Source organism: Dama dama, chromosome 16 (assembly GCF_033118175.1).
Source record: "Dama dama isolate Ldn47 chromosome 16, ASM3311817v1, whole genome shotgun sequence".
Taxonomy (NCBI): domain Eukaryota; kingdom Metazoa; phylum Chordata; class Mammalia; order Artiodactyla; family Cervidae; genus Dama; species Dama dama.
Genome location: NC_083696.1, coordinates 18,762,477 through 19,339,192, shown reverse-complemented (window position 1 = coordinate 19,339,192; position 576,716 = coordinate 18,762,477). Strand labels below are relative to the sequence as shown.

The window sequence follows — 576,716 nt, the reverse complement described above, 5'->3', positions numbered from 1 at the left end:
AAGAAATAAAAAAGAGTCAATTACAAATGAATAATGCAATGAATGAGATCAAAAACACTTTGGAGGGAACCAAGAGTAGAATAACGGAGGCAGAAGATAGGATAAGTGAGGTAGAAGATAAAATGGTGGAAATAAATGAAGCAGAGAGGAAAAAAGGATCAAAAGAAATGAGGACAACCTCAGGGACCTCTGGGACACTGTGAAACGCCCCAACATTCGAATCATAGGAGTTCCAGAAGAAGAAGACAAAAAGAAAGGCCATGAGAAAATACTCGAGGAGATAATAGCTGAAAACTTCCCTAAAATGGGGAAGGAAATAGCCACCCAAATCCAAGAAACCCAGAGAGTCCCAAACAGGATAAACCCAAGGCGAAACACCCCAAGACACATATTAATCAAATTAACAAAGATCAAACACAAAGAACAAATATTAAAAGCAGCAAGGGAAAAACAACAAATAACACACAAAGGGATTCCCATAAGGATAACAGCTGATCTATCAATAGAAACCCTCCAGGCCAGAAGGGAATGGCAGGACGTACTGAAAGTAATGAAAGAGAATAACCTACAACCTAGATTACTGTATCCAGCAAGGATCTCATTCAGATATGAAGGAGAATTCAAAAGCTTTACAGATAAGCAAAAGGTGAGAGAATTCAGCACCACCAAACCAGCTCTTCAACAAATGCTAAAGGATCTTCTCTAGACAGGAAATGCAGAAAGGTTGTATAAACGTGAACCCAAAACAACAAAGTAAATGGCAATGGGACCACACCTATCAATAATTACCCTAAATGTAAATGGGTTGAATGCCCCAACCAAAAGACAAAGATTGGCTGAATGGATACAAAAACAAGACCCCTATATATGCTGTCTACAAGAGACCCACCTCAAAACAAGAGACACATACAGACTAAAAGTGAAGGGCTGGAAAAAAATATTTCATGCAAACGGAGACCAAAAGAAAGCAGGAGTCGCAATACTCATATCAGATAAAATAGACTTTCAAATAAAGGAAGTGAAAAGAGACAAAGAAGGACACTACATAATGATCAAAGGATCAATCCAAGAAGAAGATATAACAATTATAAATATATATGCACCCAACATAGGAGCACCGCAATATGTACGGCAAACGCTAACAAGTATGAAAGAGGAAATTAATAGTAACACAATAATAGTGGGAGACTTTAATACCCCACTCACAACTATGGATAGATCAACTAAACAGAAAATTAACAAGGAAACACAAACCTTAAATGACACAATGGACCAGCTAGACCTAATTGATATCTATAGGACATTTCACCCCAAAACAATCAACTTCACCTTTTTCTCAAGTGCACACGGAACATTCTCCAGAATAGATCACATCCTGGGCCATAAATCTGGTCTTGGAAAATTCAAAAAAATTGAAATCATTCCAGTCATCTTTTCTGACCACAGTGCAGTAAGATTAGATCTCAATTACAGGGAAAAAATTGTTAAAACTTCAAACATATGGAGGCTAAATAACACGCTTCTGAATAACCAACAAATCATAGAAGAAATCAAAAAAGAAATCAAAATATGTATAGAAATGAATGAAAATGAAAACACAACAACCCAAAACCTATGGAACACTGTAAAAGCAGTGCTAAGGGGAAGGTTCATAGCATTACAGGCTTACATCAAGAAACAGGAAAAAAACCAATTAAATAACCGAACTCTACACCTAAAGCAATTAGAGAAGGAAGAAATGAAGAACCCCAGAGTTAGCAGAAGGAAAGAAATCTTAAAAATCAGGGCAGAAATAAATGCAAAAGAAACTAAAGAGACCATAGCAAAAATCAACAAAGCTAAAAGCTGGTTTTTTGAAAAAATAAACAAAATTGACAAACCATTAGCAAGACTCATTAAGAAACAAAGAGAGAAAAACCAAATTAACAAAATTAGAAATGAAAATGGAGAGATCACAACAGACAACACTGAAATACAAAGGATCATAAGAGACTACTACCAGCAGCTCTATGCCAATAAAATGGACAACTTGGATGAAATGGACAAATTCTTAGAAAAGTATAACTTTCCAAAACTGAACCAGGAAGAAATAGAAGATCTTAACAGACCCATCACAAGCAAGGAAATCGAAACTGTCATCAAAAATCTTCCAGCAAACAAAAGCCCAGGACCAGATGGCTTCACAGCTGAATTCTACCAAAAATTTAGAGAAGAGCTAACACCTATCTTACTCAAACTCTTCCAGAAAATTGCAGAAGAAGGTAAACTTCCAAACTCATTCTATGAGGCCACCATCACCCTAATTCCAAAACCAGACAAAGATGCCACAAAAAAAGAAAACTACAGGCCAATATCACTGATGAACATAGATGCAAAAATCCTTAACAAAATTCTAGCAAACAGAATCCAACAACATATTAAAAAAATCATACACCATGACCAAGTGGGCTTTATCCCAGGAATGCAAGGATTCTTTAATATCCGCAAATCAATCAATGTAATACACCACATTAACAAATTGAAAGATAAAAACCATATGATTATCTCAATAGATGCAGAGAAAGCCTTTGACAAAATTCAACACTCATTTATGATTAAAACTCTCCAAAAAGCAGGAATAGAAGGAACATTCCTCAACATAATAAAAGCTATATATGACAAACCCACAGCAAGCATCACCCTCAATGGTGAAAAATTGAAGGCATTTCCCCTGAAATCAGGAACAAGACAAGGGTGCCCACTCTCACCACTACTATTCAACATAGTGTTGGAAGTTCTGGCCACAGCAATCAGAGCAGAAAAAGAAGTAAAAGGAATCCAGATAGGAAAAGAAGAAGTAAAACTCTCACTGTTTGCAGATGACATGATCCTCTACATAGAAAACCCTAAAGACTCTACCAGAAAATTACTAGAGCTAATCAATGAATATAGTAAAGTTGCAGGATATAAAATTAACACACAGAAATCCCTTGCATTCCTATATACTAACAATGAAAAAACAGACAGAGAAATTAAGGAAACAATACCATTCACCATTGCAACAAAAAGAATAAAATACTTAGGAGTATATCTACCTAAAGAAACAAAGGACCTATACATAGAAAACTATAAAACACTGATGAAAGAAATCAAAGAGGACACAAACAGATGGAGAAACATACCGTGTTCATGGATTGGAAGAATTAATATTGTCAAAATGGCTATTCTACCTAAAGCAGTCTATAGATTCAATGCAATCCCTATCAAGCTACCAACGGTATTTTTCACAGAACTAGACCAAAGAATTTCACAATTTGTATGGAAATACAAAAAACCTCGAATAGCCAAAGTAATCTTGAGAAAGAAGAATGGAGCTGGAGGAATCAACCTGCCTGACTTCAGACTCTACTACAAAGCCACAGTCATCAAGACAGTATGGTACTGGCACAAAGACAGAAATATAGATCAATGGAACAGAATAGAAAGCCCAGAGATAAATCCACGAACCTATGGACACCTTATCTTTGACAAAGGAGGCAAGGATATACAATGGAAAAAAGACAACCTCTTTAACAAGTGGTGCTGGGAAAACTGGTCAACCACTTGTAAAAGAATGAAACTAGAACACTTTCTAACACCATACACAAAAATAAACTCAAAATGGATTAAAGATCTAAATGTAAGACCAGAAACTATAAAACTCCTAGAGGAGAACATAGGCAAAACACTCTCCGACATAAATCAAAGCAAGATCCTCTATGACCCACCTCCCAGAATATTGGAAATAAAAGCAAAACTAAACAAATGGGACCTAATGAAACTTAAAAGCTTTTGCACTACAAAGGAAACTATAAGCAAGGTCAAAAGACAGCCCTCAGATTGGGAGAAAATAATAGCAAATGAAGAAACAGACAAAGGATTAATCTCAAAAATATACAAGCAACTCCTGCAGCTCAATTCCAGAAAAATAAATGACCCAATCAAAAAATGGGCCAAAGAACTCAACAGACATTTCTCCAAAGAAGACATACAGATGGCTAACAAACACATGAAAAGATGCTCAACATCACTCATTATTAGAGAAATGCAAATCAAAACCACAATGAGGTACCATTACACACCAGTCAGGATGGCTGCTATCCAAAAGTCTACAAGCAATAAATGCTGGAGAGGCTGTGGAGAAAAGGGAACCCTCTTACACTGTTGGTGGGAATGCAAACTAGTACAGCCGCTATGGAAAACAGTGTGGAGATTTCTTAAAAAACTGGAAATAGAACTGCCATATGACCCAGCAATCCCACTTCTGGGCATACACACTGAGGAAACCAGATCTGAAAGAGACACGTGCACCCCAATGTTCATCGCAGCACTGTTTATAATAGCCAGGACATGGAAGCAACCTAGATGCCCATCAGCAGATGAATGGATAAGGAAGCTGTGGTACATATACACCATGGAATATTACTCAGCCATTAAAAAGAATTCATTTGAACCAGTCCTAATGAGATGGATGAAGCTGGAGCCCCTTATACAGAGTGAAGTAAGCCAGAAAGATAAAGAACATTACAGCATACTGACACATGTATATGGAATTTAGAAAGGTGATAACGATAACCCTATATGCAGAACAGAAAAAGAGACACAGAAATACAGAACAGACTTTTGAACTTTGTGGGAGAATGTGAGGGTGGGATATTTCAAAAGAACAGCATGTATACTATCTATGGTGAAATAGATCACCAGCCCAGGTGGGATGCATAAGACAAGTGCTCCGGCCTGGTGCAATGGGAAGACCCAGAGGAATCGGGTGGAGAGGGAGGTGGGAGGGGGGATCGGGATTGGGAATACATGTAAATCCATGGCTGATTCATATCAATGTATGACAAAACCCACTGGAAAAAAAAAAAAAAAAAAGAAAAAAGACTTAATGTGTAGTATTTTATTCCTATTAACCAAATATTATGCAACAGAACATATATTGAATCACTTCATAATGTGCTAAAGTTAGAAATAAGTTAAATGTTCATGAACTGCATAAAGTTTATATAATTTATGCTTCCAATTGAATACTGTAAAGTGAAAGTGAAAGTCACTCAATCATGTCCCATTCTTTGCGAACCCATAAACTATACAGTCCATGGAATTTCTCAGGCCAGAAGCCTTTCCCTTCTCGAGGAGATTTTCCCAACCCAGGGATCGAACCCAAGCCACTCACACTGGAGGCAGATTCTTTACCAGCTGAGACACCAGGGAAGCCACAATTGTCAAGAATATTTTTGGACATGAAATTGTGATGCATGCAAAAAACAAGATTAAAAACAACTAGGCTTGATATTATTTATGTTTAAATAAGTATATATGTATTGCAAGAACTCTGGAAAACATATTTACCAGAAATAAAACAGCAATGTCTGTTGGTGGTGTTGGCATTCTCATACAATTCCACATTTTTACACTTTTGTATCTAACTTTTAAACAAGAGAATAAAATGTTAAAAAATAGAGGAAGACATTTAATTTTGTAAAACATGTCATTTCTACTTCCCCAAATTTTATATTCAATGATTTCTTTTAGTGTTCCTGCATTTTAAATGTAATAAATATATTGTAAATGATTTGGAAATTTGATTTGGAGGTTTGGTATATTTAAGTTTATAGAAATAAATAGCTTTAAATTCATTTAAATTTATTCTTTAAAAATAGATAAACAGTTTATCTGAGTACTTCCAGATATTTTTTCCATCATAATTGAATGATGCCTCTTTGATCATATATTACATATTTCATGTTCTCCTTCTGGGGAGTTTTCTGTATTCCACTGAATTGCCTATTACACTGCCTCAGCTTTACACTGCTTTCATTAATTCCTTGAATGACACTTTCAAGAGGTTTCTAGCTGGTAAAATGTCATGTTCCCATATTCATTAAATTTTTATTTCTAATTCTGATAATCTTATCTTATGCTTTAATTACAGGAAATAATTCATTACACCCACCCAGTAACTTGACATTTACAATGCATATTCCTGTACATCATTCCACAAACTCTTACAAGAATACTGTCAATGAAATGCTATTTTTTTCTTTTTTAGCAGATGAAAAACTGAAGGTCAGAGAGGTTATAAGCCCAAGAGGAAATTATTATACTCTACACATAAATTTATATCTAATTTTCTATCCTATTGAATTTAATATGTCATAAATTATAATATTTACCTATACTTTATATGTCAAAAGTAAAAGCATTGTTAATTAACCTGTGAAAGAAAGTACCCATATTACTTCAACTTTCTATTTTATTTCTATTGTAAAAACACTCTGTGTATTATTTTACATAATGATTTTTATCATATACTGTGCTGTTCTAGCTTTATGCTTTATACATGCAAATTACTTTGTTTAAATGCTGAATGCTTATAATGTTTTTGAAGATGTTTTAAGCAATAAGTCTCTCTCTTCCTCTCCTGTATGTATCACACACACACACACACACACACACACACACATATATAAACACACATATAAAAAGATGGAGAAAAAAGATATGACATATGTTAGACATATACAGCTCAACATATTCATGGTTTAAATAATAACAACTCTTGACCACATGCACAGAAAATGAAAAGTACATCATTTTGCTGATGGAAAAACTACAAGTTTAAGTTGGTATTGATTATAGGGCAAATTTCCAGTTGGGATAATAAAATGTTAGAATAAATGTTCACCTTTGAATAAATGAGATAAAAGTATTTCATTTCCAGGTCAAAGATATTTACTATCTATCGAGTATCATCAAAATCCTCATAAAATAATTTGAAAAAAGGATAAAAGGCATAGCAACATAAGATAACCTTAGCATCTCTGGCTTTCATTCTCCTATAGCATTAAAAAATATTTAAGTATCTAACATACAATGAAGACTCTACAATGAATTCCTAGTTCCCAAAAATATGTACTTTTTTCTGAAAAGGCACGTCATATTCTTCTTCAAAAACAGTAGGTGGATTCTGAAACTTACATTAAAAAGTCATTTTTAAATCTGTTACTTATTTCCATAATATTATGTAACTTAATGTTTTGGTTTAATCTCAAGCTATTTTTCTGTCCAATTTCTATACTGTGGCTAATTCAACTCAGTTCTCCTGAGCATGTTTTCTTGTTATAATAATGGGTATGATTACTTCCAAATTCTTTACATGTGAAAGCTGAAACCACTAATCTCAGTTTTGAATGGTAAAGTAGAATATCGCTGATAAAAAATTCAATGAATATAAGGCAAGATATCGAAGTGTCCATTAAAGATGGCTTTACTTGTGTTCACAGAAAAACCACACAAATAAGAAAAACAACCTGAAACTAAAGCAAAGTACTAACAGTAGTGATATACTGGCTTCATTTTCCTTTCATATGCATTTCTTATTTTTTACTATAAACTTGTATCACATAAAATCAGAAAAATGCACATTAAAATGTTTCTGTATGGTTTTGAGCAAAACTAGGGAAAAAATAAAAGTGGAATAAAACTTTCATTATACCACATATTGAAAAGTATAGTCTCACTTTCACAAACTCTTGAAGGTGAGAACATAGGTAGTAACAAGGTTTCCTAGTGTACCATCAAAAATCATTTTTAGTTGACACCAATTTGTCATGTGCTTCTAGAACTTCTTAATGTTTTTACTGTCTGTTTACTCCACTCAATTTTTTTGATTTCCTGCTTGTCAGAGGACTTCACTGTCAGAGGACCTCAGATGACAGTGTTAATAAAGGTGCAATAAAAGTATTATAAATCTAATTATGCCTTATCATCTTGTAAACTTTGTGTCTTTCTACAGAATAATACTGAATTTTAGAAAGGTGACTTCCATTACTTCAGTCTCATCATCTTCTTCGTTTACATGTTATGCCTTCATCCACCTCTCCCAAATGAAAATAAATGCAGTGCCAAATATATAGCAGAATTTTCATATTTGTGTTCTCATGAATGTTGAAATGAATCCCTTCATTTTCTTTTACATTTTTAGTGAAGTTAATTTACAATGTTGTGTTAGTTTTAAGTGTAGCAAAGTTACTCAATACACATATATATGTATACATATATATACTCTTTTAAAAATTATTTTCCACTATAAGTTATGATAAGATGTTGAGAATAATTCCCTGAGCTATGCAGTAGGTCTATGTATATCATAGAAACCCCTCTTATTAACATGGGAACTATTTTATATATAATTATAATGTTTCTTAAAGAGAATTAATAATGTCTATATGCTTCAATACTCAAGTCAGAGACACAGTGACCTGCTCAGTGCTACCAGAAAACATTGAATATTATCCTAGATTGACCCTTTGTATGTGGCGTTGTTATTTTTTGATGATTTACTTGTAACTTGTCCCTTGTCCTCTCACCTGCTACAGTTCTTTACTCAAAGCAACATTTTAGTGAAACCCTAATGCATTTTAAAATTCAATGCATTAGCAATTGCTATAGCTATCATCCAAAGTTCCTTTTCCTTATTCTTTGCTTTTTTAAAACCTTCCTATCATTTATTCTCTATTTTTGCCAAGTATACATTAGTTTTTTTACCACCTTTCTCTCACAGAAATTGTGAATCGTATAGCTCTTTGAGTCTGACTTCTTTAACTTAGCACACTCCATTTAAAATTCATTTGTGTTGTGAAGAAAGAAAAAAAATTCATCTGTGTCATGTGAATCATTAGTGTTTTTTTTTTATTTTGCTTTATGTTTTATTAATTAATAGTATTCTGTTATATGAATATGTTCTATAATTTATCCACTTACTAGTTGAAGCATTTTATGGTTATTTGCAGATTTGGACATTCACATAAAAAGCCATCATAAATATTTGTAAATAGCTATTTGCATTAAGATACATTTTCATTTTGAGGGCAAAGCTTAGGCTTTGTGTTGCTGGGACATATGAAGAATATATGTTAAATTCAAAAACTGATGCTTGGTTGGCCAAATTGCCTGTGTCATTATGCATTCTCTACTAATTTATGAGCTTTCTAGCTGCTCTGCTTTCTAGAATTTTGAATTGTTAGTTTTATAATGATAAGATGGTAATATCTTTGTTCAGCAACTCTAATTTATGTGTAGTACTATTTCACTGTGGTCTTAGATTGCAGTTCCCTACTGACTAATAATGTTGAACAACTTTACCAGAACTCATTTTCTGTATCTATCTATCTGTCTGTTGTTACTGAGGATATTGGCAGATTCTATGTCTGATGGCTAAGAAATAGTCATTCTTGTAGTATTTGACTTGGTGATCATTCTTTGGCTACAAACCTGCAAGTCACCCTCCTACTAAGTTCCAGGGGGAATGGGATACTTGGGTTGAGCAATTAGAGTTTGGCCAACATTCACATAAGCAGAAGATATTAAGAAGAGGTGGCAAGAATACACAGAAGAACTGTACAAAAAAAAATATTCACGACCCAGATAATCATGATGGTGTGATCACTCACCTAGAGGCAGACATCCTGGAATGTGAAGTCAAATGGGCCTTAGGAAGCATCACTACGAACAAAGCCAGTGGAGGTGATGGAATTCCAGTTGAGCTATTTCAAAACCTGAAAGAAGATGCTGTGAAAGTGCTGCACTCAATATGCCAGCAAATTTGGAAAACTCAGCAGTGGCCACAGGACTGGAAAAGGTCAGTTTTCATTCCAGTACCAAAATAAGAAAGGCCAAAGAATGCTCAGACTACCACACAATTGCACTCATCTCACGCAATAGTAAAGTGATACTTAAAATTCTCCAAGCCAGGCTTCAGTAATACGTGAACCGTGAAATTCCAGATGCTCAAGCTGGTTTTAGAAAAGGTAGAGGAACCAGAAATCAAATGGACAACATCCGCTGGATCATCGAAAAAGCAAGAAAGTTCCAGAAATATATCTATTTCAACTTTATTGACTATGCCAAAGCCTTTGTGTGGCTCACAATAAACTGTGGAAAATTCTGAAGGAGATGGGAATACCAGACCACCTGACCTGCCTCTTGAGAATCCTATATGTAGGTCAGAAAGCAACAGTTGGAATGGGACATGGAACAACAGACTGGTTCCAAATAGGAAAAGGAGTACGTCAAGGCTATATATTGTCACCCTGTTTATTTAACTTATATGCAGAGTACACCATGAGAAATGCTGATCTGGAAGGAGCACAAGCTGGAATCAAGATTGCCGGGAGAAATATCAATAGCCTCAAATATGCAGATGACACCACCCTTATGGCAGAAAGTGAAGAGGAACTAAAAAGCCTCTTGATGAAAGTGAAAGAGGAGAGTGAAAAAGTTGGTTTAAAGTTCAACATTCAAAAAACTAAGATCATGGCATCTGGTCCCATCACTTCATGTAAATAGATGGGGAAACTGTGGAAACAGTGGCTGACTTTATTTTTCTGGGCTCCAAAATCATTGCAGATGGTGATTGCAGTCATGAAATTAAAAGAAGCTTGTTCCTTAGAAGGAAAGCTATGGCCAACCTAGACAGCATATTGAAAAGCAGAGACATTACTTTGCCAACAAAGGTCCATCTAGTCAAGGCTCTGCTTTTTCCAGTGGCCATGTATGGATGTGAGAGTCAGACTATTAAGAAAGCTGAGCACTGAAGAATTGATGCTTTTGAACTGTGGTATTGGAGAAGACTGTTGAGAGTCCCTTGGGCCACAAGGAGATCCAACCAGTCCATCCTAAAGGAGATCAGTCCAGGGTGTTCATTGGAAGGACTGATGCTGAAGCTGAAACCCCAATACTTTGGCCACCTGATGCAAAGAGTTGACTCATTGGAAAAGACCCTGATGCTGGAAAGATTGAGGGAAGGAGGAGAAGGGGATGACAGAGGATGAGATGGTTGGATGGCATCACCGACTCAATGGACATGGATTTGTATGGAGTCTGGGAGCTGGTGATGAACAGGGAGGCCTGGCATGCTGCGGTTCATAGTGTTGCAAAGAGTTGGACATGACTTAGTGACTGAACTGAATTGAACATTCACAGAAGTTGAAATAATCTTATGGAGGTGCCCTTTCAGTTAATTCAATGTACTGTTGTCATTTTCACATCCGTATAGGTGGTAGGGATTGACATGTTTTATACTTATGCCTCCTTGTCCCATAAATTCCAGAATTTGACTAATTGGAAAGAGTACATAAAGGCAAGTGGTAGTGGGATACGAGTAACTAAACTCCATGTGATTTGCCATCAGAGAGTCTGCCAATATTTAGCATAAGAATATATTTTACTCTCTGACATGCAAATTGTTCACTGTGTGAATTCAATCCTTTTTTCTTTCTTGGCAAGTCAGAAACCTCAGTCTCATTGGAGATAGCTATAATATTATCATTCCTGTACCAACAAGGATGGTTGATACACCCTAGTAAAATTGAGAAGACTGTCAGGTAAGTAAAATATCTTGGGATTATGTGTACTTTTACTTAATGTTCAATCTCTTCAGTAGTCAAAGAAAAAAATGTCATGTGTTTTTTTCCCACCACTAAAAAGAACATCCAGCTCATACTAGTCTCTGTCTTTAAAGATAGTATGTAACTTACATGAAATTTCTACTTGTTCATTTGTATTGGATAACCCAGTAATCAGAGTTTTTGAGTGGGATTCAAACCAACTGGCAATGATGGAAGCTGACAGACAAGCTGTGGCATACTTTCTATGTTTTAAGCCTACAATTCTAATAACTCTTCTAAGTTACAATCCCTGTAACTGAAGATTTTATGGATTGGATCCTCTGGCAAAGGAAGACAAGCTTCAACCAAAGATGCTCTTTACTCAAGGAGATTTTAAGTACTCATTCTTAGTAGGTCAATGCCAGTAGTTCAGTTCAGTTCAGTCACTCAGTCGTGTCTGACTCTTTGCGACCTCATGAACCACAGCACACCAGGCCTCCCTATCCATCACCAACACCCAGAGTCCACCCAAATCCATGTTCATTGAGTCGATGATGCAATCCAACCATCTCATCCTCTGTAGTCCCCTTCTCCTCCTTCCCTCAATCTTTCCAGCATCAGGGTCTTTTCCAATGAGTCAACTCTTTGCATCAGGTGGCCAAAGTATTGGGGTTTCAGCTTCAACATCAGTCCTTCCAATGAACACCCTGGACTGATCTCCTTTAGGATGGACTGGTTGGATCTCCTTGTGGCCCAAGGGACTCTCAACAGTCTTCTCCAACACCACAGTTCAAAAGCATCAATTCTTCAGTGCTCAGCTTTCTTAATAGTCTGACTCTCACATCCATACGTGACCACTGGACAAACCATAGCCTTGACTAGACTGACCTTTGTTGGCAAAGTAATGTCTATGCTTTTCAATATGCTGTCTAGGTTGGTCATAACTTCCCTTCCAAGGAGTATGCGTCTTTTAATTTCATGACTGCAATCACCATCTGCAATGATTTTGGAGCCCAGAAAAATAAAATCAGCCACTGTTTCCACCGTTTCCCCATCTATCTTCCATGAAGTGATGAGTAAGAGTGAAAAGCACAGATGACAGAATATAACCAAATTGGTTATTGCTTCAGCACAGACATAACCATTCACTTATCCATGTGAGATACCACTTTGCCTTATACACACCAATAGAAAAAGGGGTAGAAGTGATTTACCTGGACCACCCTCCCATTTTCTCTCCTTAACTGGTTAAACTTCACCCCTCTCAAATTCTAGGTTATATCACCTTGTTACTTATGTTCTTCCTGGGGAAGTCATATCCCATGACCTGTGACCAGATGCTTCACACATCTCTGAAAGAGAGGAGAAGCCAGCCACCCCCACCTCGATGCTGATAAACTACAAACGTTAACAACTCTCAGTTTCTACAGAGGTGACTAAGAACAGGAAAGAAACCAAGTGAGGCTGAGAGATCTGAGGCAGCACATTAGGGGCATCTGATGCATATTCCATTACTATTCTTGTCTTATTTCCTTTATGAGCTATAAACATAAATTAAAGATAATAAACACTATAAAGGGCTATATAAAAGTCAACATTCATTTGAAGTTCCTTTTATCACTTAAATTACAGGTCTAAATGAATCATTACTTTTTCCATCTACTGAAGTCACTTAATAGTCTCCTGAAGTAATATTTCTCAATACATCAGGGAAATAGAATAAGGAAATATATTTCTTAGGAAAGGAAATTATATATGAAATAATTTATTTCCTTTTTCTCAGTTCAGTTCAGTTCAGTCTTTCAGTCATGTCCGACTCTTTGTGATCCCATGAATTGCAGCATGTCAGGCCTCCCTGTTCATCACCAGCTCCCAGGGTTTACTCGAATTCATGTCCATTGAGTCGGTGATGCCATCCAACCATCTCATCCTCTGTTGTCCCCTTCTCCTCCTGCCTTCAGTCTCTCCCAGCATCAGGGTCTTTTCCAATGAGTCAACTCTTTGCATCAGGTGGACAAAGTATTGGGGTTTCAGCTTCAGCATCAGTCCTTCCAATGAACACCCAGGACTGATCTCCTTTAAGATTGACTGGTTGGATCTCCTTGCAGTCCAGGGACACTCAAGAGTCTTCTCCAATACCACAGTTCAAAAGCATCAATTCTTTGGCGCTCAGTTTTCTTCACAGTCCAACTCTCACATCCATACATGACCACTGGAAAAACCATAGCCTTGACTAGATGGACCTTTGTTGGCAAAGTAATGTCTCTGCTTTTTAATATGCTGTCTAGGTTGGCCATAAGCTTCCTTCCAAGGAACAAGCTTCTTTTAATTTCATGGCTGCAATCACCATCTGCAGTGATTTGGAGCCCAGAAAAATAAAGTCTGACACTGTTTCCACTATTTCCCCATCTATTGCCCTTGAAGTGATGGGACCAGATGCCATGATCTTAGTTTTTTGAATGTTGAGCTTTAAGCCAACTTTTTCACTCTCCTCTTTCACTTTCATCAAGAGGCTTTTTAGTTCCTCTTCACTTTCTGCCATAAGGGTGGTGTCATCTGCATGTTTGAGGTTATTGATATTTCTCCCGGCAATCTTGATTCCAGCTTGTGCTTCTTCCACCCAGCGTTTCTCATGATGTACTCTGCATATAAGTTAAATAAGCAGGGTGACGATGTATAGCCTTGACGAACTCCTTTTCCTATTTGGAACCAGTCTGTTGTTCCACGTCCCGTTCAAACTGTTGCTTCCTGACCTACATATAGGATTCTCAAGAGGCAGGTCAGGTGGTCTGGTATTCCCATCTCCTTCAGAATTTTCCACAGTTTATTGTGAGCCACACAGTCAAAGGCTTTGGCATAGTCAATAAAGTTGAAATAGATATTTTTCTGGACCTTTTTTGCTTTTTCGATGATCCAGCGGATGTTGTCAGTTTGATCTCTGGTTCCTCTGCCTTTTCTAACATCTGGGAGTTCACGGTTCACATGTTGCTGAAGCCTGGCTTGGAGAACTTTGGGCATTACTTTACTAGCGTGTGAGATGAGTGCAATTATGCTGTAGTTTGAGCATTCTTTGGCATTGCCTTTCTTTGGGACTAGAATGAAAACTGACCTTTTCCAGTCCTGTGGCCATTGCTGAATTTTCCAAATTTGCTGGCATATTGATTTTAGCACTTTCAGAGCATCATTTTAGGGGACATCTATTGCCTACTATTATTTTTATCCTGGTGAGTGAGGGGGGTATTAGGCCAGTATTAAATAGTGGAAGGAAATTTCTGTAGTTCATTTTTTTCTTTCCTCGAGATATGACAAACATGATTTGATAAACTTGTCAGAATTATATCTGCATGAACTGGTAATATTTTACATACTCTTAACATCTTTAGGACTTCCTTGGTGGCTCAGATGGTAAACAGTCTGCCTGCAACGTGGAAGACCTGGGTTCAGTCCCTGTGTCAGAAGACCCCTTGGAGAAGCAAATGGCAACCCACTCCAGTATTCTTGCCTGGAAAATCCCATGGATGGAGGAGCCTGACAGGCTACAGTCCATGGGGTCGCAAAGAGTCAGACACAACTGAGTGACTTTACTTTCTTTCCTTTAACATCTATACTTACAGGCTGTTGCTATGACACCTTTTTCCCAAGAACTGTTACAACATCGAAATGAACTGATGATCCATGTCATTTGATGTGACATTTTTTTAACCAAGTTTTATCAGTGTGGTGTATGTATTTATAGGGCTTCTCATCACAGCTGGGACTATATGTGGCCCAGAACACAGTAAATATACTTCTGCTTCTAATGCAAGAATTTGCACTTAGAATATATAAGGAATGAAATTTATGAATATATGTGTTTATCTGTGTGAGGAAGAGAAAGAAGTCAGGTATTTTACATGTCAAACTGTTTCCTCCTGCAGTAAAAATTTAACATTCAAGTAATTACCAATATCTTCAGTAGAAATGGCCATCTACTTTAAAAAAATTCAAAATTAACTTTTAAATACCATCACTTTGTTAATAACTTTAAGTTGAGTATTGCATCCTGAGTATCAAGCCATGATCACCAAGTCAAATATTATAGAAGGTCTGCTTCTTGGTTATCAGACAGAGTCAGTAGATTTTCTCAGTAACAAGATAGTCAAAATAGCAGTCAAACTCACAGAAGCAGAGAACAGAATGGTCATTTCTAAGGGCCAGGGAGAGAGAAATGGGGAGATGTTGGTCAAAAGGAATAAAGTTTCTTTTATGCAAGATGAATAAGTTCTGGAGGTCTAATAAACAGCACATATGACTATAGTTGACAATACTGCATTAGATATCTAAAATTTGCTAAAAAGGTAAATCATAAGCATTGTTATCATGAAAATAAAGTAATAAAACAAAAGAAGAAAAATACAAAGATCATTTTGTTCAGTGATGGATGGATTAATTCACTTGATTGTGGTGATTATTTCACAATGTATACATATATCAAAACATCAAGTTGTACATCTTTATATCCAATTCTTATTTGTCTATTATCCCTCAGTAAAGATAAGGAGAAAAGGAGACTAACAGAGGAAAAAAAAAACAAATTAAAAAAATAAAAGGAAACTTGAATTTTTATTCCTATTTGAGGACAACTGCCTTTTGAGAGCAAGGTCATTCAATACTTCAGTGATACAACTGATGCACTGTAAAGCAACTATTCCCTCCTTCTTTCTATATTCGCCTCTTTTCCACCAAAGCCTCTCAAATACTTTTTTAGTCTGCATATCAGCCAGGACCAGTTACCAGCGCCTCATTATATTCTGACACTCCATTACATTCAGTAGAGCATCCATAGGTTCATTTGTAAGACAGATAGGAGAACCTGCACAACCTGCCATCTGTGGCTTTGACAACACTTTCTGAGTCAGACAAGCCACCCTCTTAAGCCTCTTTACAGTAACCCTCATACTTATCACCAGTTTCCTATACTTACTATTTATAAAGTGAGAGATCTTTTTTCAGTATAACAGAAATTTGTATCCACACTCTATAGACAGCTATAAATTTAATACAGATGAGAGAACATTTATAGTTTTCAACAGTTCAACATTTATGGTTAACTGAACCCTTTCTAGCTTCAGTCATCCTACTTACGTTGTCCTCAGTTTCCTAATATTGCTAGGAACAAATTTGTATGATTTCCTTTTTACCACATGACAGTGATTTCCTTCTGTATTGCTAACACGCAGATAATCATCCATATATACAGCTCAAGCTTAACACTAGAATCTCACTTTTTAGAACAGTGCCAGCAATAGAACTTTCTGCAATGACAGAATTGTCCAGCGGTGACTATTAACCACATGCGGCTATTAAAGACAGGAAATGTGACTGGTGTGAGCCAGTTTTAAAATCTATAGTTTAACTGTAAATAGTTAAAGGTTCTATAATATGGGCAGTATAGTTTGAGAGAGTAAACTTGATTTTCAAAACCATAACCTAAAAATTATACCCAATACATCAGGACACATTGGTGTCTACAATTTTGACCAATTATTTGCAATATACAAATTCTATTCCTTGTAATGTAAGAATTTTGGATGAGTTATTGCTTTCAAAGTATCAGTAAATTAGGATATTTTACCATAAAAGGGGTGAACATTTTTTATCTCCTTACTCTCTAAAATGAGAGTTCCTATGAACAAAACCTTTCACATATTAAGAGAAAATAAAAGAACAAGGAAACATTTGAAAACAACTATTCTCATTTTGTATAGCTCAACATTCCCCCACTCTTTTCAAATAAGCAAAGTAAGGATTGGACCACGTCACATGACTACTGAGTAATGGTCTGAGTTATAGACTCAGGCATACTGGCTTCTACTTAGTACTCTTTAGGCTAAACATATCTAATGGGAAATAGTCAGCATAAGCAGCTGCTTTTGGCTTTTTTTTTTTTTTAAGAGAAAAAAACCCACAAAATTTAAAAGACTTGATATTTTAGAAGTGAGTTAAAATTAAACATTTCCAAAAGCACTATCTTGAATAGCAGAGACAGGTTTTCATGAGTGTTTTCAACTAAGAGCTTAATATATGATACGTAAATGGTCTTTTTAGCACTGAGCTTTGAGTCTTACTTGCAAACCTTATTCCATGTCAGAGTAATCTAAGAGTCATCACAAACTCAAAGTGGATTTATGGACTCAGTTTGTGTACAACTTCACAGTGAAGCATTTTTCTTCATACAAACATTTATACTGTAGTACATAGATCATTTTTATGGCTTAACATGGTTTAAAATGAAAAAAAAAAAGAAGACAATAATAGAAAACACCTGTGTTCCCACAACCAATAATTAACAAGTATAAGATTTGGCATTTTGTTTTAGAAATTTTAGTTACAAAACATACTGCAGAAAAAGTTGAAGTTCCTCTTGTTTCCTACATCGTATTTTCAATATTTTTCAGTTTCACTATTTAAAAGGATATACTGTCCTCATATCCTAGACACAGTTGGCAGAAATAATTCTGTTGATTAATCAGGATACAATTACAAAAAAAACTGAATCTGCTCTTGCTTGGATAAGTCAAAGATGTCTATCACAAAGTCTAAAACTACTTAAAGATCCATTGGATAGAATGAAGAAATAAATGCTTGGCTAAAAGGCTACATAACACTTTCTAGCTACTCCATTCATTCTCCACTGCAATCATTCCAGAGATTGCCCTAGCTATCCTTTCAAGGTTTACTTTACACAAGAAAACAGACTAACGTTGAGAATATTTTGAGTTCTGCCTGTTTCTTGTTCTCAATTCTTAGAATTTTCATTTGATTTGACTTTCTGCAGAATTTAGGCTAGTCCCTTAATTGATTTTGGCATATGGATATGATAACAAACTAGCTGAAGTTTCGGTGAATCAAAGCAAATGGTATTTCTATTCCTATAAACTGCTTTACTATTAATAATTAACTGGTGGTGAACAAATTGTCTTTAGAGTTGTCATTACTGGAGAAAAGAAATCTGGTCTTGGTATCAGAATCATGGAAATTTTATTTTAACCCCAAATTTTATTTCTGGCTTATCTAGTTGTGATCTTATGTGAGATGTACAAGTTTCCTCTGAGGTAACTTTCTTTCTCTCCAATAGATTGGCCAAATTAAATGAGACTACAAAGGTGAAAGAGCAAAAGAGAATATTAGTAATATAGGAAGCTATCAATAATTATTAAATACCCAATAAATGATTTTTGGTGACTCCAAACTCTTAATGCTTGCACAATACTTAGATATTTGAAATGAATACTCTTATGACAGTAATTGTATAGAAGAACTACAAAGAAAAACAGATTTCTTACATGGAATCATATTTTAAAAATATATTGATTATTTTTAGGTCAAGAAGAGTAACCCTTAAAATATACTGGAGAATGTTATACTCAAAGACCTTTAGCAAATACACTTTGGGGCTACAAAAGTTAAACAATGCTTTGTTGTCGTTGCTCTGTGTGCAACAGAAAAAGAAAACTAATCAGTATTTTTCTATTTTCAGTTTACCATTTCCTAGATTGGAAAACATTATACCTATTAACTAACGTCCATAAAATGCTTTAAGTTCCAACTGGCTCCTCAATTAGAATTTTACAAAAGGACACGAAACTCACTCACTGTTTTTGGATTCAGTAACTTAATTAATAAAATCATTTATTATCACTAATTTACATGCCAGAAAGTCAGCCCAAAATAGCTAAATTTCATTATGTTTATTAAACAAGATTTGTTTAGTATGTATACCATGCCTTATGTTATTTAAATATTCATTACTAACTTTAAGAGCAAGCTGCTTTGTATATAAAATTCTTTAATTCTCACAAACAATAAAAATGATTAATTCTTTTTAATGGTAACTAATTGTTAAGTTACTACTTTCTCTAAATACATCAGGAAGTAGGTATGGTCATTATCAATTTAATAGGTAAAGACCTTGAAGTTTAGAGAGGTTAAATAAGTTTTAAATGTCAAAGAGCCAGTAAATGATGTCTGGCAGTGTCTAATTCTGCAACTTCTTCCCTAATATACTATACTATATTAACATTTTTATGATGCATATTTAATCTACTTTATATAATTGTTTTAAAGTTAAATACCTGCACATCATTCTACATTACTATTAATTATATATTTTAGGTTGTGTGCATGATACATTGCTTCAGTCCAACTCTTTGAGATCCTACGGGACATTGCACATCAAGTCATCTCTATGCAGATTCTCCAGGCGAGAATACTGGAGTGGGTTGCCATGGTCTCCTCCAGGGGATCTTCCCAATCAAGGGGTCAAACACACATCTCTTATGTCTCCTGCATTGGCAGGCAGGTTCTTAACCTCTAGCGCTACCTGGGAAGCCCATATTTTAGGTTATGGCTAGTATAATAAGAAAAGAACACATAATCAGGAAAATTTTAAATCTGACTTGCAAAGTAAACAGCTGCTTACATAGAAAAAAGATTTATATGATATGAATTATACATTAAAATAGAAAATAGTTTGTTAAACTAGTAAAAAAGTATATATGGTGCATAAAAATATTTCATAGGAAAGGATAGTACTTACATAGTTCAAACTAGGAGGTGTTATTGAAAGACATCAAATGATATATCAAGAGTAAATGTTTTTAGAATATCAGATCTACTATTGTAAAAGTCTATTAATGTAATGTAATTAATGGAACTCTAATCAGGGTCCAGAGTTTAAGAAAAAAAAAAAAAAACTTGAAAGAATGATTTTAAATCCCAAAATAAGAAAAACAGTTAAATAAAGGCCAAATCCATTTTGAAAAAGCGAAATTTTAGGAAGGGCTATGACATCATAAATCATCTGCCTGCAATGTAGAAGACCTGAGCTCGATTCCTGGGTCGGGAAGATACCTTGGAGAAGGAAGTGGCAACCCACTCTAGTATTCTTGCCTGGAGAATCCCATGGACAGAGGAGCTTGAGGGGCTACAGTCCATGGGGTCACAATAGTCAGACACGATTGGGCGACTAAACCACCAACCATAAGATCATAAAATTTACCAAAAGTCCACTTCATTCAAACTAGTATAATACTGGAACAGGATAAATTAACTATTACAATATAAAATATAGGAATTGTGCTAAAAATGTGTAGGAAATTATTCTATTACAAAGGTCATTTTATCTCAAAAGAGAATTGATTTATTGTTAATTATATTTTACCTATATTAATTTGTAAGAAAATAAATATAATTTATTGTTTTATATTTATGTAAATATATAATGACACTTGGATGTATAGAATATGACTAAAAAAAACAGTAAGGATAAAAATAATCCAGGAGCCAATAAAGGAAATATAGCTCAACTGACTAGAAAAAATATTAACAGTTTTGTTAGATTATAACAAAACTGATATGCATAAACTACAAATATTTAAAGTCTAAAATTTGCTCAGTTTTGGCTTACGTATGAAATCCTCACCACAGTCATGATAATGAAGATATCCACTAGCTGAAAAAGCTTCCTTATACTCCCTTATAATTCATCCTTTCTCTCCTTTTTAAAATTGCTTTCTGTCACTGATTATTTTCTAGACTTTTATATAAATGGAATTATACAGAATCCATTTGGATTCTTTCACTCAGCATAGTTATTTCGAGATTCCTCCATGTTGCTGTACCAATCATTTCTTTCTTTTTACTGCTAAATTTTATTGTATGAATACATCACACTTTGTTTAATAATTCACTTGTTGATGCATATTTGGGCTGTTTTCAATTTTATTCATTTTGAATGATCTTTTTCATGCAAAACCATGGCAAGTAAGGTAACTGAACTACAAGTGTATCTTTAGCTCAAAGTTTTGAGTCTCACTTGCCAACTGCATAGCTGAAATAGTCTATAGAATTAGCAGGAACTCAAAATGGATTTACAGACTATTTTTATACCTTTAATGACTCATTTGCTCCCCCATATAAGTTCATTCTCTAGTATAATTTAAATGTTTTACAGAGCACAAAAAAGAAAAAAAGGTAATAAAAAGCACCTATGTTTCTATAATCAATAATTAACAAGCCTAATATTTTTTCTTTTTTGTTGTTTTAGATATTTTAGTAATAAAATATAGGTTTAGTGAAAAGTGAAAGTCACTCAGTCGTGTCCGACTCTTGTGACCTCACAGACTACACAGTCCATGGAATTCTCCAGGCCAGAATGCTGGAGTGGGTGTCCTTACCCTTCTCCAGGGGATCTTCCTGACCCAGGAATTGAACTAGGGAATCCTGCATTGCAGGTGGATTCTTTACCAACTGAGCTATCAGGGAATCCCAAATCATAGATTTAAATTATTTCAAATATAACATGTTAATAAATAGCAAAGTCAAATAAAAGAGCAAAACACAGAATAGAAGATGCCATTTGTAGGAAATGCGACAGAAAATGGTTGTTACTTATAATAGATATATTCAAAATAGAGAAGTCAATTTTTCAAGTTTTTTAGTTTTTCAAATGTGCCACACTGTTTTACTTTTTATATGAAACATCTAAAATGTTCCTTTTCCTATTTTACATCCTCTACCTTTTTTCATCTTTCCCTTTTCTTCACCTTGAAATCTCTAAATAATTCAAGTCTAAAGCTAGTAACAGAAGCTGAACAAAGTAGTACAAAGTTGTCCCTCAATCCTGACTTCTACAACAGGAACTGAGTGGTTTAGGATTCCAAGTAGGGTGAGAAGGATATTCACATGGAAATGCTGGCATCCTTCCTTGTTTAGTGGATGAGAGCCAAGTAGGGCAAAGAGGAAATCTACACTTGGGTTATTGTGGATGGAGATTGAGAGTCTGAGTGTGGGGACAGGTCATCCTAACTAAGGAGCTGCTGGAATGTGGTGATAGAGCCCAAGTGGGACAAGGATAGCATTCACACAGAGGAGGGAGTGGAAGCTGAGATGGGAAACTGCTATTAAATTGGACAAATGTAAGTAATTTTATTAAATACAGAGAAACACGGTTTTCTCAATGTTAAGCAATGGAATTACAATACAAAACTATCATATTAAATAGGAATTTTGAGTATTGGTTTGCGTTCACAGTTTTCAGTTTAAATAGATATAATAAGATGATTGGTAAACTGAAAGTAAAAATGTACAGAGTTGTGTGTGTGTGTGTGTGTGTGTGTGTCTATGTAGCCAGGGAATAGAAAGAATTTGATATCAGTAAGTGGACCTCTAACAATCATATTTTAGTTTCTAAATTTTCTACTAAAATAAATTACAACTGCTTGGGCAAAAAGTTAATTTTAGAATTGAGTAGGAAAAGTACAAGAAAGCCTGGCATTTCTTATTGTACAAAAAAATGCCAAAGGAATAATAGAAACATGAGGAAGAACACAAAACCAGATTGAATGGCCAAACTGGGGTTATTTTGAGTATTCAAAAAATTATTATAATCCAATGAATACAAAGAAAACAAAATTTCATGAGCATGTGCATGTGTGTAATTTTATGAAGAGTGGGATTTTTACAGAGCTTCAAATTCTTCAAATTACATCTTTCCCCAAATCTTATAAAAGAAAGGAAAGAAAATCTTTATAATAGAGAAACTTGAAACATTCCAACTATCAAGTGATCAACATAAAAACCAGTAAAGGGATATACTAGAACTGTATACCACCTGAAAAGATATAGTGAAAGAATACATCACTTCAGTGATATTCTTGCTGAAAATACATGCCATGAGTATAATCATGAGAAGGCACTAGAAAAACATAAATGAAGGGACAACCCTAAACAACTGACCTTCAATCTTCAAAGCCAAAGAAAAATAACTCTAGAATAAGAATAAGAATAACTCTAGAGAGGAGACTAAAAAGGCACGGCATCTAAATGTATTGACTGATTATTAACAATAGCTATTTAATAGAAAGATTTCCCTGGTGGTTCAGTGATAAAGAACCCATTGCCAATACAGGAGAGGCTGGTTCAGTCCTTGGGCTGAGAAGATCCCCTGGAGGAGGAAATGGTAATCCCCTCCAGTATTCTTGCCTGGGAAATCCCATGGACAGAGGAGCCTGGCAGGCTATAGTCCCTGGGGTTGCAAAAGATTCAGACATGACTTAGTGACTAAATAACAACAACAGTGTGTATATATACATATATAATACAAACATATGTATGTATATATATGAATATTATTCAGTCATGAGAACAGGAAATCCTTCCACTTGCAACATCATGGATAGATCTTGAAGGCATTATGCTAAGTATAATAAATAAGAGAAAAAAAACAAATACTGCATTTAATTAACATGCGGGATCTAAAAAGAAGTTAAACTCTTAGTAACAGAGTAGAGAAGTGGTTGCAGTGGCTCAGAGATGAGGTAAGAAAAAATGAGGTTGGTAACAGAGTACAAATTTTCAGCTGTAAGCTAATGTCTGAGGTTATAATGTAAAGCATGGTGACTACAGTTTATAACACCATAGTATATAATTGAAATTTGTGAGAGGAGTAAGATAAATATGTGAGATGTGAGGTGATGGATTTGTTAATTAACTAGATTGTGGAATTCCTTTCACAGTATATTGCAAAATTATATCAAATCACCACTGTGTGTACTTTCAATGTCTTTGTTGTTGTTGCGTCCCTAGGTCATATCTGACTCTTTGTAGACCCATAGACTGTAGCCTGGCAGACTCCTCTGTCCATGGGATTTCCCAGGCAAGAATACTGGAGTGGGTTGCCATCCCTCCTCCAGGGAATTTTCCAGACCCAGGGATTGAACCACATCTCCTGCATTGGCAGGCAAGGTCTTCACCACTGAGCCACCAGGGAAGCCCTTGGAGTTTAATTGACAAATACAAATCATATTTGTCAAACTCTAGTAAAGCAGAAACAAATAAATGCAATAAAAGGTTCTGAAATGGATCATCTTGCTTTATAGGATATTATTGGGAGATTGTAAAATTTGATTGGATATAAGAAATTACATATTAGTAATTATCAGTACTAATTTTTAATTGTTGAATTATCTAGTCTTCCTGTTTCTCTCTTTTTCTGTGCTGGAGAATGTACATGTTTATAAGAAAAATACACTATAGTATGTAGGGATGATGAGGCATCAGATAAATAATTTACTCCTAAATAGTTGAAGAAAAATTATTCTTTATAATGTAATTCTAACTTTTCTACAGGTTTGTGACTACTTTACATTTTTAAATAAAAAGGCAATATTCAAATGAAGACAAATGGGAATACTATTGCTATGATGTAATATGAAAACAAAGAGATTAGTTAAAATTAACATTTTGAATAAATTTTTAAACAAATGTAAACATTAGAAAACATCATTACCATTTATAGTTACCTAAATTGATTCATGTGCAATCCAATGACTTATAATTGTCTGCCTAAATAGCTCACATAACAATGTTTATATGTGTTTAAATTAATTACATAGTCAATGAGTTCCTCTCATATATCCTGGATAATCCTTATTAATTTCTCCTCAATGAATCCATGATGATTAATTTGGTTAAGCAAATACCTTTACTATCATAAATTAATGCATGTAATATACTTAATATTCACAGTGAATTCTATATCATAGAAAACAATACTGATGGATTAAAGGTGGTCCAGGCAAGAAAAATAATTTCAAAATCTATTATTATGTTGAATATAATTATTTTCTTCAGTCTATAGCAGTGTGTCTGCTCATTAGGGAACTTCTAAAAAATCAATTATAATGAACCGATATGTCAGGAAAATGTTAAGGATTAGTATTTTTCAATGATTTGTGCACTAATTTAGAGGGAGAATAGATTTAGATTAAAACTTGTGAGTACCTGGACAACCAGTCTCTCCGTTTTGTCTTAACCTCTTTTCAAGAATGTAAGTGAATTTCATGTGTGTGCTTTCTGCTCACAGCACAGTCTGCTGATGTCCTTTCTTATGGAGATAGAGAAAGGGTCCCTTTGAAAATGTGGGCCACAAATAGCATCAGTTATCTCAATGGGAGTTCAATATTTGGACAGGAAAATGAGGACTAAGGAGAAAGGTGTCTGATTCAAAGTTGAGGGAAAACATTTGTTGTCTGTGGGCCTTATGCAGTGAAGACTGAATCTATTGACAGGAATAGGCTTACTGGTACCACATGTTTTGGGAGACCGGCTTGGCTCCATGGAGCCTCTCTGATTAGGCAGTACCACACCTAGCAGGGTTCTGCAATGATGGGTCAGGGCTACCTAGCTGCAGGACTGGCCACAGGTAGACATTGTACTTCCCTTATATTATCTCAGAAGCTTTTAATAACATCCTATTTCAAGTGATAATCTAATCTCAACAATTAGCTCCTATAATAAAGGTAAGACTGTAGTTGAAATGAAACTGCTATGTGAAAAGTAGTAGCAAGCCTAGGAAAGGCATTACTCCAGGACGTTACTCTTATGGAGATGTGATGATACATAAAGCTAATAAGAGGAATCTGGCAATAGACATGTAGCCACTATAATACGTAACAGCTAGCATGGATATGTAAAGAAAATTATTCTCCAGAGATTCTCGAAAATGATTACCTATGAGATCCTGATGAAATGTTAGACTTTTTATTAAAAGTAGATTGGTCCCTAGCTAAATATGTTTATAGTATTCATGAAAATGGGATTTAATAGGCTGGTAAAGACTGGGAAACACCAGGAATAATTTTAAAAGAAGAAAACAATTCTAACCTTATGATGAACTCACTGTATTCAAATATTGCAGGTGAAGTTTTGAAAGTAAATTTTGTCTCCCTACCAAAATATGCCAGAAGTTTTCATACTATAGATAGAACCTTTTCTCCTTTGCCATTAGTCCAGTTTCACTTGTTCATAGGGTACTGCAACCACGAACCTCTCACCCAGGACCTCAGACCACAGTTCACAGAGTGAAACAGTGGCCTTCACCTCAGCTCTGGAGCGGCACGCAGAAGCTGCCCACGGCACTCAATCCAAAATGGCTGCCGGAGGGTGTGCCCTGAGATGATGCGCCTGCGCTGTTATCCGGAGCGTGAGTGCGTGAGCATCACAGTTGTACCCTATCTAGGAGAACTCTGCCCCTTTCCCAGTTATGAGATCCCTGTAAATTTGCCTGGCAGCTGGGGAAAGCTCATACTCTAGATGGTAGACTTATCTTCCCATTTATTCTGTGATAACCTATATGAGAGAATCTTAGAAATAATGAATATTTGTATATGCATAACTGAATCACTTTGCTGTACACTTGAAACTAACACAATATTTTAAGTCACATATAGTTCAATAAAATTAAAATATTAAAAGAATAAAACTTTCCTTTTCTTCTGAACTGAGCTCGGTCTCCTAAAGTTCTGAACAACTCAGGGCAGGAGGACCCTTGTAGGGGCCCTAATGGAAAGGATCAGTAATAGAAACATTGGATAAAATTAAACTATCTTCATGAGAAATGGCAAATATTCACTTTAAATTATGAAACAAAAATATACATATTTAGTGCCATACTGATGACATTCCATAAAAATTAACTGAGTTATATCTCTTTAAGACCATTCTTTTTTAAAGCAACAATTTTTATTTGTCATCATAAGCATGTATAACTCTATATTAGAAAGACAGTATAGAATTCTAATATTTAAATATAAATTATAATTAGATACCATACAGGAAATTGCTGGAGTTTTTGTGCTTGAATATAAATAAATTCCATATAAGTTAATTTATGTCATGTAAATAGGCCATTCTTTCATAAATAATGCTTTTGATAAAGTTAGCTTTATTGAATGAGCAGCTCTACTTAAATGAAGTGTTGTGGTCACTTTCATATAAATATTATACTCTTGGAAAACTTAGGACATCTGGTTAGATAGAAAATAGTTTATACATGTTGTAAGACACCTAGTTGGGTAAAAATAAGGGAGGAAATAAGGATCTTTGAAATTTCTGCTAAAACATAGATTTTTTTAAACCATTTTATTGATTATGATTGACTTGTGAAAAGTGGTATGTGTTTAGTATACACAACTCAAAGACTTTGGGGATAAGGATACATTCATGAAGTCATTGCCAACAAGACAATAAATACATTTTTTCTCCCAAAGATTCCATTTACCCATTATTATTGTTTTTGAAGAGCTTTTTTTTTTTAGTTTTAAAGAACTATAATATAAATTTTTAGTTTATATTGGAGTATAGTTGATTAACAATATTGTGATAGATTCAGCATACAGCAGAGTGACTCAGCCAACATATACGTGTAGCCACTCCCTTTCAAACTCCCCTTCCATTTAGGCTGTCATACAACTGAGCAAAGTTACCTGTGCTATACAGTAGTAAAGACCATTATTTTTGAATATAATTGTTTTTAACCTAAAATAACATGCTGTATGATTAAAACAACAACTTATTTGTTGTGAACATTCAGGCTCTTTGCTATGGATCATGGCAAGATATTTTTCTAGAATTTTTTCCTTACATTTTCTAGTTGCTCTGGCATAGTGCAGATTCAATTCCAAATTTTCTAATCTGTCAGTGACTATAATAAAGCAGATCCAACTCACAGTGCAGATTAGCTGTAAGTGAGTCAAAATTATTAGTAGTTATATTGATCCTCAGATTTATTTTTTAGGAAATGACAGTGCTGCTACAATTGACTGAAGAGAGCAGTGAGAAATCAGCAAAGTGCTGGCTCACTGATTATATCCTATTCTGACCAGATCAATATATATAGAAGTAGCATTGATTTTGTTCCCTAATTTTCTCTTGTCCTTTCCAATGAGGGACACCATACCCAATGGGCCGGGATATGACTCACATGTAGCACTGTAGCATCCATGAGTCCAGAGTTGAAGAGCTATAGACAGCTAATCCAATGGGACTCTGATCAGGGGCCTATTATATTCACAGTTTATACAGTAATATGAACACTATCATCATCAATCTTTTAAGCTCTGTAATTGAAACTGATAAAATATATATATATATATATATATATATATATATACCTTTCTATCATGTTCACACTTACCAAAGGTACAAAAGCCTATGGATATTTGGGATGACAAACAACACAGGATCACATAGTTGCAAAAATGTTGAGTGTATATTATCTGCTGCTTTGGAGTAACAGTTAAAATTCCTATCAGTTTTGTCAAGATTGGCTCGACAAGCGGGTTTGTGAAAGCACGATACAATAAGAGAATGAGAACAAGACACAAGAATTCAGTGAAAAGTGAGGATCAGGGGACCAACACCGCTCCAAGGTGAAGGTGTTGAAACTGAATCCAAGTCAGCTTTACTATACTTTCAGCCATGAAGGAAAGAATGTGTGGGGAGTTAAGCTATAACTCATGTAGGCTTCAGTACCAAAGTGATCATTAACCACTGAGTAACTAAGAAACAATAATCAAAAACAAATCAATAACTCAGACAAATATTCTTATATATAGATTTTCCACCAGATACGTAAAACATGTGACTTTAAGACGCCAGTTGAGAAACAGTCTGGGGTCGGTTTTCTGACCCCAGGATCATATCTTGTTTTTAAGGCTATGAACTGTTCCCTCTGGACTTGTTCCAAGAATCTCATGCCTTATAGCAGCCAGTTTATCAATAATTATAAATTTCTTCTGTGGCCCTTGCCAGGGCCTGCTTTTCTTTTATTCTTCTTGTCTTCTATGCAGTTTCAACGATTTCCATGTTTAAATAGAAATGGGGTATTCGCTCTATCAAATTACAAATATTCCACACATTTATTCAACATTCTCTTTATCTAATATGTTGAAAACTATCACTAGGATTTGTTCTAGAATTAAAAATAGTGCAAGTGTTACTGAGAATACTTTTCACTGTAGACTTTTAGAAGGGATTTTAAGCCATATGTAAAATTTTTATCTGCTATCTTTGAGGCATTCAGAATACAAAACAATCACAAATGCTGAAAATTCTTTGTGCTACTAGAGGTAAAACTCTGACATTAACTTTGGAACTTAGGGCTACATGACTGTGCAGGGGCTCACGTGTATGTGTGTGTGTGTGTGTGTGTGAGAAAGGGGAAGTGGGACTGTGACACTGCCTGCTTTTTTAATATACAAAACAAAGCAAAATTCTATTCTGGAGTGGTGGGTTTGTAGACATTGGGCAGCAAACCTGCATGCAGTGGTATAAAAGTTCCATTTCGGGGTGCAAAAGTTATTATAAGGGCAGTGGATTTTGGCTTCCATTGAGAAATTCTTAGGAACCAGACATCAAATTGCCGACATCTGCTGGATCATCGAAAAAGCAAGAGAGTTTCAGAAAAACATCTACTTCTACTTTATTGACTATGCCAAAGCCTTTGACTGTGTAGATTACAATAAATTGTGGAAAATTCTGAAAGAGATGGGAATACCAGACCACCTGACCTGCCTCTTGAAAAGCCTGTATAAAGGTCAGGAAGCAACAATTGGAACTGGACATGGAACAACAGACTGGTTCCAAATAGGAAAAGGAGTACGTCAAGGCTATATATTGTCACCCTGCTTATTTAACTTATATGCAGAGTACATCATGAGAAACGCTGGGCAGGATGAAGCCCAAGCTGGAATCAAGATTGCTGGGAGAAATATAAATAAACTCAGAAATATCAATAACCTGCAGATGACACCAGCCTATGGCAGAAAGTGCAGAAGGACTAAAGAGCCTCTTCATGAAAGCGAAAGAGGAGAGTGAAAAAGTTGGCTTAAAGCTTATGGCATCTGGTCCCATCACTTCATGGCAAATAGATGGAAAAACATTGGAAACAGTGGCAAGCTTTATTTTTTTTTGGCTCCAAAATCACTGCAGATGGTGACTGCCTTCATGAAATTAAAAGACGCTTATTCCTTGGAAGAAAAGTTATGACCAACACAGGCAGCATATTAAAAAGCAAAGACATTACTTTGCCAACATAGGTCCATCTAGTCAAGGCTATGGTTTTTCCAGTAGTCATGTATGGATGTGAGAGTCGGACTATAAAGAAAACTGAGCACCGAAGAATTGATGCTTTTGAACTGTGGTGCAGGAGAAGACTCTTGAGAGTCCCTTGGAATGCAAGGAGATCCAACCAGTCCATCCTAAAGGAGATCAGTCCTGGGTGTTCATTGTAAGGACTGATGTTGAAGCCTAGACTCCAATACTTTGGCCACCTGATGTGAAGAGCTGACTCATTGGAAAAGACCCTGATGCTGGGAAAGATTGAGGGCAGGAGGAGAAGAGACAACAGAGGATGAGATGGTTGGATGGCATCACTGACTCAATGGACTTGGGTTTGGGTGAACCCCGGGAGTTGGTGATGGACAGGAAGGCCTGCCGTGCTGTGGTTCATGGAGTCACAAAGTTGGACACAACTGAGCTGCTGAACTGCACTGAGAGGTTCTTGGCATTTGTGTGAGATTACAGACAGTATATGCCCTAGACCTTAGAAGCAACTAGAAGTCTAATCAGTAAGTCGTGCTGTTCAGTTGTGTCTGACTCTTTGCAACCCTATGGATTGTAGCCTGTCAGGCTCCTCTCTGTCCATGGGATTTTCCAGGCAAGAATACTGGAGTGGGTTGCCATTTTCTCCTCCAGGGGATCTTCCAGACCCAGGGATTAAACCCAAGGCTCTTCACTGGCAGGTGGATGCTTTACCACTGAGCCACATGGGAAGCCAGTTAATGAGTCAACCATAGGCAATTCCTTTAGAATTAATTAGCATGTCAAATAAAATTTTAATACAGTAATATCCATTTCATAGTTTTCATATATAGATATCTCCAAATCTTAATATTTTTAATAAACTTATATTATTGACACTTTGGATACATGAGTTAGGTGGTATGTTTCATTTTTTGTGAATGACGTATGCTGGAGAGAAATACAGCAAGAGGGAGAAATTAGATGACCAATGATGAATGAATGAAAACTGTGCATGCGTGCTTAGTCACTTCAGTAGTGTCCGATTCTCTGCGACCCATGGACCATGGCCCTCCAGGCTCCTCTGTCCAAGGAATTCTCCAGGCAAGAATACTAGAGTGGGTTGCCATTTCTTTTCTCCAGTGCTAAAGTATGAAGTGAGTGAAGTGAGTGAAGTGAAGTTGCTCAATCGTGTCTGACTCTTTGTGACCCCATGGACTGTAGCCCACCAGGCTCCTCTGTCCATGGGATTTTCCAGGCAAGAGTACTGGATTGGGTTGTCATTTCCTTCTCCAGAATGAAAAGCACTGCATGGCAATTTTAAATGACATGCAAAAAGCAGCAACTAGTTAAAAAATAGACTTTTTTTCATAATTCTTCAGTAGTACTGAGGAGGTGCTGGACTGTTGTAGTCTTAAGAGAAAAATGTGGTCTAAGAATGCAATTTAGATATTAATGGAAAAGACGCCCACATAAGGCTCACTCAGATTATTGGGATTCAGTGCAGGTGCTGACTCTTAATGGCATTCCATTCCCAATGCACTCATTCATACATCATGCAAACATGGAAAATGCCTATACATTGCCCTTTAAAGCATATGCCATTTTTGACTGTTTATCATCACCTCCACCACAACCATTCCAGGCCACATCATCTACACCTGAGTCATTGTAGTGTTTTCTATGAATTCTCCTTACTTCCTACTTTACCTCCCTTACAGCCTTCCCTATACACAGATTATATTTTTAAATGTAAATCAGATCATATCACTCACTTGTCTCAAACAGTTTTATTCCATTTTAATCTTACAAAGTAGTTCAATTATCTTAACATTATTTGTAAGACCCTGACTCCTGCCTAATGTGTTACTCCCTGATACTCTCTCTGCTTTAGTAGTAAAAGTTTTTTTGCAATTTCTCAAAGGCATTACTTAGTACCTTTATGCTGCTGTTTCTCACTGCACATCTTCCCATGACTTGTTCCTTCACATACCTTCACATAGCTCTATTCTTCCTGAAACAGATTTCCCAACATTCTCTTTACTTTTTTTTTTCACAGTACATATTGATTTTTAAAAAATTTTTGTGGTACTTTTTTCTTTTTATTATAATTTTAAATAAACCAACGAGAAGTTGAAGGGATTCAAGAATTCCTATATATCCTTTATTATGACCCAACAGTTGTTTACATTTTGTCTGTTTGCTTTTTCTTGATTATTCTCTCCATATACCTATATCTATTTCCAGAAATCAGTATAGTTGTTATACTTCCCACCAAAATTATTAAAAATACAAAATAAGGAAATTGAGCATTGATTTTTATTTAATCAATCATCCATATTTAAATTTTTGAAATTGTCATAGTATTGTCCATTATATTTTTCTTTGTCTAATTTTGGATCATCCATTTAATTTTTATGTCTCAAGTGTTTGAGAGTTTATGGACAGGCCGTTTTGTGTTGTTGTTTACTGCTAATCCCAGTAATTGGGGATTAGCATAGGGGCATATGGGGAAACAGAGCACTAAGATTATAAGCATGGGCTCTAGAGGACTGGCTTGGTCTTGCCATTTATCAGCTGTGTAAACTATGGCAGGTGATATAAATTCTCTGTGATCCTAGACTCTCCTTTTGTAAAATAAGGATGATGGCAGTCGTTTTCCAGGGCTGAAGTATGACTAAAAGAATTTATGCATAAGTACTATATTAACCTCTGCTATATAGTAAGCATTATATGTCACTGCAAAATACAATATCTGGCAGATACCTGGCAATCAATAAACAGCTGCCGAATGAATAAATAGGTTTGGCGATACATGATATAGTATAGATTTCACACATATCCCAGATCCTTACAATTAACGTTTCAGAAGGATGATACTGATCATTTATGTGGAGGGAGAGGAATTCTGTGGTCATTCAGTGATGCAGGCTGACTGAAACCCTGCTATTGTCTATATGTGGTTTCCAAGGTCACTCGGGATATCATATGTCACCAGTACAAGGGGGAAAATGGAATACAAATGGTGAAAAAGCCCATGAAGGTTATTTATAGACCAGGTCTATAACATGAATAAACATATTTTGTTTGCTAGAATTCAGCCACATGCCATACCTAACAATAAAAGAGAATGGCAGATGTGGTTTAGCTATGAGCACAGAAATATTAATAACAGAAAGTTATTCTTCTGTGAACAGTTATTCTCCTGTTATTCTTCTGTGAACAGCTCTTACAGACTGAAAACCATAAAAATTATTTAAAAATAAGTAAATAAAGATGAAAAATAGCATTTATTAATCATATTCAAGGTGGTAGAAAATCTGCACCTATTACGTAGGATTTCAAAATCACAGCTATGTAAGTAGCAGATTCCTATAAATGACAATAAATTGTTTTCCCATAATGATAAATAAAATGACTCAGGGCTGAGTAATCAGGAGGAACGCAAATGCTGAAGCAGTAATAAGTGAATGGTAATACCTTGGGAAATGGTGGCTGATCCAATGTGACTTGAGTCATAGAAAGAATGGAGAAATGGATTTAGAAAGTCAAATATGGCTTCCCTGATAGCTCAGGTGGTAGAGAATCTGCCTACAATGCAGGAGACCCTAGTTCGATTTCTGGGTCAGGAAGTTCCCCTGGAGAAGGGATAAGCTACCCTCTCCAGTATTCTTGGGCTTCCTTGGTGCTCAGATGGTAAAGAATCTGCCTGTAATGTGGGGACCTGAGTTTGAGCCCTGGGTTGGGAAGATCCCCTGGAGGAGAGCATGGCAACCCAATCCAGTATTCTTGCCTGGAGAATCCCCATAGACAGAGGAGCCTGGAGAGATACAGCCCACAGAGTTACAAAGAGTCAGATACAACTGAATGATGAAGCATGGCATATATACATATATATACATATATGTATATAGATACATCGATACGCATATACATACACATGTCCACTATGTCCATAAATTGCTTACAATCTTAAAATATACAGCAGCTTATATGGAGTCTCCCTTTCACTCCAGTTAGGATTTTAGTCCCTTTTCTATCTATACACCAAAAATGTTTCTTTTGCCAGGACTTCCCTGGTGGTTCAGTGGCTGAGACTCTGTGTGCCCAATGCAGGGGACCTGAGTTCAATTCCTAGCTTGGGAACTAGATTCCACACGGTGCAACTACAGATCCCACATGCCACAACCATGATTGAAGATCCTACGTGCTATAACTAACACCCAGTGCAGCCAAATAAATAAATTAATAAACACATGGGATAACAGACTGGTTCCAAATCATGAAAGGGTACATCAAGGCTGTATATTGTCACCATGCTTATTTAACTTATATGCAGAGTACATCATGAGAAATGCTGGATTGGATGAAACACAAGCTGAAAAAAAGATTGCCAGGAGAAATATCAAAAACCTCAAATATGCAGATGACACCAACCTTATAGCAGAAAGTGAAGAAGAACTAAAAAGCCTCTTGATGAAAGTGAAAGAGGAGAGTGAAGAAGTTGGCATAAAACTCACCATTCAGAAAACTAAGATCACGGCATCTAGTTCCATCATTTCATGGCAAATAGATTGGGAAACAATGGAAACAGTGACAGACTTTATTTTGGGGGGCTCCAAAATCACTGCAGATGGTGGTGACTTCCTTCATGAAATTAAAAGGTGCTTACTCCTTGGAAGAAAAGTTATGACCAACCTAGACAGCATATTAAAAATCAGAGGCATTACTTTGCCAACAAAGGTCTGTCTAGTCAAAGCTATTGTTTTTTCCAGTAGTAATGTATGGGAGAGTTAGACTATAAAGAAAGCTGAGCACTGAGGAAATGATGCTTTTGAACTACGATGTTGGAGAAGACTCTTGAGAGTCCCTCGGACTGCAAGAAGATTCAACCAGTCCATCCTAAAGGAGATCAGTCCTGGGTGTTCATTGGAAAGACTGATGCTGAAGCTGAAACTCCAATACTTTGGCCACATTATGGGAAGAGCTGACTCATTGGAAAAGACCCTGATGCTGGGAAAGATTGAGGGCAGGAGGAGAAGGGGACAACCGAGGATGAGATGGTTGGATGGCATCACCAACTCAATAGATATGAGTTTGGGTAAACTCCGGGAGCTGATGATGGACAGGGAGGCCTGACGTGCTGCGGTCATGGGGTTGCAAAGAGTCGGACACGATTGAGTGACTGAACTGACTGACTGACTGACTGAGGCAATGGACATGAGTTTGAGTAGGCTCCAGGAGTTGGTGATGGATAGGGAAGCCTGGCGTTCTGCAGTCCATGGAGTCACAAAGAGTCAGATATGACTGGGTGACTGAACTTAACTGAACTGAATAAATACAAACATACAAATAAAAAGTTCTATCAAGGTTACTGTGAACTTCATATTGCTAAATTAAGTTACAAGTTATTTACTTACTTATATAAAATATATTTAAATAATTATTACAGTAGTCACAATAACAAATGATAATGAAGTCATTCTATTGCATCTACTGTGATCATCATCAACTCTAAATTTGCATGCCATTCAATATCAGGAAAAAAAAGAAACCTTCATTCTTCCTAGGTTAGTAACTCACAAAACAGAATAACTGCCCTGGTGTGTAAATAATATCTTTGGTTTTCCAATTATGTATAGGGCTTCTCAGGTGGTACATTGGTAAAGAATATTCCTGTCAATGTAGGAGATGTAAGAGACATAGGCTCATTCCCTGGGTTGGGAAGAACCCCTGGAGTAGGAAATGGCAACCCACTTCAGTATTCTTGCCTGGAAAATCTCATGGATGGAGGAGACCGGAGGGCTACAGTCCATGGGGGCACAAAGAGTTGGACACGACTATGCACACAGGCAGCCATAGGGCACATTTCCTTTAATGTGTAAACAGATGCAAAGGTAAAATTGGAAAACAAAGAAGAAGAAGAAGAAATGCCCAATAATTTACTACCTTTGCCTTTTTAAAAAAATTTCAATAATTTTGAAAGGTTTCAAAATATGAAATCAAGATTGACCCACAACATTGACATAGTTTCATCATATTCTATTAAAAAGCTATGGATGGCTATGCAGTTAATATATGGGATCATTAAAAATTAGAATGACAACCATAACTATATCAATCTGTGGTGTAGATCATAGGAAATAAATAGGCAACATAATAGTTCACACTTCAAAATCTCTAACATGCCTATAGTAGCCATAAAACTAGAAACAATCAAAACATGCACCAACAGGTGGAATAATAAACAAACAAAGGTATATCTATAGAGTGGGGTACAAGTCAACAATAGACGGGAACAAACTGCTGATACATGCTATGATGAGTCTAAAAATAATCATGCTAAGTTAAAAAAGAGTAAACACTAAATGATACTATTAATGTAAGATTTCAGACAAATACAAACTGATCTCTAGTAAGAGAAACTTGACCAGAAGTTCCTGAGGACATGAGGGATGAGAAAAAAGAACTGCAGTTTCACAAGAAGACTTCTGAGCATGTGGGTATGTTTATTATCTTGATTGTGGTGATGGTTTTATAGGTACATACATATGTCAAAACTAACTGGAGTGTATATTACATGCAGTTTATTGTACACCAACTGAAATTCTGTAAAACTTTAAAAAGATAAACAAAAGAAACATTGAAAAAAATCCTAACAATTTTCTAGTAAAGATAGACCTTTCCATTTTATAGATTACAGTGAAAGTGAAGTCACTCAGGCGTGTCGAACTCTTTGCAACCCCATGGACTGTAGCCCACCAGGCGCCTCTGTCCATGGGATTTTCCAGGCAAGAGTACTGGAGTGGGTTTCCACTTCCTTCTCCAAGGGATGTTCCCAACCCAGGATCGATCCCAGGTCTCTGCAGGCAGATGATTTGCCATCTGAGCCACCAGGGAAGCTCTAGATTACTGTACTGAGGGGTTATTGAAGATGCTGCTTGACAATGCTTTTTAAACAGTAGTCCATATTTTTAAAATTTAAAACGATCCATCAGCATCTATTTTCTCCAACTAAAACTTGACTCTCTTGCCACATTGGCAAGCCACAAGTCTATTCTATTAACTGATTGAGTTCAGAGTTATGCTCTGAATGGCCCCATTGGCCAGTTTGAATTATTCACCCCAGGAGGATAATGTCATCTGTGCTATCACAGATAGAGAACTTCCTAGAAGGAAGTGCCAGAGCAGAGAAACTGTTCGCAAAAAGACAATGCTTGAAAAATGGTAAGAAAATTTCTTCACCTGTTAGATGCTCCCTACAGCTTAATTAATGGGGTCATGCACTTGGAATTATCAACGCCAATTATGTTTTTCTTTTCACTTTCTGCTCTCCTTTACATTGTGATTGGTAAAAATGAGTCTCAGTTTCTGTCCTTTATTTACCATGTTTAAAAAGAAATGGATTTTTCACATCTTAGCTATTGTAAACAGTGCTGCAATGAACTCTGGGGTGCATACATCTTTTCAGAAAATGTTTTTCTCCAGATATATGCCCAGGAGTGGGATTGCAGGATGATGCTGTGAAAGTGCTGTAGTCAATATGCCAGCATATTTGGAAAACTCAGCAGTGGCCATGGGACTGGAAAAGGTCGTTTTTCATTCTACTCCCAACGAAAGGCAATGCCAGAGAATGCTCAAACTACCATACAATTGCACTCATCTCACATGCTAGCAAAGTAATGCTCAACATTCTCCAAGCCAGGCTTCAGCAATACATGAACCATGAACTTCCAGATGTTCAAGCTGGTTTTAGAAAAGACAGAGGAACCAGAGATCAAATTGCCAACATCCCCAGGATCATCAAAAGAGCAAGAGAGTTCCAGAAAAAGCATCTATTTTTGCTTTATAGACTATGCCAAAGCCTTTGACTTTGTAGCTCACAATAAACTGTGAAAAATTCTGAAAGAGATGGGAATATCAGACCACCTGACCTGTCTCTTGAGAAATCTGTATGCAAAGTCAGGAAGCAACAGTTAGAACTGGACATGGAACAACAGACCGGTTCCAAATAGGAAAAGGAGTATGTCATGTCTGTATATTGTCACCCTGCTTATTTAACTTATATGCAGAGTACATCATGAGAAATGCTGGGCTGGATAAAGCCCAAGCTGGAATCAAGATTTCTGGGAGAAATATCAATAATCTCAGATATGCAAATGACTCCACACTTATGGCAGAAAGTGAGAAGAACTAAAGAGCCTCTTGATGAAAGTGAAAGAGGAGAGTGAAGAAGTTGTCTTAAAACTCACCATTCAGAAAACTAAGATCATGGCATCCAGTCCCATCACTTCAAGGCAAATAGATGGGGAAACAGTTAAGACAGTGGCTGACTTTATTTTTGGGGCTCCATATTCACTGCAGATGGTGATTGCAGCCATGAAATTAAAAGATGCTTACTCCTTGGAAGGAAAGTTTTGACCAACCTAGACAGCATATTAAAAAGCAGAGACATTACTTTGCCAACAAAGGTCTGCCTAGTCAAGGCTATTGTTTTTCCAGTAGTTATGGGTGTGAGAGTTGCACTGTAAAGAAACCTGAGTGCCGAAGAATTGATGCTTTTGAGCTGTGGTGTTGGAGAAGACTCTTGAGAGTCCCTTGGACTGCAAGGAGATCCAACCAGCCCATCCTAAAGGAGATCTGTCCTGAGTGTTCACTGGAAGGACTGATGTTGAAGCTGAGACTCCAATACTTTGGCCACCTAATGCGAAGAGCTGACTCATTTGAAAAGACCCTGATGCTGGGAAAGATTGAGTGCAGGAGGAGAAGGGGACGACAGAGGATGAGATGGTTGGATGCCATTACTGACTCAATGAACATGAGTTTGAGTAGACTCCTGAAGTTGGTGATGGACAGGGAGGCCTGGTGTGCTGCAGTCCATGGGGTTACAAAGAGTCAGACACGGCTGAATGATTGAAGTGAACTGAGATGCTATTTCATTGTAGCTTTAATTTGCATTTCTCTAACAATTAACAACATTGCGCATGTTTTCACAGGCCTCTTGGCCATCTGTATGTATACTTTGAATAAGTTATTATTTATATTTTCTGCCCATTTTTTGACTGTTTTGTTTGTTTTTGTGATAGTAAGCATATCCATCAACAGAGCAATGGTTAAAGAAAATGTGGTACATATATACAATGGAATATTGCTTAGCCATTAAAAACAATAAAAAATGCCTTGGCAATGACATAGATGGACCTACAGATGGTCTTACAGAGTGAAGTAAGTCATAAAAAATACACTATATAATATATATATATAATATTATATAAACATGACTTGTGTAGCATATAAATATATATTTATATATATATAGTATAAATTAAATATCCTCATTAATATCATATGATGTCACTTATATATGGAACCTAAAAAGAAATGATACAAATGAACTTGTTTACAAAATATAAACAGACTTAGTGAACAAACTTGTGGTTAACAGCAGGAAAGGTAGAAGGAAAGGGATAGTTAGGAAATTCAGGAATTGCAGGTATGCACTGCCATATTTAAAATGGATAATCAACAAAGACCTACAGTATAGTGGTATAGCACAGGGAAATCTGCTTAATATTATGTAAAAACCTAAATGGAAAAATAATTTGGAAAAGAATAGATATGAGTGTGTGTGTGTTAGTCACTGAGTCATGTCCAATTCTTTGTGACCCCGTGGACTGTAGCCTTCCAGGCTCTTTCATTCATGGGATTTTCCAGGCAAGAAAACTGGAGTGGGTTACCATTTCCTTCTCCAGTACATCTTCCCAACCCAGGGATCGAACCTGAGTCCCCTAAGGCAGACTCTTTACCATCTAAGCTACCAGGCATATATGTATGTGTATAACTGAATCACTTTGTACAGTGGGTAATAAAAAGTTATAAACAACTTTTACTTCCACAAGTTTAGCCTTGTCTCCATAGGATGGATGAATGTGAGGTGGGCTGGGAGTTTAGGGTAAATAAATGGAAGTTTAGTGGGTATTATTTTATGAATCATACTTAAATTGTATTCTTACATGTTGGAGCTTATAAATAAAAATTATTATTTTTTCAATTCTAGGACTTAAAGTAATTTCACTTTAAATTAAAGAAAACAAAATTAACATTTATGGGCCCATAATAGTCTCATATATTGAATAGAACCTTTGCACATAACTATGTTTCCATACTTAAATCCTCTTCAGAATCCATCTAAGTGGTATAGGCAACAGCTGGCAAATGTCAGAGCTGAAACTACAACCTGGATATGCCTGAATTAAAAAACCCTATTATTCTTCTACTATGTTTAACATTCCTGATATTTATTTACTATTGAGTGTTAAGGACATCAAATATTTCTGCCAAAAATATTTGGATTTTAACAGGATTCATACTCTGTTTAGCCTATTTCCTTTAGAAATTTCAACTTATACACTGTATCTGTTAAGACTGAATCTTCCACTGCCATTGTAACTCATTGATCTGATCAATACAGTCAATGCAGTGGCTGGATTATAAATATACACACAACCAAGATATGACAATGTTATATGTTTGTGCCATCAAGTTGGTCAAATTGAGTAGAAAACTCAAATTAATCCTAAGCACTGAATAGATATTCCCTACATGACTCTTAAATTTCTTCCAAGCCATTCATCTTTAATGTATGTCGAATCAATGCTTTTACACCTATAGGAACTGGGTACTCATTATCTTAGGTAACATAGTTGAATCCCTCTGGCACAAAACTCTGCCTTCACTTAAACACAAATCTATTTTTGAAATACTTATCTAAAACAGACATTAATCCCCTTGCTCATGACAGGCTTTCAAATACTGAAGAGATATACCTAATTCCCTTGTGAGCTCACTCTTTGCTATTTTAAAATGCCATGCTGCCTTCCATCACATGTCAGTTTAGACTCCCTTAGATTCTTCTTTACTTCTTCATTTTTATCTGAATTAATTCCATTTTTATATACCTGACATTGAACAACACATTTGAAGAAATGTCATACCCTTAGTTCCCTTGACTGGCAAATCACGCCACTTGTCATACACAGTTATACATCCTTTGAGGATCTTGTCACTTTGTAGTATCTACAGAAATCTCCCAGGTGGCGCTAGTGGTACAGGACCTGATTGCCAATGCAGGAGACAAAAGAGACGCAGGTTTGATCCCTGGGTCAGGAAGATACCCTGGAAGAGGACATGGCAACCCACTCCAGTATTCTTGCCTGGAGAATTTCATGGACAAAGTAGCCATAGCATTGCACAGAGCCAGACATGATTAAAGTGATTTATAATGCACAGAATCTAGCAAAGTGCATAGTGTCTTTTTAAAAAAGTTAATTGTCAGATTGTACATCTATAAATATTACTGTGTTTAATTTACAGTTTAATATCAGAAAGTGAAAATTTAGAAGACATAGATGAATGGTTAAGTTTTTGCTCTCTGACAGTTACTATCAGCCATAATAACTGTCAGTTTATATAGATATTATTTTGAAGTTGACTTAGGTGAGCAAGTAATTTATATGATTTTCCTACAATATGCTCATTTCAAAGATTCAGTATTATATTCTCTAACAATGATAAAATGTTTAAATAGTTCAAAAGACAACTGCTAAGGTCAAACTTTATTAAAAAAAAAGATACTCAAATTTTCTTTTAAGCTTCCTTTTAAGATTTTTATTTGAGTCCAGGGGCAAATAAAAAGCACCAGCAAGGTGGTATGAGGGACAAAATCATGTTTAGAATCAAACCCCATATCTGCCAGAGATGCTCAGAGGACTCAAACAAACCTTGTGTGCACCAGGACCCAAAGACCTACAGAGACTCAGACAGAACTGTGTTGGAGTGTCTACTGTGGAGGTATGGGTCAGCAGTGGACCACTCCAGGGACAGGGGCTCTGGGTGCAGTAGACCTGGGTATGGAATAAGCCCTCTTGGAGGAGGTCGCCATTAACTCCACCATAGAGCTGCCAGAATTTACACAGGACAGGGGAAACAGACTCTTGGAGAGCACAAGCAAAACTTTGTGTTTTCACTGGGACCCAGGAGAAAGGAGCAGTGGCCCCACAAGAGACTGACTCAGACTTGCCCATGAGTGTCCAGGAGTCTCCAGTGCAGGCGTGGGTCGGTGGTGGCCTGATGCAGGGTTGGGGGTAGTGAGTGCAGCAGTGCGTGCAAGGGGTCCTTTGGAAGGAGGTCACCATTATCTTCACTACCTCCACTATCGTTTGGTCTCAGGTCAAATAACAGGGAAGGAACACAGCCCCACCCATTAACAGAATATTAGATTAAAGATTTACTAAGCATGGCCCCACAATTCAGAACAAGACCCAATTTCCCCCTCAGTTAGTCTCTCTCATCAGGAAACTTCCATATGCCTCTTATGCTTCTCCATCAGAAGGTAGGCAGAATGAAAACCATAACAACAGAAAACTAACCAACCTGATCACATGGACTGCAGCATTGTTTAACTGAATGAAACTATGAGCCATGCTGTGTAGGGCCACCCAAGACAGATGGGTCATGGTGGAGAGTTCTGACAAAACGTGGTCCACTGGAGAAAAGAGAGGCAAACCACTTCACTATTCTTGCCTTGAGAGCCCCATGAACAATATGAAAAGGCAAAAAGATAAGACACTGAAATATGAACTGTCCAGGTCGGTAGGTGCCCAATATTCTACTGGAGAGGAGTGTAGAAATAATTCCAGAAAGAATGAACAGACGGAGTCAAAGCAAAAACAACACCTAGTTGTGGATGTGACTGGTGATGGAAGTGAAGTTTGACGCTGTAAAAAGCAATATTGCGTAGGAACCTGAAATGTTAGATTCATGAATCAAGGCAAAATGGAATGGTCAAACAGGTGATAGCAAGAGTGAACATTGACATTTTAGTAATCAGTGAACGAAAATGAACTGGAACGGGTAAATTTAACTCAAATGACCTCTCTATATATACTAATGTGGGCAAGAATCCCTTAGAAGAAAAGGAGTAGCCATCATGGTCAACAGGAGTCTAAAATGCAGTACTTGGATGCAATCTCAAAAACGACAGAATGATCTCTTTTCATTTCTAAGGCAAACCATTCAATATCACGGTAATCCAAGCCTATGCCCCAACCAGTAATGCTGAAGAAGCTGAAGTTGAAAGGTTCTATGAAGACCTACAATAACTTTTAGAACTAACACCCAAAAAGGATGTCCTTTTCATCATAGGGGACTGGAATGCAAAAGTAGGAAGTCAAGAAACACCTGGAGTAACAGGCAAATTTGGCCTTGGAGTATGGAAAGAAGCAGGGCAAAGGCTAATAGAGTTTTGCCAGGAAAACGCACTGGTCATAGAAAACACCCTCTTCCAACAACACAAGAGAAGACCCTACACATGGACATCACCAGATGGTCAACACTGAAATCAAATTGATTATATTCTTTGCAGCCAAAGATGGAGAAGCTCTATACAGTCAGCAAAAACAAGACGGGGAGCTGACTGTGGCTCAGATCATGAACTCCTTATTGCCAAATTCAGACTTAAATTGAAGAAAGTAGGGAAAACCACTAGACCATTCAGGTATGACCTAAATCAAATCCCTTATGATTATACAGTAGAAGTGAGAAATAGATTTAAGGGACTAGATCTGATAGACAGAGTGCCTGATGAACTGTGAACAGGAGTTCATGACATTGCACAGGAGGCAGTGATCAAGACTATCCCCCCAAAAAAACGGAAATGTAAAAGGCAAAAGTGGTTCTCTGAGGCAGCCTTACAAATAGCTGTGAAAAGAAGAGAAGTGAAAGGCAAAGAAGAAAAGGAAAGATATATCCATTTTAATACAGAGTTCCAAGGAAGAGCAGGGAGAGATAAAGAACCCTTCCACAGTGATCAATGCAAAGAAACAGAGGAAATCAATAGACTGGGAAATAATAGAGATCTCTTCAAGAAAAGGGAACATTCTATGCAAGGATGGGCATAATAAAGGACAGAAATGGTGTGGACCTAACAGAAGTAGAAGATATTAAGAAGAGGAGGCAAGAATATACAGAAGAACTATACAAAAAATCTTCATGACACAGATAATCACGATGGTGTGACCCCTCACCTAGAGCCAGACATCCTGGAATGTGAAGTCAAGTGGGCCTTAGGAATCATCACTATGAGCAAGGCTAGTGGAGGTGATGGAATTCCAGTTAAGCTATTTCAAATCCTAAAAGATGACGCTGTGAAAGTGCTGCACTCAATATGCCAGAAAAGTTGGAAACCTCAGCAGTGGCCATAGGACTGGAAAAGGTCAGTTTTCATTCCAATTTCAAAGAAAGACAATGATAAAGAATGCTCAAACTACCATACAATTGCACTCATCTCACAAGCTAGTATAGTAATGTTCAAAATTCTCCAAGCCAGGCTTCAACAATACATGATCCATGAACTTCCAGATGTTCAAGCTTGATTTAGAAAAGGCAGAGATCAAACTGAAAAAGTAAGAGAGTTCCAGAAAAACATCTACTTCTGCTTTATTGACTATGCCAAAGCCTTTGACTGTGTGGATAACAAAAGCTGTGGAAAATCCTTCAAGAGATGTGAATACCAAACCACCTGACCTGCCTCCTGAGAAATCTGTCCCACAGGTGTAGAAGCAACATTTAGAACTGAACATGGGACAAAAGACTGGTTCCAAATCAGAAAGGAGTATGTCAAGGCTGTATATTGTCACCTTGCTTATTTAACTTTTATGTCGAGTACATACTGGGAAATGTTGGACTGGATGACACACAAGCTGGAATCAAGTTTGCTGGGAGAAATATCAATAACCTCAGATATGCAGATGACACCATCCTTATGGCAGAAAGTGAAGAAGAATGAGCCTCTTGATGAAAGTGAAAGAAGAGAGTGAAAAAGTTTGCTTAAAGCTCAACATTCAGAAAACTAAGATCATGGCATCTGGTCCCATTGCTCATGGCAAATACATGGGGAAACACTAGAAACAGTGACAGACTTTAATTTTTTAGGCTCCAAGATCAGTGCAGATGGTGACTGCAGCCATGCAATTAAAAGACATTTGCTCCTTGGAGAAAGGGTATGATCAACAAAGATAACATATTAAAAATCAGAGACATTACTTTGTCAACAAAGGTCCATATAGTCAAAACTTTGGTTTTTCCGGTGTCACGTATAGATGTGAGATTTGGACTATAAAAAAGCTGAGCGCCGAGGAATGATTGAAGGCCAGAGGAGAGAATGGGATGACAGAGGATGAGATGGTTGGATGGCATCTCCAACTGAATGGACATGAGTTTGAGTAGGCTCCGAGATTTGGTGATGGACAGCGAAGCCTGGTGTGCTGCAGTCCATGGGGTTGCAAAGAGTCGGACATGACTGAACGACTGAACTGAACTGAGGAGTTTTAAATAAAAAACCAATTAGAATAAAATAAAATCCAATTTTATGAGCCATGGAGAGACCATGCAATTTCATTTATCATTAGATAGTCACTTCCACTAAGATTTCTTTTGAACAGTTTATTCCTAGGGATTGTATTTTTTTCAGCTGATCAGTAAACAGAAGGTGTAATAGTGTTCAATTTTTCTTGTATGTACTTTGTTTTCATCTGCCATCAGCTGAAGTCAGTTGTCAGTCTCAAAGATGTAATGAGAACTACTTTTGCCATACAGAATGTCTTGACACAGTTATTAAAGTAACAATGAAAGTTTTCTCTAGAGGACACATTTTCTGAACAACATGCCAATGTAATCCTTTTAAAATGCTTTTTTTTCCCAACATGAATTCCCATATAAAGCGTTCCTAAGACTATACTTATTTCAAAGTTAAAAGGTACACTTTTAAATTTGTTACTTAAGATTCATATGGGTATGTAGTCTTGCTGATATGTAACAAAACTAATAAGTACCACATTAAAATCAAGTTAGTTTTTCTTTTGTGGCAAAATAAATAAAACATAAATTAGTATATTAGTCCTTTTACACTTGATAATAAATATGGTCTTAGAACCAAACAAAAAATAAGAAATATACTAAATTATATTACAAAATCATGTGAACATTTTTGCTTTGGAATCTAAAGTAATATAATTTCTATGAGATACTGTATATGTTCCAATAAACAGGAAAATAAAAGCATAAACTTAGAAAATGTAATTTTAGTTCCTTTAAGTATAACCTTATTTGACTATGCTCTCTCAAGAAAAGCATTATCTTTAAATCTTATTTTATTTTCAGAAAGCTCTAAATTATAATGTGAATAAAAACTTAAAATGAGAGAATTACAGAATGTGATTATATGCTTAGTGATTACGTCTGTTACTGAATACTCAGGAACAAAAATTAGCAGTTTAGAGGATAAGGGAAATGGAGTATGTGACAACCAATCTGATGCAATAAATTAAATCTTTGGAAAGTGACATGCAGTATAAGGGAAAAGGGGTCCAGACAGATAAATTAAATATTATGATCCCATCTTACTCTGCCACATCTTACTATAGTTGAGTATTGAGTAGTTTATAGATAAATATCATTCTTATGTTTTAGCTCATTTTTATCTTTCTAAAAATAATTTCTCCCTGTTCCCCCATCTCAGAGAGTACAATTCATTATCTTCTATCCTGCCGTCTCTATTCTCATAGTTCTGTTTCTCTCCTCATCCTTTCCACATCTTCTCTCTTCAATTCTCCTTTTCACTTTTTGACTTTTCTCCTTTGAAATAACCAAAAGTGGTGATTTGATATAGGAAAACCCACTTTATCCTGTCAAATTGAGGCAAAAGTCTCAAGGGATATTTTCTTTCTTACTTTTGGGAGTGTATTATGTAAACTTTAAATATGCAGATAAGCAATAGTAAATTGAGCTCTATATTTTTATACAATAAATTTTATGTTACAATGTATTTTCATATTTTGTATCAAATTAGTTTTTAGGTACTTGGTTTCATAGCTTGCCAAGTGACAATCATAAACCACCAATTAAAAAAAGATTACCACATGCTCTCAAAAGTCCTGTAATGAATAAAGGCTAAGGTTTAAAACAAAGCTGGGATTTGACCTTAACAAACCAGTTAAACATTCTGTGCCTCATTTATCTTTAGTATTAAATGAGGATATTCTTATCCATGTTGTCTATATAACTATCATATTATGGTACTGAGTAGACAGTGCCTTTAGAACAAAAGGAGAAATAGAGCCAGCCATAGAGTATTCTGGTAATGAAATTAAACTAATTCTGCCTTTTTTCTTTCAAGAAATGTCTCCTCTTTTGTGTTGTTTAGTCACCAGGTCGTGTTCAACTCTTTGCAACCCCATAAACTGTAGCCCACCAGGCTCCTCTGTCCATCGGATTTCCCAGGCAAGAATACAGGCGTGACTTGCCATTTCCTTTACCAGGGGATCTTCCCTGGCCCAGGGATCAAACTTACGTCTCCCTTCTGGTCAAAGGATTGAACCCACTCTCCTGCTTTGCAGGCAGATTTTTACGGCTGAGCCACCAGGGAACATATATATCCAGGGGTCATATTGCAGCTTCAAATATGTGAAGGGCATTTTAAAGCCTGACCTTGCAACCTTTCTTAAGTTTCTTAGGTAATTCTTCTACTAATCTTTCCTCACATCCCTTTGTCAAATTACACTCAGTTATCCTTTATAGACATGCCATGGGTTTTTTTCTTGATTATTTTGTGTCTTGCTAATTAGACTATAAGCTCTGTGACACTGGTGAACATACCTTTTTAGTTCATCATTATATACCCAGAACAAAACAGAATAAAAAAAGGTGGATGAGTGAAAGGAAAATTATATACATAACCTGATTAAGAGTATCAAATTCCATACATTGTAAAATTACTCACAATAAAAATGAAATACAAATTAGATATTCACAAGATATCATTCATCATCATATAGATTGCCAGCGCATACAAACACTGGTAAAGCACTGAACTGGCAAGGTTTTGATAAATTTACACTTATTTGAAATTATAATAAATTATCACATTGTTTTTAAGGTAAATTTTAAATTTGAGAGGAGTAATTCTTTAGGTGGATGTTATTAGGTTGATGAGAAGTATATTTTCTTTCCTATATCAACTAAGATTTTTGAATGTAAATTTAGTATTAGCAAAAAAGTGTAAAAGGGACAAATTTTGTAACTCAGCTTATCAGCTAGAATCACCCTTTCCCTTAACATCCAGACAAAAGCAACTTGACGACTTCCCTTGTGACTTAAATGGTAATGAACCTGCCTGCAATGCTAAAAGACCCTGGTTCAATCCTTGGGTCTGGTAGATCCCCCAGAGATGGAAATGGCAACCCACTCTCCTTATGTATTTTTGCCTGGATAATCCCATGGACCAAGGAGCCTGGCAGGCTACAGTCCATCGGGGTGCAAAGAGTCAAACACAACTGAGTGACTAACACGTACACACACACACATACACACACACACAATTAGCTTGAATATTCATTTTATGTCTTGTGTAAGGAATAGTGTCTTCTTATACAAATAATCAGGCAGCCACCTGTGGCTCTATTAGTTTCCTTTATTTAATTATCTTTCTCTGTTTATGCTCTTTCACTTTGGTAACAGTTTCAAGCATGCCCTTTATCTTGAAATTTCCCCATCCTTCAGCTAGATTAAGCAAATAATAATTTTTAAAAATGTGTTTATTCACAATATTAATGAATTCCTATCAGTGATGAAAGAGTAATTAGGTTGCTGAACTTTTGAATATTGTTTATCAGGTATCATATTTCTTAAAAGTCTGAGAGTCCTGTTGACAACTGTCCATATGATGCATCCTTATGTTTATGGTTCCTGTTTCCTGAACTCCACTCTTATTGAACATTTCCTGTATGGATCTTCCAAACGTGTTCTTATTTTTCAATCCTTCCCTAGCAATCTTAGCTGCAGACCTATAATGTTAATTTTTTTTTTAACTAAAATAAATTTTTTTTTTAACTAAAATAAATACTGTGACCATTTGCGAGTAAGGAGGGCAATACTTTTTCTCCTTTAAAATAATCTGTCTAGTTTTAAAATGTAGTAATATTTTAAAAAGTGATTTCTTCTTTAGATGATTCAAATAATGTGTAATGTGATAGGACCAACATGTGACTGAGAATTGTGAAGCTTCTAGTCTAGTCTCTGTTCTGACCAGTGATTTACGAAAGTTGTGGTAAGCAGAATAATCACTGTCTAAAAATTTCTGTATCTTGGGACTTCCTCTGGCAGTCCAGTGATTAATACTCCACACTTCTATTCCAGGGAGCATGAATTCAATCTCTGATTGGGGACAAAGATCCCACATGCTGCATCCTGCTGCCAAAATAAATAAATAAACAAAGTCTATTATCTTAATCCTGCAACCTGTGAATATCTTGCTTTATATGAAAAAAACTTTGGAAGTATGATTAAGATGAAGGATCTTGAGATGGACAGAACTATAGCATGATAAACTTGAGCTGTTTTTACCTACTAAGCTTGTGATAATGTGTTACAGGAGCAAGAAGACACTGACATAGGTTCATCGCATTTCCACACTTGCCAGTATGTGGAAACCAGGATGTATGGGTTTTAGAATAGTTTTAATGCACCGAGGGATATAAGTCTCAAAACCTTTTCTAATAAAAACTTGTTAAAGAAAATATATGGTCTTTGGAGAAGAGACTATTCTATGAATATACACAATAAAGTAAGTAATCTTGTAGTGAGCAAGTATAATACTGAAGTATAATTCAGAAGTAGTTAATAGAGAAGTTATATGGCATGTGAGAAGTTAAATATAATTTCCTCTCCATGCCATACATTTGTAATTGATTCTAGCACTGAATCAGAGCCACAGTGTAAGCTTAAGATACACTTCAATGTAACACTCAAGGGTGCTACTACTAATTTTTCAGTTGAAGTGTATGTCATTCAAAATCCGTTCTGAGTGGAGTAAGGGTCATAAGTACTCAAAGTAGTTAAAATATGGGCAATTTAATAGAGAGCTAATTACAAAGGTGATTGAAATATAAGAAGACAAAAGGGAAAACTGAAGATACTTAGAGGTTAACAATGGCAGAAAAACACTACAACCCTCTGCAGGAGCTCTATGTCCTGTTACTTAGAAGTTATAGCCAGTGCTGGAAAATTTTATGAGGGAAATGAAGGTTGAAATATATATCCTTTGTGTATGTGGATATATATACATATCTCACTTTTTCTTTATCCATTCAACCATCAAGAGACTCAGTTCGTTTCCCTATCTTGGCTATTATAGATAATACTACAAGAAACATGGGGCTGAGGACATTTTTCCAGGTTAGTGTTTTGTTTCCTCTGGATAAATACTCAGAGTGAAACTGAGTGGATCCGATGGGAGTTCTATTTCTTAATTTTGGAAGAACCACCACTCTCCTATCTCCCACTAGTATCTCTCATTAACTCCAAACAAGTTGGAAGCCAAGTGAAACTGAGCCAAGGAAACATCAGAGGCAAATATCAGGTCCTCTCCTGTACCAAAAAGAGCAAGAGGGATGAGGGAGGGATCTGAGAGCATTTGGCTCTGGATCATCATAGCATGTAAATTTAAGACAAATAATTTTAAAAGGGCATTCCCTATTAAAACAACAAACAAACAAACTCTTGATGTATCCAGAAACCTAAAGAAATCATATTTTGAAAAATAGGGATTCTGTAAAAAGGAATGAATTTTCTAGGATGTAATGATGACAAAAACTGAAGTATATAAGACGGAATTGCTCCCACATAAAACTCCTTCCTATTTCACTTATCTGAAGAAAGCCAGTCTGGTATGCTGCATGCATTGGAAAAGATATAAAATAAAAATTACATGCCATCTTATTTGACTTGTCCATGTATAATCTAACCATTCTAGCTCAAAAAGTCAATTTATTAATTACATAAGATTAAATAGGTGCAGAAAACTAAGATCATGGCATCTGGTCCCATCACTTCATGGCACATAGATGGGGAAACAGGGGAAACAGTGTCAGACTTTATTTTTGGGGGCTCCAAAATCACTGCAGATGGTGATTGCAGACATGAAATTAAAAGACACTTACTCCTTGGAAGGAAAGTTAAGACCAACCTAGATAGCATATTAAAAAGCAGAGACATTACTTTGCCAACAAAGGTTCATCTAGTCAAGGCTATGGTTTTTCCAGTGGTCATGTATGGATGTGAGAGTTGGACTGTGAAGAAAGCTGAGCTCCAAAGAATTGATGCTTTTGACCTGTGGTGTTGGAGAAGACTCTTGAGAGTCCCTTGGACTGCAAGGAGATCCAACCAGTCCATCCTAAAACAGATCAGTCCTGGGTGTTCACTGGAAGGACTGATGCTGAAGCTGAAACTCCATTAGTTTGGCCACCTCATGTGAAGAGTTGACTCATTGGAAAAGACCCTGAGCTGGGAGGAATTGGGGGTAGGAGGAGAAGGGGACAGAGAGTATGAGATGGCTGGATGGCATCACCGACTTGATGGACATGAGTTTGAGTAAACTCCGGGAGTTGGTGATGGACAGGGAGGCCTGGCATGCTCTGATTCATGGGGTTGCAAAGAGTCACAATTTCCAAGTTTTTCAAATGGGTGCTTTGTGGAAATAATTGTTAGGTATGATATTAGATTAACATAAAATATTAAAAGAATGTTGACTGGATATAGTCATAATGTGGTCATATAGTTTTCCTATTTCCACATTTAAATACATCTAATAATAATTTCATAAAATATAGAGAATATTTGGAATATGAATCATTTTTTTAAATGAAGACTATAAAGTTGCTGATTTTGTTAGGTGTGTTTTTCTATTGTTATATATAATCATTTCCAGCAGAAAATTATCCTTGGCATTTTAAATTAAAAAAATGAAGTAAAATGTATGCCAATTAGTAGGCAATAATAATTTTGCTAGGATAGATTATAATAAGCACCCAGTACACAGATGATTGATTTTGAAAAACAATCATCAAGATATAATCTGTCTCTCAGCATTTATCAATCTTTTCCCTCCTCAGTGCATCAGAACAGACTTCATGCCCATCTGCCATAATCGATTGAATATTTTTCAGCTGATAGACTAAAGTACATGGGGAAATTCCTAGATGACATGATGGCCAGCACTCTTTCTGTCAGAAAACTGAAAGGAAGATTAAGGATTCATTTTATCTATGACAAGTGTTTAAGCATTTCCTAAAAGTTACAGAGTGAAAATTCCTGCCCTTATCCATTGTTCTGCTATGTTAGGGAATTTTCACATTTTATTTAAAAATCTTATGGTATATTTTGCTTTATTTCTTATAAAGAAACCCATCCATCATTTGAAATGTCTCTGTATAACACAGGTTAATGCCTGTTTGATTCAGTGTTAGGAAGGTGAATTCCTCAATTTAATTTCCTCAGTTAATAGTTTCATCGATAATAAGGTATTGAGCTTCCACAATGCATTAATTTTATCTTAATGAGCTCTCTGTCTGATAAGAAAGATAAATGTACAAACAAAGTATTACCATTTAGAGTATCACATTTAAAAGTGAACTTATGGATACAACATTAAATAGTTGTTGTGGTTCAGCCGCCAATCATGTCCGACTCTTTGCAACCCCAGGGACTGCAGCACGCCAGGCCTCCCTGTCCCTCACCAACTCCCAAAGTTTGCCCAAATTCATGTCCATTGTATTGGTGATGCCATTCAGTCATTTCATCCTCTGGCACACGCATCTACTTTTTCCCTCAATTTTTCCCAGCATCAGGGACTTTTCCAATAAGAGCCATTTGCATCAGATGGCCAAAATACTGGAGTTCCAGCTTTAGTATCAGTCCTTCCAATGAGTGTTCAGAGTTGATTTCCCTTATGATTGACTGGGTGGATCTCCTTGCAGGCCAAGGGACTCTCAGGAGTCTTCTCCAGCACCACAGTTCAAAGCCATCAATTCTGCTGCACTCTGCTTTTTCACAGTCCAGCTATCATAACCATACGTGACCACTGGGAAGACCATAATCTTGACTACATGGACCTTTGTTGGCAGAGTAATGTTTCTGCTTTTCCACACACTGTCTAGTTTTGTCATAGTTTTTCTACCAGGAAGCAAATGTCTTCTGATTTCATGGCTGTAGTCACCATCTGCAGTGATTTTAGAGTCCAAGAAGGGGAAATCTGTCACTACTTCCACCTTTTCCCCCTCTATTTGCCATGAAGTAATGTGAAGAAAGTTGAGCGCTGAAAAATTGATGCTTTTGAACTGTGGTGTTGGAGAAGACTCTTGAGAGTCCCTTAGACTGCAAGGAGATCCAACCAGTCCATCCTGAAGGAGATCAGTCCTGGGTGTTCATTGGAAGGACTGATGCTGAAGCTGAAACGCCAATACTCTGGACACCTCACATAAAGAGTTGACTCATTGGAAAAGACCCTGATGCTGGGAGGGATTGGGGGCAGGAGGAGAAGGGGACAACAGAGGATGAGATGGCTGGATGGCATCACCGACTCAATGGACATGAGTTTGAGTAAACTCCAGGAGTTAGTGATGGACAGGGAGGCCTGGCATGCTGCAATTCATGGGGTCACAAAGAGTCAGACACAACTGAGTGACTGAACTGAACTGTACTGAACTGAATGGGACCAGATGCTATGATCTTAGTTTTTTTTTAATATTTAGTTTTAAGTTGACTCTCACTTTTTCCTTCACCGTCATCAAGAGTCTCTTTAGTTCCTCTTGGCTTTCTGCCATTAGAGTTGTATCATCTGCATATCTGAGGTTGCTGACATTTCTCCTGCCTATGTTGATTTCAGTCTGTAACTCATCCAGCCCAGTATTTCTCATGATGTGCTCAGCATATAGATTAAACAAACTGGGTGATAGCAGACAGCCCTGTCATACTCCTTTCTCAATCTTGAAACAATTAGTTGCTCCATATAGGGTTCTAATTGCTACTTCTTGACCTGCAGGAGACAGGTAAGATTGTCTGGTATTCCCATCTCTTTAAGAGCTTTCTACAGTTTATTATGATCCACACAAAGGCTTTGGCATAGTCGATGAATCAGAAGTAGATGTTTTTCTGGAATTCCCTAGCTTTCACTATGATCCAGCGAATGTTGGTAATTTGATCTCAGGCTCCTCTTCTTTTTCTAAACCCAGTTTGGACATCTGGAAGTTTTTGGTTTGCATAATGCTGAAGCTTAGTGTGCAAGATTTTAAGCAAGATTTTAAGCATGACTTTACTAGTATGAGATATGAGTGCAATTGTTCAATGGTTAGCCCATTCTTTGGTACTACCCTTCTTGAGAATTGGGATGAGGATTGACCTTTTCCAGTCCTGTGGCCACTGCTGGATCTTCCAGATTTGCTGACATATTTAATGCAACACGTTCATGGCATCATCTTTTAGTGTTTTGAATAGTTCTACTGGAATACTAAATAATTAGTTCTACTAAATGACTATTACTTCTACTAAATAATATTAATAAAAATAATTTTAAAATATAAATATAATAAAATATTTCTACTAAGTAATTAGTTAGGTAGATTAATTGCCTAAAGAATGAGAGGAGTCTTCATGGGAGGTAAAGCTTATCTTTTGATGGAAATGAGCTTTTATTTGAAAATCAGGTATGAGTGTTTATCCCAGGAGCAAATGTGTGTTTTCCACGTCATTTATAAATGCCCTGCCATGATAAGTCACTTTGATCATGTCCAACTCTGCGATTGCATGGACTGCAGCCTGCCATCCTCCTCTGTCCATGGGATTCTCCAGGCAAGAATACTGCAGTGGGTTGACATGCCCTCCTCCAGGGTATCCTCCTGACCCAGGGATTGAATGTTCATCTCATGTCTCTTACATTGGTAGGTGAGGTCTTCATCACTAGTTCTTCATCTACATCAGATAGCATTGTAAAGACACAGGTTACACACACACACACACACACACACACACACATACATCTATGAAAATTCCATTATCACTACTGACCAAATCTCATATTAAATTCTTGAAGTTAACTAGAGGATGTTTTTTATAGTAGTTGATTTATACCAGGCATTAAGGAAATTTTACTAATCCATAATGCTCCTATCAATCTAACTCTATACTAGCCATGATAGTGAAAAATATATCTTGATTCTAACCATGCCTCGGTGGGAAGTGAACATCTACTTAGTGTGGCAAAATGCAGTCTAGTGCCTGCAGTAGACTTTTAGCAGCTGTCGGTGTGGGGAAGTTATTGTGAGGCAGTCAACCATGAAACTTAGTTTGGATTTTTAATGAGTGACCTTGGTTGAATGTTATCAACTTTTTTATTTAGTATCTTTAGTAAGACCACCACATGGTGTCTTCTATAATATATTGATTGAATATAGGGTTAAATTTCCTAATGTTGATTCACCCTTCAAGACTTAGAAGAAATTCTGTTTCTATTATTATTTTATTGAAATAATCTATTGATAAGTTAATTCCATTTGCTTTTCCTTTTTATTTTCATTCATAATCATACTAGTTAGTAGTTTTACTGATTAAAATTTGTTACTTTGTTATCAAACATATTCTGGTTAAGGAAGCCAGTTAGTGAGATTTCATGTTTTTTATAGTTGAATTTTTTCAATTATATTGGATTTAATTACTATTTTAAAATTATATGTAGAACCCATCTGTAAATTATCTAGTCATGGTGACTTTGAAGAGTATATTTTCAATTTGCTATATGACTCAGGGAACTTAAACTGGGGCTCTGTAACAACCTAAAGGGGTGGGAAGGACTGGGAGGGGGGAGGGGGATTTAAGAGGGAGAGGACATATGTATTTCTATGGCTGATTCATGTTTATGCATGGCAGAAATCAACAGAATATTGTAAAGTAATTATCCTTCAACTAAAAATATTTAAAAAAAATAGATTTTCAACTATCTTCATAATGTATTCTATGATAAATGGTTTATCAAATCTTTGTCCTTATTTTATAAATAGTGGAAGTTTATCACTAAGAAATTGTCTATTTCTTTCAGACTTTGAAATTTCTTGCCCTAGAGTTTACAGGTAATACTCTCTTTAAAATATATTAACTCTGCTGCATTTGTGGAGCAAATCTGTTTTCATTTCTAATCCTTGGTGCTTTACTGTCTCTCTATTTTTTCATCAGGCATATGACTTTATCCTTTTCAGTGTTTTCTTGATTTTCTATTTCATTATATTTCTATGTCTGCTTTTGCCATTATTAATTTCAATTTTTTTAATTTAAAAAATGCTTCATGCTATCTTAAAGTAAGCATTAAAATTCTTATTGATAAGTCAGTTCAGTTCAATTGCTCAGTTGTGTCTGATTCTTTGAGACCACCATGGGGACTGCAGCACACCAGGCTTCCCTGTCCATGTAATATTATACACACTAATGTCAACTTCATGTGACAGATTCACTCTTATCTATTATTAGGTTGAGATTACTTTTTAATAAAATATATTTTCATATAGCAGAACAGATCTACAATAAAGATGGAAACTCTCTATTTATAGTTAAATGTGTCCCCCAGAAAGATATTTTGTTGTCTTAATATCTGTAGTTATGAATGAGACCTTATTTGGAAAAACATTTGCAAATGTAATCAAATTAAGATGAAGTCATTAGGATGAGTCTTAATTCAATATGACTGGATTCTTATAAGAAAATGAAAATACTATTTGAATACAGACACACAGGGAAAATCACATGTGACAGTGGAGACAGGGATTCATATGCTACAGCTGAAAGCTAAAAAATGTCAAAGATCCCCTGGCAAGTCACTAGAAACTATAAAGAAGCAAGGAAGTAGATACCTCTTCTTGTGAATCATCCCTCCATGATTTATTTCAAGCTTTTATTTAATCATCTGGTTTATCTACCAAAGTTACCTTAGTATGCTTGTTTGAGGCCACTCTCCACTTTGAGTAAGGATGAAGTTTCACACCATTTTTGTTTGATTTGGTCATATCTTTAGAATTTTATGTAGAAACTTCATGTTTCCATAATCTTATTTCCTCTCTTTTCCAAAATTAGGCTTTTTGATAGATGGAACTATGTTTATTTTTATAACTTTCACACCTAAAATAGTACTAGGTGCACTGTAAGCATAAAATAAAAAGGTATTAAAGGAATGAATGTTACCAATTTGTTCATTATCAAATGACTAGTGTGAAAAAAATTCCCAAAGACATATAATATTTGACAACGGAATATAGTATTTCATATGACCTTTCACTTACAAAAAGATAAAGTATATACAGTAATTGAGATATAACATCCAGTGTTAAAATGAATTTTTTATTATAGATTGGCTATTTTTAAGGGATGATCTATATTTTTTCTAAGGTTAGTAAATATTTTTCATTGATATTTTCATGGTTTCTGAATTTTTACCTAGCAATTTTACCAGAACAGTAGAAACTGTATTATTATTGAGAAATAGGATTTAGAATACAAGTTCTGTTTCTATTCATCTTGGTGCATTAGTGTTTTCCAGTCAATTAAACAGGCTGGTGTCATATTCACCCATGATTGAGATGAAGACAGTATTTAGCTTTAGAATTCTCAATGGATAAAAGATAGTAATCCATGAACCCCATTGAGTATAAATACAAAATCAAATCGATGAATCAAACTCCCTTTTATCAATTACCTACCTAATAACTAGAAAGTCCATTTTTAATAGCTAGTCATTAGAGACTTGCCTTGAAGTAGAATAAAAAACACTAGACAAATGGCATCCACCTTTAATATTTTCTTTGCCTGTTCTTATTTATCCTAAGAATTAAAAAATCTAAATGTAATAGCACTTCTTAAAGAGTCCTTGACTGTATTTTATAAAAATCACTGACCATAAATTTTAGAAATGCTTGTCCAATTTTTCCAAATGGGTTATGTAAAGAAAAAATAGAGTGTATGTTTTAGATCATCCAAGGGAGTGAATGAGAATCTAGAACAAAAAAATATATCTGAAGAATTCTCAGTTATGTTATTTAAGCTAAAATATTACTATTTTTACGAGGTTTGATCTTTTTTGTGTATTGAACACTCTCCAGTTTTCCATACTTTTTCTGACTAGTTGTTAGGAAATTGATTCTTCCTCATTTTTCACAGTCATTCTGAAATTATCTATCCAGATATAATCTTCTTTACTAGTGGAGAGAGAGAACTATAATCTAAGCTTGACCAGACAGATGCTTTCACTCTAAGAATTTTGAAACTTGAGGTTAATAATGCAAGTATAGAGAGGCTTCATCTTGTCAAAATGCAATTTTGAGACTAATCTGGATCTTGGAATTTGCCAGGCATTTTTTTTTCTCTTTCCACATCTTGATTTTCCTGATTTTCTAAAAACAGAGATATATGCCTATTTTTTTTTTAACTAAAATATGTCTTTCTTACTAAGGAAATATGAACACAATAACTGAGGACAAAAAGCTAATAAGAGATAATCTTGACTGTTAAAGTACCAAAAGTAAGTCACGAAGGAAAAACAGTGATAAGTTGGACTTCATTAAAATTTAAAAATCTATCCTGATGAAACTACTTTAAAGGGAATGAAAATACAATTCACATACTGAGGAAATTTACAAAACCTGTGTGATAAAGAACTGTTATCCAAAATCCACACAGAGTTTTAAAGTTCATCAACAAAATTAAACAATACAATTAACAAATGGGAAAAAGATCTTAAAAAGATACTTCAGCAAAGAAGATGTACAGATTTCAAACAGTTATGAAAGAATACTCAATACCATACATCATTAGGAGATCTAAATTTAAAAAATGAGATATCAATGACACCAATTAGAAAGGCTTAAATCCAAAATATAATGCTGTGGAGAATGTAGAGCAACAAAAACTCTTATTTATTTTTCTCAGAAAGGAGATTGGTATAGCCATTCTGGGAGGAAGTTTGACACTTTCTTATAAAACTAAGCATTCTGTTACCATATACCCCTATACACCAGGAGTCATGTTCTTGGTGTTTACCCAAATGAGTGCTTATTTTCACACAAAAATCCTGAAAACAAATGTTTAAAGCAGCCTTACATATAACTGCCAAAAATTGAAAGCAATAAAGATGTGAATGATCGAGTGAATGAATTAGCAAACTATGGTACATCCATACAATGGAATATCATTCAGTCATACAAGGAAATGAGCTATCAAATCCACAAAAGACATACGGGAACCTTAGACACAGAGTAGAGAGAGGCTCATTTCAAATGGTTACATAATATATGAGTGCAACTGTATGACATTCAGGAAAAGACAAAATGATGGAGACAGTAAAGAGATCATTGATCATTAGGTGTTTGTGGGAGAAAAGGAGAAATGAATAGGTGAAACAGGCATTCTCAGAGCAGTGAAAATCTTCTATGTAATATGATAAAATTGGATGCATGTCATTATGTATTTGTAAAACTCCATAGAGTGTACAACACAAAAGTTAAATCCTAGTGTAAGCTATAGATTTTAGTTAGTAATAGTGCATAGATATTATCTCACAAACTGTAATAAATGTACCACATTAATAAAAGATGCTAAAATAATGGAATCTAGGTGAGGACATAAGGACATTTATGGAAATTCTCTGTACTTACTGATCCATTATTCTATAAACTTAAAATTGTTCCAAATAATAAAGCTTATTCATTTTAATTATTATTCAGAATTAAAAATTAAATAAGTCTAAAATAAATTTAATATTTTTAAAATGCTACCTTTGTACATTCTTAATGTTTATATTTCTGAAATTATTAAAGCAAAGAAATAGTGACAATTTTGGAATACCCTGCATATAGTCTAATCAGACATTGCTATAAAAGTTTTTGAGAACTGCAACCAGTCTATATTGAGAAACAATTATAATGAAGTAATAGAAAATAACAAACCACTCAAGTATTCTTGCATGGAGAATCCCATGGACAGAGGAGCCCTGTGGACTAAAGTTCATGGGATTACAAAGAGTTAGACATGACTGAGGGACTTCCACTTTCACTTTCACAATCTTCTATTATTTTAAGAAATGACTGCATGCATGCATGTTCAGTTGCTTAGTCATGTTGGACTCTTTGCAACTGTTTAGACTGTAACCTGTAGATTGAGCAATCCGGAGCTTAAAGTCCTAAATCTGCCCAACACTGTTATTAACCTGTCATGTAACTACGAGAGAAACATTGAAGTTCTCAGGGTTGCTGGTCCCTTTTCTGTCGACAGAGAGGAGTTGCTAAAATGTAGGAGCTCACTAGAGCTAAATTCTTTGGATAGGCCCCTTCTGTGTCAACACGCACAAATTCATGGGCAGTCACTGATTCTCAAGAAAACAAGATCACCTTAATAGTAGAGTCTGATCTTAGCTGCATAAATAAGGAACCCCTTGACAAAGCTTCCTTAAATTTCAGATAAGTCATCTATGCCATACCTATTAGAAATCTTATACATCAGTAACACATCTGTTCAACAGGTTTTCAAGCCAAGTTATAAAGTGGTATCAAAAAGTCTACAAACAATAAATGCTGGAGAGGGTGTGGAGAAAAAGGAACCCTCTTACACTGTTCGTGGGAATGCAAACTAGTACAGCCACTATGGAGAACAGTGTGGAGTTTTCTTAAAAAACTGGAAATAGAACTGCCATATGACCCAGCAATCCCACTCCTGGGCATACACACCGAGGAAACCAGATCTGAAAGAGACACGTGTACCCCAATGTTCATCGCAGCACTGTTTATAATAGCCAGGACATGGAAGCAACCTAGATGTCCATCAGAAGATGAATGGATAAGGAAGCTGTGGTACATATGCACCATGGAATATTACTCAGCCATTAAAAAGAATTCATTTGAATCAGTTCTAATGAGATGGATGAAACTGGAGCCCATTATACAGAGTGAAGTAAGCCAGAAAGATAAAGACCAATTCAGTCTACTAACACGTATATATGGAATTTAGAAAGATGGTAACGATAACCCTATATGCAGAACAGAAAAAGAGACACAGATGTATAGAACAGACTTTTGAACTCTGTGGGAGAAGGCGAGGGTGGGATGTTTCGAGAGAACAGCATCAAAACATGTATATTATCTAGGGTGAAACAGATCACCAGCCCAGGTTGGATGCATGAGACAAGTGCTCGGGGCTGGTGCACTGGGACGACCCAGAGGGATCGGGTGGAGAGGGAGGTGGGAGGGGGGGATAGGGATGGGGAATACATGTAAATCCATGGCTGATTCATGTCAATGTATGGCAAAACCACTATAATATTGTAAAGTAATTAGCCTCCAACTAATAAAAATAAATGGAAAAAAAAAAGTATACCTTTTGAGAACCATACCTCCCGATACTTCAAGATAACTCCATTGTCTTTGTTTAAAATTAATTTATTTTAATTTACAATATTGCAGTGGTTTTTGCCATACATTCACATGAATCAGCCATGGGTGTACACGTTTCCCACTATCCCGAATCCCCCACCTACTTCCCTCCCCATCCCATCCCTCTGGGTTATCTCAGTACCCCAGCTTTGAGTGCCCTGTTTCATGCATTGAACTTGGACTGGTCATCTATTTCACATATAATAATATTCATGTTTCAGTGCTATTCTGTCAAATCACCCCACCCTCACCTTCTCCCACAAAATCCAAAAGTCTGTTTTTACATCTGTGTCTCTTTTTCTGTCTTGCATATAGGGTCATTGTTACCATCTTTCTAAATTCCATATATATGCTTTAATACACTGTATTGATGTTTTTCTTTCTGACTTACTTCACTCTGTATAATAGGCTCCAGTTTCATCCACCTCATTAGAACTGACTCAAATGTGTTCTTTTTTTATAGCTGAGTAACATTACATTGTGTATATGTAACACGACTTTCTTATCCATTCTTCTGCCGATAGACATCTTGGTTGCTTCCATGTTTTACCTATTGTAAACAGTGTTGCAATGAACATTGGGGCACTGGTTTTCAGGTTTTCATATTAGAACTCCTCTGTTATTGTCATTTTTCCTATATTTGCTGATTCTTGATATATGGCTGACCTCAAGATCTTCCTTTCATCTGACTTTCAGCTTTCTCAGTATTATTTGTCTTGGCATGTTTGTGTTTATTGGTGAGTGCATATGTGTATATGTGTATGAGTGTGTCTGTCTTAGACATTTATTTTTATTTTACTTTCCTTCACTTTTTGGATTCATTGCCTGATTTGTTTCATCATATTTTAATTTTCTTGCCAATTATCAATTCAAACATTTTTTCTTCTCTCCTTCTGCTTCTGAAATTTCAAACTGATGTATTTTGCACTATTTGACCAATTTGTCTGTTCTCTTTCACCTCTGTTTTGTTTTTTCTTTATGTTTCAGGTTAGTGATTGAACTATATTCAATTTATTTAATTTTTGCTTCAGCACTGTAAAGTCCACTGAACAAACCTTTCAAAGGAGATAACCACCATCACTGCTTTTAGTGGCAGCATTTCATTTTAATACTTCCTTCTATTTTCCATCTCTTTTCTGAAATTCCCTTTATGTTCATACATGTTGTTAGCTGTTCCCCTCAAATGCTTTAACATCTTAATTACAGTGTTTTTTTTTTAAAGACTGTGTATCCAATACCCATCATCTCTCAAACTGATTCTCTAGATTGCTAGTTATAGATCTTTTATAATGCCCTCAAAAATTTAACTAAATGCCAAACATCAAACCAGTCAGTCCTGAAGGAAATCAATCCAGAATATTCATTTGGAAGGACTGATGTTGAAACTGAAATTCCAATACTTTGGCCACCAATGAGAAGAGCTGACTCATTAGAAAAGATCCTGATGCTGGGAAAGAATGAAAGCAGGAGGAGAAGGGGACGACAGAGAATGAGATTGTTTGATGGCATCACCCACTCAATGGACATGAGTTTGAAAAGGCTTTGGGAGATGGTGAAGAACAGGGAGGCCTGGCATGCTATAGTCCATGGGGTCACAAAGAGTCAGACATGACTGAGCAACAATGGACCAGAGGTGGATATTCCTTGAAAGTAGAGCTTACGTTTCAGCTGATTCTTTAAGCTTGCAGCTCATGAGGGATGTCTTTCTCCATGCTCTTCTCCCTCCCCTCATGGTAGACTATTCCTGCTTGTTATTTGGTGCTTGCTAGGCACAGTTGTGGTGTGTGTGTCTTATTTTAGCATGTTCTCTGCTGTCCCTGTAGTTAAGGAGCTCTGGGTAATTGCCTCTTAGGTCTGTAGCTTTCTCAGAATTCTTGTCCCTCTGTTCCAAGTCAGTGAGGCTCTGCCTTATATCTCTAGTGAGTCTTCTGATGGAGAAAGTCCCACCACCACCTTCCAATGGAAAGAGACCTCTAATAATAGCTGCCTTAAGTCAAGTCTGTTTCCTATCCTTTCCTTAGATGTAATACAGCTCTTTTTAAAAATCTTCCTCTAGCAGTCACATGTCTTTGTTTCCAGGAAAAACTCATCTTTCTATCCCTCCCCAAGAGGCTTCAGGCTTTGAGAAAGATTTGGGAAGGGTTGCAAAGTTTTTGCCTTTTTTTTTTTTCCAGGATGCATCTTACCTTCTGCAATACCTGCACCAGGAAGAGGGGCTCTCTCTAGTCTCTTGCACCTCCCACATGCCTTTTTTTATTAAATAAAATAAATTAATTTATTTTAATTGGAGGCTAATTACTTTACCATCTTGTAGTGGTTTTTGCCATACATTCACATGAATCAGCCATGGGTATGCATGTGTCCCCCATCCTGAACCCCCCTCCCACCTCCCTCCCCATCCCATCCTTCAGGGTTGTCCCAGTGCACCAGCCCTGAGTTCCCTGTCTTATGCATTGAACCTGGACTGGCAATCTATTTCACATATAGTAATATGCATGTTTCAATGCTATTCTCTTAAATTATCCCACCCTTGCCTTCTCCCACAGAGTCCGAAAGTCTGTTCTTTATACCTGTGTCTCTTTTGCTGTCTTGCATATAGGGTCATCGTTACCATCTAGGAAACTATAAGCAGGGTATAAAAGACAACCATCAGAATGGGAGAAAATAATAGCAAATGAAGCAACTGACAAATAATTAATCTAAAAGATATACAAGCAGCTCATGCAGCTCAATACCAGAAAAATAAACGACCCAATCAAAAAAATGGACCAAAGAACTAAACAGACATTTCTCCAAAGAAGACATATGGATGGCTAACAAACACATGAAAAGATGCTCAACATCACTCATTATCAGAGAAATACAAATCAAAACCACAATGAGCTACCATCTCACGCCGGTCAGAATGGCTACTATCAAAAAGTCTACAAGCAATAAATGCTGGAAAGGGTGCGAAGAAAAGGGAGCCCTCTTACACTGTTGGTGGGAATGCAAACTAATGCAGCCACTATGGAGAACAGTGTGGAGATTCCTTAAAAAACTGGCAGTGGAACTGTCGTACGATCCAGCAATCCCACTGCTGGGCATGTACACTGAGGAAACAAGAATTGAAAGAGACACATGTAACCCACATGCTTCTTAAAAAGCACCTGATTAGAAATTCATGGTATTCCATATAAGTAGCTGAGCCGTGTTACATCATTGCCTCTCAGGGGTTGTATATACTACTACTATAGCCCCAAATCTGTCTTTAGCTGTTGTCTGAACTTTAAGCTGATGTCTTCCAACCTGTTTGTATTGCAGTTTCAATTCCTTCCCATGTTTTGTGACAAGCAAGCCAGTCTGAGTAACTTAGCTCTTTATGGTGGGGGAGGGATGCTGTCCTTTCTTGGACTTTATGCTACTCTTACCTTGCAACCTCAGTTTTCTGAAGGGATTAAGAAAAAAAAAATATTCCTTTCGTTAATTATCTGTCCTATCTCCCCCTTATTTCTAGAGTTATTGAAATGTTATTTTCATCTTTCTACATTCTAGGAGGAAATGGAATTGTATACATTTAAAATTAATTATATACATGTATTACATATATATGTACAAACATGTGTATATACAAACACAACATGCATTAAAATACTTTAAGAAAGTTTGCATTTCTCATTACTTAAAGTAAAAGTAAGCATTTCACAAAAATTATTTCAATCTTTATTACCTAGGCTCACTAGAATCCAACTTTATATGTTGCATCTTTATTTAATTCACTCTACATTTCCAAACTTGTCCCTACTCTTTGTATATGTATGACCTGGTAAATGGTGCTGCTTCTACAGCTTTTTTCTTTTTTTTTGAGGGACTTCTGTCTAATTTTAGAATCTTTTCATATTGATCCTTCAATATTTTATTTTTTAAAAAATGAATGATGTTTGTGTAGCTTATATTTTGTAGTATTTGCTTGATCACAGAAAAATTTGTCATAACAAATTTCATTCACTACAAATTATGAAAAAATGACATCAAACATTCTCAAATATACAAAATTAAGTTAAATATCTAGTAGAAAAAATTATTAAATGAAGCCCACTATTCACAATATTCTCTTTTTTAAGTTGGCTGCTAATTTTTTTTTTTAGAAGAAAATCCCAGTTCAGTTATTAATGGTAAGCGAAACACAGACCCAGATCCTTACTTCTTGTCAGAAACTTTTTCTGTCAACTCAGAAGATTTGATGGGATCCAGGGGTCAGTAATTCCTCAATATCATTTTTACAACCTACATTTCTATCTCCTGGCCTGAAGTAGTCTTTTCAATTCCGACCAACCTCCAATTTGAGTTGCCATAATTCGTTCTGATATAGTGAATCACATGTTCCTCACTGTACCTCTGTCAACAGCTGAGCTGAGCCCTCTTTGAATTCATATTGATCAACTGTGTTCTAAAATTTCAGTTTCCTAAGAGTCTGCATCTCTACATTCTACAGATTGCATATGTAAATTATTACATCTTAATACCAAATAAACTTGCATCTATTTCTATATTATTATGACAAAATTTATTTTTATCCCAGTGAAATATTGGCAAAAAAATAATTGCTTAATAAAAGGAGAAAATTTCCACAGTACTTTCAATACCTGCTTGATGCAGGGTGAAGGAAAAGCTAAAAGGCATGGGCAGGTGAGGTGAGTACATTCATGACAAACAGATTTAGCCTTTATACCCTGGGGCTTTGGTTTAGATAACCTAAAAATTCTCTACCACCATCTTCCTTTATGCTCCTTCTTGTTTGGAAATTCATTGTCTCTAAATGGCAAATTATTGATAAACTCCCTAAATTTCTTGATCTTTAAGATAATGTCTTAACATTATACACCACCACTCAGAGGAAAAAAATCCACATAACAGTTCAATTAAATTATGGTGCACATATATATGTATTCTATCTATTTTTAAAATACCTTTTCCCAAATATATCGTTGAAGAACTAAGTTCATGAGGTGTATCAGTGGAAGACTGACTACTTTAGAAAAATCATGTGCAGTCTTTCACTGCATAACTTCTTTTATTCATCATTGTACAGTGTTTGATATATTTAGTGATTGTGTATTAGTTTCTTAAAAATAATTTTTTAAAAAGGCAAGTGGTTAAGTTTCACAAAAAGTCATTATTCAGTAGTTAGATTTCTATTACTTATTCTTACATTCTTAAGTATTAATGCATAAATGTATGCACCCAAATAGATAAATAGTCACAATTTCTTTGGAGAGCTATGAATACTTTCAAAATGAAAACAATTGTATTTTACACTTAGGCTTTATTCTGTACAACTGTTACTAATAAATAACATTGACTTTCCTCCTTCCTTGTCTCCACCTTCCTCTTTCCCAGCCTCCCTTCCTTCCTTTCTTCTTTTCTGCCCTCCTTTCTCTCTTTCCTCCCTTCCTTCTATTCTTCCATTTTTAGTCTTCCCTTAATCTTAGACATAAAGTGAAAATCAAGTGTATGTTAGGTTATTGTTGTTATGTTGCAATTACTAATTTAAAAAATAAAACTCTGTCTCTGTCATCCAGGATTTAACAAGTCAGATATGAATTACCCAACATTAACTCCTAGTTGATTAGTGATCTAGGTATTCATATTCCCCAATTAAATGTATGATGATGGCCTAGAGACAAAGGCAAATGCTGAAAAGATCAATCTATTGAAAGAGAACCACTCTAAGAAGAATGTTGGTGATTGTATGTATTGAAGAAATATTAGTCAATCCCCTGGATTCAAAACCTTGCTCTAATTTGACTATGTGACCTTGAAGAACTCATTCGATAGTTCAGTTTTTCATTTGTAAAACAGATATAATTCCTAATCCATAGAGTTATCTTGCCATATAAATGTGTTGCTAAATGGAATACACTTACAGAGAATAATAAGCATTAAAAAGCATAAACTGTTATCATAATAATCATCATACACTGAAAAAGACATATCAAAATGGGAAATTTATAACAAATGGCACTTATAAGTGTAGTTAGTAAACCTCAAGTCTGAATTTCCATCTGTCTGGTCATATACACAAAATAAAGTCAAATGATCTATCAAGAATTCTGAAGAGTTTTGGATTTTACTTTACTTGCAAGCTAAGTCTTGGACCACAGTTTCTTTGATAACGGTCTAAATCAAGAGACTCTTGCAAAAGAGATATGATTACTTAGGGCATAGTAACTAGTTCTTGGGCTTCCCTGGTAGCTCAGCTGGTTAAGAATCTGCCTGCAATGCAGACCCTTAAATATGTATGAATACTTATAATTTAATATTTACACTTATTTTCAATTGTTCACAAGGTGCATTTATATGTGCATGCTCAGTCGCTCAATCATGCCCAACACTGTTACTCTGTGAGCAGCAGCCTACCAGGCTCTTCTGCCCATGGAGTTTTCCAGGCAAGAATACTAGAGCAGGTGGCTATTTTCTTCTCCAGGGGCTTTTAACCAACCCAGGGATTGAATCTTTGTCTCTTGAGTCTCCTGCATCAGCTGGCAGATTCTTTACCACTGTGCAATGTGCGAAATCCTTTTTGCATTTGTGTACTAATTCTATATATTCTAACTATGTTTTATGAATCCCATTATTTAGTACAAAATTTACCTCCAAACCACCAATGTTCTTACACAAAGGTAAAGGCATTTGAAAAATTTTACCTGTATATTGCAATTAGTTGTATACTTTTTCATTCCATTTGGCATGTGTTAGTAAATATTAGGTAAAAATACTAACTTTCTCCGTAATATATATGTGAAAATTTTGTGCACACAGTTTACACTTGATATGTGTTTATTAAAAGTATTGCTGAATGTCTAAATGGATGTCATAGATAGACAAAAAATGAAGTACAACATTACTTTCTGACAAAAGACTATTATAAAGAGAAATCTGACTTCAAGGGACATATATGTTATTCAATGGATGCATAAAGAGAGGAAATAACAAGCATATCATAACTGGTTTCAGTATCTGTGAGAAATGTAGAGGATCCTATGTAAAGAACTTATTTTTTCAGTATCGGAAATTTCCAAAATAACTATTTCTGTGGCATATATGGGCAAATTGTGGTTCTAACTAACATCCAAGCTAGTTATGGTAGATACCTAGGAAATATATTACAATTACATTTATTTAGAATATAGTATGGATTTCACTATCTATTTTACCATATCCACTATCTCAGACTACTGACCTGAAGATCAGAAATATTTAAGTGAGAAGGTGTAGAAATTAGTTCAAATATGGAAAATAATATAAAATCTATAACATATATTAAGGAATACTATTTTTACAGAATAGGATTGAGAATTGAAAATATCATCTTAACTTCCCACAATCCATCCCCTCTCACATATTATAGAATACACAGCCAAAGCATAATGAAATGAGGCCTTTGCTAAAAATCTATGAAATGTTGATCAAGTGGTAAATTAACTGAAGTAAGTTTGGGGATGTAACTTTAACATTAAGTTAAAGTTGTGAATTATTTAAGTTGTGAAACTTTAAGTTGTGAATTATTTGACAGTGAGTCAGTCAGTCTTAAGATGATATATGAGTGAGGAAGAAGGCCATGTGTATATCTGAGGAACATAATATATGCATACATATTTTGAGAAACATCTACATGGAAAACTTGCTTCTAGTTTTCACATGTGGATCCAAGGATTCAATTAGCACATGGTGTTCTGATTCACATGCAAAATTTTTAGTCACCTCTGGGAGATGAAACATATCTATTTAAAGTAGCATGTGCATTTCAACAAATTATGACTGATGAGTGTAAAAATAAACATGTACATAATCTGATCTTTGTGGAAGTCAAACTTATGGTTATCAAAGGGGAAACATGGGGGGGGGGTTAGAAATTAGGAAATTGAGAGTAACATATATACATTACTATATACAGCTTCCCAGGTGGTGCTAGTGGTAAAGAAACCACCTGCCAATGCAGGAGACATAAGAGATGTGGGTTCAATGCCTGGGTCAGGAAGATCCCCTGGAGGGAGGCATGGCAATCCATTCCAGGATTCTTGCCTGGAGAATCCCATGGACAGAGGAGCTCAGTGGGCTACAGTCCATAGGGTCACAAAGAGTCAGACACATCTGAAGCGACTTACACACATACACACACACTACTGTATATGAAATAGATAATAATAAGGATCAATTCTCCAGGCAAGAATACTGGAGTGGGTTGCAATTTCCTTCTCCAGGGGATCTTCCCAACCCAGGAATTGAACCCGCGTCTCCTGCATTGCAGGCAGACTGTTTACTGACTAAGCCACCAGGGAAGACACTGTAAAGTACAGAGAACTCTACTCAATATTCTACAATAACTTATATGGGAAAAGAATCTGGAAAAGAATGGATCTGTAAATATGTATAACCAATTCAATTTGCTATACACATGAGACTAACACAAAATTACAAATCAATTCCACTTGAATAAAAATTAAAAAATAAAGTAACATGTGCACTCCAACAATTATGACTGATAAGTATAAAAATAAACATGGATATACTCTAGCTTTTGTTGAAATAAGTCACAATTGTAATAGTGCAAGCAATACTGGGAATGAAAAATATAGATTCAATAAATCTTTTTATGATACATGTGATACTGATTCCTCTAGAAATATAAAATAATTTCATGTTTTTAAAGTAAAACAAATGGAAATTTTTCAGAAAAATTTTACATATAAAAATACACACAAAAACTAACAACCTTACTAAATCATAGGCATAAATGCCAATAAAAGAAATTTTGTTCAAGGATGAATTTATTACCATTCAAGCTCAATGGGGAGGTGTTAGAATTCCTATAAGAAAAGTCATTATAAAGATAAGTAGCTTTAAATCCAATGTCATTATTTTCATCATTCATTAGTGCTGTTTGCACTTGCTTTAGTACACATTCGCTTTGTTGATTTATTTTGCTATTTCCTCCCATATGAGCGAATTAAACTGCTAAAAATGATTCCCTTCAGCCATTTCAACATTATTATATAACAAAATTTCAGACATAAAACAACAGTATTGCCATACTAGAGTTCAAGGTACCATGGAAAATTAATAGCTGTCTGTTAATGGGTAGCTTAACTGGCAAAATCATGTTTCCTGGTTGTTAGAAGCATCTAGGCTTCTGAAATTATTATTATTAATAATAATAAGCAATAATTCTCTAGAAATGCAGAGTAGAGGGGAAATAATTCAAGAACATTTTTAATACACTGCAAAACTGCTAATGATGCATGGTATGTGTGGGGTGGTCAGGAAAAGGATGGGAATAATTGTTCTTGCCTGTACTGTCAGTATTATCAAAGTTGTTTAAACTGGTATTACTATACAAACATCAGACAATATAGATTTAAAAAAAAAAGACACAACAGTTTAGTGTTAAATGTAGAGTTGAAGAAGGTCATACATAAAGGTAAAATGTTTAACTTATGAAGAAGATAAAATTACTTAAATTTCCTATTAATCACATGGCTGCATATTATATACAAGAAAAAATGTACATCACAAGGGAAAAAAAATGAAAAATTCAAATTGTTGACTATTTTTCCTGAATCTGTCTCCCACAGCCATGCTGCCTTTTTGAGCAAGACTTTGCATATTTGTTGATTTAACCTTTAAATCTCTGTGTCAGTTTTCAGCTAATGGTGTTTCTCTTTACTTTTTCCAAGCTCTTTTAGTTCATTACTAATCATTTTAACTCTTTCGGCATATTAGAGTTATCTGAGAAGCATGAGAAAATAGTTCTGAATCTAAATCACTAAGTACAGAGGTTTGCCCCTTTTTGTGTATTTTAAGTTTTGGGAGTTCCCTTGCAAATTATTATCTACAAATCTCAATATCTATATAAAAGAGAAGGAAATAAGAAGAGTCAAACCATGAGTACTAAGACTAATGGGTTAAGAGGAAACATCACACTGAAGAGCTAGTGAAGTAGACACTAAATTAGGTTTTTCTATTAATATATATTCACTTTAATTGCTTTTAAAATATAATATAAATACACTACTACCTTCACCATTTAACAGATAATGAATGTTCCAAAGATCATATGAAACATTCCTTTTATAGAGCCACAATTCCAAGTTTGGTATCACCTACCTCTAATGTAGGTATTTTACCTCAACATAGACAAGGATGCTAATGAAACATTGAAGAAGATTCAGAAAGAAACCCATATATGTATGAGGGATTAATTTATGACAAGCTATAAACCAGTGAGGAAATACTAGTCCGTAAGAATAAAGGTATGCAAACAATGGTCTATATTCATTAAAAGAGGGATTGATTACTAATCATACCAGCCAAAATCCTAGGTAGATTGAATTCTTCAAACTTAATGATATTATTCTAAGGAAATTTTTCTTACCAACCCAAAAGTAACACAGAAACAGTGTAAATAATATGAAAATAAAATCAACAGATATATTCACAGCATATGTAACTGATGAATATTAGAATTCCAGAATACATAAATGTTAAATATACAAATATGACAAACATACAGCATATATGAATAAGCAATCCATCTCACTAATAAGAAAGTGACATACTATGTTACGTGCATTAAAATGACAATATTTTTAAAAATCTGACAATTTTAACTTCAGCTTATTTTAATTCTAACTATTCTTATTTTAAGAAATAAAGCAGTCATATACTTCTAGTGAATGCATACACTGAAGTGCAATTTAGTAATATCTAGTTAGGGATATTCTCTATTACACAATAATATCATGTGTAGCTATGCATGTTAGAAATAATCTTTCTCCTGTCAAAAAGGAGGTATACCTAACTGTTCATAGCTTCCCCATTAGGCATAGCAAAAATTTAAAAGTAATATTAAACGCTCAGTCACTCAGTTGTGTCTGACTCTGCAACTCCACTGACTGTAGCCTGCCAGGCTCCTCTGCCCATAGAATTTTCCAGGCAAGAATACCGGAGTGGGGTGCCATTTTGGAAAAATAAATTGATGGGTTAAGAATAAATTATAATTACATTCATTTAAAATGAATGAAATAGAGGCACACATGTCCATGTGGAGTTAAACAATTCTTTTTTGCCAAAATTTTCAAAAGTTAAGAATCAGAATATGTGCTAAATAATGTCTTTATTCAATATTCAATATTTGAGAGTCTCAGATTATGATGGTTCAACTTATGTGATATTTCCAACTTTATGATGGTGTGATATTCATTCAGAAGAAGCTGTGCTTCACATTTTGAATTTCAGTCTTTTCCAAGGCTAATGATAAGCAGCGGGCTTCCTTGATAGCTGATATGGTAAAAATTCCGCCTGCAATGCAGGAGACCCCGGTTCAATTCCTGGGTCAGGAAGATCCCCTGGAGAAGGGCTAGGCTACTCCAGTATTCTTGGACTTCCCTTGTGACTCATCTGGTAAAGAATCCACGCACAATGTGGGAAACCTGTGTTCAATCCCTGGGTTGGGAAGATTCCCTGGAGAAGGGAAAGGCTACCCACTCCAGTATTCTGGCCTAGAGAATTCCATGGGCTGTATAGTCCATGGGGTCGGAAAGAGTTGGACATGACTGAACAAATTTCGATGATAAGCTGCAGTTTGCCACAGCTCCCAGTCAGCCACAGGATCATGAGTGTAAACAACTGGCACACAACCATTCTGTACCCAAACAAGAAACCATTCTGGTCTTCACATTCAATGCAGTATTCAATAAATTACATAAAGATGTCTGAGACTATTAAAAAGTTGACTTTGTGTTACAGGACTTTGCCCAACTGTAGGCCAATGTAAGTGTTATGAGCACAGTTCAGGTAGGCTAGGCTAAGCTAGGATGTTTGGCAGGTTAGGTATATTAAAGGCACTTTTGGCTTACAATATTTTCAACTTGAGATGGGTTTATCAGGATATAACACTGTTGGAAGTCAAAGAATATATGAAACATAGAATGTAAGTGCCACAACAGACAGAGGTGTGTGTGTTGTTTGTGTCAAACCTTAAAACATGACTCTTAAGTTTAGAGCATGCTTCATCCTTCACAGAAAAGGCGTTTCACAATGTGTCACCACTGTGAACATACGAAAAACGCAGAGTTCAAAAGTACAAATGCTACAGCCAGAAACCTGGGTTGCTTAGATATGGTTTTGGGAAATCTTTCAAGATTATAGCTGTCTAGACATGATATTTTAAACTTATGATAGGTTTAGGGGATGTAACTTCATCATCAGTTAAGGAAGATCTATATTCAAATCCATATTCTATACTGGTTCCAAATGTGTGTGTGTGTACTACTCACATATAGATGCTTTTAAATAAATGGCCTATTTTAGGAAACTTTTAGCTTTACATACAAATTGTGAAGGTAGCACAGAGTTTACAGATATCCCACACTTTGTTGCATTTACTATTTAAATCTTACATTAGTATTGCATTTTCTTCACAAATAATGAGACAATATGATACATAATTATGAACTAAATATATGCCTTATTCAGATTGCCTTCACTTTAATCTAATGTCCTCTTTTCAAGTATATAGAACTTCATTATATGTACTGATTGCACCAGCTTTGTCTTACTTTTCCACAATAAATTTATTTTATCTCAACTTTTCATACAAAATGTTGTGTCTTGGATATGTTTGAACATAAAATAATTCCACTTTAACCATTGGGAGCTTTTTCAGTTGGTTCCTGTGTCTCTTTGATAGATTCCATCATTTATTCCTTTTTTTTTGATCATTTTCTTAATTTCTGATATTATAACATGCTCCAGGCTTGTTTTGTTATTTATGCTCTTGTCCTAGAAATAATCATTACTACAAACACCATGGTTCCTTTAATTGGAGATAATATTAAAACTCTGGAAGCTAGGCATGATTTTACTACTAAGATCTTCTTGCTTCTGATCCATTTCAGGTGACAGCACAGGGTAATATATGTGTATATACTAACCTGTGTTTGTACTCATATTTCTATATTTGACTACCTATCTTTATATGTTGTCATGTATACATGCTCAGTCGTGTCTGACTCTTCATGACCTTATGGACTGTAGCCTGCCAACCTCCTCTGTCCATGGGATTACATTGACAAGAATACCAGAATGGGTTGCCATTTCCTCCAGAAGAATTTCCCCACCCAGGGATTGAACCTGCATCTCCATTAGCTCCTGAATTGGCAAGTGTATTCTTTACCACTGAAGCACCTGCTTTTATATTTAGGTGTTCATGAGTTTATACTGATGTCTCCAGCTCTAATCTGTTAATACATGGATACTTCCAGCCCTCCCTTCTTATTTCTATCTACTGTATCACTTCAACAGTGAGAAGGATGGATCCCATCATCTGCTGCTCTTTCACATAACTGTTCATCATACTATATACATGAAGTGAGTGGTTTCAGAGTGGTTAGTCAGTTCTCCATGAGAAACACTCTACCCAAAAGAGGACTGTGATATGCATGGTTCCTTTACCTTTATGTGTCCACTCATTTCCAAAATCACCTACCACTACACCTTCATTGAGTTATTTGATATGACTGAGGTGGCAGATTGGTCCCAGGGCAGCCAGCAGCAGCAGGGAGGTGGGGGAGTCTTTTGCTTCAGAGTGTCCTCTAACCTCAGCTTGAGCCTTCCCCAGAACGCCTTTCTGGGATTTCAGCAGGGTCTTTGCCCCTGTCCCCAGGCAGCACATTGACCAAAACCCAGCAGCTGGTGAAGGTTTGCACTCTCAATGAGGATATGCTGGGACAGCCAGTGTGCTGCACATGTTGTGCAGCTAGGTGGAGAGGCTGAAAGGCATGTCTTTGTTAGTCAGGGCCTGACAAAATTTGGTCTGCTAGAGAAGAGAATGGCAAACCTCATCAGTATTCTTGCCTTGAGAACCCCTGAGCAAAATGAGAAGGCAAAAAGATATGACACCAGAAGATGAGACCCCCCAGGACAGTAGGAATACAATATGCTGGTAGGGAAGAGCAGAGGGACAACTTTGTAAATAATGAGGAAGCTGAGCTAAAGTGGAAACATTGCTCCGTTGCTCAGTTGTGGATGTGTCTGGTGCTGAAAGTAAAGTCCAGTGCTGTAAAGAACAATATTGCATAGGAACCTGGAATGTTAGGTCTATGAATCAAGGTAAATTGAAGTGGTCAAGCAGGAGATGGCAAGAGGGAACATCAATGTCTTAGGAATCAGTAAACTAAAATGGATAGGAACAGGCAAATTTAATTCACATGATCATTTTATCTACTACAGTGGGCAAGAATCAATTGGAAGAAAAGGAGTAGCCCTCATAATCGATAAGAGTCGAAAATGCAGTCCTTGGGTACAGTCTCAAAAAAGATAGAATGATTTCAGTTCATTTCCAAGGCAAACCATTCAACATTAGAGTAATCCAAATCTATGCCCCAACTGCTAATGTTGAAGAAGCTGAACAGTTCCATGAAGATCTGCAAGACCTTCTAGCACTAACAGCAAAAAAAGAGATGGCCTTTTCATCACAGGGGACTGGAATGCAAAAGTAGGAAGTCAAGAAATACCTGGAGTTAACAGGCACTGGCCACAGGACTGGAAAAGGTCAGTTTTCCTTCCAATCCAAAAGAAGGGCAATGTCAAAGAATGTTCAAACTACCTCATAGTTGCACTTATTTCACATGCTTACAAGGTAATACTCAAAATCCTTCAATTTAGGCTCAACAGCCTTCAATTTAGGCTTAACTGAGAACTTCCATGTGGACAAGAAGCAACAGTTAGAACTGGACATGGAACAATGGACTGGTTCCAAATTGGGAAAGGAGTATGTCAAAGCTGTATTGCCACCCTGATCATTTAACTTATATGCAGAGTACATCATGAGAAATGCTGGGCTCTGTGAATCACAAGCTGGAAATAAGACTGTTGGGTGAAATATCAACAACTTCAGATAAGCAGATCATACCACTTTAATGGCAAAAAAGCAAAGAGGAACCAAAGACCCTCTTGATGAAGGTGATAGAGGAGAGTGGAAAAGCTGGTATAAAACTCCACGTTAAAACAACTAATATCATGGCTGCTGGCTCCATTCTTTCATGACAAATAGATGGGGGAAAAGTTAAAACAGTGACATATTATTTTCTTGGTTTCCAAAATCACTGTGGGCAGTGACTGCAACCACGAAATTAAAACACACTTGCTCCTTGGAAGAAAAGCTGTGGAAAACCTAGACAGTGCTAGAAAACAGAGACATCACCTTGCAAACAAAGGTCTATATAGTCAAAGCTGTGATTTATCCAGTAGTCATAAAGGGACATGAGAGTTGGATCATAAAGAAGGTTGAACACTAAAGAACTGATGCTTTCAAACTGTGGTGCTGGAGAAGACTCTTGAGAGTCCCTTGGACAGTAAGGAGATCAAACAAATCAATCCTAAAGGAAATCGACCCTGAATATTCATTGGAAGGATTGATGCTGAAGCTGAGGCTACAATATTTTTGCCACCTGAGGTGAAGAACTAACTCATTGGTAAAGACCTTGATACTGGGAAAAATTAAGGACAAGAGAAGAAGGGGTTGACAGAGAATGTGATGCTTGGATGGCCTCACTGACTCAATGGACGTGAATTTGAACAACAGGGATATAGTGAAGGACAGGGAAGCCTGGTATGGTGCAGTTCATGGTGTCACAAAGAGCCAGACACAACTTAGCAACTGAACAACAACTAATTTCCAAAGCACTTACATAAATATACTGTCCCACTACCACCTTCATTGAGGTTATTTTTTACATTTTTAATGAAGTCAGTTTCTTTTGTCACAGTCATCATTCCAATTTGGGATCCAACAGCTTCTTAATGGTTTTCTTTATTTGAATATAGACAGGTATTCTTTGTGTCATTAAGTTTCACTGGTTTTGACCAATGCATAGTGTTATATATCCACCATTACAGTATTTTATTGAATACTTTCAATGATCTAAGAAAATCCCTATTCTTCACCTATTTAACTACCCCTCCAGCACATGACAACTACTGTGCTTTTAACTATCTTCATAGTTTTGCTTTTTTGGAATGTCATATTAATGGAATTATACAGTATGTAACCCTTCCAGATTAGCTTCTTTGGTTTATCAATTTGCATTTATGATTCATTTACATCTTTTCATGTTTCTTTTATATTTACAGATGAAGAATATTCTATTTTACGGATGTACCACAATTTGTTTTTTCTATTTACAAACTGAAGAACACATTGATACTTTTCAGTTTTCATAAATTTTGAAGGATATTGCTATAAACAATCATATACAGATTCTTTGAGTGGAGGTAAGTTTTCAAATCAGTTCAATATATATCTAGGAACTTAATTTCTGGATCATAGTATAAACATAATATACTTCTGAGGTAAACCAAGGAATTAAAAGCTCACAGTAAAGTATAGACATCAGAAAATGACTATGTATTGCTGTAGGAAGGACTTAAGTTCAAACTAAAATTCATTTAAAAAATATCTACCTGCTTTCTGATTCAAAAATTATAAAAGCTATTACCTTTCATTTAGTGATACAGCCTAGCAGTTGCAATCCATTTCAGGCTCTATACATGGCAATGGTATGCATAAATCAAGGGGTTACTTTATCCAGTAGTGATGGAAAAAATCAATAGTTTAAGGAAACTGGCTTCACCTCCATGACTTATGTCAAAGAGATGCTTGGCACTGCTTGATTCCCAACCTCTATCTACATTCTTCTCCCTCATATTGGTTCTAAAGTTATCCTCTCTTGCAGGTTCATTGTGGCTTGGTACACAAGCCTAGTTTTATACATGCAGTTGTGATCAAATTAGGATTATTACATTTTGGGAAAAAAGTATAGCTAAATTTGAGTCAGATAAACAATAAATTTTAAAGTATACATATGTCTCAGTGTTACAACTATTAATTATCACAAAATCATATTTAATTGCCATTAAATGTTGGACACAACTTAGCAACTGAAAAGCAACATGTTTAAATGAATGTCTTGTGTTTTCTTTTTGATTTCTACTTAATAGCTTTTATTTTACACTTTAAAGATCAGCACTAAAAAGCTCTTACTGCTGACTCAAACTGACTCCTTATCCCTGAAGCTGGTTTTTAAATTTTTTAATCACAATGAACTATGGAAAATTCTGAAAGAGATGGGAATGCCAGACCACCTGGCCTGCCTCTTGAGAAACCTGTATGCACGTCAGGAAACAACAGTTAGAACTGTACATGGAACAACAGACTGGTTCCAAATAGAAAAAGGAGTACATCAAGGCTGTATATTGTCACCCTGCTTATTTAACTTATATGAAAAGTACATCATGAGAAATGCTGGGCTGGAGGAAGCACAAACTGGAATCAAGATTAACAGGAGAAATATCAATAAACTCAGATAAGCAGATGACACCACCCTTAATGGCAGAAAGTGAAGAAGAACTAAAGAGCCTCTTGATGAAAGTGAAAGAGGAGAATAAAAAAGTTGGCTTAAAGCTCAACATTCAGAAAACTAAGATCATGGCATCTGGTCCCATCACTTCATGGCAAATAGATGGAGAAACAGTAGAAACAGTGGCTGACTGTTTTTCTGGGCTCCAAAATCACTGCAGATGGTGATTGCAGCCATGAAATTAAAAGATGCTTACTCCTTGGAAGGAAGTTATGACCAACCTAGATAGCATGTTAAAAAGCAGAGACATTACTTTGCCAACAAAGGTCCATCTAGTCAAGGCTACGGTTTTTCCAGTAGTCACGTATGGATGTGAGAGTTGGACTATAAAGAAAGCTGAGAGCCAAAGAATTGATGTTTTTAAACTATGGTGTTGGAGAAGACTCTTGAGAATCCCATGGACTGCAAGGAGATCCAAGCAGTCCATCCTAAAGGAGATCAGTCCCAGGTGTTCATTGGAGGGAGTGATGCTGAAGCTGAAACTCTAATGCTTTGGCCACCTGATGCGATGAGCTGACTCATTTGAAAAGACCCTGATGCTGGGAAAGATTGAAGGCAGGAGGAGATGGGATGAGGAGAGGATGAGATGGTTGGATGGCATCACTGACACAATGGACATGGGTTTGGGTGGACTCTGGGAGTTGGTGGTGGACAGGGAGGCCTGGCCTGCTGTGGTTCATGGGATTTTGAAGTGTGGGACATGACTTAGTGACTGAACTGAACTGAATGAATTAACTCATCGCCTAATTAGTTAGTGGATCTCATCATATCTAGAGAAACTCTCAGGCATTCTGGTGACTTTGGAACAACAGCCTTGCCAATTATCTGACTGTTCTTGTAAGTAATCAAAGTTCTTTCTTTGAACTCACTGAGTTGGCTGAGATCTGATATATACTGATGGAATTCCTTAGAGCCACTGACTTTCTGTTAACTTGCATTGCACAGTACCACCTGTTCCTGGGTTCAGTGTTCCCATATTCTAATACTATACAATTGTTTGATGTTGAGTACACTGAGGTCCACTTCCGAGCTCTGATACTGTATTCTGGTTAATGGTTTGCAGTAGGTGCATAGAGTTTTTGGTATGCACTCAACAGCCCACAAAATGAGTATTCTCTCTTCCTTCCCTCTTACCCAGGTTTACAGCATTCTTTCAATAAATTTCTAAATGAACTGAGATTTTCTTTCACTAAAATTCTTCCTATGTATTATCTTCTTTAATTGGACACAGTGCATAGAAATATCTCTAGGTTCAGTGCTCTTTCAGCCATGTTCAGACCCCTCAACAGTCAATAATGAAACTAGGAAAAGTGATCCAACTAAAGAACAGAATGCTCAGGCAATATTTCAGTGGTGTAGGAGAGGAAGAAAAAGTTAAATTATGTGGGAAGAAGAGAGTCAGAGAAGCATGAAGAAATAAAGGTAGATGCCTGAAGATAAAAATTGGTGACAGTATTTCATCCTGCTTTGTGGAGTCAATTCTGTCTCGACCTCACGTATTTCTCCAAATCCTTCTACATTTTATTAATCGGTACAAAATATTTGCAAGGTAGCTTTAACATTCTTTGGCATTGCCCTTGTTTAGGATAGGAATGAAAACTGATCTTTGCCATTCCTGGACCACTACTGAGTTTTCCAAATTTGCTGACATATTGAGAGCAGCGCTTTAACACATTATCTTTTAGGATTTTAAAGGGCTCAGTTGGAATTTCATCACTTCCACTAGGTTTGTGCATAGTAATGCTTCCTAAGGCCCACTTGACTTCATACTCTAGGATGTCCAGCTCTAGGTGAGTGACCATACCATGACCACATCATGGTTATCCAGGTTATTAAGATTTTTTTTTTTTTTTTTTACAGTTCTGTATATTCTTGCCACCTCTTCTTAATCTCTTCTGCTTCTGTTAGGTCCTTACTGTTTTTGTCCTTTAGATGCCCATTCTTTCATGAAATATTCCCTTAATATCTCCAATTTTCTTGAAGCGATCTCTAGTCTTTCCCATTCTATTGTTTTACTCTATTTTTGTGAATTGTTCATTTAAGAAGGCCTTCGTATCTCCCCTTGCTATACTCTGAAACTGCATTCAGTCCTTTCTTTCCCCTCCTCCTTTGCCTTTTACTTCTTTTCTTTCCTCAGCTATTTGTAAAGCTTCCTCAGGAGACTAATTTGCCCTCGTGGATTTCTTTTTCTTTGAGATGGCTTTGGTCCCAGCCTCCTCTACAATGTTATGAATCTCTGTCCATAGTTTTTCAGGAACTCTGTCTATCAGATCTAATCCCTTGAGTCTATTTTTCACCTCCACTATATAATCATAAGGGATTTGACCTAGCTTATACCTGAAAAACCTAGTGATTTTCCCTATTTTCTCTATTTAAGCCTTAATTTTAAATAAGGAGCTCATGATCTAAGCCACATACAGCTCCAGGTTTTGTTTTCACTGACTATATAGAGCTCCATCTTCTACTGCAAAAAACTGATTTTGGTATTGACCTTCTCGTAATGTCCATGTGTAGTGTTGTCTCTTGGGTTGATGGAAGGGGTGTTTGCTCTGACCAGCATGTTCTCTTGACAAAACTCTTTTAGCTTTTGTCATGCTTCACTTTGTAATACAAGGCCAAACTTGTCTGCTATTCCAAATATCTCTTGACTTCTTATTTTTTCATTCCAAACTTCTATGATGAAAAGACATATTTTTTTGATGTTAGTTCTAGAAGGTGTTATAGGTCTTCATAGAACTGGTCAACTTCATCTTCTTTGCCATTAATAGTTGGGACCTAGTCTTGGATTACTGTGATATGGAATTTTTGCCTTGGAAGAGAACCAAGACCATTCTGTCAATTTTGAGGCTACATCCAAATACATTTCAGACTCTTCTGTTGACTATGAGGGCTTCTCCATCTTTTCTAAGGGATTCTTGCCCACAGTATTAGGTATAATGGTCATCTGGATTAAATTTGCAAACTTCTGTCCATTTCAGTTCACTAATTCCTAAAGGTGTCAGTGTTCAATCTCACCATTTCCTGCTTGACCATATCCTATTTACTTGTATTGATCGACCTAACATTCCAGGTTCCTGTGCAATATTGTTCTTTATAGCACTGAACTTTACTTTCAAAACCAGACACATCCACAGCTGAGTATTGTTTCTGCTTTGGCCCAGCCATTCATACATTCTGGAGCTATTAATTGTACCTAGTAATTGTCCTCCCCTCTCCCCCAGTATTACATTGGACACCTTATAATCTAAGGGACTCATCTTCTGGTGTCATATTGTTTGGCCTTTTCATAGTGCTCATGAAGTTCTCAAGGTAGGAATACTGGAGTACATTGTCATTTCCTTTTCTGGTGAACCACATTTTGTCAGAATTTTTTACTATGATCCATCCATCTTGGGTGGCCCTTCATGGCATGGTTCATAGCTTCACTGATTTGGCAAATCCCTTCACCATGACAAGGCTGTGATCCATGAAGTGGCTTTGCCAAATAATGTCCAAACCACCATACTATTGTGCTCATTTCATGTGCTAGCAAGGTTATGCTCAAAATCCTTCAAATGAGGATTCAGCAGTACATGAACTGAGAACTTCCAGATGTGCAAACTGGGTTTCCAAGAGGCAGAGGAACCAGAGATCAAATAGCCAACATTCATTGGATCATAGAAACAGCAAGATAATTCCCCCCCAAAACATCTACTTCTACTTCATTGACTATGTTAAAGACGTTGACTCTGTAGATCACAACAAAGTGTGGAAAATTCCTAATGAGATGGGAGTACCGAACCCCCTTGCCTGTCTCCTGAGAAACCTGTATGTGGACAAGAACCAACAATTAGACCCAGACATAGAATAACTGACTGGTTCAAAACTGGGAAAGGAGTACAACAAGGCTGTATATAGTCACCCTGCTTATATGCAGACTACATCTTGCAAAATGCCAGGCTAGAAGAATCACAAGTTGGAATCAAGAATGTTGGGAGAAATAACAACCTGAGATATGCAGATGATATCACTCTAATGGCAGGAAGTGAAGAGGATCTGAAGAGCTTCTTGATGAGGGTGAAAGAGGAGAGTGAAAATGGCTTGAACTCAACATCAAAAGCATCTAAGATCAAGGCTTCTGGTCCCATATCTCATGGTAAATAGATAGGGAAAAAGTGACAGATTTTGTGGATACTGATATGGGAATAAATAAACACAGATATAAACATCTGCATTGGAGTAGGAAATGGCAACCCACTTCAGTATTCTTGCCTGGGAAATTCCATGGACAGAGGAGCCTGTAAGGCTACAGTCTATGGGGTCATAAAGAGTATCCAACTTTGGATACTCTTTATGATTGAGTGCAGTACAGCATACATCTGTATATATAGCTATACAGATACTAATATAGAATTTGTATAAGTGTATATTAAGTATATATTACAAACAGACTTAATATACACTAGGAATATCTGTCGGAGAAGGCAATGGCACCCCACTCCAGTACTCTTGCCTGGAAAATCCCATGGACGGAGGAGCCTGGTAGGCTGCAGTCCATGGGGTCGCTGGGAGTCGGACATAACTGAGCGACTTCACTTTCACTTTTCACTTTGATGCATTAAAGAAGGAAATGGCAACCCACTCCAGTGTTCTTGCCTGGAGAATCCCAGGGACGGGGGAGCCTGGTGGGCTGCCGTCTATGGGGTAGCACAGAGTGACGACTGAAGTGACTTAGCAGCAGCAGCAGCAGGAATATCTGTAAACATTGACACTAAAAAAAAAACCGCAATAAAAGAGTACCTATTCAGATTATTTAGATAGATTGATGTAAAGTTGAGAAAGAAAAAATTAAACTGCAAAATAGTTCATTTAGGTACAATAGAGACTCCTTCAAGGAGACTGGCAAGCATTGAGTTTTACTAACCAAAACATAAAGTGATTATATTGGAGGAAGCATTAGATTAGAATGAGTTATTTACTTAATTGATCAATTTTGAAATCTATAATTGTAATTAGGTAGCATAATTTTGAAACCACAGTATTTTGCTTGACTTATTGAGCATTTATTTAACTTTTATTATTTGCAATTTTTGGTGTGCCTTCCAAAGATTACTGAGATGTAAGTAGTGATGCAGTGGAGCCAGCTCATACTAGCTCACTGGAGCCAATTATGCACAACTCTTTCCAACTCAGTTTTTAAGGATGTCAAGTTAGCAGCATCAAATCTGCCATGGTAAAAATATTTATGGAAATTAGTTTAAACTCAGGGCATCTTTTTCTATACATATTTTAAAAAGTTTGAGAGCCAGTAAGACATTTGTTATGTCACTGAGTCATTATTAATTAATGTCTAGACTACTGAAAAATTATATACTCTAGTTTTTTTCACTTAAATAGTGCTTTTATTTATTTCATATAAAATAATTTTTCTTTACAATTTAGGTATTGGTAATGTCATAACAATAAACATTTCATATGTTTCCATGATAATTATATATTTTTCAAAATCTGTATTAGTATCAAAGGAGAAAATATATTCTTTTTAAAGCAAATTAAAAAAAAATTGATGATGATCATTAAAGACAAAGCTGACCTGGACAACTTGAAAGTAAAAGTATATTTTCACTTTTCTGGGCTACAGTCCATAGGGTTAGAAAGAGTTGGACATGACTGAAACAACCTAGGCTAGCAGATTATCACAGATAAATCAGGTACAGTGATGCTGGTACATGATTAATTGGTGTGTTGGGGAACTTTAAATCAGTGAGTCTACTTCAAATTTAAGCTGTCCATGTTTATAAAACATTGCAGTAAATTATCATGAACGACCAACCAAAAAGTATGTCACCCTCCTGTCAGTTCATCTGCTTCATAAAAACATGGAAACTTTTAAAAAACAAACCTGTGCTTTCCATAATTATTGTTGATCAATATAATATGATCCAAATATCTGGATGTTGAATTCTCTGACCATGGAATAGCCAAAATGCTCTTCTTCCTTCTCTCTGACACTTGGTATCATCTAATTCTTTTGTTTGATTGCAAAGCATATTTTTTAGTTTTGTTTTTATTTAATCTTAAATTTTTCTTGTTCTATGACAGTAACATTGAAAAGTATTATTCATGTTGAGACAAGTTTTGGTTTTCACATGGGTTGTCTAGGTTCATCCTGAAGAAATATCTTACTAGAGGACCATTAGATCATTTTAGAAGTAGTTATCAAGAAGAAGACAATCAGCAGTCAGTAAGAAGAACAAATAAAACTTAATACATTCTTCTCCATTTTGCTCTCAGAGTTCAAAATTATGGGAATCATAGATGCTTTCCACAATTGAAAAATTTGTATTTCTTATTTACCAACAACATAAAGCATATATATTTTTTTCTTTTGTCTGTCTCTTAGGAAGTTTTCAAAGACTGCAAATTCTCTAATGTTCATTAACAGTTCCTTATATCAAAGGATCTCCATAATTTTCATATACTAATTTTTAAAAAGACATTGCTTTTTTTGTTCAGCTTAAATTATTCTTATTTCTATTGAAAAAAACCTATTGATCCCTTAGCAGAATTTTAATAGTATGTTTTTAATTTCTCCTTTAGCACTTATTAGAGTTTTTAGAAAATAGGAATTATTTGTTACAAGCTTGTACTCAGAACAAGTTATGCAGAAGTTATTTTCAGTATTGAGATTTTGGTATACCAAAAGCAAAACAAAACTGCCAGGACTGTGTTTCAATATATCTGAATAGTGGCTATGCCACATACTAATATCTTTCTTAACTTCTTAATTTCATCACAATAGTAAGATTAAAGAATCTTATTTTAGCTGTTTTGTATGGGTTCATTTAAACTACAGACATATTTTGAACGCCGACTAAAAATAAGAAATAACTCATAAATTATCATCACTGCTTTACAACTTTTTTACACTTTTGTTTCTGCTTCCTTTTCATAATTTTTTCCTCTTTATTTCTTCTGTTTGTCCTTTTTCTACTATTTTCTTTCTTTTCACCTCTTTTCATTCTTTATTTATCTTCCTATCATACTTATTCTTTCCATTAAAATATTTATCTTCTTTTTATTGTCAACTTTCTCCCTTTTTCTTTCTTCCTTCTTTTTTTTTTTTCACTTTATATCATCTCTTCTGCTATGAAGCCACCATATATTTCTTCCTCCTTGGTCTCTCCTTTTTTCCTCCTCTCTACTCCCTTCCTTTCCCATTTCTGTTTCACACACCCTGCTCCTTCACTTTTCATTTTTAATCTTCCCCTTCTTTGGAATAGTCATGGAAGAGAAAACATAAAGACATCTTGACCTACCTCATTCCAGTTTCTGTTGTCCATAATTCTATTGGGGGCTTTTTGTATTATGCACAGATTCATACTAAACTACATATATTTTTTTCCTACATTTCTCTTGCATTATGATTCCAACACTCACTTGGAGCCACAAAGTAAAATTTTTATAACTTTGAATACAAAATTTCCACATCTGTTTGCTATTAGCTTGCCTCTGTTCTTGTTTTTGCTACATAATTTTCACTTCTATACACTTATGATATTTGGACAATGAAAATATTGAAAGATAATAACAGTTAGTTAGAAAAGTCCAATAATAAATATTATAGATATGTTTACATAAAATTATATGCCTATTAGTGTCACCTAAGAGTATCATAAAGGAGAATAAATAGATTTTCTCATATATGAAGTAAAGGAAGAGGTTGGCAAACTTCAGTTCAGAAGTGGGAAGATGATCAGAGAATAGGTTATATTGAGTTTGAGTTCCTCAGGAAAGGCTTACTTTATTAATAAACCACTTATTTTCATTTTAAATTCATGAAGGCATACAGTGTCTCTCAACATATGTCTGTTGGCAAGTTCAACGTATTTGTCTAAATTCAATTTCTATTCTTCCAGCTTTCAGATAATGAAGACAAATAGGCTTCATATGTCAAACTTGTCACTACTTGGAGAGGACTGTTAAAAATCCATCACCCATTGCCTAGAATCTTTATTTTAAAAGTACACAAACTTCTTTAGTCCATTAATTTGTGTAAATAAGAGAAAAATATGAGATCTTTGCATTTTTTATATAAGTGAATTTGTCACACTTTCACATTTACACATGCTTTTGGAATTAAAGTTGGAAACATTTTCCCCAAGATTACAGCTTAGATTGTTTTCTAAGAATTAGTCTTGGAAAAAAAAAATAACTTTATGGCTTATTTTATTGCATTGCTTTTGTGGAGATACTGAGTTTACATAGTCAATTTACTTTCCTTATTAACTTGTTCCATAGTGTGGATACTTATTTTTAATTTAACATTTATAAGGCTGTATATATACATTTCCAAAAGTCTTACTTAATTTAGTTTTAGGCTTTATGTAACTTATTAACTTCTCTCTTTATAACTCATAAATATTCAGAGGAATCCAAGGAGAGTTTTGTCTACCATCAAGTTGAAGTAAGTAACTCTTTTCAACAAGCCTGCCTCATCTCATTTTCCTTGTCTCTGTCATTTGCCACCTTTCTAACAAGTATCCTAGACCCAAGTTAACAACTTCAACTATAAACTAGTTCCCTGGCTCTTAAGGGCTGAATTGTGCCCTGCTTTATAATTTGTATGTTCAAGCTCTAACTCGAGGCATCTCAAAATGTGGCTATAAGGGGGGACTGTCTTTAAAGAGATAATTAAGTTGAAATGAGGTAGTATGTGTGGGGTCCTAATCCAACAGGACTAGTGTTCTTACAAAAAAAAGTATGGGAAATGAGAAGTATCAGTTCATAGAGAAAAAGCAGTATAAGGACAGAGAGAGAAGCAAGCCACCTGTTAGTCAAGGAGAGAAGGCTCACCAGAAACCAACTCTGTCTGCAATTTGACCTTAGACTTCAAGCCTCCAGAACTGTGAGAAAATAAAATTTTACTATCTAGAATGAGTGATAGCTATTAAGTTGCCTTAAATTGTCAATACTAATAATGAACAGATAGGAGATTTTTATTGACTCCAAGTCATGTTCACCTGTACATTTCCTTTGTAATTCATGCTAGTTCAGTTCCACAAAAGTGCATATGTCAATATTCATGCTAGATATCAGGCTAATTACAAGAACATTTGAGAGAGACAATGATATAAATAGCAATCTTTTGTATGATACGGTGGCTCAGATGTTAAAGAATCTGTCTGCAATGCGGGAGACAGGGTTCAATCCCTGGGTCAGAAAGATCCCCTGGAGGAAGTATGACAACCCATGGACAGAGGAGCCTGGTGGACTACAGTCCACAGAGTCACAAAGAATCAGACAAACTGAGTGACTAACATTTTCATTACATTTTCACTTTAATTTTCAAATGATCAGTACAAAAAATGAAGAGGGAGAGTTCTTCACTGATTCTAACTTATGTTCACATGTTCATTTCCTTTGTAATTCATGCTATTTCAGTTTCATAAAAAGGTGCTTGGCAACATTCATACTAGCTATCAGGCTTGTTATAAGGACATTTAAGGGAGATAATGATATAAATAGCAATCTTTTATATGATTTAGAAACTGTGACTAGGAATATAATCACATATTATTAGGGACTACAGAGAAGGAGAATCTATATCAAAGTAGGGAGATATCTAAACTGAGTGTAGAGGAATGGTAACTAGAAGTTTGACAAGTGGGAAAAAAATATGAGGAAATGACATATTAGAAAACAGAATAATAGGGGTTTCCTTCGTGGTCCAGTGGCTAAAGACTCCAGGATCCCAACGCAGTGGCTCCAGGTTAAATTCCCAGTCTACAATTACTGTGTATAACACAAAATTCTTTAGGAAATTTGGCATTTTCTGTCAAAATTTAAATGTACAGACTCTTTCAGTTAACAATTCTTTGTCTAGAACTACATTCTGCAGGAATCCCCCAAATGGAAACAGAATATATTTTATAGCAATCCTTCAAATGGAAGCAGATGTAGATTTTCAATAATATTCTTAGCATCATTCATTCATTCATTGAATATTAGTCTTACCTACAATATGTCAGTAACTATACTATGCACTTGGAATGAAGCAATGAGCAAAATATATCTAACACATGCCTTCCTGAAGATTAGAGATTAGTGAGCAAGAGAAAAATAATTAACATTTACACAGATGGTTAGATATAAGCTGTGAAAGTAGAATGAAAATAAGTACAGGATGCTATGAGAGTTTGATAGTAGAATTTTTATACTAAGGTATACTATGGTGACTACTACTGAATTAGTTACATTTAAGCTAACATTTCAAGGATAGCTAGCAGTATGAAGGGGTTAGGACTGAGGGTGGAAATAAAAAGCCTGAATCCTAGTCTGTGAGGTCATAGAAATACCCCCTAAGGAAGTGACATTTCATCTGAGATGTGAAAAGAGAGAGTGGGGTATGTAGGGAAGAGAAGAAATTTCTAGACAAAGGAAACCCCATGTGAGAATATATGAGAGAAAAATAAACGTTGGAGCTAAAACAAGGTCATTTTGTTGCTTAAACATAATGTTTGAAGCTCTGACAGAAACTCTTAAATATGATTAATAAAGAGCTAAATTATGCTACACTCATAATATGAAATCCTATGAAAAAATATAGACACACAAACAGATCAGACAGAAGATAGATGTCTTGTTAAAAAAAAATGTGTCTCAAAACTATGTTTCAATTTAGAAAAAAACAGAAATTATACCATATGCATATTGTGTATGCATAGTTATTTATTGGTTGAATGATTTTATAATCCTTCATATATGAAAACTGTATTTTGTTTTCATCATTACTGTTTTTTAAGGCATTCCATGTCTTATACTTTTACCTGCTTGTATGGTCAGGCCACTGAAGATAGGCTGCTGTCTTGTTCTCAGTACAGTCTCTGCCTTACCAGTCTCAATTTACAACCTACTCAATGATTGGTCTGCCTTCTTAATCTTAAATGATGTCCCTGGTAGCTCAGCTGGTAAAGAATCTGCCTGCAATGCAGGAGAACCCTGGTTCGATTCCTGGGTCAGGAAGATCCACTGGAGAAGGAGTAGGCTACCCACTTCAATACTCTTGAGCTTCCCTGGCGGCTCAGATGGTAAAGAATCTGCCTGCATTGTGGGAAACCTGGGTTCGATCCCTGCACTGGGGAGATCCCCCGGAGGAGGGCATGGCAACCCATTCCAGTATTATTGCCTGAAGAATCCCCAAGGACAGAGGAGCCTGGCGGGCTATAGTCTATGGGTTTGCAAAGAGTCAGACATGACTGTGTGATTAAGCACACCACTTAATCTTAAAGCCTAATCCATAGCTGCCTAGGGGCTTGCTCCCCAGCCCCAGCTAGAATCCACTGTGTTGGGGTTGCAAAGAGTCAAACAAACTGAGCAACTAACATTAACCAAGACTTAGGTACTTTGTGATAGTTTCCCTGGTAACCAATGAGTCAAAAAAGGAGTCAATTCCCCCTGGAACTGGCAACACCCCTGACCCCATTCTGCCACCTTAGTGAAGACTGTAGCAAGCCCTGTCCTGCCTGCTGTGTGCCATCCACATTTGGGTGTCTCTCCAGAACCCACTTGGCTCAGACATTTAAGATCAACTATCAAGATACATCACTGATGTCTCTGTCACTATCTTCAGGTCCTTCAGTGTTGAGTTGGGCAGTTATAAGATTTGCAGGTCTACAGGGTGCAGCTCAAGACATCCCCCGGAAAAAAATTAATTTATCTGTAGCAGATCTTATTTTTCCTTCAATCTGCTTTTTCTGTCATCCACTTAATTAAATGTTTCACCTGTAATGGTGCAGAATTGTACAATGCACAATCAGATTTCATGACAGTATCTTTGTTTAGTAGCTAAGTTGTGTCCAACTCTTGCAACCCCACAGACTGTAGACCGCCAAGCTCCTCTGCTCATGGGATAATTCAGGCAAGAATACTAGAGTGGGCTGCCATTTCCTTCTCCAGGGGATCTTTCAGACCCAGGGATCGAACCCGTGTCTCCTGCATTGGTAGGCAGATTCTTTACCACTGAGTCACCAGGGAAGCCCTAAGCCTCTTTTACATATCAGTAAAGAGAGATACTTTAACTGAAAAAAATAAATTGAACAGTTTTTTGTTTTATTTTAATTTTTATTTTAAGTCTTGGGGTGGATGAGTCTTTGCAGCAAGGAAAATGAGCAGCTGGTTTGTTAATAGTTAGATAATGTTCCATAAGATCTAATTTGAGATTCTAATCCAAGTCAATATAATATTGAACCCAAGGGGTAAGTAAAGACAAATTCAGTAAGAGATGCCTAGGACCTCAGAGTTTAAAGTTGAGTCTGAACTTTTGCTAGAAAAAAAAAAAAAAAAAAAAGAGGGAGGGGGGAATAGTTCACAGCAAACTTTTTTGAGGTGCATGACATGAAATCTTTATCACAAAAGGTTAGGGGCAAACGATTTTGGAATATACTGGCTATGTTAAAGATATCCATGGTTCAAAGTTTAGATTACATTTTAGTGTTTGTAAGATATATTGCAACACCTAAGATGTGTAAGAAGATAAAGGCCCAAAGTGTTTGTAAGATACATTGCAACACCTAAGATGTGTAAGAAGATAAAGGCCCAAAGTGGAAAAAACAATCACTTGCCTATAGATGGTATCTCAGGTCACTAAATATGATAGGCAGAGAGGAGTGCTCCACGGATGAAAAAGCCTAGGATCCACCTTGGACATTAATTCATTTATTATTCATAATCATTTATGCAACACCTATTGCTACATAGGATTCCCTGCTGGTTCAGTCAGTAAAGAATTCACCTGCCATGCAGGAGACACAGGTTTGATCCCTGGGTTGGGAAGAGCCCCTGGAAAAGGAATCGGAAGTCCACTAAAGTATTCTTACCCTGGAAATCCCATGGACAGAGGAGTCAGGCAGGCTTCATTGAAGTCCATGGGGTCACAAAGAGTCGAACATGCCAGTGACTAAAGCACCACCACGACCAGCATTGCTACATGGAAGTATTTCTTTACTTATCAGTGATAAAGCAGTGAAAAATACTGTCAAACTATTCACTTTTATGGAATTCATGTTCTAGTGGACTGTAGAATATTATAATAAGGGCAAGTGTGAAAAAAGCACCAGCTGAACAGTGTGAGAAGAGGCTGTTAACAAGGAGTGAGAAAAACAGAAATAATATGGTATCACTTGGAGAGAGAGAAAGATTGAGAGATAAACAAAACATATTGAGAAGATAAGAATGAAAGGATGCAGTCACCAGGGTCAAATACTAGATAAACCAAATGGAAAAATGTCTCCTCGATTGCCCCCCCTGGGCCTGTGGGGGCATGTGTCCTACTGACAATTATACTTTCATATATACACAGCCATTGTGCAATTCAGAGAGTGGTATGTGCCATAAAAATAAATAAATAACAACTGACTAGATTCAGAGTGAGGATAAGCAGAAGTATGAAAAGATGCCACATTCCAACAGCAGAAGTAAGACATATGGTCTATAAATGCTACAAGTCTGAAAGAGCCAGGTTCCTTCCTAAATAGTCTCTGTAATTTCTCACTCTCAAACATGCAGAGTTTTCCATAAAAAGAATATACAAAAATAGTGCTATGAATTGGCATTATCTTGACAGCAAGAGTTTCAAAAAAACATGTGAAAAGGTGTATTGAATATTTTATTGTGTGTCTACTCATCCTTCAAAAGAATAGTGTTTCTATTCTAAGTTGGTTACTGATAAGCAAAGACAGAAAATCAAAAATATAAATATTTATCAAGACTCTTAAATTCCTATATGACAAAGAATGCATAAAATTCAAGTTACATAGACTATGTGAGATAGACTGTTGTTGTTGAACTGGCAATCTCAATGCATTTGCCCTTGCAGAACAAGAAGCATCTATGAAACAATGTAAGAATATTATACCAGAGTAAGTCTGGAAACCTTTCTGATTAGTTTGTTCTTCATTTTGAAAAAAAAAAATCAGCTTGTATGGAAAGATATTAGCATTACTCCATAGCTAGTTTGGCCCTGTAAGCGAAAATGATAGAGAGGTTCTTTTCTTAGCGCACATGTACCCCAATGAGCCATAGCTTTAGCAGTGATATCGTCTTTCATGTATTTATATCTGTTTCGGCATAGGGCAGTTTGAATATGCATTGCTAAGATTATTTGAGAGGGTATTGTCCCATTTTCTTTGCACCATGTAGTTTTTTTTTTTCCTTTTTCTTTCCCACAGATAATATAAACCTAATTGGACATCTTGCAATTCTGCATCATTATAAAAGAATGCTACACATGAACAATGCTTTATTTGAGTGGTTTATTTCCCTCTTCTGTAAGATAATACAAATGACAATCAGCTTGGGAATCTACACATGGCAGATTTTCATGGTACTATTATATCAGTTTAGGTGCTATCTATGAAATCCTATGTGCCTAGTAATAACTTTAGAAAGCAGGGTTATCAAAGGAGTGCCTATTTCAGCAAGAAAGAGAATCATCCACAACTGGCAATCTCTATAGACTGCCAAATTACCCAAAATTGTATTCTGTAAAGCAGTAATCTTTAATGTTTCAATAAAAAGGAACTCTCTCAGGGATAGCTATCGTGCTTATAACTGCACACTCAGGAGCTAATTTACATAATATTGCAAGAGACCACAGAAAACACACTGATAAAAAAAGATAATTTTACATGAATGGAAGCCTGTTTGTGCCTATGATACTCTGTTTTCATTCAATTATCAAGCACCTACTCTGTGCCTGGCATATATGAGTCACTGAGCATAAAGATTTGAAAAGAAAAATCCCATCCCCCAAAGGAATCTATGTTTTAGTGCTATAAAATAGTAAACAGACCGTAAGAGCAATGCTTCAGTCTTGTCACCATAAAAGTATGTATCATGGATATTTGGAGATGGGAATTTGAGGCTTTAAGAGTGTTGAGTTAAGGAAGCTTTTTACACGAGAAGGCATTTGATGAGTTAGGAACAAAGATGAGGAACCAGAGAGAGAGGATATTCTATATAGAGGGAGTATCATGAGAATGCAATAAAAATAAAAAAAAAAAAAGCTGGGTACATTTTGTGCATAGAATATAATTTAGGTTGACCATGTATGTGGAAGAAAGAGAAAAAATAAGAGAGTGCAAGCCTTTGCCCCCCAGAGGAGACGCAAAGGACACAATCTCTGAAGCATCCAGTTTGGGGTTATTGATTTTATTTTTACATAAGCGTATATTCCTGTTGCTTATCTCTTCTTAGCCAGAACCAAGCATTTACGTGAGTGAATAGGCTGAAGTGAATAAGCAAATTACTGATTTTCAGAGTCATAAAAAATAGAAAGTTACATCTGAAAAGGTATGCATCTTCTAATCCAAAGTTCTTTTTTTATAGATAGACGAATTGAGTCTGGTTGGGAAAAGGAACTTTCCTATGGTCAAACACATTGCATAATTGAATTAGATACAGTATTTTAAATGTTGTAACCTTATAGATTTTGTTATATCACAGCAAAAAGTGCCTGTCGGAACTATTATGTAGACTTGATTCCCCTATGCAAGTATGGGACAGACTATATCCAAAACTCAAATTCCAAAAATCATTCTGTTATTGGATGTTTAATGAGCCCTTAACAAACTTATTGTCTGAAGTTTCTTTATGTTTGTATCTGCTGGATACTGCCCACAGTGTGTCTCTTCTTACTTCACTGTGGAGTATATACTCATCTTCTTTGTGTTTCTTCTAATATTTTTGTGCTCATTTACTTCTGCTTTTTGGCACATCAAGCACAAAAAGCACATTAAATTCAATTTTGAGTTCTTTTTTTTTTTAGAATATGCATATAGTTAGAATTTTGGTGAAAGATTGAAAATCTACACAAGATTTGATGCGTGGTTATCAAATATTATTTGTGACTTTATTTCCAATGAAGAGACAATAAAAATTCATGAGAGAATGCTTTCCTATACCTGTGAGACTACTGAGTTTATTTTTGCATTCACTCTTAAAATCAGAGTCAAGAATTTAAGGGTTTATGCAGAGGTACTCTGTTAAATTATCACTTTTGGTGAATTTGAATTTCTATATCCTGTCTTGCATATTTCTCAAAAGTGTAAAAACAGAAATTCAAGGTCTCCAGAATTTGTTAGGAAGACTAAAACTATAATTAAGATTTAGATTTAATTTCTTAAAGATTATATTTCACTATATTTGGGGGGTTTGTGGATTCTTTAGCTTTCTGCCAGATATTTAAAAATATCTATTCAGAAAATTATTTGTTTACAGTTCTATTTGTCTTTGGGTCTAAGCATTTAGCTCACCTTCTAGTAAAAGTAGGAGTATCACTGTAATTTCCACTGGAGATAATATAAACAACTGCCAAATGAAGCAAATTAAAATAGAAATAAAATAAGCAATCTATAACAAGGTTGAACACTACAGAAAAGTTCAATAAGCTGTGGGTGTAAAATATGTATTTGATTCAAGACATATATATATATCTGCGATAGTCATTTTATCAGACAGTGGGAAAGGAAGGCAAATTATAGCACTCCTTGAACTCAATGGTGATTTAGCATATAGCACTTTTAATAAATATGGTCATATTTGCTGTTGTTTAGTCATTAAGTTGTGTCTGACTCATTTGCAACCCCATGGACTGTAGCCCACCAGGCTTCTCTGTCCATGTGATTTCCCAGGCAAGAATACTGGAGTGGGTTGACATTTCCTTCTCCAAGGGATCTTCCCAAAACAGGGATTGAACCCATGTCTCCTGCATTGGCAGGCAGATTCTTTACCAGTGAGCTACCAGGGAAGCCTCCACTGCAGTAAGCACTCAGTCCTTTCAGCTCTATCCAACTCTTTGCAACCTCATGAAGTGTAGCCCTCCAGGCTCCTCTGTCATGGGGATTCTCTAGGCAAGAATACTGGAGTGGGTTGCCCTGCCCTCCTCCAGGGGATCTTCCCAACCTAGGGATCAAACCCATGTCTTTTATGTCTTTTGCATTGGCAAGTGGGCTTTTTTTTTTTTTTTTTTTTTTTTTTATACCACTAGCACCACCTGGGAAGCCCATCTATGGAAATATAGAGGAGAATGAAATAAAGCCATTTACTTGAGGACCTTAAAGTTTCATGAAAAATTAGCACATTAAGGATATGATCTGGGTATGTCTATAGGCCCTTGGATGCTGGGAGGGATTGGAGGCAGGAGGAGAAGGGGACGACAGAGGATGAGATTGCTGGATGGCATCACCAACTCGATGGGCATGAGTTTGAGTGAACTCCGGGAGTTGGTGATGGACAGGGAGGCCTGGCGTGCTGCGATTCATGGGGTCACAATGAGTCAGACACGACTGAGCGACTAAACTGAACTGAACTGACTGATAGGCCCTTGAAAAGTTACCAAAGAACTGGGAGACATAGAATACACATAATGTAAGAAGAAGTTAATTGGAGGAAATAGCCAGGACATGGAAGCAACCTAGAGGCCGATCAGCAGACGAATGGGTACGAAAGCTGTGGTACATATACACTATGGAATTTTACTCAGCCATTAAAAAGAATTCATTTGAATCAGTTCTAATGAGATGGATGAAACTGGAGCCCATTATACAGAGTGAAGTAGGCCAGAAAGATAAAGACCAATACAGTATACTAACACATATATATGGAATTTAAAAAGATGGTAACGATAACCCTATATGCAAATCAGAAAAAGAGACACAGATGTAAAGAACAGACTTTTAGACTCTGTGGGAGAAGGCGAGGGTGGGATGTTCAGAGAGAACAGCATTGAAACAACTATACTATCAAGGGTGAAACAGATCACCAGCCCAGGTTGGATGCATGGGACAGGAGCTCAGGGCTGGTGCACTGGGAAGACCCAGAGGGATGGGATGGAGAGGGAGGTGGGAGGGGGGATAGGGATGGGGAATACATGTAAATCCATGGCTGATTCATGTTAATGTATGGCAAAAACCATGTCAATGTATGGCAAAAACCACCATAATATTGTAAAGTAATGAGCCTCCAACAAATAAAAATAAATGGAAAAAATAAAAAAAAATAAAAATAAAGGGACATGAAGGAATAGCACCAGGAAATCTATCATTCTTGTATACTTTTTTGTTTGTTTGCTTGTTTGCACAGCAATGCAAGCTAGATTTCTGTCTATAGCTGACTGCCCATGATTTTGTTTTTAACTATCCAGGTGTTACAGTCCTCTACAATTTACAGAGACTCAATACAGGTGTGTGTAAAATGGTTATAGTTACAAGTTGGAATCAAGATAGGCAGGAAATGCAGATGATACCACTTTAATGGCAGAAAGACAAAGGAACTAAAGAGACTCTTGATGAGGGTGAAGAAGGAGAGTGAAAGAGTCAGCTTAAAACTAAATATATAAAAAAAGAAAAAACTAACACTATAGCATCTGGCCCCTTACTTCATGGCAAATAGAAGGGAAAAATGTGGAAATAGGAACAGATTTCCTTTTCTTGGGCTCTAAAATCACTGTGGATGGTACTGCAACTATGAAATAAGAAGGTGATTGCTTCTTGACAGGAAAGGTAAGAAAATCCTTGACAGAAGGTTGAAAAACAGACATTACTCTGCCGACAAAGGTCCAAATATTCAAGGCTACAGTCTTTCTATAACCTTAATTCTCAAAATTCTCCAAGCCAGGCTTCAACAGTATGTGAACCGTGAACTTCCAGATGTTCAAGCTGGATTTAGAAGAGACAGAAGAACCATAGATCAAATTACCAACATCTGTTGGATCATTGAAAAAGCAGGAGAGTTCCAGAAAAACATCTACTTCTGCTTTATCGTCTATGCCAAAGACTTTGACTGTGTGGATTGCCACAAACTGTGGAAAACTCTTAAAAAATGGGAATATCAGAATATCTGAACTTCCCCCTGAGAAATCTGCATGCAGGTCAAGAAGCAACAGTTAGAACTGGACACAGAACAACAGACTGGCTCCAAATCAGGAAAGGAGTACAGCAAGGCTATATATTGTCACCCTACTTATTTAACTTATACTCAGAGTACATCATGAGAAACGCTGGGCTGGAGGAAGCACAAGTTGGAATCAGGATTGCCGGGAGAAATATCAATAACCTCAGATATGCAGATGACACCACCCTTATAGCAGGAAGTGAAGAACTAAAGAGCCTCTTGATGAAAGTGAAAGAGGAGACTGAAAAAGTTGGCGTAAAACTCAACATATAGCAAACTAAGATGGCATCTGGTCCCATCACTTCATGGCAAATAGACGGGAAATAATGGAAACAGTGAGAGACTTTATTTTTGGGGCTCCAAAATCACTGCAGATGTTGACTGCAGCCATGAAATTAAAGGATGGTTGCTCCTTGGAAGAAAAGCTATGACCAACTTAGACAACATATTAAAATGCAGAGACATTACTTTGCCAACAAAAGTCCATCTAGTCGAAGCTATGGTTTTTCCAGTGGTCATGTATGGATGTGAAAGCTGGACTATAAAGAAAACTGAGTACTGAAAAACTGATGCTTTTGAACTGTGGTGTTGAAGAAGACTCTTCAGAGTCCCTTGAACTGTAAGGAGATCCAGCGAGTCCATCCTAAGCGAAATCAATCCTGAATATTCATTGGAAGGACTGATGTTGAAGCTGAAACTCCAATACTTTGGCCACCTGATGGGAAGAACTGACTCAATTGAAAAGACCCTGATTCTGGGAAAGATTGAAGGCAGGAGGAGAAGGGGATGACAGAGGATGAGATGATTGGATGGCATCACTGACTCAATGGACATGAGTTTGAGTAAGTTCTAGGAGTTGGTCATCTACAGGGAAGGCAGGCATGCTGCAGTCCATGGGGTAACAAAGAGTCGGACACGGCTGAGCAACTGAATTGAACTGAACTGATGGTCTTTCCAGTGGTCATGTATGGTTGTGAAAACTGAACTGTAAAGAAGGCAGAATGTTGAAAAATTCGTACCTTTGAACTGTGGGGCTGGAGAAGACTCTTAGAGTCCCTTGGACAGCAAGGAGATCAAAACAGTCAATCTTAAGGGAAATCAACCCTGGATACTCCTTGGAAGGACTGATGCTGAAGCTGAGATTCCAGTATTTTGGCCATCTGATGTGAACAGCCAATTCATTGGAAAAGTCCCTGATGCTGGGAAAGATTGAGGGCAGCAGGAGAAGAGGGTGTCAGAGGATGAGATGGCTGGATGGCATCACTGATGCAATGGACATCAACTTGGGCAAACTTGGGAGATAGTGAGGGACAGGGAGGCCTGGCATGCTGCAGTCCATGGGATCACAAAAAGCTGGACATAACTTAGTGACTGAACAACAACATGGATAGAAATATACTCTACAGAGAGATAATTTCCAAATCTAAGAGGATGTTTTTAGCAGAACAAGCAACATGTTTTGAGTGCTAGAGTGGGAAAAAACATGGCATGTCCAGGTGGAGAATATTAAGTTTAGTAGATTTTACTAAAATCTGTCTGTCACAAACAGATTAAACATGTCAGACAGATAAAACTAGAGATAAAAATACACTTTCTTATATTACTTGTGCTGTGGATAATATAAGCAGTGAGTGATCCTAACCTTGCTCATAGCTTATGTGTTTTACATGGGAATAATTATAGAATTCTTAAATTTGTTTATCATTTCTGTTCATTTGAGAAAGCTGATCAAAGGAAAAAGAATGATTTTCTATGATTTCTACCTAAAACATGAGCTTAGAAAAAAATCTTTTCATAGCAAATGTACCATATATGTAAAAAAAAATCAGGATACACTGAAATCACTCAGGATGTCCTTCCTTTTATGTCATGGTAGCTCAGTTAATTATATACATCTTAAACACATAAAAAGAGGTAAAGGCTTAGTTGAAAAGAGATGAGTCCATGACAATAACCTTAGTCATCATAACTTGAATTTCTTTGTTCAAACTATCTTGTTCTGTGGATCAGAAGATGATTATTGAAGAAAAAAGAAATTGCAAGAGCGTAATTCTAATATCAAAGTCATTGATATATCCCAACAATTGTCACATTACTCCTATTCCTATTGAAGAACACACATAAAGCAATATTTCCTAGATGGCTACATTGAACAAAATTTTGCTTGAAAGAAGTTAATAAACTTCTGGGTTGAGAAGACAACTATTTGGAACTTTAGACGCCTTTGTAATTCATATATTATGGAAGTGAAATTATAAACACAGTGAACCCTCGTTAATCCCTTAATCATATGAATAGAAGAGGAAATCCACTCCTCCCTAAAAGTAAATATATATATATATTCCACACACAAACAACATGTGCTTTTTTTTGCCATGCTTTTATAATTCATTAAAGCTTGCTAATATCTATCCATTTGCTCATTCAGATATCTGGTATCATTTTATTGCATCTCTCTTACTACCAGGCCCATGAATTCAATTTTCAGATTACATTGACTTTTTCAAAAGATAAGTTCCCTAACCTGTGTTCTTGAATCCTTCTTACCAATTTAGAATCCATTCTCCTGTAAGTTTCCAGGGGATCCTTTCAAAATGTCATTTGGATTTTGAAAGTTCTGTGGTTAGAACTTTTTAATAGCTTACTGTTTCCTTTAGGAAAAACACAAATCTCACTAATTCCTACATTTCCCAGATACTGCCTTTCTCTATTGCTACTTCTGAGATTTTAGGCTCAGCTCATTAATGGTAGAGAATAACAATTAGTGCAAGGGTTTTTAGAATCAAAGTTCAGTTACTTCAAATATCAAATGGAATTGTTAATAACTCGGTAGTTGTAAGCATTCAGTAAAATGTATCATTTTCTGATACAACATTCTTTTTTTAAACTTCAGCTTCATTAAAGTATCAATGACACATTGCAAGATATTTAAAGTGCACATAATGACATTATATTCATATATTTTGAAAGGATTCCCCCAACTAGTTAACACATCTGATAGAACATTTTTTTGTATGCAGTCTATATATTTATTTTCTTTAATAATAATAAGTGATTTGCTCTTTGGTAAATAGAAGTTATCCTAATTTTTTTATTCCTTTATTTTAAATCCATGATGGAAAATGATTCTCTTTCACTTACAATTATTCAGATGCCTTACCTTCTGCCTGGTCCAAACCAGCTAGTCAGAATACTTGGTTGAATAACTTTTGGGGATAGAGAGATCATATATGTAAATATAGAATGTGACCTAAGTCAGTTCTTTTATAATGTTTTCTTTTAAGATATAATTATTCATATAATCTAATGATTATTTAAGGGAAACACTGGTTACATTTCTCAGACCCATCCCTGGCTAGATTTCCTAGAAGACTTATTTTCCTCTACTCCAGGGACTTAAACCTTTCACATTACCATCTTTTAGTAGTAGTTTACTAGTCCTTGCCTTATGACACGATATGGTTGCCTGGTTTGTGCTGAGGAGAACAATGGCAGATAGTATTCCTTAAGTAGGCTCATACATCCTAGTAGTCCCCAGCTGTCCTCTTTCACATTTACAAGAGGTCTTAGCCCTGCTATAGAATCTGATATGAAGGCAGGCCATTCTTTCCCCCTTGTTTAATGTCGATTCTAGCATGAAACAAAAACAGAATATTAAAAGAAGGAACAGACTATTCATGGAATCAATTATCCTGATACTGTCTGTATCAAATCCTATAGATGGACTTCAAATTGTCACATTGGTTTACAGCACTATTTCATCTTTGATATGTTTCTATTAACCTGTGTATCTCTGTGGAGAGGAGCCCCAGTAGCTTCTCTACCTGCTCCCTGACTGTACACAGCAGAGCTGGACATATTTTATTTCCTACTGCACTAAAACATATGATAACAGAGGAAGGGGAACCTACAGGACTCTGATAGAATTTTATTAAGGCTATACTGAGAGGTGAGAAACAGTTGAGGAGTCTGAAGCCTCCAGCAGGATAAGAAAGAAATCTTGGGGGCCAGGGGCAATGAATTTTTTAAACATGGAATTGGTTTTCTCCCTTTCTATGAATGCAAAATCTAATCACTCCCAAAATTCACTTTCAAATTTTATAAAATATGAAGGTCCTGAACTTCATCCATCCTTAAAATTGAAGAAGTATTTCTAGAATCAGGCCCCAAAGTTGCATGAGCCCTTGAGCTTCCAGAACTCATTCTGCCAGTTCCACTTTCATCTGGGATTGGGATTAAGACAGGATCTGTTACTAACAAAGGCTATTCTTGCTCCTTTCTTTTATTGCTGGGGCTGAAGTCATCAAAAACAGCTCAATGCTCTTCCCCACCTCATTTTCCTTTTAGAAGGAACCTTCATGTCCCACAGCAGAGTCCTTTCTGGTGGGCCTTAGATACTGGTTTCAGCAGGGTGGCTTTTCCTCTGATTTGATTATACCACCATTTTTTTTTTTTTCCTACCAACTGACCCACTCTCTCAATTTGGGGTACATAGTATCCTGTCTCAACTTCCCAAGTGGTTCAGTGGGTAAAGAGTCTGCCTGCAATGCGGGAGACACAAGAGATGCAGGTTCAATCTCTCAATCAGGAAGGTCCCCTGGAGGAGGGTATGGCAACCCACTCGGGTATTCTTTCTTGGAGAACCCCATGGACAGAGGAGCTTGGTGGGCTACAGGCCATGGGGTCACAAAAAGTTGGACTTAACTGCTGAAATGGAGCACAGCTCAGCATAGTAAACTCTTCCAGCCATGGGGACTGCTGACTTCGGGCTCTTCCTTGCAGCCTGAATCTTGGGCCGTTCTCGCTATCACAAACTCTTCCCTCTGGTCTCTCTATTGGCATCTGACAGCTGGGAAATTTTCAGAGCCCACCGTACCGACTCAGGGTATGCTTTGCTTCTAATACATAAATGTCACTTTTTAAAATGCACCTAAATTGCATGATTACATAATTTCTGCACTAAAATGAAGTATCTTTACTTCCTGCTAAATAGGCATCACCATATCATTTACTATTCCTGATAACAATATATTTTTTACAAAGTGGAGAAATGTTATTTATTATTCGGAAATGGTATGAATTGCACAATCATTTCAACAGAGTATGAGAAGCAGTCAGGAGTCGGACATTTGTCAATCCTGCCTTATTTTCCTTGGTTTTTCTTTAACACAAAACCCAAACCTTGGCTTAAGATCCTCTTTCACTAGTTCTGCAATTTTTATAATTCAAGCGAAGTAGGAAATGCGTCATACCTAAACAGACCCAGCAATCTCAATTACCTTCCAAAAATGGATAGTTGTGCTTTAACTTCATGATTAAATTGCTTAAAGTTAAATACCCTGGTATTGTGTTCTCTTGATATAATCTGATTTGAAGCATTTCTCTCTTCCACCTCCCAAAATTATTATGTAATTTGTTGTTACTGTTCTCTAAATGAGGCTTCTTACTTCACTCTTTTGTTTAGGTCCTCATTTTAAGTTTTTTTTGTAATAGCAACTTATGAAGCAAATACCTTACCTAGACTTAATTCAATATTAGTTTTCAATTTTCCCTGAAAATAAAGGGAATTTTACCCTTGAACTCAAATCCATTCCTTGCTCCATCAGAATAAGTCTCCAGGTATCAAATGGAATTCCTTGACATGGTAAATGGAACTTCTGATGGGAGGCATAGCTAAAGTAAAAGTTTGATACCAGAATATTAGTGTAATTAAATCTCGCTAATTCCCATACCTACAACTGCTTTAGATGTTTTGGAGAAGATCTGAAAATCAAATTTCAGGCACTTTTAAAAGAAGTTTTCAGTTCTTACACCACCTCTGTTGTTTTGTTACATTTTTTATATTTTGAACTGTGAAGGAGGTATTCACTTTAAAATACTTTAAAACATGCAATGGTCCCTACACTCACCAGTCCATTAAGGGGGCCCAACTCATATATAAATAGCTACCATACATAACGACAGGTTTTATACTAGCTATTTCAACCATGTAGAGTAACAGAAAAAACTATGAATTCTATCCTAGAGATGATAAGAACTGTCCAAAAATTCTTCAAGGTGAATGTGACCTATACTTCTTTTAAGATGTGCAGCTATACTCTAGGCAGGAAGCAGCTATGTGAGGACAGGGAGTCAGAGCACAACTCGAACTTCTCCCTCCCTTGCCTTCTCCACCAGGATTTTAACAGATATATTTTCAACACCTTCCAAATACATTTATTTGTCTTTCAGATAGCCCATGACCATAGACATGATATTTCTTTAGTTATTACAAGATTTAATTTCCTAAAAGAAAGGAAAAGCTGCTCATATATGATGTATCAGGAACAAAGAGCCTGTTTATTCTTTTTTGGCCTCCATTTTTTAAGTGTTCTGGTTTTCCACTTCTTTCTACTATTGCCACCACTACTTCAAAAATAAATAAATCATGAATAAATGTCACTGAGAAGCCAACATATTTAAAACACATATCTACTTTGAGATTTTCAAAATCATTTCTTCATACTCAGGTGGCAGCTGCATTCCAAGAAGTTTTGTCTTCCTCTTTTTAGCATTGTCTATATTTCTGGAGCAATATTTCCCTGTTTGAAAGGCAAAAGGAATGCTGCAGTCTTGTCTTGGCCATGACAATTTAAAGTCTTCTCTGGTAAGTTTCTTCAATATTTATGATACAGAGGACATATCCTAAAACCTTAACTATTTTTTTCTGAAATAACAATAATCATATGTAAATCTATAATTGAATATCCAATTCATGCTTCAGGAGAATGGTTAAACTGGGTAGTCTTCAAGACTCCTTGAAATTCCAATATTGTATAATTCTACTGTAACTTTTTCTGAAAAGAAGGAACTCTGGTGTTCAGGAGGAGCTTTCACCTTTAAAGCTCCATAATTTTCTCTATCCAGTGTCAAAAAATAATGACTTAACTAATCTGTATCTTAGAAGAAGGAAAAGGAAGTGGTCTAGTGTTTTCATGTCTCAATGAAAAACTGTGACCCAGTTCTAAAGTGGATACAGTAGAATGTTACCAATATAATTACACTCAGATTTTCTAGCTAAATAAACTTATTAACATGTATATTTTTTAAAGATAGACTAATATTAATTATGTACACATTTCTCTGAATGCCATTTAAATAACTTGTTACTTAGGGAAAGTGTAACAATTTAGGATTTAACCTGCTTTTCATTCCAGGAAATTACTGAGAAAAAACGGAGTTTGAATTGATTCAGAAGCTTCTGAAATTTGAGGGAAGCTGTTTCTTCCCACCCATTCCATCCTCAATTGCCTAAATATTTTTAAAGAATAATAATTTAAAATGTGATATTCCTCAGAAAGATATGACGTGTAGAGAGAAAGGTACTCTCTCCACTTCAAATAGCCACACACACACAGATACACATACACCTCTAAAATGTAATTTTTGGACAATTTTAGAAGTTGCTTAAAAACAACAAGTGAATAAGATGTAATAAAATCTGAAGTAATATTCTTAAATTATGTACATTTGTGAGAACTCATGGGAGCACAGTTCAGTTCAGGAGATCAGTAGGCCATCCATATATCCCCAAGGCCTTGCCACTATAGATCAGAGGTCTCAGTTCAGTTGCTCAGTCATGTCTGACTCTTTGCGACCCCATGAACCGCAGCATGCCAGGCCTCCCTGTCCATCACCAGCTCCCAGAGTCCACCCAAACCCATGTCAATTGAGTCGGTGATGCCATCCAACCATCTCATCCTCTGTCGTCCCCTTCTTCTCCTGCCCTCAATCTTTCCCAGCATCAGAGTCTTTTCCAATGAGTCAGCTGTTCGCATCAGGTGGCCAAAGTAGTAGAGTTTCAGCTTCATCAGTCCTTCCAATGAACACCCAGGACTGATCTCCTTTAGGATGGACTGGTTGGATCTCCTTGCAGTCCAAGGGACTCTCAAGAGTCTTCTCCAACATCACAGTTCAAAAGCATCAATTCTCCAGTGCTCAGCTTTCTTTATAGTCCAACTCCTACATCCATACATGACCACTGGAAAAACCATAGTCATGACTAGACGGACCTTTGTTGGCAACGTACTGTCTCTGCTTTTTAATATTCTGTCTAGGTTGGTCATAACTTTCCTTCTAAGGAGCAAGCGTCTTTAAATTTCATGGCTGCAGTCACCATCTGCAGTGATTTTGGAGCCCAGAAAAATAAAGTCAGCCACTGTTTCCACTGTTTCTCCATCTATTTGCCATGAAGTGATGGGACCAGATGCCATGATCTTAGTTTTCTGAATGTTGAGCTTTAAGCAAACTATTTCACTCTCCTCTTTCACTTTCATCAAGAGGCTCTTTAGTTCTTTACTTTCTGCCATAAGGGTGGTGTCATCTGCATATCTGAGATTATTGATATTTCTCCCGGCAATCTTGATTTCAGCTTGTGCTTCCTCCAGCCCAGCATTTATCATGATGTACTCTGCATATAAGTTAAATAAGCAGGGTGACAATATACAGCCTTGACATACTCCTTTTTCTATTTGGAACCAGTCTGTTGTTCCATGTCCAGTTCTAACTGTTCCTTCCTGACCTATATACAGTTTTCACAGGAGGCAGGTCAGGTGGTCTGGTATTCCCATCTCTTTCAGAATTTTCCACAGTTTACTGTGAGCCACACAGTCAAATGCTTTGGCATAGTCAATAAAGCAGAAATAGATGTTTTTCTGGAACTCTCTTGCTTTTTTGATGATCCAGCAGTTGTTGGCAATTTGATCTCTGGTTCCTCTGCCTTTTCTAAAACCAGCTTGAACATCTGGAAGTTCACAGGTCACGTATTGCTGAAGCCTTGCTTGGAGAGTTTTGAGCATTACTTTACTAGTGTGTGAGATGAGTGCAATTGTGCGGTAGTTTGAACATTCTTTGGGATTGCCTTTCTTAGGGATTGGAATGAAAACTGATCTTTTCCAGTCCTGTGGCCACTGCTGAGTTCTCCAAATTTGCTGGCATATTGAGTGTAGCACTTTCAAAGTATAATCTTTCAGGATTTGAAATAGGTCAACTGGATTTCCATCACCTCCATTAGCTTTGTTCATAGTGATGCTTCCTAAGTCCCACCTGACTTCACCTAGTACAACCATCACCACTGTCTAATTCCAGAACTGCTTTCATTTTGTAAAACTGAAACTATGTATCCATTAAGCCATAACTCCTCATTCTCCCCTCTCCTATTCTCTGACAGCCACCACTCCTTTCCTCTCTTGATGAATTTCAGTACTAAGTGAAATCACAGTATTTGCCTTTTTGTGACAGGCTTATTTCACAAAGCATTATGTCCTGAAAGTTCATCAACATTGCACATATGTCTTTCACTTTTAAGGCTGAATAATACTCCATTATACAAGTATATCTCATTTTATAGCACTTTGCTTTATTGCACTTCCTTGAAGCTGATTTTTATTTTTTTTTTTAAAAACTCAAAAGTTTGTGGCAACCCTGCATGGAGTAAGACTACTGGCACCATTTTTCAAACAGGATTTGCTTATTTTATGTATTTGTGCCACAGTTTGGTATTTCTCTCAATATTTCAAATGTTTTCATTATTATCAAATTTGTTATGGTGATCTGTGATCTTTGAGGTTACTATCACAAAGAGATTGCAACTCACTGAAGACTCAGGTGATGGTTAGCAATTTTTAGCAATGAAGTGTTTTTTATAATTAAGGTATGAGCATTGCTTTTTAGACAGTATTATTGCACAGATAATAGACTATACTTTATAGTGTAAAAGTAACTTTTATAGGCACTGGGAAACCAAAATATTTGTTTGACTCACTTCATTGCAACATATTCTTCATTACTGTGGCCTAGAACTGAACTTGAAGTATCTCTGAGGCATATCTGTATATATTATATGTGATAAATAAATATCAAATACAGTATAACTAAAGTAATTATATGCATGCACACACACACATTTAGAGTTGATGGAGAAATCAAAAGCTTTACAGGCAAGCAACAGCTAAGATAATTCAATACAACCAAACCAGCTTTACAATAAATGCATGTGGATATTCAGTTTTCTATTCTACTCCACTGGTTTGTATATCTGTCTTTAAGCTGCTATCACATAGAATTTTGATTACTATAACTTTGTACTATGTTTTGAAGTCAGGATGTGTAATACCTCCAATTTGTTCTTCATTTTCAAGGATATTTTGGCTTTTCTCAGGGCTGCTGTGAACTGAGATTTGCATACTCTCAAATTCATATGTTGAAACTTAATGCTCAATGTGATGGTATTAACAGGTGAGGCCTTTGGGAGGTATTTAAGTCATAAGTTAAGTCATTTAACTCAAATTCAATATGAATTTAAGTAATATTTAAGTCATAACCTTCTTGGGTAGGATTGATATCTTATGAAAGAGACCACACAAGAGGTCCTGAGTTCCTTTCCATCACATGAAAGCATAGGAAAAATGGAAATCTAGAGTAACAGGTTCCATTCCAGGCCTACTGAGTCAGAGTGGGCCTTCATTAAAAGGTACACTTTCATGAAGATTCCGAAGGTGATTTTTCTATGCACTGTTCTGGGACAATTTTTCTCACCTTTATTTTTTTGGGGTTTTTAACAATCATATCTATCTCTAATAAAAATATGTATTAAAAAATTCTCTCTCTCTCATCTAAACTCAAATACCATCAAGTGACCCTTTGTTCCATACCTTCATTGAGAATCATTGCTGTCAATGATTTATTGTCTATTTTTAGTTTCACCAGCTCTTTGGGTTTAGAAGATTTAAGAGATATTTTAGTAGTACAAGTATTTTTTTCTATTGACTTTCAGTCAGTTCAGTTCAGTCACTCAGTCGTATCCGACTCTTTGTGACCCCATGAATCGCAGTACGCCAGGCCTCCCTGTCCATCACCAACTCCCAGAGTTTACTCAAACTCATGTCCATCGAGTCGGTGATGCCATCCAGCCATCTCATTCTCTGTCGTCCCCTTCTCTTCCTGCCCCCAATCCCTCCCAGCATCAGGGTCTTTTCCAATGTGTCAACTCTTCACATGAGTTGGCTTGAAATTCCCTAAAGTCTTCAAAAACTATTTTATTGAAAAGGTATGGCCTTGGAGATTATACTTAGTTGAATTTGCTTATTGAACCTGCTAGTCACTATCTCTGAGGATCTGGGAGAGTTGTTTAATGCCAAGAACTCGTCATTGGACTATAATTAAGACTAGGTGGTAGAGACTACTTAAATCTTACATGCTGTGTTTTCCTTATATTAACCTGGTAAATTTCAGCTGACACCCCATGTTTCTACCTGCTTTCCATTAAGCAGAAAAAAGTTTAACTCTTATAGGAGCCTGTCAATTGCCCTATTCCAATTCTTCCTTCTTCCAGAATAGTAGAATCTGTGATTCTATGTGAGTATGTAATTGCCTAGACTAAAGACTGTTTCCAAGCTTTCTTGAATGTGGTCATGTGGAAAAAGTAGAAGTACTATATATATATAAGGACAACAGTTTCCTTAAGACAAATGACATTGCTCATCATTTTTTTCCCCTTACTTGTTATTTGGAGTGTGGATATGTTAAGTGAGCCTACAGCAGGCATCTTCAATCATAAGTTGTAAAGTTCATAATGAAAATAACAGAAAAACAAGATGAAAATAACTGGATTTCTAGACATAAGTGGCTTTCATATCAACCCTGGGCCAGTCATCTGATTTTAAATTACAAATCAACTTTTTTCTTGATAAAGCTGTTAATGCATTCCCTGGTGGCTCAGATGGCAGAGTGTCTGCCTACAAATGTGGGAAACCCAGGTTCAACCCCTGAGTCAGGAAGATCTCCTGGAAAAGGAAATGGCAACCCACTCCAGTACTCTTGCCTGGAAAATCTCATGGATGGACGAACCTGGTAGGCTACAGTCCATAGGGTCACAAAGAGTTGGACACAACTGAGTGACTTCACCCCACTAAGTTATTAATATTTTACATTTTTGATTATTCAGAGCTGACATTAGTCTTAACTATTACAAGTACTTAAATAATAACACATAAAAGAACAAGTAAGCTAGTAAATGAGTCAAGAAAATATAGTTTCAAATCATAGCTCAACTTTTATGTTGAATGACAATATATTTAAGCATATGTGCCTCAACTTACACTGTTTAAAGCAAAAATAATAAAAATGATAATAGTAATAAGAATAATAAGGTATACCCTGTATAAATGTAGGAATTAAATGAGATAAATCACATGCAGAGTCTAGAACAGGAGTTGGTAAATTAAGGCCCAAAGTCCATATTTGGCCTGTAGGTCATGCCCTGCCCTCTGTTTGTTTCTGTGAGTAAATTTTTGTTCAAACACAACCACTTCATTTGTTTATGTATTGGTTTCATTACTTTCATGCTAGAATGGCAGAGTTACATAGTTGCAGCAAATACTTTATGGCTCACAGAACCTAAAGTATTTATTATTTGGTCCTTTGCAGAAAAAGCTTATATACCCCTGATTGAGGACACAGAAACTGATCATTTGATTATACATTTTTCTCTATGAAATCTTTATAGTAAGCTATCATCTTGCCTGGAAAATGAATATATCACTAATCAACACTCAATTATGCATATGCTTAGCTGTGCCTTTTGAGTGATAGATATAAGATTTTATTAATCCAACAGGATTTATTGACCTTTGAGGCCTATGGCATCTATCTACTGAAGGCTACTTTTAGTCTATAGCATCAGAGTGGAGAATGACAGATTGGTCAATACCATATGAAACCCTTGATTCATCAATTACAATTATGGGTTAGAAGTCAGCCTGAATATAAGTCCTTTCACAACCAATGCAAGATTCTTCTCCTTATGGCATGCAATACACTAACACTTACATATTGGAAGGCTGCCAGGAGTAATCAATTGCTTTAAACTCAATTGAACTGATATACCTCAGGCACTAAAAATCAATGATTCAAATGAAAGAAGTATCCTACAAAAATAACTTGTGGAAATGTTAAAAAAATCCAGCTCCTTCTTAAACAGCTAATGCATCAATGGATTTGAAGGAATCCTATTTGCCTTTATGAGAAACCACTATAGTGTTTCCCATGTATCATGCTCTGATTTTTTTTAATTAATTAATTTTTTATTGAAGGATAATTGCTTTACAGAATTTTGCTGTTTTCTGTCAAACCTCAACATGAATCACCCATACGTGTACATATATCCCCTCCCTTTTGAAACTGCCTCCCATCTCCCTCCCATCCCACCCCTCTAGGTTGATACAGAGCCCCTGTTTGAGTTTCCTGAGCCATACAGCAAATTCACATTGGCTATCGATTTTACGTATGGTAATGTAAGTTTCCATGTTATGCTTTCCATACATCTCACCCTCTCTTCCCTTCTCCCCAGGTCCACAAGTATATCCTCTATGTCTGTTTCTCCATTTTTGCCCTGTAAATAAATTATTCAGTACCATTTTTATAGATTCTGTATATATGTTCTAGAATACGGTATTTATCTTTCTCTTTCTGACTCACTTCACTCTGTATAATAGGTTTTAGGTTCATCCACCTCTTTAGAACTGACTCAAATGTGTTCCTCTTATGGCTGGGTAATATTCCGTTGTGTATATATGACACCACTTCTTTATCCATTTATCTGTCAATGGACATCTAGGATGCTTCCGTGTTCTAGCTATTGTAAATAGTGTTACAATGAACAATGGGATACTTGTGTCTTTTTCAATTTTGGTTTCTTCAGAGTATATGCCTAGGGGTGAGATTACTGGGTCATATGGTGGTTTTATTCCTAGTGTTTTAAGGAATCTCCATACCATTTTCCATAGTGGCTGTATCAATTTACATTCCCACCAACAGTGCAAGAGTGTTCCCTTTTCTCCACACTCTCTCCAGCATTTATTGTTTGTAGATTTTTTGATGATGGCCATTCTGACCAGTGTGAGGTGGTATCTCATTGTAGTTTTGATTTGCATTTCTCTAATAATGAGCAATGTTGAGCGCCTTTTCTGTTACTTATCTGTATGTCTTCTTTAGAGAAATGTCTGTTTAGGTATTTTTCCCACTTTTTGATTGGATTGTTTGTTTTTCTGGTATTGAGTTGTATGAGCTGCTTGTATATTTGGAAATTAATCCTTTGTCAGTTGTTTCATTTGCTATTATTTTCTCCCATGCTGAGGGTTGTCTTTTCACCTTGCTTATAGTTTCCTTTGCTGTGCAAAAGCTTATAAGTTTAATCAGGTCCCACTTATTTACATTTGTTTTTATTTGCATTACTCTAGGAGGTGGGCCATAAGGGATTTTGGTTTGCTTTATGTCATCAAATGTTCTGCCTATGCTTTTTCTAAGAGTTTTATAGTTTCTGGTCTTACATTTAGGTCTTTAATCCATTTTGAGTTTATCTTTCTGTATGGTGTCAGGAAATGTTCTGATTTCATTCTTTTATATGTGGCTGTCCAGTTTTCTCAGCACCATTTATTGAAGAGGTTGTCTTTGCCCCATTATATATTCTTGCCTCCTTTGTCAAAAATAAGGTACCCATAGGTGCATGGGTTTATTTCTGGGTTTTCTGTCTTGTTCCATTGGTCTATATTTCTGTTTTTTTTGTGTGCCAGTACCTTACTGTCTTGATAACTGTAGCTTTGTAGTATAACCTGAAGTCAGGAGGCTTGATTCCTGCATCTCCATTCTTCTTTCTCAAGACTGCTTTGGCTATTCGGGATCTTTTGCATTTCCATACGAATTGTGAAAATTTTTGTTCTAGTTCTGTGAAAAATGCCATTGGTAATTTGATAAATATTGCATTAAATCTGTAGATTGCATTTGATAGTATAGTCATTTTCACAATATTGATTCTTCCTACCCAGGAACATGGAATGTCTCTCCATCTGTTTATGTCATCTTTGATTTCTTTCATTAGTATCTTACACTTTTCTGTGTACAGTGCTTTCATCTCCTTAGGTAAGTTTATTCCTAGATATTTAATTCTTTTTGTTGCATTGGTGAATGGGATTGATTCCTTAATTGTTCTTTCTGATTTTTCATTGTTAATATATAGAAATGCAAGTGATTTCTGCATATTGATTTTGTATCCTGCAACTTTGCTAAATTCACTGATTAGCTCTACTAATTTTCTGATACTATTCTTAGGGTTTTCTATGTACAGTATCATGTCATCTACAGTGAGAGATTTACTTCTTCTTTTCGAAACTGGATCCCCTTATTTTTTCTTCTCTGATGGCTGTAGCTAGGACTTCCAGAACTATGTTGAATAACAGTGGTGAAAGTGGATACCCTTGTCTTTTTCCTGATCTTAGGGGGAATGTTTTCAGTTTTTCACCATTGAGAATAAAGTTTGCTAAAGGCCTTTAGTATGTTGAGGTAGGTTCCTTCTATGCCCATTTTTTTTGAAGAGTTTTAATCATAAATAGATGATGAATTTGGTCAAAGGCTTTTTCTGCATCTATTAAGATGACCATTCGGTTTCATCTTTCAACTTTGTTAATTTGGTGTATCACATAGATTGATTTGTGTATATTGAAGAATCCTTGCATCCCTGGAATAAACTCAACTTGACCATGGTGTATGAGATTTTTGATGTGTTGCTGAATTCTGTTTGCTAAAACTTTGTTGAGGATTTTTGCATCTATGTTCCACAATGATATTGGCCTGTAGGTTTCCTTTGTTGTGTTGTCTCTGTCTGGTTTTGGTATCATGGTGATGGTGGCCTCATAGAATGAGTTTGGAAATGTTCTTTCCTCTGCAATTTTTTGAAAGAGTTTTAGAAGTATAGGCATTAGCTCTCTTCTAAATGTTTGATAGAATTCTCCTGTGAAGCCATCTGGTCCTGGGCTTTTGCTTTTGGGGAAATTTTTGATCACAGCTTCAATTTCAATGCTTGTAATTGGGTTGTTCATAATTTCTATTTCTTCCTGGTTCAGTCTTGGAAGATTGAACTTGTCTAAGAATCTATCCATTTCTTCCAGGTTATCCATTTTATTGCTATTAAAGTTGTTCATAATAGTCTTTTATAATCCTTTGTATTTCTGCATTGTCCATTGTAACTTCTCCTTTTTCATTTCTAACTTTGTTGATTTGATTCTTCTCTGTTTTTTTTTTTTTTTTTTTTTTCCCACTGATGAGTCTGACTAAGGGTTTGTCAATTTTGTTTATCTTCTCAAAGAAACAGCTTTTAGTTTTATTAATCTTTACTATTGTTTCTTTCCTTCCTTTTTCAATTATTTCGGCTTGGATCTTTATGATTTCTTTCCCTCTATAATTTTTTTTTCTTCTTTCTTTCCAGTTGCTTTAGATGTAAAGTTAGGCTGTCAATTCGATGTTTTTCTTGTTTCTTGAGGTAGGATTGTATTGCTATAAACTTCCCTCTTACAACTGCTTTCACTGCATCCCATAAGTTTTGAGTTGTTGTGCTTTCATCATCATTTGTTTCCAGAATATTTTTTTTTATTTCCTCTTTGATTTCTTCAGTAACCTATTGGTCATTTGGAACCGTGTTGTTTAATCTCCATGTGTTTGTGTTTCTTACAGTTTTTTGTTTTTGTTTTTTCCTCCTTGTAATTGATATCTAATCTCAGCATTGTGGTCAGAGAAGATGCTTGATACAATTTCAATTTTCTTAAATTTACTGAGGTTTGATTTGTGACCAAAGTTGTGGTCTATCCTGGAGAATGTCCCATGATCACTTGAGAAGAAAGTATATTCTTCTGCATTTGGATGGAATGTCCTGAAGATATCAATGAAATCCAGCTCATCTAATGTATCATTTAAGAGTTGTGTTTCCTTATTAATTTTCTGTTTTGATGATCTGTCCATTGGTGTGAATGTGGTGTTAAAGTCTCCTTCTATTATTGTGTTACTGTCAATTTCTCCTTTTGTGTCTGTTAGTGTTTGTCTTATGTATTGAGGTGCACCTATGTTGGATGCATTGATATTCAAAATTGTTATGTCTTCCTCTTGGATTGATCCCTTGATCATTATGTAGTGTTCTTCCTTATCTCTTGTAATCTTTATTTTAAGGTATTTTTTTCTGATATGAAGATTGCTACTTCAGCTTTCTTTTGCTTCACATTTGCATGGAATATATTTTTTCATTCTCTCACTTTCAGTCTATATGTGTCCTGAGGTCTGAAGTGGGTTTCTTGTAGACAGCATATATATGGGTCTTGCTTTTGTATCCATTCAGCCAGTCTTTGTCTTTTGTTTGGAGCATTTAATCCTTTGACATTTAAATTAATTATTGCTATATTATGTTCCCATTGTCATGCTCTGATTTTGATTGCAAAACTTTCCAGGTTGATTCAAGTGAGTCTATCAGTCATTGCAATAGTACTTTTAAACTAGAATCAGACTTTGTTCCCCAAGAAATATTTCCAGACAATGCGGCATTTCTCATTAAACTATGTAAGCACTTAAGTTGAGGCTTAGCTCTTTAATGAACTTCTGCTCCCTCCTAAATTCAAGGTATTTATTAGATGTCTAAATTAATCATATTTTCCTCCCTTAAGGATTTAGAATTGTTGATGCATTATCGTAATAGGCTTTTCAGCATGCCTTTCTGTATAATTCAAAGTTTGTTTTTGCAAGACTGAGTGTTAGTTCCTCAGTCGTGTCCAACTCTTTGCAACCCCCTGGACTGTAGCCTTCCAGGTTCCTCTGTCTATGAAATTCTCCAGGCAAGAATATTGGAGTGGGTTGCCCTTCCCTTCTCAGGGGATCTGCCTGACTTAAGGATCAAACACAAGTTCAATTTAACTTGATTCAATAAGCATTTATTTTGTTCAACATATGGCAAAATATTTTGCCACTTTCAGATATAGGTTTAAATTACTCATGGTTTCTCCTCTCATATAGATAAAAATGCAATGTTGTTGAGATTATATGTAGTTAAAGGAGGGAAGGGCAACCCATTTCAGTATTCCAGCCTGGAGAATCCTCATGGACAGAGGAGCCTGGCAGGATACAGTCCATGGGATGGCAAAGAGTTAGACATGACTGAGCAACTAATCAGAGCACACAGAAAATTTGAAGAACGAACATAGGTAAACAGTAAAATAACTGAAATGAAAATACATTCAGTTCAGTTGCTCAGTGGTGTCCAATTCTTTTTGACCCCTTGGACTACAGCATGGCAGGCCTCCCTGTCCATAACCAACACCAAGAGCTTGCTCAAAGTTATATCCATTGAGTTGGTGATACCATCTAACAATCCCATTCTCTGTCATCCCCTTCTTCTCCTGCCTTCAATCTTTCCTAACAGCCGGGTCTTTTCTAATAAATCACTTCTTTGCATCAGGTGGCCAAAGTATCGGAGCATCACCTTCATCTTCAGTCCTTCTAATGAATATTCAAGACTGATTTCCTTTAGGATTGACTGGTTTGATCTCCTTGAAGTCCAAGGGACTCTCAAGAGTGTTCAGCACCACAGTTCAAAGCATCAATTCTTCAGCGTTCAGCTTTCTTTATGGTCCGACTCACACACATACATGACTACTTGAAAAGCCATAGCCTGGACAAGATGGGCGTGTGTTAGCAAAGTAGTGTGGCTGCTTTTTAATATATGCTGTCTAGGTTGGAAATAGCTTTTCTTCCAAGGAGCAAGTGTCTTTTAATTTCATGGCTGTAGTCACCATCTGCAGTGATTTTGGGGACCAAAGAAAGAAAGTCTGTCACTGTTTCCATGGTTTCCTAATTGATTTGCCTTGAAGTGATGGGATCAGATGCCATGATCTTAGTTTTTGACTGTTGCGATGTAAGCCAACTTTTTCCCTCTCCTCTTTCAGTTTCATCAAGAGGCTCTTTAGTTTCTCTTTACTTTCTGCCATAAGGGAGGTGCCATCTACTAAGCTGAGGTTATTATTGATATTTCTCCCACCAATCTTAATTCAAGCTTGTGCTTCTTCCAGCCCAGCATTTTGCATGATGTACACTGCATATGAGTTAAATAGGCAGGGTGACAATATGCAGCCTTGAAATACTACTTTCCCAATTTGGAACCATTCCATTGTTCCATGTCCAGTTCAAACTGTTGCTTCTTGACCTGCATGCAGATTTCTCAGGAGGCAGGCAAGGTGTTCTGGTATTCCCATCTCTTTATTTTCCAGAGTTTGTTGTGATTCACACAGTCAAAGTCTTTGGTGTAGTCAATAAAGCAGAAGTACATGTTTTTCTGGAACTCACTTGCTTTTTCAATGATCCAACAGATGTTGACAATGTGCTCTCTGGTTCCTCTGCTTTTTCTAAATCCAGCTTGAAGATATGGGATTTCTCAGTTCATGAACTGTTGAAGCCAGTCTTGGAGAATTTTGAGCATTACTTTGCTAGCGTGTGAGATGAATTCAATTGTATGGTAGAGCATTCTTTGGAATTTCCTTTCTTTGGGATTGGAATGAAAACTGGCCTTTCCAGCCCTGTGCCCTCTGTTGAGTTTTCCAAATTTACTGTTATATTGAGTGCAGCACTTTCACAGCATCATCTTTTAGGATTTGAAATAGCTCAACTGGAATTTCATCACATCCACTAGCTTTGTTTCTTAGTGATGCTTCCTAAGACCCACTTTACTTCACATTTCAGGATATCTGGCTTTAGTCCAATGGTCACACCATCGTGATTATCTGGGTCATGAAGATCTTTTTTGTATAGTTCTGTGTATTCTTGCCACCTTTTCTTAATATATTCTGCCTCTGTTAGGTCCATAACATTTCTGTCCTTTATGTACCCATCTTTGCCTGAAATATTCCCTTGGTATCTCTAATTTTCCTGAAGAGATCTTTAGTCTTTCCCATTCTACTGTTTTCCTCTATTTCTTTTTGTTGATCACTGAGGAAGGCTTTCTTATCTCTCCTGCTATTCTTTGGAACTCTACATTTATATGGGTATATCATTCCTTTTTTTCTTTTCCTTTCATTTGTCTTATTTTTTCAGCTATTTGTAAGGTGTCCTCAAACAACCATTTTGCCTTTTTCCATTTCTTTTTCTTGGGAATGGTCTTAATCACTGTCTCCTGTATGATGTCACAAGCCTCCATCCATAGTTCTTCAGGCTCTTAGTCTATCAGGTCTAGTCCTTTAAATCTATTTGTCACTTCCGCTGTATAATCGTAGTTCAGTTTAGTTCAGTCGCTCAGTCATGTCCAACTCTTTGTGACCTCGTGGACTGCAGCACACCAGGCTTACCTCTCCATCACCAACTCCCAATGTTTACTCAAACTCATGTCCATTGAGTCGGTGATGCCACCCAGCAATCTCATCCTCTGTCATCCCCTTTGATTTGATTTAGGTCATATCTTAATAATCTAGTTGTTTCCCCTACATTCTTCAATTCAAGTCTGAGCCACAGGCAGCTCCTGGTTTTGTTTTTGCTGACTGTATAGAGCTTCTCCATCTTTGGATGCAACAATATAATCAATCTCATGTTGATATTGACCATCTGGTGAGAGAAGGCTCTACACATGTGTTGTTGGAAGAGGGTGTTTGCTATGACCAGTGCATTCTCTTGGCAAAAATGTTAGCCTTTGCCTTGCTTCATTTTGAATTCTGAGCCCAAATTTCCTGTTATTCCAGGTATCTTTTGATTTCCTACTTTTCATACATTAGAAGGAATCAATAGTAGAGTAAATGAGGCAGAAGAATGAGTAAATGGTCTGTAAGACAGAGTGGTGGAAACCACTACCACTGAACTGAGTTAAAAAAAAAAAAAAAAGAGGGAAAGAGAGAAGAATGTAAATAAATGAATATTGTCTCTGAGACCACTGGGTCAACATTAGGTGCACCAACATTCACATTATAGGCATCTCACAAATACAAAAAAAAAAAAAAGAGAGAGAGAGAGAGAGAAAGGAACTGAGAAAATATTTGAAGATATTACAGTTGAAAACTTCCATAACATAAAGAACACTAACTCGAGTCCCAAATGTAGAGAATCCCATACAGGATGTACCCAAGGAGGAACATGCCAAGACACATGTTAATCAAACTGATAAAAATTAAAGAGAAAGGAAAAAAAATATTTAAAGCAACAAGGGAAGAGCAACAAATAACATATAAAGGAATCCCCATACAGTTATCAGCTGATTTCTTAATGTGCCTGAAGGGAATAGCACCATATATTTTAAGTAATGAAAGGGAAAAACCTACAACCAAGGATACTCTACCTAGCAAGGCTCTCATTCAAATTTGACAGAAAAATCAAAAGCTTTATAGACAAGCAATAGCTAAAAGAATTCAGCACCACCAAATCAGCTTTATAATAAATGCTAAAGGAACCTCCCGAGGGGGAAAGAGACAAGCAACTTAAAACACCCTTGTACATATGTTGTTGTTGTTCAGTCACTATGTTATGTCCAGCTCTTTGCAACTCCATGAACTTCAGCACACCAAGCTTCCCTGCCCTTCACTATCATTTGGATTTTGCTCAAATTCATGTCCATTGAGTTGGTGATGCTATCTAACCATCATATCCTCTGCTTCCCTCTTCTCCTTTTGCCTTCAATCTTTCCCAGCAACAGGGTCTTTATAGTGAGTTAGCTCTTCAGATCAGCTGGCAAAAATACTGAACCTTCAGCTTCAGCAACATTCCTTCCAATGAATATTTAGGGTCGATTCCCTATAGGATTGACTGGTTTGATCTCCTTGTAGTCCAAGGGACTCTCAAGCGTCTTCTCCAGCATGACAATTTGAAAATATCAATTCTTTGGTGTTCAACCTTTTTAATTGTCCAGCTCTCACATCTGTATATAAATACTGCAAAAATCATAGCTTTGACTAGATGGACCTTTGTTGGCAAAGTGATGTCTCTGCTCTCTAGGTTTTTCTTAGCTTTCCTTCCAAGAAGCAAACATCTGTTAATATCACAGCTGCAGTCACTGTCTGCAGTGATTTTGGAGCCCAAGGAAATAAAATTTGTCACTGCTTCCACTTTTTCCCCATCTATTTGCCATGAAGTGATAGGACCTCTTGTTGAGAGTGAAAGAAGAGAATGGAAAAACTAGCTTAAAATTTAACATTAAAACAAGCAAATAAATAACTTAGATCGTGGCATCTGGTACCATTACTTCAATAAGTGGTGCTGAAAAAGTATGACAGCTACCTGTAAAAGAATGAAACTAGAACATTCTCTAAGACTATAAACAAAAATAAACTAGCTGAAGGGCTCAATTTTGGTAGATAAGTCACTCCAGTGTGCACACGGGGAACATTTTTTCCTCTCAATCTGGGCTTTTCCTTTATGGGACAAGGTAATTTGCTTGGGTACCCATTTGTAAAGGGGAGGTATTGTTGGACTCTACCCTGAGCCAATTCATTGGGAACTAGTCTTTGTGGGGCAAGCCCACCCTAGTTGGAATGAGCTCATTTGTAGGGTAAGTGTATTTACCTGATTTAGCCACTGGTCCAACTGGAACCAGTTCATTTGGGAGCTAGTTCTTGTGGGGGTGGTTAACGTAGTTGGAACTAGTTCATTTGTTTTATAGGGTAAATTTATTTATCCTATCAGGGAATCAGTTCATCTGTATGCATCAGTGTTGGAATCTGTGCTGTTCTTGTTGGAATTTGTCTGTATTTCTTTTGTTTTGGTGTTATATAGCTTATAAAAATGGGAAATATTTCATCTCCCATTCATTCCTGAGAAGGAAATGGCAACCCACTCTAGTGTTCTTGCCTAAAGAATTTCATGACAGAGGAGCCTGGTGGGCTATAGTCTATGAGATCACAAAGAGTCAGACATGACTGAGTGACTAACACTTACACTTACTTACTTAAATCCAAAAGGGATTAAAGACCTAAGCATAAGATTGGATACTGTAAAATGCTCAGAGAAATATATAGGCAGAACACTATCTGACATAAATCACAGGAAGCCCTTTTTTGAAATAACTCTGAAAGTAGTGAAAATAAAAACAAAAATAAACAAATGAGACTTAATTAAACTTAAAAGATACTGCACAGCAAGGAAAGGAAAGTGAAGTGGCTCAGTCATTTCCGACTCTTTGCGAACACATGGACTGTAGCCTACCAGTCTCCTCCACCCATGGGATTTTCCAGGCAAGTGTACTGGAATGGGTTGCCATTTCCTTCTCCAGGGGATCTTCCCAACCCAGGGAGCAAACCCAGGCCTCCCACATTGCAGGCAGACACTTTACCATTTGAGCCACCAGGGAAAGGAAACCATAAACAAAATATAAAGAAAACTCACAGAATGGGACAGCATATTTGCAAATGAAGAGATCCACAAGGGATTCATCTCCAAAATATACAAACAGCTCATGCAACTCAATATCGAATAAATGAACAAGTCAATTGAAAAAAAAAATGGTGAAGGATCCAAACAGACATTTCTCCAAAGAAGACTATAGATGGCCAAAAAACACATAAAAAGATGCTCAGCATCACTAAATATTAGAAGAATGCAAATCAGAACTATAAGAGGTATCACATCACACCACTTAGGCTAGTCATCATAAAAAAAAATCTACAAACAATAAACTCTGGAGATGGTGTGGAGAAAAGGGAACCCTCCTACACTGGTGGGAATGTAAAATAATATAGTCACTATGGAAAACAATATGGAGAGTCCTAAAAAAAAACTAATAGGAAAATGAGTATGTCAAGGCTGTATATTGTCACCCTGCTTATTTAACTTATATGCAGAGTACATCATGAGAAACGCTGGGCTGGAGGAAGCACAAGCTGGAATCAAGATTGCCAGGAGAAATATCCATAACCTCAGATAAGCAGATGACACCACCCTTAATGGCAGAAAGTGAAGAAGAACGAAAGAGGCTCTTGATGAAGATGAAAGAGGAGAGTGAAAAAGTTTGCTTAAAGCTCAACATTCAGAAAACTAAGATCATGGCATCCGGTCCCATCACTTCATGGCAGATAGATGGGGAAACAATGGAAACAGTGGCTGACTTTATTTTTCTGGGCTCCAAAATCACTGCAGATGGTGATTGCAGCCATGAAATTAAAAGACGCTTACTCCTTGGAAGGAAAGTTATCACCAACCTAGAAAGCATATTAAAAAGCAGAGACATTACTTTGCCAACAAAGGTCCATCTAGTCAAGGCTATGGTTTTTCCAGTGGTCATGTAGGAGTTGGACTATAAAGAAAGCTGAGCGCTGAAGAATTGATGCTTTTGAACTGTGGTGTTGGAGAAGACTCTTGAGAGTCCCTTGGACTGCAAGGAGATCCAACCAGTCCATCCTAAAGGAGACCAGTCCTGGGTGTTCATTGGAAGCACTGATGTTGAAGCTGAAACCCCAATACTTTGGCCACCTGATGCAAAGAGCTGACTCATTGGAAAAGACCCTGATGCTGGGAAAGATTGAGGGCAGGAGAAGAATGGGACGACAGAGGATGAGATGGTTGGATAGCATCATCAACTTGATGGACATGGGTTTGGGTGGACTCTGGGAGCTGGTGATGGAAAGGGAGGCCTGGCGTGCTGCAGTTCATGGGGTAGCAAAGAGTCGGACACGACTGAGCAACTGAACTGAACTGAACTGAAAAAAACTAAAAATACAGCTATCATATAATCAACCAATCCCATTACTGGCCATATATCTGCGGGGTGGGGGGCGGGCAACATTATTTGAAAGGATACAGACACTCCAGTGTTCATTGCAGCACTATTTACAATAGCCAGGACATGCTGTTGCTGCTAAGTTGCTTCAGTCGTGTCCAACTCTGTGTGACCCCATAATGGCAGCCCACCAGGCTCCCCTGTCCCTGGGATTCTCCAGGCAAGAACACTGGAGTGGGTTGCCATTTCCTTCTCCAATGCATGAAAGTGAAAAGTGAAAGTGAAGTCACTCAGTCCTGTCTGACTCTTAGCGACCCCATGAACTGAAGCCTACCAGGCTCCTCCATCCATGGGATGTTCCAGGCAAGAGTACTGGAGTGGGATGCCATTGCCTTCTCCAAGCCAGGACATGGATGCAACCTAAATGTCCATTGATGGAGGAGTGGATAAAGAGGATGTGGTGCGTATATGCAATGGAATATTAGCCCTAAAAAGAATAAAATAATGCCATTTGCAGTGACATGAGTGCCTAGAGTTTGTTATACTGACTGAAGTTAAGTCAGACAAAGACAAATAACATATGGTATTTCTTATATGCCAAATCTAAAAATAATTGTCTAAATTAACCTATTTACAAAAGATAAATTGAGTCACAGATTTAGAGCACAAACTTACAGTTATCAAGGAGGAAGGGGGAAGGACAAATTAGGAGATTGGGATTGACAATGTGCACACTACTATATAAAAAATGGATGACTGATGGGAACTTACTGTATAGCATGGGAACTCTATTCTGTCATAATCTGTAATGATCAATATAGGAATAGAATCTAAAAAAAGAGTGTGATGTGTATGTATATGTATGACTGACTCACTTTGCTATACAGCAGAGACTAACACAGTTTTGTAAATGAAACAAGCTCCAATAAAAATGGCTTGAAAAAAAAGAGTATGGGAAAAATTCATTGTGCTTAAGGAAGAAAATTTAAGGTATTATACTCACCCATTCCAGCTAAGATTAATAATGATGGCACATGTTAGAAGTTTGGCATTTGGTTGGCCTTTGATTAATATGGGTTCACTTTTCTACTTTGAATGTATCTAGGGGCATGGAAGAAAGAATGATTCCAAGGAAGAGAATGTTAATAAAAATCAAATTTTAAAATAGATGCAGCTTTTACAGGCAGAAACAGTTCACTCCTGGAAGCCAAAAAGTGTGAAGGTAAGGCTTTTGAGGATACAGTTCAGGCTTTTCGATCTGGACATATTTGTGAAATAGTGAAGTAAAATATAAGAATGGCTAGTTTTGTGAAGGACTTCCCTTGTGGCTCAGCTGGTAAAGAATCCACCTGCAATGTGGGAGGCCTGGGTTTGATCTCTGGGTTTGGAAGATCACCTGGAGAAGGGAAAGGCTAACCACTCCAGTACTCTACCCTAGAGAATTCCATGGACTGTACAGTCCACAGGGTTGCAAACTGTCAGACATGACTGAGTGGCTTAAAAAAAAGGAAAAAAAAAGTTTTGTGAAAAGGTATGGGTTAATTGAAAGGAAAATGTAATGAAATACCATATTATTGTGATTAGAAAAATTAATGGAATATAGTTATACTTCAATAAATGTTTGATGAATGAATTTTGATATATATATTTCTACCCTAGTTCATTGTGTCAATTATTACTAGTGAGATGGCAACAGGTTCTATTCTTTGCAAAATATTTATGTTAGTGCGATGAGGTAGGCAAATTACTGAATGTCAGTCTAGTAAAATGCTATATAGGTGACTCTACTTCCCTGGCATGACTAATTTAATTTCAATTGAAAAATAGAAACTGGGTTATAAACACACAGACTCACAACCACAGACATACACACACCATGCAGCGATGTCCTTCAAAGAAAAAATAATACTTATGACAGTGCTACTGTTATCTTCTTGCTCTTTTCTGCCACTTTATAAAATTTAAGTCTTTACTTTTCCAAATAAGTATATGCCTCCCAATGTGACAGTTGTGCTAGAGGCAAAGGACACCTGTCATTCTTCCCAAGTGAATCCTGGAGTAATGAAAATGGTGTGGTTAGAAAAAGGGGAACCAATGAGAGTCTCAAGTGTAGAACTAAATGGAGAGCATAAAATTTCAGTGAAACCTCCAGTTTCAAAACCTCCAGCCACCATCGCAAGCAGGATCTTACCTCTAAATACATAATTTTCCCTAATTTCTTATTTTCCTGTAGTGATGATTCATAAACAATTAAAAAATAATCTTCAAAGTAAATAACTTGTATGTTTATTTTGATGGAACTAAAGAAGAGAAAGAAATGTGAAAATTTACTTGGAAATCCAAAGCCAGGCTTAAAAGGTACATAAAATCTGGTAGGAGACAGCCAAAGCCAGCGTTATAACCTAAAGATATGTGAAGCAGCTTTTGTGAGAGAGTTACATTGATCTAAGCAGTAAATATCCGTAGATAAATCTACAGAATTCCTAATGCCCCTATTTTTTAAAGCTAATTTTCAATATTATCATAATGTAGCAAAGGCAGATAGTGACCTCAGTGGGAGGAATAGGGTTTGACCCATTTCTTTATTTCTCTTCTAGCTATGTGACTTAGGACAACTCATGCAACATCTCTGGTAGTATTGGAATAAATTATTTTCAAGAGCTATTCTTGCTCTAAAATGCTCCTTGATGCTAGGAAATGGATTACTGGAATCAGAGACACAAAAGCAAAGACAATCTTAATCATGATGCAAACAAGATGCAGCAGTGAGAGACATTGGAATTTCACAATAAGTCCCTTTCCTCTGATAAGGAGACTAATGAGCAGTGAAATGACCAATTGTAAGCAACAGATGGAAAACAGGGGAAAAAATTCTGAAAAAGTCCATTACTTAGATAATCATCTCCTGAATAATTCAGTGATGACTGAATTGCTTTTCTCATTGCCCAAATATTTAGCAAACCTCATTGATGTTACTCCTATGACTCTCCTGAGGTCACTTTCATCAAAACAAATGCTCTTCCCTAACAATTCAATGGTAAGAAAAGAACAAATGAGGCTTTCTCCATTTGCCATTCATTGGTGACTTTGAGTCCAGCTAGGTTTTTCTTGTCTGTTTTTCAAAGGATTATATCCAGTCTGAGACTTCCCTGGTGGCTCAGACGGTAAAGCATCTATATCCAGTCCATCCTCACTATCAATCCGTTTGTCCATGCCACAGTACCCTTCTCCTAGATTTTTGTCCTAATTGTGAATATTCAAATTATTCATTGAAAAATGACCAGTATCTCTCTTTAGAGAAGGCTGTGCTGTGCTATTCTAAGTCGCTTCAGTTCTGTTCCACTCTTTGTGACCCTGTGGATTTTAACCAGCCAGGCTCCTCTGTCCATGGGATTTTCCAGGCAAGAATAATAGAGTGGATTGTCGTGCCCTTCTCCAGGGTATCTACAATCCAAAAATGCATGTTATTGCAAGACCTCCCTTTAGCACATTTCTTTTCAATCCCACCTTTTATATTCCAATAATAAGGAACATTTTTATTCTTCTTACATCCAGATTAGAGTAGTTGCAAAGTTTATGTTCTGTTTTTCTTTTAATAGAAATTTATAGATACTAAAAAAAAAATAGTAAGAGGACACTATGGGGGCAATATATTGACTTACTTGATTTCATGTTTAGAGCACAAGGGATTAACAGAAAACTAAACTTGAATTCCAAACTGGAAAATCCAAATAGAACTGTGTTAAAAAAATTTGCATTTTTGCTGAAAGTAGAAACACAAAGAAATCATATGCTACTGATGCTTAATACAATTTTCAAAAATGTTATCTTCTTTAAAAAGTTGAGATATGTACATATATCTCAACATATGTGTGTGTGTGTGTGTGTATGTATATATATGTAGATATAGATATATATGAAATGTGAGATGATCAATTTTTCTGATATTCCCAGAAATTAAAAAAAACTTGTTTGATGTTTCATATGTTACTTGAACTTACAAAGCTGTGAAACACTGTTAAATCTTTGAGGTCCAGCAACTTATTTGTATTTTTTTACATGTATTTTTTTCTACTTGGCTGACACTGAATTAACAGGGAAAAACACAAACTTCCCTTCACAACCAGATTACATTATTCTATTCTATTCATAACTGCTCACATACCGTTATATTCTCTAATGAAAGAGAGAATATACTTTTGTTTTATTTAAAGCTACAGATCTATTCTCACAAGGTATTACATTCGCCCTTCAATAGAGAGAACAGTGGGGTTTCAGTGATTTGTAGAAGAAGCTGACACTATTTTAATGGTCTGAAGTGTCACTGAAATGCAAAAATATGTAAATTTAACAAAGCAATTAGTAGTAAAATGTAAAGAGAAAAAAATATGCAACTTGTTTACTACTCAACTTCTTCAACTCTGTCACTTAGCAATTTGTATCTATTTATATTACTGTTATTCCTCAAATTTATTGTAACTAAACTTAACAAATTGATGTCTAGGCCTGGGTCTTATTGAATATAACATGCTCAGATAACACATCAGTGCTTGGAAGGTAACAATTCTGTAAATGTTTATGGAATGGATTCTATGTTAGTTTCCAATGGTTGCCATTAAAAAAAAAAAAAAAAGCACAGATTTGGTGGTTCATAACAACAGAACTGCATTCTATCTTAGTTTGACAGTAAGATGCTTGAAATCACGGTGTCAAAAGAGTGTGTTCCTCCTGGAGGCTCAGAGAGGTAGTTTTATACCTTTCTTCTAGCTCTCCTGGCTTCCCAGCATGCCTTTTCTTGGCTTGCAGATACACCACTCCAGTCTCTGGCACCATTTTCACATCACCTTCTCCCTTGTGTTTCTGTACGTTCTATTTTGTCTCTTATAAGGGCACTCTATCATTCGATTTAGGACTCGCTGTAGTCCAGTATGATCTCATGTTAAGCTTTACTTTAATTACATCTACAAAGACCCTATTTTCAGATAAGGCTATCCTCAGAGTTTCAAATTTTCATTAAAACATCCCTATGAAATCTAATCTGTAACCAGGAGATAATAATAGCTAATAACTACTGAGAGCTTTTAGTTGGTTTAACACTACTTTAAGTGTTCTATATGAATTAAATAATTTGTCTCATATCAACCCTGTGATACAGGTACTAATATCACATTATTCCTATTTTACAGATGAAAAAACTAAAGCAGAGTGGTTTCATAACTTACCCAAGGTTTTATGATTAGTTATTAGTAGAGCCAGGCTATGAACCCAGACATTCTGGCGCCAAACCTCACATCCTTAATCACAGCTCAACTACCTCTCAGTTGAAGGGTTAAGCTCAACTAGGAGGACGTGGGGCTAGCTAGAGTCTTCTACTTCTGGCTTATCTAGCTACTGCTTTGTTTAATAGGCTGTAGGTTTATTAGTTGAGGGGGGCACAGGCAACCGACTCCAGTATTCTTGCCTGGAGAATCCATGGACAGAGGAACCTGGCAAGCTACAGTCCATGGGGTCACAAAGAGCCAGACACGACTGAGCAATGAACAGCACAGCACAGGCGTATTAGGGTTCATCAGAGAAACAGAACCAATAGAATATCCAGCTGACCCTTGAACAACAAGAGCTTGAGATGCACAGGTCGACTTATACATGGATATTTTTCCCCAATAAATACTGCAGTGCTACATGATCTGTTATTGACTGAATCTGTGAATGCCGGAAGTGCAGCTATGGAAGGCTGACAGTAAAGTTGTCTGCATTTTTCAACTGTGTGTGGGACAAAGACAAGTGCTGTGTGTAAGTCCTTCAGAAAACTTCCATACAAGTTAAAACATAATTTCGCCAATAGGTATGCTCTATTCCTTCCTATTAAAGCAGGTTTCTTCCCTTCACCCACAAAATTCTTACACTTATGATTCATCCATTTGAGTTTGCTGTCTTCATGCAGATATTTATTTTCTGTCACTTAGTATGGCCTACCTCCTAACCTCCTTGTAGCTTTTAAAACCTAATTCTCAAAGGCAGTCACAAGATGGCAGAGAAATAGGAAGAAGAGACCAGTTTCTCCCGGACAGTTCATCAAAAGATCATTTGAATCCTGAGCAACTCCCACAAAACAACTTCTGAATGCTGGCAGAGGACACCAGGCACCCAGAAAGGCAGCCCATTCCTTTGGAAGGGAGGTAGGACAAAAAGAGAGACAAAAGTGTTAGGGGTGGAGACCCATCCTGGGGAGGGAGTTGTGAAAGAGAAGCTTCCAAACAGTAGGAAACCCTCTCACAGGCGGGTCTGTGGGGAGTTTTGGAATCTCAGAGGACAACATAATGGGGAGGAAAGAAAAAAAAACAAAAACACAGAATAAGCGCGCCTAACTGCAACTGCCAGCAGAGAAGTAGCCCAGATGCTCGTGTCTGCCACTGGTGAGAAGGGGCTGGACAGGGAGGCACAGTCTGCATAATCGTTGCTTAAGGAAAGGACTGGGCCTGAGTGCCATGAGGACAATCTGAGGGAGCTAACATGAGGCAGCAACCTGTGGGATCACCACAGAGGGAAAAAAAGAGAGAGAGAGAGAGAGAAAACGCTCCCATGAAAGGCTCTAACCCTCAGCCTGGCCCATGCACAGAACAAAGGATTGAGCAAATACCAAAGGAGAGCCAGCCGGCTGCGTACAGGCCCCTCCCCGCCCCTGGAGGTAGAGAGGTAGGCTTGCAACAGCCAGAGCTGGAAGACAAGAGGCAGCTGCAATCTCGGCCCCAGAGATTGCATCTTCCATAAACTGTTAGCAGGCTCCCAATTGCTAACCACGTCTTCCTGTGATCCTGGACGGTTGACATCTGCCAGGAGGGTCACAGCTTGAGGGCAGCTCCCCAGAGGAGACACAGGCGCAGCTGAGACAGTGCACTTCGGGTGCACTTGGGAAACCCAGCAGCTGGGACCTCAGAGGTGATTAACACGCACAGCCCGCCTGGGAAGGTGCCCTCGCCAAACCCCTGGTTGTCTGAGCTGCTCAGACCTGGGAAGGGCACAAAAGGCATCTCCAACCGAGTCTGTGCCCTTGTGGAGTACCCAAGAACCTGAACCTGAGAAGCCTAGAGCCGGGAAGAGCACGAAAGGCAGGGCCTGCTTTGGACAGCACACCTGCAGGGCAACCTGGAGGTTGAGAACTGTAGACCCAGGAAACACACGCCACGGCGAAGTAGGCAAACCCAGTGTGGTCCATACACCGCGGCCGCTCCCTGCACACGCCAGTGATATTTGCTTGCACTGTCGCTCCCTCCCCACAACACAGCTGAACAAGTGAGCCTAAATAAGTGGCCACCTTCGCCCCCTTGTGTCAGGGCAGACATTAGACAATGAAGAGACTAGCAAACAGAGGAAGCCAAAATAAACAGAGGGGACTGCTCTGGAAGTGACAAGTGAAACAGATTAAAACCTGGCGTTAACATTGACTAAGTGTTGGAAAAGGCCTATAGACCTTGAGAACAAATACAAGCTGGAAAAAGGAACTATCTGAAACTGAACTGACCCACACTGCCCACAACAGTTTCAGAGAAATTCCTAGATATATTTTTACTATTCTCGCTTTTTAATTTTTATTTATTTATTTTAATTGAAGGCTAATTACTTTACAATACTGTGGTGGTTTTTGCTATATATTCACATGAATCAGCCATGGGTGTACATGTTTTTCCCATCCTGAATCCCCCTCCCATCTCCTTCCCCATGCCATTCCCCCAGGGTCATCCTATTGCAGCAACCCTGAGAATGCCATCTCATGCATTGAACCTGCACTGGCGATCTATTTCATATATGATAATATACATGTTTCAATGCTATTTTCTCAAATCATCCCACCTTCACCTTCTCCCACAGAGTCCAAATGTCTGTTCTTTATGTCTGTGTCTCTTTTGCTATCTCTCATACAGGGTCATCGTTACCATATTTCTGAATTCCATATATATGCTTTAATATACTGTATTGGTGTTTTTCTTTCTGACTCACTCTGCATAATAGGCTCCAGTTTCATACACCTCATTAGAACTGATTCAAATGCATTTTTTTAGTAGCTGAGTAATATTCCATTGTGAATATACACCACAGCTTTTTTATCCATTCATCTGCTGGAGAAAGTGTGGAGAAAAGGGCACCCTCTCACACTGTTGGTGGGAATGCAAACTAGTACAGCCACTATGGAGAACAGTGTGGAGATTGCTTAAAATACTGGAAATAGAACTGCCATATGACCCAGCAATCCCACTGCAGGGCACCCACACTGAGGAAACCAGAATTGAAAGAGACACGTGTACCCCAATGTTCATCGCAGCACTGTTTACAATAGCTAGGACCTTGAAGCAACCTAGATGTCCATTGGCAGACGAATGGATAAGAAAGCTGTGGTACATATACATAATGGAATATTACTCAGATATTAAAAAGAATGCATTTGAATCAGTTCTAATGAGGTGGATAGAACTGGAAGCTATCATACAGAGTGAAGTAAGTCAGAAAGAAAAACACCAATACAGTATATTAACACATATATATGAAATTTAGAAAGAATGTAATGATGGCCCTACATGTGAGATAGCAAAAAAGACACAGATATAGAAAACAGACTTTTGGACTCTGTGGGAGATGGCTAGAGTGGGATGATTTGAGAGAGTAGCATTGAAACATGAATATCGTCATATGTGAAATAGATGACCAATCCAAGTTCAATTCAATGGCGATACACTGGGACAGCCTGGAGGGCTGGGATGGGGAGGGAGGTGGGGCACAGGGTTTGGGATGGGGGACACATTTGCATCCGTGGCTGATTCATATCAATGTAAGGTGAAAACCACCACAATATTGTAAATTAATAGTGTGTGTGTGTGTTAGTCTCAGTCGTGCTTGACTTTTTGCAACCCCATGATCTGCAGCCCACCAGGCTTCTCTGTGCATGGAATTCTCCAGGCAAGAATACTGGAGCCAGTCTTCTCTGTAAATTAATTAGCCTCTAATTAAGATAAATTAGCTAATTAAAATAAAACATAATCCTCTGCTGCTGCTAAGTCACATCAGTCATGTCCAACTCTGTGTGACCCCATAGATGGCAGCCCCCATCCCTGGGATTCTCCAGGCAAGAACACTGGAGTGGGTTGCCATTTCCTTCTCCAATGCACGAAAGTGGAAAGTGAAAGTGAAGTCGCTCAGTCGTGTCCGACTCTTAGAGACCCCATGGACTGCAGCCTACTAGCCTCCTCCATCCATGGGATGTTCCAGGCAAGAGTACTGGAGTGGGGTGCCATTGCCTTATAATCCCTTAGATCAGGGTAAAACATACGCAAATTGTAATATCAGATCCAGTGTAGCACTGCGAAAAATTTTTTATTTTACTTTTTTGTCCTTAGGATAATCCTTAGTGTTTTACAAGTCTGTTTTACAGTTAAGCTGACTGCATTCTTACATTTTCCCCCAGTATTACTAAGTAGGTTTTACTAGAAAGATTTTCAGGATAAGTCATTCTGTTACTGAAAATTAAAATCTAAGTTTATGTCATGAATTGAAAAATCATTTCTCTGGGAAATTACGTGGGATATTATTGTCTCTGGTTCTATGCCATTAGCCCTGGGAAAAATTACAGTCTAAATATTTAAAGCCCTGAAATAAAAATTAGTAAACTTTAATGATAATCATTTGTTTACCATGGAATTTTGACAGGTCTCTTTGCAAATATTAATCATAGTTATATGAAACTTTAAATTATATCTGGTAAATGTCCAATTCAATATAACATCCATCTCTATACTATCTGAAAGGCATGTTCATCCTACTTCTTCCAGAAGAATATTTGTAATCAAGAGTTCACATATGCATAAGATAATAAAACTTTTGAGTGGAGTATTGTCAATCTTTAAAAATCTTTCTTATATGAAGCCATAATATGTCTTCCTGTTAATTGTTTTAAGATAGGTTCTATGAAATGCCAAATATTAAATAAAATTATATTTCTGCATGCCCTGCTTTATTTTTATTGATATAATTGATATATAACATTGTATACTTTTAAGATGTGCAACATATTAATTTGATACAATTTTATATGGCAATATGATTCCTGCCTTGGCTTTTGTCTTCCTCTGTTTGCCTTATATCACTATAGCTTTTAGCTGCAAAATACACTAATTTTAACTCTCATAAGCTTTACCCCTTTGTTTTAATTTTCTCATATTTCACATTCTTAGTACCTTCTGGAAGCTCTTCAGATTGCCCAAGCTTCTTCTGAAAATAAACTATTCAGAAATGAACCAATAATTTCAAAACTGCATAATCACTATGGATAACAATGGGAACTTCATGACTCCTGTTATTGGTTCTATCAAGTGCCATGCTGATATTCTATCTTCCAATAAGATTTGAATACTAACGTTTTTTGTCTCCAATGTTTAGGTAAGTTTTTTTAAGTTAAATCCTTTGAAGTTAATTTCCAAAATAGTACCAGTTTTCAGTTACTTCACAGAAATCTCCCCAAATTTATTAGCTTATTAAATCACAGGTTATATTGGTTAGGGATGCAGGCAGGGACTGCTACGTCTTTTGCCACGTCATGGCATGTCACTGCCATTCATTCTGGCTCTGAATATTTCACAAGGCTGCAATCAAGGTGGCTCAGCCAGGACTGCAGTCATCTTAAGAATCTGTCACACGATTGTTTGGTGGGGTTCAATTTCTCATAGGCTTCTGGGCTGAGGACCTCAGAAGGTTGGTGACTGATGACGTGAGGCCTCTCTTCATTTCTTGCCAGGTGAGCTTATACACAGAGTACATCATGAGAAATGCTGGGCTGGAAGAAGCACAAGCTGGAATCAAGATTGTTGAGAGAAACATCAGTAACCTTAGATACGCAGATGACACCACCCTGATGGCAGAAAGTGAAGAAGAACTAAAGAGCCTCTTGACGAAAGTGAAAGAGGAGAGTAAAAATGTTGGCTTAAAGCTCAACATTCAGAAAACTAAGATCATGGCATCTGGCCCCATCACTTCATGACAAATAGATGGGGAAACAGTGGAAACAGTGGCTGACTTTATTTTTCTGGGCTCCAAAATCACTGCAGATGGTGACTGCAGCCATGAAATTAAAAGACACTTACACCTTGGAAGGAAAGTTATGACCAACCTAGAAAGCATATTAAAAAGCAGAGACATTACTTTGCCAGCAAAGGTCTGTCTAGTCAAGGCTATGGTTTTTCCAGTGGTCATGTATTGATGTGAGAGTTGGAGTATAGACAAAGCTGAGCGCCAAAGAATTGATGCTTTTGAACTGTGATGCTGGAGAGAAGACTCTTGAGAGTCCCTTGGACTGCAAGGAGATCCAACCAGTCCATCCTAAAGGAGATCAGTCCTGGGTGTTCATTGGAAGGACTGATGTTGAAGCTGAAACTCCAATACTTTGGCCACCTGATTCAAAGAGCTGACTCATTTGAAAAGACCCTGATGCTGGGAAAGATTGAGGGAAGGAGGAGAAGGGGATGACAGAGGATGAGATGGTTGGATGGCATCACCAACACATGGACATGGGTTTGGGTGGACTCCGGGAGATGGTGATGGACAGGGAGGCCTGGCATGCTGCGGTTCATGGGGTCACAAAGAGTCAGACACGACTGAGTGACTGAACTGAACTGAACTGAACTGAGCATCTCCATAGGACAAATGGTTTAAGAAAAGTGAAGCAAAGTCAAAGATGAAGGACAGTTTTCCATAGCTTAATCTTGGAAGTAACCTCCCCTCACCTTTGCCATATTTTATTTGTGAGAAATATGTCTCTTGGTGAGCCCCATTATAGGGGAGGTGATCATGCAAGGATGTGGATACTAAAAGATGGGATTAATTGGGAACCTTTTCATATGCTGCCAAACAGTATATTGTATTTTCAAAGTACAGTGTTGGCCATAATCACAAACCTTCTCCATGCTACTGAGTTTACACATTTAATGAAATGGCATTGAGACTTCCATGAGAAGGTGCCAACTATTTCTAAGATTTACTATTTGTGTCATGTAAAATATGATAAGATGAATATTTTTCCAAGGGGTTCAAAAAGATAGTGCCTTACCACTCAGCCATAAAAAATGAAATAAGTAATGCCATTTGCAGCAACATGGATGAACCTAGAGGTTATCATACTAAGTGAGGTAAGTCAGAAAGAGAAAGACAAGTATCATATGATATCACTTATATGTGGAATCTAAACTATGGCACAGATGAACTTATTTATGAAACAGAAACAGGCTTACAGACATAGACAACAGGCTTGTAGTTGCCAAAGTTGGGGAGAGGTAGATTGAAAGCTTGGGAATAGCAGTTGCGAACACTTATATATAGAATGGATAAACAACAAGGTCCTACTGTATAGCACAGGAAACTGTATTCAATACCCTGTGATAAACCATAGTGGAAAAGAATATGAAAAAGGATGTGTATATATATATATATTGTGTGTGTGTGTGTGTGTGTGTGTATATATATACATGTATATGTATATATATAACTAAATCACTTTGTTATACAGCAGAAATTAACACAACATTGTAAATCATTCAATAAAATAAAAATTTTAAAAAAGATGGTTCCTTTGGTGGTGTTACCAGATCAAACTATATTATTATAAAATTTGAACAATTAATATATTCAAAAGGAATTACACAACATCCCTCAGTAATAGCTGTTCTCCTATCAACTTAAGCTGTATAGATTGCGTGTTCTCACTATACAGATGGCTGAGCATAGCTCAAACTACTAAGAATGTACAATTTCCCAGTCTAGATAGTATAAAATTTTTTCATTGTCCTCTAGCTTTCAGTAATTCAACTTATCTTGCAGAACATATGGGTAGCATGTGTGTACACTACTAAGGACTTTTGAAAAGACCAGAATTCTATTTAATGAATATCAAATGATTTGTCTCAAAACATATGAAAAGTCTACCAAGCAAAATGAATGTCTTTGAAAGCAAGTATTCCTTTGGGAGAATGTAAAACAATTACCTACATTAATGAGTCTTGTTGGAAACATTCTTAATTTTTTAAAACTAGAATTTAATTAATAAATTATATATGGGATTTAATTTTTTTAATTAGAATTCAGAAAGCTAAAAGTTAAATTCTCCCTCTTTCTCAACACTATGTCCTAGTCTCCATGATGTCTTGAATACATAACTTGGAAAGATACACACATATAAACACATACAATCTTCAGTGTATACACATACAATGTATACACATACAGAATAGTTAAAATGTTCTGTAATTTTATTTTTGTGTATGGTGTTAGAAAGTGTTCTAGTTTCATTCTTTTACAAGTGGTTGACCAGTTTTCCCAGCACCACTTGTTAAACAGATTGTCTTTTTTCCATTGTATATCCTTGCCTCCTTTGTCAGATGGATAAGGAAGCTGTGGTACATATACACCATGGAATATTACTCAGCCGTTAAAAAGAATTCATTTGAATCAGTTCTAATGAAATGGATGAAACTGGAGCCCATTATACAGAGTGAAGTAAAACAGAAAGATAAAGAACATTACAGCATACTAACACATATATATGGAATTTAGAAAGATGGTAATGATAACCCTATATGCAAAACAGAAAAAGAGACACAGATGTAAAGAACAGACTTTTGGACTCTGTGGGAGAAGGCGAGGGTAGGATGTTTTGAGAGAACAGCATGTATATTATCTATAGTGAAACAGATCACCAGCCCAGGTGGGATGCATGAGACAAGTGCTCGGGCCTGGTGCACTGGGAAGACCCAGAGGGATCGGGTGGAGAGGGAGGTGGGAGGGGGGATCGGGATGGGGAACACATGTAACTCCATGGCTGATTCATGTCAATGTATGACAAAACCCACTGCAACGTTGTGAAGTAATTAGCCTCCAACTAATAAAAATAAATGAAAAAAGAAAATGTTCTGTACCTCATATTCTACTGTTTGAATATACCATTATGTATTCAAATGGTTCCATAAGCATTAGTAATGATTTTTCTTTAATATATAAATGTTGTGGTGATAATACATGAACACTGATCTATTCACTCTTTTGTGAATATCTCTATCCATCCATTATCCATAAACATATATCTAGTTGGCTTAGCACCATTTGTTGATGAGACTAATATTCCTCCCACTGAATGAGTACTCTTACTGAGATATTATCTTGAGGTCAATCTTGTCATAATATAAATATTTTAATTTTAACTTTTAAAATATTTTGTCCATAAAAATCACCTGTCTCTACATTCCTTTTTCTGAAGTAGTTTGAAATGTCTAGCAAACAAGTTTCATACACAATTTTGTCTTCAATTTATATCCAAGTATTTCCTTGAAAAGTGAAAATGAAAGTGTTAGTCGCTCAGTCGTGTCCGGCTTTCTGCGACCACATGGACTGTACCCACCAGGTTCTCCCATCCACGGAATTCTCCAGGCAAGAATACTGGAGTGGGTTGCCATTTCCTTCTCAGAGGGTATCTTTCCCACCCAGGGATTAAACCCGGGTCTCCTGGGTTGCAGGCAGATTCTTTAATGCTGAGCCAGGTAATTGTAAATAGTATTATACTTTTAACATGTGTATTCACTATGCCAACTTCTAGTATTATAAATAAATTGATTTTTGTATGTGTGTGTGTGTGCGCTCTAAGTCAACTCAATCATGTCCAACTCTGCGACCCGAGGGACTGTAGCCTGCAAGGCTCCTCTTTCCATGGGATCCCCCAGAATCTGGAGTGGATTGCCAGGCTCTCCTCCAGAGGATCTTCCCAACCCAGGGTTCAAACGCACACTTCTTATGTTTCCTGCATCAGGAGGCATGTTCTTTATCATTCGTGCCACCTGGGAAACCCTTTTGTATGTGTGAAAGTACAAGTCAGTCTCCCACATTGCAGGCGGATTCTTTACCTAGCTGAGCCCTTTGTATGCATATCTTGTGATGGATATATGTGTTTATGCTTATCAAATGAACTTACCAAAATCAATTATAAATTCCAGGAGTATTGTAGACCTGTGTCATTTTCTACATGGAAAATGCCATCTGCAAATAGAAACTATTTTATTTCATCTTTTCTCTTCTGCTTATCTTTTATTTCCTTTTTATTGTTGTTGTTTTGCCTAACTGCATTGGCTAGAACTTCCAGCACTGTGGTGAAAAGAAGGGTGAAAGTGAACAAATGTCCTTGTTACTGTTATTGAGAGGAGAATATTCAGTCTTTAATATGATGTTAGCAGAAGGCTTTTTGAAGATGTTCTTCATTGAATTGAGGATGCCTACCTGTATATCTATTTTTCTGAGAGTTTTTACATGAATGGGCATTGGATTTGATTGGTAGCTTTTCTGTATCATTTGAAATAATCACGTTTTTTTTCTTTAGTCTTTTTATGTGGTGGAATTTAATTAATATTTGGATAACAAACCATCCTTTCATCCCTAGAATCAAATCCCCAGTTTGACATGACATATAATTACTTTACATATCATGGAACGTACTTTGCTAATATTGTGTTGAGGATTTTTCTTTTTACACTCAAGAAAGATATTGTTCTTTAGATTTATTTTTGTTATGTACTGGTCAGGTTTTTGTAATATAGTGATATTAGTTGCATAAAATGAATTGAGGACTGTTCACACCTCAGCTAGTTTTTGGAACAAACTGTATAGAATATTTGTTAATTCTTTAATCATTTAAGAAATTTCTCAGTAAAATCATCTGGCTCTAGAAACTATTTTGTTTGAAAAAAATTTCAATTGTGAATTCAGTTTCCTTAATAGTCATATATTAATAAGAAAAAAAGAGGAAGGCTTCTCAGATAGCCAATTTCTGTTACGTTTAAAAATGGGGTAGTGGTGATTAATTTTATATGTCAATTTGATTGGCCGTGGGGTACCAGGTTGAACATTATTTCTGGCTGTGTCTATGAGGATGTTTCCAGATGAGACTAGCATTTGACTTAGTGGACTCAGTAAAGAAAATTGTTCTTGCCATTATCCCATCCATTGAGGGAATGATTAGAACAAAGTTGGAGGAAGGAGGGAAATCAATCCATTTTCCTTCCTTTCTGCATGCTTGAGGTGGGGCATTCCATCTTCTTTGATTCTGGGAGTTGGGTTTTAACCATCAGCATCCCTGGTTCTTGCGACTTTGAACTCAGAAAGAAGTATACCACTATTTTTCAGGCCTACAGCTTGCAAACAGGTCACCACAAGATTTCTATTGTTTGCAGTTTACACTTTTAAAACTGCTATAACTTTTGGTGGATTGACTCTTTATTCATTTTATAATGTCTATCTGTCCTTAACAAGTTTTTGTGTTTACTTTTCCTGATATTAATATAGCCACTCCACTTTTCTTTTTATTACTGTCTGCATGATAAATATCTTTCTACCATGTTAAATTGCAGTTGTCTATAGTATTATATTTGAAATGAGTTTCTAGTAGATAGTATATCATCAGGTAATACTTAATCCACAATTCTAATCTCTGTCTTTTATTTGACATATTTTTGAGCATTACACTTAATACAATTATTAATATATTAGGCCTGAAGTCTGTCTTTCCAATTTTTGTTTCAATTTGTTCTATTTTCCTGTTTCTCTCTCTTTTTCTTTTTTACTTTACAGCCTGCTTCTAGATTACATTTTTTTAGAATTTTATTTGTCTTGATTCCAATTTTTACTGTATCTATATATCATTTTAAGTCTTTGAGCTAAGTATTATAGACACATATAATTATAAATGTAATATATAATTATTATAAATTATATAATTATAAAGATTATCTTTTATACACAAATATATATGTATATATAATATAATGTAAACATGAGTAACTATGTATAATATTATATACATGCTTATATGTAAAGCTTATCAGAGTCTCCTAGTGTTTTTTTCAACAGTTTCAGTGAACTGTAGAAAATTTACCTCTCTATACATCCTTTTATACTCCCCATTTATCAAATAATTTTCTTATATTTATTCAACGTACATTTATAATCATATCAGGTGGCATTAAAATTATTGCTTCAACTGTCAAACATAATTAAGAAACCTATTGAAGGGAAGAAATAGCCTGAACACCTAAGACATGAAAATACCCAAGACATGGTGCATTTCTGGTGAATGAAGACCACAGTGTTCCGAGTTGGCCCATATGAATATGCATTATTTGCCAATAATTTTAAACAAATAGCACCTATTGCTCTGTCATGATTTGATTAATAGTCTCACTAAACAGATAAAAAGTCATAGAAAAAGGCAACTGTTTGCAGAAAAGAGGGTTGATTGACTGTGGAAAATTCTTAAAAAGAGGGTTGGATAGCATCACTGACTCAATGCACATGAATTTGAGCAAAGTCTGGAGATGGTAAGGATAGGGAAGCATGGTGTGCTACAGTCCATGGGGTGGCAAAGAGTCAGACACCATTGAGCGATTTACCAGACCACCTTACCTGCCTCCTGAGAAATCTATATCCAGTTCAAGAAGCAACAATTAGAACCAGATATGAAACAGTGGACTGGTTCCAAACTGGGAAAGGAGTATGTCAAGGCTGTATATTGTCACCCTGCTTATTTAACATATATGCAGACTATATCATGCTAAATGCTGGCAGGATGTATCACAAGCTGGCATCAAGATTGCTTAGAGAAATATCAACAACCTCAGATATGCAGATGACACCACCTTTTTAGCAGAAAGTGAAGAAGAACTAAAGAGCATCTTGATGAAGGTGAAAGAGGAGAGTGAAAAAGCTGGCTTAAAATTCAGCCTTCAATAAACTAAGATCATGATGTGTTTCATCACATCATGGCAAATAGATGGAGAAATGATGGAAACAGTGACAGACTTTCTTTTCTTGGGCTCCAAAATCACTGCTGATGTTGACTGCAGCAATGAAATTAAAAGAAATTTGTTCCTTGGAAGAAAAGTTATGAGAAACCTAGAAATCATATTAAAAAGCAGAGACATTACTTTGCCTACAAAAGTCCATCTAGTCAAAGCTATGGTTTTTCCAGTAGTCATGTATGGATGTGAGAGTTGAACAAGAAAGAAAGCTGAGTGCCAAAGAATTGTTGCTTTTGAACTGTGGTGTTGGAAAACACTTTTGAGAGTCCCTTGGACAGCAAGGAAATCAAACCAGTGAATCCTAAAGAAAATCAGTCCTGAATTTTCATTGGAAAGACTGATGCTGAAGCTGAAGCTCCAGTATTTTGGCCACCTGATGAGAAGAGCTGACTCATTTGAAATAACCCTGATGCTGGGAAGGACTGAAGCCAGGAAGAGAAGGGGATGACAGAGGATGAGACAGTTGGATGGTATCACCAACTCAAATGACATGATTTTGAGCAAACTCTGGGAAACGGTGAAGGACAGGACTCCTACAGTCCATGAGGTTGCAAAGAATCAGACACCACTGAGCAAATGAACAACAACCAGTAGTTTGCATCTAGGAAATTTATTGACATGAAACATTATTCTCATTCCCCATAATGTCAACCATGGCACAAATTAGACAATGCTGTGACACTTACAAAACACCTTAATAAACAGAGTCACCTCAAAGAAAAATAATCACCTCAAAGAAAAGTCATAATATTGAGCAGCAATGAAAATATTTTCTTATGAATATAATTATTGCTTTACATGGACAATTTTCTGTTTAAAATTTCTTCCCATCAAATATCCCCAAAGATAATTTGAACCATTCAGCTTCAATTAAGAAGACAGACTTTTAAGAATATATTGTTGATTGGAGTAATCACTGTTTAAATTCTTTAGAGAAATATTACTTGTAAGAAAGATGCAGAGAATTGGGAAATTGTGTACCATTAAATCAAGATATTTATTTAATAGTTGATGAAGAAAGAACTGTCAAAACTAAAGAAAAGTAGAGCTAACTGTGCCTCAATCATTATTTTTAGGCATAATAGTTGGGTGATAAAAAGCTCTCAAATGTATCAAATACAAATATAATAATGATGTGAAGACAATGCAAGAAAACATAATAAAATAAATCTACATTATATACATGGATATACTAATTAAAGTTTGCCAGTTCCATATAAGTATGTGGTTTATTAGGCTTTTTAAGATCTATTGGGATTTTATCAATTATGAGTTATACTCCTGATCTAGCGCTATAGTGGAAGTTCACGTGAAGCATGGTAGCATAACTTGTGATGCTTAGGGTTTTGACTAAACATGTGAGGCTGAGCTAGAGTCTTGGACTTCTTTATTTCAACATTACCATTGCTTTTGATCATGGGAAATTTTTAGTTGAGATCTCTTTTGACTGAACTCTGTTTCTTTGGGATTTAGAGTACTTTCTTTGTAGAGACTTTGTTTGGATTATTTTCCTTTGTGGATAGCTTTTTTAGGATTTTCTCTTTGTTGCTATTATTTTGATGCCTCCCTTCCCCACTAGAAATTCTCACTCCTCTTATTTTCCTCCTCTGAAGACTCCTGTTGACCTCTTGCCCTGTCACTATGGTGATAACTCCCTCTGCTTCACTCCTGGTTGGCATCATCTGACTATGAATAATTTGGACTTTCACTGTTCTTCGGGAGTGGGGACTTAAGTTTTCGCCTAAATGGCTCATCTAAGACCTCTCCCTTCCCATTACTCCTGATCCTTTTACCATCTTTGATCTTCCTTTCAGTTCCCTTGAATAATGCCCTCCTTCAAAATCTCTACCTACTCCTTTTCTCTGTTCACTTCTGCCAGGCCTTTTCCTTCTCACTCCAACTCTCAGCTTTCCATAGTATTTTGAGCTTTTGGGACTTTACTCCTCTCAGGGGGGCTCTCCAAGGACTCAGGAATCCCTGGTACAACCACTGAGGCTAAAATGAAACAGCCATATATTTTATCTACTTCAAGAGTTTTAGAGACAACCATATACCCATTTAATTTCCCAGCATCTCACTCCAAAATTAGTCCACACTACCTGCTTAATAGGAGTACTAAAGCTTCCAACTCATATTTATGAAGGAGTTTTCTATAACATTTTTCTTTTGTCTGACCTTTGAATATTCGGAAGGTTAGGATTTTACCATATGAAATGAGGATCTGGGAACACAAATATTTAGTAAGCAACTGTTCTCAAGACTATATGCAGTATCAGGGATTGCATTATCTCACTAATTCTGCACTTGACATTTTGTTTAAAAGCAATTGTGACCAGATACCACCTTGAAAATTCAGTGACAGGATGGCATGAACATAAGCATACATTGCTTTGTGTTGTGCAGAGGTGGACTGTAGAATATTCTAGTGCTTCTTAACCAATGCTGGGTGATGGACAGGGAGGCCTGTCCAATGTTCCCTCAAATTATCCCATTGTGAGGGCACATTGGTTCAATTTCTAACTACTGGCATATGCATCTGTTTTCCTAAAAGATTCCTGTGCCACCTGAGCCTGTTATACCTATATCTTCAGAAACCAGGAACACTGAAAATGTAACACCCTCTGGGGACAATATACGTTGATGTCTAATGAGAATTCAGATTTACCTATCCCAGTTCCTTGTCCCACAGGTGAAATAAATCTGAGAAACTTGTCCTCCAGGAGAATTCCAACTGTTATTTGCAGTGGAAATATACCTGGTGGCAGGGCTTGTCTTTGTTTTGTTCAGAGGTAGACTGAGTATTCAAAAGGTGCTTAGTATCTAACAATCACTCAGTCATTATCAAACTTGGTATAGTGACTATTCCATTAAATGAATTGATGAATGAATTTTCTACAAATGACATATAAGTCACAACACAATGCAAATATTTGATAATATATGCATGAATTCTATTAAAATTACTGAGCTTTTTATTGTTGTTGCTGGTGGGGGAGTGTTGATAATACTTGTATCACTATAAATTAATTACAGTGAGTTGGTCAGCCAAACTTATGGTGAAGAAAATATGCATGGAGTCAGCAGTCTCTAGAGATTACACAATCAAACTTACAAATAGTTAATAACAGTAATTAAGTGAGCCTGCCTATTGTTCTTTGTTTATCTTAGTTTTGAGTAGTTAGAGGACAAGACTGAATATTATTCCATTCATTTCAGGCACTCAATTGTCTGAAGGCAAAGGGACAGAACTAAATGATTTATGAAGGTCTCAAAGCTCTTCAAATATAGGCTTAACCCAATCCCAATTAAATTGATTGCTAGGAGAAGTTCTAACTTAAAGTAAAATTGGTTTTATCAGCAGCCTATATTTTCTCTTCCAACTTCTTTATATAATATCTGTGAGGACAAAAGTGACACTAAAATCAAGTAAACACAAATATAAATATCTACAAAGCCTTGTTAAAAGTAAAATTACATAAAAATTACTGTGAGAATTTTGAAGAGCTCTGAAAAAATAGATAAAACTAAATTAAGACAATGATAACCTAAGCTTTCTTTCATGACATCCACAGGTTTACCTCATTAAACAGAATATTTTACAAAATATAGAAAGATATTTCATACCTTAGTCATCTCTACCCCTGAGTCTAAGTCCCATCATTTGGAACAAATGAATAAATAGACATAAATAAAAAGCTAGGCAATCCTAACTCTGTTGTGCAGCTATTCCTGTAGGAGAAGTCTGAATCCTGTGTCTTTCTGTTCTTCTTACAGTTTTTTTTATCTTCACTAAAAGAGGCATTTGTTCAAAGAAAAGAAAACAAGTGTAAGATACCTTTGCCAACAAAGGTCCATCTAGTCAAAGCTATGGTTTTTCCAGTAGTCATGTATGGATGTGAGAGTTGGACTATAAAGAAAGCTGAGCGCTGAATTGATGTTTTTGAAAGCTCTTCAACATGATGTTGGAGAAGACTCTTGAGAGTCTTTTGAACTGGAAGGAGATCCAACCAGTCCATCCTAAATGGAAATCAGTCCTGAATATTCCCTGGAAAGACTGATGCTGAAGCTGAGACTCCAATACTCTGGCCACCTGATTCGAAGAACTGACTCATTGGAAAAGACCCTGATGCTGGAAAAGATTAAAGGTGGGAGAAGAAGGGGATGATAGAGGATGAGATGGTTGGATGGCATCACTGACTTGATGGACATGAGTTTGAGTAAACTCCAGGAGTTGGTGATGGACAGGGAGGCCTGTCCATTGGCATGCTGCAATCCATGGGGTTACAAAGAGTCAGACATGACTGAGTGACTAACTGACTGGCTGATGAGATACCTGACTACAGGTGTATAAAGAGACAGAGAGGAAACTAGTAGCACTTCCCAATGGAGTGAGATTAATTCATGCATCTGAAGTCACATTATCAGTGATGTGAAATTCGACTACTAAATATTTCATAATATTTTCTATTCTACTGTTTTTCTCCAAACACTTGACCACTGCAGAAGCTTCATAATATCTTCAACTCCTTTTCTATTTTAACCTTCTTTTCTTCAAATGTCTTTTGAAATGCATGTGTTAATAGGTCAATCCTTATTTAAGACAGCTTCTCAATGGTCTTAGAAATAAAAGCACAAAAACTTAGTCTGTGATGACCTTAATGTCATGGCCACATCAATGTACTGAAATCCCTCTCATGCCCCTTTCCACTCCTTTGTGCCTCAAACACATTCTTTAAGTTCTCTAAACAGGACATCCTCTCTTCCACCTAATATCACTGGATATGAATTAACTCTGCAGGAAATTTTTCCTCCCACATTTTCTTGAGTTTAGATCATAAGCAGTCAGTTCCTTGTGGAAGACTTCCTTGATCACCTGAACTAGAACAGTGTTTTCTATCCTTTTACATTTACATTTCTTACACTATTTTCAACTGTATATTTATATGACTATCTAACTATTGCATTTTTTTTTGCACTTCTCTGAACACATACACCCTGAGATCAGAGGCTGTGTATTTTATTCACCATTTTATGTTTAGCAGTTAATACAGTAATTGATGCTGACAAATGTTCAATACAAACACACACACACACACACACACACACACACACACACACACACACACACACACACACACACACGTGGGGCTTCCCCAGTGGCTCAGCAGTAGAGAATCCACCTGCAATGCAGGATTCACTGGAGACACGGGTTCGATTCTTGGGTCTGGGAAGATCATCTGGAGGAGGGCATGGCAACCCACTCCAGTATTCTTGCCTGGAGAATCCCATGGACAGAGGAGTCTGGAGGGATACAGTTTATAGGTCTGACACAACTAAAGCAACAGTACATACGACACTCACTGGTACATGTATGTATGAAAGAGAAAGTTAGTCACTCAGTCATGTCCAACCCTTTGTGACCCCTTGGATTGTAGCCCACCAGGACCCTCTATCCAGTGAATTCTCCAGACAAGAATACTGGAGTGAATAGCCATTCTGTTTGTCAGGGAATCTTCCCAACCCAGGTACTGAACTCAAGTCTCCAGTATTGCAGGTGGAGTCTTTCTGTCTGAGCCACCAGGGAAACCACATATATATGTGTGTATATACATACACATATACATATAATGAATGAATGAATGAATCAAAGTAATGGGAAAAGCTAAAGTTCTGTAAAGAAAATTCACATTAGATGAAGCCCTAAATATTATATGTTATGCACTTCAAGCTTCAGGTACGTTGCAAAAAAGAAAAAGAAAATTGTTGTTTCAGAAATGCAAATAAAGCAGGGACAAGGGAAGTTAGTATGTCCTATCAAAGTGCTCTGATTATATATAACTTACTGAAAGGCAATTTAATATTCAACATAAGTATCCTAAGAATGCTACTACATAATACAGCACTGAAGGAACAAAATTAGAGAACACCAATAAAAAGCATATATTAAAAGATCAAGCATAAAATTAAGATACTAGTGAATATATTTAGTAAGTTTTAATAGAATACAATGAAAAATGGCTGCATTAAAAACAATTATAACAAACCTTATGGATAGGGCCAACTCTCAATTATAAAAGTGAAGGTGTGAGGTGAAAAGACAAAGATGATGATCTTGATGAATAAGTAAGGAAGATTACAAGGAAAATAAACATGTAAGAGCACCCAGTCGTGTCCGACTCTTTGTGACCCCATGGACTGTAGCCCGCAAGGCTCCTCTGTCCATGGGATTCTCCAGGCAAGAATACTGGAGTGGATTGCCATTTCCTTCTCCAGGGGATAATCCTGACCCAGGGATTGAATCCAGGTCTCCCTCATTGCAGGCAGACTCTTTACCATCTGAACCACCAGGGAAACTTCACACTAGAAGAGTACTCACATTAGAAATACATTAAGTGATAGTTGCTCAGTCATGCCTGACTCTTTGAAACCCCATGGACTGTAGCCTGCCAGGCTCCTCTGTCCATGGAATTCTCCAGGCAAGATTACTGGAGTGGGTTGCCATTTCCTTCTCCAGGGGTTCTTCCCGACCCAGGAATCCTGCATTGCAGGAGAGTCTTTACCATCTGAGCCACCAAGGAAACCTACTATTAAGAGACATTTCCAAGTATAAAGACAGGTCAACTTAAAAAGTATCAGCAGATACCTGCTTGACTTTATCTTGTAATCTACAGACAACACAGTAGACTATGTAATGAATTCATATACCTTTTCCAAAGGAATACCCAAGACAGAAGTAGCAATAAAGTTATAAGTGACAGTCATCAATCAGATAAAATAATACAGATGAAGATTTTCTCTCTCAAAGAGATGGGGAATGGGCAAGTGGTCAGGAAAACACACTTCAAAGTTAAGAAAATAAGATGTGAGTATGATGGTCAACATGGACAATCAACATTAAGTACATAAATGAAGCAAATCATGAAAAAAAAGAAAAAACATTGCCGGGACTTTGGTACAAAATAACCATTTTATGAAAATGAAATCATTATTCTAGAGATCCATGTTAAGAACTGTGCGGGTTCTGAGATTTTAACAAGCTTGCAACAGTTCCATGGATTCTGGTAGAAGACAGGATACTCCTGGTCAGAGACACACAACCTATTATGGAATAGCATGTGGCAAGAGTTCCATGTTTGCATCAATTCATCTTGCCTCTCAAACCCCATCAGTATGTTGGAGAGTGTCCCAGATACTTGCTGCACTCAAACTATGTTTGAGTCTTACAGCTGAGGAAGCCAAAGTGAGGAAAACTCATTTCATTTTTTTGTTCATTTGTTGTGTATTTTTTTTTAATTTGTGTGTGAGAGTGTTTTAAGTAATCAGTAAAAGTTTATTATGCACACAACAACAACAACAACAAAAAGTTCATGAAGCAGGAACACTCCAACCAAATTATGGGGGAAAGCTCAGGGGTATAGAGTTGTCCCTCCCTATCTATGGGGGACTGGTTCCATGACCCCTACTCAGACAACAAAATCCTTGAATGCTCAGTTCAGTTCAGTTCAGCCACTCAGTCATGTCCAACTCTTTGTGACCCTGTGGACTGCAGCACACCAGGCTTCCCTGTCCATCACCAACTCCCAGAGTTTACTCAAACTCATATCCATCGAGTATATGATGCCATCCAACCATCTCATCCTCTGTTGTCCACTTTTCCTGCTGCTTTCAATCTTTCCCAGCACCAGGGTCTTTTCCAACGAGTCACACCTTCGCATCAGGTGACCAAAGTATTGGAGCTTCAGCTTCAGCATCAGTCCTTCCAATGAATATTCAGGACTGATTTCCTTTAGGATGAACTGGTCGGATCTCCTTGCAGTCCCAGGGACTCTCTAAAGTCCTCGCCAACACCAAAGTTCAAGAGCATCAGTTCTTCGGCGCTCAGCTTTCTTTATGGTCCAACTCTCACATCCATACATGACTACTGGAAAAACCATAGCTTTGACTAGATGGACCTTTGTTGGCAGAAAAAAAGTCTCTGCTTTTTAATATGCTGTCTAGGTTGGAAATAGCTTTTCTTCCATGTCTTTTAATTTCATGGCTGCAGTCACCATCTGCACTGATTCTAGAGCCCAAGGAAATAAAGTCAGCCACTGTTTCCACTATTTCCCCATCTATTTGCCATGAAGTGATGGGACTGGATGTCATTATCTTAGTTTTCTGAATGTTGAGTTTTGAGCCAATTTTTTCACTCTCCTCTTTCAGTTTCTTCAAGAGGCTCTTTAGTTCTTCTTCACTTTCTGCCATAAAGGTGGCATCATCTGTATATCTGAGGTATTGATATTTCTCTCAGCAATCCTGATTCCAGATTGTTCTTCATCCAGCCTGGCATTTCATATGATGTACTCTGCATATAAGTTAAATAAGCAGGGTGACAATATACAGGCTTGACATACTCCTTTCCCGATTTGGATCCAGTCTGTTGTTCCAAGCCCAGTTCTAACTGTTGCTTCTTGACCTGCATGCAGATTTCTCAGGAGGCAAGTCATGTGGTCTGGTATTCCCATCACTTTAAGAATTTTCCACAGTTATTTTGTGATCCACACAATCAAAAGCTTTGGAATAGTCAATAAAGCAGAAGTAGATGTTTTTCTGGAACTCTCTCACTGTTTCAATGATCCAACAGATGTTGGCAATTTGATCTCAGTTTCCTCTGCCTTTTTAAACCCAGCTTGAACATCTGGAAGTTCATGGTTCACATACTGTTGAAGCCTGTCTTGGAGAATTTTGAGTATTACTTTGCTAGCATATGGGATGAGTGCAATTGTGCAGTGACTTGTACATTCTTTGGCAACGTTCTTCTTAGGATGGGAATGAAAATTGCCTTTTTCCAGTCCTATGGCCACTGCTGAGTCTCCCAAATTTGCTGGCATACTGAGTGTGGTGCTTTCACAGCACCATCTTCTAGGATTTGAAATAGCTCAACTGGAATTCCATCACCTCCACTAGCCTTGCTCATAGTGATGCTTCCTAAGGCCCACTTGACTTCACATTCCAGGATGTCTGGCTCTAGGTGAGTGATCACACCATCGTGGTTATCTGGGTCATGAAGATCTTTTTTATATAGTTCTGTGTACTCTTGCCACCTATTCTTTATATCTTCTGCTTCTGTTAGGTCCATACCACTTCTGTCCTTTATTGAGCTGATCTTTGCATGAAATGTTCCCTTTGTATCTCTAATTTTCTTGAAAAGATCTCTAGTCTTTCCCTTTCTATTGTTTGGCATATATTGCAAATAGATATCTCTATATAAATGCAAAAATCTATTTGAAAGAAGACACATGTAAAAAATAGATTGCATGATACAATTCATGTAAATTTCAAAGCTTCACAAAATTAATACTGTTATAAGACAGAAGAGTGGTCACCTTCAGGGAAGGTATAAATAAGAACAAACTGAATAGATAATAGGCTACTAGTAATGATTCATTTGTAATAAAAATAGTTGTTTAAAAGTGTGCTCATTTTGATACTTTATCATGCTGATCACTTATGATTTTTCTTATATTTAAAAGTATAATGAAAATTTCAGATACTTGTACAATTACAGGGTCACTTTTTATAACAAAGATACATGCTATTATACAAAATTGCTTCGTATTCACTTAATAATTTTATTTTTACATTTGTGTGCCATTGTTTAGTGTCTGAAATCTTTTATGCAACACAGAGGGAAATGACTAAATTGATAATCCATCGATGGATAGATAGATTGATATACAAATCATATATATATATATACATCTTTACAGACATATACACATAAATATGTGAATCACTGAAACCATCACAAGCTTGAAGAACCTATTTTATCTAAGAACCTCTTTAATGTGTTAATATCTATATATACATATTTTGTGGGGAAAACTATGTGCCATATTTTCAAATTAGCAACATTTTGCAAAATCGTAGGAAATAACTGTTAATATCAAGGACCCAATATCCTTACCTTTTTACTGTGTTATTATAAGAAATAAATAATTAAAATAAAAAATTATTTTACAGCCTACAAAACACTTACTGGGGACTTAGAAATTCTTACTTTTCTTACTAAATAAGCACTTTGTAGGAAAACATCACCATTAACGGTGTTGAATTAGTGGATAGTAAAGCAATATATTAGAATCAGACATGACTTAGTGACTCAACAACAACATTCCAGCTGGTGTGTGGTGGCACCTCACTGTAGTTTTGATTTGCATTTCTGTAATTATTAGCAATTATGAATATTTTTTTTCATGTGGCTATTAGCTAGCTGCATGTTTTCTTTGGATAAATGTCTATTTAGGTCTTCGTTCCATTTTTCAACAGAGCTGTTTATTTTTGTTGTTGTTGTCATTGAATTGTATGAGCTGTTTGTATATTTTGAAAATTAAGCACGTAGCAGTCACACTTTTTGCAAATATACTCTCCCAGTTCATAGGCTGTCATTTTGTTTTGTTTATGGTTTGCTTTACTATGAAAAATCTTCTAAATTTAATTAGGTTTCATTTGTTTATTTTTGCTTTTATTTCTATTACCTTGGAAGACTGATCTAAGAAAACATTGGTACAATTTACGTCAGAGAACGTTTTGCCTATGTTCTCTTATAGGAGTTTTCATGTCTTATGTTTAAGTCTTTAAGACATTTGAGTTTATTTTTGTGTATGGCGTGAGGATCTGATGCTGAAGGTAATGAGGAGTTAAGGGGGACCCTCCTGTACTGGTGAGGGTATCTAAATTGGTACAGTCACTATGGAAAACAATATGGAGGTTCTTCAAAAGATTAAAAATGTAGTTGCCATATGATCTAGCAATTCCATTCTTGAGCTTATATCCAGAAAAAACTGTAATTCAAAAACATACACACACCTTTATATTCATAGCAACACTATTTACCATAGCCAGGGCATAGAAGCAACCTAAATGTCCATCAACAGATAATGGATAGAGAAGTCACACACACACACACTGGAATACAACTCAGCCATAAAAAATAAAATAGTGCCTTTTGCAGTAACATGGATGAATCTAGAGTTTATCATACTTAGCAAAGTGAGTCAGAAAGAGAAAGACAAACATTATATGATATCACTTATATATGGAATCTAAAATATACCAGAAATGAACATATCTATGAAACAGAAACAGAGTCACAGGCATAGAGAACAGATTTGTCATCACCAAGGGAGTGTGGAGTTGGGTAGGGAAGGACTGGGAGTTTGGGATTAGTAGATGCAAATTATTATGTATATGGAGGATAAAACAATAAGGTCTTAACTGTAAAGCACCAGGAAGCTGTATCCAATATCCTGTGATAATCCATAATGCAAAAGAATGTGAATTACTTTCTTATAGAGCAGAAATCAAAACTACAATTTCATTGTTGATTCAAAAAAATTAAATATAGATATAAATATATATATATTTATGTAAATATATATGTGTGTAAATATATTTATATATTTATTAAATATATTTATATTATTAATATTAAATGTTATTAAATATAATATAAATATATTATTTATATTAATAATATTAAATACTATTAAATATATTTATGTAAATATATATATGTGGGTGTGTGTGGGTGTGTGTGTATAATTTATGGGGGAAAAGCTGAAATTCCCTGAGGAGCCAAATAATGGCAATATATGCAAATACTATTCTATATAGTATTTTTATTCATATATATTAGTTGGATGGACTGGTAGGTAGAGTTAAAATTTTTTAGCTCAGTTCTATCAATGAGCTGATAATGTTAATAAGCACCTAGACTTCTTTAAGGCTTCCCTGGTGGCTCAGATAGTGAAGAAGCTGCCTGCAATGTGGGAGACCTGGGTTCGATCCCTGGTTGGGAAGATCACTTGGAGAAGGGCACAGCAATCCACTCTAGCATTCTTGCCTGGAAAATCCGCATGGACATAAGAGCCTCATGGACTGTAATTTACGGGGTTGCAAAGAGTCAGGCATGACTGAGTGACTAAACATGAGTGCAAGTGTTCTTTAAAAATCAGTTCTAATAAGATGGATGAAACTGGAGCCCATTATACAGAGTGAAGTAAACCAGAAAGAAAAACACCAATGCAGTATACTAACACATAGATACGGAATTTAAAAAGATGGTAACAATAACCCTATATGCAGGACAGAGAAAGAGACAGATGTATAGGACAGACGTTTGGACTCTGTGGAAGAAGGCGAGGGTAGGATGATCTGAGACAATAGCATTGAAACAAGTATACTATCAAGGGTGAAACAGATCACCAGCCCAGGTTGGATGCATGAGACAAGTGTTCAGGGCTGGTGCACTGGGAAGACCCAGAGGGATGAGATGGGGAGGGAGGCGGGAGGGGGGATCGGGATGGGGAACAAATATAAATCCATGGCTGATTCATGTCAATGTATGGCAAAAACCACTACAATATTGTAAAGTAATTAGCCTCCAACTAATAAAAATAAATGAAAAAAAAAAAAACACTTGAATCCATGAGCAACCAAACAGGTTACAATAGTAAAAGGCAATGTAAGGTTATACAGAGGATCTAACAAAAGACACGTGAATGTCAGGGAAGTTAGGATTACAAGCAAGCTTAACAGATAAATGTTTAGAGTCATACTTCTGTCATATCATCCAATAAATTAAGCCTATATGAAAAACTGCAATAATTTTTATTATGATGCAAATCAATTGGTTATTTTAAAACCACCATTTAGTCAGTAAATGTTTATGAAAGTAAATACCAATATTAGGCTGAGTAGTAGAAAACATAAAACACAAGGAAAAGTGGCTCCTCTTGTTTTTTTCCTTTAACTCTCAGGGTTCTTGGCTGTTTATGATGTCACCACTGAACATCACTAATTTGAACTCACAATGCTTAAGTCCTGGGAAATCATAGGTGGGGGAAATGTCTGTACCAAGATTGTAAGTCCTCTTATCAAATTTTATCTTTTAAAATAACTGAAACTCTCTAGTTAACTTTACATTTTTTCTCTTCAGTGTAAAGAGATGTTTGTTATATTATTTTATTCCACTGACAAACAGAGAACATATGTTTAGTAGACACTTATGTTCTCCAGCAGCATCATGAGTTGTTTTGATACAAGACTTAACTAGTTCACTCACTTAAGTAAAATATATATATGACGATGGATAATTCTTTTTCAATGTGATTCTTCATTTTTTATTATATTGTATTTTGGATCATATAAAATGAAAGAATACATGATTGATATTCAGAGAACTATCATCTCCTTAGAGGACATTTGGAAATTTATGGGAACATATTCTTTGTCACCTTGACTAAGGAATGTTACTGAAATTTAGGGGACATAGGTCGGGGTGGGGGGAAACTTTGGTAGTAAGTGGCGCAGCCTAACATAAAGAACAACTAAACACGAGATGTATTTCCTTGAGAAATATTGTGTATGCAAAAGTACTTTGCAATTAGAAGCAGATTATCCAGACCTAGGATGATAATAGTATACTTATTCTTAAATTATCTTGTGTTAAAATGAGGTAGAAAAATAAAACTTTTCAATTATTTAAAGTTTTTTTTTTTTTTTTTTAACTGTGAAGACATGGGACAAAGGCGAAGGCATGTAACTCTGAAATAGAAAGGAAAGAGTAACTGGATTTTCTTTGAACACTACTGTTAAAGGAAAGATATAACACAAATCTTGAAAATAAAACAGGCTTCCCTGTGCCTACCTCTTTATAATGCAATCACTACTTTAAAGGACAATCTTTAGCAAAATGTTAATAATTGTCATGATTGCTTTTTAAATGTTGGGTGACTTGCTGACTATTTCACAGTAATCTCTGCTTAGGCATACACCATGGCAGAATAACATTATATTGTAATTTCTTAAAAATGTTTCAGTGCAATAAAATACTGATGTTATTATTATCATGAGCATTGTGTAGCTTTCAAAGAATTTCACCATAATGGTTAAAAACTTTATTTTTGGTTTTAGGATTATTTTTATAATGTTGGTTTCTACTGTAATCCCCAAACACTTGTGCTATTATAGAATAAAAGTGTGGTTGAATTCATAATCAAATAGCTTCATTTTTGGCCAATGACGTACAAAAATCCTTAATAAAATTATCATATACCTTCTATCTCAAGTGGCAAATTCTCATTCTCATTTTGAAATGCAGAAAATAAATTTCTACTTTGTCTTTCCTCTGAATTTGTCTGGCAATGATAGGAACTTAATATTAGGCTTACGCTTCTGTTCCATGACTACCATGAAGGAAATGGTGACCAACTCCAGAGTTCTTGCCTGGAGAATCCCACAGGCGGGAGCCTGGTGGACTACAGTCCATGGGCTGCAAAGAGCCAGACACAACTGAGCACATGTCTGACTTGCGCTCATTTATATATTTATGTATACACACACATATATGTATTATATATATATATATGAAATAGAATATGGCTCAGCCATAAAAAATGAATGAAATTGTGCTACTCTAACAAAATAGATGGACTTGAAGAATGTTAAGTAAAATAAGTTAGAGAAAAAAATACTGCATGATATCACATATAGAACCTAAAAAAATAAAACAAACTAGTGAATATAACAAACAAGAAACAGACTCAGAGATACAGAAGACAAACTTGTGGCTACCAGTGGGGAGAGGGAAGTGAGGAGGGGCAATAAAGAGGGAGGCAATAAGAGTTGCACAAACTAGTATAAATAAATTAAGCTACAATGATATATTGTACAACATAGTGAATATAGCCAATATTTTATAATAAGTGTAAATGGAAATGGAACATAACTTTTAAAATTGTACATCTACTATAACATAAAAAGACTTCAACAAAATGAAATTTGAGGCAATATCACATTATTGAGAGTCCTTACCCTATGAATTTATTATTCATTTTTATAATTATTTCCAAACAAATATCCTATTAAAGGAAAAAGGAAAAGCAGGTGTGTTTTGTTCTTATATTAAGTTTCCAGACCAAAACTAAATCCTACAAATTTGTTTAAATGTGTAACCCTTTAATAAAGTACAATTTCCAGTGGTAATATAGAAACAGATTTTTCTCTTAAAATATCTCATCATGTCTCCTAGTTTGAGATCTCAACCTTTTATTCAGGAAAATCTAAAGACAGCTTCCCTTTGTTAAGTCATGACCATATTATATTTCATAAAGCTGACAATGTATATCTTCTTTACATAAAAATACACAGATACTGAAACTTTTTTCTAACAATTAGATGTGTGGATCCGAAGTAAAGGTAGATTTGTGGCTTCTGTATTCCATTTAATCTCAGTTAAGATGAAGTATTAGTTATTCTGTATGTATGTATAATACAAGGTGTGTGTGTATGCGCGCGCGCGTGCGTGTGCTTCAGTTGTATCCAACTCTTTGTGACCCTATGGAGGACTCTTCCAGGCTTCTCTGTCCATGGGGATTCTCCCAGCAAGAATACTGGAGTGGGTGGCCATACTCTCCTCCAGGGGGATCTTCCCTACCCTGAGATCGAACTCACATCTCCCGCTTTGTAGGCGGATTGTTTAGCGTCCGAGCCACCAGGGAAGCCCAAAGACCTTAATATATGTATTCAAAGACCTTAATTCAAACACTAATCGTATCACAAAATAACAGCCTTTCGACTTAAATGTGTTTCTTCTTTTTAAAGTAATTAAATTAGACCATTTCCAAACTTTTGAGGGACTTCTTTAATGAAAGATAGAAATAAATTTATATTCACATAAAAATAGTTTTAAAATAAAACCTATTAAACCATATACTGGCAGTTTGTTTTTTTTTTTAATAAGAAACTTCAGAAATTAAATCTGAATACATCCTTGTCTAAAATAAATTTCTTGACTGTTACAGAGAGGCAAGGAGAGAAATTCGGTTACTAGCAGAGCCAGACTTGAGGGAACTATTGAGTCCTAAAATAGTAAATTGATTTAACTGCTTATGATGTGTGTAAATTTACATAGTGAGTGAGAACTCTGATATCCAGATCATTGCTATTTTGGGGTCCTATAAATTTTCTTCAGTAAAAATAAAATTAAGTGCATTGAATTGTTGTTAACCTTAGCCTAGCCAACCTTAAGAAACAGGAATTTCAACCATTTCATTAAGTTACATTTTGCAGTTTATACTCAGTCCATTCCTCCCCTCTTCATAAATGGCTGCTAAGTTACCATTTAAAATCTTTCCTATTCCTGAAAATCATACAAATTAAATCATAACATACATATGCTTTAATTTTTGGTTTCTGGAATATTTTTTTTTCTTTCAGTACAGCATTTTTTTCAATCATCCGTGTTGCCATGTTGCATACACTAGTAATTCATTCCTCTACATTGCTGAGTAGTATTCCATTACATGGATATACTGTACTTAGTTTACACATTCCCAATTGATTGCTTTAGTTTTTGATTACTATGGGGTACTTCAGTTTGGGGTTCTTAAGAATAAAGCTGCTATAAATATTTTCCCCAAGTTTTTGGTAGAGTTCTCTTAGGTAAGCTACTAGTGAAAATGCTGAACCATAAAATATGTGTATGCTTAACTTTATTTTGAAAATATCAAATTACAATCAAAATTGATAGTACTATTTGTATATCCATCATTGATGATGAACATGTCAGATGCTCTATATTGTAGCTGATGACTGGTGTCATTAATCCTCAAAAATTTAGGTATTCTAGTGGGTTTAAAGGGTTCTTTTATTTCTAATCAGAGAAATATATATTTTTACAGTATATTTTTTTTCCTTTTCATCTTTCATTTCCCAGAGGTTTTTTTTTTACTTTTAGTTTCTTACATAGGTCTCATATATTTCAAAAAAATTGTTTTAAAATAATTTCTATTATTACAAGTTATATTCTATTGTTTCCTTAAATGTATATTCTTTTTTATAATTATAAAAATATAATTATTTCATATAATTAGAGTTATATCATATGATCTTATTACATTCACTAAATATTTCTAAGTAATTATTTTTTAGCTGTTGTTCAATATAGTATTTACTCAATCATGCACTCTGTGAATAAAGACCATTTTGCTTCCTGTGTATTCTTAATGCTTTTATTGCCTTATAGAACAAAACAGGGTCTAGGTTACAATGCAGGAATGAAGTGACTATCCATAATTTGTTTACTGATTTTAGAGGAAAGACAGTCAATATTCCACCATCAATTTAATTTTGATAGTAAGTATTGTCTAGACTCATTTTATCTATTTGAGGAAGATGTGTTCTATTTTTTGTTTTCTCAGACTCTTTAATTATGAATGAATATTGCTTTTTTTTCAAAACTTCTAAATATTTTGAGATGATCAAGAGGATTTTCTTATATTTTTTGAAGTAATTACACTCAAGGTCCATCCATGTTGTTAACAAATGGCATTATTTCATTCTTGTTAATGACTAACATTCCATTGTATATGTGTACCATATCTTTTTTATCCATTCCTTCATCATTTGACATTTAGGCTGCTTCCATGTCTTGCTTATTGTAAATAATGCTGCAATAAACAATGGGGTGTATGTACACTTCCAAACCATGTTTTCCTTCAGATACAAGCTCAGGAGTGGGACTGTTGAATCATATGATAGTTTTATTTTTAGTTTTTCTTCAGGAACCCTCATAGTGTTCTCCACACTGGCTATACCAATTTACATTCCCACCAACAGTATAGGTGGGTTCCCTTTTCGCCACATTCTCTCCAACATTTACTGTTTGTAGACTTTTTGATGATGGCCATTCTAACTGCTATGAGGTGATCTCATTGTAGTTATGACTTGCATTTCTCTAATAATTAGTGAAGGTGAGCATCTTTTCACGTGTCTTTTGGACATCTCTATGTCTTTTTCAGAGAAATGTTTATTTAGGTCTTCTGCTCACTTTTTTATTGGGTTGTTTATTCTTTCGGCATTGAGCTGAGTGTGCTGTTTGTAAATTTTGGGGATTAATCCCTTCTTGAATGCATTGTTTGCAAATATTTTCTCCCATTCTGTGGATTTCTCTTCTTTTTGTTTATGGTTTCTTTTGCTGTGAAAAATCTTTTGAGTGTAATTAGGTGACATTTGTTTATTTTTATTTCCATTATTCTAGGAGATGGACCAAAAATACATTGCTGCAATTTATGTCAAAAAGCATTGTAATATATTGCGCACTTATGTTTTCTTCTAAGAGTTTATTGCTTCCGGTCTCAGATTTAGGTCTTTAATCCACTCTGAGTTTGTTCCTGTGTATGATGTGATCAGATGTTTTAATTTCATTCTTTTACATGTAGCAGTCCAGTTCTTCCAGAATCATTTATTGAAAAGACTGTGTCTTCCTCATTGTATATTCTTGATTGTTCAAGGATCAACTATAATTTTGTTATTGATTTTTAATTCAGCTGCTTTTTGATCAATGAATACTCCTCAGATATTACATTCAATTTCATGGACCATGCTTATGTACCACTTTAAAATCTCATATATAATAACGTGTTTCCTGTTCCAGAGCAATTTGGGAAAAAAAAAAGTTTATAACCACGGTTGGAAATAAAAAAATTTTCAGCAGTATATAAATGTACATTGGCTAGATCTAAGCCTAGAGATTTAGATATAGAAGGACAAGTAATTTTAATACACGTCCCCAGTCAAAAAATTCTAGGTCAGATAACTTAATAGTCAATACATCTTAAATTTTATTCAATTAATTCATTCAAATTTTTGTAGAGTGGCAAGCGTGTGCCAAGTTTTGTGCTGGGAACTAAAATTGTAATGAAGCTACCAATATACTTTTATTTTCTTACTATATTTTATTAGTATTATTTATGTAATGTCAAAAAAGTAAAATGCTTTGTGGGCATATGTGTTTTTAGGTGTATGCATGTGTGAGTTTGTGTGTGTGTAAAATTGAAACTCATGATGATCAGTGACTTTATTTTTGTAATATAATGGGAGAATGTATAAATATATTTCTTTAACAGATCTTATTATGTGCCTTAGTTAAAATAAGTAAGAATTAGATGTAAAATGTTTGCTTGTGAGCATAAACATGTGCTTACAGTATTAAGACAAATAGAAACTGCTTTACAACACCAGTTTTATTTATCTTGAAAACATCAAAATCCATATCAATAATTGTGGTACCCACTGACCAACACACACATACACACACACGCATCTCATGGAAAAACATGTTTGCCATTTATTAATTTGGATTTGGTTAAATTCTCAGATTATTTTGAGGATCTGGTTTTACCTAGGCATAGTCTTTTTAAGACTATGTCTTATAATTCTTACAATGTCTTACAGTTCAATTTTAAGTCTTTGGAACACAAAGTGGGGAAGATTTCATTCATGGTTTCACATTAAAAATAAACCATAAATGTCAATATTTAAGATATGTCAATTGATGAGTTTTGTTTCAAAAAATCTTTACCCACCTTATTTTAGTTATGTTGAAGTTTGTGCTAAAAACACATATTTACTGCTCTCCATTTTTCTGTGTTGACATAATCTTACATAATAAACAGATCTAAGAATGCAAAATATTTATCTAGCTTGTAGTGGCAAGTGTATGTATAATGACCATTAAATAGAGTGATTTTATATAAATTAATTAAAACTTTTCCCTCTTATTTTAATAGCCAAAAAATAAACTTTGGAGCATATGATAATTACGTTCCAGGTAAGAAAGAGTTCATTTAAAAAAATGTATAAGTAATTTTATGGATAAGTGATAAAACAACAGCTGTTATGGAGCACTATTAAAAACCAACTTTTAATTTTTCAAGCACTTTTCTGATGGGTTCAGTAAATACCTTCTAAAGATATTTTGTCTTTAATTCAAAGAAAATTAAGTAAATATGTTTAGCAACATAAAGACGGACATATTTACATGTTAGAACTCAAAACAATCAGAAAATCTTACATGTGAAAGGCAGTGTAAAAAATGGGTAAACAACTTATCTGTGTCAGAAATGTCTTCTGCTACATTCCTGATACTCTGTACCAGACTTAAAACTGACAAAATTTCATTACTTGACAAGGCCAGTCAATCTGATGTTGAAGGGCAAGTAAGTGTAAGTCGCTTAGTTGTGCCCGACTCTTTCCGACCCCATGGACCACAGCCCACTGGGCTCCTCTGTCCATGAGATTTTCCAGGCAAGGATACTGGAGTGGGTTGCCATTTCCTTCTCCTTCTCTTATATCAAGTAATCAATTTTAACTCGTATACTGAACTTAAACACATCTTTCATTTTGCATATTTTCTCATTGATCCTGATTCTGTCTTTAGGTGACTCACTGGACAAGTCTCATATATAGCATGTTTTGTACATATTTAAATTGAGCGAACATATCTCTTTCACTGGTCTCATTGGTAGCCTCAATGTTTTTAACTGTTTATATTACAGTTTCTATGTAACTCAACGGTCATAATCATAATTCTGTAGGTACTGCTTATCAATTTTCTTCATTAGTATGTCATTTATAATAGTGCAGTTCTTGGGCATATAACATTTACTCTTGTAGCTTATAAAATGATTAATAATTAAGAGAATCTTAGACTCAATCATATATTTACTGATTAATTTAAACAAGAAATGTGCTAAGTACTTTGGAAGCTGCAGGAGTAGTTACCACATCTTCTGCTCTCAGTAGAATTGTATTCCAACCAAAAGAGTATTAAAAAAAAAAATCTAGAATGGAAGAGATAGAAGGATTAAGAGGAAACAGTAAAACTCCTTCTTTCTATTTACATTACAGACTGTATTAGTTTCACAATGACTATATAGCTAACCATAAAGCTGATTAAAATTTAAAAACAATCAAATTTAATTTCCTCATATTAATAATACAAGATTTCAAATATTACCAAATGTATGAAACCATAATTTGAATCATTTATTTATTCATTTACATATAATCACCATACTGCCATTTTAGACCTGATAAAATTCTATTTACTCTGAGATGTAGGCTTATTTTTGGTTTTTTATTTCAGTCAGTGAATTAAGCAAAAAATCATGGAATCAGCAACACTTTGCCCTGGTATTTCCCAAACCACCAAGGCCAGGAAAAAGAAGGAGATCAAAACCTTCCCAACTACGAGAAGATATAGGTCCTGTGAGTATTGAAAAGATTATATAATTTTACTCATAATAATCTTAAAATCATGAATATTTTATATATGTTACAGATCAGTGCTGACCAATGGGATTTCTGTGATGATGGAAGTATTTTATATCTTTACATTCTAATTCCAATATTGCTACTGAACACTTGAAATGAGACTAGTGCAACTGAGCAATTGGATTTTACAATTCAACTGGATTCAGTTCACATGTGGCTTTTAAATAGCATACTGGACCATACGTGTGTGTTAAGTTGCTTCAGTCATGTCCAACTCTTTGCAACCTATGGACTGTAGCCCACTGGGCTCCTCTGTCCATGAGATTCTCCAGGCAAGAATACTGGAGTGGACTGCCATGCCCTTCTCCAGGGGATCTTCCCAACTCAGGGATCTAACCCCCATCTCTTATGGCTCCTAAATTAGGAGGCAGCTTATTTACCACTAGTGCCACCTGGGAAGTCCATGAAGTACAGTTAAAGGTAACTCAATTTTACTACTTGGAGAAAGTAGATATATTTTATTTGCATTTCACTGTATAAAAATTATTCCTGTATTTTCTATCAAATATTTGTTCAGCAATACCACATTACAGAAAATATGTATCCAAGAAACATAAAAATCTGGATATACTAATGTTACAGTTAATATAAACATTTAGAAAATATTTCTCGGCTGGAGATATCCCCTCATTAGAATCATGGGGTTACATCATACACTGAGAAAGTTTCAATGCTTTCTTATTTCCAGAAATACATAATTCAGAATTCTGAGCATTAGAAGATTAATATTTCCCAATGTTTCTGGGATCATCATGGAATAGGAAAAATTTCAAGAAAAGTTTTCACAAAATGATGTATCTTCAACTCTTGTTGATATAACCCAGTTTCTTCTGTTTTTTCATGTTCTTTTTTTTTCTTTATTATTTGTTTTACCATTCATGAACATTCTTTCCAAAATTTGTTATTTTTACAATTAAGTTTTTAAAAATATTTGATTAGGAGTTGAAAACAGAATGCACCATTCTGCAGAAACTAGTTGTCAACCAAAGGTTATTACTTTCATTAATGCAGGTTCCGAGCTGATGTTCAAATTATATCTTGTCAAGGAGAGGAGTATCAGGCTTTTAATTTTAGCCACAGGTAGCATTCAAAATTCCAGAGACCTTGAACATGACAATAGAGACCAGGATATGCTTGAACATGAAACTCTTAGATATTAGAGAATAATTAGTTCCTGAGTTAGCATAGAAATGGAAAGTGGATAAGATATTCCAACAAGCTTCAAGAACACAGAGTTAAAAAAAAAAGTCTCTCATGATTGTGAAGCGAGCTTCTGGTATGTCATTAGAAAGTGGAGGTCTCTGAGAATTTTAACATATATCTTGAGGGAATTATGAAGGTCCTCTAAGTTAATAGGCCTAAAATGAGGTATGGCTGTCCTTTAGTACAACAAGGAACAAAATTTTTTAAAAAGCACAATAAGCTATACAAACTACCACTTACCCTCTATTTATCAAAATCTAAAATGTTTTCATGGTCAAAGTTGAATGCATTTAATATCTGGTAAAAAGGGCTGTGTAACTCACACACAAGTTGTTCATCATTATTCTAACCAATATTTCAGAACTATGATGCAGAGAAGTTAAGGGGAGATCGTAAACCACCTTTATGGATGCACCGTTCTTTAATGAGAATTTCTGAGAGACCATCTGTTTATTTAGCTGCCAGGAGTCAGCCTCCCCAGAAAGCAACTCGTTCCTCCAAGGAAGATTCTAAAAAGGCAGCAAAACCTTCATCTCCAATGCTTAAGAAAAGTAAAGAAGACAAGGACAAATCAGATTCAGAAGCAGAGGCCACAGTTTCAAAGGAAAAATCCAGGAAACTTTCAAAGAAAGAACCAGAAGCTAAAGAAGAGAAACCAGATGAAAAGAAAGATTTAAAAAAAGAGAGAAAATATTCAAAGAAGGGTAAGGAATCAGCGACAGAATCTGAAGATGAAAAAGCGGGTGCAGAGAAAGATTCTAAAAAAGATAAGAAGGGGTCAAAGAAGGGCAAGGAGTCTCCTTCAGATTCAGGAGGTGAAAAAGGAGATGCAAAGAAAGATTCTAAAAAAGATAAGAAGGGGTCAAAGAAGGGCAAGGAATCTCCTTCAGAATCAGAAGGTGAAAAGGGAGATGCAAAGAAAGATGACAAAAAAGATAAGAAAGGTTCAAAGAAGGGCAAGGAATCTGCTACAGAATCAGAAGGTGAAAAAGGAGATGCAAAGAAAGATTCCAAAAAAGATAAAGATAAGAAAGGTTCAAAGAAGGGCAAGGAGCCTGATTCAAAGGAAGAAGGTGAAAAAGGAGATGCAAAGAAAGATGACAAAAAAGATAAGAAAGGTTCAAAGAAGGGCAAGGAGTCTGCTACAGAATCGGAAGGTGAAAAGAAAGATTCAAAGAAGGATAAGGAAGGGAAAAAAGATGCAAAGAAAGCAGGTGAGAAAGGTGATGAATCAAAGGAAAAGAAAGATCCAAAGAAGAAGGATAGTAAAAAAGAAAAGAAAGATGAGAAGAAGCCTGGTGAGGCAGAAAGTGAACCAAAGGATGCAGCCAAGAAGGATGCCAAGAAGGATGCCAAGAAGGATGCCAAGAAGGATGCCAAGAAAGATGCCAAGAAAGATGCCAAAAAGGGAAAGTAGGCCTTGGATGATAATTCAAAAGCATATTTGAAGAAACAATTTTAGTAGTCTGAAACTGCATCTATGAGTGGAAGGGGTATTCAAAGAATTAATGAAATAATTTGTAAATGGGGGAAAGAAGAATTCAAAGATGGACTCAGAAAAGCTTCATTTAAAAAAAAAAATAAGGCAAAACATTAAAAGGTTTTGAAGGTTAATTACATGAAATTTGGGGAGATAAGGATTCAACAAAAGACCCCCAGAAAGATTCAAAAAGAATATTCAAATAAGAATGTAGAAGTTAATGATGTTGAATCTATGGATACAAAGAAGAAACAAAATCAACAAAGGAGTAAAAAAATTCATGGATGCAGATGTTGAATCCATAGATTTAAACAACTTGAAGTTAATACCCACAGATTTAAAAAAAGAATCATAGAAGTCATGAGGGGAAGTCAAACAAATTTCATAAAATCTACTTTCAAATAAGCACAAATACAAATTAAAAGTAGAATTCCTCAAAAAAAAAAAAAAAAAAAGAACAAAAAAAAAATACTGCTTTTTTGTGAGCCTATACCATTTCTGAAGAATAATCAGCCACAAACAAGTTGATGGATATTGAATACTCTGCTTCCAAGACAAGATAAACATACTTGGTGAGTTAGTTTTTCTTTCTTTTAAATAAAATAAGATTAAAAATCAACTGAACTAGCTTAAAGGTTTGAACTGAAATTTATCATTCTTATAAAATCTCTGTGATCTGATTAGATTTTTACTAGATTTTCATCAGGTTTGAACATTTTCATAAGAAATATTTAAGAATCTGGTGGGAACACCACATGAATGAAGGTTTTTAAAGCACCAGTGGAAAGGTTAAGGGAAGCAGAATTATTTAAGGTGAGGGAGAAGAGACTGGTTTATGATATATAACATAAATGCTTACCAAAAATTTTATGTATTTGATTGTTTTAACAGAAAATGGTGGCCAACTTCTCTCCATTTAAGGAATGATGCAAATCAAAATTGTCCAAATTACAAATGTGAGTAAATTTAAATGAGACATATTGATTCTTGATAATTTGATAAATATATATATATATATATATAAAAGCAAATGAACCAAAATTAAACAGAGTTTAGCAGGGGCTTCCCTGATAGCTCAGTTGGTAAAGAATCTGCCTGTAATGCGGGAGACCCTGGTTCGATTCTTGGGTTGGGAAGATTTGCGGACAAAGTGATAGGCTACCCACTCCAGTATTCTTGGGCTTCCAATATGGCTCAGCTAGTAAAGAATCCTCCTGCAATGTGGGAGACCTGGGTTCGATCCCTGGGTCAGGAAGATCCCCTGGAGAAGGGAAAGTCTACCCATTCCAGTATTCTGGCCTGGAGAATTCCATGGACTGTATAGTCCATGGGGTTGCAAAGAGTCAGACATGACTGAGTGACCTTCACTCACTCATTCACTCACTAGCAGAGTGAAAATACTTCCATGATACTATTTTCATGTGAAAATAGTTAACTTTATAACTATATTAAGCTCTCTTTTATCCCATGAATCTTATTAATGTGAAAAAAATAAAAAGCAAAATAAAACAAAAGTCAAAACCTTGGACTTCCCAATTAGTGTCAATTAAATCTTTTTTGATTTAAAACATACTCTTTCAGGTGAACTCAACAATGTTGCAGAACTTGCTAAGTGATTTTCTCTCCCCTTTCTTATTCCCAATATAAACTCTAGATCTAAAATAAAGCTTCCCCTTTAATATTAAAGGAAGGGTCTCCTATTCCATATGCACTCAAAAACTAACTTTCTATTAAGAGTGAAGTGTAGTTTCTTTGCCTGTTTAAATATTGGCCCCTGTCACCATATATCAACTACTCAGGGGTTAATGGCTATTGTAGCTCATGGCCTTCCAGGTGGTCTTACCTTGCTGATCTGAATCAGTTGTGATGACAAACAGTTGAATCCTGCCCTATTGGTCTCCTCTCCCCCTTCCAGGAAACTCCTCATTCTCCCTCTGCTTATAGTAAAATTCTTGTTCAGATATTCAACGTTTTCTGAAACAATTAGCATCAGTCTGAAAATTTAGGAAAACATTTTAAAAACAAAATTTATTGACATATAGTTAATTTACAATGTTGTGTTAATTTAGGAAATCATTTAAAATCCCCCATTTACCTCTGAAACTACCCTTAAAATTTTCTAACATAATATTCAAAAGTCAAATTTTAGATTCAAATTTAATGTCTAGTGAAAGAACAACTGAACATTTGCCTTTACCATTCTACTGAACTGCACCAAGGTCATCAGGAAACCTCCGTATAGCACAATCAAACAACAGTATCTGACAGCTCGTCTCTTTTCTATCTGTATATTTCCCTGAGTTATCCCATCCATTCAAAGGGATTTATACATCATTCTTACTCTGTTGAATCCTGCATTTTAAACATAATATCGATTTCTCCACTCAACTCCAAATTCATATATCCAAATATTAAATTAAATCATCTACATCACTGTCATCCGGGCAAATCAAAATTGTTGTTTTGTTTAGTTTCTCAGTCATGTCTGACTATTTTGCAACTGATTGATTGTATCCCACCAGGCTCCTCTGTCCATGGGATTTCCCAGGCAAGAATACTAGAGTGGGTTGCCATTTCCTTCTCCAAGGGATCTTTCCCGACCCAGGGACTGAATCTGCACGTTCTCCACTGACAGGCAGGTTCTCTACCGCTGAATGGTAAAGGAAGCCCATCTCAATTTTTTGTTGTTGTTGTTCAGTCGCTAAGTTGTGTCTGACTCTGTGACACCGTGAACTGCAGCATGCCAGATTTCTCTGTCCTTCATTATCTCCCTGAGTTTGCTCAAACTCATGTCCATTGAGTCAGTGATGCCACCCATCCTCAGTGGTTGAGATGAAATCCTCGTACCCTTCTCCTCTTGCCCTCAATCTTCCCCAGCATCAGGTCTTTTCTAATGCGACTCCTTTTTACATCAGGTGGTCAAAGTATTGGAGTTTCAGCTTCAGTATCAGTCCTCCCAATGAATATTCAGGGTTGATTTCCTTTTGGATTGACTGGTTTGATCTCCTTGCTGTCCAAGGAACTCTCAAGAGTCTTGTCCAGCACCACATTTGAAAATGTCGTTCCTCAGTGTTCAGCCTTCGTTATGGTCCAACTTTCACATTCATACACGACTACTGGAAAAACTGCAGCTTTGACTATACGGACCTTTGTTGGCAAATTAATGTTTCTGCTTTTCAATACACTATCAGGTGGTTGGTCATAACTATTCTTCCAAGGAGCTCTTCACTTTCTCAAATTAACATTTCCCAAGTAGAATTCGTGATACCCTTCCTGTGGTTCTCCAAAATGTCACCAAATCAGTAAATGACAGTGATATCTAACCTGCTGACGCAATCCGAAGTTGATGGGCCATTCATAATTAATTTTTCCTCTTATCCCACTTATTAATTAACAAATTCTTCCTGATTACCTCCAAGATAATTGAATTGGTCTTTTTCACTGCATTTCTATCACTTTCACACTAGAAGTCCAATTAGCTATTATATCTCAGTTGGATACCTCCCAAATTCCACCTAAATGTAGGGGAAGCCCCCCTCTATCATTTCTCACCTCTACGCTGTAAATCATTCTTAACAAAAAGTCATGATGTTTCTCCATTACTCAAACTTCTCCATGTATTACAGTCACGTTAAGCATAAACTTTCCTTCTGCTCTAGCTTATAAAGTCTTTAATAATCTGACTGCTCACTACTTCTCTGCCCTCTTGTATTAAAATTGCCTACAATGGTCTTGTTACATTGGCTTTCTTTCTATATTTAACTATACAGACCGGCAAGGTTTTTAGGCTTCACACTTGTTCCCTCTGCTTATAACACAATTCTCCACACATTTCACACTGTTGACATCTTCAAATTAATCGTCTTTCAGCTTAAATTTTACCTGAGTATTTTAAAATAGATTTTATTTTTAGAACAGTTTTAGGTTTAAAAGAAAAATTAATCTGTGAGTACAGAGATTTCCCATACATGCCCTGTACCCACACATGCATAGCTTTCCCCATTGTCAACACCTCTCACCAGAATAATACATGATACTACTGATGAACCTACATTTACATATCATTATTACATAAAACCAATAGTTTACTGTTGGTGGTATATAATTTATGGGTTTTAAAAAATGCATGATGACACATAATAGTTTCACTGTCTTAAAACTCTTCTGTGCTCTGTTGATTCATCTCACTGTTGCCCCCTACCCCTAGCAACCAATGATCTTTTTAATGTATTCCGAGTTTTTCCTTTTCAAGAATATCATACTGTTGGAATATTAATAGCCTTTATTAGACTGGCTTCTTTCATCTAGCAATATGTATTTAAGATTCCTCCATGTCTTTGAATGGCTTAATAGCTCATTTCTTTGTAGTGCTAAATAATATTCTATTACCTAGATATACCACAATTTATCTATATACCTACTGAAATGGAGAAAGAAATGGCAACCCACTACAGCATTCTTGCCTGGAGGATCCCATGTACAGAGGAGTCTGGCAGGCTACAGTCCATGGGGTCGCAAGAGTCGGACACAGCTTAGCGAATAAACCACCACCACCACCTACTGAAAAACATATTAGTTGATTCTAAATGTTAGCAATTATAAATAAAGCTACTATAAACATGCATATGTAGATATTTTCATAGGCATAAATTTTCAACCCCTTTGGGTAAAAACCATGGAGCACAATTAATGGATTGTATGGTAAGAATGCTTAGTTTTGTAACAATACTATATTATATACTTAGAAATTTGCTAAAAGGTTAGGTCTGTTTTTATCAAATTAAAAAAGATAACAATATGTAAAGAAGGTGGAAGGAAACTTTTGGAGGTTATGAATATGTTTATAATGAAGACTGGGGTGATGGTTTCTAAGATATATATTTATCTCCAAACTCATGAAGTCATCAAGGTGTCTACATTAAATATCTATAGCTCTTTGTAAGTCAAAAAAGTATGTGTGTATGTATATGTATATATACATACAGATATATACATGTACAGGTTGAATCCCTGGATTGGGAAGCTCTCCCAAAGAAGGAAATGACAACCCACTCCAGTATTCTTGCTTGTAAAATCCCACAGACAGAGGGGCCTGGCCAGCTACAGTCCATAATGTTGCAAAGAGTTGGACACAACTGAGTGACTAAGTCAGACACACACGCATGTATGTGTACTTTACTTATTACACATGCTCATATAGACACACACACAAAAGAAATTTGAAAACTACTTTTTATACTGAACTTTATAGTTCTGCATTCCCACCAGCAATGAATGAGAGTTACTCTCGCTCTATACACTTCTTAGCATTTGGCAGTAGCAGTGTTTTGGATTTTGGCCATTCTAATTGGTGTGGTATCTCATTGTTTTGATTTGCATGTCTTCCAAGACACACAGGTGAGAACCCTTTCATATGTTACTTGCAATCTATCTTCTTTGATGAGGTCAAGGTTTTGACTCATTTTTTAACCAGACTGTCTGTTTACTTATTGTTGATTTTCAAGAATTCTGTGAATATTTTGGATAAACATTATTTATCAGATATATCTTTTTCAAATATTTTCTCCCATTCTGTGGCTTATCTTTCTATTCTCTAGTCAATGTTTACATAAAGCACAGGTTTTATTTTTGTTTTAATGAAGTCTAGCTTATCAATTCTTTCTTTCACGAATTTATTTGGTTTTGTATTTAAAAAGTTATTACCAAACCCAAGATTATTTAGCTTTTCTCTTATATTCTAAGACTTTTAGAGTTTTACATTTTCTGTTTAGGTCTGTGATCCATTTGATCCAGACATGTTTCTCTGTACATCTTTTTGTCCTTCACTTCCCTGTCACCCAGCTACTTCTCTCCTCTAACATGCTATATTCTTCTGTGTAACATCTATAACCACCTGTTGTCTGTCTATATCTATCAATCTATTTTATTCATTTTCCAATCTAATTTATCTTTAATCTATCTACTTCTCTCTCTTGTCAAAATCATTTATTGCATTCTGCTTGTTTTCTTGAATAAAAACTTCAGTGTGGAAGGAAAATTATGGGACTTATTTACTGCTGTCCCTAGTATGCAGTGTACTACACTGTACATGCAGTGTACACTCACACCATCTGTCTGGTAAATGAATGTGTCAGTTGGAGTATCTACTTGAAATTACTTACTTGGGGCAGGCATCTCCAAGATCCTAAACTGAAACATATGACAGAAAAATCAAACTAATTCTCCAATTGCTATTTAGCTCACAAGGATATGGCCTAATCTCATTTGATAAGATTCCTCTCAATGTGACTATATTCACTCTCAAATGGTTAGCTCAACTTAGAAGCTATGTTACCTAGTTTCGTACCCTTCCTATATATGGTCTGGTATGATAGATTAGAATTAAAAAAAAAAAAAAAAGGTTTCCACTACATAGAAACAATTAAGGATCATATCCCCTCCAAATCTAGTATGAAGAAAAAGTTCTGAGTAATTACTTGTAGCTCTGATTTCCAACCTACATACTTAATTCTTCCATAAGGGCTACTAGTACCACCTAAAAACAACTTTACTTATCAGTTTAGACTCTGACCTATAGAAAAGGCTCTTGGTTTTTTCCTAATGCTATATTTTATGAGCCAAATGTGGACTATGAGTTCTGTTAGAAATATATGGAAATGATAAAAAAATAAACCTGTAATTCATATGCAAAAAAGACTTTTGGTCATTAACATAATAAATATATATTAAGAAAACTCTCCAATCAGGATTATATCTGTCTGTAAGATATATCCAGCTTTCTAACTTTTAGTCATTTGCTTTTTCTTTATTTCTAACAATAAGCAGCAGAGATGATAGGTTGTTTCTCTAACCCTTATTGGCCTTGTCTCCTACTAAGGCCAAACAGGAAGTGAAACAGGATGGGATATCAATTCAAAGGGAGAACTCCATGTGTAGGACAACATTCATCTCAATAATCTTGACATGTGATTCAATCCTCAATTTTGACTTTTCATCACACAGTTTGCATGTGGAAGATAGTCTTCTTCTCTTATTGGTTAATTTTTTTGTGAGTAAAGTTTAGAGCTGTAAAATTGAAATCCAGATATGAAAGAATTGCTACTTTTGTAAGCTTGTTGATACATTATTAAACATTGTGATGACTTGCAGTGATGGCTAAAGATTTTCAGTATGACTAAAATCACATTAGCAGTTACTGTTTAAAGAAAAGGGGAATCTTGTCTTTAGCAATGTATATGTATGAAAAAAAGTACATAATTTCTCTGGCCTCCTTGTGTGGAAAATTAAGGTAGTTCAATAAGTCATTCTTTAGTCATGTTTGATATTATAGAATTCTATAGATACTCCACAATATGCTTCATTACCTGCAATGGTATGAATAGTTGCAAGGTGTTCCTGGTTTGAAGATATTTTTCTTATCTGCATGTGTGTATATGTGTGTCTGTGTTTATGTAATTTTGTCAATGTTACAGAGCAAGTAAAAAAATGTTAAAAGTGAGTATCATTAAAGATGAAATAACGATTGACTTTAATTGTTTGTTTTATGTAAGAGAAAACAAACATCACATTATACCCAATATAAAATACCCACTTTTTTCTGAAATAATAGGTTTTCTGAAATAATAGATTTTAGATAATACCAGTTTCCTCCAATTTCACTAAAATCACTATTATCAATAATTCTGAAATAATAGATTTCTGAAATAATAGATTTTAGATAATACCAGTTTCCTCCAATTTCACTAAAATCACTATTATCAATAATTCTAATACGGGAATAAAAATCAATAGTAAAAAGGAGGGGGATTAAGATGGCAGGCTAGGAAGATATAGAGCTCACCTCCCCATAACATGCAACATCAAAAATACATCTGTAGAGATAGAGATGGCAAGTTGTGCACAGTTTAACAAACTAGAAAAGGCAAGGAAACAGAGTATCCTCTAGAGGCTCCAAAAAAGAAAGCTACTGTGCTGACATGTTGATTTTTCCCAGTGAGAACCCTGTTGGATTTCTGACCTATAGTGCTATAAGATAATTCTCCTGTGGGACTTTCCATAGAGGAAAGAAAGATGTTTTTGTTTTTACTGGATCTTCTATGGAGTGCTGAGTCAGAGCTTGCATCTCAGTCTATGGATCATCAGGAGGAACTTCACTGACTGAAATTTGTGAATAAATGTTCTACATAACTTGAAGACAAAAGACACCATTTTAGCTTTAGTTCTAAGAGCAGATCCTGACATAAGGACTTGGGTGATCCTAGGAAACACAAATGAAGAATGAAGAAAGAAAATCAGGGAAACAAAATGCTAATGAGCATATAATCACTCAGTCTCCCTCTGAAACTTCTGATAAGCCATGGAGAACACATACTGCGACCTTACTACTGTGGAATGGCAAGTGAAAATGAAAGTGAAAGACAGTCGGTGTCAGACTCTTTGCGACCCCATGGACTATGCAGTCCATGGAATTCTCCAGGCCAGAATACTGGAATGGGTAGCTGTTTTCTTCACTAGGGGATCTTCCCAACCCCAGGGGTCACACTCAGGCCTCCTGCATTGCAGTTGGATTCTTTACCAGCTGAGCCATGAGGGAATGACCAGGCCAGGACATTTATCCTCTGATTCTTTTCTTCCACTTGGGGAAGTAGATTGATCCTCACTGAATATTGGTCTCCCAGACTGCACTTTCCCACAATTCTGGGTTGTCCCTAATCAAGAGAAACCTGTAGTGCCAGAGAAAGTTGTGAAGCAGAGACTAAGAGATTCTGGTGTTTAAGGTAGGACTGTCAATTTGCTAGAAACATCCACCACTGTCTGAGCTCAGATGAAGTGAGAAGATAAGGGTCAGCAGATCTTGTTGACAAAAACCAGAAAACTATACTTGTGGTGGGAGAAAAACCTAGATGATACACACTTAAAGTGATTATCTGGGGGGAACAAAGGATTTACTTACTGTTAAGATGGGAATGGGCTTCCCTGGTGGCTCAGTGGTAAAGAATCTGTCTGCAGTGCTGGAACCACAGGAGACTGTGGGTTCAGTTCCTGGGTTGGGAAGATTCCCCTGGAGGAGGAAATGGCAAGTTACTCATCAGGACAATCCCATGGACAGAGGAGCCTGGTGGGTTACTGTCCATGGGATAGCAAAGAGTCAGACCCAACTGAAGCAACTGAACAAGTATGCACAAAACGGTGATGACAAATGAATTCCAACTCTCACATCATCTCTGATTAACTGGTTGCACAGTGCTGTTTTGAGGATTCTCAAAAGGCTCAGTAGGAAATTATATCTTTATCAATTAACAATCAAGACATAGAAATGGAAGAACAGAGGGACAGCATGTGGGCCATGTATGTGCCATCCTCTTTAAAGTAGAGACTATTTTTATTAATAGCATCACTGAATGTGATTTCTTTAATAAATTCTTCCACAGATTTGATCTTTCAAAATGCGCAGCATGTGAGGTATCTTCGGTTAACAAGCAAATTCTCTAATTAATGTTATGAATAAAACTGGGATAACTTCAAAGGCACAGTCATTACAGGCAGTAGCTTTGTTATTCTGCTACATGTTTCAAGTAAACATGATATTTTTTTCTCAGTTATACACAAAAATCAGTCATGATATTAATCAGAAGATACAAAATGTATTAAAGTTAGTGTTAAATAGTGTCAGTGCTTGGTCACAGTCGTCAGTGTTGGAACAAGGAGGGGTGTTAATATATCAGTTCTCTTAGTAGTTTTCATTAAACAATTCAGTGTTAACAAATATGGATATGTTAATTAGTTAGATGGGCAGAATCCTTTCACAATATATATGTATATCAAATAACCATGATGTGTACTTTTGTCAATTATACCTCAATAAAACTGGGAAAAAATCCTTAGGGGAAAATGAATCATTAAATCAAGTGGGCAAAAAAGGTATTATTCATCTGTCATAGTATCTTAATGAGGGAAAATATCACCATTTACTCTAAGACATTATTTGAACTTCAGACTCCAACAATAAGTACAATATTAAATATTTCAACTCCTACTTTTGCAACACAACTCAATTTCAATTTCTATGGTTATTCCTAAGTAGCCCTCAATTCTCATCTCCAATAATGCATATGAATAAAAACTACCATCAGGTCCTGCCCAAACCACTACTGCTAATATACATGTATTTAGCTTCATCACAATGTAGTAATAGTAATATATGTATATATATATACACACACACATATATGATGCACACACATGTGGAATAATTCTCATGGAAAACTAACTGAAAACTGGCAGAAGAGCTCCAACACAGTCAAAACTGGCCTTTGTCAGTGTGTGCAGAGGGAGTTGGTAACACAACGGTATGCAAAGGCTAACCACTGAATCTAGGGCAGAGAGTCCCTGGCTTAAGACTCATTTAGCTACACAGAGACAGCCTGGAGGATCTGGGGTGTGGTTACAGTGGGTGGGTGACGGTCATTGTCAGCACACTCAGAAGTACTTAGTGGTTTGTCTCCCAGTGAGAGTACTCAAGTTCTACTCACTCCACACTGAAGCTTGCTAAATCTGGGACAGACAGGTCTTGGGAGAAGACTGCCACAGGGGCAGCCGAGATCTCAGGCAGCGGTGCAGTCACCTCAATTCTTGCATAGCCACAACTCCAAACTATCAGCTCTAGGCCCAGACTACTAAACACAACAGCTTTGCGCTAACTAGATCTGTGATGAACATAAGAGAGAAAGCTTTGTGATGGGGACTGCTTCTGAGCAGAACCCTGGACACCTACAGAGACGATTTATAGGTCCTGGGTGACCACACAGGCTTACCTGCATTATCACTCCTTCTTTTGGGGCAAGGTGCACACTCATGGGCAACAAAACTTGGTCGCACTTGACCCTCAGAGCTTCTTCTCCAACAACTGGGGGGCAGACTTCACACCCAACAGGACATTGGCAGATATAACAGAGAGGAAGCCCTGACTCACATCCTGCACAGGCTTCAGATAAATCAACACAAACTACACCCTCTATCAAAGAGATAATGGCCAGCACACCCTGAGTAAAGGCAAACATCCAGAAGAACAAAACAATAAAGTCTCTAATTTTTCTTCATGAAGAATGCATATAAAGTTTACCTCCAAGGAAGGAGGTATTAATACAAAGCCTGCTGCTGCTGCTACTAAGTCACTTCACTGTGTCCGACTCTGCGACCGCATAGATGGCAGCCCACCAGGGTCCCCAGTCCCTGTGATTCTCCAGGCAAGAACACTGGAGTGGGTTGCCATTTCCTTCTCCAATGCATGAAAGTGATGAGTGAAAGTGAAGTCTCTGAGTCATGTCCGACTCTTAGCGACCCCATGGACTGTAGCCCACCAGGCTCCTCCGTCCATGGGATTTTCCAGGCAAGAGTACTGGAGTGGGGTGCCATTGTCTTCTCCAATATAAAGCCTATAAGTATCCAAAACTTACATGAAAATTTTGTGGGCATGCATTATTTTTTTTTTAGACAAAATTTGGCCTCATCAAGAAAGTGATAGTTTAGGGAAAATATGAAAGCAATTCTGAATAAGGTGTTATTCAAATTCCCTTTTCAATGTATACCTTTCTCAGGTAGTAAAGGAATAACTTGCTAAAATCTGGATCAATCTCTGTAAAAATGAGAGAGAAGTAATCATTGTTATAACAAATTTCTCAAAAGGTCACTAGTGAGGAATATCCTTCCACCTATATATTTATCTATCTACCCATCCAACCATCCACTGACATACCTATCCACCTATACACCTACCTGTCTACCTACCTGCCATCTATCTCTAATGGTCTTCTTTCAGTTATTTTAGTATTTTTACATCATGCTTTATCACATCAATTTTATTTATTCATTGGACAATAATTCGCTAGTAAGTACACCAGATGGGCTTCCCTTATAGCTCACTTGGTAAAGAATCTGCCTGCAATGCAGGAGACCTGGGTTCGATCCCTGGGTTGGGAAGACCCCCTAGAGAAGGGAAAGGTTACCCACTCCAGTATTCTAGCATGGAGAATTCCATGGACTGTATAGTCCATGGGGTCACAAAGAGTCGGACACAACTGAGTGACTTTCACTTTCACTTTCAAGTACACCAGATGGAAGAATTCTGGGTTTTGGTCATCATTGAACATGGTATCTGGAGAAATAATCTAATAATTTCTAAGAAAACATAGCTCTGATTTCAAGACTCTCCTTGTTAAATGATTCAAACAGAACTGGAATCAGCCTAATCTTGAGCTTAGTGTATTATAAAAATGAAATTGCCTATTTTAAAAAAAGTGCTTCCATAGGCAATTATGGAACAAGTATAGCTTGTTATGAATGAAAAATATTACTATGAGTAAATGTTAAGAGGAGGGTATCTGGATAGTGACTTCTAGTTTTCTCACCAGATTGAGGTAGTAGGAGACAAACAGGAAATCTATTTGGAGTGCTGAATCTGTTCAAGAATTAATTTATTGAGTACTGCCCTGCTAGAGTTAATTGTATACAGGTTCTAGGTAAAATAAAAGATGCTGGAGGCTAAAAAAAAAAAAATTAATTTTATGGTTCTCAGAAAGCTATAATACATGCTATAATTTTTACATTTCCTAAGTTCTTGAATGCAAAAGCAAATAGCATCCATGGTAATTACACTTGCAGTTCTTACAGTTAGAAATGATAAAATAAGTTTCAGAGTGTGCTGAGTGGGTAATAGTGACAGAACACTGAATTGTGCAACGCAGTCTTGGGATAAAGAATGTTAAATTGAAAACATACATAAACACTGGAAATACATTTTTTAGAGAAAGAAGTAAAGATGTGATTTTATTGGTACCAAGATTAAGTACCATGTAATATGTTTGGAAATCTAAGGATAAATCTAGAATAATAATCCTTGAGACATTTTCAACATGAATCATCTCTAAAATTTATCTCTTAAGTATTCCTTGGATCACCTATGTGAGCATGTCAAGTGATATGGATTACTAGACTTCAGGATTGGGTGATTCTGTCTCTGACTGCCTATGGCTTTTAGAAGACGTTCTCCCTACATCTAGCTATACACTGTCCCTATGCAGATTCTAACCTTCTAGTTTCACTTCTTGCTTTGCCCCAAATGACTATTCATTCAAATTTAAGTATGCGTTAAACCAGACAAAATGAAAAGATAGAAACAAATCTCAATTGCTGAGGCCCAGTCCAAGCTCAGATTTGGAGATAGAAGTGAATGACTGAGTGAATGGAAATCAAATGAAAATTGACAAAGAACTCAAAACTGGGCAAAGGGAGTGGCCTAACATTGAGGGAAAGGAGCAATCTCTGGAGCAGAAATTCACCATCATGGGTACAGAATAGGTCAGACAATGGGACAGCTTTTCTCTTGAGCACATTGCCATAGGAAGATCATTGCATGCTGCTGCTCCCTCTGGGCAGAAATATAGTGCAAAGCAATGTTATAATTACAGTGAGGTGTTGGTAGCATCAGTGTAGGATGATTCTTTGTCTCCTGTCCTTTAATCCCTTGAGTATTATAAAGCCAACTAAGGAGAACAGCTCTTAATGAGTGTGATTCCCTGAACCACATAATGGGAGTGAAGCAAAAGAGGGTAATCAATACTATGACTCTGTGAAAAGTCTCCACCCATCGGGGGCCCTATCATGAACTGTAAGAACTGGGTGAAGTGTATTAAATCTTAAATCAGTGCATTCTTACTTATCAATTATATTACTCTTATTCATGTTATTTATTTATTCTTCCCTTCAACATTGTAATAGAATTTGTATGTGCTAGCCAGTCACATTATTGTTATACTTTCTGCTTTTACTACTAAATCAAATCCCTTATGACTATACAGTGGAAATGAGAAATAGATTTAAGGGACTAGATCTGATAGACAGAGTGCCTGATGAACTATGGATGGAGGTTCGTGACATTGTACAGGAGACAGGGATCAAGACCATCCCTATGGAAAAGAAGTGCAAAAAGGCAAAATGGTTGTGTGAGGAGGCCTTACAAATAGCTGTGAAAAGAAGAGAAGTGAAAAGCAAAGGAGAAAAAGAAAGATGTTCCCAATTGAATGCAGAGTTCCAAAAAATAGCAAGGAGAGATAAGAAAGCCTTCCTCAGCGATCAATGAAAAGAAATAGAGGAAAGCAACAGAATGGGAAAGACTAGAGATCTCTTCAAGAAAATTAGAGATACCAAGGGAACATTTCATGCAAAGATGGGTTCGATAAAGAACAGAAATGGTATGGACCTAACAGAAGCAGAAGATATTAAGAAGAGGTGGCAAAAATACACAGAAGGACTGTATAAAAAAGATCTTCATAAACCAGATAATCATGATGGTGTAACCACTCACCTAGAGCCAGACATCCTGGAATGTGAAGTCAAGGGGCCTTAGAAACCATCACTATGAACAAAGCTAGTTGAGGTGATGGAAATCCAGTTGAGCTATTTCAAATCCTGAAACATGATGCTGTGAAAATGCTGCACTCAATATGTGAGCAAATTTGGAAAACTCAGCAGTGGCCACAGGACTGGAAAAGGTCAGTTTTCATCCAATCCCAAAGAAAGGCAATCCCAAAGAATGCTCAAACTACCGCACAATTGCACTCATCTCACATGCTAGTAAAGTAATGCTCAACATTCTCCAAGCAAGGCTTCAGCAATACATGAACCATGAACTTCCAGATGTTCAAGCTGGTTTTAGAAAAGGCAGAGGAACCAGAGATGAAATTGCCAACATCTGCTAGATCATCGAAAAAGCAAGAGAGTTCCAGAAAAACATCTGTTTCTGCTTTATTGACTATGCCAAAGTCTTTGACTGTGTGGATCACAATAAACTGTGGAAAATCCTGAAAGAGATGGGAATACCAGACCACCTGACCTGCCTCTTGAGAAACCTGTATGCAGGTCAGGAAGCAACAGTTAGAACTGGACATGGAACAACAGACTGGTTCCAAATAGGAAAAGGAGCACGTCAAGGCTGTATATTGTCATGCTGCTTATTTAACTTATATGCAGAGTACATCATGAGGAACTCTGGGCTGGAAGAAGCACAAGCTGGAATCAAGATTGCTGGGAGAAATATCAATAATCTCAGATATGCAGATGACACCACCCTTATTGCAGAGAGTGAAGAGGAACTAAAAAGCCTCTTGATGATAGTGAAAGAGGAGAGTGAAAAAGTTGGCTTAAAGCTTAACATTCAGAAACTAAGATCATGGCATCTGGTCCTATCACTTCAAGGGAAATAGATGGGGAGACAGTGGAAACAGTGTCAGACTTTATTTTTTTTGGGCTCCAAAATCACTGCAGATGATGATTGTAACCATGAAATTAAAAGACACTTACTCCTTGGAAGGAAAGCTATGACCAACTTTGACAGCATATTAAAAAGCAGAGACATTACGTTGCCAACAATGGTTCATCTAGTCAAGGCTATGGTTTTTCCAGTGGTCATGTATGGATGTGAGAGTCAGACTATTAAGAAAGCTGAGCACTGAAGAATTGATGCTTTTGAACTGTGGTGTTGGAGAAGACTCTTGAGAGTCCCTTGGACTGCAAGCAGATCCAACCAGTCCATCCTAAAGGAGATCAGTCCTGGGTGTTCATTGGAAGGACTGATGCTGAAGCTGAAACTCCAATACTTTGACCACTTCATGCCAAGAGTTGACTCATTGGAAAAGACCCTGGTGCTAGGAGGGATTGGGGACAGGAGAAGGGGACAACAGAGGATGAGATGGCTGGATGGCATCACTGACTTGATAGACGTGAATTTGAGTAAACTCTGGGAGTTGGTGATGGACAGGGAGGGCTGGCGTGCTGTGATTCACGGGGTCGCAATGAGTCAGATATGACTGAGCGACTGAACTGAACTGAACTGATATGAACTGAAGGACATTGCATTGTAGTTTAAGACTTTCTTTTCTTTTTGGTTTAAATTCTTCTGTTATATTTTCAGTCTCCTGTTAAAGACTCAACTGAAGCAACTTGGCATGCACCCAGCTTCTCATTAATTATTGATTGTAAATAATTTTCTTGTGATCAAGGGAAAAAAGCTGCATGCTGATTGATTTAGTTGATTTAGTTGAATTAACAGGAAAAGTTTTCTTTATCTTAAATAAAATACCTTGAAATGGAATAATAAGATAATTAAGCATAAGAGATGAGGTCTTCTAAGCATAGCCCAGATAAAAGGTATTTATTTTAGAAAAGTCAATTCCTCTACATAAGAAATACAAAGGAAATTATTGTCCTGTTGTTGTTGTGTTTGAGATGGAGGGAGGGAAGCTGGCAGCTGGTGCTAAAGAAAGTTATCATAAGTGGCAAGGATAAAGTAGAAAAATTGGACATAAGAAAGCCAGGGAAAAAAATTAAATTACACTTTATGCATACTGAAGATCTAATTTTAAGACAATCATGTTTAGTATTTAAGTTTTTTTTTCTTGTCACATCTATTGTCATCATCTGCTGTCCCATATCTGCAATAAAAATCATTTCTACCATTATATTTGTTTTAATGATATTTATGGAGAATAAATAAAATGTTAGGAAATAGTAAGGAAAACAGAGAAAGAAATTTTAAAATGAAATGTAAAGTGGGCAGCAACTGTGAAACAAGTTTAAAAATGAACTAACCATTAAAATACATCTTATTAATACTGAAAAACTCCTAAAATTCAAACTAATATTAAAGAGCTAGAAAATCTCAAGATTCATGTGATTATAGTTATAGGTTTCTTATTTAAACATAAAGGATATAGACAGATTGTTTAAGGTTTGGTGTTGTCTGAAATATACTTATTTCATAAAGAGCTGTTTAATTTACAATGAAAGCATTCTTTAGTTGTTGCTTGCCTCTAATTTAACTTATGAATTGATCTGAAAAAAGTATAGTCATCAATTATATATTCTGCTTAAATCTTCCAGAAACTTCTCTTTCATGGCATTTTCCTCTATTTATACATATCTGAATGTAAGTAAGTATATTCAAAACATGTATTTTTCTAAACTGGCATAACCAAATATTAATTGGACCCCCCCTTTAACTTTTCTAGATATAACTGATAAATCTTCCTTAGAATTTATATAGGAAGGATATATGTGTCTTCTAGGTCTTCCATAATAAAGTACCACAGACTGGTAGCCTAGTCAACATCAATTTATGTTCCTACAGTTCCGGAAGCTAGAAGTCTGAGAGCAAGGTGTCTGCATAGTTGATTTCTTCTGAGTCATCTCTCTTTGGCTTGTAGATATTCTTTTTTGGTTTTATTTATTTATTTATTTATTTTTCATTTATTTTTATTAGTTGGAGGCTAATTACTTTACAATATTGTAGTGGTTTTTGCCATACATTGACATGAATCAGCCATGGATTTACATGTGTTCTCCCTCTTTCTTCACATGGTCTTCCCTCTGTGTGTGTGTGTGTGTGTGTGTGTGTACTAACCTCCTCTTATAAGAACATCATTCATATTGGATTGGGGCCACCTTAATGACCTCATATAACCATAATCACTTATTTGATGTCCTCTATCTCCAAACCACATTCTGAAGTACTGGAGACAGGCTTTCAACACATGAGTTTTGGAAGACACAGTTTGGCTCATGAAAGTGGATATATAAGACTAGCTCATTTTATAGTTTTAATCACTCAAATCCATAAGGTAGTAGGTTTGGAACTTACAACTCCAGTAGAGGAATTTGTACTTATTCTTTTGGTATAAATTGCTGTCCCTGGAGAGAAACTTTAATATCTTACTAGATTCTGGTCTGATTATATTTCAGGACTACAATGAAGATGCATTGAAAGTTCTACCACACTGGAAGAGTCTAATACCCCACTCATTTGGTGATTTGCCAGCTCTAATTTTGAAAGAACACACTGACCACGATGGTGAAAATATCAATTTAAAAGAAATCTACTCTCTGTACTGTGTGTGTCTGTTTCCCTATTTCCCTGTGTGTTCTGACCAAACATACAATTACTTGCACACAGCTGCATGTGGCTTCTGTTTTGCCAAACAATTAAACCAGTCTTACTTAAAATTCTCTCTCTCTCTCTCTCTCTCTCTCTCTTTTTTTCCTTACTGGTCTACCTTGACTTTGCCTTCAGCATGTGCTCATCAAGACTGAGATATGAAAGGATCCTGATCTCCATCACCATATGATTCCTGTGTCAGAAATTTCAAAATGTCCTTCAAAATTTGCAGTTATGTGTTTGACTTTATTCTTAACACATTCTCTAATTTCAACACTGAATTTTTCATTTTTTTCTCTTGTAATTTGTGTTAGTTCCCATAAATTTGAAAATTTATACTTTTATTCTTCCACAAAATTCCCATCCACGAGGCTTATTTCTAGCTGGGAGTTTAGGGATTCCCACCTTCTCAAAATGCTAGTACTCAGGTTCCTAATTTCTAGTTTACCCAGCTCTAACACATAACTTACAGTCTCACATTTAGCTAATGAGTTTTATGACATGTAACCCTTCAGAGTTAACTCGAAACTATCATTTGTTGTTGTTGTGTTAGTTGCTAGTCATGTCTGATCCTTTGTGATCACATGGACTGTAGTCTACCAGGCTCTATATCCATATGATTTTCCAGACAAGAATACTGAGTGGGTTGCCATTCCCTTCTCCAGGGGATCTTTCCAACCCAAGGATTAAACCCACGTCTCCTGCAGTGCAGGCAGATTCTTTATCTGATTCACCAGGGAAGTCTCAAACCATCATCGTGTGTATGTGTGTGTGTGTGTGTGTGTGTGTGTGTTAGTCGCTCAATCGTGTCCGACTCTTTGTGACCCCATGAATCACAGCATGCCAGGCCTCCTTGTCCATCACCAACTCTCAGAGTTTACTCAAACTCATGTCCATCGGGTCGGTGACGCGATCCAGCCATCTCGTCTTCTGTCGTCCCCTTCTCCTCCTGCCCCCAATTCCTCCTAGCATCAGGGTCTTTTCCAATGAGTCAACTCTTTGCATGAGGTGGCCAAAGTACTGGAGTTTCAGCTTCAGCATCAGTCCTTCCAATGAACACCCAGGACTGATCTCCTTTAGGATGAACTGGTTGGGTCTCCTCGCAGTCCAAGAGACTCTCAACATTCTTCTCCAACACCACAGTTCAAAAGCATCAATTCTTCTGCTCTCAGCTTTCTTCACAGTCCAACTCTCACATCCATACATGACCACTGGAAAAACCATAGCCTTGATTAGACTCAGCCATAAAAAGGAGCACATTGGAGTCAGTTCTGATGAGGTGGATAAACCTAGAACCTATTATACAGAGTAAAGTGAGTCAAAAAGAAAAAGATAAATATTGTATTCTAACACACATATATGGAATCTAGAAAGATGGTACTGAAGAATTTATTTACAGGGCAGCTATGGAGAAACAGATATAGAGAATAGACTAATGGACATGGGGAGAGGGAAGGAGAAGGTGAGATGTATGGAAAGAGTAACATGGAAACTTACATTACCATATGCAAAACAGATAGCCAGTGGGAATTTGCTATATAGCTCAGGAAACTCAAACAGGGGCTCTGTACCAACCTAGAGAGGTAGGATGGGGATGGGGAGATGGGAGGACGTTCAGGAGGAAGGGTGTATATGTGTACATATGGCTGATTCATGTTGAGGTTTGACAGAAAACAACAAAAGAAAAAAATGAAAAAAAGAAAGTTAAACTCAATTTACAGTTATTATAGAATATTGGCTATATTGCTTGTACTGTATAATATATCCTTTTGGTTTATTTATTGTAGTGTGTTCCTCTTAATCCCCTACCCCTGTCTTATCTCTTTCACCTTACCTCTCCCCATCTGTCTCTTAAAATAGGTGAATGATTTCAACTTCCTCCTCAGATAACATCTGACTTATACTAATTTGGACCATTTTCTCTTTTTCTCAGTCATCATGGGTAAATAAGGAGGCAGAAGTGCAAAATTGTTGTAATGAGTTTTTCCTCCCAAGATAGTTTAAGAGTCACACCTTTTCTTCTCTCTCAATTGCTTGAGATAATGTAGTACATTCCTGATGGGATGGCCCAAAAGCAATAAGACTGTAGATTTATGAAGCAGTTTACTCTGTACCTATTTGATATTTATTTTAGCCCTGAAATTTTGTATATTTTTAAGTGATATTTAAACAAGAGTATTTGTTCAGGATTGGTCAGTATTCCAATTAGATAAGTATTTTAGCTTCTACACCATTTTCACAGTATGCTATCTTAAAAAAAGGGGGGTGAAAATGTCTAGATTAAGCTGCAACTACTATTGCATTGCTGGAACTGTTACCAAGGACTCCTCAACATACCACTTGATGCATGGTGTTCATTTGATAGATGATGTTAAACAAGGCAGGGAAAATAGAGGCCAAGGAAGATATGACAAATATATGTGAATTTAAATTCGTGTTCAGTGGTTTTGGCTGTTAACCAAGGTTTTTGTTACTGCTGAAATTCTTTTGTTTGTTTGTTTGTTTGGAAATTCATTTTATTTACTGTGGATCTAATGAGTCAGTGTTTCTAGCCAAGATAGGCAACAATAGGGTCACACAAGATGTAGGAAACTTCACAGAACATACATAACTTGATTTTGTATCTTGACTAAAAATAAAAACATAGATTTTAATATTGGTGTCTAATTTTTAAAAACCTAAAATTTGTTTAACACCTATTATATGTCAAGAAATAGGAGCCTTATCATGGAACTCTCTTTCTCTGTTTAAATTGTCTTACTATATCTTCCTGAATTACTCTAAAAATACACATCATCATTCTGTTCTTTATTATCCCTGCTCTGACTTTATTAATATTGTCATATTCTTTCATTTGATTTAATGTTTTCATCAAAAAATTGCTAATAATTAATCACCCTTCACTTGCTACTTCTTAGGAGTCAGTCTGCCTTGGACAATACTGAATCTACTTCTTTCTCTAGATTATAAATCCCATAATGGTGTAGGTTCTTTCTCTCTTGGGAGAGGGGTATGTGATACCTAAAGCCTCAACTGAAGTATGCACTGCTAGACCTTATTCAGATAGCCTGGTGACTGCATTGGTGAATTCAGACAAATAGTAGCGGCCTTTGCAATAGAATTATCCAGGCAAAAATACTGGAGTGTGTAGCCATTCTTTTCTCCAGGGGATTTTCCTGACCCAGAGATCAAACCCAGTTCTGTCATATTGCCAACAGATTCTTTACTGTCTCAGCCACCAGAGAAGCCCCATATGTTTGTATCTTTACCTTTCTTGCAGGAGATGCTAATACTGACTGCAATCTCCCTTGTGCATTGTTGGACAAAACAAATCCTACTTTTTTCCAGGCTGTTGCTTTGAATGGATTGCCATAGAGCAATTATGTGTGAGCTTCTAGCTTTAACTTTTTCATGCTTCTAGGTAGGCAGTGTTATTTGGGATTAAAAATCAGGAAAGGGAAGAGGAAGCATACACCTTAGATTCATGAAGTTGTCCTCAGATATGAGAACCAGGGTCATATGTCGTGTCAAGTTAATTCCAGATTTATAAATTATGTCTGAGACCTAAATGTGAGTTTTCCCATGAAAAGATGTTAAATTTTTACTAAAACATAAATTAAAAGAAATGGTAGCTCTTATTATTGTGAAAACATGTCAAATTTCTTAAGGTGTGTTAGTGAAAATGTTAGTTAGGAATACTGCAAATCCAAAGGATAAGAAAGGAATTTAAAAGGCCTGAGATCGGAGCACTGTCTCTCGAGATAAATCTGCAAGTAAATCAACAAAGGACGAGGATGAATTCTGTCTTACTGTCAGAATGAAGACAAAATAAAGGAAGAGAGAACAAAAGCTACAATAGAGGTTCCCTTAAGAGAAATCAGGAGTCATTAAGGCATAAATCGGATACACATGAAATTAAAAATGAAGTAACAGTGTCCAGAATAGTCCAATATAAAAGGAAAACGCAGGCCTACTAATGTTTAGGAAGACAATAGACAATGTGTCTTAATTAGTAATTTGGTCCGGGATTAAAACTGTAACATATTCTCGGAGAAACTCTCACTTGGCACAAACATGTGATTCAATAGAAAAATGGAAATTAATTTTTTGATTATACCAGAATTCTTTTTTCCATTTTTGAGGAGATGATTTGCATATATGGATTTTTCCCTGCAGATATTTTAAAGTGCCATAGTAAGCATCAAATATTTAAGTCAACTTAGTTAAAATCCAAAGGGCCTGTATTTTGAAATCGATTATTGTTTTGATAAGGACAAATATTAGATATTTTTTTTCCTGTTCACAATCCTTGACTCAGATATCACTGATCTGATATGATTCTCGATGCCACTGCATTTATGTTCTGGAAAATAAATTTTCCTGGAAAAAACTGTTTTGGGCTAGTATGTAGCTTGTTTCTTTAATATTTTAAAATTTTAAAAAAACATTTAATACTTTTAAATACTTGGTGCTGTAATAAGTTTATTTCATATTAGTTGAATCTTTTTAAAAGTAATATTTATGAAAGACTTGACGTGGGATTTAAACAATTTCTGATGTCCTAAACAACTCAATACACCTTCACAGAGAAATATGTTATATTGAAACAACCATGTAAATCCCAGTATTAGCCAGTCTCTTCCTCAAATTAATCCATATTAGGAAATAAAAGCTAGCACTTTGCCTACTAGGCAGCTAAAACCATCACTTCATTTCACTAACCTCTGACTGAGGCTCAATAAATGTGAAACTTTTAGGCTTTCAGCATTTGAGGCCAATGTCAAATCTGATCAGTTAGGTTGGCATCAAATTCTTGCACAGAAATCGTGAAAAGATAAATATTCACTGTGGACTGAACCTGTTAAGATTTGTTGTAATTTGTTACTCAGCAATAGGTAAGTGATGTACAGAGCAAAGGGTTTACATAAAAAGCTTTGGCTTGAAATCCCAATGTTCTGCTTTGGTAAGCTGTGCTGATCGATGCTCAGAATTCTTCTCCCTGTTCTTAAGGCCCTCAATTCTAAAACAATGCAGTCAAAAGACCTGCTGCGATTCTAACCCCTTGTGAAAGTACTGGATCTTAAATTTTCATACATTTAAACAAGGAGAAACAACACACTGGAACAAACCATTCCACTCAGACCCTATCCTTGGAAAACTCACAGTGCTTCAATCTGCATCCTACAAATAGAAAGCCTCCTTTTCCTTGGTGACTGTGTTTTCTAATAAATGCCAGTCTCTAATTTCTTTTCTGGGAAGTCAGAGAGATAAGTGAAGCATAATAAAAAGGGAACCTAAACTTTATCTGGAAATAAAGATAGGTTATATTATTATTATTTAATAAAGAGGTAACATTAGAGGCATAAAAAAATAGATCATCTGTGGTTACCAGAGTATACTGAATGGCGGAGAACTAGGGAAGGAAGATACATGACCAGGCATTTGTCAAAACCCACAGAACTGCTTATTACCAAGAGTGATCTTTCATGTATGCAAAAACACACACACACAAAAGTAAATAATGATGAAGAATACTAGGATGGAATGCAAATATTATAAATAAATCTAAGTGTATTACAGATATATCACTTTACTCTATTAAAAGGGTGGGGGGGGGATACAGAATCTTACAGAATTTGGGGAAATGATGTTTTGACTGGAGACTCTAAGTTTAAAAACAAAAGGAATTCCTCAACATAAGCAATGCACTCTGGCTGGTACGTTCATATTTCACAATGGCATGGATTAACAAGAATACTGGGAGCTAAGTGTTTCACTGTCAGAGAGGGAAGTTATAAATGGACAAGAAGGAAAGCTAGTCTACAGCCTGTGTTAGAGGCATCCATATAAACTCATTTTTTGATGTGTGTGTGTGTATGTGTGCATACATACAGATAAATATATGATAATTATAGATATGTCTGTATATGCATGAATCATTAATCATACATATATTACCCAGCTCTAGCCTCTAAGAGAACTGAGATGCATTTCATAGTACTGAAAAGAAAGTACTCCAAACCAAAAAGGATGCGATTGTCAGTGTGGCACAAGAACCAACCTGTATGATTCTCCAACGGAAGCAATGTTCCATTGAAATAATCTGAGCAAAATATTCAATAATAAATGGCATACTATTATATTAGCAAGGGTAAAAATTAAATAAATATCAAGGAGATCATATTATTATAAATTATAAAATAAATAAGTAAATAAGAGAGAAGAGACAAATCATCCACCAGAAAAAAATTCAAATACTATACGTAAATATTCTCTTCTCAAGGTTATAGAGTTTAAACACTTGCCCCTTAACTATGGGCAGAACATAGTGACTTACTTCCAAATAAAGTATACTGAAAAGGGGAAACAATCATTTTATAGTGGAGAAACCTGGCAGATACTACCTTTATCAAATGATCAAGCCTAAAACTACCAATGATGTCATGTGGATATCAAACAACCCTAGAAATGATATAAATAATAACTCTAAGGGGTAAAAAAAGGACTTTATGATATTCTCTCTAAAACTAATCAACCAAGTCTAATCATTAGAAAAACATCAGACAAACCCAGATTGAGAAACCTACAAAATATTGACTGCTGCTGCTGCTAAGTCACTTCAGTAGTGTCCGACTCTGTGCGACCCCATAGACGGCAGCCCACCAGGCTCCCCGGTCCCTGCGATTCTCCAGACAAGAACACTGGAGTGGGTTGCCATTTCCTTCTCCAATGCATGAAAGTGAAAAGTGAAGGTGAAGTCGCTCAGTCGTCTCCGACTCGTTGCGACCCCATGGACTGCAGCCTACCAGGCTCCTCCGTCCATGGGATTTTCCAGGGAAGAATTCTGGAGTGGGGTGCCATTGCCTTCTCCGAAAATATTGACTAATAGTCCTTAAAGCATTCAAGGACATGAAAAACAAGGAATGACTGGGAAACTGTCATAGACCAGGGGAGATCCCAGGTGGTGCTAGTGGTAAAGAACCCACCTGCCAATACAGGAGATATAAGAGACAGGAGTTCGATCCCTGGCTTGGGAAGATCCCCTGGAGGAGGGGATGGCCCACTCTAGTATTCATGCATGGAGAATCCCACTGACGGAGGAGCCCGGCGGGCCATGGTCCATAGGGTCACATACAGTCAGACACCACTGAAGCACAGTAGCACAGTACAGGGGAGTTTAACCCAGAGACTTGACAAATAAGTGCAATGTGGTATTCTGGAATATTAAAGGGACATCAATAGAAAAATTAGTGAAAGTGAATATGAATATGAATACAGACTGGAATTGCGTTAATAGCAATATACCAAAGTTGATTTCTTAGTGTTGAAGTGTCAAGATAAACTATTAAAATGTCAAACAAACTGAATAAGGGGTACATCAGAATACTTGGTATTTTCTTTGCATTTATCCTATATACCTATTGTTATTCCAGAATTAAACATTTATTAAGATTCTATAAAATAAATTTTATTTTTATAAGTTAATAAAGTTGCTAAATATTAAAAATTCAGATTATTTTAATCTTAATCAGATTATATTAATTTCCCTTTAGCATACATTGTGCAGTAAGATATAATGGCAGATTTAATCAGCTAATAGAAAAACAAAGAAAAATCACTTTCATATATTAATTCAATGTAAATAAATGAATACTTAACCAGTCTATAAATACATGCCTCTGTTGTATTTCACCGTACAACTTTTTCAAAAATTCCCACTGCATTTTAAGTCAATATTTAAAAGAATCTCACGTAAAAATATTTTAGAAGTAAAACAATCACAGAAAGAAATTATCCTTTTCACATGTTGTTTATAACCTACTTTAATTTTATGTTGTATAATCTGAACCCTGTGGTTTTAAAATACATTTGACATCTAAAGGATAAATTCCTTCATTACTCTTCCATTTGAAATCTTCCAGAGTATTTGCAAGTATAATCTTTCAGAAGTACTACAGAATCATTTTGTTAAATTTTATGTAAATTAGGTTCTATAATGGAAAGTCATATATTTAGTGAATTTTATTTAGAGAGATTTAGTAGGTCTAAGGGCTTTCCAGGTGGCACTAGTGGTAAATAATCTTCATGTCTGTAGGAGAGGCAAGAAATGTGGGTTCAATTCCTTGGTTGGGAAGATCTCTGGAGTGGCAGCAGCAACAGTAGGTCTAAAATCTATAATCTCCTGAGCCCAAGTTCATGGCAAATCTCTTCTATAGAGTTTAGAGTCTTAAAAAGCATAGCTACTGCATAGTTCAAATTTTTCCTTTTTTTTTTTTTTTTTTACATTTTCCTCATTTATCTGAATGAGATATATTATTCCATGTTATTCTCCTTACTATCACTTTAGTAAAAAATAATTCTCTGGTATTTGTATATTTATTTTATAACAAAACAAATACTTATTATTTTTGATATTTGCTCATTAGATTATCATATGATTGTTTATAAAGCTAGCCCTATCACCCGAAGAGTGAAAAAAAAAAAAGTTGTTCTAATCCTTACACTTTATATAATTTTCTTGTAACTACAGTGACTAAAACTCAAATAACACAAATAAATAAGAATAACAAGGGTTGCTCTAGTTGTGTGCTGCGTTGTGCTGAATCACTCAGTCGTGTCCGAATCATTGAGACTTCATGGACTGTCGTACTCCAGGCTCCTCTGTCCATGGGGATTCTCCAGACAAGAATACTGGAGTAACTTGTCATCCCCTCCTCAGGGGGATCTTTCAGACCCGGGAATCGAACTGGGGTATCCTGCATTAGAGGAGGACTCTTTACCAGGGAGCCCTTCCATAGAGGCCCTGCTCTGGAGACTCAGTGGTAAAGAATCCGCCTGCCAACTCAGGACACAAGGGTTTAATCCCTGATCTGGGAAGACCCACATGCCAGGGAGCAGCTAAGCCTGTGCACCACAGCTAATGAGTCTGTGCTCTAGAGCCCAGAGCTCCAACTACTGAGCCCACGGGATGCAACCACTGAAGCTCCTGCACCGAGAGCCAGTCCTCTGCAGCAGAAGAAGCCCCCACAAAGAGAAGCCTCCGTGCTCCACGCATGGCAACTGGAGAGTAGCCGCCACTCTCCGCAGAGTGGAGCCCACATAACAGTGAAGACCCAGCACAGTCAAATATAAAAAATCAATAAGTAAATAAAAAAGAATACCGATGCAGATGACATCCGGGAATAGCCTTGCTATAAACTTTAATACGGACCACTTTATGGTCCATAATTTCAAGCCAATTCATGCTTACATGATTAGTTTTGTTTTGCTTATGTCATCCGTGGTTCAATTTTGTGAACTTTAAAAATCTTGTTGGACTTTCTCAAGACTGAGTGTAAAATGAGTTTTGCATTTCATCATTGCCTTCTTCCTTCCTTTGTTCAAAATAAACATCTGCAGTCTCAGTTTAAAAATTCCAAAAAAAAAAAAAAAAAAATAGTTTGAATTTCTGCTTTGCCTACTTATCCCTTTTCCTATTATGATAGTAGGACTGGAAAAATGTGATATCATACAGTATCATACAGAATCTCAATTATGAAAGAAATCCAACTCTGTGTCTGACTCTTCCTTCTTTTCTACTCTGTTTTGGCCTAATATTAATTTCACCACATCAAAGCAAAGTCAACAACTGTGACTTGATATGATGCTTTGTTTGGTTTTGACTTTTTTTTTTTTTAGATTCTGTGTTGCTTATTACTATCCAAATACATGAAGTTCTAATGAAATAAAATCATGCAGTACAGATAAAACTTGGCTATGAAAGGCCAGAGCTGTTTTAGGGCCAAATGGTAGACTACCCAATAGTTCACACTTTAGGAATTTGAAATGCCTAAAAATAGGTTTAGAAAGAGAAAAAGAAAAGGAAAGATAAAAGAAAGAAAGGAGGAAAAGAGGAAGGAGGGGAAGAGGGAGGACACAAGAAACCATTCAGGAAATGTTAGCTCACAAGAACACCTGACTTGAAGCAAAAAATGCAGAAAAAATTACATAAACTTTGTGCAAGTTAATGCAATAGTAAACAATAGAATATATAGGCTTCCTAATACTTTTGCAATGGAATATATATAATGTCTCCAGCACTTTTGGAAAATATGCAGACCTTAATTAAAGATCATCCTTTGCTTAGTCGCTCAGTCATGTCCAACTCTTTGTGACCCCATGGAGTGTAGCCTGCCAGGCTTCCCTGTCTATGGGATTCTCTACGTAAGAATACTGGAGTGGGTTGCCATTTCCTACTCCATAAGATCATTCTAGATAAAGCAGAGACACTACTTTACCGACAAAAGTCCGTATAGTCAAAGCTATGGTTTTTCCAGTAGTCATGTATGGATGTGAGAGTTGAATCATAAAGAAAGCTGAGCACCAAAGAATTGATGCTTTTGAACTGTGGTGTTGGAGAAGAGTCTTGAGAGTCCCTTGGACTGCAAGGAGATCAAACCAGTTTAAAGGAAATCAGTCCTGAATATTCATTGGAAGGACTGATGCTGAAACTGAAGCTCCAATACTTTGGCCACCTCATGTGAAGAACTGACTCATTGGGAAAGACCCTGATGCTGGGAAAGATTGAAGGCAGGAGGATAAAGGGACAACAGAGGATGAGATAGTTGGATGGCATCACCGACTCAATGGACTTGAGTTTGAGCAAGCTCTGGGAGTTGGTAAGGACAGGGAAGCCTGGCGTGCTGCAGTCCATGGGGTCACAATGAGTCAGACATGACTGAGCAATTGAACTGACTAACTGACTGAACTAAACATGTGAAAAGATGCTCAACATCATTAGCCACCAGATAAATACATTTCAATGTCACAGTGAGATGCTATTTCATGGCCAATATAATGGCTAAAACAAAATATAGTTAACAAATGCTGACAAGGATTGGAGAAAATCATGCATTGCTGGGTTGGTATATAAAACAGTGTGGCAACTTAATAAACAACTGCTTGGAAATTCTGTACAACATAGACCTATTGTATGAACCAACAATTCTAATGCAAGAGATGAAAATATGCAGTCATACCAAAAAAAAATATGTGTATGTTCATGGTAATATCATTCATAACAGTCAAAAAGAGAAAACAACTCTAATGACCATCAACTGATGAATGGATAAACAAAATATAGTATATCCTCACAATGGATTATTCTTTGAGAATAAAAAGGAATGGAATGCTGATACATGCTACAACTTGGATAAGCCTTGAAAACATTATGTAAAGTATAACATCAAATCACAATGAGCAATACATTTTATGATATCAATTATAAGTAAATCTATAGAGACAAGAAGGGCTTCCCATGTGGTACTGTGGAAAAGAACCTGCCTGTCAATGCAGGAGACATGAGAGACATGGGTTCAATCCCTGGGTCTGGAAGATCCCCTGGAGGAGGGCATGGCAACCCACTCCAGTATTCTTGCCTGGAGAATCCCATGGACAGAGAAGCCTGGTGGTCCATAGTCCATGGGGTTGCAAATAGTTGAACATGGCTGAAGCAACATAGCATGCGTGCAAAGAGACAGAAAGTAGTTGTTGTCTAGGATGGGGGTGGAAGTAGAGGTTTGTGAAAATTAGAATTGACTGCTAACATGTACAGGGTTTTTAAGGGATATGAAAAAATACAACTTACTGTGATGATGGCTACAAAATTTATGAATATACAAATATTTCATGAGCTATTCATTTGAATAGATTAATTCCATGATATGTTAATTATATCTCAATAAAACTTAAAATAGACATATCATTATGTTTTTTACATTATGACATAACTTTGCTTGAATTTCCCACATTTAAGATACATTTCAGAATTTTTAGTACCAATTTATGTTATAATCACTACATATTCAAATTTAATATTATACTGCTTGAATAGTAATTCCTTATTATTATTTTCTTTCTCAAAGTTTACTTTATTCTCTAGATTTTAATTAAGATTGATACATGAGCCATGAAGTACTTTTGCTTGAACTTAGCTTATTTTTGTAGAACTCATCATTGTATAGTCAGTGCTAAATTGCCAATGTTCACTGGATCATCGAAAAAGCAAGAGAGTTCCAGAAAAACATCTGTTTCTGCTTTATTGACTATGCCAAAGTCTTTGACTGTGTGGATCACAATAAACTGTGGAAAATCCTGAAAGAGATGGGAATACCAGACCACCTGACTTGCCTCTTGAGAAACCTGTATGCAGGTCAGGAAGCAACAGTTAGAACTGGACATGGAACAACAGACTGGTTCCAAATAAGAAAAGGAGCACGTCAAGGCTGTATATTGTCACCCTGCTTATTTAACTTATATGCAGAGTACATCATGAGAAATGCTGGGCTGGAAGAAGCACAAACTGGAATCAAGATTGCTGGGAGAAATATCAATAACTTCAGATATGCAGATGACACCATCCTTATGGCAGACAGTGAAGAAGAACTAAAGAGCCTCTTGATGAAAGTGAAGGAGGAGAGTGAAAAAGTTGGCTTAAAGTTCAACATTCAGAAAACTAAGATCATGACAATCGGTCCCATCACTTCATGGCAAATAGATGGGGAAACAATGGAAACAGTGGCTGACTTTGTTTTCCTGGCCTCCAAAATCACTGCAGATGGTGATTGCAGCCATGAAATTAAAAGATGCTTACTCCTTGGAAGGAAAGTTATAACCAACCTAGACAGCATATTAAAAAGCAGAGACATTACTCTGTCAACAAAGGTCCGTCTAGTCAAAGCTATGGTTTTTCCACTGGTTGTGTATGGATATGAGAGTTGGACTATAAAGAAAGCTGAGTGCCGAAGAATTGATGCTTTTGAACTGTGGTGTTGGAGAAGACTCTTGAGGGTCCCTTGGACTGCAAGAAGACCCAACAAGTCCATCCAAAAGGAGATCAGTCCTGGGTGTTCATTGGCAGGACTGATGTTGAAGCTGAAACTCCAATACTTTGGCCACCTGATGCGAAGAGCTGACGCATTGGAAAAGACCCTGATGCTGGGAAAGATTGAGGGCAGGAGGAGAAGGGGATGACAGAGGATTAGATGGTTGGATGGCCTCACTAACTCGATGGACATGGGTTTGGGTGGACTCCGGGAGTTGGTGATGGACAGGGAGGCCTGGGGTTCTGCGGTTCAGGGGTTGCAAAGAGTCAGACACGACTGAGTGACTGAACTGAACTGAATATTCAAAGGTTCCCAGGGTTATAGATTCCCAGGGAATAGATTCCCAGGGATCTATCCATGGATGGCTGAGTTTTGGGATGAGAAATGAGGATATAGAAGGCCAATATTTTATGTAAGAGACTTGAGCATTCACTGAATTTGGTATCCAGGAATGACGATATATCCAGTATTGCTAAGTAGCTGTCTATTTTTTAATTTCCAATAGTAGAAAACATATAACTGAGTATATTTGGTAATTTTAATTTCTAAAATAAGTATGAATTTCAAAGGAATAGTTGAACTGCTATATACTTGTCCTAACACATTTTTTCTTGTTATATTTTTATATTTCTCCTCCACGTTCCCTCTCTTCCTCCACCACATTCTTCTCTTTTTATTGCTTCTTCTATCTCCTTCTTCTCTCTTGTCTTTGTCTTCCTCCTTTTTCTTCTCTAATTCCTAGTTACCTTTTACATTAAAAAAATAAGATATTTGCCAACAAGAATCATTATTTTTGTTTATTTGCTATTCATTTATTCCATTACTTTTGTTCATTACATGTAAATAAAGCTATATGTTCACACTTGAATCTCTCTTTTTCTAACTATTCATATTTAGTATTTTTTTTCTATTGCCTCTTTCTTGGAAAAATTAAGAAATTGTCACAATAGCACACTCTTATTCTATGCTTCTCCATGCATTAAGTTGCTGTTTGGTTAAATTTGGGATGGCTAAATTTTGACTCAATTTTTTCTATTTATTCTCTTTTTATTTTCAGTATGACATTTATGATTATATTAGTTTACATAGATTACCTACCACAGACAATTTTTTGAATCTTTTTAGGATTCTTATTTGCATTTGTTTCTGATATTCAATAATTTGTTTCTTAGTATCTGCTATTTTACCTAATTAAATTTTGATTCTTTGTTTTTACTCATTTCCTTATGGCAAAATGTTCATCTTCATATAAGTTTTCAGAAAAGTCATTTGATGTTATTTTTCCCTTTACATGTAAAGAAAATTTAGCACTTTAGTCCTCTGTCTCTCCACCCCTGCCTCCAAATCTCCTGTCACTTGATAGATCACATTCTATTAAAAGGTGGAAATGATATTATTATGTTTACTGGAGATTACTACAGAATATTCCACCAGAAGATAGTGTTCAGAGCAGACCGATAAATGTATAATAAGATTAAAAACAAAAACCTTAAAACCACTAATACAAAGTCTATTTTATAATAAACTGACTATGTCATGTAATTTATTGAATGCTGTACTAACAGTGAAAAAATACTATGGTTGTAGAGGTATAGAATGCTTGTGGTGCTTTAGTTTCTAAGTCATGCCTGATTTGCAAATTCATGGACTGTAACCTGCTAGGCTCTTTTGTCCATGGGATTCTCCAGGCAAGAATACTGGAGTGGGTTGCCATTTCCTTCTTCAGGGGATCTTCCTGACCCAGGAAACAAACCCAGGTCTCCTGCATTGCAGGCAGATTCTTTAACGACTGAGCTATTAGGGAAGCATGCTTAAAAGTGTATCTATTTTTCACCCTGGGATCAAGTGTCTGACTGGAAGCAGCAACTCACTGCCGCTGCCCTGCACCAAGAGAGAGTATAAGAAGTACCATGTATCACTAGCCTGGGAAAAGATAAATGCCAAAAAAGTTCTAGTATGGGTTCTCTGGGATTCATATTGTTTCACACTATCTTAAAGCTGAAAAATAAGTTGAATCATTGTAAATTGAGGACAATCTATACAGTGTTCTGTCTACAAAATACCTGACTAAATTAAAAAAAAAAAAAAAACCATCAAGGTTATCAAAAACAAGAGAAGTCTAAGAAACTGTCATAGCCATGAGGATTCTAAGGAGACGTGACTACTAAACATAAATATGATAAATTTTGGGTGCACACTCAAATAAAAAAAGAACATTAAGGACACATTTAAAAACTCTGAGAAAGTATGAATTTTAGTTAATTATAATGTATCAATATCAGTTTATAACTGTGATCATTTCTAAGGTAAGGTGCTAATGATAGGGGAAATAAGGTGTGGGTTATAAGGGAATTCTGTGCTATATTTAAACTAATCCTGTAAACCTAAAATTGTTACAAAAGAAAACATGAACAAACTACATATAAACATACAACAAAGATAAGGCAAAAGAAAATATTCTGTTTATGGTTATTTATTAAATGAATAAATTCAATGTCATTGGAAGGCTATATTCAGACCTAATGTTAGAAGATAAATCATAATCGAGGTAGGTATGATTTTAGATCTTTCTCTCATTTGTCCCGCAAGCAAGAAGCCATTCACAGGCCTCTGAATTCTGAGTTAGCATTCCTTTTTAGAAACCTCTCATCATTCTAAGATTTTGAGCTGCAGGATAAATGTAGAGCACAGTTGGATTGAACCTTAATCCAGAAGACATTTTGCCCAGGAAAGCCTCTGGTTTCATGAAGAGTAAGCTTCATGAAGAAACAGAGAGAGAACAAACACTCTAATCCTACTTCTTTGAGGGCTACATTTTCCTTTTAGTTCACCTCTAATGCAGATTTGAACTCTTAATGACATTCATTAGATAAAATGTTTGCTCAGCTGTGCAGGCTGATCCAAAGTTACAAATGTGCCTCAGAGCACAGGTTTTGATTTATGGAGGGGCGGGGGGGAGTGATGAAAGTATTTTTTTGGATGGAATCAAGTTGTAAGCTTTGGCATTTTAACAATGCCCTATGAATTTGAATTTGCAGTTTAAGCTCAGTGAAGCCTATCATACTATTTGGGGGGGGGGGGGGGGGGAGGGGAAATGATGTTATTTTATTGCTGGATACTATGAAATAAGATGTTTTTAAATTTTAACTAAAACCAGAGTATTATGATGTGGTAACATCATTTGTGTATTATTTTCATCCAAAGTGTGTCATGTGAATTGTAAAATAATCTAAGGCATCAAGAAAAACAAACAAACAAAACTGGAGTTATTCAATGAGGGGTATTTGATCAGTTTTAAATTTAAATTATAAACCACACTGATAGAGTACGTTTTAACATGATACGTGAGTCTCTTTCAATTTTGGTTTCCTCCGGGTATATGCTGTGTCTTTCCTGGTGTCTCAAACAGTAAAGCATCTGCCTGCAATGTGGGAGACCCAGGTTCGATCCCTGGGTTGGGAAGATCCTCTGGAGAAGGAAATGGCAACCCACTCCAGTACTCTTTCCTGGTAAATCCCATGGGCTTTCCATGGGAGGAGGCTGGTAGTCTACAGTCCATGGGGTCGCAAAGAGTTGGACACGACTAATGACTTTACTGGGCTCCCCTTGTGGCTCAGAGGTTAAAGCGTCTGCCTGCAGTGCAGGAGACCTGGGTTCGATCCCAGGGTCGGGAAGATCCCCTGGAGAAGGAAATGGCAACCCACTCCAGTATTCTTGCCTGGAGAATCTCATGGACAGAGGAGCCTGGTAGGTCCATGGGGTCGCAAAGAGTGGGACATGACTGAGCGACTTCACTCACTCACTCAGTGACTTTACTTTCTTTCACGGTATATGCTCAGGAGTTGGATTGCTGGGTCATATGGTGGTTTTATTTCTAGGTATTTATGAAATCTCCATACCATTTTCTATGGTGGCCACATTAATTTACATTCCCACCAACAGTGCAAGAGTGTTCCCTTTTCTCCATACCCTCTCCAGCATTTATTGTTTGTAGACTTTTTGATAATGGCCATTCTGACTGGTGTAAGGTGATATCTCATTGTAGTTTTGATTTGCATTTCTCTAATAATGAGTGATATTGAGAATCTTTTGATGTGTTTGTTAGCCAACTGTATGTCTTCTTTGGAGAAATATCTGTTTAGGTCTTTTTTCCCACTTTTTGATTTAGTATTTATTTAGTATTTATTGAATGACTAAGTAAGTAAGTATTAGTGGCTCAGTCGTGCCTGACTCTGCAAACCCGTGGATTGCAGCCCACCAGACTCCCCTGTCCATGAGATTTTCCAGGCAAGGATCCTGGAGTGGGTTGCCATTTCCTTCTCCAGGGGATCTTCCCAACCCAGGGATCGAACCCAGGTCTCCTGCACTGCAGGCTGATTCTTTACTGACTGAGCTACAAGGGAAGCCCATTTTTTGATTGGGTTGTTTGTTTTTCTGGTATTGAGTTGTATGAGCTGCTTGTATATTTTGGAAATTAATCCTTTGTCAGTTGTTCCATTTGCTATTATTTTTTCCCATTCTGAGGATAATCTTTTCCCTTGCTTATAGTTTCCTTTGCTGTGCAAAAGCCTTTATGTTTAATCTAATCCCACTTGCTTACTTTCATTTTTATTTCCATTACTCTAAGTGGTGGGTCATAGAGGATCTTGCTGTGATTTATGTTATCGAGTGTTCTGCCTATGTTTTCCTCTAAGAGCTTTATAGTTTTTGATCTCTCATGTAGGTCTTTAATCCATTTTGAGTTTATCTTTGTATATGGTGTTAGGAAGTGTTCTAATTTCATTCTTTTACATGTAGCTGTCCAGTTTTCCCAGCACCATTTATTGAAGAGGCTGTTTTTGCCCCATTGTATATTCTTGCCTCCTTTGTCAAAGATAAGGTACCCATAGGTGCATAGGTTTATTTATGGGCTTTCTATCTTGTTCCATTCATCTATATTTCTGGTTTTGTGCCAGTACAATACTGTCTGGATGACTATAGCTTTGTAGTATAATCTCATGTCAGGAAGTTTGATTCCTGCATCTCCATTCTTCTTTCTCAAGACTGCTTTGGCTATTCGGGGTCTTTTGTGTTTCCATATGAATTGTAAAATTTTTTGTTCTAGTTCTGTGAAAAAATGCCTTTGGTAATCTGATAGTGATGGCACTGAATCTGTAAATTGCATTTTGTAGTATAGTCATTTCCACACTATTGATTCTTCCTACCCAGGAACATAGAATATCTCTCCATCTGTTTATGTCCTCTTTGGTTTCTTTTATCAATGTCATAATTTTCTGGATACAGTTCTTTCATCTCCTTAGGTAAGTTTATTCCTAGATATTTTATTCTTTTTGTTGCATTGGTGAATGAGATTGATTCCTTAATTTCCCTTTCTGATTTTTCATTGTCAGTATATAGAAATGCAAATGATTTCTGTGTATTGATTTTGTATCCTTCAACTTTGTTAAATTTACTAATTAGCTGTAGTAATTTTCTGATATTATTTTTAGGGTTTTCTATGTACAGTATCATGTCATCTGCAAATAGTGACAGCTTTACTTCTTCTTTTCCAATCTGATTCCTTTTATTTCTTTTTCTTCTCCAATTGCTGTAGCTAGGACTCCCAAAATTATGTTGAATAATAGTGGGGAAAGTGTGTCTTGTTCCTGATCTTAGGGGGAATGCTTTCAGTTTTTTGCTACTGAAAATAATGTTTGTTGTAGTTGTAGGCCTTTACTATGTTGAGATAGGTTCCTTCTATGCCCATTTTTGAAAGAGTTTTAATCATAAATGGGTGCTGAATTTTGCAAAGGCTTTTTATGAATCTATTGACATTATCATTGTTTTAATCTTTCAATTTATTAATATGGTGTATCATATTGATTGATTTGTGTATAGTGAAGACACCTTGCACTCCTGGAATAAACCCAACTTGATCATGGTGTATGAGCTTTTTGATGTGTTCCTGAATTCTGTTTGCTAAAATTTTGTTAGGGATTTTTGCATCTATTTTCATTAGTGATATTGACCTGTAATTTTCTTTTAGTGTGTTGTCCTTGTCTGGTTTTGGTATCAGGTGATGGTGGCCTCATAGAATGAGTTTGAAAGTGTTTCTTCCTCCACAATTTTTTGAAAGAATTTTAGAAGGATAGGCATTGTTCTATTCTAAATGTTTGATAGAATTGTCTTGTGCAACCATCTGGTCCTGGGCTTTTGTTTTTTGGGGGTATTTTTGATCACTGCTTCAATTTCAGTGCTTATAGTTGGGGTGTTCATAATTTCTATTTCTTCCTGGTTCAGTCTTGGAAGATTGAACTTTTCTAAGAATCTGTCCATTTCTTCCAGGTTATCAATTTATTGCCATACAGTTGTTCATAATAGTCTCTTATAATCCTTTGCATTTCTGCATTGATTATTGTAACCTCTTTTTTTTTTTCATTTCTAATTTTGTTGATTTGATTCTTCTCTTTTTTCCTTGATGAGTCTGACTAAAGGTTTGTTAATTTTGTTTATCTTCTCAAAGAACCAGTTTTTAGTTTTATTAATCTTTACTATTGTTTCTTTCATTTCTTTTTCATTTATTACTGTTTTTCTGAAAAGTTTTTCATTTCTCCATCAGTTTTGAATGGGATCCTTACCATACTGTAAACTTGGTTGTAGATTTTTCCCTTTCAGTACTTTAAATATACCCTGCCATTCCCTTCTGGCTTGCAGAGTTTCTGCTTAAAGATCAGTTGTTAAACATATGATGTTTCCCTTGTATGTTACTTGTTGCTTTTCCCATGCTGCTTTTAATATTCTTTCTTTGTGTTTAGTCTTTGTTAGTTTGATTAATATGTATCTTGGTGTGTTTCTCCTTGGGTTTATCCTGTATGGGACTCTTTGCACCTCTTGGACTTGATTGCCTATTTCCTGTTCCATGTTGGGGAAATTTTCAACTATAATCTTTTCAAAAGTTTTCTCATACACTTTTCTTTTCTCTTCTTCTTCTATGACCTCTATAATTTGAGTGTTGATGTGTTTGATATTGTCCCAGAGGTCTCTGAGACTCTCCTCAGTTCTTTTCATTCTTTTTACTTTATTCTGCTCTTCAGAAGTTATTTGCACCATTTTATCTTCAAGCTCACTGATTTGTTCTTCTCCTTCAGATATTCTGCTATTGATTCCTTCTATAGTATTTTTAATTTCAGTAGATATGTCACTTTCTCTGTATGTTTATTCTTCAATTCTTCTAGGTCTTTGTTAATTGATTCTTGCATTTTCTCCATTCTACTTTCAAGGTTTTTGATCATATTTACTATCATTATTCTGAATTCATTTTCAGGTAGTTTGCTTATTCCCTCTTCATTCATTTGGACTTCCATGTTTCTAGCTTGTTCTTTCATTTGTGTAGAATCTCTCTGCCTTTTCATTATTTATTTATCTACTTTTTAACTTATTGTGTTTGAGGTCACCTTTTCCCAGCCTTCAAAGTTTAATTTTTTCTTCCTTTTGGTTTCTGCTCTCCTAAGGTTGGTCCTCCTAAGGTTTGTGTATGCTTTGTATAGTGTGAGATATATGCTGAGCTTTTGTTTATTGTTTGTTTGTTTTTCCACTTATGAGTAAAGCTTAGTGAGGTGTTAATCCTGTCTGCTGATGATTGTGTTTGTATTTTTGCTTTGTTTGTTGTTTAGATGAGGCATCCTGCACAGGGTGCTACTGGTGGTTAGATGATGCTGGGTCTTGTATTGTGAGGCTGTCACGGCTAACGCCATGGCAGGCAGCCTAGATTAGGAGTAGGCCTGGTTTCCCAGGGTAACATAATAATCAGGCCTCCTAGAACCAGCCAATCAACATATGCCTAGCCAGAGAAAAGGGAACCTATCAGGGGAAAGCTGAAAGCCCCACGTTGGGCCAACAAAAATTACCTTGCAACTGTCAAACCTATCAGCTTGTGCCAACTACCCACTGTGTAACCAATCCGATTACGCCAACTACCTGCTGCTTATTTTGACCTAATAAATACCCAAGAGAACTGGGGCTCAGGGCCTTTCGTCCTCACACACCTGGTGAGGGCGGGAGGCCCTGGCTCGAGTCAGTAATAAATTCCCCTATTGCTAGTTGCATTGTTTCGAGGAGTCTTCTTTCCCGACTGGGGACTCGGACTACGGGCAGAACATTTGGGGGCTCGTCCGGGATCCCTTGACCGGAGAAGAACGCTGTTTGGGACAAAGGGGAAAAAAAGATAGGGAATAGCACCGGTGCTCAGGTAGGTTTAGAAAAAGACCAGAGTAAAGCTGAGGCCCTGCTGTGAAGCGGGAAGGTGTCTGGCGTTAGGGAAAGCTTTCCATGAGGGAACAGACTGGCCGTTCCGGCTGGCGTGAGGCTGAGGCCAGCGAGCACGCTGGGAGGCAGCCAGCTCTGCGGGAAGGAGACCACCTCTCCTAAACCCGAATCTGGGGAACAGTGGACACCATATGGTAAGGTGACCCTTGTTCCAGAGGATCTGTGTCGTCGGCCGATGTATGTCTGTCTGTGTGTTTTTCTGTATAACTGCCGGCATTGTCTCCTGTCTCGTTGTTCTCTGGTGTGTCGTTGTCTACTTCTTCCTATAAAGCCTTGGAGGCTCATTTCTGTTTCTGGGAGTTTCAGTGAACAGGCAGACAGTTGTTGGGGCAACTGACGAGTCCCGGCCAGGGCTACTCCCTGGCGGATTCTGAAGGCCTCCCAACAAGTCAGCCCCAGTAACGGGAGCCCGAGAGGGTGAAACTCCTTTCTTTTTTCTCGTATTCTAAACCCAGAATCTGGCCAAATAAAAACCCGTCTGTGTGGGCACGGGACAGGCACTTAAGAGCCAATAGGGCGCCTGCCACTGGAAGACTCCCGTGAAAGGATAAGGGGGTCACGGAACGGGCTAGAAACCCTTAGGGTGCCCGCCCCCAGCAAGAAAACTTCCGTGCAATGACTAAGGCACTCAAATAGCTCCACAAAGCATACCACAAGCTCAACCTCCTGGCCGCCACCACTCCCGATAGGATTTATTGGTGGTAATTCTCGGTGACTTTCTTCTGACTCTCGCTATGGGGCAAGAAAATCTACCTCACTCTCTCTCATGACTGATCATTTCTCGGATGTCAGGGCTAGAGAGTATGATCTGTCGCTACTGGTTACAAAGAGTAAATTAATAACCTTTTGCTCTGCAGAGTGGCCCACCTTCCAGGTTGGATGGCCTTCAGAAGAAACTTTTCAACCTTCTATTATTCGGGCAGTGAAAAAGAAAAAGTTATGGCTCCTGATCCCTGGGGCCACCCGAGCCAAGTCCCATATGTTATGGTCTGGCAAGATCTAGTAAAAGATCCACCCGAATGGTTAAAACCTTTTGTTCACAAACTCCCTGATTCTCCTAATGTACAGGCCCTGGTTATGAAAACTCCCACTGCCCCAGAGGAAGCCAAGAAGAATAAGGGCCCGAAACCAGTCTTGCAGGAATCCTCGGACCGGAACCTGATTGACTTGGAGACAGAAATTAGGCCCCCGCCATATGCCCCTCCTCCGTTGCAGGTTCCCCCGGGGGGAAGAGCCCCCCCCCAATGAATCAGAAGGGACAAGGGAATCCCGACCCCGGAGAAAGAATAGAGGAAATAGGGGTGAGCAGGATCATGGGGAACCTTCATCTACTGTACAGGCACTCCCCGTCCAGGTGGGACCAGCTAACCTGGACGGAGAGCGAACCTATCAATACTGGCCCTTTTCCCATTTTGTTCACTCATAACCCCACCTGGGATGATTGCCAGCAGCTGTTGCAGGTGCTCTTCAACACGGAAGAACGGGAGCGAATCCTGGCAGAGGCGCGGAAACGGGTCCCAGGGGTCGACGGGAGACCAACCGCCCAGCCTCATCTCGTGGATGAGGGGTTTCCTCTGTTGCAGCCTAACTGGGATTTTGAGCAAGTGGAAGGTAGGGAGCGTCTCCGAGTGTACCGCCAGACTCTAATGGCTGGCCTGCGGGCCGCAGCTAGGAAGCCAACAAATTTGGCAAAGGTAAATTTAGTAAGGCAAGAGCCCACTGAGAGCCTGTCAAGCCTTCCTAGAGAGGCTAATGGAAGCCTTCAGGCAATATACACCCATGGACCCCCAGGCTGAGGAATCACGCGCTGCAATTCTACTAGCGTTTGTGAATCAGGCAGTCCCAGATATTAGGAGGAAATTATAAAAGATAGAGGGGTTAGGAGAACAGACAATACAAGACTTACTGAAAGCAGCTGAAAAGGTATTTAATAATAGGGAGACCCCAGAAGAAAGGGAGGAACGACTTCGTCGGTAGGAAAGGGAACTAGCTGAGAAGATCAGGAAAGAAGATAGGGAACATAGGGCAAAAGAAAACCGAAAGAACCAGAGAGAGCTAACCAAGATTCTTTTTGCGGGGATGAAGGCCGGAACAGAATTGAGGGAGCCTCGAGACCTCCAGACGGGAGAAACAGAGAGACCAAAAAGGCAGGCCCTAAAGAAAGATCAGTGTGCTTACTGCAAAGAACGGGGGCACTGGAAAAATGAGTGCCCTAACAGGGACCCGGAGAAAAGAACAACCCAGAGAGAGAATTTCCCCTGGAACTCGAGTTCTGTATGCGGGGGAAGACAGTGACTAGGGGAGTCAAGACTCAACACCCCTCCCCGAATCCTGGGTAACCATACATGTAGAGGGGAAACCCGTTGGCTTCATGGTGGACACTGGCGCCCAACACTCTGTTTTAAATAAAAAACTGGGACCAATGTCTAAGAAAACCAGCTTGGTGCAGGGAGCCATGGGGACAAAAAAAATACTGTTGGACCACAGAACGGAAAGTAAATTTGGGGACCCATCAGGTGTCCCATTCGTTTTTGGTGATACCAGAATGCCCAGCCCCTCTACTTGGATGGGACTTGTTGACTAAAGTTAATGCTCAGATCCATTTTGACCCTGGGGGAATGTCAGTCACGGATGGACTTGGACAGCCGATACATGTCTTGTCTCTAGCTTTAAGAGATGAATACAGACTTTTTGTGCCTAAGCCCTCAGAGGTTATAGCACCAGATATACAACCGTGGGTCCACAAATACCTGTTGGCATGGGCAGAAACAGCAGGAATGGGACTAGCTAAACAGAGACATCCAGTCGTCATCGAACTAAAAGCCGAGGCGACTCCTGTGAGGGTGAAGCAATATCCTATGAGCCAGGAGGCTCGGTGGGGGATCACTCCCCACATTCGATGGCTCATGGATGCTGGAATCCTCAAGCAGTGCCAATCCCCTTGGAACACCCCCTTACTACCGGTGAAGAAGCCGGGGAATACGGATTACAGACCTGTCCAGGACCTACGAGAAGTCAACAAGCGGGTGAGTGACATACACCCTACTGTCCCCAACCCGTATACCCTCCAGAGCAGTCTGCTGCCTGAGTACACTTGGTACACTGTGTTGGACTTGAAAGATGCTTTTTTTCAGCCTACCCCTTGTGGCCCAGAGCCAGGAAATATTTGCCTTTGAGTGGACTGAAGGGGAAGGCCAACCGGTAGTACAACTAACTTGGACCCGCCTCCCACAAGGGTTCAAAAACTCCCCTACCTTGTTTAATGAGGCTTTGAGTGAGGACCTCTACGAATATCGGACTCGCCACCCAGAGGTCATCTTGCTGCAATATGTGGATGACCTTATGTTGGCTGGAACCACAGAGGAGGCATGCAGCCGTGCCACCGGTGACCTCTTACAGACTCTAGGCACCTTGGGATATCATGCTAGCACAAAGAAGGTGCAAATATCCCGGCAAGAGGTCACCTATTTGGGGTATAAGATCAGGCAGGGGCAAAGGTGGCTAACTCAGGCCATGAAGGAAACAATATTGCAGGTACCAGAGCCCAAGACCCCCCGCCAGGTGAGAGAGTTTTTAGAGACTGTTGGATATTGTAGACTATGGATCATGGGGTTTGCTGAGAAGGCCTGGCCCTTATATGAGGGAAGTAAAGAGACCCCAAACTGGACTTGGACTGAGCCAATGAAACAGGCTTTCCAGACACTCAGACGGGCCCTACTAAAAGCGGCCAGCCGGGACTACGCCGCCCCCATATTAGCCATGGGACTTCCACCTCCTGGTATGGGGACTCTGCCTCCAGTCCCCGACTATTCCCTCCCTGACCTCATTTGGATCAACGAGGATACCACCCTCCAGAAGGATAACAAAGATGGATGGTACTGAGATCAAAACAACAACCTGATATTGCCTGCCATCCTGGGTCGTCACCTATGTGAACACCTGCACACAACTACACACTTGGGAGAGAAAAAGACCTTGACTCTTCTCCAGACAGCCTGCCTGAGGTTCCCTCGACAAAATGCAACTGTACGAGAAATAATCCAGGCTTGCAAAGCGTGCCAGCTGATGAGGACAGGGAAAAGGCAGCACACTGGAATGAGGTACCGAGGGGAAGAGCCAGGGCAACACTGGGAGATAGATTTCACTGAGGTAAGACCAGGCAAGTACGGGTATCGCTATCTGTTTGTTCTGGTAGATACCTTCTCGGGGTGGGTAAAAGCCTTCCCCACTAAGGGAGAGACAGCAACAGTGGTTGCTAAAAAGATCTTAGAAGAGATAGTGCCTAGGCACAGGCTGCCAGTGACTATGGGCTCTGATAACGGACCTGCCTTTGTGAGCCAGATTGTACAAGGGCTGGCCCAAGCTCTGGGGACAAAATGGAAGTTCATTGTGAATATAATCCCCAGAGCTCAGGACAGGTTGAGAGAATGGATCGGACCCTAAAAGAAACTCTGACAAAGTTGGCAATAGAGACTGGCGGGGACTGGGTGACCCTCCTTCCCTTCGCGCTCTTTTGAGCACGTAACACCCCTTATAAGCTGAATCTTACCCCTTTTGAGATTCTGTATAGAAGACCCCCTCCTGTGTGTCCTATATTCGAGGGAAAATGCCTACCACCCCCTACCTTGGGACAATTTCAGCAAACACTGATACACGAGGGTCCAAGCAAGGGGACCATCTCCTCACATAATATTGGCCCGAGTGATTGGGTTTGGGTAAAACGACACTAATCTAAAGCATTAGAACCTAGATGAAAAGGCCCTTATGTTCTCCTTACCACTCCTACTGCTGTTAAGGTCGACGGGATCGGGCCCTGGGTTCACTGCAATCACGTGCGGCAAGCCACCCCAGAAGAACAGGAGAAGATGCAAGCAGAATGGGAGGCAAGACCTCACCCGTCAAATCTTTTGAAACTGAAACTCGTACGACGGGAGCCCTCTTAACTCTCCTGCTGATAACAGTTTTCATTGGCCCAGGAGGAACCAGCCACAACCCCCATCAGCCAGCTAACCTGACTTGGGTAATCTACAATCCTGAGACTGGAGAAGTGCTTAATTTGAGCTCCAACGTGGCCCCAAAGGGACATGGTGGCCAGTACTGACCTTTGATTTGTGCGTGCTGGCGGCTGACGGTAATGGGTTTGGTCCCCACCAACTGACCAACTTCTTTGCCCACGGCTCTTTCGGTCTGTTCACCCGTAACTGTGAGCGAAAAGGCCCACAGTACTACGAACAGGTGCCTGTCTATGTCTGCCCGGGGGGGGGAAGAAGGGATCAGAACCAAAATGAAAAATGTGGGGAAATTGACTCTTTTTATTGCGCCACTTGGGGTTGCGAAATCAAGGGAACAGTCCATTTCGCACCTCTAAGAATCCTTGAGCTCCTTGGCTGAAGTTACAGAATAAGAGAGGTTTAGATTTGCTGTTTCTGCAACAAGGAAGATTATGTGCAGCACTAAGAAAAGAATGCTGTTTCTGTATCGACCATTCAGGGGTGGTACAAAAATCTCTCTTAAAAGTAAGAGAGGGACTAGCCCAGTGGAAGAGAGAACAAGAAGCCCAACAAGGCTGGTTTAAATCTTGGTTTCAGCACTCCCCCTGGTTGACCACTTTGATTTCCACCCTCCTGGGTCCACTCATAGTATTAATATTGTTACTGACCTGTGAGGCTGTCACGGCTAACGCCATGGCAGGCAGCCTAGATTAGGAGTAGGCCTGGTTTCCCAGGGTAACATAATAATCAGGCCTCCTGGAGCCAGCCAATCAACATATGCCTAGCCAGAGAAAAGGGAACCTATCAGGGGAAAGCTGAAAGCCCCACGTTGGGCCAACAAAAATTACCTTGCAACTGTCAAACCTATCAGCTTGTGCCAACTACCCACTGTGTAACCAATCCGATTGTGCCAACTACCTGCTGCTTATTTTGACCTAATAAATACCCGAGAGAACTGGGGCTCGGGGCCTTTCGTCCTCACACACCTGGTGAGGGCGGGAGGCCCTGGCTCGAGTCAGTAATAAATTCCCCTATTGCGAGTTGCATTGTTTCGAGGAGTCTTCTTTCCCGACCGGGGACTCGGACTATGGGCAGAACAGTATTCAAGTGGTTTCCTTTGTGTGAGTCCTCACTATTTGATACTCTCTAGGGTTAGTTCTTGAGTCAGTGCTCCCACACCAAAAGCTCATGTCTTGATCTCTGGTCAGGAACGAAGATTCCACAAGTGGTTGGCATTAAGTGATATTAAGACAAATACCCCAAAATGAGAAACCAAAGATGAACCTCAGACAAGTGGCAGTTACAAAATCAGGCAAATAATTAAAATAATGGAATATACATATATACATATGTGCCCATAAGCAAAATCAAAACAGTTCAACAAAAATAAAGTACAGCAGACTGACCTGGGGAACAAAGGAAATAAAAAATTATATCTGCCAGTTAAGTGCAAAACTAACTAAAGCACAAACTGGAAAACGAAAGTAAAGCAAGGTGCCAAGTGGGGAAAAAAGCAATGAAAATAGAGCTAACAAATGTCTTGAAAGGAACGGAAAAAAAGAAAAGAAACAATGACTAGATATGCAAAGTTAAACAGAGGTAGATAAAGAAGATTTAAATTTAAAGATTAACTGCAAGGGGGAAAGAACAGTAGGAAAGCAAACAAAGAATAAATATATTAACAATAATAAATTCAAAACATTAAAAATTAACATAAAAAAGAGAAAAGAAAAGGAAAAAAGGAAGAAGAAAAGAAACAAGCAAAAAAATAAATAAATAAAATAAAAAGGAAAACTCCACACAACTGCAAAAGCCCAACGTAGAGGCAGAGGTTTATAACAACAATAAAAAATATGAGTGTGAAAAAAAATAATCTGAGAAGCTTAATTAGATTTCATAGTGTCAATAAAATCGACAACTACAAGATGAGGAGGGGAAAGTAAAAATAAATAAATAAATAAAAAGTAAAAAAAAAAAAAAAATTCAAAAGAATCTATAGAACAAGTCAAAACATAAGAACAATAAATGTTTTTCTTGAGGCACTGCTGTCAGAGTCCGTTCCCTTACTAGGAGTCATAGCCCACCTCACCTCCCTAGGATGCCCTCCAACATTGTCCTGATCCCTGGACCTGCTGTGGGGGCAGCTCAGATTCCAATCTGGTCCTACTCCTCTGTGTTCCTGCCTCCAACGTCCACAGCTACCAGAACTAGTGCGTTTTCTTTTGTGGGAGCTCTCAGTGTCCTTTTATATATTCCACAGACACAGAGTCTGCCTAGTTGATCTTGTGGATTTAATCTGCAATTTGTACAGCTAGTGGAAAGGTTTTGAATCTTCTTCCTTAGCCACACTGCCCTTGGGTTTCAATAGTGGTTTTATTTCCACCTTTGCATGTGGGTCATCCACTGGGGTTTGCTCCTGAGGCTGCCCTGGAGGACTTGGGTTTGCCCCTGTGAGGGCCAGGTCTGGAGGTGGTGCAGCTGCTTGGGTCGCAGGGGTTCTGGCAGCACCAGGTACTCAGGAGAGTTGTTGGCTAGGGAAACAGGAAACATGGTCCTTTAGAGGGGTATGCCAACCAGTATTGGCCAATACCGCCAGTATCCTTGCCTGGAGAACCCCCCTAACAGAGAAGTCTGGCAGGCCACAGGCCACAGGGTCGCAAAAGTTGGACACGACCAAAGCAACCCTGCATGCATAGACACAAGACTTTTTTTTTTAACCTGGGGCAGAGTTGCCCCAGTAATGGTTTAGCATGAAGGTGGTGCAAAAGCTTGGCTTTCAAAGACCTTGGTGGCACCAACTGTTCAGGGACACAGACTGCCTCTGCCCAGGAGTTGTGGCCCTTTCAGAATCTTTTTTCAAGCCTCTTGTAGTTGGCGATCATAAGGCCTCTTTGACGAGTCTTTCTCCATACCTCTGCCCTTTCAGGCACTTAGAGTGCTCCCTTGCCTGGGGCCCTTCTCTGTTGTTTGGCGTGTCAGGACCATAAAAGGTCCCCCTGGCTGGGGTCCTACTCAGTAGATCAGCACATCAGGCACTTAGTGGGGGCACCCTGAGCGGGGTCCTAGTCTGTAGTTCAGCGCATCAGTCATTCAAAGGATCACCCTGGATGGAGTCCTACCTGTAGTTGGGTGTGTCAGGTGTTTGATGGGCCAGCCTCTCTATCGTTCAGCTGCTGACGCTGGTTTGTGGGGACAGAGAGGCTATGGTGATCGTTACAACCCCTACACAAGACTCAGCAGTATTGCCTTGCTTCCATGGCTACCTGGCTTTCCACCACAGGCATTTGCCACCACAATCTCCTCTGTCACATCCCCTCGATTCATCCCTCCAGAGTCAAGAGCAGCCCTCACCCTGGGATTGCTCCACAATGCCCAAACTCCAGCTCCCACCCACTGCACCTTCTAGGTGACCTGTGTCCCTGTCTGGGGTATGTATGGCTGTGGCAAGAACTGTCTGATTTCATTTCATTTAAGCTGCTGAGCTATTTCACTCTCAGCCTTAAATGTTTGTCCTCTGACTCAGACAATTGCCCCGATGTGGGGATCGGACCCCTGCTTCTGTTCCCCCTCCCACCAAGGGCAGGTCCAGTCCTACGAACACTCCTGTTTCTCCCCCTTGTTCCTTCATCCTAGCGAATTTTACGTGGTTCTATATAATCTTTTCTGCTGGTCAGGTCCTCCTGTCTGCTGTCAGCTGCATGCACTTCTGTGTTCAAAGATGTATTCCTATTGTGTCCAAGGAGAGAGATGTAGTCCATGTCCACCTACTCCTCTGACATCTTGTGTTCTTGCTTGCTTGCTTTTTTGACTGCAGGTCTTGCAAGATATTAGCTGCTAGGACTTGGGTCTCTAGCAGTAAGAGAGCTGAGTACAAACCTCCGGGGTGAGTGCTCGGTCGCTCTGTCTTGTCTGACTCTTTGCAACTCCATGGACTGTAGCCTGCCAGGGTCCTCTGTTCATGAGATTATTCTGGCAAGAATATTGGAGTGGGTTTCCATTTCTTCCTCCGGGGGATCTTCCTGATCCAGGGTATGGACCCACATCGCCTATGGCTCTTGCATTTTCAAGCAGATTCTTTACCACTGAACCACCTGGGAAGCCCATCCAAACTACTGGTCGGCCAGGGAATTCCCACAACTGTCTTTTAAAGAGTTTTGAATAAATAGGAAAAAAAAAATCTTAAGCATGTATTGTTATAATTTATGGTACTATTTGTTTATCTGTATTATAATCAATTATTTTTTCTCCTTCTGCCAGAAAAACTGCCTTTATCATTTCTCATAGTGTTTTCCTGCTGGTTATGACACATTTCAGTTTTTCAATGCTTCAAAAAACTTTATTCATTGTCATTTTAAAATATTTTATAGATATATAATTCAAAGTTTTTTTTACTTTTTCTTTTTGGTACTTCATTGATGTTTTCCCATTGTCTTCACAGCTGCTTTGCACTGACTACCTTTTAGAATTTCTCTTAATTATGGAATTCAAGAAATTTGATTATGATGGGCATTTTTGTAGTCCGTGTATGTGTGTGTGTGTCTTGTACATGGGATTTGTTGTGCTTCTTGGACATAAGAGTGTAATGGTTATATCAAATTTGGAAATAAATCAGCCATGTTTTCCTGTGCCCCAGGTTTACCTAGGGATTCCAAATACACATATTTTGAGCTATGTTTTCTTAATGCTGAGCTTATCTCCACACTTAGTAAAGTCTTTTTACACTCTGTCTCATTTTGAATAGCATATATCACTATATCTTTAAATTCATCCTTTATTTTCTACCACAGAATTCTCTGCCACTAATCACATCCAGTATATTTTTTGTCTCAGAAACTATAACTTTTATCTCTCCAAGATGGAATTTAGATCCTATCATATTTCCATGTGTTCATTTTAACAGTTTTTTTTGAAGGTATAATTAATATATGAACAATCCACCCATGTAAACTGAATAAATGCTGGGGTTTTTTGTTTGTTTGTTTGTTTTGTTTTTTTAGTTTGCTTTCAGGTATGTGAAATACTGACCACAGTATAATTTTAGAACATTTTAATCTACTCAAAAATAAACCTCTAGCTATCAACTTAGCTAAAGGGATTTGCCTTTAGCTATCAAATCCTGCCTCTCTATTTTCAACTCTAGTCCTATGCAACTACAAATATAATTCTAACTACAGATTTGTCTATCCTCAATATCAACAAATGAAATTATAACATGCTCTTTTACAAATGACTTATTTCACTTAGTATAATGTTTAAAGTGTTTATTTCTGTTATAGAATATACCAGTACTTCATTCTTTTAATGGAAGGATAATATTCCATTTTATGGAAATGTTGTAGAATGTTTACCCATTCATCAGATGATGGACAATAAGCTGATTCCATCTTATGGATATTATATATACCTATAGAATATACTTAATGCTATAGGTATTCATGCATAAATTTATATGTGGATATATATTTTAATTTTTTTTGGATATAGATTTAGGAAAATAGTAACACTTGCAGAGTCATGAAGCAACTGAATGTTTATCCAATTGAAGAACTTCTAAATTATTTTCTGAAGTCACTTCACTATTTTAAATTCTCACCAGAATTATGAGCATTTACATTTCTTGACACGCTCACCAGTAATTATTATCAGAATCAGCACTTAAATGGGTATGAACTGGCTTCTTATTCAGTGAGAAACAGTGAGAATCAACCAATGAAGCTGAGCATCTATTCCTTATGCTTATTGTTGTTCAGTCTCCAAGTTGTGTCTGAATCTTTGTGACCACATGTTCTGCAACATGCAAGTCTTCACTGTTCTTCACTGTTCCCCAGAATTTGCTCAAACTCATTTCCATTGAGTTGGTGATGCCACCCAACCATCTCATCCTCTGTCATCCCCTTTCTCCTTTTTCCTTCAATCTTTCCCAGCATCAGGGTCTTTTCCAATTAGTCAACTCTTCACATCAGGTGGTCAAAGCATTGGAGTTTCTGCTTCAGCATCAGTCCTTCCAATGAATATTCAGGGCTGTTTTTTTTTTTTGTTTGTTTGTTTTTGTTTTTAGGATTGACTGGTTTGATCTCCTTGTTGTCCAAGAGACTCTCAAGAGTCTTCTTCAGCACCACAGTTCAAAACCATCAATTCTTTGGCTTTCAGCCTTCTTTATGGCAACTCTCACATCCATACATGACTACTGGAAAAAACAAACAAACAGAAAAAAAAAAAAAAAAAAAAAAACCACATAGATTTGACTATACAGATCTTTGTCAGCAAAATGATGTTTCTACTTTTTATTATGCCATCTAGATTTGTCATAACTTTTCCCCGAAGGATCAAGTGTCTTTTAATTTTGTGGATGCAGTCAGTGTCCATAGTGATTTTGGAGCCCAAGAAAGTAAAATCTGTCACTGCTTCTAGCTTTTCCCCTTCTATTTGACATGAAATGATGGGATTAGATGCCATAATTTTGGTTTTCTGAATGTTCGCTTTAAACCAGTTTTTTCACTGTGCTTACTGCCATTCATATCTCTTCTTCAAAGAGATATCTTTTCAAATCTATCACTTATTTTTAATTGGATGTCTTTTTCTTGTTGGATTGCAAGTATTCTTTTTATATTCATGATATTAGTTCTTTACAGATATAAGTTACAAATATTTTTGCCCATTCTGTGGATTATATTTATCTTTTTTGATAGTATCCTTTCAAGCAGAAAAGTTCTAAATTTTGATATGCATACATATTCCAAGTTTGTTTTCTTTTGTTGCTCATACTTTTGGTGGCATATCTAAAATTTCAGTACAAAATCTGAGGCCATGACAATCTAACCTTATGTTTTACATTTAATTATTTTATTTTATTATCATTTTTTAAATTTTTGCCAAGAGGCTGATTTCATTTGCCATCCAAGCCTCCTGGGCCCCATCCTCACCTGGCCTTCTGAGAAGATTCAGATCTTCAGCAGCTCTAGTTGCATGTTCCCACATACTTCCCTTAAATTTTTTTATAGTTTTAGTTCTTGTATTTTGACCTTTGATTCACCTTAATTTTGTATCTGGTATGAGGTAAGGGTCAAATTTCATTCTTTTGTATCTGGCTCTCCAGTTTAACCAGTATGTTTTTTTTGAAAACACTACAGCTTAAGATTGATCTTGTCTAATGTTAGTGACCACAAACACAGGGTTTATTTTGGACTCCTAATTCTATTTCATTATGTCCAGTCACATGCCAGTCTTGTTACTGTTGCTTTGTAGTGTGTTTTGAAATTAAGTGTGTGTCTTCCTACTTTGTTCTTCTTCTTCAAGATTGTTTTCATTATTTTGGATTCCTTGCAAATCTATTTGGATTAAAGAATCAATTACAGAGATGTCAGCCGACCTTCTGCTAATAAGGGCTGCTCTGAATCTGTAGATCATTTTGAAGAAGTACTGTCATCATAAATATATTCAGTCTTCCAATTCATGAATATGGGGTATTTTTCTAGTTATTCCTTATTTTCTTAAAATTACCTCAACAATGTCTTGTAGTTTTCAGAGTACTAGTTGTGTACTTCATAGATTTATCCAGATATATTTTATTTATGTTGATGCTATTGTAAATGGAGTTTTCTTAATTTCACTTTCAGATTATTCATTGCAAGTTTATAGAAATACAATTGATTTTTGTATATTGATTTTACAGCCTACAGCTTTCTTTAACTTGATTATTTGGCCTAATAAATTGCTGTCAATCTCATCTGTTTAGTGCTGGTTGTCATGTGTCCTGTCATCTCCACAGCTAGGGTAGGAATATTTCTCACAGCAATGGAAATAATAGGATGTCTAATAAATCAATATTTGAATACAGTGATTAATTTTCCACAGTAATTTATACAAAATAAATTGTACAAACAATAGGTGTCCAATATACCCATTGATAAATTCTGTCTGGTTCAAAGAAATTCTCTAATATAGAACTCAAATATTTCTCATAATGCTATCATTTTTCCCTGTTTTACCTCTTTAACTAAATCCATTTAAAATATACTAAATTTACTGTATGTAATAAACATTATATACATTTAAAATGCACCTGTTACTTTGATACATTTATATTTGGAATGTGATTGCCATTGTAGCAATATTTATCATGTTACATAATTATAGCAAAATATTGCTGACTATGTTCATTATACTATGCATCAGATCACTGTGGTTTAGTTACTGCTCATGGAATTATAATGTCAATATGGTAAAAACTATGGGTTCATTGGAAGGACTGATGTTGAAGCTGAAACTCCAATACTTTGGCCACCTGATGTGAAGAACTGACTCATTGGAAAAGACCCTGATGCTGGGAAAGATTGAGGGCATGAGGAGAAGGGGACGACAGAAGATAAGATGGTTGAATGGCATCACCGACTCAATGGACGTGGGTTTGGGTGGACTTTGGGTGTTGGTGATGGACAGGGAGGCCTGGCGTGCTTCGGTTCATGGGGTCACAAAGAGTCGGACACGACTGAGTGACTGAACTGAACTGAACTGAATCTTACCCTTTTGAAGATGGAATTAAATAATTACCAACAGATGGTTCTTTAAATTTCATGGCACCTGATAGAGTGAAAGTGAGAGTGACATGTTTGCTAGTTTATATTTGCCTAATTCACTTATTCCAAAAAGAAATTTCTTAAAGCTAATTGTAATTTTTACACTCTATGCATTAGATTCTCCCTTTTAGCCATACTACTCACTTAACATGCAGTATATTAAAAACTATTCTCTTCAGATATAGAAGACTACAACTTTGCTTCATCTGTTCCAAATTTAGAATATTGAGTACACCAATAGAGTCCTTAAAGGGAATACATTTATAATTACCTTAATTACTAGGTCACATATATTTTAGATACTTGATACAGAACATAATTAAAAAGTAATACCAAAAGTACTGCTTATCAATTGCTATGTTCTATTTTAAGGAATTCCAAGAATTCAAGAAATATTCAATGAACTACATTTGCAAAGAGGAACTAAAGAACCTCTTGATGAAGGTGAGAGGGGAGAGTGAAAAAGTCATCTTAAAAGTCAACATTCAGAAAACAAAGATCATGGCATCCAGTCCCATCACTTCATGGCAAATAGATAGGGAAAAAACAGAAATAGTGATAGATTTTATTTACTTGGGTTCCAAAATCACTGCAGATGCTGACTGCAGCCGTGAAAGTAAAAGGCACCTGTCCCTTGGAAGAAAAGCTATGATGGACCTAGACAGCATATTAAAAACCACATGCATCACTTTGCTGACAAAGGTCTGTATAGCCAAAATATGCATTTTTTCCAGTAGTAATGTATGCATGTGACAGTTGGACCATAAAGAAGGTTGAGTGCATAATAATTGATACTTTCAAACTGTGGTGCTGAAGAAGACTCTTGAGAGTCACTCAGGCAGCAAAGAGATCAAACCAGACAATCCTAAAAAAATCAGTGCTGAATAGTCACTGGAAGGACTGATGCTGAAGCTGCAATACTTCGGCCACCTAATGCAAAGAGACAGCTTGTTGGAAAAGACCTTGATGCTGGAAAAGATAGAGGGGAGGAGGAGAAAGGGGCAGAAGAGGATGAGATGGTTGGACAACATCACTGATTCAATGGACATGAGTTTGAGCAAACACCAGGAGATAGCAAAGGACAGGGAAGCCTGGTGTGCTGCAGTCCATGGGATTGCAAAGAGTGGGACATGATTGAGTGACTGAAAACAACAAAGATTTTACTAACCAGGTTCATTTAAGAGATGATGTGATTCAGACACAGAACATTTCAGTAAATTTTCCAAGAAACAATTCTGGCATGTAATAGAATTGGGATTCATACACGGCCAGTTGATTCTAGAATCTGTGCTGCTCAAATAATACAATAGAAGATAAATGTACTCAGAAAAACAACTATTTTTCTAACAATCCTGTAATATATAAATGCATGAGTTCACTGATGCATTCTGACAATATTTCAATTATATAAACTCAAAGTAAATTACGTGTTTGAACATTTCACGTTGCTTTTATCCCTCCCTAGTAAACGTCTCTCTGAAAATTAAAGTTTCCTTACAGGTCTTTATTGTGATTGTCAATTTATTTTATTTTCATAATGGCTCTAGCCTCAAAAACGTAATTTAACGTAAATCAAAATGTCGGTGGCCTGTTTAAAAAACATATCAGTCTTTTGGTTTGTGAAGTTTTTACTTCGTGTATTCTTGCATATACATGAACACACACACAGGCTGTTAAAGACACAAACTGTCATAGAAACACACAATTTTAAGTATAATAGCAAAACGTAGCTTAACATAATACCATCCACAGAGTGTCCAAAATATTTACTGCAAAAGAGAAATGCAAAATGTTTTTATTTCACCAATTTGAGAAAGACCTTTTGTTAAAATGACAAAAAGAGCAAAAAACTATAATGATGTTTTTAAATTTTAGCATACTTTATTTTATATTGAAATATAGTTATTTACAGTGTTTTGCTTGTTTCTGAACCACTCAGTTTTGCTCAGATCTGAACCACTTTGCTTTGTAACAAAAACTAATACAACATTGTAAATCACTATAATTTAATAAAAAAATAAGTATTTTTAAATTTAATTCTTCCAATCAAAGAGCATGGGATACCTTTCCATTTCTTTAAATCATCTTCAATTTCCTTTGTCAATATTTACTAGTTTTGGTAGGTGTATATATTTTTTACCTTTTTGACCAGGTTTATTTTAAATTATTTAGGGTTATTTGGATGTGCTTTTAAAAGAGGTTGTTTTGTTTTGTTTTGTTTTGTTTTTGTTTACTTTCCCTTTCTGGTATTTCATGGTTAGTGTAAAGAAATGCAAGAGAAGAAATACAGATGTATGTGAATCTTAAATCCTGCTACCTTACTGAATTCATTTATCAGTTCTGGTAGTTTTGGTTGGTTTTGTTTTTCTGGAGTCCTTAGGGCTTTCTTTATATAGTGCCATGTCATTTGTGTATAATGACAATTTTACCTCTTCGCTTCTGATCTGGATACCTTTTATTTATTTTTTCTTTGATTGCTGTGGCTAGGACTTCCAGTACTATACTGAATAGAAGTGGTAAGTGTGAGCATCCTTATCTTTTCCAGGCTATAGTGGAAGTCTTTCCACTTTTTACCATTGAGTATGAGAGTTCCTTGAACTGCAAGAAGATCCAAACAGTTCATCCTAAAGGAGATCAGTCCTGGGTGTTCATTGGAAGGACTGATGTTGAAACTGAAACTCCAATACTTTGGCTACCTCATGCGAAGAGCTGACCCATTGGAAAAGACCCTGATGCTGGCAAGGATTGGGGGCAGGAGGAGAAGCGGATGACAGAGGATGAGATGGCTGGATGGCATCACCCACTCCATGGACATTGGTTTGGGTAGACTCCAGAAGTTGGTGATGGACAGGGAGGCCTGGCGTGCTGCGATTCATGGGGTCGCAAAGAGTCGGACACGACTGAGTGACTGAACTGAACTGAACTGAATCATGTTCACTGTGGGTTTGACATAAATAGCTTTTATTATGCTTAGATATGTTCCTTCTACACTCACTTTGATGGAAACTTTATCAGGAATACTTTTTCTGCATCTACTGAGAGCATTATGTGGCTTTTGTTTTTCTTTTGTTGATGTCATTTATCCCACTAATTGTTTGTTGATTCATCCTTGTGACCATGTGATGAATCTAATTTGTTCACTGCATATGATGCTTTTTATGTGTTGTTGGGTTTGGTTTGTTAATATTTTGCTGAAGAATTTGTGTGTATTATTCATTAAAGATATTTGAATGTAATTTTTATTTTTTATAGTGTCTTTGTGTAATTTTGGTGTAAGGGGAATTGTGGCTTCATAGAATAATTTTGGGAGTGTTCCCTTCTCTTCAAGCTTTTGGAAGAATTTGGAGAGGATTGGCATAGTTTCTTTTTGTTTTGCAAAACTCCCCAGTGAAGCCATCTCGTCCGTGATTTTAGTTTCCAGGGAATTTCTGTTGTTTTTTAATTACACATTATATTTTACTTCTAGTGATTGCCTTGTTCTAAGTATTATTATTATTATTGTTTTTTGGATTCAGTTTTGGTGGGCTGTATGTTTCTAGAAACTTATCCATTTCTTATAGGTTGATCAATTTGTTGACAATATTCTCTTATAGATTTTTGTATTTCTATTTTATTAGTTATTATTTCTGGGGTATTATTTCTCCTCTTTCATTCCTTATTTTGTTTATGTGGGTTGTCTCTCTGTTCTTATTGGTTAGTCTGGCCAGAGGTCTGTCAATTCAGTTTATCCTTTCAAAAAAACAGCTCTTGGTTTTTGTTGATTTGTTCTATTTTTTTTAATCTCTAGTTTTATTTATTTCATCTCAGATCTTTATTTTTTCTTCTGACTTTGTGTGTGTGTGTGTGTGTGTGTGTGTGTGTGTGTATGTGTGTGTGTATGTGTATATGTGCGAACTCAGGCCTGTTCGATTCTTTGCGACCTCATAGACTGCAGCCCAACCAGGCTTCTCTGTCCATGGAATTTTCTGGGCTAGAATGTTGGAGTGGGTTGCCATTTCCTACTCTAGGAGTCTTCCTGACCCAGAGATCAAAGCTGAGTCTCTTGCATCTCCTACCATTGGCAATCGATTCTTTACCACTACACCATCTGGGAAGCCCTTTACTGACTTTACACTTTGTTTTCATTTTTATTTTTTTCCTCATTGTTTAAATGGTAGGTAAAATTGTTTATCTGAGATTTCTCTCTTGCTTTTTGAAAAAGACCTGTCTGACTATGAACTTCCCTCTTAGGACTGCTTTTGTAGTCCTAAGGATGCATCCCGTAGATTTTGTATAGTTAACATTTTCATTGTCATTTGCCTAAAAGTATTGTTTTAATTTCTTCTGTGATTTCATTCTTTCCCTATTGTTTTTTTTTTTTTTTTTAGTAGTATATTGTTTAGTTTCCATGCAACTGTTTTTATTTTTATTGTTTCTATTTCTGTGGTTGATTTCTACTTTAATGCTGTTGTGGTCAGAAAAGATACTTGAGAGAATTTCTATCCTCTTAAATTTGTTGTTTCATGTTTTGTGTCCTAAAATGTGGTCTGTTCTAGAGAATGTTCCACGTGTACTTGAAAACAGTGTGTGTTTTCCTGGGTGTGCTGGCCTTTATATTCTTGACAGGGAGTGGGTCTGATCAGCGTTCTGGTGATCAGAACTTGCACTGCACAGTGAGTGTTGAGCGAAGCCTCTTTGTTACTCTGTGTTTATTACAGTCCGGTTTGGGGCACGGTCTGCTCCTTATTTGTTGGAGTAGCAGTCTCGGCTTTAGTTCTAAGCTGCAGTGTGAGGCAGGTAGGATTGACTTGCTCCCAGTGGAAGAGGACCCTCTGAGTGTTCCTTTGCAGAAGTTGTCCACATGGAAAGTGTGCTCTGTATCACTGCTAACTATCTGTCACCTGTTGTGTTGTATATACAGTATACCATTGTTGGCACTGTTCTTGACCTCACCTAAGCTGAGGGAATGCTAGCAATAGGCCTGGATGTACTTCAGGCACTTGCTCACAAAGCCAACAGAAGAGATCTGCTGAATTCCAACATCCAGACCCACTGCAGACATGGACCAGGACCCGCTGTGGGAGTTACAGGAATCAGTCCAGACTCCAGCCCCGCCTCCATGTATTTGTGCACAGAAAGCCCACTGCTGCTAAAACTGGACCCACTCCCAGGCACTGAAGCACCAGTAATCCACTCAGATATCCCACAGGCACTGTGCTCACAAAATGCAAATGGTGTAAATCTGCTGAACTTGCATACCCTTTGGGAATTGGCTCAGATTCCAACCTTGCCTCTATGATAGCAACCTACTAGTACCTGAATACTTCCAGAATTTGTAGGGGTGAAGACTCACCTGCTGTGAGGTTGCTATAATGAGATCCACCCATCCCTTCACATTCTTTAACAATGAGGCTTCTATGGAGGATGCAGGCTCTTTCCTGTGCACACCCTTGAATGCATCCCAGACTACAATCTAGTCCCTTTGGGCTGTCTCTATGCAGCCAATCCCATTCCTCTCCCCATATCTGTCTGTTGAAACCTGAGTTCGGCACCCAACCCCTTCACACACCAGCAAAGACCATCTTAGGTTGGGGAGTACAGAAAGGGGAACAGCATTATTTGTGGTAGTCTCTATATTCTTCCTGCTGAAAGCTGGCTTCTGTACTCTCCTCTGAGCCTCTGAAGCTCCTTATCTGTCTGAGCAGATTTCCCAGCTGGTGAACAGAGTTCCCACGGTGGGGGGACCTTTCATCTGTCACAACTCCCACCCAGGTGCACAAGTCCAATCCTGATTCATTTATTTTCTTTCATCCTACCCAGTTTGTGGTGATCTTTCTTGCATCTTTTGTTGTATGAGATCTACCAGCATTCAGTCTGCATTCTGTGAGAACTGTTCCACAGGTAGCTGAACTTTTGAGGTATTTGTGAGAGGAAGTAAGCTCCATGTCCTTCTTTCTGTCAGCTTCATCCCATCTCTAAAAATATTTTATTATCCATGTACTTAAAATCTTTCCACTTCAGATTCTTAGATCTGTAACAATCTCATCCCTTTAACTTTCTTTTTTAAATAAATAATTTTTTCATTAATCATGGATTCAATGCCTTTCTAAATTCTAGCTCATTTAGAGACTAGCATATGGGTAAGTATACAAATGGCCCATGTTCTTGAGAAAGTATTCCTAGTATAGTAGACACAGTGTAGACAGAGTTGGTTTAGAAATTAACTTTTGATATGGTGATTAAAAACATTCTCATTACAATTTGATAGTACTTTATAAATGCAAGTGAGTTAGCATTTAAGCATCAAGTTAATAATTCAATTTATTTTCTTTCTGATTAAGAGAAATTGAGAATATTCAGTCATAGTGTATTTAACAAAAGCATGGCACCCAATTGAAAAATATGTGTCCAAACAAACAGTTGATTCCAGAAAGGGAGAGTGCAAAGCTGATAGCATTGTTCTCTCCTCCTATCAGCAACTTGTGGGATCAAAAGCTTTCTTATTCTTACATCATTTCTCAAGTATACATGTATTCCAATCAAATGACATTTTTTGACTAACTGAGGAAATGTTTATTCACTATAGGAGCCATCTAGGTACTAGACTTTTTCCTCATCTCCATCATTTTATGGAAATTTTAACTGTTCACAGATATATATTCTTTGGATTCATAAGGGGGAAATGTAGAGTGTTAAAAGTGATACTGACTACCTCAGGAACTTAAAAGAGAAAGATAAAACTTCATATAGAGGCAGAAATCTAAACAAATATTTAAAAGCTACATATGCAACTAACCTCTGTGATGGGTGCATATTTTCAATATGAATGCCACCCTTTATCCTTCAAATTCAAATAGGGGTGACATTCAGAACATTTATTGCATTATTAAGGCAGTAACTGGAAGTTGTAATTCTGTATCCTACTCTAAAATTTTACCTCATCTCCATAGCACGTCTCTGATTATCTATAAGAATGCCCTTTTCATCATTATCTTCTTCACAGCTTTATTGTGTCACTTTACATAGATTACAACAAATTGAGGGGTTTTTTAACCACTTGTTTCTAAGTTTTAAATGAATCACTGCTTCAGATGTACTGTCACTATTTTTTTATTATTGTCTTTGGATCCACTGACCATAATTTAGATCATGAATACCAAATCTCTGTATGTTAATTACTATTTAACATTCTTTTTGACAATGAGCAGTATAATGTATCTTTAAGAGAACTTCCCTTACTTAATGCACTCTCTTATTAAAGATGTGCATTTATGATGATTTCATTTTGAGAATTAAAACTAATTAATTTTGAATAAAAGATAATTTTAATAGCCCTTCAAAAATGAATTCCTTCAAATCTAAGAAATAATTTTAAATTTCAATCTTTTTCATTAGTGGTTTTCTCTGCCTCAGACCATGTTATCCCAGAGCTTAGAAATGGTTGGTTGGCTTTTTCTCATTATCTAGAACTCATTTCTAATGTCATCTCAGAGAATTTTTCCTTAACCTATTTACAGGAGACATATATACTGTTTTATTTTCTTTTTACATGATTTGAAAATACCTTTAATCCTAATGTATTTCTGTGTTGTTGTGTTTAGTAATTTCCTCCCACTGGAAGAAAGCAAAGCTCTTTGAAAGCAATGCCTGTGTGGCTTACTATACTCCTAGAATAATACCTGGAACTCTAGGTGCTTAAGATGTTTACTGATATTAGTAGTGAAGCATTATACTTGTATATAATTTTTTAGCATTTTCACTGGGTTTCATGTCTATATGCAAAAATAAGCAGGATAGTTCTTGCCCTAAGAAATCACCAATACAAAGGAGAGACATATATAAACTAATATTAGTGGCATGATACAGGACAATCAGAGATGATATTTAAGTTGTTACATTACAGAGCAGTGAATTGTTTTGGTTTCGGGGCAAAGAGGCTACACAAGTCAACTTGAACTGAGGCTTACAGGAGAAAAGCAAGTGAAGATTGTTCAGGGGGCACTAAAAGAATTATGACAAGGAGAGGTGACGGCAAGACTGGAATGAAAACATCATCATGTTAATATTATGCATGGATATTGGCAAATGTTTTAACTTTTGGCTATATGGGTGGCTTCAGCATTAAAAGGCATTTCAGTGACAGTGCCAGTCATATAATGATTTAGTGATTATTTGAAATTCCTTCCATATGTCACCTCATTCAACACAACCTAGAATTACTGATTTTATATATATTATAGAGATGAGTAAAAGGACTGAGATCTAATTTTATATCCAAAACTTCATTATGACACAAAACTTTGGCCTTAAACCCACCTCTGCACTTGTTCTTAAGTTGACAAATTCAAAGAAAGAGGTGTCTCTACAGGGCTTCAGTGGTGTATTGCTTCTTGGGACTAATTAAATTTTAGAAATTTTATGTAATGCATTGTCAAGAGAGAGTTGAGCTTACTTCTGACTAAATAAAAAAAAATGTGATATTGCCATTTAAAATCATATTCTATTTTGCATACTAGAACTTATAATAACTCTTATCAAATAAGCTACAAAGCCATATTCTAAGTTAAATATTTCCATAATTTTTGAAGTTTAACATCTCTGGTCTTAGAATTTTACACATTTTACCCAGGTTTTTTAGATATAATTGACAAACACCATTGGGTAAGTTTAAGGTCTCAAATGTATAGATTTGATACATTTATATTTTGAAAAATGATCGTCATCATAGCATTGACTAACACCTCCACCCTGTCATGTAATTGTTGTTTCTTGTTCACTCAGTCGTGTCCAACTCTTTGTGACCCTATGAACTACAGCATGCCAGGCTTCCCTGTCTTTCATCATCTCCTGGAGCCTACTCAAACTCATGTCCATTGAGTTGGTGATGCCATCCAACCATCCCATCCTCTGTTGTCCCCTTCCCCTCCTGCCTTCAATCTTTCCCACCATCAGGGTCTTTTCTAATGAGTTGGCTCTTCACATCAGATGGCCAAAATATTGGAGCTTCAGTTTCAGCATCAGTCCTTCAATTAATATTCATGGTTGATTTCCTTTAGGATTGACTGGATTGATCTCCTTGCAATCTAAAGAACTTTCAAGAGTCTTCTTTAATACCACAGTTTAAAAGCATCAATTCTTGAGCACTCAGTCTTCTTTATGGTCCAACTTTCACATCCATACATGACTACTGGGAAAAAAAACAGATAGCTTTGACTATACAGACCTCTTTTGTCATGTAATTAAAACTTTAATTTTATAGTGTGAATATTTAAGGTTTACTCCCTTAATAACTTTCAAATACACAATACAGTATTATTGTCTATAGTTATCATGCTGTAGATTAATGCTTATTCATCTTATAATTGGAAGTTTTTACTCTTTGACCAACATCTCCTTCATTTCTCCCATTCCCCAGCCATTGGTAACCATCCCTCTACTCCTTACTTCTATGAATTTTTTTTTTTAGATTTCATATATAATATACTATAAATATTAGACTTTTTCTGTCTGACCTTTTTCATTCAGTATGATGCCTTTAAGGTCCACCAATGTTGTTGCAAATGGCATGATTTCTTTCTTTCTCATGGTTGAATAATATTCCATTGTATATGTATTTCATACTTTCATTATCCATTTATCCATCAATAGACACTTCAGTTGTTTCCTTATTTTGACTATTATGAATAATGCTGCTATGAACATGAGGTGTAGATATTTGAGATCCTGCTTTCACTTCCTTTGGCTATATACCCAGAAGAGAGATTGTTGGATCATATAATAGTTTTATTTTTAAGTTTTTTTAGTATTTTCCATACTGTCTTCCATAGTGGTATTCCAATTTACATTCCCACCAATTGTACACAAGCATTCCCTTTTCTCCACATCCTTGTTCTCTTTTGTCATTTTGCTAACAGTCATTCTATTAACCAAAGGGGTAAGGTGACATCTCATCATGTTTTTTTTTTTTTTAATTTCTGTGATTAGTGTTGGTGTACGTCTTTTCATATATTGTTGGCCACTTGTATATATTCTTTGAAGAAATGTGTATTCAAATTATATGCTCACTTTTAATCAGGCTATTTGTTTGTTTGCTATTAAGCTACCATATGACCTGCAATCCCACTTATTTATCCAAAAGAATTGAAATCAGGATCTCAAAAAAATGAGTGCACTCCTGTGTTCACTGTAGCACCACTTGCAATAATCAAGATGTAGAATTAACCTAAATGTCCACTGATAGTTGAGTGGATAAAGAAAATATTGTAGATATTTACAATGTATTATCATCTAGCTTTATAAGGAAATTATGCCATATGTGACAATATGGATGAACATTGAGGACATTATGGCAAATAAATTAAGCCAGTCATAGAAGGGTGAATACTGCATAATTCTACCAGTATGAAATATCTAAAATAGTCAAGCTCATAGAAGCAGAAAATAGAAGTCTAGAAGTTGCTTGAGGCTGGGGGAAGGAACATATGGGAAGTTGTTATACAACAGGTATAAATGTTCAGTTATACAAGATGAATAACTTCTAGAGGTCTTGGGTGCAACACTACACCTATTATTAAAAAAAACTGTATTATATACTTAAAAATGTGTGAAGAGTGCAGATATCATATTAGCATTATTACCACAATTTTAAAAAATCATAGTAAAACAGGAATGCAATTTCAGAAGTCTTTATCAAATAATCATCTCACTGACCTTATTAGGGTCAGTCAATACTATAATGTCAGATGTAAGACTGGGACCCAGAGAAGACATGGTAAGTGTAAAGGGCTAGATCCAGAATCACAGAATAATTAGTCATAGAAATTACACATCTCAGTTACTAACATACGGCCAAATAAATTAAACATTAGAAGTACTATCAACAATACAAGAATGGCTTGGGAGAATGATGCAAACCAGTCTGAGAACATTTTTCTTCCACTTGTCTAAGTTAGGAATGGGAGGAAAACTATACACTGACTTATATTTGCCTGATTTGTTGAATATAGGGAACTGCAAGTACACAAATAAAAAACATATCTATGAATGAGATAAGCACAGTACTGCTTACCTCTAAAGCAGGTGAGAGAAGCTCACTCTATTGTTGGATCTCAGCAAATTCATTTTGATATGTAAACATATTGGTTAGTTTTCTCATTTTAACAGAATCTCAATCTTCCCTAATAATGTATATTCAAATTTTGGAAAATGATTATATTTTTTATTAGCAAACAGACACAATACACTGTAGTCACTATTGTAATAAGAGTTTTGTACATTATATTCTAAGCATTATTTAAAGTTTATTTACAAATTTTCTTAGCAGATGATTAGAGAAGTCACTAATGTTCTAGAATTTGTAAAAGCAATAAACGACTGATACAATTTTAGTGTGATCAACTTCTTAAGTCTGTCTTCATTGGAAAAATAATAGCTTTGTATTTTCAGACCTAACTGATTTAGTTTCCTTTATTAGAAGATATAATAGTGTGCTTTAGTTTTGCCTTTTTCTGTACAATTTCATTTCTATATCAAGGTTTATTTTTACTTAGTACAGCTAATCCTTGAACATTATAGGGGTTAGGATAAAAATTATTACACTGTAGTAAAAAAAATTCCACCTATAACTTACAATCTTTCTATCCTTGGTTCCCCATTCACAGATTCAACCAATCTCGTATTGATTAGTACTATAGTAAGTATTAGGTCTTTCCTGTGGCTGAGAAGGTTAAAAATCTGCCTGCAATGCAGGAGACCAGGTTTGATCCCTGGGTTGGGAAGATCCCCTGGAGAAGGGGATCTTCTAGTCTACCCAGTCTAGTGTTCTTGCCTGGAGGAGACTGAGGAGCCTGGCAGGATACAGTCCATGGGGTCACAAAGAGTCAGATATGACTGAGTGACTAACACTACAGCAATAGTAAGTATTTATTGGAAAAAAAAAAAAAAAATCTGCATTTAAGTGGACCTGTACAACTTCAACACATGTTGTTCAATGATCAACTGTAATTAGGAAAAAAAAAAAAAAATGAAGAAAGTTCTACTGGGTGTTGTTTTCTAATGGTTGGAGAAGGAATAAACAGTTAAATACTTTGCTCATTTAGATCTATACATGATACTAAGACTCGTATTTAGCCTACCAACATTTTTATTTATTTATAGAAATCTATGCTATTCTGAAAATGAACAGAATCTAGCTCATTATAAAACATACAAATAAAACATTAAAGGGAATTTGAAGGTAAAATGTCCTTATACTCCATTCTCTGTCACAAGCCAATGTATATACTCTTAAATTTTTTTCTGCCATTTTGATTTTGGTTTTTCTATATATCTTACATTATTTTTGTTACTCACTTCTATTGTTTTCTTCTTTGTCTAATTTTTAGTGCATATTTTTTATTCTCTGTCATTTCCTTTGTAGTCTATATTTTTAGCTATTTCCTTGGGGGTTACTATGGGGTTACAAATAATATCTTAAACTAGTAACAAAACTTGTATTTTATGTCTTTATCTCATAAAACCCTTTTCAGAGCCCAGATACTTTTGAAAGCCAATTTTATCTCCCTCATAATGCTTCCTCAAATTATCTACATCTCTTTACCAGAGAAGACAGAGGATGAATGGATGAAGGAAGGGATGAGCATCAGAAGGAAGTAGAAAAGGAAAACTGATCAGATAAGAAGAAGTAAATAAACCTATCTTTATCTTCTGTTGTGGTAAAATCTTCCCCATACTCTTGTTATGTTCAGCAATTATTAAGTAGATCATAGGAATATGGACTTAAATGACATCTGGATCTATGCACCTATCATCAATGTTGAGAAAAGTGCTGACATTATAAAGGTACTAAAGCAGAAATTGGAAATGGGAAATGAAATCTCTAAAAATTGTATAAAGGCCATGATCTGATGAAAGCTCAAAGGTAGAAAAACACAAACCGGATAGTTATAGTATGAATCAGTCCAATGAAATAAAGAAATGCAAATCCATCCAAGACATTAGGATGTCTACATATCTTTTCGGTTCTTCTGTCTTAAGATATCCTAATGCATGGTTAAACAGAATGGGAAGGGAGACAAAAATAAAGAACAAACAAACAAAAAAAAGTTATGATTTCTGCAGTAAGAATTTTCTTCTGGCCTTGAAATATTAAATTGTTTTGCTAAATAATGTTTATTTTAGTCTTTATGTGTTTAGGTTTAACATCTTTGACTACATTTTCTGCCTCCTAACCTCATGTCCAGGGGCAAAGAAGAAGCTCCAATAAGACAGTAGAAGGGGTGAAGTAGCATTTAGAATCAAACCACATACCCACCAGAGATTCTTGGAGGGCTCAAACAAAATCTTGTGTGCACCAGGACCCAGAGACCAAAAATGACTTAGCCAGACCTACCTTTGAGTGTTTGAGTGTCTCCTGCAGAAGTGCAGGTCAGCAGTGGCCTGCCTGCAACAGACCTGGGACACACAGTGTGTGGCATAAGCCCTCTTGGAGGAGGTCACCATTAGCCCCACCGTAGAGCCACCAAGCAGACAACCCACAGATTGCAAAACAATTATATCAAAGAAGTTCTTGCATTGTTAAGAAAGTTCTAAGACCCACAACAGATTTTCCAACCTGGGGATCTGGCAAAGGGACTGGGAATGCCCAGGGAATTTGACTTTGGAGGCTAGTGGGATTTAATTACAGAACTTCCACCAGACTGGGGAAAAAGAAACTTGGAAGGCACAAACAAAACCTTGTGCAAACTAGCAGCCAGGAGAAAGGGGCAGTGTCACACAAGAGACTGAGCCAGACTTGCCTGTGAGTGTCCGGGAGTCTCTGGTGGAGGTGTGGCTCGACAGTGGCCTGCTGCGGGGTAAGGGGCACCAAATACAGCAGTGAGTGCATTAGTTCCACATCACCTCTACCACAGTTTGTCCTCAGGCCAAACAATGGGGAGGGAACAGCAGGTTGTTGTAAAGGGAACAGAGGCACCCATCAACAGAAAATTGGATTAAAGATTTACTGAGCATGGTTCCACCCATTAGAACAAGACCCAGATTCCCCCGGAGTCAGTCTCTCCCATAAGGAAGTTTCCACAAGCCTCTTATCCTTATCCATCAGAGGGCAGACATAATGAAAACCACAATCACAGAAAACTAACCAAACTGATCACATGGATCACAGCCTTGTCTAACTCAGTGAAACTATAAGCCATGCTGTGTAGGATCTCTCAAGACTGATGGGACATGTTGGAGAGTTCTGGCAAAACATGGTCCACTGGAGAAGGGACCACTTCAGTATTCTTGCTTTGAGAACCCCATGAACAGTGTGAAAAGAAAAAAAGATATAACACTGAAACATGAATTCCCCAGGCTGGTAGGTAACCAATATACTGCTAGAGAAGAGTGGAAAATAACTCCAGAAAGAGTGAAGAGATGGAGCCAAAAGAAAAACAACACCCAGGTGTGGCTGTTACTGGTGATGGAAGAAAAGTCCGATGTTGTAAGAACAACACAGCATAGGAACCTGGAATGTTAGGTCCATGCAAGGTAAATTGGAAGTGGTCAAACAGAGGTGGAAAGAGGGAACATTGACATTGTATGAATCAGTGAACTAAAATGGACTGGAATGGGTGAATTTAATTCAGATGACCATTATATCTACTACTGAGGGCAAGAATCCCTTAGAAGAAATGGAGTAGCCCTCATAGTCAACAAAAGAGTCTGAAATGAAGTACTTGAGTACACTCTCAAAAATGACAGAATGATCTCTGTTCATTTCCAAGGGAAAACATTAAATATCACAGTAATCTAAGTCTATTCCCCAAACACTAATGCTGAAGAAGCTATAGTTGAACTGTTCTATGATGACCTATAAGACTTCTAGAAGTACACTAGAAAAGGATGTCAGTTTCATCATAGAGGACTGAAATGCAAAAGTAAGTCAGGAGATACCTGGAGTAACAGGCAAGTTTGGTCTTGGAGTACAAAATGAAGCAAGGAAAAGGTTAAGAGGGTTTGCCAAGAGAATACACTGGTCATAGCAACCCTGTTCTAACAACATAAAAGACACCTCTACACACGGACATCTCCAGATGGTCAAGGCTGAAATCAGATTTATTATATTATTTGCAGCCAAAGATGGAGAAGCTCTACACAGTCAGCAAAAACAAGACTGGGAGCTGACTGTGGCTCAGATCATGAACTCCTTATTGCCAAATTCAGATTAAATTGAAGAAAGTGGGGGAAATCACTAGACCATTACCTAAATCAAATCTCTTATGATTATATAGTGGAAGTGACAGAGTCAAGAGATTAGATCTGATAGACAGAGTGCCTGAAGGACTATGGGTAGTGGGTAGGAGATTGTGATCAAGACCATATCCAAGAAAAAGAAATTTAAAAAGAAAACTGGTTGTATGAGGAGGCCTTACAAATAGCTGAGAAAGAAGAGAAGCTAAAGGCAAAGGAGAAAAGGAAAGATGTGTCCATCTGAATGCAGAGTTCCAAAGAATATCAAAGAAAGAGAAGAAAGTCTTCCTAAGTGATCAATCCAAATAAATATAAGAAAATAATAGCATGATTTGTGGATTTATCTCTGGGCTTTCTATTCTGTTCCATTGATCTATATTTCTGTCTTTGTGCCAGTACCATACTGTCTTGATGACTGTGGCTTTGTAGTATAGTCTGAAGTCAGGCAGGTTGATTCCTCCAGTTCCATTCTTCTTTCTCAAGATTACTTTGGCTATTCGAGGTTTTTTGTATTTCCATACAAGTTGTGAAATTATTTGTTCTAGTTCTGTGAAAAATACCATTGGTAGCTTGATAGGGATTGCATTGAATCTATAGATTGCTTTGGGTAGTATAGCCATTTTGACAATATTGATTCTTGCAATCAATGAACACGGTATATTTCTCCATCTGTTTGTGTCCTCTTTGATTTCTTTCATCAGTGGACACCTTATCTTCAACAACAGAGGCAAGGATATAAAATGGAAAAAAAAACCAACCTCTTTAACAAGTGGTGCTGGGAAAACTGGTCAACCACCTGTAAAAGAATGAAACTAGAACACTTTCTAACACCATACACAAAAATAAACCCAAAATGGATTAAAGATCTAAATGTAAGACCAGAAACTATAAAACTCCTATAGGAGAACATAGGCAAAACACTCTCTGACATAAATCACAGCAGGATCCTCTATGACACACATCCCAGAATATTAGAAGCAAAAGCAAAAATAAACAAATGGGACCTAATGAAACTTAAAAGCTTTTGCACAACAAAGGAAACTATAAGCAAGGTCAAAAGACAGCCCTCAGATTGGGAGAAAATAATAGCAAATGAAGCAACAGACAAAAGATTAATCTCAAAAATATATAAGCAACTCCTACAGCTCAACTCCAGAAAAATAAATGACCCAATCAAAAAATGGGCCAAAGAACTAAACAGACATTTCTCCAAAGAAGACATACAGATGGCTAACAAACACATGAAAAGATGCTCAACATCACTCATTATCAGAGAAATGCAAATCAAAACCACAATGAGGTACCATTACACGCCAGTCAGAATGGCTGCTATCCAAAAGTCTACAAGCAATAAATGCTGGAGAGGGCCTGGAGAAAAGGGAACCCTCTTACACTGCTGGTGGGAATGCAAACTAGTACAGCCGCTATGGAAAACAGTGTGGAGATTTCTTAAAAAACTGGCAATAGAACTGCCATATGACCCAGCAATCCCACTCCTGGGCACACACACCGAGGAAACCAGATCTGAAAGAGACACGTGCACTCCAATGTTCATCGCAGCACTGTTTATAATAGCCAGGACATGGAAGCAACCTAGATGCCCATCAGCAGACAAATGGATAAAGAAGCTGTGGTACATATACACCATGGAATATTACTCAGCCATTAAAAAGAATTCATTTGAATCAGTTCTAATGAGATGGATGAAACTGGAGCCCATTATACAGAGTGAAGTAAGCCAGAAAGATAAAGACCATTACAGTATACTAACACATATGTATGGAATTTAGAAAGATGGTAATGATAACCCTATATGCAAAACAGAAAAAGAGACACAGATGTACAGAACAGACTTTTGGACTCTGTGGGAGAAGGGGAGGGTGGGATGTTTCAAGAGAACAGCATCGAAACATGTATATTATCTAGTGTGAAACAGATCACCAGCCCAGGTGGGATGCATGAGACAAGTGCTCGGGCCTGGTGCACTGGGAAGACCCAGAGGAATTGGGTAGAGAGGGAGGTGGGAGGGGGGAGCAGGATGGGAATACACGTAAATCCATCGCTGATTCATGTCAATGTATGACAAAAACCACTACAATATTGTAAAGTAATTAGCTTCCAACTAATAAAAATAAATGAAAAAAAAAATAATAGCATGAGAAAGATTAGAGACCTTCTCAAGAAAATTAGAGATACATACATACTGTGACCATACAAAATGGTCACAATAAAGCACAGAAACGGTATGGACCTAATAGAAGCAGAAGATATTAAGAAGAGGTGGCAAGAATACACAGAAGAACTACACAAAAAAGGTCTTAATGACCCAGATACAATGACGGTATGATCACTCACCTAGAGCCAGACATCTTGGATGCAAAGTCAAGTGGGCTTTAGGAAGTATCACTATGAGCAAGGCTAGAGGAGGTGATGGAATTCCAGTTGAGGTATTTCAAATCCTAAAAGTTGATGCTGAGAGAGTAGTGTACTCAATATTCTGGCAAATATGGAAAACTCAACAGTGGCCACAGGACTGGAAAATGGCAGTTTTCATTCCAATCCCAAAGAAAGGCGATGCCAAAGAATGTTCAAACTACTGCACAATTGCACTCATCTCACACGCTAGTAAAGTAACGCTCAAAATTCTCCAAGCCAGGTTTCAACAATATGTGAACTGAGAATTTTCAGATGTTCAAGCTGGTTTTAGAAAAGGCAGAGGAACCAGAAATCAAATGTCCAACATCTGCTGGATCATCAAAAAAGCAAGAGAGTTCCAGAAAAATATCTACTTCTGCTTTATTTCCTTTGCCAAAGCCTTTGATTGTGTGGATAATAAAAAAACTGTGAAAAATTCTTCAAGAGATTGTAACACCAGATCATCTTACCTGCTCCCAGTGAAATCGGTATGCAAATCAAGAAGCAACAGTTGAACCAGACATGGCACAGTGGGACTGGTTCCAAATTGGGAAAGGACTACGTCAGGCTGTGTATTGTCACCCTGCTTATTTAACTTTGATGCAGAGTACATCATGTGAAAAGCCGTGCTGGATGAAGCACAAGTTGAAATCAAGATTGCCAGGAGAAGTATCTATAACCTCTGATATGCATATGACACCACCCTTATGACAGAAATTGAAGAGGAATTTAAGAGTCTCTTGAAGAAAGTAACAGATGAGTGAAAAAGCTGGCTTAAAGCTCAACATTCAAAAACTAAGATCATGGCACCCAGTTCCATCACTTCATGGCAAAAGGATGGGCAAAATGTAGAAAGTGGCAGACTTTCTTCTCTTGGGCTCCAAAGTCACTGCAGATGGTGACTGCAACCATGAAATTAAAAGACACTTGCTCCTTGGAAGAAAAGTTATGACAAATCTAGACAGCATATGAACAAGGAATGACATTACTTTGCCAACAAATGTCCATCTAGTCAAACCTCTGGTTTTTCAGTAGTCATGTAAAGATATAAGAGTTGAACCATAAAGAAGGCTGAGCACTGAAAAATTGATGCTTATATTGTGGTGCTGGAGAAGACTCTTGAGAGTCCCTTGGACTGCAAGGAGATTCAGCCAGTCAGTACTAAAGAAAATCAGTCCTGAATAGTCAGCAGAAGGAATGATGCTGAAGTTGAAGTTCCAAAACTTTGGCCACCTGATGTAAAAAGCCGATTCATTAAAAAAGACACTGATGCAGGGAAAGATCTGAAGGCAGGAGGAAAAGGGGATGACAGAAGATGACATGGTTGGATGGCATCACTGACTCGATAGAGAGGAGTTTGGGCAAGCTCGTGGAGTTGGTGATGGACAGGGAAGCCTGGTGTGTTTCAGGCCCTGGGGCCCAAAGAGTCAGACAAGACTGAGCAACTGCATTGACTGCATTGAAGAAGAAAGACTGTTTCTTTGGTATCATATCCTATGTATAGTTTAGTTGTTGTAGTTCCTTTTCACTCACTAAGCTATGGCTGACTCTTTGCAACCCCATGGACTACAGTATGCCAGGCTTCCCTGTTCTTTACTATCTCCCTGAATTTGTTCAATTTGCTTAAATTCGTGTTTTGTGAGACACTGATACTATGTAACCATCTCATCCTCTGCCACTCCCTTCTCTTTGGCCTTCAGTCTTTCCCAGCAACAAGAGAAGACTCTACACATGGACATCACCAGATGTTCAATACCGAAATCAGATTGATTATATTCTTCGCAGCCATAGAAGGAGAAGCTCTTTAAAGTCAGCAAAAACAAGACCGGGAGTTGACTGTATTTCAGATCATGAACTTCTTATGGCCAAGTTCAGACTTAAATTGAAAAAGTAGGGAAAACCACTAGACCATTCAGGTATGACCTAAATCAAATCCCTTATGTGTATACAGTGGAAGTAAGAAATAGATTCAAGGTATTAGATCTGATAGACAGAGGGCCTGAAAAATTATGGACAGAGATCACGGATCAAGGGCATGCCCAAGAAAGAGAAATGCAAAAAACAAAATGGTTGTCTGAGGAGGCCTTATAAATAGCTGAGAAAAGAAGAGAAATGAAAAGCAAAGGAGGAAAGGAAAGATGTATCCATCTGAATGCAGAGTTCTAAAGAATAGTAAGGAGAGATAAGAAAGCCTTACTCAGTGATCAGTGCAAGGAAATAGAAGAAAACAATAGAATGGGAAAGACTAGAGATCCAAGGTCCATCTAGTCAAAGCTATGTTTTTTCCAGTAGTCATGTATGGATGTGAGAGTTGGACTATAAAGAAAGCTGAGCACGGAAGAATTGATGCTTTTAAACTTTGGTGTTGGAGAAGACTCTTGAGAGTCCCTTGGACTGCAAGCAGATCCATCCAGCCCATCTCAAAGCAAACCAGTCCTGACTTTTCATTGGAAGGACTGATGCTGAAGCTAAACTCCAATACTTTGGCCACAAGAAGAGTAGAACTGACTCATTTGAAGAGACCCTGACACTGGGAAAGATTGAAGACAGGAGAAGTGTATAACAGAGGATTAGATGGTTGGATGGCATCACCAACTCAATGGACACGAGTTTGAACAAACTCTGGGAGTTGGTGATGGACAGGGAGTCCTGGCGTGCTGCAGTCCATGTAGTCGCAAGAGTCAGACACGACTGAGCAACTTATTTGTACTTTCCCCAGCATCGAGATCTTTTCCACTGAGTCAGCTTTTCCTGTCAGTTGGCCAAAGTATTAGAACTTCAGCTTCAGCATCCATCCTTTCAAGGAATATTAAGATTGATTTTCTTTAGGCTTGACTGATTTTGTCTCCTGGAGTTCAATGGACTCTCAAGAGTCTTCTCCAGCATCATAGTTCAAAAGCATGAATTCTTTGACTCTCAGTCTTCTTTATGGTCCAACTCTCACATCCGTATATGACTACTGGAAAAATCATAGCTTTGACTATATGGACCTTTGTCAGCAAAGTGATGTCTCTGCTTTTTAGTACTTGTTTTAATGCTGTCTATGTTTGTCATAATTTACATTCCAAGGAACAAGTGTCTTTTAATTTCGTGACTGCAGTCCTAAGCCCAAGAAAATATAACCTGTCACTGCTTCCACTTTTCCCCCATCTATTTGCTATGAAGCGATTTGACGAGATACTATGATCTTAGATTTTTAAATGTTGAGTTTTAAGGCAGCTTTTTCACTCTCCTGTTTCATCTTTGTCAAGAGGTTCTTTAGTTACTCTTTGCTTTCTGCTTTTAGGGTAATATCATCTGCTTCTCTGAGGCTGTTGGTATTTCTCCTGGCAATCTTGATTCCAGTTTGTGATTCATCCAACTTTGCGTTTTGCATGATGTATTCTGCATATTAGTTAAATAAGCCTGGTGACAATATACAGCCTTTACAAACTCCTTTGCCAATTTTGAATCAGTCCACTTCTCCATTTCCAGTTCTGTTTCTTTTTGATCAACACATAGGTTCCTCAGGAGACAGATGAGGTGGTCTGGTACTCCCATCTCTTTAAGAATTTTCCAGTTTGCTGTGATCCACATAGTTAAAGGCTTTAGTATAGTTAATGAAGCAAAAGTAGATGTCTTTTCTGGAATTCCTTTGCTTTCTCTATCATCCAGCAATGCTGGCAATTTAATCTCTGGTCCTCTGACTTTTCTAAACCCAGATTGAACATATGAAATTTCTTGTTTCAGATACTGCTGAAACCTAACTTAAAGGACTTTCAGCATAATCAGCTGGCAAGTGAAATGCACAGAATTGTACCACAGTTTGAATATTCTTTGGCATTGCCCTTCTTTGGAATTGGAATGAAAACTGGCCTTTTCTAGTCCTGTGGCCACTGTTCAGTTTTCCAAATTTGCTGACATATTGAGTGTAGCATTTTAACAGCATCATCTTTCAGGATTTTAAATAGCTCAGCTTGAATTCCATTTGTATAGTTTAGACAATAAATTATTAATTTTTCAAATGTAGTTTCAAAATATTAATATATAATTATTAAATTGTAGTTTTAAGTGCCATTACTTTTCAAAAATGATTTAATTATATTTTGATTGACATATAAACTTATTTGAATAGTGCCATATTTCATATTTCCACAAGATGTGTATCTATTGTTGCCAGGCAAGTGAACAGGAACAACTAACATATGATTTATTATGTGAAGCTCACACACAGACATTCATAAAAGGAGATGGAATTTGGAGTCAGAAGAGTTGATTTTGAATCATATATTTCAGACTGATATATCTGTGTTCTGGTAAGTAAATTGACCTTTGTAATACTCATTTTTTTTCATTTATTTATTTGCACAAAGCAATGACACATCTTACAAGGTTATAGTGAGGATAAAATACAATGTATAAAATAGTACATTGTAAATTATATATTTACATTGTTATTACTTAAGCAATTGCACATATTAAATTTTTAGCTGAAGTTTAGTTTCTTGCATCCAACAACCAACCCAGCCAATGACAAATCTTAAAATATAGCCCTTTAAAATCAGCTCTTCTTTAAGAAATATACATCTCCCCTGGTACCCACAAATAGGTCAGATGTTGGACAATTCATTAATTTCAAGCTGCATCTATGCCTTCAGAGAAATAAATAATCCAGAATTGTTTCTGAAACAATAAGATAAACTCCATTATATTAAATATTGATAGTTTCTCATGTTAAGTCATCATCACTTATTCCTGTTAAAATTGAACCTTACAATTCAAAGGTAAATTAATCAGGTGTCAAATCATGGCCACACTGGTATTTTTAAACAAGACTTTTTAGTGCCAGAAAGATTTAAAATTACCATAAAATGACATATGTCCTGTCAATGTTCTTCTTACTTTGTAAGTCTCTACTAATTCAAGGTCATTTTAGGAAAGTTTTTAATTTATGGAATATTTGAAGAAGCTAACTTTATTTTTTTTTCAGTATTAGTTGTTATTATTATAGGCCAAACAAGGAGGAGGTAGAGATCAGCGAACACAAGGAGGTATACAGTGACTTTAAATACAATTTCTGTTACTATATTACCTTTATATAAATATAAGAAAATTCTACCATCCCTTCCTCTCTGAGTCTGTCTCCTCATTTTCTGAGTGCAGATAATACTAGATGACATATAAAATTTGAAAACAGTTGAGGGGAAGATCATAAAGCAGAATGGCAGAGTTAAGTTACCAGAGGGGCCTTTAGTGGACTTCCACTAACCTTCAGAATAAATCCCAGGTACTAAGGTCCAGGAAACTACATGACTCAAATTTCCTCCTCAGCTAATCCCTCCTGACTCACGTACTCACATAGGTTTTCACAGCTGCTGCTCAAGAGGCACTTAATAGTGCACCTCATGTATGGCAAAAACCACCACAATATTGTAAAGTAATTAGCCTCCAATTAAAACTAAAGAAAAAAAAAAAAAAATAGTGCCCCTAAGCACTGGTCTTCAAATGAACTTCATTAGAAGGGTGCAAACTTCCAATTACAGATGAGCAAGTGCTAGGGATGTGAGGTACAGAATAGTGAGTATAACTTAATAGTGTGTACTATACACTTGAAAGTTGCTTAGAAATCTTAAACATTCTACACACACACACACACATCTGTAGATAGTAACTGTGCAAGGCAAAGAATTTGTTAATTGGCCTTATTGTGGTTAACAGTTTGCAATATATGTGTATCAAATTATCGCATTGTACACCAACCGTGTACAATATTACATGTCAAATATATCTCAATAAAGCTGGCAAAAAAAAAAAAAAAAAAAAAGAGTTATCTTGGGGGAGGAGGCAGTTACCAAGGTGATAAAATCAAACTCATCAGGGCTGGAGCTTGGATATTTGCATTTGAAAACTGTTCACGTGATTCTTATGTTCTTAATATTCAATAATTTTTTTTTTTCTTTTCTTTTTCTTCAGTAGAGGAAGGTAACTAATGTGAGCTAACTCTCCACATTAATCTCAGCCTGGTTTACCTCTGTGCTTCAGAGTCCCTTTTCTTGCCACTAATTGGCATTTGTTTTGAAACAGGTAAACTAATTCTAAAATCAGCTTCAGCTCATTTATCAGTATAATTTGTTTTCTAATTTTTAAAAAAAATTTTTAAATTGATGTATAGATGATAACATTACATTATTATTTTCAACTGCACAACATAGTGCAATTGAAAATTTTATATTAAAAAGTTTAATTTTAATTAAAATTTAATTTTAATTCAAAATTTTACAGGTTCAAAATTTTATAAATTATAGTCCATTTAAAGTTATTATAAAAGATTGGCTATATTCCTTATGCTGTTCAATGTACATTTTTTTCCTTAGGAAACTTGTTATTTTGAACTAACTTTAGATTTAAAAGAAAGTTGCAAAAATAGTTTTAAAAAGTTTCCTTATATCCCTCAACTGGCTTCCCCTAATTTTTCTTTGTAACATTCTTTTGTTGCTGTTGTTGTTGTTGTTTTCCAATTTTTACAATGTTGTGTTGGCTCCTGCCACAGACCAACATGAATCAGTCATAATTATACATAGACCCACTCCCTCTAGAGCTTCCCTCCGCTCCCCCACCCCCATCTCACCCCTCTGGGTCATCACAGAGCGCCTGCCTGGGCTCCCTGAGTTATATAGCAACATCTCACCAGCTATTCATTCCACACATGGTAGTGTATGTATATTGATGCTACTTTTTCCATCATCCTACTCTCTCCCTCCCAGACTGTGTTCATTCTCTGCATCTGTGTCTCCATTCTTTCCCTGCAAATGAGTTTATCAATACCATTTTTTCTAGATTCTACATATATGCCTTGATATACGATATTTATTTTTCTCTTTCTGACTTACTTCACTGTGTATAACAGGTTCTAGGTTTGTCCACCTCATTAGAATTGACTAAAACTTATTATTATTATTATTATTTTTGTATGGTGGAGTAGAATCCCATCTTATATATGTACCACATTTTCTTTATCCATTTATCTGTTGATGGGCATCTAGGTTGCTTCCATGTCCTGGCTATTGTAAACAGTGCTGCAATGAAACTTGGAGTACATGTGTCTTTTAGAATTGTGGTTTTCTTAGGATATATGCTAAGTTGTGGGGTTGCTGGGTCATATGGTGGATTTATTCCTATTCCTGATTAAGCAGTCTCCATACTGTTCTCCATAATGGCTATATCAGTTTACATTCCCACCAACAGTGTAGGAGGGTTCCCTTTTCTCTACATGTTCTCTGACATTTATTGCTTATAGATTTTTTTTTTTTTCTTTTTTTGATGATGGCCATTCTGACAGGTGTGAGGTGATATCTCATTGTAGTTTTGATTTGCATTTCTCTAACAATTAGTGATGTTGAGCATCTTTTCATGTGTTTATTGGCCATCTGTTTGTCTTCTTTAGGGAAATGTCTGTTTAGGTCTTCTGCCCATTATGTTTTGGGCTTTTTGTTTTCCTGATATTAAGCTGCATGAGTTACTTATATATTCTGGATATTAAACCTCTATCAGCGGTTTCATTTGCTATTATTTTCTACCATTCTAGGGGTTGTCTTTTAATCTTGTTTATTATTTCTTTTGCTGTACAAAACATTTTAAGTTTAATTAAATCCCATTTGTTTATTTTTGTTTTTATTTCCATTGCTCTAGGAGGTGGATCAAAGAGGATCTTACTGTGATTTCTGTCAAGGAGTATACTGTTTATGTTTTCCTCTAAGAGATTTATTGTTTCTGGCCTTCTATTTAAGTATTTAATCCATTTTTAGTTTATTTTTTGTATGGTGTTTGGAAGTGTTTCAGTTTTATTCTTTTACACATGGCTGTAAAGTTTTCCCAGCACCATTTATTGAAGACGCTATCTTTTCTCCGTTGTATACTGTCACCTCCTTTGTCAAAGATAAGTCGTCCCTTTATGCATGGGCTTTTCTTTGGGCTTTCAATCTTATTCCATTGGTGCATATTTCTGCTTTTGTGCCAGTACCATACTAGCTTGATGACTGTAGCTTTATAGTATTGTCTGAAGTCAGCTTTGTAGTATTGTCTGAAGTCAGGAAGGTTGATACTTTCAGCTCTATTTTTCTTTCTCAAGATAGCTTTGGCTATTCGGGGTCTTTTGTGTTTCCATGAAAATTGTGAAATTTTTGTTCTAATTCTGTGAAAAACACCACTGGTGGTTTGACAGGAATTTCATTGAATTGGTAGCTTCCTTTGGGTAACAGAGTTGAATCTTCCAGTCCAGAACGTGGTATATCTCTCCATCTGTTTGTGTCGTCTTTGACTTCTTTCATCAATATCTTATAGCTTTCTGCATAAAGGTCTTTAGTCTCATTAGGTAGGGTAATTCCTAGGTACTTTATTATTTATGCTGAAATGGTGAATGAAATTGTTTCCTTAATTTCCCTTTCTGATTTTTCATTGTTAGTGTATAGGAATGCAAGGGATTTCTGTGTATTAATTTTATATCCTGAAACTTTACTACATTCATTGATGAGCTCTAGTAATTTTCTGTTGGAATATTTAGCATTTTCTATATGTAGGACAAAGAAGGATTATTTTAATGGGCTTTTAAATCTCCAGAAATATAAAAATCTAATACCAAGTTTTTTCTTTCACATCTAGAAATAATAGTCTTAAAATGTTTCCCCACAGAAACCAAGTTATAAAAGAACACAAACATCACAATTCCTTATAATTTAAGAGTTACCTGCCACACAATTAGGTGGAAAGTAAAATCATGTATCCAAGCAAATCAATGGAAAAACAACCAAGAAATGTTATTATCATGACTTGTTCTTGGAAATGAACTTATTTGTGAACAGAGGTTCAACTCCTCTCTCTTCCCCATCATCCAAAGTAATGTTTGGCTCATTGTTTTGGTCCTTATTGAATATTAACTTAATAAAGAAAAAGGACTTTCCAGGTGTTGCTGTGGCAAAGAATTCACCTGCCAACCCAGGAAATGCAGGGGATGCATGTTCAATCCCTGGGTTGGGAAGAACCCCTGGAGAAGGAAATGGCAACCCACTTGAGTATTCTTGCCTGGAAAATTCCATGGACAGAGGAGCCTGGGAGTTTACAGTCCATGGGCTCACAAGGAGTCAGATATGACAGAGTACACATACATATAAAGAAAAAAATAAATAACTTTGGACTTGTACTTTCAAAGAAGATTAAAGCTGTGCTGGCTTTATAACTAAGAGATATTAATCAGGATACATTTTGAGAGGATAAAGCAGAATGGAAGAATGTCATAAAAAGTACTAAAATTAATTTCACTTCTTTCCAATAACTTAGTAAAGGTAAACAGGACAGAGCTAAGAAGGCCAATCCATTTCTCTCTATCTGGCTCTCTTCTATCTCTTTCCTCCTTTCAGTAGCTCTTTCTTACTTAAGAAGTGTCCTCATTTCTGCAGACCCTTAGAAAGCCCATCTGAACTAGAGAGAAAGAAGTCACTTAGAACAACAATGCATATAACTGCATCTGCAAGTCCAGTTGCTATCAGTGGGATTGATAACAAGTTCTAAGGACCACAGAAGGCTTGTCAGGCTACTAGAACAGCTAAATTGATATTTTAAAAGTCTTAAGCAAGAGCAAGGGTACTATAACATGGTCAATGATCTGTAGGCAAAACTGATAATTCTGGTTACAGGAGTTCTCAGTATAGGCTACTTAGAAAAATCTCAGACTGCAGAGTCAGCTACATTTTTGATAGCAAAAACACATGTTTAGAAGGAAAAACTCTTGGATCTTCTTCACTTCTTTTTCTGGTAGACAGATTTCAGTGCCTTTTATCTTCTTTTAATTTTAAAGGGAACTGAGATAGGAGTTGCTCCAGCTCCAAACAGGTAAAGCTTTGACTTACAGACTCCCATAATGATGTCATTTATGGTAGGTGAGAGAAAATATTTCCTTCCCAGATTCTTTTTTCCACTCTAATCTGCTTTTTTACTATATTTGATAGATATTTCTCAGTGAATTTCAAGTGCAACAGGAGAATAGTTAAACAAAGGCATTTTATTCTTCAATTATGAAGGTCAATTAAATGCCTGAAGATGTAAAAACCTAAGAAAAAGCGAGGTATGAATAGAAACATGTACCAACTCTTTGTAAGTTTGTTTTTCTTTGAGGGCAAAATGCTGAGAAAGGCTAATGAAAGCATAATTTCTTTCATGATAAAGTTCTTAGGAGAGAAGAACAATAAAGATAATATAAATTTCATCCTTCTGAACCTTTAAATATATATCATTTTACCATATGTTTCATTTATATAATCTTACATTTTAAATCATGTATTTTATTAAAATATGTGCACAGCACCCAAATTTTTAAAGAAAAACACAGTCCTTTTCATTTCTCACTGTCTAATCTCACTCCTAAGTGGTAACTAGTGTTAATAATTTGAAGCATTCTCTTTTTGATATTTAAAGTATATGCAGTAAGTTAATTCATTTTGATAACTACATTGATATGAGTTATTGAATCAATTCATATTTGAAAATGTTTGAGCTACACTATTTTTCCTAGAATAAACAATGCTGAAATTAAAACTTTACAGTTTGAAGTGCCATAAGAGAATATCTTGCCTGATGCCCTATCTTTACACTAGTAAGATACTATCACAAGGAATGAAAAGCCCAAAAGTGCTAAGGAATTCTCTTAACAGATAGTGTTGTAGTTAGTATCAGTCTGGTTAAGACACAGTGACACAGTCCAAATCCTACTAATCCAAATCTTTCTGAAAGCTAGAATACTTTTAAATGAAAATAATGCATGTGTAATTTTTAAACTTTTAAATAGTACAGCTCCCCAACTCCCAAACTCAATTTACTTTCAATTTCACAGGTTATAAACTCCAGACAACTAGCAGCAATTGGCAGGCATTCTGTTGAAATTAGAAAGTAAGAAAATCTTCTGTTTTAGATTCCAGTTTCTCTATATTTCCTCCAAATTTCACAAGGCACTTATTATCAATCCTGATTGTTAAAAGAAATGTGAACCTAAATTATAATTCATATTGTTTTTCCTAGGGTAACACTTTTGCTTAAGAAATAGTATTTTAGCAGAAACTTGGTCCTTATGTATAGCTAACTACAGTGGACATTTTAATTCTGGTTATATGCTGTATTTCCAAAATTTTATGTATAGCTTGTGCTTTGATAATATTATGTGTCTCGTTATTTTTCTAGAATATTCCAACACTAAAATCACTGAAAGAACTAACAGTTTCTACTGGAGGACAACCACAACTGGATAAAGAAAACTTAAACTCCCAATGGGTTTCCCTGGTGGCTCAGACATTAAAGAATCTGCCTGCAAGGTGGTAGACCCAGGTTCAATCCTGGATCAGGAAGATCTCCTGGAGAAGGGAATGGATATCTACTCTAGTATTCTTTCCTGGAGAATTCCATGGACAAAGAAGCCTGGTGGGCTATAGTCCATGGGGTCTGTGGTGTCCGTGGGGTTGCAAGGAGCCAGATACGACTGAGAAATTAGTACTCTAACTTTCACTTCAAACTCCAATAAAAACCTGAAATTTCTCTGGTATAATTAAATATAATAACATAAAGTATAGAGATGTCAAGTATGTTTTAGGGCTATGGTATTTCACTTATGAAGTGGACGGGAATTATTTTGAGGTTTTTTTTTTTTTTTTTCCTGTATGTTGTAGTTGCTGTTTTGAGTTTCTAATGCACATTACATAAGCTTACTTGAATTTGTTCATACAGCAAATTTGTGCTCACTAAAATGTAGTACAACATGATTAAAGGCTAGAATAATGGTGTGAAAACATGTAGGCTGAGATCCTATAATTCTTTGGATACCCTTCATTTGATACACAAAGAAGGATCCGTGATTGACTGAATAGGCTGTTAAGTTCTTTGGATAGAGAAGAGAACCGACTACTTCTAGAAAAGCACTAACAACAAAACACAGAAAAAATGTCACAGCTAACTTCTCCTTCACAGTGAGAGGGTAACAAGCAGGAAGGCCAGGGGGTCTCCAAATGGAGGAAAAAGGCTGCAAGTGCCAGATATTTTTATCTCACTTAAGCGGCAGGAAGAAACAAACCAGCGATATGTCTTTCCTTCTCTATACAAATTTAAAAGGAGGTTTCTCTTAAAACGCTGTGTTGCCATGACACCTGGTCTCACCTAAAGCTAACTGCTCTCAAACCTTGAGTTAACCAATACATTTCTTTTTCTTATGGAAATATTGTCTTAAGCTATGTTAATGAACCCCAGACTCCATCTTCAAGTTGGTTCCGCCAAACGGCCTCACTTACTTACTCAGGTATTGTTCCCCTAATCTATGTAAACGAAACTATTTGTTGGTATTCTGCCCTTCTACAAGATTCAAGTCAATCATTTTATGGCCTGAGATAAATTATCTGGTGCCATTCTGAATTTTAAGACATTCCTTTCTTTTCATTAACAGACTGTGAGTGACTATATAACATACAGCTAAAGACTAGGAGGGGGGTACTCTTTTGCCCCCTTCTAATGCTTATGTCAGAAGCTTTCCCCATCTCCTTTATACTTTAATAAAACTTTATTACACAAAAGCTCTGAGTGATCCAGCCTCGTCTCTGGCCCCGGATTGAATTCGTCTCCTCCGGAGGCCAAGAATCCTGGCATTTTATTGTTCAGCAACAACCTTTCAGCAGCATACCATCAAAAGAGCCCAGCAATATACAGCTTTGAAGATACTAAAATGTATATTCATCAAGAGTATAAAAATAATTGATTTTGGATCAAATGACCATCTGATTCCTTTCTCCATGAATTTTAATGAAATAAGTAGAAATGTGCAAACTCTTAGATGACCAGGGCATTCTTCTTTACCCATTTCTCTTTTTCTTTGATTCTGCTCTTTGTATTTTCTGGAAAATTATTATTATTATTATTATTGTTAGGTCCATGATTCCAGAAAGATAAGATGGTCTTACAAGCTTATACTTTGCCTGGGAAAGCCTAGGTTCCAGGTTCTGAAATTGTCACTAGTGCGAACACTAGTAATTCATCACAGTCCAAGAATTCAGGAAGGACAGGTAGAGTTTGAATTCAAATTACTTAAGATTTCAAAGTAGTCCCTTTTCTAAACATTATTTATATGAATATGCTTCCCTGTGGAAAATCAAGGAATAGTAGGTAACTAGCTGAGAACCAGAATCAAGGAATCAAGGTCCTGTACTCTAAAATAAAACTGAATTTAAATAAAAATGTATAAGCAGAATTTAAATAAAAATTATTTCCACCCAGTAAATAAAAAAATCTTTAAAATATTAAGATAGGTTTACATAAAAATCTGAAACACGGCATTAAAAATAAAATATCCAAAAATATAACAGAAGGTCTGTGGAGAAATTCAAGTCAAAGATTTGAGATATTTATTATTTAAGTTTTAATATATATATTTTAGATTAAAAGAGAACTATAACAAAAAGAATGCCATAAACAATACCACTTTATAATTATCTTATAAAAAAGAGATCATTTTAGTATGGTATACAGCATTTTTTAATGTTTCAACTTCCAAGTGTATTGTTTGTTTTCCCAGATACTGAAAAATATAAGTGAATATTATTGCAGGTCCTTTTATTGCTTTTCCTGGATGCTGGGCCAAAAATTATTTTTTAATTTCAAATTTTGAAAAAGAAAACAAATAAATAAACTCCCCAATAGAAAATTTAAAAAGCGATTTCATAATGATTTTGATACAACATTTTAGGGAAATATGTGGATGTACATAAATTAAAATATTAAGTTATGCTTTTCATTCAGAATTTTGGTCCTGTCATGTAACTGGACCTTTTCTTACACTAAAACTCCCATTTCAATGCAAAATTCCCAGCTGTCAGTCAATTGTTATTTTACAGCTTAAAAAAGAAAAGAAGAAAAAAAAGGTGGAATCTATTAAGTTAGTACCCAAACTTTATGATTCTGTGCCTTTGATTTTTACCCAATTTTGCAGGCACTGATTATTTCTTTAGTGATTATAAATAACCAAATTTAGAGTGAATTAGTAATAGTGATAAAAACATGATGACAAGGTTTCTTAGGGATTCTTACAAGCTTCTAACAATTTTGAGAAATACATTTTTAAAGAATATAGGCTATATTTTTTTAAAGTACACATTTTATCATTATAGAATTGGACAAGAGAATGCAAATATATCAGTGAAAAATATACCATCTCTTCTAGTTCATAATTCTAAATCTGTCTGTCTCTAAGTGCCAGAAAGTGCTAGCACTGGATTTTATAAACATCAGAGAATAACTTATGACACTTATAGTAAAAATTAAATGAATTTATCTGGTCATAAATACACTAAATTACAAAATAAAATAAGATCATAAACGTAGGGAAAAGACAAGATTATCAATATTTTCAGAAAATAGCCTCATACACTTCAAAAAGACAAGAGAATAAAGAGAAACAGAATAGAACTACAAAAACAACTCAAGAAATTGGAGTGTGATAAAATAAAGTTAGAAAATCAATAGTATACACCAGGAAAAAAATTTTTTTTTTTTAAATAGAGGGAAAACACAATATGAAGTGAAAGTTATGTAAATACATAGGAATAATCTTAATAAGAAGGTGCTAAATCTAGATTAACTTCTAAGACACTTCAGTGAGAGATAGGAAAGACTAGAATATATTGAGTTGCACACTATAATTCAATATAAGATGACTAAAAGCTGTTATTTTTTTCTAAGATAAAATTATGTTTTATGCATATCTAAGTAATCCTTAAAAGGACATATATTATAGCTCACAAATTTACTCTAAAGTCCATTTAAAAAATATTATATTGATTTTAAGATGCACAAATTTTCATATGTTAAAAACTCTAAGATTGGAATGTGTTTTATAATTGATGGGGCTTTCCTGATGGCTCAGTCGGTAAAGAATTTGCCTGCAATGCAGGAGACCCTGGTTTGATTGCTGGGTTTGGAAGATCCCCTGGAGAAGGGAGAGGCTGCCACTCCAGTAAACTTGGGCTTCCTTTGTGGCTCAGCTGGTAGAGAATCCCCTGCAATTTGAGGAACTTGGGTTTGATCCTTGGGTTAGGAAGATCCCCTGGGAAAGGGAAAGGCTACCCACTCCAGTATTCTGTCCTGGAAAATTCCATGGACTGTATAGTCCATAGGGTCACAAAGAGTCGGACATGACTGTGTGATTTTCACTTCACTTTACAACTGATGGACTGTTATAATTTAGATGATAGATTTTCTCTTATTTTTACATAATATAAAATCTTGTATTGTAAATTATAGTATCTCATATGATGGGTATCATCATCAAGAACTATGGTATCCTCAAGAATTATGGATGGAGGTTCCTGACATTGTACAGGAGGCAGTGATCAAGATATCCCCAAGAAAAAGATATGCAAAAAGCAAAATGGTTGTCTGAGGAGGCCTTATGAGTAGGTGAGAAAAGAAAAGAAGTTAAAGGCAAAGGAGAAAAGAAAAGATATACCCATTTGAATCCAGACTTCCAAAAAATAGCAAGGGGAGATAAGAAAGCCTTCCTCAGTCATCACTGAAAAGAAATAGAGGAAAACAATAGAATGAGAAAGATTAAGGATCCCTTCCAGAAAATTAGAGATACCAAAGGAGGGAACGTTTCATGCAAACATGGGCACAATAAAGGATAAAAATGATATGATCACCTAAGAGAAGCAGAAGATATTAAGAAGAGGTGGCAAGAAAACACAGAAGAGTTATACAAAAAAGATCACGACCCAGATAATCAAGATGGTGTGATCACTCACCTAAAGCCAGACAACCTGGAATGTGAAGTCAAGTGGGCCTTAGGAAGCATCACTATGAACAAAGCTAGTGGAAGTGATGGAATTGCAATGGAGCTACTTCAAATCCTAAAGGATAATGCTGTGAAAGTGCTGCATTCAATATGCCAGCACATTTGGAAGACTCAGAAGTGGACACAGGATTGGAAAAGATCTGTTTTCATTACAATCCCAAAAAAGGCCATGCCAAAGAATGCTCAAACTACTGCACAATTGCACTCATCTCACATGCTAGTAAAGTAATGCTCAAAATTCTTCAAGTCAGGAGTCAACAGTATGTGAACTGTGAACTGCCAGATGTTCAAGCTGGATTTAGAAAAGGCAGAGGAACCAGAGATCACACTGCCAACATCTGTTGGATCATCGAAAAAGCAAGAGAGTTCCAGAAAAATATCTACTTCTGCTTTATTGACTATACCAAAGCCTTTGACTCTGCAGCTCACAGCAAACTATGGAAAACTCTTAAAGAGATGGGAATACCAGGCCACCTGACCTGCCTCCTGAGAAATCTGTCTGTAGGTCAAGATGCAACAGTTAGAACTGGACATGGAACAACAAACTGGTTCCAAATCGAGAAAGGAGTATGCCAAGGCTGCATATTGTCATAGTGCTTATTTAACTTATATGCAGAGTACAACATGAGAAATGCCAGGCTGGAAGAAGCACAAGCTGGTATCAATATTGCTAGAGGAAATATCCATAACTTCAAATAGGCCGATGGCACCAACCTTATGGCAGAAAGCAAAGAAGTGCTTCATCTTCTTGATGACGAAGAGCCTCTTTATGAAGGTGAAATAGGAGAGTGAAAAGGTTGGCTTAACACTCAACATTCAGAAAGCTCAGATCATGGCACCTGGTCCCATCACCTCATGGCTCATAGTTGGGGAAACAATGGAAATTGTGAAAGACTTCATGTTTCTGGGCTCCAAAATCACTGCAGATGGTGACTGCAGCCATGAAATTAAAAAAAACAAAAAACAAAAAACACTTGATCCTTGGAAGAAAAGCTATTACCAATCTAGACAGCATATTAAAAAGTAGAGACATTACTTTGCCAACAAAAGTTCGTCTAGTCAAAGCTATGGTTTTTCCAGTAGTCATGTATGGATGTGAGAGTTGGACTATAAAGAAAGCTGAACACCAAAGAATTGATGCTTTTGAATTGTGGTGTTGGAGAAGACTCTTGAGAGTCCCTTGAACTGCAAGGAGATCCAACCAGTCCATCCTAAAAGAAATCAGTCCTGAATATTCATTAGAACGACTGATGTTGAAGCTGAAACTCCAATACTTTGGCCACCTGATTTGAAGAGCTGACTCATTGTAAAAGACCCTGATGCTGGGAAAGACTGAGGGCAGGAGGAGAAGGGGACAACAAAGGATGAGATGGTTGGATGGTATCACCAAACCAATGGACTAGGAGTTTGAGTAAGCTTTAGGAGTTGATGTAGGACAGGGAAGCTGGGCATGCTTCAGTCCATGGGGTCACAAAGAGTCGGACACAACTGAGCGACTGAATTGAACTAAGGACGGGGTATACAAATATACTAAAAAGTTAATTTAAAAAATAAAAATAAAAAGTTAATTTGAAAATGCTTCTTAAGAAGCAAACTATTGGATAAGAATAGTGAGAGTAAGATCACTATTAAAAATTATGAAACAAATATTAAAACAAGTGGCTACAGTGTTCTAGACAGAATAAAAAAACAGTACTAAGATATATGTAAGGATTTTAAGCCTAATAAAAAAACAGCATTATAAACTAACTGGAGAAGGAAGGATTATTCTATAAAATGTGGTCACTCACTGAGAGTCAGACATCCTGGAGTGTTGAGGTAAGTGGCCTTAAAGAAGCATTTCTACAAACAAAGCTAGTGGAGGTGATAGAATAGTCAAGCTATTTCAAATCCTAAAAGATAATGTTATAGTGCTGTACTCAACATGGCAGCAAATTTTGAAAACTCAGCAATAGAAAAAGGACTGACAAAGGTCAGTTTTCATTCCAATCCCAAAAAGTGCAATGCCAAAGAATGTCCAAGATACTTTACAATTGCACTCATTTCACAAACTGGCAAAGTAATGCTCAAAATCCTTTAAACTAGGCTTCAACAGTAACTGAACTGAGAACTTCCAGATGTACAAGCTGGATTAAAAAAGACAGAAGAATCAGAAGTCCAGTTGCCAACATTTGTTGGATCATAGAAAAAGAAAGAATTCCAGAAAAACATCTACTACTGCTTCATTGACTATGGGAAAGGCTTTGACTGTGTGGATAATAATATGTGAAAAATCCTTAAAGAGATGGGAAAACCAGACCACATTATCTGTATCCTGCAAAATCAGTATGCAGGTCAAGAAGCAACAGCTAGAACCAGACATGGAGCAACAGATTGGTTCAAAATTTGGAAAGGAGTACATCAAAATTGTATATTGTCACCCTGCTTATTTAACTTGTATGCAGGGTACATCACGCAAAATGCCAAACTGGATGAAGCACAAGCTGGAATCAAGATGGCCAGGAGAAATATCAACAACCTCAGATATGCGGATGATACCTAATGGCAGAAACTGAAAAGAAACTAAAGAACCTCTTGACAATAAAATTAGTTATAATTGTTTTTTTTTTTTTTTTTTTTTTTTTTAGTTTTTAAAACAATTTTTTTATTATAAAAGTTTCCTCCAGTCCACAGAAGGTGTCTATCGTCATCTTTTTCCACATAAAGAGTGCCTATTTGGTTTTTGTTTGTTTGTTTTTTTCCATTTATTTTTATTAGTTGGAGGCTAATTACTTTACAATATTGTAGTGGTTTTTGTCATACATTGACATGAATCAGCCATGGATTTACCTGTATTCCCCATCCTGATCCCCCCTCCCACCTCCCTCTCCACCCGATTCCTCTGGGTCTTCCCAGTGCACCAAAGCAACAGACAAAGGATTAATCTCAAAAATATACAAGCAACTCCTGCAGCTCAATTCCAGAAAAATAAATGACCCAACCAAAAAATGGGCCAAAGAACTAAACAGACATTTCTCCAAAGAAGACATCCAGATGGCTAACAAACACATGAAAAGATGCTCAACATCATTCATTATCAGAGAAATGCAAATCAAAACCACAATGAGGTACCATTACACACCAGTCAGGATGGCTATCCAAAGTCTATAATTGTTTTTATAGAAAAACTGGTTACAGTTATGATTGTTAAGCAGGCATTATTTCAGAAGGACTCAGTGCAAATAAGTCTTATGATAAAAGCTTGGCTATGGTCAGGTGTTTTAGAACAGAGTTTCAATATACTTCAGGAGTAATTGTAGAATATTCAAATATTTCACAAACATGCTTGGACCCAGGTTCCACACCTTTATGCTTCTTCTCAGTCTGGTGGTAGCTTTGAGTAAAATATTTTAATACATTTATTTCAAGTGACAGCTTTTATGTGCTGTCTTTAATGTTGTTTCCAATAGTCATTCCAATTAGATTTCTTGTAATGTTAATGGCTTCACTCTTGAAACCTAGTGTTTTATTTCAGAGGGTGAAAGGACTGGAAAAAGAATGGATAAAGATTGTCTTTGAATCATCTACTGACTATCTTCATTGTACCACTATTAGAAGCTGCTGGTTTCTGTTAGTCTTTTCCAATGGTGAACACATTAATAACATGCCTGTAATATTGGTATTCCATTTTAATAAGGGGTATAAGAAGTAATCTCTAACACTTTTCTATTGTAAACATATACACAATTAGTTGAAATTATCAAGTGGATCTATGGTTAACTTACTTGTCCGACCAGCATGGTACGTAAGGCAAGCATTACAGTGAAAGCAATACTGATGGTCTCTAGATGGGGTTTTATAATTATGACATAACTTTGTATACTTGCAAAGAAACTATTACTTTAGAAATTTAAAAGTTACATTTATGAAAATATATCTAGCTATGCATAACCAATCAAAGGAAAGTCATCTGCTTAGACCCTGCTCCAGGAAAATGTTTCTCAGTGTATGGCTCTCTAACATCTGCATAAGAACCAGCTGTTATAGTTACACTTGTTAAAAATTCTCATTTTTGGGTGTTACCCCAAGCTTTCTGAAACTAAAATTTCCAAAGTATGTGCTGGAAATTTGCATGTACAATAATTTCCAAATGTCCGTGAATATGATGGTTTCTGAGCAAGACAATTTGGAAATTTTGTCAGTATGCTCAGATAACTTATGGTAATTCATATTGGTTCCGCTGTTATTTCAATGATTATATGGGAAATGTTATTAACTGCATTAATTAAATTAGGATTCAAAGTATAGGCAGCAGTTTTTCTGTGTTGTAATTAATGCTGTTTTCAATAGTCATTTCAATTAGACTTCTTGTAATGTTAATGGTTTTATTCTTGAAGCCTAGTGTTTTATTTCAGAGGGTGAAAGGACTGGAAAAAGAATGGATAATGAATGTCTTGGAATTGTCTACTGACTGTCTTCATTGTGAGACCACCACCAGAAGCCCCTGATTTCTGTTAGTCTTTTCCAATGTATAGAAGTTTAGGTGGCTTTCTAAAGTCTCAGAAATATAGAAAACGCATTCTATTTTCAGCAGCTCTAACCTCTTAATTCTAGTGGCTGCTGGCTGGCTAGAAAAAGTGACATGTATATGAGGACATACGAGTGAATTTTCCTATCCCTATTTTGTCCTTCAACAGCCTCCAGAGGCAAAAGTTGTTTGTCTGTAATATCTGATTTTAAAGGTCACTTTTTATTTTATAGCTCTAGGTTGGTTTTTATTTCTAGGTATTTTACATGACCCATGGTAAATTAGACTCTAACCTGTGCTGAAGGACAAATTGTAACTATGTCTAGTACCCCAGAACTTCATTTTCCCACTTTAAAGTGAATACCTTAAAATGCCTTAACAAAGTCCTATAGTAATTCTTTTGGATTGGTACTTAGGCAGTGTATTATGGATTTTAAAAATTTAAACTCCAGGACAATATAAACATGTGTTGGGGTTTTTAAATACTAGCAGTTTAATATTGGGCAAATTACTTAATTTATAGAAATCTGATTATTTTCTGTAAAACTGAGATAATCAAGTTCTTATATTATGGAATTATTGTAAAAATTAACTGATCTAATGTATTTTATGGAAATGACTGATATATAAAAACAATCAAGAAATGTGTATTATTAAATTAGACTATATTTTATCAAATCATACAATCATTAAGCACATTTAATAATTATTTAAATCATCTTCCTACAAAGTCAACAAGAGTACTTTAAATTTCTTTACGAAATCATGCAAAATGAAGTTCAAAGTACAACAGTTTTATTAAATAAGAAAGACAGAAGTTAGAAAAGAAAACACTCATTTCATTTTCAGAATGTAATTGAAATTAAATTCACAGGAACAAGCATTTACTTGAGATTTTTGTACATCTTTAGGATAGGGATATCAAGCCTACTACCAGCGGTTAGATGGATGCTGTTCTCTATTTTGTTTAAGATTCCATGATTCCCTTTGCTTATTTGAATAGTGATAAGATCACCTTGTAATTTCCAACAGTTTATCCATGTTTACCTTAAGAGTGGGTGTATTCCTTGTGATCAATAAATGCCTTTTTGTATAAACTAGTGATTGAATGAGAAAACTTTTGGTCTCTGCAAAGGCATGTCACTTGTGTAGAATTAGTTTTATTCAAAGAATGTTCATATATTTATTTATTTTTTACCCAAGTAACTTTTAAAATAATCCAGAAAACATTTATTTATTTGAGTTATAGCTCAAAGACATAACCAATGAAATATTCTGATATAAAAATATTGAAAATACTATAACCTTATAATAATATAAAATCTCATTCAGTGTATTTGCTCTCTATTAAAAGCACCATAAACCAAATATTGATTCTTAAAAAAGAAAATGAAAATGACCTTGTACCAGCCAAGGCTTCTATTTAGCTAACAAATAAAACAAGTCCCTATCATGAAGTTTCTACACTGCAACTGGTAGTTACCTGTACCAGTAAAAGCCAACCAGGGAGTCTGGACTTCCATGTTTGCCTGGCTATAATGAGCCACCTACTTTCCCATTGAAATAGTATCAGAGAATGCCCAGTAAGAAGCTGAAATTTTTATTGTCACTGGGCAATAATAACCTCTTCCTACTCCTGTATCAGTTGATAGCATGAAGATAACTTGGATTTCTACTGTCACCCAGCAGTAAGGAGATGCTCCTCCACTTTCATGCTGACTTGGCTTCAGAGGAGGCCTACTGGAATGTAAGGATTTTCATCCTTGCCAAGCAACGAAAAAGTCCCTATGTCAGAAGAGGCCATAAGGGGAGCAGTAACAAGACATTCCTAACCTTCCCAGTCAGGATAGTATCTGCAAAAGCCTAGGAATGTGCCAGAACTTCTACCCTTACCCAGCACAGCAGTAATGAGGATTCCCTCACTCTCAACAAGTATCAATCAGCAGAGGCAGAGTGAGAAACCTGGGCTTCTATCTTTATTCCCTTTCCCTGCCAAAACTGTCAGAGAAAGACAGATTAAATGCAATACCTGATAAATGCCAGTCTTACAATAACCAGAGTGAGAAAAAAAATCACCCATATTACTGAAATTAAGGAAAATTAAAACTTGAATGAAAAAATCCCAAGGCCTAGACAATATAAATTTTGAATTATCTAACACTGTTTTTAAAAACCCATCACAAAAGTGTTCAACAAGCAATTGTGAACATACATGAAAAAAATGATTTAAGGTTTCAGAAAAAAAAAAAAACAGTGTCAGCAGAGAAATATAGTATATAATAAAGAACCAGTTTAAAACCAGAAAATTTAAAAATACAATACCTCTCCACACAAGCTCATACAAATTAAATGCTAGCTTTAACAGCAGAATGGTGCACAAAGAAGAACAAATTAGAGACCTATTGAAAGAAAACAATGAATTACCCAATCCAAACCAGAGTCAGAAAATCATTTGAAAAAAAAAAAAAAAAGAGTAAACAGAGCTTTATGGAACCTGTGGGAAGTATAACAAAAGACCTAACACTTACTTTATTGGATTCCAGCAACCATAAGAGAAAGAAGGTGAAATTGAAAAGGTACTTGAAGAAATAAAGGGGTTAAACTTCCCAAATTTGGCAAAAGACATAAATCTACAGATTCAAGAAGCTAAACTTTTCATAAACACAGTAAGATTCTCTGCAAGGCACATCAGAGTTGTAGTTTGAAAAATGAAAGGCAAAAGAAATACTTTGAAAGCAGGCAGAGAATTGATATCTAACCTGAAACCAATTTAAAAAACAGAGAATTTCTCATGGAGGCCAGAAGAGGCACAGTAAGTTTTAAATACTTCAAGAAAAGAACCACCAAACTGGAATTCTATTATCTAGTGAAAATAATCTACATAATGAAATAAAACTAAGTGAATTTATTTGCAACAGGCAGAATTAAGTCTCTTACTCTTAATTTATATTTGTTCCTACCAAAATTCAAGTGTATATCTACATATATGTATTTTAGATGCACTTTCATGTATATGTATATATAAGCATATATACATATATGTGAGTGTGTGTGTGTGTTTGTGTGTGTGTGTGTGTACTCTTCAACTTGGTTAACTATTCCTGTATATAACACTTCATCTTTTATTATCAGCATGCATGTAGATTTTTTCTTCTTTTTCTTCAAATGAAATATGCTGCTGTACATAATTCAGCTTAATTACATAACAAGTTGCTAAACATATCTGGCACATATTATAAACAAATATTTATAAATTTAAGAAAATCTTAGTTCCATTAAAAAAAAAAGAACTCTTTTGCTACTGTTATTTGAAATTTACACACAAACTTACTACTCTCTGAGACCCCTGTCTATCTTAAAAACCTCATTGGGAATATATCCATAATCAACAGGAACTGTGTCCAAGAATGTCATCTGTTGTCAATGAATGAGATGCAGATCACTTCCTACAAACCAATTGCTTAGGTTTTTCAAAACACAATTTTCTATTCCAGAATAAGAGCAGAAAATTAAAGCAGAAAAAAAAAAAAGAAACTAAAATCAATTATCCAATTATGTTTACTTTTAGGAATCATACATTTCTTTTGCTAGAGGTTTTAATCCTTACTAGTTCCATCAATTTTTGTGGAACTCGTGATTAGAAACTATATTTTCCTATATCAAATATAACATTGGTTTAAAATACAATAAGACATAATAACACATCTCAAATGTTAACACCAAATCCAATTTAACGTCATTTTGTGTTTCAGGTCTGATTTGTGATTAAAATTCTGAAACTGAACACACAAATCAAATGACAGTTGAAACAAAAACTTAGTACTTTAAATTTATTTCTCCATTATTACCCTAGTCCTGGAGCAGAATAGAAATTCTATAAATATATTGACTAAAACATAAATGAGGATATTGCCTCAAACCTAAAATGTCATGAGAGAATTTTTTAAGCTCTATAATAAAAAATTCTGAATGTTTCTAGCCTGGCAACTAAAGCATTTATATTCACAGGTAGAGGACCAAAAATGATTGGTTCTGGTGTAAACTTTACAGATTTGATATAACAGTTATGCTTTCAAATGTTTAAAAATTCTATAGTTTAAAGAAAATGTATATTTTTTTAAAAGGCTAAGCATGAAACAGCCTGAATGTCTAAATTAAGATCGTGGTCTAGGATGTTTTATATATTTAGTTCCTAATTTCTTTGGTACCCACCCTGGTAAATAATCAGGTTCTCTGATGTCTCCCATTCAGCTGTTTACCAAAATGCTTAAGGTAAGCTTTATTCTTCTAAGTTAATTACTTCTTCTGACTACCAACTCCCTTATACCATCAACTCTACCTAATTCTTTCTGGAAGGAGACTAGTGAGCTAATTGAACCATATTTCTAATGTTGCTAATGATTTAATGCACTCATCCTTGCAGATAATATACTTGCATTTAAAAAGGAAAATAAAATGTCTTAGTAGAAGCAATGACTACTGTTGTGATTTGAAATAGATTATGAATATTAATGTACTTTAAGTGAAGTTCTCTGGAAAGATATGATTGTGCTTGTTGAATGAGAAATGTTACTGACAATTATTTCAAAACTATGTTTAGAGAAATAAATTCCTGTTTGTAGTCATTTTAATAAAAATGTTCCAAAAATCTAGGCAAAAATTCTCCATTTAATCTAGGTAAAATAACATACAGTAAGCAAAAATTTGGGAGAATAAAGCTTTAAGCAATTTGCATTTGAGATGAAATGATCAGTTATTTGTACAATTATATTTTTAGCCCAGATTTTGAGTTCTATCAGCTACTTAGTTTCATTTTTATAGACTTACTGGGGGCTATAGTTCACATACAATAAATATTATGTATTTAAATTATATAGGTTGATAAGTTTAATATGTTTATAAAAATGTTAAACCATTACTAAAAACATCATATTTGCTACCTCCCAAAACTTCCATTTATACTTTTGCAATTTGTTCCTCTTACTTCCTATCCCTATGTACAGTCCTTTGGTATTTACTAATCTGCTTTGTCTCTAGACAAAGTGTGCATTTTACAGAATTCCCCCAAACAGAAACATACAGTATATAATATATTTTATTGGCATAATTACTGTCATTAATATTGCTGTATGTATTAACAGCTCATTCCTTTGAGTGGCTGAGTTGTATAACTAGACCATACTCTATTTATTCACTTGTTAATGGGTATTTTTATAGTTTTCCCTTTTTGCCTATTTCAAATAAAGTTGCTAAAATATGTATACAGTTTTTGGTATATGCTTCAATTTATATTGAATGATTTAGTAGTAGTAGTGTTATTCACTCAGTCATGCCCGACTCTTTGCGACCTCATGGATTGCAGCCAACCAGGCTTCTCTGTCCATGAGATTTTCTAGGCAAGGATACTGGAGGGGGGTTGCCATTTCCTTCTTATCTAGGAGTAAAATGGTTGGATCATATGTAAGTTATATAAAGACCATTTAAAAATAAACAGTTTTAGAAAAACAAACAAAAAAATTACAAAGATGATTTGGGAAGTTCTCATAAACCTCACACCTGGAATCCCTTCCCTATTTTCCCATGCATGTAAAGATTATGTTTACACCACTCTATAATCTAAGTATATAAAAGAATTATGCCTAATAATATGTACATAGCTTCATTAAAACAGTTTATTGCTAAAACAGATTTAGCATCATCTGAAACTTCAGAGAGTCATAATATTTTTGCTGGTAGAGAGTCTTGTCTTGATATTGATTGTTGCTGACTGATCAGAATGGTGGTTGCTGAAGGCTGGGGTGGCTTTAGAACTCTCATAACATTAGACAGCAATGAAGTTTGCCCCAGAAAAGACTCTTCATTTCATGAACAGTTGTTTTATAGTATGCAAAGCTATTTGATAGTATGTTAGTCACAGTAGTACTTCTTTCAAAATTGGAGTCAGTCCTCTCAAAACCTAAAGGTGATTTATCAACTAAGTTTATGTAATATTCTAAATCTTTTGCTATGATTTCGGCAATATTCACAGCATCTCCACTGTGAACAGAGTCCATCTCAAGTAACCACCTTCTTTGCTCATGATTAAGAAGCAACTCCTCATTCATTTTTCTCATGAGATTGTAGCAATTCAGTCACTTATTTAGGCTTCTTTTGAGTTCTCTTGCTATTTCCACCACAACTGCATTTACTTGAATTCCTCAAAGTCCTCCATGAGGCAAGGAGTTAACTTCTTCCAAATTCCTGTTTATATTGACATTTTGACCTTTTCCTATTAATCGTGATGGTACTTATGGGCATCTAGAATGGTGAATCCTTTCAATATCATCTTCAGTTGACTTTCCCCAGAGCCATCAGAGGAATGGCAATCTATGGCAGCTATAGCTTTATGAAATATATTTATTAATTAATAAGGCTGAAAGCCAAAATTGCTCCTTGAACAATGAACTGCAGAATGGATGTTGTGTCATCAGGCATGAAGACAACACAGATCTTACTGTATGTCTCCATCGCAGTTCTTAAGTGACCAGGTTTGCTGTCAATGAACAGTAATATTTTGATTTTTTTTTCTGAGCAGTTATTCTCAACTGCAGGCTTCAAATATTTGACAAACCATGTTGTCAAGAGATGTGCTATCATCCAGGGTTTGTTGTTCTTTATGTAGATCATAGGGAGAACAGATTTAGCATAGTTTTTCTTTATTTTAATTAAGGCAATTTATCCCATTTTGTTAGAAGTGAACATAACTTTTACTTCTATTTTCTTTTATATTTTTATTTTTAATGGAATATAGTTGCTTTGCAAGGTTGTGCTAGTTTCTACTGTATAGTAAAGTGAATCAGCTATACATATACATATATGTTCTCCTTTTTGGATTTCCTTTCCATTTAGGTCACATAGAGTATTGAGTAGAGTTTCCTGTGTTATATAGTAGATTCTCATTAGTTATCTATTTTATACATAGCTTCAATAGTGTTCTTAATGGCTGGGATTTTCATAACGGTACATGAGCACTGGCCTCAACTAAAACTCATGGGCTGAATTAGACCCTAAAAGAATCAACCTGTCTTTTGATGCTTTAAAGCCAGGCATTAACTTCTCCTCCCTTGCTATCAAAGTCCTAAGCGGCATCTTCCAATACAAGGTTGCTTGATCTACATTAAAAATCTGTTTACTGCAGTCACTCCCATTTGATTGTCTTGGCTAGATATTCTGGATAACTTGCTGAACTTCTCCGTCAGCACCTGCTGCTTCTCTTTGCACTTTTACATTATGGAGACAGCCTCTTTCCTTAAACCTCATGAGCCAGCCTCTGCTAGCTACAAACTTTTCTTCTGCAGCTTCCTCACCTCGCTCAGCCTTCACAGAATTAAAGAAAGTTAGGGAATTGCTCTGGACTAGGCACTGGCTTAAGGGAATGTTGCGCTTGGTTTGATCTTCTATTCAGACCATTATTTTCTCCATATCAGCACACATGCTGCTTCACTTTTAATTTACTTCAGTAACTTTTCCTTTGCATTCAAAACTTGGCTAACTGTTTGGTACCAGAGGCCCAGCTTTTAGGCTATTTCATCTTTCAAAATACTTCCAGCGCTAAGCTTATCACTTCTGGATTTTGACTTAAAGTGAGATTCTTAAAATAAGTGATTTAAGCAACAGTCCTTTCACTTAAACACTGAAGCCGCAGTGGGGTTATTAATTCACCTAATTTCAGCATAAGCATGCCTTGGAGATATTGTGGTTTTTGTTCTAGACCACCAAAATAAAACAAATATCACAATAAAGAAAGTCAGAAATGTTTTGATTCCCAATGCATATAAAATTTATTTTCACACTATACTGTAGCATATTAAGTACGCAATAGTATTATGTCTAAAAAGCACTGTTTTGCTGTTGTTTGTTAGTCACCAAGTCATGTTCAATTCTTTTGTGACCCCGTGGACTATAGCCCACCAGGCTCCTCTGTCCATAGGATTGCCAGGCAGAATACTAGAGTGTGTTACCATTCCCTTCTCTAGGGGATCTTCCCGACCAGGGATCAAACCTGCATCTCCTGCATTGCAGGTGGATTCTTTACCACTGAGTCACCTTGGAAGCCCAAAAGCACTGTACATACCTCAATTTAAAATAGTTTATTACTAAAAATGAGGCTTCCCAGGTGGTGGAAGTGGTAAAGAATCTGCCTACCAATGCAGGAGACGCAAGAGACACAGGGTACGATCCTTGGGCCAGGAGTGAGAAGATCCCCTGGAGTAGGAAATGGCAACCCATTCCAGTATTCTTGCCTGGAATAGTCCATGGACAGGCTACACTCCATGGAGTTGCAAAGAGTTGGGCACAACTGAGCATGCATTTATGCCACATACTAAATGCATGCATGCCACATTACTAAAAATGCTAAATAACATCTAGGCTTTGGAAAGCTACAAATTTTCTTTGGTAGTAACATCAAAAATTACTGATCACAGACCACAATAACAATTATAACAGTAATGAAAATGTTTGATATAGCATAAGCATTAACAACTGTGACACAGAGACACAGATAAGGAAATACTGTTGGAAAAAATGGTGTAGGTAGAGTTGCTGGATGCACACTTGCCAGAAACCTTTAGTGTGTTAAAAAAACAAAAAAGAAAGAAAGAAAGAAGTATCTAAGAAACTCAATAAAGCAAAGCACCATAAGAAGAAGATACCTATATGATTTCTAAATATCTTCTGCTGGTCTATTGTCTGTCTTTCATTTTCTAATGGTGATTTTTCAAAGACCAGAAAATGCTAACTTTGATGATTTTCTATTTATCATAACTTTTCCTCTTTTATGGGGTCATGTATTTGGTGTTGTACTGACTAAATCTTTGTCTATCCAATTATATGTATATAATTGAGAGTCGCTTGGACTGCAAGGAGATCTAACCAGTCCATCTTAAAGAGATCAGTCCTAGGTGTTCACTGGAAGGACTGATGTTGAAGCTGAAACTCCAATACTTTGGCCACCTGATTCGAAGAGCTGACTCATTTGAAAAGACCCTGATGATGGGAAAGATTGAGGGCAGGAGGAGAAGGGGAAGACAGAGGATGAGATGGTTGGATGGCATCACCGACTCAATTGACATGAGTTTGGGTAAACTTCGGGAGCTGGTGATGGACAGGGAAGTCTGGCGTGCTACAGTCCATGGGGTCGCAAAGAGTCGGACACGACTGAGCGACTGAACTGAACTGATCCAATTATATGTATGGTGATGGTGGTTTAGTCCTAAGTTGTGTCCGACTCTTGCGATCCCATGGACTGTAGCCTGTCAGGCTCCTCTGTCCATGGGATTCTCCAGGCAAGAATACTGGAGTGGGTTGCCATTTCCTTCTCCCAATCCAGGAATCGAACCCAGGTCTCCTACATTGCAGGCAGAGGATTTACCAACTGAGCTATGAGGGAAGCCCCAATTATATATATGTATGTATATATATATATATATATATATATATATATCTACACACACACACACACACATAAATATGCATATTGTTTTACAGATTCTTTCCCATTATAGGTTATGACAATATAATGAATATATTTTCTGTGCCATATAGTACATCTTTGTAGTTTATCTACTTTATACATAGTTGTGTGAATCTGTTAATCCAGTACTCCTAATTAATCCCTCCCACCAGTTTTATTTTTGAGTTAGCATTAAATTAGAATGTGATATAGAACACAGACAATCTGCTAAGAAATTGCCGACAGACATAAATCTCATCCTTTTTTTATACTCACTCAGATACAACCCATTTCACAAATGTTCTCAAAATATATAATAACTAGTCCTCAGGCAAGACGACTTGACAGCACCGTGTGTCACATGTGGTTCATCCCCATTTCACCAGACAGTTAAAGTGGTCACTTGTGTATGCTAATTGGCTTTATTTAAAGTAAAAATAAATTTCTCATGCCATTATGACAGTAGGCACTTTTGCCACTTTGGCTGAGGTGCATGCTTAAGTTAGGTTCCTACCTTCCCTCAGAAACTGAAAATATAGGTGCACTCTCTTCCTTGATGACCACATTTCAAAAAGATGTTTCTCAGGTCCTGGAGAAAGACAACTGTGGCTGTGAGGATGTTATCTCTAGGCAACAAGAAATCAAGATAAGGATATTGACCCATGGTAGGAGCTCAGTACATTTTAGCAGTGAAATCCGGAGTCTCTGGAAAAAGGCTTATTCAGCTTCTGAAAAGATTTACATATTTTTTGTAGTTTTATTTGTACAGATTTTTCCTTAGCTTGGTTAAATTTATTCTGAAGTATTTTATTGTTTTTGGTGCTTTATGAATGTGGGGGATTTCTTTATTTTATTTTTTTCAGATGCTTTACCATTAGTGGTATGAAATACAGTTGATTTATGTTTGTTGACTTTGTATCTCGCTGCTTTACTAAAATTAATTCCAACAGTTTTTTTGACTGATTCTTTTTAATTTTCTATACATAGGATAATATGATTAGCAAATAATGACAAAAATATACAAAACTTCACTGAAACAAATTGAAGACATAAGCAAATGTAAGGATACCCCATGTTTATGGATCATAAGCATTAATATTTTTACAAAGGCCACCTTACCCAAAGCCATCGACAGATTAAATGCAATCCCTATCAAAATACTAAAGGCATTATTCATAGAAATAGAAGAAACAATCCTAAAATTTGTATCAAACCACAAAAGATCCTGAAGAGACAAAGCAATTCTGAGGAAAAAGAACAAAGCTGGAGGCATCACATTTCTAGATAGCAAACTACATTGCAAAGCCATAATAATAAAAATAGTATGTTACTGGCACAAAAATAGATGCATCGACCACCGAAGCAGAATAGATAGCAGACAATTAAATCATTGCATACACAGTCACTTTGATGAAGGAAACAAGAACAACCAATGGGGAAAAGATAGTCTCTTCAAGGAATGGTGTTCAGAAAACTGGAGAAACATCTGCAAGCAATGAAATGGGACCCCTATCTCACACTACTAACAAAAATTAACTGGAAATAAATCAAAGGCTTAAGCATAAAAGACATGATACCACAAAGTTCTTAAAAGAAAACATAGGGGAAAAGTTAACCACTATTGGTCTTGGCAATAAATTTTTGGGGCACTATGTAAAAAACACAAATAGTGAAAGAAAAAAATTAAAAAGAGGATTACATCAAACTCAGAACTGTACAGCAAATGGGACAATTAACAAAATGAAATGACAATCTAGAGATTGGAAGACATTTTTGCAAATTATATACTGGATAAGACATTTATTATAATCTGGTCCCATTATATCTGGTCCCATCACTCCATGGCAAATAGATGGGGAAACAGTGGCTGACTTTATTTTTCTGGGTTCCAAAATCACTGCAGATGGTGATTGCAGCCATGAAATTAAAAGATGCTTGCTCCTTGGAAGGAAAGTTATGACCAACCTAGACAACATATTAAAAAGCAGAGACATTACTTTGCCAACAAAGGTCCATCTAGTCAAGGCTATGGTTTTTCCAGTAGTCATGTATGGATGTGAGAGTTGGACTATAAAGAAAGCTGAGCACCGAAGAATTGATGCTTTTGAACTGTAGTGTTGGAGAAGACTCTTCAGAGTCCCTTGAACTGCAAGGAGATACAGCCAGTCCATCCTAAAGAAGATTAGTCCTGGGTGTTCATTGGAGGGACTGATGCTGAAGCTGAAACTCCAATACTTTGGCCACCTGATGCGGAGAGCTGATTCATTTGAAAAGACCCTGATGCTGGGAAAGATTGAGGGCAGGAGGAGAAGGGGATGACAGAGGATGAGATGGTTGGATGGCATCACCGACACAATGGACGTAGGTTTGGGTGGATTCTGGGAGTTGGTGATGGACAGGGAGGCCTGCGTGCTGTGGTTCATGGGGTCGCAAAGAGTTGGACATGACTGAGCGACTGAACTGAACTGTTATACAGAACTCAGTCAACTCAATAACACCACCAAAAAGCAACTGAATTAAAAAACATACATAAGAATTAAACTAAAGAAGAAGGAAATTACAACACACTCCAGCATTCTTGGAAATGCCATGGACAAAGGATCCATGGACTATGGACTATGGTCCATGAGGTTGCAAAAAGTTGGACACAGCTTAGCAACTAAACAACAACAAGAATTAAATAAACATTTCTTCATAAAGGACATTGAAATGGCCAAGAGATATGAAAAGATGCTCAACATCACTAAACATCAAGAAAATGGAAATCAAGACTACAATGAGACATCCAACCTCACATGTGATGAATGCCTACCATCAGGAAGACAAGAGATAACAGGTGCTATCAAGGATGTGGTGAAAAGGGAAGCTTTTATACATTATTGGTAGAAATGCAAATTGGTGTGATCAATATGGAAGGCAATATGGCAATTTCTCAAAATATTAAAAATAGACTCACCATACCATCCAGATTTCTACTTCTGGGGAAATACCAAGGGAAATGAAAATGGGATTTCAACTAGTTATATGTGCCTCCACGTTTATCACAGCATTATTCACAGTAGCCAAAACACAGAGAAAAAAAAAAAGTCCATAATGAGTTGTTGATAATGAGTTCTTAAGACTTTTTATGCTTGAAATAGTATTCTCATTAACATTAAAACAATTTTTTACAGTACAAATTTAAATAATCCTTTCGCTTCTTGAGGTTGGAGTATTTTGACCTTTGTGTAGATGTATTTTCATGGTTTTACTCAAAACTGGGTAAAGTTTTTCATCACTTATTCAAATTATTTTGTCTTCTTTCTTCCTTTTAGAAACTTCAGGAACACTTATACCAATCTGAAATTGTCCAACAACTTACTGATCTGTTTAGTTCAGTTTCTCTGTTGTGTCCCACTCTTTGCAACCCCATGGACTGCAGCACACCAGGCTTGAATGTCCATCACCAACTCCTGGAGCTTGCTTAAACTCATGACCATCCAACTGGCAATGCCGTCTAACCATCTCATCTTCTGTAGTCCCCTTCTCCTCCTGTCTTCAATCTTTTTCAGCATCAGGGTCTTTTCCAATGAATCAGGTAGCCAAAGTATTGGAGCTTCAGCTTTAGCAGCAGTCTTTCCAACGAATACTTAGGACTGATACTGATACTCAGTTCAACAAAAGACTCACTGATACTCTGTTCATTTTTGTTGCTGTTGGAGCTTTTTTCCCTCTGAATTTTAATTGGGATAGTTTCTATTGCTACACTTTCAAAGTAACTTACTTTTCCTTTTACAATGTTTAATTTGCTGTTAAAAACAGTCATTTTATTCTTATATCAAATATTGCAGTTTTCATTTTAAGCAGCTTGTTTTTATTTCTGTCATGTCTATAGTTTATATACCTAAGACATTTATGCCCATGCCAGTGCCTGTTCCTTGAGTTCTTCTTTGAATCACTTTTTAATAACTTACTGTTTCCCTTGTTAATTAATATATAAAACAAAATAATTGGCATTAGTTCATCTTATATTTGGATAGTAGGGATTTTTACCTATTTAAAAATTATCACTTAAAAAAGTATAAGTGTAAAAAAAAAAAGTGTAAGTGTAATATTCCATTGAGTGGGCTTTTCTTAACTACTGCCCTATCGATGAATATTTGGATTTTTTCTTTTTGCAATTACAGATTGATCATGTATTCTTCATGTACATGGCTTATTTATTCTACTTTAAAACTTGTATTTAAGGAAAGGTCCAAAATACATGTCAATCAGTTCAGTTCAGTTGCTCAGTCATGTCCGACTCTGTGACCCCATGGACTGCAGCATGCCAGCCTCCCTGTCCATCACCAACTCCTAGAATTTACTCAAACTCATGCCATTGAGTCGATGAACTAGTCTGAAACTAGGCTCTTGTTGTAGGCACTTTCTATCTTTATAAAGGTCTCTTTTAAGATGATTTAAAGTTATCAGGGGCATGTAGGTCATGAAAACTCATTTCTGAGATTAAAATAATTAGTTAAGTAATGCCAAGTGAGTTCCTGTGAATATATGTTTGAATGTATGTGTATTTTTCATTTGGTAAAATTTCTTTAAATAATAATTCTTTACCTTTTATGTCTAATAGTAGTCAGAGAAGTTGCATGAGAAAAAAATGATCTTCAGTATCAGTCAACTGCCTTCCATTTCATAGTCCTCACCTACTGATTTGTCATCACCTATATAGTTGAGAAGCTACTTGCTTCCCTGGTGGCTCAGAGGTTAAAGTGTCTGCCTGCAATGCGGGAGAACTGGGTTCGATCCCTAGGTCGGGAAGATCCCCTGGAGAAGGAACTGGCACCCCACTCCAGTATTCTTGCCTGGAGAATCCCATGGATGGAGAAGCCTGGTGGGCTACAGTCCACGGGGTTGAAAACAGTCAGACACAACTGAACGACTTCACTTTCACTTTTTTTACCCCTCACAATATTTTAAATGTAACTTTGTTGATATTTCTACTACTGCTTTTGATCTAACTGAAACTTAATAATTGTAGTATTGTTATTTTATAATTAGATTGAAATCCAAATCAAATTAAGTAGAAATGACAATCAGTGCTCTTAAAGTAAACTGAAAATTGGGACTAGGGGAGGAGTCAAGATGGCGGAGGAGTAGGACGGGGAGACCACTTTCTCCCCTACAAATTTATTGAAAGAACAATTCAAAGCAGAGCAAACTTCACAAAACACCGTCTGATGGCTAGCTGAGGACATCAGGTGCCCAGAAAACCAGCCCACTGTCTTCGAAAGGAGGTAGGACAAAATATAAAAGATAAAAAGAGAGACAAAAGAGCTAGGGATGGAGACCCGTCCCAGGAAGGGAGTCTTAATAGAGGAAGTTTCCAAACACCAGGAAACCCTCACACTGGCGGGTCTGGGGGAAGTTTTCGAATCTCAGAGGGCAACTTAACTGGGAGGAAAATAAATAAAACCCACAGATTATGTGCCTAAAAGCAACTCCCAGCAGAAAAGTACCCCAGACGCCCGCATCCGCCAAGTGGGGGCGGAACGGAGAGGAGCGGGCGGCATTGCTTAGGGTCAGGACCAGGCCTGAGTGCCCTGAGGGCAATCGGAGGGAGCTTTTGTGAGAAACCAACTTAAACTGTGGGAGAGCAAAAGAGAGAGAGAAAATTAACTGGCCCGAACACACTTCTGGCCATTCGCAGAACAAAGGGTCTGAGCAAGTCCAGAGGAGCTAGCCGGCTGCCGACCGGCCTGGCCCTGCCGGAGGCAAGAGGCAGCGGGGAGGGGAAAGGGGCAAACTTGGCCCCAAAGACAGCATCCCCTACCACACTGCAAACAGGCCTCCAGTTTCTAACCAAAGACTTCCTGAGATTCTGGATGGTCGACATCAGCCAGGAGGGTCGCGGCTAGACACAGGGCACACGCACCGACCAGCGTGGGCGGAAACTGAGGCTGGGGCTGTGGAGGGGGAAAGGCGCACCGCACCCAGGGAGAGTGTGCCCGTCAAGCTCCTGGCTGCCTGAGCTGCTCGGGCGGGGAAGGCACAAAACGCAGGCACAGCCGAGTCCGCGCTTTTGTGGAGTACCTGAAAACTGGAACCGCACGCAATGCAGGGCACGCTCCATATAGAGCAGCCGGGAGCCTGAGCAGTGTAGACGCGGAAAACAGCGCCCCCCCCTCCCCCACAGCGCGACGGAACTAACAACCTGAACAAGAGACTACCTCCGCCCACCTGTGTCAGGGCGGAAATGAGGCTCTGAAGAGACCAGCAAACAGAAGCCAAATAAACAAAGGGAACCGCTTCAGAAGGGACCGGTGCAACAGATTAAAATCCCTGTAGGTAACACCGACTACACCGGAAGGGGCCTATTGATATTGAGAAGTGTAAGCTGGAAGGAGGAGCAATCTGAAACTGAACCAAACTCACACTGACCGCAACAGCTCCAGAGAAATTCCTAGATATATTTTTACCTTTAAAAAAAAAAAAAAAGAAAATTGGGACTGGAACTTAATCAAAATTTTCAATTGAAAATCATTACATTGGATTGTACTCAAGTTCAAAAATAGATCTATTTATAAATTTGTGGACAGACAGTTACATCACCTGGCTGTTTATTTATTATGTTTACATACTTTTACTAAAAATGTTTATTGAGTATCTGTTGTGTGTCAGACTAAATATTGGTAAGTGATATTGGTAAATAAAAATATAAGTATCATGCTGTTTTTGCTTGAAGGCAGTTTAGATATGCTGGTAAAATAGTTTCACAGAATTAGAAAATGGGAAGGACCAACTCTTTCTGGCTGAAGAGAGCTTCATAAATAAGTGCATGTTTTATTTGATCTGAAAAATGGTTATATTAACATTTCTGAGGTGAGGGGAAAAGTGCCAGGCAGAAAAGCAAAAAAGCAAAAGAGAAAAATTTTACCCTGTGGTTATGGAAGAAGGCACAGTCTACATAAATTTTGTAAAGAAATAAATACAATGAGAGATTTGATGGAGAGAAATTAGATTTGGATCAAATAATGCAAAATCAGTGTGGATATTATAGTATTTTGACCTTTTCCTACAGGGAATTTTAGGACCTTGAAGGAAATAATTTTATCTGCAAAACTGATAGCACAGTAGAAACTATGGCACATAAGTTAATTAGGAAGCTCTTACAATAATCTTAATAAAAACTCTAGTAGTTAGAATTAAGATAATGAAATGGATCAAAGAACTGTGATAGGTAGAATTTTAGAATGAAATAGAAAGAAGAATTTTCCAAACTGTTGGTAGTTAATATCAGGTCCTGGCTTTCATATCATTTTATCAGCATAACTTTATAAAAATGTCAATTTCAACTACAATTACTATTATTACTATTATTAGTATCAATATTTGGTATTGTGATAGGGTAGACGGCCATGGGATGAGGCCAAAAATTTAAAAATAATAATAATAATAAAGCAAGTAAGTAAATAAATATACAAATGACTATGTACCTTCACTTTATTGAAATCATTACAAAATAAATAATTTTGAATTATTTTTCTCTCTGAGTATTTTCTAAAGGAAGTATTCATTAAAGGTCTATTTTTTCTTGAAGTATATTGGTTACAGTCAAGTTTCTTCATTTACATTACCAAATTTACCACATACTTCTCAAATAAACCTTTTATAGTGCATTAATAGACTTTGAATGTAGAACAGCTTTAAATTTACAGAAAAATTGAGCACAGTACAGAGATTGTCTCTCCCATATTTAGGGAGATTGTCTCTCCCTATTTGCCCTACTAATAGCATCATGCATTGGTATGATATATTTGATACAATTAATTATTGTCATATCATATTTAAAGTTCACTTTATCACTGGTTTTATCATTAGAGTTTTTGAAAATAAGCAAATAAAATTTACAAAATATATCTACCTATATGAGATGTATTCAGTCTCACTCTGATATAGAACTATGACACCATTCTTAGGTATTTCTATAAGTAAATCAGCAGGTAATTCTCATTTCATACATTTAAGTGTTATTACTCAATTGGGTTACTTTGGTGGCTCAGTGGTAAAAATCCACCTGCTAATGCAGGAGACATAGTTTCGATCTCTGGTCCAGGAAGGAAGGGGCAACCCACTCCAGTATTCTTGCCTGGGAAATCCCATGGACAGAGCAACCTGGCAGGCTATAGTCCATGGGATCACAATGAGTCGGACATGACTTAGCAACCGAGCAACAGCAACAACATTCAATTACTGAATATAATTTCTGTAAGCTGCTGTATTTAGAATATTAAATTAGCCAAAACAAAATATAATCAGTAACCATTAATTAAAGGATAACTACAAATTGTAACATTTATAATAACTGCAATAAAAATAACAGTAGTGCTAATAACAACTATATGCCTAATTTTTTTGAGAACTTACTTGTTACAAGACATTTGTACTTTATATGCATTCCTTCATTTGAGTCTCTTAATATCATAGATCTAGTTTTGGTATCTCTATTTTATAGATAACAGAAGTAATACAAAGATTTAAAAAATTGAGTATTATATAGCTAGTACACTACAGAAGGGGGATCGGATACAAAACTATCTGATTCCAAAAAAATAAAAAATTACTCTCTAACCACAATTTATGCTTGCTTTTTCCCTTGTGCCAACCCTCAAAACTTCCTAAATTACTCTTCTGCAAACAAGAAGAAAGTGAATGAAATTTTATTTTTTATAACTTGTGAAGGTAATATCATAATATTGAATAGTAAAGATTTTAAGTGAGCAAAATTAATGCTAAATGTGATCCAAAGTATACTAAATATTGCCTAATTTCTATATAAAGACTTTAAAATAAAAAAAGTGGTTCAAACAGGTTATCCTTGATAATAACTTACTTGAAACTTACAGTTTTTCTTTTTTAAATATACTTAAAATTCTTTATAAAATATTTCAGTGTATGTGCTCCTGTGCTGGAAAGAACCAAGTCTTCCACAACTGAAAACAACATTTATTTATATATGGATCATTTATTCCATTTGTCCAGACATGACTGTTGGCATTGTTTCTCTGTAAACAACCAGAAATAATTTGCCAATCTCAAAAAAAGTGGTTAATTTTTACTAATTGTTGATGAATTTCTGCAAAATGATAAATCCTCTTTCTACCATGTTTCTGTAAGTAATATAAACATCTTTTAATGATACCCAGAGCAAAATAACCATCACAAAAATTTTTGGAAGGTTAGTGTCAGGAAGCATTTAACAGGAGGCTTCCTGTGTGCTGTTTTGGATCTGTCAGGAAACCTTTGGCCCTTATTAATTTCTGAATATTCAGGAATTAGGAGGAGAGGCACGCCTTTCCCAGGGCTGAGGAATTCAGGCATTTTCTTTGTTAGTTTCTCATTATAGTGATAAGTACCCTCTTCTCTCTTTAATAGGGATCGCCTTGTGTTTTGTAAGTCTGGAATTTTAATCTTTATCTTTGCTGAGAATAACTACCTTGTAAGACAGTATATATGCCCACACCATGTTGATTAAAACACCTTTGCTCCATCAGAGCTTTGGTTCCCATTTCTTTCTTTCTTTCTCTTCCTCTCTTTCTCTTTATCTCTCTATTTCTGGCTGATTCCCTGAAACGTGAAAGCCAGCTGCGTAACCCGGGGAATATTAGCCTCTTTCCTTCTTTCACTTTCTCATCGTCGACTCCGGACCACCAAGTTCCGGTCCATTAAAGGACCAACAGGTTAGCAAGCTAGAGTCTGAGAGCATTTAAAAAATATTTGGGAAAATAAAATTAAAATAAGCTTGTGTAAGTGTTTCAAGGCCTCAAACATCCGATAATAAGTCAATAATTAATTCCTGTGATTAGTAAAATAAGAAACAGCTACATAAGCATGTGAGTGTGATTGTAAAAGGAAACATCTCAGAAATATAACTGTTCTTAAATTTTCAATGAGGTAGAGGGAGATATATGAAACATACACTAGGAGACAATTAGGTTTATTAAAAGCATTTCAGGTCTATCAGGTTTTGTACTTAAGTGCAGTCTTTAATAAATTGTTAAATATACTTAACAAATATATCTTAAAAGACACATTAAATAGTGTGTAAATTGTACCCATCTATGTCCTAAAGTTTCTGAGAGATAATTGTAGCTATGATTTATTAAGAAAGAAGTTCAGTGATTATGTTAAGGACTGTGGTTTGTAAGGGTGAATATCTACGTGTGTGCTAAGTTGCTTCAGTCGTGTCCAACTCTTTGTGACCCCATGGACTGCAGCCCACCAGGCTCCTCTGTCCATGGGATTCTCCAGGCAAGAATACTGGAGTGGGTTGTCATACCCTCCTCCAGGGGATCTTCCCAACCCAGGGATCGAACCTGGGTCTCTTGTGCCTCCCGCATTTAGGTGGGTTCTTTTACCACTGAGCCACTGGGGAAGCCCTCAGGGTGAATGTAAGACTTCACTATTTAGAAAAAGAACCAGAGGAAATAAAAATAAGACTTAACAACATGTTTCCACCTGCATAAACAACGGAGAGCTACAAAAGGGTTCATAGCAGAGTTCGCATCTGAGAGAAGTCTTAAAGGATAAGATTTCAAGAGCTGGACAAGGTATGGAAAGACTATTTTATGGAAGGTAAAAGAGAAAGCCTTGTAGGAGCACAGACTGATTTAAATACTATTGAAGAAATGGTTAGAAAGAAAGGTTAAGTCAATTAGGAAGGTATTTTGAAAATTTGAGAGGGTAATATCACTTGCGAGAAAAACAAAATTGCTATCATTCACTCATTGAAAGCCAACGTATTTCAGTAAGTGTCAGCCACTGCGGTTATCAAATCACAGTGTATTGTGGGAATAGAGATTTATAAACAGACCATTAAGTTGTCCTTTAGTAAATCCTATGCCGGGGTCCAGCCCCAGCAGGATCCAGGGGAACCCTCAGGATGAACAGCGTTGGCGAATGAGAGAGAGAGACAGTGAGACAAAGCTCAGGGCTGAGTCTGAAGTTTATTTTTGCACGGCCCCTTTATACCCTTAACAACATCTTTGGGGGAAGTGCATGTTGCTTACACACAGGGCATCTCAAAACATTACAGCAACTTTACCTTCAACAGAAACAGGATGTCACCCACATACTTTTTCATTCACAAGAGTCTTTCTTATCATTTGGCCTTCAGGCTTGCTAACATTTTATGGCTTGCACCTGTTGTGACTTAAGCAACTTCAGTAGCCGACCCTGTTTTTCTTATAATTAATCTATTTTCTTTCTAATAAGCGTCATCTCTATGGGAACTAGATAGGATTACATTTTTATAGAACAGAAATGCGAAGGACTGCAGAAACAGTAGCTATGGCACAAAACAGGCTCTTAGTCTAAAAGTTAACTACCTGCAAGAAGTCACCAGCTAACCTCTATCTAAAGTATTTTCTATTAGGCACATTTGTGGCTATCATATTTGTGGAGCTTTTCTCACCCCATGAAGGGGCCTATGCTTAATAGTTTCTTTTGTTAGCGTACTGTGCTTAGGATGTTTAGAACAATCAAGAGCATTTTTTGTAATGAGAGCACATATTTACCACACAAGCCAGAATGTCAGCAAAAGGGTTTGAATTGAAGCATTTCCTTCATCCCTGGCTCCTTCATAGGGTACCAGCGTCCAGGAGATTTATTAATTAGGGTTTTAAGTTGGTCCTCATTCAGTGAAAGAGGAGCAGGAGAGCTCTCGGCAGGCAACACAAGAATCCGCAGCAGGGTAAACAAGAACAGCAGAAAAGGGGGAAGAATACAGGGTGGGGTAGAGGCCGAGGCCAACCTGGAGGGTCCCTTATCCTAGACGGCCTTGCCTGTCAGGTATTTTCCTCGTGACCTCGTCACGGATGGGGTCCCGGATGGCCTTGCCTGCCCGGTATTTTCTTCATGACCTCGTCATGGGCGGGACCTCCCATAACGGCTCCCGGCAATCCTACAGTAAGTGCAAGTTCTTTTAAAGGACATAGGAACATATGGGAGAGTCACCACTGTAAAATATTCAGAAGAAGATATAAAGGAAGTTACAACTAAGCTCATATAAATAGCTGGAAAAACATTATTCAAAATAGCAGAAACAGCATATGCAAAGTATAGAAGCTAACAGTGATCATGCTACAGGCAAATCTTTTATATATGCCAGAAAACTGAGAATAAAAAATAGAGAGTGCTTTGGCAAAAAGAAAATTAAATTCATGGACTTTAGTATTAAATAGATCATGATCCAGATCCTATGACTTAATAATTAGTTGTTAAACCTTGGCCAAGTTAATTAACTTCTCTTAACTTAAATTGTTCTTCTGTAGAATGGTGATAATAATTAAATATGGAGATAATAATTAAAGATTTACTGAGCATGGCTCCACAAATCAGAACAAGACCCTGTATCCCCCTCAATCTCTCCCAACAGGAGGCTTCCATAAGCCCCTTATCCTTCTCCATCAGAGGGCAGAAAGAATGAAAACCACAATCACAGAAAACTAACCAATCTCATCACAAGGACCACAGCCTTGTCTAACTCAATGAAACTATGAGCCAAGCCATGTAGGGTCACCAAGACAGAAAAGTCACGGTGGAGAGTTCTGACAAAACTTCGTCCACTGTAGAAGGGAATGCAAACCACGTTAGTATTCTTGCCATGAGAACCCCATGAATAGTATGAAAAGGTAAAAAGTTAAGACACTAAAAGATGAACTCCCAAGGTCAGTAGGTGCCCAATGTGCTATCAGAGATCAGTGGGGAAATAACTGCAGAAGTAATGAAGAGACAGAACCAAAGCAAACACAAAACCCAGTTGTGGATGTGACTGGTGATGGAAGGAAAGTCTGAGGCTATAAAGAGCAATATTGCATTGGAACCTGGAATGTTACATCCATGAATCAAGGCAAATTGGAACTGGTCAAACAGGAGATGGCAAGAGTGAACATCAACATTTTAGGAATCAGCAAACTAAAATGAACTGGAATGGGTGAATTTAACTCAGATGACCATTATATCCACTACTGTGGGCAAGAATCTCTTAGAAGAAATGGAATAGCCCTCATAGTCAACAAAAGTGTCCAAAATGCAGTACTTGGATGCAATCTCAAAAACAACAGAATGATCTCTGTTCATTTCCAAAGCAAACCATTCAATATCACAGTAATCCAAGTATATGCCCTGACCAGGAATGCTGAAGAAGCTGAAGCTGAATGGTTCTATGAAGACCTACAATACCTTCTAGAACTAACCCCCCAAAAGATGTCCTTTTCATTATAGGAGACTGGAATGAAAACATAGGAAATCAAGAGATACCTGGAGTAACAGGCAAATTTGGCCTTGAAGTACACCAAGTAGGTGAAAGGCTAACAGAGTTTAGCCAAGAGAATGCACTTGTTGTAGCAAAGACCCTCTTCCAACAACACAAGATAAGACTGTACACATGGACATCACCAGATGGTCAATACCGAAATCAGATTGATTATATTCTTTGCAGCCAAGGATGGAGAAGTCTATCCAGTCAGCAAACACTAGACAGGAAGCTGACTGTGGCTCAGATCATGAATTCCTGATTGCCAAATTCAGACTTAAACTGAAGAAAGTAGGGCAAACCACTAGACCATTCAGGTATGGCCTAAATCAAATCCCTAATGATTATACAGTGGAAGTGACAAATAGATTCAAGGGATTAGATCTGGTAAACAGAGCACCTGAAGAACTATGGATGCAGGCCTGTGGCATTGTACAGGAGGCAGTGATCAAGACCATCCCCAAGAAAAAGAAATGCAAATAGGCAAAATGGTTATCTGAGGATGTCTTACTAATAGCTGAGAAAAGAAGAGAAGTGAAAGGCAAAGGAGAAAAGGAAATATAAACCCATTTGAAAGCAGAGTTCTATAGAATAGCAAAGAGAGATAAAAAAAGAAAAGCCATCCTCAGTGATCAATGCAAAGAAATAGAGGAAAACAACAGAATGGGAAAGACTAGAGACCTCTTCAAGAAAATTAGAGATACCAAGGGAACATTTGATGCAAAGATGGGCACCATAAAGGACAGAAATGGTATAGATGTAACAGAAGCAGAAGATAAAAAGAGGTGGCAAGAATACACAGAAGAACTATACAAATAAGATCTTCATGACCCAGATAACCACGATGGTATGATCACTCACCTAGAGCCAGACACCCTGGAATGTGAAATCAAGTGGGCCTTAGGAAGCATCACTATGAACAAAGCTAGTGGAGATGATGGAATTTCAGTTGAGATATCTCAAATCTTAAAAGATGATTCTCTGAAAGCGTTACACTCAGTATACCAGCAAAGTTAGAAAAGTCAGCACTGATCACAGGAATGGAAAAGGTCAGTTTTCATTCCAATCCCAAAGAAAGGCAATGCTAAAGAATGCTCAACCTACTGTACAATTGCACTCATCTCACACACTAGTAAAGTAATGCTCAAAATTCCTCAAACCATGCTTCAAAGGTACATGAACTGTGAAATTCCAGATGTTCAAGCTGGATTTAGAAAAGGCAGAGGAACCAGATATCAAATTGCCAACATGTGTTGGATCCTCAAAAAAGCAAAAGAGTTCCAGAAAAACATCTATTTCTGCTTTATTGATTATGCCAAAGCCTTTGACTGTGTGGATCACAACAAACTATGGAAAATGCTTAAAGAGATGGGAATACCAGACCACCTGAGCTGCCTCTTGAGAAATCTGTATACAGGTCAGGAAGCAACAGTTAGAACTGGACATGGAACAACAGACTGGTTCCAAATTGGGAAAGGAGTAAGTTAAATGTGTATTTTGTCACCCTGCTTATTTAACTTATATGCAGAGTACATCATAAGAAATGCCAGGCTAGATGAAGCACAAGCTGGAATCAAGATTGCTGGGAGAAATATCAATAACCTCAGATATGCAGATGACACCACACTTATGGCAGAAAGCAAAGAAGAACTAGAGACTCTTGATGAAAGCGAAAGAAGAGAGTGAAAAAATTGGCTTAAAAGTCAACATTCAGAAAGCTAAGATCATGGCACCTGGTCCCAATACTTCAATGCAAATAGATGGGGAAACAATGGGAACAGTGACAGACTATTTTTGGGGGGCTCCAAAAAATCACTGCAGATGTTGACTGCAGCCATGAAATTAAAAGACCCTTGCTCCTCAGAAGAAAAGCTATGACCAACCTAGACAGCTTATTAAAAAGCAGAGCCATTTACTTAGCTAATAAACACCCATCTAGTAAAAGCTATGGTTTTCCAATTGTCTTGAATGGGTGTGAGAGTTGGACTATAGAAAAAGCTGAGCGCCAAAGAATTGATGCTTTTGAACTCTGGTGTTGGGGAAAACTGAGTGTCCCTTGGACAACAAGGAGATCCAACTAGTCCATTCTAAAGGAATTCAGTCCTGAATATTTATTAGAAGGACTGATGTTGAAGCTGAAACTCCAATACTTTGACTCATTTAAAAAGACCCTGATGCTGGGGAAGACTGAAGGCAGGAGGAGAAGGGGAAGATAGAGGATGAGATGGTTGGATAGCATCACTGACTCTACGGACCTGAGTTTGAGTAAGCTCCGGGAGTTGGTAATGGACAGGGAAGCCTGGCATGCTGCAGTCCATATCATCGCATGAGCAACTGAACTGAACTGAACTGAAGTGCTAAAGGAATAAAAGTGGTAGTAGTGGCTGTTATGAACTGTCTACACATGGGGACCTTGTCTATCGGTCATTGCATTAGTAATATTTTGAATAGTACCTGACACATAGTAAGTTATTGATTAGTGTTTTGGAATAATTTAATGTTGTTCTAAGTTATTTTCACAGAATCCAAGGAAATAGACTTCTGATACAGAGGATGGCTAAGTCTTTTAAATGCACCCATATGAGAACAATCCTTAAATATCATTTTCTTAGATTATCAAACAAGTAAGTGGGACTTCCCTGGTGGTTTAGAGGCTAAGACTTAGCTTTCCCAATGCAGGGAATTTGAGGGCTTGAGACACACTATATTTATTTAACCAAATAAATTAATTTTGTTAATGTTACATGATAAAAAGGGTTACTTTGCTGGAGTTGTGAATGTCAGTAGAGAGGGGATATGACTGGCATTTGAATGGCTGAGATCAGTCCCATGGGCTCCAAGTACCAGCAGCAATATATGAAACATGTTTTTTCATGCTGTACTGACCGATCTGTTATTCTCTTCTCTAAGATTGAAGACTAAGGATGTAGTCCATATCTTTCCCTTAGAGGAAGATGTGTGTCATATGACACAAAAAGACTAGATAACTGCTAACTTGCTGAAATCCCATACGCCTAAGTGTATTCATAATTGAAGCTTATTCAGTGAAGAAATTGTTCTACAAGCAAAACAATATGACAGTAGTTTCACAGAGAAGTAGAAGATAATTATGGCATTAGTTCCTATATTCCTAATCAGGAGTCAGCAAACTTTTTTTTTTTTTCTGTGAAGTTCAGTTCAGTTTAGTTGCTCAATCATGTCTGACTCCTTGCGACCTCGTGAATCGCAGCACGCCAGGCCTCCTTGTCCATCACCAACTCCCGGAGTCTACCCAAACTCATGTCCATCGAGTCAGTGATGGCATCCAGCCATCTCATTCTCTGGCGTCCCCTTCTCCTCCTGCCCCCAATTCTTCCCAGCATCAGGGACTTTTCCAATGAGTCAACTCTTCACATGAGGTGGCCAAAGTATTGGAGTTTCAGCTTCAGCATCAGTCCTTCCAATAAACACCCAGGACTGATCTCCTTTAGGATGGACTGGTTGGATCTTCATGCAGTCCAAGGGACTCTCAAGAGTCTTCTCCAACACCATAGTTCAAAAGCATCAATTCTTCAGCTCTCAGGTTTCTTCACAGTCCAACTCTCACATCTATACACGACTACTGGAAAAACCATAGCCTTGACTAAATGGACATTTGTTGGCAAAGTAATATCTCTGCTTTTTAATATGCTATCTAGGTTGGTCATAACTTTTCTTCCAAGGAGCAAGCGTCCCCTAATTTCATGGCTGCAGTCACCATCTGCAGTGATTTTGGAGTCCCCTAATATAAAGTCTGACACTGTTTCCACTGTTTCCCCATCTATTGCCCATGAAGTGATGGGACCAGATGCCATGATCTTAGTTTTCTGAATGTTGAACTTTAAGCTAACTTTTTCACTCTCCTCTTTTACTTTCATCAAGAGGCTCTTTAATTCCTCTTCACTTTCTGCCATAAAGGTGGTATCATCTGCATATCTGAGGTTATTGATATTTCTCCTGGAAATCTTGATTCCAGCTTGTGCTTCTTCCAGCCCAGCATTTCTCATTATGTATTCTGCATAGAAATTAAATAAGCAGGGTGACAATATACAGCCTCCACATACTCCTTTTCCTATTTGGAACCAGTCTGTTATTCCATGTCTAGTTCTAACTGTTGCTTCCTGACCTGCATACAGGTTTCTCAAGAGATAGGTGAGATGGTCTGGTACTCCCATCTCTTTAAGAATTTTCCACAGTTTATTGTGAGCCACACAGTCAAAGGCTTTGGCATAGTCAGTAAAGCAGAAATAGATGTTTTTCTGGAGCTCTCTTGTTTTTTCTATGATCCAGGAGGTGTTGGCAATTTGATATCTGGTTCCTTTGCCTTTTCTAAATCCAGCTTGAACATCTGGAAGTTCATGGTTAACATATTGCTGAAGCCTGTCTTGCGGATTTTTGAGCATTACTTTACTAGTGTGTGAGATGAGTACAATTGTGTAGTAGTTCGAGCATTCTTTGGCATTGCTTTCTTTGAAGAGCCACATAATAGTTTAGGCTCCATGAGTCAAAAGGAATCTGTTCTGACTATTTAATTCTAATATTTTAGACCAGGGATTCTCAGTCCTGGGGTCATGAACTGGTACTGGTCCATGGACTTTTAGGAAACAAGCCTCACAGAAGGAGGTAAGCAGCAGGCAATCAAGCAAAGCTTCATCTCTTGGACACTCACCATTGCTCACATTGCTGCCTGATTCCACTTCCTGTCAGGTTAGTTGGGGCGTTAGATTCTCAGAGGAGCAGGAATTTTATTGCACTTGGATCATCCTGAAACCATCAGCCCCACTCTACCCTGGGTCCATGGTAAAACTGTCTTACATGAAACCAGTCCCTGGTGCCGAAAAGGTTGGGGATTGCTACTCTAGACAGAAAATTGCCAAGGCAATGCACATGCAAGTAAATACGAATGTGTTTCAATAAAAATGTATTTACATAAAAATTTAAGTAGAGAGAGGACTATAACTCTTGCACTGGATACAGTCCATGTAACTTGGTCTCCTTGCCCAGACACTAGATACTATTTGTGCACTATCTCATTTAATGTTCATATCTATAGGAAGTAGATATTTGTATTCCTCATTTAAAATAAGGAAACTGAGGAATAGATTGGTTGAACAAAATGCTATTCAGGTAATAATAGTAGATCTAGAATTTGTAACCATATTTTCTTGACATTCTAATCATATTAATTAGTCTCCTGGTCAAGTGCTTATATTAGTCAAGATTAATTTCATCTCCAAATAACCAAGATCACAGAATAATAGCAGTTTTAAAGAATCACACATTAAGTCAGAAATTTGCCCCAAGACTGAAGTGGAAGCTCACGATGACAATAATTATACATTTCTTTCATCTTGTCACTCTGTGGTCCTCATCAATAACCTTCCAACTTGCAATTTAGGATTCCTACTCAAGTTTCAGGTATAATATCCATACCACAATCAAAAGGTAAGAAAAAGGGGAAAAAAGAGAGGGGGGCAATGCTCTTTGTGCTAATGAATTTTTTTCCATGGTATATAGAATATTTCCATTTTCCTATGATCATAACCAACAAGCCTGGGAAATAGTCTTTATTCCACACAAATGTATGTTCAGATTAAAAACACACATTATGTAGCTATAGAAGACGGGAAGACTTGAAATGGGAGAACTGGCAGATGATGACGGTGCTGTTTGTGGGTTTTACACAGGCTCTGCTATCTACTCTACACCTTAGTCTGATGAAAAAGACTCATAGGTGTGTTAAATAATTTTCCTAAACTTTCATAAGTAGTAAATAGCAGGCCCTGGAACCAAATCCAGCTAAGTACAATCTTCATTCCATATAATTTTCACTAGAGGAGTAATTTTTAAATATTTAGGAATTTTGAAAGTGACCTGAGGATCTGACAAAAGCTATATTTCACAGGAAAACACTTATACTAGTAAGACTTCTCTCAAAACTCTTGAGGGCACAATCTTTGAAACCAAAACATAGGATATTACAGCAGTGACTCTTACAACAGTGTTAAAAAAAAAAAAAAAAAGAGTAACTTGTTTCCTAGAGCTTAATCAGAAATTGTGTTGAGACACTGGAGATGGATATACCCACATCTATTTATTCCTAGGCTGCAGGTCTATAGTAGCAAGTCTCCAGGTGATACAGAGATTATTAAAGAACTATCAAGAAACCTGAACTCTATCTTGCTCCTAAAATTCTCTCAAATGCAAATGATTTTAAAACATGACCTCATATTTTAGTGCACCTTATTTCTTTAATGCTTTTGTACAATTTTTAAAAAGTGTCCCTAATATACACCATTTTAGGTGTGTGGTGTGTATGTGTATCTGTGTATGGAATGTGAAAGAACAACTAGCCCTCTAACTTTCAAACATTTCTGAGAAATAAAAACATCCTAATTATTATCTATGTGTTTAAAATTAGGAAATTGAAGAAGGTGTAGATAGAAAGAAATAGCTTACCTTTGATCTCACAAGTAAGTGAATCAATACAAAATCTTTAGCTCAGTCAATGGTTTGCTTCTACATTAAAAGCAGATCATATACTAAATTGTTGTACTTTCCCTTATAAATTATAAGATAAATTATTTAGAGGTATTCAAGAAAGCATGTAAGCAGTTAACATTAGTCTATGTTGGGGGAAAAAAACTATATGCAAATAAGAAATTTTCAGAGAAGTTTTATTGTAAACACTGTAATTATCTTGGTAACATTCTACTATATCCGTTTTAAAACTGGGTCATAATTTTTCACTGAAGCAGGAAAGCATTACTTCCTTTTCCTTCCTCTAGGATACAGATTAGTTCAGTCATCATTTTCTGACATTGCACTTACCCAGAAAAAATTAATGGGAATTAAGTGTAAAAGCTTTCCCACCCACCCACCCCTCCACCCAACCTCCTGGAGTTCTTCCTTTTCAGAGAAAATCATATGGAATTAAATAATGTTGGGGTTGGAAAGAGCCTTAAAGTTTGCCTACTTAAACCACCTTTCTGAAGCATGTACTGAATAGTTGATTATAAGGAATGACAGTTGTAGAAAATATAATTTTAAGGAAAAATTAGTTAAGATTCTAGGATAGTTCCCATGTATAACAATGAAAGTAGAGGAAATATCATTAAAAAAAATTAATTTGTTAAGGCCAGAGAGTACCACAGCTTTCCTCTCCCATTTAAAACTATAGAGAGATTTTAGCAAACAACTAAGGATGATGATGAAAAGAAAAAGCCAAAAAGCCTTGGGAGGCATCTGCTGCCCACGTAAGACAGAATGATTTGAAATCCTCACAAGGAATACATATGTTACATAACTTGTCCTATTCGTGACTTCTATATGTTGTTTATTTATTTATTTTTAAAATGATGCTGGTGGTAGTAAGGGAGAAAGTACAAGGGAAGGTAAATCAAGACACTGACAAAATAATAGCCAGAAAGGTAGATCGGGCCTTTTATGCTGATAAATCTTATGAGGGCAGTTTTCTCTTTCTTGTAGAAGGCTTCCCTTATTAGTTCAGTTGGTAAAGAATCCGCCTGCAATGCAGGAGACCCCGTTTCAGTTCCGTGGTTGGGAAGATCCCCTGGAGAAGGGATAGGCTACCAACTCCAGTGTTCTTGGGCTTCCCTTGTGGCTCAGTTGGTAAAGAATCTGCCTGCAAAGTGGGAGACTTGGGTTCGACCCCTGGGTCGGGAAGATCCCCTGAAAAAGGGAAAGGCTACCCACTCCAGTATTCTGGCCTTGAGAATTCCATGGACTACAGTCCATGGGGTTGCAAAGAATTGGACACGACTGAGCGACTTTCACAGATCTTATAATTTATCAATAAGTATCATAGCCTCACATCTATATCATAAAGATATTTGAATGAGAAATAAGTATACTTGGAATTGAAAATATATTTATTAAAAGTAATAGGAATGCAAGTTTGTTATTGCCCTCTTATACCTGCCTTCTTCAAAGAGTACAAATGTACAATTTAGACAGGGTAAATGTCATATTCAGGCTTCCCTGGTGGCTCAGGAGAAAAGGACCTGCCTGCCAATGCAGAAAACACACGTTTGATCCCTGGGTTGGGAAGACTCCCTGTAGCAGGAAACAGCAACCCACTCCAATATTCTTGCCTAGAAACCCCACAGATAAAGGAGTCTGATGGGCTACAGTCCATGGGAGTCTCAAATGTGTTGGACATGACTTAGTGATTAAACAACAACAACAAACTATCATATTCAGATGGTAGAATCTTCAGGCAATACTTTTACGCCCTAAGATAGAATTCATACATTCTTCACTCTTATGTTACAGTACTCAAATGTGCAATTTCTAAGTTTCTGTGTGGTGCTGTGCTGTGCTTACTCACTAGTCATGTCTGACTCTTTGTGACCCCATGGACTGTAGCCCACCAGGCTCCTCTGTCCATTGGATTCTTCAGGCAAGAATATTGGAGTGGGTTGACATGTCCTTCTCCAGGGGATCTTCCTGACCCAGGGATCGAACCCACACCTTTTAAGTCTCCTGCATTGGCAGACAGGTTCTTTACCACTAGCACCAACTGCGAAGTCTGCTTCTGTATGATAGTTATCTGTATTTGAGCATGGCTCTTTCAACAGATCAGTGGGTGTTGGCACCTCATTTTATTCAATAATTCACCACCCTCACAGGTATCAAGAACACAGCAGAGAATGTATCAGCACTGAAAACCTTCCAAAGGAACTCTTGAATTTGATTGTAAGATGCTTTGACAGATTAAGGAAGAGTAATAGAACATGAGAATTAGAGAAGATTTCACTGTACTAATTTTCTGGTTCCAAACTTTTGCCTGAACCATATTTATTAAACAGAAATCTTAATGTGTCAAGGAATTCCAAAGTTTCAGACATAAATTTGTTATTACCTACTCTATTTTATATCAGTTCCAAAAATATCTGAATAATATAGTTAAATAGTTAAACCTAAAACATACAAAAAGGGTTGGGGAATTATATTTTTATATCTTTTCTTCTCTCTAATTATCTACCAAACTTTGACTCATGCAGGTGCCTGAACCTGATCTTATACCCATTCTCAGTTAATTCTGTCTGGAATTTCTGTTAGATTCTTTCTTCTACTCGGGAAAATTTTTAAAGTTCTTTTAATATCTGTTACCTCCAATAAGTCTGTTGTAAGAATTAAATTATATCATCTTTATAAATACTTAGCCAAGTATCTGGAACATTTAAAAAAAATAAATAAATAAAGCTTGTTGTGCTGTGTGCTCAGTCACTCAGTCTTGTCTGACTCTTTGCCATCCTGTGGACTGTAGCCTGCCAGACTCCTCTGTCCATGGGGATTCTCCAGGCATGAATACTGGAGTGGGTTGCCATGCCCTCCTCCAGGGGATCTTCCCAACCCAGGGATCAAACCCAGATCTCCCCCATTGCAGGCAGACTCTTTACCACCTGAGCCACCAGGGAAGCCCAAGAATACTGATGTGGGTAGCCTATCCCTTTTCCAGAAGATCTTCCTGACCTAAGAATTGAACCAGAGTCTCCTTCATTGGATTCCTTACCAGCTGAGCTACCAGGGAAGTTTCCACTGAAGTTTATTTCTATTCTTACTAAGGCATCAATACAGCTGTTGCTGTTGCTGCTGCTACTACGATTAGTGATTTTTAAGCCAGAAAATAGCACAGTTTTTGTCTCGAGGTAGAGTGCTACAATATTTATTTTCACTTATTTATTCTCTAAACTCTCCTCTTTGTATCTCTGTTAGCTTTTCTCCAGGTTGAACCATAAAGATCTATGAAATAAACCTTGGCTTCAAGAGACTTCAGAGCAGAAGTACCTTTTCACTGGGTCTTTTATGGTCCTGAGTTCACATATTTAGCCCAGGCTGTCTAACTGGCTATGTTACATGAAAGTCAGCAGTAACCAAAGCAGTCGAGAGTGTGCCACTTTTAGAATTGTTTAAAGATACAATTCACATTATTTTTGTGTAAATAAAGCATTTGGGAGAATTGCAGAGAGGGTATATGTCTGTATCTAAGTCAGAGGTTCTGAAACATCATGATTTTGCTATCCAGGGGATATTTGACAATATTTTTATATTCTTGGTTGTCAAAAGATAAAAGAGAGGTATGACTGTCATTTAGTGAATAGAAGCCAAAGATGATGCAAAACATACTACATTCACAAAACAGTCCCGCACCTAAAGAAATATATGGCCCACAATGTCAGTTGTGAAAACGTTGAGAGATTGGTTTAAGTTGAGGCATATCAAAAGAAAATATTATATAGGGAAGCTGAGTGAGAACAGCTTCAAGTGGAAATCAACAGCTTCAGCTAAAATTTCTGGGGATAAATATATGTTTTCAAAACCTATAAAACTGTTGGGTCATTAGAGTAGCTACCAGATACTTCTGCACTGGAGTGAAATAAACAGAAAACTACAATGAAATTATATCTGTGACATAATGAAAGGACAGATTTGGGAAAAAAATAAAGGCATAGGAAAAGGAGGAGAGAATTAGAGGATGGAGAGAAAAGGTGGATAAAAATTATTGCCAAGATGGTGGAGGGAAAGATTCACCTTTCTCTTTGTCCCATATCTCACCTTCAAGAATGCTTTATGATTGTTTCAAAGTCCTGGAATGAGGGACCAGAACTCTGGGCTGGAATGTGCTTTCTCAATGACTAGTTGTCTGAGGCAGCCCTTGACTTCAGACAATGGAAAACCATCTCTTTATTCTGGAGAATGAATAACACCAATATTTGAATTCAAGCTCATCCACATGGAGTCTTGATTCTTTCTACTTCCTCTTGTGTACAGTGGGTCTCCTCCTTGTTTTTATCTACTACCAACAGAAGAATCAAAATTTATTGATATTTATAAAATATCTGTTCAGCAATGAGGACCCCTAGGACCTTTTCCACTTCCAATTCTTCTAAAATCCATTTTCTTGGCCAAGACAACTCATATTCTATTGGATGATATCCAATAATATAGTCCCTCTTAAATGTGAGAAAGGAAGATAAATGTTGAGTAGCTATAATCCCACAAGGAAAATGAATGATAACTAGTGATCATCTAGTAAACTAATTGGTAACATATTCACTGAGAATGGAATCTATTGGGGATTAAATGTATATGTCAGGGAGCCGTGGTGCCCATCAAAAGAATAGTCTCCTACTTACAGTTTCTGCCCAAACCCCAAAATTTTGATTCTGATATTACACCTCAATTATTTCTCTCTCTCTCTCTTTTTTTCTCTTGTATGGTGGTGGTTGTGGTGGGTTTAGTTGCTAAGTCATATCTGACTCTTGCAACCCCACGGACTGTAACCCACCAGGCTCCTCTGTCCATGGAATTTCCCAGGCAGGAATATGGGATTGGGTTGCCATTTCCTTCTCCAGGGGAATCCTTCCCATGGATCCTTTCATCTAGGGATTGAACCCCATCTCCTGCATTGCAGGTGTTCTCCTGCATTGCATGTGGATTCTTTACTGACTGAGCCACCAATATATGAATATATGTAAGTTCAATTTTACTCTTTATTGACTCGTTGGAAGGAAGAGAAACTATCATTACAAAAATCAGAGATCTTTTTGCTCTTAACCACAGTGATAAAATGCTCCAAAAAACACACAAAAAGATTGCCAGACACCACTCAGCACACAATAAATCCCCTTTGAGAAATTTCTCTTTTGCTGCTGCACAGATATTATGGGTCTGGGGTCCCACCTTCAAGTGAAATCAAGAAAGGTGAGATGATATATGACTTTATTGATCGTCACACAAAAATTTTTATTGTATTACGTTTCACAAAACTCTCCTGCAGTTTCTAATCTCTGCAAATATCAAAGTGATTTCAAAATCACTAATTCAAGAGATAAACTCTAAACTAAAGATTAGCATGTGTAGAACCAAAAGCAGAAGCAAATACCCCTATGGTTATCTCCAGTTGTTTGATATGATTAATGCTGTATTCAAATAGCCACATAATATTTGGGAAGTACATGATAATTCTAACCATTTATAAATTAGAGAGTACACTTTTAAGTATGTTCCTTATTCATGAAGTTATTGCTCCAAAAGTCTTACTTTGATATTTTTCCTAAATGCTTACTGGCACTTTTTAGAATTCAGACATTCTTGAGAATTTTAATGGCAGTTTTGAAATGAAATTCATGACTTTATTCATGTGTGCAAAGTTTCCCATACTGGATATGAGCAGATACCTTGTGGGAAAAAATGCCAGTGTCTGAAGATCTTGTGAATTAAATGGAAGAACAATCCTAATGGTAATTATCAATCTTAAGGAACACAGAAAAATATCTTTGAATATACAATGTCAACTGTAAGTTACAGTTGAAGGGCATGAATCTTATACGGTTGAGCCTTGCTTTAAATCACAACTTTGATTCATAAATATTTGTTCATTTATTCAGCAAATATGCCCTGCATACAAGCACTGTGCTGCAAAACTACAGGCAGACTGTTTTAATTACTCTAAGTTTTATTTCATTACTTTAAAAAGTGGCTAATATTGTTTAGCCACTAGTCACTAAAAAGTGACTATGACATCTATATTTGTACTCATCATACAAGGACAAATAAAAGGAATATAAGAGTCCCATTTTGCAATGAATTTGTGATCAAATTCCCAAACCTTAGATTAAGAAACATCATCTATGTTTTTAAAATGAGTTGATCATGATGGTGAAGAATTTATAATAGTTTTGCATTAGTAGATTTCTTCTATAAATCAAAGAGCAGTGTAACTATAACAGAATGAATATCATTATTTTGGTGTAAGAATGTGGTTAAACCAACTCCAATCTCTCCATACTGGTTGTAGAAGTACCTCATGCTTATGCTTCTTCTTAGTTTTAGAGTTTTGCTCTTTTTTTTTTTTTTTTTTAAGCTCTGTAATATTTACCCTCATGAACCATCTAGTTTTCCAAATGTATACAATGTATGAAGATGCTTCTATTGTGGAACAACTTTGAGTCTCATCCACAGGTTGGGTCAGAAGCAGCTGGAAGTTTTTCTTACTATGAAACAACAACAAAAAAAAATCCTGCAGTGTACTAGATGCCTGAATAAAGAATATACTGGACCATCCTGTTCCTGGGTTAGAAATAAGTACATGGCATTCTATCTTAAGAATGCGCAATATAGGGCATCAGCATACTACCTCTTTATGCATGTAACTCAACTCTTCTCCTTCCCACTGTTGAGTCAAATTGCATTTATTTACCGAGTTCAAGTATAAGAAAGGGGAAAATATGTTATTTGCTGAAACTGTGGCCAGTGGTTTGAGACATACATTTAGGGTCCAACTGAGAACCAAGATAAGATTGCAGGTGTTTCTTCCATCTTTGAGGCATATGTGTCAAATGCTTATTGAATACAATTTCTATTACTATGATATTAAAGGGTAGAACAGATTTTAGGGGATATGTACATAGATCTTGGCACCAGTGGAAGTCCATGTTTATTAAATGAATGATTTTCATGTAAGGTAAAGGATAGCTCACTCAACTAAACATAAGTCATTTTTTACTATATGATTTCCTCCTGTAAATTGCTTTACCTTCTGAAGAAATCAGTGTATGGAAGGGGACACTGACATTGGATTATATCATCAGAGTAGACCAAGGCTGACTGAGGTATAGGATGATCAATGATCTAAGATGTGTCCTGGAGTAAAAGTCATTGCCAAGCTAGCTGAGCAAATAAAATATGTTCCCCAGGACTTGACCTGGGAGTCAGGACATGCTTGTTGGCAGCACGCCACAAAGAAATAAACGAAGTGAAGCTGAATCATGTCAATGGCAGAACACAAGGAGGAAGATCTTCAAACTGCTGTAGGTGAAGTCCCAGAGCCACCTTGGCTTTAGCAATACTAAGAGCACTGAATAAAATACTAGAACACTTTCTCAGTGGTGCCAAATAAATAAGGTGGATTCTTTACTGCTGAGCCACAGGGGAAGCCCAACATTGGTCATACAAAGGATATATAATGAACTTTAATGTATCATTTGTGATGTGTTTCTATCCATGGTGCTGTGTGCTTAGTCACTCAGTCCTGTCTGACTCTTTGTGATAACATGGACTGTAGTCCACCAGGCTCCTCTGTCCATGTGGATCCTCCAGGCAAGAATATTGGAGTGGATTGCCTGTAATAGTCTCCTGAGAAGAGAATATTCTCTTTTGAGTCTCTGAGAAGATCCTCCAGAGGATCTTCCCAACTCAGGGCTTGAACCCAGGTCTCCAACATTGCAGGTGGATTCATTATCATCTGAGCCACTGGGGAAGCCCAAGAGTACTGGAGTGGGCTGACTATCCCTCCTGCAGGGGACCTTCCCAACCCAGGGATCAAACTGGGGTCTCCTGAATTGCAGGCAGATTCTTTAGCAGCTGAGATACCAGGGAAGCAATCCATGGTGGGCTGAATGTAAACCAGAATTATCAGAGATAAACAAAACACATGCTAAGGCAGGCTCTCCAAATTATGCAGATTGTTCTTTCCAAAGGAAGGGCGAGATTTATTCTTATCAAAAGGGCTAAAGCAAACTTGCCTTTCTGAATCATGAAAGATCTTATAAACCACAGAACTCTGGTATAGAAACAATTGTTTCCTCAAGATAACCGATGATATGATTTTTATCATAACATAAGGCAACCTAGAAACTTTTCCAGATTACTAGGACCAGACATATTTCACTGTCAGAGAATTATTCCTTATTTCAACCTGAAATCCGTCTGCCTGTTACCATTTATCCATCTTTTCCTCTTAGGACGTTTGTGGACTTCTGATTAAGTCTTGGAGCTTCCCTGGTGGCTCAACAGTTAAGAATCTCCCTGTAATGCAGGAGACACAGCAGAAGAGACATGGATTTAATTTCTGGGTCAGGAAGATCCCCTGGAGGAGGAAATCCAACCCACTCCAGTATTCTTGCCTGGAAAATGTTATGGACAGAGGAGTATGGTGAGCTGCAGTCCATAAGGGTCACAAAGAGTTGAACATGACTGAACACACAGCACAATTAAGTTTTACCACATGGACCTTAAGATCAGATCTATACATTCCTGAAGTATTTTCCTGGGGTTATATATTTATGTCTCTTTTGCTCAAAGAACTAAGGCCAAATAAAATTATTCTCTGCTTTAAAGAAAAAAAGTGTAACTACTTGTCACAAATAAGGTCAATGATGAAGAGAGGAGGATTGTTCCCAAAATAATTTGGTTTCCTCAGAGTTCACTGAAATTGTCTATTTAATTTACACAGAAAGAAATATAAAAACCTGATAAAGTTGTCCCCATCAGAAGATGATACCTCTTTCCTATGTTATTCTTACACAAATATGGATAAAATAATTACTTTTAGGAACTACTGCAATAAATATAAGGCTTAAAGGGACAAGCAGAACAACACTAAATTGTAGTGAATTTGTTTTAAAAAATGCAGATGGGGTAGATTTGAAGGATGATATCCAAAACTTTGGCTACCTGATGCAAAGGGCTGACTCATTGGAAAAGAACATGGTGCTGGGGAAGATTTGAGGGCAAGAGGGGTGGGCAGCAGAGGATGAGATAGTTGGACAGCATCATCAATTCAACGAACATCTATTTCTGCTTTATTAACTATGCCAAAACCTTTGACTCTGTGAATCAAAATAAACTGGAAAATTCTGAAAGAGATGGGAATACCAGACCACCTGACCTGCCTCTTCAGAAATCTGTGTTCAGGCCAAGAAGCAACAGTTAGAACTGGACATGGAACAACAGACTGGTTCCAAATAGGAAAAGGAGTACGTCAAGGCTGTATATTGTCACCCTGCTTATTTAACTTATACACAGAGTATATCATGAGAAATGCTGGGATGGATGAAGCACAAGCTGGAATCAAGATTTCTGGGAGAAATATCAATAATCTCAGATATGCAAATGACAGCACCCTTATGCCAGAAAGTGAAGAAGAACTAAAGAGCCTCTTCATGAAACTGAAAGAGCAGAGTGAAAAAGTTGGCTTAAAACTCAACATTCAGAAAACAAAGATTATGCTATCCAGTCCTATCACTTCATGACAAATAGATGGAGAATCAGTGGACACAGTGGCAGACTTTATTTTTAGGGCTTAAAAATCTCTGCAGATGGTGACTGCAGCCATGAAATTAAAAGACACTTACTCCCTGGGAGAAAAGTTATGACCAACCTAGACAGCTTATTAAAAAGCAGATATATTACTTTGACAACAAAAGTCTGTCTATTCAATGCTATGGTTTTTCCAGTAGTCATGTATGGACGTGAGAGTTGGACTACAAAGAAAGCTGAGCACTGAAGAATTGATGCTTTTGAACTGTAGTGTTGGAAAAGACTCTTGAGATTCCCTTGGACAGCAAGGAGATCCAACCAGTCCATCCTAAGGGAAATTGGTCCTGAATATTCATTGGAAGGACTGATGTTGAAGCTGAGACTCCAGTACTTTGGCCACCTGATGTGAAGAACTGACTCATTTGAAAAGACCCTGATGCTGGGAAAGATTGAAAGTGGGAGGAGAAAGGGATGACAGAGGATGAGATGGTTGGATGGCATGACTAACTCAATGGACATGATTTTGAGTCAACTCTGGGAGTTGGTGATGAACAGGGAGGCATCACGTGCTGCAGTCCATGGGGTGGCAAAGAGCCGGACACGAATGAGTGACTGAACTGAACTGAACTAAATTAGGTGATGAGGGAGAAACTTCATGAATCGAGATAGCAGCCTTATAAAAGAGGTCTAGAGCACTCCCTCACCAACTCCCACCATGTGAAGATATTTGAGAAGTTGGCAGTCTGCAACATGGAAGAAAATCCTCCCCAGAATATGACCATGCTGGCATCCTGATCTTGGACTTGCTGTCTCCAAAACAGTGAACAAAATATGTCTGCTGTTTATCAGCCACCTGGTCTATGGCATTTTGTTATAGCTGCAAGTATGGCCTAAGATACTATCATTGATACATTAATATGAATCAGTCACTTTACCTATAAAACAGGCAGTTAAGTTCATGAACAGCATTAAGCTTGTTCACATGATAAAATTACTTTGCTTGATGCAAGGTGTTTTGTCAATAAATCATATCAGTGTGTATTTCTTTATTGAAAGAATGTAAGAAAAAAAAAAAAACACTAGAGAAGCCTTACCTGCCGTATAATAACAACAGTTCAGTTCAGTTCAGTCACTCAGTCATGTCCAACTCTTTGCAACCCCATAAATTGCAGCACACCAGGCCTCCCTGTCCATCACCAACTCCTGGAGTTTACTCAAACTCATGTCCATCGAGTTGGTGATGCCATCCAACCATCTCATCCTCTGTCATTCACTTCTCCTCCTGCCCCCAATCCCTCCCAACATCAGGGTCTTTTCCAATGAGTTCTGATTTATGAGAACTAACTAAACATGGTAATCTTGAGAAGAGAGTTAAAAACAAATTGAAATGTCAGATAATCTAAATTCAAGAGACTTTTAGGTTATTCTTTCCTTTAAATCATTCCTTGTTTCTTTCAAAATCTAACACTAGGTAGACATTGCTAGGAATTTTTCCCAAGTGAAATATAGACATTAATAATAGGATTGATATATCTATAAAGTTTTTTAAAAACTTCAGTCCATGTTATTCCTGTGGAAAAGATACACACCACAGTCTACAAGGCAACATACCAAGAATACAGTTTTGCCCTTTCTCCTACATACAGACTTGGTAGTTTCCAACAACAACCTGGAAAGGACTTACACCATCAATTTTACTGGTTCTCAGGCCTTCAGACTCACATTGATAACTACAACATTGTCTCTCCTTGGTCTCCGGTTTGCTAACTTCAGATCTTGTAACATGTCAGCCTCTGTAATCACATGAGTCAATTTCTTATAATACTTACTATATGTAATAAGATATAAGCATTTCCTATTAGTTCAATTTCTCTGGAGAACCCAGACTAATATATTGCTATCACAGAAATATTTACTAGAGTTTTTTCTAGCTATAGTTTCATTTTTTATATTTATCTATTTAGTCTGTCTAAGGAGAAGGAAATGACAACCCACTCCAGTGTTCTTGCCTGGAGAATCCCAGGGACGGGGGAGCCTGGTCGGCTGCCGTCTATGGGGTCGCACAGAGTCGGACACGACTGAGCGACTTAGCAGCAGCGATCTATCTAAAGTATCCTGGCTTATGAGTATTTTTGTGGCATTTCGAAGTTGTCTGAATCAAGTTGGATTTCTGAGTCTTTTAAATCAGTTTAACCTTATTTAAAGTCAGATTTCAATACTGAAATCATATTATACACATGATGATTATGTCATGATGTAACTGAACTTCACATCAAAGGATTATCTAATGTCATTAGAAATATGTTAAAAAAATTCAAAGTATAGAGGGCTCTTTATCAATTAATTTAGTGTACGAGCTGTAAACATTCCTTTATTGTTTCTCACTTAGAATGTGGCAAATAACTTATCACTTGTTATATGTGAGGCACTCTGCCATATTTTTCATTTGCATCATCATATTTGATTCTCATAATTATTTCTCCTTTACAGATGAGGAAATGGAAGCATACAGAGGTTAAGGAATCTATCAAAAATAAACAGAAAATAAATAGTCAATTATAGATTTGAATCCAGGATCTCTCTCTCTCTCTCTCTCTCTCTCTCTCTCTATATATATATATATATATATATATATATATATCAGTTCAGTTCAGTCGTTCAGTCGTGTCTGACTCTTTGCAACCCCATGAATTGCAGCACGCCAGGCCTCCCTGTCCATCACCAACTCCTGGAGTTTACTAAAACTCATGCCCATCGAGTCGGTGATGCCATCCAGCCATCTCATCCTCTATCGTCCCCTTCTCCTCCTGCCCCCAATCCCTCCCAGCATCAGGGTCTTTTCCAATGAGTCAACTCTTCGCATGAGGTGAAGTATTGGAGTTTCAGCTTCAGCATCAGTCCTTATATATATGTCCATAATATATGTACACCATATTATGTCTTGTTCTCCATTAAAAGCCTTGTTCTCTATATAAATATGTATTTAAACTTGCTGATACGGGTTTTCATATTCAAACCTTTGAGGAAGGTACTGCTGTTTGTGTTCACCATGATTAGACTGCTCAATGCCACATCCCTCCCCATTTATGTCAGCACTAGTTATAATAATTGTGATATTGGGTGTTTTGAAGTACCAAAAAAATGTCTTTTTATTTAATTTTAATATCTTAAATTATTAAGTAGCCATATGCTAAATTGTCAATATAGACTGATTCTGATACACAAGACTGGCAATTTCATATGGGTCAAGTTATTATAAATGAGACTGAACTTTTTCAGTTTTTAATATTTTAAAATCTTCCATGAATTTACTATTGAAGCTGTATTTCCTAACCCTGTTTATTTTTCTTATCAATTTGTATGAGCTTTGAACATAAGAAGAATTCTGACCTAAGAAGAAATTTGATGGACAGATAAGGGTAATAAAACATAACAGATAATGCTTCATACTTCAATATAAAAATTAATGTTTTGGAGGTGATTTTGTTGTTAGCTAAAAACAATAAACCACAGACACATACGTACAGACATTTAAATTACATTGTTAAGGTGAGTAAGATATTTGATAATTTTATATTAAATTATTCTAAGTTAAATAACATCATGTGCAAAATAAGTGCAAAGTAATAACATTACTTTATATTATACATAATAAATATATATATATTATAAAAATGAAATAAATGCAAGTGCAAAGTGAATGTCCATATATTTATTATTCTTAGCATTTTACTAATTTACAGTAACTTTGGTTCAAAGTTGAAATAACAACTTTATTTACTATACCCATTTAAATCCAGAAAATCAAGCTTTTGTGTAATGGGAAAAAGAGAAGCAGTGGGGGCAAACAGTATTCAGGATAAATACTACACATTTTTAAATATAAATCATGTGTACAGAACCTAAAATAAATAGTTAAATATCTTAAGAAACATATACTTGCTTATTCACAAGTGAATAAGTGAATTCACAAGTGAATAATTTAAATTTTAGAAACATATGCAAATGTATTTTCTCTTTTTCATTTTAAATAATTTCCATAGATGTCTTTCATTACTGCATCTTTAAAATATACTTACTGTGTACATTTTTTTAAGATAGTAACTTAAAAATTCTCATTGTTAAGATTTTTCTTGATTCTTAGGAAAGAAATGGATGAAATGATTAGTGTTAACTACAGAAGAATACTATTACTGAATCAATTACTGAAATAACTAATTATATCATTTGCATACTTTGTAAATTTAATCTTGATAATCACACTGGAATTTTATTAGCAGTAAACTGTGTGCAAACTAAAAGTAATTTTAAAAATTCCCAAAGTACTCATAAGTATTGTGTGGTAACTTTGTGAAGTATCAACTTGACTAGACTGAAGTCAGCTCAGTTCAGTTCAGTTGAGTTGCTCAGTCTTGTCCGACTTTTGTGACCACATGGACTGCAGCATACCAGGCCTCCCTGTCCATACCAAATGCTAGAGTCCATTCAAACTCATGTCCATTGAGTCGGTGATGCCATCGGACCATCTCACCCTCTGCCGTGCCCTTCTCCTGCCTTCAATCTTGCCCAGCATCAGGGTCTTTTCAAATGAGTCAGTTATTCGCATCAGGTGGCCAAAGTATTGGCGTTTCAGCTTCAGCATCAGTCCTTCCAATGAATATACAGGACTGATTTTCTTTAGGATGGGCTGGTTGGATCTCCTTGCAGTCCAAGGGACTCTCAAGAATCTTCTCCAACACTACAGTTCAAAAGCATCAATTCTTCGGCGCTCAGCTTTCTTTGTAATCCAACTCTCACATCCATACATGAATACTGGAAAAACCATAGCTTTGACTAGACAGACCTTTCTTAGCAAAGTAATGTCTCTGCTTTTTAATAAGCTGTCTAGGTTGGTCATAACTTTTCTTCCAAGGAGCAAGTGTCTTTTAATTTCAGGGCTGGCTGCAGTCACCATCAGCAGTGATTTTGGAGACTAAAAATAAATAAATAAATAAAATAAAATCTGTCACTGTTTCCATCGTTTCTCCATCTATCTGCCATGAAGTGATGGGACAGGATGCCATGATCTTAGTTTTCTGAATGTTGAGCTTTAAGCCAACTGTTTCACTCTCCTCTTTCACTTTCATCAAGAGGCTCTTTAGTTCTTCTTCACTTTCTGCCATAAGGGTGGTGTCATCTGCATATCTGAGGTTACTGATATTTATCCTGGCAATCTTGATTCCAGCTTATGCCTCATCCAGCCCAGCATTTCCCATGCTATCCTCTGCATATAAGTCAAATAAGCAGGGTGACAGTATACAGCCTTGACGTACTCCTTTACCTACTTGGAACCAGTCTGTTGTTCCATGTTCAGTTCTAACTGTTACTACTTGACCTACATACAGATTTCTCAGGAGGCAGGTCAGGTGGTCTGGTATTCCCATCTCTTGAAGAACTGTCCACAGTTTGCTGTGATTCACACAGTTAAATGCTTTGGCATAGTTAATAAAGCAGAAGTAGATATTTTTCTGGAATTCTCTTGCTTTTTTGATGATCAAATGGATGCTGACAATTTGATCTCTGTATCCTCTGCCTTTTCTAAAACCAGCTTGAACATCTAGAAGTTCACAATTCATGTATTGCTGAAGCCTGGCTTGGAGAATTTTGAGCATTACTTTACTAGCATGTGAGATGAGTGCAATTGTGTGGTAGTTTGAGCATTCTTTGGCATTGCTTTCTTTGGGATTGGAATGAAAATTGACCTTTTCCTGTCCTGTGGCCACTGCTGAGTTTTCCAAATTTGCTGGCATATTGAGTGCAGCACTTTCACAGCATCATCTTTTAGGACTTTAAATAGCTCAACTGGAATTCCGTCACCTCCACTAGCTTTGTTTGTAATGATGCTTCCTAAGGTCTACTTGACTTCACATTCCAGGTTGTCTGGCTCTAGGTGAGTGATCACACCATCGTGATTATCTGGGTCATGAAGATCTTTTTTGTACAGTTCTTCTGTGTATTCTTGCCACCTCTTCTTAATATCTTCTGCTTCTGTTACTTCCATAGCATTTCTGTCCTTTATTGTGCCCATCTTTGCATGAGATGTCCCTTGGTATCTCTAGTCTCTAAATGTAGTTCAGCCTCCTCTGTTGCTTGGCACTGGTGGCTGAACTACATATCCCCAAATTTGCCTTCTCATATGTTTCTGTTTACAAGAGATTTCTATGAAAGGCAAAGTAAAGTAGCAGCCATTAAACAGCTCACACAGGTTGCCACTCATCTGTTGGCTCACTTCTTTGGCAGAAGGAAGTTGCAGAGCCTTCTCAGGATTTTCCTTCTCTTTTCTGACCTCAAGGCCAGGTCTGCAGGTTCATCTAGATGAGGAAAGTACCCTGGCTCCTACAAGATACCTATACCATCTAGGTCAGAGCAACGAGAACTGATGTGAATTTTTATGCATATCTGTGTGTTCTAGTTTGTGTTTGTGGATCCAGGATGTTCTGGTTCTGCTTCTCTAATTGAACCTTGACTGACACAGGCACAAAATGATTAAAGAGTGGATACCAACCCCTGTGCCACATTAGTGCTTGACTCAGAGTTTGGCCAATATCTGAACCTCATATTCTGTAACATAAATGTTCTATCTCAAAGGCACCAGATCCTGTTTAATTACTGAGATAAAAAACAGCTAACAAAGTCAAGAAGTCAAACAACTTTTTAAATGAACCCATTAGTTCCAGATACAATCTCAGTATATTTAGCCTTCTTTACTCTTGACATCTGTTATACACTTACCAGCAACGAGTTAATGCTCTCATTCCTGTCATATTTGAGCACAATGAACATAAACGTATTTACATACACACATGGCAAGCTACAGTTGCAAAAGAGTCAGACACTATTGAGCGATTAAGCACAGCACAGCATGTACACATACACACACGTATACACAGAAAAAGAGAGAGTGCGCAAACAAGTGAGTGCTCTTTTTGCAATAAATTAACTAGTGTGGTTAACTTACTAGTGTGGTTAATCCCTGTTGGTTCGGTGGTAAAGACTCCGCCTGTCAATACAGGAGACACAAGTTCGATCCCTGGGTTGGGAAGATCCCCTGGAGAAGGAAATGGCAACCCATTCCAGTATTCTTTTCTGGGAAACCCCACAGACAGAGGAGGTTGCTGGACAACAGTCCATGGGGTCACAAAAGAGTCAGACAATTTAGCAACTAAGCAACTGTAACAACTATTGTGCTATAGAGTTGACTTTTGAAACCCATCCTATCTCTAGTCTCTAACTACCATCCTTGATATTCCTAAAATAAAATTTATATGTACAACTAAATATAGAAGCAAATTACAAATATTTCAAATATATAGTATATCATGTATCTTCTACATTCTCTTTGGTATCCATATATCTTCCCTTTTAATAGGGATTCAGAGAGAAAAAGCAAATAGTGTATGGTCTCGAAGCTATTTTTTAAAAATAGAGGATAACATATTTTGGATGTATAATACCTGTCAAGATCTTTATATGCTGTAGGAGGCAAACTAAATACCCACCTCCAAAGGTGGAATCCATATGTTACATAATATAGCAAAGGGGACTTTACAGATGTGATTAAAATGACAGACCTTGAGATGGGGAGAGTACCCAAGACTATCCAGATGGGTCAAATCTAACCACATGAGTCTTTAAGAATGGAGAACCTTTCCCAGGTCAGGAACATATCCAGCCCTAGATTCTTCAGAAAGAATCCTATAAACGCCTTCCTTTTAGCCCAGTGATATCCATACTTGACTTGTGATTTGTAAAATTGTAAAAAAGAAAAAAAAATGTGAAAAAAGTTTTATTTGTGGCTATTATAGTAGGAATAGAAAATCTGTACAATGGCCTATGTCATTTAGTTTTCAAAAAGGAATCAGGTACCATTAAGATTCTTCATTACAGAAGAGAACACAGATTCTCAGAATGGTTAACCAAGTCCACTAAAGTCACCCAGTTAGTGAGAGAAAAAGATGAAATTAAATCATACTTCTCTCTGGACAAGATTTATAAGAGAGAGTTTTAAAATTAATGTCCATGCAGTAAAGTTCTACAAGAAGAAAACTATAAGGAAACTTACAGATTTATAATTATATGAGATAATGAATGAGGAATTTACAGAATTAAGAAAATACATGAATCCTCAAATTGAAGCAACATATCAATTTCATAAGCAGAAGAAAGAAGAATTCAGTTGGGCAAAACAAAGAAAATCCCATTTAAAATAGGTAGATAATCTTAATATTACTATAAAAATTATAGATATAATAAAAGAATGACAAGTAGATAGACAATAGATTTCTCATCAGCAACAACAAAAGCAAGAAAATATTAAGCTTAATCATCAAAAGAGTGAAGACAGAAAATAAAACTAAACTAAAATAAAACAAATATAACCTGAAGGTATTGGAACTCTTTAACACTTAAGATTAAGAACAAAATAAAAATGATTACAGATTGCTGAAGACAGGGCAAATTAACTAATGAGTAAGTCCATAGTTGAGGAAGGTGGTATTAAGATATTGGCAAAAGACAGGACATAAGGAAAAGACAATTAATAGTTAAAGAATCTAAGTTTTTATATTGTATGGGAAGAGACTAGAGATTTTGTTTATCATTTGTTTTATAAGTTCAAGTAACTCCTAAATAATATAAACAAGCTGAAAAAGTATCAGATCCTGGAAATCAATTTTAATGGGGCAGAGGAAACTGTCTTTCTCTATTGAATATTCTGGCCACATCTGTCATAGAATAAGTTCAGTTCAGTTGCACAGTCATGTCTGACTACTTGTGACTCCATGGACTGCAGCACACCAGGCCTGCCTGTCCATCACCAATTCCTGGAGCTTGCTCAAATTGATGTCCATTGGGCGGGTGATACCATCTAACCGTCTCATCCTCTGTTGTCCCCTTCTTCTCCTGCCTTCAATCTTTCCCAGCATTAGGGTCTTTTCAAATGAGTCAGTTCTTTGCATCAGGTGGCCAAAGTATTGGAACTTCAGCTTCAGCATCAGTCCTTCCAAGTAATATTCAGGACTGATTTCCTTTAGGATGGACTGGTAGGATCTCCTTGTTGTCCAAGGAACTCTCAAGAGTCTTCTCCAACACCACAGTTCAAAAGCATCTATTCTTCGGTACTCAGCTTTCTTTATAGTCCAAGACCAAATTTTCCTGTTAGTCCAGGTGTTTCTTGACTTCCTACTTTTGCAATCCAGTCTCCTATAATGAAAAGGACATCTTGTTTGGGTGTTAGCTCTTCTAGGTCTTCATAGAACCATTCATCCTCAGCTTTTTTAGCATTACTGGCCAGGGCATAGATTGGATTACTGTGATATTGAATGGTTTGCTTTGGAAATGAACAGAGATCATTCTGTCATTTTTGAGATTGCATTCAAGTACTTCATTTCAGACTCCTGCTGATTATGACGGCTACCCCATTTCTTCTAAGGGATTCTTGCCCACAGTAGTAGATACAATGGTCATCTGAGTTAAATTTACCCATTCTAGTTCATTTTAGTTCGCTGACTCCTAAAATGTCGATGTTCACTCTTGCCATCTCCTGTTTGATCACATCCAATTTTCCTTGATTCATAGACCTAACATTCCAGGTTCCTATGCAATACTACTCTTTATAGCATTAGATTTTACTTCCATCACCAGTCACACCCACCACAGTGTTGTTTTTGCTTTGGCTCCATCTCTTCATTCTTTCTGGGATTAGTTCTCCACTGATCTCCAGTAGCATATTGGGCACCTAATGACCTGGGGAGTTCATCTTTCAGTGTCCTATCTTTTTGCCTTTTCATACTGTTCATGGGGTTCTCAAGGCAAGAATACTGAAGTGATTTGCCATTCCCATCTCCAGTGGACTTAGGAAATGCAGAGGAACCAGAGATCAAGTTGCCAACATCTTTGGATCATTGAAAAAGCGAGAGTTCCAGAAAAAAACATCTACTTCTGCTTTTTTGATTATGCCAAATCCTTTGACTGTGTGGATCACAACAAGCTGTGGAAAATTCCTAAAGAGATGGGAATATAAGACCACTTTACCTGTCTCCTGAGAAATCTGTATGCAGGTCAAGAAGCAACAGTTGGAACCGGACATGGAACAACAGACTGGTTCCAAATCGGGAAAGGAGCATGTCAAGGCTGTATATTTAACGTATATGCAGAGTACATCATGAGAGATGCAGGACTAGATGAAGCACAAGCTGGAATCAAGATTGATGGGAAAAGTATAAATAACCTCAGATATTCAGATGACACCATCCTTATGGCAAAAAGTGAAGAACTAAAGAGTCTCTTGATGAAAATGAAAGAGGAGAGTGAAAAATTTGGCTTAAAACTCAACATTCAGAATACTAAGATCATGGCATCTGGTCTCATCACTTCATGGCAAATAGATGGGAAAACAGTGGAAGCAGTGAGAGCCTTTACTTTTTTGTGCTCCAAAATCTCTGCAGATGGTTACTGTAGCCATGAAATTAAAAGACAGTTGCTTCTTGGAAGAAAAGCTATGACGAACCTAGACAGCATATTAAAAAGCAGAGACATTACTTTGCCAACAAAAGTCTGTGTAGTCAAACTATCGTTTTTCCAGTAGTCATGTATGGATGTGAGAGTTGGACTATAAGGAGAGCTAAGTACTGAGAAATTGATGCTTTTGAACTGTGGTATTGGAGAAGACTCTTGAGAGTCCCTTGGACAGCAAGGAGATGCAACCAGTCCATCCTAAAAGTAATCAGTCCTGAATATTATTTGGAAGGACTGATGCTGAAGCTGAAACTCCAATACTTTGGCCACCTGATGCAAAGAACTGACTTATTTGAAAAGATCCTGATGCTAGGAAAGATTGAAGGCTAGAGGAGAAGGGGACTACAGAGGATGAGATGATTGGATTGCATTAGCAAGTCAATAGACATGAGTTTGAGTAAACTCCAGGAGTTGGTGATGGACAAGGAGGCTCGGTGTGCTGCAGTCCATGTTGTCACAAAGGGTCCAACACGACTGAGTGACTGAACTGAACTGATGCAATATTGTTCTTTTACAGCGTCGGGCTTTACTTCCATCTCCAGATACTTCCACAACTTGGTGTACTTTTGCTTTGGCTCTCTTCATTGTCTCTGGAGTTATTGGGCACCTGCCAACCTGCAGAGTTCATCATTCATTGTCATATCTTTTTGCCTCTTCATACTGTCCATGGGGTTCTCATGGAAAGAATGCTGAATTGGTCTGCCATTCACTTCTCTATTTTACCACGTTTTGTCAGAACTCTCCACCATGACCTGTCCATCTTGGGTGGCCCTACACAGCATTGTTTATAGTTTCATTGAGTTAGACAAGGCTGTGGTCCATGTGATCAGTTTCATTAGTTATCTGTGACTGTAATTGTCATAGGCTAGGTGACCATATTTGCATGTTTTATCTCTGGACTTGTTGTACTGTTCCCCTGATCTATATTTCTATTTTAGGAAAGATTGAAGGCAGGTGGAGAATGGGGCGACATAGGATGAGATGGTTGGATGGCATCACCGACTCAAAAGACATGAGTCTGAGAAAACTCTGGGAGATAGTGAAGCACAGAGAAGACTGGCATGCTGCCGTCCATGGAGTCACAAGGTTTCAGTCATGACTTAGCAAATGAACAACAACAACAATCATACTTTTTGATTACTGTAGCATTATAATATAGTCTGAAGTCAGGGAGAACGATTCCTCTGGCTCCATGTTTATTTCTCAAGCTTGTTTGGCTTTTTGAAGTATTTTGTGTTTCCATACAAATTATAAAAATTTTTGCTCAAATTCTGTGAGCAATGTCATTGGTAATTTAATAGGTATTACATTGAATCTGTAGATTGCTTTAGGTAGTATAATCATTTTCACAATACTGATACTTACAATCCTTGAATATGGTATATCTATATCTCCATTTGTTTGTGCTATCTTTCTTTTAATCAGTATCTTATAGTTATCTGAGTATAGATCTTTTGGCTCCTTTAGTAGTTTTTTTCCTAGTTTTTTTTTTTTGTTTTTTTTTTTATGTGATGGCAAATGGGATTGTTTCCTTAATCTCTGTTTCTGATATTATATTGTTAGTATATAGGAATGCAAGAGATTTTTGTGTATTAATCTTCTGTCCTGCAACTTTACCAAATTATTGATGAGTTTTAGTAGTTTTCTGGTAACGTCTTTAGGATGCTTTATGTATAGTGTCATGTTATATGCAAATAGTGACAGTTTTACTTCTTTTGCAATTTGGATTCTTTTTATTTCTTTTTTTTCTCTGATTCAGTTCAGTTCAGTTCAGTTGCTCAGTCGTGTCTGACTCTTTGAGACACCATGGACTGCAGCATACCAGGCCTCCCTCTCCATCACCAACTCTTGGAGTTTACTCAAACTCACGTCCATTGAGTCGGTGATGCCATCCAACCACCTCATCCTTTGTCCTCCCCTTCTCCTCCAGCCTTCAATCCTTCCCAGTATTAGGGTCTTTTCCAATGAGTCAGCTCTTTGAATCAGGTGGCCAAAGTATTGGAGCTTCAGCTTCAACATCAGTCCTTCCAATGAATATTCAGGACTGATTTCCTTTAGGATGGACTGGTTGGATCTCCTTGTAGTCCAAGGGACTCTCAAGAGTCTTCTTCAACACCAAAGTTCAAGAGCATCAAATCTCTGGTGCTCAGCTTTCTTTATAGTCCAACTCTCACATCCATACATGACTACAGAAAAAAACATAGCTTTGACTAGATGGACCTTTGTTGGCAAAGTATTGTCTCTGCTTTTTAACATGCTGTCTAGATTGGTTATAGCTTTTCTTCCAATGAGTAAGCATCTTTTAATTTCAAGGCTGCAGTCACCATCTGCTGTGATTTTGGAGCCCAAAAAAATAAAGTCGCACACTGTTTCCATTGTCTCCTCAGTTATTTGCCATGAAATGATGGGACTGGATACCATGATCTTAGTTTTCTGAATGCTGAGTTTTAAGCTAACTTTTTCACTCTCCTCTTTCACTTTCATCAAGAGGCTCTTTAGTTCTTTGCTTTCTGGCCTAAGTGTGGTGTCATCTGTATATCTGAGGTTATTGATATTTTTCAGCCCATCTTGATCCCAGCTTGTGCTTCATCCAGCCTGGCATTTCTCATGATGTACTCTGCATATAAGTTAAATAAGCAGAGTGACAATATATATTTACTAATTTACAAAACAGAAATAGACACACATATACAGAAAATAAACTTATTTTTACTAAATGGGAGAGCAGATGGTGGGTGGTAGAGATAAATTAGAAGCTTTGGGATTAGCATATGAATATTACTATAAATAAAATAGATCAACAACAATGAACTACTGTATAGTATAAGGAATTATATTCAATATTCTTGTAATAACCCATAAGGAAAAACAATCTGAAAAGTAGCATATTCATATATATATATATATCACTTCATGGGAAATAGATGGGGAAACAGTGGAAACAGTGTCAGACTTTATTTTTTGGGGCTCAAAAATCACTGCAGATGGTGATTGCAGCCATGAAATTAAAAGACCTTACTCCTTGGAAGGAAAGTTATGACCAACCTAGATAGCATATTAAAAAGCAGAGAAATTACTTTGCCAACAATGGTCCATCTGGTCAAGGCTATGGTTTTTCCAGTGGTCACGTGAGAGTTGGACTCTGAAGAAAGCTGAGCACCAAAGAATTGATGCTTTTGAACTGTGGTGTTGGAGAAGACTCTTGAGAGTCCCTTGGACTGCAAGGAGATTCAACCAGTCCATCCTAAAGGAGATCAGTCCTGGGTGTTCACTGGAAGGACTGATGCCGAACCTGAAACTCTAATACTTCGGCCACCTGATGCAAAGAGCTGACTCATTGGAAAAGACCCTGATGCTGGGAGGGATTGGAGGCAGGAGGAGAAGGGGACAACAGAGGATGAGATGATTGGATGGTATCACCGACTCGATGGACATGAGTTTGTGTAAACTCCAGGAGTTGGTGATGGACAGGGAGACCTGGCATGCTGCAATTCATGGGGTCACAGAGTCTGACACGACTGAGTGATTGAACTGAACTGAACTGGTATATACATATATATGAATCACTTTTACAGTTGAAACTAATACCAGGTTGCAAATTAACTATAATTCAATAAAAAAGGAAAGATACAGTGACCTGGGATCTTCTTATGTATAGGTATTTGAGTGTGACTGTCACAGATATCATCCCAACCCTATAGTTCCCATATCTGTAACTTTCACTAAAGAAGAAATAAACCATATATTAATACCTAAATAAGAGTACATGTTTATTACTGATTTCACCCTAGTTTTCCTGTTCTTGCAAACTGCTGTAAGACATTCAGCTGTGGTGGAGGTCAGGCAAGCCTTTGCAGTATAGATATCCATGTTGTTGATTCTACATATAGTGTTTATCTCTGCCAAAATAGCTTTTTTTTTATCAATAAAGATATTAATCAAATGGCAATGGAAAGTAAAACAGGATGAAGCAGGACTAGTTGCCACTGAATTTACCTTTGCTGTTTCATTCTTAGTAACAGAATCCAGAGTTTTATCTAGAGCAGCAATGCATCTAGGTAAAAGCCTGTACTTCTTTTGTCTCTCATTCGTGTGAGATTACATGGCTAAGTTCTGGTCAATGACACAAAAATAAAAATATTGCAAAAGAATTCCAAAACATTTTGTGTAAAGTCATCCAGTTAGCTGATATGTGGATCCTTTTGTATTCCAGCCTTTTCTCATTCTTGTTTCTTGGCACACAAAAAGGATGGGTTGAACTCCAGCAGCAATTGTGTACCATGAGCTAACTTGAAAGACATTGTAATAAAATAATCAGACTAATTAGAAGGAAACTAGTTCACTTAAAAATATGAAGCCACCATAATAGTCATTGATTATATAGTACAAAGTGTTTCCTATGAGTAAAAAAATACCTTTCTAAGTTTTGAAAGTTGTGACTCTTATCTGTTCTATGTCATATGCAACAATGCCTTATTTTAACTCACCTACAGCTTACTGATTCATACAATTAAATGTGCTTTTTCATCTGACATTGAAAACTTCCTCCAGTGCAAGACATTTAGTGAATATGTATATGAAACTGATATTTTACAAATATTGTGAGGTCCTGTCCTTGTTCATGAAGCATCTTTATCACTAATTCTCCAATTTTGCTCCTTCCAAATCTCTGGTCATAAAACCTAAGCATTACCTACCCAGTGCCCATGGATCCTTAAAGATTTTTACCTCAAGCCATCCCATCTTCCAGACAGAGAGGAAATAATATTTCCTGCTTTAAGTTTCTTACACCATTAAGAGGACTTCCCTGTTAAGTGTTCATGACATTTCTGAATGATTCTCTAATGGCACAGCATTGACCTTTGGATGTTATAATCAGTAAAATCATTTATAAATTAGGCTATTTTCCAATTCATTCAATTAATTAAAAAGCATTCTACATGAATTCTTAAGTGTAAATAAAGAATAGAGTAGAAGTGAAACCAAAGTACTGAGGATGTAAGAGTTTTTACTCACAGCAAGTTTCTGATTTCAGAGCATCGTTGGGTCTGTTGTCATAAAACGTACATTCACTTGAAGATAGAGTGCTCCATAGCAAACTCTTTTTAAGGTTAAGTGGATAGACAGCATCTACTTGATGATGAACAGCTCGGTAGGTAGCGTGTTCACTTGTTGTCCCATGGTTAGCTGTTAAAACTTTATAAGGGCTTAGAAGCAGATGAAGGGCCTTCCTCAAAAGAGAATCACTACTTATTAAAGTGAGAATGTCTTTAATGAAAGAAAGAAGAAAAAAAGGAAGGAAGGGAAGAAGAAACCAGGGCCTTTACTGTGAGTTGTCTATTAGATCTTGCCATGCTTAAAAAAAAGAAAAAAAAAAAAAAAAAAAATCCTTCTACTACAGGAATTCACAGAATCATTGGATCTGCTGAGTCATAAAGCTGAATATCAAACTGTTCCAATTAAAATCTAAAGGTTAGGTAAGGAATGTAAAGGTCAAAGCTATTCAATAACACTTAAATGAATCAGACTAGCACACTCAAATGCAATTTGAATTGGATATAGATTCTTATTAAAACTCACTAGGTGTTTTAGCTTATTCTTAGTAAAATTGGTTCTACTCTGCATACATTTATTTGTCCCTTTGAAGGGGATATCCCAATATGCTGCAAATCACTATATTTGTAGAAAGTTTAGCAAGAGGGAAAAAAAAAAAAAAAAACACCTCTGTATTTCCATGGACTTTGTCATATGTTCTTAGAAAAGAATTTTTCTTACCAATACCTTTTACAGAGGTAACTTCTACTTCCTGTTTTCCAAGATACTTCAAAAGTAGATGGTGACTTAAATTAGGAGTATCCTGCTGAGCTGCTGTCCCTGCCAGGTGAAAGCAGAATGCTTTTCATGTTTGCTGTTTACTGGTTTTGAGGGAAAAAAGCTATCTCTGGATCAATAAGAGCATACCAGATGCCAGGGGCTGTATTGATTTGCTTTAGTAAGCAAAGCATATTTGGAACAGCAGTTGCAACTGGAAAAAAAAATCATCTAATTAAGTTAATGATAAAGCTCTATAATTCTTCAGGAAAAAAAAAAATCTCTTTTTTGGGTCTCAGCCAGACTGAAGAGATACATGGGAATGTACTGGGATGATCACTTCTGAAACTTTCTAGTTTTATGATATGTGATTCCCATAGAGATATAGTGTTGCTTTTGATTCAGTGTTGGCATACAGAAGTATTCTAGGAACTTTCAGTTGGTCATTTTTATAATCATGAGTTCCCTCAGATAAGAAAGCAAGTATTAGAATATCTCTTAGCTGAGAAGATGCATACCTACTCTTCACTCATAAATGGGAAACATTACAATGGATGGGTTCCACTGGGCCAACATAAAACTGATTAGCTTAACAGTGGTATTATTTTACCATTACAAGCCCTTTGCACATTTCTCAATGGGCTTCAGTGACAAATTTATACCAAAGGAACCATGAAAATCTCAGAACAAGTTCATCAATCGATTCAATTAAATACCACACACAACCACTACAGGCTTAAAGAAGTAAGGGTTTAAATATGGAATTTAAAATTAACATAAATAAGTTAATAACTCTGGAGAAGGAAATGGCAACCCACTCCAGTATTCTGGCCTGGAAAATCCCATGGACAGAGGAGTCTGATGGGCTACAGTCCATGGTATCACAAGAGTCGGACATGACTTAGTGACTAAACCAAGTAAGTAACAGACGGTGTTAGGTTTGCAAACTTACCATAGAAGTGTCTAATAAGTCCATAATCTCCATATCTTCCTTTATGATTCACACTGTTACTGGGAACAACAGATGCAGATCAATTTAGGGCAGGATTAGAGGGAAAATCATAGTAATTATCTATGATTTGACTAGATTATCCTTGCTTAAGTGAGTCCAGTCTCCCTTCATTCAAAAATACCCAGTTTCTTAAATTGATAACTGGGTAAGGGTTTGTAACTCACTCTTTTAATGGTTATGTGAATTAACCAGATTCACTAGAACTGAAAATTTTGCATTTCTTTTGATTATGAAGCCCAAATAGCGTCTTATCTGTTCACCTGCTATTAAGGACGCCATGAACGGCACCCATGAAGAAAGATCCTTTAGGCTCAGACTATTTTGTTTACCATGTTTATCCTTTTGCTTCTTGAGATAAACCCATATTCATTTGGACTCTGAACAAATGGAAGCTAAGTGCTGACTCTTCTCAGCTGTCACCTTGCTACCTCTCATCCCCACTTAAAATAAAGGTCCTTTTTCAACTATAAAATTTAACATCAGAAGGCAGAGCTACATTGCAGAGCTACTGAACATTTTTCAAAGATACTGTACTCCTCTCACAAACTGGGCAGAAAATAATGAATTTAGTATGCTTGAAACTGTTTTTCTTAGAAAGGCTTACTTGTGGGATTGGAACCTGGCTGGTTTCTAGGGACTAAATTTTAGAAGAGTTCTCACAAGTCCTTTCCTGATAGCTCAGTTGGTAAAGAATCCGCCTGCAATGAAGGAGACCTTGGTTCTTGAGTCAGGAAGATCCTCTGCAGAAGGGATAGGCTACCCTCCCCAGTATGCTTGGCTTTCCCTTGTGGCTCAAACTGGTAAAGAATCTGCCTGCAATATGGGAGACTGGGATTTGATTCCTGGGTTGGGAAGATCCCCTGGTGAAGGGAAAGGCTACTCATTCCAGTATTCTGGCCTGGAGAATTCCAAGGACTATATAGCCCTGGGACTTTCACTTTAACTTTTCTCACAAGTCTGAGAGCTAATAAATGTGACTCACTATGCCTAGACAGTTTGTATAAGCAATATGGTTTATGTTGAATACCTAATTTACTTCTGGAAGTCTGAAATAGTGAAGTTGGTACTTGCTAAGAAGAAGGACCCACTTCTTCTATGTGGACCTTCTATGAAGGACCTATGTGACCAGAACCTACTTAAAACACTGATCATGGAATCTCTAATGAGCATACCTGGTAGACAACATTTCACAATATTGTCACAACTCCTTGCTAGAGGAATTAAACATGTCCTATGTGACTCCACTGGGATAGGACTCCTGGAAACTTGAGCTTGGATTCCTCTGGACATCCCCACAATGCACATTTTCCCTTTGCTGACTCTGCTTTGTATTCTTTTGTTATGATAAGTCACAGCCCTGAGTGCAACTAAATGCTGCATCTTATGAGTCCTCCTAGTTAATCACTGAATCTGGGAATGGTCTTGGGACCTCCCTAAACACAAATATATATTCTCAGACTTTAGTACAGAATGGTTTATGTGGTTCCCTAGGATAAGAAGTGTAGTGGGTGAGTTAAATATTTAAAGTTCACTGCATCACTTCTATTTCCCTAAATTATTGGATTCATTTTCCAGTACAAAACCAAGCAAATTTTGGTACCTCATCTTTATTTACTGCTGAATCCAATTTTCAAACAAGTGTATGAAAATATGAACAATGCCTTATTGCTAGAGTTAGCAAAACTAATCCAGATTTTCATCAGTTTAGCTTTATTCAAAATATAATTATTGTCTTCTTAGTCAAGCACTATCAGACTCTATCCCCACAAATATTTTCAAAATAGTTTACATACATAAATTACACAAATCCTCCTAACAAAACATAAATAGTTATTTCACTTATTGTGTATTTGGCAATTGTTCTTCCACTCCCAACAGCATGTCTGAAATTGATTTTAGATATAATTGCAGAGATAAAGAGGAACAAATGTGAGGTCAAAATAAGAGGAATATGTCTTATCTCCTTTGTAATCCCCTTCATTTAGGACATTGCAATTTATTTAATTAAGAAAAAAAAATCTGTCTCATCAGCAAAGGGAAAACAGTACTTTGGTTACAAAGGGCTTTCAGTAACATTTTGGAGATTTGGAGAAATTTAAAAATCTCTAAACTCTATTTTATGTCCCATTATTTGTATATGCCACACAAATAATAAATGCCTTAAATTTTAGAACAGAACCAGAGAAAGATTGAAAAATAAGAAACATTTAAATTCAGTAACCTAAAGGATAAAACTTCACATTAGGTTTTCAGTTACTTCACCTTGCAACATCAGAGTATAAGAGAGCAATTTTGGATAGAAATAATAATCCTGAAGAATCCTTTTGGTGCCTCAGGATGTTAGTTATCTGAACTGGTCATTTCCTTTTTAGAGCTATACAAATTCAATGTTAGCAGCTATCTCACCCTGACATTCCTTCTGCCTGTCATATTTTTCTATGATATTGGTGATTCTATTCTCAACCATTTAGTTTTATTGGGTAATTATTTCCAGATAAATATGTATGATTATTTGGTTATTCTTATGTGTCATTTACCCAAACTCTGATTATTAAACATGTGTTTCCTCTAGCCTCAAATATTCAAGATAACCAACTCACTTAAATTCCCTACAAAAGTTTGTAACAAACAAACTTTTAGATGCAAATGCTCTCAAACAACTCTGGCTAATTATATGGAAATCAAATTTATTAGAAAAGCTCTGTGGTTTCTCACAGAAACAAGAGCTAGAAAATTCATCTCAGAATACTAGCAAGAGTCGAGTTTCTAGGCAACTGAATTCATGAGAAAGAACTCAAAAATGAGTTGGCTCGGTAGCCCCACCACTGGACACTACTGAGATGTTACTGTTATCATCAGTGTCATCAGAAGAATGAATTTTAAACTGTTTCTGTTTTCTTTTTACACTGATTCATTAAAGTCTTGTTGGCGGGGGGGGGGGGGGGGGTGGGTGGGGGTGGTTCAGATTGGCCAAGCTTAGATTCCTGCCCACATATAGAATGTATCTGGCCTTTTAGCTTTGATGGTAGAGAGTTCTAGGATATGATGGATCCCAGCATCACAAAAAGACTCCTAATAAATTTCCAAAATACATTGGTCATCATCTGAATTCCATTCTGACTTGCAGAGTTTATAAGCTGTGCTCTCTCCAAAACCCCAAAAACTCAAATGAAAAGCTTACTTCCTATAGTTACAGGTTGTTTCACACTTTGTGCCATGCTTAGTCATTTGGTTGTGTCAGACTCTTTGCGACCCCATGGACTGTAGCCTGCCAGGCTCTTCTGTCCATGGGCAATCTCCAGGCAAAAATACTGGAATGGGCTTACATGTCCTCCTCCAGGGGATTTTCCCAACCCAGGGATCGAACCCAGGTCTCCCACACTGCAGGTGGATTCTTCACCATAAGAGCCACCAAAGAAGCCCAAGGATGCTGGGGTAGGTAAACCTATTCCTTCTCCAGGGGAATGTCCAGACTCAGGAATCAAACGGCAGTCTCCTGCATTGCAGGTGGATTCTTTACCAGCTGAGCTACCAGAGAAGAGCTTATTACATTTTAGAAACAGATTATTAAAGATTATGAAAGATATCTACCTTTAATATATTGTAAAAGTGAATCAAATTTGCATTATTGTTTTTTTCTTAATGACAAATGTTTTCCATAGTACATAGATTATATCAGGGTACTACTTTGGATACAAATGGAAACTGACATGAATATAGAGAACTGCGGTATGCTGTAGGATCAGATATCAAAATACATTATTAAAAATAGTACATAAGGCATATATATAGTGATAGTATCCTTGACAATACTTCCTGTCTTTGAGGAATAATTTCTATTAATTAGGGTTTCTTTATTCTCTAGTAAAGAAGTACTTTATATATTTCAATTTCTTCTTGCTTTTTTTCATGGGAAAGTCTTAGCTTTGTGATATAAATTGAATGAATTTTTTGTTATGCTAGGCATAGCTAAAATAGGGATAGTAGCTTTACTACTACCACCATGATTACTACATCTGCTACTAGCTAATATGTACACAGGTTTATAATGTGCCAGACCCAGTTCTGAAGGCTTTGCATGTAATAGCTTATGTTCCTCATCTCACCTCTCCAAAAACCTGTGAGTTCTTTATTATAACTTCCCACACTGATTAATGCACAAGACAATAGCTTTTCTCTATCTAGAAATACAAATTAAAAGACCCTTGGACCTACTGTAATTAGCTTTTGCTCAATATTTTTGAAAGAAATATGATCAATTAGGCTGTCTTTCTCAAATGTTTATTTTCTTGCTTGTTTGTAGAGGACACTCTAAAGAGCACTTTTTATGTATACCCTTTTAATCATTCTCAGTGAGTCTCTAGGGAGGTTTCTCTGAAACCACGTTCCTTACATTTGCATGAAACTCTCAGTTTACTATAAAATAAAAATAGCATTCTAAATTCTGATACAAAGGCTATATTACTTAAGTAAAGATTTCATAGCATTTTGGGGTGAGGTTTTCAGTCTTCTTTTCAAAAAATTCTTCATACCACTTTGCAATACCTGGATCATGTAAGTATAATATACTCCAATCTGTAACAAGTGCTCCTCACATACTGCTATACAAATAAGTCAGGTTTCAGCTTTAGTGATATTTCTGGAGAAGTACTATTTCTCCATCACTTTCTCTTCCTCTGATCACCAGCACACTGATATGTCAAGATATTTATTTGTCTGAGTTTTGGTCAGCTTTACACTAAGTATTTGCTTCTTTTGTAGAAACCAAAACAAATGTGAAATAACATAATATTCCAGATATCCATGTTGCCAAATTCACTAATAATCTGATTTGTAGATTTCCTCTTTAAAACTTAAAGTGGGTGCTCAATAATAAGCCTAATATTTATTCACTTATTCTTGTGTTCTTTCAACAGGTTTTAAATTAATTTTACAGTTTTCCAGACACAGTTTTTACCCCGATCACTTTTGACAATTTTCTTCTAAGGTTATGAGTTCATTTCTTTTTCTTTTCTACTTAATTAGAATTGTATTCAACTTGATTTTTCTGAAGACTATTATTTGAGGGACTTTTTTGAGCAATGGATTTTGAAAAGTGCTGGGGATTCCATTGGTCAAAAGTATAGAAATAATACAGTCCTCAACTGACATTGTACAAGTCATCTAGCTGTGAAATGAAGATGAATAAATCCAAGGGGCGCTGAGAGATAGTGGTAGGACTGAGAGTTTCTTAACAGAACCTTCAAGAGACAGCATGGTAAATCAGAGGAACTGAGGAACTGAACTTCAGAAAAGAAAACATAAAACAATATAAGACCTGGTAAGCTTTGGACCAAGGCCTTTATTCCCTGGTCTGCTTCAGATGTTCTACAGTACTTTGAACATTCAAAAGATAATGTGAGAAATAGTTAGCATTTAAGGCAAGATTTTGAGTTATTTTGATTTCCTGCATGTTTCAAAGTCTAAAAAATTTCTGAGAAATTTGAAATTAAGTGGATTCATATAATTTTAATTAGCTTTCACAATATCTATAATATTTGCAAAATCTCAAAAAATTTATCCTAATAAATGTGGAAACTTAAAATACTCTTACATGCCATGGTTCAGATATTCTTTGAGAATCTTCCCAGTTGCTAAGGAGAAACCATAAATGTAGTAACAAAAACCAACAAATTGTTACTTGGTAGCAGAAATGAGAGATGGAAGATGGAAAAAGCAATTAATTCCTTTAATAAACTAAACAGGTGGGTTTTAAAATTTTATAGCAAAGTAGATAAAAGAACATAGGCCCTATAAATCATTTTTTAATTAGAAAAATAAATTCTGCATATGCATAATCTTCCTATTAAAGTCTGTAATAATAGCAACTGTATTAGTCAACTGTTTATAATCACAATTTTAGGACATGGTTGTATAACATGGTATGAATTATATATGTTGAAGTAGATATGGTTTCATTTTATAATATATTCCAATTAATATTGTAGTAAAACATGCAAAATTAGATCCACTAAATCCTTTATAGGTTACCAAATACTTTCACAAAATCTGTTCTCATTATGTTTTATAACAATTCCATATTGTTGGTACAGCAGATATTATTGTTTCTACTTTACTATTCTACGTGAAACTCAGAGATTTTGGGCTTCCCTGGTGGTTCAGATGGTAAAGAATCTGTCTCAGTGCAGGAGACCTGGGTTTGATCCCTGGGTCAGGAAGATCCCCTGGAGAAGGAAATGACAACCTCTTCCAGTATTTTTGCCTGGAGAAGTTCATGGACAGAGGAGCCTGAAGGGGCTGCAGCCCATGGGGGTCACAAAGAGTCAGACACGACTGAGCAAGTAACATTTTTACTTTCACACACAGGGGATCTTCCTGACCCAGACATCTCCCAGGTCTTCTGTATCACAAGGAAATTTTCACACTAAGCCATCAAGGAAGCATATTTTGGAATGCTTCATATCAATGCAAATAGACTTCTCTCACTCTCTCTCTCCCCCTCCCTTCACCAGTTTCATCATATTCCATTTTATAGACTAAAATATCACTTATTTAAATAGTTTATAGATGACAGACTTGTAGGCTAATGGATGTAAATTTCCCTACTTTTTTTTTTTTTTACGGGGGGTGGGGGTGTTGTTTATTTTCTGTTTTCTAACAAGACTGCAAATAACATTTGTCATTTTCAATGCACTGTATCTGTTTACCTCCAGGAAAAATTTCCATATTCTCAGACTGGTATTGCTGTATCAAAGGATAGATGAATTGATAAAGTGCTAAATGATGGCAATCTGACCTCAGTAGAGACTGTATCAAATTATACTGCCCAAGGAATATATACTAGGTTCTAGTATTAAAATTCAGACATATTTTACAATACAGTAAATGAAAATTAATATCTCAGTCAAGTTTTAATTGAACTTTTTAACAGTTCCAATGTTTTAGAAGCTTTTTAAAACTTAGTTTTCTAGAAATTTTGTGTTCAGTCTTTGGCAGTTTTATAGTCTTTTGTCTTTTATAAATCTATATGAAGAAAGATTCTATATGTAGATTTTCTACATTAAGATTGATAGATTTTTTCCATTTTTTTCAATTATTTTTGACTCATTATTTTTAAATGAAAATATTTTATGTTTTCAAGTCTCTGAATCTTTCCTTTTTCACAGTTAAATCTTTGTATCACAAAGTTAGTAAAAAAATATGCTACATTTTCTCTAGTAGTTCTATAGCTTTCTTATATTTAAATCTTTCATTCATTGAAACATATTATCTTATTTGGCCTGAAGTATGAATGTCAAATGATTTTTCTAACTTGTTCTTCACTTGTTCAAAATTCATTTATTAAGTGAACATACTTTTTCTCAATGATTTGAGATACTATACCTAAGGCATATAGAGCCACATAAGACTTTTAATACTGGCATTCTTCTGATATTTTTAAGTAGCAACACTGTATGCATTTCTATTTATTATTTTTTGCTAGTTGCTCTGCAGAATTCAAAAGTTTTTATTTAAAGCAAATTTTACACATTACTTTTCAAAGGTAGTTCTTTCCACAGACATTTATCCTTAGTATTCTATCTTTGATGAACCTCTTGATGAAGGTGAGAGAGTGAAAAAGCTGGCTTAAAGCTCAGCATTCAAAAAACTAAGATCATAGCATCTGGTCCCATCACTTCATGGCATATTGATGGGGAAACAATGGAAACAGTGATAGACTTTATTTTCTTGGGCTCCAAAATCACTGAGGACAGTGACTGCAGCCGTGAAATTAAAAGACGCTTTCTCCTTGGAAGAAAAGCTGTGACAAACCTAGGCAGCATATTAAAAAGCAGAGATATTACTTTGCTGACCTTTGTCTGTATAGTCAAAGCTATGGTTTTTCCAGTAGTTACATATGGATGTGAGAGCTGGACCATAAAGAAGGCTGAGCGCTGAAGAATTGATGCTTTTGAACCATGGTGTTGGAGGAGACTCTTGAGACTTCTAAAAGATCAAACCTTTTACAGTCCATGGAATTCTCCAGGCCAGAATACTGGAGTGGGAATACTCTCTCTTCTCCAGGGAATCTTCCCAACCCAGGGATCAAACCCAGGTCTCCTGCATTGCAGGCATATTCTTTACCAGCTGAGCTAGCAGGAAAGCCCTAAGAGATCAAACCAGTCAGTCCTAAAGGAAATCAACACAGAATATTCATCTGAAGGACTGACGCTGAAGCTGAAGCTCCAATACTTTGGCCACCTGATGCGAAGAGCTGACTCATTGGAAAAGACCCTGATGCTGGGAAAGATTGAAGGCAGGAGGAGAAGGGAACGACAGAGGATGAGATGGTTGGATGGCATCACTGATTGAATTGACATGAGTTTGAGCAACCTCCGACAAGTAGTGAAGGATAAGAAACCCTGGCATGCTGCAGTTCATGGGGTCTCAAAGAGTCAGACATGACAGAGTGACTGAACAACAAAAATTCTATCTTTTCTGACTAATCTAAAAGGAGTATTATCCTCTATGATATCGTCTAAACAACTGTTACTGAAATACATGGGACCTAGTGTTTCTATATATTAATTATGTACTATGTTATTTCTACAAATTAGCATATACTTAGAATATTTCTAATAATTTCTGCCTGCAATGCGGGAGACCTGGGTTTGATCCCTGGGTCAGGAAGATCCCCTGGAGAAGGAAATGGCAACCCACTCCAGTATTCTTGCCTGGAGAATCCCATGGAGAGAGGAGCCTGGTAGGCTACAGTCCACAGGGTCACAAAGAGTTGGACACGACTGAGCGACTTCACTTTTCTAGAAAATTTCTAGTTCATTTTGTTTAATTTTTCCAAGTATAAAAGCAGAGTGATGAGAGTAGTAATATTTCATTCACATTTTACAGTCTATATGTCTCCAGTTTCTTTGTTTTCTCTAATTGCACTGACTACAACTATCAGTACAATGTTAAGTAATAACCACATTAGTGAATATTACTTAATTTCCTTAAAATGCTATAGAGTTAATGAACACATTTTATAAACTAAATAGGACTAATCTCTATTTTATTATTTTTTTATTTATCATTAAGCATTAATCCCATGTATACCTATGACTAATTCATGTTGAGGTTTGACAGAAAACAGCAAATTCTGTAAAGCAATTATCCTTCAATAAAAAATAAATTAATTTAAAAAAATGAACAGAAATATTTTATCAATTGCTTACTTCTTATAGAAAAAATCATATGAACTTTTGATAGATACATTAATATGATAAATTATATTATTTATTATCTTGTATTATTTTACTACTATGCTGTTTTATTTACTAAAATCAACATTCTGGCCTTAATATTCATAAAGTAGACTGGTCTTTATTTTCTCTGTCATTTATATTGGTGTCTTACTATATTTTCTTAAAATAAAAGTTTACAAGTTTTCATTTACCCTCTAATATTCTGAAACTAGTTAAGTATCGCTGGAATTTTTTTAACAGAATTTTGCATTGAAATCTTCTCTAAGTCATATGAACCACATATACTTGGGAGAGAGTTATTAACTCTTTATTCCATGAGAATCATTCTATTTAGACTACCTTCCTCTTCTAAAATTAGTTTTCATAAATTAAATTTTCTAAAAATAAATGTTATCCAAGTTTCCATGTATATTTGCATAGAACTGTGCAAGATGTCCACCTCAGAATTTGTTCTCCTCAGTGACAGAAAGAGCAATTATGATGTCCAATTTCAGTTCACTCAGTGATTACTCACTGACCACCTGACGGCCACCACTCCACTGCTCCACAACTGTTGGCTGAACTGTCTGCCCTCTGATGCCCTCTTGCAACACCTAACGTCTTACTTGGGTTTCTCTTACCTCGGTCGTGGGCTATCTCTTCACGGCTGCTCCAGCAAAGCGCAGCCGCTGCTCCTTACCTTGAACGAGGGCTATCTCCTCAGGGCTGCCCCTGCCGACCTTGAACATGGAGTAGCTCCTCTTGGCCCTCCTGCGCCTGCGCAGCAGCCGCTCCTTGGAGGTGGGGTTGCTCCTCTTGGCCGCCGCCCCTGACCTCGGGCCTGTGGTAGCTCTTCTCGGCCGCCGCCCCTGACCTCGGGTGTGGGGGAGCTCCTCTCGGCTGCCGCCCCTGGCCTCGGACATGGGGAAGCTCCTCTGCGCCGTTCCTGTGCTGTCGCAGCCTGGCGCTCTCGGTCTCCACTCCTGACCCTGGGCAAGGGGTAGCTCCTCACGGCCACGCTTCTGGGCGGTCCGTCGCAGCAGGGGCGCTTCTGCGTGGTCCAACCTCTCCATGAGTGATGACGTCCACCTCATGCTTATTGCCAAATTCAGACTTAAACTGAACAAAGTAGGGAAAACCACTAGACCATTCAGGTATGACCTAAATCAAATCTCTTATGACTATATATTGGAAGTGAGAAATAGATTTAAGGGACTAGAGCTGATAGACAGAGAGCCTGATGAACTATGGAGGGAGATTCGTACCGTTGTACAGGAGACAGGGTTCAAGACCATCCCCATGGAAAAGAAATGCAAAGAGGCAAAATGGTTGTCTGAGGCGGCATTACAAATAGCTGTGAAAAGAAGAAAAGCTAAAAGCAAAGGAGAAAAGGAAAGATATTCCCATTCGAATGCAGAGTTCCAAAGAATAGCCAGGAGAGATAAGAAAGCCTTCCTGGGAGGGGGGATCGGGATGGGGAATACCTGTAACTCTATGGCTGATTCATGTCAATGTATGGCAAAACCCACTGAAATGTTGTAATTAGCCTCCAACTAATAAAAAATAAAAATAAATAAATAAATAAATTTTTAAAAAAAGAAAGCCTTCCTCAGTGATCAATGCAAAGAAATAGAGGAAAACAACAGAATGGGAAAGACTAGAGATTTCTTCAAGAAAATTAGAGCTACCAAGGGAACATTTCATGCAAAGATGGGTTTGATAAAGGACAGAAATGGTATGGACCTAACATAAGCAAATGATATTAAGAAAGGGTGGCAAGAATACACAGAACTGTACAAAAAAGATCTTCATGACCCAGATAATCACAATGGTGTGATCACTCACCCAGAGCCAGACATCCTGAAATGTGAAAAGTCAAGTGGACCTTAGAAAGCATCACTACAAACAAAGCTAGTGGATGTGATGGATTTCCAGTTGAGCTCTTTCAAATCCTAAAAGATGATGCTGTGAAAGTGCTGCACTCAATATGTCAGCAAATTTGGAAAACTCAGCAGTGGCCACAGGACTGGAAAAGGTCAGTTTTCATTGCAATCCCAAAGAAAGGCAATCCCAGAGAATGCTCAAACTACTACACAATTGCACTCATCTCACATGCTCGTAAAGTAATGCTCAAAATTCTCCAAGTCAGGCTTCAGCAATACGTGAACCGTAAAGTTCCAGATGTTCAAGCTTCTTTTAGAAAAGGCAGAGGAACCAGAGATCAAATTGCCAACAGCCGCTGGATCATTGAAAAAGCAAGAGAGTTCCAGAAAAAAATCTATTTCTGCTTTATTGACTATGCCAAAGTCTTCGACTGTGTGAATCACAATAAACTGTGGAAAATTGTGGAAGAGATGGGAATACCAGACCACCTCACCTGCCTCATGAGAAACCTGTATGCAGGTCAGGAAGCAACAGTTAGAACTGGACATGGAACAACATTCTGGTTCGAAATAGGAAAAGGAGTACATCAAGGCTGTATATTGTCACCCTGCTTATTTAAATTATATGCAGAGTACATCATGAGAAACACTTGCCTGGAAGAAGCACAAGCTGGAATCAAGATTGCTGGGAGAAATATCAATAACCTCAGATATGCAGATGACACCACCCTTATGGCAGAGAGTGAAGGGGAACTAAAGAGCCTCTTAATGAAAGTGAGAGGAGAGTGAAAAAGTTGTCTTAAAGCTCAACATTCAGAAAACTAAGATCATGGCAACTGGTGCCATCCACTTCAGGGGAAATAGATGGGGAGACAGTGGTAACAGTGTCAGACTTTATTTTTTTGGGCTCCAAAATCACTACAGGTGGTGATTGCAGCCATGAAATTAAAAGATGCTTACTCCTTGGAAGGAAAGTTATAACTAACCTAGATGGCATGTTAAAAATCAGAGACATTACTTTGCCAACAAAGGTCCATCTGGTCAAGGCTATGGTTTTTCCAGTGGTCATGTATGGATGTGAGAGTTGGACTGTGAGGAAAGCTGAGCGCCGAAAAATTGATGCTTTTGAACTATGGTGTTAGAGAAGACTCTTGAGAGTCCTTTGGACTGCAAGGAGATCCAACCAGTCCATCCTAAAAGAGATCAGACCTGGGTGTTCATTGGAAGGACTGACGCTGAAGCTGAAACTCCCATACTTGGGCCAGCTCATGCAAAGAGTTGACTCTTTGGAAAAGACCCTGATACTGGGACGGATTGGGGGCAGGAGGAGAAGGGGACAACAGAGGATGAGATGGCTGGATGGCATCACCGACTTGATGGGCATGAGTTTTTTGAGTAAACTCCGGGAGTTGGTGATGGACAGGGAGTCCTGGCGTGCTGCGATTCATGGGGTCGCAAAAAGTCAGACACGACTGAGTGACTGAATTGAACTGAACTGTGCAAGGCAGCATCTTAACAGTCTTTTCACTTTGTTTTTGTATTTATTTATTTTGCACATTGGGTCTTTTCTCATTTTCTCCAGATTCATATTAGTTAGTGATTAGCTGTTATATTATTTTTGCCAAAGAACCTGATGTTTTTTACACTTGTGAGTTCTATTCTTTTGTTCTAATACATTGTTTCCTGCTTATCTATTATTATTTCTTTCCTATGTTTCTATTTTATATTATTGTTCATTTCTGAACCACATGTTTAATTAAATTTCATTTTTCTCATGTATGCATGCATATTATTAATTTCCCTTTGAGAGTTGTTTTAGCACTACCTTATGCCTTCTTATATATAATATTTCATTATTGTTATATTTTAGGTTAATTAAAGTTTCATTTTAGGTTTTGTCTTTGATTCGATAATTAAAATGAAAGTTTTTTTTTTGGTCTGTCTGTTAACATATCCAGATGATAGAACTTCTTTTTTCTGATTTCAGTTTCAACTTCTAGCTTTTTACTTCATTGTGTAGATAGGTGATACAATATTTCTATTATCTGAATTCTATTTCTAATTTATTGTTTCTTTGGGTAATTTTGCAAGATAAGGAAAGTTGCTGATTGATCTACTATTGATATCAAACAGAAAAATATATGTAATTTATTTTACTACTTTTAAACAGCTGAGGTATCTGTAGCGTTCTAATTTCATTTAGGTTTAATGAGCAATTTTTATCTTTCTATCATCACTTGATACAGTGGGAGAAAGAGAGGTACAGTTTTGGCAGAGAGAAAAGGCAAAATGGATGGGATGACCCGTGATGATTACTACTAGGTGATCTTTAAAGAGCTTATTGTGAGAACTGATTTTAGCTCTAGGAAGGATTACAACAAACTAGACATATTTCTGGGCAACAATGCTTGAGAGGTCTTTGGTATGTCTATGGTTTTAATTTTACTGACTAATAATATTTGGTCCTGAATCATATACCAGGGAACTCAGTTAAGTCTGGCCAGGGTACAGTATTCTGGACAGCTGAGTCCGCTGTCTGACAGCTATAAAATGCAGAGTTGGGAAAGCAATACAGGGCAAAAACCCTCTTAAAGGAGTGCCTAGTCACAGCCTAAGAAGCCTTTTTGACCAAAGTAGCCAAGAATGAAACCTCACGTGTTCTGGTTTTGAAGAATATCAACATTTTCCTGTTAACGACATTAGTTCCTTACGAATTCTTAATATAAGCATCATACAAGGTTTCCCTGTTTTTGTTTTTAAACAGCAGCTCTGATTCTCATTGTGAACGTATTCAGCTAGGTGCCTCTATGTTATTTGTTCAAGGAAAGGGCTTGATTAACAATAAATTGAGTTGACTATAACTTTTACACGTTAACCAGAATTAATACACCACTTTCCTCTTTAGTGTTTGCCTTTCTAATGCCCAGGTAATTTTTGCTATGTTCTCAGACTGTGTCGCTTTTCAAAAGATGTAGATAGGATGAATGCAAGCTTTAATTCTTTGTTTCTTTGGAAAGATCCCTTGCCAAGTATAAGAGGGTCTTGGCTACAATGCAGTCTATATTGTATCTGCCTGATATAATTAGGGTTGAAAGTGAAGTCGCTCAGTCGTGTCTGACTCTTTGCAACCCCATGGACTGCAGCCCACCAGGTTCCTCCGTCCATGGGATTTTCCAGGCAAGTATACTGGAGTGGGTTGCCATTTCCTTCTCCAGGAGATCTTCCCAACCCAGGAATTGAACCCAGGTCTCCCGCATTGTAGGCAGATGCTTTACCATCTGAGCCACCAGGGAAGTCCAATAATTAGGGTTAACATCCTCCTTATATGATTATAATCTTCAGGAACATCACATTTCTATAGATATGGCCTTGGTTAAGTCTTTCAATTCATCATTTTTTCTTCCCTGTGTTCCCTTTTTGCTGGAAAAGATTTGAACATGTTAGAACAGAGTAATATTCCCCAATATATCTGAAGCATAAGAAAAGGAAAACAAATACTGACTGTAGAATTGAGAACAAGGATATGCCAAGCACTAAGTCACTTCTCTGTCTGCAGTTTGCAAGTGGCACAATAGTAAGTTATGTTCTTTGGCATTTGCAACTGAAGGACAGAACAGATGGTAAAACTTATTTAAAATTTAAAAAGAGAAAATATTTATTTAAAAGAATTGCACTACCAAGATGAAATGTATTATGTGTAGGGCGCAGGCATGTGTTCAATGAAGTTTGGTCTGAACCAGAGTGAGACAATATATTACAAATTGATAAGCCCTCATTTAAGTGAATTTCCACTAAGATAGCCACATTGACAGGAAAAGATTCTCCACTGCATTCACTATGCATCACCCTAAAATGTTAAGCACAGCATTTTAAACTCAATTATCATCTTTAGTTTTTAAGAAACAATCCATAAGAGAGGATGACAACCAAATATTAATTATTGGATTTATGTTTGAAAGAACAGACAATCTGATTTCTTTTGAAGTCTGAGGAATGATATTGATCTTGATATTCTCAATGGGAGGGAAAAAAACAAAGAAACAAAAAGCTTAGACAATAAGTCAAGTGATTTGGGTAACAGATTAAGCTTCCTAGGCCACTAGGTACTGTATGGCTGTTTCTTAGTTTTCTGTGACAGATTCCTCTGACATTCCTACCCTGAAAACTGGGTTAAACTGATGAACCACACCTGTGCTGTTAAAAGCACTACAGTTGATAGAAATATAGAAACTGAAATTCAAAAATGTTTCTACTGTTGCATATCTCTAGACCAGGTATCACAAACTCAAATATCTATAGGAGTAACATGGGTATAAGACCAAAGATACACATTACATATTAAATAAATACTTTGTTTTTACAGCAAATTATAAGAATAATGTTTATTTCCACAAAGAAATACCAATTATTTCTTGTTATTTTGAAATACAAGCTCTCCTAGATTTATTTTTTTCATTTGCACATCTTTGTTAGAGATACAAAAACAAGGAAATATTTATTTACTCTTTAAAAATAAACAAAAACAAATGATGATGATCTATTGATGACTTTCAGATTTTCTATCAAGGAGATAATAAATTGATGGGTATTCTACTGAACTGGAAAGTATGCATCCTGTCTGAATTATGCAAATGCAGTTCAACTCCTGCTAAATTCTGGTTCAGTGTTTCCAAATCTTCTGGTCACTTTCCTAAGAAACAAAGGAGAACAGATCTTTATTGGGAAGGTCTTGATTTTTTAAATGTTGGCCTGATTTTATATATGTAATATATATATATATGTATATATTTGTATATATATGTAAAATAAAACATTTTAGATTAAACTAGAGTGGGCACTAGGCAAAGTGTTCCCAGAATTATGATATGCATTTAAGTATACTGATGAAATCATATTGAGAGGGTAACAGGCAGGAAGACCAGGGGTCTCCAAATGGAGGAAATAGGCTGCAAGTGTCAGAGATTTTTCTCTCTCTTAAGCGGCAGTAGGAAACTAGTGATATTTTTTTTCTTCTCTATACAAATTTAAAATGAGGTTTCTCTTAAAATGCTGTGTTGCCATGACACCTGGTTTCACCTGAAGCTAACTATTCTCAAACCTTGAGTTAACCAATACATTTTTCTTATGGAAATGTTTATCTTAAAGCTCTGTTAATGTGCTATGCATTTACCCCAGACTATAAGTTCCACCAAACGGCTCAAACTACTTGACAAACCAGTATGTTATACTCAGGTATTGTTCCCCTAATCTATGTAAATGAAACTATTTGTGTGGTAATCTGCCCTTCTACAAGATTCAAGTCAATCATTTTATGGCCTGAGATAAATTATCTGGTGCCATTCTGAATTTTAAGACATTCCTTTCTTTTCATTAACAGACTGTGAGTGACTATATAACATACAGCTAAATACTAGCAGGGGGGTACTCTTTCTGTCCCCTTTTGATGCCTATGTCAGAAGCTTTCTCTATCTCCTTTATACTTTAATAAAACTTTATTACACAAAAGCTCTGAGTGATCCAGCCTCGTCTCTGGCCCCGGATTGAATTCGTCTCCTCCAGAGGCCAAGAATCCCGGTGTCTTATGGTTCAGCAACAACCTTTCAATATCATGTAAAAATGCAAGCAAGAGTTTGATTCCATGGTAGCAAAAAACCAGAAAATGCAAAACTGACTATAGTTTGGTAAGTCTATACACATCCAAACTATGAATATGTGTTGTTTTACACAACTCTAGATGTTACTTACATTCTCTCTACCTGCAATGGATAAACGAAATATAAATAATTAGTAGCCAAGTCTTTCTTATTTTTATATATACTCTCAATCAACTTGTCTGTCTTTGGAGTTTTTCTAGTGCAGTGTGTTATGATTGGGAAGAATATTACATCAAAATATTCCCTGTGGACCATTTGCATGAAATTGAAATTATTCTAGGTATTTTTTACTTCAGTTTTGAGAGTTTTTCTTAAATATGGTTTAAGTTATTAAAAAACTAGGAGTTTACTCACTACTGAATAATAATTAGTCAGAAAAGTAAAATGTTTCACTAATATGTGACTTGGATGTATTAAGTCTCAGTACTATATGAAAAATGGAGATACTATTAGTATTAAGCTTACAGGGTTTTAAGGATTAAGTGACATATAGGTAAACCCCTTAAGTCACTATTTGACATAGAAGACATTCAATAAATGTCAGTTATCAAAATAAATTTAAAATATTATTAATAAGTCTGTTCTGGATGTTAAGATAAAATGAGATAGTTTCCAGTTCACAGGACACAATTGTTTCCTCAATCTCCTATTAAAAAACAAAAAAATGTATTGACTCTATAATACCCCATCCTCAGCAACTAAAATGATAAACATTTTCAAAGAGAAATGAATGAATTATATTTGAGTAGTGATCTAATATCAAAATCTATCTTATAGGTGTAAAAATAAAAGCAAAGGCAATTAAATACTCATCATTAGAACAAGAAGCCACAAAGTCATGTACATATCCAAGTCATAAATGTAAACCAAATGGTCATGAATTGTCCCTTGCAACTGAGACAGAGGATAAAATTCTACCTGACTAAATAATCTAAATCACTAGCATCATAATGGCATGAATTACTTCTAAAAAGAGTTGCCTGTGTGGTCAAGGTAGTAGACAATGAAAAAATAATGAATAATATGGAAGTTAAAGTTACTAATCAAACAAAGATAGAGAATTGAGGAAATTATATAATTTGTCAAAGTTGCAAAGCTACAGAAATGTAAGATTATGAATTGAAATGTAAAACTCTCACACTCAAAATACCATGTTCTTTTATTGCTGCTTTTCTATTTAGGAAGCAAGAGACTTTTCACTTATTAATCAGTAAGAAGCAATTCTTTGAACAAATAAATGTGTAGGTGGAGAATAAGAAATTTTACACAAGCACACTATACTAATTTACCACCTGGTAAGGGATATTAGCCACTTGTTCATAGGATATTATCCAGTTGCTGGGCTTATTTGTAACATTTACAAAGTCAGATATAGAATTGGGAATAAGACGAATGGTTTTCTATCTCAAGCATGCTGGAATCTTAGGAGTCATTGGGAGATATTTCAGTTTTAAATAGCCACATACATGTCAAAACTACATCACTAGTTACATTTTTTTTTCCACTAGTTACATTTTAACAATAAAAAAATGAAGCTGCTTTCACTAGCCTGATTATATTCAGGCTAATAATGACAGCCACACAAGAAATGTACACGTCTATTTCATTCACTTATCCACACTGAGAGAATAAAGATATATGCAAATAAAAATACAGGCCTGGTAAATGGACTAAGGATTTTCTTTGGGTGACTGAAATGGAAGTTTTGCGAATTCTGCAAATTACATCATGAGAATTATTTGGGTTAACTTCAATGTTATATTTTCTGTACTTGTCATAAATGGGCATTTCAAAGCTTTTTTATTCAATATAAATTCATTTTAAAGTATTTTCTTCTTCAAAATGGCCCTGGTAATTCATTTTCAAAGTACTTGAATAACTCAGTATGCTTTGTGACCAGAGTCTTTCTAGGGCTTCCTTGGTAGCTCAGCTGATAAAGAATCCACCCGCGATGCAAGAGACCTGATTTCGATCCCTGGGTTGGGAAGATCCCCTGGAGGAGGACATGTCTACTCACTCCAGTATTCTTGCCTGAAGAATCCCCATGGACAGAGGAAGCTGTGGGCTACAGTCCATGGGGTTGCAAAAAATTGGACACGACTGACTAAGCACAGCAGAGTCCTTCTAACTCAGTCCTCTGTCCACTGAATCCTATTATGTTGATTGTACAAAAACCATATCCTAACACCTCAATATTTTTTCCCACAAGACTTTTTCAAATAAGTGCATCCTACTAATTACCAAAAAACAACTTTTAAGTATAATCACTTATTTGCTGAAAGTGTTCACATCAGACCTACTATGTAACTAGTATTTCAACCTAGAAGTAGACATTATAGAAAAGGATATGTGCATTCATATTTTCAGCTACTTGATAAAATAACTTTATGAAAAATATCCTCAGTAATCACCAAATTGAGTAAGTAAGTCATGCTAAATTAAAAAATAACTCAACAAATATTGTGTTATATTCAGTATAACTAATGAAAAGATATGTGGTCCTCACCTATAATATCCTTCAAATTCAAAGAAAAAAAATTAAATTAAATGCAATAAATGTCAAACTACGTCCCCTCTTGTGTGAGGCAGAAAAGCTTAAAGATATCTTTGTAACCGAAAGTGGGATCCGATGGCTCAGAGCTCAAAAGTCAATAAAGAGGCCAGATCGGTGGAAAGAAAAGTTTGCTTGATTTTGTATACCAGCAATTTGGGGTAGAAGGGCGATGCCTATCTAAAAGCCAATTCCCTCCCACTGACAATCACTGGGCAAGAACTTTTATAGTATGAGGGAGGGAATTACATGTAGGAACAGTGAGTAAGCTCTGACAGTCATCTTGAAATTGTTAATCAGTAGTCTGCTGTTTTTGTTCAGTTGCTCAGTTGTGTCCAACTCTTTGTGACTCCATGGTCTGTAGCACACCACACTTCCCTGTCCTTCAACATCTCTTGGAGCTTGTTCAAACTCATGTCCATTGAGTCAGTGATGTCATCCAGTGATCCTGTCCTCTGCTGCCTCAGGGTCTTTTCCAGGGAGTCAGCTCTTCCCATTAGGTGGCCAAAGTATTAGAGTTTCATCATCAGCATCAGCCCCTCCAACGAAGATTCAGGATCAATTGCCTTTAGAATTGACTGCCTTGATCTTGCAAGCCAAGGGACTCTCAAGAGTCTTCTTCAACACCACAGTTTGAAAGCATCAATTCTTCAGCACTCAGCCTTCTTTATAGTCAAGTTACCACATCCATACATGACTACTAGGAAAAGTATAGCTTTGACTATACAGACCTTTGTTGGCAAGTAATGTCTCTGTTTTTTTAATATGCTGTCTAGGTTTGTCAAAGATTTTCTTCCAAAGACAAGTATCTTAATTTCATGGCTTCAGTCACCATCTGTAGTGCTTTTGGAGCCCAAGAAAAGAAAGTCTGTCACTGTTTCATTGTTTCCTCATCTATTTTCCATGAAGTGATGGGACTGGGTGCCATGATCTTACTTTTTTTAATTTTGAGTTTTAAGCCAGCTTTTTCACTCTCCTATTTCAACTTTATCAAGAGGCTCTATAGTTTCTCTTCACTTTCTGCCATATGGGTGGTGTCATCTGCATATCTGAGGTTACTGATATTTCTCCCAGCAAACTTGATTCCAGCTTGTGCTTCATTCTGCCTGGCATTTTGCATGAGGTACTCTACATATAAGTTGAATAAGCAGGGTGACAATATACAGCCTTCACATACTCCTTTCCCAACTTGGAACCAGTCCATTGTTCCATGTTTGGTTCTAACTGATGCTTCTTGACTTGTATGCAGATTTCTCAGAAGGCAGGTAAGGTGGTTTAGTGTTTCCATCTCTTTAAGAATTTTCCAAAGTTTGTTGTGATACACACAGTCAAAGGCTTTAGTACATTCAATGAAGCAGAAGTAGATGTTTTTATGGAATTCTCTTGTTTTTTCTAAGATCATGCTGGCAATTTGATCTCTTGTTCCTCTGCCTTTTTTAAATACAGCTTGAACATCTCAAAGTTCTCAAACCACATACTGCTGAAGATTAGCTTGGAGAATTTTGAGCATTACTTTGTTAACATCTGAAATGAGCATAATTGTGTGTTAGTTTGAAAATTTTTTGCTATTGCCTTTCTTTGGGACTGGAGTGAAAACTGACCTTTTCCACTCCTGTGGCCACTGCTGAGTTTCCCAAATTTGCTGGTATACTGAGTGTAACACTTTCACAGCACCATCTTTTAGGATTTGAGATATCTCAACTGGAATTCCATCACCTCCACTAGCTTTGTTCATAGTGATGCTTCCTAAGGCCCACTTGATTTCACATTCCAGGGTTTCTGGCTCTAGGTGAGTGATCATACCATTGTGGTTATCTGGGTCATTAAGATCTTATTTGTATAGTTCTGTGTACTCTTGCCACCTCTTCTTTTTATCTTCTGCTTCTGTTACATCCATACCATTTCTGTCCTTTATGATGCCTATCTTTGCATCAAATGTTCCCTTGGTATCTCTAAATTTCTTGAAGAGCTCTCTAGGCTTTCCCATACTATTGCTTTCCTCTATTTCTTTGCATTGATCAGTTAGGAAGTCTTTCTTATCTCTTCTTGATATTCTTTGGAACTCTGAGTTCAGGTGGTCATATCTTTCCTTTTCTCCTTTGCCTTTTTGCTAACCAGTGATCAAATTGTCAACATATGTTGGATCACAGAAAAATCAATGAAATTCCAAAAATAAATCTACTTCTGTTTCATTGACTATGCTAAAGCCTTTCACTGTGTGGATCACAACAAACTGTGAAATATCCTTAATAAAACAGGCATATCAGATCACCTTATCTGCCTTCTGAGAAATCTGTATGCAGGATAAGAAACAACAGTTGTAACTGGACATGGAACAATGGATTGGTTCAAAATTGGAAGGGAGTATGTCAAGGCTGTATATTGTCACCCTATTTATTTAATTTACATAAAGAATATCATATGAAATGCCAGGCTGGATGAATCACAAGCTGGAATCAAGATTGCACGGGAAAGTATCAACAACTTCAGATATGCAGATAATACCACTTTAACAGAAGAAAGTGAAGAGGAAATAAAAGCCTGTTGATGAAGATGAAAGAATCTCCTAGATGAAGGTGCACAAAAATAAACTCAAAATGGATTAAAGATCTAAATGTAAGACCAGAAACTATAAAACTCCTAGAGGAGAACATAGGCAAAACACTCTCCGACATAAATCACAGCAGGATCCTCTATGACCCACCTCCCAGAATATTGGAAATAAAAGCAAAAATAAACAAATGGGACCTAATTAAACTTAAAAGCTTTTGCACAACAAAGGAAACTATAAGCAAGGTGAAAAGACAGCCCTCAGATTGGGAGAAAATAATAGCAAACAAAGCAACAGACAAAGGATTAATCTGAAAAAATATACAAGCAACTCCTGAAGCTCAATTCCAGAAAAATAAATGACCCAATCAAAAAATGGGCCAAAGAACTAAACAGACATTTCTCCACAGAAGACATACAGATGGCTAACAAACACATGAAAAGATGCTCAACATCACTCATTATCAGAGAAATGCAAATCAAAACCACAATGAGGTACTATTACATGCCAGTCAGGATGGCTGCTATCCAAAAGTCTACAAGCAATAAATGCTGGACTGGGTGTGGAGAAAAGGTTACTGTTTACACTGTTACACTGTTGGTGGGAATGCAAACTGGTACAGCCAGTATGGAGAACTGCGGGGAGCCGGCCTGACTGCTCAGGCTCCTTCTTGGCCCTGAGAGAGATCAAGAGGCCCCTCTCTGTCCTGTCACCCCTGATTTATTAAAGTGCAATTTGGCCTTTCTCACCTCCCTCAACGAAATTGCTGCAGCCACCTTTTGCCCATTCTCCTGACTCTGATAAGATTGTCAGGCTCCTGTGAATGGTTTATGTCTAGGCAATCTTTTGTAAGACGCCAGTGCCATGCTCTGCTAGTCTTAAAGAGTTGAGATAAAATTCCTGAGCTAAAACTAGTGTCTGCAGTTCTGCACGTATGCATGTCTTTGATCTAAAATTTAGTGAGTCCTGTTAGCATATATATGTATGTTACCCCTCAATAAAGTCATCGGAATCAGTCACAAGCTGACTCTGTCCCTCTCAACCCCATCTTTCCAAGTCTTTTATTTCTCAGGTGCTCTGGTGATTGCGTCCTCGACCTGTTCATTTGCCGGCAGGCCTGGCAGAGAACAGTGTGGAGATTCCTTAAAAAACTGGAAATAGAATTGCCATATGACACAGCAATCCCACTCCTGGGCATACACACTGAGGAAACTAGATCTGAAAGAGACACGTGCACCCCAATATTCATCACAGCACTGTTTATAATAGCCAGGACATGGAAGCAACCTAGATGCCCATCAGCAGACGAATGGATAAGGAAGCTATGGTACATATACACTATGGAATATTACCCAGCCTTTAAAAATAATTCATTTGAATCAGTTCTAATGAGATGGATGAAACTGGAGCCCATTATACAGAGTGAAGTAAGCCAGAAAGATAAAGACCAATACAGTATACTAATGCATATATATGGAATTTAAAAAGATGGTAACGATAACCCTATATGCAAAACAGAAAAAGAGACACAGATGTATAGAACAGACTTTGGGACTCTGTGGGAGAAGGCGAGGGTGGGAAATTCTGAGAGAATAGCACTGAAATAAGTATACTATCAAGGATGAAACAGATCACCAGTCCAGGTTGGATGCATGAGACAAGTGTTCAGGGCTGGTGCACTGGGATGACCCAGAGGGATGGGATGGGTGGGGGGTGGGAGGGGGGATCGGGATGGGGAACACATGTAAATCCATGGCTGATTCATGTCAACGTATGCAAAAATCACTACAATATTGTAAAGTAATTAGCACCCAACTAATAAAAATAAATGAAAAATAATAATAATAAAGTTTTTGGAGACCCCTGCCCCAAAAAAAGAGAAAAATCTGGCTTAAAACTCAATAATAGAAATCTAAGATCATGGCATCCAGTCCTATCACTTCATGGCAAAAATGGGGAAAATGTGGAAAAAGTGTCATATTTCATTTTCTTGGTCTCTAAAATCAACACGGATGGTGACTGCAGCCACAAAATTAAAAGACACTTGTTTCTTGGAAGAATAGCTATTAAAAACCTAGACAGCGTGTTAAAAAGCAGAGACATCACTTTGCCATCAAAGGTCCGTATAGTCAGAGCTATGGTTTGGCCAGTAGTCACGTATGGATGTGAGAGTTGGACTGTAAAGAAGACTGTGTACAGAAGAATTGATGCTTTTGGACTGTGGTGTTGGAGAAACCTCTTGAGAGCCCCTTGGAAAGCAAGGAGTCCAAACCAGTCAATATTAAAGGAAATCAACCCTGAATATTGACTGGATGGATAGATGCTGAAGCTGAAGCTCTGGTACTTTGGCCACCTAGTGCGAAGAGCTAAGTCCTTGGCAAAGACCCTGATGCTGGGAAAGACTGAGTGGAAGAGAAGGGGATGACAGAGGATGAGATGGTTGGATAGCATTGCTGACTCAATGGACATTAGTTTGAGCAAATCCAGGAGATAATGAAGTCCACGGAAGCCTGGTGTGCTGCAATTCATGGAGTTGCAGAGTCAGACGCAGCTTAGTGACTAAACAAGAAGTCTGACCAGTGGCATCTTGACTATTTCAAGTACAGTTAATCTTCAGTTCCATGGATCGCTTTTTCCTATTTCCCTGAGGCCAGTTCTTGGAATTGTGGAAGCTTATGCCATGGCTACAGTCTTGTCACCATGTAGTCAACTTCTTCCACATGCTTGGGGTTTCAGTATCTATAAGACAGCTCACAGGATATGGTTCAGAGTATTATCTATAGTCCTTGAGAAGGAGTTAAAGGTCCTTGCCTATGCTTAATGATTAAACTGTTACTTATCAATTTCCTTTGACTGTTTTCTTTTGTTTCTTCATGTTCTCACTTCTCTAATTAAACTTATTCCTTAGTGAAAGTTTTCCCACAAACAAAATGCAGGCAGAGGACTTGTGGACAGACCATAGAGTTTTGCTCCATTCTTTATGACACACATGTTTTTGGTTGTTAAAATCCATTTGCCTTTACTTAGATAATAACATTTCACTTTCCTTCATATGTCTTCCTTTGTTGGCTACACACAAGATGCCCTATTCTTAACAACAAAAAGATAAACAACCCAATTAAAATATGGGCAGAGGACTTGAATAGACATTTCTCTAAGGAAGATATAGAAAGGCCCACAGGCATGGGATAGGACACTTAGCATCATTAGTCATTAGGGACAGGTAAATCAAAGTTGTTAGATACTATTTCACACTTTGAAAAACACGTCTTGGCCAGGGTGCATGTATGTGCATGTATAAATATATAAATATAAATATATATATATATATGGCTCAAAGTGTATTGCTGATGGAAGTATAAAATGGTTACAGTCACATAGAAACAAGCTTTGTAATTCCTCAAAAATTCAAACACAGAATTACCATATGACACAGCAGTCTCACTCCTAAATATATAGCCCTAAGATCTGAGAAACACAAACTAAATACTTACACATGGGAATTCATAGCAGTGCTATTCACAATAGTAAAAGATGGAAACAACCCAAATGTCCTTCAATAGATGAATGAATAAACAAACTATAGTATATATATGTAGTGGAATTTTATTCCATATTGTAATATTATTCCATGAAAAAAAGAATCAACGATACCTATTTTAACAAGGGGTCTGTACAGATTTGGAGACAAAAAGGGAGTTGTCAGTTGTTAGGGGCTCAGGTAAGGGAGGAAAGTGAATTAATAGCTTAATATGTATGTGGTTTTATTTTGAGGCAATGAAAATATTTTAGAACCAGATAGAAATGGTGGTTGAACAACATCATGAATGTAATAAATGCTGTTGAATTCTTTGGTTCAGGTTATGCTATGTGTTTCAGCCCAACTTAAAAAAAAAAAAAATTACAAAAACGAGAAAATATGTCCTTTTCTTCTTTGCCCAAAGGTGTAACCACATGACAAATCTGTGACAATCAAATTTTATCTGGGACATTAATCATTAAGTGAGAGATGAGATTATGAGAAAATTATTAATCCTCTTTCATTACAATGGAAATGTTATATTGCTGATCATTTTTACTGGCATTATAACTAAGACTATGCTTCTTATTAACATATACTTTTTTTCATACCTTATGGAATTAAATTTATCTCTGTGCAAAAAAACAAAACACACACACACACACAAAAAAAACATGATCAAAAAACAACAACAACAACAAAGACTAAATCTACCAACTAGGGTTTCTAAAGCTTCTAAATCTATCAATTAGGCTCATGAAGTTGAAACCTGACCAGGATGCTGTGGGGCTCCTGGGCATGGAAACCTTTGAAACAGTTGCTAATCAGGGAAGGGAGGGGATGCAGAGACAAGGGACGAGTAGCCAAGAAACAACAGTGCAGCCTTAGGGCAGTGTTCTGGCTCCATTTCAAGGGATACATTTAATAATAACTTTGAGCTCTTTACAGAACTGAAACCCACCCCCACGCCCCCCCACCCCCCCACCCCCCAACAAATAGAAGATATTAGCATTCTTCGTTCCACAGAACATCTCACATTAGTTCAGGTTAGTTCAGTTCAGTCCCTCAGTCGTATCCGACTCTTTGCGACCCCATGGACTGCAGCACAACAGGGCTCCCTGTCCATCCACCAATTCCCGGAGTTTACACAAACTCATGTCCATTGAGTCGGTGATGCCATCCAAACATCTCATCCTCTGTCCTCCCCTTCTCCCGTCTTCAATCTGTCCCAGCATCAGGGTCTTTTCCAATGTGTTCTTCACATCAAGTGGTCAAAGTATTGAAATTTCAGTTTCAACATGAGTCCTTCTAATGAACGCTCAGGACTGATCTCCTTTAGGATGGACTGGTTGGATCTCCTCGCAGTTCAAGGGACTCTCAAGAGTCTTCTCCAACACCACAATTCAAAAGCATCAATTCTTCAGTGCTCAACTTTCTTTATAGTCCAACTTTCACATCCATATAGGAATACTGGAAAAACCATAGACTTGACTAGATGGACTTTGTTGGCAAAGTAATGTCCCTGCTTTTTAATATGCTGTCTAGGCTGGTTATAGTTTTTCCTCCAAGGAGTAAGCGCCTTTTAATTTCATGTCTGCAGTCACCATCTGCAGTGATTTTGGAGCCCCAAAAAATAAAGTCTGCTGCTGTTTCCACTGTTTCTCCATCTATTTGCCATTAAGTGATGGGACTGGATGCCATGAACTTCGTTTTTTGAATGTTGAGTTTTAAGCCAGCTTTTTCACTCTCTTCTGTCACTTTCATCAAGACGCTCTTTACTTCTTCATCACTTTCTGCCATAGGGTGGTGTCATCTGCATATCTGAGGTTATTTATACTTTTCCCATCAATCTTGATTCCAGTTTGTGCTTCAACCAGCCCAGCGTTTCTCATGATGTACTCTTCATATAAGTTAAATAAGCAGAGTGACAATATATAGCCTTGGCATACTCCTTTCCCTATTTGGAAACAGTCTGTTTTTCCATGTCCAGTTTTAACTGTTGCTTCTTGACCTGCATACAGATTTCTCAAGAGGCAGGTCAGGTGGTCTAGTATTCCCATCTCTTTCAGAATTTTCCACAGTTTATTGTAATCCACAAAGTCAAAGACTTTGGCATAGTCAATAAAGCAGAAATAGATTTTTTTTTTTTTTTTTCCTGGAACTCTCTTGCTTTTTCAATGATCCAATGGGTGTTGGCAATTTGATCTCTGGTTCTTCTGCCTTTTCTAAAAGCAGCTTGAACATCTGGAAGTTCACAGTTCACATATTGCTGAAGCCTGGCTTGGAGAATTTTGAGCATTACTTTATTAGTGTGTGAGATGAGTACGATTGTCTAGCAGTTTGAGCATTCTTTGGCATTGCCTTTCTTTGGGATTGGAATGAAAACTGACCTTTTCCTGTCCTGTGGCCACTGCTGAGTTTTCCAAATTTGCTGGCATATTGAGTGCAGCACTTTCACAGCATCATCTTTTAGGATTTGAAATAGCTCAACTGGAATTCCATCACATCCACTAGCTTTGTTTGTAGTGATGCTTTCTAAGGCCCACTTGACTTCATGTTCCAGGATATCTGGCTCTAGGTAAGTGATCACACCATCGCCATTATCTGGGTCGTAAAGATCTTTTTTATCCAGTTCTTCTGTGTATTCTTGCCACTTCTTCTTAATATCTTCTTCTTCTGTTAGGTCCATACCATTTCTGTCCTTTATTGAGCCCGTCTTCACATGAAATATTCCTTTGGTATTTCTAATTTTCTTGAAGAGATCTCTAGTCTTTCCCATTCTGTTGTTTTCCTGTTTCTTTGCACTGATCACTGAGGAAGGTTTTCTTATCTCTCCTTGCTGTTCTTTGGAATTCTGAATTCAAATGGGTATATCATTCCTTTTCTCTTTCCCTTTTCCTTTTCTTTTCTTTTCTCAGCTATTTGTAAGTCCTCCTCAGGCAACCATTTTGCTTTTTGCATTTCTTTTTCTTGGGATGGTCTTGATCCCTGTCTCCTGTACAATATCAGGAATCTCAGTCCATAGTTCATCATCACACATTAAAGGAACCTCAGGAATCTCAAGGGGCCACCTGAGGCCAGTTTAAAGGAGTTCAGGCCCTTCACACACCCTGATCCTTATCAGCAACTCCACCCTTGAACCATTGTTATCAAGTCTTCCCCAGGAGGAACACAGTTTTGAGGGCTTGAGCTTGATGTAGCTCCCTTTACCTGGCAAAGTAATTCATTTTCTAATTCATTGAAAGCTCTCTCTCCAAGATTCAGTTTGGAGTGCAGAGGGCAAGTTTTTGGCATCAAAACTTTGTGTTTTTGGACAAGGATACAGCTGCTAGCTTCATCATCATTCCTTCAGGTAAAAATCTTGTGTTTACTTTAAAGCAAATTTATGGAAACACTCCATTTGAAATAGAATATATCACCTAATATTCTTATCCCTATGCCACACTGTTCACTTTTTATTATGAGCAGCACTCCTATAATCTCAAATTGTTCTTAGGAAATACTAATTTGTCATAGTGAAAGCTGTTAGCCCTCTCCTGAAAACTTTAATTTTATAGTCCTCTAATAAGGAAATTCTCACTAATTTGACTCAGTATAATTCAATTTTGGAAATTAGAGATAAAATACTTAAGACACCACAGTTTATGTTCATTTTTAACTTTCAAAATGTTCCTAACGATATTGTTCTTTTGTCTAAAATCACCCAATCTACACTGTAATTTTCTCATCTATGACATCTATAGATTTAGAATTTATAATTTTTCCTCATTAATCAAAGAGTTTGCCAAATTGCTCACAGTTTCCCTGTCCAATTCAAATTCTATCATATCTTTGGTTTCTTGAAAGCTCAACATCAAATTTTCAAGGTAGTTACCTTGAATGACATGGGTTTGACCGCGAGGGTCCATTTATATGTATTTTTGTTGTTGTTGTTGTTGTTCAGTTTGTTAGATAATTAGAATAGGAAAAAGAATTCCAAAGAAAGGGAAAATCCCGCAAAAATGGAACAAAAGAAAATCCACAGACTGGAGTGAGAACTTCAGGTGAAACAAACATGCCCCCTTCCTGGCTAGCCCAATTTGCATAGGGCAAGCTCAGGGGATAGGAGACAAAATTTATAAAAAGTGGAAGCCAAAAAGGATTGAAGCCTCTCATTTGGGGTGGGCCTGCCCTCAAGGCTCGAGGATGTACTTTCCTTTGCTTGCCAAATAAAACTGAGCTGCAACTGAGCTGTAACACTGGTCTGCCATTTCAAACCTTTGCTGCAGCAAGATAGAACCAAGGAAATCACACACTTCCCCAACATATCTGGTCCCATTTCTCAGATTTAATTGGCTGAAACAACCTCATCTTAGCCCCGTAAAATGGAGGCCAAGCACAGCAAAAGCCCAGCTCAGTGAAAGTTCACACTGAAGAAGCTGAACGCAAAGGAAACTGAGCGCAGAGGAAGTGACAAGAAGCCTAGCATGCTGGAAACTGGGACAACAAAAACAAACTCGGCAGAAAGCTCATGTACTCAGTCTAAGATCCCAGAAGACCTCTGGTTAAGATAGGAGATCCTTGCCCCTATGGCTCGAAGGACCTATGGCTAACAAAATCTTAATTCCTTTACAATCTCTCTCGTTTCTTGTTTCCTTGAACTCCCTGTGAACAGGCAAGTGACAGTGGGTGAAAGTGAGGGACTCTGGCCAGGGCTACTCCCCAGTGTGTCCTGAAGGCTCCACTATCTGCTTCAACCTAGTAGCTGCTGTCCAAGAAGGTGAGGGTTCTTCTGTCCTTAACCTCCTTTGTGCCAAGGATCAGGCCAACGATAATTGTGGACACAGGTCAGGTATTAACATTTTTCTGACAAGTTATGAAAGGGGTTCCTTCGTATGTTTTTCCCACTGTTTTTTCCTCCCATCCTTCATCTCCTTTCTCCATCTATGCCACTGTTTACAAAGTATTGGGCAGGTCATCATCTTTCCATTTCCAAAAGTTGTGCTTGAAACTGTTCACCAAGATTGGGACTCAAACCCATGTGGCAGGGACTCTGAGCTATGCTTAGTCACTCAGTCGTGTCTGATCGGGACTTGAGCCTGGTCAAAATCCATGGTGCCTCATTTCAGGACCTAATGAAGCTCAGGTTTTTGATGTCTCATTGCAAAAAAGTTCAGTGAGAGACACAGTGATAGGTAAGAGGTAGATTGTTTGGATTTAGAGAGAGGCACAGTCCACAGAGTGTGTCCTATCACAGAGGGTATAAGCAGCAGCCATGTAATGTAGTGTGGTTGGTTTTTTCATGACCTGGGTGATTTCATATTCTAATGAGTGGGAGGATCACTCCAACAATTGGGGAACCACCCACTCCTTGGTCTTTTGACAGTACCTTGGAACTGTCAAGTCACCTCTGGGTGTGTCATTTAGCTTGAAGATTGAGGATCAAGGTTTAGATGAATTTGACTTGTCTGCCATCTTGGGTCCATTTGATTTTAATTGGTTTATGTTATGCCCTTGGGCTATGTTAGTTTTTCAGAAGTTGTGCCCTGCCCTCTTAATTCCTGTTTCATGCTCTTTTCTTGAGCCCCATCCAGGCCCACAATGTTGCCTCTACAATCTTCTGGGGGGACAACCAGAAAATAGCTGTCCCTTGGGGGGTGGGGGGAATACTATATAATATCCAAGCCCTCTAGATATTCAGGCCTTCATCTTCCATGTTTCCTACAACATGTGCAACAAGAGCATCTCTCAGTAAACCCGCTAAGGTGGGTGACAGACACACAATGCCTTATAGAAATCCATCTGTTTGTGGCACCCCTTCAAGGGCAATCAGGCTTCCAGGGATAATGTTTGCCACTTTGGAAGTTGGCCCTGCAGGCCGTTTAGGTCCAAACCTTACCACCCTTCTCCTAAAGTTACAAACATATCCCCCAGATCAAATCTCCATCCATTTTTATGGAACCTCTGGTCTGTTGCCTCTTACCAATTTGTTCTTAAGCCACTTACTAACTCCTACAACCAGGACCCTGCTCCCTTGTAGGCAATATCACTCCACTCTGCTTATTATTAAAATACTCTTAATGCCCCTAGTAGGACCAGATAACCCACTCCTTTGTCATTACTTCTGTTATTACCTAAAGTGGGTCTATGACAATGAAATGTTTACCATTAGAAACACCCTAAACTGCTCTTTTGGAGGACTAGGGGAAGAAATCAGTGACTTACATTCCCTCAGAGGAATGAGAGGATAAGTCTTACGCCTATTTCACCAGATTCCCAGTCTCAGGGCACAGGATTGGATTGCTTTACATCATGATGTCTATTCCCATCTGCAGTGGACAAACCAGCAATGAGTTAAGGCTACAACCCCTTAATCCTACCCAGCATTAGTCACGCTAGAAACCTTGAGGATGCCCAACTCCAGCCTGGGGGTCCCAGGAGGTCAACCTGTCTCGACCTGCCTGGGGATCTGGTCTCCAGGAGGTTGTCACACCTCAACCTGCCTGGGGATCTGCACCCTGACCTGGGGATGCCCGGCTCTCAGGTTGCAACAGTACTAGGTAGGATAAGCTTCAGATAGACTCAACCCTAAGGAAGTACACCCATAAAAATAGAAGGAAGTCTATTCGGATTTTTCTTTTTTTTCTTTTCCTCCCTGTCATCACTGTCTTTTGGATGGGAAATAACCAATCCACTTCCCGACAGATGCCCTTGAGATTCATCCTTGATAACTGGAAGCTGTTCAATCCTCTAACTCTAAGGAGAAGTCACTTAAAATTCTTTTGTGCCACAGTGTGGCCATGGTATCCTTTGGGGATAAAGAACACTGGCCTGAGGATGGGAGTTTAAAATACAGTACCACCCTGCAGCTACACTTATGCTGCAAAAGACAAAGGAAATGGACAGAGACCCCCTATGTCCAAATTTTCTTCTGACCAAGAGATATGAAGGAACTCTGTCTTAAGTATGGGATTGTTGTATGCCCTAAAGGCGAGCCTACTAAGCAGATAATATTAGGCACAGACAACCAAGAGAAGGAAGCCCCCCATAAACGCTCACCTCCCATGGCTCCTGATTTGCCTGGTGCTCCTTCCTCATATCCCACCTGCCCCCATATCAGGGAGTACCCGCTCCACAAAAGCCAACTCCAGTATGTCCCTTAGTTGAAACTGGAGAATTCAGACCAACCTGGGTCCATAAGCCCTTATCCCAGGACAGATCAAACAAGACTTAGGAAGCTATACAGATGACCCAGGCAAATATATAGATACATTCTAACATATTACCTTGGCCTTTGACTTGACATGGAAGGACATCACGGTCATATTTAGTCAAATTTTATCAGACCCTGAGTATGCTGGGGTCTTAAATGAAACTCAAAAGTATGCTATGGGGCTACACATGTCAAGTGATAAATAGCCAGTGGGGGAAACTGTGGTCCCCTCCTCAGATCCTAATTGGAATTATAATGACCCTGAGCACATCTGGGTAAGGGATCATTTTCTGATCTTGTAAAGGCAAGACTTAAAGCAGCCCAACTAAAAGTAATCAGCTATGCCAGGGTCTCAGCAATAACACAGGAGCCCAAAAGAACCCCATTACCTTTCTTCAAAAGAAGAAAGAGGCCCTTCAAAAGTTTACCAATCTGGACTTAGACTCTTACGAAGGACACGTGATTTTAAAGGACAAATTCCTACCCCAATGTGCATCAGACATCAGGATGAAGCTACAACAGCTACAGCAGCAGGACCTTGCTGCCTCTTTAGATGAGATGGTTCAGACAGCCACCAATATCTTTTATAACAGAGAACAGGAGAGGGAAGCCAAGACCCAGAAAAGGGAGAAAAGGAAAGAGACAGTTATTCCCAGACCCTGGCTGTCCTCCAGTGAAGCCCTATGACAAACCCTGAGTCCTTGAAGGACAAAGCATGAGGCAAACACCTAATCTGTAGACTGGTGGGACATTGGGCCAGTGTCCAAACTGTGACACGTCTCCTAAAATGGCTTGTTGCAAATGCCATCAATTGGGACATAGGGCAGCACTCTGCCCTCAGGACCCAAGAGCCTCAAGGTCAAGCACCAAGCCTTCCCTCAGGATGGTTCAATAGGACTGAAGTGGCCCACTCCAGCCAATCCACCTGTCACTGATAACCGTCATGTGACTGGAGCCATGGGTGCAACTGGATTTGGCAGGTAGGTCTGAGAATTTCTTGGTTGACAGAGGGGCTACCTACTCTGTCCTGGCCTCCTACTCTGGAGCCTTCTCCTCCCAAACCTGTATCATTTTGGGTGCTACAGGAAAAACAATTATAAAAAGATTCACCTGAGCATTTCTTTGTTGCTGGAATGGACAAATATTTTCCCACCAGTTTCTGGTGGTCTCTGAGTGTCCTACTCCTTTATTGGGAAGAGATATACTCACTCAACTGGGGACCACCCTTGTAATGGGAAGCTTTTCAGCCCTTAGGGTCCTACAGCTTGTCGTTTCTACTGAGGAACTCATTACACCCTCTCCAATAGGGAGGGATCAAGAACTATGGGAAGACAAAATTAACCCCCAGGCGTGAGACCAGGGGACTCCTGAATGAGCCCACCAGGCTGAACCAATTGTCATTGTCCTCCAAGATCCCACTCAGTTTCCAAACAGGAAACAATACCCGCCCCCCCCCCGCCCCCCCCCCCCCCCCCCCCAGAAAAGAAGCTCAGGAAGGACTATAGCCTCTAATAAAAAAATTCCTTGCCTGTGGGTTATTGGCCCCCACCAATTTGCTGTGCAACACCCCAATCCTCCCTGTAAAGAGAAAGGATGGGACTTGGCGAATGGTTCAAGATCTCCAGATGAGAAATGAAGCTGTAGTCCCCACAGTACCCAATCCCTATGTAATCTTGAGAGAAATCCTGCCTAGTGCCAAGTGGTTTACAGCCCTGGATCTCAAGGCTGCATTCTTTAGCATATCACGGGCTAAAGAATCCCAATAGCTTTTTGTCTTCAAGTGGGAGGCTCCAAGAGCAAAACACCAACAGATGATTTGGACATTTTTACCTCAGGGGTTCAGAGATAGCCCCAACCTGTTTGGGCAGGTTCTTAGCCTGGATCTCCTAGATTTGGACCTGGGACCTAATGAGAAATTATTACAATATGTAGATGACCCACTAATCTGCTCTTCAGATGAGAAAATGTCCAACAACATGCAATTCAGGTTCTAAACTTTTTGGCAATGGGGAACACATGTAAATCCATGGCTGATTCATGTCAATGTATGGCAAAAACCACTACAATATTGTAAAGTAATTAGCCTCCAACTAATAAAAATAAATGGAAAAAAAATAAATAAGCTTTTTGGCAGAGAGGGGATATAAAGTCTCCCATACTAAGGCAGAGATGTTCAAGGCAAAGGTCACTTGCCTGGGAGCTCACATTACTCATGGGTCCAGGAGGCTGTCCTCTGAATGAGTACAAGGAATCCTCCAGTTGTCCTTCCCCATGACTCAAAAGGAATTGCAAGCTTTCCTGGGGCTAACTGGGTATTGTAGAATCTGGATACCCAACTGTGGTCTAATTGCCCAGCCCTTATATGAAAGTTTGAAGGGGCAGGATGATTCAATCCCATTATGTGAGGAACTCCTCAAAAGAAGACAGAGGCTACACTAAAACAAGCCTTAACTCAAGCACCCGCCTTGAGATTGCCAGACCTAGAAAAAGCATTCCAACTTTATTCCCAAGGAAAGGAAAGAATAACCTTGGGAATGTTAACTCAAAGGTTGGGACCTTAGTCCTAGCCTGTAGCTTACTTATCCAAGAGGCTTGACCCAGCTTCCCAAGGCTGGCCCCCTGCCTTTGAAATATTGCAGTCCTGATAGAAGATGATTTAAAACTCTCTCTTGGGGGCGATTTTTACCAGGCACCAAGTAAAACAACTCCTTAATGGGATTTATGGATGTCTGATCAAATGATCTTCCAATATCAAGTAGTGCTGATGGGAAATCCAGGCTTGACTATATCCTCTTGTGAGGTTCTTAACCCAGCTACCCTCTTGCCTACCCTTGAGGGCTCTCTCCCCTTTCACTCTTGCCTAGAAACTTTGGACCACTGGACAAAACCCCAAGCAGGATTGTCAAAAGATCCTCTGACCAATCCTGAGGAAATTTGGTACACTGATGGAAACAGCTTTGTCTTGGATCTAAAAAGAAGACACAGCCATGCAGTAGTCTCAAATTTTGAGACCATAGAGGCTAAACATTTGCCACCAGCTGTCAAGGTACCAGGGCACAACTTCTAGCTTTAGTACTCACAAGTCAAGCCATGGGAAAACAAAAACAAAACAAAAGAGGACACTCAATATACCTGTGAGTCCCTGGGAGAGCTCAGATACCTATTCAGGACTATAGATGACTGTCATTCTAATGAACACCTCAAAAATTAAGTTTCTGGGGATAAGGTTTCTCAGGATAGCTCTAAAGAGCCAACACAACTTGGCAGGTGTTCCACTCCAAAAGAGACAGAAGATAGACCTCCTGATCCCTAGATCTCCTGATCCCTAAACAAGGAGGGACTTGAGCAATCTTGAATGAGACGTATTGTTTCTGGGTAAATACCTCCAGCTAAGTTAAAGAAATGAGTTTGAGGAAACTCCGGGATTTGGTGTGGACAGGGAGGCCTGGCATGCTGCAATTCATGAGGTCGCAAAGAGTCGGACATGACTGAGCAACTGAGCTGAACAGAATTGAAGTTAAAGAAAGTCTCACAGTCCTCAAGAAAACATTCAGATCCTACAGGATCTCAAAGAACAAGCTGGAGAATTCCCAGGTGGCTACAATCTCTCTTTGGGGGATTTTTCTCCTGGTGAGGGGGAACTTGGAGTTGGTTAATGCCCCTACTAATCCCTGTTATCACCATATTGATGCTGCTTGTGATTGGTCCATGTATTATCAATTGTCTAACCCATTTTGTCTCTACACAGGTCAATAAGCTACAACATGAAGTGCGAGTTCAACAAGGATATATAAAACTACACCCGACAATGGAAAATATCACTCACCCTCAGATGGACACTGCTATTAGAGCTCTGAGGCTTGAGATTGGCAAGAGGGTGAGGTCCAAGGCCCTTCGCCAACCCAGCTCAGCAGGAAGTAGCCAGAGAGACCTCATGACCCTATTCCCAAAGAATCTGACTTCCCATTTCTTGAGGGGGAAATGTTAGATAGTTAAAATAGGAAAAAGGAGTCCAAAATGGCAGTGGCTAAAAGAAAAAGAAAGGGAAAAGCCTGAGAAAAAGAAACAAAAGAAAATATACAGACCAGAGTGAGAACTTCAGGTGAAACAAAGACACTCCCCTCCTGGCTAGTCCAATTTGCATATGGCAAGCTCGAAGGGAGGAGACAAAACTTATAAAAACAGAAAGCCAAGATGGATTGAGGCCTCTCATTTGGGGTGGGCCAGCCCTCAAGCCTAGAGGGTGTACTTTCTAAAACTGAGCTCTAAAGGAGCTGTAATACTGGTCTGCCATTTCAAACCTTTGCTGCAGTGAGACAGAACAGGGGAAATAACACACTCCCCAGACAAGCTATAAATACTGCAGTATACAGTCAGCAAAAGCAAGACCAGGAGCTAACTGTGCCTCAGATCATAAACTCCTTATTGCAAAATTCACACTTAAAGAGAGTAGGGAAAACCACTAGACCACTCAGGTATGACCTAAATCAAATCCCTTACAATTATACAACAGAAGTGACAAGTAGATTCAAGAGACTAGACCTGATAGATAGAGTGCCTGAAGAACTATGGATGGAGGTTTGAAATATTATACAGGAGGTGGTGATTGAACCCATTCCCAAGAAGAAGAAGAAATGCAAAAAGGAAAAATGGTTGTTGGAAGAGGCCTTACAAATAGCTGAGAAAAGAAGAAAAACTAAAGGCAAAGGAGAAAAGAAGAGATATAGCTATCTGAATGCAGCATTTTTGAGACACTTTTTTTTAAAGTTTTGAATAGCAAGGAGAGATTTTAAAAAGCCTTAAAAAAGATAAAAGAAAGCCTTCCTAAGTGATCAATGCAAAGAAATAGAGAAAAACATTGGAATGGGAAAGAATAGAGATATTTTCAAGAAAATTAGAGATACAAAGAGAACGTTTCATGTAAAGATGGTTATAATAAAGGACAGAAGTGGTATAGACCTAACAGAAGCAGAATATATTAAGAGTTGCCAAAAATACACAGAACTATACAAAAAAGGTCTTCATGACCCAGATAACCATGACGGTGTGATCACTCACATAGAGACAGACATCCTGGAGTACAAAATCAAGTGGGCCTTAGGCAGCATCACTACAAACAAAGCTAGTGGAGGTGATGGAAACCCACCTGAGCTAAATTGAATCCTAAAAGATGATGCTGTGAAAGTGTTGCACTCAATATACCAGCAAATTTGGAAAATTCAGCAGTGGCCACAGGACTAGAAAAGGTCAGTTTTCATTCCAATCACAAAGAAAGGCAATGCCAAAGAAGGTTCAAACTACCGCATAGTTGCATTCATCTCACACAATAGCAAAGTAATGCTCAAAATTCTCCAAGCTAGGTTTCAACATACATGAACTGAGAACTTCCAGATGTGCCAGCTGGATTTAGAAAAGGCAGAGGAACCAGAGATCAAATTGCCAACTTCCATCAGATCATATAAAAAGCAAGAGAATTCCAGAAAAAAAAAAAAAAAAAAATCTGCTTTATTGAGTTGGCCAAAGCCTTTGGCTGTGTGGATTACAACAAACTGTAGAAAATTGTTAAAGAGATGGGAATACCAAGCCACCTTACCTGCCTCCTAAGAAATCTGTATACAAGTCAAGAATTAGAACCAGTTAGAACCAGATATGGAACAGTGGACTGTTTTCAAATTGAGAAAGGAGTATGTCAAGACTGTATATTGTCACCTTGCTTATTTAACTTATATACAGAGTGCATCATACAAAAGGCCAGACTACATGAAGCACAAGCTGGAATCAAGATTTCAGGGAGAAATATCAAAAACCTCAGATATGCAGATGACACCATCCTTATGACAGAAAGCATAGAGGAACTAAAGAGCCTCTTAATGAAAGTGAAAGACTAGAGTGAAAAAGCTGGCTTAAAATTCAACATTCAAAGAACTAAGATCATGGCATCTGGTCCCATCACATCTTGGCAAATAGATGGGGAAACAATGGAAGACATGATAGACTTCCTTTTCTTGGGCTCCAAAATCACTGCAGATGGTGACTACAGCCATGAAATTAGAAGACGCTAACTCACTGGAAGAAAAGCTATGACCAACCTAGACAGCATATTCAAAACCAGAGACATTACTTTGCCAACAAAGGTCCTTCTAGTCAAAGCTATGGTTTTTCCAGTAGTCATGTATGGATAGGCATGTTGGAACATAAAGAAAGCTGAAAGCTGAATAATTGATGCTTTTGAGCTGTGGTGTTAGAGAAGACTCTCGAGAGTCCCTTAGACAGTAAGGAGGTCAAATCAGTCAATCCTAAAGGAAATCAGTCCTGAATATTCATTGAAAGGACTGATGCTGAAGCTGAAACTACAATACTTTGGCCACCTGATGCAAAGAACTGACTCATTGGAAAAGACCCTGATGCTGGGAAAGATTAAAGGTGAGAGGAGAAGGGGATGACAGAAGACAAGATGGTAATACTGACTCAATGGACATGAACTTGAGCAAGCTCTGGGTAATGGTGAAGGACAGGGAAGCCTGGTGTCCTTCAGTCAATGGGGTCACAAAGAGTGTACATGACTGAGTGAGTTAACTGAACTGATACCACATGAATCTGCTTATATACAGCCATAGATCCAGAGAAACTGCATAATAGGGAGGGCTGACTATAAATGATCTTGGATTGTCAACTATGGGGAAAGTCAGTGTTCCTAATCCCTAAGTGTTCAAAGGACAACTGTACCCATTTAATTATCATATCCAGTACACTTAAGATTTCAAAATAATGTTTTGTTAATGACTGAAAACTCTCTACCTCTAACAAACCTCTCATTCTCTTATCTTATGCACATCTCAATCTAGAAATCTCCCAGGAACATCAAAATTAACTTGATAAATGTAAATTTCAAACAGGTTCTTTTCTCACAGTGAATCTTTCTACCATCCAAGCAAAAACCCGTGACTCATCCTTGACATTTTCCTCCCTCTTGTAGTGTATGAGTTACCTAATCTTAACATGTCTACCATTTGAATTCTATCTTGAAACCATTTATATCCATGTTTGCTCTTTAGTTGGTGTCTTAAGCATTTCTTAAATTATTGAAACATTATTTAATTGTAAGCCTTATCTATGAGTTCTCAGTAAGCCCCAAGGTTATATATTTTTAAAAGGGAAATGTGATCAGATGTAATTTCAATTTAAACATGCTATAAATTATTATATCTGTCATTTAAGTTTAAAATCTTTAAAAGTCTGACTTTTATTGTCATAGAAGACATGTTTAATTTTTATTTTTTATGTTATCTCACAAGGACAATGGGATGCATCAAAGTTTTTAAAACAAAGAAATTAAATAATCTAAGCTATATAAAGGCCATTATGGATGACATAAGGGGACAGGGTGGGTTGTGCCAAGAAAGGAAGCAGGTAGGCAATAAAAAGCTCACTGTAGTCATCTAGTCAGTGAAAGAGGGCTAGGGTGGAAGCAGTGGAGATGCTTACATTTTTTTTAAGGCATTCTGGATAAGAATTGCTGATGGGTTATATGTGAGGGTGGGTTGCCCTAAGTAAAAATATAGACTGTATCCTAAGTCATTTTCTTCACAACTGTATGAATGCACATGGCATTTACTGATACAGAAGAGAGAGAGGAGATGTAAATCATCTGGTTTTTATTTATCTGGACTTGCCTAACAATTCCCCAATGGAGCAATCAACTAGACCTATGTTAACACAACAGGGTGTCAAAATGTGAAATAAGATATGTCAAAATAAGATACAAATATTGAACAGATATCAAATACCATAGCAACTTTTGAGGCAGACCTTTCTGAGGGCTGCAAAACAAAAAATATCTGAGGATTAGATTACTTCCTTTCATGAGTATTTATGGTGTTATGTGTCTGAAAATTGAGAGAATTGTTCTAGATCTATTTTGCAAAACCTGCTATTGTACAGCAAGTGCCACTCTTCTTTCAAAGAGTTTAATGGAAGTATTTGGAAAGCTTGATATCTTCCCGAGCAGTTAGGAAAAGCATACTGAACTAGTATTTTAAGCCTTCTTGGGAAATCCATAGGACGACTATCTGCTTTGGTGGCAGAGCAAAAGAGAATGCCTGCTGCTTTGGGATCTACCTTCACTCACAGAGATACCTCAAGAAGAGAATGTTTGAGTCGACCTCATGGATCAGCTGTGGACCATGTAGGAGAGGGAGACACTCACGCAGACTGTCTAAAGAGTGATATAAGAATTAGAAGGGAAAGATGCTTTTTGAGTGTATGGCTATAAAAAAGAGTAAGCAATGCAGGAATGGACTGGATTTGCTAACATTAAGACTGTGTGTGTGTGTGTGTGTGTATTGAAGAGGGCAAAGGTTCTCCAAAGTACCAATAAAATTCCTTATTTAGGAAACAAGACCCTGATGCTGGGAAAGAGTGAAGGCAGGAGGAGAAGGGGATAACAGAGGATGAGATGGTTGGATGGCATCACCAACTCAATGCACATGAGTTTGAGTAAACTCTGGGAGTTGATGATGGACAGGGACGCCTGGCGTGCTACAGTTCACGGGGTGGCAGAGTCAGACATGACTGAGCGACTGAACCGAACTGAAGATTTAAACAATTTGTAAACTTGGATAAGATAACAGCACCGTTCAGTAACATTAATAAAGAAATCCACACCCCCCCCACCCCCCCGCACCGGCCTCTACTTTTTCTCTTTTACCCATAAATATTAAACAGGATAGAAATACAATATAGCATATTATATACTTACTGATATGTAACTTATATTAACTAGTAAGGGTACAAATTATACCATTAATAATTGAGAGGATAGACTGTCAATTAGTAAAGAATCTAGCCTGTAGCAGGACTTGGCTGGGAAGGAGAAATTCACAAATTTTCTTATTATATAAATAAAACATTTTAAACTAAATTTAGATCATATAGGCAGTTATAATAACCATAGAACATTTTGTTACTCAAGAATAATAAGGAAAATCATGTGGCCTTACAAGTTTTCACCCAACTGAAAGGGAAGGGTGGAAGACAAGCAAGGAGATACAAATTGGAAGCCAAAAACATGCAGTTAGCATTTCAAGCTGTAACAGTAAATGAGGAGTAAATGAACATTATTCTTATCTTTTTCTAAGAGGCCTCATGCTGTATCTCAGAAAAGGATAAAATTATAAGGAATGATGTCATCTAGGACCATATTTTCTAATTTAAGAGATATCAGCTATCCAGCAAATTTCTAGACCTGTAATTATTTTTTTCTTTAAATTTTAATTTTTTTAGAGGTAATAACTATTCAATAGAAAAGGAAGAATTATTTAGCATCAAAGAGATAATTAACAACATTTAGAAAAGTATTAAAGCAATCTCACTTAAAATTCAATCTATTCTTAGAAAATGTATATATATTATTACAAGGAAGGACAAAATCAGATGCTAAATCTATGAGATATAATAGGAGGGAACGCATAAATATTGGATTCACACAAATGTGGTACTGAACCCAACTTTAGTAATTTTTAAGTGTGGAACTTAGAAATACTTCTGAAAGGTAAAATATAGCTGTCTCATGTGGTTATTGTGCAGATCTGTGGAGTCATTACAGCGAAGCCCTTTGAATAAGCACTCAAAAAATACTTTGATTATATTTTATAAAGAACTTATTTTCCAAGTCATACTTTATAAATACTGCATTGCTAAATATAAAAGAACATACAAACCTGAAACCTAGTGCTTGGCAGAGTCAATGAATGTTAGCAATTTTTACTGTTTGTTCTTCTCTCTCTAGGGTACGAGCCCCCCCAGGCCCTCTGGCTTTGCCCTGCCTGCCCCATCATCCCCAGTCTAGCAGGCTCAGGCTCTGGCCACTGCTCGGTTGCAGCTGGTGGAGTTCTCGGCCTTTGTGGAACCACCAGATGCAGCTGACTCTTAGCAGAGGCAACTTTTGTACACATCAGTCAGCACTGACCCAGCCCTGGAACACCCCCACTCGAGAGTGTGGATGTCTGGCAGATCTACAACAAATTCCACGAGAAAAAAGGTGATCTGTGGGAGCTGTATGATCATGGGGCTCCCCGTATCTTCTTCCTGGTCAAGTTCGGGGCCAACTTGAACCAGGGCCCGAGTGGTGAGGAGGTGGGGGCCAGGGGCAGCAGCGGTGGCTTCTGTGGAGTGAGCAGCCAGCATGACAGCCTGGAGAACGAGACCCTCACCTGTTGCTCCAAGGCCTGCTCCTTCGGCAAGCAGGTGGTAGAGAAGGTGGAGACCGAGCGTGCCCAGCTGGAGGACGGAAGATTCGTGTACCGCTTGCTGCGCTCACCCATGTGTGAGTTCAGTTCAGTTCAGTCGCTCAGTCCTGTCTGACTCTTTGCGACCCCAAGGACTGCAGCACGCCAGGCCTCCCTGTCCATCACCAGCTCCCGGAACTTACTCAAACTCATCTCCATTGAGTCAGTGATGCCATCCAACCATCTCATCCTCTATTGTCCCCTTCTGCTCCCGCCTTCAATTTTTCCCAGCATCAGGGTCTTTTCCAATGAGTCAATTCTTCGCATCAGATGGCCAAAGTATTGGAGTTTCAGCTTCAGCATTCATCCTTCCTATAAGTATTCAGGAGTGATTTCCTTTAGGATGAACTGGTTGGATCTCCTTGCAGTCCAAGGGACTCTCAAGAGTTTTCTTCAACACCACAGTTCAAAAGCATCAATTCTCCAGCGCTCAGCTTTCTTTATAGTCGAACTCTCACATCCATACACCACTACTGAAAAACAATAGCCTTGATTATATGGACCTTTGTCAGTAAAGTCAAGTCTCTGCTGTGTAGGTTGGTCATAACTTTCCTTCTAAGGAGTACCTGGTGAATTTTCTGCACAAATTGTGGCAGCTGCCAGAGTGTTATATGATGAACAGCATCCTGGAGAACGTCACTATCCTCCAGGTGGTGAGGGAGACACCAAGAAACTGTTGCTCTGCACCACCTACATCTTTGAGATTTTCACCAATGAACGGGGGAAGGGGGCGGCACTACATTTACCACCTGATCAGGGACTGAAGGGGGACCCCAAAAGGGGCTCACCCCCCAAGAATATCCTCTCCTCCCAGGCAGGACCTCCAGCTTTCCCCATGCTTCTTACTTGGGGAGGGGACTGCTCCCTGTTAGGATCTTAAAAGCTGGGTGGTGAGCAGAATGGGCTGGGACTGAGAGGGGAAGATGAATCCTGATCTTGAAACCTCACAGGGGTGTCTGAAAGGACAGGTCACCCCAGAGCATTGGGCAATGAGGACAGGAGTGAGACAACCACTGGGAGAGCTCTGGCTTCTGTCTCTGACAGGTGCCCTCCCTTTTATTTGTTCTGGATATTTCGGAGGGCCCCAGTGACACACAGGCTTGTCCCTTTCTGTTTTTCTGCATCTCCTTCTTCTCAATCTTCCTCTTCTTACCACCTCCATCCCGGGCACCCTGATATCAACTAGTGAAGGTGAACCCTTTCTGAGCAGTGGCAGAGTCAGGTGAGCCCTGGAAATATATTATTATTTTTTTAATATAATGAGATATTTATAAGTGGGTGTTAGGGTCTTGACTTTTTCTCATCTGGGCAAGCAGTGGAGTGAGGCTTTTTAATCTCATTTCCTCTTCTAAATGTGCCATTGAGCTAGACTGTGTTGCCTTCCTCTCCTCCTCTCCCCACAAAGCGTTGGTTTGTGTTTTGACAGAGGATAAAGCTATTTTCCAAAAAAGAAAGAAATAAATAAAGAAACCTACCCTTAACTTAAATCTAAGATGTAGCTTGTACATTTATAAACTTATGAAAAACTTTCTTGAGTCATGAAAATATTCTCTGAGCTTTTGGCACTGCTATTTCTTCAAATTGTTAATAAACTTTAAAGACAGATTTCACTTCATTTAAAGATTTCACTCTCCGGAGATCTGTTGCTCACCCACAGGGCATTCTCTCCTCATAACCAATTGATTTATTGCAGTTGTTACAGTTCATTAAAAGAATGAGGAATGCTGATAATTCAGCAGATGAAATTTGTTGGTCTCTCTATGGGTCAGCTACCACTGTGAGATTTGCCCTGTGGACCAGGGAAGCATTATGTGGGAGAATAAATAAAAAATGGTGCTTGCTTTCAGTCCTTAGGTTGGATGGGTATATCCTTTGTGAATCAAATCAATGAGTATTTCTCAACTGCTTAAATTTTGGGGTTTTCTTTCAAAATTATTTTGACCGTCACTGTTTTAACAAGTGATTTTCACTATGGCCCAATATGAGTTTTTATTTTTGGAGGCAACACTGATCTCCATAGGTGTAGCAAAAATGGAATTTTAATACCAACAAAGGTGCTATACAAATACAAAATAATTAATACAGTACAGCAGTAGGGTAAAGAGAAAATTGTGAGTGACAGGTGTTTATTTAATGTATGCCTGACAGAGTGTTAGGTATTCAAAGTTTAGTAGTAAACAAGACAGGCATAGGATGTGAAGAAAGACAGGAAGCATTACAAATTGATGTAGCATTACTAGTCTTGCTATCATTTAGGAAGCATCACCACAAACAAAGCTAGTGGAGGTGATGGGATTTCAGTTGAGCTGTTTCAGATCCTAAAAGATGATGCTGTGAATGTGCTGCACTCAATATGCCAGAAAATTTGGAAAACTCAGCTGGGCCACAGGACTGGAAAGGGTCACTTTTCATTCCAATCTCAAAGAAAGGCAATGCCAAAGAATGCTCAGACTACTGAACAATTGCACTCATCTCACACACTAGTAAACTAATGCTCAAAATTCTTCAAACCAGGCTTCAACAGAATGTGATCCGTGAAACTCCAGATGTTCAAGATGGATTTAGAAAAGGAAGAGGAACCAGAGATCATCCAAAAAGCAAGAGAGTTCCAGAAAAATGTCTACTTCTGCTTTTTTGACTATGCCAAAGCCTTTGACTGTGTGGATCAAAACAAACTGCAGAAAATTCTTAAAGAGATGGGAATAGTAGACCACCTGCCTCCTGAGAAATCTGTATGCAGGTCAAGAAGCAATAGTTAGAACTGAACATGGAACAACAGAGTGGTTCCAAATCAAGAAAGGAGTATATCAAGGTTGTATATTGTCACCCTGCTTATTTAAACTATATGCAGAGTACACCATGAGAAATGCTGGACTGGATGAAGCACAAGCTGGTATCAATATTGCTGGGAGAAATATCAATAACCACAGATATGCAGATGACACTACACTTATGGCAGAAAGCAAAGAAGAACTAAGAGCCTCTTGATGAAAGTAAATGAGGAGAGTATAAAAGTTGGCTTAAAACTCAACATTCAGAAAACTAAGATCATGGCATCCAGTCCCATCACTTCATGGCAAATAGACATGGAAGCAGTGGAAACAGTAACAGACTTTATGTTTTTGGGCTCCAAAATCACTGCAGATGGTGACTGCAGCCATGAAATTAAAAGACGCTTACTCCTTGGAAGGAAAGTTACGACCAACCTAGACAGCATATTAAAAAGCAGAGACATTACTTTCCAATAGAGGTCCATCTAGTCAAAGTTATGGTTTTTCCAGTAGTCATGTATGGATATGAGAGTTGGACTATAAAGAAAGCTGTGCACTGAAGAATTGATGCTTTTGAACTGTGGTGTTGGAGAAGACACTTGAGAGTCCCTTGGACTGCAAGGAGATTCAACCAGTTCATCCTATAGGAAATCAGTCCTGAATATTCACTGGAAGGACTGATGTTGAAGCTGAAACTCCAATATTTTGGCCACCTGATGTGAAGAACCGACTCACTGGAAAAGGCCCTGATGCTGGGAAAGACTGAAGGCGGGAGGAGAAGGGGACAACAGAGCATGAGATTGTTGGATGGCATCATCGACTTGATGGACATGGGTTTGAGTAAACTCTGGGAGTTGGTGATGGACAGGGAAGCCTGGCATACTGTAGTCCATGGGGTTGCAAACAGTTGGACCTGGCTGAGTGACTGAGCTGAACTGATCATTTAATCATTAGGAGGATTTAGAGATATTGTTATCAGAAGTCTTATACATCATACATGCAGGATTTTTCTGGTTGGACTAGGAGGGTGAACAATTCTTTATTATACACTTTGGTATTTGAGAGAGAAAAGAAGGAAAATGTATCTCCTCATTCCCCCTGTTCAAAGTTCAACCTATAGGGGGATGATTCCTTTTCTATTCAGAATTCCATCACCTGACCCATTTGAAGATCCTCAGGATATCAGGTTCCATATTTTGTGGTGTGCTGTTTCATTTAATCCAGAAAATGTTAAACTTCTGATTATGCCACTTTTGACCAGATAGCAAGGAGGAAGGACTGGCATCTTCAGGACACGTCACTTGTAGCTTTTAGATATAGTATGAGAAGAAAGCAGCAGTATAACAATGAAGGTGTCAATCAAGGTAAAATGAAGTAGTTCCTAAGTTTTATTTCCAACAGAATGTCAAAGACCTTATGTAGATAGCAGAGCAAAATCTGTCAAAGAGTAACTGATCAATCAGTGTTTGATTATTAATGAATGAATAATTGAAGGAAAGAAAGACTGAGTCATATACTAGACAACTATTTTGTAAAATACAAAAGATGGGAAAGTGGTGATGAAAAGAAAAATAAAGATTAAATATTCACATTATTTTTCTATAAATGATATTCTATTTTCAGTGTGTTGTAGAGCTGCAATTTTTTTCACTGCAATGGATTTTTGAAAGAGAATAATTCCTACTTAAATATTGAGAACTATGGAAGATTATGAAGAAAACACATATTGTGCATTAATATCCTAGAAAAGAAAGCAATCAATCATCCAGTTACCTTAGCTAAAATGAAAGAAAAATAGAATGTTTGCATAGTCTTCATTTTAATAAAGAAAGCTTACAAAATTTGCCTCACTTAGTCTTTCTTATTCTTGGTGATCAAGTTGGTCTTTTCCAAATAATTTATATCAGATAAAAGGGCCAACTGCATATTTTTGAAGTTCAAATCACCATCAACCTAACTTTTTCTCTCAGATAAACATGTACAAAATCAGTTCAGTTCAGTCGCTCAGTTGTGTCCGACTCTTTGTGACCCCATGAACCACAGCATGCCAGGCCTCCCTGTCCATCAACAACTCCCTGAGTTCACCCAAATCCATGTCCATTGAGTCGGTGATGCCATCCAACCATCTCATCCTCTGTAGTCCCCTTCTCTTCCTGCCCTCAATCTTTCCTAGCATCAGGGTCTTTTCCAATAAGTCAGCTCTTCGCATCAGGTGGCCAAAGTATTGGAGTTTCAGCTTCAACATAAGTCCTTCCAGTGAATATTTAGGACTGATTTCCTTTAAAATGGACTGGTTGAATCTCCTTGCAGTCCAAGGGACTCTCAAGAGTCTTCTCCAATACCACAGTTCAAAAGCATCAATTCTTCGGTGCTCAGCTTTCTTTATAGTCCAAATCTCACATCCATACATGACCACTGGAAAAACCATAGCCTTGACTAGATGGACCTTTGTTGACAAAGTAATGTCTCTCCTTTTCAATATGCTGTCTAGGTTGGTTATAACTTTTCTTCCAAGGAGTAAGCATCTTTTAATTTCATGGCTGCAATCACCATCTGTAAATAAAATTCATGATACTAAACTTCTACGGTTATATTTGGAATTTTAATGAATCAACTAAATAATTTTGGCAATGTGTACAACTATTTCCAAATAACAAAGTTTTTCAAAAACAAGTTTTTAAGGTTTCATCCCTTGTTGTATCCTGTGAATCTGTACTTCTGAATATAAGGATCTTAACTCAGCAAGTTAGGCAGGAGTACAGACAGCTGCAAATTTGTGACATGATTTTATTATGACATCTGATTAAAACTTGATTATGGCTCCCTCTAAACCAGAATTATATTCCCCAGAAACAAAGTACTTTATTATTACTATCAGGACCAGGAATTTTCTTTCATCAGACCCACCAATTGTGTTTCTCTTATAGAAATTATGTAGGTATCACCAAATCATATATTATACACCAATTTTTTCATAATTAGAATCATATAGATAGTAATATATGGTTAAGTTGCAAGTTCTTCTGTGTATTCTTGCCACCTCTTCTTAATGTCTTTTGCTTCTATTAGGTCCATACCATTTCTGTCCTTTATTGTGCCCATCTTTGCATGAAATGTTCCCTTGCTCTCTCTAATTTTCTTGAAGAGATCTCTAGTCTTTCCCATTCTATTGTTTTCCTCTATTTCTTTGCATTGATCACTGAGGAAGGTTTTCTTATATCTCCTTGCTATTCTTTGCAACTCTGCATTCAAATGGGTATATATATTTTCTTTTCTCCTTTGCCTTTCCCTTCTCTTCTTTTCTCAGCCATTTGTAAGGCCTCTTCAGATAACCATTTTGCCTTTTTACATTTCTTCTTCTTGAGGATGGTCTTGATCCCTGCCTCCTGTACAATGTCACAAACTTTGGGCCATAGTTCTTCAGGAACTCTGTCTATCAGATCTAATCCCTTGAATCTATTTGTCACTTTCACTGTATAATTGTAAGGGATTTGATTTAGGTCATATCTGAATGGTCTAGTGGTTTTCCTTACTTCAATTTAACTCTGAATTTGGCAATAAGGAGTTCATGATCTGGGTGACAGTCAGATCCTGGTCTTGTTTTGCTGACTGTATAGGGCTTCTCCATCTTTAGCAGCAAAGAATATAATCAGTCTGATTTTGGTGTTGACCATCTGGTGATGTCCATGTGTAGAGTCTTTTCTTGTGTTGTTGGAAGAGGGTGTTTGCTATGACCAGTGCATTCTCTTGGCAAAACTCTACTAGCCTTTGTCCTGTTTCATTCTATACTTTGAGGACAAATTTGTCTCTTACTGCAGATAATTCTTGACTTCCTACCTTTGCATTCCAGTCCCCTGCAATGAAAAAATGTCTTTTGGTGTATTAGTTTTAGAAGGTCCTGTAGGTCTTCATAGAACCATTCAACTTCAGCTTCTTCAGCATAATTGGTCAGGGCATAGACTTGGATTACTGTGATACTGAATGATTTGCCTTGGAAATGAACAGAAATCTTTCTGTCGTTTTTGAGACTGTATCCAAGTACTGCATTTTGGACTCTTTTGTTGACTATGAGGGCTACTCCATTTCTTCTAAGGGATTTTTGCCCACAAAATAGTGCACAATTGAACTCATCTCACATGCTAGTAAAGGAATGTTCAAAATTCTCCAAGTCAGCCTTCAAGGTACACAAACTGTGAACTTCCAGATGTTCAAGCTGGATTTAGAAAAGGCAGAGGAACCAGAGATCCAATTGCAAACATCCGGTGGATCATAGAAAAAGCAAGCGAGTTCCAGAAAAACATCCACTTCTGCTTTATTGACTACACAAAAACCTTTGACTGTGTGGATCACAACAAACTGTGGAAAATTCTTAGAGATGGGAATATCAACCCACCTTACCTGCCTCTTGAGAAATCTGTTTGCAGGTCAAGAAGCAACAATTAGAACAGGACATGGAACAGCAGACTGGTTTCAAATTGGGAAAGGAGCACGACAAGGCTGTATATTGTCACCCTGCTAATTTAACTTATCTGCAGAGTACATCATTCAGAATGCCAGGCTGGATGAAGCACAAGCTGGGATCAAGATTGTAGGGAGAAATATCAATAACCTTAGATATGCAGATGACACCACCCTTATGGCAGAAGGTAAAGAAGAACTAAAGAGCCTCTTTATGAAAGTAAAAGAGAAGAGTGAAAAAGTTGGCTTAAAACTCAACATTCAGAGAACTAAGATCATGGCACCTTGTCCCATCACTACATGGCAAATAGAGAAACAGTGGAATCAGTGACAGATTTTATTTTTGAGGGCTCCAAAATCACTGCAGATGGTGACTGCTGCCTGGAAATTAAAAGACAGTTGATCCTTGGAAGAAAAGCCATGACCAACCTAGACAGCATATTAAAAAGCAGAGACATTACTTTGCAACAAAGTTCCTTCTAATTGAAGCTATGGTTTTCCCAGTAGTTATGTATGGATGGGAGAGTTGGACTATAAAGGAAGCTGAGAGCAGAAGAATAGATGTTTTTGAACTGTGGTGTTGGAGAAGACTCTTGAGAGTCCCTTGGACTGCAAGGAGATCCAACCAGTCCATCCTAAAGGAAATCAGTCCTGAATATTCATTGGAGAGCCTGATGCTAAAGCTGAAGCTTCAATACTTTGGTCAAGTGATGCAAAGAACTGACTCATTGAAAAAGAACCTGGTGCTGGGAATGATTGAAGCGGGTAGGAGAAGGGGATGACAGAGGATGAGATGGTTGGATGGCATCACCGACTCAATGGACATGAGTTTGCACAAGCTCTGGGAGTTGGTGATGGCCAGGGAGGCCTGGTGTGTGGCAGTCCATGGGGTTACAAAAAGTCAGACTTGACTGAGCAGCTGAACTGAACTGATTTGCATAATGCTATTTCCTTAAACACACAAATAATTCTACACTTTCATAAATCTGAGTTTTTTAGTACTCTCTAATGCCTAGTAAATAAATTTAACCACTATAGGTATATATTCAAAATCACCCAGGATCTACTCCAAGGTACTTCATAAAGAAGTGATTATGGGAGTACAGTTTTTTATGGTTAGTGTGCTATTTGGGCATGAATGTGCAATTGTGGCTAAGATAAGAAAGCTTTAATTCAAACTTTGAAAAGGCTTTGTTCACCATATGAAGGCTTTTATTATGTGGACACTAAAGAGAAGCTTCCAGACTGCTATGCAACTAAAAATTTTCCTGTGTTTGTATACCTTTCTCCTACACGGGATATATATTTTTCTTACACAGGATATTGATATCTGTAAGTCTCCATGTAGACATTTTCAGGCTAGACTTTTCTGACTACATTTGGACATGTGAACAACATTTCAGATCTCTGAGCACTGCCTAAGTTACAATATGAGACTTGCTATTAATACATTCAGATGTTCATGATCAGATTTTGTCTTGTGCTTGATTGTAAAGCATGATGCTTTACCAAGCATTCAATAGAAAGGAATGGCCTACAGGGCTTAGTATAACTTATTATTTTTCCTCAGTAAAAAATATTAAGGTATATTTTATCATCTTGATTAAATACACATCACATGGGACAATCAGGTAATTGGACCACATTAATTGAACTTTTCTTTTGTCCGTATAGTTTCAGCAAAAGAACCATTTCAAAATCAATTTCAACTTACAGAATTTGGTTTTAATATGCATCAGTCTCCAGAGCCAAATTTTAATTTTAGTTTTTCTCATAAGTTACATGCTTGAGGGCTTCACAGGCTGCACTGTGTACTTAATGCTTAGGAATTCATGAGACAATCTTAGCATTCTCATTAGAAAGAGCAAGTCCAAAATCATTACTCTACCTGTAGGCTCCTTAGCCTATAGACACAGAAATCTAATGGAGACCTTGTAATATTTTAGTTGTCCTTGCTGCTACATATACTTCCTCAAGAGGAAGGTCCATATATTTTGATGAGGAAAAATTATAACCCTTTTTTCCAAGTTACTTTTATCTCCACTGAGCTCGAACCTACAATGGTGTTGTACATTCAGCACATCTGAACTGATGATGGCCTATGTGTAGCACTCAAAAGTTTGAAACCAATTGCCTGAGGATTTTCTAACTGCTGTCATAAGTCTACATGTTCTTTTAGAAACAGTAACAGGAAGACACAGTTAATAATTGTAAGGGGGCAATAATGGAGCCTATGGGATGTCAATAATATTAAATTTCTTAATCTGAGAAAAGTTACACATAGATAACTATGTTGTGCTTTAGAATTTGTGTACATTTCTGTACATATTCTATCAGTGATATTTTTTAATAGCCACCTGCATGATAGTTATACTCCAATACTTTGGCCACCTGATGTGAAGAGCTGACTTATTGGAAAAGACCCTGGTGCTGGGAAAGATTGAGGGCAGGAGGAGAAGGGGACAACAGAGGATAAGATGGTTGGATGGCATTGCTAACTCAATAGACATGGATTTGGGTGGACTCCGGAAGTTGGTTATAGACAGGGAGGCCTGGCGTGCTGCGGTTCATGGGGTTGCAAAGAGTCGGACACGATTGAGTGACTGCACTGATCTGAATGATCATGAAACTGAAACTGACTGACTAAATATTTCTTATCTGCTGCCATCATACCTATTCAATCTTCTCTTGGTTAAGCACAGCAAAAACAACAACAAACATAGTCAAGCTTGTCTGCAGGCATAGAATAAGCTCATGAGAGTACTAATGCCTTTGTTCCAAGAAGCTGATTTTTGCAAAACTGTTGCTATTCATTTTATTCATATGATACTGCAGCAGCTAGCAAATGGAAAATTCAGGCTGTCAATAAAACTGCTTTAAACCATCATCTCTTAAATGTTTATTAACAGTTCGATATATGGCTTCAGAGCTCAGGGACAAGAATATAACTATCAGAAAGCTTATGATAGTTAAGACAATGAGAATGGATGAAATTGCCTAGAGAGAGAGAGTGTGCATAAAGGTAGAAGAAAATTTGTCCAGAGATACAACTGGGAGAAGAGCCAAGATTTAAAGGGCAGATAGGGGAAGATGATCCAGTAGAAAATAGTGAGAAAGAAAAGTCGGTAAGCCATAGCAGTGTTTCATCGGAGTACAAACAGCATAAATGGGGCAAATGTAGAGGCAATAGTTAAAGTTGCTGCCGTTGAGCATGTCTAAAGCTAAAAAGAAGGAGGAAGTAATGGCAGTGTAAAAATACATGTGAGGATGGCAGTCCAGAATCCAGGTATATGAAATTCACTTTAATCAAAGTTATGAATTATTTAGCAGCTATTAAATGGCATATATTTTAGTCATGTTGTCTAGTATGATTTTTACCACAATACTACAAGAAAGGAGTTAATCACTGTCAGAAACTACACCAAAACATCACCCTGAGAGTAACTGGAATACATTGTGCAACTACTCACACATCTAGTATACTATCAGTCCATATTAATTTATCTCCTGTTAATCACAAAAATTTTTCAGGAATCTTTTAATTTCATTCTGGTCTAAGGTTTCAGTTCAGTCACTCAGTCGTGTCTGACTCTTTGTGACCCCATGGACTGCAGCACTCCAGGCTTCCCTGTCAGTCACCAACTCCCAGAGCCTACTCAAACTCATGTCCATCACATTAGTGATGGCATCCAATCATCTCATCCTCTGTTGTCCCCTTCTCCCAGCTTCAATCTTTCCCAGCATCAGGGTCTTTTCCAATGAGTTGGTTCTTTGCATCAGGTGGCCAAAGTATCGGAGTTTCAGCTTCAACATCAGTCCTTCCAATGAATATTCAGGACTGATTTCCTTTAGGATGGACTGGTTGAATCTCCCTGAAGTCCAAGGGACTCTCAAGAGTCTTCTCCAACATCACAGTTCAAAAGCATTCTTATAATATCTGTACCTATTTGCATATGTTGGAAGAGATGTTGTTAAATGGTCAATACCATCATTATATTAACCTGTTTTTATGCCACACAAAGCCAAAAAAATACATAAAATTATGCCAATTATATATTTAATTCAAACTTCTTTCAGAATAAAGTCCTTTGTTAGTATTTTGTATTAAGATATCAAAGGCAAACAAATGAATGTAACTTCACACACAATAAAGATACAAGTAGAGTCCTAAAAGTCTTCAAAATAAATTTTCTGAAGTTATGTGCATCCATTTGATTAGTTATATTCATAAAGATCAATTAATAGACAAGAAAGGAAGACAAAATTATAAATGAGGTACTTTATATACTATAAAATGGAAACTACAATAACTTTACATAGACTGTTTCATGGTTACTAATTGTTGTTGTTGTTTAGTTTTGTCCCACTCTTTGCAACCCCATGGACTGCACCACACCAGGCCTCCCTGTCCCTCATCATCTCCAGAAGTTTGAGTAAGTTCATGTCCATTGCTTCAGTGATGCCATCCAGCCATCTCATCCTCTGACACCCTCTTCTCCTTCTGCCCTCAATCTTTCCCAGCATCAAGGACTTTTCCAATGAATCAGCTGTTCACATCAGATGACCAAAATACTGGAGCTTCAGCTTCAGCATCAGTCCTTTTGCTAGTTACAGAACAGGATTTCTTTTTTTGTAAACACTCTCACATTCTATTTTTACCTAAAACATTATTTAAATGGTTATAATTTTTTGAATTCTTTGTTCTTTTGCACCTAAACCAACAGCCATTTCTTCCCTTGTCTATAATTTGTAAGGCCTTCATTATCACGGCTATGTGTAGAATATTATTTGTATGAACTGAATCAGAAAGTGCAGGAGCTAAATAAATCTATTTGTAAAAATTGAAAGAGAAGGTGCAGAGAGGCTAATACAAATATAAGCATAATTGATTTTTAAGAAAAGAATATGAAGTCTATAATACTTTTCTTTATACTGATAATGTCACTCTCTAGCTTAATTTTTTTTTTAATATTTCCCTTTTGCCACAGTTGTTAGAACGTTAAGCAGGTCTTCCATAGTCTATCTTCATAAGTTTCCAGCCTCACATCTCATCAGGTCTTCTTGGACTCTATGCTTAGGTCATTCCAAACTTTATGCAGTTCTCCTAATGCCTCCAGATAATTTCAAAGCTCTAGATTCTCATATTCAAACCCTTTATAAATATTATTTTCTTCTTATACCTGAAGTGCTTTCTCTGTCCACTTACTGGTTATTTTTTTAGCAGGTTCATCAGTGCCCTTCCTGATCATCCCCTCTTTACACAGAACTGTCTCTTCCCTCCATTTTGCCCCAAAATATAGTGATACAAATTTCAAATGCAGTGTCTTTTCTATTCTGTCATGTCTGCTTAAGTTCTTTGCCCCTATAACACTTTGAGTACTTTGAAGAAAAAAAATTATGACTGGCTCACCTCAATATTCTGTGCATCTTATAGAATTCTGACACATTAAAAGTATTTTTGAAATTAAGAGCCTAGAAATATACCATCTACAAATATGCTCAAGTGAGTTTTGACAAAGATACAAAAGCAATTTAATGAAGGGAGTATAGTCAGCACAACAATTGATATTGGGGCAATTGGATATATATAGAGAAGAGAAAAAAAGAACCTTGACCTAACCCTCATAAATTTACATAAAATTTAACTCAAAATGGATTATAGACTTAAGTGAAAAATAAATACCATTAAGGAAATACAAATTAAAACTACAAGATAATCACAACATACTTATCAGAATGTCTATTTTTTTTTAATGTGAAAACATCACATACTTGCAGGAATGCAGATAAACTGAATCACTCATACATTGCTGATGTAGATGTAATATTGTATAGCCACTCAGGAAGATAGTTAGGCAGTTTTTCATAAAAATAAATATGAACCCATCTGATGACTCAGCAATCATACTCTTGGGCATTTTCCACAAGGAAGTAAAACTTAGGTTCACAAATGTTCATAGAAACTTTAGCTTTAATAACCCAATACTGGAAAGAACCAGATGACCTTCAATATATACATACATAATATGGAATATTACACAGGAGCAAAAAGGAATGTGCTATTGCACATATAACTACTTGAATAAATCTTCAAGGAATTATGTTGAGGGAGAAAATGACAATATGAAAGATTACTACTGTAGAATTCCATTTATATGATATTAAAAAAATGATAGCATTTTAGAAATAGATAAGATATTAGTGATTGCCAGATATTAGAATCTGGGTAGGGGAAGAAAGATGACAGCAATTATAAAAGGGCAACATGAGGGATCCTTGTGACAACTGAACTGCTCAATATCTTTATTTTGATGCAGATATGTGATTAATGTTATATAATTATATAAAACTAAACAATACATACCCACATGAGCACAAATAAAACTGAGAAAATCTGAAAAAGATTAGTGGATGTTATCAATGTTAGCATCTTGGTTACATTATAGTTTTATAAAATGTTACCATTGAGAGAAACTGCTAAAGGGTACATGACATCTTTATGTATTATTATCATGTAAATCTAAAATTATCTCAATATAATTTTCAACAAAATATGTTAGTTGAAAAAATTCATTGTTTTGTTAACACCAAATACTTTGTTTAATAAGACCTATGGGAACAAACAAGTAAAATGAGACATTAATTTTTTTTCAGTTAAATATTTAAATGAGCCTAATTAATATTTTTGCCTTAAACTTTTTATAGAATCTTTGAGATAATTGTTGGAGAAGACTCTTCAGAGTCCCTTGGACTGCAAGGAAATCCAACCAGTCCATCCTAAAGGAGATCAGTCCTGGGTGTTCATTGGAAGGACTGATGCTGAAGCTGAAACTCCAATACTCTGGCCACCTCATGCGAAGAGTTGACTCATTGGAAAAGACCCTGATGCTGGGAGGGATTGGAGGCAGGAGGAGAAGGGGGTGACAGAGGATGAGATGGCTGGATGGCATCACCGACTCAATGGGCATGAGTTTGAGTAAACTCTGGGAGTTGGTGATGGACAGAGAGGTCTGGCGTGCTGCAAATTATGGGGTTGCAAAGAGTCGGACATGACTGAGTGACTGAACTGAACTGAACTGATGGGAACAGACAAGTAAAATGAGACATTAATTTTTTTTCAGTCAAATATTTAAATGAGCCTAATTAGTTTTTTTACCTTAAACTTTTGATAGACTCTTTGAGGTAACTGTAGGTTTCTGCTGTGGCCTTTTTTTTTGGAAAGAGGGATATTGTCCAACGGCATTTCTAGTTTCCAGCTTCTTAAGCTTCAAGGTGTGCTATAGTCAACAGGGTCCAAACAGTCGGACATGACTGAAGTGACTCAGCATACACTGCAGTACAAGAGACCAATATGAAGCTCAGAGAACTTGTCATCATGCTATTCCTCATGCCCTCAAGTCCTCAGCCAGTCTGCCTTCTCTCTGCCTTTCAGGGTCTTCTTACGCCTACTTTGCATATAATGCCCAGGGCATTTTTGGATATACTTAGGACAAAGAGAAAAAAGTATATCTACTACATTTTCCTATGCAAATTGAAGAATTGAAATCAACTTTTAGTCCTTCTAAATGAAAAAGAATGCTGCTACCAAGAAATATCAGAGGATAATACAATTAAATCCTGAAAGATTAAGGTATTATACAACAGCTTAAGCTTGTGTGTAGGTGTGTACAATATAAGGAAAAAGTCAGATATGAACTGACTTTTAAACAGACTTTTAAACAGTTTTAAACTTTTGAACTGCTTTAAACACTGTTTAAAGCAAACAATGTGGTTTTCTCATCAGATTTAACATCATACTAAAAAGCAGAGACATCACTTTGCTGTCAAAGGTCAAGATAGTCAAAGCTATGATTTTTCCAGTAGTAATATACAGATGTGAGAGTTGGACCATAAAGAAGGCTAACTGCCAAAGAATTGATGCTTTGGAACTGTGGTGCCAGAGAAGACTCTTGAGAGTCCCTTAGACTGCAAGGACATCAAACCAGTCAAAGCTACAGAACATCAACCCTGAATATCCATTCATCCTGAATATTCAGCATCAGAAGGACTGATGCTGAAGCTGAAGGTCCAATACTTTGGCGACTTAATGTGAACAGCTGGCTTACCGGAAAAGACCTTGATGCTGGGAAAGATTGAAGGCAAATATAGAACGGTGCAGCAGAGGATGAGATGGCATCACTGACTCAAAGGACACACCTTTGGGGAAACTCCAGGAGACAGTGAAGGACAGGGGAGTCTGCATGCTGTAGAACCTCAGAATGCAAAGAGTTGGACATGACTTAGAGACTGAACAACAACAACAACGTCAGATTTAGTCAATGGCTTTCTAAAAAAAAAAAAAAAAAAAGATTGTTAGGGAAAAAAGCTAGATTTTTTTAAAGTGAAACTAGAATGTTAATTACAAAAACTTTGTACATAATTTAATTCTGTTTGTCTTTGTGTGGTAATGAGAATTATTTGGGGTGACTGAATAAAAATAGATTAAAACATCTCTTAAAAAAACTAATAAGCATATCAAATTTCCTCCTACACACTAAAATTAAATTGCATATTAACTTAGTTCAGGAAGGTTACATTTAGCTTAACACATAACTTGATACACTGATGTAAAACTGAAAATACATTGTTTTAAATATTCTAAGAGTACAAATGAATGTTTCTTAAATCAGTGAATATATTCATGTCACAGATATTGGAAAATGTATAATTTAGGAAAATAGTGAAAAAAAGCTGCTTATCTAGGTTAGTATTTCAGTAGAGAAATGGAATATATAGGTTTCTCCATTCTTAAATTGCATACTTTTTAAAATAATTTAAATACTGATAAATACTGTGTTCATTTTCCACGCATACAACTGTAAAAACAATTTCATAAGCCCTATGGATAATAGTATTACTCCAGAAAAAAGATACAGTAAATAATAATTACATTTTACATATGTATAAACATAAGACACAGCATTAGTTTGTTTTGTTTTCCTAAGAGGATCCAGACAGTTGCAGCCAATAGAACTCTTTCTATTCTGTATAATAATTTAAATGATCTACATGATAGGGACTTAATTTGACATTAAAATAATAAAGATTCTTAATATGTATTTAAATATTTTTACCTTCTTTCAGTTTATTTATAATGTATCACAATATCTCTCTAGTAAATCTCAATATAATGTATCCTCCCCCAAATCTGTATATTATAAAATATACATCTGACACCTGAAAGACCTAAAATTATCTGATAGGTTTTGCTCTGGTTTTCTCTTTCATTTTTGACCCTCAACATTATTATTTTAAACATGTTTGCATATTTTACAATAAAATATTAATTGTATATTTTAGGGGAGAAATTCATATTTATTTCTCCTCACCTAAATACAATAGAAATCTTAGGGCCTTGAGACTAGGAAGATATTCCCCTGCAGAATATGGAGAAGGCTATATATTCAAGGTTTGAATAATTATGTTCAAGATGATCAAATATAAAGGCAGGGATGATACTCATAAAGTAGACATACTAGATCATAAAGCAGGAAAAAAATATGTGAGGAAGTCCTATTAACTGTGCAGTATGAAAATAATTTGAAATCATAGAAATAAAATGCTTTTCTATGTGCAAATGGTGGAGTAGGAGGGAAAATTTCAGTTAATAGAGATTAAAGAAAATACCCTTCTTGGGCTCCTAACCCAATATATTTTTTTTCCTTTAGAAAAATGACCCGTGATTATTTGTCAATAGACTTTAATTTTCCACATCACTTATTTATTATTTTATCCAGTCAATATTGTCACTTACTTATGCCAAGGTGTATAAATCATATATTCTCTAATAGTATGTGCAGAAAATAAACAACTTAAAGTATAAGTATCAAGTCTTTGCTTTTAATGTTTTATTTTGAAGTAATTATAGACTAAAAGGAAGTTGCAAAAAGAGTACATAATGGTTCTTATGTACTTCTTATGACCCATTCACTAAGTTTCTCCACAATGGTTACATGCTGTATACAACTATAGTACAATATCAGAAACAGAAAACTGACATTGGTACAATACTGCTAATTATACTACATCGCTGCAGATACTACGTTGCTGCAGATGGTGACTGCGGCCATGAAATTAAAAGACGCTTACTCCTTGGAAGGAAAGTTATGACCAACCTAGACAGCTTATTAAAAAGTAGAGACATTACTTTACCAACAAAGGTCGGTTTAGTCAAAGCTATGGTTTTTCCAGTAGTCATGTATGGATGTGAGTGTTGGACTATAAAGAAGGCTGAGTGTTGAAGAATTGATGCTTTTGAACTGTGGTGTTATAGAAGACTCTTGAGAGTCCCTTGGACTGCAAGGAGATCCAACCAGTCCATTTTAAAGGAAATCAGTGCTGAATATTCTTTGGAAGGACTGATGTTGAAGCTGAAACTCCAATATTTTGGCCACCTGATGTGAAGAACTGATTCATTTGAAAAGACCCTGACGCTGGGAAGGATTGAAGGTGGGAAGAGAAGAGGATGACAGAGGATGAGATGGTTGGATGGTATTACTGACTCGATGGACATAAGTTTGAGTAAGCTCCAGGAGTTGGTGATGGTCAGGAAAGCCTGGTGTGCTGTAGTCCATGGGGTTGCAAAGAGTCAGAAACGACTGAGTGACTGAACAGAACTGAACTAATGCATACTCATTGTTCTGTATTTGACTTTTTTAAATCAACAATGTGTTTGGAAGATCTCTCTAATTCTAATTACTTTATTTCCATTTTCTATATAGTATTATGGCTTCTTTGTGTTTCTAAGTTTTCACTTATTTTTAATTTCTATGTGGCATATATAAGAAATAGGCAAATATAAAAACTCGAAAATAAGTCATCATGAGTTCAGCTTGTCATCAAAAAGTGTACAAAGATGTAGCACCTCTTATGGCACTCAGAATTACAGTGGCCTTCATGTTTCTCTAAAGTTACACAAACCATGGCTATAGCTCATATTTTCTTTTTTTTTTTTTTGGATTTTTACAAGTGGAATCAAGCAGTATACTTTCTTGAATCATTTTCTTTCATTAAAATATCTTTTAAAAGTTACTCTGTGTTGTTAAGTGCATCTGTAATCATTTCATTGTTCTTATCGTATAAGATTTCATATGTCAAAATGTGTTCATTCACTCTATTGTTGATTTAATTTTAATGGCTTACAATTTTAACCATTAAGATGGAGCTCCTATGAGTATTTCTGTTCCTCTCATTTAGGGCATATATACTTTTACTGAATATGTAACTTTCAGGATAAGATTATTCAGTCATCAATTATAGGCAAGTTTTCATTTGAACAGAAAATGCTTCTACTTCTTCTGATGTCAGACAAACCAAATTAGATCATACCTACCACAGATAATAACTAGTTACCTTTTTGAAAAACAATGACAGAAGAAAAAAAAAAGTCACACCTGTGAAACATATAGTGACCAAAACCAAGAAGATATTAATAGAAATGTTCTCTTGAAAGAAGAAATACATTCTAGAATGTGTTTCATGTTTTATGGCTTAAAATATGAGGGGTGACCTCAGTCAGCATCACACATGGCCCTCAACAATTGCATAGAAGTATACTGGACTGAGTTACTAGAGAACACAGATTAGGGTAGGCCCACAATTAGAAAGTAAGGAGAAAAATACTAGAAAGTAAAAAGTCAGAAAGAGTGAGTGTCAAAAATCTTGTATATATGGAAATGTAGATTCGTGGAAACCACATAGAGTTTCCTCAAAGAAATCAATAACAGAACTACCATATGAACCAAGAATGCTACATCTGGGCATTTATCCAAACGAAACACAAATACTCAAAGAAAATCTGCACCCCATGTTCATTGCAGCAATAGTCACAATATCCAAGACATAGAAACAATCTAAGTGTTCACTGATAGATGAATGGATAAGAAAATGTGTGTGTGCATGTGTGCACAAACATAAACACACACACACACACACACACACACACAGAGCAGAATATTATTTGGCCATAAAAAGCAGGAAATTCTACTTGTGACAACACAAATTGACCTTGAGTGCATCATTCTAAGTGAAATAAGTCACATAGGGAAATGAAAATACTGTAAAATCTCATTATATATATATAGAAGCAAAAAAGAAAAAGAAGAATGGACTTATAGATACAGAAAACAGATTGACATCTGCCAGAAGCAGTGGGTAGGAAGTAGGAAAAAATGATTGAAAGTGGTCAAAAGGTACAGATTTCCAGTTACAAAATAAGTAAGACTTGGGATGTAATACACAGCTGTGAAACATATAGGATCAAAACCAGAAGACAGTAATAGAAATGTTCTCTTGAAAGAAGAAATACATTCTAAAATGTGTTTCATGTTTTATGGATTATAAAATGAGGGCTGACTTCAGTCAGCATCACACATGGCCCTCAACAATTACACTGAAGTATGTTGGATTCAGTTACTAGAGAACACAGATTAAGGTAGGCCCACAATTAGAGAGTAAGGAGAAAAAGTCTAGAAAGAGTGAGTGTCAAAAATCCTGGATGTAAAATACAGTGACTATATTTAATAATACTGTACTGTGTATTTGTAAGTTGCTAAAGTAGATATTGAAATTTCTCATCCCAAGAAAAGAAAATGTAACAATATGTAGTAAGTGATAATTGCTTAGTCGTGCCTGACTCTTTGCAACCCCATGGACTGCAGCCCACCAGGCTCCCGTGACCTTGAGATTTGCCAGGCAAGGATACTGGAGTAGATTGCTATTTCCTTCTCCAGGGGATCTTCCCAACCCAGGGACTGAACTCGTGTCTCCTGCACTGCAGGAAGATTCTTTACTGACTGAGCTACCCAGTCAGTAGCTACCCCTCCTACTACTGAGGAAGCCCATTAACTAGACTTACTGTGGTGATAATTTCACTTTATACATATGGGTGTGTGTGTTGGGAGGTGGGTATCAGTTCAGTTCAGTTGCTCAGTCATGTCCGATGCTTTGCAACTCCATGGTCTGCAGCACTACAGGATTCTCTGTCCATCACCAACTGCTAGAGTGTGCTCACACTCATGCCCATCGAGTTGGTGATGCCATCCAACCATTTCATCCTCTGTAGTCCCCTTCTCCTCCTGCCTTCAGTCTTTCCCAGCATCAGGATCTTTTCCAATGAGCCAGTTCTTCTGATCAGGTGACGAAAGTACTGGAGTTTCAACATCAGCATCAGTTCTTCCAGTGAACACTCAGGACTGATTTCCTTTAGGATGGACTGGTTGGATCTCCTTGCAGTCCAAGGGACTCCTGTCTTTTCCAACACCACAGTTCAGAAACATCAATTCTTCAGCACTCAGCTTTCTTTATAGTCCAACTCTCACATCCATACATGACTACTGGAAAAACCATAGCTTTGACTAGATGGAACTTTGTCAGCAAAGTAACGTCTCTGCTTTTTAATAAGCTGTCTAGGTTGGTCATAACTTTTCTTCCAAGGAGCAAGCATCTTTTAATTTCATGGCTGCTGTCACCATCTACAGTGATTTTGGAGCTTAAGAAATTAAAATATGTCACTGTTTCCATTGTCTCCCCATCTATTTGCCATGAAGTGATGAGATCAGATGTCATAGCCTGAGTTTTCTGAATGTTGAGTTTTAAACCAGCATTTCTACTCTCCTGTTTCAATTTCCTTAAGAGGCTCTTTAGCACTTCTTTACTTTGTTCCATAAGGATGGTATCATCTGCATGTATATCCTCCAGCAATCTTGATTCCAGCTTGTTCTTCATCCAGCCTGACATTTTGCGTGATGTACTCTGCATATGAGTTAAATAAACAGGGTGACAATAAACAGCCTTGACACACTCCTTCCCAATTTGGAACCAGTCTGTTGTTCCATGTATATATATGTGAATATACATATGTATACACACCCACACCCACCCACCCACACACACACATACATATAATGCTGTTCACCTGAAACTAATACAATGGCAAGAGTGAACATTGATGTTTTAGGAATCAGTGAAATAAAATGGACTGGAATGGGTAAGTTTAAATCAGATGACCATTATATTTACTACTGTGGGCAAGAATCCCTTAGAAGAAATGGTGTGGCCATCATAGTCAACAAGAGTCCGAAATGCAGTACTTGGAAGCAATCTCAAAAATGACACAATGATCTCTGTTCATTTCCAAGGCAAACCATTCAATATCACAGTAATCCAAGCCTATGCCCCGATCAATAATGCTGAAAAAGCTGAAGCTGAATGGTTCTAGAAGACCTACAAGACCACCTAGAACTAATACCTAAAAAAAAATGTCCATTTCATTATAGGGGACTGGAATGCAAAAGTAGGAAATCAAGAAATACCTGGAGTAATGGGAAAATTTGGCCTTGGATTACAGAATGAAGCAGGACAAAGGCTAATAAAGTTTGCCAAGAGAACACACTGATCATAGCAGACACCCTCTTCCAACAACACAAGAAAAGACTCTACACATAGACATCACCAGATGGTCAATACAAAAATCAGATTGACTATATTCTTTGCAGCCAAAGATGGAGAAGATCTATACAGTCAGCAAAATCAAGACCCGAAGCTGACTGTGGCTCAGACCATGAACTTCTTATTGCCAAATTCAGACTTAAAGTGGAGAAGGTAGGGAAAACCACTAGAACATTCGGGTATGACCTAAATCAAATCCCTTATGACTATACAGTGGAAGTGAGAAATAGATTCAAGGGATTAGATCTGATAGACAGAGTGCCTGAAGAACTAAGAACAGAGGTTTGTAACATTGTATAGGAGGCAGGGATTAAGACCATCCCCAAGAAAAAGAAATGCAAAAAGGCAAAATGTTTGTCTGTGGAGGCCTTACAAATAGCTGTGAGAAAAGAAGGGAAAGGCAAAGGAGAAAAGGAAAGATATACCCATTTGAATGCAGAGTTGCTCTGAATAGCAAGGAGAGATAAGAAAGCCTTTCTCAGCGATCAGTGCAAAGAATTAGAGGAAAACAACAGAATGGGAAAGATAGAGATCTCTTCAAGAAAATTAAGGATACCAAGGGAATAGTTCATGCAAAAATGGTCACAATAAAGGACAGAAATAGTATGAACCTAATAGAAGCAAAAGATATTAAGAAGAGGTGGCAAGAATACACAGAAGAACTGTACAAAAAAGATCTTCATGACCCAGATAATCAGATGGTGTGATCACTCACCTGGAGGAGCCAGACATCCTGGAATGAGAAACCAAGTGGGCCTTAGGAAGTATCATTATGACAAAGCTAGTTGAGGTGATGGAATCCCAGTTGAACTATTTCAAATCCTAAAAGATGATGCTGTGAAAGTGCTGCACTCAATATGCCAGTGAATTTGGAAAATTCAGCTGGGGCCACAGGACAGGAAAAGGTCAGTTTTCATTCCAATTGCAAAGAAAGGCAATGACAAAGAATGCTCAATCTACCGCACAATTGCACTCATCTCACACACTAGCAAAGTAATGCTCACAATTCTCCAAGCCAGGCTTCAGCAATACATGAACTGTGAACTTCCAGATGTTCAAGTTGGATTTAGAAAAGGCAGAGGAACAAGAGATCATATTGCCAACATCTGTTGGATCATCAAAAAAGCCAGAGAGGTACAGAAAATCATCTACTTCTGCTTTATTGACTATGCCTGGCGTGCTACAGTCCATCGGGTCGCAAAGAGTCGAACACAGCTGAGCAGCTGAACTGAACTGAACTGAAGTCAATTTCTGGTAAAACAAGCTTTGCAACTCTTTGCAACCCCATGGACTGCTGCACACTAGGCTTCCCTGTCCTTCACTATCTCCTGGAGCTTGCTCAAACTCATGTCTATTGAGTCAGTGTTGTCATCCAACTGTCTCATCCTCTGTCGTCCCCTTATTTTCCTGTCTTCAAACTTCCCCAGCATCAAGGTCTTTTCCAATGAGTCAGCTCTTCACATCAAGTCACCAAAGTATTGGAACTTCAGCTTCAGCATCATTCATTCATCCCAATGAATGAATGTTCAGAGTTTATTTCCTTTAGGATTGACTGGTTTGATTTCCTGGCTGTCCAAGGGTCTCAAGAGTCTTCTCCAGCACCACAATTCAAAAGCATCAATTCTTTGGCGCTCAGTTTTTGTATGCTCCAATTCTCACATCTGTAGCTGAATTTTGGTAAAATCAGAGTTTTGGGTATACAGACTTTTGTTGGTAAAGTGATTTCTCTGCTTTTTAACATGCTGTCTAGGTTTGTCATAATTTGAGAGTTATGCTAAATTGTAATGGTAAAAAGAGAGAAAAAGTGATGTGTGCATTAGAGACAGAGAAAGGGAGAGGGGAAGAGAAGGGAGGGATGGAGAGACAGAATACTAAATTACCCTGAAAGGGAAAGCTTGAGGAAATTCTGGTAGAGAAAAGAGGAAGATTATAAGAGGACAGTATTTATTTCATCCAGAACCATGATACAGAACTAGGTATCCATATTTGGGCAGGGATCTGTGATTTGGCAGTGTGGCAAACATGGCCCTGGCTCCTACCTCCTTCCCTTCTCATAGCAGGCACTGGTTAATAACTGATCTAATGAGCCAAGCCTCCACAGAAGGAAACTGTAGCAATTAGTGTAGAAACTCTTTTAATCTAACCCAGAAAAATGGCTCAAGGAAAGTACCTAGGAGAGATTCCTGGCCATACTGATAACACAAAACATATGCCTGAGTTAGCAACTGAATTCACTGAAATTTAATTACTCAAAATGATTATATACTGACAGCAAACATGTTATTGGAAGAATTGATTATTATTAGGCAAACACTTTTATTATTCATTTATTAAAATCTTGGACTTACATCCCAGGCTAGAATTGAATCCTCCACTTATTCTCACTTCATTACTGTTTTAGTCGAAGATGTTTAACATTCTCAGGTGGTTATTTTGACTCATGTCTTTTTTTAGCATGATTACACCATTAAAATTCATTCAGAATTTTAATGGGACTTTTCTTCAGATAAAAAAGCAGCACTATGATGATAAAATGCAGGATAGTTTTGTTGGTTTTGTTCTGACAGCTCAGCTCATAGTCTCTTACTTGTTTGCTTATAGACCTTTATATGACCCCCAAACCAATAATTTCATATAATAGATTGGCTGTTAAAATGTTAGTCATTAGGCATTGCTGTAAACATCTGTTGAGTGAATGGATGGGTGAGGAAAAGTGGATGGGTAAGCTGCCCTCTTTATCTAGTGTTTTAAACTTGAGATTATAATACTGACCTTCTTACTCATTTTCTATAGAGAAGAGTGTTTGCCTTCAAGCAAATACAAGTAAATACCTTATTCAAAGAAAATTATATTAAACTTTTATGAAGATTTCATGCTATTCTATGTCCTTGTAGGTATATAAAGAAAAAAAATCTTATAATAATAAACTTTCCATCTCAGCATTCTTCATTCCAAATGGCAAATTTACAGTGCAACTTTCAGGTACTGTAGCTCACTAGCAAATTTTTACAAATAATATTAAAAAATACTTTTTAATTGTTGCCCATATTAGGGTCTGTTGGGTCCATATCTAAGGATTCAGGATGATACTTTTTAAATTAAAAAAATTTTTTTTAACCTTGTCAATACTCTGTATCATCATTTTTGAGGAATCATCACTTCCTGGATAAGACTAAATGACTTCTGAATCCATTACCAGAATTAATTCAGATTTCAAAGGCAATGGAAGACATTATGATAAAGTATTTCATGCCTTTCTGCATGTTTATTTTTTTATGGAAAGTCACAAGAGCTTCTTATTTTCTAATCAAGATCCAAAAATAAATAAATAAATACAAACTCAAAATACTTACTTTTGGAGATAAGAGCTTAATATGCTCTAGATTCACTAGTGATCCCCTTGTGGTCATTTCAGAGTAGGTTGAAAACTGTGAAAGTTATTCAAATAAATCCATAAAAAATGTTTTGGACTGTGAGCTACACAAAATGCACAGTTTCTCAGAATCTCCCTTGTTTTTTCCCACTACTGCTCCTAATCTAGACAGAATATTAGATATAGGACACATCTCAAGACTGAAACATGAAATGTCAAATATAGTGACAGGATCTATGCAAAATGTACTATGGGAACTCAATGTATAAGATGAGTGGGACTTCCCTTGTTGTCCAGTGGCAAACACTCCAGGCTTCCAATGCAAGGGGCCTGGGTTCAATCCCTGATTGGGAAGCTAGATCCCACATGCCACAAATGATTCCACATGCCACAATTAAGACCTTGTACTGCCAAGTAAATATATATATATATATATATATATATATATGTGTATATATATATATATTTTTTAAATGAGCTCTGTGAAGGTATACACACATAGTGGCAAAGCAGGTATAGTTTAAAAGAGAGTGAACAAGTGAGGCAGACATAATAATCGAAGATAGTTTTTGTAACATGAGAAGGGATAGGTTACCCACCCCGATATTCTTTGGCTTCCCTTGTAGCTCAGCTGGTAAAGAATCCACTTGCAATGTGGGAGATCTGGGCTTGATTATACACACATAGTGGCAAAGCAGGTGTAGTTTAAAAGAGAGTGAACAAGTGAGGCAGACATAATAATCGAAGATAGTTTTTGTAACATGAGAAGGGATAGGTTACCCACCCCGATATTCTTTGGCTTCCCTTGTAGCTCAGCTGGTAAAGAATCCACTTGCAATGTGGGAGATCTGGGCTTGATCCCTGGGTTGGAAAGATCCCCTGGAGAAGGGAAAGGTTACCCACTCCAGTATTCTGGCCTGGAGAATTTCATGGACTATATAGTCCAAGGGGTCGCAAAGAGTCAGACACTACTGAGCAACTTTCACTTTCGCTTTTGTAACATGACAAAATGTAAGACTATAAATTACAAAATTTTATGAATCCAAGTTTGGAAGGGTGTCAAAACAAAGAAATCCACATTTAAGCTCATAAAGTTAAAACTGCTGAAGAGTAAAGATAGAATCTTTAAAACAATGAAAGGAAAGGCGGATTTATAGACACACATAATAGATTAGTGACTGCCTAGACAGGAGGTGTTAGCGTGTGGGGGGAATGAGAAACAACTACTAGGGGGTAGAGGATTTCCATTTTTAGGGGACAAAACTACTCTAAAATCAGATTGTGGTAATAGCCATACAATCCTGTAAATATATTATGAACACTGTATTATATACATTCAAATGTTGAATTATATGTTATGTGAACTGCATCTCAATAAAGCTGTTAAAATAGTCTGAAACAGGAACTGTTGCTGTTCAGTTGCAAAGTTATGTCCAGCTCTTTGCAGTCCCATGAACTGCAGTACACCAGGCTTCCCTGTCCTTCACTATCTCCTGGAGTTTTCTCAAACTCATGTCCATTGAGTCAGTGATGACATCCAACCATCTCATCCCTTGTTGCCTCCTTCTCCTCTTGCCCTCAGGACTAGGAGAATCTTGATTCACAGTAACTATGGATGCTATCATAAACTCATTGATACATACACACATAGCTATTTGCTTTTTTAATATTTAATTTGGTAAAAATAGACTTAGGTCCATAACTGATGCTATATATTTGTAGACATCTCCCTTTAGCATGTTAATGTCATCTTTAAAACCTCTGTATTACATATGAGCGTTTATATGTGTGAAAGGTGATTTGTTAAAAAAGCAGAGGTGCTAGAATTTTAGTGCTAATGACATCCAGCATTGCTGACAATGATATTGATCTTTGTTATTACAGCAAAGGTGTGAAGATGACTCACTTGAAGCAAAGAAAAACACATATTCTTATAGCAAAAATGAGATAAAAATGTATAGAAGAAGATATTAAAATTAATAAGATAATGTATAAAGAGAGAGAGAGAGAGAAGCAAGTCAGCTATTAGTGATATGATACTGATACGTCACTATACAGTTGCAATGTCAAGTATAGGTGATACATTTTAAACACCCACATTAGGTTGAGGCCTGCTTAGCAAGTTGAAATGTGAAACTAGAAGGTCCTCTGTGCATTGTGAGGATGTTTACGGTGTATTAGCACCACATCATTTAGCACAGGTGTTCCAGTAACTGTGGAATACTGGGGAAATGCATAGTACTCCATTTATCTTCATCATATCCCAAGGTGATACGCTAGCAGCAATTTAGCACCTGCTAGAGTAATTTGGCATCTGTGGTATTTACCAAAGTGTTTGGTCTTAAAGGTTGGAAGTATTATTTTGTACTTCCATAACTGCTGGGAAATTATTGAGCTTTTGCCAATACCAAACACAGTGTAAAATCCTCTGAGTGAAAGTTGTAAAAAAGTAAACTTCAAAAAACATAGTGAATAAAAGCATAAATGTGGCAGATTGGATATTTTATATCTCTTCTCCCCATCAAAAATAGCCTTTACCCTAATCAACAGAGAAAAAAAATAATTACTGTACTTGCTTAATTAAACAATTACCAAGAAAATTTAGAATGTCATTTTTTTAAAAAAATATTTTCTGCAATGGCAACTTTAGTTGTGTCGCGGACCCTATAGGGAATCAGGTTTGGTAAGACAAGTAGTTCCTCCCCATCTCTGTTTCGAAATCATCCTGACATCTGAGCAAATTAATACTTTACCAAGAAAAGATAATCAAATATTTCTCATCCAAAAATATGTGTTAGAGAGGTATATACAGTCAAATTAAATCTTGCTTTATTCTAAAATTCCTGGCAAATAGGGGAGTTATGTTCTTGAGAAGGAGATCCATTGTGTAATAAGTAATAAACTGAGGTTTCCACAAAATTTTACTCTTTAAAGAATGATCCTTAATTTAATATTTTGCTTACAGATCCTTGTACTCAAAATATTTTCTAGAACAATTTGAGGTAGGATGATCTAACTATAGAAAATCAAGAAAAATATTAACAAAATTATTAAGAAGGAAGAATTACAGAAAAGCAAGACATTAGGAAACATTGGTAAAAGGAAAATAAAACTGTGAATTAGGCAGATTTCATATCCAGAAGTGCCTGACAGTATTTTTACAAAAAGATTATAATAATGTACTACATACTTTCTTCCTCCTTAACACAATTATATTTTAGAGCATCAACTACATGACAAGTCCACAACTTGACTGGCAATCCTCACCACCTGCAAAGGATTAAAATACACTACCAAGGGAAGAGACACTCTAGGATATAGTTAAGATTAGAACATGGCTGTAGTCTGACAAACATTTGCAAAGTAAATCATATTTCTTTGGAAATTATATACCTGCTGAATGTATAAGAGGTACTTTGGAAATTCAGATGGACATGAAGCTACTCTAAAAATCTTAAAATTGAAAAAATCAAACATTAGGGAAATATTAAACAAAATATGTCAAAAATACACATTGGTCTTGATTTAAAAATAATTAGGGTGAAATATGCCAATTTCCCTTAATCAGAATCAATCAAATCTAAATAAGTTTGGATAAAGGAAACAGTGTAATCAATTAGACAATCATACATCTAGCTCTGTATAAACCACTCACTTTTTCCTGTACTACAGAGTAAACTAATGATCTTTACTATGGAAAATGTAGAAAAATGTTCGATGTAGACATAAGAAAAACATAAAGCAAATTTATTAAGGATAAATATATTCAGGCAACATTCCCTGGTTTTAATCTTGCTGCTTTGTGGACTTCCTCCCAAAGAGGAAACAAAAACTAAACTTTACAAACTAATGGGTTTGTAATGAGAAATAGGTAACAGTAAAAGCTATAATCAGAGGAAAATGTATAGTCATAACACTTTAGTTATTAAAAGGCATATACTGAAAATTAATGAATAAATGGTCACACTTCTTCTTCTGCATATTTTAGGTGATCTGATAAATACTCCCAATATCTTTAAGCTTTACAAATGTTTAGCATATCAGAAATCAAAAGATACAAGTAGAAATAAAACTAAATTGTAGAAAATTGACTGAGATGATTCACTAAAACAAGTGATTATCTGAAAAGATAAAGAGTGATATTGCATAGTAAGAAGAAGTCAACTTATTTAAAAAAGATATACCATTTCTAAATATAGATTCATTCAGTGAGAGTAATAAAAGTTTCCAGTAACCTAGGAATCAGTGCTATGCAGGAGCTAACCCAAGAGCTGACTCTTAAACTTTCAGTAATTCTGCATTTCAATTAACGTCATATTGGAAACATGGAAACTGACAAATGCTACAAATCATGGCTTTCACTCTACTTCCAGAAGATTGAATGCTAAATATTTTCCATCCCATCACCTCAGAAAAGGAAACTCAATCAACCTGGTAAAAGGCATCTGCAAAATATCTGCAATTGTAGAAACAATACATTATTTTTTAAATGGTCTTTGTTTCAAGATTGGGGAGAAAGAAATATTCAAGAGAGTTTTATATAATGTAAATATAGGTTTATAGATCACATGGAATAGAATATTTACTTATGAATAGATTTTTGACAAAATATCAAGTTACTTCAACAAAGATAAAATAAATAGTCTCTCGACAATGGTATTTAAACAAATGAATGCTCATGTTAAAAATAATAATAATAATAATTCTCCCAAATTACTTGAAATGAAATGTAAATGAAATGAAAAACAGTAAATATTGCTTCAAAGTGACATAAAGCAGACCCACGAAGTCTGTGTCTAGGGATGGGGAGATTTACTGCAAAGGAACATTATAAGTGATGAAAAATTTTTATTACTTAAATTGTGAATTGGTTACATAAGTGTTATTATTGTTAATACACACCAGTCTGTACTCTTAAAATGAAAGAATTTTATAATGTATGTAATTTAAACTTTAAAGTTATCAAGGAGACATTCAAAATTATTAAGGAGAACAATTTTTTTTCTGAATGTAAGTAAACTGTGGCAGATAAACTCCTATTGAATAACTAGAAAAGTCAAATCCAAAGCATATGTATTTTGTAATCCATTCTTGTGAAACTCTGGAAAAGGACAAATCTACAGAGATTGGTCACTAGTTGCCCAAGATCAGATGTGTTGGTGAAGAAACTTTCTTGAAAGGAGATCACACAAATGGGAAGAAAAGCATGTTAAAATAAATGGTTTACATGTTGGTGTGTATTCTATCTTCAATGCAAATATACTGGGAATCATATCCAAAAGATACCAAGAAACTCATGATATGTTTGAAAATTAAAACTATAATCATAAGTAACCTATAGAGTGACAAAACATACTGGATTTTAGAAAATATTTTAACTAAATAAAAAAAAAATTTAACACAACTAAAGAAAGCAAACTGTATAGCTTAATATGAATAAATTAAAAAAAAAATACTGACAATTTTCAGGGTAAGTATATCCACCACTGTTGCCATTGCTCAGTCATAGCTGACTCATTGTGGCCCCATGGACTGTAGCACGCCAGGCTTCCCTGTCCTTCACAATCTCCCAGAGCTTGCTCAAACGTATGTCCATTGAGTTGGTAATGCCATCCAACCACCTCATTCTTTGTCATCCCCTTCTCCTCCTGCTTTCCATATTTCCAAGTATCAGGGTTTTTTTTTCCAACGAGTCGGTTCTTTGCATCAGATAACCAAAGAATTGGAGCTTCAGCTTCAGTATCAGTTTTTCCAGTGAATATTCAGGACTCATTTCCTTTAGGATTTACTGGTTGGATCTCCTTGTATTCCAAGGCAGTCTCAAGAGTCTTCAACACCAAAGTAGAAAAGCTTCAATTCTTCAACGCTCAGCCCTCTTTATGGTTCAATTCTCAAATCCATACATGGCTTTTCTAAAACCAGCTTGAACATCTGGAAGTTCACAGTTCATGTATTGCAGAAGCCTGGCTTGGAGAATTTTAAGCATTACTTTACTCATGTGTGAGATGAATGCAACTGTACAGTAGTTTGAGCATCCTTTGGCATTGCCTTTCTTTGGGATTGGAATGAAAACTGACCTTTTCCAGTTGTGGCCACTGCTGAGTTTTCCATATTTGCTGGCATATTGAGTGCAGCACTTTCACAGCATCATCCTTCAGGATTTGAAATAGCTCAACTGGAATTCCATCACTTACACTAGCTTTGTTTGTAGTGATGCTTTTTAAGGCCACTTGACTTCACATTCCAGGATGTCTGGCTCTAGGTCAGTTATCACACCATCATGATTATCTGGGTCATGAAGATCTCTTTTGTACAGTTCTTCTGTTTATTCTTGCCACCTCTTCTTAATATCTTCTGCTCCTGTTAGGTCCCTACCCCTTCTGTCCTTTATTGAGCCCATCTTTGCATGAAATATTCCCTTGGTATCTCTAATTCTCTCAAAGAGATCTCTAGTCTTCCCCATTCTATTCTAAGTGGCAATGCTCAAATCAATGGAAATAGAAATGAAAATGGAGAAGTTACAACACACAACACAGAAATACAAAGGATCATATGAGACTAGTACTGGCAACTATATGCCAATAATATAGACAATCTAGAAGAAATAGTGGAGAAGGTTATGGCACCCCACTCCATTACGCTTGCCTGGAAAATCCCATGGATGGAGAAGCCTGGTAGGCTGCAGTCTATGGGGTCGCTAAGAGTCGGACATGACTGAGCGCCTTCACTTTCACACATTGGAGAAGGAAACGGCAACCCACTCCAGTGTTCTTGCCTGGAGAATCCCAGGGATGGGGGAGCCTGGTGGGCTACTATCTATGTGGTCGCAGAGTCAGACATGACTGAAGCGACTTAGCAGCAGCAGCAGAAGAAGAAATAGAATTCTTAGAGAAGTACAATCTTCCAAGACTGAACCAGGAAGAAACAAAAAAATACTAATAGCCCAATCACAAAACTGAAATTGAAACTGTAAAAATCTTCCTATAAACCAAAAGTCCAGGACCAGTTAGCATCACAGGCAAATTTCATCAAACATTTAGGAAATAATTAATACTTATCTTTTAGAAAAGTCAGAGGAACCAGAGATCAAATTGCCAAAATCCGCTGGATCATTGAAAAAGCAACAGAGTTCCAGAAAAACATCTATTTCTGCTTTATTGACTATGCCAAAGCCTTTGACAGTGTGGATCACAATAAACTGTGGAAAATTCTGAAAGAGATGGGCTTACCAGGCCACCTGACCTGCCTCTTGAGAAACCTGTATGCAGGTCAGGAAGCAACAGTTAGGAATGGACATGGAACAATAGATTGGTTCCAAATAGGAAAAGGAGTACATCAAGGCTCTATATTGTCACCCTGCTTATTTAACTTACATGCGGAGTACATCATGAGAAACACTGGGCTGGAAGAAGCACAAACTGGAATCAAGATTGCTGGGAGAAATATCAATAACCTCAGATATGCAGATGATACCACCCTTATGGCAGAGAGTGAAGAAGAACTAAAGAGCCTCTTGATGAAAGTGAAAGAGGAGAGTGAAAAAGTTGTCTTAAAGCTCAACATTCAGAAAACTAAAATCATGGCATCCGGTCCTATCACTTCATGGCAGATAGATGGGAAAACAGTGGAAACAGTGGCTGACTTTATTTTGGGGGGCTCCAAAATCACTGCAGATGGTGATTGCAGCCATGAAATTAAAAGACGGTTACTCCTTGGAAGGAAAGTTATGACCCACCTGGATAGCATATTTAAAATCAGAGACATTACTTTGCCAACTAAGGTACATCTAGTAAAGGCTATTGTTTTTACAGTAGTCATGTATGAATGTGAGAGTTGGATGGTGAAGAAAGCTGAGCGCCAATGAATTGATGCTTTTGAACTATGGTGTTGGTGAAGACTCTTGAGAGTCCCTTGGACTACAAGGAGATGCAACCAGTCCATCCTAAAGGAGACCAGTCCTGGGTGTTCATTAGAAGGACTGATGTTGAAGTTGATACTCCAATACTTTGGCCACCTTATGCAAAGAGTTGACTCACTGGAAAAGTCCCTAATGCTGGGAAGGTTGGGGGCAGGAGGAGAAGTCGATGACAGAGGATCAGATGGCTGGATGGCATCACTGACTTAATGGACATCGGTTTGATTAGACTCTGGAAGTTAGTGATGGACAGGGAGGCCTGGTGTTCTGCAATTTGTGGGGTCACAAAGAGTCGGACATGATTGAGTGACTGAACTGAACTGAACTGATCCTTCTAAAACTATCCAAAAAAATTGCAGAGGAAGGCACAATCCCAAACTAATTCTATGAGGCCACCATCACCATGATACTAAAATTGTGTCACAGAAAAAGAAAATTACAAGCCAATACACTATAAATATAGACAAAGAATCTTCAACAAAACATAAGAAAACCAAGTCTAACAATACATTAAAAGGATCATACATCCTAAACTAGTGGGATTTACTGTAGGAATGCAAGAATTTTTCAATATCCATAAGTCAATCAGTGTGACACACCACATTAAAAAAATTGAGAAATAAAAACCATATGATCATTTCGATAGACACAGAAAAGTTTGACAAAAATTCAACCCGTTTATAACACAAATTCTCCAAAATTTGGTTATAATGGGAACATAACATAATAAAGACTATTTATGACAAGCCCATAGTTAATATCATACTCAATGGTAAAAAGCTGAAAGCATTTCTTCTAAGATAAGAAAAAAGCCATGCATATCCAGTTTCACCACTTTTATTCAAGATAGTTTTGGGAATCCCTAGCCATGGCAATAAGAGATGGAAAAGAAATAAAAGGAAGCCAAATTAGAAAGAAAAAGTATAACTGTGACTATTTGCAGATGACATGGTACTATACATATAAAATCCTAAAGATGCTCTCAGAAAACTACTAGAACTCATCAATGAATTCAGTAAAGTCACAGGATACAAAATTAATACACAAAACCCTCTTGCATTCCTACACACTAACAAAGAAAGATTGAAAAGAGAGTTTAATGAAACCATCCCATTTGTCATCTCATCAAAAAAGAATAAAATCCCTAGGAATAAACCTATCTGCATATCAGATATGCAAATAACACCACTGTAATGGTAGAAAGCAAAGAGGAACTAAAGAGCCTCTTGATGAAGGTGAAAAAGGACAGTGAAAAGGTGGCTTAAAACTCAACTTTCAAAAAACTAATATCATGGCATACGGTCACATCACTTCATGGTAAGTAGATTGGAAAAATAAAAATACAAACAGGACAGTCTTTATTTTCTTGGGCTCCAAAATCACTGCAGATGGTGACCTAGCCATAATATTGAAAGACACTGCTCCTTGGGAGAAAAAATATGACCAAGTTAGACAGTGTATTAAAATGCAGATACATCACTTTGCCAACAGAGGTCCATATAGTCATAGCTATGGTTTTTCCAGTAGTCATGTATGGATGTGAGAACTGGACTATAAAGAAGGCTGAGTGCTGAAGAATTGATGCTTTTGAACTGTGGTGTTGGAGAAGACTCTCGAGAGTCCCTTGGACTGCAAGGAGATCAAACCAGTCCATCCTAAAGGAAATCAGTCCTGAATATTCATTGGAAGGACTGATGCTGAAGCTGAAGCTCCAGTACTTTGGCCACATGATGCAAAGAACAGACTCACTAGAAAAGACCCTGATGCTGGGAAGAATGAAGGCAGGAGGAGAGGGGGACAACAGGATGAGACGGTTGGATGGCATCACCGACTCAATGGACATGAGTTGAGCATCCTTCGAGAAATAGTGAAGGACAAGGGAGCCTGCCATGCTGTGGTCCTTGAAGTCACAAAGAGTTGGACATGACTGAGAACTGAACAACAACAATTAAAGCTGAGGAGGCAAAATATCTGTACTCTGAAAGCCCTACGACACTGATGAAAGAAACTAAACATGATATAAACAGATGGAAAGACCATACTTTTAGATTGGAAGCATCTATATTGTCAAAATTACTATACCACCCAAAGCAATTTGCAGCTTCAATGCAATCCCTTAAATTATCAGTGGCATTTCTTTCCAGAACTAGAGGAAAATACCTTTTAAATTTGTATGGAAATCACTCTCCTAAGAATATACCCAGAGAAAGTCATAATTCAAAAAGATACATGCACCCCAATGTTTATTGTAACACTGTATACAATAGCCATTTGTTGCAACACTGATAGAACAACATATTATCATACTAAGTGAAATAAGTCAGACAGAGAAAGACAAATACAATATCATATCTTTTACATGTGGAATTTTTTTCTTTTATATGTGGAATTTAAATAAGGATACAAATGGACTTGTTTACAAACAGAAACAGACTCATAGACTTAAGAAACAAACATACAGTAACCAAAGGGGAAAGGGAGGGCTGGAAATTAGGAGTTTGGAATTAACATATACATACTACTATATACAAAATGGTTTCCCTGGTGGCTCAGCAGTAAAGAATCTGCCTGCCAATGAACGAGACAGGCATTTGAACCATGGGTTGAGAAGATTCCATGGAGAAAGAAATGGCAATTCACTCCAGTATTCTTCCCTGGGAAATCCCACGGACAGAGGAAGCTGGTGGGCAACCGTTCCATGTGTTCACAAAGAGTTTGACATGCCTTAGCAACTGAACAATGAGAACAAAGATTTTACTGAAAATTTTGAGTAGTAGAATTTTTACCAGTAAAAAAATCTAAGCCATAATGTATTTGAATACATGCTTATAAGTTCATATGGAACACGCAAATATATGTGCAACAAAATGCATGCATGCGTGCTAAGTTGCTCCAGTTGTGTCTGACTCTTCGCAACTCTATGGACTATAGCCCGCCAGGCTCTTCTGTCCATGGGATTCTCTAGGCAAGAATACTGGAGTGGGTTGTTGTGCTCTCCTTCAGGGGATCTTCCCAGTGGATGGATTGAGCCTGTGTCTCCTGCTTGGCAGGCAGGTTCTTTACTATTAGTGCCACTTGGGAAGCCCCCCAAACACTAAGCCATTAAAAACTGATTACAAAAGAGATTTGAGTTTGAATTATTTAAATGGAAAATAACTAGGCCTGTCTTTACGTTCATTTATATACGCGTAGTCCCTTGGACTACAAGGAGATCCAACCAGTCCATCCTAAAGGAGATCAGTCCTGGGTGTTCATTGGAAGGACTGATACTGAAGCTGAAACTCCAATACTTTGGCCACCTCATGCGAAGAGTTGACTCATTGGAAAAGACCCTGATGCTGGGAGGGATTAGGGGCAGGAGGAGAAGGGGATAACAGAGGATGAGATGGCTGGATGGCATCACCGACTCGATGGACATGAGTTTGAGTAAACCCTGGGAGTTGGTGAGGGACAGGGAGGCCTGGTGTGCTGCGATTCATGAGGTTGCCAAGAGTCGGACATGACTGAGCGACTGAAGTGAACTGAACTGACTGATATATGTACAGAACACAAACATATAGCAATATATGGATACTTAGACACTTGCACTGGGCTTCCCAGGTGACACTAGTAGTAGAACCCACCTGCCAATGCTGGAGATGCAAGAGGCACCATTTCTATCCCTGGGTCGAGAAGATCCCCTGTAGTAGGAAATGGTAACCACTCCAGTATTCTTGCCTGGAAAATTTCATGGACCGAGGAAACTGGTAGGCTACAATCCATAGGGTTGCAAAGAGTCAGACACGACTGAAGTGACTTAGCATGCATGCAGGCACTTGCACATTGCTGGATATTAGTGTGGTACCACAAAAATAATGGTACAGAGTTAAGTCAAGTGAAGAGACCTTAATAGTAAATGGAAAATTTCATAATCGTTTCATGAACTTTGAAATTGTTTGTCAAAGATTTAAAACTATTATATTGTCAGTTATACATGTATAGGAAAATAAAAATAGTAAAAATAATATTTATCTTGTTTAGTTACTAAGTCATGTCTGATTCTTTTATGACCTTATGGACTGTAGCTCATCAGGTTCCTCTCTGTCCATGGGATTTTCCAGGCAAGAATACTGGAGTGGTTTGACATTTCCTTCTCCAAGTGATCTTCCCAATCCAGGGATTGAACCCACATACCTGGCATTGTCAGGCAGATTCTTTACTACTGAGCTACCAGTATTTACCAGGAAAGCCCCAATATTTTTCTTATACATTGAAAATTCAAATATTAGAAACATTTATAATTAAATTTTTATTTCTTTGTAAAAACATATTAAGAATAGTTTGAGGAGTGCTTGCCTCCTTTTCATTGTATTACTTGTGATAAACATGAACATCTTTTCTATGTCTTGGTGAATTATTATATTCTTCCTAACTTTTGATTAACTTCCAACATTTTATTCTTTCTACTTTGAATGTCAAGAAATATCTCCAAGAATTATTTTAATGTGAAGTTTTCTATTGGCATCCTTTCTTTTGTGATGTTTTCTCTTTCTTCACACAAGCACTTTCTTATTTATTTTCTTTATTAAGTTCCTCTATCCTTGTATCTAGAGCCTCCCAAACTATGGTAGGGCCAACATTCTCATGGTAATCTGTTTCATTGATGAACTTCATTTATGTTCAGTTCCAACTTCAATTTCAGCTTCATCACACTTTGTTTCTTGCTGCACTTTCATCTTTGTTGGCCAATCCTTCTTTTGACTACCCACTTTTATTTTTTAAAAAATGACATGGGTTTATCACTAAATGCAAGGAGGCAGTATCACTATATGCTTTGCTGTTTGTGTATGAACTAATTAGATATACAGTGACCAATACCTGACTTTGGAAGAAGTAAGAAAACTGCTCACTGGCTATGGTGAAAGTGAAAAAAGTGAAAGTCAATCAGTCATGTCCAACTCTTTGGGACTATACAATTCTCCAAGCCAGAATACTGGAGTGGGTAGCCTTTCCTTTCTCCAGGGGATCTTCCCAACCCAGGGATTGAAACCAGGTCTCCCACATTGCTGGCAGATACTTTACCAGCTGAGCCACAAGGAAAACCCAAGAATACTGGAGTGGGTAACCTATCCCTACTCCAGTGGATCTTCTCAATCCAGGAATTGAACTGGAGTCTGCTGTATTGCATGCAGATTCTTTGCCAACTGACCTATCAGAGAAGCCCTACAGATCTGTAATTTATATAGTGATTTCTAGACTGAAGAACTGGCAGCAGAGTTGGTACTAAAGCATGGTTAATATACCAAACTAAACTTCTGCATATCATAACCATGCAAGTATTGTTGTTCAGTCGCTCAGTCATGTCTGACTCTTTGCAACCCCATGGACTGCAACACACCAGGCTTCCCTGTCCTTCACTATCTCCCAGAATTTGCTCAAACTCATCCATTGAGTCGATGAGGTCTTCCAACCATCTCATCCTCTGTCATCCCCTTCTTCTTAAACGTTATGTCTATTTATTAAGGTATAGTTTTGTTGTATTCTTTCACTTGTTACAGCAATTACTGATAGTATTGATTTTTACTCTTGATTTACAAAATTTCAAAATGAGTGACTGTTTAATAAAAAAGATGCACAGATGTACTTGCAAAAGTGCACATACAGGGAGTCCTGAGAGTACCTTGCCCAGATCATCTCATCATTCACCCTTACATAATCATGGGGGTTATTAGAAAACCTGAGACTCTCCAACCGAGTGTTGAAGGAGCACACTAAGCCAGAGCAGGGCAACCTGGAAGTGCAGGAATCTGAAATTTCTTTTTGAAGCATGTCTCAACATATGACAGAAGGAGAGTTGTCTGATACACACAGATCCCCACATGTGCTCTATTTCTTGTAACTTTAGGACATGTTCTTTACTGTTTCCCAGAATTTCAAAGCTGAATTGAGGTTTTTTCCCTAGTGGTAACTGATTTGATCATCACCCTTTATTGACTACTTTCCTGTTCTGTTTTACTTGCACATATTTCTAACAGTGTTCAGTTCAGTCGCTCAGTCGTGTCTGACTCTTTGCAACCCCATGAATCGCAGCATGCCAGGCCTCCCTGTCTATCACCAACTCCCAGAGTTTACTCAAACTCATGTCCATTGAGTTGGTGATGCTATCCAGCCATCTCATCTTCTGTCGTCCCTTTCTCCTCCTGCCTCCAATCCCTTCCAGCATCAGGGTCTTTTCCAATGAGTCAACTCTTCGCATGAGGTGGCCAAAGAATAGGAGTTTCAGCTTCAACATCAGTCCTTCCAGTGTACTTGGAATCAAATATGTAACTTGCACTCTCGTCTTTCTCTCAAGGATCTCCTTCTTGATAAACTCATTGTAGTTAATAAACAGAAATTAATTCTAACCAACTGCAGAGCAAATCAGAAATATACCACCAAATCATATTGAATACCAAAAGAGTATGTAGTGATTAAAGATTTGTCTTGTAAAACACATTTGTAAATTCAACTGTTCTTAGTTTAAAATGATACATACAGGTATTTCTTCACCACACTGTTTATGGTGAGTTGAGCATTGTTACTCGTGAAAGAAGCTTTCATTCATCAGTATGAAATATATTCAGTTGGAATGTAATAAGTAGAGGAAGCTATTTTGTGAAAACATGTGAATAGTTAAGGTTTCACAAAGGGTGCATGCAAAGAAGATTTGGAGACCACAGCAGAAGGCAGCTTTTACACTTTTATCCTAAAGTATCCTCCAAGCAATATTGCAAATGAGGTGTACCATAAAACACAACAAAACATATATTATGAGAGACATCTTTGATATTGCTATCTGAATTAGGTCACCTACAGTTTTAACATAATGTTATAATATTTACCTCATTTCATAGCTTCAATATTTTCTAAATACTATTTCTAATGAATTACAGATGGGGAAAATGCTTTCAATGTATTTTTAGCACTTGGGTGAATTATTCTGCTTCTTGTGCAAAATCTCCTGCAATTCCGTATCACAGAACTCATAACAAGTATGGAATCAAAGTGTTGCTATGAAAAACATGCTATATTTGGTGCATATATATATATATATATATATATATATATATATACACATACATACATGTATATAACTGAAATCAAATATAACTGTCCACAGAAATGTACAATTTGATTTCAGTGTGAGAAAAAGAACTGAGCATCTGAGTAATCAGGTAGAATACATTTCCAAAGATTATTTAGGTATAAAATGTTCTTCAGGGAGATCAGGTTGCAACGTTTAAAACCAACAACCTTATATTTTTCCCAGGGAGTATGGTGATATTTTGAAATTAAATTGTGGAATGTGTTTTTATTCAATTAATAGAACACAGTACTTGGGTGCTATCTCAAAAATGACAGAACAATCTCTGTTCATTTCCAAGGCAAACTATTCAACATCAGAGTAATCCAAGTCTATGTCACAACCAGTAATGCTGAAGAAGCTGAAGTTGAACAGTTCTATAAAGACCTACAAGACCTTCTAGAACTAACACCAAAAAATGATGTCCTTTTCATCATAGGGGACTGGAACGCAAAATTAGGAACTCAAGATATACCTGGAGAAATAGACAAGTTTGGCCTTGGAGTACAAAATGAAGCAGGGCAAAGGCTAACAGAGTTTTGCCAAGAGAATGTACTGGTCATAGCAAGCACCCTCTTCGAATGATACAAGACATGACCCTACATTTGGACATCACCAGACAGTCAATACTTAAATGAGTTGATTATATTCTTTGCAGCCAAGCATGGAGAAGCTCTATATAGTCAGCAAAAACAAGACTGGGAGCTGAGTGTGGCTCAGATCATAAACTCCTTATTGCAAATATCAGAATTAAATTAAAGAAAGTAGGGAAAACTACTAGGCCATTCAGGTAAAACGTAAATCAAATCCCTTAGGATTATATAGTGGGAGTGACAAATAGATTCAAGGGATTAGATCTGATAGAGAGTACCTGAAGAACTATGAATGGATGTTCAGAATATTGTACAGAAGGCAGGGATCAAGATCAACCCTAAGAAAACGAAATGCAAAAAGGAAAACTGGTTGTCTTAGGAGGCCTTACAAATTGCTGAGAAAAAAAGAGAAGCTAAAGGCAAAGGAGGAAAGGAAAGATGTATACATCTGAATGCAGAGTTCCAAACAATAGCAAAGAGAGATAAGAAAGCCTTACTCAGTGATCAGTGCAAGGAAATAGAGGAAAACAATAGAAAGGGAAAGACTAGAGATCTTTTCAAGAAAATTAGAGATACCAAGGGAACATTTCACGCAAAGATGGGTACAATAAAGGACAGAAACAGTATGGACCTAACAGATCCAGAAGATATTAAGATGAGCTTCCAAGAATACACAGAACTATACAAAAAAAAATAAAAATAAAAATCTTAATGACCCAGATAACCAAAATGGTGTGATCCTTCACCTCGAGCCAGACATCCTGGAGTACAAAGTCAAGTGGGCCTTAGGAAGCATCACTACAAACAAAGCTAATGAAGGTGATGGAATTACAGCTGAGCCCTTTCAAATCCTAAAAGATGACACTGTTAAAGTGGTACACTCAGTATGCAGGAAAATTTGGAAAACTCAGCAATGGCCACAGGACTGGAAAAAGTCAGTTTTCATTACAATCACAAAGTAGGGCAATTCCAAAGAATGTTCAAGCTAATGCACAACTGCCATCTTTTCACATGCTAGGAAAGTAATGCTCAAAAATCTCCAAGCAAGGCTTCAAGAGTATGTGAACCAAGAACTTCAGATGTTTAAGCTGGATTTAAAAAATGCAGAGGAACAAGAGATCAAATTGCCAGTATCCATTGGATCATAGGAAAAACAAGAAAATTCCAGAAAAACCATCTATTTCTGCTTCATTGACTATGCTAAAGCCTTTGACTGTATGGACCACCACAAACTGTAGAAAATTCTGCAAGAGATGGGAATATTAGACCATCTCACCTGCTTCCTCAGAAACCTGTGTGTAGGTCAAGAAGGAAGACTTAATATTGGACATGGGCCATCAGACTGGTTCTAAACTGGGAAAGGAGTAATTCAAGGCTGTATATTGTCACCCTGCTTATTTAACTTATATGCAGAGTACACATGCAAAATGCCAGGCTGGATGAAGCACACTTTGGAATCAAGATTGCTGGGAGAAATATCAATAATCTCAGATACATAGATGACGTGGCTTTATGGAATAAAGGGAAGAGAAACTAAAGAGCCTCTTGATGAAGGTGAAAGAGGAGAGTGAAAAAGCTGGCTTAAAACTTAACATTTAAAAACACAGATCATAGCATCTGGCCCCATCACTTCATGGCAAATAGAAGGGGGAACAATGGAAACAGTGACAGGTTTTATTTTCTTTGGCTCTGCAATCACTGAGGATGGTGACTGCAACCATGAAATTAAAATACACTTTCTCTTTGGAAGAAAAACTATGAAAAACTGAGAAAGCATGTTAAAAAACAGAGATGTTACTTTGCCAACAAAGGTCATTATAGTCCAATCTATGTTTTTTTTCCAGTAGTTATGTATGGATGTGAGATTTGGATCACAAAGAAGGCTGAGCACCAGAGAAGTGATGCTTTGATATGTGGAGTTGGGGAAGACTCTTGAGAGTCCCTTGGAATACAAGGAGATCCAACCAGTCAATTCTAAAGGAAATCAACCCTGAATATACATTGAAAGGACTGATGCTGAAGCTGAAGCTCTAATACTTTGGCCACCTGATGCAAAGAGCTGACTCATTAGAAAAGACCCCGATCCTGGGAAAGATTGAAGGCAGGAGGAGAAGGGGATGACAGAGGATGAGATGATTGGATGGCATCACTGACTCAATGGACATGAGTTTGAGTAAGCTCTGGGAGATGGTGAAAAACAGGGAAGCCTGCTGTGTTGCAGCCCCTTAAGTCACAGAGTCAGACACGACAGAGTGACTGAACAACAACAAATGACGTAACAATGTAAGGAATTAGGCTTTTCTCCATTATCAATGGCATTTAGAAAAGAGAAACTAGTAGGCAGAAATGAAATGAGCATATTATTGAAAGTTGTCATTCTCCTCAAGTCTAATCCCTGTTTTGCAATATAACAATTAACTGATCTGACCCATGGTTTTCATCTTCTCTGTTTGATATAAACTCTGCCTGTTTAATATCACCCAGTAATAAAGCTAAGTTTTTCTTTTGTTAATAGTTGCTTTTTTAAAAAATACATATATCTCTGGCTATAATCTCTTTTGAATTTTAAATTAGCAATGCCAATGTCTAGTGGAACTTTTTTGTCTCCATGCAACTAATCTCAAAACATCTCTACTAAAATAGTTACTTCTGAGTCACTACTATCCCTCAGTCTACCTCTCTCTGAATCCTTTTTGTGTTGGTTAGAAGAAAATCTATCAAACTTTCAATACAAGTAACAAATTATTTAAAATCTAACCACCTCCTTTTCTCTTTAAGTCCAACAATTTACAAATTCTTGTTGAGTTTAGCACTCAAGATTCTCTTGTATCTTCCTTTCTTTTCTGTCTATAATACTGTTTTTCTAGCTGAGGTTTTCATTCTCACCTCAGTGTCCCACATCTTTCAATTTACTCCCCACACTACTGAACAATAACTTAAAAATGCAAATGGGACTGCTATTCATTATGCTTACTGTCTTCATTGCTTCTGCATTACCTACCTTACAAATTAAATCATATTCAAGACATTTTCTACTTATATATCTGCTCAGAAAACTGGGTGTCTTGAAAAACTCTCCATGTGGAAACAATAAAAAATTATCAAAACAATACTTGAGAAAATAGTTTTTATAAAATCATCACAGAGATGCCAAAAAAACACATAATGTCCTCAGATACCAAAAGTAAATATAATAGCACAGATTTTTGGATGCATATGGCAGGAAAGATGGAGCTGCCTTATGGACACCTACCAGTTGCTACTGATCTGATCCTTCATTTATTTTGCCTTGATAATGAACAATAAACAAAACCTTGGAAATGAGCATGAAACTAAGTTCAATTTGAAAACTCCCCTTCCTTTATAAAGTCAGCCTTTAATGACAAGACAGCTATTTAGATATGTTGTGACAGAGAAATTCCCAAGCTGACAGGTGACTGCAACTGAGGGTGTATGCAGAGGAAGTCTGGACAGCCTTAGAGACAGTTGCCACTTTCATGGGGATGCACAAGGGGAGAGACAGGACCCATACTGTAGCATGGCTTCCCTGTGCTCACACTCACAGAGGGCAGGGCATTGCCTGCATGGATTCACAAGGAAGCACAACGGGTTCCAAACAAGATAAATGCAAACAGACCCACACCAAGACATGTTATAATAAGGGCAAAACTTAAAGACAAACAGAAGATTCTAAAGGTAGCAAAAGAAAAACAAAGAGTTAAGCATAAGGGAATCTCCAGAAGTCTATCTGCTTATTTCCTTACAGAAAAGTTGCAGGTTAGAAGGCAGTCTAAAGATATATTCAAAGTCATAAAATTGAAAAATCTGCAACCTATGACACTCTACCCAGCAAGATTATCATGTAGAATAGAATAGAGGGAAAGAATTTCTCAGACAAGCAAAAACTAAAACAATGCAGCAACACTAAGCCTATCATAAAGGAAATACTGAAAGATCTTCTCTAAAAGAAGAATCTACAGGAAAGAGAAAATTACAATTGGAAAGTAAATCATTTCAATAATCCTGTACACAGATTAAAAAAAAAAAAAAAACTTCTGTGAAAGTGAGAATAACCACAATGAACAGCAAAAGGATGAACATGAAGATGTAAAAGAGGGCATCAAAATGATAAGATGTTGGGGAGGATAGTAAGAAAAAGTAGATTTTATTTTTTGCCCCTAGAATGTGTTTGAGCCTATATGACTACCATTCAAAGATCATGTCAATAAAAATCGTACACTTATCTCACACACACACACACACACACACACACACACAAATTCCAAACTCAACCTATTGAAACAGAAGGCAAACAGACAAATCCATTTCTGCAAAAAACCAAAACACAAAATGAAATGACATCTTCAAATTTTAGAGGAAAATGATTATCTAAAGGTTATTTATAGATAAGATGAGAATTTAACAATAATAGAAACTTATAAAAGGTATGTTAGTTTTCTCTTGATTCATGATAAATTACCACAGGTAGATATTTAAAACAATACCTATTTATTATCTCATAGCATGACAGGTCAGATGTATAAGATGTCTTGACTAGTTTCTCTGCCTCTGTCTATCAAACTGAAATCAAGTTGTCAACAAGGCTATACTCTATGCAAGGATTCACTTCCATGCCTATTTCTATTATTGGCAGAATTCAATTATTTGCTATTTTAGCATTAAAGTCTCTAATTTTCTTAATCAGGGACTGTTCTCAGCTTCTAGGTCCTTATTTTACAGCATCCTCCTGATCAAAGCCACCCATGGAGAGCCTCCTTCACATAAATCCCTCTCACATTTTGAATCTGGGTTCCCTTTCTATAACTAGCTAAAATAATCTCTATGCTTTTAAGGGGTTTAAGAGATTATGTTAGGCATACTTGGACCACAGTAAGTCAGAGACTTAACACATTGTTTTATTTAATATGAAATCTTCACAGTGAGTATATTTATGGTACTAGTGATAAAAAACAAAAGTTTAGAGAAAAGATAAATGGACTTGGTCAAGGTCACAAGGGAAAGTAATGCATTGGAGGTGTCTGAACCTAGTTAACTCCTGAACCCAGGCACAGTTTCTAGATCCACATTACTTTGCCCCCTTTCAACCTACTTGCTTAAGCCTACTTATGAGAGTTTACCTAAGTTATTTTATAATGTTGTTGCCTCAGTATATCCATTTAGTGTGGACAAGAGGCCTGGCAGGGGCCTTGAAGTGACACTAGTCTCCACCTCAAGCACATCCCCCAGATAACAGCCCACAGTCACAAGTAATGTAATTCCTAATAGGACTCACACAGTAGTCCATGTGATAAGCAGTCTCCTCCATTTCTTAGAGTCTTTCTCTTGCATGTCCCATGGTAGCTTAGCAAAACCTGCTCTTTGACTTGTACTGACCAATCCAGTCTTAGCCTAGCAACCCCAAAGCATTCTACTCATAGACCTTAATAAATCCACAGGTCCTGCTGTACTTTGTCTACTTGTGACTCTTCAGACTGTGCGGTGTGTACCTCCTCCAGGACCTGTAATAAACTTCTCTGTTTCAATTCCTTGTGGTCTTTTGTTGAACTGCAGAGACTTAGAGGCTCTACTGAACAAATGTTAATTTAACAACCTCACAATACTACAAAAATCGCATTTTTACTCTGTGTACTGAATTTTTTTTTTCAACAAAAAATCTTCCTATCTTTCTCCCAAAATTTTGTGATGCTTCTTTTCTGTCATTATCATTTTCAAGACTTGGTGAACACTTCCTTTGAGCATTTTATGCTTCCCAAACACATGGGACAATACCAAAGCAACAATCTGTCTCAAGTTTGTGATGATACATTTTAATCAAAATGAACTGCCATCTAAGAACCTTGACAACATTCGCAGAGCACAGGTGTAGCATTTCTTCAGGTTTATTTACCAAAAATATGTAGTCTCATAAAATGCTATATTCAGATGCAAAATGGCTTGCCTGCACAGCTGTCTCAAACTCTAAGTTGATTAATCAGCTGAGGATTGTATAAGGACCTTTCACGTCTACTCCTTGTTCTCATTCAGGTATGGGCAATTTTCAAAATGCAAGAAGAGTGCAACATTCTGAGTTTCCTTAAAACAATTACATTCAGCTGCTAATTAAAATGGAATGTTGATTTTTCTCTCATAACTCCACAGGTATAAGACATGTGCCAAGCAGGAATGAGGAAGAATGGCTCCACCATCACTGGATACTGATTGCTGAACATTCTGAAGTACATAAACAAAGCTATTTTTAACACTGTTGGCATAGAAGCCTTGTGCCTATATAAGTGGTACTTTGCTGCTTTTTCAAGGATTTTCTCAAACATTAAAACATAATTGTTCTGAGTTCTATTCTTGTCCCTGAAACATTCTATAGTGTTTTTTTTAATTTTATATTCATATATTTATTGAAAAATAAGTGAGAAACTATTATAAGACATGCATGATAAGAGAGATGGGAAAACAAAGTCCTTGTACTCAAACAGTTTATGATTTGGGTGATGGAGAAAATTTCCATCAGCCATTCAGTCATGTCTGACTCTGCAACCCCATGGATTGTAGACAGCCAGGCTCCTCTGTCCGTGGAATTTTCCAGGCAAGAAAAATTCCATACTCTTCAGATTTACCATAGAGTAAAAAAGGAATACTAATTGCCAATCTTTTGTTATATTTAATTTACATTTAATAGACTTGTTTTTGGTTTTCTTATCTAATTTCTTGACAGTCCCTTGCCATATCTTGGGAATTCATATTCATATTCATATTTCTGGACAACCTCTCTAATCTAGAGTCTCTTCATCTAGCATTTACATTATTTCAAGAGCTTCCTTGATGTCTTTCCCCCACTGATTTCCCCCTACAATTCCACCCTTATAAAATTCTCACAAAAATGTTTTCAAACTATTTAATTGTTGTGCTTCTCTACTATATACAAATTAAAAATCATGTTCCTTCAAGCCATCACACATTTAACAAATTATTATTGAGGATGTACATTTGCAAAGTATATGCTATATATTACAATCCCAGAGATGAATAAGATGTTCAAACATATCTCTCTATAGCTAACTTACATAATATTATATAGCAGGATTACTTTGAAAAATAAGTTGGAACAATATGCAAATACATAAAACTATGTTTCTCTTTTAAAAGTTGAAATATGTCCAGAAGACTCATGTACAACAATCAAAGATAACTGTTTATCATCCAATTCCTGTTTGAAAGTGGTAAGTTTCTCACAGAAAAAAAATTTTGTCATAACTTTAGTATGACTTATAAAAGTTGCATTTATAAAACTTATATAATGTAGTTCCAAAGTATATATAAGAAATGTCTGCCTAGAAAAGGTTTCAAAAAGTTTGATTCACATTTTTCCTACCACTTCAATAATAATTCTGGCAACAAGAATAACTAGTCAAACACGAAATATTTTAATGTGCTAAGGATTTATTATACATCAGTGTAAATTCAGATTCTGTTCCGTAATGCTAGGAATTTAAATCACAGAGGAATAGAACATACTAATTTCACATACTTATAATAGCTTGCAATAATGTATCATGCTACTTAATTAGTTCAAGAAAGAGAAAGTTTGGAAATTTCCATAAAGTTTTAGAAAAATCAAGTTAACTTGATAATACCAGAATCATTATTATAGATGTGAGCATATAATCATACACTCTGTTTTACATTAGCTCAAGGGCATTTTGCTGGAGTTGGTCAATAGAAGAAAGACAAGTTAGTTACACTAATGTCAGTGTTATGTCAAGGCTAGAGAATATAATTGTAAGGCAAGTGTGGAATAAAAGAGAGTGAGCTGGGCAGTCAGACAAGAAAAGGAAATTTATTAGAGGGAAAACGAGAAGGTGACTAGCCCTTGAGAAGAACCAGTGACCTCCCTTTCTGACAGTGTCTTTCTTATATTCTGCCAATGAAAAATTTTCTGAAAGGATGGTTCATTTTTAGCCTGTAGCTGAGTCCTACAGTCATGTAGCTGGAGGTCTGAAATCTGCTGGTCTTGTAGCCTTGAGAAGGTAGGCACCAGCAGGAAAACGGAATGTCGTTTGGACAATTTGGAAAGTCTCAAGGGTCACTGTGATTTTATCCTTTGTTTGCAAGGTCAACATAAGGAGCCATTTTAACAATGAGCCCCATATAGGCCCTATCAATAATTAAACAATAATTCCCAGATTCTAGTGTAGATACCAAGCCTATGAGTTGAAGAACAATGGAAGAATCAAGCCTGCAGCCTTAGCACCAATCCTTGTAGATTAAATGTAATCTCTTATTTTTAGCACTTTCAGAATCTGCTATTAGTTTCTTAAAAGCACAGTGTAGCACTTAAACTTACACGTGATAGCTAAAGCCAGCCTTGAGTCAGTTTGAGGATATCAATAAAATTTCTGTCTCCTTTGTGTTCCCTACCTCATATTTTTTCAGATTGTTTATTTTTACTCAAGTTCCTTGTCTACTGAGAAAATAAGACTGATGATATTTTTGGATAGGTATAAATTTCTTGAAGAAAATCATAAGTATTATGAAATAAACTACAATCATATGGTTACAAAAATTTTAAATATACTTAGTGTTTCTTAATAACTTGTTAATTTAAATATCAAAATATATAAACTGAAAGTTAATCATTACAACATGACCATTATCCAGCCCTTAACTATTTGCTTTGACATCCATCAAGAAAATAATTATCTGAAAAGGGGGTTGATTAGGAAGAAGCTAAAAATTCCTAAGTGCCTTCTTATTGGCAGTTTGAAAAGTGGTTTTTAATTATTTCCCTATTTATATGGCCATGGACTGTGACAGTTGTGAAAATGTTTTCTTTTCTCCTTTGAGTATGAAAATAGTTCAATGTTACAGAGATGAGACAGTGAGCTAACGCTATACATAGTTGGGCAGCCTACTGTAAATTTTACTCTGATAGCACTTAGCTTCCGCATCTGAATATTTACAGGTTTACCAACCACGTTCCAGCTGTAAGTTTTCTATTATAGATAAAAATATTTTTAACCAACAGAGAAGGATGTTTGATTTTGTGTTTTATCTTGGATGACTAACAAGCTAGGAATTACATGTGTACTATATATACTCCAACACACCTCAAAATATACCGTCCAATCTATAAGATCTGACTGCTTTGTGACTTTTGAAGATTTTTTTTTTAATTTAAAATTGGGGTGTGTAAAATACAGTTAGAGCTGGGACTGCAAGTTCACTTAGAAAAATCAACAGAGAAGAGAAAAACTGAAGACTTTTGAATGTTTTTTATCCTCCAACAAGACCCAGAAGTATCAAAAACCTAAGCAATTAGTTTGATTTTTAAATGTTTTTCCAACTCCAAAATCAATAAATCATCTTTTCATGAAATTTTGCAAGAACATTTCTATTATTTCTGTATATAAACTATTTCTATTAATATTTCAGTTCATATTAAAGGAAACAATTCAATACAACTGTGTAATATCATTCATTTATTTCTTAACTTTCAATAATTATCTTTTGGTCATTGTAGACATATTTGTCTCACCACCTCAGATGAGGCAACCCACTGAATCTAAACATGTTAGTTAGCAGAGGAAAATATCCTAATGATTCCCTCAGTAATGTGGAGTGAATAAAGACTCAGAACTAAATTCCTGGCAATGTGGTTCCAGAAATGTAGCACAGGGAACACCTACTGCCTGGCACTAGTGCTGCTAGGAAACCCAACTCCTTCTGATGGAAGATGTGAAGCCAACAGAGACCTCTGGCTTTCATCATCTTGGGCGTCCTGCTGCTTGGAAATGCAGCCCACCTGCAGAGCAGATGGTAAACTCCATCAGTGGAATAGAGGAAGAGAATTATTCACTCTTTGGGACTGTTTATTAAGTATTTGGTATGTCAAAGATATCAGTGATTTCTGGCAAAGTAAAACATTAACAGTAATATATAGTCCTTCAAGTTGCCCATTATGAATGAAAAACATAAGTGCTAAGTTTTAAATTCAAGGATATTATAAGTATTAAGTGAGTGAGTGAAAGTCACTCAGTCGTGTCTGACTCTTTGCAACCCCAGTACAGTTCATGGAATTCTCCAGGCCAGAATACTGGAGTGAGTAGCCTTTCCTTTCTCCAGGGGATCTTCTTTGCAACCCCAATACAGTTCATGGAATTCTCCAGGCCAGAATATTGGAGTGAGTAGCCTTTCCTTTCTCCAGGGGATCTTCCCAATCCAGGGATCGAACCCAGGTCTCCCTCATTGCAGGCAGATTCTTTACCAGCTGAGCCACAGGGAAGCCCAAGAATAGTGGAATGGGTAGCCTATCCCTTCTCCGGCAGATCTTCCTGACTCAGGAATGGAATCGGGGTCTCCTGCATTGCAGGCAGATTCTTTACCAACTGAGCTATCAGGGAAGAGCCCATTATAAGTACTAGACTTAGAAACATGTAATAATGCCACTATGTTTGAGGAGGAGGAGGTGCTTGACCCAGGACAAAAAAGACGATCTTATAGCTAGGCTGATGAGAATGAGAAAGATGAAAATGAGAAAGAATGTAGACAAATAAGAACTGAAGTCAATTTCAGATATAGGGATCAGCAAGAGCAAAATCACAGCAGCGTCAGAAAGAGGCATGCTTGACAAATCTCAAGAAACTTAACAGGTCTAGAGTTCAGTGTATGTACAGGTAAGTATTAAGAAAGAAGCAGGAAACATTTTGATATTACCAGATTATTTATATCTTCCATGCAGAGAAGAGATTTAACTTTCGTCCTGTAGATTTTGCGGAGCCTTTTACACTTTATCAGCAGAAGAGTGGCATGATCAGATTTTAATTCAGATTTACTAATTTTGTAACAAGGTGCAAAAATATATGAGTAGGAGTCTTTGGAATTAGACCAGAAAGAATGACTGTGAATTAGTCAAGTCATGATATATGAAGCCTTTCTCACTGCTTAAGAAGTGTTTCAGAAGTGCTGAAACACCAGTAGGTCTATAAGGATAGTGACCATATAATTTATTGTCCAAACTGAGACACTTTGGAAAATAAAAAGTGGTGCTATTAATACTTACATCACGTGACAAGCATATATCAGAATCTTTCTGGGCAAGTTAAGACATGTGGTTATTTTATCTTTAATAACTTTGATATATCATTCAAGATATAGCTAAACGTGTATCTACTTTCTGTTCATAAATAAAATACCTACATAGTAAAGCACTGAAGATATCTAAGTGAGAAAGGGTTAAGTGAGTAGCCTTTGAATAGATCAATTCATATAATGTACTGGGTAGACTTCTAGGCATAAAAAAGAATCTGAAAGTAGCAGCATTGGAGGGATTGCTTCAGCTACTGTAATCAGATGGCTGTAGAGCCTGCACATCCCGATGAATCCCCATGTGAAAATCCTTCTCATTCTTGACAGAACTATCTAAGGTAGAAGCTATGCAATTTGCTTATTTATTACCTGGGAAGTGTGGAAGGGGAATAAATAATGTAATCCTTCTAATCCCACTTCCCTTAAAGAACTGTCAAAAGATATACAAAATGTCTCTTAAGGGAAATGTCTATGCCTGATTTTCTTTGGATTCACAGATAAACTTGTGTTCCAATAAATAGAAAAGAATGATAGAAATAATGTACTTTTTTTTCTTTATTGCTTTCTACATTTATGTTTTCCCCTAAGTAGTAGTAGAAAATTTAAGACACATTTTGTTCAACTTTGAAAATATCACAACACCAGCACAGTAATATATCTGTATATATATATATACACACACATACATATACATATATATATATATATATATGTCAATTAAGTTTTACAGAATTAAGGTGAGTTGACTAAAACAGCACTCAGATTGTCTTACTTCATGTTGTTAAAAAATGTGAATTTCATAGTCTTTATTTATGTAAAAGTTTCCTTCCCAATACTTGTTATTCACATACTTATAAAAGGCTCATCTTTCATGTAATTTTTTTCTCCATCAGATTTCTTCCCCAAATGGGGAGTCATTTAACATAGGTGATTCATCTTCTGAACATTTCTTCTTTTGTCACTCTAAACACATTATTTTTTGCAAACTTTTTTTGAGCAAACATTTATTGAATAATCAGCTATGTTCTAGGTGTTAAGTTGAACACTGGAAATAAAAAGACTGACAATAAGAGGTCACAGTAGTGCAGTGGAGATCTTTCAACAATTTAATATTGGGAAAGTACCATAGTAGAGAACACAAAAGATAATTGTCATTATTAAGACCTGCTATTGGCTAGACACTGCACATATCTCATTACAGTCAAAGAAGTTAAGTATAAAGCTTTTTGGAAATAGAAAGGAGAAAATGATTAATTCAATTGATGAAGTTTGGGAAAGCTTGAAAGATTTTAGTTGAGCAGAGTCTTAAAGTAAATCTTGAAATTCATCACAAATAAAATGAATAGAGAAATACCCAAGAAGAAAGCAAAATATGTAAAGATTCTGACACCTTGTGTGAGAGCTTAGAAAGTAATATATTTGATTTCATAAACAGTATTAAGAACCTAGGTGAAAAGATGTTCTGTATAAAAGAATGTCATATTGCATCACTAAATAGTATTTATGTGTTAAGTACTGGTGATTATGTATATTCTCTTTTATAATCTGATGTTATTATAGAATTACTGTTTTCCTCCCAATTCAGAGTTACGCAGATAACCACCTAAAACTACAGAATTAAAGATACAGACTATTTTAACATAAGTCTATCCAATGCCCTTGCACAAATTATTATTTTCATAGCTAATTTAAATAAATATGTGCATATATATGTTTATATTGTGCATATATATGCATATTATTTTTAAGAATTAGAAAAAGTTCAGTAAATAAAAGTAAATAAGCTAAGATTCTCTTTATTCTCATATACAGATAGAAAAATATTTTTTAAAAATGGTGGCCATAGTGTTCATGTTAACTTTTATGAATAGAAGTGCTATTAAATATAATTGAATTTTATAGATAAAAGTAACACTTAACTTAAATAGAGAAATTTGTTCCATTTCATATAAATGGTTACATCACAATTAGGGGTATTAGAATAGAAAAGATCTTCTAAAGTCAAGAAATTTGACTACAGTGAATTTACAGATATCATAGTTTGTCTTGAATTTCCTTTATTCAATCTTTCATTTTTAGACTGTTTGATATTCTGTTACTTTAGTTGCATAAATTAGAGGTGAAACCTTATCACATCTCACCTTCTGTAATTTTTCAGTTATATCATATTTTTAGATAGTATTTAAATAAAAACACGAACAAATAAAACATGTGCTTCTGTTTAGCCAGTTCAAGGTGCTATAACAACAGCAACAAAAATACAGGATAAGTGGTAAAAGTGAACATTTATTTCTTACAGTATTGGAGACTGAAAGCCTGGATTCAGGGGCCAACACAGTAGATTTCTTAGTGAAGGCCCTCCTCCTTGTTTACAGGAATAAACTTAGGGATAAACTTAACCAAGAAGCAAGACTCATACAATATAAATTACCAAATAGTGATGAAATAAACTAGAAGACAAAAGTAAATGGAAAGACGTTTGTGTTCATGGTTGAGAAGACTTAATATTGTTAAAATGTCCATATTAACAAAGTCATCTACAGATTCAATGCTATCCTCATAAAAATCCTAATGATTTTTTTTTCAGAAATAGAAAAAAGGAAAAAATGCTAAAATTCAAATGGAACCACCAAAGGCCCAGAATAACCAAAATAATCGAGAAGAACAAAGCTGAAGACATCACACTAGGGAAAAGCCTGTGCAACAATGAAGACCCAGCACAGTCAAATAAATAAAAATATTTTTTAAAAGACAGCATATTATGGGAGAAAATATTTGCAAACCACATATTCAGTAAGGGGTTACTTTCCAAAATAAACTAGGAACTCATACTACTCAATTAAAAAAAAGCAAATAACCTATTTTTTTTTTAATGGGCAAATACTGAATAGGCATTTGTTCAAAAAGACATACAAATGGCCAATAGGTATGTGAAAAGATGTTCAATATCATTAACCATCAAAGAAAAACATTTTTTTAAATGAAATTATGTATCATCACATACTTCTTAGAATGTTCATTATTTAAAACATAATGTTAGCAGGAGTGTCTGAAAACAACCCTTGTTGTATATTGTTTGTAGAAATGCAAAATGGTATAGCTGCTATGGAAAACACTATTGGGATTACTCAAAAAAATTAAAAGTAGAACTACCATGTGATCTAGAAATCCCACTTTGGAATATTTATCCAGAAGAATTGAAAACAGAATTTCAGAGATATTGGCACTCCCATGTTCATTTCAGCATTATTCACAATAACCAAGAGGTTAAAAAAAACTTTCATGTCCATCCATTTACAGGTGATCAATCCTTGGTGTTCATTGGAAGGACTGATGTTGAAGCTGAAACTCCAATACTTTGGCCACCTGATGCGAAGAGCTGACGCATTGGAAAAGACCCTGATGCTGGGAAAGATTGAAGGCAGGAGGAGAAGGGGACGACAGAGGATGAGATGGTTGGATGGCATCACCGACTCAATGGACATGGGTTTGGGTAGACTCCAGCAGTTGCTGAGGGATAAGGAGGTCTGGCATGTGGCAGCTCATGGGGTCGCAAAGAGTCAGACATGACTGAGCGACGGAACTGAACTGAATAAAAAAATGTGGCATGTACACAACAGAATATTATTCACCCTTTAAAAGGAAGATCCTATTACATACTACAAAATGCATAAATCTTGAGGCCACATGCTAGGTGAAATAAGTTGGTCACAGAGTGCAAATATTACATGACTCACCACTTATATAGGATATGAAAAGTAGTCAAATTTCATGTAAGCGGAAAGCAGAATGAAGTTGCCAACACCTGTAGAGAAGAGAAACTGGGAGTTACCTTCCAATGGGCACAGAGTTTCAGTCATGCAAGATGGAAAAGTTCTAGAGAACTGCTTATACAACATTGTACTTATATTAACAATACTGTACACCTGGAATTTATGAATACGGTAGATTTCATTCTCTGTGTTTTATACCATAATGGAAAAAAAAAGAGAGAGAAAGAGTTCCTTTATTATCCTTGCTAACTTGGTATTCATCCTCTAAGTCATTCTCATAGATGTGTAACTGTTATATCTATTTTAGGTAAAATTTTTGAACAACCTTGCTTCATCTCTTCACTAATTTGATAATAAATAAATAATTGTATTTTTAAAAAGTGCTCAATTTTTGTTTAACTCCATCCTAATTATTGCATATATATATGTATACATATATATATGTGTGTGTGTGTGTGTGTATATATATATATATATATATATATATATTACAGTTCATATCATTATGGGTGATATGTAGTTCATACATATAATACAATCTTAATAGTAGTAGTAATAATAAGACAATTTCATAACAAATAGCCTTAAGAAATGGAGCTCAAACATAACTTTAAAATCACTGTTTCTTCTGAGCCCATCTTCCTTTCATTCCTCACATCAGTTACTATCATGATAAATATAGGCTTATAATTCATTTGTATTTATGATTTGATTACATACACATAGTTCCTGAATATTGTATTTTAGTTATTTTTATGCATTTATTTACTTCATACATTTTATTTAGTTAGTTAGTTTAGTTTAATTTGGCTGGGCCATGTGAAATCTTAGTTCCCTGACCAGGAATCGAACCTGTGCCTCCTGCAGTGGAAGCATTAAATCTTAACCACTGGAAGGTCACAGAATTCTCATCAGTTGCTTTCTTTAACATCAGCTTTATTTAAACAGACAGCTTTTTTAATTTATACAAAATGTACCCAATACAAAAAATGAACATATAGAACATTTCCATCCTCATACAAAGTTCCATCTGGTTCTTTTGAGGTTGATTCTCTCTTCTTTCTTGCAGTCTCTAGCTGATTTCCATCCCAATATTTTGGCTTTTGCCAAAGTGTAGTTTGCATATGATGCAGTATCTAGTCTTTTGTGCTTGGATTTCTTTTACTTAGTATAATAATTTGACTTGTATCCATCTAGTTGCATGTAATAGTTTGTTTTTCCTTTTTGTTGCTGAATAATATTCCTTGTATGTATGAATTGCATTTTCTCTAGTATTTCTTAGCTTTTGTTTTGAGATTCTATATAACCAGATTCATACTGCATAAATTTGTGACTTGATCTGATACACATTATTATGCATGGGCCATTCAACCATAATAGTGTATAAAAATGCAGTTAATTTATCTTCATTATTGAATAATATTTTGTTGTATAAAAACACCATAATTTTTCTGCTATTCTTTTTTTTTTTGGTACTAAAGCATTTGTTCTTTAGCTTTGCAACCCCATGGACTGTAGCCCACCAGGCTCCTCCGTCCATGGGATTCTCCAGGCAAGAATACTGGAGTGGGTTGCCGTTTCCTTCTCCATTCTGCTATTCTTTAGTGAATGGATACTTGGATTTTTTTTTCAGTTTTTTTTCCTATCAAAAACCAGAATACTGTTCACTGTCTTACATATCACTTAGTTCACATGCACATTATTTTTTTAATTAAATTTATTTATTTACTTTACAATATTGTATTGGTTTTGCCATACATTGGCTTGAATCCACCATGGGTGTACATGTGTTCCCCATCCTGAATCCCCCTCCCACCTCCCTCCCCATCCCAGCCCTCTGGGTCATCCCAGTGCACCAGCCCCGAGCACCCTGTCTCGTGCATTGAACCTGGACTGGCGATTCATTTCACATATGATAATTTACATGTTTCAGAGCCATTCTCCCAAATCATCCCGCCCTCGCCCTCTCCCACAGAGTCCAAAAGACATGCACATTATTAATTATAGAAAAACGTTCATGTCTCAGATTACATATGCCCCATATTATTCCTATCAGAAAGCGCATGCCTAAATGGTGTATAATAATCCTACAGTTTAAGTCTTGTAAACGGTTTTTCTTTTGTTTGTTTTTGGTGTGGAGATGTGGTATGTATGGTGAAGACTAATGCTGGAAATGGGTATAGGACATTCATGTATTCACTGATGTGTCATGTTTGTCTTTCAATGAGGTGTCTAGGCAAGCTTGTTATACAAATTTCATATTTATGTGGTTTATTTTTTTTTTTTATTTTGGTCTTTCTTACTGAGTATCAGGAATCATGTTTTTATTCTTGATATTAATCTTTTGTTGGTTTGATGGATTGCAAATATGCATTTTCAATTTATGTCATTTCATTTACCTTATGGCTTCTTTTAATAAATGGAAGTTAATTTTAAAGTAGTAAAATTTATCAATATTTTTCTTTTACAGTTTTCAATTATATATGTTACAGGAATAAGCATATGTATGTTTCCTTGAAAACATTTTCCTACTCCAGTTTCATAGACACTACTAATAGCTAACATTGCTTTAAAGTTTTTTCTTCTTTTATACTAAAGCCCCTTATTTATATGGAATTGATACCAGCTTGTTATTATACAGACATCCACTTTCACTTTTCCCTGTGGCCGGGGGCAGTGGGGGGGGGGGGAATATTTTTCTACACAATTACACCATTTAAAATTAGCTTTTTCTCCTTCTTCTGTGCAGCTTTTTCTCCTTCTCCTTCACATTTACCAAGTTCCCTCTAAACGTGGAATAGACAGCTGAATAGTCTAATTTCTCTTTGCACCAATACCACACTCTCTTAATTTACTGTTGCTTTATAACAAGCTTCACAATTTAAAGGAAAAAAATCTCACTTACTTAGTTATAGGAATATTATGTCTATCCTTACTCCTTTACCTTCAAATAAAAATTTTATATGAAACAAATTAGCGTGCTATTCGTGTTGTGAATATGTTTAGAATTGTTGTCAATCTAGAAGAAAAATAGATTTTCTTTTTTCTTAGTAACAGCTTAGCCAATGAAAGACTGTCACAATTCAGCCAATAAAAAGCTCCATACCTTGAACTCTCAGTTTCCTCCAATGGACATTTTGTTTATAACAGTCCCTCCCAACTTCCCCTTCTCTATGAAAGAGTTTCCTCTACTTTGCTTTACCAGACATGCTGTGGTTCACCAGTGGTTGCAGAGGATGAACTGCAGTTCTCTGATCCTCCCAAATAAATCCATTTTGCTAGTAAAAATATTTGGCAGTTTTATTGTTTTAGGCTAACAAAACACATTCTTGGGCCATTTCTGATGATAATTTAAATATGCTAGTCACATAACTGCATGTGACCTGCAGCTTCAATGTTATACATTAGAAACATGCTTTAGAAACATGCATTAGAAACATACATCTTACACATTTTAAATATACAGTTGTTTTTTAGTTGGTATTCCACAGATGATGCAACTAATTATATATATATATATAAACATATATATATATATATATATATATATATATATATATATAGTACTTAGTAATTCAGTTTTATCTGATTTTTTGCAACCCCATGGACTGTAGAACCACCAGGCTCCTCTGTTGCCTGGAATTCTCCAGGCAAAAACAATGGTATCAGTAGCCATTTCCTTCTCCCGGGGATCTTTCTGACCCAGGGATTGAGCTCAGTCTCCTACATGAAGGCTGGTTCTGTACCATCTTAAACTCCAGGGAAGCCCAAGTGATATGTATGTATGTATGTATGTATGTATGTGTATATACATGTATGTGTATGTGTCTATATGCCACATATATAATTTTAATTTTTCTGGAAGCCACATTTAAAGAAGTAAATAAAAATAGGCAAAACATTTTAATAAAATGTTTTATTTACCAAAATATTATGGCATCAACAGAAAATCATTTGAGCTATTTTTAACCTTTTTTTTTAAATAAAGATCTTTGAAATCCAGTGTGATATTTTTAAACTAATATCACATTTCAATTTGTAGCTACATGTTTAGTGTTCAATGGTCAGATATAGTTATTGGTGAGTGTATTTTACAGCACAATTAAACCTAGAAAAAGCATGCATTTTATATTACCATAAAGCAATAATTTCCTTCCTTGCTACTATCCCACCTTAGGGTAGAATTTTAATAGATTTGATAAAACATACACATTCAGGAACAAAGACACACAAAACAAAAACAATACAGGAAAAATATACTTTATCTTCCAATAGAACTTCTAGTCTTTTCATTTCACCTGCTGGGCTTCTCTGGCGGCTCAGATGGTAAAGAATCAGCCTGCAATACATGAGACCAGGGTTCATCCCTGGGTTGGGAAGATGCCCTGGAGAAAGGAATGTCCCCAGTCCAATATTCTTGCCTGGAGAATTCCATGGACAGAGAAGCCTGGGGAGCTACACTCCATGGGGTAGCAAAGAGTTGGAAAGGACTGAACAACTAATGCTTTTACTTTTCAATACTTTGAAAAATACATCCTTATTTGGTTCAGTTCACTTCAGTCCCTCAGTCATGTCTGACTCTTTGCCACCACATGGACTGCAGCATAACAGGCCTTTCTGTCCATCGCCAACACCCGGAGTTTACTCAAACTCATATCCATCGAGTCAGTGATGCCATCCAACTATCTGATCCTCTGTCATCCCCTTCTCCTCCTGCCTTCAATCTTTCGAGCATCAGGGTCTTTTCCAATGAGTCAGTTCTTTGCATCAGGTGGCCAAAATATTGAAGTTTCAGCTTCAACATCAGTCCTTCCAATGACTATTCAGGACTGATTTCTTTAGGATGGACTGGTTGAATCTCCTTGCAGTCCAAGGGACTCTCAAGAGTTTTCTCCAACACCATCAATTCTTCAGTGCTCAGCTTTCTTTATAGTCCAACTCTCCCATCCATACATGATAACTGGAAAACCCATAGCTTTGACTAGATGGACTTTTGTTGGCAAAGCAATGTCTCTACTTTTTAATATGCTGTCTAGGTTGGCCGTAACTTTTCTTCGAAGGAGCAAGTGTCTTTTAATTTCATGGCTATAGTCACCATCTGCAGTGATTGTGGAGCAGAAAAAAATAGTCACTGTTTCCCCATCTGTCAGTGTTTCCCCATATATTTTCCATGAAGTGATAGGACCGGAGGCCATGATCTTAGTTTTCTGAATGTTGAGTTTTAAGTCAACTTTTTCACTCTCCTCTTTCACTTTCATCAAGATGCTCTTTAGTTCTTCACTTTCTGCTATAACCGTGGTGTCATCTGCATATCTGAGGTTATTGATATTTCTCCTGGAAATTTTGAACCCAGATTGTGCTTCATCCAGCCCAGTGTTTCACATGATGTACTCAGTGTACAAGTTAAATAAGCAGAGTGACAACATACAACCTTGACATACTCCTTTCCCTATTTGGAATGAGTCTGTTGTTCCATTTTCAGTTCTAACTGTTGCTTCTTGACCTGCATACAGATTTCTCAAGAGGCAGGTCAGGTGGTCTGATATTCCCATCTCTTGAAGAATTTTCAAAAAAAAAAAAAAGAATTTTCCACATTTTGTTGTGATCCACACAGTCAAAGGCTTTGGCATAGTCAATAAAGCAGATGCTTTCTGGAATTCTGTTACTTTTTCGATGATCCAACGGATGCTGGCAATTTGATCTCTAGTTCCTCTGCCTTTCCTAAATATAGCTTGAACATCTGGGAGTTCACAGTTCACATACTGTTGAAGCCTGGCTTGGAGAATTTTAAGCATCAGTTTATTAGGGTGTGAGATGAGTGCAGTTTGTGCGGTAGTTTGAGCATTCTTTGGGATTGCCTTTCTTTGGGATTGGAATGAAAATTGACCTTTTCCAGTCCTGTGGCCACTGCTGAGTTTTCCAAATTTCCTGGCATACTGAATGCAGCACTTTCAAAGCATCATCTTTTAGGATTTGAAATAGCTCAACTGGAATTTCATCACCTCCACAAGCTTTGTTCATAGTGATGCTTCCTAAGGCCCACTTGACTTCACATTCCAGGATGTCTGGTTCTAGGTGAGTGATCACACCATCATGATTATCTGGGTCTTGAAGATCTTTTTATGTACAGTTCTTCTGTGTATTCTTGCCACTTCCTCTTAATATCTTCTGCTTCTGTTAGGTCCATACCATGTCTGTCCTTTATTGTGCCCATCTTTCCATAAATGTTCCTTTGGTAGCTCTAATTTTCTTCAAGAGCTCTCTAGACTTTCCCATTCTATTGTTTTCCACTATTTCTTTGCATTGATCCCTGAGGAATGCTTTATCTCTCCTTATCTGTTTGGATCTCTGCATTCAAATGGGTATATCTTTCTTTTTTTCCTTGCCTTTCATTTCTCTTCTATTCAGAGCTATTTGTAAGTCCTCCTCAGACAACCATTTTGCCTTTTTGAATTTCTTTTCCTTGGGGATGATCTTGATCCCTACCTCTTGTATAATGTCAGGAACCTCTGTCCACAGTTCTTCAGACCTTTTGTCTATCAGATCTAATCCCTTGAATCTATTTCTCACTTCCAGTGTATAATTGTAAGGGAGTTGATTTAGGTCATACCTGACTGATCTAGTGGTTTTCCCTACTTTCTTCAATTTAAGCCTAAATTTGGCAATAAGGAGTTTGTGGCCTGTGCCACAGTCAGCTCCTGGTCTTGTTTTTGCTGATTCTATAGAACTTCTCCATCTTTGGCTGCAAAGAATATAATCAATCTGACTTCGGTATTGACCATCTCGTGATGTCTATGTGCAGAATCTTTCTTGTGTTGCTGGAACAGGGTTTTTGCTATGACTGCTATGACCAGTGCATTCCCTTGGCAAAACTCCATTAGCCTTTGCCCTGCTTCATTCTGTACTCCATGGCCAAATTTGCCTGTTACTCCGGGTATTTCTTGGCTTCCTACTTTTGCATTCCAGTCCCCTGTAATGAAAAGGACATCTTTTTTAGGTGTTAGTTCTAGATAGTCTTGTAGGTCTTCACAGAACTGTTCAATGTCAGCTTCTTCAGCATTACTGGTCAGGGCATAGACTTGGATTACTGGGATATTGAATGGTTTGCGTTGGAAATGAACAGAGCTCATTCTGTCGTTTTTGAGATTGCATCCAAGTACTGCCTTTCAGACTCTTGTTGACTATGATGGATACTTCATTTCCTCTAAGGGATTCCTGCCCACAGTAGTAGATATAATGGTCATCTGAATTAAATTCACCCATTCCCGTCCATTTTCGTTCGCTGATTCCTAAAATGTCGATGTTCACTCTTGCCATCTCCTTTTTTGCCACTTCTAACTTGCCCTGATTCATGGGCCTATCATTGGTTCCTATGCATTGCTGCTCTTTACTGCATCGGACTTTAATTCCATCACCAGTTACAACTACAACTGGGTGTTATTTTTGCGTAGGCTCCATCTCTTCATTCTTTCTGGAGTTATTTCTCCACTGATTTCCAGTAGCATATTGGGCATCTACCGACCTCGGGAGTTCATCTTTCACTGTTCTATTTTTTTGCCTTTTCATAATGTCCTTATTAGGCTAGGACAAGAGTGGTGATGGTGAGAACCTCTATTCTGCCTCAGAAGTTAGAGTGGGTAGCTTTCACATGGCTACTCACACATAACTTCATGCTGCAGCCAGAGAAAAATTGTATACTGGAACTATGAATGCAGACCTAAAGCTATACCATATCGTCACAACAAAGTATATTAAAATCCTTATTAATTTCCAATTATTTTATCTGGTCTATAGTAACCATGTTCCTAATATAAGTTCACATTTTTGTTTTTTACTTTTTATGAGGATTACACTTAATACTTTAATTTCAAGGAGCTTCCTGATTATCAAATAAACTTAAAACACTTCATAAAACTGCCCTCATTATCCTGAATAATCCAGCATAGAATTAGATGTACTTTGCTTTTCATTCAAGGAAAGGATTTGGTTACTGATTTAGAAACATTTTAAAGCATGCTCTTTTCTAAAGCAGTTCTACAGTACGGATCACTGAAAATAGCAATGAAGTAAAGCTGTCACTGTGTCACTGTAAACATTTTAGATGCAATAGTAGGGTTGAACTCATATGTATTCTTCTTGTCTACCAAGTAAAATAGAAGTTTTATCATAAAAGCAAAGGTCTCTCTCTGTGGAACACTTGGATTCCTTAGCCCTGAACAGATACACTATTAACCTGTTAATGCGTTCAGGAGAAAAAATGTGAATTTGAGGAAATAGTTATGCTTTACACAGAATAAATAACATTGTACTATTGCAGACTGGGCAATTTTATCCCCCAATAAGTTAATAAAATAAGACTAAAACGTGCAGTTGTCTAAAATGGAATCATTTGTTTGACTAAATTCCTGGGTACATTATGAAGGATGAGAGACAAAAGTAGGAAAAAATAGCATCTGTGAATATTACAGTTCAAAACTATTCCAGATTCGTTAAGTGTATTTTCACTAAACTTTGATAAAATATATAGAGAAATTATCTATCTTCAATGCATATATAGGGAAATATGCTGTAATTAATTAATTCTCCAAGGTCACATAGCAAAATGTGGGAGAGCTACATTTCCAAGCAGGTAACTTTGCCCCTGATTCCCAGGCCCTTCTATTACCGTACATATGTTCTTCTACAATTAACAGTATACTTCAGCAAAACACTGGAAAAAAACCTGCAAATGGAAAGCACAGTTGGTATTTTGGAACTGACAGTCAGTAATTTGCAGGCTAATAAATCTAAGGATCCAACTGTTTGCTCTTATTGACAGTAATGGAATAGCCACTCAAGGTTCTGCATTTTTGGTTAATTAGAACACCTCTCAGGTGGTAAAGTTGATAGCCTTCAGCTTGGTATGTTTTAATGCCACCTGAGGCATGCTGTTATCATTCAAAAATGCAATGCCTGCCAAGTACTACTGCTTAATCCACAAAATTAGCTTAGCACATAATCACTGGACTCTTTTCCAAATAGGATATGGAAGAAAAAATTTATACAATAATGTATATAATATATACATTATATATGTGCACATCTTAAGTTATTTTTACATCTAGTATTAGAGAGCCACATATCTTTTTACCTCTTTGGAGATACAGAATTCACATCCTGTCTTTAAACTGAGAGTTAATAAATGCAGATATAACAATAAAAATCAGGTAGAAATGACTGACTGCTTATGTTCTAGTCACTCTGATTAGATCTTGACAGCAGTTATCTGGTTTACTCCTTTTATTTAAATATTTATTTGGCTGCATTGGGTCTTAGTTGTGGCACATGGCAACTTTTTTTGTGGCACACAGACTCTCTAATTACAGTGTGAGGGCTCCAGAATGCATGAACTTCAATAGTTGTGGTGCACTGGCTTAGTTGCTCCGTGACACGTGGGATCTTAGCTCCCAACCAGGGATTGAACCAGCATCCCTTGCATCACAAGGGGAATTCTTAACCACTGGATCACCAGGGAAGTCCTTGATTTACCACTTGAATTATGCTATATTGTGGTTACCATGGTTATTCTAATTTTCCAGGTGAGTAATCTGAACTTAAAGGTGAAAAACAACTTGTCCCAAATCATACAAATATTACATGTTTGGCTGAGATTCCAAACCAGACAATTTTACTCTAGAACTTGCACTCTTAATAACTGTATATTTTTAAGATGTTCAAGGTTTTGAATATCATAATTTATCTACATATCTACCAATATATTATTACTGATTCAAGATAAAGTAAATCTTTAAAATGTTATATATATAATGAATGGTAAGGGCTTCCTGATGGTTCAGAGGTAAAGAATCTGCCTGTAGTACACGAGACATGGGTTTGATCCCTGGGTTGGGAAGATCTCTTGCAGAAAGGAATGGCTACCCACTCCAGTATTCTTGCCTGTAGAAATCCATGGGCAAATGAGCCTGGCAGACTACAGTCCATTGGGTCACGAAGAGTCCGACATGACTGAGCAAATAACCTTGATATTCTAAGTCGCTTTGGCTGGCGTCTAACTCTTTGCAATCCCGTGGACTGTAGTCTGCCGAGCTCTTCTGTCCATGGGATTTTCCAGGCAAGAACACCAGAGTGGGTTGCCATGCCCTCCTCCAGGGGATCTTCCTGACCCAGGGATTGAACCCACGTCTTCTGTGCCTCCTGCGTTGGCAGGCAGTTTCTTTATCACAGCACCACCTGTGAAGCTAAAATCAAGCATGATATAATATGAGTGTTAAAATTAACACATAATAACCTTGCAAAAAGATGTAACATTTTAGATCATCTTAGTAACATATTTTAAGTCATTTTTTTATGGCATCTCATATTACATGGAGTATTTTGTTTTGAAAAGCATCTTCTGTGATGTGTCCCAATGTGCATATTTGGTCCACCTTGGGAACAATAACAAAATTGAGAGTTTTTTATGTGAAGTAATGCATTAAATATCTAAAACATACTTTACTGAAATTATAAGACTTTGAATACAGTTATTCAGTTCAGTTCAGTTCAGTGCAATTCAGTCACTCAGCCGTGTCTGACTCTTTGTGACACCATGAACTGCAGCACGCCAGGCCTCCCTGTCCATCACCAACTCCTGGAGTTCACCCAAACCCAAGTCCATTGTGTCGGTGATGCCATCCAACCATCTCATCCTCTGTCATCCCCTTCTCCTCCTGCCCTCCTCAATCTTTCCCAGCATCAGGGTCTTTTCAAATGAGTCATCTCTCTGTATCAGGTGGCCAAAGTATTGGAGTTTCAGCTTCAACATCAGTCCTTCCAATGAACACCCAGGACTGATCTCCTTTAGGATGGACTGGTTGGATCTCCTTGCAGTCCAAGGGACTCTCAAGAGTCTTCTCCAACACCACAGTTCAAAAGCATCAATTCTTCGGCGCTCAGCTTTCTTTATAGTCCAACTCTCACATCCGTACATGATTACTGGAAAAACCATAGCCTTGACTACACTGATGTTACTACTTTTACTTATTTGTGTTCTGGGATTAATAAAAACTATAATCCAGTTGGAGTTCCTTTGGCCTGAGAAGTATAGGTATGGTTTCAACACTTGTTCTCTAAAGTGGTGGCAGAAGGGTAAATTTTCAGGGCATACAGAAAATCTTAAGAAGATGGATAAAGATATAGGTGTGAATGTTAAAAGTTATTTTTATTGATCAAAACTAAAATGCTACAACGGTGTACAAGACTAAAAGTGAACCCTAATGTACACTATGGACTTTGAGCAATAATGATGTATCAATGTAGGTTTACTGATTATAACAAATGCACCAGTGCTATGTAGGATGCTAATCCTGTGTGTGTGTGTTGGGGCGGGGGTGGGTTCATAGCATGTATAAGGCAACTCTTTGCACTTTCTGCTTAATTCTGAAGTCAACCTAAAACTCCTATAAAGTTTATTAGTTTAAGAAAGAAACTAAAATAGGAATCACAACAATAAAAATCACATATATTTGGTTATGCCTTCTTTAATTCATACATAAAGATTAATTTCAATTGTAAATTAGTATTATTGTATGTCAGAACTTAAGCAGGTTTAAATATAATATATCCTTTAATGAATATTGCTAAATATGATAATTTTGTTTTGTACTGCACACTAGAAATTTCTCAAAATATTTACTGATACCCAGAAAGAAAAAGCATATGCACTACTGCTTATACTTGAATACACAAAGATAACCTGAGGGAAACGTTTCATTAGTGAACAGCTCTATACATGCCAATGAGCTACAGCTGTGGAAAGAAAATTGTAAAATTTAAAATCACTTGAAAAAATAGTTAATTATTTTAGTACTTACCTCCCTTGATAATATTTAGAAGAGGTGAGAAAGGAGAAAGATATACAGGAAATGTGTGCATGTTCATGTGCACATACACAGGCATATACATGGTCAGAGAGAGCAAGACTGTGTTAAGTGTAACAGTTTGTGCTTAATTGTATCTGTAGCCAGGGCTGTTAATTTTAAATTGCCCACCTGGGGTTCTACAGCTCTGAAAAGACTAAAAGACTCTATCTTCACAGTCAGAGAATTTTAATTAAGGTAAATTAAACATGATCTAAATTTTGTTTTGTATTGCTTTCCACTGGAAATGATCCTTTCACTATGTGTAAATGGTAAAGTGAAAGTGAAAGTCACTCAATCCTATCCGACTCTTTACAGTCCCAAGGACTGTATAGTCCATGGAATTCTTTGGGCCAGAATACTGGAGTGGGTAGCCTTTCCCTTCCCCGGGGGATCTTCCCAACCCAGGGATTGAACCAGAGGCTCCGGTATTGCGGGCAGATTCTTTACCAGCTGAGCCACAAGGGAAACACAAGAATACAGGAGTGGGTAGCCTATCCCTTCTCCAGCAAATCTTGCTGACCCTGGAATCAAACCCGGGTCTCCTGCATTGCAGGTGGATTCTTTACCAAATGAGCTATCAGGGAAGCCCAAAAGGTAAAGGTGGGATATAAAAATTCAAAGCATTGTATGATTTTTATTAATATGACAGCAGCAATTGTAAGGTATAAATTTTTAAACAAAATTTAAGGAAAATCTTAGTAAGCCATGGAGTTTAATCAGCATTCACTGTTATGGCTCCTTAAATTTTATTATAGGACATTGACATAATTGTGAAAAATATTTAGTTTCACTTCATGAGTATTTTTTTTTTCTCTTTTGGTTGCCAAAATGACAATGATATCAAACATTTGTTGTATGCATATTATGTGCCAAGTACTGTTCTAATCAGTTCACAATAATATTCCATTTAATCCTCATAACAACCATTTGAAGCAGATACACAACTTTACAGATTAGAAAACAGAGTCATAGAAGAAATAATTCAATTAAGGTCATGCAGCTATTCAGTATTGGAGTTGGAATTTAAACAAAGTAATTTTAATACCAGAACTTAAAGCCTTAAATGCAGGGGTAGAAAGAAAAATTATAACTTGACAAGATGGAAACATATCATATATTATGTATGATTTACCTCTAATGATTTCAGTAAAAAGCCACAGATATTTTGATCAGTATTAACAAATAACTTTTGTCACAAATGACAGAAAATTTAACACAACCCCTGCTAGGCTTGTCTCCAAAAGGCACTTCCTACTCTAGAAATATTTATCAGTTGAACAATATAATATAAAAACCACACATTAATATAATTTAGTAAAACAAGCAATGACAGTTATGTCAATGTGGAATCCATGAATTCAAAGGAGTCAAGAGGGAATTTTAAAAAGCAGATTGAAAAGCTTAAAGAACCTCTATCTTCATGTTAAAAGAATCAGATACACGTCCCTTGGGGATTGCATGTTGTTTAGTCACTAAACAACATAATGCCTGACTTGTGACCCCACGGATTGTAGCCCACCAAGCTTCTCTATCCATGGGATTTCTCCAGTAAGAATACTGGAGTGGGTTGCTATTTCTTTCTCCAGGGGACCTTCACAACCCTGAGATGGAACCCACGTCTCCTGCATTGGCAGGCAAATTCTTTACCACTGAACCACCTAGTAAGTCCCTGAATGTTGCATATAAGGAATCAAATTTTAACTTCAGAGAGATTCAAGAAGATGGCAGAGGAATAGTACAGGGAGACCACTTTCTCCCCTACAAATTAATCGAAAGAACATTTGAACGGTGAGCAAACTTCACAAAACAACTTCTGACCGCTAGCAGAAGACATCAGGCGCCCAGAAAAGCAGCCCATCGTCTTCGAAAGGAGGTAGGACAAAATATAAAAGTTAAAAAGAGAGACAAAAGAACTAGGGACGGAGACCCGTCCCAGGAAGGGAGTCATAATAGAGGAAGTTTCCAAACACCAGAAACCCTCGCACTGGCGGGTCTGGGAGAAGTTTTCGAATCTCGGAGGGCAACCTAACTGGGAGGAAAAATAAATAAAACCCACAGATTACATGCCTAAAAGCAACTCCCAGCCGAAAAGTACTCCAGACGCCCTCATCCGCCACCAGCAAGTGGGGGCGAAACGGAGAGGAGTGGGTGGCATTGCTGAGGGCAATCGGAAGGAGCTAACCTGAGATAGCAACTTAAAATGGGGGATAGCAAAAGAGAGAGAGAAAATTAACCGGCGGAACACACTGCCGGCCATTCGCAGAACAAAGGGACTGAGCAATTTCAGAGAAGAGCTCGCCGGCTGCAGACCGGCCCATCCCCACTGGAGGCAGGAGGTGGGGGGGGTGGGGGGGGGAGGGGCAAATTTGGCCCCAAAGACGGCACCCCTACCAAACTGCAAATAGGCCTCCAGTTTCTAACCAAAGACTTCCTGAGATTCTGGATGGTCAACATCCGCCGGGAGGGTCGCGGCTAGAGGCCAGCTCCTGAGAACAGACACAAGCCGCTCGCACCTGACCGGCGCGCAGAAACTGAGGCTGGGACCGAGGAGGGGAGAAGGCACACCGCACCCCAGGAGAGTGCACCCGTCAAGCTCCTGGCTGCCTGAGCTGCTCGGGCCAGGAAGGCACAAAACGCAGGCCCAACCGAGTCTGCACTTTTGTGGAATACCTGAAAACTGGAGCCGCATGCAACGCAGGGCCCTCTCCATATAGAGCAGGTGGGAGCCTGAGCAGTGTAGACAGGGAAAGCACACACCCGTGAGTGGGGCAAACCCAGTGTGGCCAGAACACTGTGAGTGCTCCCCACACACAGCAATATCTGCCTGCAGCACTCCTCCCTCCCTGCAGCGCGACTGAACAAGGGAACCTAAACAAGAGGCTACCTCCTCCCGCCTGTGTCAGGGAGGAAATTAGACACTTAAGAGACCGGCAAACAGAAGCCAAATAAACAAAGGGAACCACTTCAGAAGGGACCGGTGCAACAGATTAAAATCCCTGTAGATAACACCAACTACACAGGAAGGGGCCTATAGATATTGAGAAGTGTAAGCTGGAACGAGGAGCAATCTGAAACTGAACCGAACCCACACTGACTGCAACAGCTCCAGAGAAATTCCTAGATATAGTTTTACTTATTTTTTCTCTTTTTTTTTAATTAAAAAAATTTTTTTTCTTTTCTTTTCTTTATTTTTTCTCTTTTATTTTCTTTTAAAATTCCCTGTTACTCCCCCATTACTCCTTAACTTTCATTTTCATTTTCATATATTTTTACTATTTTTTTTTTAATGAGGAAAAAAATTTTTTTCTTGTTTTATTTTTTTCTCTTATTTTATTTTAAAGTCCTCTATTACTCCTCTATTACTCCTTAATTTTCATTTTCATTTCACTATAACCTTGCCAAAAAAAAAAAAAGGAGAAGCCATATTTTTAAACCAAACTTCATATATATTTCTAAATTTTTTTTTGTATTTTTGTTTTTAATATTGTATTTTTAAGAGTCTAACCTCTACTCTAGATTTTTGATCTTTGTTTTTCAGTATTTGATATCAATTTTGGACATTTAAGAATCCAATATTCAGTACCCATTTTTACTCAGGAGTGTGTTGATTACTCTCTCCCACTTTTGACTCTCCGTTTTCTACCTCAAAACACCTCTATTTCCTCCCTCCCCCTTTTCTACCCAATCCAATTGTGTGAATCTCTGTGGGTGTCTGGGCTACAGAGAACACTTTGGGAACAGAGAACTGCATAGATCTATCTCTCTCCTCTTGAGTCCCCCCTTTTCTCCTCCTGCTCATTTCTATCTCCCTCTCCTCTTCTTCATGTAACTCTGTGAACCTCTCTGGGTGTCCCTCATGGTGGAGAATCTTTTCACCATTATCCTAGAAGTTTTATTATCAGTGCTGTATAGTTGGAGAAGTCTTGAGACTACTGGAAGAATAAGACTGAAATCCAGAGGCAGGAGACTTAAGCCCAAAACCTAAGAACACCAGCTAACTCCTGACTACATGGAACATTAAGTAATAAGAGACCATCCAAAAGCCTCCATACCTACACTGAAACAAACCACCACCCAAGAGCCAATAAGTTCCAGAGCAAGACATACCATGCAAATTCTCCAGCAACGCAGGAACATAGCCCTGAGCGTCAACATACAGGCTGCCCAAAGTCACACCTAACACATAGACCCATCTCAAAACTCATTCCTGGACACTCCATTGCACTCCAGAGAGAAGAAATCCAGTTCCACGCACCAGAACACTGACGCAAGCTTCCCTAACCAGGAAACCCTGACAAGCCAATCATCCAACCCCACCCACTGGGTGAAGCCTCCACAATAAAAAGGAACAACAGACCTCCAGAATACAGAAAGCCCACTCCAGACACAGCAATCTAAACAAGATGAAAAGGCAGAGAAATACCCAACAGGTAAAGGAATATGAAAAATGCCCACCAAGTCAAACAAAAGAGGAGGAGATAGGGAATCTACCTGAAGAAGAATTTAGAATAATGATAATAAAAATGATCCAAAATCTTGAAAACAAAATGGAGTTACAGATAAATAGCCTGGAGACAAAGATTGAGAAGATGCAAGGAATGTTTAATAAGGACCTAGAAGAAATAAAAAAGAGTCAATTTAAAATGAATAATGCAATAAATGAGATCAAAAACACTCTGGAGGGAATCAACAGTAGAATAATGGAGACAGAAGATAGGATAAGTGAGGGAGAAGATAAAATGGTGGAAATAAATGAAGCAGAGAGGAAAAAAGAAAAAAGAATTAAAAGAAATGAGGACAACCTCAGGGACCTCTGGGACAATGTGAAACGCCCCAACATTCGAATCATAGGAGTCCCAGAAAAAAAAGACAAAAAGAAAGGCCATGAGAAAATACTCAAAGAGATAATAGCTGAAAACTTCCCTAAAATGGGGAAGGAAATAGCCACCCAAGTCCAAGAAACCCAGAGAGTCCCAAAAGGATAAACCCAAGGTGAAACACCCCAAGACACATATTAATCAAATTAACAAAGATCAAACACAAAGAACAAATATTAAAAGCAGCAAGGGAGAAACAACAAATAACACACAAAGGGATTCCCATAAGGATAACAGCTGATCTATCAATAGAAACCCTTCAGGCCACAAGGGAATGGCAGGACATACTTCAAATAATGAAAGAGAATAACCTACAACCTAGATTACTGTACCCAGCAAGGATCTCATTCAGATATGAAGGAGAATTCAAAAACTTTACAGACAAGCAAAAGCTGAGATAATTCAGCACCACCAAACCAGCTCTTCAACAAATGCTAAAGGATCTTCTCTAGACAGGAAACACAGAAAGGTTGTATAAACACGAACCCAAAACAACAAAGTAAATGGCAACGGGACCATACCTATCAATAATTACCTTAAATGGGTTGTATGCCCCAACCAAAAGACAAAGATTGGCTGAATGGATACAAAACCCCTATATATGCTGTCTACAAGAGACCCACCTCAAAACAAGAGACACATACAGACTAAAAGTGAAGGGCTGGAAAAAAATATTTCATGCAAATGGAGACCAAAAGAAAGCAGGAGTCACAATACTCATATCAGATAAAATAGACTTTAAAATAAAGGCTGTGAAAAGAGACAAAGAAGGACACTACATAATGATCAAAAGATCAGTCCAAGAAGATATAACAATTATAAATATATACGCACCCAACATAGGAGCACCACAATATGTAAGGAAAACGCTGACGAGTATGAAAGAGGAAATTAATAGTAACACAATAATAGTGGGAGACTTTAATACCCCACTCACAACTATGGATAGATCAACTAAACAGAAAATTAACAAGGAAACACAAACTTTAAATGACACAATGGACAAGCTAGACCTAATTGATATCTATAGGACATTTCACCCCAAAACAATCAACTTCACCTTTTTCACAAGTGCACACGGAACCTTCTCCAGAATAGATCACATCCTTGGCCATAAATCTAGCCTTGGTAAATTAAAAAAAAAAAAAAAAAAAGAAATCATTCCAGTCATCTTTTCTGACCACAGTGCAGTAACATTAGATCTCAATTGCAGGAAAAAAAAAATATTAAAAATTCAAACAAATGGAGGCTAAATAACACGCTTCTGAATAACCAACAAATCATAGAAGAAATCAAAAAAGAAATCAAAATATGCATAGAAACGAATGAAAATGAAAACACAACAACCCAAAGCCTATGGGACACTGTAAAAGCAGTGCTAAGGGGAAGGTTCACAGCATTACAGGCTTACCTCAAGAAACAAGAAAAAAGCCAAATAAATACCCTAACTCTACACCTAAAGCAACTAGAGAAGGAAGAAATGAAGAACCCCAGGGTTAGTAAAAGGAAAGAAATCTTAAAAATTAGGGCAGAAATAAATGCAAAAGAAACTAAGGAGACCATAGCAAAAATCAACAAAGCTAAAAGCTGGTTTTTTGAAAAAATAAACAAAATTGACAAACCGTTAGCAAGACTCATTAAGAAACAAAGGGAGAAGAACCAAATTAACAAAATTAGAAATGAAAATGGAGAGATCACAACAGACAACACTGAAATACTGAAAGAATCATATGAGACTACTACCAGCAGCTCTATGCCAATAAAATGGACAACTTGGAAGAAATGGACAAATTCTTAGAAAAGTATAACTTTTCAAAACTGAGCCACGAAGAAATAGAAGATCTTAACAGACCCATCATAAGCAAGGAAATCAAAACTGTAATCAGAAATCTTCCAGGAAACAAAAGCCCAGGACCAGATGGCTTCACAGCTGAATTCTACCAAAAATTAAGAGAGGAGCTAACACCTATCTTACTCAAGCTCTTCCAGAAAATTGCAGAAGGTAAACTTCCAAATTCTATGAGGCCACCATCACCCTAATTCCAAAACCAGACAAAGATGCCACAAAAAAAGAAAACTACAGGCCAATATCACTGATGAACATAGATGCAAAAATCCTTAACAAAATTCTAGCAAACAGAATCCAACAACATATTAAAAAGATCATACATCATTACCAAGTGGGCTTTATCCCAGGAATGCAAGGATTCTTTAATATCCACAAATCAAACAATGTAATACACCACATTAACAAATTGAAGGATCAAAACCATATGATTATCTCAATAGATGCAGAAAAAGCCTTTGACAAAATTCAACATCCTTTTATGATTAAAACTCTCCAGAAAGCAGGAATAGAAGAAACATACCTCAACATAATAAAAGCTATATGACAAACCCACAGCAAGCATTATCCTCAATGGTGAAAAATTGAAAGCATTTCCCCTGAAATCAGGAACAAGACAAGGGTGCCCACTCTCACCACTACTATTCAACATAGTTTTGGAAGTGTGGCCACAGCAATCAGAGCAGAAAAAGAAGTAAAAGGAATCCAGATAGGAAAAGAAGAAGTGAAACTCTCGCTGTTTGCAGATGACATGATCCTCTACATAGAAAACCCTAAAGACTCTACCAGAAAATTACTAGAGCTAATCAATGAATATAGTAAAGGTGCAAGATATAAAATTAACACACAGAAATCCCTTGCATTCCTATACACTAACAATGAAAAAACAGAAAGAGAAATTAAGGAAACAATACCATTCACCATTGCAACAAAAAGAATAAAATACTTAAGAGTATATCTACCTACAGAAACAAAAGACCTATACATAGAAAACTATAAAACACTGATGAAAGAAATCAAACAGATGGAGAAATATACCGTGTTTATGGATTGGAAGAATCAATATTGTCAAAATGGCTATACTACACAAAGCAATCTATAGATTCAATGCAATCCCTATCAAGCTACCAATGGTATTTTTCACAGATCTAGACCAAAGAATTTCACAATTTGTATGGAAATACAAAAAACTTCGAATAGCCAAAGTAATCTTGAGAAAGAACAATGGAACTGGAGGAATCAACCTGCCTGACTTCAGACTATACTACAAAGCCACAGTCATCATGACAGTATGGTACTGGCACAAAGACAGAAATATAGATCAATGGAACAGAATAGAAAGCCCAGAGATAAATCCACGAACCTATGGACACCTTATCTTTGACAAAGGAGGCAAGGATATACAATGGAAAAAAGACAACCTCTTTAACAAGTGGTGCTGGGAAAGCTGGTCAACCACTTGTAAAAGAATGAAACTAGAACACTTTCTAACACCATACACAAAATAAACTCAAAATGGATTAAAGATCTAAATGTAAGTCCAGAAACTATAAAACTCCTAGAGGAGAACATAGGCATAAGTAAAAACAAAACTTTAATTTTTGCTTACACTAATATTTTTGTGGGATTTAAGTTGTTCCTACTGGCTCTGGTTGACACTGAATCATTCTTTCAATTTGACAGAATCATAGAAAATATTACTCTTTCACTCTCACTCACACGTTCAAATACACACCATATCCTGATTCATCACATCACTTTCCCTCAGCCAAATAACCTAACATCTTGCTCTGCAGTCTAATATATTTCATGTTCAAACATATGTTTGCATTCTATCTCAGACCCATAATTAACAAGATTCTTCCCAAAGAATAAACCATATTTAATCTGAGTTCAAAGTAGTTCTCTGTGTCCATTTTTATTTTTAATCCTAAAAGTCTTAGTATTCAGTGACCTTTAGCAAGTCTCTTCAAGTTATTGTCTCTTACTGTGGAATACAGTTCTTGACTTCATAGGACACTACAGATGACAATATGATTCATAAGAGATTGAGAGTTTCAAGATGAAGATTAACAGCAGTGTTTCATTTTTATAGCTCCCTGTATACATTACATCATATCCCCTCTGATATAATTTGTTGTTTAGTTGCTAAGTCATGTCCTACTCTTTTGCAACCCCATGGACTGTAGCCTGCAGGCTCCTCTGTCCATGGGATTTCTCAGGCAAGAATACTGGAGTGGGTTGTCATTTCCTTCTTCAAAGGGATCCTCCAGACCCAGGGATTGGACCTGAGTCTCCTGTGTTGGCAGGCAGATTCTTTACCACTGAGCCACCAGGGAAACGTTCTGATGTCATTACAGAACTAATTAAAGACTGTGGCTTGAAACCAGGTGCATAGTAGAACATATCAACATATTGAAAAAAAAAAAAAACATTTTCAAGTTTATTTCCATATAATATTTTAATTCTTTAGTGAAAGACCTGAGAAAGCTACAACATAATGACAAAACAACTTATACTTCTATTCTTATTCTGCAGTTGTACAGAGAAATTAAGTAACATGTCCTAGGCCACAAAAGTATATAGATGGCCAAGCTAAGATTTATACCAGAGCTATCTAGAACAAACACACAGACACACAGCTTAGCAGTGCATTCTTAATGACCAAGTCAAGTTTTATCTTTTTCCAGTAGCAAGTGCTTACTTTGGTCTCTTTCTATACTTGTTACAATTAAAATCTATAGCAATTTATTTAACACAGGTAGCATCCTCATTGTTCTGTATGCCTTATCCTCCTCTTCTATACAAGGACAGGAACAGTGTGATACTATTTAAGCAAAATCATTAATTTCTTTAATCCACATGCCTATATTCTATAAAGGCATGGCTCACAACTAAATCAGGTGTGCCCACATTTAGAACCTAAATGTTAATCTCTATATATTGCTGTGTAAACCCTGATTTCCTGGCTACTAACCCTGATCACAATTCAACTATAGATATTAATCCATATGTTACTCTAAGATTTTGTTTTTAATTCTTTGAGTCTTCACTATTAATAATAGATTTCCAGGTCTCCAAATCCATCTAAAATGACCACTGATAAAAACTGTCTTCTTGAAACTTCTATGCTATTATTACATTGTTTTATGTTGTCTCTTAAGATTGTAATTTTGATTCTTTCTCCTGGGTCTCTGATTCTCAGTTTATTCTGCTCTTTTTGTCTGTCCTTGAGGGTCTATTATTACATCATAAGCTTTAATTTCATTATGTTGGAAATAATTATTTCATTTTGTGATCATTTGAGTCCTAATAATATTCTCACTGAGCATATAAAAGTAGATTTACTAACATGTATTGGTTAGTTTATTTTAGCTTATATCCAAGTACAGGATTGATTAAAAAGTAAGATGTTGCAGAAAAATCCAAATGAACTTTATGACTAACCCAATATATTGGAAGTTCTCAGCTACTTCTCCAATCTTTGACTTTCTTATGTCATGCCTATTTTAAAATTCCTTTCTATTTATTTATATACTCATTTGAATTTATATTTCACAAAAACTGATTCTTCCTTTTGACAGACTACAATGATATAATCCCCAATAACATGAAACTTCAAGATAATATTTTTAAATACTCTCCTAGAGTATAGGAGAAAGTATGCTATACCTGAAACATCTATAAGTCTATAACTTGAATTGATGTAAAATTAATGGCATTCTAAGTTTATAAATTTTGCAAAGTATGGCAGACTGAGTTTAATAAAACATTTTTAAACTCCTAAAAATTAGTTAAAACAACCTATCCCTGTAGAGCCACTTGGGAGATAACTCCAGGTGCATGCAGAAGTTTTCTGCAACACTACATTTAATATGAAAAGTTTGATGTATTTAAATTAATTCATTTAATGAAACTAACTGCAAATTTACTGACTAAGGTACACTGACAGAATTAAATGGGCTTTGGAAATGCATTTCTTATTATCTAGCTACCTTTGAGATTCCCCAGATTCTAATCAGATTTTCTGTAGGTATTTTCAATTACCATTTAATTCATTTTACAGTGTATTTTCTATGTGCCTCTCATTTAACCAGCAGTCATTGATTTTCGTCTATTCAAACACTTCAGATGAGTTTTCTTCAGCTTAATTCTTTCAACTCTTTAGAACTCTGACATCCTCAGAATACACTTTGGATATGAAGAGGAAACAGTCTCTCCTATCTAATTGCCTATCTAATTCTTGTATCTCTCTTTCAATAGAGACACAAAAACATTAATGCTTGATAAGAGTACTGTGGTCACAGTGATGAAGGGTATGGATAAATGAATCCAAGGTAAGATATTTGAAAAATGTGTGTGTGGTTAGCATGTAGAAGAGATAAAGTGTTGGGTACTTGAGCTTGGGATAACATAACAGAGAGCTTCAAATATTGAAGGGCTGTTTTTATATAAGAACATAAGCTCATTGTATAAAGTTTTAGAGGGCAGAATGAAGACTAATTTGTAGAAGATTCAGAGAGGTAAGCTTAGCATAATTACATTGATGAATAAATAATGAAATAATCCACATGACAAGAAGCTTTTATTCACTATATTCAACTTAATTCAACAAATATTTATCCAGTTCCAACCACTGACACAGTGTAGAGTCAAATCAGATCTTGTCTGTGCCACTACTTGTTAATCTCAAGAGCTATTTTATCTATAGGGTACTAACTGTGCAGCCTATCAGTATCTTCTGCAGTTTGGAGTACTTAACACTGAATGTGTTAAAGTTCATGTTTCTTATCACAGTGACCTCTGAAGGCACTTATTTCTGTTTTGTCACTCTGACCCAAAGCAGATGCACATGCATGACTTAACTTGCTTCTGTAAATAGACTAGATTGAAATAGTTTAATAGCTCTTTACTAAAGATTGGAGGATAATAAATGGATAGTATTAAATAGATTATACAAATAATTAAAATTAGCAAACAGATATGACAGAAATTAAAATATGTAGCTCTGACACATCTTGTTCAATTCATTAACCACAGGGCTTCTTAAACTGGAATGTTCATTACAAATCATCTGGGAAACTTATCTAGATTGGGACTGCGTAATAAGTCTGAGGTAGGCCACTTGCTCCTGGTGATGCTGCCGATCTGCATACCATAATTTGAGCAGGAAGACTTTCCTAGATGCCTTTCTAACAAGTCAAAAAGTTCCTCTCTTCCTGCTGCTCTTTCTGTGTCAAAATTCAGGTTCACCTCAGGGTGCTCTTAAGCATATATAATATGCTCAGAATCCAGTTCAGAGAATGAGGCATTAGAAGGGAAAAGACTTAACTTCTCAACTCTAAAGATTGACCAACTTCCCAGATCATATATCCTAGCTCAAAAATATTTGAAAGAATGATTTTTTTTTTTCTGTAATAATCCAGTTTCTAAATTAGTAAGAAGATCCAAGGAGATAAACTACATGTAATCAGTTTTTTTTTTTTTTTTTAAGGATACAATAATAGTATCTATCTAAAACTCTTTCCAAATTGACTGGGAAACCCCAGGTAAATGTCCCATTCTTTAAAAACCCATGTCAAATTCTTTGGTCTAGTTCTGTGAAAAATACCGTTGGTAGCTTGATAGGGATTGCATTGAATCTATAGACTGCTTTGGGTAGAATAGCCATTTTGACAATATTAATTCTTCCAATCCATGAACACGGTATGTTTCTCCATCTGTTTCTGTCCTCTTTGATTTCTTTCATCAGTGTTTTATAGTTTTCTATGTATAGGTCCTTTGTTTCTTTAGGTAGATATACTCCTAAGTATTTTATTCTTTTTGTTGCAATGGTGAATGGTATTGTTTCCTTAATTTCTCTGTCTGTTTTTTCATTGTTAGTATATAGGAATGCAAGGGATTTCTGTGTGTTAATTTTATATCCTGCAACTTTACTATATTCATTGATTAGCTCTAGTAATTTTCTGGTAGAATCTTTAGGGTTTTCTATGTAGAGGATCATGTCATCTGCAAACAGTGAGAGTTTTACTTCTTCTTTTCCTATCTGGATTCCTTTTACTTCTTTTTCTGCTCTGATTGCTGTGGCCAGAACTTCCAACACTATGTTGAATAGTAGTGGTGAGAGTGGGCACCCTTGTCTTGTTCCTGATTTCAGGGGAAATGCCTTCAATTTTTCACCATTGAGGGTGATGCTTGCTTTGGGTTTGTCATATATAGCTTTTATTATGTTGAGGTATGTTCCTTCTATTCCTGCTTTTTGGAGAGTTTTAATCATAAATGAGTGTTGAATTTTGTCAAAGGCTTTCTCTACATCTATTGAGATAATCATATGGTTTTTATCTTTCAATTTGTTAATGTGGTGTATTACATTGATTGATTTGTGGATATTAAAGAATCCTTGCATTCCTGGGATAAAGCCCACTTGGTCATGGTGTATGATTTTTTTAATATGTTGTTGGATTCTGTTTGCTAGAATTTTGTTAAGGATTTTTGCATCTATGTTCATCAGTGATATTGGCCTGTAGTTTTCTTTTTTTGTGGCATCTTTGTCTGGTTTTGGAATTAGGGTGATGGTGGCCTCATAGAATGAGTTTGGAAGCTTACCTTCTTCTGCAATTTTCTGGAAGAGTTTGAGTAAGATAGGTGTTAGCTCTTCTCTAAATTTTTGGTAGAATTCAGCTGTGAAGCCATCTGGTCCTGGGCTTTTGTTTGCTGGAAGATTTTTGATAACAGTTTCGATTTCCTTGCTTGTGATGGGTCTGTTAAGATCTTCTATTTCTTCCTGGTTCAGTTTTGGAAAGTTATACTTTTCTAAGAATTTGTCCATTTCATCCAAGTTGTCCATTTTATTGGCATAGAGCTGCTGGTAGTAGTCTCTTATGATCCTTTGTATTTCAGTGTTGTCTGTTGTGATCTCTCCATTTTCATTTCTAATTTTGTTAATTTGGTTTTTCTCTCTTTGTTTCTTAATGAGTCTTGCTAATGGTTTGTCAATTTTGTTTATTTTTTCAAAAAACCAGCTTTTAGCTTTGTTGATTTTTGCTATGGTCTCTTTAGTTTCTTTTGCATTTATTTCTGCCCTGATTTTTAAGATTTCTTTCCTTCTGCTAACTCTGGGGTTCTTCATTTCTTCCTTCTCTAATTGCTTTAGGTGTAGAGTTAGGTTATTTAATTGGTTTTTTTCCTGTTTCTTGATGTAAGCCTGTAATGCTATGAACCTTCCCCTTAGCACTGCTTTTACAGTGTCCCATAGGTTTTGGGTTGTTGTGTTTTCATTTTCATTCATTTCTATACATATTTTGATTTCTTTTTTGATTTCTTCTATGATTTGTTGGTTATTCAGAAGCGTGTTATTTAGCCTCCATATGTTTGAAGTTTTAACAATTTTTTCCCTGTAATTGAGATCTAATCTTACTGCACTGTGGTCAGAAAAGATGACTGGAATGATTTCAATTTTTTTGAATTTTCCAAGACCAGATTTATGGCCCAGGATGTGATCTATTCTGGAGAATGTTCCGTGTGCACTTGAGAAAAAGGTGAAGTTGATTGTTTTGGGGTGAAATGTCCTATAGATATCAATTAGGTCTAGCTGGTCCATTGTGTCATTTAAGGTTTGTGTTTCCTTGTTAATTTTCTGTTTAGTTGATCTATCCATAGTTGTGAGTGGGGTATTAAAGTCTCCCACTATTATTGTGTTACTATTAATTTCCTCTTTCATACTTGTTAGCGTTTGCCGTACATATTGCGGTGCTCCTATGTTGGGTGCATATATATTTATAATTGTTATATCTTCTTTTTTGATTGATCCTTTGATCATTATGTAGTATCCTTCTTTGTCTCTTTTCACTTCCTTTATTTGAAAGTCTATTTTATCTGATATGAGTATTGTGACTCCTGCTTTCTTTTGGTCTCCGTTTGCATGAAATATTTTTTTCCAGCCCTTCACTTTTAGTCTGTATGTGTCTCTTGTTTTGAGGTGTGTCTCTTGTAGACAGCATATATAGGCGTCTTGTTTTTGTATCCATTCAGCCAATCTTTGTCTTTTGGTTGGGGCATTCAACCCATTTACATTTAGGGTAATTATTGATAGGTGTGGTCCCGTTGCCATTTACTTTGCTGTTTTGGGTTCACATTTATAAAACCTTTCTGCATTTCCTGTCTAGAGAAGATCCTTTAGCATTTGTTGAAGAGCTGGTTTGGTGGTGCTGAATTCTCTCAGCTTTTGCTTATCTGTAAAGCTTTTGAATTTCGAATAGCCAAAGTAATCTTGAGAAAGAAGAATGGAACTGGAGGAATCAACCTGCCTGACTTCAGACTCTACTACAAAGCCACAGTCATCAAGACAGTATGGTACTGGCACAAAGACAGAAATATAGATCAATGGAACAGAATAGAAAGCCCAGAGATAAATCCACGAACCTATGGACACCTTATCTTTGACAAAGGAGGCAAGGATATACAATGGAAAAAAGACAACCTCTTTAACAAGTGGTGCTGGGAAAACTGGTCAACCACTTGTAAAAGAATGAAACTAGAACACTTTCTAACACCATACACAAAAATAAACTCAAAATGGATTAAAGATCTAAATGTAAGACCAGAAACTATAAAACTCCTAGAGGAGAACATAGGCAAAACACTCTCCGACATAAATCACAGCAAGATCCTCTATGACCCACCTCCCAGAATATTGGAAATAAAAGCAAAACTAAACAAATGGGACCTAATGAAACTTAAAAGCTTTTGCACTACAAAGGAAACTATAAGTAAGGTGAAAAGACAGCCCTCAGATTGGGAGAAAATAATAGCAAATGAAGAAACAGACAAAGGATTAATCTCAAAAATATACAAGCAACTCCTGAAGCTCAATTCCAGAAAAATAAATGACCCAATCAAAAAATGGGCCAAAGAACTAAACAGACATTTCTCCAAAGAAGACATACAGATGGCTAACAAACACATGAAAAGATGCTCAACATCACTCATTATTAGAGAAATGCAAATCAAAACCACAATGAGGTACCATTACACGCCAGTCAGGATGGCTGCTATCCAAAAGTCTACAAGCAATAAATGCTGGAGAGGGTGTGGAGAAAAGGGAACCCTCTTACACTGTTGGTGGGAATGCAAACTAGTACAGCCGCTATGGAAAACAGTGTGGAGATTTCTTAAAAAACTGGAAATAGAACTGCCATATGACCCAGCAATCCCACTTCTGGGCATACACACTGAGGAAACCAGATCTGAAAGAGACACGTGCACCCCAATGTTCATCGCAGCACTGTTTATAATAGCCAGGACATGGAAGCAACCTAGATGCCCATCAGCAGATGAATGGATAAGGAAGCTGTGGTACATATACACCATGGAATATTACTCAGCCATTAAAAAGAATTCATTTGAACCAGTCCTAATGAGATGGATGAAGCTGGAGCCCATTATACAGAGTGAAGTAAGCCAGAAAGATAAAGAACATTACAGCATACTGACACATGTATATGGAATTTAGAAAGGTGATAACGATAACCCTATATGCAGAACAGAAAAAGAGACACAGAAATACAGAACAGACTTTTGAACTTTGTGGGAGAATGTGAGGGTGGGATATTTCAAAAGAACAGCATGTATACTATCTATGGTGAAACAGATCACCAGCCCAGGTGGGATGCATGAGACAAGTGCTCCGGCCTGGTGCACTGGGAAGACCCAGAGGAATCGGGTGGAGAGGGAGGTGGAAGGGGGGATCGGGATTGGGAATACATGTAAATCCATGGCTGTTTCATATCAATGTATGACAAAACCCACTGGAAAAAAAAAATAATAATAATAAAAATTAAAAAAAAAAATAAAAAAAAATAAAAACCCATGTCAAATAAAATTCAGAAAATTATCTGTTAAATCCAAGACAGAACTTATTAAGCTCCATCCAGATACTTTAATAAATTTTTCCAACTTGATTCTCTCAGAAATAAGACCTGCTGCACTATCCTGCAGTCTTATGAATGTGTTCATAAACAAAATGACATAAAGCAAATACTTCTCCAGAAAAATAAATATAACTTTACAGGCACAGAACAACCTAAAGTCTATGCTACTGAAGAAGTATTTCTTTTGAGGAAATGTATATAGTATGTAAAGAATACCAACACAACATATTCAAGCAATTTCATTATTACACAAAACATTTTAACTCCTTATAAGCACACTCCTTCATCTCTGCTTAATAATAGTTTCTGTTTTATTTGCTTAACAGTCCCTCACTTATCCCTCAAGTATCAGGAACCAGTCCCCTCCACAGGAGTTCTAAAGCTTTATCTCATGTTATACAGAAAATGCTAGAAAGGTAATGCTCAAAATCCCTCAAGCTACGTGTCTTCATGAACAGAGAACTTCAGATGCACAAGCTGGATTTAGAAAAAGGAGAGGAATAAGAGATCAAATTGCCAACACCTGTTGGATGATAGAAAAAGCAAGGGGATTCCAGAAAAAGACCTAATTCTGCTTCATTGACTATGCCAAAGTCTTTGACTATGTGAATCACAACAAACTATGGAAAATACTTCAAAAGATGGAAATATAGACCACCTTATCTGCCTGCTGAGAAACCTGTATGTAAGTCAAGAAGCAACAGTTAGAACCGGACATGGAACAAAGGATTGGTTCCAAATAGGAAAAGGAGTACATCAAGGCTGTATATTGTCACCCTGCTTATTTAACTTATATGCAGAGTACATCATGAAAAATGCTGTGCTGGATGAATCACAGGCTGGAATCAAGATTGCCAGGAGAGCTATTTGCAAGCTCAGATATGCAGATGACACCACTCTAAGGGCAGAAGGTGAAGAGGAACTAGAGAGCCTCTTGATGAAGGTGAAAAAGGAGAGTGAAAAAGCTGGCTTAAAATTCAACATTCAAAAAACTAAGATCATGGCATCTGGTCCCATCACTTCATGGCAAGTAGATGGTGAAAAAGTGGAAACAATTACAGATTTTAATTTCCTTGTGCTCCAAAATCACTGCAGACAGTGATTGCAGCCATGAAATTAAAAGACGCTTACTCTTTGAAAGAAAAGCTTTGACAAATCTAGACAATGTATTAAAAGCAGAGATATCACTTTGCCATCAAAGGTCTATATAATCAAAGCTGTGGTTTTTCCAGTAGTCATGTACAGATGTGAGAGTTGGACCATAAAGAAGGCTGAGTACTGAAGAACTGATGCTTTGGAATTGTGGTGCTGGAGAAGACTCTTGAGAATCATTTGGACAGCAAGGAGATCAACCAGTCAATTCTAAAGGAAGTCAACTCTGAATATTTATTGGAAGTACTGATGCTGAAACTGAAGTTCCAAAACTTTTGCCATCTGAATTGAAGATTCAACTCATTGGAAAAGACCCTGAAGCTGGGAAAGATTGATGGCAGGAGGAGAAGGGGGTGATAGAGGATGAGATGGTTGGATGGCATCACCAATTCAATGGACATAAATTTGAAAAAACTCCAGGAGATAGTGAAGGACAGGGAGGCCTGGCGTGCTTCAATCCAGGATGACACAAACAATGGGGCACAACTGAGCAACTGAATAACAACATTACAGAAAACGGCTTACAGTTTCTTCTAACTCCATGACCTATCAAGATGTTATAGACATCCTTCCCCTTTTTTCCTAATATCCTGACTGTAAACACACATACACACACACACACACACACACACACACACACACATTTAAATCACAAATTAAAGGTAAAACATTTAACTCACAGTTGGATTTGGGGGGAAAAAAAAAAAGGAAAGGACATCTCAAGTTACCATAAATGAAGAGAGCTGAAAGTCAGTGTTAACTTATCATTTAACTCTATGGTGTCCCAGGAAGTTCAAACAATGACACTAGAAGACAAACCAAAATTCCCATTAGAACATAGAAAAGATGGAATTAAACTCAAGTAAAGTATATTGATGGAACTAAAGATCCTTAGCTGGCACCTTTTAAAAAGGCTGACTTGATTTGTAAAGAAATAATTTTTAAAAAATAAACAAAAAAAATAAAAACCTCTACCAGCTTAGAAAGTGTCTGGGAAACTTCTCATAGCTCAGAAATCCTATGTGTCTTCAGAGTGGAATGTAAACCTGAGATTCACATGTCATGGGATCCGAATTTATATTTCTGAAGAAGCAAGAGACTCAGACAAAGGAAACTGAATTATTCTGAAGGCAACTAAAACTCTGAAACCATGAGAAAATCACTGCAATAGGAAAAACATGCTGCGGCTATATTTTCCTCCCCTCATGTTAAAGGTAGGGAGATGAACACAACTCCACAATTCTAAATAAACTGAAGATGGATTAAGGACCTAAATGTAGGGCTGGAAACCATAAAACTCTTAGAAGAACTGACAGAACCCTCTTTGACAAAATCTATAGCATTATTTTCTTTGATTTGTCTCCCAAAGCAAGAGAATAAAAGCAAAAACAAACAAACAGGTCCTAATTAAACTTAAAAGCTTTTTCACAGTAAAGGAAATCATCAATAAAATGAAAGATGGTCTGCTTATTAAGAGAAAATATTTGCAAATGATATGAAATGATATGACCAATAAGGTGTTAACATCCATATATAAACATCTCATGCAACTCAACATCAAAAAAACAAACAAATAAAAATGAAAAGACCTGAATAGACAGTTTTCAAAATAGGACATACAGACTGCCAACAAGCAAATGAAAAAAAAAAAAAAACTCAACATTTTTAATAACCAGAGAAATGTAATTTAAAACCACAATTCCACTATTGGGTGTATGTCTGAAGAAATGAAAACACTAATTTGAAAAGATATATTCATCCCAATGTTCACAGCAGCATTATTCACAAGTGCCAATATATAGAAGCAACCTAAGTGTTCATCAACAGATGAATGCATAAAGAGATACATAAATACACTCAATGGAATACCACACAGCCATAAAAAAAAAAATGAATGGAATATTGCCATTTGCAACAACACCGATGCATTTGGAGGGTATTATGCTTAGTGAAACATTCAGACAGAGGAGGACAAAAACTGTGTGATATTTCATACATGTGGAATCTAAAAACTAAAAGTAATGAATATAAGAAAAAAGAGGCTCACAGATAAAGAGAACAAACTAGTGGCTATCAGTGGGGAGAGGGAGGCAGAGAAGGGCAAGTTAGGAGTAGGAGGTTAAAAGGTACAAGCTACTATACATAAAATAAATAAGCTACAGGATATATTATATAACACAGGGGAATATTGCCAATATTTTAAAGTTATAAAATATATTACACTCCATAGCCAATATAATCTCTAAAAATTTGAATCACTATGTTATACATTTGAAACTTACATTGCACATCAACTATCCCTCAATAAATTTTTTTTTCAAGAAACAAGCATGGAATGTCACCTTTTATATTTGTGCATGACAGGCTTATGAATTTGGGTCTGAGACCATGTCCTATGCTTGATTTAGATGAGTCCTCACATGGGCTTCCCTTGTGGCTCAGCTGGTAAAATATCCACTTGCAATGTGGGAGACCTGGGTTTGATCCCTGGGTTGGGAAGAGCCCCTGGAGAAAGGAAAGGGCACCCACTCCAGAATACTGGAGTGTACAGTATTATGTACACTCCTGTACAGTCCATGAGGTTGCAAAGAGTCAGACACAACTGAGTGACTTTCACTTTCACTTTTCACTTTCTTATAATCATATTTGATACATAAAAGGGCTTCTTTCTTCCCTGGAAATTCTGAGGCATAAAACATAGTAAGAACCTGAAAGGACTTTCTGGAAGAAAGTCTGCTACTGCTACTAACTAAAATATTTCATCAATATAAAAGTGTTCTGCAGGAAGGAAGGCTGTCACTAATTGGGAGAACCCCTGCCAATCACCAGGGGGAAAAAAGCAGACAAAATAACAACATCATGCTTTATCTTTCTCATGTGAAGTCAGCACCTCAGGAGAACTGGACTGTATTTCCTACTGAAGTCTTAAAATCTAAGTTTCCTAGAGTAATTAAGATTTGTGAAAGAACAAAAGTGATAGTCACTCACATGTCCAACTTTTTGTAACCTCATGGACACGGGCTTTTCCAGGCAAGAATACTGGATTTAGCTGCCATTCCCTTCCCCAGGGAATCTTTCTGATCCAGGGTTTGAATCCAGATCTCCTATATTGCAGGCAGATTCTTCACTGTCTGAGTCACCAGGGAAGCCCAACATTCAGTTCAGTTTAGTTGCTCAGTCATGTCTGACTGAGACAGACAGACCAGATGCCATGATCTTAGCTTTTTGAATGTTGAGTTTTAAACCAGCTTTTTCACTGTCTTCCATTTTCATCAAGAGGCGCTTTAGTTCCTCTTCACTTTCTGCCTTAAGGGTGGTATCATCTGCATATCTGAAGTTATTGATATTTCTCTCAGCAATCTTGATCCCAGCTTGTGTTTCCTACAGCCCGGAATTTCTCATGATGTACTCCGCATCTAAGTTAAATAAGCAGGGTGACCAGTCTCATCACTTCATGGCAAATAGAAGGGGAAACAATGGAAAGAGTGACAGATTTTCTTTTCTTGGGCTCCAAAATCACAGCAGATGGTGATTGCAGCCATGAAGTTTAAAGATGCTTGCTCCTTGAAAGAAAAGTTATGACCAATCTAGACAGCATATTAAAAGACAGATATCATTTTGCCAACAAAGGTCCATCTACTCAAAGCTATGGTTTTTCCAGTAGTCATGTATGGATGTGAGAGTTGGACTATAAAGAAAGCTGAGTGCCGAAGAATTGATGCTTTTGAACTGTGGTGTTGGAGAAGACTCTTGAGAGTCCCTTGGACTGCAAGAAGATCCAACCAGTCCATCCTAAAGGAAATCAGTCCTGAATATTCATTGGAAGGACTAATGCTGAAGCTGAAGCTCCAATACTTTGGCCACCTGATTCAAAGAGCTTACTCATTGGAAAAGACTCTGAAGCTGGGAAAGATGAAGGCAGGAGGAGAAGCAGATGACAGATGATGAAGTGGTTGGGTGGCATCACTGATTCAATGAACATGAATTTGAGCAAGCTCCCAGAGTTGGTGATGGACAGAGAAGCCCGGTGTGCTGCAGTCCATGAGGTCACAAAAAGTTGGACATGACTGAGCGACTGAACTGAAAGCAGGGTGACAATATGCAGCCTTGATGTACTCCTTTCCCAGTTTGTAATCAGTCTTTTATTCCACATCTGGTTCTGTTGTGTTGTAACTGTTGTGTTGTAACTGAAGTAACTGTTGCTTCTTGACCTGCATAAAGTTTTCTCAGGAGGCAAATAAGGTGCCATCTCTTGAAGAATTTTCCACAATTTCTTGTGATCTACACAGTCAAAGGGTTTGGTGTAATCAATAAAGCAGAAGTAGACGTTTTTTTCTGGAATTCTCTTGCTTTTTCTATGGCCCAACAGATGTTGGCAATTTGATCAACACTGGCAGTAATCTAAACTAAAAGGAGGTATTCTAAAGGGTCTTTAATATTCTCATAGAAACACCACTATTCTATTCACAGTAGAGTTATTTTAATCACTTTAAAAGTCATGTTTTACTAGAAAATAAACATGATTTTTGCTACCTTATTTTTCAGTACTGTACTCCAAGTTATGACTCCTACAACTTTATCTCCATTTAACTCTATACTCCAGTTCAAGCATGGCCTGAATATATAAACCCAACAGATTAAATACTGTCTGAGTTAAGGTGGAATGATATTAGTAATTTTTGATTATTACAAAGTGATTATCAATAAAAGTAATTGATAGGCATATCCAAGTACTTAAGTTCTAAATTTGACACAAAACGTTTAAACCAGTTTGACTGGAAGGATAATATACAAAAGAAAAGGGCATCCATTTAACAGACAAATAAAAATCTGGCATTTATGGATACAGCCTGCAATAAACAAAACAAAACCAAAACAACGAATGTCACTAGATGAACTTTGGGATGCAAGTTTTCTCTGGTCCAATTATAAATAAAGATGAATTGTGTTATTTATGGAAACTTAGTTGACTATTATAAAAGTATAACTATCGAACTCTACCTGATGCAAGATTTAACAGAGCAATATATATGAAACAAATTTCATTAGGTGGCACATAAAGAACAGCAAGGAGAGACAAGAAAGCCTTCCTCAGTGATCAATGCAAAGAAATAGAGGAAAACAATAGAATGGGAAAGACTAGAGATCTCTTCAAGAAAATTAGACATACCAAGGGAACATTTCATGTAAAGATGTGCTCAATAAAGGACAGACATGGTATGAACCTAACATAAGCAGAAGATATTAAGAAGAGGTGGCAAGAAACACAGAACTGTACAAAAAAGACCTTCACAACCCAGATAATCACAAAGGTGTGACCATTCACCTAGAGCCAGACATCCTGGAATGTGAAGTCAAGTGGGCCTTAGGAAATATCACTATGAACAAAGCTAGCAGAGGTGATGGAATTCCGGTTGAGCTATTTCAAATCCTGAAAGATGATGCTGTGAAAGCGCTGCACTCAATATGCCAGCAAATCTGGAAAACTCAGCAGTGGCCACAGGACTAGAAAAGGTCAGTTTTCATTGCAATCCTTAACAAAGGCAAGGCCAAAGAATGCTCAAACTACTGCACAACTGCATTCATCTCACACGTTAGCAAAGAAATGCTCAAAATTATCCAAGCCAGGCTTCAGTAATATGTGAACCGTGAACTTTCAGATGTCAGAGCTGGTTTTAGAAAAGGCAGAGGAACCAGAGATCAAATTGCCAACATCTGCGGGATCATGGAAAAAGCAAGACAGTTCCAGAAAAACATATATTTCTGCTTTATTGACTATGCCAAAGTATTTGTGTGGATCACACTAAACTGGAAAATTCTGAAAGAGATGGGAATACCAGACCACCTGACCTGCCTCTTGAGAAACCTGTATGCAGGTCAGGAAGCAACAGTTAGAACTGGACATGGAACAACAGACTGGCTCCAAATAGGGAAAGGAGTACCTCAAGGTGTATATTGTCACCCTGCTTATTTAACTTATATACAGTGTACATCATGAGAAATGCTGGGCTGGAGGAAGCACAAGCTGGAATCAAGATTGCCGGGAGAAATATCAATAACCTCAGATATGCAGATGACACTACTCTTATGGCAGAAAGTGAAGAAGAACAAAAGAGCTTCTTGATGAAAGTGAAAGAGGAGAGTGAAAAAGTTGGCTTAAAGCTCAACATTCAGAAAACTAAGATCATGGCATCTGGTCCCATCACTTCATGGCAAATAGATGGGGAAACAGTGGAAACAGTGGCTGACTTTATTTTTGGGGGCTCCAAAATCACTGCGGATGGTGATTGCAGCCATGAAATTAAAAGATGCCTCCTCCTTGGAAGGAAAGTTATGACCAACCTAGATAGCATATTAAAAAGCAGAGACATTAATTTGCCAACAAAGGTCCATCTAGTCAAAGTTTTTGCTTTTTCAGTAGTCATGTGTTGATGTGAGTGTTGGACTATAAAGAAAGCCAAGCACTGAAGAATTGGAGCTTTTGAACTGTGGTGTTGGAGAAGACTCTTGAAAGTCCCTTGGACTGCAAGGAGATCCAACCAGTCCATCATAAAGGAGATCAGTCCTGGGTGTTCATTGAAGGGCCTGATGTTGAAACTGAAACTCCAATAATTTGCGCCTGATGCGAAGAGCTGACTCATTTGAAAAGACCCTGATGCTGGGAAAGATTGAGGGCAGGAGGAGAAGGGGATGACAGAGGATGAGATGGTAGGGTGGCATCACTGACACAATGAACATGGGTTTGGGTGGACTCTGGGAGTTGGTGATTGACAGGGAGGTCTGTTGTGCTGCGATTCATGGGGTCACAAAGAGTCAGACATGACTCAGTGACTGAACTGAACTGAATAAGATTTTGACTCTAGATGATGGTTCTGGATATCTTTGTGTATCATATTTGGGAAAAATTATTGGTAAGATAACAATTACTCAATAGTCCAAACTGTCATATAAGTATTATGGTATTTATGTTATTTACTGACCCTCAGGTAAATTTATTGAGCTTTGAACAACTACAACTAAGAAAAACCCTCTTAACTAAAAATTTATATTATCAGTCTTCTGAGTTAAACTATTCTTAGGTCTGAACTGGGTAAGACTTCACAAGGAATTGCCAAGTAATACTCAAAGAATGAACCATTTGTAAATACAAGCAACAGGCCATCACAGCAGTTTGTCACATTAAGTTATGACTAAGAAAAGTATTGTTCAATGCTATTTAAGAATGTGATCTAATTTTCACCACTGGTACTTCATAATCAAAGGTAAATCCTACAGGTATACAATATACTGATTTCTAAAATTATCAATACTTCTTGTTCTGGCTGGATGAAGCACAAGCTGGAATCAAGATTGCCAGGAGAAATATTGATAACCTCAGATATGCAGATGACACTGCCCTTATGGGAGAAAAGAGCCACTTGATGAAAGTGAAAGAGGAGAGTGAAAAAGTTGGCTTAAAGTTAAACATTCAGAAAACTAAGTTCATGGATCAGGTCGCATCACTTCATGGCAAATAGATAGGGAATCAATGGAAATAGTGAGAGACTTTATTGTTTTGGGCTCCAAAATCACTGTAGATGGTGACTGCAGCCATGAAATTAAAAGACACTTGCTCCTTGGAAGAAAAGCTATGACCAACCTAGACCGCATATTAAAAAACAGAGACATTATTTTGCCAACAAAGGTCCATCTAGTCAAAGCTATTGCTTTTTCAGTAGTCATGTATGGATGTGAGTGTTGGACTACAAAGAAAGCTGAGTGCCGAAGAATTGATGCTTTTGAACTGTGGTGATGGAGAAGACTCTTCAGAGTCCCTTGGACTGCTAGGAGCTCCAACCAGTCCATCCTAAAGGAAATCAGTCCTGAATTTTCACTGGAAGGACTGATGCTGAAGGTGAAACTCCAATACTTTGGCCACCTGATGTCATTGGAAAAGACCCTGGTGCTGGGAAAGATTGAAGGTGGGAGGAGAAGGGAACAACAGAGGATGAGATGGTTGGATGGCATCACCAACTCGATGGACATGAGTTTGAGTAAACTCTGGGAGTTGGTGAAGGACAGGGAAGCCTGGCTTGCTGCAGTCCATGTGGTCACAAAACACTGGACATGACTGAGCAACTGAACTGAATTGAACTGATAATTCTGATAGTTGCTTTTCTTTATCATGGACCTGCTGGATATTTAGATGGCTCAGATTTACCCAGAAAAAGGTAGAAACAACAATGGAGATAGCTTCAAAATTGTAATGTTACTATTTTACATTAATGCAGGAAGTATATTTTAAGGTTAAATACAACTTAAATATAAGAAGAATTCCCTTGAAAACAAGGGAAGAGACTCACCCTCCATCTCTACTTAGCCCCTGTTTTTCTAGAATATTTATTTCAGAAAAGTTAAATTCTTCCTATTTTTGAAATCTTACAAATCTTTTAAGAAGCCAAATTAGTCTCTTGACAGTTATGAAACCCAGGGTTATTTTCCTTAAGCATCTAGCAACCATCTTGAAATGCAATCATCAAGGATAGTGTCCCATCTCCAGTTCCTGTGGGAGTGTACCAGCCTAACTTCAGTGAGTCTCAGTTCAAGTTGTGAAATTATTTCTTTCTTGGATAAAGAAAATTAGCTAATACAGATGATCACCTCAACTACCGAATTCATTTAGGATGAATTATATATGACACATGGTGCTATTAAAGTCCTCAAAGGAAATGGCAGCCCACTCCAGTATTCTTGCCTGGAGCATCCCATAGGCAGAGGAGCCTGGCAGGCTACAGTCTATGGGGTCGCAAGAGTCGGACACAACTTAGTGACTTCACCACCACCGCCACTAGTACTTATGAGCTAGTTACTGTTGATCTTGAGAACATGTGTGCAAGGAGTTATATTTGCTTGACTGTATAAATGGGTGACACATCTGTTTGCAATCCTTTAGTAGGTTGCCTGTGATGCACACTACTTTCCAATTCAGTATTTATTTAACAATAAAAGTGTATTCTTCTTCTTTCCTGAAGAGGCTTTATGGATTGGGAGGATTTGGGGTTTAATTGTATTTCTGCAACAGACTTATGCACAAAATATTAAAATAAAAAATATGAATCAAAATATATCAGTGACCAGAGAAAATATCAGAGTGAATTTACTTGGGGTTTGGTGTAATTGCAATGAAATTACACATCACTTGGAGGAAAATTATTTTTACAATATTTATTCCTCCAATTCATGTACATTGCTTTATTAATGTCTAAATTATGTCAATGTTCACTCTTGCTATCTCCCATTTGACCACTACCAGTTTACCTTGATGCATGGACCTAACATTCCAGGTTCCTATGCAATATTGTTCCTTACAGAATTGGACTTTACATTCTCCACCAAACACATCCACAACTGGGTGTCATTTCCACCTTGACTCAGCCTCTTCCTGTCCTATTCCTTCTGTCCTAGTCCTTCTGTCCTATTGAGAGTACCTTCCTTCTGCTTGTGTGTGTTTTGGTGCTATATCTTTCAAGGAATTAGTACATTTCAACTAAGATAACAAAGTTTTGGGCATAAAACGGTCATAGGATTCTTTTATTTATGGCAGAAAGTGAAGTACTAAAGAGCCTCTTGATGAAAGTGAAAGAGGAGAGCGAAAAAGTTGGTTTAAAGCTCAACATTCAGAAAACTAAGATCATGGCATCCGGTCCCATCACTTCATGGCAAATAGATGGAGAAACACTGAAAACAGTGGCTGACTTTATTTTTCTGGGCTCCAAAATCACTGTGGATGGTGATTGCAGCCATGAAATTAAAAGACGCTTACTCCATGGAAGGAAAGTTGTGACCAACCTAGACAGCATAATAAAAAGCAGAGAAATTACTTTGCCAATAAAGGTCTGTCTAGTCAAGGTTATGGTTTTTCCAGTGGTCACATATGGATGTGAGAGTTGGACTATAAAGAAAGCTGAGCACCGGAGAATTGATGCTTTTGAACTGTGGTGTTGGAGAAGACTCTTGAGAGTCCCTTGGACAGCAAGGAGATCCAACCAGTCCATCCTAAAGGAGACCAGTCCTGGGTGTTCATTGGAAGGAATGATGTTGAAGCTGAAACTCCAATACTTTGGCCACCTGATGCAAAGACCTGGGTCATTGGAAAAGACCCTGATGCTGGGAAAGATTGAGGGCAGGAGGAGAAGGGAACTAGAGAGGATGAGATGATCAGATGGCATCACCGACTCCATGGACATGGGTTTTGGTGGACTCCAGGATTTGGTGATGGACAGGGAGGCCTGGCGTGCTGTGGTTCATGGGGTCGCAAAGAGTTAGACACGAGTGAGTGACTGAACTGAACTGAACTGATTACCCTTTAATATCCATCAGAGCAGTAGTGATGACACCCCTTTCATTTCTGATATTACTAACTTATGTCTTTCCTGGCCCACCCCCCAGCCCCGCACCCTTGCCACCACATGCGGGGATTTATTACTTTTACTGATATTTTCAAAGAACCACTGTTTGGTTTCATCGATTTTCTCTAGTGATTTCCTGTTATCAATTTTCTTGATTTCATCTTTTTGGGTTTTTTTTCTTTTCTTCTGCTTACATTTGTTTCATTTGCTCTTATAAGGTGGAAGCACATTTTATTTTAGGTTTTTTCCTAATAAATTAATTGGCTATTTCACTAATTGTTTACTCCTACATATCTTAATAAATTAACTTTTCATCTTTATTTAGTTAAATATGTTTTAAATTTCTCTTAAGTCATCTTCTTCATCCCATGTATTATTTAAAGTGTTTTACTTATTTTTTAATTATATTTTCTATCTTTCTATTCTAGATTTCTACTTTAAGCCCATTGTAGCCTGAGGGTGTACTTTGCAATACTTTGTATTCCTTTAAATAGCTATTTTGTATTTTGTGTGTGTTCTAGACTGCGGTTTATATTGTCAAATATTTTTCTGTGAGTTTAAGAAAAGTGTGTTCTGCTGCTCTTGGATAACATATTCTGCAAGTGTCAATAATATCCAGTTAATTCATGGTGTCATTTAGCTCATTTATATTCTGTATTATTTGTGCCTGATGGGCCTGTAAATTGCTGATTGTTGAAGTTACAAACAATAACAGTGAATTCTTCTGTTTCTCCTTACTTCTCTTCTCAGAGTTTGCCTTATGTATTTTGACACTTCCTTGTTAGACCCATTCACTTAGGGATTGCTATGTTTTCATGTAAAGTATCCTTTATCAATATTAAATGTCATCTTCATCCCTGACAATTTGACATGTTCTGAAATCAGCTTTATCTGAAATTAATAGTTAGTCCAGACTACTTTTATTTTTCATGGTGTATCTGTCTCTAGCCCTTTCTTTTTTCCTTTACTGTTAACCTTTGAGTTAACAGCAATGAGTTTCTTAGTTCAATGAGTTGAACTAATTAGTTGAACTGATTAGTTGAACTAATCCTGTTAACCTTTGAGTTGACAGCAATGAGTTTCTGTTAGACATAATTGCATTTGTTTTTATCCACCCAATTAGACAGTGACTTGTAATTTTTATATTTAGACCTTTCATATTTAAAGTGCTCAGTTGAACTAATCCTGATTATGTTTGTAACTGTTTTCTTTTAACTATCCTTGTTCTTTGTTTCCTTTTATTTATCTGGCTCTTTATTTGCCTTCTCTGATTTTGACTGATCATTTTACATAATTCCGTATTTTCTCCTCTGTTCAGTTCAGTTCAGTCACTCAGTAATGTCCAACCCATTGGGACTGCATGGACTGCAGCATACCAGGCTTCCCTGTCAATCAGCAACTCCTGGAGCCTACTCAAACTCATGTCAATCATGTCTGTGATGCCATCCAACCATTTCATCCTCTGTCATCCCCTTCTCCGACCTTCAATCTTTCCAGCATCAGGATCTTTTCCAATGAGTCAGTTCTTTGCATCTGGTGGCCAAAGTATTGGAGTTTCAGCTTCAGCATCAGTCCTTCCAATGAGTATTCAGGACTGATTTCCTTTAGGATGGACTGGTTGGATCTCTTTGCAGTCCAAGGTACTCTCAAGAGTCTTCTCCAACAATGCAGTTCAAAAGCATCAATTCTTTGGTGCTCAGCTTTCTTTATAAGTCCAACTTTCACATTCACATATGACTACTGGAAAAACTATAGTTTTGACTAGATGGACCTTTGTTCGTAAAGTAATGTCTTTGCCTTTAATATGCTGTCTAGGTTGGTCATAGCTTTTCTTCCAAAGAGCAAGTGTCTTTTAATTCCATGGCTGCAGTCACTATCTGCAGTAATTTTTGAGCCCCCTCAAATAAAGTCTCTCATCATTTCCATTGTTTCCCCATCTATTTGCCATGAAGTGATGGGACCAGACGCCGTGGTCTTAGTTTTCTGAACGTTGTTTTAAGCCAACTTTTTCACTCTCCTCTCACTTTCACCAAGCGGCTCTTTAGTTCTTAGCTTTCTGCCATAAGGGTGGTGTCATCTGTGTATCTGAGGTTATTGATATTTCTCCTGGCAATCTTGTTTCCAGCTTGTGCTTCCTCCAGCCCAGCGTGTCTCATGATGTACTCTGCATACAAGTTAAATAAGCAGGGTGACAATATACAGCCTGGATGGACTCCTTTCCCGACTTGAAACCAGTCTGTTGTTCCAGGTCCAGTTCTAACTGTTGCTTCTTGACCTGCATACAGGTTTCTAAGGAGGCAAGTCAGGTGGTCTTATATTCCCATCTGTTTAAGAATTTTCCACAGTTTGTTGCAATCCACACAGTCAAAGGCTTTGGTGTAGTCAATAAAGCAAAAGTAGATGTTTTTCTGAAACGCTCTTGTTTTTTCAATGAACAGATTCTCTTCTATTAGCACGTATTTTTTTCTCTGTTTCCCTTAGTGGTGCCATAGAGTTTGTAATATACACTTAAAATAAATCTGAGTCTATTTCACTTTTCACTTTCACTTTGTAATACATGTACCTTATAGAAAAGCATTTCTGATTTGTTTCTCTTGATACTTTATAATAGTATTGTCAGACATTTCACTTTTTATGGGTTATAGAAGCCCAAATACATCATCGCTATTAACTTGAACAAATGTAATTGTAGTTCAATTAAGAATAAGAAAATAAAATATTTTATTTTACCTTCATATATTCCTTCTCTAACACTTTCCTTTAAGTAGCTTTGAGTTTCTGACCTATGTAATTTTCTTTTTCAGTATGCTTTCAGAATTCCTTGCAAGGCAAGTCTGCTGAAAACTAATTCTCTTAATTTTTATTTTTCTGACATAGTCTTTATTTCTTCTTCACTTTTTAAGTAGAATTTCATTGAGAATTCTAGGTTAATTTTTCTTTAAATATTTCACTCCACTCATTTCTTGCTTGCATGGTTTGTCATGTGAAATTTGGCCTGATTCTTTTCTCTGTTTCTCTATAGGGTAAGGTGTTTCTTTTTACTGCTTTTTTTCAACTTTTCTATCTTTGATTATCTACAGTTAGAATATGATATGCCTACCTTTAGGTATTTTTTTGTTTGTTTGTTTGTTTACATTTACCATAGTCTGTGATCTGTCAGCTTCTTGCATCTGGGGTTTGTTGTTTGTCATTAATTTTGGAAGAAAATTAAAAATTCTATCAGCCTTATAAGTTCAAACATTTCTTCTGTTTCTTTATCCTTGTGTTTTCTCTCTGCACATTGCACATTTTGTAACTATCTCACAGCTCCTGAATATTTTGTTGCTTTTCTCATCTTTTTCTCTTCTCTTTTCAGTATGGAAGTTTCCATTGACCTGTCTTCATGCTCTCTGAGTCTCAGTTGTGTCCAGTCTATTGATGAAACCATCAAAGGCATTTTTCATTTATGTCACAGGTTTTTTTTCATTTCTAGAATTACAATTTGATTCTTTCCTTAGAGTTTTCCTCTCTCTGCTTACATTGCTTATGTGTTCTCGTAAATCCACATTTTCCGTTATAGTTCTTTACATTTTAATCATTTGCTTAGTCACTAAGTCATGTCAAATTTTGTGACCCCATGGACTGCAGCATGCCAGACTTTCCTATCCTTCACTGTCTTCTGGAGTTTGCTCAAACTCATGTCCACTGAGTCAGCGATGCCATCCAACCACCTCATCTTCTGTATCATAGTTGCTTTTAAATCTTTTTGTGATAATTCCAAAATTTCTGCTATATACATATATATATATTCAGTGCTGTATCTTATTTCTTCAGACTGTGTTTTTGTCTTTCATTATGTCTTGTGATTTTCCACTGCAAGTTCAACATGATACATTGGTTTAAAAAAAAAGGAAAAAAAAAAAAAAAAACAACTGAAGTAAGCAGGTCTTTATGGGCTTCCCAGTGTGCCCAATGGAAAGGAATCTGCTGGCCAATGCAGGAGACATAAGAGATGCTGCTTTGAGCCCTGGGTTGGAAGATCTCCTGAAGTAGGAAATGGCAAGCCACTCTAGTATTCTTGCCTGGAAAATTCCATAAACAGGGGAGACTGGTGGGCTACAATCCATGGAGTCACAAAAATTCAGACACAACTGAGCATGCCCTCAGTGCACATAAACAGGTCTTCAGTGTGGTATTTTATGCTTGTTTGCCTAGAAGGTAGGCTGTGGCTAGTGTTTGTTTTAGATATAGTATCAAATTCTAAAATTTCTCTAATTTTTGTCTTCCCTATGGTCTTGGTTTTTCAAGAGACTCTTTGTTAAACAAGGTCTGAGCTTTGCAGTTATTTCCTTTCTAATCCCTGCCATTATAAAGAAGCATTATTAATGTGATGGTAAGGAACAGAAGCATTCTAAAGGTGAAGCATTCTAAAATTCTATAATTAAATATTAGTCTTTTAGTAAGTCTGTGCCACCAGGCTATGGACCTTCACAAATGCCTCTCAGTTTTGTTTTGTTTTTTCCCCCTTCCTTTAGTTGAAATAGGAAAGCTTGGTAAATTTGGAGTTGGGTTTTCTCCTTCCCTATATTTAAAGTGAGAGGAGGCTGTAGTCAGATATTTCCTTTCTCCCAAGATAGCTGGGCCCTGGTAACACAGTTTCTTCTAATGGCAGCCTCTGGGTGTTTAGGAGACAGAAGTATCTGAACATATTTCAAAAAGTTATTTTTTCTCCTCCTTTTCTTGGAGGGTAGAGAGGATTTTTCTCCACCCTTCACTCTGAGAACCCAGTGGGTCTTCTAGAGGTAAAACTCATGAATAATATTGAACTCCTCCTAAAGGTGGGCTTTCAGATGTTTCCTCTCTCAGACTTGACAGGGCTCAGTTTCCAGCAATTAGAAGTTACCTTTAAGTTCTCCTATAAGTTTTTGGCTCCAACAGCTGCTCAGCTTAAGACATGATCCTCTGTATTCATCTATCTTTTTAGTTTAGGAGATAGTGATTTTCTTTGTGACTTTAATTATCTGATGGATCAAAAAAGAGTTTTTGATTTTCAGTTTGTTCAGGTTTTTCTTGTGAGGAAGGGAGTAATGAAGTCTATGTTATTTATGTGTCAGGTTGAACCTGGAAGTCTTGCTACATTTTAATTGCAAACTGCTCAAACTATTTATCAGGTCTATCACTAATAATAAGTATTCTTAGCTTATAAACCTGATTTTAAGACTAAAACCTGGGATGCACACTATACCTTTGACTGTCTAATAGCCTTCTTTGCACCACTCTTTCCTCTCCCTGGAGTGCAAAGAGATGTTTTGATCCCCTAAACACCAAAAAGCAACATTGATAATCCAACTTTCCTCCTCTGCTGTTGCTCTCTTATGACTCTTCACCAATATTATATAGACAAGAGACTTCCTTGTGTAATGATTTTCTTCTTAGGGTTCCAAACAGCAACAGGTGAAAGTCTCTTCTACTTTCAGTTTTCTCCTCATATTTGTAATATATTTCCCACGTTGGACTTCAGCTTAAAGAGGTGGGTATATCCATGCTCTATTTCTTTGCCCCTGTTCTATTTCCTTTCATTCTGGTCCATTCTTTTTGGATCAGAAAAAAAAAAATGGAATTTCTCCTTCCTCTTCTAGTTTTAATGGGACATTTTATGCCATGTATGATTTTACCTATCCAATAGTTTGTAACAACAGTGATTTTCCAAGTTTGTAAGAATGAGGAGATGGACTGTTATGCTCAAATGAGCTAAAGTAATTTTTAACCTCTTATATGAAAAAAATGGACATTGATTTTTGCTTGAAACTAGAAAATAATTTTAAATGACAGTCAAAGCTAAATGGCTTATAGTAACCCTTCTCCAGAAGGTTTAACCATTGTTTAAACAAGTGAAAAGACAAAAAAAAAAAAAAAATTACAGGGCATCTACTTAAAAATTGAATAGATTTCATAATATATATGTATATACATACATATATATACTTAGTGAATATTCACATTTAATAGCATGTTCCTCACAAATTTTCTTAATTTTTTAAATTGCTTCTTCTTATGAATGAAATTATATAAGACTCAAAAATGTCAACAACAATAAAGTTTAAAAGTCCTCATTTTAGAAGTTAAAGCTTATTTAGAGACAAGTACAAAAATAAAATAGAATAAGCCAGGCTTTAACTTTATTTTAACATTCACTCGAAGCCATATTTTAAGAGATCAAAAAATAAAATTCTTTAAAAAATGAGTAACAGTAATCTAATACAATCAATGGCAACAATAAAACATAATTGACTGATTTGCAAAGTGAAAAAACTTTGATTGCATATGTGCAAGATCAGATGTAGCAACTACCTACAAACCAAGCAACAATTTCAACAAAGATGTCTCAGTTCAAAATAAGTGAGATGTGGCTAAGTGAGACATCAATGCAAAAGTTGTCAGCAGTAAGTTTTGGTGTGACTGCTTCTGGAGGCAATGTTTGAAATAAAATCTTATTCCTATTCAATGAGGAAATCTATACACCAGGCATTGTCCTATTGGCCAGGCATTGTCCATAAATCATGCTCTCAATAATTTACATTTTCAGATAAAGTAGAAATAAAAATAAGATACATAAATATACATTTTCAAGTGTTAAAGGTAATATAAAAGCAAAATGTAATGAGAGGGTATGATATAGTTTGATCTGGTCAGGAAATATGCAGGTTATTTTTTGGAAAAGGGATAATTTACTTGAAATCGGAACAGAAGCAACGAGTTAACTAGAAAAATAGTAACTGGATAAATATGCCAGTCAGAAGAAACAACATGGTACAATTCCAATGCCAGTAAAATACAGGTATAAAGGAGCAAAACAAAGTCAGTTTGAAGTAAAGGGGTGGAGCATCCTGGGAGAAAATGTAAGCAACAAGCCCGATTAGAAAAGGCTTATGAAAATCTTGTCTCTTTTATTAAAAGGAAGAAAAACACCATTTGAAGTGTGCATGTATAAAGCAGTGTTGGAAGAAAATGAAGGTATTTTGATCAAATTCATATCTCCAAAGGATAGCACTGGGAACAATGTTATGAAAATACTTGATGAGACAATTAACACAGGTAGAGTCATTAGGAAATCATTTCAGTATTTAAGAGATAACAGTAATTGATTAGAGGAAAGAAATGCAGAAAATTAAATCAGTTCAAGAGATATTGAAGAGGTACACTTAATAAGATTGATAGTCTTAATCATCAGGCTCTATGGCATATTATTAAAAAAAAAAGCTTGACAATCTTTCTGGCTTGCAACAAACATTTTCATGCTCATAGATTATAGATTTGCAGGCATGCAAATTAACTAGCATTTATTTTACCTCAACTGGACTTGTCTGAGACAAGGGACTGCAGGTCTATCAGTGAGTCCAGGTCTGTTCTATGTGCCTTTCCTCCGAGGCTATGGATAAAGAGGTACAGCTACCTGTGACATGCTATTTTAATTGTGTTCACAAAAGTACAAGAGGGAAAAATTAATCACATCAGTAGAGTGGGGAAGTATGATGAAAATGTTGTAAATAAAATGGGAAATAGCATGAATAAATTACCCTATTCTAGGGGACTGAAAAATTGGAACTATAATCCAATCTACCAAAGTTTTATATACAATACACTGGTTATGGGAGACGTAGGTAGGGGGATAGAATAATGCCTATATTTGCATAACTTATATACATTACTAGTTGGATGACAGTGTCATTAGTGAACTTTAAGAACAATACAAATAACTCTATTAATTGTATGGAAAACTCAAGAATTCAATTTTAGACATGTTGAATTTTAGCTGCTTTTTAAGGACCCAAAAGGAGAACTCAAGTAAACAATTAAATATAAGACTCAAGCTCAGAGAAGTGATGGATCCTGAGCATGGAAGTTATGATGGCTTCTTTATATAAGTGGTAATTTCATCTTGGATATGAATAAGGTTTCCCAGGGATATCACATAAGGAAAGGGGGATGGAACAGAAGACTAGTATTGAGGAACTCAAGTATCTCACATCTGAATAAAGAAAGACTTCTAGAAAGACAAGAGGAAAAGTAGGAGATTGCTTTCTTATTTAAGTCATGGAAGAAAAAGTTTCAAGTATCAAGGCTGTACCAAGATAAATAATAAAGCATGTCTACTGTATTTAGTTACATAAGAGTTTATTCCTGACTTGGGATGAACAATTTGTGCAGATGATATTTTTTTTTAACTAGAATTATAGTAGTTTTAAGACTGACTAAATAGCAAATAAGTGAAGGTAATACTTCAAATACTTTTTAAAAGTTGCTAGAATGGAAAAGATATAAAAAAAACAGGATATCATCTTGAGATGGTAGTATAGTAGAAGAAATAAAATTTTCTTATTTTTAAATTTTCTTTTCAAAGGGCAGAGTGCTAAGGGTACTTAAAATCCAACTGGAAATATTCATTTCAGAAAGAATAGGTGAATATTCAGAAGACTGAGGAGGTAATCTCTATGCAAGAAGCAATATGCTCCCAGCATATGATATGATTCAGTTCAGTTCAGGCGCTCAGTCGTAGCCGACTCTTCACGACCCCATGAACCGCAGCACGCCAGGCCTCCCTGTCCATCACCAATTCCCAGAGTTTACCCAAACCCATGTCCATTGACTTGGTGATGCCATCCAACCATCTCATCCTCTGTAGTCCCCTTCTCCTCCTGCCCTCCTCAATCTTTCCCAGCATCAGGGTCTTTTCCAATGAGTCAGCTCTTTACATCAGGTGGCCAAAGTATTGGAGTTTCAGCTTCAACATCAGTCATTCCAATGAACACCCAGGACTGATCTCCTTTAGGATGGACTGGTTAGATCTCCTTGCAGCCCAAGGGATTCTCAAGAGTCTTCTCTGACACCACAGTTCAAAAGCATCAATTCTTCAGCATTCAGTTTTTCTTTATAGTCCAACTCTCACATCCATACGTGACCACTGGAAAAACCATAGTCTTGACTAGATGGACCTTTGTTGACAAAGTAATGTCTCTGCTTGTTAATATGCTGTCTAGGTTGGTTATAACTTTCCTTCCAAGGAGCTAGATTCTTTTAATTTCATGGCTGCAATCACCATCTGCAGTGATTTTGGAGCCCAGAAAAATAAAGTCAACCACTGTTTCCCTATCTATCTGCCATGAAGTGATGGGACCAGATGACCCCAACACAACTAAGATCACATGATCTTAGTTTTTTGAATGTTGAGCTTTAAGCCAATTTTTCACTCTCCTCTTTCACCAAGAGGCTCTTTAGTTCTTCTTCACTTTCTGCCATAAGAGTGGTGTCATCTGCGTATCTGAGGTTATTGATATTTCTCCCAGCAATCTTGATTCCAGCTTGTGCTTCCTCCAGCCCAGTGTTTCTTATGATGTACTCTGCATATAAGTTAAATAAGCAGGGTGACAATATACAGCCTTGATGGACTCCTTTTCCTATTTGGAACCAGTCTGTTGTTCCATGTCCAGTTCTAACTGCTGCTTCCTGACCTGCATACAGGTTTATCAAGAGGCAGGTCAGGTGGTCTGGTATTCCCATCTCTTTCAGAATTTTCCACAGTTTATTGTGACCCACACAGTCAAAGGCTTTGGCATAGTCAATAAAGCAGAAAGAGATGTTTTTCTTGAACTCTCTTGCTTTTTCGATGATCCAGCAGATGTTGGCAATTTGATCTCTAGTTCCTCTGACTTTTCTAATATGATATGATTAACCTTAGATAATGATCCTCTGCAAAAGGAAATGGCAACTCATTCCAGTATTCTTGCCTCGAAAATCCCATGGACAGAGCCTGGCGGGCTACAGATCATGGGAGTTGGAAAGAGTCAGACAGGACTTAGCAACTAAACAACAGCAGACAGAAACAAAGAGAAGTTAAGTTAGAAATATAAGATAGGAGTTAGATGAGACAGAAGAATTAGGACATTCAGTTCAGTTCAGTCACTCAGTCGTGTCCGACTCTTTGACCTCTTTGAACAACCAGTCTGTTGTTCCATGTCCAGTTCTAACTGTTGCTTCCTCACCTGCATACAGGTTTCTCAAGAGGCTTAGGAATCCCAATTCAAACAAAATGAACAAGATGAATAATTTAGAGTGACAGTAAAGAGAATTTAGTCTTGACAAGCTCATGAAAAATTTGATGGATCATGAAATATATGGTGGATATCAATTGATAATAATAGCAGTTCTTATTATTATTATTTACCTAAAATGTGGATGTAGAAAATCCAAGTTAATCTATAAAATAACCTGGTAAAACTAATAATTTAATTATGTTACAGGGCCATTTTTCTCATTCTTTTAAAAGCCACCCTAGTAACATGTTTATACCATTTCCTAGGGTTCTGTTAGTATATTAAATCTTGTATTCCAGGAGACACCCACAGACTAATAATCTTTAATTCAACTTTAGTTTCAATATCCCTTGATAAACACACTGAGAAATATATCCTCTGCACATTCTCCCAGCTTCTGCTTGTATGTACTAGCTAAGTCTAACTTTTTTGAAGTTACAGTTCCTTTCATTTTTAATGACACCCTGCTTACCCTTAAATAAACCAGTTGTAATTCAACTCTTTTTACTGGTATTTAGTCAAGGTGGGAAACCGAGTACATATCTTGAGAGATGCATATTTTCTTAGGGAGAAGTTTCTCTGTCCTTTCCAACCAAGTCTCAGTGATAGCAGTAACAGGAAATACTGGGCCATTTGGGGCTTTCCTTGTGACTCAGTGGTAAAGAATCTGCCTGCCAACCCAGGAGATGTGGATTTAACCCCTGGGATGAGAAGATCCCCTGAAGAAGGGAATGGCAACCCACTCCAGTATTCTTGCCTGGGAAATCCCATGAACAGTGGAGCCTGGCAGGCCACAGTACCCAGGGTCACAGACTCAAGCACAAGTTACTGAGAGCATGCATGCACTGGGCCATTTATACAAGGGTCCTGAAGAACATGGACTTCTGAGACTTTTCAGTGCACCAATTCAAATTTCCTATCTCACGGATCGAGGTCCCTCTCTACTCCAAACAGGACCCTGACCTTGGCATATCAGACCTACCTCATTGGAAGTTCAGCTAATCTGGTGGTTTATCCCTGAGTCAAGTCCTCAGTCTTCTCTGCTCTCCCTTGAAAGGAATGATGGACATACAAAATTCAACTACAGAGACTCTCTGGCTTTTGCATTGTCGACTTTATTTGCCTAATAATTTGTCTCATCATTTAATCACTTGCAACATTAACAGTGCTTAGTAATAATTACCTAATACCACTGACCTTACAGTTACTATTTTTCTCATATTTTCAAATGCTGCATACTTCATAACAACTAGCACATTTCTTCTCAGCAGAATACCATTGCAGTTTGCCAAAAGTGAAAATTTTAGCAACTGCACTTTCATCTTGTGCCAGGATCTGTGTTCCACCAATAGGAATCATCAGTGAGAGGTCCTTATTGCCAGTCTGGCAGAAAGCAATCCAGCCATAACACACCACACTATCACCTACTTTTTTTGATCCACTTCTTATATCAATTATCTTAGGGTGAGTTTCCTGGGAAGAAGACACTAATAGGAAGGTTAACTTTTATGAGGATTATTATTGTTACTGTTGTTCAGTTGCTCCATCTCTGCAGCCCCTTGGACTGCAGCACGCCAGGCTTCCATGTCCTTCACCATCTCCCGGAGTTTGCTCCAACTGATATCCATTGAGTCAGTGATGTCATCCAACCATCTCATCCTCTCTTGTCCCCTTCTCCTACTGCCTTCAATCTTTCCCAGCATCAGGGTTTTTTCCTAATGAGTTGGCTCTTCACATCAGGTGGCTAAAGTATTGGAGCTTCAGCATCAATTCTTCCAATGAATATTCAGGGTTGATTTCTTCTAGTATTGACTCTCTTTGCAGCCCAAGGGACCTTCCAGAGTCTTCTCCAACATCACATGGCTTGTGACTAACTCCTATTCTTCCTTGTTAAAGGAAAACTAAATGAAGTAACGTTAAAGAAAATTCTCAGGACCAAATTGATCAAAACTACCAATGTAAATCAACTCTGTGCTCTGTGGTCAGATACTCAGTCATGTCTGACTCTTTGTGGCCCCATGGACTGTAGCCCACCAGGCTTCTCTGCCTATCAAATTTCCCAGGCAAGAATACTGGAAAAAGTGAAAGTGGCTCAGTCCTGTCCAACTCTTTGCAACTCCAGGGACTATACAGTCCTTGGAATTTTCCAGGCCAGAATACTGGAGTGGGAAGCCGTTATATTCTCCAGGGGACCTTCCCAACCCAGGGATCAAACCCAGGTCTCCTCCATTGCAGGCAGATTCTTTACCAGCTGAGCCACCAGGGAAGCCCAAGAATACTGGAGTGGGTAGCCTATCCCTTCTCCAGCAGATCTTCCTGACCCAGGAATCGAACCAGGGTCTCCTGCATTGCAGGAGGCTGAGCTACCTGCTCAGTTAGTGGTAACTCAGTAACTGAGCTACCAGGAAAGAAGAATACTGGAGTCGGGTGCCATTTCCTATTCCAGGAGATCTTCTGAACTTATGGGTTGAACCTGTGTCTCTTGTGTTTCCTGCATTGGCAGGCGTATTCTTTCTTTACCACTGCACCACTTGGGAATCAACACTACCATCACGCTAAAATTAGTAGGCAGACAAGGTATATACCAACTTTGAAACTCTGCATATATAAAAGGCTTGAGTGATCTGCTCATATAATTATCTTTACAGGAAAATAAATTGCTTTTTAAGTGTCATGAATAAAAGAAATGTTTTTTGAGGAGTGTTTCATACTCTTAAAGCTGACTGTAACTATGATTTTAAATACATGAAGTATTTTTGCTGGCAAGTTTTCACAAGTTGAGGGTTATAATGTCTACAAAAGCAAAACTGAGATCCCCAGTATACTTTTAAGATGTTTAGCAGCATTCCTTTCAGCACTATAGTTTACTCTTTAAACCTGGAAAATTCATAAAAGTGAATTTTTTGTTTTTAATGCATGTTCTCAGTAGTTTTATATTACTAATATCATTTTTCATATTTTGTTTTATCAAGAGTATTTTATTTCTAGTTTTTTCAAGATTCTTTTTATTTCTAAAGTAAGGGCAAATCTTGAAAACTTCAGATTCAAGAGAAAGCCAAAAAAAAGAAATCTCTGCTATTTAATCCCTGGGTTTGCCAAAAAATTTGTTTGGATTTTTCTGTCAGATGGTATGGAACAACTTTGATGAATTTTTCTCCAGGCAATCATGATTCCAGCTTGTAATTCATCCAGCCTGGCATTTTGCACGATGTACTCTGCATACAAGTTAAATAAGCAGAGTGACAATATACAGCCTTGACGTACTTCTTTCCCAGTTTTGATCCAGTTCACTGATTCATGTCTGGTTCTAACTATTGCTTCTTGACCTGCATACAGATTTCTCAGGAGACAAGTAAGGTGGTCTAGTATTCCCATCTCTTTAATAATTTTCCAGTTTGTTGTGATCCACATGGTCAAAGGCTTTAGCATAGTCAGTGATGCAATGAAGTCAATTTCTTTGCTTTCTCCATGATCCAACAAATGTTGACAATTTGATTTCTGGTTCCTCTGCCTTTTCTAAACCCAGCTTGTACATTTGGAAGTCCTTGGTTCATGTATTGTTGAAGTCTAGCTTGAAGGATTTCGAGCCTAACCTTGCTAGCATGTGAAATGAGCACAACTGTATGGTAGTTTGAACATTCTTTGGGATTGCCCTTCTTGAATGAAAACTGACCTTTTCCAGTCCTGTGGCCACTGCTGTTTTCCAAATTTGCTGACATACTGAGCACAGCATTTTAATAGCCTCATCTTTTAGGATTTTAAATAGCTCAGCTGGAATTTTGTAACCTCCACTAGTTTTATTTCATAAAAAGCTTCTTTACCTAGGCCATTTGGCAAACTCATTCCTAAGGTCTGTTTTGAGGCCTCTTTATTAGGGAAAGAAAGGAAATGTTAAAGACACTACTCTGACTCAGTATTTATCCACTTCTAGCCCTTTTCTCTATCCCTCTTCTAGCATTCAGGTCCATCAAATTGCAAACACTATTTGTTCAGGGTCCCTACCCTATAGTGAGATGACCACCATATCTTTGCTGATTCAACTTTCAGCAGCTGAGCCATTCCATATGAGGACATGGAACAGGGAACTGCTTTCTCCAGTTTAACTTCTTTCGACACTATTGCAGTAAGAGATTAAGGGCTTCAATGTTACTTTCATTCCAGCTTGTTATCTGTATTGCCCACTCTGACTCTTGGCAGCTCAGCTCTATCAGGCTGAGCTAAGTTCTTGACAGTTGCTTCAGATATGCTAAGATGGTGATAGCAAACAGGTAAAAAAGAAAACAAAACTGTGTGTGTATATATATATATAAAGTGAAGTGAAGTGAAGTTGCTCCATCGTGTCCAACTCTTTGCGACCCCATGGACTGTAGCCCACCAGGCTCCTCAGTCCATGGGATTTTCCAGGCATGAATACTGGAGTGGGTTGCCCTCCTTCTCCATATATATATATATATATATATATATATTTGCCCATATGGGCAAACTGGAAAGGATATATATATATATATATATATATATATATATATATATATATATATATATATATATCCTTGGGTCTAAGAGGTTGAGATTTTCATAGTTTCTAACTTTTCCCCAGTGGTAGGAGATGTCTAATAATATGAACACAGCTGGCTTCCATCCCCTCTCCATTGACTATAGAGATTATTTTTAATCCTCTCTCTAGGGGCAATGTGTCTTCATCTTTATATTGTGTTTTATAGGGCTTACTACCCTTTCCCCAGTGGTTTCATTAAAAGAAAAAAATATACAGCACAATTATTCTTTGCAACAGAGATTCTGATGTATCAAAACCCTCATTAATTGGTATGCTCCTATTTCAGTAAATTCTGGACTTCATTTTTTTGGTGGTCATAACCATATTCCACATATATCATATAGGTTTTACAAGTACTGGCTTCCAAGTGCTATTATGCAATATTGTAATGGGAAAAAAGTGCCATTGTTTGATCTACCTAATTCCAATCAACTCATCATAGAGAAGAAAAGTTCAGTGCTATTTTGTGAACAATGGCATCAGAGAATAGTATTTGCTACAATTTCCACTGACAACATGCCTTAATTCAGACTTGCAACAGATTCCACCAATACAACTTCCTGTTGCCCTCTAGCATTCTCAACCATTGACTTTAAAAAATACTAAATTCTAATAAACATTAGAATATCCACTTGCCCTTTCTATATGAAAGTACAAGATTTCTTCCAACATTGCTATTGATTTTCCATGAGAATTATTATTCAATTTATCCATTTGCTTATATCTTTATTAAATCTTTCAGGTTGATTCCAGTCATGGTCATTCTCTTGAAATATAGATCCCTCTAGTTCTCACTAGTGTTCCTATTTGTTTTGGCAAGTCTTTGGCACCTAATGACAAATCTTAGTAGTGTCATTTTGGCCACACTCAGTATTCCAAGATCAACTCCTTAAATCTTTCACAGATTATCTTAGGCTGGATGGTCAGTTCTATCAAGCTAAAATATATATTGTTGCTAAATTTTATTGTTTTTGTTCACTTCTGGTAACTACATTCCCTAAAACACTGTGCCCTGTGAAACTCTTAGATAAATTTGACCCCCTAGTGTATCCCCAACCGCTGATATAAGGTATTATGTAAATATCCCTTATATAACTCCAGAGGGTATTGTTGGTAAAATTAGGACACCAAAGTACATGCAAACTCCCTTGAGGTTCTTCAGGTTCCATTTACAACCTTCTTTAAATGCATTCCACTGACAATGACATTCCATATATTCAAACTAGCAAACAAACTTTTGACATGTTGGGAAGGCAGAAGCAATCTGCTTTCTGTCACACCCAGGCAGCTGTCTCAGCAATGTATCACTTTGATTAACAGCCACACAGAATGACAGAGCTCTGCTGTTCAGTATTCTCCACCCTCTTTGATTCATTGGTAGTATTTTCCCCAGGTAATCAGAAAAATAACCAGAATGGTAAATATAGACTATAAACCATGAATCAAATGGTAGTAGGTAGCTAGTGATAAGCTGAGTTATCAAGGGTACTATGTCACCTCTTTTCACCAAATTATCTAGGTGGAGTTTTTGGGCAAAGTCAATAAATCATCAAGAGCCCAATTCTTCTTTTCTGGGGAAAACGGATCCAGAGGTTTCTTCCAGCATCTGCCACTAGTGAATGCCAGATTGGACAGAGATAGCTAGCAATCTTCTCTTGCTCTGAGGTACTCCTGTGTAAATAATTTGATTGTATTCTTATTTAAGTTCATGATTCACTAATGAACATCCTTTGTTTGCCACAATCTATCCCTTCTCTGGATCCACATACTTCCCACCACGGTAGGGTTTTTCTAGCTCAGATATATGGGTCACCCACAGGGTGACCAGTAACAGCATACTTGCTGATGCTTTTTCCTTTTCGTAACTCAGAAGGGTTTCAAAGTTTGACAGGTAAGATACATGCAGACAGGTACATACTGCTAAAAGCATTTCATAGAAAAGCTCATTCCTTCTACTAAACCCTAATGGTATATTTATCAGAACTTCTGTAATCAGAATGATTAAGGTGGATTTTAGAACTCATTTCTCTCTCTTTCCTGGGCCTTCCAAATAGAGAATAAAGAGATTGTAGGCCTAATGCTAATTCCTTCCTTTCCAATAATGAATGGTCACAAGCATAAACAAAGAATGCATGGAGAATAAAGAATTATTTTAATGGAATTTTTACTATTAAAGTGATTGGGTTCATATCTTTGTATGTGTTACTAATGAAGAGAAATATGAGCCACATATATGAAATATATATGCTATTTCACAGACCAATGTAATGTCCAATGACCAATTTGATGGAAGAGTTATAACTGGTTTTGAATGCTGCTAAGTGTTTAGTCAGATTTACAAAACACCTATACAATAAATAATACATTATTTACTCTGTTGAATTATGTGTAAAATATATACATGCATAATATATATATGACAAATATATGATCATGTGTGTGTGTGAGCATCGATTGCTAAAACATGCTTTGTGTATTTTCCCTCTTTGATACTGTCTGGGAAATTGATGCAATACATGTTGATATATTTGAAAATCCATTTATTTGGAGAGGTGGCAAACTTCTTAAATAAATTGATCAATTGGAAATATATGAAAAACTGGAACTAAAAACAGTAGAAATACTGCAGGAAAGCTTTCAATCTCACTCATGTCTAAGAAAAATATAAATCACTAAAATGTTTGCAAAGCCCTGAACAGATGGAGAACAAGAACCAAAACATTTCTTACCTCTGAGTACATATCCAGGGGAATAATGTGTAATAAAGGCAAATGCTATTGATATGTATTTTCTTGACTATAAAAATTGTACTTTCTTATCCTATCTTAATATTCTGCTTTTAAAACATTATTTCAGGCCACCTTTATTACAGTTGGAATATTCTACCTGGTCATGAATTAAAGAAATAACTACCCAAATCTTTTTCAAGGGAAAATACAGAGCTTTTTATTTTTGTTCATTCTGATCAATATTATGCTCTCAGTATCACCAAAAGTTTTCTTAAAGATTTGCAAATCTCTTACTATAATGTCAATGTCAGAGATAGACTACAATAAGACAGTTTTCACTTTATTAAAACCACCAAACTTTGGAAGAAGAATACTAACCACTAGATATAAACTTACTGATTACACTTATCCACAGAATACTGGAATACTGTTATCTGCCGTACTTAGGTCTCACTTTAATTCAAAAGAGGAACAGGAAAAGTACACAGAGTTCTATATGTCACAGTTAAAACTTCACCAAAATTCTGAATAATATCACTAAAATATTTGATCTGGTTACTAGAAAAGGAATCAAAATTGGGAAGATTATAGATCAAAAGCTAGGAATACAAGGTGTCTTCTTGAACTCAAGAGAAGGTACATGTGCAACTCTCAGAGAATATCAATTGTACCTATCTCCCTAAAGATCTACCTGTAATATTTAGAGAAAATAATCTGAAAAATAAATTAACTGTTAAGACAGCCCATAGATAGAACTCAGATTTTTTTTTTTTTTTCTTTTCTGGAAAGTCAGGGTTAAGAACTCTTCAGGCACATTTTGTTTTTTATATTATTTAAGATTCCCTACTGAATTCTGTTCAACTTCACTGTAATTATTTTCTTTACTGTACCTCTTCACTCACTTAGGATCTTCTACACTGCTCCTTAAACTGGGAACTTCTTGAACAGTTGTAGACCATATCCCTAATTTCCTTTCTGCAAAACTACTGAAGTTGCAAAGGTTTATTCCTAATCCAACTATTGCCACAGGACTTAATTTACTGGGAATTTTCATTATCATTGTCATGTGCCCAAGAAGATAAACCTTCAAGGCCACTTTGTAGCTACAGCTGAAAAAAAGGCCACAGCTGATTATGACTACATTCTAAGTGAACACTGACATCTGTAATCCTCCTTATTCATTTTCAAAGACAACAGAGGATAAGATGGTTGAATGGCATGAGTGACTCAATGGACATGAGTTTGAGTAAGCTCCAGGAGCTGGTGATGGACAAGTAAGCCTGGTGTGCTGCAGTCCATGGGGTCACGAAGAGTAGGACATGACTGAGCGACTAAACTGAACTGTGCTGATCTTTTAATTATTTCATAGATTTAAGATCAACTATACCACTTTCTGCATCTCTAGCTACATCACAATGAGAATGAGGGTCAGTGTTTGAAGCACCATACTGAGTTATCATTTTCCTATTAATATCCTGATTAATAACTGTTCATCTCAGGTGACATTTGAGGGCAACCAATATTAAACATACACAGAAAAATCTCTAATACTTACTGTGTAATAGTCCTCACATAGTTTCTTTAATAGCTATATTATAAATCTAGACTTTGTTCATTTATCCAATTATCAATAAATATACAATTTATGTTTCCTACTTTTGATTTACTGACAGAAAATTGAGACCTAGATTTAATCCTTAATTATAACTTTTCTTATTCTTTTCCTAGAACCAATTTTATTCACTTCTTACATAATTTTGACATTTATTCTTTGTCTTAAAAGATCATGCAAACACACTGGCAAACTTTATTCCTCATCCAAGTATTGATGCCATATTTTAAAAAGGATTAATGACGATGATGATATTAATAACTAACATTTATAGAGCATGTACAGTGTGCCAGGCCCTATGTTAAGTACTTTAAATATACTGGCTCATATAATCTACAAAGAAACTGTCTGTGGTTGGTAAAATTATTATTTCCATTTTTGCAGGGATGAGGAAACAGACTCTGAGCTGTTAAACAACGTTTAAGGTCACATAGCTAGTAAGTAGCAAAATAAAAAACGGTGAACATTTTAAACAATAATTTCACATTATAAAAGTGACCATTTGATTTATTTCCAACTGGTTTGCAGAACATGTACAAATACAACCATAAACTGATTTCTTAGAGTGCTGAAAACTGTATCTTCTAAAATGAGAACAAATCTCTTCTAATAGACAAAGTATGTTTTGCTAGGAAAGACATATATATTACTTGGTGTTACAAGACCTATGTTTTATTTATAGCCTACCAATATTTTAGATTTATGCCAGTGGGCTACTAAGATATTATTTGCTCATATTAAAAGTAGAAATAATATTACTAGCCTATCTTGAACATAGGGTACCTATGAGTATGAAATAGATAACAGATAAAGTGTTATAATCATTCAACTCTTATATACAGTGAGTCTTGCCAATAAAATAGGTTAAATGACAAAGCAGTAATCAAAGCTTCATCTTTGGAAAAAATATTGACCTTATTTCAGAGGATTTTTAAGGAATTGTTTCTCAGTACATAATCAGAAATTAATTTCTGTTCTAAGGTAATATCAATAGTGAAATTGTTTCCCCTAAGCAGTAGATATCCTAAAGCTACACTCTTAATAAATTATGGAGATAAAATTGAATGTATATGGGATGAATGAACCCAAGAATTTACTAGCCAAAATGTAGAAATAAACTCAGTTTCAAGATAATATCTTACTGTTAGTTAAGTATTTACTGATTCTTAATTACTCATCTAAATTATTTTGGAGTAAAATAAAACAGAAATGTTTTCTTTAATCATGACATTAGTTTAAAAAATATAAAACTAGTGCTCATTGCTTACCTGAATTCTGGATATTCCTCAAATAATTATGGAACCAACTGTGGCACTGATGAACAGTAATGGCAAATATTTAACCACTGGAGGAAAAAAAAAAGAAAAATCAGTTGAAAGACTATAAATAGAGGCCTCTTTTCACCATCGCCTTTTTCCTGATTTATAAACTCTAAGGTTTCTACCAAACATGGATTTGAGCAGAATTTCTTTCCTTATGTGTTTGCTGATGTTCAGTCACTAGGTCTTTGTGACCCCATGGACTGCAGCACACCAGCCTTTCCTGTCCTTCACCATCTCCCAGCGTTTGCTCAAATTCACATTCATTGAGTCAGTGATTCAGTCTAGCCATCTCATCTTCTGCTGTCCTCTTCTCTTTTTGCCTTCAATCCTTTCCAGTTTCAGAGTCTTTTCGAATGAGTCAGCTCTTCACATCAGGTGGCCAAAGTATTGGAACTTCAGCTTCAGCATCAGTCCTTCTAATGAATATTCAGGGTTGATTTCCTTTAGGATTAACTGGTTTGAATTCCTTAATGTCCAAGAGACTCTCAAGAGTCTGCTCCAGTACCATCAGTTCTTCAGTGCTCAGCCTTCATTACTATCCAACTGTCTCATCTGTATATGACTACTGGAAACACTATAGCTTTGACTATAGGGATCTTTGTCAGCAAAGCGATGTCTCTGCTTTCTAACATGCTGTCTCCTCATGTGTCTGTGATGGGCTGCGCTTGGTTGCTCAGTTGTGTCTGACTCTTTGTGACCCCATGGACTGTCTCCCGCCAGGCTCCTCTGTTCATGGGGATTTTCCAGGCAAGAATACTGGAATGAGTTGCCATGCCCTCCTCCAGGGGATCTTCCCAACTCGGGGATCGAACCTAGGTCTCCCACATCGCAGGCAGATTCTTTAACCATCTGAGCCAGCAGGGAAGCCCAAGAATACCGGAGTGGGTAACCTATCCCTTCTCTCCAGGGGAACTTCCCACCACAGGAAGCATACTGGGGTCTCCTGAGTTACAGGAGGATTCTTTACCAGCCGAGTTACCAGGGAAGAAGCACCCTTATGTGTTTACTGCAATCCTAATCATTCACCTCACGAAATTCCTTTCATTCTGTTTGCATGCAAAGCTGCCATTTCAAGAAGACAAAAGGAATAATACTGAAGTATCAACCGAAAGGAAATGTAATCCTAATAGGAGAAATGCAATAAGAAGAAAATATAAGAAGACATGTAAGAGTGTATGCTGGGAAAAAAAATAGATGAATTAAAACAACTAGGGAAATAAAAGAAGGGAAAAGTATATCATAGATTATTATATTTTGCCACCAGTAAACTTTGAATCCTGTCCTGCACTTCAGATTGGAGAAGGAAATGGCAACCCACTCCAGTGTTCTCGCCTGGAGAATCCCAGGGACAGAGGAGCCTGATGGGCTGCTATCTATGGGATCGCACAGGGTCAGACACGACTGAAGTGACTTAGCGGCAGCAGCAGCCTGCACTTCAGAATACCACCCCATTTTTCCCTTCTATTTCACTTACTAAACATTTTAGGCATTTCTATCACTGAATTCAAATAATGTTTAAATATTAATGAGATTATTAGTCTTATTAATTAGTTAATAACTTACATACATAAGGTTTCTTTAAATAGTGAAAATATTTTTGTCAAGAAAGCTTCAAGCAGCCTTTCCTTTTGTACTCTGCAACTGCAAGCGATAAATCTTGGGAAATTTATATAATAGCAGGCCTACTTACCATGCATATGTCACAATATAATTCTCAGCAAGACAAATACATGTGATTACATTCACTAAGTAACATTGTAGAGTTCCAAATCATTCACTGTGAAAGCTGTAACTGCTTAAGTAAAATTAGTTTGGCTTTTCATTTGGTTTCCATTTTCTTTCATTCCGAGATTTAGCTTTCAAGATTTTAGCTTGGAAAGAAAAGAAAGAGAAATTTTTGGCCTTATTCGAATTTAGAGAGCAGAGGGATCAGAGAAGGTTGGATGCTGAGCTAAAAAAAAAAAAAAATCTCTGATGTTTTTATCTGAAATTAGGAACATTAATATAGGGAAGGTAAAAGAGAAATGACTAATTTAACAAAATTATGAGTAACGTTGAAGTGAAGGAAATAAAATCATTGCAACATTGAGTTTATTTATTCATTTATGTCTTAACTATTTCTTGAATATAGGGTTTCTTACATAAAAATAAGTATAAGGATATAAATTAATGTTACTAAAATACACATAATTATTACTGTTGCAAACTTGCCCAGTCATGTCCAACTCTGAGACTGCATGGACTGCATCATGCCAGGTGCCCCTGCCCCTCACCATCTCCAGGAGTTTGACCAAGTTCATGTTTATTACATCAGTGATGCCATAATTATTATGGCACCATCTGCCAAGTTGTGTCTACTCATGGACCATACAGTCCATGGAATTCTTCAGGCTAGAATATTGGAGTAGGTAGCCTTTCCCTTCTCCAGGGGATCTTCCAAACCCAGGGATTGAACCCAGATCTCCTGCACTGCAGGCAGAGTCTTTACCAACTGAGCTACCAGGGAAGGCCCAGTGTTGAAGTCTGATTATCACTGTTGTTGTTCAGTCCCTCTGTCATGTCTGACTCTGCACCTCTGTGAACTGCAGCACGCCAGGCTTCCCTGTCATTCACCATCTCCAGAAGATTGCTCAAACTCATTTCCGTTGAATTGGTGAAACCATGCAACCATCTCGTCCTCTGTTGTCCCCTTCTCCTCCTGCCTTTAATCTTTCCCAACATCAGGGTCTTTTCCAAGGAGTCGACTCTATCCATCAGGTGGCCAAAGTATTGGAGCTTCAGCTTCAGCACCAACCCTTCCAAAGAATATTCAGGATTGATTTAATTTAGGATTGACTGGTTGAATCTTCCTGCAGTCCAAGGGACTCTCAAGAGTCTTCCCCAGCACCACAGTTCAAAAGCATCAGTTCTTTAGCCCTCAGCCTTCTTTATGGTCCAACTCTCACATCTATACATGACTACTGGAAAAACCATAGCTTTGACTAGATGGACCTTTGTCGGCAAAGCAATGTCTCTGCTTTTAAATATGCTGTCTAGGTTTGTTTCAGCTTTTCTTCCAAGGGATTTTTTTAAATTTCATGGCTATAGTCACAATCTGCAGTGATTTTGGAGTACAAGAAAATAAAGTCTGTCACTGTTTCCATTGTTTCCCCATCATTGCCATGAAATGATGGGACAGGATGCCATTATCTTCGTTTTTTGAATGATGAGTTTTAAGCCAGCATTTTCACTCTCATCTTTCACTTTCATCAAGAGGCTCTTAAGTTCCTCTTCACTCTCTGCCGTAAGGGTGATGTCATCTGCATATCTGAGGTTATTGGCAATTTTGATTCCAGCTTGTGCTTTATCCAGCCCAGCATTTCACATAATGTACTCTGCATAAGAGTTAAATAAGCAGGGTGACAATTTACAGCCTTGACATACTCTTTTCTCAATTTTGAACCACTCCATTGTTACATGTCCAGTTCTAACTTTTGCTTCTCAACCTCCATACAGATTTCTCAGGAGGCAGGTAAGGTGGTCTGGTATTCCAGTCTCAAAGAGTTTTCCACATTATGTTGTGATCCTCATAGTCAAAGGCTTTGGTGTAGTCAATAAAGCGGATTTTTTTCTGGAATTTTCTTGCTTTTTTTTATGATCCAGTGATGTTGGCAATTTGATCTCTGGTTTCTCTGCCTTTTTTATATCCAGCTTGAACATCTTGAAGTTTTTGGTTCACCTACTATTGAAGCCAAGCTTGGAGAATTTTGAGCATTATTTTGCTAGTATGTGAAATGAGTGCAATTGTGTAGCAATTTGAACATTCTTTGGCATTGCCCTTCTATGGTATTGGAATGAATATTGATCTTTTCCATTCCTGTGGCCACTGCTGAGTTTTTCAAATTTGCTGATATATTGAGTGCAGCACTTCCACAGCATCTTTTAGGACTTGAAATACCTCAGCTGGAATTCCATACCCCCACTAGTTTTGTTCATAATGATGCTTCCTAAGGCCCACTTGACTTCGGATTCCAGGATGTCTGGCTCTGGGTGAGTGATCACACCATCATGGTTGTCTGGGTTATTAAAATCTTTTTTTTATAGTTATTCTGTGTATTCTTGCCACCTCTTCTTTATATCTTCTGCTTCTGTTAGGTCCATACCGTTTCTGTCCTTTATTGTGCCCATCTTTGCATGAAATGTTCCCTTGGTATCTGATTTTCTTGAACAGATATCTTTTCTTTCCCATTCTATTGTTTTCCTCTATTTCTTTGCATTAATCATTGAGGAAGGCTTTCTTATCACTCCTTGTTATTCTTTATAACTTTGCATTCAGACGGGTATATCTTTCCTTTTCTGCATTGCCTTTTGCTTCTCTTATTTTCTCAGCTATTTGTAAGGCCTCCTCATACAACCATTTTACCTTTTTTCATTTCTTTTTCTTGGGGATGGTTTTGATCACCACGTCCTGTACTATGTTAGAAACCTGCTTCCATAGTTCTTCAGGTGCTCTATCAGATATAACCCCTTGAATCTATTTGTCACTTCCACTGTATAATGGTATTGTCATATCTTATTATAAATGGCTAAGTTCTCAGGCCCTCCAATGGAAACCTGTCCTGCCAGTGCTGTTGTATCTCCACTCCCTTGCCTTAACTCATTTAATTTGACCAAAAGCCAGAGTAAGGAGACAGATATTAGCTCTCCCCTCTCCATATCTTTGTCAGTTGACCTCAAAATAAAGCTTTTTAACTTCTCAAAAGCTGGTGCCATGGCGTTGGCTTCTATTTCAGTTGAGCAGTGAGCCTTTGCTTGTCTGCAATAGCAATTATCTATTTTTTGCATACTTTTAGGCACTTTCACATGTACTCTGTATACATCATATATTTTAATCCTCACACACCTCTTCAATTAGATACCTTTAACTCTATTTTACCACATAGAAAATCTAAACCTAGGGATTTAAGGTAACAAGTTCACACAGTTGCTAAATGATACACCTGAATTGGAGCAGAGTTTGTGTGGCTTAAAAATCCCATGGCAGAGGATTAGCAGATGAAGCCAGGATTAAAGCATCAAGCATAAACAAAAACCTAATATCCTTCATATCTACCATAAGTGGGTGACAGATTGGCTCATATTTTCCAAAAAAAGAAGCATGGAAAATCAGTTGCACCGTTTACAGTAGCTTTTTCTTTGTTGATAGAGTCCCAGCTAAACAAATACGAGTTAAATGACTCCACAAAAAGTTTTCAAATGCTCCAGAAGGGAACAAATAATTAGTATCAATAATCTATGAATACTTTCTTTTTTAAAGTCTAAAAGAACTTCCATTATTCTTAGTGGATTTGGCCGTGCTCTATAATTGAAGCATTCAGAATACTACTAATTTATTCTCCTAATCACTTTATTTTTAATAGTTTTAATCAATACAACAGCATATTCAGGAAGCTACTCTTCAGAAGTAAGAAAGCTGAAAGTCAAAGAAGTAAATTATGACTTTAAAATAATAGTTTTCCTGGTTCCTAACACATGCTTGTACTACTACACATCTCTAGCCAGAATGCTGAAATAGTTCTGTGATATTCTGATTTATAGTAAAAAAAATTATATGTATAATTTAATATATATATGTGTGTGTATATATATGTATGTATGCATGTGTGTGTGTGTGTGTGTATATATATATATATATATATATATATATATATTTGACATTCAGTTCCATTTTGGGCACAGAGCTCCTAAAACTCCTATAACTTCCCAAGTGACAAGAGCCAGAAAGGTGTCTTTAGTATTTCATGAGGTGGGGCTGGTTACTTGGACAGCAGACCATGTGATTGTGACAAGAAGGTTTGGACTTTCAGTCTCCCCATCATCAGCCCCATCTCATGGGAGTGGAGAAGGGCTGAGGGTTGAATCAATCACTAATGGCCTGTGATTTAATCAGAAATGTCAATGTCTCCATAAAAATGTAAAAGGACTAGGCTCTGCAAATATTAGAGTTGGTGCATATGTGCAGATTTAGAGAGAGAGATGCTGAGAGGCATGGACGCTCTGTGTTCTTTCCCACATACTTCTCCCTATACATCTCTTTCATCTATCTGTTTCTGAATTGTATTATTTTTTAATACACTGGAGACCTAGTAAGTAAAATACTTCTGAGTTCTGTGTGCTACTCTAGCAAATTAATCGATCCAAGGAAGGAGTTGTAGGGACTTCTGATTTATAGTCCATTGGTCAGGACAGGTTACATCTAAGGGGCAGTCTTTAACCTGAGGGATCTGATGCTGTCTCTGGGATGCAATGTCAGAATTGAGCTGTACTGTAGGACACCCCAGGGCCTTCCCAGGTGGCTCAGTGGCAAAGAAACTGCCTGCCAATGCAGCAGATGTAGTAGAGGTGGGTTTGATCCCTGGGTCAGGAAGACTCCCTGGAGGAGGAAATAGCAACCAACTCCATATTCTTGTCTGGGATATCTCATGGACAGAGAGCTTGGCAGGGTACAGTCTATGAAGTCACATAAAGTCAGACACGGTTGAATGACTGAGCTCACAGGACACCCAGACAGTGTCAGAGCATAGCTTATTATAGGAAAACATTCCCTGGAAACTGGGGTTCAGAATATACATTCAAGTACTATATACCATTTTTCGATTGTTTTTCATTGAACCACAATCAGCATAAACATTTTATCTTAACCATTTGGCTTAATGTATTCAGTTCAGTTCAGCTGCTCAGTTGTGTCCGAATCTTTGTCACCGCGTGAACCACAGCACGCCAGGCCTCCCTGTCCATCACCAACTCCTGGAGTTCACCCAAACTCATGTTCATTGAGTTGGTGATGCCATCTAACCATCTCATCCTCTGCCATCCCCTTCTCCTCCTTCCTTCAATCTTCCCCAGCATCAGGGTTTTTTGAAATGAGTCAGCTCTTTGCATCAGGTGGCCAAAGTATTGGAGTTTCAGCTTCAACATCAGTCCTTCCAATGAACACTCAGGATTGATCTCCTTTACGACGGATGGATTGGATCTCCTTGCAGTTCGAGGGACTCTCAAGAGTCTTCTCCAACACCACAGTTCAAAAGCATCAATTCTTTGGCGCTCAGCTTTCTTTATAGTCCAACTCTCACATCCACACATGACCACTTGAAAAACCATAGCCTTGACTAGATGGACCTCTGTTGACAAAGTAATGCCTCTGCTTTTTAATATGCTGTCTAGGTTGGTCATAGCTTTCCTTCCAAGGAGTAAGTGTCTTTTAATTTCTCAGCTGTAATCATCATCTGCAGTGATTTTGGAGCCCAGAAAAATAAAATCTGACACTGTTTCCCCATCTATTTGTCATGAAGTGATGGGACCAGATGCCATGATCTTAGTTTTCTGCATGCTGAGTTTAAGCCAACTTTTTCACTCTCCTCTTTCACTTTCATCAAGAGGTTCTTTAGTTCTTCTTCACTTTCTGCCACAAGGGTAGTGTCATCTGCATATCTGAGGTTATTGATATTTCTCCTGGCAATTTTGATTCCAGCTTGTATATCTTTCAGCCCAGCGTTTCTCATGATGTACTCTGCATATAAGTTAAATAAGCAGGGTGACAATATACAGCTTTATATATTGGAAGGAAAATATACTCCTTTTGCTATTTGGAACCAGGCTTAATGTATTAGGGACAAGGAAAAATCTAGATTTATATTCACTATATACTTTAACATGATTTCTTACATAAACTGATGATAACAACTAAAGAAATGAGGAAAATTTTAAAAAGTAATAAATATATGAATTTATATTAAATTTTGAGTTATTTCTACCAATAAGATGATACTTGTGCCTACATATAAGCAATAGCATCTTGTAAGACCAGGTTAGTATGACTAGATTGAGGACCTAAACTAAGATGAAAAGAAGAAAAATATTTCCTCCTTTCTTTCTCTTTCCTCTATAGGAGGATTTATTTTGAAGGAAGAAACTTTAATATATCTCCCTTTTCTATAGCAGTATTTAAAATTTCTATTTAAAAAAGTTAAAATAACACATATATAATCTTTATTTTCAACCAAAAATACAGATCATTTAAATTATAGAAATTAACCTAAATCTTTAATTGAAATATACAAATAAAAATTATTAGTTCTACAACAGTAATATATAAGTTTTATAATAGGTAAATAGATTATATGGATTTCCTATGAAGAACCTTTTGTTTTGGGAATATTAAAACAGTTTTTGAAGACATGCAACTAATTACTCATTTCAAGTAAATAGCAATCTCTCCTTTGGGCATCCATAATTCTTTATTTGTACCTCTGTTAATAACTTACTGTTAAACCTATGCCCACTTTATATTCCTCTCTCATTTGAATCACTGAAGAGTAAGCTAATCTCTTTCAATACCACAACTCCTGAGGTATTTAAAAATATTTTTACATTTTCAATTATTTTAAATTAGATTATGTATGCATACATAGATACACAAATACATTAATAAAGAACAATGCTCTTGAGATATTTTAAATAGTTTGGTATAATTCCTGATTATCAACAACTTTTTATTTGGGACAGAGTGTAAGGAATCTATGTGTTAACTGCAAACAATTTAATTTCAGAGAGGTTTGTTTTACTTATTTATTTTTTTTGTAAGTAATGTATTCACTTACACTTGAATACCAACTGAAACTTGTCCTGAAATTTATGCAGGTTTAATGCAAGCACTATAATCTTAAGGAGAAATGAGGGCAAAATCAGCAAAATAAAAATAAGACAAAAAGAAAAGGAACAAAGCAAGGTAAACAACCAATCAACTAACAATATCACTAAATATGTCCTAAAAATAAGTCACGTGCAAAAAAGCTAACAGTTGTTAAACTGGCTTCAGAATTTGCCTCTACAACATTAAATTCAACACTAAAGTCAAAAATAAAATGAAATACATGTTAATACATCTTGATATGAATATATTACAAACCAGTAATATAAATCCAATATATTTTTCCAGCATGAAATAAAAATTCTCTCAAATATTCAAAAGATTAGCAATAACACTGCCTGCTTTTTGCAGATGACAAAATTATAAATACTAAAGCCCTCTGACAAGATATATATAAAAAATTAAGAATTCAAGCCTGGAAGGGACATATCCCTTATCTCCTAATCAAGGACCACCCAACCTAACACTGAAAATACATTATAAGGAAGTGAAAAGCAGATAAAAGTCAGAAGCATTCAATATGAATTCTAGATAAGTATGTGACCTGGGACAAATCAATCTCTCTTATAGTGCATAAATATACACACCTGCATAAATATAAAATATGAAAAAGAATCATTATTTCTTATGGATGAATTTTAAATTATCTAGCAGCAGTAACAGAAGTTTGTACTTATTCCAACAGGATCCATTGAAAAATGTAAGTAAGTTTCTCCCTTCTACATGAATAAAAATTTTGTATATGCTATAGTATATTCCACTAATTGGAAAAATTTTTATTCCTTATGACAAAAATAAATCCTAAATTTACCCAGAAAGAGAAACAATCATTCTTTGCTAAAAGAAACAAGTTTCTAACCCGAATGCAATACCCAGAATCTCACCCTTTTTTCCAGCCAAGCTCCTTTCCTCTATCTTCCATTATGAACCAGTTTAGGTTTACTCCCTTGCATTTCAAAATCTCTTTCTTGGGCTAACAGCTCAGCATATGTTCAGTTTTATGTTTTATTCTTGTTATTTTCATTGCTCCAACAGCGTGACATTTTCTTTCCTCCATTAATTTCAATTTGCCTATTCTGTATGGTACTGCTGATGACTTTGGCTATTATTGCAGTTCCATAACTCACCATTTAACTTATTCTGTGAATGGCAAATTATATTTTATTATAGTCATGTTTTTTGAAATGCATACTATGCTTGTTAGTAATATACAAATTTTAAGCTTTATATACCTTTTAATATATTTAATATATTTTTACATGAAAATCAATGTCATTGAATTAAAGAGCAAGAGGTGGAACAACAATAAATATTATCTCAACTACTTTGGACATGTTCACTATTATAAAAGTTATTTGAAAGCTCAGGTTTGCTGTTCAATGCCCAGAAAAAAATCTGTCCCTTATGTGCCTAATCTAACAAATATAAACTAATATATGTATATAATATCAGAGTAGACAACAGAAATTTAATTTATTAATTTACACAAAGCTAAGGCAACCCACTCCAGTATTCTTGCCTGGAAAACTCCATGGACAGAGGAGCCTGGCCGGCTATAGTCCATGGGGCCACAAAGAGTCGGACACGACTGAGTGACCAAGCAATGACAACAATTGTAAAACAGTGAACTGCCATTAGCATTGAAAGATAAAGCATGTGAAGCCCGAAATATAGCAAGCACTTAATACACATATCAGTTATTACCTGTTTTACTATTTTTTCCAGTTACATAAGAATACAAATGATAATCGCTTCTTTGACTTTCTGATTTCACACTGACCATGCTCCATATGTACTGAATATTGCAATTTCAATGAAATTGAAAACAATTACTTTCAACATTTATTAGAATATTTCAATATTCAGTAAATAGACTACTTTTAAGTTGTTTTATCTTCTCTGGCTATTGATTTTCCCTCTGTGACTATTAATGTCATTTTCTATGACCTAAATTTGTCTTGCTTCTACAGAGCAATTTGGCCTTAAGCTATACTCCGACAGCTTGACTAGGAGAAATCCATAAACTGTTCCTAAATCTTTAAGAATTTACCAAATTCCCCTATTAAATGTTTGTTCACTGCTTATTCAGAGGTCCATGAAAATTAATTCTCTCATTTTCAAGTTTTATGGAGTTGCCTCACTGTATCACCTAAGAGTTGAAAATAAGATTGTATCTAGAATATTTAATGACCCCATAAGCATTTGAAATCTGAATCAGTTTTTTTTGATAGCTGCGATTTTTTCCTAATGACATACAAATGGCAGTATATTTAGAAAAATTTATTTGGTTGACCTATTCATCTTTGATTGATTCATTGCAAGTCATTAATTAATACAGGTATGTGCTTTAATTTGTGCTCTCCAATCAATCACCACAGGAACTGACACCGAGATGCTATTTTCCCTTACAAACAAGTTTAAGGTGTCTACTTTATCTTCCATTAGTAAGCATATGGCATTTCCTGAAGAATAAAATGGCAATAAAAAAATTATATATAGATTTTTACTCCCCCCAGAATACTTATGAAAGCAATTTTGAGTTTTCTGCTGATGATTCTACAGATCTAAATTAATTCAGGCTATTTTTCTGGACATACCCAGAATATGCTGCCACTGAAGATGTTTTCATATTCTTAGAGCTTAGTGAAGTTTGAAAATTATATAATGACACAGTGACATTAACATAATGCCATTGTGTCATTATATAACATTATTATATTATAATGGAATAATATAATTAAATTAATTAACTTAATTATTATAATGGAATAAAATATGAGATAAGAAAATAATTGATTTGAAGCCTTGTTATTTTGTGAACATTTAAATACATTCAAATTACAACCTACAACACTTCTATGACTCTCACTTAGAACAGGAGATAATATTAATATATATGAGGATAAAAAGTTATAAAGAGATGTTGTAAGATATAATTCAGAACTCCTTTCCTATATACATACACACACACACAGATATACACACACACATATAATGCAACTGTTGAAATCTGGGCAAATGTATCAGCGTTGCCCAAAATTGAGGACACATATCATTCACTGGGTGTAGGAAACTCATACCAGCCCCAGTTCTTGAAACTTCTGGCTCCTCTTTTCCTGTTTCCCTGCATGGAGGTATGAAATAAGAAATAAAAAAATTAAGACAAGGACTATCACTGCCAATATGATTAAGTAGCTCCTACTGGACCCAATCCTCCTATGTATAACAACTATAAACTCCAGACAAACTACAAAAAAATAAAATAAAATAAAGAATGTCTAGAAGGCAATGGAGACTAACCAAATGTAGGTACATTCAGGGACTGAACTGACACTTGTCAAAAAAGAATGGTACTGTATGAATATGTGACTTTCCTCCTGGCTTTTATTATACTTTGAAGTTAGGCCAACATTTTCGATGTGTGAAGTGACTATAATTCTTAGAGAAATCCTGCAGACTTCCTTACCTGAAAAACCAGAAAACATATTTCAAAGCAACTGTATTTTGAAAAGCCTGAGAGCAGACCTCTGGAAAGGAGAATGTCACAGAGGAGGAAACCCAAGTTATGAGTATAAGCGCTATCCAAGTCTCCGACTGGCTCTTAACCCATAAGTGTATGGTGCAGACTCAAAGTAGCTGTGACGATTCTAAAATAACAACTTAGAGTTGAGATGTAATATGTAAAATTTAAACATAATCAAACCAATTGCCTATTAAAACAAAATATCACCATTCTTAAGAATATAACCAAATGCAAATATATCACATGTATAATATCACATTCACAATTAGTGGGATATAGTCAAAATTACCCATGTATAAGGAATTAAAAGTGTTACTCATTTTTGGGACTTCCCCTGGTGGTCCAGTGGCTATGACTCCATGCTTTCAGTGCAGGGGCTGGGGTTAAATTCCTGGTCAGGGAACTAGATTCCACATGACACAACTAAAGATCACACATGTCTTAACTAAAACCTGGTGCAGTCAAATAAATATATATATTTTAGTGATACTCATTCTTACAGGAAAAAATTATCAACATATTTGAACCCTTAGATTATCCAGATGTTGGAATTATCATAGAAGGACTTTTAAAGCAGCTAGCGTGTGTATGTTTGTGTATGTGTGATTGTGTCGAGGCAGGTATATGTGTGTGGTATATGAAGAAGAAATACTCATAAAAATCTGGAAAATCTAAGATGATTAAAAAGACAATAAAAATTCCAGAAAAATACATATCTACATAAAACATTCTTTGGGTATGAAGAATACAGATGATAGAGTAGAGAATCAGTAATCTTGAAGGTAGATCTATAGAAATAATACAATCTTCAGAATGCCAAGACATGTTTGGAAAAAAATGAAGCACTTCAGGAAACTGTGGGACATGTTGAAAGTATAAATTGCATGTGATTTGAGCAAAAGAAGCTTTAGTTAAGCAAGATCAAGACAGAAAAAAAGATAAATTCAAGAATAATGGACAAAAACTTACCAAATGTATGGAAGACATACTTTTATACAAACCAGAGGCTGAGTAAATTCACAGTAGGATAACATAAATAAAATTAAACATTAGTAAAGACAAATCAACTTGCTAAAAATCAAACAGAAAGAAAATTTTGAAATTAGCTCAAAAATGTCATATTATACACAGGGAAAGAATAATTCATATCACCACAGACTCCATATCAGAAGCTATGGAGGCAAGAAGGCAGAAAACAGGTAAGTACAGAATTTTCTATGAAGGATAAATATCAAAAAGCATGATTAGTAAATATAATGGCCAAGACATGTAAGAAACTTATACATTCATCAACAGAGGAATGGATAAAAAAAAATGTGGTATATATATAAACTGGAATACTACTCAGCCATTTCTGTCCTTTATTGTGCCATCTTTGCATGAAAATTTCCTTTGATATCTCTAAATTTCTTCAAGAGATCTCTAGTATTTCCTACTTTCCTGTCTTCCTCTATTTCTTTGCATTGATCATGAGGAAGATTTTCTTATCTCTCTTTGATAGTCTTTGGAACTCTGCATTTAAATGGGTATATCTTTCCTTTTCTCCTTTGCCTTTCACTTCTTTTCTCTTCTCAGTTATTTGTAAGGCCTCCTAAGACAACCATTTTGCCTTTTGCATTTCTTTTTCTTGGGGATGGTCTTGATCCCTGTCTCCTGTACAATGTCACGAACCTCCATCCATAGTTCTTCAAGCACTCTATCAGACCTAATTGCTTGAATCTATTTTTCACTTCCACTGTATAATTGTAAAGGATTTGATTTAGGTCATACATGAATGGTCTAGTGTTTTTCCCTACTTTCCTCAATTTAGTCTGAATTTGGCAATAAGGTGTTCATAATCTGAGCCATAGTCAACTTCCTGTCTTGTTTTTGCTGACTGTATAGAGCTTCTCCATCTTTGGCTGCAAAGAATATAATCAATCTGATTTCGGTGTTGACCATCTGGTGATGTCCATGTGTAGAGCCTTCTCTTGTGTTGTTGGAAGAGGGTGTTTGCTATGTGCAGTGTTTTCTCTTGGCAAAACTCTATTAGCCTTTGCCCTGCTTCATTCTGTACTCCAAGGCCAAATTTGCTTGTTACTTCAGGTGTTTCCTGACTTCCTACTTTTGCATTCCAGTCCCCTATAATGAAAAGGACATCTTTTTTGGGTGTTAGTTCTAAAAGGTCTTGTAGGTTTTTATAGAACCCTTTAACTTCAGCTTCTTCAGCATTACTGGTTGGGGCATAGGCTTGGATTACCATGATATTGAAGGGTTTGCCTTGGAAACAAACAGAGATCATTCTGTCATTTTTGAGATTGCATCCAAGTACTGCATTTCGGACTCTTTTGTTGACCATCATGGCTACTCCATTTCTTCTAAGGGATTCCTGCCCACAGTAGTAGATATAATGATCATCTGAGTTAAATTCACCCATTCCAGTCCATTTTAGTTTGCTGATTCCTAAAATGTCCATGTTCGCTCTTCCCATCTCCTGTTTGACCACTTCCAATTTGCCTTGATTCATGGACCTAACATTCCAGGTTCCTATGCAATATTGCTGTTTACAGCATCGGACCTTGCTTCTATGACCAGTCACATCCACAACTGGGTGTTGTTTTTGCTTTGGCTCCATCCCTTCATTCTTTCTGCAGTTATTTCTCCACTGATCTCCAGTGGTATATTGGGCAACTACCAACCTAGGGAGTTCATCTTTCATTGTCCTATCTTTTTGTCTTTTCATACTGTTCATGGGGTTCTCAAGGCAAGAATACTGAGGTTTGCCATTCCCTTCTAAAGTGGACCACATTCTGTCAGACCTCTCAACTATGACCCGTCCATCTTGGGTGGCCCCACACGGCATGCCTTAGTTTCACTGAGTTAGACAAGACTGTGGTCCTGTGATCAGATTGGCTAGTTTTCTGTGATTATGGTTTCAGTGTGTCTGCCCTCTGATGCCCTCTCACAACACCTACCGTCTTACTTGGGTTTCTCTTACCTTGGACGAGGGGTATCTCCTCACGGCTGCCCCTCCTGACCTTGAACATGAAGTAGCTCCTCTTGGTCCTCTTATGCCCATGCAGCCGCCGCTCCCTGTACATGGGGTAGCTCCTCTCGGCCACCGCCCCTGACCTCGGACATAGGATAGCTCCTCTCAGCTGCACTGACTGAACTAGACCAAAAAACAAACAAACAAACTTCAATGGAATCTACATCTACAACCTTGTTTGTAAAAATTATTATACAATATTACATATGATAATGTCAGAATACACATTCTTTAGGCACTCATATTCACCAAGATGGTCCATAAACTGGGCCATAAGTCTAAATCAACTTAATAGAATTGAACATGGGAAAAAACTCTGATCACAATATAATTAAATTAGATATTATTAACCATATGTGGGAAAACTAAATATTTACAATTAAATCCACTTTTAAAAAACCCATCAGATAAACCAACAATAACCAAAGGAGATATTATAGAATAAGTTCATCTTAATAGTATACAAAATACAGCATACAAAACTTAAGGAGGCAGGGAATTAATTCCCTGGTGGTCCAGTGCTTGGACCTCTGCACTGCCACTGCTTAAAGTGAAGGTTTGATCCTGGTAGGGGATCTAAGATCCCTCAGGCTGAGCGATGCAGGCAAAAAATAAATAGTGGTTTTATAACACAAAATTCTATGTTAAAAAAATAACAACACATGTAAATCCATGGCTGATTCATGTCAATGTATGGCAAAAACCACTACAATATTGTAAAGTAATTAGCCTCCAACTAATAAGAATAAATGAAAATAAATAAATAAATAAATAAATAAAAAATAACAAAATAAAAACTAAAAGTAAACTAAAAGTAGAAATGAAAAATAAAATGAAGATAAAAGTACATATTAATAAAACAGAAAGGGAAGATCCTATATAAAATTTTAAAAGGAGAAAAGCTGTCTTTTTGACTCAGAAAATCTGAGGTACGAGGACAGAGCCAGCGAAGACACTAGTGCCCTCCCCAACCCCACCGCGACAGCTGCTGACTGGAGTGCACAGACCTGAGGGCACACAGCTGCTATGAGCTGGCCGCACTGGACCTCAGCTCCAGGCCTCCTCCAGCACCTCCACAGGGCTTACTTCAGGATGTGGGGCCTGTCAGTCGGGGAACCCCCATTTCCAGTCGGCGCTGCGCTTGAACCACGTGGAAGTTCACCCCTGTTCTGTTTGAGACCGTGAGGCAGAGCCGAGGCTCTGAGTCAGCTGAGGCTCACGCCGCCGCCCGTGGGCACAGATCGCAGGTACCTAACGTCTGACTGGCCTCTCCAAGGAGCGTGGGCCAGTCTCCAAGAGGCTCGCACCCGCACAGAGGTGGGCTCCCTGCAGAACAGCGGAGGGAGGTGTCCTCCCAGAGCCTGGGCCCCCTCGAGCCTCCGGGTCACTGTGGGGTCGGAGAACGAAGCCTGCAGCCTCACAGAAGCCTCAAGGCAGCTATCCTGCCGAGGCCGGCTGCCGGAGTCGCGATTGCTTCCTTAGCCTGACCTCCATGAAGGTGACGTTGAGGGCGCGAGGCACAGGACGAAGACTAACCCTTTTCAGGAGCCTGAGTGGGCGGATGGCAGAGCTTTTGCTGCGGCAGGCATGGAGGCCTGCCGACCGGTGATGATGCTTGAGGTTCTTCAGAGGCAGGCTGGCTGGGGTTGGCTGGCAGGCTTAGACCGGAAGTAGTTGTGGCCGTATTTTCATGCTGTCTCCGACTGAGCAATCTCTTATAGTGGTTTTCTTCCTGCATCCCCCATTAGCCGCTGTTGGTTGCTGAGGTTTGGGGGGGTTGATTTGTTTTGTGGCGCTTTTGAAACTACTGGGAGACTGGTTTTTACGATGATGGGCTCGGGAAACTTCCAGAATTCGTTTTCCTCATCCCAGCAAGACTTGCGGCTAATGAGTCTACAGGTTGCTTTACTTAACAATCCCAGCAAATCAGTGGTTGCACCTGCTCCAGGAGCTGCTGAAAGAGCAGTCATGTTTTTGCCAACCTAACAAGGTTAACAACAAGATGGTTAACAAGCAATCAATCTTTGCTAGCTCAAATTCTGACTTTTGCAGATCTTTGACCTTCTCTCTCTACTTCCCTTCCCCTCTCTCTCTTCCCCCCCATATATATGTACGTAAAAAAAGGAATTATCAAAAAAACTTCTCACAAAGAAAACTTGATAGTTAGATGTCTTCACTGAGAGTTCCAACAAACATTCAATCCAGACTTTTTTTTTTTTTAATTTTCTTCTAATAAAGCAGAAGAGAATGGAACTCTCCTTCTCTGAAACACTTTTTGAGACCAACTAACTCTGGCATCCTAGGTGGCCCTAGTGGTAAACATCCCGCCTGTCAATGCAGGAGACTAAGAGTCTAGGATTAGATCCCTGGGTGGGGAAGATCTCCTGGAGAAGGGATGGCAACCCACTCCAGTAATCTTGCTTGAAGTGAAGAAGAGTGGGACACGACTGAAGCGACTTAGCATGTTCAAAACTCTGAATATACATCCTGACAATAAAATTATATAAAAAAAAAAATCAGACAAATATCCACCATGAATATACATGTAAATCCATGGCTGATTCATATCAATGTATGACAAAACCCACTGGAAAAACAAAAAAAAAAAAAAAAGGCACCCACCCATTGTAGGCGCAAAGTTAAGAATTTTGACAAAGGTATAACCCCATGTAATCGCCGCCGCCAACGTCAAGTCAGCGAACATTTTGCGAACATTCTCCTTCAACCCCACGAGGTTTCCCACTGCTGAGAAGTGTTCCCTTGTATGGATGCAGTGCAGTGTGTCCATGCCTTGCCTGTTGATTTACAATTGGGCTATTTCTACTTTTTGGCTATTATGAATAAAAAAAAGTGCAGTGACTATGAAAAAAAAATAAAAAAATAAAATTCATAAACATAACAATCATTAATAGTATTGTCAAATTGAATCCAACAATAATTAAGAGGCTAGTACCTTTTGAGCAAATAGGAATAGAAGGACATTTGAATGTACTTAAATTAATCCATATAATTCATCATTAGCAAAGGAGATAAAACATATTTCAATAAATGCAGAAAAAGAATTTGACAGAATTCAACACTCCTTATTCATTCTTAAAAAAAGCACTCAGCAAACAAAAAGAAACTCTCAATTTGGTAAAAGTCACTCTGGAGAAGGAAATGGCAGCCCACTCCAGTACTCTTGCCTGGAAAAATCCCATGGATGGAGGAGCCTGGTAGGCTACAGTCCATGGGGTTGCAAGAGTCTGACACGACTGAGCGACTTCACTTTCACTTTTCACTCTCATGCATTGGAGAAGGAAATGGCAACCCATTCCAGTATTCTTGCCTAGAGAATACCAAGCATAGAGGAGCCTGGTGGGTTGCCGTCTATGGGGTCGCACAGGGTCGGAAACGACTGAAGTGACTCAGCAGCAGCAGCAGCACATAGGAGAAATATAAATCTCATAAATACTTGATGTTGAAATATTTCATGTCTTTTCCTGTAAGATTAAAAACAAGACAATGATGTCTGTTATACCATTTATTTAACACTACACTCAAGTATTTAAGCTCGATATATGTGCATAAAAATATGCAAGTTTACTACCCTTGTGCGTTCTTTTAATTACCAGTATAATCAAGATATAAAGTCATCTGACAGTTGCCTTTTTTGAATTGATTTTAATTTGATTTGATTATGGTTAGAGGACACATTTTGTATGTTTTCAATGTATTGAAGTTTTTTTTTTTTTCTTTTCTTTTTTTTTTTTTTATGGACTGGGATAGGGCTAATTTTGTTGAATGTTCCAAGAGCACTTGAAAAAAAATGTGCAGCCTTATATAGCTAAGGGTGACATGCTATATACGTATAATATATTCATTTGGCTGCTGGCATTGTTAAGGTCCTTTATGTGTTTGCTGATTTTCTAAGCGTTCCTTCAGTTTTTGAGGACGGGGGTAGTTGGATTAAAGTCCCCAAGTATAATTTCATATTTGTCTGTTTTTTCTTTCAGCTCTATCAGTTTTTCTTTATGCCATTTGAGTTTCCATTGTTTGGTGTGTATACATTTAGAATCATTATACTATCCTTTTCTTTGGAGTCTTTTAAAATTATGTATTTGAGTAGAGGAAGCTGTGTTTTCAGTAGGAGCTTAATTTTGAAAGCCTTTGAAATCTTATTTATTTTTTTTTTTTTTGAAATCTTATGTTGTACAGTTTATCTGGTACTGCTTATGTACTTATGTACCAGATAAACTGGTCTCTGCTGGTGTTGCATGAGTAGGCAGAACAGGTTTTCCAGAACCACCAGGAGTGTCTCTTGGTGGAGAAGGCATGTATGGAGATAAGTGCTCCTTGGCTGCCCTCATATCCCCAGCTGGGAGAAAAAAGTCTTAACCCGTGGAAATAAATGGGCCTCCCAGACTACGGCAGTTTCTTTTTCTGCCTATGTCCCCGGGCAGGGAAGGAGAATCCCAAGACTGTGAATTGCTGCAAAATCTGGTGTATCTGATTCTCTTGCAAAGTCAGGTCTTCCACCTTTTTATCTCTAGACAGTAAAGAGTGTTTAAGCCTCAGTGGGATCAAGAATACTTCCTCTGGGCACTCCTTTTTGGGGCTCCCAATTGGCACCCCTTGACAGTTATGTGAAGCTTGCCTGATGTTGCCATAGGGACTTGTCTGGTGCAAAGGATGAGCTTACCTGGCCTGTTGCTAGGTTGGGGGTGGGAGACACCTGTTAATATACTGCTTCACTCTGTTGGGAAACACCAGACGCACTGAAATAATGCTATTCTTCCATTCCTGTGGTCAGCCAACTCCTTACCTTTCTATTACTATCTTCAGAATTCTCATATGTTTATTTCTTGTGTCATTTCTAGGATTTTATAGTTGTATTTGATAAGCAGAGGGGGTGAAAATTGGTTCTACATGAACCTGTCCAAACTAGAACTCTCTCAAAGGTATTTTTAGAAAGAAGAAAAAGTTGTAGAGCTTATATTACCTGATTTCAAGTTTTATTATAAAAGTTCATTGTTTAAGAGAAGGTGGTTTGGCAAGATGATAGATGCTAAATCAAAAGAAAAATAGAAAATATAGAAATAGAATTGGGATGGATCTTTCATTGATTTTCCCTAAAGTTTTCAAGGTGATTAAATGGAGAATGGAAAGATTTGGAAATGATTGGTGCCTGAAGAACTGAAAAGCCATATGAATAAAAAAGAACCTTAAGCTTTACCTCATTACTCTACACAAAAGTAAACATAGAATGAGTCATGGCTCTAAATATAAAGACTAAAATTACAAAATTTCTATAAAAATGTTTATGACTTTGGTTGTTTAGTCACTAAGTCATGTGTGACTTTTGCGACCCCATGGACTGTAGCCTGCCAGGTTCCTCTGTCCATGGGATTTTCCAGGCAAGAATACTGGAGTGGGTTGCCATTTCCTTCTCCAGGGGTCTTCCTGACCCAGGAATCGAACCCCGGTCTCCTGCACTGCAGGCAGACTCTTTACCAACTGAGCTTTGAGGGAAGCCCTTATGACTTTAACACTGTCAAATATTTATTATGTAGTAGTATAAAGGCAGAAGCATAAAATTAAAACAATAAGTTATAAATCAGAATTTATCATAGTTGAAACCTTTGATCGTGAAAGAATATCATGAAGAAAATAAATAGCATGACACAGTTTTTGAAGAAAATATTATTAATAAATCTTACAAAAGATTGGACCTGTATCCATAAGATTAAAGAACTTTTATGTAAAAAGAATAGTCCAATAGAAAAATTGGCAAATGATATGAATAGATATTTAATAAAAGAGTGTATACAAATGTCTGATAAGCACACATTCTCAGCATCATTAGTCATGAGGGAATTACAATCTAAGAACACAATGTGATACTAATGTACAACTCTTAAAATGGCTGAAATTAAATAGAATTAAGTTCAAACTGGTGAAGATGGAGAACAACTTGCTGGAGAATACCCTGCTGGTAGGAATATGAAATGGTACAACCACTCTGGAAATCTGGTCCAGTGGTTTCTTTAAAAGTTAAATATTCACCTGTCACAAATTCACCATTCAACTTATAGGTATATGCCAGAGAAATGAAAACATTTTTTCACAAAGAACTGCATAAGAATATTCATAGCAACTATTATTCATAATAGGGAAAAACTGAAAACAACACATGTTCATCAACTGGTGTATGGCTAAGCAAAATGTGAAATATCTATGCAAAAGAATGCTACTCAGCACTAAAGATGAACATGCTACTAATGCAAAAACCCAACATGATGAATCTTAAAGTCATTATGCTGGGTGAAGAAAGCCAGATATAAAAGTCTATGATCACTGATTCTATTTTATATATATGTGTGTATGTGTGTGTGTGTGTGTATTAGTGAAAGAAAATCAAACTTATAATGACAGTAAACAGTGTGCAAAGATTCCAAAATAGTACAAAGAAACACTTGGTGATGAAAATATTCTGTACCTTCATGTCAGCAGTGATTTTACAAATGTATATACATGTCAAAATGCATCAAATTGCATGCTTTGGCTAGGAGTTTCTTTCTTTTTTCCCTTTCTTTTGGGACCTAGATGAATAAGAAACTGATTACATAAAAAATATGTAAAGATAGTACTAAATTGTTTCTCTGCCTCTCAGGATATAGATTCTTTGCTATTCTTTCCCCCACAACTATTGTATGTGAGGGGATGAAACTGTTTAAAAAAAAGTGTATTTTAATTGAAAGAAGCATTACGTTAGGATTGAGTACAGAAATACAAGTATTATGGTAAATATGTTCAATATCTACTCTATGTACCCTGTGTTGTTTAAATTGTTTGCATAGAGTATATATTCAAATTATAATTTTAAATTGCTATAATGAAAATAGAAAACAACACTATTCATTTTCTCATCAATCAAAGATAATCACTGTCAATATTTTAGTATATAGTTTCTCACAATTCCCTTTCTAGTTTTCACAAGGGAACTACTTTGATTATAAAGTAATGTATGGTTTATCTTAAATAATTTGAACTTTACTATCATTTGGAAGAAAATAAAAATCATCTAAAATTTCATTGTCCTGATAACTGTTAGCAACAGTTTGTTGAAAATTCATTCAGAATCTCTTTTATTCATGTGTATGCATATACACTCCCTTCTATATTTTTCATAATTGAATTACAGTAAGTTTAGTAGCTGCCTCTTTTATTAATAAAAATGCATTGTTTATACAGTGAAAATCATGAAACACTTTACAGTAAAACTGTCTATGCTATTACAGTGTTCAGTGAACATCATTAGCCTTACACAGATTGAACGTATCTGTCAATATAATTCGTACAAAATAAAAAATTTCTCAATTTTGAAAGAGAGAAGTAGAAAATAGAACTAGCATTGCATAATATATTTGTGTATGTCAGATTGGTAAGTTACAAGAAGATTGTGGAAGATCAGTGATTTGAAATCATTAGGAAAGGCTTTTGAGTGGAGGAAAATTGAAGTTGAACAGTGGTTATAAAATGGACACTTTATACAAATAGTAGATAATCAGTACCAAAAAACAGTTGAACTTATAAACGGGCTTCAAAAAAGCAAATATAGAATATATTGACTTTTATTTTCTGAATATCAAATTACCACCAAGTTAGCAGCTTAAAAGAACAAAAATTTATAACCATATAATTTCTATAGGTCAGGAGTCTGGTCACAGTTTGTCTGAATCCTTCACTCAGGGTCTCACAAGGCTGACTTCAAAGTGTCAGCTTTCTCATGTGGAGGCATCACTGGGAAAACATCTGTTTGCAAGCTGAACTGGGTTGTTAGCAGAATTCATTCCCTTGCAGTTGAAATTCTAAAGTCAACATTTTCTTGCATGCTGGACCTCACTCTCAGAGCCTAGATACTACCCATGGAGTCCAGTCGCCTGGTTTTCTTGAAACTTGGCAGGTTATTGATTCAAATTCAGCAGGAGAATCTCTCATTTCAGCTCTCCCTGATTCTTTCTGTTGCTAACCTCTAGATTATCTTTTAAAGTAGTCACCTGATTAGATCAGGCCCTCTCAGGAAATGCCCCCTTTGATTAACCTAAAGTCAATATATTTGTTGCTGTTCAGTTGCCAAGTCGTGTCCAGTTCTTTGCAACCTCATAGACTGGAGCACAGCGGGCTCCCTTGCCCCTCACTCTCTCCCGGAGTTTGCTCAAACTCATGTCCATTGCATTGATGGTGCCATCCAACTATCGCATCCTCTGATGCCTTCCTCCCCTCCTGCCCTCAGTCTTTCCCCGCATCAGGGTCTTTTGCAATGAATAGGCTCTTTGCTTCAGGTGGCCAACGTATTGGAGCTTCAGATTCAGCATCTATCCTTCTAATGAATATTCGGTGTTGATTTCTTTAGGATTGACTGGTTTGATATCCTTGATATCCAGAAAGTCAATATATAGTGCCTTTTATTATATCTGCAATATTGATACACCTTTGATATAATAAAGTTACTGAATCACAAGCACAGTATCCCATAACCTGTGCAGTTTCTTCCTGAACTCAAAGGGAAGAAATTATCAGAATTTGTACATCAGAAGATGCGAGTTTTCATGTTCATTTGAGAATTCTACCTATGACATAGGGGAGACATAGAAAAAAGAAGAAACCTACATCTTCTGTATTAGAGAGAAGGAAATTAGAGTTGTTTTAGGATCAGATTCTGAACAGTAAAAAAAAGAAAATAAATCTGAGAAAAAAGGTCAAAGGTTAAAATTTGAGAAAAAGACAAAGTTTAGTTTTTCATAAATATGAAAATATAGTTGTTTTGTTAGTTTAAACTACTAACAGAGTAGTTTATAGAGAAACTTATACTATGCCAACTACATTTATAAAGAAGTAAATAAGTGTATAAAATCTATGTTAAAAAGCTGCAAAAATACCTCTTTCTCTACTTTTATAATTTGTAAGTTTCTAAGTAAGTATTAAGAATCTCTTTCTATAATGACTCAAAACACAGAATATAGGTCCAAAATGCCTGAGCCTGAAAACTGGCTCTGCCAATTAAATGCTCTCTGACTTAATATTTCTGTACCAGAGTTTTTGTTACCTGCAAAGCAGTCAGTAATAATACTACATGCCTTACAGTGCTGTTCTAGGACTAAATAAGTTAATTATATGAATTACTGAGAACAATAGTCACTACTTATTGACATTAAACATATATATCTTTTATAGCAATTTAACTCTCTTTCACATTGAAATAGGACTTAGAAGAAGGTGATACAGTCATTCCTCAGTATCAGGAGTTATAGGTTTCAGGACTCCTGCAGATGCCAAAATTGGTGGAGGCTAAAGTCTCATATAAAATGGAGTAGTACAATTGACCCTCTGTTTCCACCCAGGTTCACCATCCACGGATTCAGTTCAATCCAAAATAGCTTGAACCTGTGAGTGCAGAACCTGATGATACAGAGGCTGATTGTACTGATCTACTGCTTGCATAAATCATTAAGTTAAGTGAAGATATGTAATTTGTTTAAAATTATAGAGGTGAAATCAACTCCTCATCTTGTGTTATTCATGATATACTGTTCTACATGGCAGTGTTTAATGATGGTTTAAGAGAATACCAGATATTTTTTATTAAAACTCTCACAGACTAGATTTTCATTTTCAGTAAATGACTCACTCTACTGAATGACAATTTAATAGCAATAAATAAGATGCTTTATATCCAAAACTATAAGCCTTATACTCATAGAGAAAAGAGAGTTGGCTTATATAAAGTTATTGGTGTATAATATTTCTTCTTCATAATCCATTGGAAATTTCCCTTTTATTCAGTAATTTAAAATTATGGAAGAAAATTCTTAGCCTCACTTTTGTTGATGAAACTTTGCAGCCTAAGTTCTTAAGGAATATTTTGTTTAAATTTCTACTTAGAGTTTTGTTCATACATGTAAAGTGTGTTTTATTCCATCACTTTTTTCTGGCCTGAGTTTATTACTTTTTCCTTTTTTTGACTTCAGTAATAATTTGAAGCATATTTAGCAAAGGCAGAATTGTGGTTACAAGCCAGTTTCACTTTTAAATTGAAAGGTCTTTAGGGACTTTGATGGTGGTTCAGTGGCTGTCTTTGTGCTCTCAATGCACAGGGCCTGGGTTCCATCCCTGGTCAGGGAATTAGATCCCACACGCTTCAGGCAAGGGCAACCAGAGCAAAAATGAATAAAAATATGGTATGCTAAAAACCTTTTGTGTGATGAAGGGAAAGCAAAATGAAGATGATATTTGCAAATGCTATATCTAATAAAGTGTTAATATCTAACATGTATAAAGAACACATACAATTCAGTGAAAAAAAAAGTCTGATTAAAAATTGACCAGAGGATCTGAATAGACTTTTCTAAAGAAATCTTATAGATGGTCAACAGACAAATAGAAAGATGCTCAATATCAATAATCAAATACAAATCAAAGCCACCTCTAAGAATGACTGTTATCAAAGAAGAAACAATGTGTTGGCAAGGATATGAAGAAAGGGGGACCCTTTTGCACTGTTGGTAAGAATGTAAATAGTGCAGCCACTATGGAAAATGGTGTAGAAATTTCTCAAAAAAAAACTAAAAATCATTCAGTCCCACAATTCCATTTTCGGGTATTTATCCAAAGAAAATGAAAGCACTGTTCAAAAACATGTATCTACCCTATTTATAATAGCCAAGGTATGGAATCACCTATCTATCAATAGGTGAATGAGTAAAGAAGATGTGCTGCACACACATATACTTACATATAGACACATTTAACAAAATATGAATACATGTATAATGGAATATTAATCAACTATAAGAGAGAAGGAAATATTGCCATTTGCAGCAACATGGATGGGTCTGGAGGGTATTATACTAAGTGAAATTAGTCAGAGAAAAACACTGTATGATTTCATTTATATGTTTCACTAAAAAACAAAACAGAAATTGTCATAGAACAAACGTAGCTACCAGAGTGGAGAGAGGTGGGGAACTGAAAAAATAAGTGATAGGGATTAAGAGGTACAAATTTTCCACTATAAAATAAATGTCATGAGGAAGTACAGCATAGAGAATATAGTCAGTAATATTGTAACAACTTTTTATGGTGACAGATGGTGTCTAGATGTAATCATTTCATAATGTATAAAAATATCAAATATTGTACACCTGAAGCTAATATAATATTGTATATTAAGCCTAGTCTATTTTAAAAATAATGAAAGTTCTTTATTTATATTAGTCAATATATTTCATTACTTTGAATTCACAAGTATTTGTGAATTAAAGTTGTAGACAACTTTAATAAATACACAAATATTTGTCAGAAGTAAAAATAAATATTATGATGAGTCACACCATAATCCATTTGTAGTATTAAAAACAAAAATCAACTGAGTAAATTTGAAGATCTAATTGGCTTTATTCAAAGATTCATGAACTGACAAAATCTCAAGTAGTAAATAGGTGCTCTGAGAAACTGTACAAAATGGAAGATTTCATATGCAGAAGCATAGGACAAGAAAATATTGGCAAAAGAAAAGAAAAGGTTGTTTCAAGTCAGGCCATTTTCTTTTGGTGGAAGGAAATGACAGGAGTCTCTATCTTGCAGAGATTTTCATCTTCAATATTGTTGATCAAGAAATTTCACCAGAAAAACAAACAACCCAATAAAGAAGTGGGAAGAAGACCTAAACAGACATTTCTCCAAAGAAGACACACACATGGTTAACAAATACATGAAAAGATGCTCAACATTGCTCATTATTAGAAAGATGCAAGTCAAAACCGCAATGAAATACCACTTCACAACTGTCAGAATGCCCATCATAAAATGTCTACAAACAATAAATGCCAGCAAGGGTGCAGAGAGAAGGGAACCCTCTTGCATTACTGGTGGGAATGTAAATCGATACAGTCACTATGGAAGATGGTATGGAGATTCCTTTAAAAACTAGGAATAAAACCACTATGTGACCCAGAAATCCCATTACTAGGCATATACCCTGAGGAAACCAAAATTGAAAATGACACATGTACCAAAATGTTCACTGAAGCACTATTTACAATAAATAGTAGAACATGGAAGCAACCTAGATGTCCACCAACAGATGATTGGATAAAGAAGCTGTGGTACATATATACAATGGAATATTACTCAGCCATAAAAAATGAACACATTTGAGTCAGTTCAAATGAGGTGGATGAACCTAGAGCCTATTATACAGAGTGAAGTAAGTCAGACAGAGAAAGATAAGGCATTGTGTACTGATGCACATATGTGGAATCTAGTAAGATGGCATGGATGAATTTATTTGGAGGGCAGCAAAGTCATGTAGGGCCATCTAAGACAGACGGGTCATGGTGGAGGGTTCTGACAAAACATGGTCCACTGGAGAAGGGAATGACAAGCCTCTTCAGTATTCTTCCTTGAGAACCTCATGAACAGTGTGAAAAGGCAAAAATTTATGATGCTAAGACATGAACTCCTCAGGGAAGTAGGTGCCCAATATGCCACTGGAAAAGAATGGAGAAATAACTCCAGAAAGAATGAAGAGAAGGAGTCAAAGCAAAAACAATGCCCAGTGGTGGATGTATCTGGTGATGGAAGTAAAGTCTGATGCTGTAAGAATAATATTACATAGGAATCTGGAATGTTACGTCCATGAATCAAGGTAAATTGGAAGTGGTCAAACTGCAGATGGCAAGAGTGAACACTGACATTTTAAGAAATCAGTGAACTAAAATGGGCCGGAATGGGCAAATTTTACTCAGATGACTGTTACATCTACTCCCGAGGGCAAGAATCTCTTAGAAGAAATGGAGTAGCCCACATACTACACAAAACAGTCCAAAATGCAGAACCTGGCTGCATTCTCAAAAATGACAGAATGGTCTCTGTATGTTTCCAAGGCAAACCATTCAGTATCATAGTAATACAAGTCTATGCCCCAAACAATAATGCTGAAGCAGCTGAAGTTGAACAGTTCTATGAGGACCTACAAGACCTTCTAGAACTAACACCAAAAAAAAAAAAAAAAAAGATGTCCTTTTCATCTTGGGGACTGGAATGCAAAACTAGGGACTCAAGAGGTACCTGGAGTAATAGGCAACGTTGGCCTTGAAGTACAAAACAAAAGAGAGCAAAGACTAACAGAGTTCTGTGAAGAGAACAGACTGGTCATAGCAAACACCTTCTTCCAGTAACACAAGCAAACACTCTACACATGGACATCACCAGATTGTCATCATGGAACTCAGATTGATCATATTCTTTGCAGCTGAAGATGGAGCTCTATACAGTCAGCAAAAACAAAACCAGGAGCTGACTGTGGCTCAGATCATGAACTCCTTATTGCCAAATTCAGACTTAAATTGAAGAAAGTAGGGAAAACCACTAGACCATTCAGGTATGACCTAAATCAAACCCCTTACGATTCCACAGTAGAAGTGAGAAATAGAGTCAAGGGATTAGATCTGTTAGAGTGCCTGAAGAAGTACTAATGGAGGTTTGTGACATTGTACAGGAGGCAATGATCAAGACAATCCCCAAGAAAAAGAAATGCAAAAAGGTAAAATGTTTGTCTCAGGAGGCCTTACAAATAGCTGAGAAAAGGAGAGAAACTAAAGGCCAAGGAGAAAAGAAAAGATATAGCCATCTGAATTCAGAGTTCCAAAGAATAGCAAGGAGACATGCTTGCTATTTGAGGAGACAAGCCTTCCTCAATGACCAATGCAAAGAAATAGATGAAGACAACGAAGCAACAGTTAGAACTGCCATGGAACAACAAACTGGATCCAATTTGGGAAAGGAGTGCATCTAGACTATATATTGTCACCCTGTAATTGAACTTTTGTGCAGGGTACATCATGTGAAATGCCAGGCTGGATAAAAGACAAACTGGAATCAATATTGCCAGGAGAAATAATAACCTCAGATAAGCAACTGATACCACCCTTATGGCAAAAAAGTGGAGAGGAACTGAAGTGCTTCTTGATGAAAGTGAAAGAAGAGAGTGAAAAAGCTAGCTGTAAACTCAAAATTCAAAAAACTAAGGTCATGGTATCCGATCCCATCACTTCATGGCAATTAGATGGGGAAACAGTGGAAATAGTGATAGACTTTATTTTCTTGAGCTCCAAAATCACTGAAGATGGTGACTGCAGCCATGAAATTAATAGATGCTTGCTCCCTGGGAGAAAACTGTGACCAACCTAGACAGCATATTGAAAAGCAGAGACATTACTTAGCCGACAAATATCTGTGTAGTCAAAACTATGGTTTTTCCAGTAGTCATGTATGGATGTGAGACTTGGTCTCTAAAGAAAGCTGAATGCCAAAGAATTGATGCTTTTGAACTGTGGTGTTGGAGAAGACTCTTGAGAGTCCCCTGGACTGCAAAGAGATCCAACCAGTCCATCCTAAAGGAAATCAGTCCTGAATGTTCATTGGAAGGACTGATGCTGAAGCTGAGACTCCAGGACTTTGGCCACTGGATGCCAAGAACTGACTCATTAGAAAGGCCCCTGATGCTGGGAAAGACTTGAAGGCAGGAGGAGAAGGGGATGACAGAGGATGAGATGGTTGGATGGCATCACCGACTCGATGGACATGAGTTTGCGCTAGCTCTGGGAGCTGGTGATGGACATAGAAGCCTGGTGTGCTGCAGTCCATGGGGTTGCAAACCATTGGACATGACTAAGTGACTGAACTGAATAGACAAACAGATATAGAGAACAGACTTATGGATACAGGGTGAAGGGAGGAGGAGGGGGTGAGATGTATGGAGAGAGTAACATGGAAATTCACAATACCGTATGTAAAATATATAGTCAATTGGAATTTTCTGTATGAATCAGGAAACCTAAACAGGGTCTCTGTAACAATTTAGAGTGGTGGGATGGGAAGGGAGATGCAGAGAGTTTCAAGATGGAGGGGACATATGTATACCTAAGGCTGATTCTTATTGATGTCTGACAGAAAACAAAATTCTGTAAAGCAATTAATCTTCAATTAAAAATACAAATAAATTAATTTTTTTTAAAAAGTAAATTTCAGTTAATTGTTTTAAAGTCATCTTCTGGTTGGGCTCTTAGGTTTGCTGTCCTGAGGGTCAAATAACTCTATTTTGTTAATTCTTTTAACACTAGTAAGTAATGAAAGCAACATTTATTTAGCCAAATGTTAACATATCAAGCAGCAAATAGAATGTGATTTTACTCCTTCCTCGTTGGGAAATAGTGAAACTGTCTTTCACTTACAACTAAAACTAACTCTTTGATCCAGCTTGGAACCAGTTCTTATTTTGTGTGCTTCACATTGTCAAGGAGGAATAAATTTTCTGCTGTTCTTCTAGGTTCTTCTGGCTGACCTAAGAACTAAATTAACATGAAACAGATTAACAGGAGAAAGTCAAACAAAAGTTTAATAACATGTAAACCTGGGAGAGACCCGGGAAAACTGAGTACCTCACTAAAATGACTGAAAACTTCACATTACATAACCTATATATCTAAAAACAAAAGTGGATGTTGAGGTAGTTTTTTGGGGACTTCAGAGGAAAGCAATTCACATGGAGATGGTTAAAAAAAAAAAAAAAAAAATGTCTACTGGGCCAAGCAAAGACTGTGGGACACAGAATAGACACTGATCTCTAGGGTCTGCTGAGTTCCCCTCACCACACCTAGTTACTATATTCATAGATATTTTGGTGATAGCTCTCTTCCAGAAATGGGCCCTTTATTTAAATTCTTTAAAGAGCTAACAGAGAGTTAAAAAGAAATAATTTCTGGGTACCCTAGTTTTAAAAACTGATCAACTTAAACTCCCATACCAAAGAGAAAAAAATTGGGGTGGCAAATTTTGCTCCTTTACATTATCAATACATTTTTTTAGATCTTAATGTGAAAACCATCTCGTTTATGGGTTCACAGATATAAATTAGAATAGCTGTTTCCTTGTGTTTAGGGTTTGACATCAAGTTCTCTTGTTGAAATTGCTCAAATATAAGACTAAATATAACACCTACATTGATTGCATTTCTTTGTGCTTTATGTTCCTTCCATTGCCAGCCTTTAATCTAGTCTTACTCTTTCACTTCTCTTATCCTTGACATATTCCAAAATTATACAATTAAATAAAAATGATATTTCCTGATATAATTGATTTTTTGGCCCCTCCATATTCAATTACCTTTTTAAATACTGGTATTAATTTTGAACTACCAGTGGTAGTTGAATAAATGTTAAAATATATATATATATTGAGGCTGCTAATGAATGATTGCTTTCTTCCTGGCCAATACTCAACAAATATTTCTTGTCTAAAAAATAAAACTATTTTTTCCCATCAGGATTTGCTTCATTTGAAACCTAGTAGCAAAAGTCAGTAATATATATTTCCAATCTTTCCTTTGAATTGATGTCTCATTAAAACTATCAGTCACAAAGAATTGTTTAACAAAGTAGTAGGGCCATTCTTAAAGTATCCAATTACATTTTCTTCAATTAACTTTTACAAGCTGATGTTTACAAGTAATTTAGTGAAATTAGGTGAACGTTAAATTACTGTAGCAATCAGAGGTGTACTTAAGTGGTAAAATATAGAGAAGGAAGTTCTTGTTCTTATAAATATGCATGTTAACACCACTGCCCTTAGGATATAACATCTACCATTCCCACTTAATGTTAGTAATAAATCTCTTCATGCCACTGCTTCAGATTGTAAAACTCCATGATATATACTCAGCCATTTAAATAAATTATCTTTTCATAAACAGATTTTTAAACTATGCCCTTTAAAGCTATATTCTATTTATCTGTTGATTTCCCCAAGCTATATTTCTACCTCTAACATTTTTGAAATTTGTACCAAAACTTCTAGCTTTCAGTTAATTAATACTAATTTCTCAGTCCAAAGCTTCCCTCACTGTTTACTAAATTGAGCTTATCAATTTCTAGTACATATTTCCTTTCTCATAAGTTCTTGAGTATATGTACTGTTGACATCTTCTAAAACACAAATTTTCCTCATTCCCATTACCCACCCCCCACCCTGCCTGCATGCAACTTCTTTAACTGATACTTAAAACCTTTAACCACAGATCAGAAAAAGAAAAGAAATCTGTTCCCCCATTTTATCTCTCAAGCATTTATTAAAAATTATTTCAGGAAAAAATCAGTAATATTCACTTTAGAAAATGTAAAAAAACACAAAAAAGAAAAAAAAAGCACCAGGAAAATAAAAAAGATTCTCTAATCTCATAACTTGGAATTACTTGTCTTTAATATTTTTTCATGTATAAAATCTGGTTTCTTAATGCAGTCTTAATTTAGCAAAATATCATTAAGCATGCTAGGTTTGCTCCAGATTTAGGATTTTTGTACTAGTATTCTCTTCCTGGACAATTATTTTAATTTAGCTCACTGTTATATTTGAAGTCAATTTTTTGTAAATACCACATACATGATTCATATTTTTCATTCTGACAATCTCTGTCTCTTAATTAGTATGTTTAGACTATTTACATTTAGTGTAATTATTGATATGTGTAGGTTTAGATCTATTATATTATTTTTGCTCTTTTTCCATTTTGGGGGAGGAAAATGTTATTTGACCTTTTCTTGTATTCTAACTTATCTATTATGATTTTTACCTTATCTGTATTTTTTTTTCTTTAAATTGCTCTAGGGATTACACATACTTAAACTTTGATTGATTATTAAGCATTATCATCTTTTAGCACTTCAATTTTAATGTAGAAATATTACCACCATATGGGGCTATTCACTGTATACTTGTTTCATATATTTCATTCTACACATTGAAAACTCCAGAAGAAATTATATATATATTTTTTGCTCTAAATCTTCTGAAAAATTCTAAAGAACTAAAAAATATAAGAAAAATCTGTTATATTTACCAGATGTTTACTATTTCCATCATTTTTCCATCTTTCCTGGTCATTGCTCTTTAGTCTGAAGAATTTCCTTCAGAAAGTATTTATTGAAACAATCTGTTTAATATAAATTGTTTTAGCTGTCCTTCATCTGAAAATGTCATTATTTTACTTTTATCCCTAAGGAATATTATTACTAAATGTAAAATTATGAATTTATGGGTTTCTTTCCTTCAGTCCTTTAAAATGTTATGTCACATCCTTGTGGACTCCACAATATCTATGAGAAATATGCAGTCATTTTGCTCATTGTTCTCCTATAGAAGATAGATTATTTTTTTTTTCTAGATGCTTCAAGATTGTATCTTTCCACAACATTGTAAAGCAATTATCCTTCAATTATATTTTTTAAGATTTTATCTTTGTCTTTAGATTTCTCAACTTTGATCATAATATATCTAACCCTCCATTTCTATAGATTTATCATTTTGAGGTTCATTCAGCCTTTTGACTCTCAAAGTTTGTTTATCTTCCAACCTTAGGAATTTCTGGGGGCATTATTTCTTCAAATCATTTTTCAGAATGACACTTTTTCCTCTACTTCTGAGATTCCAATGACAAAAATGCTAGAGTTTTGTTATGGGCTTCCCAGGAGACTCAGATGGTAAAAAATCTGCCTGCAACGCAGGAGACTAGGGTTTGATCCCTGGGTTGGGAGGATCCCCTGGAGAGGACATGGCAACCCATTCCAGTATTCTTGCCTGGAGAATCCCATGGACAGAGGGACCTGAGGGGCCACAGTCCATGAAGTAGCAAAGAGTTGGACATGACTGAGTGACTAACACTTTCACAAATAAATACGACTTTTCCCATTTATTTGTTTTATTCTTTTTACTGTTGAGATGTGAAAATTTCCACTCATCTAGATTTAAGTTAGTTGACTCGTATGCCATGTCTATTCTGTTATTCAATCCACCCAGTGAGTTTATCATTTTAGGTATTGTATTTTTCAGTTCTAAATCTTTACTTGGTTCTTCTTTATATACTTTATTTATTTATTTATTGTTAAACAATTCTAGCATTGCTTGGTAGTAAGAGTGTTCCTGGTTGCTCATTTGAGCTTGTTTATAATAGCTGCTTTGTTTGTCAGATATGTATTCATGTCCATTGCTTGTCTTTAACTATGTGAGCAAAAGTGCAGGTGGTGTTTCATTTGCCAAATAACTTTGGATTGTTTTCTAGATTATTTAAGTATTACACTATGAAACCCTGGATCATTTAAATATTATGGAAAATGTCTTTTGTGTGTGTGTGTGTGTGTGTGTGTGTGTGCAGGCAACATTACCTGTTTAGCTATAGAACAAAAATACCAGTTCCCCTTCTTTTGGCTGTGGTTTCAAAATTAGTTTGGTTCTCAAAGCCTTTGTGGAGCTCTACAAATCTTTCCTGGACATGTTCCTCCTCATAGTTAATGAACAACCTCAAGATGGTCTCTTTCTTAGTTCAGTTTCTCAATGTTTTGTGTGTGTTCGTTAGGATCACATTTATGCATGTATACCTTGGATATGAGCACCAGAATTCATAAATTTGATTGGTCCATATTTCCTGATCTCATCCTTCTGTGTGATCTCTATGATACCTTCTGGTTCCCTTGGGCTCCCCTTTTGTTCCTTTGAACAGAAATTTGTGACTCTTAAGTTGTAAAAAGAGACCGAGAGAAAACAAGCAAGAGGGTAGGGAAGGTTGATTCAATTTTCCTGGAATTGTAGCTCCATCAAAGGAAAAGGAGTTTTGCTTTCCTCAATTTGACTCCACTGGGTTCACATTCCTGGATAATGCCCCCATACCATGATGTTTCTCAGGGCTGAAACAGAGAAAAATATTAAGGAAGGGAGGAAAGAAGGAAGGAATGAAAAGATGGGAGGAAGGAGGAAAGAAGGGAGGAGGAAGGAAGCAAGGAAAAAAGGAAGGAAGGAACCAAGAACATTAATGTAGTCTCTTTTTTGGAAGCTTTATCTCCAACAAGTTTATCTCCTCTAGCCTATGCTAGAGGGCCTCTCAAATGAGCTCTTTGCACCTCTGTACTGAGGTCTGATTTCCTGATTTCAGTCATTTCAGGTTGCAGTGGGATGGGGGTTACTAGAAGGAAAATTAAAGATCAAATGTCATTATATATTTTCCTAGTATGTTATTTCATTTTAGTCATAACATTTTACTGTGTAAAGATACAAAACTTTAAATACATAGCTGTGATTGGAAAGAACAAAAATGATATAGGTCTAATTTTTTTACTGCAATGTCATTATCAAAGCAATAGAATGAGCTTGATATGTACTTAAGCAGAAAAATATTTTTAGTTTCCAATATTTAATATATTAATATTCTAATATTAACAGAAAATTAAAATATTAGAAAAAGCATGATGCTAAATAAAATGTGAAATTTTACTTTCTAACATAATCTAATTAGCAGTTGGTTGTGGGCTTTTTTTTTTTTTTTTTTAATTCTAGTGTGCACTTCACAGTGTTACCTGTTTCCTTTAATAATGGTGTTTTCACTCTCTACATGCCTACTCTACTCTCTTGCTAAGATAGCATTCTCTTAGCTAGCTTTGTCCTTTCTCAGATAATGTAATATAGAGTAAAATTTTATTCAGCTATCTTTAATACAAATAGTCACTTGGTTGATATTTACCATAAAATAAAATCCTAAATACCTCTTTCATTGCGTAGTGTATATTGCAGTTATAGAAGTATTACAATAGACCCTCTTCTCTGACAACTAAAAATGTTTTATTGGTTCATCCAAAGTGTTTGTCAACTTCCTTCTGGTTAAAATAACTTATTTCTCACTTTTCTCTAGCCTTTATGCCAAAAGGTCTTTAAAGGTCTATCACATTAGGCAGCCAGACTTGCCAGGGAAGCCTAAATCCTAGAAGTAAACACAACTTTACATTTTAAAGCAGTATGTCTCTCCCTTTCTCCCTTTAGATCTTCTGTCCTGATATACACCAACACGATAAGAATAACCAAGGGTTGTAAACTCAATGAAATCATTATTTAGATATTTAATAGTTGAATTATCCTTGTTGCCTAGACCCTTCACTTTTCATTTCTTTCTGACTACCAAGAACTTTGCTGGTTTCTATGTTCTCCAGGAGAGCTAAGCCAAATCCACAAAATTCAGTAAATTCCTCCCAAGAATAGAGGTGTTGGCTTTATTCTTAAAGGCTGCATTCCTCTGTAAAACTTTATTATCTCTACTCCTTGTTGCTCGCACAGCTCTCTTAAGCCTTAAAGTCGTGTCTGTAATTTCTCCACCATTTTTAGTTCTTAACTGTATTGACCATCCATATTGTATAATAGCTAGAAGTTGAAATTAATAATGGGAAAATAATACCATTTGGTAAAATTGAAGTTCCCTTTTATTTGACAGTAACATCAAAAATAAGTTGACAACCATGATGTAAAGTATGCAGATACAAATTTCTGTGATTAAATTCTAAATTCACCAAATTATTTTTAACAGAACATTTAGCATACTAAACTAACACCCCTATTTTGAAGCAAGCATAGTTTTTTGAAAAGTAACTGCATTTCATTCACAAGATCATATAGATAAATGTTGATATAAGTAAAATAAACAGAAACATAAAATATTTTTCTCTGGAGGACAGTACTATTTCTTCATTTTAGTTATTTCACTTTTTGAATGTTTATAATACTTTATTTTCCTCTTTCTTATGTTTCTCTTAGTGTAAAATGCACATATTAGGATATATTCAAATTACTTGTGTTATTTCCTCATATGAGTACATCAATTCCATAGGAGAGGATGATAATTAATTCATATTTTTCCTCCATTGTACCTATCACAATGTCTAATAAATAATAATGGATAGTAGAAGAAAACAAGTGTTTCCTGGACACAAATTTTACTTGCTAGTTGATTTTAGATATATAATGCAATTGGTCTTACAATGCTTCTAAATGATATTATTTCTGTTTCAAATACATAGAAATAAATGGTCAGAGAATTTAGGTAATTATGCACAATTATGCAACCACTAAGCAGTACAGATACAACTTGAAAATATATTGATTTGGCTGTAAAATCTTTACACTACATATGATCAAAGAGCAGATAATTTCATTTATATTCATCAATAGAATTAAAAGATAAATGATTAGATAAAGAAAGCAAAATCTGTTGATTACATATTATGTAGTATAGAATACCACCTTTAATATTCTGTTTCCATGTAATTATTTAATTCTCACATATGGCCTGCTGTTGTTCAGTCACTAAGTCGTGTCCCACTCTTTGTAACACCATAAACTCCAGCACACCAATCTTCCCCGTCTTTCACTATCTCCAAGATCTTGCTCAAACTTAAGTCCATTGAGTTGGTGATGCCAACCAAGCATCTCATTCTCATTGCCCACTTCTCCTGCCCTCAGTCTTTACCAATATCAGGGTGTTTTCCAATGAGTTGACTGTTCGCATCAGGTGGCCAAAGTCTTGGAACATCACCTTTAGTATCAGTCCTTCCAGTGGTTATTCAAGGTTGATTTCCTTTAGGATTGACTGGTTTGATCTCCTTGCTTTCCAAGGGATCCTCAAGAGTCTTATCCAGCACCACTGTTTGAAAGCATCAGTTCTCAGCACTCAGCCTCCTTTATGGTCCAACTCTCACATCTGTACATGACTGTTGGAAAAACCAGAGCTTTGACTATATAGACCTTTATTGGCAAAGTGATGTCTCTGTTTTTTAATAGGCTGTCTAGGATTGTCATAGCTTTTCTTCCAGGGAGCAAGAATCTTTTAAATTCATAACGGCAGTCACCATCCACAGTGATTTTGGAGCCCAAGGAAATAAAATCTGTCATTGTTTCCACTTTTTCCCCATCTATTTGCCATGAAGTGATGGGACCAGATGCCACAATCTTAGTATTTTGAATGTTGAGCCTTAAACCAGCTTTTTCACTCTTGTATTTCATCCTCATCAGGAGAGTCTTTAGTACCTCTTTAATTTCTGCCAATAGAGTGGTGTCATCTGAATATCTGAGGTTGTTGCTAAATCTCTTGGCAACCTTGATTCCAGCTTGTGATTTATCCAACCCAACATTTCACAGGAAGTACTCTGCATACAAGTTAAATAAGCAGAGTGACAACATACAGTCTTGTCATACTTCTTTACCAGTTTTGAACAAGTCGTTGTTCCATGTCTAATGATTAATTCTGGACTGTTGTTTCTTGATCTTCATACATGTTTCTCAGGAGACAGTTAAGGCAATCTGCTATCACCATCTCTTTAAGAATTTTCCACAGTTTCTTGTGATCCATCCATTCAAAGGCTTTAGTGTAGTCAATGAAGTAGAAGTAGATTTTTTTTTTTTTTGTATTCCCTGGCTTTTTCTGTGATCCAGCAGATGTTGGCAATTTGATCTATGGCTCCTCTGATGTTCCTAATCAATTTTGCATATTTTGAAGTTCTTGTACTGCTGAATCCTAGCTTGAAGGATTTTGAGCATTACATTACTAATATGTGAAGTGAGTGTAGTTGTGAGGTGGTTTGAACAATCTTTGACATTGCCCTTTTTTGGGATTAGAATGGAAACTGACCTTTTCCAGTCCTGTGACCACTGCTTGGTGTTCCAAATTTGCTGGCATATTGAGTGCATCACTTAAACAGAATCATACTTTAGGATTTAAAATAGCCCAGCTAGAATTCCATCACCTCTGCTAGCTTTGTTTGCAATAAGGCTTCCTAAGAAACACTTGACTTCGCACTCCAGGATGTATGGCTCTAGGTGAATCACCACACCATCATGGTTATCTGTGTCATTAAGGCTTTTTTTGGGTGTAGGTCTTCTGAGTATTTTTGCCACCTCTTTTTAATGTCTTCTGCTGCTGTTAGGTTCATACCATTCCTGTCCTTTATTGTGCCCATCTTTACATGAAATGTTCCCTTGGTGTCTCTAATTTTCTTGAAGAGAACTCTAGTCTTTCCCTTTCTATTATTTTCCTCTCTTTCTTTGCAGTGTTCTCTTAAGAGTGCTTTCTTATCTTTCCTTGCTCTTGTCTGAAACTCTGGATTCAGTTGGGTGTATCTTTCCCTTTCTCCTTTGCCTTTCACTTCTCTTATTTTATCAACTATTTGTAAAGAGTCCTCTGACAACCATTTTGCCATCTTGCACTTCTTTTTCTTAAGAATGGTTTTGGTCACCACTTCCTGTACAATGTTTCAAACCTCCACCCATTGTCCTTCATGCACTCTAATCCCTTGAGTCTATTCATCACCTCCTCTGTATATTCATAAGGGATTTGATTTAGTTCAGATTTGAATAGCTTAGTGGTTTTCTCTACTTTCTTCAATTTAAGCCTGATTTTTAGCAAAAAGGAGCTCATGATCTGAGCCACAGTCAGCTCTAGATCTTGTTTTTGCTGTCTGTATAGAGCTTCTCAAACTTTGACTGCAAAGAATATAATTAATCTGAGTTTGGTATTGACCATCTGGTGATGTCCATACCTTTTGTGTTGTTGGAAGAAGGTGTTTGCTATGACCAATGCATTCTCTTGGGAAAACTCTGTTAGCCTTTTCCCTGCTTTATTTTGTACTCCAAGGCCAAACTTGCATGTACTCTGGATATCTCTTGACATCGTATTTTTACATTCTAATCCCCTATGATGAAAATGATATCTTTTTTGGTGTTAGTTTTAGAAAGTCTTGTATAAATGGTTCTACAGAACCATTCATCTTCATCTTTTTTAACATTTGTGGTCAGGGCATAGACTTGGATTACCGTGATATTGAATGGAAATGAACTGAGATCATTCTGCAGTTTTTGAGATTGCATCCAAGTACTGCATGTTGGACTCTTTTGTTAACTATAAGGGCTGCTCCATTTCTTCTAAGGTATTCTTGCCCATAATAGTAGGTATAATGATCATCAGAATTAAATGGCCTGGGGAAAAAATTTTCCCTATAATATAGATGAGGAGACAGAGGCTCAGAGAGATTAAATTATCTCTCCAATATGTTACAGCTGGTACATAGTTTGGAAGAATCCTTGGCTGAGTTACTTGCAGAGAGTGTAAATCACTATTGAAATATAATATCCCACTAATTTAGAGGAAATTTCAAGAAGGCCAGTCTTAAATACTGAATTGTATTGAAATGTTAATTTTTTTTTTTTTTTTTTAAGTAAATGCTTTATTTACTGGGTCACTCTTTTGAATAGTACAAGATTCCATTAAAAGTGAATGTTCCTCCATTAATTTGCTAAGCAAATCAAATCTTTCTACCTTAGTACAAATGCAATTGATTAATTTCTTTACACTCACAGTGGCTCAGATGGTAAAGAATTTGCCTGCAATACAGGAGACTTGGGTTTGATACCTGGGTCAGGAACACCTCCTGGAGAAAAATGACTACCCACTTCAATTTCTATAGGTTGAGGACTCAGTCCTACAAGACTACCTGTCCCTCTGACCCCCATTTCCACTGCCAGTGAGGGGTTTTGTCTGACAAGCTACAGATTGGAGGTTCTAAGACCTTGGGTTAGATTAATTTGCTAGAGTGACTCACAAAACTTAGAGAAATATTTTACTTACTAGATCAACAGTTTATTATAAATGGATCTAACTCAAGAACAATCAGATGATAGAGATGAATGGGGCATGGAATATGGGAAAGAATACAAAACTTCCATGCTCTAATTATGCCACTCTCCCCAAATCACCATGTGTTCACCAACCCAGAAGCTCTCTAAACCCAGTACGCTTGGGTTTCTGTTGATAACTTCATAACACAGGAATCATTGATTACATCATTGTCCATTAGCAATAACTTCAACCTCTAGCTTTGCTCTTTCTGAAAGGTCAGAGTGGGTGAGACTGGAAATTTCAACCCTCTGATCATTTGACTTGTACTCCTGGTAACCAGCCTTCATCCTTAGGTGCTGTTCAAAAGTCACCTCTTTAATACATCCAAAGACAACTTTAACTGTAACACTTAAGATTTTTCAGTTTAGTCCCAAGAAGGAACAAAGACTAGCAATATATTTCTTACTAAGAATCATGATATCATATCTATACATATCATAATAATGATCAAGTTAGATTTCATTTATCAAGGCACTTTAAAAACACTTAAATTTTATAAGAATTTACCCTCTAAATTATCATTTTCCATAAGAAATATGGGACACATTCAGAGTTACGAATATTTTAACAATGTTAATATAGAGGAGAAGTATAAAGAAAATGGTTGTATGCCTTAGGAAGGAAGAAATTAAAAGATAACTAAGTAACCTGAGCTCTTGTCTCTGAGAATTTAGTTTCTAGTAAATATATTCACAAGTATGTATCATCTACAAATTCCTGAATTTACTAATTTAAATTTGAGGTATAAGCAGCTATATTATATTAATTGTTTCACTTTCTCAGTGTATCAAAATTTTTCAAATGGATTACATAATTTCAAAAATAGGTACCATTTTTTTCTCCAGGAAGCAATTATTAATATTCTATAATGTCAGAAAAACATCTATTTCTGCTTTATTGACTACACCAAAGCCTTCGACTGTGTGGATCACAATAAACTGTGGAAAATTCTGAAGGAGATGGGAATACCAGACCAGCTGACCTGCCGCTTGAGAAACCTGTATGCAGGTCAGGAAGCGACAGTTAGAACTGGACATGGAACAACAGACTGGTTCCAAATAGGAAAAGGAGTACGTCAAGGCTGTATATTGTCACCCTGCTTATTTAGCTTATATGCAGAGTACCTCATGAAAAACCCTGGGCTGGAAGCACAAGCTGGAATCAAGATTGCCAGGAGAAATATCAATAACCTCAGATATGCAGATGACACCACCCTTATGGCAGAAAGTAAAGAGGAACTAAAAAGCCTCTTGATGAAAGGGAAAGAGGAAAGTGAAAAAGTTGGCTTAAAGCTTAACATTCAGAAAACTAAGATCATGGCATCTGGTCCTATCACTTCATGGGAAATAGATGGGGAGACAATGGAAACAGTGTCAGACTTTATTTTTTTGGTCTCCAAAATCACTGCAGATGGTGACTGCAGCCATGAAATTAAAAGATGCTTACTCCTTGGAAGGAAAGTTATGACCAACCTAGATAGCATATTAAAAAGCAGAGACATTACTTTGCCATCAAAGGTCCATCTGGTCAAGGTTATGGTTTTTCCAGTGGTCATGTATGGATATGAGAATTGGACTGTGAAGAAAGCTCAGCACCGAAAAATTGATGGTTTTGAACTATGGTGTTGGAGAAGACTCTTGAGAGTCCCTTGGACTGCAAGGAGATCCAACCAGTCCATCTTAAAGGAGATGAGTCCTGGGTGTTCATTGGAAGGACTGATGCTGAAGCTGAAACTCCAGTACTTTGGCCACCTCATGCAAAGAGTTGACTCATTGGAAAAGACCCTGATGCTGGGAGGGATTGGGGGCAGGAGGAGAAGGGGACGACAGAGGATGAGATGGCTGCATGGCATCACCGACTCAATGGGCATGAGTTTGAGTAAACTCCAAGAGTTTGTGATGGACAGGGAGGCCTGGCGTGCTGTGATTCATGGGGTCGCAAAGAGTCAGACACAACTGAGCGACTGAACTGAACTGAAATGAAAGTTTATTAAGTTGGAAAATATAAATATGAACACCATTTAAATTATATAGCTGAACAATTTCTTCATATAAACTGGTAGCAATCAATTGGGAGAGAATAAAGTTCTGTAGTAGTAATGGATGGTGGTGGTTATATTTTATATACATGTTTTATATGTGTGGAACTTGGATCTAGGAAGGATTTTGCATGTCAGTTGCAGCTAGTTAATTCGAAATGCATTATTTATAGAAACATGGTCCATTTTTACTCATAGAAAATGCTGTAGCTGCTATTCTTAACATCCTTGATATTAATGCTTATAAAAATAATGGAAGCAGACAATATAAAGTGAGTAATTCTGAAAGAATCAAGCACAATTTTATCTGTATTTCAGTATTCCTAGTAATAGAACTTATATTGTAGTTCCTTTTTTCCAGCTACTTATAACTTTCATACCTAAGGGAGGCATTATATTAAAACTTAGGAACAATAGATTAGAAAAGCTATTTCCATTTTATATGTTTTCTTCAGCAATATAGGTTTAAAAAAATCTACTAATATTAATAGACCCAGAGAAGAATATTTCTATCCAAGTTAGTATGTTAGTTAAGCATTTATCTTACAAACCAGGATAAACTGACAGAAAAAACACTGGATTCTGAGCATGATTTCTGAAATATGACCTTATATTCAAATCCACTGATATACCTAAATGCATTCAGATAGGAAATCTGAAGAATGTTCCTTATCTAAAGCAGATTCAGAGTGTGTAGTTTTAAACCAGAGGGATTTGAATCACAGAATCTTAGACTATTGGAAAGAGTGCTGGTACCCTTGAATGCTACAAAGCAGAGATCCTGAGTTATATTTTTGGTTTTGCCGCTTTCTTGTTGATGTTTTTAATCAGATCACTTCACTTCTTTTTGCCTCTCCTTCCTATATGTAAAATTAGAAAATGGTCTCTTGATTTCGCTGGTCTCTTCAATGCTATAAATATTTATCAATTCATTCATTATAACTCACATGCTACATGGGTCTTACATCCTCCTTCCCACTTGAGATCCAGATATGATTGGCTTAAATGGAAATTTTCATGCTCTGGAATTCCAGAATTGGCCCTAAGTATTTTGAAGTGGCTTGGAAGATGGTGAAAGTGATTCATATTCTCATCATTCCTTTACTTTATTGGTTTATATGCTTTCTTGCCATGCAATATATGCAGAATCTGACCAGAATAATGTAAACCAGGACTTGAAAATGAGTCACCCTTTCAACTGAGGAAAAATAAAGCAAAACAAACCACCACCTGCACACACACAAAAATACACACACCACTTTAACCCAAGAAATGCAGTTGTTTATTAAATGTTATTGAAGATTTGGAAAAAGATGGGAAGGAGAATGTGATATCAGAGCAATATAAACACATTCAAATTGAATATTAGCAAACCTGTTTCATGAAGGTCCTGTGGCCACTGAGGGCTTATGTGTGGTAAGTCGCTTACATGGTAAGACTTACTTACATGGTAAGTCACTTCATTCATGTATAACTGTTTGCAACCCTATGGACTGTAGTCTGTCAGGCTCCTCTGTCCATGAGATTCTACAGACAAGAATACCGGCATGGGTTGCCATGCCCTCCTCCAAATGATCTTCCTGACACAGGGATCGAACATGCATCTCTTGCATCTCCTGCTTTGGCATTCATGTTCTTTACCCCTAGCATCACCTGGGAAGCTCCTGAGGACATGTAATACCTATTTAAACCTCTGTAGCCTGAAATTCACTGGACTGTTTCATGCTTCTATTTTCCCTTCTTGTCAGTTCTTTATCTTTCTCATGGGGACACCAAATCTCTCATTTTATCCTGCTGATAACTGTGAATTTTCTTGGCACCAACACATATCCGCCTCACGGTCCACCTTCCTTACTTTTACACCATTATGGAAATTTGCTGCTGGGTTTAAATGTTTATACTTTCTTTAACACTAGTACAAAATTTACCAAACACTATGCTGGATATGGGACGTATCATTTATAAAGTAGAAAGAATTAATATTTGAACATGTCAAGTACTTGGAAGAAGTAGATAGGTGATTAACCACACCTTTACTCACGCTAAGTGAAGAGAATATGGTAGAGTTATTAAAAGTTTTTCTCTTGGGAACCAGCACATTGGAACATGTATTACTAGAAAGTATGTATGACTTAAAGGTAATTATTAAAACTAATAAATATTTTTATATAGAAAATGTGACTGACATTTGTAAACTTTCAAACTGCATTCAACAACAGATGTACTCCTCATTTCAACCCTACCTAAATGGTATGCTTGTTAGAACTAAACTTCTCTGTGCATGAGCACCTTAGGATCTACTTTGCTCACTTTGGTTCTTTCACTTTCTATGCAATTGTTTTGTAAGAACTTCAGGCAGTAAATTCATGTAGAAATAAAGGTATTTGTTAGGATATAGGGACAAAGCTCTAGCTACTAGAAGAATCAATGGTTGAGAAATAGATGGCGGACTGCCCAGTTATCTCTTTGGTACAGACTCTGAGTGACTGAACTAGATATCAGGAAGAGGCAGAAAGATGAAAAGGCACCCATTTTTCTTTCAGTCTAGCAAACTTTTCACGGTGGGAAAGCCTGTGTTCATCACTGAGAATTCTGACTTCAATACCATTGTCCTGTAGTTACTGAAAATACCACTCATAATCAGGCATTATGTTGGTTTTCAGACTTCCCTTTTGGAGTTATCGATTTTAACTTATTTTTTATTTTCAAATAGTTTAATAGGAATTTGAGAGACAATGCCACAATTTTCTAGCTGGATGATGTTTTAGACTCAAAATGGCTTTAAACAATATAAAGATTATATATTATGTTAATAGCGACGTCAATAGTATAGGGATAGCTTGTGAAATATAACAATCATCATAATAACTTAAAAGGATAATGACAACAAAATAACTTTATTATCTGGGAAATATTTTTGAGATTCATTTACAAACCCCAACAGAAAAGAAGAAGTCTTTATTAAGCGTGCTAGTGACACTATATGCTATAGGGTAAGAGAAAAAAAAATTTTTTTTTTAATGGTTTTTAAAGTATTGCTAGGATCTGAATATGCTTCCTTAGGATTCATATGTATTCAAAGTATTGGAGTTTCAGCTTCAACATCAATCCTTCCAATGAATATTCAGGACTGGTTTCCTTTAGGATGGACTGATCGGATCTCCTTGCAGTCCAAGGGACTCCCAAGAGTCTTCTCCAACACCACAGTTCAAAAGCATGAATTCTTTGGTGCTCAGCTTCTTTATAGTCCAACCCTCCCATCCATGCATGACTACTGGAAAAACCATACTTTTGACTAGATGGACCTTTGTCGGCAAAGTAATGGCTCCGCTTTTTAATAAGCTGTCTAGGTTGCTCATAGCATTTTTTGCAAGGAGCAAGTGTCTTTTTTAACTTCATGGCTGCAGTCACCATCTGCAGTGATTTTGGAGCCCCCCAAAAATTAAAGTCTGTCACTGTTTCCATTATTTCCCCACCTGTTTGCCATGAAGTGATGGGACCAGATACCATGATCTTCATTTTTTGAACGTTGACTTTCAAACCAGCTTTTTCATTCTTCTCTTTTACATTCATGAAGAGGCTCTTCAGGTCCTCTTTGCTTTCCACCATAAGGGTGGTGTCATCTTTATATCTGAGGTTATTGATATTTCCCCTGGCAATCTTGATTTCAGTTTCTGTTTCATCCAGCCGTGCATTTCACATGATGTACTCTGCATATATGTTAAATAACCAAGGTGACGATATACAGCCTTGTCGCTTTCCTTTCCTAATTGGAGCCAGTATATTTTTCCATGTCTGGTTCTGTTAGTTCTTGACCTGTATACAGATTTCTCATGAAGCAGATAAAGTCGTCTGGTAGTCTCATCTCTTTAAGAATTTTCCAGTTTGTTGTGATCCACACAGTCAAAGACTCTGGCATAGTCAATGAAGCAGAAGTAGATGTTTTTCTGAAATTCTCTTGCTTTTTCTAAGAGCCAAAGGAAGTTGGAATGTCGATCTCTGGTTCCTCTGTCTTTTCTAAATCCAGCGTGAACATCTAGAAGTTCTCGGTTCACATACTGAAGCCTGGCTTGGAGAATTTTGAGCATTACGTTGATAGAGTGTGAGATGAGTGCAATTGAGCAGTAGTTTGAATATTGTTTGGCATTGCCTTTCTTTGGGATTGGAATGAAAACTGACCTTTTCTAGTTCTTTGGCTACTGCTGAGTTTTCCAAATTTGCTGTCATATTGAGTGCAGCACTTTCACAGCATCATCTTTTAGGATTTGAGATAGCTCAGCTGGAATACCATCACCTCCACTAGCTTTGCTCATCGTGCTGCTTTCTAAGACTCACTTGACTTCAGACTCCAGGATTTTTGGCCCTAGGTGACTGATCACACCATCTTGGTTATCTGGGTCTTTAAGATAATTTTTTTGTATATTTTTGTATATTTTGTATATTTCTTCTCTATATTCTTGCCACCTTTTCTCAATATCTTCTACTTCTGTTAGGTCCATACCATTTCTTTATTGTGCCTATCTTTGGATGAAATGTTTTTCTTAGTATCTCTAATATTCTTGAAGAAATCTCTAGTCTTCCCCATTCTATTGTTGTCCTTGCTTTCTTTGCATTGATCGCTGAGGAAGGCTTTCTTATCTCTCCTTGCTATTCTTTGGAACTCTCCATTCTAATGGGTATATCTTTCCTTTTCCCCTTGGCCTTTAGGTTCTCTCTTCTCTCAAATATTTGTAAGTCCTTCTCAGACAACCATCTCGCCTTTTTCTCACTTGGGAGTGGTTTTGGTCACCACCTCTTGTACAATGTTATGAACATCCATCCATAGTTCTTCAGGCACTCTATCAGATCTAATCCCTTAAGTCTACTTGCCACTTCCACTATAGACTCATAAAGGGATTTGATTTAGGTCATACCTGAATAGTCTAGTGGTTTTCCCTACTTTCTTTAATTTATGTTCTGAATTTTGCAATAAGGAGCTCATGATCTGAGTCGCAGTCAGTTCCCAGTCTTGTTTTTGCTGACTATATAGAACTTCTCCATCTTTGGCTGCAAAGAATATAATCAATCTGAGTTTGGTATTGACAGACTGATGATGACCACGTGTAGAGATGTCTCGTGTGGTTGGAAGAGAATGTTTGCTATAGGCAGTGCATATTCTTGGCAAAACAGTTAGCCTTTTCCCTGCCTCATTTTAAACTCCAAGGTCAACCTTCCCTGTTACTCCAGGTATTTCTTGACTTCCTACTTTTGCACTCCAGCCCCTTATAATGAAAAGGACATCTCTTGTGGGTGTTAGTTTTAGAAGGTCTTGTAGGTCTTCTTAGAACTCTTCAACTTCAGCTTCTTTGACATTATTGTCTGAGGCATAGACTTGGATTTCTGTGATATTGAATGCTTTGCCTTGGATACAAACAGAGGTCATTCTATTGTTTTTGATAATGTACCCAATTATTGCATCAGACTCTTTTATTGACAGTGAGGAGTACTCCATTTCTTCTAAGGGATTCTTGCCCACAGTAGTAGATATGATGGTCAACTGGGTCAAATTTGCCCATTCCTATCCAATTTATTTCACTGATTCCTAAAACATCAATGTTCACTCTTGCCATCCCCTGTTTGACCACATCCAAGTTACCTTTGATAGCTTACAGTGAATGATGTCGGATCCATGATCTCCAAAAAAGATTTAGTTCAGGACCAGGGACCAGGCTTAATCACTCAAGAGATTCTGTGTAGCAGAGTTTTATTAAAGTGTAAAATGTACAGAGAAAGCTTCTGACATAGACATCAGAAGGGGTACAGAGAGTGCCCGCCTTGCTAGTCTTAACAAGGGAGCTATATACTTTTAACAGACCCACTTTCTCAACAAGCATCTTAAATTAACAAGATTAGAACTAACAATGGAAATGTCTTACCAGACCCACTTCCACAATATATGTCTTAAGATAACAAGATTAGTCAGAAGGTTCTTGTTGAGGAGAAACATTTCCTCAAGCAAGGTACTTTTCATACTGACTAAGACAAAATGTGGTCCACTGGAGAAGGGAATGGCAAACCACTTCAATATTCTTGACTTGAAAACCCCATGAACAGTATGAAAAGGCAAAAAGATAGGACACTGAAAGATGAGCTCCCCAGGTCGGTAGGTGCCCAGTATGCTACTGGAGATCAGTGGAGAACTAACTCCAGAAAGAATGAAGAGATGGAGCCAAAGCAAAAACAATAATTGTGGATGTGACTGGTGATGGAAGTAAGGTCTGCTGCTGTAAAGAGCAATATTGCATAGGAATTGGGATGTTAGGTACATAATGAAAGTGAAAGCCACTCAGTCGTGTCCAACTCTTTGCAACCCTTGTATTATACAGTCCATGGAATTCTCTAGGCCAGAATACTGGGGTGGATAGCCTTTCCCTTCTCCAGCGGATCTTCCCAACACAGGAATTGAACCAGGGTCTCCTGCATTGTAAATGGATTCTTTAACAACTGAGCTATCAGGGAAACTATGAATCAAGGCAAATTAGAAGAGGTCAAACAGGAGATGGGAAGAGTGAACACTGACATTTTAGGAATCAGTGAACTGAAATGGACTGGAATGGGTGAATTTAAATCAGATGACCACTATATCTACTACTGTGGGCAAGAATCTCTTAGAAGAAATGGAGTAGCCATGATAGTCAACAAAAGAGTCTGAAATGCAGTATTTGGATGCAATCTCAAAAATGACAGAATGATCTCTGTTCATTTCCAAGGAAACCACTTCAATATCATAGTAATCCAATTCTATGCCCCAAGCAATAATGCTGAAGAAGCTGAAGTTGAACAGTTCTATGAAGACCTACAAGACCTTCTAGAACTAACACCCCCAAAAAAATGTCCTTTTCATTATAGGGGGCTGGAATGCAAAAGTAGGAAGTCAAGAAATACCTGGAGTGATGGGCAAATTTGGCTTTGGAATACAGACTTAAACAGGTCAAAAGTTCACAGAGTTTTGCCAATACAAAACACTGGTCATAGCAAACACACTCCTCCAACAACACAAGAGAAGACTCTATACATGGCCATAACCAGATGGTCAATACCAAAATCAGATTGATTATATTTTTGGAGCCAAAGATGGAGAAGTTTTATACAGTCAGCAAAAACAAGACGAGGAGCTAACTGTGGCTCAGATCATGAACTTCTTATTGCCAAATTCAGACTTAAGTTGAAGAAAGTAGGGAAAACCACTAGGCCATTCAGGTATGACCTAAATCCAATCCCTTATGACAATGCAGTGGAAGTGACAAATAGATTCAAGGGATTAGATCTGATAGAGTGCCTGATGACCTATGGATGGAGGTTTATGACATTATAAGGAAGCAGTGATCAAGACCATCCCAAAGAAATAGAAATGCAACAAGGCAAAATGGTTGTCTGAGGAGGCCTTACAAATGGCTATGAGAAGAAGAGAAGTGAAAGGTCAAGGAGAAAAGGAAAGATATACCCATTTGAATGCAGAGTTCCAAAGAATATCAAGGAGAGATAAGAAAACCTTCCTCAGTTATCAGTGCAAAGAAACAGAGGAAAACAATAGAATGGGAAAGACTAGAGATCTCTTCAAGAAAATCTGAGATACCAAGGGAACTTCTCATGCAAAGATGGGCACAATAAAGGACAGAAATGGTATGGACCTAACAAAAGCAGAAGATATTAAGAAGAGGTGGCAAGAATACACAGAAGAACTCTACAAAAAAGATCTTCATGATCCAGATAATCACGAAGGTGTAATCACTCACCCAGAGCCAGACATCCTGGAATGCGAAGGCAAGTGGGCCTTAGGAAGCATCACTACGGACAAAGCTAGTAGAGTTGATGGAATTCCAGCTGAGCTATTTCAAATACTAAAAGATGGTGCTGTTTAAGTGATGCACTCAATATGCCAGCAAATTTGGAGAACTCAATGGAGAAGTTCATGGAGTAGGCAATGGCACCCCACTCCAGTACTCTTGCCTGGAAAATCCCATGGATGGAGGAGCCTGGTAGGCTGCAGTCCATGGTGTCGCTAAGAGTCGGACACGACTGAGCGACTTCACTTTCACTTTTCACTTTCATGCATTGGAGAAGGAAATGGCAACCCACTCCAGTGTTCTTGCCTGGAGAATCCCAGGGATGGGGGAGCCTGGTGGGCTGCCGTCTATGGGGTCGCACAGAGTCGGACACGACTGAAGCAACTTAGCAGCAGCAGCAGCCTTGGTCACAGGACTGGAAAAGGTCAGTTTTCATTCCAATCCCAAAGAAAGGCAGTGCCAAAGATTGCTCAAACTACCACAAAATTGCACTCGTCTCACACGCTAGCAAAGTAATGCTCAAAATTCTCCAAGCCAGGCTTCAACAGTCCATGAACCGTGAACTTCCAGATGTTCACACTGGATTTAGAAAAGGCAGAGGAACCATAGAACAAATTCCTAACATCTGTGGCTCATTGAAAAAGCAAGAGAGTAACAGAAAATCATTTACTTTCTTCTGCTTAACTGACTATGCAAAAGCGTTTGACTATGTGGATCACAACAAACTGTGGAAAATTCTTTAAGAGATGGGAATACCAGACCACCTGACCTGCCTCCTGAGAAATCTATATGCAGGTCAAGAAGCAATAGTTAGAACTGAATTTTGGAAGAACAGACTATTTCCAAATTGTGAAGAAATATGTAAGGCCGTGTATTGTCACCTTGTTTATTTAACATACATGCAGAGTACATCATGAGAAGTGCTGGACTGATGAAACACAGTCTGGAAACAAGATTGCTGGGAGAAGTATCAATAACCACAGATACTCAGATGACACCACCCTTATGGCAGAATGTGAAGAAGAACTAAAGAAATTCTTGATACAGTGAAAGAGGAGAGTGACAAAGCTGGCTTAAAACTCAACATTCAAAAAATGTATATCAAGGGCCTGACCCCATGACTTAGTGGTAAATAGTTGGGGAAACAATGGAAACAGTGACAGACCTTATTTTGGGGGGCTCCAAAATCAGTGCAGATGGTTACTGCAGCCATGAAACTAAAAGATGCCTGCTCCTTGTAAGAAAAGTTATGACCAACCTAGACAGTTTATTAAAAAGCAGAGATATTACTTTGCCAACAAAAGTCTGTCTAGTCAAGGCTATGGATTTTCCAGTAGTCATGTATGGATACGAGATTTGGACTATAAAGAAAGCTGAGCGCTAAAGAATTGATGCTTTTGATCTGTGATGTAGGAGAAGACTCTTGAGAGTCCCTTGGACAGCCAGGAGATCAGATCAGTCCATCCTAAAGGAAATCCGTCCTGAATATTCACCAGAAGGACTGATGCTGAAGCTGAAACTCCAATACTCTGGCCACCTGATGCAAAGAACTGACTCATTGGAAAAGACCCTGATGCTGGGAAAGACTGAAGGCGGGAGGAGAAGGGGAAGACAGAGGAAGAGATGGTTGGATGGCATCACTGACTAAATGGACATGAGTTTGAGTAAACTCTGGAAGTTGGTGATGGACAGGGAGGCCTGGTATGCTGCAGTCCATGGGGTCGCAAAGGGTCAGACACAACTGAGCGACTGATATGAACCTAACTGAAGACAAAGCAAAGTAGAAAAAAATACGTTTGTCTTTTTCTCCTCCTTGAGACCTCCTTTTTCCTCCTTGGGGACCCTGGGCTTCTTATAAATCTACCTAAGAATTTATTCTCTCAACTTGATTCATGGTCCTAACATTCCAGGTTCCTATGCAATATTGTTCTTTACAGCATCAGATTTTACTTCCATCACCAGTCACATCCACAACTGGGGGTTGCTTTGGCTCTTTCTCTTCATTCTTTTTGGAGCTATTTCTCCACTGATCTTCAGTAGCATATTGGGCACCTACTGACCTGGGGAGTTCATCTTCCAGTGTCCTATCTTTTTGCCTTTTCATGGTTCTCAAGGCAAGAATATTGAAGTGGTTTGCTGTTCCCTTCTCCAAGGGACCACATTTTGTCAGAATTCTCCAAAATGACCCCTCCATCTTGGGTGGCCCTACACAGCATGGCTCATGGTTTCTTTGAGATAGACAAGGCTGTGAACAGTTTTGTTAATTTCCTGTGATTGTGGTTTTCATTCTGTCTGCTCTCTGATGGATAAGGATAAGATACTCAGTATGCCCTCTGATGGATAAGGTTCCTTTACTAACCCATTTGCAATTAGATATGTTTCTCAGTTTGATGATTGATAAAATGCAAGCTTATCATTAACTTTATTTTGTTTCAATTTCTAGTGGTAATAAGTATTTTCATATGTGTTCTGGATAAGCAGATAGTTGTATTTAGATCTAATGGGTATATAGTTAAGCACCAATAACTTCCTCCTTTCCTCCTTCCACTCATTCATTAAACAAGAATTTATCTCATATCTAGCATGAGCCAGGTTGTGCTCTCTTTGCTGGACTTATAACACTGAACCCCCAGGTGAAAAGTCCTTGCACTCAAAAGTTTTTACTTCTGTGGACAAGATAATGATAAGCATAGTGAACAAGTGAAAGAAATATGTTAGATGGTAAAAACTGCAAAGAAATGAATATGGAAAGAATTTAGGGTATGATGGTGACAGTGTACTTTCCAAAAGAGTAGCCAAGGTAGACCATATAGAGAAAGTGATTTGTGAAATAATTTCTGACGTAGAGGATGAAGCTTGCCTCTCAAACAGATACCTAGTGGTCCAACCTGAGAAAACAGCAAGCGCAATAGCCCTGAGCCATACACTTGTTTAGTCAATTTAATCAATAGATAATGCAATGAAAGTGGACAGAGTGGAATGTAAAAAGGAAAAATGCTAGAATCCAATGGGACAGCAAGGAGTCTTTGGCAGATGCCCAATCCTGGATGAAGCCTAAATAGGTAGAACATTTATAACTTGTAATAAAACTGACTAAAAGCAGTTTAGCTCTCAACTGTCATCATGTATCTGTACACAATGTCAATGACAAAACTTACCTCTCCTCAGTGCAGACCACTTCCATCACTCTTACTCTGGTATGACAAAAAGTTAATGGGGAAATCAGATCATGTAAGTCCTTAAAAACTATGTGAAAAACTTTGGGAGTGACTACATGAAACAGACAGTCACTGGAAGATTTCAAGAAGCACAACATGATGTTTTGTGCTTTAAAATGCTGGCACTAGATGTTTTGTGGGGAGCTGCATGAAGTGACCAAGGACAGAAATAGAAAAATCAGTTTGGGTCAAGTACAAAACTTTAGATTAAAGATGAATGTGATTTGGAGTAAGGAGGTAAATGATGAAACAGGGAGAAGTGGTGTTTTAAAATTTGTTTTGTAGAATGGAATCCATAAAATGACTTTGGGGGGGGCAATTATTTTGTGGTAAAACATACATGACACAAAATTTACCATTTTAAATATTTGTAAGTGTACAGTTGATTGCCATTAACTACATTCTTAATGTTGTGCAGTCATCACCACTATCCATTTCCAGAAACTTTTCATCATCAAACAGAAGTCCTGTAACCATTAAACAGTAATTCCCATTACCCTTGACCACTCCCTGATAATATGTACTCTGCTACCTCCCTCTATAAATTCACTATTCTTGGCAGTTCATATAAGTGGAAACATGCAATATTTGGCCTTAGGTGTTCAGTTAACATAATGTTTTCAAGGTTACTTCATATTATAGTGATATTGGAAAAGCTTTATCAAAAGCCCAAGCTCTTGCTCAACTTGTTCAAAAGAGTCTGGACAAGAAACACAAGATGCAGGAGTTAATGCAGCTTAGAGGAGTGACCAGTGCATAATAAGCAGTCAGTAGTCACTATTTTTATTTCCTAAACAATGGACTTTTCAAAACTGTTTGCTGAAGGTTTCATATCTAATGTGTAACCTAGTTAATATTTTCAGTATTATCTATTTGAACTTCAAAATGTATGCTCCATTTGAGCTACATTCTAAAGGTAGTAGCATAGCTATTAACCCGCTTGAAAAGCAAGAAAAACTGTAAGAAAGAAGTTAAACATCAAGAAAACTCATAAACTGAGTAATCTGTTTCTAAATAATCAGTGTGGATATAAGTTATGTTTGAGAAAAGAGACAGTTCAGTGGATTTCGTGCTGCAGCCAAGAAAAAAAAAACTTTTTGTAAAATATTCCTGTTGGGCTTGTTTGTGGGATTATACTTAAAATATGCAATCTGAATTGTGACAGCATTTTTCTGTTAGAGCTTGGTACAAGGGACATAAATATTGTTTTCTAAGAATACCTTTGAAGGTAACATAATGACATAAAGGATTTAAGTATCTTCATTGTAAACCACAAATACCCTATAGCTCTTCTATTTAACAGAAATACACAAGCACATGCATAGAATGGAATTCATAAGATGTGTGTGCATGTGTGTGTGTGTGTGTTCTTCTGGATGATCAGTCAGTTCTTTCCAGATTTATAAGTGCAATACCTATCAAATAGCATTTAAAGCAGCTGCAGATATGTAAATTAAATGCTCTGATCTGTTCTTCTCTTTACCTTGTTGATTTCCCAATAGAGCCACCTACTTAGCATTCTCTTTGTCTTCCTTGTTTGAAGATTAGCATACAGCCTGAGAAAAGCTGCTTTTAGGTTGTGCTCTGTGTTTTGGTTCTGATTTGAGGCTCTGTGTTGGCTCTGTGTTGAGGATCTGCTCTGGGTTTTGAAAGGATACTTGTTAATGTGGCATTTCTGTCCCAATCGTACTTAATTAACATTGAATATGAGATAAAAGTTTCAAAAGGGTTATCTTAATCAGAATTCTTTTTAGAAAGTATTTCCTACTTTTGCAAAAAGATGAATAATTTTACTTCCGTCTGTAGTTGTAGAACCTGCCCAAAACTTCCTATAAAATGAATATTTTCATAATAAGCATGTCTGGATTCTCCAAGTAAAATCTTTGGTTTAATACAAAGATTTGTGATCTGAATCCTTTCCAATATTTGATATGTATATATTCATCTGAGATATTGCATATAAAATGGAAGTCTCTACATATATATAATGACATACATAAAATGTGCTATTTGTAACATTTTGTTTAATGCTGTGTTCACTTTCTCACATTGATAGATAAGTTACAAAACATTTCAAACCCTAATTTATTTCATTGTTTTCAACTAACAGTTTTCTTGTAAGGACATCTTAATTTATCCTATACTATTACTGTTAAAAATAATGTTGTTATGAGAATTTTTAATCGTGATAGGAGAGATCTATATACTATTATTTATTTGCATGTTTAGTTATTGATGTGACTGAGCAACTTTTTATATATTATCAGCCATTTCTGTTTTTTTCTTTACATTTCTTCATGTCAAATACATGGATCATTAGGGTTTTGTTTTTTGTTGTTGTTGTTGAAGCTTCTTGTGTGTTATGTCTATCACACCTAATTAGGATAAAATCAGGCATAAATTAAAATACACAAATTGTCAATTAACTCATTTTATATGTTTTGCATATATTATGTCTTAGTTTACTATTTGTCTTCAGTTCTGTTTGCTGTATTAACTGGCATAAATTTCCTTTTTCTTTATACAGTCATGACTAACATTATACTTTTACAAAAGCTAGTCCTTTGCTTGTATATATGGAAAAGTATATCCTAGTAAAAGTAAAAGTGTTAGTCCTTCAGTTGTATCCAACTCTTTCCACTCCATGGACTGTAGCCTGCAAGTCTCTGCCCATGAAATTCTCCAAGCAAGTATAATGGAGTGGGTAGCCATTCCCTTCTCCAGGGGAGCTTCCCAACCTAGGGACAAAACCCAGGTGTCCCACATTGCAGGCAGATTCTTGAGCATCTGAGCCACCAGGGAAACCCAAGGTATATCCTAAGTCAGTGCCAAAGAAATAATTTTATGTGTAAGATTTCAGTGGTTTCATTTTCATGTACTTTATATATTTTAATTAATCTCCATCTTTACTGGCTTAGTAATAATTACAATAGACTCTCTTTTTATAAATCTTACTTTCATAATACCACAAGGAGAGAACAGTGGGTGGATGATTAGTTGGAAAATATTTTTTGGAGAAGTTCATTTATTAAAGGTCATTTTGTAAAAGTCAACATTAAAAAAACGAAGATCATGGCATCTGGTCCCATCACTTCATGGCAAATAGATGGGAAAAAGTGGGAACAGTGACAGATTTCATTTTCTTGGGCTCCTAACTCATTGTGGATGGTATTGCAGTCATGCAATTAGACGATGCTGCTTCTTGGAAAGAAAACTATGACAGACCTAGACAGTGTATCAAAAAGCAGAGGCATCACTTTGCCGACAAAGGTCCTTATAGTCAAAGCTATGGTTTTTCCAGTAGCCATGTGCTTGTGTGAGAGTTGGACCATAAAAAAGGCTGAGCACTGAAGAACTGATGCTTTCAAATTGTGGTACTGGAGGAGACTCTTGAGGGTCTCTTGGACTGCAAGGAGTTCAAACCAGTCAATCCTAAAGGAGATCAACCCTGAATATTCCTTGGAAGGACTGATACTGAAGCTGAAGCTCCAATACTTTGGCCACCTGATATGAAAAGGTGACTCACTGGAAAAGACTCTGATGCTAGGAAAGATGGAAGGCAAAAGGAGAACAGGGCAGCAGAGGATGAGGTGGTTAGATAGCATCACCGACTCAATGGACATGAACTTGAGCAAACTCCGGGAGATGGTGGAGGACAGGGAAGCCTGGCATGCTGCAGTCCGTGGAGTTGCAAAGTCAAACATGACTGAGTGACTGAACAATTTGATAATTAAAGAAGCAATGTGTATAAAAAGTGCTTTTTAATCTTCAGAGTACTCTTTAAATGCTAGTTATCACTATTATTGATGCTACTAAGTATTTATTATCTTCTCATATCATATTAATGAGGGCCTGCAACACTAAATTGTAATCCTGTTTCTGTAAACAGATCAAACAAACAAAAAAAGTTATGGAGAGTAATGGAAAGGAATACCAGGCATTTGTAGAAAGGTTTGTTTTACTTGCTTTCCTGGAATATATACCTGTAGCCCAGATTAGGAGAAGGCAATGGCACCCCACTCCAGTTCTCTTGCCTGGAACATCCAATGGATAGAGGAACCTGGTGGGCTGCAGTCCATGGGGTCGCTAAGAGTCGGACACGACTGAGCGACTTCCCTTTCACTTTTCACTTTCATGCCTTGAAGAAGGAAATGGCAACCCACTCCAGTGTTCTTGCCTGGAGAATCCCAGGGACGGTGGAGCCTGGTGGGCTGCCGTCTATGGGGTCGCACAGAGTCGGACATGACTGAAGTAACTTAGCAGCAGCAGCAGCAGGCCAGATTAATGGCTTTTCTTATTTAAATAGTTTCATTTGTTTGTCCTTGCTTTTCTCCCTGTAACACTTCTTTTGAAGGGAGAAGGCTTGATAAATTATGTGGATGATTTTCCATTAAGAATGTTTATGTATTGCTATCTTACCCTGTATCTGTTTACTCCCTTTGTTATTAATAAGCAAAGTGCAAGTCATAGCTGGTATGTGTTGCATTTAATTACAAATAAAGGATGTATTAGATAATCAAAATATACTAGCAATGAAGTTGTATCTTAAATATATAATCCTTAAACATTTATACTTCATGAAAGTTTATAAGTTTAATCTCAAAATAAATAAGTTTGAGTCAAAATAATTCTTTTGCAACTCTATTTTAGCCAATATTGAGACAGAGGTTTACTTTATATTAATATGATCCTGATATAATAAAAAGCAGAGTGTATTTTTTTAACTGCTTATTTTAAGTTCCTAGAAAATGAAGTTTATATATGGCTCTGTGTCCTGTAGTACGATTCAGCAACTAGGAAATAAAGCCTGTTGACAAAGATGATTTTGCAGAATTACTGTTTCCATCTTTATCTGTTTATCTCCTCTTTTCCAGGGCTTACCCTCCTCCAGGAATCTGAGAGTCTAGTTAATGTCTAAGGTCTCAGTAACTGTCAAACACCTCCTTTCTTTGAAAATAAAGCTTAATGAATAAAAAAAAAAATTACAAAGTATAACCCCTCACCTTTAAGTTTTACTTATATACTATCGTTTCAGTTATCATGGATGAAGTAATTATGTCTCCTACTACACTCCAATATCAGGAGCATTTGCAACCTGAACACTGCATTGCAAAACGCTTATGCCTAGATCAGGTAGGCAGATGTGATGAACTGTGTACAGAAAACATTTTTTCCCAAACTCAGCAACTTGAGATAATTTGGATTTGCTAAATTTGGTTGTATTGTACAGCAGTGTATTATGTACAGTGATATTAATTATTTAAAGCAATACATGTTACATTCTAATATTCATGTCCCTAAAACTGATTTTTTGATACCCATCTTTTGTTTATTGTATTCATACCTTAAGGTTAGACTTCCTAAAGAGCCCTGCAAGCATCAGGCAGCTCAGCTCAGCTCAGTTGCCTTCAGTCATGTCCAACTCTTTGCGACCCCATGGACTGCAGCACGCCAGGCCTCCCTGTCCATCACCAACTCCCGGAGTTTACCCAGACTCATGTCCACCGAGTCATTGATGTCATCCAACCATCTCATCCTCTGTCATCCCCTTCTCCTCCCACCTTCAATCTTTCCCAGAATCAGGGTCTTTTCAAATGAGTCAGCTCTTCGCATCAGGTGGCCAAAGTATAATTCATATTAATTAATGGTATATAAGAGCATGCGAGTTTGATACCTGGTTTGGGAAGATCCCCTGGAGAAGGAAGTGGCAACCCACTCCAGTATTCTTGCCTGGAAAATTCCATGGACAGAGGAGCCTGGCGGGCTACAGCCCATGAGATTACAGAGTGAGGCATGAGTGAGTGACTGAACGCACACACACAATGCTACATAAACCTACACAGATTATCCTATACAGATAATCAGTCATTAAACACCCAATTTCTTTGGCCTACCTTTCTCAAGAGGGAAACAAAGCAATGATTGTGCCAAAACATACTCTATTGAAGAGCTTCTTGAAAGCTCTTTGCCTCGGGTGGCACTTAACCATATTCATATTTTCTTTCCCAAGTCACAGGACTGCAGTTTGCTGGTATCCCAAAGGAGAAGTCACAGCAAGCTAGATCTCAAAAAGCCAAATACTCATTCCTCCTCAGTAATTTGCTTGACTGCAGTATGGAAACTAAACTAATATAAGTTTTATTTTTATTTTGTATAGGAATGGGAAACCTTTAAGGGAAACCTTCAAACCACTCAGATTTATGTTTTAGAAAGGTAAGTCAATTTGGCTACATTAACAAATAAGGAAGCCACTCAGAACTAAAAGAAAATGAGGTCCAGCCTGAGGCAGTCATTTTAGGAATAAGAAAGAGTTGGATGGATATGAGACTCCCTGGGTAGTAACAGGGAAACAGAAGCCCACAGTAAGAACCAGGTCTTGGCTTTGCTTATTATTTAAGTGAGAAACAGCATGCAGCATGGGGAAGAGAGTTGATAGAGTATATGATAAAGTTCAATTTTAAAATGTTTGTAGACTTTTCTACACTGTAGACAATGGCATAATAGTTTACGTAAAACCAAGAATGATCACACACAGTCTCACAACCTGCTTTTCATGTAGATACAGTCATATAAAATAATGCTGGATGTATATAGATTGAAAATAAAATTGTGATCATGCTATATACATAGGCTTATTAACTGCTCTTCTCACTTAAATTATATCATAAACATTGCATTAGAAAGCTCAGTCTTCCATAACAAAATGCCATGGCCTGAGAGACTTAACAGAAATTTATTTTCTCACAGTTTGGAAGCTGGAAGTCTGATATCAGAGTGCCATCATAGTCAGGTTCTGGTTAGAGCATTTCTCCTGACTTGCAGATGGCTACTTTCTCACTGTATCCAAACATGGTTGAGAGAGAGTACCAGCTCTCAAGTGTCTCTTCTTATCAGGGAAAGTGAAAGTTGCTCACTTGGGTCCGACTCTTTGCAACCCCGTGGACTATACAGTCCATGGAATTATCCAGGCCAGAATACTGGAGTGAGGAGCTGTTCCCTTCTCTAGAGTATCGTCCCAACCCAGGGATCAAACCCAGGTCTCCTGCGTTGCAGGCAGGTTCTTTACCAGTTGATCCACCAGGGAGGCCCTCTAATCAGGGAGTGTATAACAACCCAAAGGTTCACCCTCATAACCTCATCTCCAATTACTTCTGATAGACCTAACCCCCAAACACCATCACTCTTGGTGCTGGGTTTCAAATGTGAATTTTGGCATGGGAGGACACAGATATTTAATTCTTAATGAACATTTTAGTTAATGAAGAATATTCTAAGTTGAATTTTTAATTTTGAACTAATCATGGATAACATCAGATGCCAGAGATACTTACATACTATTTTATACCCCAGACCTTGAAATTTTTACAAGATAAATAGAGTGCAATTTGTATATCAATTCAGTTCAGTCACTCAGTAGTGTCCAACTCTTTGTGACCCCATGGCCTGCAGCATGCCAGGCTTCCATGTATATCACCAACTCCTGGAACTTGCTCAAACTCCTGTCCATTGAGTTGGTGATGCCATACAATCATCTCATCCTCTGTCGTCCCCTTCTCCTCCCACCTTCAATCTTTCCCAGCATCAGGGTCCTTTCCAATGAGTCAGTTCTTTGCATCAGGGCCAAAGTATTGGAGTTTCAGCTTCAGCATCAGTCCTCCCGATGAATATTCAGTACTGATTTCCTATAGGATTGACTGGTTTGATCTCCTCGCAGTCCAAGGGACTCTCAAGAGTCTTCTCCAACACCACAGATCAAAAGCATCAATTCTTCGGTGCTCAGCTTTCTTTATTTCAACTCACACATCCATACATGACTACTACATGAAAAATACTACTACTACATGAAAAACCATAGTGTATATAAAAGTGTTTATATTCATATACCAAATATGTGTGCCAAAAGCAGGACTTTGTCTTCTGTGAACAAATTAGAGTTTATTTTAGCATTAATTATTCTTAAATCCTGTTAGCTGGAGATAATGAGAAACATAGTTTTTAGTCAAACAAACAAACTTTTATTAATAAACTTTAGCAAGAGAGAAATAATACCAGAGGAACCATGAAGTGTTTCAAAATGTGGCAACCAAGGACAGTAATTGTAAGATTTGGGAGGAAGAGGTCTAGAACCTTTGTGGAGTTATTCCTAGATCAGCCTATCTGTATCTTGTACCTTGACATGCTCAATTATTAACTACAGTGTATTCTTATGTGTATATACATGCTACTCTGAGAATATGTCTATGCATGTAACATACATACCCATCTGACTTTAAATGTTCAGGTAAGTCTAATGCTTTTAAATCTTAACTAATGTGAGTGCTTCCAGTACACATGAATCATGCATTCTAAAAGGGAGAAAAAAGGAACAGCGAGAAAACAGACTTCTAGATTTATAGAAATGCTTGCTATTTTGAGACCAGAAAAATATGTGAAACCACATTTTTTTCAGACACTGGAAAACAGGCAGCACAAGATTATGATTTCAGATAGAAGAGAAATATACGATCACCTTTGGATTACTAGCTGAAGGCAGTTTCCAAACTGTAGAGCAGAGAAAGAGAATGCAAAAATAGCATGCCAGTCAGGTGAATTTGAGAAGATAGAGACCAGAATTTAAGGCAAAAGTAGTGAAAATTTGGGGGGCAGAGTGTTAAAGAAAATGGAAGCTCTTGACATAGGCAGAGTAATCCCCTTAAGTTTTTGGATAAGAACTGATTTGCATCCACATGAGGTAAAACTCCATAAGGCCAAGAAAATAAGTACCACAAAGGTTGTAAAATTCCCTGTGCTCCCACAAGGCTGTGAAGAATTTGTGTTCCTATGAGGTAGAAAAATGTCCTTGTAAGTCTTCAGAAGGACTTACAGCTTAATAATGAGGCTAAGTTGGTGGGAGAGTAAAGCTGCTCTGAATCTATTATAGCAGCTTTGATAGAATCATACTAGTCACAAGTAATTTGTTAATGTGCCAGATCAAAGTCCAATGCACACTGAGGGAATGCAATAAAATCTAAAATTCACTCAACAATCTAAAATTTAACCCTCTTGTGAAAACATATGCAAGCAAATAGACAAGGAAATTGCATCTGTAAAGTCTAAAGTTAAACATGGGAGAAAAAAAACACAACTAAGAATTGAAAACTAGAAAAATGTCTTTCAAATATTAACGTAAAATAAAAACCCATAAGACACGAGAAAGCTGAAAGAATGAATTGACAACAGATATGTACTTGATGTTAACAGAAGTTCTCCAGGCAGAGGAAAAGACATTAAATAGAAATTTGGGACACGTTTCTGTGCTTCTCTTTTATTGATAGAAGAATAGACAAAAAATCAGTAAAGGTTCAGTGGACTAGAATAATGCTAGGAACAAATCAACCCACTCAATATTTATAGAACTCACCACTCAACAGCAACAGGATACATATTTTTCCAAGAACACATGGATAACTCATGAAGACAGACAATATTCTGGCCCATAAAAATAAATCTTAAGAATTTTAAAAATATTGAAATTATATAAACCATAGTATCTGGCTAAAATGTCATTAAGCTAGAAGCTGATAGCAGAAGAGTAACTAGAAATTTTTTACATTATTGAAAAATTAATAACATTTTTGTAAATGGCATTAATCAAAGAAGAGATATAAAGGAAGTTAGAATTATTTTGAAGTGAATTAAAATGAAAATAGGAGATATTGAAATGTGTGGGCAATAGTTAAAGAAATACTTAAAGGGACATTAATAGCGTTGAATGCTTACAGTGAAGAAGAACATTCCAAAGTCATTGAGAATCCAGACAAATAAAGCAAAGTGAACAGAAAGCAAGCAGAATGAAAGTAATAATAAAAATGTGAACAGAAATCAATGGAATAGAGAAATAGAAAAATAATAGAGAAAACCATTGATGTTAAGTAGGAATTATTGAAATGGTCACTGAAATTGACAAACATCTAAGCAAAGTGATAAAAAAAAAAGTAAAGGCATAATTTACTAAAACAGGAATTAACAAAAGAGATATTACTATATAGAACAGTGACATTAGAAAGATAATGAGAATATTATTTAAAAGCCAAATGAATATATTATACAATGTAGATGAGATTTAAAAATTATTTAAAAGATACAAGCAACCAAGGCTTGCTCAAAAATAAATAATGTGAAAAACCTTATATTTATAAAGAAAATGAAATAAAGGAACAATAAATTTTCCCAAAAATCATCAAATCCAGATGCCTTTACTGATGGTTTCTATTTAATGCCTCAGGATTAAACAGTAAAATTTTACATGAATTTTTCCCGAGAGCAACCATCTCCAACTTATTTTACGAGGTCAACATTAACTTGATACTAAAAAAATACCAAAAGAAAAGACTAGTGCTAATCAGTAATCCTCAAAAATATAGGTGCAAAAATCATTAACAAGCATTAGTAAATCCTATCCAGAAATATACAAAAGAGAAAATACTTCATGATTAAGTGTGATTTACTCAGAATTAGAAAATTGGCTTGCCATTAGAAAATCAAGCAATATGATTCACTATATTAAGAGATAGATGGAAAACCAAATGATTTTCTTAATTGATGTTTATCAAATATCTGACAGCATTTACCATTTCACAACAAAAACTATCAGCAAACTAGGAATATTAGAAAATTTTCACAACCCAGTATAGGTCATCCATGAAAAACCCACAGTTAATAGCAAATTTAACAGTGAAAAATTGAATAATTTCTCCTTAAAATGAGGATAAGGCAGAGATGCTGTCTCTGTTCTCTTTTATAATATAGCCCCTTTCTATATTATAATGATAATAATAATGAGCAATAAAAGGAATTAAAATACAAAAATATTAAAAATGAAAAAGTAAAACATATAACAAATGGCATGACTATCTATATAGAAATTCCTATAGAGTCTATGATAACACTACTAGAATAAGATTTAGCAAACTCACAATACACAGGACAAATATACAAAAGTTAAGTATATTTCTGAATATTAGGTAAAACAATTAAAAATTTAATTTTAAAAATACCATATTAAATAATGTCAAAAGACATGAAATACTTAGAAACAAATTCATTCAATTATGTGCAACAAACCTATAAAACCTTTCATTTCTGTTGAAAACTATAAAACCTTGATCAGAGGAATCAAAGAAGACATTAAAAAGAGATTCTTATTTTCATAAGTGAGGAGATATCAAATTTTCCTAACTTGATCTATAGATTTAATGCAAACCTAATTAAAATTCAAGATTTATGTGGAAATTCAGAGGGAATCTAGAATAATGGAAATTTTTGAAACAGAAACAGGTTTAAAGGACTTCGACTACTTGATTTTAAGACTTGCTATAAAACCACAGTAATCAGTAAAGGAGTGCATCAAGGCTGTATATTGTCACTCTGCTTATTTAACTTATATGCAGAGTACATCATAAGAAACACTGGGCTGGAGGAAGCACAAGCTGGAATCAAGATTGCCGGGAGAAATATCAATAACCTCAGATATGCAGATGACACCACCCTTATGGCAGAAAGTGAGGAAGAACTGAAGAGCCTCTTGATGAAAGTGAAAGAGGAGAGTGAAAAAGTTGGCTTAAAGCTCAACATTCAGAAAACTAAGATCATGGCATCTGGTCCCATCACTTCATGGCAAATAGATGGGGAAACAGTGGCTGACTTTGTATTTTTGGGCTCCAAAATCACTGCAGATGGTGATTGCAGCCATGAAATTAAAAGACGCTTACTCCTTGGAAGGAAAGTTATGACAACCTAGACAGCATATTAAAAAGCAGGCACATTACTTTGCCAACAAAGGTCCATCTAGCCAAGGCTATGATTTTTCCAGGGGTCATGTATGGATGTAAGAGTTGGACTATAAATAAAGCTGAGCACCAAAGACTTGATGCTTTTGAACTGTGGTGTTGGAGAAGACTCTTGAGAGTCCCTTGGACTGCAAGGAGATCCAACCAGTCCATCCTAGAGCAGATCAGCTCTGGGTGTTCACTGGAAGGACTGATGTTGAAACTGAAGCTCCAATATTTTGGCCACCTGATGGGAAGAGCTGACTAATTTGAAAAGACCCTCATGCTGGGAAAGATTAAGGGCAGGAGGAGAAGGGGATGACAGAGGATGAGATGGTTTGATGGCATCACCGACTCCATGGACATGCCTTTGGGTTGACTCTGGGAATGGTGGTGGACAGGGAGGCCTGGAGTGCTACAGTTCATGCGATTGCAAGGGGTTGGACATGACTGAGAGACCAAACTGAACTGAATCAGTAAAATGTTAGATTAGGGTAAAATGAGATATATAGATAAATGAAATAATAGATTAGGAACAGATTTACACATATAAGATCATTTATATTTGTTTTTGAAGTAAGTTCTTTTATTGTTATTTTCCTCACAACCACAAAGACAATATGTGATCCAGTCTTAACTTCTCAGCTTTCTAACCCTACCCACATACCAAAAAAAAAGTGCTATCTCTATCTTCCCAGTTAATTTATTGTAATAAGGAGTTCAATTAGATTTTCCTTCACTCAGCCTGGATTCAGGGAGAATGTGGTGACAGATGATCATGAACAGAGAGGTACATGGATGAGTTGAGGAAGATCAACATGGGAACAAAACAAGAAGAGCTATTCAGATTCATCCTCCTCTTTCCACCCTAGCCTCTTGGGCTTTAAGAAAATGAATGGCTGTCCATCAAAGTCAAGGTTTTATCCACCTGGGCCAGAATCTTAGCCATGCAGTAGCCCAATACGTATTTAAGATGTTTGGCCTGTTTTCTGCTTGATTTTGCGAGCGTCGTGTCTGTAGACACAGTATTGACTTTGATAGTCTTGTCCACAAACCCTTAGGCAAGCACTTGGATTGGTGGGAAAGGGATGGAGCAGGGGGTCATGCCCTCCCTGGGGAGCTGTTACAGAATGTTGCAAGAGATCAGTCAACTGGGTTTGGGGGTAAATATTTACCTGGAGAGGGCAGGTATGAGGATGGCTAATTCACAGATGCTTTTACTGAAGGGCATCCTCTGGTACTCTTTCTCCAGAGCAGTGGAGAAAGAGAGACATATAAGTATTGGGCAACATCAGTGTGCAAACCCTGGGTGGTGCAAAGACCATGGAGAGTGTGGCTAGTGACTAGGGTTGTTACTATGTTGAAGCTGTAATGGGATAGTTGAAAGTAAGCAAAGCCTTATGTCCACCTACCAAACACCTGCCCATCATGCTCTGAAACATTTTTTGAGGGGCCTGGCCCAGGGTTCAAGATCGAGAGGGGTATGGGCCCAAAATTCTCCTTAATTTTCCCTGAAACCTCAGCTGTCCAAAAGAATGGGAAGAAGGTGGGGAGGGATTAGATCTTCTCATAGGACAGCAAGGGCTGCAGGGGAACTGATTCCACCCCATTTCCATGCTGTCTAGAGCCAGGCTTGTGGACAGGCATCAGACAACTCCAGAATGCCGCTTTCTTGAGCACATCTTTGATGCTGCAGTTCTCACTGTGCAGTGACTGCAACCTCAGTCACCAGTTAGATTAATACTGTAGGATGTAATTCTTGAAATCCTGGCAGTGATACTGTGTATCTCTGCTCTTTATATACATACGTATGTTGGCTGTGATTAGGCTTATGTCAACTGACCACTGATTTCACTTTAGTCCTTCTCAGTAATCTTGGGCATTTTGGCACAGCAGCAGATAGAAGGGAGGATACAGGAGTGGAGTGTTTCCAGAACAAATACATTCTTGTAGATAGAGTACATGGCTTAGACTTAAAGATAATCTGGGCCAGCTTCTGCCTGAAGGAGGGGCAAGTGGATCACCAGGGTAGAAATGGCTGAGCTTATCATAATTTATGTACTGTTTCTTCCTCTTTTTGGAGGACCAAGCTAGGTGCAGAGAAATAGAGGACAACAATGGAATGGGAAAGACTAGAGATCTCTCAAGAAAATTAGACATACCAAGGGAAAATTTCATGCGAAGATGGGCACAATTAAGGACAGAAATGGTATGGACCTAACAGAAGCAGAAGATGTTAAGGAAAGGTGGCAAGAATACACAGAAGAACTATGCAAAAAAGATCTTAAAGAACCAGATAATCATGACGGTGTGATCACTCACCTAGAGCCAGACACCCTGGAGTGTGAAGTAGAGTGGGCCACAGGAAGCAAGGAACAAAGCTAGTGGAGGTGACGGAATTCCAGCTGAACTATTTCAAGTCCTAAAGCATGATGCTGTGAAAGTGGTAAACTCAATATGCCAGCAAATTTGGAAAACTCAGAACTAGCCACAGGACTGCAAAAGGTCAGTTTTCATTCCAATACCAAGGAAAGGCAATGCCAAATAATGTTCAAAATACTGAAAAATTGTAGTCATCTCACATGCCAGAAAAAGTAATGCTCAAAATTATACAAATGAGGCTTCAATAGTACATGAAATGAGAACATCCAGATGTGCTAGCTAGATTTAGAAAAGACAGAGGAACCACAGATCAAGTTACCAATATCCATTGGATCATAGAAAAAGCAAGAGATTTCCAGAAAAAAAAAAAAATCTGTTTCTGCTTTATTGACTATGCCAAAACCTTTGACTGTATGGATCACAACAAACTGTGGATAATTCTTAAAGAGATGGGGATACCAGACCATCTTACCTGCCTCTTGAGAAATATGTATGCAGGTCAAGAAGCAGCAGTTAGAACTGGACATGGAACAAGAGACTGGTTCCAAATTGGGAAAGGAGTATGTCAAGGTTATATATTGTCACCTTGCTTATTTAACTTATATGCAGATTGCATCATGCAAAATGCTGGACTGGATGAAGTGCAAACTGGGATCACGATGGCTGGGAGAAATATCAATAAATTCAGATATGCAGCTGACACCACCCTTATGGCAGAAAGCAGAGAGGAACTGAAGAGTCTCTTGATGAAAGTGAAAGAGGAGAGTGAAAAAGCTGGTTTGAAACTCAACATTCAGAAAACAAAGATCATGACATCTGGTCCCATCACTTCATGGCAAATAGACAGAGAGACAATGGAAACAATGGCAGACTTTATTTTCTTGGGCTCCAAAATCACTGCAGATGGTGACTGCAGCCATGAAATTAAAAGATGCTTGCTCCTTGGAAGAAAACTATGACCAAACTAGATGGCATATTAAAAAGCAGAGACATTACTTTGTTGACAAATATCTGTCTAGTCAAAAAACTGTGTTTTTTCCAGTAGTCATGTATGGATGTGAGAGTTGGACCATAAAGAAAGCTGAGCACTGAAGAATTTGTGTTTTGAACTGTGGTATAAGAGAAGACTCTTGAGAGTCTCCTGGACTGCAAGGAGATCAAATCAGTCATTCAAAAGGAAATCAGTCCTGAATATTCTCTGGAAGGACTGATGCTGAAGCTGAAGCTGAAGCTGCAATACTTTGGCCACCTGATGCGAGAACTAACTCCTTGGAATAGACCCTGGTGCTGAGAAAGATTGAAGGCAGGAGAAGGGGATGACAGAGGATGAAATAGTTGGATGGCATCACCAACTCAATGGACATGAGTTTAAGAAAACTCCAGGAGTTGGTGATGGACAGGGAATCCTGGCATGCTGCAGTTCATGGGGTGGCAAAGAGTTGGACATGACTGAGTGACTGAATGAACTGCAGTTAGGTGATGGAGAGAGGGAAGTGGAGGGTGTGATTTGTCTTGGGGCCCCAGTTAAGTTTTTTGGAAGTACCCACGCAAGGGGAGGAAAACAGGGTGGTGGGGGGTGGGGAACAAAGTCGGCAGAGTAAGCCCATAGTGGAATAATAAAATACAGAAACTTATTCTTACAGGACTATAAGGGGAGACAAGGCCAGGGCTAGAGATTGGCTGACAAACTGATCTTCCACAAGTACTATATTGATCATCTTTTCAAGAAACTGTGCTAAAATAACTGGATATTCATTTGAAAATAAATAAACCTCAAAAGTTATCTCATACTATGTACAAAAAATAAAGTTTGTTAGGAATTATAATCCTAATATAAGAACTTTAAGCTATAAAACTTTTCCAAAATATGGAGGATACAATCTTTTTGTCCTTATATTGGGGAAGATTTCTTAGATATGCTTTAAAAAAGAACTGTAAAAAAACAATGTTATAAATTGAGCATTATCAATAAACATTTTTTTTTCCTATATGAAAGATAAGAAAAAAGAAAGAAAGAAGAAATGAAAATATGAACCACAGACTGGGTGACAGTATCCACAAAACATGTATTTGATAGGGGTCTCATATCTAGAATACATAAAGAGCTCTTGCAACTAAAAATAAGACAAATCATCCATTTTTTTTTTTTTTTTTTTTAGTAAGAGAAACATTTAAAAGGAACTTGTCAGTGAAGACATATAAATAACAAGCACATTAAAAGATATCTAAAGAAGATATCTAAAATGTAGACATCATTGTTATTCAGTCACCCAGTCATGTCCGACCCTGTAACCCCATGGACTGAAGCATGCCAGGCCGCCCTGTCTTTCATCATCTCTTGAAATTCGCCCAAGTTCACACCCCTTGTATCGGTGATGCCATCTGGCCAGCTCATCTTCTGATGCTCTCTCCTTCTTTTGCCCTCAGTCTTTCTGAGCATCAGGGACTTTTCCAATGAGTCACCTGTTTGCATCAGATGATGAAATACTGGAGCCTCAGCCTCAACATCAGTCCTTCCAATGAGTATTCAGGGTTGATTTCCATTATGATTGACTGGTTGGATCTCCTTGCTGTCCAAGGGACTTTCAAGAGTCTTCTCTGGCACCACAGTTCAAAGACATCAATTCTCTGGTGCTCTGCCTTCTTTATGGTCCAGCTCTCACACTCGTACATGACCACTGCTAAGACTATAGCCTTGACTATAGGGACCTTTATCAGTAGAGCAATGTCTCTGCTTTTTCAACACACTGTCTATGTTTGTTATAGCTTTCCTGCCAAGAAGCAATCGTCTTCTGATTTCATGGCTGCAGTCACCACCCACAATGATTCGAGAGCCCAAGAAGAGCAAATCTGTCACCACTTCCACCTTTCCCCTTCTGTTTGGCATGCAGTAATGGGGCCTGGTGCCATGATCTTAGTTTTGTTTTGTTTTTTAATATTTAGCTTTAAGCTGGCTCTTTCCAATGAGTCTCCTGTTTGGTAATACAAAAAATATTGGTGGTTACCTCAGGCTAGTGGTGATAGCTGGGAATTTCCTTCAAAGGATCTTGAAGAACCTTTGGGGGTGTGGGAGTGTGATGATGATTTCCTGGGTTTAATGATGGTTTATTTTACATATTCATCAAAACCTATTGAATTGTGAAAGTAAAATATGTGAATTATATCATATATAAATTAGCTCAATAACTAAACATTTAAAAAACACAAAGCAAAGAACAGCTCCATGTATTTAGAAATGCCCCATCCTGAGTATCATGATGACATACTGCCAAGGAAGGGAGACTAAGAATTGGTTGTCTGGGAGCACTATATCATCTTGAAAGAGGGGAGTATGTGAAACAAGGACTGGGTTATTATTATGTTATATTTAAATTTTGTAACTCATTCTTCATATCTTTCTTCTACTCCCCCATTCCTCCTCTCCCTTCTTCTATTTTGCTTATTTTCACACACCAAGATTTCAGTGATCTTCATTTAATTTTTATATTGAAGTGCAATATACACAAAGTAATGTGAATAAATATTTGAATATGGCTCAATAAATTTTCATGAAGTGAACATACAAGTGTCATTGAGACTACAATTATGAAATGTGATTCACCTATATCACAGAATCTCTCATGATCCAATTCTAGCTATTAAAATCTCCACTGACTTCTAACTGAATTAATTCATTTTGTCTGTTTTATTTTACCTGATTGGAATCACAAAATATGTATTTTATGTGAAGTTTTGCTTGGGATATTCACATTATCTTTGCACATTTTGTAGGATGTATGTTCTCATTGGTGTATGCAAGACCAACTACATAATTTACAGAAACTCTTGCTAAAAATTATTAAGAATTTGGGATAGTGGCAGCATAATGTTAAATAAAGAAAGCACAGGGCCTTTTCAAGAGAAGGGTTAGGGTTAGATTTTCTTCTCGAACAATAGCTAGGTTAGAGTTTACTTCCCAGGCCTTAGGTTCCTAGAATATTTTCATTATCTCTTCAGGAGATAACCTGTATGTTAAATCTCTCTAAAATTTTAAAAACTTAGAATATGTGAAAAATTCTTTTTTCTCAGTATGCACTGCTAACAGCAATGGTTTCACATGAAACCTTTCAGTAATTTGGACTAAAGTATCCATTTTAAATATGCTACATTTAAGACTCCTGTGAATTTTATCAATAGTAATTTCACTTTCTACCTAAAGATAAAAAGACATCAACTGACAATGTTTGGAAAAAGTGGGAACAGAGGAATCATTATGGCTGACATTAAAGAAAATAGTATCACACATAAGCAAAATGAAAGTGTTAGTCACTCATTCATGTCTGACTCTGCAACCCAAGGGACTGCAGCCCCACAGGCTCCTCTGACCATTGGATTCTCCAGGCAAGAATATTGAAATGGGTAGCCATTCCCTTCTCCAGAGATCTTCCCCACCCAGGGATTGAACCCAGGCCTCCCTATTTGCAGGCAGATTCTTTATCATCTGAGCTACCAGGGAAGCCCTATGTAAAAAAGAAGTGGTTAATTATAAGAGGTGGCATTTACCAAGGGTTTGTATGCACAAAACATACATATTTAATGATGATACCTTTCATTAACCTTGGAAGAAAGATGCTTGTATTTATACCTTACTGATGAGAAAATAAAAGTGTAGCAAGTTTAAATAATATGACTAAGTTTCTTCAGGTAATAATTAGCAAGGAAAATATTTCCCAAATATTTTTTATTCAAAAGTCAGACATTTTAAGGTTCTTAATACATAACAAGGTAACATTTCCATCAGGGTGCTGGCAAATGAACCCAATAAAAATATCAATATCTCATAAAGTCAAGGTTCACAAAATGCATATATTATATATTTATAATTTTAAAAAATGGTTAGTTTATAAAATAACCCAACAGTTATTTGGTTTATCAAACTTTTTAAAATCACTGATTTCATGACGAGAATACATTTACTTGCATATATGTATTTCAAAAGAAGAAAATTTTAAAAGACTAGGAGGTGATGTGAAATTAAATTATGATCTTGTATTTCTGTTTTTCAGAACTTATGGAAAGGTGAGAGCATTAGGCAGAATGAATCTTGGTTTCCAGAGGTGAGTTGAAAAGGCATGTGATCTTACATTATTGAGCACAGAACAGCTTACGATGACTAATGTTTTTATACAACCACCTGAAAGTACTAAAATATGAATTAAAATGTCTAGTGTTTGATATAATGTCACACTTTAGCACTGAATGCACGACTTTAATTGGGCTGTGCTGTTACAGAAACCACAATCTACATCGTTCAACACAAGCAAAGTTAACATGACATGTCCTTTTATTTCTCAAAATCAGTTGTGAAATGCGAGTCAAAGGATGGCAACCCAAAATTTTCAAACCTTTTATTTCCCCAAAAATGTTGTCTTTATGAAAGCAAATGATTGTTTGAAATAGCAACATGGGAAGCACATTATAATTAGGATTTGTTTTCTTCAGTTATCCTCAGGGCTTTTATAAATATTTAGTGAATACCTCACATTGGAAATTGTAACATCTGAGTGTCAGAAGGTCATTTACTGTAACATCTTACCATCTAGATCAATCTCAAAATGTACCAGATGGCACATTTTTCAGCCAAACTTAAACACAGCATTGTTCCAACTGCAGAAACGATATGTGAAAAGACCTAGCTGATTCACAACATTCTCTAACATTCTCTCTATGGATAAAAGGATAAATGACAAAAGGTCATTCAACTGATGGACAAGACTAATCAAAAGATAGGTAGATACAAATCACAATTACTGTTTGTAACTACTCTGGTCTTAGGCAAGTTTGTTTTTGCATTCATTATCAAACATTCATGAGGCAGAAATTTTAGTATTAGTTATTCTATGACATAGTGGTTCTCAACTGAGACAACAGCTCTGTTTAGAATTACTTAAAAAATCTTCAGGTGCAGTGATTGTGGTGCAATAATGACATTTTGTGATTAAGTGCCAAGGACATTAGATAGGTGCAAAACTCAGAATATTCTTTCTGGATTGGGAAGATATCCTGGAGAGGGAATGGCTACCCACTCCAGTAATCTTGCCAGGAGGATTTCATGGACAGAGGATCCTGGCAGGATACAAGTTCATGGGATCTCAAAGAGTCTGAAATGACTGAGTGACTAACACTTTCATTGAATTTCACTCCACACAATTTTTCATTGTCTCACTAGACATTCATTTAGATGAAGATAGATTGTTAGTAATTATCTGATCTCTTATCCTAATGTACATCACTGTTGTTGTTCAGTCCCTAAGTTGTGTCTGACTATTTGCAACCCATGGACTGCAGCACGCCAGGCTTCCGTGTCCTTCGCTATCTCCAGGAGCTTACTCAGCTTCACATCCATTGAGTCAGTGATGCCATCAAACCATCTCATCCTCTGGTGCCCCCTTCTCCTCTTGCTCTCAATCTTTCCCAGTATCAGGGTCTCCAGTGAGTTAGCTCTTCACATCAGGTGGCCAAAGTATTGGAACTTCAGCTTCAGAATTAGTGTTTCCAAAGAATTTTCAAAGTGGATTTCCTTTAGGATTGACTGGTTTGATCGCCTTGCAGTCCAAGGGACTCTCAAGTCTTTTCTCCAGCACCACACATTCAAAAGCATCAGTTCCTTGGTGCTTAGCCTTCTTTATGGTCCAGTTCTCACATCCATACATGATTACTGGAAAAAACCATAGCTTTAACCATACAGAACTTTGTGGGCAAAGTGATGTTTCTGCTTTTTAAGACACTGTGTAGGTTTGTCAGCTTTTCTTCCAAGAAGCAAGCATCTTAATTTCATGGCTGCAACAATCATCCGCAGTAATTTTGGATCCCAAGAATATAATATCTGTCACTGTTTCCACTTTTTTCCCATCTATTTGCCATAAAGTGATGGAACTGGATGCCATAATCTTAGTTTTTTGAATGTTGAAGTTTAAGTCAGCTTTTTCACTCTCCTCTTTCACTCTCATCATGAGGCTTTTTAGTTCCTCTTCACTTTCTGCCATTGTTGTTGTTTAATCACTCAGGTATGTCTGACTCTTTGACCCCATGGACTGCAGCTGCCAGGCTTCTCTGTCTTCCACCATCTTCTGAAGTCTGCTCAAAATCATGTCCTTTGAGTCAGTGATGCCATCCAACCATCTCATCCTCTGTCATCCCCTTCTTCTCCTGCCTTCAGTCTTTCTCAGCATCAGGGTCTTTTCCAATGAGTTGGCTCTTTGCATCTTGATTCCAGCTTGTGAAACATCCAGGCTGGCATTTCATGTGGTGTATTCTGCATATGAGGCAGTAAACAAGGTTACAATATACAGTCTTGATGCACTTCTTTCCATAATTACTAAACATTTTTCCTGACTTAATATTCACTAATATATACAAGATAATAGACTTCAATATATTTATAAAAATAATAATAATGAAGCTCTCTATGGAAAGATCTGCAATGTTTATTTTATATGAAAACAGTAGATATAGAACAGTATAAATACTAGACTTAATTTGGTATTCAATAAGAAAGCGTACTGTATATGGAGATGTCATATATTATATATATATGTATATATATATAAATGCTGGAAAGATACATATGAAACTAATAACAGGGATTACTTGTGGATCACATAGGGAGACCTAGGCAAATGGATAATAGTGGGCATGAGAGAAAATATGTGTGCATATTTTTATGGAAAATGTGACTGCATTGCCTATTAAAATTAAATGAAATCTCTGTGCATCAAACTATTTTTTAAAATTTGTTATATGTTTTGTTGTCTTACTAAGTAATCTAGAAATAATGATAAATATCTGAGTTTTGTCAGTCTTCTCAGTAATACTGAATTGCATAAGAGCAGTTTCCCTAGCATTTCGATGAAAGATGTTAACTCACGAATGTTTCCTTATACAAATATTCTCTTACATGTAAAGACAACCAAAAGGAAATATTCATAGATATTCAAAGACTCAAAAATATGATTTCTGAACAAAAGAAAAGAATGTTAACTGTCTCAGCTGTTTAAGAGATCAAGCAAAATGTTGTTCAGTTGCTCAGTCATGTCCGACTCTTTGAGACCCCGTGGACTGCAGCACGCCAGGTTTCTGTGTCTTCCACTATCTCCCTGAGTTTGCTCAGACTCATGTTCACTGTGTCAGTGATGCCATTCAACCATCTCATCATCTGTCACCCCCTTCTTCTCCTGCCCTCAATCTTTCCCAGCATCAGGGAAGAGTGGGTCAGCTCTTCACATCAGGTGGCTAAAGGATTGGAGCTTCAGCTTAAGTATCAGTCCTTCCAGTGAATATTCAGGGTTGATTTCCTTGAGGAAATTAAAAATAGGAATTCAAAAAAGAGAAATTATGATTTAGATGCAATTATTTTTATTACATCACCAATTTATACCAAGTTGTCTCAGATGGTATAGGATCTGCCTGCAATGTGGAAGACCTGGGTTAGATCCCTGGGCTGGGAAGATCCCCTGTGAAGGGAATGGCTACCCACTCCAGTATTCTTACCTGAAGAATTCCATGGACAGAGAATCTTGGTGGGCTATATCTCCATAGGTTCACAAAGATTCAGACATGACTTCGCAAGAAACACTGTCACAGTATTATTAAAAAAAAAAAAAAAAAAGCCCAAATGTGATAGAAGGACAATAAAATTAAAAATTCAAATGGTCTGGGTTTGGATCTTCTTACTCAGTTTAGGGAAAACAGTCTGGTAAAGAATAATTCAATTTCTTTCTTTTCTCAATTGATTTCATTAATTAAAATAGTTAATGACAGATACTTCATCATTATGCTTTTAGAAAATAATAAGTTGTGAAAAGTTTTGAAAATTAGCTGGATAATCTTCATGCCATCCTTTGTGTTCCCATGCCCATCATATTTCTAATTCACTTTTTTTGCCTGACACTTAGTTAAAACCTACCTAATTAGCACCATTTTCATTACCTTGCAAAAGCCATCTCAACTTCTGCCTAGCCAATTAATCATTCCTGATGATGTTAAACATTATTAATGATTTGTTTTAACATTAATATTTAACATTAATAACCTTTTAATGTTATGTACACGTTGCCATATTATGTGTGTGTGTGTCTGTGTGAGTGTGTGTATATATATATATATATATAAGATCTATTTATTCCTTCAGCCACTAGACTGGAAAAAGTCAGTTTTCATTCCAATCCCAAAGAAAAGCAATGCCCAAAGAGTGCTCACACTACCACACAATTGCATTCATCTCACATGCTAGGAAAATAATGGTCAAAATTCTCCAAGCCAGGCTTCAACAGTATGTGAACCGTGAACTTCCAGATGTTCAAGCTGGTTTTAGAAACAACAGAGGAACCAGAGATCAAAATACCAACATCCATTGGATCATAGAAAAAGCAAGAGATTTCCAGAAAAACACTTATTTCTGCTTTCTTGACTATGCCAAAGCTTTTGACTGGGTGGATCACAACAAACTGTGGAAAATTCTGAAAGAGATGGGAATACCAGACTATCTGACCTGCCTCTTGAGAAATCTGTATGCAGGTCAGGAAGCAGCAGTTTAACTGGACATGGAACAACAGACTGGTTCCAAACTGGGAAAGGAGTACATCAAGGTTATATATTATCACCCTTTTTATATAACTTAAATGCAGAGTACATCATGAGAAATGCTGGGCTGGAGGAAACACAAGCTGGAATCAAGACTGCCGGGAGAAATATCAATAACCTCAGATATGCAGATGACACCACCCTTATGGCAGAAAGCAAAGAAGAAATAAAGAGCCTCTTGATGAAAGTGAAAGAGGAGAGTGAAAAAGTTGACTTAAAACTCAACATTCAGAAAGCTAAGATCACGGCATCCAGTCCCATCACTTTATGGAAAATAGATGGGGAAACAGTGGAAACAGTGGCTAACTTTATTTTTTGGGGATCCAAAATCACTGCAGATGGTGATTGCAGCCATGAAATTAAAAGATGCTTACTCATTGGAAAGCTATGACCAACCTAGATAGCATATTAAAAAGCAGAGGCATTACTTTGCCAACAAAGGTCCATCTAGTCAAGGCTATGGTTTCTCCAGTGGTCATATATGGATGAGAGTTGGACTGTGAGAAATGGATGCTTTTGAACTGTGGTGTTGGAGAAGACTCTTGCGAGTCCCTTGGGCTGCAAGGTGATCCAACTAGTCCATCCTAGAGCAGATCAGTCCTGGATATTCATTGGAAGGATTGATGCTGAAGCTGAAACTCCAATACTTTAGCCACCTCATGTGAAGAGTTGACTCATTGGAAAAGACCCTGATGCTGGGAGGGATTGGGAGCAGGAAGAGAAGGGGATGACAGAGGATGAGATGGCTGGATGGCATCACCGACTCGATGGACATGAGTTTGAGTAAACTCCCGGAGTTGGTGATGGACAGGGAGGCCTAGCCTGCTGCGAATCATGGGGTCGCAAAGAGTCAGACACAACTGAGCGACTGAACTGAACTACTCATTGGAAAGAAAGTTATGACCAACTTAGACAGCTTATTAAAAAGCAGAGACATAACTTTGCTGACAAAGGTCCGTCCAGATAAAGCTATGGTTTTTCCAGTAGTCATATATGGATGTGAGAGTTGGACTATAAAGAAACATGAGTGCTGAATTGATGCTTTTGAACTCTGGTATTGGAGAAGACTTGAGAGTCCCTTGGACAGCAAGGAGATCCAACCAGTCCATCCTAAAGGAATTCATTCCTGAATATTCATTGGAAGGACTGATGCTGAAGTTGAAACTCCAATACTTTGGCCACCTGATGTGAAGAACTGACTCATTTGAAAAGACCCTGATGATGGGAAAGATTGAAGGTGGAAGGAGAAGGGGACGACAGAAGATGAGACGGATGGATGGCATATCCGAGTCAATGGACATGAGTTTGGGTAAACTCTGGGAGTTGGTGATGGACAGGGTGGCCTGGCATGCTGCAATCCTTGGGGTTGCAAAGAGTTGGAAACGACTGAGTGACTGAACTTAACTCATTTGTTTATTTCCCTATAATTTCCTCAATGAGAAAATAATATCCAAGAAAATTTTCACTGATATGGCCAAAAAGCATATGACATAATATCTTGAGAAAACGAAGTTTCAAAATTGTTTAAGGGAATGCTTTTAATTTTGTTCACATATATCCATGTTTATTTTCCCAATAATTTATAGCTTAATCTAATTATGATAAAACAGCAGACAAAACCAAATTGAGAGACATTATTCAAAATATTTAAACAGTAGTCTTCAAATGTGTCAAGGCTATAAAATAGAAAATTGAGACATATTATTAGCTGCAGAAGATTAAGAAGAAATAACAATTAAATATAATGTATCCTAGATAAAATCCTGAAAACATAATAGCACATTATCAGAAAAATTGATGACATCTGAATCAATTCTACAATTTAGTTAACAGCATCAAAACACGATTAGTTTCATACTGTTGATCATTGTACTATGGTTATGTAAGATGTTATCCTTAGAGGAATTTAGAGTGAAGTGTATACTGAAAATCTGTAGTTCTTTTGAAACTCTTCATTTAGTCTAAACATATATCAAAATAATAAGTAAATAAATATAAAATAGTAAGTCTTAAATAAAATTTAGTGAGTTTATAAAGAGGAAATATTAAAGATAAATATGTTTAGTGTTACTATTTAGTAGATGGTAGAATTGATGGTGAGTTTTCCTCACATTTTTATAGTTTCCATAGTTTCAAATAATGATTGAAATTATTTTAAACAAAATTCTGTAATTATCTTTCAATTAAAAAATAATTAAAAGATAAAATAAAGATTTACAAATAGGTAAAATGCAATTGCAAAGTATCTTGTGCAAAAGAAGTCTGTACCCACATATTCTTTTCTATTAGAAAAAGATTGACTGAAACCAATCTAATATATTATCTAGCATATACTGTATCTAATTTATGTGGTGCTTGATAATTTTTACCCTTGAAATATCTTTTATATGATAGTGAACTATTTAAAAGACTGATGGGTTGACATAGAAGCCTGTCTTTCAATCAAGAATGGGAGAAAAATCATCCTGATATTCATAATTACATTATAATAGATATATTTATAAATATTTTTCATTTGTTTCTATAAAATGTAGTTGATTTCAAAGCCTTTGTTTGAAAGTTACTGTAATTAAATAAACTTACTCTGTTGGGTCACTCTTAGTTTAATTATTCTTTTTTAAAAAATCCTCAATATTCCAAATTATCCATCAAAATACCATATCTATTTGCCTCTAATTTATCCTCACCCTGAAATTTTTCATCAGTTTCCTGTATCAGTTATATTTCTACACATATAAATTATTTATTGGTCTACTATTGATATCTTTTAATTTGGGACATTTCCATGAATAAGGCATACTCTTTCCTTGCCATAATCATGATTTCTATTCCATTAAGTGTGATAATATCTACAGTATGACTTTTTGGCAATTTTTGTAAATTAAAGGTTCTTATGATCTCTCTGCATGGATGTATAGCTATAGGATGATTTGAACTTGGTTTCTGAACTTCTTTTCAGCTGTTTCACTCCTAAAAGTTTTCAGACATCTGTTTTGTTTATTATCATAAAATTTTAGTTCTGCAAAGATATTTTTGCCATTATTAAAAGTCATTTTCAACCTTCTAGATATAGTATTAAACACTTTACAAATCCACTAATTCTAATTTCCATAAAAATTCACAAGATACATGCTGTTGATTATCTCTATGCTTTTTTGAGAAGTCTAGTCTCATACAGATAAATCGTATCACACTCAATTTTTTTTTTTTTTTTTTTCCTTTAAGGCAACTATTCATTTCCATTCAGTTCAGTTCAGTTCAGTCGCTCAGTTGTGTCCGACTCTTTGCGACCCCATGATTCGCAGCAGGCTAGGCCTCCCTGTCCATCACCAACTCCGGGAGTTTACTCAAACTCATGTCCATCGAGTCGGTGATGCCATCCAGCCATCTCATCCTCTGTCATCCCCTTCTCTTCCTGCTCCCAATCCCTCCCAGCATCAGGGTCTTTTCCAATGAGTCAACTCTTCACATCAGGTGACCAAAATATTGGAGTTTCAGCTTCAGCATCAGTCCTTCCAATGAACACCCAGGACTGATCTCCTTTAGGATGGACTGGTTGGATCACCTTGCAGCCCAAAGGACTCTCAAGAGTCTTCTCCAATACCACAGTTCAAAAGCATCAATTTTTCAGCGCTCAGCTTTCTTCACAGTCCAACTCTCACATTCATACATGACCACTGGAAAAACCATAGCCTAGACCAGATGGACATTTGTTGGCAAAGTAATGTCTCTGCTTTTTAATATGCTATCTAGGTTGGTCATAGCTTTCCTTCCAAGGAGTAAGCATCTTTTAATTTCATGGCTGCAGTCACCATCTGCAGTGATTTTGGAGCCAAAAAAAAATGAATTCTGACACGGTTTCCACTGTCCCCCCATCTATTTCCCATGAGGTGATGGGACCAGATGCCATGATCTTAGTTTTCTGAATGTTAAGCTTTAAGCCAACTTTTTCACTCTCCTCTTTCACCTTCATCAAAAGGCTTTTTAGTTCCTCTTCACTCTCTGCCATAAGGGTGGTGTCATCTGCATATCTGAGGTTACTGATATTTCTCCCGGCAACCTTGATTCCAGCTTGTGCTTCTTCCAGCCCAGCGTTTCTCATGATGCACTCTGCATATAAGTTAAATAAGCAGGGTGACAATATACAGCCTTGACGTACTCCTTTTCCTATTTGGAACCAGTCTGTTGTTCCATGTCCAGTTCTAACTGTTGCTTCCTGACCTGCATATAGGTTTCTCAAAAGGCAGGTCAGGTGGTCTGGTATTCCCATCTCTTTCAGAATTTTCCACAGTTTATTGTGATCCACACAGTCAAAGACTTTCGTTACCCTCCCCCAATCAAACCCAAATGTTTAAAAAAGAAAAATTAAGAATAGTAGATATCTATTCTTCCATAGATCCCAAATATATACTCATACTACCATTGTGCTATATTAAATGAACTGTAGAAATAAGAAATAGTCAAGGACATTATTTGTGATATACTCAGTCCCACATTTAAAAGGCAAGAAAATCTGGTAAAGTACTTGAAGCAGAGGGAAACTTGTTTGCTTAGTCAGTATGAAAACAGATTTTATACTTTTGAGAGATTATAATGGTGGTAAATAAGACTGGAAAAATAGATATGGGTGAAATATTACATTTTTTTTTACTCAAAAATATATTAGTCTTTAACTATTTGAAATATTAAAGATCACTGAGCACCCCAACAGCTTTTGATTATGTGGACTGTATCTATAAGTATTGCCATATTAGAAATTAAGGCTTGAGTTACAAGTAGTTCATTTTAAAGTAACAATAATAAACACAGCAGACTTCTCATAAATAATGATTTTATGAGAATAATCATATTTTCCAAATCCAAAACTTAGTTTAAGGAATGACATTGTGTCACATTTTAAAAATATCTTTGAGATTTTTGGCTTAGTAGAGAAAACAACTACATGATCACATAATCTTCTGCATTTTGTTTATTTATATTTTTTGGTTAATACACTTAAAGAGAATTTGATCTCACATAGATTTGTAGCTGGGAAATAAAAGAATATTTTAATAGATATTTCAAATAATTGTGGATCTTTGATACAAAATTTTATTAGTAATTTCATAAAAGTGAGTTGCAATATAAAGCCTAAAATCATATAAATTAACTTTCTGCAAGGTTACATTAAAATACATTTCTGTCTTACTTCTTGAATTAATCTAATCTTTTGCCCACACATAATTTCATAACATTGCACATTGGTTATTTGGAAAACATTGGTTCACTGACTCATTATGCAGCTCTTTCATGCAGACTCATTTTACTACAAAATATCTTAAAAAAAGGTATTCATTAATAACATCACCAGTCTTTTCAGAACAGCCTTTATTATTTAAAAAGTGTCAAGCTTGTGGTGGATACGTTTTCCAAAACTTTCTCTCTTTTTTTGCCTGAAAACCCAAATTCCATCATTGGGAACACATATTGTAAGTTGCCTTCCTTGAAACGGTAGCTTTGCTTATATATTTTTGAAAGCACGTCTGCCATTTTTTAGAATCCTACTCAGGATTAAATAATGATAGCTTTTCCTCTTAGTCATTCATCCAAGTTAAAAAAATAAAATGTTTCATAAAAAAGCTACATAAAAATAGTGTTTGTTACATTTTTTAAAAGCCATTAATTCACTACGAAAGCTGCACTATCACACTTCGGTATACTGTAGAACTACTTTATATGAATTTCTATATGAATGTGGAAGTTGCTCAGTTGTGTCCAACTGTTTGCAACCTGATGGACTATACAGTTCATGGAATTCTCCAGGCCAGAATACCGGAGTGGGTAGCCTTTCCCTTCTCCAGCAGATCTTTCCAACCCAGGGTTCAAACCCAGGTCTCCCAAGTTGCAGGTGGATTCTTTACCAGCTGAGCCACAAGGGAAGCTCAAGAATACTTGGATGGGTAGCCTATCCTTTCTCCAGAGGATCTTCCTGATCCCTCCTGGAATTAAACTGGGGTCTCCTGCATTGCAGGCGGATTCTTTACCAACTGAGCTATCTGGGAAGTCAGCTCATAAGAAATGACATATACTCAAGGGTTGAGATTTGGTACAATTAATAATTTTTACTACTTTGTTAAATACATTCTGAAGTGAAATTTGGTGCTTTTTAAAAATTTTTGGCAAGTTCATGTGATGAAGAATTCATTGATTGCTTATTCTAGGTTTTCAGTGCTGTTGGAATTCATGCAAAGGCAGAAGGAGTTTATATGCTCAGGTTGTTGAAGCATCATTGTAAATGTTAGGTCAATGAAAAGGGCAAATACTGTCTTTGCATTATTATGAAAGTAGGTTTGACTGCTCAGATCTACTGAAAGGATTTTGAGAGGTCTGTGAATCACAGTTTGAGAATCACAATTGTACAACAACTTTTAACTTTATCCTTTGAGCAATGCAGGTCATTTAAATATTTTAAGCAGGGGAATGCTATAGGCATAATTATATTTCAAACACCAATTCTAAATTTTTAGGAAAAATTTCATCATAATCCTAAAACATATTATTTTCAAATTGAATATGTAAGATTTAAATTGGTACCTGATCAACATCTCCTAAAACAGCTTCAATATTGCAACTACCCATGAAGGCATATCCATTATAACATTGAAAACTAAGAAGACAAAATAACACATTATTTTGTTGAACAAATGCACATAACCCAATAAATCAACTTTAAAAATACTAAAAGAAGTTTATTTCAAGATTGAAAGTCATAAATCCAAGAGGGTGGATTCAGACATTCATAGTAAAGGAGAAGTCAACATTACTATGCCTGGGGTAAAGGAACAGAATAATAAATGGGGCTGCTGCTGCTAAGTCGCTTCAGTCGTGTCCATCTCTGTGCGACTCCATAGACGGCAGCCCACCAGGCTCCCCCATCCCTGGGATTCTCCAAGCAAGAACGCTGGAGTGGGTTGCCATTTCCTTCTCCAGTGCATGAAAATGAAAAGTGAAAGTGAAGTCACTCAGTCGTGTCTGACTCTTAGCGACCCCATGAACTGCAGCCCACCAGGCTCCTCCATCCATGGGATGTTCCAGGCAAGAGTACTGGAGTGGGGTGCCATTGCCTTCTCCGATAAATGGGGTTACTAAAGCTAAATGAGGCATGAAATTTTGACAGAGGGACATCCTGATAGTCTTTGTAGCCATAAGGAGATACGGCTAATGTTAGGACAGGGGAGGAACATGTAAAAAATATCTTGACTTCTCTCTTCTCCCACCTTCTGTTCTTTGCTTATAATTTCCATAGACTGAACCCAATCAAAAGTTGACTATAAAGGGAGGTCAAATGAATTAATGCTCCATATAGCTTTGTCTTCATTTCACAAAGTGGGGAAGAGAAAATTAATAATGGATTTCTGGGGAAGGAGGTGATGAAAAATAACCAATACCATGCCTTCCTTAATTGTTATCCTAATTTTTTCATCTTCCCCTTTAACTGTGGATATTCTGCCTTAACTATGGAGTTGGTTTTGAGTAGACTGGAATTTCTTTATAAAGCAGAGGAGTACAGGTTTTGTAAGAGGACTGAAATATGAGATAATATTTTTAAAATAGATTTGCTGGATTTGGGGAAATACTAGGATTCTTCATGGGGCTTCTGTGATTTCTCAGTTGGTAAAGGATCTGCCTGCAATGCAGGAGACCTGGATTCTGACCCTGGGTTGGGAAGATTCCCTGGAGAAGAGAATGGCTACCCACTCCAGTATACTTGCCTAGAGAATTCCATGGACAGAAAAGCCTGGCGGGCTACTGTCCATGGGATATGGACATAGGGAATAGGGGTCATTTATGTAGAGAATTAGGTAATGTGTAGTCATCAACTTGCATTTCCTTTCCGAGAGAACTGAGTTACCTGGAAAAATGTCTGAATTATCAAAGTTCACAGGTCATGTGTTTGGTGTATGCAGGCTTTACATTTGCCTCCTGAACTAACAATGCTGATAAAGAAGAAAGTTCTAAAAGCCGAAGATACATAATAAAGCCTAGATTTCCATGGATTTGTGAATAGATGTCAATAATGATTTTTTTAATGCCTAGATTTAAGGAGACTTTTAAAGGATTGTCCTCAGAACAAAAAGGTAGAATTTTAGTAGTTGATTTGTTTCCTTTACTGATAATAAAGTAATTATTTATTACTTTGTCTGGGTACCCTCATCTCCATCCTCAATCTCAAGTCATATAACTTATATTTTGTTGGAACAGAATGGCAGTGTACTGAGGAGGTGAAGCGTGGCTTATGAAATCTTTGTGTAAGAATCACAGAGTCAGGAGTGAACTTGAAAATTCCTGATAATGTAACAAGATGAAGTCAATAAAATCTCTTAAATATGGCTTCCATCAGTGTCCTTCTGTTATCTTAAGTCCCTAGGGGCCATGCTTCATGCGTGTCTATTCTTGATAACACTCACACTGAGCATCCTCAAAATTGATCAACAGAAATAGAACTGATCATATTGAAATGGTGAGTTTCAAAAATTTAGGAAGTTTGCTTTCAAAGACAAAGTATATGCAGTTTCACTAAACAACAAAACAGCCTATGAGCTTCTGAATTGCAGACATTACTTTGCCAACAAATGTCTGTCTAGTCAAAGCTATGGTTTTTCCAGTAATCATGTGTGGATGTGAGAGTTGGACCATAAAGAAAGCTGAGCACTGAAGAACTGATGCTTTTGAACTGTGGTGTTGGAGAAGACTCTTGAGAGTCCCTTGGACTGCAAGGAGATCCAACCAGTCAATCCAAAAGGAAGAGTGAAGTAAGCCAGAAAGATAAAGAACATTACAGCATACTAACACATATATATGGAATTTAGAAAGATGGTAATGATAACCCTATATGCAAAACAGAAAAAGAGACACAGATGTACAGAACAGACTTTTGGACTCTGTGGGAGAAGGCGAGGGTGGGATGTTTCGAGAGAACAGCATGTATATTATCTAGGGTGAAACAGATCACCAGCCCAGGTTGGATGCATGAGACAAGTGCTCGGGCCTGGTGCGCTGGGAAGACCCAGAGGAATCGGGTGGAGAGGGAGGTGGGAGGGGGGATCGGAATGGGGAATACATGTAACTCCATGGCTGATTCATGTCAATGTATGACAAAACCCACTACAATATTGTAAAGTAATTAGCCTCCAACTAATAAAAATAAATGGAAAAAAAAAAAAAAAAAGGAAACCAGTACTGAATTTTTATTGGAAGGACTGATGCTGAAGCTAAAGCTCCAATACTTTGGCCACCTGACGTGAAGAACTGACTCATTGGAAAAGACCCTGATGCTGGAAAGCCTGAAGACAGGAGGAGAAGGGGAAGACAGAGTGTGAGATGGTTGGATAGCATCGTTGACTTGATGGACATGAGTTTGGGCTGGCTCTGGGAGTTGGTGGTGGACAGGGAGGCCTGGTGTGCTGCAGTCCATGGGGTCACAAAGAGCTGGACACGACTGAGTGGCTGAACTTACTGACTGACTGCAGATTTAACCCAGCTGAATGATTCTCTAATCACAGTACAAATATATATATTTTTTATTATTATTGAAGAACTGTGTTCAGGCATATTGTACTCCAATCTCAGATTAATCTTGCTGTAAGAATCCTATTGTGATGGCAGTTTTCAGATGCTATTAAATATCTAATAGCTATCTCTAAAAAAATAAATCCATGCAGTATCATATTCCTTGCAGAACTTAGCTTGAATTGACTTTTGACAAGTCAGTGAGTGAAATTGGTTATAAGAAAAAAAAAAAAAAATTAACACCTCAAAACTCTGAAACGTGAAATGTTTTTCCTCTGAAGTTGACCTCTTTTGATATGATACCATTGTCAAAAACATTTTTTGTTTTTATCAAATAAAGAATATTACTTTTAAAATAACTTTATATTTAAGATATAACATCAGTATTATTAAAACATTAGGATGAAAACAGAAGTAGACAAAAATATCCCTGTCTAAAAGCATCAGAATATTTTATCACATCACATTTAAAATTTTTCTATGCTTCTTTAAATTTATTTTCTTTTTTAATGGTGACCTTATTGAGATTTTTAAATCACATTTCATCCTACTCACCTCAGTGCCTCTGAGGCTTATATAACATTTACTTCTTGAGGAAAATTTAAAACATAAATATCAAGTACATGACTTTTATAGGAGATAGAATTACCAGTGATCCTTAGTAATGTCTCAGACTCTATAACCAGAATGGAAGGGGTTAATGGGCTGAAAAATATCCTCTTGTAACTCACATGGCATTACAGCATGTGTGTGTCAAGACTGCTTTTTATATAAGGCTAAATAAGGCAGAATATTTCATTTGTTTTTTATGTGTATATGTGCATGTGTACTTGCTTTGAGGTATATATAACTTTGAGTTTATCTAATGAAAAGAAAATGTGTTTTGTAAAAGAGTCCTATAGCTGGGCCTGGGAGTGTTTTGTATTGGTTAGTTCTACAAAAACCACAACAACAACAAGAAAAAAAAAAACCTTGAGACACATTTGCACTTGAAAGACCAATTTGATTCAGACTTACAGTATAGCATAGAGCTTAATTCCTAGAGCATCTTCTGGTCAGTAGAAACCACAGAGACAGAAAGTCATTTAGATTTATTCTAAAGGAAGTCTTCTAATAAAAATACAGTCAGGTTGCCTCAATGACTTGGCTATTGTAAATAGTACTGCTATGAACATTGAGGTGCATGTATATTTTCAAATTAGACACCTAAATATTCATCAACAGATAAATGAATAAAGAAAATATGATATATATATATATGTATATATATATATATACACACACACAATGGAATATTACTGAGCCTTAAAAAAGAATGAAATAACATCATTTGTAGCAACATGGATGGACCTAGATGTAATCTTACTAAATGAAGTAAATCAGGCAGAGAAAGACAAATATCATGTATCACTTATATGTGGAATTTAAAATATGATACAAATGAACCTATTTACAAAACAGAAACAAACTCACGGATACAGAAAACAAATTTACAGTTACTGTGGGGAGGTGGAGGGAAAAATTAGGAGTTTGGAATTAGCAAATACAAATACACATTAAAACAGAAAACAAGGTCCCGCAGTATAACATAGGGTACTATATTCAGTATCTTATAATTAACCATAATGGAAAACAATATAACTGAATTACTTTGCTATACACCATGAAATAACACAATGTTGTTAATTGACTATACATCAACTTAAAATTTTTTAAATAAAAGCAATAAAATAAAGTCGCTCAGTTGTATCCAACTCTTTGCAACCCCATGGACTGTAGCCTACCAGGCTTCTCCATCCATGGGATTTTCCAGGCAAGAATACTGGAGTGGGTTACTATTTCCTTCTCCAGGGGATCTTCCCAACCCAGGGATCGAACATAGGCCTCCCACATTGCAGGCAGACGCTTTACCCTCGGAGCCACCAGGAAATCCCCTAAAAGCAATAAATAAATAAATAAATACAGTCAGTTCCTATGGATGGAGTAATCCTGCTTATGTAATTATTTATTGACACCTTACTCACTAGGCAAGAGTCCTAGACTATTAAAAAAGGAAAAATCAATAATTACACATCTCCCATTTGACAATAGATTTTTCAGGCTTTACCTTTTCTTTAGTTATGGGTTGTTCTATAACTTGAGTGAAAGTCGCTTAGTCATGTCCTACTCTTTGCAACCGCATGAACTATATAGTCCATGGAATTCTCCAGGCCAGAATACTGGAGTGAGTAGCCTTTCCCGTCTCCAGGGGATCTTCCCAACTCAGAGACTGTACCCAAGTCTCCTGCATAGCAGGCGGATTCTTCACCTGTTGAACAACAAGGGAAGCCCAATAACTTGATATTCCATTAATTAGAAAACAATACCTTAATGTCCCAACAAATTTGAGTGGTTGTTTTCTATCATACTGCTGTTTCCCCACACTTAAAAATCTATTCACTCACTTGAAGGTTATTTCCCAACATTCTTGCTGTCATAACACACTTGACGCACTTATATACATTAATCATTACAGCAATGATCTGATCGTGCTACTGTGTAGAGCAATGTATATGTTGAGAGCAGTGAATGATTAGGATGCACATAGGGTTCAGTTTTGTTCTTTAGTATACAAGGAAACACATACTTCCACTCACACACCAGCACATTCACAGGTAGCATCAGCTTTGCTTTAAAAAATTCCCCAGAAAATGCTCATTATTTTGATGGTAATCTAGAGATGCTTGTTAGTTAACTATTTATCATCAGAAAACTGTTATCAAGTTGTTTTCTTTAGTTTTAGAAGCAAAGATGACAAAAGCTAAATGGATAACAAAATCATATCTTCCAAATCAACTGGGAAAACATGCCATTCATGATTTATTTCTTTTTACAATAGTACTGAACTTATTTAGGTGTATTTAAAACTGGCAGAAGTATTTGTATCTTTCTTAATCATTTTGACCACCAACAGTCTAGGGAAAGAAAAATAGAAATACAATAGGGAAATTTGCTTGGATATATCATGCTACTATTACTCTTGAGATAAGCCATACATTTTAATTAATTTTGAGGTTTTATTCTGAGCTCATTTCTTGTTTCCCAAAAGAAGCTTCCTACAGGAAAGAAATCCCATCCATCTGAGGCACATGGAAAGAGATTCAAAGATAATTCAGAGCCAATAATCACAAGGGAATAAATGCTTGAGAGAATAATGAAAGGTTGAAACCTCAGGCCTTGTTGGCCATCCAAATGAAACAGAAGAAACCTAGTCAATATAAAGAATAGAAATATGGTTTATAGCAACATATGGATAAACAGGAAGGGAACTTGGTATGCTAACCATTTTAAAAACAGTACACATTCTGAAATGCAAGGTAGGTTTTTCATTTTAAAAATTCTATCCTTTCAATGGAAACCTGCAGACTTGAAACTATGAGTGTGAGGAAAATACAAATTCTCTAATAAAGAATCACGTTATGCTTCTATGAGAAATTTTGAGATAAAAACTAAAGAAACTTCAGGTGATATTTGGCATGTTGATCCTAATTAAGACCTGACCTAAAGGGAAAAGATTTAGATTCCCCCAGGTATAACTAAAGATTTAGATGTCACTGTGATTTTATTTTGAGCCAATTCAAATTTAGCTAGATTATCAGATTATTGTCATGTGTGCTTCCTTTCCCAACAGGATCTTTGCTTTATGAAAATTCTATTGACAGACATGAAAATCAAAAGAGACATATCTCAAAGAACATTTCAGTTTTGAATCAGTTGTGAGCCACTGATGAGATGAGAGAGAAATAACTAGAATAAATTACCATAGGTGAAGGAAAATATTACATTAAAAGTTTAAAATTACCTGAAAACTTTAAGCTCACCATTTTAAGAATTTGTCATAATACCCTAGGGAGAATGCTCATGTAATTGCTCTTTATTGACCTTCCCTTTCTAAATTGAGACTTGATGAATTTTTCAATATAAGAAAAAATAGCTCAATTTTCTTATCCCTCTGAGGTCCTTTGCTCATTTAGTTTATGAGAGAAGGAACTTACTTTCTTTGTGATAGAGTATTTTAGTGGAAGAAGCAAAAATAAAAACTGTGGCTTAGTAGCCCTAGGTCCTATTCTTTGGTTAAGTTTTCCAACTATTTTAGTAAAATACTACTGGGATACTTGGGTTATTCTCTGATATTAAGGTAAGTATAGAGCCATTTATTAATCATGGATCACCATAACCCTTATCTCAAGAAAATATGCCTGTTCCCAAAGTCGAGGATATTGCAATAAACAAGAATAAAATATTTAAATAATTATACATATATATATATATATATATATATATATTTTAATCACTAGTGAGTATCAGCAGTGGGGTTGCCAGCTTGGGAGTTGGTATTAACAGGAGATAGTCTCTCACTAAGCTGAGGCATGAGAAAAGGAAATTATTGAGTATCATTAAGTAGTCAAAATAATTACATTGAATATCTTCCTGGGGATTTCCATAAAATATTTTCATTAAACTGATGCAAATTTAAACAATACATGAGAGAGAGATTGACTGGGTCTTGGTATGGCCTGAAAATCCTAAATTCTATTATTTCAGTATCCAAAATTTAAACACTTTCATTTCTATATTTCTTTGTTGAATACAGGACATTTCCACATTTCAAGGAATAGAAGAGAGAGATAGAAAAAGAGGACTACTTAATTAGCAAGTTGATTAAAGTGTATGGTAATGTTGGATACAACTTAAGTTCATTTGGGATGTATATTTATTTATTGAAATCATCTAAAAAAGTTGTTAATATCATTTAATTATCAGAAATAGAATTTTAGAGAGGCTACAGTCTTCAGAAATATACACATCACATTTTGAAATTTACCCTAATATGTGTGAAATGTCCAAAAAGATACCACAGTTTCTGGACAGATTTTTCTCAAGAAGGTAAGGCACAGGAAGCTTGGTTTGATATGGTATAAATTAAAAAGTCTAGTTTCTCATTGAGTATGAAGAGGATTCCAAACAAATAGAACAAAACCTCATGAACAAAAAACATATCCCAAAGATGTTTGAATTTTTTTCCTAAATCTGTATCTCAAAGAATTAGTAAGTTCTAATATAAAATTTACTGTCATTCAATACAAAGTCAAGTATAAACCAAAAGATACTGAAAGCTTTCAGACAGAACACATGGTCACCTGAAAAAGAGAGTATATACTTGGCATGTAGCTTTTCAAAAGTCATAGTGAGACAAGACTACAATTGATCAGTGAACTCAGTGTTCTGAGGGAAAGCTACTTCAGCCTGAAATTCTGTATCAAGCCAATTTTGGTTTACAGGCCAATTTTGTAACCAAATGTGCTTGTTTTAGTGGGGGGGTGGGGAAGACATTTAAAAATAGGTAATGGTTTAGAAAGTTAATCTACAGCATACTCATTCTTTCTTGAGAAGTTACTTGATAAACCACTCAATATGAAGAAGAAAAAGGTAGAAATATAAGATATAGAGAGCCATGTAAATAATTTTGCAAATCAAAGAATGAAAGGGCCAAGTTGTTATTGTTTAGCAGTTGCAGAGATCAACCATTACAGATTGAAGCTAAAGAATAGCAGGCTACTGCAGGGATGTTTCAGAAACAAAAAACCTTATATTTCATTAAATTAAGAAGATGAAAAAAATTAAAGATAATGTTTAAATAGTGCCAGAAAAAAATACTGACTTTAAAATATAGAGAAACAAAATAAAAATCACTATGAGAGAGAGATAAATGAAATGATTATTAGGATTTATAGTTAATAATATTTGCCAGCCTGTATTATAATTAAGAGTGGAGCCTGTATTATAATTACAGAAGAGAATATAATTGTTATAAGCCTTTCTAGCATGCAAAATAAAAGTCCAAAAAGCTATAAGAAAATTTAAGAACATTAATACCAATTAGCAGCTTAGTTTATAGTTGTTAAAAGAAGGGCATAAAAGATTGGTGCATTAGTTTAAAGTTACAGAGATAACTGACATGGTTATTTTTTAATGTTAGTGGTTGAATGGGAGGAAGATGTATATGACCTAAAAAATAATATATCAATAAAAATAATATATAAAATTGATAAAATTTGAAAATAATTGATGAAGATTATATAGTTTGCTAATAGAATAGCTACCAGTCAGTTATATGTGTCAATGCAAGCTTAAATTAATTAGAATAAATTTTAAGTTTTAGATCCTAAGTCACTCCATCCTTATTTCAGTTTTCAAAAGTTGCATGTGACTGGTGTCTATCATATCACTGGTATCTATACTGTTAATGAGTATTAACTGTACAAATGCATATCTATAATCATGGAATCATACATGTTAAAACATGGATGAACCTTAAGGGCATTATGCTAAGTGAAGTAAGCCAGCCATAAAAGGACAAATACCACTTACATGAGGCAGTAAGGATAGTCAACTTCATATAGACAGAATTGTGGTTATTGCCAGGGTTTGAAGAGAGGGGTGATGGGAAATTATTATTTAATGGCTATCTGGTTTCAGTTTTGCAGGTTTCAGTTCAAGTTCCAGAGACTGATGGTGATGATTCAACCCTGTGAATGCACTTAATGCTGTCTGACAGTGCACTTAAAAGTGGTTAAGATGGTGCATTTTGCTTTGAGTATTTTAACACAATTTTAAAATAAAATAAAATTTTAAAACATTAGAAAGGCTAATAATAATAGGTATCTTTCCACTGTGTATCTTAATCAGTCACATCCAAAAAGGAATATTAGTTCTTGAGAGGTACATTTCAGAAAATTCTTCACTTAGTAAAATTTTCAATTTTTAGTAAACTGAATTTACTAAATTTAATAGTAATTCACTTTAAATTACTGACCTTTCCATAAAGCTTATGTAAATAAAGCTTTGAATGCATGAATCATTTTGAAGTTATGTCCAATGATTCACATTGAATCTGAAAGAGCAAGCTCAACCAAATCAGTACACAGCTTTAAAGCAGGTAGAATCTTTAATTTTTCCACAACACATCATTGTTCAAAGGTAGGTTGAAAGCAGTGTGGAGACTCTTACGACCTACAAGGAGGAAGAGTGGATTTAGTAATGGAAGACAAATGAGGATGACCAGAAAGTCTCTGTTCTTGATATGGCGGGTATTAAGAATCATAATTTCATAGGTCCATATGAGATGCAATTAGCTAACACCAAGCAATAAGAGAGCAAAGAAAATATATTTTGGTGGAATTCTTTGAAAAAAGGAAGGAAATTTGTCACCCCAGGTTCAAATCTGAACCTAACTAATTATTCATGATTAAAAGGAATTTATCTGTGCTTTGGCTCTGAAAATGTGCAATACCCACATCATTAACAACTTTGTAAAAATGCATGCTTACTTTACAACAGGAAAAACAATGGTATGGGATATCAGTTTATTTTTATTTTCTAAGAATCACCATAGTACTAAATCCTCAGCCTGAAAATAAATTATATTTTAAACTATTCAAATTGTATATGTCTCCAAGAGAGACAATCATCCTGATAGTCCTAAATGGAATATAGTGTGTCTTGTCCTTTCAGAGAAACTTGCAATGCACAGTAGCTTAAATTGCTATTGCAGTGATATTCAGTCAAATTACTTCCTCATCTATCATTAAATATTATAGATGTCATGAAATGAAGCTTGACATGTAGGGTCAGAGACCAAGCTCTCCTCTCTCTGACCTCATTAATTCTAGTATGGCTTCAAGATAAATATGAGATACCGGACAGAGAATATTGAATGCATTAGAAAAAGATAGTATTGATTTGCAATAATAGAAATAATGAAATCAGCCATTTTTCAGCAGAATAGAGAATGATGGATCTTTGAGAAAAATAAAGAAACGATATCTATCCTTTCCTTCAATGACCTAATAGTCTATTGAGAGATATCAATGTAGACAACTTTTAAAGCATCTTACATTAGTTGTCAAACACCCTATGTTAGACGCATTGCATTACTTTACCAACAAAGGTCCATGTAGTCAAAGCTGTGGTTTTTCCAGTAGTTATATATGGATGTGAGAGTCGGACCATAAAAGAAAACAGAGCGCTGAAGAATTGATGCTTTTTAACTGTGGTGTTGGAGATCCTTGAGAGTCCCCTGGACTGCAAAGAGATCTAACCAGTCAATCCTAAAGGAAATCAGTCCTGAATATTCTTTGGAAGGACCGATGCTGAAGCTGAAGCTCCAATACTTTGGCCACCTGATGTGAAGAGCCAACCCACTGGAAAAGACCCTGATGCTGGGAAAGATTAAGGCAGAAGGAGAAGGGGATGACAGAGGATGAGACTGTTGGATGGCATCATCGACTAGATGGACATGAGTTTGAGCAAGCTCAGGGAGTTGGTAATGGACAGGGAAGCCTTGTATGCTGCAGTCCATGGAGTTGCAAGGAGTTGGACATGACTGAGTGACCAAATTGAACCACACTTTGTGTTAAAAGTAAAATTAGTATTTTAGAAACAACTCAAGTATCAGGGTTTTGGTTAAACAAAGTCAAAGACTAGATGACACTGGTTATGAGTTATAGCTGTGGAGCAGGTAATTACTAGGTAGAAAAAAATAGCAAACTCTTTTCAAAGGTGGGGGAAAGGGAATGATATGAAAAGTGACAGAAAACAAAAGGAGTACTGTGTACTTAAAAAATTAATATTCGTTCCATATCATTGAAATGCATCAGAGCATAATAAAACAATGATAGTAATGATGATAATAATAGTTGTAACAGTTGTACTGATTCATACAACAGATTTTTTAGAATGCCTATCAAATGCCATATCTTTGTTTTTAGAGTTAGATATAAGTTTTCACTGAAGAATAGCAGATTTACAATGTTGTGCTAGTTTCTGCTCTATAGCAAAGTGATTCAGTTATATATATATATATATATATTCTTTTCTGTTTCAGTTTTCCATAGGATAGTGAATATAAATCGCTGTGCTATAAAGTAGAACTGTTGTTTATCCATTCTCTCTATATAATAGTTTACATCTGTTTGTTAACCCTTACCTTCCACTCCATCCCTGCTCATGTCCCCTCCCCCTTGGCAACCACACGTCTGTTCCCTATGTCTGTGAGTCTGTTTCATAAATAAATTCATTTGCATCATATTTTAGATTCCACATATAAGTGAGATCATATGGTACTTGTCTTTATGACTTACTTCACTTAGATTGACACTGTCTAGTTCCATCCATTTTGCTGCAAATGACATTCTTTTTTTTTTCTTTATTGCTGAGTAGTTTTCCATCATACACACACACACACACACACACACACACACCACATCTTCCTTATCCATTCACCTGTCAATGGGTATTTAGGTTGTTCCCATATCTAGGCTATTGTGAATAGTGTTGTTATGAACAAAGCAGTGCATGTATATTCTGGAATTATAGTTTTGTCCAGATATATATTCAGTAATGGGATTGCTGGATCATATAGCAACTCCATTTTCAGTTTTTTGAGTAGCCCCTGTACTATTTTCCTATGCCTTTGCATTTGCTTACATTCCCACCAACAGTTCAGGGGAGTTCCCTTTCCCCCACACCCTTTCCATCATTTGTTATTTGTAGACTTTTTAATGATGGGCATTCTGACCAGTATGAGGTGGTTCTTCATTGTAGCTTTGATTGAACTTTTCTAATAATTAGTAATGTTGAGCATTCTTTCATGTGCCTGTTACCCATCTGTATGTCCTTTTTGGAGAAATATCTATTTAGTTCTTCTGCTCATTTTTTTATTGGTTTGTGTGTGTTTTTATGTGTGTGTGTTGAATTGTGTGAGCTGTTTGTATATTTTGGAAATTAAACCCTGCTCTGTCACATTATTTGCAAATATTTTCTCCCATTCTATAGGTTGTCTTCTCATTTTGTTTACGGTTTCTTTTGCTGTGCAAAACTTATAAGTTTGTTTATGTTTTTCCCCCACTTATGCTTCTATTTCTATTGCTTGAGAGACTAACCTAAGAAAATATTGGTGCCACTTACATCAGAGAATGTTTTGCTAATGTTCTCTTCTAGGAGTTTTATGGTTTCATGTCTTAAGTTTAAGTCTTTAAGCCATTTTGAATTTATTTGTGTATGGTGTGAAAGTGTGTTGTGACTTCACTGGTTTACATGGAGCATTCCAGTTTTCCCAAAACCTTTTGCAGGAGAGATTGTCTTTTTCCCAAAGCTCAATATAACTTACTCTGTGCTTCTAGTTATCAGATACTGTTTAAAACTGTGCGTGTGTGTGGTTTTAAATAGTGTAAATATCTCTATTATATGTATCTCTTGTGATTTTAATTCATGAAACAAATAGTTAGATTACATATATACTTATATACACATTTTGTATATGTGACACATATATCTTGACTTTTAATTCATGTAATACATAGTAACAGTGAGCTTATTCTCATTTAAATGTGAGAAAACTGAGTTTCAAAAATGTCATAATCAATCTGAGATGTCCTACTTGGAAGATTGTTGAGCCAGGATTCAAATGTGATATGTTTGACTAATAAAATAAACATATCACCTCTAAGAAATGAAGTAAACAATCATTAGCTTCTAGTCCCCCATGAACCCAGTACAAATGAAAACATGAAATATTTATATGTACATTTTTTTCTGATTCTTCAAAGAATCAAAAATTCTTTTAAAATTATGTTAATATGCTGGATTTCACTCCACATAAATGATGAGCAAGCTTGCAGCATATGAAGAAACAATTTATGATTATATTCTCGGGTAACAAATTATTATCAATGTCACATTTGAATCATGAGTTTCCCTCAAATGGAAGCAAAGAGACTCTACAAAGCTACAGAATCATTTTAATTGCCTCCATCTTGTAACATTTTTGTTTTTCCTGCTGAGTGTTTCAGTGAGAATGATGCTGAAGTGAAAAGGCTAGAACCATATAAAACTGACTGAGCAAAAAAATAAAACTAAAAGTGTTGCCTCTATAGCAACTAGAAAAAGTTATAATTATATTGCCAAGAAAAAGAAATCAGACACAATTTGGAGCATATTGGAAAAAAAATAAGTTTTCTCGGAGTGGCTGAGCTGTTTTGTGACTTGAAACAGTGGAAGATAGTTGAAACAGATTATTTTAACAATTATTCTATCAACCCTATACTCCCTTGCTTTATATTACATATGTTGAAGCATCCCATGAGGAAAAAGAAAAGTCCAACTCTGACCTTTATTCACCATTCAGTTGTATACTTTTACTCTTTTGATTTCAGCCAGCAATTAATTTTCAACTCTTGTATATACTTGCTGATATCAGCAAAGTAGAAATCCTAATTGTTGAGGCTAGTGCCTCTTTAAAGAGGTAAATACATTTTTTCTTAGAAAAACTTTGAATTCAAATTCAAAGTCTTAGTTCTTTGATCATAGTTATAGCCATAAGGATGCTTTTTAATGCATGTGATTTTGCTACTTTTATGCAGAAATAAGACCAGAAGTCTCTGTAAGTTTTATCCTTTAAAATTGTCAAGCACTGGCTTAGAGAACCTCAAATTATCTTCTTAATTGAAATAAAATTGTCACTATCAGAGACTATGTATTTTCAAGACATTTTGTCAAGAAATGAAAACAGAAAATTCAGTTCTTCTCTACTAAACAAACATTTTCTTTACTTCCACAAATACTTTAAAATATTTGATTTATGATTTTTTTTTTTTTTTTTAGAAAACTCACTTTCAGAAAAAGATAAGTTTTTGCATGGCTTGGCCTACATTATTCAAGGGAAAACATTATGCCCTAAAGTCAGTTTTTTAACTATAATTGATACTTTTGAAATTCATTTTTAAAATCAGATTGTCACTCAACAAGAAGGGAATGCAGGTAGACAATTAGACAGACTTCCTAGTGCTAGATAAAGTATTTCTACAAGCTCCTGTTATGACTGGACTATTTAAGAGTCTTTTAAATGCAACTGTAGGTAATTCTGCAAACACTTAGACATACTTCATAAGTATATGTGTATGTACTTTGACATAAACTTATGTCACTTAGGGCTTTCCTAGTGGCTCAGACAGTAAAGAATCCTCCTGCAATGTGGGAGACCTGGGTTGCATGCCTGGGTTGGGAAGATCCCCTGGATGAGGGCCTGGCAACCTATTCCAGTATTCTTGCCTGAAGCATCCCCACAGACAGAGGAGTCTGGCCAGCTACGGTCCATAGGGTCGCAAATAATCAGATATGACTGAGCAACTAAGCATTTATGCATCATTTAAGTATGGATTTATGCTAAGTGTAACTAAGCTGAATTAATACTTAGGTATGCATTACTGTTCTCATCCCTCATTTTGCCCTATGTCCATGCCATCTGTCATGCAACTCTGTGGTGCTCTTCTCTTGGACTTCAGCTTCAGACAGTTATAAGACAATTTTGAAGATCGCTAGCTTGTTTCTACATTCTTTCTTACACATTTGCAATCTCTAGGTTAAAAGAAAAAACAAACAAAACCCACCTAGACTACTTAACTAGTCCCAGGAGGAGGTTAGGAGACATGTTCAGGGTCAACTTGCATCAGCAGAGCCCAATCTAGATCTCCATATGCATTAGGTTTGTATGCCAATTGTATACCCCTGAGGTTTTCTGAGGTCATTTTTAGTGGGCATTGTTGTGTCAATATAGAACTGCTACAAGTTTCATAATTCTTTCTTTGTTGATGTAAATAGAATCAAGTGTTGTTGTATATCAAACATGGCTGCAATTATTTGAAGACAAAGAAAAATTTTGCAACATAAATTCAGTAATATAGCTTTTTACATAATTCTGTTTTGCTGTGATATATCCTTTTGTTGTAAAGCACACTGTGAGTACTTTTCTTCAGACCAGTTCTGAGAGTTCAAGTTCCATATGAAAATAGTACCTTTCAGTCATGAAATAGGTGTTATTTTCATAGATAAAAGCTAGATCTACAGTGTTCAAGTGAGGTAGGAGAGCTCAGAATGAATTTAAACCTTCTTTTGTCCCTTCAATCAAGTACTGAAAAACAGTTATAACATTGTGAGTAGGGGGGAAGTGTTGAATTAAAAGTGAAAGGTAGTGAATGAGATAAATAGGCAAAGTATGGGAGATATTTAGGGTAGTGAAACAGCTTTATATGATACTATATCAATGGCCACCTGTCATTTTATTCATGTCCAATCCATAGCCTGTACATCACCAGGAATGAACTCGAATGTAAACTATGGACTTTGGGTGGTAATGATGTGACAATATAGGTTCATGATTATAACAGTTATATCACTGTGGTGTGTAGTGATATTCATAGTGTGAATTACACACTACTATAGGTGAATTACTACAGCTATATTCATACTGTAGGAGATTGTGCCAGGTATATAGGAACTGAACTTTCCATTCAACTTTTCTGTGAACCTAAAATTGCTCTAAAATTAAAGTATATTTAAAAATATAATGAATTTCAGGAATACATTTGCCTTGCAATACTAAAGATGACTCCATAATATGGAATATCATCTCAAGAAAAGCAATGAATTTCTTATGAAATTGGCTTCTGAACAAGAATAAGATTTAACTTAATTGGCACAATTTAGATACAGTAAGCCTTTTATATTAAGTAGCTATTAATTTTGAACAAAAATGATTTATAAAGACTCAGACATTTATACATATTGTTTATAACATCAACATAAATTAAGTAACTTTCAATGTATTACAGATAAATGTTTCCTGAGTATAAGACTATACACATTGAGTGGGAGAGAACACCTGTATTTTCATTGAGAGGCCTAAGGTCTCAAAAAATAAACACAAAAAACTGTGGACTAGAATTACTCGAAAAGTAGTGATTAAATTAAAGCTATATTTCTTTATATATTAAATGTTATTGAATAACTTTCTTGAAGATTAATTGAAAATTGAGTGAATAAGGGAGAGAATGGTTGTGAAAGTTTGAGGCAAAAAGGAAACCCAGGTAAGAGGTGCTTACATCAACTCAGGTTAATGGGATTGGCATTAGGATTGCAGCAGGGTGTTGGAAAATATAATTACTGTTTCTGTGGTGTCTATATCTCCTGTTTAAGGGTGATGCCAAACCTGGGAAAAAGCATAATCAGAGAATCAAACAGCAGCCAGAATCTATCCAAAACATGATGTATAAACAGATGAGAACTGCCAAGTGGCTGCTGATACTAAATACCGTGGTTTCACACAAGTACTGAACAATGAAGCTGCCAATGGAGACCTTAATCCCAGTTCCCCAATAAACTGAATGTTACTATCATCACATTTTCATCTGTCCCTGTTGTCTCACTTGGATCCCTAACTCATAATTCAAGTTCAAGTATGTAGCTGATGATGCATCAAGCTGGTTATGCATCAAGTTGCATAGGAGGCCCTGAAAGTCAGTCTGTTAAATTGATCTTCCAAGCAGGAATCAGACTCAGTTTCTTACCAAATTTCCTAAGTGAGGAATGTGAGGAAGTTAATAATAGGGAAAAAAAGACAAATTACCACTATATTCAAGATGATAAACACAGTTTACCACTTAATTCACTTATGTATTTAACATATATTTATTGAACTCTAGCTGTGTTTTAGGATATATGTCAGGAATTTAATAGGCAATTGAATTGCTCTCTTAGATCATTCATTCTCCTTGAGAAAATACAATAAAACAGTAAATTAGTTAAAAGTTATAGACTATTATATGGTGGTATACACTAAACAGATATATAAATCTCAGAAGAATAAAACGGGATACAGTTTTGGGAAAAGATGCAATTTTAAAATGTGTAGTCAGTGAGAAATAAGTTAACATTGAAATGAAGACCAGAAAAAGTGATATAAAAGAAAGCCATTTTAATACATGAAGGAAAAATAGAAGGTAAAGAAATCAGCAACCGCAAACATCTATGAAGTGTAGGTACACACAGCATGTTCAAGGAACAATAATATAGCCTGTTATATATAGAGGTTGATGTGAAGTGAGGACAAAATCAACAGATGATATAAGAGATATTAAGAGAGTGGGGGTGTGGATTTTGTGGCACTTCTTGGACTCTCTAAGCAAAATAGAAAGCCACTGTAGAGTCTGACAATTTCGTGGGTAACAACCATGTGCCAGCTTCTTAGATTACCATTAACTTAGAATACAAATACAGCTTTATGACTACGAACTGTGCTGAATTTTGTAGTTGAGAGATATGCTGTTTATGAACATAATAATTCCTGCTTTTAGGGTCTTTAAAAGGTGTTTGATTCAGGAATAATTCATATGAAAAGTCAAGCAAAAATCTATTGTGAAAATACATGATACTGTCAAAATGTGCAATAAAATTAAGATAATTGAAATAGTATGGAATGGAGAAGACTTTTATGGAGAAGGAAATATACATAATGGCATTAGATGAAGAAGAAAAATCAAAAGAAAATTTATAAGCTTTCAGCCCTTCATTCCTTCCTCTTCCTCCCCCTTTTTAATAAGAGACATACTAAAATAAATAAATAAATAAGAGATATACTGACAATCAAGATATTTTCCTGGAATAGGTGGAAAATTATTACCCAGGCAAATGAAAAAGAAAGCATTTCAAAAGGAGAGGCAAGGTCAACTGTGCAGAATGCTGATGAAAGGATGATTTTAAAGAGAAAGAAAGTCAAGTAGCCAAAGCTGTTGTCATCAGAGAATATCACTGGTTACCTTGACCAGGACATATTCTTTATAATTAAAAACAAGTCAGTTAGAGGGAGTTGGAGAATGAACGAGTTATTCAGCTTCGAGTAGAGTTATAGACTAGATTATTAAGAAAGGCCATTCTGATGCACACTATATAGGTTTTTACCAAAAAAAAAAAAAAAAAAAAAAAAATTGCTAAACATTTAAAATGTATCACTGAGAAAAATCACTAAAAGGCTCATCAAAATAAATATCAGAAACAAGATTATAAAGCAAAATCAGAGACAAAGAATATTCTGGGGGGCTGGGGTGGGGTGGAGCTTCCTGGGAACATAAATCTTGAGGGATATACAGTCTAAATCTTTAGGGATTAACAGTTGAACCTAAAAGAAGTCCTTGGTGGTGGCTACAAACTTCAGTGGGCCTACAGGGTGAAATAAAATAAAATAAAATTTAAAGTAAAATGGACTGGAATGGAAGAGAAGAAAATATCATGAGGAGAATGTCTGATTTGCTCTCACTAGAAATTGGAAATAAAGGTCCCATTTGAGAATAAGTATTGCTAGTTTATTTTTACATGTTTCTAGGGATAAAATATCTAGTATCCATGAGACTGGGGAAACCCCAAGGAAAGACATTAAGTGAAAGTATTACCACTAACCTAGCAGAATCAAATTGAAATTTCCTCCAGAGGAAAGCAGCTTTAGCAGAACTTAGTACTTAATTTTCCAAAATAAAAAATGACAAACAGCATATTTAGACACCAAATAATCCAAACATTCACATATAAAATATAAAATAACCATGTATTAAATACTTAAGTAAAAGGTCAACCAAATAAATGAGGTAAAAAATATCAAAATTAACCAGAAAGGTTAAAAATTAAAGCAAAGATCTCTAGTTTAAACTTGAAATACAAGAGTTTGGAGGACGTCATTGCCATTTATACAAAAGGCAAAGCCAGACAAACTAAAAGTTAATAACCTTTCTTGGACCCATCAGAGAACTTAGGTTTCATGGCAAACTACACCCTGAGACCTGGACAGCTGAGGTCTCTGGAAATCTAGAGAAATATAGGATAAAAAGACTTGCTTTTCTGAAACAGAAATCAGTGAAGCTATGAATTAGTGGAACACTTAAACAGTAATATGGATGAACTGCTAGAGGCTAAATATATTACAAATGATTTAGAAAAAGGAATAATAGAGAAAAAAAAAATCAGTATTGGAAAACTAGGACTGATGGCATATGAATTGAAATATATTGCCCAGGCCTATGAGAGGAAAAAAGAAAGAAAAAATAATTAATCAAGAAAATGTGTTTAAAAAGATATTTCTCAGAAGATAGAGGAATCTAGTAGAGGTGTTCATACCTTGCACTTAAGTGAGATCAAGATGGATAAAGTGGGTTAAACAGAAATTACAGGAATCCTCGCAGAAATTGACAGATCAGCTTGTGCTGGTGACATGGAAAGAGCCAGAGTCAAATAGGGCACCTGAAAGCGTCAGAGTTCAGTAGTTCCAGGAAAAGATCCATAATGTAAGAATTGAAAGATGACAGCTCCTAAGAGATGACAGGCTTTAGACAGCATAGTTTGGCTGCAATTATAACTGATAGAAATGGGAAAACAAGAGGATGGGATATAGTTAAAAGGAGAAAGTTAATGTTCCCAGAAATATCTAAACAGCCCAATTCCCATAACAAACGGGACAAGATGTCACCAACTGACAAGACCAGTTGTCTGGAAGGACAGAACTCATACTAGCGGATTGCAATATATTCCGAAGACATAGGGATGGTTTGTTTCTTACTAGTTTTAGAGTAAGAACATAAAGGAAAAGAAAAGCTAGCCACTGTAACAGGTGGTATATTAATGACAGTTTAAAGATAATTGGAACGCTTTGAAAGTAAGTGAACCTCGATATTTGAATCCAGTAATTTTATGAGACAGTTACATATCTAAATCTGATTCTTTTAAAAATTTGATAATAGTCAAAGCTACTAGTGATATTTCAAAGTTATCTATCATCAGAGAAAACTTTTAATAGTTTAAAATACATTTGCTTTTGGTAGAATAATATTGGTGTCATGTGTGCATTCTAGTTCTTGATTTCTGGTTGTTATAATTATTTTCAAATACAGTCATTGCAGATACTTAACACAGTGATACATATGTGAGTGTTATTCTGTGGCCTAATGAATTCTGAATCCTTATTTTAATGTCTGATTAATAAATTATCAGAGAATGCAAAAGGAAAAAATGCAGAAAGTGGTATTTTTGAAAGTGGTATTTTACTTTTCAAAAATTGTCAAACACTGTTTTTTCTTTTTATTTGTATAATAATTATTAAAATGCTTATCACGTTGTTAGTTTAAATATACTTTGGAAGATGAACTGTGAGGACTTTGGGCATTAATATGCAGTTTACTCTCTTTTTCTTTAAGAAAATACACATAAATTTCTTAACCCAAATCTTACATTAACAAACATATCTTAAAATTAAAATAGACCTACTACAACTGCATTAACATCTAAATAGAGATCCAATTATTTAGAATATAGCATTGCTTCAGACAAATAGCAACTGAATTTGATTTTGTCCAAGTTGTATATTATTACAGATGATGAAATCCAGGCTCAAAACACTCATTAACATAGATTTAACAAGGTGAAAACTCTGTTTTCCTTTCCTTCCCCCCAACCCCTTCTCTGTTTCCTCGATTTGTCTCTTCCTCATTTCCTATTTACCTTCTTCCTTCTTTGTTTAAAAGGATCTGCCTCTAAATCATCACTCTGTTTTTTTACACTCTATGCTGAACCAGTATCAGGCATGTTTAACTGTCATTAAAAGGAAAATCTTCATTTTAACCTTCAGTTCAGTTCAGTACACAGTTGTGTCAACTCTGCAACCCCATGAACCGCAGCACACCAAGCCTCCCTGTCCATCACCAATTCCTGGAGTTTACCCAAACTCATGTCCATTGAGTCAGCGATGCCATCCAACCATCTCATGCTCGGTCGTCCCCTTCTCCTCCTGCCCTCAATCTTTCCCAGCATCAGGGTCTTTTCCAATGAGTCAGCTCTTTGCACCAGGTGGCCAAAGTATTGGAGTTTAAGCTTCAAAATCAGTCCCTCCAATGAACATCCAAGACTGATCTCCTTTGGGATGGACTGGTTAGATCTCCTTGCAGTCCAAGGGACTCTCAAGAGTCTTCTCTAACACCACAGATCAAAAGTATCAATTCTTCGGTGCTCAGCTTTCTTTATAGTCCAACTCTCACATCCATGTGAGATGACTACTGGAAAAACCATAGCCTTGACTGGACGGACCTTTGTTGACAAAGTAATGTCTCTGCTTTTTAATATGCTATCTAGGTTGGTCATAACTTTGCTTTCAAGGAGTAAACGTCTTTTAATTTCATGGCTGCAATCACCATCTGCAGGGATTTTGGAGCCCCCTAAAATAAAGTCTGACACTGTTTCCACTGTTTCCCATCTATTGCTATGAAGTGATGGGACCAGATGCCATGATCTTAGTTGTCTGAATGTTGAGCTTTAAGCCAGCTTTTTCACTCTCCTCTCACTTTCATCAAGAGGCTCTTTAGTTCTTCTTCACTTTCTGCCATAACGGTGGTGTCATCTGCATATCTGAGGTTATTGATATTTCTCCTGGCAATCTTGATTCCAGCTTGTGCTTCTTCCAGCCGTTTCTCATGATGTACTCTGCATATAAGT

The 576,716-nt window shown here is 36.7% G+C and overlaps 1 protein-coding gene and 1 pseudogene across 1 annotated transcript; both read left to right on the top strand.

Moving 5' to 3' along the window:
- The first annotated feature begins 153,341 nt into the window (after positions 1–153,341).
- CYLC2 (cylicin 2) lies at positions 153,342–164,233 on the top strand. Its single transcript, XM_061163998.1, has 4 exons — positions 153,342–153,358; positions 160,068–160,108; positions 161,426–161,547; positions 163,178–164,233. Exons 1-4 carry the CDS (start codon positions 153,342–153,344, stop codon positions 164,231–164,233), a joined length of 1,236 nt encoding a protein of 411 aa, XP_061019981.1.
- A 187,676-nt stretch (positions 164,234–351,909) lies between these two features.
- On the top strand, positions 351,910–354,864 carry LOC133071336 (transcriptional enhancer factor TEF-4-like; annotated as a pseudogene).
- The last annotated feature ends 221,852 nt before the right edge of the window (positions 354,865–576,716 follow it).

What these genes read in the sequence shown, in the direction of transcription:
- CYLC2 (XM_061163998.1), top strand. An exon ending in ATATGATAATTACGTTCCAG is followed by an intron (nt 160,109 to 161,425) that starts GTAAGAAAGAGT and finishes TTTTTATTTCAG; the next exon opens with TCAGTGAATTAAGCAAAAAA. An exon ending in TACGAGAAGATATAGGTCCT is followed by an intron (nt 161,548 to 163,177) that starts GTGAGTATTGAA and finishes CCAATATTTCAG; the next exon opens with AACTATGATGCAGAGAAGTT.